This window comes from Ambystoma mexicanum, chromosome 5p, assembly GCF_040938575.1.
Source record: "Ambystoma mexicanum isolate Mex_15411 chromosome 5p, UKY_AmexF1_1, whole genome shotgun sequence".
NCBI classification, from domain to species: domain Eukaryota; kingdom Metazoa; phylum Chordata; class Amphibia; order Caudata; family Ambystomatidae; genus Ambystoma; species Ambystoma mexicanum.
Genome location: NC_090930.1, coordinates 1202362852 through 1202939567, shown reverse-complemented (window position 1 = coordinate 1202939567; position 576716 = coordinate 1202362852). Strand labels below are relative to the sequence as shown.

Below are 576716 nucleotides of genomic sequence, written 5' to 3'. Positions count from 1 at the left end.
GCCACTAGCCTTTGCTGCATCTTGCCGCCTGTGACATGGTCAGTAGCTTGACCCTGGAGCCAAAAGGAGGAAGTGGGTCGCGCGGGACAATCCGCTAGAAAAATCAAGCGAGATATTTAACCATCAGTAAAGGAACCCAATGAGGGCATAGGCCAGGTCAAGGATAGTATAAAAATAACATGTCTTTATTATTCACATATCAAATCACATAAGACTTGGTGCTGAGTACATAATAAAACAGCATAAAAACAATTAATATTGAATATATACAGATAAAGTGCATGGCAGACAATTATCCCCCCCTACAGTTTAAGATGAGAACAGAATGAAAAATAATGTTTTGCTACTGTTCTGAGAGCGGAGAAAAGGAAAAAAGGAAGAAAAGGGAAAGAGGGCTATGTAAGAAGATAGGTCCCCAAAGGGATCCTATTAATATTCCCAATCTATAAGTGCATACTCAATCCAAAATAAATTTTTTAATACAAGTAGAATAATTCAATCAATTTTGGATAAAAATTAAAGAATGAAAAAGTGCTAAATGCAAAGTTACAATTTCCTCCAGCCTACTGGTCTGGAGTAACACAATTCGTGGAAAAAATGAGTTTAAGAATTGTTGACAGGCTTGCAGTGCAAAATTAATAAAAATACTGCCTATAACGCTTGTCACCATTTCGACCTCGATAGTCAACCACCGGTACCTAGTGTAATCTCCACCGTTCTCATGTGTTACACTGGTATCACTAGATAAGTATTTTCGACGACCTCAAAGGTGTCTAAATCGTCACTCTCTTTGAAAAAATGAGAGGGGCGGCTTGACAGTCGTCTTTCTCAAGACAGGAAAGAAATGGTTATAAACTAATGGAACAACAAGTTTATACAGTCAATGGATGGGCATCTTGATATTCTTCCCTGTGTCCTTCCATGTCACAAATCTTCTTCTGTATGTTTAAACGATCCTTGTGTTCCTTCTTTATCCAATTCATCACTTCAGAGTAGGAAAAAACCAGCTCCTCCTGGGTAAAGCTGCAGGAAAAGGGAACCACTTTGTTCAGGGACTATGATGTCATAGTTAGACTTAGTTCCATTCATTTGCACAGGAACAGTAGCTTGACCCTGTCAAGAAGAGATGGTGACCCCTCTCTGCCTCCAGTGGGAGGCCTACCAGGGGGAAAACCAGTGCCATTCTGACCCCAGAAGGAGAAGCTCACAGTTGGGAGGACCCCAGTCTCTGTCCCTTCCCTATGTGCTTGAGTAATTGATTACATCAATACTCTCCCTTGTTCACCTCATACCTATGTCTTCAAATGCTGGCCAGTCATCTTCTGTGATTTTAGAGAACTGCAATAACCAGCAGCGTGCCTGAGAAAGAGCAACCAACCAGAGACGCTTATGGAGACTCCTAATGCCGGTGTAACCTAACCGGCAGTGTTATTCAAGAGAACTGCTGCAAACATGAAAGAGGGAACCAGTATTGGTGCGGATGCTGCCATCCACTCCCCAAAATAGCAACGCTAACCTGTATCATTGACGTGACTTGCTTTATGCAGTGGAATATTGGCTGAGCCGCTCCTTAGCGATAGCAGAGTGGCTTGATAACAAGAACGGTCTAATTTGTGATGAGTCAGCCCACCACAAATAACCATGCTGACTATTGAGTAAAAGTTCAACTGTGTTTATTAAAATAAATTGTTTGAACGCTGCTCCTATTTCCTTCATTCTCTGGGATCTATGGGTCTGGGGATGTTTGACGCTCAGGCCGTCCCTCTCCTCTCTCGAATAACCCGGGCCTGGAATTCACCTCCCAGGCCCAGACGTCCCTACCGGGCTGTAAGTCATCTACCGATCAGTAACCCCTATCTGTCTCTCTTCTCATTATGACTATTGTTGTTCTCCTTAAGTCGTTGGCTATCTGACTCCCTAGGGAACTTCTGACTTTCTCTCTCCTATTGTTGGTTCGTTGCTGGGAAATAGGGAATTGTGCCTTCATTCACCCAGCATCACATACACTCCTTCCAAAACCTCTCACTCCTGGCCCTTAACTAATCCAACCTCATAAACTAATCTCCTCCCACCACGTCACTGTCCCTTCCAATCTCTCACTCTGTCTTTCCACCTTCACCCTCCGATCTTACTTCCTTTCCCACTCCTGTTCTTAGTAATGCCCCGACTGCCAACTATCCTTCTACTTCTGTTATTCCCTTTCTCTCCTTACTGTCACTCTACTTCTATGCCTCCTACTATTCTTCTAATCCTAACTCCTCGTCAATTCTGTACCAATAGCTACTCCTGGTCTCCCACTCACTGTCGCTCTTCGTGCTACTACCTTGTATACTGTTTCCACTCCACTACTACCACTAGCTCTCTCTACCACCTGTCAAATTACTCAGAGATATGGTGAGCTGCACACCTCTTTCACTATTACAACCCCTTAGGGATATGGTACCCTGCTCACCTTCTGTACTAGCCCCTGTTTGACCCTGGGGGACCCAAAGGGATATGGTGCCCTGCTCACACAGGGATATGGTGCCCTGCTCACCCTCCTTCTATTAACTCCCACTCTACCACGAATTGTCAAACCACAATACCTTCTGCAATAATAACGTTCCAGCACGGACCTGAATCACAGTTCAGGCAAGATGATAGTAAGAATTTCCTCAGTGGTCCTGCCTCCCCCTCTCCGAGATAACCAGAATCAGGGGAGACAGGATCTCTAGGGAAACCTTCTGGGGGATAAAACCCTGCTGGATAAATGTCTTCTGCTCTTTGCTGAAGCTGTGTAGTGACCGGTGAACAAATAATCTCCTTTCCTGGGTGTGTGTGGGACTCACTGTTCTTTGTGCAGAGGTCTGAATTGGGATTGCTTTCAGCTGCACAGGTCTCTGAGCACCCGCTGTCGTGGAGCTGCAAGGTGGGCAAGCTGAGCGGGATTTGGGGCAAGCACGGTAGTTGATTCGTGTCGGTGCAGTGATGGGTTTGAAGTCAGAAATCCCCCACAGGGTGGAACAGCTACGAATGTGAATGCTGGGTAGAGGGCTGTCTCAGTGCCATCAGTGGGAATCAGCAAAGACCAGGGAAGGTGCAGAGCGGGCAAGGAGCGAAAGTGTGAGGGGGAGAAACACGAACTGGGAGAAATGCAGAGAGTAGCAACACACCGGGCCAAAGCCTGCAGCTCCAGATATCCTCCTGTCTGTGCTCCGGTAGGCAGGGACTATACCAGGAGAGAGGGAAAGACTACACCGCGAACAGCACTCGGGAGCTCCACCTTGGGAGGAGGACGTGACACAACTCCGACCCGTCTCCACTTACTCCAAAGAGACCACCGTCGACACCGGAGCATGACAGTATGCCCCCTCCGAAGGGTCGAACACCCTGGTTTGCCGGGATGTAGATAATGAAACCGCTGGATCAGACAAGAGGCATGCACTGAGGTGGCCAGTTCTCAGGTCCTCTCCGCCGGTAAATAACCCTTACAATCCACTAAGTATTGGAGTCGACCACGAAAATAACGGGAATTGCAGAGCCCTGAGACCTTGAATACGGGGCCCAAAGCTGTGGAGGCGGGGTGCGGAGGCCTAGAGATGAAGGTACGCCAAAACGGTCTGCAACGTCAGGTTTGAGTTGAGATACATGGAAAACCGGGTGAATCCTGGACTAAGAAGGTGGAAGTTGAAGATGAAAGGCTGCTAATCCCCTCTGCTTCAAGATCGTAAAGGGTCCAAAATATCGGCGAGACAACTTGGAGGGGACCAAATGCTAAGGGAGAAATCGGGATGCCAACCATTCCTTGTCCCCAGGCTTGAAGACCAGGGCCACAGTACGATGGCGACCAGCAAAACGTTTGACCCAATCCTGTGCTTCCTGGAGAGCTGCTGAGCGGTTTTATGAGTTGCCTGAAGATTATGGACCAAGTTGTCAATGTCCGGGAAACGAGTAGCCGAGGGGGTGAGCACTGGAAAACAAACGGGATGGTAGCCATATGTACAGAAGAATGGACTACTTTTCAGGGCAGCGTGTGTTGAATTATTATAGGCGAACTCAGCCAATGGGAGGAGTTCGGACCAGTTGTCCTTGGCTGCTGAAACAAAACACCATAAGTACCTTTACAATGTCTGATTTAGCCTTTCCGTTTGACCATTCATTTGTGGATGGGAACCCGAACTTAAGGCCTGCTTGATGTCAAGAATAGAACACACTTGGCGCCAATAATGGGAGGTGTATTGAGAGCCACAGTCAGATATGATTGTTTCGGGCAATCCGTGAAGTGAAAATATCTTCTCAATGAATACGCGAGCCATCCGGGCTGCCGTGGGGATTCCTGGAAGGGGTACGAAATGAGCCAGCTTGGTGAATGAGTCAATTAGTTACCATTATCACAATCAAACCCGGTGAAGGAGGTAGACCTACAACGAAATCTGTAGATATGATCTGCCACGGTTTATCAAGTAACACCATCTTTACCAGTTGTCCTAATTGAGGTCTTCGAGGTATCTTAGATTGAAGGCAGGTTACACATGAGGATACACAATCCCGCACATCTGTGGCTAAAGAGAGTCACCAAAAATGTCTCTGAATCAAATCCGTAGTATTGCTTACAACCCTATGTCCTGCTGTTTGTGTATCATGGCACATTCAGAGAATCTCCTGCTGAAGCGATGCTGATGGAAGAAAAACCTTCTGATCCTGAAAATAACATCCATTCTCCTTCACAAGTTTGTATCTGAGGATCAATGATTGACAATCGGTTTTGTGTTCTCTAGTAGCTGCTACGATCTGGCATTTACAAACCGAGCCTTAGGGAACATCAATTCGGACCGAAACTGAGACACTAGAAAAGCGTCAGCCCGTTTATTGACTCTTCCTGGGATGAATGTGAAAATGTGAAACTTATAATTTGATGTACCCCCAAAATCTAGCACATGTAGCATAGAAAAAATAATCACCGACCTGAATCAGATGCCGCAGGTAAAAAGCTGTGAAAGTCCACCTAGTTACTCTCGCGCTCCCTATAACAAAGTCAGAGAAGGGGCGAGTTTCCAGGGAAACCCTCTGGGGAAGAAAACCTTTAGTCTTGATGGGACACGAATAACATCTTCTGATGAGGTGAGCTGGATTCTGCCCTCTTCGTCGTGCCCAGGAGTGTGTCTTCAAGAGCTGCTGTGGATGGAAAACTCGAAATTAGGAGGGCCTTTAAAGTGAGGTCTTAACTTCCCCCGTGAATGGTAAGAAATACCTGGGTCTTGGGATTCTAATGTCAGGTAGCTTGTGTGAGTTGATGTATCCCTTCCGGGGTACACTGCGGTATTCCAGTCGGGAGTTAAGACCCTGAGAAGGTAAGGAATGCATGAGAGAAAGGGGAAGTGAAACCCAGGGGAGAAGGGAGAAGGAGTGAAGCAGCACCTACCGGGGAAAGTTCGTGCGAACAGCTGATTTGTGGCAGCCCCTGCAATAAGACGGGAGAAGCCTGGAGCCTGGAAGTTCCCAGAAGGGCGGAACTTGTTCCACAGAAGAAAGGCTGATTCTGAGTAATGTCGAGGACAAAGAGAAAAGTAAATTTGTAAGTAGTATGAAAGAGAGAGCCAGTTTGGGAGCTAACAATGATGAACTGATGGAACGTACCGAAAGGGGAGGAGCTTCTCGGTATCTGTGATAACGCAGCAGGAGTCACGGAGAATGTAAGGGGAAACAAGTAGTGAGAAAAGAAAGGAACAGGAAAGTCAGCACACTAGTTTGTTGACCAACGGGAGCGTAGGATAACTAAACCTAATACAGATTTACAAAGCGTGGCTGCATAAGGAGAAGCAACGCAACTCCGCACCGGTGAAGACTGCAGATAAACATGCGTCCTAGGAGGAGTGAAGCCAACATGGCTCACAGGGAAGACTGAAACGTTGCACGGCACTCGTGTCGCCATATTGAGAGAGGAGCAATAGTGTACTCCAAAGCACTTCCATTGGCCCCATGAAGTCCAACCTCGCCCCTAGTCATGACAGAAAATGACATTGTAGGGCAAAAAGAAATGTGCCCATCGAGCCTGCCGATTGTTCCTTGTTTGGGCATATTGCAGGGTCTTGAGATTATGATGATCTGTCCTTCTATTGGAAATACTGCTGCCAGTAAAAGGTGTCTCCATTCTTCGAAGGCCCTTTTTATGGTCAACAGCTCCTTTTCCAGAACTGAATAGTTCAGCTCGGATGCTGACCGTTTTAGAAAGGTAGGCGACTGGGCATTCATCGTGTGGACGGTTTCTTGTAGTAATACAGCACCCAGGGCATAGTGCGAAGCATCAGTTTCCACTATACATTTCTTGTTTTGATCCGGGGTGACCAATATCGGGGCTTTGGTGAGCAACTGCTTTAATTCATCAAAGGCTTGTTGGGTAACCTCGGACCACAGAAAGGGGTTCCCTCTCTTCAACAGGGTAATAAGGGGCCGGATGATCAAAGAGAAGCCAGGAATTAATTTTCTATAAAAAGTTGCAGAGCCCAAAAATCATTGTATATCTATAACAGAGGCTGGCGATGGCCAATCCAAGACTGCTGCTACTTTTGATGTGTCCATGGAAATTCCCTGTGCCGACAGAACGTAGCCTAGATAAGTAACTTGTTCTTGGTCGAATTCAAATTTTCTAATTTACAGAATAGATGACTCTGTTTTAGGCGACCGAGGACTTCCTGTACATGACGTACGTGTTCGGTTTTGGATGAAGAAAATACCAAGATGTCGTCCAAGTAAAGAATGACAAAATGCAAGAGAATATCGGCAAACATATGGTCAATGAATCTCTGGAATACAGCCGGGGCGTTGGACAGTCCAAAGGGCATAACCCTATATTCAAAATGACCAAATGGAGTCCGGAAGGCTGTTTTCCATTTGTCCCCTGCTTTGACCCTTATGAGGTGGTAAGCTCCTCGAAGTTCGAGTTTTGTATAAATTGTAGCTCCTTTGACAGTCTCCAGGATATCGGGTATGAAAGGCATGGGATACCGGTCAGGAATAGTGATCCGATTCAGGCAGCAGAAGTCTATACAGGGGCATTATTCTGAAGTATTCTTCTTGGGGATGAAAACGGGAGAGGCCCTTGCGGGTGATGTGGATTATGCTATTAACCCATTCTGGAGATTCACCTTGAGGTATTCTTTGAGGACCTCCTTTTCCTTAGCCGATAGAAAATACATTTGACCAAAGGGACGTGGTTGGTCAGGTAAAAGGTTAATGACGCAATCATCCATGGGGTGGGGGGGGCAATTCTTAATATTGTGTAGTGAAAAACACCTCATGATGCTGTTGATAAGACGCCAGGATTTCATGAATATGATTTAACATAGTTGTATTGGAGAAAATGTTAGACAGACAGGTTGGGGTGAACAACCCTGCAGAGCTGATAGAGAGGCAATGGGATAGACAATATTCTGACCCAAGAAAAAAAGTGCCGGCAGTCCAATTTACAAAAGGGCTATGTAGACGTAACCAGGGTAACCCAAGTATGGCAGGATAATGGGCCGCCTTAATGATGTCAAACGTGATGTTCCTCCAGATGAGAGGCTACTCCTATGCAGTGGGGAATGGTTTGTTCAATGATGGGGTCCGAAGTAAGTGGGCTTCCGTCAACGCTCTCCACTGGAATGGAAACCTTCTTAAGGGAACGGAGTAGCTCCTTACTGCTTGCCCATTGATCATCCATGAAATTACCTGCCGCACCACTGTCTACTAAAGCTGGCACATTGTTTACTTCCATGTCCCCCCACATGAACTTCACCAAAAGTTCTACCATGGGTGTGTCTGAGGGGTCATCGCATGAGGAGATATTCTCAGGACCTGGGGACCCAGAGTTGTCTTCCTGAATCGTGGTTCCCCCTATGAACGGGACCCAGCGTTTCCCTGACGCCTTTGGGGGGCGATCGGACCATCCCTGACAAGATGATCCTTTGCCCCGCAGTACATACACAGGCCCAATGTGCACCAGCATGTATGTTCTTCCGGAGACAGAGGTCCTCGTTCCACCCCTAACTGCATGGGTTCCTCGAGAACCAGAGCTTTTGTCTGGGCCACGGAGGGCTTGAGCAGGGGGCGTAAAGATCTACCTCTTCTTCTTTCATTATGCTGTTCTTGTAGGCTGTAGTCCAGTTGCATCACCAAAGTAATCATTTTCACCAGAAGGATTGAACGAGGGACTCGGGAGACCTCATCTTTTAATTCTTCCGAGAGCCCCCTATGTAAAAGAGTAATTAAAGCATCATCTGGCCAAGCTCTCTCTGCGGAAATCTTGTGACCCTTGCTTGAAGTCGAGTAGGTGCTCTTTTGAAGCCACTGTGATTTCTTGTTGGCCAAACATGGCTTTAAGGCTATTTACGAAGGCGGGAAAGGAATCTAGGATGGGGTTATTAGTGGTGACCAATGGGGTAGCCCAGACCAACGCAGATCCTGTAAGATATGAGATCATGTGTCCCAACTTATCCCTATCTGTTGGGAAGAAGGTGGCCTTGAATACAAATTGAACCGTGCAGGAATCTAGAAATTCTTTAAGCTTATGTGGGTTACCATCAAACTCCCCTCCTTGACAATATACTCTGCCCCCACAAAACGCTCTTGCCTTTACTGGTCTCTCAGACTTCCTCCTCCTCCTCCTGTCATCATCCAATTAACCCACAATCACACACACCTCCTTAAATACCCCACCTCTCACAGGATTGGCTACTTTCTCTGTCCAATAGCTTACCTGGCTCCAAGGGGTGTGACTGGGGATAGCCAAGGCAGGGCTTAAAAGCGTTGGTAAGCCCTGCTCCATAACCAACATGGACCCTGCTGGGGTCCCAGGATGCTGGACTATTCCTTAAGCCTGTAGGCTTTAAAATAATTATTGCCCAAAATCCCTTGTGCTGTAGTGGGTTGAGGCCTTATGGAGCCTTTTCATTAATAAAATATAATCCCTGGTAGGCTAGTGGCTTAGGCCTCCGTGGGCCTTCATTTTAATTGAACAATCCCTGGTGGGTTAATGGTGGCATTTACGCGCGGGCTCCAGCTGATAGTTGTCAGCTGGAGCTGCGTTACATTTCCGACCGGTGTTGTGCAGCTTGGTGGCAACCCGTGAAAGGAATGCCACTTCTGCCTCGCTGTTCTCCAGTGTCCAGTCGCTGCAGGTAAGGGGGGGTCTGCCTGCATCCAGGCACCGGTGGGGATGGGGTCGACTCCCTCCCTCCCCCCTGACATGGCCATAGGGCTGTCCCTGTCACATGCCACTGCCTTTTATTTGTAGTTGGTCTCTAGGGCCCCCTTTCCCTGTTTTGTATTTACCTGACTTATTTTTGGGACTTTGGATATTGTGCCATTTAGTAAGGCTAGAATCTCTTGATGTTGAAGGGTTGTATCCTTTTGGGTTTCTCTAAGCATCTCCAGGAACCCTTCCACAGATGTTACCTTGACTCTGGGAGGTGTTTCTCCCGGTTGGGACTTTCTGGCTATCTCAGTCATTCTCCCCATCTGATTCTGCAAGGCGAGAGTTCAGGGACATCTTGGGCACTGGTAAAACATGTGCCCTCTGCCTCCACAAGCATAACACTTAGTCCTCCGATTTATTCTGGGTGATTGGGACTTTCTTATGGACCCTTGGCAACATGAAGAAGCCAAATGAAATAGCAACAGATGACCACCAACTGGTGGAACTCTGCCGTTCCTTGCACACTCGGTTTGAGTAAAATAATTACTACAAACAGTCTACAGATTTCAAGGTAAAACAATGATATTTTACTATGCATTAGGAAAAAAGTTAAATTACAGATTATTGTGAATTCTGTTCACAAATGTTATCATAACATTCACCTGTGGACATTATGGATATTCTTTTACAAAGATAGTTCCCTATACAACAAATCAAAGTTTTTGGAAAAAATTTCAACAATAACACCTTTTTGCAGTGGTCAATTTCTTGCATTACGATTTTCCTAGAGATTAGCTCGACGCGTTTCGGGAATCTTTTCCTTTCAGGAGCTCTTTAGTGCAATAATAGACTTCGTACTTGTTGCTGTCTAAAAGTAATTCTTACAGAAATTGTACTTAGATAATAGTTATAAAACTATTTCTCAAATTTCAATGGTTTTTCTGTCATGTTTCATAATGTATAATCACCTGGATGAAGGTCTTATGTCTCATCTATTTCTTATATCCAATAATGTAGATTTCCTGATTAGTTCACCTTTTCTCATCTTTCGTGGTAAGGATCAAGTCCACTACCACTTTCAAATAGAAGGCAGTATGATGGCTGCAAGAATAAAAGAAATTAAAGTAAAATTGTATATGTTTCTATATATACTTCAGAGGTTATCTTTAAATAATCTTCTCAAGGATGTGTTGCTAACTACATAGGGTAGGAAATAAATTGTACCTGTGCTTTTAATGATGCATGTACATCCTTCTTCAATAAGCCTTGGTATTGAAGTCCCTTCTTGGTACACGTGTAGATTGTCTTTCTCTCTCCTTTTGTGAATGTACCTGATATGACACATTATGGTAAGGTTCAGTAAGTTATACCGAATCTCTGTAATTCATTTTAATAATGAGAGACAGCAATCCCATATGTTCTTACCTAGAATAACCTTTTGTTATGGAAACTTCTTATGCGTTTGTCACAGGTTTCCCCCCTTCTCACCTGTCTGTGTTGTTTGTTCGAGATCTTCGATGAAGTCTTCTTTCGCACAGTTCGGGTTTTGTATAACCATGTGCGTGGGTCCTCGGGTTCCAGCATGCGGTTCGTGACCCTTCTCCAGGGAGCTTTCAGATGTCTGGGAAAAACATCCAGGAAATGGCGAGGAGCGCACTCGGAAGGCGAGTGCGAAGGAAATCCAGGAATGCAAGGTGAGGACAAAAAGGGGAGGATGAAGGAGGAGGAAAATTAGGGGACCGGGAACCAGGAATCAGTGGAAATCGCTGTACGAACTACGGCAGCACACGTCTGACTACTGCAAGCGTTAGCAGTGAGACGCACAGGGCCACGGGGGCGTGTCTGCTTTGTAGAACGCAGAGCGTACAACGCTGAGACTGGCAAACAGCATTTCACGTTCAGTGGCTATGTTGGGAGTACTGCTGATTTCAGCCCCCTATGGGTCAGGGACTACGAAGTCCAGAAGGGATGCGTTCCGAGGTTCATGACAGCATGCCTCCTCCGAAACCCAGTTCTCCGGGTTTGCCCGGGTGTATAAGGTGGTACCTTCGGAGTAGTCTGGGGGCATTTATGTTTGAGACTGGTTCCCAGGTGCGTTCACTTGGAGGGTACCCTTTCCACTCGACCAGATACTGTAGCTGACCATGTCTGTACCTGGAGTCACATATTCTGGACACTTCGTATTCTAACTGATCATTGACAACCACAGGGGTAGATCTTGGAGCAGTCCGGCAGGACTGGACGTATGGTTTCAACAGAGAAGTGTGAAAAACTGGGTGGATCCTCTTCCAGGATTCTGGTAGTTTGAGTCGGAAGGCCACTGGGATAATGATTTCCTTTATGTAAAAAGGGCCATAGTACCGGGGGGCCAACTTATTTGGTCGTAAGTGTTGAGGCAGTAGTTTCGAGGATAGCCAGACCTTATCACCCACTGCGTATGAAGGCCCTGGTCTTCTTTTCGAATCTGCATAATGCTTGGTGTTTGTTCGGGCCTTGTCATGATTCCTACCCCTCTTGTCCCCAGCCCTCCAAGATGTCAGGCTGGAGCCAGGCCACGATCACCTACATGGCCCTCAAGGGCCTCTCCATCCCTCCAAAGTCTCACTTGGAGTCAGACTTGGCGCTTGTGGCACCAGACTCACTCACTCCCATAGGATAACATTGGGGATTGGACTTGTAATGCATTGATGGGGACAAAATGGATGCCCCCACATATTTCGGTTCCCATAACTGCATGTGCGGTCTAGTCTTTTGGGTGTGGTTCAGCCCAGAGGCACCTGGGATACCCAGAGACTACTAAAGCCACACCCAGGCTGAGAAGCATGCTTTGCGTTTTCTGCACCTGCAGCGTGACACTCACCGTGTTCGGATCGGTCTCCAGTGGGCCTGCATCTTTCTTCTGCGCTCAGCTCCTGCAAGAACAAGAACACCGTTAGGAACAGCCTTACCTTGCAGCCCTTCTGCCCATCATTCAACACTCCTTCTGTTCTGCTGGCATCTTCGGCGGTGTCATTCCCATCCCGGCACGCCTCTTCCTAAAGAAGAGGAAAAGAACAGAGAAAAGGCATTATTAAGCATTCTACAGCTCTTCGCTTTTTTTTTTCAAATACAGTACGAGCTTCAAATGCTTACCTGAATCCCAGCCGCTCTGGGGGAACTGTGTCTCCGGAACATCTCATCCATCTGTGAGGGGGAAAAAGGCACTCCAGGTTAGCGTGGAAACATCTAGAGGCGCTGCATACCATGCTTACTCACCGCATTTGTTCTTCATAACCGGCATCCACGCTGACAACGTTGCGGCACCTAAAAGACACAGAAAAAGAACTCAGTTCAATACAAATACGAAAAGGGTGCATCGCGCATCGCGCTCTAACTCACATTCAGCGCCACTCATCTCAGCAGCACGCCGCCATCCCCGGACGCCGGCCATCATCTAAGAAGGAAAGGAACGAAGTTAGAGAACTGTTCAAAGACTCATTATACTTACCAGTCGGACTCTCGCCAGTGAAGTAACTAGGCACTAACGAGCCTGCATCAATCAACGCGCCCCTGCGCTGAAAGCAGGACGGAGAGCACACCATCCAAGAAAACATCCCCGTGGATACCAGGTGAGCGTTACAGAACGCAAAGCTTCACATCAAAATCCACCTGGGAGTCATGGAAACGTCAGAAACCGACCAGTTAGCTCAAATGTTGGGACAGCTGCGTTCCGAAGTACATGCAGCCAGGTAGGAGACAAACACCCTGAGAAGGGAGCTGATAGTAGCCAAAGAACATACTGATGATTTAAGCCGACAACTTCTCCAGTCACAAGCAGGGCATGCACCATTGCCGCAAAGCGTGCCCTCGATGCCAGCGCCATCAGCCAATCCCGTTCAGATAACCCTTCCTGGGGCAGTTCCCTTGGCCCCGCCTGAACGATTTACGGGGGATCCCAAGAGGTTTGCAACGTTCATGAACCAGTGCCACCTGCACTTCCTTTGTAGGCCAGGGGCCTTTCCGGATGACCAATCACGGGTCACTTTTGTGCTATCCTACCTGAGTGGTAGCGCAGCGGATTGGTCTGTACCCTTTGTGACCCAAGACGATCCTTTGCTGCATGACTTCAGGGGCTTTCAGCAGGAGATGGAAAAGCTGTTCGCCCGGCGTACTCATGGGCAGGCATTAGACAACAAACTTCTGTCCCTACGCCAGGGGAATCAAGAATTATTAACATACATAGCCACGTTCAATAGACTCGTAGTTGAAGCAGAATGGCCAGTGGAGAAGAGAACCACGTTATTTCATCAGGGGTTGCGGGGGGAGCTCAAGGATGTTCTCGCACAAGTAGTGAACCCCCTGAAAGACTGCTCAGAATTCATTGACCTTGTTGTTCAACTGGATCATAGGTTGCAGGACCGAAGAGCAGACCGAGCCAGACCGGACCCCCGCCCTATGTATGTGCGTTCAAAGGACAATACTACCCGGACAGAGGAAGGTTCAGGAGAACCAATGGAAATCGGGGGGGTCAGGTCCCCCTTACCTAAAGCGGAAAGGGATAAAAGGAGACAGCAGCAGTTATGTCTGTACTGTAGAAGGTCAGGTCATTTCCTTAAAGAGTGCCCTGTGAAGCCACCGAAGAGGACGGTAGGGGCCACGGACAAGGACGATACCATCAAGGAATCGGAAAATTCCCCAGCCCGGCAAGTGTAGGGGTCCACTTGTCGAGTGAAGAAAGTGAACTACAGACCTCCCATTTTGCACTACCTGTGGTCTTAATCAATCCCCAACAACCATCTCGGATGCACGCAGTAAGAGCATACATAGACAGTGGGGCCGTTGGGAATTACATCGACCAGGATCTTGCGACAAAGATGGGGGTTCCGTTATGCCCTAAATCAACCACCGACACTGTTACCACTGTCGACGGCACGGAAATAGCTTCTGGTCCAGTATCCCAATGCACTGCAGCTTTAACCCTTCAGTGCCAGGATGGACACCAAGAATCTATCATTTTCGACCTCAATAAGGCACCACAGTTCCGGTTGATTTTGGGAATGCCATGGTTGGTAGCTCACAATCCTCGAATCGATTGGCGAGCAAAAGAATTGGCCTTTCCCGAGACTTGCACCCACACAGGTTATCGCCAAGAGAACCAACCAATAGACCCCAGAACCTCCACGCTTGCGACGGTGGCAATCGGCACCCTCCCAAGTGAATACCAGGATTTTCAAGATGTCTTTCAGAAAGAAAAGGCTAATACCCTGCCACCGCATAGACCATACGATTACCAAATCGATCTGATACCCGGCGCACAAATCCCTTGTGGGCGAATTTACGCACTCACAGAACCAGAAAACCAGCACCTGAAGGCCTATCTTGACCAATACCTGGCCAACGGGTTCATCCGTCCCTCAAAGTCTCCAGCAGCCAGTCCTCTATTCTTCGTACCGAAAAAGGAGGTGGACTTCAGAACATGCATCGACTATCGCGCACTGAACCAGAGTAACGTAAAAAAACGCTACCCCCTGCCACTGATCCCTGAATTGTTTGATCAAGTCAAAGATGCCCAAATCTACACGAAACTCAACCTGAGGGGGGCATATCACCATGTTCGTGTAAAACAGGGAGGCGAATGGAAAACCGCTTTCGCACCAAATACGGCTTGTATGAATATCAAGTAATGCCCTTTGGCGTTTAAAACGCGCCTGCTGCATTTCAATACTTCATGAACTATGTCCTACGGGAATTGATTGATGTCTGCGCTCTAGTGTACATCGACGATATCCTAGTGTATTCCGCATCAAAGCAGGACCACGTTAAACACGTCCGATCCGTATTGGAGAAACTCTGCCAACACCAGCTCTACGCAAGCTCGAAAAGTGCTCATTCCACGTCTCCGAGGTGGAATTCCTGGGCTTTATTCTCAGCCCGAATGGAATCCGAATGGATGTACACAAGGTAGATGCTATCCTGAACTGGCCATCCCCAAATTCATTCAAGGGGGTTCAAAGTATGCTGGGTTTTGCAAACTTCTACCGCCGGTTCATCCCAGGATTTTCGCAAAACGTGCATCCCTTTACGTCATTACTAAAGAAAAGCAACAAAAAGTTCCAGTGGACAACTGAAGCCGAGGAGGCTTTCCAGGAACTCAAAGCAAGATTCACATCTGCCCCAATCTTACGCCAACCTCGCCCTGATCTCCCATACCTGGTGGAAACGGACGCCTCAAGCATGGCTATGGGAGCCGTCCTCTCACAAAAGGACCCCGAAACGGGTCAGTTACACCCTGTTGCTTTCTGGTCGCGTAAATTCACACCCCCTGAACTCAATTACGCTATTACAGACAAAGAACTCCTAGCCTTTAAGTCAGCCTTTAAGGCATGGAGGCACTATCTCTTGGGCGCCAGACACACAATCACCGTAATAACTGACCACCGGAACCTCCAGTACCTAAAAACGGCAAAGGCCCAATCCTCACGACAACTAAGTTGGGCTCTTTTTTTTGCTGAATATGACTACGTGATTACATTTCGACCAGGGGTGAAAAACGGGAAGGCCGATGGGGGTGGAAGAGCAAGGGTATCAGACTCCTGATCCAATAGCAATCATCCAGAGTGACAAGCTCCTAGGAATCACAGCAACCATAACTCAGAAAGAAATACGTGAAGAAATCCAAAACCTGATGAGTCCGGAACAATTACAAGCGTGGGGTGCGCAAGGAGAACATTACATGATAAAAGATCAGCTGCCCTACTTCAGGAATCGTTTATTCTTATCAAACCAAGAACTACGAGAACAAGTCATGTCCGGTTATCATGATTCCTTGATCGAGGGCCACCCCAGAATCGCTAAAACCCTAGCCAAGCTAAAACGAAATTATTGGTGGCCCACATGGCGTAAAGACATTATCCAATTCATCCTGTCTTGTGGAGTGTGTGCTCAAAACAAGTCATCTAAGCAGAAACCGGCTGGGCTATTAAAACCATTGGAAATTCCACCAGCACCCTGGCACACGTCCCTCGATTTTATTACTGACTTACCACCCAGTCAAGGGTTTAACACTATTCTTGTGGTCGTGGACCTGTTTTCAAAAATGGCACATTTTTTCCTCTTAAGGGGCTCCCAAATGCTTCCACTCTGGCAAAGGTGTTTCTTGAAGGCCTCGTACGGCTCCATGGGTTCCCTTCAGTTTTGGTCAAGACCGAGGTACTCAGTTCGTATCAAACTTCTGGAGAAAATGCTGCCCTATGGCCCAGATTGACATCCGGCTATCCACCAGTCACCATCCCCAAACGGATGGTCAAACTGAGAGGACAAATCAGACGCTCGAGCAGTATCTGCGTTGCATGTTACACCAAGCTGAAGGAAGCTGGTTCGACCGATTATGGATTGCTGAATATGCTTATAATAATTCCCTACACACCAGCACCGGGCAGACACCCTTTTATACCATGTATGGCAGGTACCCACATACTTCTGCGTTGGACATTCGTACAACCCTGGATATGCCAGCAGTCAAAACCTTGCACACAACCATTTCTCAAACCTTTAAAAGGGCAGCTGAACACCTACTTCAAGCGAAGAATCGCCAAAAGAAGTTTGCTGATCAACACCGAGCAAAGGCCCCCAACTACCAAGTGGGAGACAAAGTCTGGCTGGCATCTAAACACGTGTCCATTAAAGGACCCCGAACTTTCCGTCCAAGATACCTGGGTCCATTCACCGTCACCTCCGTGATAAATCCTGTGGCGGTCAAACTAGCTTTGCCGTCAAACATGCAGATTCATCCTGTGTTCCACGTGTCTCTCCTTAAACCTGTTCAACCTGGGACCAGGGTAGCAACGCCACCGCAGCCAGTAGTAGTTGCCGGGGAGCCAGAATTCGAAGTCAAGGACATCCTGGATTCAAAGTACGTTAGATCCAGATTATACTACTTAGTAGACTGGAAGGGGTATGGTCCACAAGACAGGATATGGGAGCCTTGTGAGTACATCCATGTACCTCGCTTGCTTAGACAATTTCATCAAAACCATCCAACCAAACTAGGACCAGACAGAAGAGCCACCTTGAGAGGGGCCTTGGGGGGGAGTGTTGTCATGATTCCTGCCCCTCTTGTCCCCAGCCCTCCAAGATGTCAGGCTGGAGCCAGGCCACGATCACCTACAGGGCCCTCAAGGGCCTCTCCATCCCTCCAAAGACTCACTTGGAGTCAGATTTGGCGCTTGTGGCACCAGACTCACTCACTCCCATAGGATAACATTGGGGATTGGACTTGTAGTGCATTGATGGGGAAAAGATGGATTCGCCCACATATTTCGGTTCCCATAACTGCATGTGCGGGCTAGTCTTTTGGGTGTGGTTCAGCCCAGAGGCACCTGGGATACCCAGAGACTATTTAAGCCACACCCAGGCTGAGAAGCATGCTTTGCGTTTTCTGCACCTGCAGCGTGACACTCACTGTTTTCGGATCGGTCTCCAGTGTGCCTGCATCTTTCTTCTGCGCTCAGCTCCTGCAAGAATAAGAACACCGTTAGGAACAGCCTTACCTTGCAGCCCTTCTGCCCATCATTCAATGCTCCTTCTGTTCTGCGGGCATCTTCGGCGGTGTCATTCCCATCCCGGCACGCCGCTTCCTAAAGAAGAGGAAAAGAACAGAGAAAAGGCATTAGTAAGCATTCTACAGCTCTTCGCTTATTTTTTTTCAAATACAGTACGAGCTTCAAATGCTTACCTGAATCCCAGCCGCTCTGGGGGAACTGTGTCTCCGGAACTTCTCATCCATCTGCGAGGGGGAAAAAGACACTCCAGGTTAGCGTGGAAACATCTAGAGGCCCCGCATACCACGCTTACTCACCGCATTTGTTCTTCATAACCGGCATCCACGCTGACAACGTTGCGGCACCTAAAAGACAAAGAAAAAGAACTTAGTTCAATACAAATACGAAAAGGGTGCATCGCGCATCGCGCTCTCACTCGTCTTCAGCGCCACTCATCTCAGCCGCACGCCGCCATCCCCGGACGCCGGCCATCATCTAAGAAGGAAAGGAACGAAGTTAGAGAACTGTTCAAAGACTCATTATACTTACCAGTCGGACTCTCGCCAGTGAAGTAACTAGGCACCAACGAGCCTGCATCAATCAACGCGCCCCTGCGCTGAAAGCAGGACGGAGAGCACACCATCCAAGAAAACAAGGTGAGCTGTGGATCAAAGGGAAGGGTTGGACCCCGGGGAGAAGGGGTTCAAGCACACAGAGACAATAGGGAGTTAAACTCTACCAATCCTGTGTTTCAGGCCCATTTGCCAGTCGAATAACCTCCAGGGAAGGGTTTGAGGTCGTAAGAGGCCAGGACCGGCTGAGTGACGTCCTCGTGGATACCAGGTGAGCGTTACAGGCCTTTTCGAGGAGTTCTTTTGCTTCTCTGTGTACGTTGATGAGGGTTTCAATCCAGGAGTCAACTGTAGGAACTGGGGTAGGATGTGGGAGTATGGATGGGAGAACCGAAGGGTGGAATCATTGGCTACAGAAAAATGGGCTGGTTTTGACAGCCGAGTGATCCGAATTATTGTAGGCGAATTCAGCCACGGGTATTAGAAGTGACCAATCGTCCCGGACCTTGGTGGCAAAACAGCGTAGATATTGCTCCAGGGTTTGGTTCACGCGTTCAGTAGCTCCATTGGTCTGTGGAAGATAACCTGAAGAGAGGGCACGTTGGATTCCTTGTGTACGACATACGTTTTTCCAGAACTGAGATATGTACTGAGGTCCTCTGTCAGATATTCCATGAAGTCGGAATATGTGTTCCAGGAACATTCCAGCGAGTTCAGAGGAGGATGGTAGTTTATATAAGGTTGTGAAATGAGCCATGTGAGTGAATACATCAATGGTAACCATGATAGTTGTGTATCCCCTGGAAGGTGGTAGTTCCACAATAAAGTCTGTAGCAATGAATTCCCAAGGTCTTGTTGGCAGCACTGATTGGAGCAGGAGACCCACCGGTTTCTTGTTATCATGCTTATTTTGGGTACAGACTGCACAGGTTTGGATGTAATGCTGGACGTCATCTTTAATTTTCGGCCACCAAAACTGTTTTTGTATTAGACGGAGAGTATTGGTGATGCCACGGTGTCCTGAATGAAGGGTATCATGACATAGGCTTGTGATCCTTTGTCGCAGTCTCTGCATGGGGATGACCAGACCATTATCATTGAACAAATATCCATCCTTTGTTTTGAGATTCCATCGATTCTTCCCAGCAAACTCCTTCCAGATCCCAGAGGACTGGGTTTGAATCCGAATGTCTTCTAGGAGACTGATTGCTTGGGCAACAAATATTGTGTGGAGAAACATCTTTTGGAAGGATCGGTCTTCAAGAATTTCGTAGTCGGAACGTTGGGATAAGGCGTCAGCAATTATATTGTGTGTTCCAGGAACATGATGTATTTGAAACTGGTACTGGGCAAAGAAGAAGGCCCAACGGGCTTGACGACTGTTCCTACATTCCAGGGATTGCAGAACTTGAAGATTCCGATGGTCCGTGCGGACCTGAACAGGATGTTTCGCTCCCAGGAGTAGATGACGCCAATCTGTGAAGGCATGACGGATGGCTAACAGTTCCTTTTCCAGAACAGAATGGTGGGTTTCGCTAGGAGTCAGGGTGCGTGAAAGATAGGCGATGGGGTGTTCTAATTTGTCATCAAATCCCTGTTTTAGGACTGCCCCGATGGCGTAGTTAGAGGCATCCGTTTCCACTAGGAAGGGTCGATCAATGTCAGGTTGAGCCAAGATGGGGGCTTGTGTAAACTCCAACTTTAATCGTTGAAATGCCTCATCTTGGACTGCTGTCCAGTGAAAGGGAGTATCCTTCTTCAACAATGTAATGATCGGTTGTACTATCTCCAAAAAGGAAGGTATGAATTTCCAGTAGAAGTTGGCAAGCCCCAGTAAGGATTGAATCTGTTTCACAGTAGTTGGAACAGGCCAGGATAGAATGGAGTCTACTTTCGAGCGGTCCATTCCAATTCCTTCTGGGCTAAGGACAAATCCGAGATAGTGAACAGTAGACACATGGAAAAGGCATTTCTCGGGTTTAGCCAGGAGCTTATGTTCATGTAGACGCTGTAAGACTGCTTTAACGTGTTCTTCATGCTTCAGATGGTCCTTGGAGTATATCAGTATGTCGTCCAGGTGAACTATGATGAAGAGGAACAGCATATCGAAGAACACCCGGTCCATAAAACGTTGGAAGACCGCTGGGGCATTGGCGAGTCCGAAGGGCATAACCAAGTATTCAAAATGACCAGAGGGTGTTCTAAAGGCTGTTTTCCATTCGTTACCATCCTTTATACGGATCAGATGATAGGCACCTCTGAGATCTAATTTCGTGAACACTACAGCTCCTCTCACCGCTTCCAGGATACCCGAGATCAAGGGCAATGGGTAGCGGTCCTTGAGGGTGCATTGATTAAGACCACGATAATCAAGGCAAGGCCTAAGCTCCTTGGTATCTTTCTTGGGAACAAAAAACAACGAAGCTCCCGCCGGGGATTTGGATGGTCGTATAGTGCCATTTTCCAGGTTGGTATCCAAGTATTCTCGGAGGGCTCTTTTCTCTGGTTCTGATAGAATGAACATCCTTCCAAAGGTAATCAAGGCTGAGGGTTCAGTATCAATAGCGCATTCCTCAGGGCTGTGAGGGGGTAGGGCCTGAACTATGGCAGTCAAGAACACATCAGTGTAATCCTGATAGGCCCTGGGAACCTGGATGATATTTGAGACCGTGAATAGACCTTGCTGGTCTGTTCGCGTATCTTCAGAGGATCTTGACGAGGAATCTAGAGATAGACAGTGGGACATACAATGTTCTGAACCAAGAAACAAGGATCCTGCCACCAAGTTGATGTAGGGGTTGTGCTTCTGTAACCAGGGCATACCCAGTACCATTGGATAATGGGCAGATCTTATGATGTCAAATTTGGTCCTCTCTTGATGGTGGTTTATAGAAAGCAGGATCCCTTTGGTTTGCAGGGTTATGGGTCCTGAAGAGAGAGGTCTTCCATCTATAGCCTCTACAGGTTGCATGATGTCTCATGTTTCATATGGAATGTGGTGGGTAGTGACCCAATCATGATCTATGAATATCCCCATGGCCCCACAATCCACTAATGCCAGAATGGGATAAGATTCTTTCTTGGAAGGCGATAGAAAGGCCTGCAGAATCACAAGATTGTTATGTCCAGAAGAGTTCAAGGATGGAATAGATGTGGAGCAAACATCTCTCTCCCGAAGCTGTGCTCCATCTAGGATCGGGAGCTGGCGTTTCCCGAACACTGTGTAGGGGCTACAAGATGTTCTCACAAGATCTCTCACAAGATGTTTATCAGAGGCACAGTACATGCACAGCCCGGTGTGAATCCATCGCATCCTTTCTTGCGGAGTTATGGGTCCGCGGAAGGCTCTTAGTTGCATGGGTTCTGGGTCTGTGGTCGGGGAAGGAGCGGGCTCCGGTCTAGAGGAAGGTTCTGTAGAGGTCTTTTGGTAGGGCATTTTAGTCTTCTTCTTTTCCGCCTCCCTTTCCTGAATACGAAAGTCTATTTGTAAAGAGAGGTCCATGAGAGCCTGGAAGGAACCTGGGCGAGCTACCCTGGCTAGCTTGTCTTTTATCTCTTCATTCAACCCTCTTCGAAAGAGGGTAAAACAAGCCTCAGAGGACCAGTCTGCTTCCTTGGCAAGTTGCTTAAAGCGTGTTACATAGGTAAGCATATCCTGGGATCCTTGTTGGAAGTCCAATAAGTGTTCTTGGGCACTGTAAACCTGTTCTGGGTGGTCAAACATGGTCTTTAGCACCCGTACAAAACCATCATAGTCATCCAGGAGGGCATCACCCGAATTAACTAAGTGCGTTGCCCAAGTTAATGCATTCCCGGAAAGATGTGAAATCATAAAGCCCACCTTTGCCCTGGGGGTGGAGAAGTAGTAGGGCTTAAAGGTAAAGTGCACTAAAAACGAATCGAAGACGCCACGAAGGTTCTTTGATGAGCCATTATATTTATCCACCACTCCGCCCAGCAACACACTTTCCTTGGTCGCAGAATCACGTGACAGGACTAGTTGTTTCAATGCAGCATTCTCGGCCTTAAGATTCTGAACTTCTGTTGTTAACTCCTGCATGCCGCGCATGAGGTCTTGAACTGCAGCCTCCATGTCCGTAACTGTATCAGTTTGGTGGCGTCTCAATCTGTCACAGATTTCCCCCTTCTCACCTGTCTGTGTCGTTTGTTCGAGATCTTCGATGAAGTCTTCTTTCGCACAGTTCGGGTTTTGTATAACCCTGTGCATGGGTCCTCGGGTTCCAGCGTGCGGTTTGTGACCCGTCTTCAGGGAGCGTTCAGATGTCTGGGAAAAAAGTCCAGGAAATGGCGAGGAGCGCACTCGGAAGGCGAGTGCGAAGGAAATCCAGGAATGCAAGGTGAGGACAAAAAGGGGAGGATGAAGGAGGAGGAAAATTAGGGGACCGGGAACTAGGAATCAGTGGAAATCGCTGTACGAACTATGGCAGCACACGTCTGACTACTGCAAGCGGTAGCATTGAGATGCGCAGGGCCGCAGGGGCGTGTCTGCTTTGTAGAATGCAGAGCGTACAACGCGGATACTGGCAAACAGCATTTCACGTTCAGCGGCCATGTTGGGAGTACTGCTGAGTTCAGTACCCTATGGGTCAGGGATCACAAAGTCCAGAAGCGACGCGTCTGGTGGTTCATGACAGCGTTCGTATTCGCCTGGGGTATTTCCTTGCTCCTAAGGGTCTGTAAGACAGATCGTCAGGTTATAGCAAACTGAGTCCTTTAACAGATGTGTAAAGGTCCCATCTCTTTTAATTCAAAAGAGTGTTTGAAATAAGCTTTTTAGGCTTACCTGTGCATTCGGAATACGGCTGTGATTCTGCAATTTCGAGCGGCAAAAAAAGTGTGTTAATCAAAAGGGCCGCTTTATGTTTAAGGACATCATCACGCATTTGAGTGATGACTTCATATGTCAATATACGTAATTTTTAAGAAAATGGCCATCGTATGTTTATGTACGTCGTCCCGCATGTGCGTGATGACTACCTTTGTTGACATACGTCATTCCTTACGAAAATAGTTTGCTGATGTTGAGAGATAATAGCGATCTTATTGTATTAACTAGGACTTATTTCCTCCTATTTAACTTCCAAAAAATGTTCACGTGTCTAACACTATTGTGTTAAGTAACGCGATGGTGCCCTATATTAACATGTATTCCTCCTCATTTATTGAATTGGTAAAATTATATGTGTTACGCATTCAAAAAAGAATCTCATTGTGTATTTACAGATATCCCTCCCAAGATATCTCTCTGTAAACTGATGGTCTCTTGATCTAATACAACATTTGATAGATGTCTATATATTCTTTTTGGTATGAGTGTAGATACACCCTTAAGCATTCTAACAAGAATCATCTCTTGAAGAGTGAGTATAACTTATGTAGAGTATTATACCAGTGTGTTCGAAGTGATGCTGATAAATACAGTGGAACCACTCTCTATCCTAGTTCCTCAGCAACTATTACACGGTAGAAAAGGGGTAAAGAACCTTCCAAGTGATTTAACATTCATATGCTCCCATTCTAAAACATAACATTTCTGTTGAGTAGGTTTTATAGTGGTGGGCCACAATGCCATTTACTAAGCATATCATAATACTGATAGTGTTCTTTTAACCCATTTCTATATTTTATAGTTTAGTGGGGAATCACCCCCCTCCAATGATGTATAACCTTCAATGATACCATGATGTCTCATTGCATAGAACAGTGGGGATCTAAACAGTTTTCACAAGAATGTAGATAGTCTATGTTAATTCTATATTCAATGCATATCTTCCATTAACAATGCGAGATGCTTCTACCATGTCACACTTCTAGTTCCATAGGTAATATGAATAACAAGTATTCAATAATTCATTTGTCAAGAGAATATGTATACATTGTTATTGTCACTCTCTCTGTGATAATCAAGTATGTTATTAATCATATTATTCATCATATTCGAAAAGTCAGCACCGTTAATCCTTCTTGATGTTATCACAATGGACAATGTAAAAGTTCCTGTCTACTAGATAATGTCCTTACAATGATCAGTTCTTATACTGCTCTTATGCTCATTCCATCTTTCTTTGGCTTTTTTCATGGTTTGGCCCACATAATAGATTCCAAAGGAGCAACTTAATCCTTATATAATAGATGTTGTGTTGCAAGTTGCGAAGTCCTTTAACTTAATTTTGTTTCCCTTCTTTGGCTGTCTGACATATCCTCCCCTCATTATATTATTGCAGTTGCAACAGTTTAGACATGGATAGGTGCCTGTTTTTTTGTGCTTGAAGTCATTTGTTTTTCTTTCAGTGGTCTTTCTGCCTTGACTAGTTGGTCCTTCAAATTCCATCCCCTTTTATAGGCAATAATGGGGCGTTGAGGGAATAGTTGTTGTAACTGTGGGTCACTGTATAAACCGCCAGTTTTTCTTTATGAGTCTTGTGAATTGGTGGCTTTCTCCTGAGTATCTGAGTGCATATAGAAACTGAATTTCCTTTGATTTCGATTTTGGTGATAGGAGATCCGTTCTTTCTTAGTTTGCAGTCTTAGTTTTCGCTATTTCCACCACATCTCTCGGGTATCCCCTTCTCAAATACTTCTCTGTCATTTTCTCGTTCTGCTCTGCTAGGGTGTCTTCCGATGGTATGATCCTCTTTAACCGGATGAATTGACTGTACAGTAAATTATTTTTTAGATGTTGTGGATGATGACTTTGGTAATGTAGCGCATTATTGACATCAGTTTGTTTGTGGTAAATGGTTGTTATTATCCCTTTGTTCTTGATCTCCAATTCCACGTCTAAGAAATGTAATCTTGCAGTTCCAACTTCCATGGTAAATGTAATGCGTTCATGAATGGAATTTATGTAGGACAGAAATTCCTCAAGGTCATTTCTTCTACCCCTCCAGATAACAAAGACGTTGTCAATATATCTCTTCCAAGTAATGATGTTTCTTTTCCATTTTTCATTATTCAATATTGACATACTTTCAAGGTGGAACATAAATAAATGTGCATAGGCTGGGGCCATTGATGACCCCATTGAGGTACCCGAAGCTTGTAAATAAAATTGTGTCTTGTGTCGGAAATAGTTATTAACTAGGATTATTTTACTAAGTTCCAGAATAAGTTGTCTATTGGCTTCACAGTTCTCACTTCTTAGAAGAGCCCATGCTAGAGCTTCAAGTCCGTCTTGATGTGGAATAGATGTGTAGAGTGATTGGACATGAAATGATACGAGTAAGTCTGTTTCTTGTATCCCAATCAAATCCTTCAATGAATATAAAAAATCCATTGTGTTTCTCAGGTAGGTGCTTGTACTTTATACTAATGGTTGCAGCACTTTATCCACACAGATGGCTAGTGGATTAAAAATACTCTCAGTCCCCGCCACAATCGGCCGTAATGGTGGTATTTTCATGTCTTTATGGATTTTATGCAATCCGTAGAAGACTGGAGTGGTGGGTTAATTATTCAATAGATATCTCTCGGTCTTCTCTGAGATGCTGTCATGTTCAACCACTTTTTTCAGTGTCTCCTTTATGATTTTTGTCACTTCTTTGGTAGGGTCCTCATCAATTTTGATGTACGTATTTTCATCCTGCAATAATTCATTCAGTTGATTTTTATAAAGTGAGGTATCCATTATGATTATGGCACCGCCTTTGTCTGCCGGTTTGAGTGTTAATGTGCCATCTTCCGCTAAGTCCCTTTCAATTGCCTCTGATGTCGCCTATATTATAGCCTTTATTTCTGGTGAAATTAATGGCATTCAGGTCCTTTAGCATCTGTTTTTTGAACATTTTGATGGCTAGGTTACTCACCTGCGGGTCAAAGTTACTTTTAGGTTTAATTTCCAAGTACTTGTGTTTTACTGGCTGTGATTCTAACATTTCCTGGGAGTCAAAAAATACTTTGTCTCATTTTTCTTATAAGTTTGTGAGATTGATTTTTTCTTCCAGTAAGTTCGAGTTCTGCGTTGGTATGAATGATAAACCAAGATTCAGTACATCCATTTGATTTTGTGTCAGTATCTTCGATGATATGTTTACTACTAGGTCTTCGCTTTTTTCTTTTCGGACCTTAGATTTCTTCTGGCCTGTTCTTGCCTTTTCTTTTCTAAAAAAAGACACAGATTTATTCAATTGAGCATAAGTTGTCGTAGCTTCCTGCGACGTGTGTACCACAGATGTTCTTTGTGCTTCAGCTGCTTGAGTCCTGCTATCTTCTCCACTACTTGGAGCCTCACTGCTAGGTTCACCTTCGTCTTGAGCTGGTGTTCTGTGATTCTGTGGTTGTTTCTTGTTTTGTGTTGTTCTTGCCTGATTGTAATATTTCTGTCAGGAATACACCATTTTAAAAAATGTTTTATTTTAATTTTTAAATGATATAGTTTAAACATAAACTTTTCATTTAAGCCTGTAAGGCTGCATCCTTTTTTCCCCCCAATCTGGGTCCTATGAGTTTCTTAATTAGTTGGGATCGAAAATGTTGCAGAGAAATTGAACAACTGTGTATATCAATTTCCTGTCTTGGCCTCTTAGGATCTTCATCCATCTGGAGTCACCTTCTTCTTGCTGAGCAGATATCTTGTAGAAGTCTCCAAACAGGACTCTCTTGGAGGCAAGGGCAGGACATGTCATGATTAGATGATACAGTGTTTCGGGAAATTGGTTGTTCAAGCAGAATCGACAGAATTGCTCCGATTTAGGAATTCATCTGATGTTTGCTAGTCTTTGTCTAGTCAGCATCGTGTTTAGGCGGATTTTCATAAATGTGGTACGTATGGCCGGATCCGGAAAGAGTGCCAAGTATTGAGGGAGTTCATTAATCGCACAAATGTCTGGCAGGCATTGAAGGTTGATATCATATCTTGCTTTTTTCGTCTATTGTTTTTGCCCAGTCGTTTTGTTCTGGGAATAATCGAGGGTGTCCCTTCTGAACTTTCTTACCTTTCTCTGTTCTATGTCCTTCTTATAGCTTTCCAAGGACTTGTTGACTTCATCTAAAATAGTTTTCAATTCCTCTGTGGTTCTGAATTTAGATAGCTGTTCTGTCAGATCGTCTATTTCCTTATCCAAGTTGTTAACTGACTTAGATCATTCTTCTATGGTTAGCAATATTAGATTGAGGGAACATTTATTGAGGATTTGTTCCCATCTCTTTACAAAATCTGTGTTGTCCTTGTAAAGAGTTGGTCTCAAATACATCCTTAATCCTCGTGGTATCCTCTTTGCTTTATAATATTGTGCTAGTGTTGTTATGTGAAGCTTTTGAGAGATTTCCCTCCTAATAACCATCTCTAGTTGTGTTATTAGTCTTTCTGGACTGGTTGTTGTTGGTATGCTACTTTCAATTTCCTTAATTAAGCTTAGTATATGAGTAGCTTCCTTTTCATCAAAAGGAAGAGTAGTTACAGAGATTCGGTATAATTTACTGAACCTTACCATAATATGTCATATCAGGTATATTGACAAAAGGGGAGAGGAAGACAATCAATATGTGTACCAAGAAGGGACTTCAATAGACCTTACCAAGGCTTATTCAAGAAGGATGTACATGCTTCATTAAAAGCACTGCTACAAATTATTTCCTACCATATCTAATTACCATAACATCCTCAAGAAGTTTTTTAGAGATAACCTCCGAAGTATATATAGAAACATATACAATTTTACTTTCATTTCTTTTATTCTTGCAGCCATCATATTGCCTTCTATTTGAAAGTGGTAGTGGACTGGATCCTTACCACGAAAGATGAGAAAAGTTGAACTAATTAGGAAATCTACATTATTGGATGTAATAAATAGATGAGACATAAGACCTTCATCCAGGTGATTATACATTATGAAACATGACAGAAAAACTGTTGAAATTTGAGAAATAGTTTTATAACTATTATCTAATTACAATTTCTGTAAAAATTCCTTGGAGACAGCAACAAGTACGAAATCTATTATTGCACTAAAGAACTCCTGATGAAGGGAACAGATTCCCGAAACGCGTCGAGCTAATCTCTAGGAGAATCGTGATACAAGAAATTGACCACTGCAAAAAAGTGTTATTATTGAACTTTTTTCCAAAAACTTTGATTTGTTGTATAGGGAACTATCTTTGAAAAAGAATTTCAATAATGTCCACAGGTGAATGTTATGATAAAATATGTGAACAGAATTCACAATAATCTGTAACTGAACCTTTTTTCCTAATGCATAGTAAAATATAATAGTTTTACCTTGAAATCTGTAGACTGTAGTAATTATTTTACACAAACCGGGTGTGCAAGGGGAGAGAGAGTTCCACCAGTTGGTGTACATCTGTTGCTATTTCATTTGGCTTCTTTATGTTGCCAAGGGCCCATAAGAAAGTCTCAAATACCCAGATTAAATCGGAGGACTAAGTGTTATGCTTGTGGAGGCAGAGGACACATGTTTTACCAGTGCCCAAGATGTCCCTGAACTTCCGTCTTGCAGAATCAGATGGGGAGAATGACTGAGATAGCCAGAAAGTCCCAACCGGGAGAAATGCCTCACAGAGTCAAGAAAACATCTGTGGAAGGGCTCCTGGAGATGCTTAGAGGAACCCAAAAGGATAGAACCCTTCAACATCAAGAGATTCTAGCCTTACTAAATGGCACAATATCCAAAGTCCCAAAAATCAGTCAGGTAAATACAAAACAGGGAAAGGGGGCCCCAGAGACCAACCACAAATAAAGGGCAGTGGTATGTGACAGGGCCAGCCATGTGGCCATGTCAGGGGGGAGGGAGGGAGCCGGGAGGGAGCCCACGCCATCCCCACTGGTGGGTCGGAGGGAGCCCACCCCATCCCCACTGGTGCCTGGATGCAGGCAGACCCCCTCCAACCCCTCCTTACCTGCAGAAACAGCGATCTCAGGAGGAATTGAGGACACTGGAGAATGCGAGGCAAAGGTGGCATCCCTTTCATGGGTTGCCACCAAGCTGCACAACACCAGTCGGCAATGGAACGCGGCTCCGGCTGACGACCATCAGCTGGAGCCCACGCAGAGATGCCGCCATTAACCCATCAGGAGTGCTCCTGGACACCAGGCCAACATGGTTTTAACATAAAGAAGCCAGACATTTGTTAAAGCCAGGGAATCATTTTCTAAGAATGAGGTCCTCTGGAAATCAGGATTCACCAGAACCCAGGCTTCACAAATTTCTCCTCCAATTTGGAATGACACTTTAGTTGATGGATATGTGGCCCAGTCACCATGACTGTCTGCAAGTAAGAATTCTGGGCGGATGCTGCTATAGCTGCTGTAAGTACTACCGCAGTGCAAAAAGTCCCAAATTGTCTTAACCTGCACCCGGTATTTCTCCTCCAGGAAGTTGCCCTTGGGCGTACATCAACCGGGACGAGATCCTCTTTTGGGAGTTCTCCTCTTCTTCCCAGAGTCTTTAGTCTTTCCTTTGGAGTTTTCAATTAAGGGTGTAGCCTTAGGGCTCGGGGTCCAATTCGTTAGGACCGTCTCTTCTTCCATCTGAAAGGATGCTTCCCCACATTTTCCATCCATTGTTGGAGTATCACAGCCCGCAACTGAGCTTCCTCTTCTTCAGAAGGGCCTTCTTCTTCACCAGGGTAGGGGTCAGGTCTCCAGCTGGGGAATTGCGGGTCTGCATCCCCCTTTTGCCTCTTGGGAGTAGTCATCCTTCAGTAGCTTGAGAGATATTGGGCTGGTCTGAAAAGTCTGGACCTCTTTTTGGATATCTTTTCCGGCAATGGCCAGCGATCTGCCTTTGGATGGTTGCCAGTCTCTGACCCCAACTGCGATTCCTCAGTATAGAGATTTGGTTGAGGGGCCTGGATTTAACCATAAGCTCCTCCTCTTGTGCAGACAGGGTGGCATTGTTGTCATCTTTCTGTCAACCTGGATTTGGACGTGAATCAGACCCGGAAGGCTCCCCAAGTTGTCTTTGGGACAGACTGCTTTTTCTACACAGAAGCTTCCCATAAGCTTAATTCTGTCTCCCGAATAGCATCCAAAAAGAAACAACCAAATACTTCCCCTGCTCAAAAGTGAAGAGGCTCCATGGATGAAATAACCACGAGGGCTCCGTTGTTGGCTGGATGCTGGGTCGGACTTAGTACCGTCAGAATGTCATACTGGGACTTCTGTTGGGAACGGTATACTGGAGCAAAATATCCCACACATTCCCGGGGCAAGTCCACTCGTAAGTCCGTCTCAATCAAAGCCTTTTCATTAATGGGGATGTGGTATTCATAGGCATTCCGGACCTCTTACAAATGTTCCCACAGCGAACATCGGGTAGGTACAGGAGCATGGGTGGTCAATGGTTGGAAAAACAACCCAGCAACTTAGGTTCCTAGTGGTAGGTGTTTTATCAAGGTTTCCGAGGTATGCATCACTTCCACTTGGATATGTCTTCTGAATGACGTGGACAATCTCTATTTCAGGTCCTGGTCGATCCCACTCTGACACCACATATGACGGGACAGCCCACCACAAATAACCACACTGACTCTTGAGTAAAAGTTCAAGGGTGTTTATTAAAATAAATTGTCAGAATGGTGCTCCGGTTTCCTTAATTCTCTGGGGTCTATGGGTCTGGGAATGATTGGGGCTAAGGCCGTTCCTCTCCCCTCTTGACTAACAAAGGCCTGGAATTCGCCTCTCAGCCCCAGACATCCCTACCAGGCTGTTAGTCATCTACCGATCGGTAACCCCTATCTGACTTTCTTCTCACTATGACTATTGGTATTCTCCCTAAGTCGTTGTCTATCTGACTCCCTAGGGAACGTCTAACTTTCCCTCTCCTATCATTGGTTAGTTGCTGGGAAATAGGGAATGGTGCCTTCTTTCACTGAGCGTCATGTACACTCCTTCTACAACCTCTCAATCCTGGCCCTTCACTAATTTAACCTCGTAAACTAATCTCTCCCACCACGTCACAGTCCCTTCTGTAAGGGAGACATGGCTTCACAAGTATGACACTGACAAAATAGATTCAATTTCAAAACCTTTATTTAATTTTTCGGGGTTTGGGAAAACTCCTACTTTGCCCTATAGGGAGTAATCTCTACCATCAAAATAATAAAGAAACACAGTCCTAGTCAGTCTCTGTCACAAAATGGCCTATACTAACAAAACCTAATGCCTGCCATATCCCTTATACAAAAAGTGTGTAAAGGGGAATATGTATGCAAAGGAAAATCAGTGTTGTAACATAAAGAATCAATGTGGCTGAGTCAGCTCTCCTTCCCACGTTGGATAGCACGGAGTAAGGCAGTACCCGTAAACAGGATGACACACTCCGGCTCAGATTTTCGAAACAAAGGCAGTTCCAAAAACGTGGATCGAGGCCCGATTGGCCTTCCACGTTAAATAACGTATTCCAGCTTTCACCAGTTCTTTCACAGCCAACAAAAAGTTCATAGTTCAACAAAAAGTCCACATAGGTCTCCCTCTGTTGGTCTCGGACCTTTCAATCACAGCACTTGTAGGGGACCCCATCCCCAAGATTAATTCACATTTGTTAGGGGTTCCCTTCCCCCTAACTTATCACACTTCTGGGCTCCCTCAGTCAGGGTCTGACCTTTTCCTGATGCCAAAGACTTTCGAATGTGCAAGGCTTTTGCTATAAACCTCTGCAGGACCACTTCGACTTTTCCTTTAGCTCAGCCTCTTGTATTATTTGCCTCAGTGTCTCTTTGTCTGGGCAGTTCAGTATCACAAGCAAAAAAGTTCAACATTCACCTTGTCACTTCCCCTTTTGTCGGGATTATTCTTTATCATTACGCATTTTAGAGTTCATTTACTTGTCGCTCTTTAACAAAACAATTCACCTTTCGCTGAGATCTTCGAGTGGGCTTCTTCCTTTCCCCGGACCACTCCACTACTCTCTATCGCTGGCTTCACAGTTATCAGTAATTAAAAGTTCTTCACAGGTCTGCCTTCCTTCGCGTCTCATCCACACTAGTGCACCCTTCAATTGTAAGATATATTGTTGCACTTTCAATCTTTCCTAAACACACACCAGCCTTTCATGTCGCTCGCCAAATCACCAGCTGTGTGCATTCCTTTCTTGTCTTTTCTGTTTCAATTCACAAGTCAAGGTTAATACCTTGTGTTAATACCTTGACTTGCCGTTCACCCGGGAGGGTCGCTGGTGCCTTTGAAACACAATGCAGTCTTCGTATCTGGGATTTGGCCTTCTCCACGTATCCTTCACAGCTTTTTGAAGGCAACGGCCTCCGGCAGGGGTTACCTGGTTTTCTCTACCCTTTGCTCTCGTACCTCTGTCGGTCGTTCTGCTCCAGTAGGTTCGCCTTCGCCCCGGGCGTTCTACTCCTTCTTTCTTATGTTCCACCTTGCTCAGAGTGTGTCTCTATATTCTGTCTTTTATCTGTGTGGGGAGAGCTAATGGGTGTCAGATGTATGTAGTTAAAGTCAAGTGCCTGACTTTGCCTGACCCGATTAGCAGGACATGTCCAATGAGATGTGTAAGGGATAGCCTCTTTACTCTCAGTTGGCCTCTTCCTCAGCCTTGTGTTTGTGTAGAAAAGCGGGGAAAGTGGGGATGTTGGAGGATCCTATAAAATAGGCTGGGTCATGGGTAAAGGAAATAGGGGAATACCGCATCTCACCATTGGTTGCCTCACCCCCACTCCCTGAGGATCCCTTACCCAGGTGATCCTCCTGCGCTGGCCCACCCCAGGGTCTGGATCCAAAGGCAATGGCCATGCCCTGGCCACCTCAGAGAGAGATCCCTGGTGACTAGTAGGTGAGAAACCCGTTGGTTTCTCACACTTCCAGTCTCTCACTCTGCCTTTCTAACTCCACCCTTAGATCTTTTTTCCTTTGCTACTCCTGTTCTTATTAACGCTTCTACTACCAACTATCCTTCTACTTCTGTTATTCCTTTTCCCTCCTTGCTCTCACTCTACTTCTTTGCCTCCTAGTATTCTTCCTACTCCTGTTCTCTCACTCACTGTTGCCCTTCATGCTACTACCTCGAATACTATTCCCAATCTGCTACTAGCACTACCTCTCCCTGCCACCTTCCATATTACTCAGGGATATGGTGAGCTGCACACCTCACTCACTATTACAAACCAATAGGGATATGAGGCCCTGCTCACCCTTCTCCTACCAACTCCTATTCTACCACTAATATCCTTCGCTACTCCCATTATCTACCTCTACTCCTAATCACTACTACCCCTGCCACTACTACTACCCCAATCTACTACTACTACTCCCACTCTACCTCTACTGCTCACACTCCTCTCTCACACAAACACTACATACCCCCTCCTTAACAATATCCTCCGCCCTCCAAAACGCTCTCGCCTTAACTGGTCTCTCGGACGGACGTCCTCCCCCCTCCTCCTGTACTCACCCAATTAACCCACACTAGCTCACACACACACACACACCTCCTTAAACACCCCACCCCCTCCCAGGATTGGCTGCGTACCCTCTCCAATAGCTTTCCTGGCTCCAAGGGGTGTGACGGGATGGCCAAGGCAGGGATTAAAAGGGCTTGTGAGCCCCACCCCTTTTCCAACATGGTCCCTGCTGGGGTCCAGGACACTGGACTGGTCCTTAAGCTTGCAGGCATTAAATATAATAATTGCCCGAATTCCTGATGGTGTAGTGGGTTGAGGCCCCATTGGGCCTTTTCATTAATAAAAATATCCCTCGTAGGTTTATTTATTTGGATTTATAAAGCGCCCAGCGGCCCTGAGGCATTGTGGCGCTGTTACAGGATATTTACTTAATCACATAGTACAGATAAATAACAGAGGCAGTGGTACAGGAAATAACAAGATATTGTAGAGGGGTGTTCCAAAGTTACAGAAGAACGGTATTGAGGTATTAGATTTGTCAGATAATCTAGTTGAATAGATTCGTTTTTAGCACTTTCCTGAAAGTTGTAAGGGATTTTTCATTTCTTAGGCTCAGTGGGAGCGCATTCCAGGCTTTTGGTGCTAGGACTTCAAAACTAGTGCCGCCAGCTTTGTCCCTATTGAAGGTTGGGACGGAGAGCTGGTGAGCATATTGGTCACGTTTTGGTCTGTGTGCTGGGGGCTGGTGAATTCTTTCTGCTAGGTATGCTGGGGCAGTCTGAGCAATGCATCTGTGGGTGATCGTGAGGGCCTTAAGTGTAATGTGTTCCTTAATAGGGAGCCAGTGGGCGTTTTTCCTTGCCTGGGAGATGTGCTCTCTCCCCTTGGGATGCTTAGGGCAGCTCTAAGGGCACTGTTTTGTGCCATTTGTAGTCTGTTAATGTTATTTGCAGAAGTGCCTAGGAGAAGGATGTTACAATAGTCGAGTTTAGTGCCAATTGTGGCTCTGGCTATGTTAAGGCAGTTATTTGGTGAAAGGTGCGGTTTTACTGCATTTATGATTTTTGTGGTGAGTGCGGCTGAGGATGAGATGGCACTGACTTGTCTGTCCATTGATAGGGTGGAGTCCAGGTGAACACCGAGAGTTTTCACAGCAGTGGCGGCTCTGATGGTAGAGTTCTCAATAGTGAAGGAACTGTATTTGTCGTGTAGTTTTTTTAGGGATTCTTTTGGGCCTACCAGTAGGATTTCTGTCTTTTCCCCATTTAGACAGAGACCATTGGCTGCCATCCAAGCCTGGATGTGTGCATAGGTCTTCTGGAGAGTGATTAGGTCTTGTTCATAGATTCCTGTTAGTGGGAGAAGAATTTGAGTGTTGTCGGCATAGTTGGTAAAGGCTATGCCGAATTCAACTAAGTCACAGAACAGGGGGAGGGTGAAAAGGTTGTAGAGAGTGGGATAGGTACAAGATCCTTGTGGCACTCCGCATTCAATTGGGGATGGCAAGGCTGAGGCCTGGTCGGAGAAGACCCTCATGGCTCGGCCCTCTAGGAACAAACTAAGTGATCCAAGCAGTGGCTTCTTGTGAGAAGTGGGCGTTGTCGATGAGATGTTTACACAGGATCTTATGGTCAACCAAATCAAAGGCTGCCGATAGTTCCAGGAGTAAAAGGAGTGATGTTTTACCTTTGTCCATGGCTTCAAGTAATTGGTTCTTGAGGTCTAGTAAGGCTGATTCAGTACTGTGACGAGGGCGGAAGCCGGTTTGTCTTTTTCCAAGTATGTTATGAGCTTCTAGGTAGGACTGGATCTGTGGGAAGGTAGCCCTGTCCAGAATTTTTAGTAAAAAGGGTACAGTTGTGATTGGGCGATAGTTGTTAGGTGAGTCACGGTCGAGGGAGGATTTCTTCAGTAATGGTCGTACCCAGGCTTCCTAGAGGGTGGGCGGGACTGTGCTGTTGGCGAAGGAGGCGTTAATGAAGGTGGTGATAAAAGGGGCTAGGGCTGTGGCACAGTCTTTGACTATATTAGCTGGGCAAGCATCTCCTTTGCATATAGAGGATTTTGTCTGTTTCATGATTTTTAGAACTTCAGGGATGGTGACTTGCCTGAAAGCGAACGGCGTGGGTTTGTTAGTACCTCGATGGGTGTCTGGGGTTCGTGTTGTAGAAGGAGGCTTAGGTGTTGTTGGTTTGGCTTTGGGCAGTTTGTCAAATTGGGACTTGATTTTGATCTGAAGTGTTTTAATTTTAGCATGGCGTGCTGGATGTTGTTGCACCATGTTTCGTCTTTCTCGGTGGGAAATGTGGAGATTGGGGGGATTGTTAGTTCGTTGTAGATAGTGAATAGTTATTTAGATTGGGAGTTTGCTTTTTCAATTCTGGAGTTGTAGGTGGCAGATTTAACTTTGGTGATGGCGAGCTTGTATTGTTTAGCAACTGTGAGGAAGGTGTCTCTGGTGGTGATGGTGGGGGTTGTTTGCCATGATTTGAGTGCTGCTTTTTTTGTTGTTCAGGCGCCTAGGAGTTCCTGTGTGAACCATGAGTTGGCGTGAAGTATATGCTTGGCTTTATTTAGTTCTAGTGGGGCTACTGTGTCTAGGACCTCTTTAAGAGTGGAGTTGTAGATCTCTTCCATCTCTGTGGGGTTCTTAGAGGTGGGATGGGCGAGCGCTGATGCTTCGAGCCGGGGGAGGATTCTTTCTACTCTGCAGAGTTTCTTAAATCTAGCTAGGGTGGGTGGTGCAGGTAGGTTGGTGTTCCCTCCTGAATTTGAGGGTATGAAGAAGTGCAGTAGATGGTAATCGGTCCATGAGCGTGTTGTGTTGGAACTAAGGTCGACAGCGCAGTTGTGGTCTGCGATTCAGTCTAGAATACGACCTTTGGTGTGGGTTGGGTCGTTGATTAGCTGTATGAAGCCTAAGTCTTGAATAGCTTTGGCAAGGGTAATGCCTTTCTTGTCTTTAGGGTCATTGAATCCTAAATTGAGGTCACCTAGGGGGATGGCTCTTGTGTTGGTTTTGAGGTTGTCCCCAAGGATATGGGTGAGGTTAGATTGGAAGTCGAGGTTTGGGCCTGGAGGTCGGTAGACAGTATGCAATGTTATGGTGTAATGTGGTGTAGGAGATATTTTTGCTAATAACATGTCAAAATTGTCGGCCTCAGGGGTTTTTAGTTGTCTGCCGTTTAGAGTCTCTCCCCCTTTCAGAATTAGGGTGACTCCTCCCCCTTTACTGGAGGTTCTGTATTGGCGAAGGATGATGTATCCTGGTGGTAGCGTTTGGCATATGGCTGGGCCTGAGGCATCATGTAGCCAGGTCTCGGTGATGGCTAGAATGTCTAGGGTTAGGTCTAAGATGAGATCATTGATCTCAATGGTGTGCGCTGGCAGGGAGCGCGCATTGATGAGTTGATGAGGTTAGTGGCTTAAGCCTCCTTGGGCCTTCATTTTAATTGAAAAATCCCTGGTGGGTTAGTGGTGATGTCTCTGCGCAGGCTCCAGCTGATAGTTGTCAGCTGGAGCCACGTTCCATTGCCGACTGATGTTGTCCAGTTTGGCGGCACCCTGTGAAAGGGGTGCCGCCTCTGCCTTGCTGTTCTCCGGCGTCCTTGTTTCCTCTAGAGGCCGCTGCTGCTGCAGGTAAGCAGGGGTGGGAGACGGTCTGACTGCATACAGGCACCAGTGGGGTTGGGGTGAGCTCCCTCCCTCCCCTTGCTGACAGGGCCACAGGGCTGGCCCTGTCACATAGGGCTTTGCACTTTAAAATGAACTGAAACTCTGATTATAGTGGGCCTCCATTAAGATCAGCCCGCATCAGAAAAAAGGGTTGGGCTTAAATACCTTTTTACGTGATTTATTGTTTGTAACACCTATCATGCGGGGAAGGCAAGGCAAGATTGGCTCTGGGAATCAGAAGTGGAGAGCCAATTCAAACAATGGCGGTAGGATATAAGGGACAACAAGAAACTGGAAGGTGTACGCTGTTCGGGTGAGGTCGGAGGAAGTAGTGGCAGACCAGGAAACAAGTAGGAGGAACGACTGTATGGATGAAGCATGGGGGTGACTTCTACAAAAGGTGAGGTATTGGTTGGTGAGAGAAATTGGTATTGTGGCATGAACGTGTGTGCAAGCAGGAGTTTCTTTTAAAGAATAGGGAGTGGGTGGAAGGGTGATTGAGGGAGTAAAAGAAGGGTGACAGGATAATGTGGGGTTGAGTGTTAGTAGTGTGGAGGGACAAGTAGTATTAATGTGCAGGGAGGAGTAGTGGTAGCATGGAGGGATGTGTATTGGTAGCATGGAGGTACAGGGATTGAAATTAAGATTGGATAAGCAGGAGTTAAAAGCAGCTCCTGTGTACTGTGAGGAGCCAGGAATGAGACTCGGGCACAAGTGGTTCATGTTTTGGCTAAAGACTTATTAAAGAAAAGGGGTGTTGGGGAAATGCCTCTCTGTCAATGCTCTAGAGATGGTTTCCTATCAAAAAGCAAACCTACTGGTCTGTCAAAGTCAGATTTTCCAAAACAATACCGTCCCATGTCCAAAGTTCTATTCTGGCCCTCACACTTTAACAAAATAAACTCTAAGGTGAAATGGGTAATCTCTTTGACCTTGCATGTTTTATTAATGTTCAGAAAGGAAAATGCGTAACTCCAAAACAAAGGTTCCAACAGGAAAGAGTTCCTTGCTCCAGAGAATGCTTCCCTTCCCCTGGATTTCTCTTCCCTTGGTTGCTTGTTCAACCGTGTCAGTTCTTTGGGCTTTATGTTGATCAAATGTGTAAACCAACTTGCATTTTTGTTTTTGTCTTGTCAGGATACCTGGTGTACTCTCCTGCCATGTTTTCACTCCTTTTCTTATGATCAGCGTATTGTGAAGGTTCAGAAATTAGAGGTTGTCATGTTTTCTCAAGAAGATATTTATTAAAAGAAAAGGGGTGAAAAAATGCCTCTCTATCCCTATGCTAAAGAGGAGTTTCCCTACCTATAAACCAAAAGTAGGGATCTGTCTGAGTCAGGATGTCAACAAATGAAAAACTGTCCTTGAGTCCAAAGCGCCATCCTGACCCTCACACTATAAACAAATGACAATGTGTAAGGGAAAATGTCTTCAGCTGGCCAAAAAGTGTTCACAACTAAAATAAGTGTAATTCGAACAGAAATGTCCTCCAAGGCGGGAGCCTTTTGTTCCAGAGGGTGGATCCCTTCCCCTGGATTTTCCAATGTAACAAGAATAGTCACTTGTGTAAACAGTTCCTCGATATCTTGTTTGGTTCATAAGATTCCTATTACAAATCCCGGCGGAGCGGGAAGTCAGGCGGGGGATTCGGTAAGTCCCCTTTCCCATGGAGTCCCGTAGGACTCCACAGGAATGGGGACTCAGAAGCACTGTTGCTAATGCTGCCGATGCTTCCATGACAACTCCGTCTATGGGGGCTGCTGCGCCCAGCAGGGACAGACCTGCTGGGCGTAGCGGCCCCGGCAGGCAGACTTGAAGTGTGGCAGCCCAGAAATAAGGGTGCCGGTAAGCTTACCAGCACCCTTGTTTCTGCGCCTCCACACTCGTAATGAGGCCCATTGGCTTCTTCCAGCGTCTCTGGTCGGTTTCACGTTTCTGCGGCTTGCTGCTGTTACCCGCTTTCCAATCTGGAAGCTGTAGATGTTCTTCCAGCCTCCCTCACGGCTCTGCAGTAGTATGCCTGCTTCCCTATGGGATCTGAAATTGAGAACGTCAGCTTCTCAACTCGCAGAGCTACAAGGACCTTCTCTGCGGCTCCCAGCATCTCCAAGTCACTGTAGTCTGTCTCTGCTGCACTATCTCTTCTCCTGTGGTGACTTCCTCTGCTCCGCCATGCCGGCACATACTGTTTGTGAGCCCTCAAACAGGAGCCAACGTCTTCTCCTTCCTAGCCTCTATGAACAGTTCTCTTGTTCAGTTTCAATGACCCGCACACAGGTGTATTAGAAAAACAACTAGACTGCTCATCGTAGTTTACTTTCTTGGTACATAGTTCCAATTTCTGCATCTTCCTCGTCCCAGTACTTGGAGAATTCTGGGGGTTGAAGTTCCTTAATTCCTAGATGTTGTTAAACACATGGGTTTGGAATAGTTCTGGTCACTGGTTTTATAATAAGGAACCGTAGAAGAAAAAGGTGTTATGTTGGAGCAGTGTGAGTTAGTGTCATGGTTGTGTGTTTGGCCATAAAAATAAGAAGAAGATTTACTCCTCCCACCAATAGGAACACAAATCTAACAGTATGCCATGAGGGTCTGGGGCAAGAGACGGTCTTCTTCATAGGAAAGGGTCTTCGGTATAAGCGGTTCTTCCTCATGGGATAGGGGGAGATACCACGTCTCGTCCAGTGAAGTCATGACATCTCCCCGGTAGCTGTCTCCTTCCAAGCGATCCCACTTTCAGTTTTTCCATCTACCGATAGATTTACCTCTATCTTCTATGTTTTGCTTAGTGAACCCCCACCCGGGAATAGATAGAGGCAGCACTCAAACATTTGTTATAAGAGTGCCCACCCGGGGTTCCGCCAAAATTCTAGGATACACAATGGCCTTAGGTCACAGGAACAGACTAGTTAAAAGAGGAAACTAACCAAAGGGACTCTTCCCTTAAGTATACAGCCAAGAATTTGAAGATGGAAGAAGAACAGACTCTAGCATACAGTGACGAGTATGCAGCAGCCCTGATGAAAGCAATTTCCGTAATCAACGGAGATGATCTGGACACAATACAACAACCAAATGACTTGGACGAGGTGGTCCAACTCAAGAAATGTCTCATAAGAACAGAAATGCATGGAGCAATCATGTTAGAGTACCTCAAGAATAAAGCCCTGCCCCAAGGACTAGTAGTACATAACAAACCTCGCCTCTTCCTGGAAAACAAAAAATTCTGTTTACAGTGGAGTTACATTGCGAACCGGTGCGGAAGAGACTGGTTGACACAGCCAAGGAAACCAGTCAAAATATAGAGATTGATCTTAAAAAGATAGAAGATGACATTAAAAAACTTGTGACGCTGGACGTATATAAAAAAAGAATCGAAGAGATTGAAATGAAGATGAAAGACTTCAAGACCAACAACACACAAGAAAGAATACAAGAAAGAATACAAAGATTCAAGAAAGATCTGGCACGTTTCAGCCACGAGCAAATCTTTCCTTATGTCAAGAATGATTATAAACCAAATTTTCAACAACAAGGGGCACCGAATCGCCTAAACCGCTGCGTGAGATTTATGGGTACGTCATATAGTACCAGCAATGACTCAAGTGACTCAGATAATCCAGACGAGGGAACCTCGTCCAATAAAGCACCCACAAGGGGGAGAGGCCAAGGTATGAGGCGACAAGGGTATAATGGAAGAAAACAGTCTACAAGGCTTTTTTTACCGCAAGGCCAACCCAGAGGCAACTGGGACCAGGACAAGCGTCAAACCATGAGCGGGAGCCGCTGTTAATAAACATCTCTAGCTATACACCCACTGCATTGGAAGAAAAAGTTATCAACAAAGGATTGGGCTTTGTACTAACAAAGGAAAATGGTCCATTTGAGTTCAGAATAGAATTCAACAAACTGATGAGAACAATACACCTCAAGGAATTATTTGCTGAAACAGAAGCTGGTTAAGAAACGCACACTAGCCTCAACTGCACGGGGTTACGGAACCCGTCTACCTTTTTGTGCACCAGCTAGCAGTTACTCTCCCGAGTCTCTTGTATTTCAGAACAAAGTACTGGCCGAAATTGAGAAACTAGAACAGGAAAAATCCAGACCTTTTCAGAATGTTTCCAGACTTGAAAAAGAGGCATTGGAATCCCTAACAAAAAACCCACAAATCATAATAAAAAAAGCGGATAAAGGCAGAGGCATGGTTATGTTGAATCGGGAGGACTATGTAAAGGAGTGCATGAACCAACTGAACAATACCACCTATTACAAGAAACTACAAGAGGATCTGACGAAAAAACTACAGAAGAAAAAACAACAAAGGAACAAGAGAGGGGCTGGATCTCCAAACAAGAAGCGGAGTTCCTGGCCAATAGAAACCCTAAAATACCTACATTTTACTGCCTGCCTAAAATCCACAAAACACTGGATAAACCACTAGGCAGGCCTATCGTATCAGGCATCAACTCGGTTCTGGAACCCTTATCAAAATATGCGGACCACTACTTTAAGGGATACGTCACCCAAATGAAGTCATATTTGAAGGACACCACGGCTGCCATTAAACACTTTGAAAATATTGACTTCAACAGTGAGACTCATCTGATGGTGGGAATGGACATTGTATCTCTTTACACGAATATCCCCCAGCAAGTCGCTATTGATGTTGTGGAGGAAATTCTACTCACCAGACCGGATACAGATCCAGTACCGTCATCCTTCATCCTATGGTGCATTGAAACTGCACTCACAAACAACTATTTTGAATTCGAGAGGGGCGTGGCTTGGAAGCCATGTGAAAGGACGTGCCTGTACGGGAGCTCCCGCTGATCCGTACATAATCCGACTGATACCGCGCAAGGACCGCTGTGATTTGGCAGAAAGTGGGAAGACTGTGAACATGAAGTCCGGCTGCACGCGAGGACACATTTTTACACGGGTTCGTGGTGCGCACGTGTACTTAAGAGCCAAATGAAGCACTGGTGGCGAGATCACGACTGACGACAAAATGGCCGCCGCCGCTTGACGAGGGGACAAAGGAGCGGTAGACTGGGACCACAGCATACGTGCGCCCTCTCAGCGGAACGAAGGGGGCAGCGCGACCTGGCCCATCTGGGGGGTGCGCCGTACAACAGCGGTGCCTGAGGCTGTGGTGCGAGCTGGGACTCTTAACTGAGTCGTGGTGTATGGGCACGGTGCCTCCCTGGCCTGGACCGGAGCGCGGCCAGAAGGACGCTCCTGACTGGAGATATGTCGAACAAACCTCTGAGGGCGAAGAATAAGCAGCCTACGCTCGACGAATACGCCAAGACGTCGCCCGGCCTGGAAGGTGCCAGGAGCAAGGATAAAGCTCAGACCAAGGAGATGGCCGCCGGGGGTGCGAACCAAGAGGTCCTCGCTGCGATCGCGGACCTGAAGGCGACGTGGGAGACCAGGCTCCAACTTGCTGTGGTCGAATTGAAAACTGCGTTGGAACTACAGGTCGGGGCGGTGCAGGAGGACGTGAACCTCCTGAGGCAGGATGTACGAGCCCTTGCTGAGCGCACGGAAACTCTGGAAAAGGAGATGGGCCCTACTGTGGTGGACTGCACTGCATATAAGAGCGATATCCATGCCCTGGTGCAGCGGGTGGGTAACTTGGAAAGTAGGGCCGAAGAGGCGGAAGGACGTGCTCGGAGAAATAACGTCCGCATCGTGGGCCTGCCGGAGGGGGCTGAAGGCCAGAACCCCACGGAGTTTATTGAGAACTTGCTGCTGCAGGAGATCACTGGGGGAGCCCTGTCGCAGGGGTTTGCGGTGGAGAGGGCGCATAGGGCCTTGAACAGAAGACCACCGCCGGGGAACCCACCTAGGCCTGTGATCGCCAAGATCCTTAACTATCGGGATCGGGAAAGGATCCTTAAGCACTTTCGTAAGGGGGGCACCATACAGCGAGGAGAGGCGACCATTACTGCTTACCCCGACTACACCCTGCAAGTGCAGCGTAGTCGCATGAACTTTGGGGCGGTCAAGAGGCGAATGCGGGCAGCGGGGTACAAGTATATGTTGCTTTACCCGGCCAGATTGAAGATATTCTTTAAGACTAAGACACTGTTTTTTGACACTCCGGAGGAGGCCATGGAATGGCTCGATGCACAAAATTGTCCTCAAGAGCCAGATGAGCGGACGGCGGATGGAACGGGAAGAGATAAGTGACGCTGCGGGCCCGGTTGGGCGATGAACATTGGGACTGGAATATAGTCGGTGGGACTTTGTTATGGTAGTGTATGCGTTAGGACTTCGAAACATGGTCCATGTGTGCGGATACGGAAGTGTGGGAGGGGAGCCTCCGGGGACTGTTCTTTGTACCCCAGTTTGAGTTTAGGTTAGTCACGGTGTGTGGGGTGACACCCTGTCGGGTTCTCTACTTGGGTTCCAGAGAGAACCGAACACAGGGATGCCTGAGATCCAGGGATGGAGCTGGGCAGTTGGTTGGGTTAGGGGGGTGGGGTGGGTCAGTTTTTATATGAGCCTGGGAGAGAAACTGGGGATGGGGGCCCTTGCGGTAGGGGGGAGGCGAGTGGACCTGGGAGAGGGATGGGAGCTACTGATGCATTATGGGGGACCTTAGGATACTAACGTGGAACGTTAGAGGGCTTAACAGCTACCTTAAGCGTAACAAGGTCATGTTGTACCTAAAAAGACAAAAGATAGATATCGCCTTGTTACAGGAGACACATCTGACACGGGATAAACTGGAACTGGTGGGGAGAAAGTGGAGAGGGACTGTAGTTGGATCTACATATTCTGCCTATGCTAGAGGTGTGCTGATTTGGGTTGCACCACATGTCCCGTTTAAGCTACTTGGGGAGGTTGTGGAGTCTGATGGGAGGCTTGTCATGGTAAGGGGGCTTGTGGAAAATAAAGTAGTGTGCGTTATAAATACCTATGCCCCCAACCGTGACACGGCGACATACTTCAGGACACTGACCACTAGACTGGGTGAGGGGATGGGGGGTCCTGTGATTTGGGGAGGGGACTTTAATTGTGTACTAGACCCCAAGGAGGACAGGTCAGATGACAGGGTGGACAGGCCCAGCCCGGCGGCTAGGGTACTGCAGGCGCTGCTGGTAGACCTGGGCCTGGCAGACGTGTGGAGGACGAGACACCCTGGCGTGAGGCAATATTCGCATTACTCGGCCCCGCACCAGTTACACACAAGGCTGGATTATTTTTTCGCCACTCCGGACGTTGTCGCGGAGTGTGACCAGATAGACTACAGGGCAAGAGTCCTTTCGGACCACTCGCCCCTGGTCATGCGTTGGCAGCTTTGCCCCCCACGTGCGCGAATTCCAACATGGCGCCTTAGGGCGGAAGCGCTCAGGGATCCAGTCTTCAGAGAGGAAGTGAGGGAGGAGATTGTTGCTTATTTTGAAGCGAACACGGGCAGCGTCAAGTCGGCTGGTACTTTGTGGGAGGCCTTTAAGGTTGTAATGAGGGGGGTTGCCATTGCTAAATCCAAAGGATTAATGGGAGGAGTCCTGGCAGATCTGCGTAGAGCCGAGAGTGAGTTGGAGAGAGAGCTGGGGGAGGGGGGGACGGACATGGAGGAGGTCATTAATCTGCAACAGAGGTGCGCAGAACATTGGGACAGGCTTTGTAATCTGAATTACAGGAAGGACATTGAGAGGTTGCATGCCGGGGGAGACAAGACGGGCAGGCTTCTTGCTTGGCTGTATAAGAGCGAGACCCCAAGATCCCCGATCCGATCAGTTATCACTGAAAAGGGAGTGGAGCAGGACACCCAGGAAGGGGTGAATGGAGCATTCGCAGAATATTATCAAGCATTATATGAGGATCGAGAGGGGGGAAGCCGGGAGGAGATAGAGGTAGTACTTGAAGACATAGGCCTGCCCAAGATAAGTGACGAAGAGCGAGAGGAGATGGATGCTCCCATCACTCTGGAGGAGCTTCAGGAGATTGTGCGGCAGCTGCCCACTTGCAAGGCCCCAGGTGCAGATGGGTTCCCCAGTGAATTTTATAAAGCGTATGGGGAGGAGGTGCTCCCGCCCATGCTGGAGATGTTTAATGAAGCGTTCGAGGTGGGGCGGCTGCCGGAATCACTCAGGGAGGCGATTATAGTACCGCTCCCCAAACCCAATAAACCGGGGCATGATTGTGGCTCCTACCGGCCCCTGTCGATGTTGAACCAGGACAGCAAGATCCTGACAGCGGTCCTGGCGGCCAGAATGCGGAGGGTAATAGGCAAGCTGATCCATCCTGACCAGACGGGCTATGTCCCGAACAGGAATATTACTCATAATCACAGGCGCCATCACAGGGTGGTGGAATGGGGGGGCAGTGAGGACAGCGAAATGGCAATAGTGGCGCTGGACGCGGTTAAAGCGTTCGACTCCGTCCGATGGCCATGGCTGCTGGCGGCTTTGGGGCAGTTCGGTCTGGGACCATGCTACATGAGGTGGGCCGAGCTATTATATAGTGCGCCTCTGGCTAGGGTCCGTACGGGTGCAGTAGTGTCAGAAAGATGGCAGTTAGGCAGAGGTACCAGGCAGGGATGTCCTTGGTCTCCAATGTTGTACATACTGGCCCTCGAACCCTTAGCAGTTTACCTCCGGCAGCAGTATGATCCAGTGGGCATAGAGGTGGGAGGAGAGTGCCATCTTATATCCCTGTATGCAGACGATATGCTGTTATACCTGAAACATCCGGAAGAGAATTTGCAGTATATCTTGGAGGTTTTGGAGAGGTACGCCTGGTTGTCCGGCATAGCGGTTAACCCTCAGAAATCCGTATTATTCCCGCTGGGCAGTTATGTGGGGATACCGGCGGAGAGGTTGCCGGTGCTGCGGATTCCGTGGGCAACGAGCTCCTTCCGGTACTTGGGCATTGACGTGTATCACACGACCGAGGAAGAACACAAGTATAATACTGAACTAGCTGTGGGAAAGATTGAGAGGTGCATGAGGTTCTGGGAAAGATTGCCTTTAGCTATGATGGGTCGCGGAGCTATGCTTAAAATGGTGGTGCTGCCCAGGCTCCTGCATTACTTTAATAACATCCCGTATATGATACCTAGGAAGTTTTTCGCTAGGTTACATAGCGTGTGTAGGAATTTCCTGTGGCACGGCACGCGCAACAGGGTCGCTTTATGGAAATTGCAGAACTCTTACGAGAAAGGTGGCGTGAAGCTGCCGAACTTTGAGGCCTATTATATCGCGGCGCAACTGCAATATGTGGCCAGGTGGCTTTCAGATGAAGAGACCCCGAACATAGGCTGCTAGGGAAAGACTGTTCCCCCTTCTATCTGCGGGAGGTGATTTGGGTGACTGGCTCATGGATGAGAGAGCGTCCTAAGATGCTAGCCCTTGGCAGGAATATATGGCGGCGTGCCTGTCGGATGATGGGTGACCCCTCGCCGTGTATGCCGCAGTTCCCTCTGATCGCCCTGGCAAAGGAGGACGGGCAGCTGAGAACTATTATCCGGACGTATTGGGAGTCAGTGGGATTGATTACAATGGGCGACATCTGGCAGGATGGGACCCTGATGGAGTTCGATGAACTGGAGGCAGGGTCGGGACTACACAGGGGTCAATATGTAACATATCATAGGGTGGTCCGGGAGGTCCGGAGCACGTGGCCCGAAACTACTTTGGCCGATGAACCGGATGCCACGCTGGAGACGATGTATGATGCATCAGAGGGCGGACACGAGGTCTCTAGGTTGTACGAGATGTTGATGACAAAGGTTGGGAAGGATTTGGGGCACTTGAGACTGGAGTGGGAAGCAGAGATGGGGGCCCCGATGTCGGATGGGATGTGGGAGCGCGCCCTGGGGTACCACAAAAAGGTATCGAGGAACGCCAGGTTCAAGCAGATACAGCTCTATATTACGCACAGGGCATATATGACCCCCTTAGAATTTCCAAATTCCTAGGTAGTGGGCGCCAGGCGTGCCCCAAGTGTAACGAAGAGAATGCGGACATGATACATATGTTCTGGGCGTGCCCAGTGATTGCAACTTACTGGGGTGAAGTGGCACGGAGGCTGGCAGGGAGGGGTATCACACTTAAGGTGGATTCGGCTTGGGCTTGTCTGCTGGGAGCGTATCCCAGGGCGCATAAGCTTCGACATGTTGAGAAACTTAAAGATTTGGCCTATGTGCTTGCCAAACGTAGGATAGCTATGGAGTGGAAGAAGTGTCACAAGCCGCGAGTGGAGGTCTGGTGGCGGGATCTCCAAAAATGGGCGGATGCCGAAACGACAGCGTGGCAAGATGGCAGTATGGCAGGGGATGGGGAAGAAATAGGCTCTCTCACGGCATGGAAGTTGTTGTTAGCTGAGCTGTTTGGTGCGGGATCGGCCTCGGCTGGACTTGAGAGCGATGAGGCCCCACCGCACGGAACGGACATTGATGGCGATCACTCTACAGGCTCATAGGGGGGAGGGATGGGGATTGCAGTGCCTTACTTTTTGTTCGTTTGGTTTTGTTGTTTGAAGTGTTTTATTTATGTTTCGTTGTAATGTTGTTTGGTTGAGATAAAATAAAAATATATTTAAAAAAAAAACTATTTTGAATTCGAAGGAGTATTCTATCAGCAAATAGAAGGGACCGCAATGGGGGCAACTCTGGCCTGAGTCTCGCGTACCTTTTTGTAAAATTTTTTGAAAAAAAACATATATACCCTGACACCAATCCCTTCAAGAAAAAGATCCTAAAATGGACCAGGCATTTTGATGACATCTTGATCATCTTGGAGGGTACACAAGAAGACGCAAGGTTATTCCATGAATGGGTCAACACCTTAAACCCGCACTTACAATTTACAATGACATTGAGTAACACCACTACAAACATTTTGGATTTAACAATATTCCATCAAAGCAGTCAATTATTCGTGAGACACTTTCATAAACCCACAGATAAAAAGTCATTGTTGGATTACTCAAGTCACCATGTGAAACATCTTCGAGACAATCTACCGTTTGGACAATTCCTCAGACTGAAAAGGAATAGCTCCCAAAACACTACATATGACAAGCAATGTAAGACTCTAAGCCAAAAACTACGGAAACGAGACTACCCGAAGAAAATGGCCCGTCGAACAGCCAAGAGAGCAGGAAACAACAACAGGGAGGCACTTTTGGAAACTAAACAACCAAAAGCGACAGACCAAAGACTGGTGTGTGTGTAAGTACTTTTACAAATCTGAGTCTAAAAATTAAAAACGTGAACCAGAAACACTGGAAAATATTCAACACCTCCAAAACACAACTTGCATGTCCCATCTTTGCATATAAGAAAAGTACTTCTATCGGAAACTAGATCAGTACTAGCAAATTGAAAGTAAAACAACACAGTGAAAATGTGACTCTCTGGAATACCGGGATACTAAGGGGACACCACCTTTGCGGCACATGTGGAGTGTGCAAGATGACAAAGAAGAGTTTAGAAGTAGATATCGGGACGAACAAAAAATTGATACAACAAAGTTTTTCAAACTGTAACACCCCTCATGTGATTTATCTGATAAGGTGCCCCTGCGGTCTGCCATGTGTGGGGGGAAACCAACCGAAAAGTTAAAACAAGAATAATAGAACATCGAAGCTTCCTGAAAAATAAAACGGAAAAGGCCCCAATGGTCAAACATTTCCAAGAAAAAAACCATGCATTCGATGACTTTACACTGACAGTATTACAAGTGTTCAAAGGAGACAACATGGTCCAGGTTGAGAAAGTACTGTTCAATAAGGAACAGGAGATGATCTACCTCATACAAAGTGATGTGCGAGGACTCAATGAGGCCATCGAATAGCATAAAATCAGACAGTGAAACCAAAACCGTGTGAGCAGGAATGCAGAGCTTGTTCCTAGACCCATGTACTCACACTCTCCAAGTTATAACATCCCCTAAGAAGGGCTACCTATAAATGAGCAGTCTACACTTCATAGAGCACCCCAATATACCCATTATACTCTGTTAGGGCCAGATGACATCTAAAAGGGTCTTTCAGTAAATACAAGTGATCCTATTGAATACAGGCCATTTTTATGTAAATTGTATGCATATCAAAATCTGACCTGAAAGGCGTTGCATGCCTATCTATATCACGGCCCTAATTTGCTGAAATCCACAGCACATTGAGAGTCATGTATATTTAGCCCTGTGACTTTTGTAGAAGCAGCCTGTTAAATCTGACACGGACTACTCGCCCCAGTAGGGCTATTTTAAAACCCCTGAGGTGGGTGGTTCATCTATCTAAAAAGCCCACATCTCAACATTAGGTTTTTGCGTTTTCTCGTAGTGCCTTGTGGTGTTGTTGACAATTCCAAGATGGCACGCTGCACACCTATTAGTAACAGCATAGACAAAGGACACCATAGAAGTTATTATACACATCACTATGACGACGGTAACTAACGGGAGGACACGATGCCTACGTCAGTATTAGCCGAGCGCAACCTCTGGATGGATAGCCAGACAGACAGAGTTCACCGATCTAGGTAAGCGTAACAGATAGCCCAACGGTGCCCCGAGCACTATTATGGCCTTTTTAGTAGCATCAGTGCCTTATGCCTGCCCCTTTTCCCCGTAGTGATCACGCCACCTTACACAAGCACAATCCATTGCTCAGCGAATTTTGGGCATCTGCTGCCACGAGACGTACGGAGTCATCGCACTATGACAGAACATGAGGTAGGCTCTTCTCTAGAATACTCTCACTGTATATATCTCAAAAAGGGTATTTCTCCACCTGGCCCCGGCCCTTTTTCAATTATTTTTATAGTGAAATTGCTGCCTATTGTAAGCCGAGCTGGGACCTTTTCCGCGAGACAGCACATTAGAAGACAGTCAGCAAATACAAAGGTAATAATACCCCACCGCGATATTCAATATAATACATTAAGGGTGTCTAAACCCTAACCGGCCCCCTTATGCCAATACATTGTCTCTTGTGGATCACATACAGCATGCCATCTACTACTGAATTAAACAACTAACAAGCAGCCTGATGAGACTTCATCCTCAGGAACGCTGCTACCTGTACTACAACGATGTCACTACGCCGTACTAGGTGAGAACTCTTACGGCATATATTTTTAAATGGGGTTCCATTTCAAAACCCTATGAACCTCAAATGCTGTGTAGAATATTGGGATTACATCCCTCTGGTTATGTTTTTGCGACACTCTTAGCATTAGTTACATATGCTTTTCTATTCAATAGGCCTTAGGAAGAACTCCATACTCATCTCCCTTTTGTTACAATGAACAAGGTTGCCCTCTAAAAACTGACACATGTAATTATTTATACCTCGTTTAGGGGTTCTACTCACTTGACGAGCTAGACTGGAATACAGAGAACTAGTAACTCACTACAGTGTTTTGTGTTTTGTTTCTGTCGGTTAGGGGAAGGACACCACTGCATAGAAATTCCTCTACCAACACACTAGCACAGGCTAGACGCTTGTACAAATACCAGGGTCTTACTCCTGATGAATGTTCTGGATTTACCACCACTAAGAACTGAAACATGTTTAGATTTTATACTGTTTAAATTGAATACAGTCACCAAACTGATGCACCTGATGACAATATGTTATGCAGAACCTTTGGTTTGTGAAAGGAAATGTTAAACCACAGGCTAACAATGTTTTCTAATTAATGTTTGTGACAACACCCTAGCCACAGCAGTGGCATTTTGTATTTGCAAGTGTATTTGACCAATGATTTATCAACCTACACCTTGGTCTTTTAGCCAAAATTCTTTTTAGAATTAGAATTGTGTTTTGTAAAATTATATTATGTTTAACTTTGATAATGATGAAGATTAAAATGGTTTTTAACCACTGAAAGCGATCCTACTTTCAGTTCCCCCCGCCCTCCCCTCATAGACTTGCCTCTATCTTCTTTGTTTTGCACAGTGAACCCCCACCATCTGATCGGTTTGAGTGAAGACCGATGAATCTTCATTCAAGCATAAACGTTTACCATTTCATACACAGACACATTCATGGAAAGGCTGTTTGCTTCGGTTTTATATGTTTTCAATAGTGATTCGTAAAGTATTTGGATTTGGATTTTTTTGGTCCAATATCTTTTTTATCCGGAGATCAGTGGAAACATGTTCCCTGCACACATCGCAGTGTTTCTCACACATGAAAAAGAACATTGATCATTAACATATGGTTAAAGTACTACGGTGCTGAAGTTAGATCTAACAGACATCATGGCAAGCCGCTTTGACGTGGCAGAACAGTACATTTTAATGTAGTGACCGTGAAGTTGACATTATTTGGCCGAAGCGTGCTGTATTCGCTTGAACAGTGGCCCGGTGTTGCACCAAATAGTCTCACAAAGGCCTGCTTGAGCACAGAGTGCAGAGTTCTACAGCACCATTGTGGGCATAGATTGCCGCTGTGCCTTGCACGTTCTTCCCTCGCTCCCAGAGAAAACAAACACAAGCATAATCTGAATACAATGGTTAACTGCACGGGCATTGCCTCGAGCTACAGATGGAAACATCCGGTGCGAGACAAGGACGTCGCCATTGCGCTTCCAGACAGTGGATCAGGTTGGGCAACTGTGACTCACTGAGCAAACCTGCAAAGCTTTTCCTTAAACAGGTGTTGTTCATTAAGGAAGTGTATGTAATCGTTCTTTATTTGTGGCGAAGCTACTGATGTTTTAAATGACAAAGATCCAAATGTACAGGAGCTGGTAAAGGCCTGGGGTTTCTCTGTTGATACACTCACACAATATCTGTAAACCTAATGTAGGTTCCCATTTTTCAAAAGGATTTACCGGAGTGTTGTTGGATGGTGTGTGCGCTCCCCTTGTTAGTCCAGTCATTTGTTACCGTGTGATCATCACAGCCTTGAATTCCATCCTATATCTCCACCAGGGTAGGTAGCAGCCAGCCCCTTCCAGCTCTGTGAGCTGAAGTTTCTAACACAATGGGAAAGAAGAGGTGCTGCAGATGAACAGGGGCAATGGGTGGTGGGAAACCTATGCCCAGCCTTTCTGAGGTGAATGAGACACTCCTCTAGTTGGAACTGAAGACCCCAATTTCATACAATTAGACAACACAGAAATCTTGCAGCCCAATGTGAGCATAGAACACCAGCCTCCGAAATGTGGCAGGTGCATCCTTCAAACCTTGAATCTATACAAGCCCTCAGGATTAGAGAACACTTATGAATATCCCCGGGAGGGTTCTGCTGCCCAGATCTAAGTGCAGTGGTGTTGAAAGAGTAATTAACATTGTTAGAAATAGTTTTTCCCGGGGTGGGGTGGATGGGGGGAGGCGGTGCCCTGGCCCCGGAACACCTGCATACCTGACACCCCTGTTTGCCAATGCACTTAAGTCAAGTTGAAGGTAGGCAGGTACTGCGCAGCCCTTCACTTTTTAGCACATGCTCATCAGTTCCCAGAATAGGGTATGCAACTGTCTTTGTTACAGCATTGGGCCCCCTGTAATTAACGCAAAACTTCCAAGTCAGTGCACTCTAATTTAGGAACTAGTATGAGAGGGCCAATCAGTTTCTCTTCCCCCTTCCCGCTCTAGTCTGGTCTCACTTTTTTGTGGTGTTCCTCAGGGTTCTGCATTGTCCCTCATTTTGTTTAATGTTTATATTAGGACTCTTCTACTTCTTATTTTGTCTCACGGGTTTATTAATTTTTCGTACGCGGACGATACCCAACTCTTGGTCCGCCTGGACCTTAGTCAAGCTGACACAGCGGTCCGGCTCAGACGGTGCCTTGAGGACCTAGCAGTTTGGATGAGAACAAATTGGTTGAAACTCAACGGCAGTAAAACCGAGGTGCTAGTCGTTGGGACTACGTCTCCCGAACGCTTCTGGACTGCAGAGTTCTGGCCCACTTCTCTTGGCCCTCTCCCTGTGCCTACCTCGTCAGTCAAGAACTTGGGAGTTAAAATCTCTGCATCCCTTGCCATGGACGAGCAGGTGGCAGCAGTTTATAAAATTGGTCACTTTAAACTCCAGATTCTGCGGAAGGTTCTTCCCTTCTTCCCTATTGCCAGGCTCTGGTGGTGGCTGCAATGGTCTTGAGTGGGCTTGATTATTGCAACTCTCTCTATCTGGCACAACCCCGTAATCTGATTAACCGGCTCCAGTTACTCCAAATGCAGCCGCCAGATATATTTTCACCCCCATGTGTCTCCCTTGTTGAGGCAGCTCCATTGGCTTCCTGATGAAAACCGCATTTTCTTAAAGGCCATGTGCATTGTACATCGTGCCTTTTATGGTGTGGGGGCCGAATATCTGCAGGAGAAATGTGTGCGGTATACCCCCACACACGCTCTGTGTTCTCGACCCGCCCTTTTGGTGGCAGTTCCTCCAAACTCTCATGGATAGGTGGACAGGCTTTCTCTGTGGCTGCTGCCAAAGCTTGGAATGATTTGCCTCTTGCCCTTCGCAGAACTGTGGACCATCTTACCTTCTGTCTGCGGTTGAAAACTCTTTTATTCTATCTACACTCAGACACGGAAATTCCTTCATGTAATCAGCGCCAAGATGCCCCCAGGCATATGTGCGCTCAATAAATTAATTTAACATAACATAGTCTCCGTGAAGGTTTGTATGTAATACATACTGGGGTGCTCTAAACTGCCAGGAACTGAGGATTGTACCATTATCTACACAAAACATTCCTGTCAAAACTTTACATCACATACCCATTCCAACCGCTGCACCCGCGACTCGCGACTCTGCACTCTCATTTATCTTTTCATCTTTCAAGATCCTTGTTCCTAATTAGGAATTTTCTTAAAGGCCATGTGCATTGTACATTTTCTTAAAGGCCATGTGCATTGTACATCGTGCCTTTTATGGTGTGGGGGCCGAATATCTGCAGGAGAAATGTGTGCCGTATACCCCCACACACGCTCTGTGTTCTCGATCCGCCCTTTTGGTGGCAGTTCCTCCAAACTCTCATGGATAGGTGGACAGGCTTTCTCTGTGGCTGCTGCCAAAGCTTGGAATGATTTGCCTCTTGCCCTTCGCAGAACTGTGGACCATCTTACCTTCTGTCTGCGGTTGAAAACTCTTTTATTCTATCTACACTCAGACACGGAAATTCCTTCATGTAATCAGCGCCAAGATGCCCCCAGGCATATGTGCGCTCAATAAATTAATTTAACATAACATAGTCTCCGTGAAGGTTTGTATGTAATACATACTGGGGTGCTCTAAACTGCCAGGAACTGAGGACTGTACCATTATCTGCACAAAACATTCCTGTCAAAACTTTACATCACATACCCATTCCAACCGCTGCACCCGCGACTCGCGACTCTGCACTCTCATTTATCTTTTCATCTTTCAAGATCCTTGTTCCTAATTAGGAACAACCCGATATTTATAGCACAATAGGATCTATTGATCGCAGAGCCTCTCTTCCACGATGCCCACACAGGCGAATATTGCTAACAGCGTGCTATAGGTGTCACCTCCACCACTGTACATCCTCTTCTTGCTTAAGGCACGATTTATTGTCGAAACAGCCTTGAAACTGACCCTTGGCAGTCAACATTGGGCAAGAAAATAGTTGTTGCGCTACACTTGAACATTATCCAGTCTGGATGAAAACCAGCCCCTTTTGGGGACATGGTTGAGACTAGGGCAGGGTCAAATTAACAAGGACCTTGCCAGAGCTCATTAAAGAAGACATTTAGCTATCTCTCCTAGTAGACAGATGTTATTTGGATCACAAAAATTGCTAAACAAAAAAGGTTGTATTGAATTTAATGTTATGGACCAGCAACTGTAAAATTATCAGGCTAAGTTAAGTACCTGTCATCCATTATCTGGATAAATCAAGAACCAGGTTTTCTATATATATACTGTCACATGGGATTGTGTCTCTTGGTGTAACCTCCTCCAGCATACAAGGGGAGCACTCTGTATTTCCAAACTGTTCATTGTGATGTGGATTATAATTGTCTGTATGTAATTGTATGCACATTTATGAAATCGATTGGGGAATCACATATTATTGGATAAAAAGAAAACGTTTTTGTATTTATATTGTTGTCGTGCATTTATTGCCCACATTAGAGACACCTTCTGTTATATTAAAACTTTACATCACATCATATTTATTCCAATATTAAAGAACAAATGAATACATACATTCAACAGGGCTTCACACGGAATATTACACATTTATATATTTCTACAATTTGTAGGAGAAAGTGCAGAAATAGTGCAGAATACACAGCATTAGTTATACTATGCACATACAAGCAATCAACCATTGAACAATTATCACAACACTAATAAACTTCACATTCAATTAACATTCCATTTGCATAACATGATCATCCAACGTTCAATTGAACTAATTTCTATTGTGTATCTACCACGTACTGTCTGGAGTCCATTACATTTAAGGATTCCAATTGTTTCCATGTCAGTACATTCATTGATTATCTCACTTTGTACAATGTTCCGGCGTTGATTAATTTAATTTGCCTACTTAAGGACCTTATAGCATTTATATGTACTTTTTTGTAATTTGTACAAGTTTAGGTGCTCATTAACTGACACTGTCTTCCTCAGGATTTGTTGAACTTCTTAAACATGTTCTACATTTATGTTCTTCATGTGTGAAGCCTTGTTTTATGTACTCTGTGAAGGTTTAACATCTTGGTGACCTCAGCCTTGACGTACTCTCAGACGTTGGCTGATATCTTGTACGATTGACTTTTACAGGCAGGCTAGGCTGACTTTAGGGTTTATATTGTGCTTGCACCACAGTGTAGGAAGAACAAAGAAAGCTGACAAAGCAAATCTCTGCAGTCTTCAAGCTGCCTGGATGTCAATTGTGGAGAGAGATTTACTACATCCACAGATCCATTTGTGGGCTTTGTAAGGAACTCCTGGTGGCAACAGTAAAGACAGACACAAGTGATCACAGTTCAAGAGTGTTTATTAAACTGTATAAATGGGTGAGAAAAACACCTAATCAAAACCTAAATATAAGATGGGAGCAAGCTACAACCATCAAATAATAATAATAATAATAATAAGGCAGCCCTAGTGGCATCTTGTCAAATAGAAAGGGCCTATACTAAAACAAACTATTGCCAATCCTTATCGCTAAGATACAAAATAGTGTGGGATAATGTTCACCAGAAAAGATAGAAGTGTTCACCAAATGTTCACCAAATGATGAGTCAGAATGGTATAACTGGGGTCTCCGTTCCCCACGTTTTTAGTATGGGGCAAGGCGGGATCCACCAAATGATAAGTCAGAATGGTATAACTGGGGTCTCTGTTCCCCACGTTTTTAGTATGGGGCAAGGCGGGATTCGCGAGCACAGCACACTTATGGGCTTTTCCAGCATGAGCTTCCACTTTTTTTTACAAAATATCAGGGCCTTCTGTGGCCAAGTCTCTTTTACACAAAGTCTCTTTCCTCAGACGACCTGATGTGCTATAAACAACAAAACAAAAGTTCCTTTCACGTTTTCCTTGACTTGTGGATCCCCCTCAGCCAGGCTCCAATCATTTTGCATCGTTGGCCACCCTCAGTTGGGTTCACTACAGCCTTTTTACTCCCAATATTATCACCTGTAGTGTTCAAGAGTCTTAATATTCTTTCAAACAACTGTTCACTGGGGACATCCCTCAACCGGGTTCAAATTTTTCGATATAATGTTTACGGGGTATTACGTTTTGCTCTCATTCATCGCCACCTGTTAGCAGGGTTCACATTTGCCACTTTTAACACAGTTCACTTAGTTGTAACACCTTGCAGGATTTACTTCCCTTAGCTTTTTCTAGCCCCCAGTCTGGCTTTCTCTTAAGCCCCAAGGTAGGCTTCCTCTTAAGTCCAGTCAGGCTTTTTCTTAGCATCCCTCAGTCGGATTCATCCCTGTCTTAGTGTTGTCATCCTCTCTTAGAGGTGTTGTCCTCTCAACTGCTTGTCCCACCTGGCCAACAGGATCTCTTCTTTAAAACTCAAGTGTTGCTAGACACCCTTTCTCTCTCCCATTACAAAATACAACCTTGGGACCGAATAATCCTAAAAGTTCGAACTGTCTTTTATTTTATCAGACCTAGTGATCTGAATCCCTCTTCCTCCAAGCTTTCTTTTTTCATGGTACCCAGTCATCATCTGTTGCGGGACCATCAGGGTTAAAGATTAATTGATCAAAGTCCACTCCTTCGACAGACTCAGACTCAGAAGACTCTGAGGATTTTGAAACCTTATCCGAGGGAGTTGAGAGTTGTTTCTTTTCTGATTTAGACACCACAGATGGAACCGTTATACCCCCAGAAGAAATGGCCAACCTAGCAAATGTCATCGCCCAATTGCCAGCCCATCAGATACAGGCCGAAAAAGGACTCCAAGAAAATTGAACTAAATTAATTGGATTGCATGCGAGACCCTTACAGGGCGTACTTCAACCATATAATGAAGGCGAAGACTCAGGAAAAGACATTCTAAACTTCGAATGACTGGCAGAAAAACTGGGATGGGAAGAGAACCTTAAAAGATGCTATTTGGGTCACTTGTTGAAAGACGAACTACAAACTTCCTATCAACTACTTAACCTTGCACAGGGAGCCACCTTTCTATCCATCAAGGAAGGGTTGGTTATAAAGAGTTGGGCAGACCTGCCATTTTTACCAGCAGAAATTACGAGCCATTAGGTTGAATCCTGGGAGAAACTCCTTTAGAGCTAGGTGAACATGTCAAAAACACAGTGGCCCTATGCACTAATAACAAATCCTTAGAAGAACTGATGGAGATTATTACCCTAGAACAATTTACTAATTCCTTACCCCGTTTTTTGCAAAATCAGTTCTTCGGTTAAATCGGCCTACCCTAGCCATGACCATTGAGACTGCAGAAACCACTCAGATGCAGCTAAACACTTCCACTTGGTCCATTGATGGGAAGAACGGAAGGATCATAAGCCCGTCAATCAACCTCAATCTCAGGGAATAAATAAACAAGGGGGGTCGCATAGGATCAAGGAAGGGATGCAATGAGAGAGAGTAGAAATCAGGAAAACAGATCTGAAGACCAAGGATGAAAGTAGAAGGGAGGAATTAAAAGGAAGTGGACTTTCGGTCTTTTTTTTCCTGTAGAGAAGCAGGACATTTAGCTAGGCACTGTCCAAAGAACATAAAGGACGAACCTATGGAAATCGTCTGTTTGAAGGGCCAGGGGTGGGAGGAACCCGAGGAAGAGCTAGAGACCTTTAGTATCTGTTTATGTCAAACTCCTACCGATTTCACATATGAAAAGGCTTGAGTGAATGGGAGGCAAGTAAGTCCCTTTATCGACTCAGGTAGTAAACAAACCACTATATGGGCCGATTTAGTTACAACCAAAGACCTAGACAATGCGGCCCTAGCTAGAGTGAAATGCGTACATGGAGACAATAAAGTATACCCCAAAATAACAGTACACTTTGAAATCCGGGGTGAATCCTGTGAAATATCATCAGCCATAATTCTGGGGCTCTCTGAAAAAGTTATTCTGGGGCAGGACTTCACCATCTTCTCTACGCTCTTACAAGAGTCTCCACCTCCCTTTGGAGATTTTATACCTGAGAGATCCTGACAGGCGAACTACTACTCCCAAAACTCTCCAATATGAGACTAGGAAAACTCTGAGTCTGTGAAACCCAAAACAGCCCTTGAAATCCAATTGATAGGTTATTGTAGAGAAACCGATAATACCACTCCACCTCTACCTACACCGACCAAAACCAATCAGTTGAATATGCAAGAGTTCCTGGACATCTCTCGTCACTGTTTTCTTACAGGTCTTAACAACGGGGAACCTGGACCAAGAACAGGCATATCCACCTTGCATAGTGGAAGGAATGTAAGAAACCTGAAGGTGTCTCATTTATTAGTCCTGGGGGATCTGTCATCCAGGTGGCCAGGATATGGCCATCGCTATTGGATCCAGTTCCTTGGGGTGGACCAGTGCGGGAGGATCACCTGGATGGGGGTTCCTCGGGGAGTAGAAGTGGGACACCAACGAGTGAGATGCAGTATCCCCTTCCTTATAACATCTTTTCCCCATCCTATCCCATAGGATATTAAGAAGCTCTACCCCCACCCTTTTCCAACATGAAGACTTTTGCACGTCGTGAAAGATAACAGACTAACACCAGAGCCGTTTACCTGACATGTCCCAACACAAGGGTCAGGCAGAATCAGGCAATTGACAATACCAACACACACCTGACGGCCCTTTCCCTTCCCCAAAGGGATAAATGACAATAACCAGTTGATCCTCCCGCACTGGTCCACCCCAAGGAACTGGATCCAATAGCGATGGCCATGTCCTGGCCACCTGGATGATAGATCCCCGGTTACTAATAAGTGAGACACATTCAGGTTTCTCACAGCTTGCTTTGTAGTAGGTTCAGAGAGGCTTACTTTTTCTCTGTCCTGGTCAAAAACTACATGGAAAGAAGCCCACTCCTTAGTTTTGACGGAAATACTGAGACTTTTAAAGGCCTTGGATTTATAGGCTCATTCACAATGAACTTCTGGCTCTTCTGACAATCAGTCGAGATGCCTTTTGAACAAACCATTCTGTAATCGGGGGCTGGCTAGTGTTTACTTTATCAATTTGCTTTGTGCCTTGTGCATGAGTGAGGCATTTGTTTATGTAAGTCTACCACATAGTCCACTACATCATTGGTTGCACTATGTGGTTTCTTTTGTGCCCTTGGTTCAGGGGAGGAGACCTCCTCACAGGAAGATCAAACAGCTGCTCAAATGGCTCAACCCTCATGCTGGACCTCACCATGAACAAACAAAAAGCATGATAACAGGAGATCTTACGTTCTTCTCAGGGGCTAACCTAAAGCCCTGATCATACTTTTCATCATCGTGTTGAAGCACTTTACCAACCCATTGATGTGGGGTGGTAGGAAGTGCAGAAGCTGAAGGTTACTCTGCACGCCATCCACTTAGGGCCTCATCATGAGTTGGGCAGTAAGCAGGCGCTATTTGCACTCAGCGCAAATAGCATTACCGCTGGTACCTGTGGCGCCAATAGCACCGTATTACAAGTGCGCAAGCACACACACTCGGCCTCAGCGGTAACGCTAATTGGGTCTGGCAGAAACAGTGCAGAAGGCAGGCTACCATCCAAAATCTGGTGCATTTAGCGCTACCGCCATCATCGCTATTATCAGCACTGGCGGGAAACGTGTCAATGCCGGAATCGGAAGCACGGCAGTGGCCATTTTGGAAATTGCAATCCATTAAATCAGAGTCCCTGGCAGCCATCCACACTCCCAAAGCACCAATAATGTCCCAGGAGAGGGCCAGGGGCAAGACAGCCCAAGGCGGGCAGAGAAAGCAAAAATGTGCAGAGGGTGAGTTGGTTAACGAGTTTGTGGCCCCCCATGATGAGCTCTACGGTGCAAGGCAGTGCAAAACCTCCGCCTAGCAACACACCCAAATATGGCAGAGGGTGAGCCAGAACGTAACTGCAGTTGGGCGCGTCCCCTGGAACGGGGAAGACTGTAGGAAGCAATGGAATCACCTGAGTGTCTGGGTTCGGGGACCGCTGTCCCAGCACAGGCAGGACACCATGGCCACAGGGGGAGGCCCACCACCAACACTAGCACTCACGTCGTGTGAGGAGAAGTGCAGCTTGGTGCTCGATGTGGAGAGTATTGAGGGTGTCTGAGGTGCAGAGATTGGTGCCAGCAGCCAGGAGGCAGAAGGTGAGTCAACCCCCCCAACATGTGCATGCAACAACAACAGCCTAGTACAGTATCCCCCAGTCTAATGATCCATGATTCGGGCATTGTGACTCTGGGCAGTGTGTGGCACCTACCGCAGCATCCATGTGCCAGCGCACCAAGGCCACCCCTGTGAGTCAGAGCAGTGGCAAGGGCAGCCAGACCCATGGAAGCAGCACAGCAGTGCCTCATAGGGACCTGAAAGTGACAAGTACCACACCACCCGACCCCCAAATATCATGTGCTTCTGCCACATCGGGGCATATGGATCTGATGCATGCAACACAAGCAAGAGCTAGTCCACCAAGGTACCCTTGCCATCCCCCACGGTCAAATGCAAATCCCCTAAGTGCCCCCCATCCTGCACCTGTTCCCATCATAGACAATCCACTTGCCAACACCTCAAACCGGGCCCGTGCATCAGCCCAACAGCCCAGTGCCTCACACATCACCATGTATACATCATCGTGCATGGCAAAGCATGTGGGAGAATTTGTTATAACATCATCCTCAATGTCCCCTACAGGCACACAAGCTTCGCCAGAGGCGTCGGAGGATGAGGAAGCAGCTGGCCCATCTGGGAGTGGGCCATCCAACGACACCGCCACCACTCTGCAAAGGGACAGACATGCGACCCATAGGTGCAAGACCCATCCCACCACACCCCACTGCAGCAGGAGCACCCCACACCCCCAGCCCACCAGGAGCACACCCGTTTCCCCAGACAACACCTCTGCCGTTGTTGATGCTGCCAGAGAGGATACGCCACCGCCAACAATGACACTGGAGGAACAAGGGGACAGCACCGGTGACAGCAACCATGCAGCAGTGCCCGCAACCCCGCAGTCTCCAGTGGCCACACCCAAAAGCCCACAACACCGCTGACAGCGCACCCATAGCCCCCAGGACAACCACGCTGCTGACAGCACAGCCAGAGCCTCCAGAGCCCACTACGACACCGGCACTGCCACAATTGTGAACTAGACATGGACACCACCTCCTATGTCTCCCTTGTTGCCAGCCCATCCAGGCAATATAAACCCTCACCATCTCAGCCTAAAGCCACATTGGGCATGGTTATGCAGAGGCTGGTGGACATGGAAGCAAGGCAAAGGCAGATGGAGTCCATTGCCAACGTCCACTCTGACCACATGCCGGCAATCTGGGACGCCATCCATGGTGCAATATGGAAGATGGCGCGTGACAATGCCCGGACACGGAGGTTTGTAACTGCATGCACTGCATCACTGACGGCCAAAGGCTGTGCGTGATGTCTGAGGGTGTCTCAGCCCTTGCTGAGCAGATCTGGCAAACCAATGACCTCCAATGACAACAGCTGCAGGGGGCAGCCTCAATACCCTTCAGTTCAAGCACGCCGACAGAGGAATTGTGGCAGAGCACCCCTAAGTGTCTGTCCCTGTGCCAGCTGCAGTCACAGTCACTGGCCTTTGGAAGTGGAGGGGAAGAGGACAAAGCCATCGTAAATGGCATGACTCTTGTTGGGCTGGGCGCCATGCCATGAACTCCTTGGGACGCCGGGAGAGGGGGGATTGTGTGCTGGGGAATTGGTGTAGGGCAGGGGAGGGGGGATTGTAGGTTGCGGAGCTGGTGGTGGGCAGCGGGAAGGGGATTGTGTGCCGGGGAGTCAGTGGTGGGCCGGGGGAGGGAGGTTAGTTGGTGCTACATGTTAAATAAAGGTTAGTTGAAAATCAATAATGCATGGACATTCCTGATTGTGTTTAAGTGCAATTTATTGACAGTGGAGGTAGTGGACAGAGGTGGGGTGTAGTTCTAGAAGAAATTGTCTATTAGTGCCTGCCGGGCCTGTCTCCCTTCCATCAATTCATGCCTGTGAGTGTCTACTCTGGCTCCTGCCTCATGATGTTCCTCAGCGTCTTCCTCTGAGTGTGGCCTGTCCGCGTTAGGGGGTGGTGGCACATTTCTCCTCAAACAAATGTTATGGAGCATTGCACACACCAGTACAATTTTCCCATCTTTGTCAGGGGCATACTTTAGGGCTCCACCAGTGCAATCTAGGCAACGGAATCGTGCCTTGAGGAGTCCAAATGTGCGCTCTATGCATAGACGGTCTAGCTGTGGGCATGGTTGTAGGCGATCTTGTGTGGTGTACCTGGGTCACACACATGGGTCATCAGCCACGGCAGCTGTGGATATCCAGAGTCACCTGCATGGGGTGATATTCAGACATCAGTCAATTGTCTCATATTTGGTTTTGTTGTCTAAAGGTGGGAATTGTTAGCCATGCGCATGCATGCATGCATGCATCCCGCCCATGCAATGAGAATGTGTGATGGCTGTGCAGCATTTGGAAATGGTGGCATGCATTCCTTTGCCTGTTCATGCAGCCTGTGGCAATTTGGCAGGTGCTCTGCGGCATGTCCATGGTGATTGCACATGGGCACATGGCTGTGGCCTGGGTAGACTTGCTGTTGTGGGCCGCTGTGTGGATCTGTGCTGTGCCCCATTGCTGATGCATTGTGGTACATGTGGTTTAGTGTGTCGTCGTGATGGCAGCAGTCTGTATCCGTCAGCGTGTGTGTCCAGGTGTGTCCAACGTGTGCATTCTCCCATGTATGCCCCTTGACATTGGTGCAGGTGCTGCCCGGGTTCTGTCAGTGTTGCCACTTTTCATGGCATGCTTTATTTCTGTGTTGCCTCACCCTCTGCCCATCCACCCCTTTTGGTCTGGTGCTTCACTGTGCATGTGTGGCAGGGATTGTACTCACCCACTATCTAGGTCCGTTGTCCTCTGTGCCTCTCCATGTATCCTGGCAGTGTGCTGTTGCGGAGAACCATGGCGTCGTGGGTGGAACCTGGGCAGTGATTACAGTAGTGGCTGATGATGAGGTTGGGCTGCAGGTCACATGCACGTTGAGGGAGTGTTAGTGCTTCTGGTTTCTGTATACGGCCTCATGGGCCTGGGGCGCCACCAACACAACATGGGTACAGTCAATGGCTGCTATGAAGTTAGGCAAATGTGCGATTTAATAGAAACTTGCCTTAATGTCGTCATCCTGGATGGTGGGCAGTGCAATATGTCAGTTCACATGGTGCAGGAGGGCCTTCAGCAATTGGCCCAGGACTGTACTGAATGTGGGCTGAGCCATGCCGTGCATCATGGCTGCAGAGTGCTGGAAGGTCCTGCCCCAGGAACTGCAGCACTACCACCAGTTTCAACCGTGGGGGCACGGCTGTACGGATGTTGACCCTGCTCCCAATGTCTTCATGAATTGTGGCCAGCAGCTCATTGATGGTCTCCCTGTTCAGGCGGTACTCAGCTACCAGCTGGATGTCACTGGTGGCCCAGGGGTACCTTCAGCCACTGGAAGCACACACTGCTCTTCTCTCTGTCTCATTTCTCTCTTTTCCTTTTATATCTTTACCTGTCTTCCCCTCTCTCCGTCCAACTTTCAACGGTTCATGTTCTTAACTCCTGCCTTGAAATCACTACCCTGGTCTAATCCTGTTGGCAGGGGAGCCCTTCCCATTGTCCTCAGTTCAAGGGTTGTATGTGCCCCAATGGTGGGGAAACCTAGTACAGTCGGGTAAGTCATGGTAAAAAAAAAAAAAGAAAACAGAAAACACGCCCAAGCACATACACTTTAATAAAGAGCTATGTGTGTCTGTGTTTTTCTTTTCTCCTATTATATTCTTTAACACCTCCCTACCTATGCCTATCTATAACCCCCTACCTGAAAGTGCCCCATTTGGGCCATAGGTTACCAGAGCACCAACAGCCACTGGTGTGAATTTGTGTCAGGGTATTTGGGCACTCTTTGCAGGAACCCATCTTTCCAGCAAACATTATACAATCTATGTGTCTCCCCTTTTGACTAGGTCTGGGCCTGATCTTTACAGCATTCTGGTCCTTTGATCTTGATCAGGTTTTCTGTCTACCAGTGTCTCTCTCAGCTGCAACAGTTCCCTCATCTCATAGGATGGATTAGATTCAATGGCCTCAAGCTCCTCTCTTGAAGGGAAGGACTACCTGCAGGTACTTAGGGGGTTGCTCAGTGGCAGAGTCACCCTGCATTCAGGTCCTTTGCTAGGTTCCTGATTGAGGTTGTGCACTCCTCAGCAGGTGCCGGGAGGGTTAGGGAGCTCTGTACATCAGTTAGTCACATTTTTCCCCAATACGCATCCTGCGGAAACTCCCTCTTGAGTTCCGACCCTCAATGTGATCTCCTATCTGTAAAGTGGTCTAGGTGATGTCCATCAAACTCAGGTGAACATAGACAAGCTTAGTGGATATATTACGGCCTGGTCTAGGTCTGAAGCAGGAATCATGGACCAGTTTACTACCATACTATTTCATATACTGTTATTACTAGATAATAAACTGATTATTATTAGATAATCAGTGATCCATGTAATTTACTGTAGGGGCTGGACCCACTATCCAGCACTTTCCCCAAATTTGCTAGGACTGGTGTTAGATTTGTAAATAATACCAGTCCTAGTATTTGCAGGGAAGGCTGTTTAGGGATGCTAAGAATTACATTGACCATCCGGCGATGTAATGTGTGGCACTGTACTCGTGTAGAAGCGGAGGTCAATGTGTCATTAAAGGTTACACTCCCAAAAAAACGAGTCCATGTTACACGCTATTTCATTTAATTAGTTCAGGATCCTTAAACTGTGCACACATACACACACACATACACATCAACAAAGAGTCAATCCCCTTGGAGTCAGCAAGACGCTGATGCAAAACCATTAAAGAAGCATCCAAGAAGTGGCTTAAAATGACGTGGTTGAGCTGTGAACACTGTGTAAGGATTTGTATAGCTGATGTTTGTTGCAGAGGTGCATTGTAATTGATGTGGTGGAGTGGCCTTGCTGTGTTGTAGAGGTGAGGGATAGACGTATGTATTTGTGTGTGTCTTGTGTCTGGTTTATATGGTTTTGTGTTTGTTGGTTTCAGACCCGAGTGATGTTTTTCTTTACTGTTGCTGGTTACTTCAAATTTCAAAGAGCTGTTTTGAATATGTTTCGGAAGTAGCAAGATTTCTTTGTTATTACCCTTTGTAATTGGAATAAAATTTTTACGTGATTGTTGATTTTATATGAAAACTGATAAATTATGTTTTTTAAATGCTGTGGTTGAGAAAGCCTTCATATGTGTCGACCTTGTTTCGATTTATACAACCATTCCAGTTTGTCATCACACCATTATCCACATTTCCCAACTCACACTTCCTTTATTCTGTTAGTTAAGGAATTTCTGGTGATCCTGGGTCTATCTCTTGCCAAACATTGACATCTTCCAAACAGATTTAGCTCTGTTGCTTGGTTTCACTCTGCTCCAGCATTAGGTCTATGTAAATTTGATGGCGGAATAACATCAGCTGAATTTTATGGCAGTATAATGCTTCCCGCAGATTCATGACAACTTTTCCCTTTTCGGGAGTATGACAATGGGTCTAGTGCCACCAGCATGTTCTTACCTGCTTCTTTTCCTGCATGTCTTTGCTTCCTTTCAGTATGAGTTGACCACCAAGCCCCTTTTCTACTTCACCAACACACTCTCAGCGAACCCGTGCTTCTTCCCTAAACAAACACTGCCCCAAGTCTAGATGCATCCAGCATTTGGATCCCCCGTCCAGGACATTCCCAGCTTCTCCTCAATGATGTTTCCTGACCCATTCCCTGCTGGTGTTTGTGACAGAGACACTTTTTCACTGCTTGTGTGAATATGTTGGTCCATTAGGAGGCTGGCCTATTCCTGCTGTCATTTACACCCATTGCAACATCATCACCTCACTCTCACTCAGAGACAAACTGCTGTGTAGAGGTTGCTTTTACATCTCAACTACCCTATACATAGTACACATCAGCCAAAAGGAGGCCACCCCGGTTGCGAGGTCTGACACAGAGACATGTGCACTGAGCCTTTTGGTTGATTGGGATGGGAAGGAAGATCGGCCCCTAGTCCATGTTTCTTGCGTTGGCTGCTTCTTGCTCCAGTTATTTTAACTCAAATTGTAGGGCTCTGCTCTTCCCGTTTTCCACAAGCACAGCCTGTAGCTTGTTCCCTTTGACACCTGTCCCTGTCCATGTTGCAAAGGGCTCTTTGCAGATCCAGCTTCACGCTCTTCAGGTTAAGGGCTTCCCATTCAGGAGTTGTCATGACTGGGATGTTTGCTCATGCAGGAGACAGAGTACGGTGAGGTGGGGTTCGAGGAAATCGCTCCCTCCACTTCAACGGATATCAGGGGCCGTGACTTCTTCTCTCAGGGCAGCCTAAGCTTGTTCCCTGTGATAACAATGAAGAGTACCTAAAACGTCTACTTAAGTCAGGGAGCTTGTGTTCTGATCTTCCTCTACCGGTACTGACCATGCCGCCTGTCTGCTTTCATGCTGCTCAGGAAACTTTTCTCAAGGGCTGGCTCTTGCTCCATTTTTGATCTCTCGCTTTACTGCACTCAGACTCTGCAGGACTTGATCAACAGTAAGATTTGTTGTCTGAATTCCATCACTGCATCTCCACTGTCACCGCTTGATGTTTGAAGAAGTCAAAAGGTGAGTTGAGTGGGCAGTACCTCATAGCCAAATATCTTCGACAGGTTGTGGCTGCGGAAAGTTGCCGCTAGGGTACAGTAGAGATGAGAGTTCAGCTGCTCTACTCTACCAATTGCAGTGAAGGAGTAGTTGCCAGGGATTTTATGAGGGAGTCATTGGAGGTGCAGAGTTACTGGGGAAAAACAGCTGCTGAAGCTGGGTCGAGTGAATGACAACAGCTAAGGTAGGAGAAGCACTGCTCAAAGTGCCCATGTTTACTTGGGGTCCTTCTTGTACATGACCTTCAAATGTGTATTTTAAGCATTCACAGTTATCTGCCTCGGTCAGTTGCTGGCTGTGCACTCAGCGTCTGCTTGTCACAGTGCCTGCTGTTCCTTGCAGGAGTGATGAGAATCCCACAGAGCACCTGCTATTCTGAGTTGCAGGCCCAGAGAAGCAGGCACACCACACAACCCAAGCTGGCAAAAGCGGTTGGGCAGATGATACGCTGATTGCTCTGTCTCTGTGTCTGGTTCAGTGTCGCTGTCTCTTGCCACTATGTATTGCTCAGGAACCGCAAAACAAACAACTAGTTCAATCTTTTCTGACACCACCTTCTGCTTTTTGTACTTCCAAAATATACCCCTGCACACTTTGGAGCACCTGACTTTATGCATAGGAATTCTCTCAATTACACTTCTTTCTCAAAAGGATATGTTATGGGTCTATTTTAGCAAACTCTTACAAAGGAAATCCTCACCTCCAGGGGAATCAAGCAGGGTTGCCCACTGGCTCCTATCCTCCACAACCTATTCATTAACGACATGGATTCTCCTCGATCTTGCCTATGAAGCTCAACGGCACCTCGGCCGGTTGGCTCCTATATGCAGACAACCTGGTCCTCTTGGACAGAATGCCCATAGGTCTTTAAAAAAAAACTGTACACCCTGCAGGACTATGTTGACATAAACAACCAAAAAATGAACGCTGATCAAACCGAGATTTTGCAGATCCAAAACCCAGGAGGAAGGAGGAGAAGCCTTCCGCGATGGAGGCTGGGAAACAATCAAATTAGCCCCGCAGCTTACATAAGATACCTAAGAATTAAGATCAGTGCTAGCAGGGGCGAGACGGCCTGGATTTTCAACCTGGTTTTGAAAACGAAGCAATTGACAGCACAAGGCATATTGATTGGGAGAAAATATGGCACATTTTCTCTCTTGCTGGTCATCCATTTCTACAACCAGAAGGTAGTTCCAGCGATGTCATATGCAGGAGAGGCAGGCCTGGGGTTACCCTGGGAAACCTTGAAGAAGCTAGAGAGTACATTCTGGAAGCGCATCTTAAGATTCCCTAACGCGATCCCGCTAGCAATAATACGGCATGAACTGGGCCTCTTATCCCTATATGCAAGGGTTGTTTGGAAAACTCTCACGGTCTTCGGCAAACTTAACTCCTTGTACTGCCCTCCTCTATACCACATCATCAATATGAAACAAGAAGGTATGAACGACTGGGTCCTGAACTAACAGAGATCAAAATGCCTAGAAGTTCTGGCACAACTGTGTCTCTCCTTGGAATAATTGTGCGGTAATCCCCTCCTGGTTAAAAGGGGGATGTGGGCTGCAGTGTTATGCCTGGACTGCAATATTTCCGGGCTGATGCCACAATAACCGAATGAATATACAAGACAACCGTCCGGATATTGGATACCACCTATATGGTCCTGGCAGTGGTGTTAGGTGTAACGAGAATCTACCTGGTCGCCTCTCTGCACCCCGACAGAGAACCAGACCAGAGAGAGGTTTCCAGGGAAACCCTCCTGGGGGAAAAACCCTGGGTAGAGCTGCTAGGGGACGTAGGATCCGGGCCACTGGTGACGACAGAAGCTTTGAAATGCAGTCCCGGAAGAGTGAGACGGTGTAGATGCACACCGCCTAGGGAAAATGTCAGTCCATAAATGAAAGAATAACTTCCTATCCCATGAAACTTAAGCCCGATTATGACTATCCTACATAATAGACTCAAGTGTACCGTTGGGAGAAGAGGGCGGTTGATCCAGAGCAAGAGGTCCCGCCTGCTCAGAACTGTTGTACAAGAAGGACAGCTACGAGGAGAGCAGAAAGGTTAGAATGAGATCACAGGATTCAAGAACAGTAAGACAGAATTAGAATGCCTGTGAGAAGGTGGAGAAAGAGCGAACTTACGATGCGTGGGGGTGCTCTGAGAGTAGCAATGCGAATCAGCTTTGCCGGCCAGCACGGAAGTACCGTTTTCAGTGTTGGGGGCGCGGCCTGACGCATAGGTAATGCTGGACTGTTACAGGATGAAATTGGCACCGCCTTGTTGGGAGGGCTCCTGCCCAATACTGCAAGTCGCTGACTCCTAGGATAAACCCCAGCCTGCAGGCGTCGTTGAAGCAGACGCCACATCACAGGCAGATTGGTCTGAAACAGAAGCCAGGAGAACGGCCTCCAGGTTTTAAACTTTATGAAAAACCTTGACAAATCTCCCTAACATCACTCTGCAATACCTAAGAAAATCTCTGAATCCAAGATCTCGAGATCTCTTTCTGAGATTTTCGTTTAAATGCATTACACACAAGATCTACATTATGTTGCTATGGAGGCAAGGTAAAAGTCAAAACCTGCCGACTATTAAACTTCCGGGAGGAATAACTGCAGCACCTAGTCCTCTTTTGTCCTGAACTAAGAAGGGAGAGAACTTTACTTCTATATGAGAAGATGGAGAATGTTGCAGGCACGGACGCTGATGCCTGGTGGGAGAGACTTTCTGGAGGTGCTAGCCCGGCAATAATCAGGTGCCTGATGGCATTCTTAGAAAGGGTCTTCACAAAGAAATGTAAGGACCCCCTGTGAAGCTGAATCTACTTATAAGCTGAACCTGTAACAAATAGCCACCAATGGATGCCGATTTGAAGTGTGGAAACGTGAGTCTGGGCTAGAATGGACCCTAAATGGGAGTGGAGTGAGGAGAGGAGGCCCTGAATGCAGGAGATCGGAGAAGCCTAAAAAGGGTCGGTGCAGAGGTGACGACCCCTTAGAGCTAGATCCCTCGTCCTAATCTCTAGGGCTGGTCTGGGAGGTGGTTCCACCCTCCCCTTTTGACGAAATGACTTCCCCTTTTTCTGTTTTGATTGTGTTTTATCATGCTTTTTTCTCCCTGATCTCTCCTTGTCTCCTTTGATAATTTTATACATTTTTATCGAATGACCAGTCTGCTTTTCTCCTTTTTTTCTTCCATGGAAGTTCGTGGAAAAACTTAAGTTTTCTTCTGTTAACTAAATGTTAAAAAAAAGAAAAAAATAGAGGAATTCATAGTCCTTGTGTGGCTTCTGAAATATCAAATATTGGTTTCACATTTTTTTCTAAGACTGGTGTTTCCTGGTATTTGCGATTGTTTTTCAGTCAGTCATTAAAGGGTTATTTTGAGATCAATGCCCCCTAAAAATACAACACAATAAAATGCAGTCAAAGCCATAATAATTAAAGAGCTAGCAAATACATAACCAGGGTTACAATTAAGGTCAGAAAGTGCAAAATGCATTATGGCTGACATGTCAATGTGGTATGTCTCACAGGAAGTGCTCTGCAGAGATAATACATAAGATTCCATGACCCTGAAATAAAGCCACCCCACATGATATATAAAATAGCAGATCTATTATGACACAGGGTAGTTTTCTTTAAAATGGGTCATCTAGGTTTCTTAGCGACAGCTAAGTATTTAGGACCAGAAAAAGTGTGACATCGATTCTAGAGCAGCAGAGCAAAGGGGAAATTCAAATCAGTAAGACCTTTATTCATTGATAGTCTCACACCAGAATTGATGTTGAAGCAATTACAATATAGTCTAGTTATAAGGATCACGTGTTTCAGGTGGGGCAGTCAGTCAAAGTAAGGTTGCTAGCATCTAGGAACTTATATAGTTTCTAAAGCCTTATTCATTGATTTCACCAACTCTGACAGTTCCCTTCTGTTTTCATAACCAGACAGTAGAGCATATTTGATCTTAATAACTATTATCTATTGAGGATATTAGTAGTGAAAGTTGTTCCTTTACACTACTTCCATAGATGCTTCACCCACAGGATAATACATGTCTGTCATTGTGCCAAATATCAGATCAAATCTTTTGGCATAGAGCAGCCATTTTCACTAAATCTAGATGTTGACCAATAACAGAATAGAACTTACATTTGAAGAATCTTGCTGGTATGTTTAACCCTACTCTTTATGGGTGACATAGGTCGGTGCAGAAACTTGTAGACCCAGTAGTCTTTTACGAAAAGATTTTGATTCTTCTGTAAGATATCACCTTTCCCATTGCCCCATTTCCCAGATCTATAAAGGGTCACAGATTTAACATTTGCGTCAGGGGCTCTCAATATTAAATTAACTGGTTGGACACCATCTGTTTTTCCAAATCTAAATTCGACCATTGGCTTGAAACATGTATGTAATTTACAGTTGAAGCATGGCACCATTACCAGTGCACTGTTGCTAGGGTCATAGAGTTTTTGAGGGTATGCAGTGCAAGAATTTCTTTCCGATCGATTCCAATCCATGTACTACTTGCCATACTAGAAACAGGGAGTGATGCATGGGATTTTGAAGAGGATATGCTTTTTTGATTGGGTCTCAGTGCAGAGTGCTCGAGGGCTGTGGTTGTGTATTTTGAATTTAAGTAGTGCTCTGGCTTCTGTGTTTTGGACTCTTTGTAATCTTTTGAGTAGATAATCTAGTAGTGCCCGATAGAGGCTATTGGCATAATCAAGTCTCAATAGTAGCATAGAGATTGGTTTTGTGGAAAAACAGAGGCCGTTCTGTATCCCTGTACAGTATGAACTTTTATTTGAAAAAACCTCAAAGTCACAGTATCTTGTGGCTGGTTATAGCAAAGTGCTACTATACATCTGGGATTATGGAGATTTGAAGAAATAAGAGAAATGGAGAAAACAGTGACAACGGAGAAATAATGTCTTGACTGGATCTTAAATGGCCTGACCCTCTCCTGGCATCTGCTCTGAACTGCCAAGATGGAATTCCTTAGTACCCTGACTTGAAAATCCAGCAAAAATAGTGATTTGGATGTTTTAAATGCCACGCCCATCTTCTTTGTACCTGTCGCAGCCTGTGACTTCAGTTAGGTTGTGGACCATACCTTTGGAGGGCAACCGTCACTTTCGTGCCCCTGGAGCATTTCATCAGTCAGTGATGCAAGCTGATAGAACATTCTTTTTTGCAGGGACATAACAATGTCAGCAGAAACAAGGATGCTTCAGGTGATGCCTTCTAAAACCTGCAAGAGAGATCTACTACAGCAGCTACTAATATGAGGAAGACTGCAGACAAAGACACACCTCAACGGGCCTGATGGAAGAGCCAATGCCATTCTTCTTCACCTTTATAGTAGAAGTCCTTGCACACCTATATTCTTCTGCAGCACTTCAGAGCTCACGGATCAGGATGCTGAAGGCAAACTTCTACTGCAAAAGATATTTGCCCTTCCTGAAAGGGAAGCATTCCGGCATTGAGGACCGATGAATTATCTGCATGCGGCTGACAACTTTGAAAGTTCAGGAAGAGGTCGTTTACAGATGTTTTGTCAACCTTCCTGGGATCTTCTTCATAGTCCTGAGAAGGATTGCCCAGCTCCTTCCCAGAAGAATCATCATAATTTTCTAGGAATTCCGCATTGGAGGTTCTATAGACAGGTTTTTTCCCTTTGCAGCCAAACATGCTAAACAGGTAAGGTGTCTTTGAGGGAGAATGAGTGTCATTTGTCTGATTTGGCTCTGTATCAACGATAGAGGTTGGCCCAGACAATTTGAAAAGTTTTGATAAATATCAGGCTTGTGAGTAGGATCTCAGTTGTATCCTTCTTAAGCAGAACCAGTTGCTGGCATCCAATTTTGTGTTTAGCAAAGGCATCTGGTTACCTTGTGGTGGGGATTTCGGCTACTGGTCTATCTAAAGAATACGTATGCATCACCACCAAATATCTGAAACTTTAATTCTTTTTTGACCAACTTTTTTTATACAAGGTCAGCTGCAGTTGAAACATACATGGGGGTAAATCAACAAAGAAAGCATTCAATACCAGCTCAGAACAGTAACTACCTCTCAGATACCCATAGTTTGCATTTATACTCCTTATAATTTTTTTTTTCATAACAACATTTTTATTAGTTATACAGGTTCATCAATACATCAACAACAGCATTTGATCACTAATCACATTATTCAGAACTATCAGATCGTATGGAGGACCGGAGATATATTTTGTGTTGGCAATGCTCAAATGTCCGAAATTTTATTAGGGCTTGGCGAGGTAAGCCAACCTACTGGGAGGAGTGGGTATGACTGTGACATGTGGATTAGTCAGTAGAGGGGGCTGCTTTGTAGCCATCTGATGAGTGGTGGTCTTCTAGACAGGGCTGGGAATCTTGTTGCATAGTCCATGAATGGGTCCCAGATATTCCTGTGTCTAGACAGCGAATTGTTCCGGATCGCGGTTACCCTTTCTGCTACTGCGATGTCCCAGCATTTGGACCACCATAATGCTATAGAGGGCCCATCTTTATGTTTCCACAGGCGGGCCATGGCAATTTTCGCTGCCAGGAGTAAGTGCGTACACAAGCGGGGTATGTGGCCTGAAATCGGTAATGCCCCTCCCCCTGTTTCCCCTAGGAGAACAATCCCCGGGTCCCAAGGAATGGGGAGTCCTGTGATATCCTTAATGTGTTTAAGCACCTCCTTCCAATATGCCTCTGCCTTTGGGCATGCCCATGTCAGGTGAAACAACGATCCGGGGGTGGTACACCCCCGCCAGCAGTGGTCCGAGAGATGTGGATGAGCTCTGTTGATTTGGACAGGGGTCACATAATATCTATAGCAAAGCTTATAGCCCCCCTCCCTATTTGTAATGCATTGAGAGCTTTTATGCAGCCTGGCCCATCTTTTTGCCCATTCCTCCACTTCTATTTCCCTTCCCAGATCCCTCTCCCATTCAGTCATGTACCTTTCTTTTTTTGTGGGGTCCACCCTGTCCAGGAGACGGTACAGTGTGGAGATTCTACTTCTTTTCACAGGGGTCGTAAGAGTGCTCTCCAAAGCCATCAGTTCTCTTGAGCACTTCTCGAGAACCGTTCTATTGGATAGCCAGTGTCTTATTTGAGTATAATGAAATCTTTCCCTTTCCCCGACTCCAAATTTCTCTTTGCATCTTTCGTACAGGATGGGCAGGCCTTCCTCCAGGAAATCGCTCGCTTTAAGTAATCCACCCTCCCTCCAAGCTTGGAAATTATTGGGGCTACAGCCTGGCGAAAACTCCGGGTTATTCCAGATGGGTGATAGAGGGTCGAGTGTGCCCCTGCTGCCCCACTTTCGAGCCGCTGCTTTCCAGCATCGAGCTGTTGTGATTGTAGCAGTTGGAGGGCCCATGTTGGCTTGTCCCTTTCTCTCTGGCAGATGTGGGAGGTCCGCGGGATTGCCCATGCACCAAGTCTCCTCTATCTGCGTCCATTTCGGAGGGTCATCCTCTTGCACCAATGTGAAAGCGTGTGACAGTTGTGCTGCTAGGGTTGGGACCCCCAGCCCCCCCAGACCTTTGTCCCACAACATTATTTGCTTGCTGATGCGTGCCCCCCCCCCCCCAGACAAATCCCTGCAGTTTCTTTTGCATGTCCACAAGTACCGGGCCCGGGATACGGGTCAGTATTGCAGGACATGTGTATAACCACCTGGGGATAGCATTCATTTTAATGGCCGAAATACGGCCGAACCAGGAGATGTCTTTAGATGGCCATGTCATTCTTAAGATTAGTAATTGGGTGTGGAAAATTTTCGGCGTATAGTCGGGCCGGGTGCTTAGTGATTCTCACTCCCAGGAAGTCTATCGCCTCTCTCGCCCATGGAATAGGCATTAGTGGGCGGAGGGCTTCTCTTTCCCGTTTAGGGACATTAATCGCTAAGGCTGACGATTTATCTAGATTAATTTTAAATCCTGATAATATTCCGAAGTCATTTATTTCTTTCCATAGGGTGTCAAGCGACGCTGCCAGATTTGATGCTGTTATCAAGACATAGTCAGCATATAACGCAATTTTATATTCCCTGCCCCCAATCTGGACCCCCCTAATCCTGGTGTTTTGACTAATTTTAGCTGCAAAAGGCTGTGTCGAGGGAATTTTATAGTTAGCCATGACCCATTTGGTGAAGTTTGGGCCAAATCCGAAATGCTCCAGAGTCGCCCGCATGTCCCCCAATCTATCATATCAAATGCTTTATGAGCATCTAATGAGATCACTGCCGTTCTGACCCCAGACCTGTGGGCATGTTCAGCAATGTCTATTGTTCTACGGATATTGTCATTCGCCCCTCTTCCAGGGATAAACCCAGTCTGGTCACTGTCGATTAGACCTGGCAGGGCCGTGTTCAGCCTGCCCGCCAGTACTTTAGCAAAAATCTTACCGTCATTGTTCATAAGCGTGATCAGGCGGTAAGAGGCAGCTAGCTCAGGCACCTTCCAGGGTTTGTGTAACAGGATCGTCAATGATTCAGCCATTGATCTGGAGACGGTGCCGGATTTCAGGAAAGAGCTGAATAGTTCTGCCAGCTGAGGAACCAGGAGCCTAGAGTATTTCTTATAAAAGGATGCAGTTAGTCCATCGGGTCCGGGAGCCGTTGGTTTCAATGCTTTGATGGCGTTGATTATTTCTTCCTCCGATGTAGGCTTTTCGAGGTACTCCAGTTGATTCCTATTCTGCTTGGGTATGGACCGTAGATACTCTGGTAAGTTCTCTATCTTCGTCGGCGGCCCTCTCATGACTTCTGAGTGGTACCTCAATAATTCCAACATTTTCTCCGCATCAGTATAGAGATTCTTACCATTCGGTCCAGTTATGGTGAGTATGTTATTTCTGGTTCGGGTCTTTTTCAGTTTCTGCACCAGTACCCTGTTCGCTTTGTTCCCCTTCATGTAATAAAACTGTTTTGTGAAGGCTAAAGATTTAGCGGTGCGATCGGCGCAGTGCATTTCTAAAGCTGTCTTGGCCTTTCTGAGCTCTCTTTCGGCCTTCCTGGTGTATCGATTTTTCAGGACCGCCTCCAGGTGATGCACCCTCTCCTCTAGCTTGGCAGCCGCTATGTTTCAGACGCTTCGGTGTTCCGCACCAGCACTGATTAGAGAGCCTCTGACAACTGCCTTCATCGCGTCCCAGATGATATTAATGGGAGAGGATTCTGCAGTGTTTTCTTTAAAGTAGTTGGTTATCGTGTTTTCTACTTTCATCCTGATACATTCGTCTAGTAGCAAAGCATCGTTCAGTTTCCAGTTTCTTTGTGCTGGGAGCTTTTGCCCCGATATGGCTAGTTTCGCCAACACTGGGGCGTGATCCGAGACCATACAGGTGTGTATTGTCATCGCCTCCAGACATGGGTAAATGACCCCGAGATCAGAATAAGGTTGATTCTCGAGTAGCCTTTATGCACCTGAGAGTAATGGGAGTAGTCTCTTGAGGATCCGTTGAAGAGCCTCCAGGTGTCTACTGTTTCCGTTTCCCTTAGTAGCTTGGCTAGCGAGAGTGCTTGAGTATAACCAGATTTGGTGGGCGGAAGAGTCTTATCCATCTGGAGATTCGGCATTGCGTTAAAATCCCCGCCCATGATCAGATGCCCTTCTTGGAAAGCTAGAGTGGTAGGAATCAAGTTTTCGACAAAGGCGGCCTGAGCCGAATTGGGGCCATAGATTGACGCTATTGTGATTGGGAGCTCCTCAAACATTCCCTTGAGCAGAAGGAATCGCCCATTTGGGTCTCTCTTTATAGTGACCTTTGTTAGAGGTATCCTGTCGCTTAAGAGTATTGCTACTCCCCTTTTCTTTTGGCCCGAGGAGGCAAAGTATGATTTTCGGTAACTGTTGTATCGGACTCTGTGTTCGTCTTCCTGCAGTAAATGCGTTTCTTGAAGCAACACAATGTCTCCCGCTAATTGACCCAGCCTGTGTTCTACAGATTTCCGCTTCCTCTGGGAATTGAGCCCTTGCACATTCCAAGAGAGAATTGTTATTGTACTCGCATCAGCCATGTTCTCTTGTCCCTTTTTCTTCTCTGCGGAGGCTCTTGTCCGTCTGCTGAGAGCGATCCTCCGTATCTGAATCGGGTGCAGTGTTTTGATGATGGTTCCTTATTGCTGTTGTCAACTCGTTGTGATGTAATCGTAGGTTTTGTTCTGGGTGGCCGGAGCCGACATACCCAGACTGTCCATTTAACTTTCGAAAGTCCCCCCCCCCCCCCCCACCCTCCTAGAACAAACAGGCAGAATAGACAACATCCCACTGCCATCGGGAACTGGTGGCCCCGATGCGCCTATCTTGCCCAACTGGGCTGCCGAGAAAACTGTGAACTTTAGAGATGGAATTTATGTGCCCCCCTGCTTGGGGTGGCGCCTTCGGTGCCCTCGCAAGCGAACGCTTCAGTTTAAGATTTCCATCCTCATATGGACTCACGGAGCCACTCATCCCGCAACTTTCCAGTTTGCACCTTCATTATAAAAAAAAAAAAAAAAAATTCCCTCCTCCAGGAATATGATGGGTGTGTACCTTCATGAGTCAGCTCGGAGTGGAGTTTTTCCTGGGCGGCCCTCGGGGCCTGCGTCGCCTTGCAGGTTTCGACCACTCTCCATCAGACAGTTTATTGTGTTGATGCTGGGATGGTTCCTCAGGGTCCGATCCTCCTCCTGTTCCACCAGCGCCCATGAATTTGTTGGCCTCTTTTTGCGAACGGATTTGTCTCTGAGTCCCCTCCCAAGTGAACCTGACCGACGTCGGGAATCCCCAATGGTAGGCAACCTTTTTTCCCCTCAGCCACTCCGTGAAGTTTCTCATGGCTCTGCGCTTCTGGAGCGTGGAGTTTGCTAAATCTTGATATAAAGATATGTTAGATCCCTAGAACGTTTTTTGGCCCATATGTCTTGCTTCCTTCATGATTTCTTCTTTGATTTGGTAAAAATGGACCCTTGCCCGGACATCTGGTGGGAAATTGGAGGCCGATCTCAAAGCCGTCCTGTGAACCCGGTCCAACTCCAGGGATGACTCGCCTGGTAGGGTTATAATGAAGCTAAGCAGTTGGGTGACGTAGCTTCTTAGCTCTGTGTCCGGAATTGAAGCTGGAATCCCCCTAATGCGTATGTTGTTTCTTCGTGATCGATTTTCGGCATCTTCTTGTTTCACTTCTAGGAGTTCACATCTTTCTTCCAGACCTCTGATTTTATCCATAGCTCTCAACTCACCCGCTTTTGGCGGGTGTCACCCGCCTTGCAAAGGGCTGACTCACCCGCCAAGCCTCATGCACGCCCATTCATTCCAATGGGCGTCTCACCCGCCAGAAACAAAATCGGGGGATGTCACCCGCCTTTGCGAGACACATGGTTGAGAGCTATGTTTTATCTCTGTTGGTCTCTCCCTCAAACTGCTGGTCACAGACTTCCGACTCGAGCTCCGCTGTCCTTCTCTCCACATCAATCACTCTCTTGTCCAAGGAGATTATTTTTTGGGTCACTTCTTCTGTGCTTTTGTGAATTTCCTTCGTCAGGGCCTCTAGCAGTTCCTGCAGATCCGTCTTAGTTACCATTTGAGTTGCATTGGACTCCGATGCCTCTTTGGCGGATTCTTTTCACCGAGGAGAGACTCCGGTGTGTCCCCTTTTTTGGTGCGTTCAGTTGGGGCATTAGCCATCAGCGCTGCAATGTATGTCTGCTTTGACATTTTCCCGCTTCTAGACATCCTGATGAGACTCCGACTCACCCCCTTGGTGTTCTCCAAGTGCGTTCACTCTGCTGCTGGGTGGGGGGGGCGCGAGCCTGATGAGTGTCGGAGCGAGCAGATTCTTTGGTGGTTTTTGGCCAGGGCTCACTGTGTGATTAGGCTTCAATGTTGGCCCACCGGGTAACGTGCTGGGCTCCGATTCCTGGCCCCCGTTTCTATCAGTCCTGCAAGCGGGTGGGGGGGGCTGCCGTATTCAAAACCCCCGCTCCACACCTCGCCTTCAATGAGCCGCCTTCTTCACCTTGTGGCTGCTTGATCCTCTTATCTTCAAGGCAAGGTGGAGCCCCGGCGGTCCTGATTCCCTTGCTAGTAAAAAGCTGCAGCCCAGTGTCTTCGCGCTCCAGCCCACACCCACATATGCAGGTTGATGTTTGTTCGGGTGTTCGTAACGTGAGAGGGGCGAATCAGGGGATCCAGATCTCCACCCCCACTCACCGCTCACCGGAGCTCCTCACCGCTCTGTCTTCGGGTGTCTCCCGGAGCCTTCCGCCAGCGATGCATCAAAGGCCCACAGCCGTTCGTGATCGGTCGGATGATTGGTGGCACACACACCGTCGCAGCGTTACGGCACCATTATGCTGCCTGGGGTGGCAGTTCCTCGGCGGCTCTCAGTGCTTACGGGCGGCTGCCCCCCCATTCCTCCAGGTCTTGTAGCTCAGTGGAGCGGCCGCCATCTTGCCGCCGCGGGCCCCCCGGGCACAGAATGCCTCCGATTGCTGAGTGCAGGGCTCCGTTCAGACCGCCTCCCTCCGTGCCGCAGCCAGAGAGCTTCATCCGCGTTGCAGTCTGTTTTGGGGGAGAAACGGGTGCTGGGGGCAGCAGTATTATATTTCACGCATCGGGCCAGCCAGGAGCTTCTACGGAGTCATGCCGATCGCTGCGGCTCCAAGCCACGCCCTACTCCTTATCATTTAAGCATGTTTGTCTTTTAGTACTGTAAGAAGTGGTGTATAAATGAGGGTTTATGAGTCTGTGCTGGACAATTTTGATCGAGTATCGGCAAGCAGATCTCTGTAAAACTATGGAGCGGGCCCTCCATTGCACCAGTCAATTTCTCTGCTACCAAAAAGTCCCACACTTTCTCCCACCACATTGCTAAGAGCGGGCCCACTTCAATTTTTCAGAATCTGGCAATCGCGATTCTCTTTGCCACCCGAAAATGGGTTTGCCATTTCGCTGTTACCCCCGATCTTGAATATATATCTTCGATGGGAGCTCCTAGTAGAATAACATCTGGCTTCATCGGCAATCGTAATTCATGCCTTTTCATGCTCTTGAGCTGATATCTGAGGAATGCCTTAGCGACAATGGGGAAATGTGCATATTATAGTTGTGTGGAATGAATAGGCCCCCTTTATTTCCTTTGGTGCATACTGGCGAATGGGAAGAATTTGAATGAGGGCATGTTCTACTTATCGAAGACCAGTTGCACTTTGAGCCGGATTTAGGAGTGACCAGTGAGACTTTGAATGAATGCAATGGTGAGGATGATGTGTTAAGACACTTTGCTGTTTGGATGCACTCACCCCCACTCATTACAATGTAGTGGGTGAGGATGCAACTTGGAGTTGCAGTCTGGGGAAGGTGTTTGTAATGTAGGAGCAGATTTACCAAGAATAAAGTTGCAAAGGCTAGTAGAACATTACAGAATATCCGCCTGAGACGAGTAGTGTCTTCTAAACCCTGCAATATCACAGATCTGACTGAATCGACTTGGCTGTCTTTCTTTCATTTGTCATAGGCTCTGGTGATCTGAGTACTGTGTTTATTTCAAGCTGTGGTTGCTTATATGCACCCCTTCCCCACTGCACATTGAGCATTTAATTTTTCCTTTAATTTTTGTGATTGGATCCATTTTCTTTACTGGTCTCTTATCAGCTTTTATTTCTAGTGCTGATTTGTATTTTATTATTGCTTTCATGCACATGATATTTGAAATACCTGACATTCATGCCAGCCCCTTTTTCTCCCAAATGGGCTTGACATAAACCTATGAGGTCACACTGTGGGATGAGAGTCATGATCATGCTGTCGAATGAAGAAGCCAAACTGTCTGGTGATCATGAGAGGGGTACATCATGACGCCTGAGTTGATGAGAAACATAGTGAGTTGGTTGCAGAGCAGTGAAACAGGTATGTTGTAATTGACTATACACTGTGTGTCATCACTTACTGCACAAATGAGAATATAAAGGGGCTAGCAGGTGCCACTTCATCTTTAACCCTCTAGGTAGCAAAGAAAACACTACACATAAATGCAAATGAACTATAGAAGGAATTAATTTAATTTCATTATCTGTCAGCAACAAAATCAATCCCCAAATCATGTGTACAGATCCAAGCATAAACATATCCAGGAGGCTTCTAAAGCATCACCTATATCCTAGCATGTTGGCCTGGATACCCATGCCCAGACTTGGATCTTCCTTAGGTTCTGGTATATCTGCCTTCCTTTCATTGGCCGCTGTTCTTTCACCTTCTTGGTGTCTTCTCTGGTTTTCATCTCAGCTTTGCTTGCTGGATTTACTTTTGGACTTTGTTCTGTTTTTGGCATTGGATCTTCTTCGCGTCCTATTTCTGGCAAGACTTGGACTTTGGATATCCTTGCTCTGGTGGGTTCTAAGTTCAATTGTCTAATTGCTAGCGAGTATCCTTTGAGTACCTCCATGTGATGTTCCATCACATTAGCATACACATTACCTCCAAATTAGAGACAGAATCTGTGGTATCCTGGGTCAGCTCCATTATCAGCCTTCCCCAATGTTACAATGAATGGTTTCTCCACAGGTATGGACATTTATTATTTGCACATTAGGTACTTTGATGAATCCCAGGGTGTTGTCACTGCGTCCATGTGGTAGGCCCCTTCCCATGAGGCTGGTAGGTGAGGCTGCTATCCGCTAGTCCCCCTGGGGGTGGTACTCAGTGGGTGGATCTCATGGGTAGGGAGGCCCTTCATGGGACCAGTGACGATCACCTTGGGAGAGCACAGTATTCCCCTCCTTCATTTCACTCCCGTTCTTCCTTTCACTCCATTCAGAGCCCTATGGTTTCCCACACCCACATCTATCTATGTAGAGTTGAAGAAACCAAGTCACCTGAAAATACTGAGCAGACGAATGATACTAAATTCTATGGTAGTCATCACTTCAACACTGGGAGGAGCAGGAAGGCTGGAGTAATGAGGCATACTTATATGAAACAGAACTTGCAGTCCAGTTGTTGGAGACTGCCTACTGGTTACGCAAAGTACAAGTTAGAGGAAGGACTAAACCATTTGTCTAACCTGCCCCCAAGGAACAGAGAGCAAAGTTTGAATGCTGGTGACAGAAAGACAAGGGGAGAAGCAGCAGACTGGCGTGACAGTGAAATGGAGTCACCTTCTTTAGGAATGCTGCCTGGAACCAGCAGACCATGAGAAACCAGAGAACATCCAAGTGTGCAAGAGACTTGGGATGCCTCCTGGAGAGAAGCCACACAGCCGGACTCGCCCAAACTGAAGCAGGGACACGGATAACAGCGGGAGATGGGAAAAGATGTCGGAAAGGTTGCCCAGAGAGTTGTAAGCAGGACACCATGCAGCGGTAACCCGAAAGCAAGGTACGGGTGGTGACTGGGTCCATGAGAGGGTCTGGGAACCGAAAGAGGGCAATCCAAGTAGGGTCTGGGTCCCAAGTAAAAAGACTGATGAAACGTGGGCCAAGGACCCTAACAAAAATGTGAGGACACAAATATATACTGCAGCCATAGACACTTGGCAGGAGAGCAAACCAAGTGTCCCGGAAGGCCAATATAAAGGGGTCTGGGATCCTAGGCGAACTGAGGCTAATAATACACGGGTCAAGGACCCTAAGGGAAAGAGAAGGACACAAATATATACTGCATCAGTAGACACTTGGCAGGAGAGTAAACCAAGTGTCCTGGAAGACCAGCACAAGAGAGTCTGGGGCCATGCGAATATCAAACGGAGAGAGAAAACAGGATATGCTTGGCAGGGGCAAATATCCTGTGAGAAGGAAAGGCATAATAAGCACACCAGAAAGGCTGAACCAACAGAACGCATCCTATGTGGAACAATGCCTGGCAGGAGAGTACACCAGGTCTGTTCAGTTGGATATTGAGTGGAGAAGAGTTAGACAATTTGCATTAGAAAAACACCAGGGTCTGGGACACATATGAAGTTTGGAGAGGCCGACAGAAGCAAAGCACACAGGTCTGGCAGCCAAACAAGAGCAAAGAAACTGAATCAAAGGGCTGAGGCCCGGAGCAAGTCAGTGACAACCAAGAGGGATCTGGAATCTGTGTGAAAGAGAACTGTACAAATCTGAAACTAGGGGTCAAGGACCCATTGGCAAAGGAAGAGACATTTCCAATGTGTGATAGCCCAGTCTGGCAGGATAGTGTACCAGACTTGCCGCTACAGTTTTGAGTTGGAGAAAGAAATCAGGGAAAGAGATGCCCCCCTTTTTGAACACTTGGAAATTGTGTTTAGACATTCATTGTGTTTTTGCACTATGAACTGAATTTTAAAGGTCCATGTCCAGAATGAGAGAAGCCTCCTTCATTAGTTTAGTGCAGGCTTCTCCAGCCTTTTTGAAGGTGGGGCCGAAGCATTAGCTTTTTGTCACCCAGTGGGCCGGTGAGCCAAAAGTCAATAACTTAAACCAAAGCAGTATATTAAAAAGCGATATTGTGTGACCTTTGACGCAATAGCATCACAGGCAATGATGCGCCATGCAGTCCCAAAGATAGCTTTTGGTGTCGGGGGCAGTGAGTATCTAAGGGAGTCCCTCCATCAAATGATCCAAGGTCAGTTGCTTGTGATTTCTTTCAGTGTATATGTGTTAATATTTTCCTGAAATAGTGGGGGCGACCAAGCATAGTGAGGGAGCTATAAGGCTTTAAGGATGGTTTGGGGGGGGTTCCCCCTCCAAGAATATTTTTTCAAATATGGGGTCGAAATGGTGCATTTTACAGAAGAGAAGGTGACCAAAAAGCCATAAGTTTACAATCAGTTCTAAAGGGTAACATGAAAATTCCATGTCATCAACAGCAGACAAGAACATTTTACAACACAACACATTTTAATGATCTATGTGTCCACAGTGTAAGACAGCACTGTCACTGATGTAACACATTGTCATGCTGGTTGTGCTCAAAATATGCCTCTGTAGCAACATGTCTATCCTGGCTGTTCCCAATTTAGGCCAGCATTGTCCTGTACAAAGCATGATTGATGCTGCCTGTGCAGTGTGCCCAATAGATATGCCAGTTTATCTCTGTAATACACATTCATTACTTCTGTGTTAATGAGTGATGCTGCCTGTGCAGTGTGCCCAATACATATGCCGGCTTATCTCTTTAATACCCATTAATTACATCTGGGTTAATGATTAATGCTGCCTGCGCAGTGTGTCCAATACACATGGCAGCTTATCTCTGTAATACACTTCATTACTTCTGTGTTAATGATTGATGCTGCCTGTGCAGCGTGCCCAGTACATATGGCAGCTTATCTCTCTAATACTCATTCATTACTTCTGTGTTAATGATTAACGCTGCCTGTGCATTGTGCCCAATACACATGCCAGCTTATCTCTGTAAAATACTTTCATTACTTCTGTGTTAATAATTGATGCTGCCTGTGCAGTGTGCCCAGTACATATGGCAGCTTATCTCTGTAATGCACATTCATTACTTCTGTGGTAATGATTGATACTGCCTGTGCAGTGTGCCCAATAAATATCGGCGCATATCCCTGTAATACTCATTCATTACTTCTGTGTTAATTGATGCTGCCTGTGCACTGTGCTTAATACATATGGCAACTTATCTACTGTAATACATTCATTACTTCTGTGTTAATGAAAGAAGCATAATCCAATTCAACAGATAAAATGTGGAAAAGCGATCACCCAAAGGTGAACCTAATTGAAGAAACGCAATGTGAGCATAATCTTAAAGTATGAAGAACTAGACATGGCCGGATCCCTCCTCTCCCAGAGTTGAGGGGCGGCCGGTGCGCTGGTACTCGGATCACTCCAGCCGAGCTGAGGGCCATGTTGTAGGACCCGGGGAGGGAATTGACCTCATGGTGTCTGCTGTAAGCCCACAGTGTCTTGGATCTGGTGGGCTACGGTGTTATGCGCTCTGAAAATTCACTCCCCAGCTGGCCTTCCTCCAACGGGGGCATGGACACCTCACAAGGGCTGTTTTGCCTCGTCCAGATTAGCACTTGTCAGTTGCAAAAACAAAAACTAGATAGAGCCCCAGGCATTTTACCTGCTGTGCTGCTTTTCCGAGTATGGATGGCATGATTGCGTTGCCTAGCCATTTTGGCAAAAAATTAATTCCCACATGCGGTAAAATCATGTGTAAAATCATTCTTTTTGTGATGCAATTTGAACAGTACCCAAGGGGGAGGTTTTTGTAAAACGTGATGCAAATTGTACCCTCCCTCCCCAGTACTTGTGTGTTTTGGTCATTTATTAGTGTATTCAATTTACTTTTGCTTTTATTTTGCTGCATGGAGTGTGCGAGGTGTCTTGTTCGGGCGAAGAACGGGGCCAGTTTCTTAAAAGAGGCACTGCAAACATTGCATAAGTCAAATGAACTTTAATTAGAGGCTGAGTGCCAGTTGCCATAGAGTCAGTGTTTATACCTGCATCCTGGCGCCGGGTTTGTCTGCCAGACAGCACATTCCAAGGCATTGCCTTAGGATGTATGGAAGTCTGAGAGGACATTGACCTGCACACCTTTTGTTTTACCATGACTATCTTTTTAAGAAAAAGTAAAACAGAACATACAGTATACAAAATAGAAATAAGAAAGTGACACAGACCACACCGTAAGCATGATTGCCACTGCATTCTGCTTACAGAACAGTACAGCAACAATAAAGCAAGCATAGACAAATGCAACAATGGGCCTCATTATAAGTTTGCCGGTACGGAAACAAGGACGCTGGTAAGCTCACTGGAACCCTTGCTTCCGGACCGGCAAACTACAAGTCTGCCTGCTGGAGCAGCTGTGCCCAACAGGTCTGACCCTGCCGGATGCAGCAGCCACGGTAGGCAGACTTGTCATGGGGGCACCGTTGTTAATGGTGCCGGTGCTCCTGTGTCCCCACTCCCATAGACCCAGTAGGACTCTATGGGAATGGGGATTAAGAATTTACCGGCATCTGACTTCCCGGCTGCCGGACTCAGAATGAGCCGTTGGCACCGTGAGGTCAGGTGCCAGTAAATTATTCTGAGTGGGTCGGTGTAGCACCGGCAGGGTTACCACTGGAGTCGGAATGAGGCCCAATGTCTTCTTCCATATAGTGAAAATGGTTTCTGTGTTTCTAGGTTTCATCATCAAATGCACAGGTACTCAGACAATTTGCCAGGTACTACCATCACATTCCCAGGTACTATCATTGTTTTCCAGATATTGCCACAATATGCTTAAGTACCTGCCTGATAGGACGGGTATTGCCATCATTAACCAGATATTGTCATCATTAACCAGGCATTGCCATCATAAGTCACTCGCATCATTTCTGGATTTTGCCATAATATGCAGTCAGAATCTCACACTATGTGCCTGGTTTGCTGTCAAATGCCAAGGTATTCCCACCATTGTCCAGCTGCAGTATTGCATTAGTTTGCCCAGGTGCTCTGACCACGTCAGGCATTTCTACCATACTAAGTACTATGGGTGTCCAGTCATAATTTCGAAAACATAATTTTGAAAGTAAAAAAAGTCGAATCAAAAATGTCGAAAAAAAAAATGTCGAATTGTTTTTTTTTTCGATATTTTTTTTTTGGCTCTAGTTTCTGTGAAAAAAATAGGTAAAAATAAAAAAAAGGGAGGTTGGGGGGGGAACCCCCCCATTTCGAAAAAAAAACGTCATTAAAAAAAAATTCGACATTTTTATTTTCGACATTTTTTTTTCGACTTTTTGACTTTCGAATATTTTGTATTCGAAATTATGTCTATGAACCAGTACTATGTTATGGGTTATTTGTAAAACACAACATTCACCCTTTCCATTGCTTTTAGGTGCAGACAGCTTTCATGGGAGTACGTGTTTGCTCGCTATGGGTGGGTGTCCTTCTGGGAAGGTTTTCTTTCCCGTTAGGAGTTGTAGCTGTGCTACATCCCAATACCTTGTAGTGTGGTGTGAGAGTGTCCTTTAGCTTTGGAGCGGTCAGGCTTTGTGACCTTCCGCGACACCTGTGTGTCATTGTTAGAGTGTGCCCGGGTATTGAAGTGGGTTACTTTTGTGTGTTCATGCATAAATTGGTGGTGATAAGTGATTTGGTTTCAGTTGATCTGATGTCTTGCGGTTGTGCGCTCGTCAAGCTGATGTTCCCGGAAGTATGGAAGATAGTGGTTGAGTAGGTTGTTGGGTCCATCGGTGTCATGTTAGAAGGATCATTAGAAGCCTGGTGGTGGTGCGAGTCGGTGAGCCAGTTTTTGGGTGCACAAAGGAGGAGGTTGTTGTGGATCATTGCGGCTCACAATGGTTCTGAAGAGCTTCTCCTTTCATATTTGTTCAATTATTATTTTTCTTCTCATAGAGAGTTGTTGTGTTTGTGTTTTTTGTATGTAAATGAATGTGGTTTCTGAAAGACAAAACAGACAAACCAGAAAAGAATTCCTCATTGTTCCAAATTCCCGTCAATTTCGGACTTTGTGGTTAGGGCGTGAAGCAGTTGTTGATAGGATGAGCGTGTGTGGGTCGGACGAAGCACAGTCCATCCACTCTGTTTCACCCTTGGGAGGGTGTTCCTTAGTGACTTCTCTGTGTGAGTATGTGTGAAAGGTAGGATTTTGTTAATGTTGGTCCAGCAAAAACATGTTAATTTTGGTCATATTATGTTGGCATAATATGCCCCAGTTCTCACATAATTTGCCGACTATTACCGTTATATTTTTCAGTCGGTGTCTCAGATCTAGAAAGCCAGTTAGTTCAGTTTGAGGAGTAAGGAGTCTATTCTGATTTAGGGAAGATATCAATCTTTAGCCGCCCTCTGAAAGTGATCAAATCTGAGTAGGAACACAATGCAGTAGCCATGGAAATCTATAGCTTGGGAACTATAACAGAGAATGACTGGCCACCAACCCTTGTGCCTTTAAAGTGGTATCAAGACTAGGTGACCCTACTGATCCCGGGCACTGGGGAAGGTCTGGCCACCAAGAAGTGGCCCGAGGTATGGCATTATGATTGGCCCTTGCCGTGTAATCAGAAGCAAGGTAGTGTGACTTGTGGATTCTTCTCTTACCGCAACAGGGCCCGACGTCTACTGGTGGGGGGTAGGACCTGGCCCACCAATCCCCTTAACTAGGAAGGGGACTTTGTCCCATTGGCAATAGGTAACCAATGTATACGATGCAAATTTGTAGTGATATGTTCTATTTTTCCTGCTGCAACCTACACACAAGTTGCCATATGCTGAACAAGCTGGAGGGGCCACAGTCGGCACTAAGGAAGACTCGGATAAAGGTTGTTTTCATAGTCTAAGCGCGACAGCATGACTACTGATAAAGCAGATCTCACTTCCTCAGTAGAGAAAAGTGGGTACATCTTTTGAAAAATCAGTTGTTGAAAGCTAGATACTGCTCCATTACGAGTCCTGAAGGACAACTCAGACTCCACCATGACAGCCAGATTTCACCCAACATTCGTCATTAGTGGATTAGGTCTCCATGGTATTGGCCGCAACTGGGCTTTCCGTCTTTCCTGTGTTTATTTGAAGCCAAAACTAAGGTGGGTCTGGGAAACTCTCTACCAGCACAAACACAGCCCATTGACTTGTTCTTGGGTGGACGGCCCCTGGGAGAGTCTCAACCAAGTCTTTAGCTCACGTTCTTTTCACAGAGAAGAAATTTCCCCGCATATCAGTCTTTGTTCTGCCCAGGGGCAGTCCAGCACCGAAATGCTAGGCAATTCTCCTCTGAACAAGAGTACCATAGCAACCCCATACACGTGTTTCAGCCTAGTTGGGGATCATCAGTGAGGTGAGGCTGTGCCTCTCTAAGAGCAGTGAGCAAGGGGTCCACGTCTGGATTCCCCTGGTAACTTAGGGTGAGACTCAAAGTTACTTAGTATGAAAAACAAAGGTGGTTCTGGGAAACTCTCTACCAGCACGAACACAGCCCATTGACTTGTTCTTGGGTGGATGACTCCTGCATACATGCCAACCCTCCCGATTTAGGCGGGATACTCCCGATTTTTCGGTGAAAAATATAGCTATTTTTCACATTCTCCCGCCTAAAATTACTGTAGCCCCAATGCATTCCTATGGGGAAATGTAGGTCTCCCGATTTCCCAGTGGAAATCTCCCTCCCAGGTGGCTCTGAATGTTGGCATGTATGCTCCTGGGAGAGTCTCAACCAAGTCTTTTATTTGAAGCCAGTTAGTGTTCAACCAGTATTGGAATTCATATTGGAAGCAAAACGAGCAGCTGTGAAAAACAGATCTTCACCCAACCAGATACGTGTCCACGGGGTCACTTTGAATTGTTGGTGTGGAAAGCCAAGCTGTAAAACTAAGGCGTAAATCAGTGTATGCCCCAGCGTACTGCTCCAGGTCATAATGGATTTGCAGGCAGAGTGGGAAGCAATGCGAGGAATCTGTTTCCTCCTCGTCCTTCATGCTCGGCGTGCAAAACCTCTCTGTTGTATGCCTGCGTGGCTGCAAATGTATACCTTTTTCTGATTTCTCTTTTGTCCAATCAGTCACAAGACTTCTATTTTTATTAAGATTAATTTAGAACAGGCACAATAACGTTCTTTCTTTTGCAGCTAATAAGAATGTTATCTATTATAATTCTGTTAATCTCTCCGGCAGAGCCTTCCAGAAGGATATGAGTCAGGAGACATGTGCATTGACTACAGACTTGTGGGCCTAACGGCATGCAATGGTCTGATTATTTACTGATAATCTTCATTACTCCTAGCCCTACTCTTCCTCGTCACAGTACTTACCTCATGAGGCCCCTGCCTCCGACACAGGACCTTCTTCTATTTCTTTAAATCTCTATAACTCCTCCCGCACATCCACGCCACTCAGTTTCATATTACCAAGCCGGAGCATGGGACCTTCCCCGCAGGGAGGGTAAGGAGGGTCGTTAGTACTGTGACGAGGAACAGTAGGACTAGGAGGAATGAAGATTACCGGTAAGTAATCAGAGCATTACCTCCACGTCCACTCTTCCTCGTCCCAGTACTTAGCTGATGAGGTATACCAAAGCAGCAACGGGGAAAAGGTCCCAATGAGAGACAGAGCCAAAAACAGTGCAGCAAAACACACACCCACAATAACTCTTAATTCACATCCCCACAGACAAAACTCCAACCTCGAAGGAACCAACCCCCGAGTGGGAGAAACTCAACCCATAGCGGTTGATGAAAATGTTTAGACCAGCCCAGGCGGCAGCCATACAAATCTCTTGCAGATAAACCCTCCTCGCATCGGACCAGGAAGCCGCCAACCCCCTGGCGGACCGCCCCTGATCGTGCGCAGGCACAGGCAGGCCAGAAGCCACATAGGCCATGGAGATCACAACATGGAACCACTGGAAAATGGAAACCACAGATGCCTTATGCCCAGCCCCAGCCGGACCACAAGCAATCAGAAGACTATCAGATTGGTGGAAAAGAGCTGTCAGGGTGCAGGGCGTTATAAGGGGGAATCAGGGCTCAAAGAGGGGCCCCAGACATAGAAAAACCAGTCAAAAAACAAAACAAACCCAAAGGAACAGCCTCCAGCCTTATAGGAGACTTCTCTGTCCCCTTTGCAGGCTAAAGGCCCTCCGGACCACAACTCCCAGCAGCCTCCGGGCCGGGAACTACTTTTCCACTCCCAAGCTGGGAGGGGCTCGCGCACGCGCAAAGAACAAAGGCACGGGGCTTGTGCTTGAGCTCCCGACCGGAACGGACGCATCCTCCAGAGCTCCTGCCGACGGGAATCACGCGAGGGGCCACGCCCCAAGGAATCCCCATTCCGGCCCCTCGCATAGACAAGATAAGTACAGCAAAGCCCTGGCGACCCAACCCTGCTTGGGAATTATAAGCGCAGCTATGGGGGAAAGCGCGGAAGAAGCAGAGACGCATAGGAGCTTCCAATCCTTTGAGGGGCACGCGCAGGGGGCACCGCCCGCCCATACTACGTCCCCTCCTAAAGGGAAAAGCTAAGTGCCTACCAGCTCCATAGCTTTTATCCGACGCGATCTTGGCTCGCATGCTTCACTGACTAACGCGCGCAGCGTTTGCTTTCCAACCAGTCTTCAGCCACGTGCGGCGCACTTAGTGCTTAATTTTAGGCCACGTGCGGCAAAATTTTGGCGGCACGAAGGATCTTATTCTCTAAGGCCACGTGCGGCGAACTTGAGCCGCATGTTCTGAACACCTTTTTAGTTGGGCACTATTAAGCTCAGAGAGCAGATTAACCAATTAGGTGTAATGTGCATGTGCTAGCACTAACCAAACTCAAAGTGGCATGTCACTAATGTAGGTTTGTGGTGGTTGTATTTCGCCTTTGTGAGTTAACACAGGCCACTAATACTAAACTCTCCTGCAGCATCAAACTGCTCCGAGTTCCGGACCTGAGAGTGCGCAGGCAGGAGGCCAGCACTCAACCACAGAGCTAAGGGCCTTTTGCATCAAAAGTTATTGTACAACACTGTGTGTATGTGGGGAAATAGAATGTAAATATGTTGTGACTGTTGTTTTTTCCCATGTGTCCCCCTGCCTGTCCACTTCCCCTTTCCTTAACCCTCTATCCGGTTACCCGCTTTTCGAGACCCATCCAACCAACGAGATCCTAACCTTCTTTCCCTGCTGGGGTCTTGGAGGCCTGTGTGAGCTTAGACTTGCAGGTGCCCAGACCGTAGTGGGGGTAGTTGGTTCGTGCTACTCCTGCACCTGGATTTTGGAGCCGTGACAGAAGCACAAGCCCAAGTATTACAGGTGCCCGAGTGGCACGACCCAGCTAGGCTATGGAGGAACTAACCAAGGTCCTGCAGGACTTACATGCCGAGCTCACTGCCACCAGACAGGACTACGCTACCCTGGCCACCCAAGTGCGTTCTTTAACAGCCCAAACTGCTCCCCTTCCAGGAGGTGCTACCACACCCACTCCCGTCCAAGTGAGTGTGACCCCAGGGTCCATAGTCCCCTTAGCTCCCCCAGAAAGATATTCAGGTGACCCGCAGAAATACCAAACTTTTCTAACTCAATGCCAACTCCACTTCCTCACTAACCTGCGGCTTTTCGTTCAACCCAGGCCAGAACCGCCTTTGTCATTTCCTACCTTACAGGGGATGCGGCGGCTTGGACAAATCCCTTAGTACAAAGGGATGATGCAGTTCTATATAGCTGGGATGAATTTCAAATAGAGTTTGGTAAGATCTTTAATCATCAGGCTGCCGGTATGTGTAAGGATAGGGAGTTACTCACCTTGCGTCAAGGCAATAAGGAATTAGTTACATATGTGACTCAATTAAATCGACTGGTGGCAGAGACAGAGTGGCCCCGAGAGAAAAGGATGTCGCTCTTTTATCAAGGTCTTCGTGACGACATAAAGGACCTAATTGCTCAGGTCGACCCTCAACCCCGAGATTGCCCAGCAATGATTGACCTGGCATTGCGTCTAGATCATCGCCAAGCTGAGCGACGAGGGGATAAGAAACGAGGGGACTCTCGTCCCATAGCCAGGTTAGACCACACTCATTTAACTCGTACCCCGGAAAAGTCAGGCGGGGATGAGCCGATGCAGATTGGGTCAGTCCGCGGTCCCCTTACTAAAGACGAAAAAGAACGACGGCGTAAGAAGGGGCTGTGCTTGTATTGCGGAACCGCTGGACATTTTGTCAAGGACTGCCCTACGAAACCTAAAGCACAGGGAAACGCTTCGGCTCGGCGGTTGTAGGGGTACTACAGCCGAGCCCAGTGAAAGAAGTTACCCCAGACTCAAACTTGGAAAATTATGCCCCCCACATCACTCTGCCAGGGGTTTTACATTTCTTGGGGCGTGAGGTATGGGCGGCTTTACTCTTAGATACTGGTGCTACGTGTAACTTTATGCATGTTTCATATGCTGCCAAATTGGGGGTGCCCTTGTGTAAAAAAAGGACACCAGAACCAGTAAGGGCGGTGGACGGGACTGCTTTGAGTTCAGGCCCCATAACTCATTGCACTCAAACCTTGACACTCAGTTGTCAGCAAGACCACAGAGAAACAATCAGGTTTGATCTTATAGCAGCACCCTAGTTTGGCGTTATCCTGGGACTACCTTGGTTTGCAAAACATAATCCCCTGGTGAACTGGTCCAAGGGTACAGTATCCATGTCCTTTCCGCACTGTCGTTCCCATTGCACTGCAGTGGTTCAGTCCTTATCTTTAGTCCGGGAGCCAACTATTGCTGATATAGAGGCACTAGATCTCAGTAACTTGCCGCCAGAATATCAAGCGTTCAAGGATGTTTTTAGCAAGAAATCAGCTGAAACTTTGCCACCCCAGCGGCCTTTTGACTGCCATATAGATTTAGAACCTGGAGCAGTACTACCCTGTAATCGCCTGTATGCCCTAACAGAGGCGGAGATGGAACATCTTAAAGAATATATCGATACCAATCTGAAAAGTGGTTTCATCCGCCATTCTAATTCGTCTGTCTCGTCGCCGTTGTTCTTCGTAGCAAAGAAAATGGGTGACTTGAGAACATGTATTGACTATAGGGGAATAAACCGTATTACGGCTAAAAATCGGTACCCCTTACCGCTGATTCCAGTGCTGCTGGATCAAGTACAAAACGCAACGGTGTACACAAAACTAGATCTCCGGGGAGCTTATCACCTGGTGCGAATGCGGGCTGGAGATGAATGGAAGACCACATTCAGGACCAAATTCGGGCTGTACGAGTACCAGGTGATGCCTTTCGGGTTGTGTAATGCCCCGGCAGCATTTCAGCACTTCTTGGATGAAGTATTACGTGAGTACCTGGATGTTTTCGCTGTGGTGTATATCGATGACATATTGATATATTCGACCAACATGCAGGATCACGTGAAACACGTTAGGGCAGTCGTACAACGGCTTCGGGAACACAATCTATTTGCTAAACTGGAAAAATGCGAATTTCACCGTACCACAGTAGAGTTCTTGGGGTACTTCCTGACCCCATCTGGGGTGCAGATGGACCAGAGGAAAGTACAGGCGGTGGTGGATTGGCCGGCTCCAACATCTGTAAAGGAAGTGCAATCCTTTTCAGGTTTCGCCAACTTTTACCGGCGTTTCATACAAAACCTCTCCGACCTGGTGATGCCTATTACAGCTTTGCTCAAAAAAGGGAAGGCGTTTGTTTGGGATAAAGCCGCCGAACAAGGTTTTCAGCAGTTAAAGTCAGCTTTCACGTCTGCACCAGTGCTACGACATCCAGACCTGATCGAGCCGTTTCTAGTTGAGACGGACGCCTCAAGCTATGCCCTAGGAGCAGATCTATCTCAACGAGACCCCAAGACAGGGTTACTACATCCTGTGGTGTACTACTCTAGAAAATTACTACCGGCGGAGATTAATTACACCATAGCCGACCGCGAACTATTGGCGGTAAAGGCAGCATTTGACGAATGGCGTCATTATCTATTGGAAGCCCGCCATACGGTCACTGTCATGACTGACCATCGGAATTTACAATTCATTAAGACCGCAAAAACACTTAGTCCCCGCCAGTTACGTTGGGCAATGTTCTTCTCGAGTTTCGATTTTCTGATTACATATCGCCCAGGAACCAACAACATGAAAGCTGATATCTTGTCTCGATATCCAGAACCAGAGAACAAAGCCATGGACGAGGTTCGTCCGATAGTTCCGACCACTCGGATAGTGGGACTAGTGGGTAGACCTAATATCTTTGATGATGTATTAAAGGCCATGACTGCCCAAGAATTGCAGGAATGGTGCTCAGGAGTCCCGCAACATACGTTAACAGGCGGCATTCCCGTATTACGCTAAGGCTTTATATTTGCCTACATTAGCACTCAGAAAAGAAGTGATGCATTGGTGTCATGACTCTACGTTAGCCGGACATCCCGGTATTGTCAAAACCCAGCAGAACGTGAGCAGACATTTTTGGTGGCCGACGCTACTTTGTGACGTGCGGGTTTATGTAACGGAATGCAGCACTTGCAGCAGACAAAAAGCTAGTCATCAAAAACCGGTGGGTTTACTCCAGCCGTTGCCGACCCCACCAGCCCCTTGGCATACAGTCACAATGGAATTAATTGTGGATTTGCCACCAGTGCAAAAGTACACCTCTATCCTAGTGGTTGTGGACTCTCTTACCAAAATGAGTCACTTCATTCCATGTATTGGAGTTCCCACTGCGTGTGAACTGGCAGACTTATTCTTGAATCATGTGGTTCGTCTTCACGGTTTGCCTACACGTGTCATCACGGACAGAGGCCCACAGTTTACCTCACGATTTTGGCGAGCATTGTATCAGTTGATCGGGATGGAGGTCAGCCTATCGTTCGGTTATCACCCGGAAACGGATAGTCAAACCGAACGCGTGAATCAAGGTCTAGAACAATACCTACGTTGTTACGCAGCAAATACCGAGGCGTCATGGGTTCAGTATGTCTCGTTGGCTGAAGTGGCATATAACAACACCGTACATAACTCCACCAAGCATACACCCTTCTTTGGAGCTTATGGATACCATCCTCGATTATTGCCCACAACACCCGGTGACCATTCAACAAACCTACCCACCCTATTGGGGCGTCAGGCTTACGCGCAGCAGGTTTGGAGGGACATTCAGGCAAATTTGGACACCGCCAAAAAAACATATAAACGCAGATGAAAAAAGAAGGGTAAGTCCCCAGTACAAACAGGGTGACAGGGTCTGGTTGTCTACCCGAAATATTAAATTGTCCGGACCTCGCAACTACAGCCAAGGTTTTTGGGTCCATTTACTATTCCGGATGTGATTAACCCGGTGGCAGTGAGGCTGGCATTACCTCCACAAATGAAAATCCATCCAACTTTCCATGTGTCCCTGTTGAAATCAGCCCGACCATCCATTCGCACAGAGAAACCACCACCTATCATAATTCAAGGACACCCGGAATATAAGGTCCGAGCCATTCTGAACGCACAGCGTCGCCCAGACGGGGTGTACTATTTAATAGATTGGGTTGGATATGGTCCCGAAGAGCATTCCTGGGAGCCAGCACACAATGTGCATGCTCCTAGATTGGTGAGACAATTCCATAGAAATCATCCAGAGAAGCCCAAGCCCGAGTCCTTCCGTGCAGGGGGGAGTACTGTCAGGGTGCAGGGCGTTATAAGGGGGAATAAGGGCTCAAAGAGGGGCCCCAGACATAGAAAAACCAGCCACAAAACAAAACAAACGCAAAGGAACAGCCTCCAGCCTTATAGGAGACTTCTCTGTCCCCTTTGCAGACTAAAGGCCCTCCGGACTACAACTCCCAGCAGCCTCCGGGCCGCAAACTACTTTTCCACTCCCAAGCTGGGAGGGGCTCGCGCACGCGCAAAGAACAAAGGCACGGGGCTTGTGCTTGAGCTCCCGACCGGAACGGACGCATCCTCCAGAGCTCCTGCCGACGGGGATTACGCGAGGGGCCACGCCCCAAGGAATCACCATTCCGGCCCCTCGCATAGACAAGATAAGTACAGCAAAGCCCTGGCGACTCAACCCTGTTTGGGAATTATAACCGCAGCTACGGGGGAAAGCGCGGAAGAAGCGGAGACGCATAGGAGCTTCCAATCCTTTGAGGGGCACGCGCAGGGGGCACCGCCCGCCCATACTACGTCCCCTGCTAAAGGGAAAAGCTAAGTGCCTACCAGCTCCATAGCTTTTATCCGACGCGATCTTGGCTCGCATGCTTCACTGACTAACGCGCGCAGCGTTTGCTTTCCGACCAGTCTTCAGCCACGTGCGGCGCACTTTGGAAGCACGGGGAGCCCTCAGCCACGTGCGGCATACTTTGGCAGCACGGGAAGCCCACAGCCACGTGCGGCAAACTTTGGCAGCACGTAGTGCTTAATTTTAGGCCACGTGCGGCAAAACTTTGGCGGCACGAAGGATCTTATTCTCTAAGGCCACGTGCGGCGAACTTGAGCCGCATGTTCTGAACACCCTTGTAGTTGGGCACTATTAAGCTCAGAGAGCAGATTAACCAATTAGTTTTAATGTGCATGTGATAGCACTAAACAAACTCAAAGTGGCATGTGTCACTAATGTAGGTTTGTGGTGGTTGTATTTCGCCTTTGTGAGTTAACACAGGCCACTAATACTAAACTCTCTTGCAGCATCAAACTGCTCTGAGTTCCGGACCTGAGAGTTTGCAGGCAGGAGGCCAGCACTCAACCACAGAGCTAAGGGCCTTTTGCATCAAAAGTTATTGTACAGCACTGTGTGTATGTGGGGAAATAGAATGTAAATATGTTGTGACTGTTGTTTTTCCCATGTGTCCCCTTGCCTGTCCACTTCCCCTTTCCTTAACCCTCTATCCGGTTACCCGCTGTTCGAGACCCATCCAACCAACGATATCCTAACCCTCTTTCCCTGCTGGGGTCTCGGAGGCCTGTGTGAGCTTAGACTTGCAGGTGCCCAGACCGTAGTGGGGGTGTAGCTGGTTCGCGCCACTCCTGCACCTGGATTTTGGAGCCGTGACAAGAGCAAACCTAGCCAAATACTCCAACACGGCCCGCCGGACATCAATGTTATGCCAAGCCACCTCCTCAGTTGTTCTCGGATCATGAAAGAAGTCAGGGAGAACCAGATCCTGAGAGGTGTGAAAACCGAGAGACAACTTTAGGGAGAAAACTTCGGGCCACACCTCAGCACTTCCGAGGCCGGCAGCACCCTCAGGAAAGGAGGGTGACATAAGAGAGCCCCAATCTTCCCAAGCCTACGGGCAGAAGTGATGGCAATAAGAAAAGCAGATTTCAGTGTAAGATGTTTGATATCAATCTTGGAAATGGGCTCAAAAGGAGGCCCTTGAAGGAATCGTAATACAAGAGGGAGATCCCAAGGGGGAAACCCTTTATCAGCACAAGGACCGGAAGAAGAAAAACCCCGGAGCAACTTCCCCACCAACACCTTCCCATCCAAGTGACCATCAGAGTCCCCCAAAAGGAATTTAATGGAGGCCCATTGAGAGCAAAGCCTGGAAAAACCACCAGGCCCTTGTCAAAACCCCTTCTGGGGGAATTGAAGGATAGCAGGGAGACCAGAACGCAGGGGAGGGATCCCAGACCGCCCATACCAGTCTCAGAAATGGCCCTAATGCCTGCCGAACACCTTCAGAGTGGAGGTTCTAAGAGCATCCATTATGGACTCAACTACAGGACCTGCGAACCTCGGCGATATCAGCCTAGACTGAGCAATAGCCACACTGCCCATTGCATCCAGCGGACTTCCAACTGCAGATCCCCTTGAAGGGGACACGGCCACCTCGGAACCAGCCAAGGTTCCTAGGACCGAAGCTCCAACAGAGAGGGGAACCAACTCCGGCGGGCACAGAACGGAGCTAACAACAACACAGTCACCCTGGACACTCTGATGCACCTAACCACCCGGGGCAAAAGGGGAATAAGCGGAAAGGCATTAAGGAAACCCCAAGGCCACTGTACAGAGAGGGCGTACACCCCCCAATCCTCTCGGCCTGAAAACCGAGAGCAGAAGAGGGGAACTTCAAACATGTCTAGAACAGGGGAACCTAATCTGACACAGGTCACCGCAAAGACCTGGGCCGACAGGACCATTTCCGCAGAGGAGTGAAACCAGGATCCGAGAAGATCCGCTTGAACATTGTCCACCCCCCTGATACATGAGGCCACTAGAGACACAAGATGCGATACCCCCCAGGTGCCTATCAGCACTGCCAGAGCATTCAAGGAGCGTCCGGAACCCCTTTTGCGGTTGACATATGGCAAGGCCGTTGTATTGTCTGTTCGGACCAAAACCGCCAGACCGTCCAGCAACTCCTCGAAGTGCACCAGAGCTCAGAGAATGGAACAACTCTTGCCAATTGGATGATAAAAGGCTCTCCCCAGATCTCACAACCCTTGAGCTGAGAGGACCACCAATGTAGACCTCCCAACCCATTTTGCTGGCATCGGTAGTAAGAGAGGCCACAGGAGGAAGGACCATGGACACCTCAGCCTGTAGATTTGGAATTCCCCGCCACCATAGCAGGTAGACTTGTAGCGCTGGGGACACTGAAATCAAAGCTTTGAAGGTGAGACGTCGGGAGCCAGTGGGAGAGAGTATAAGACACCAGAGGACGTAACTGAAGACGGGCCCAAAGAACTAGAAAACACGCAAGACGCCACGTGCCCCGTAACTTGAGCAACAGGCGAGCCGAGACATACTGCCTTCTGAGAACCCTGCCCAGAACAGCCAGCAAGCGACGGACCATCCCTAGGGACAGGAACACCATCTCCGTCCCGGTGCAAACCAGTGCCCCAATGAAAACTAGATCCTGAGAAGGCTCCAGCTGAGACTTCCGCCAGTTCACTAGCAAACCCCAGTCCCGCAATGCCTGGCAGACTAAAGGGAGACGAGGCAGGATAGCCTGCCGACAGGACTCCTCGACCAACCAATCATCCAGGTAGGTTGGAAGGAGGGGACAGGAACGGCAACTGATATCCGCCTCTGGAAGGACCCCATCACCCAGGAAGCCAAACCCCACCGGTCCCATACACCTCTGAGAAGATAGAGACAAGGAGCCAGGGAAACCGCCAGTCACTGCACTTGCACCAGAGGGAAATCACAGGACGTTGAAACAGGCCTGCTCCACAATATAACAGCATGCTTGTCAGCCCACAAAAGGATCCGACCTATCAAAAGGAAGATACAGGACAGCCCAGTAGTCCAGCAGACCATGGCCCCCTCAGCCGACAGAGGAGCCACCAGGCTGGCGTCAATGGGCAGAGTACTGTCACAAAGCGGGGCAATGCAATCCATCCCGGATAGCAGACACCAAAGGCAACCCCATACCTGGGGTATGCCTATACTGGAAAACTCACTGAAGGGACAGCCCCCTCCACCGGCACCAGGGGCTCTGAGAATCCCTTTAAGCACAGACATGTGCCACCATCTGCCATATTACTTCAATGCATCTGAGAGGAGGCGTGAAAGCAGCACGTCGGCACCGGAGGACCTAGGCCCTAAAAGAAGAGACACTGGGAACCCCCTGCATGGCCGTTACTTCCATGATGCATTAGCAGTTTCTAAAATTCCATGCCGGACAAGGGAAAAGAAATTCAACTCCTTCGTCCGTCCCCCGCGCAGTTCAGAGGAAGAGGACAGGACAAGGAGCCTGCGTCCATGGCTAGCACAGACACAAACACACCACTAACTCACCACCTGTATACACAGCACATGACTGAGAGGAGGCTTGAGCCCTGCATCAAGTAGCTGGTAGCCCTACTGGGAATGTCCCCCAATAAAAGCCTACCGGGAGGAAGTGGCCTGGAGTGTAAGTGAAATTACAGGACGCCAGATTCCGGCTATCCCACATAAATACATACTGGGAGACATTGGGAAGGTATCAGTTAAAACCCATAGACTTGTGGCCATTGCGGGTGCAGTGGCCAAAAGAAATATACTTCAGCTATGGAAATCCCAGAAAGCCCCCACTCACAAAGCATGGCTACCGGACTTAATATATGTACAGGAAACCGAGGAACAATACGTGAATAGTCTAAAACCCACCAATAGACCGAAAGACATCTGGGCTCTCTTGCGGTCTTATCTCAGAGACAATGTCGAGGACAGCTCAGACGACACCCCTTGAAGAAATAGACTGCCATGGACGCTATCAGGTGCATAACGTAGAAAAGAATACTAACAAAGAAAAGAACACTGTTAATTTGCCGATGTAACTGTAAGAGTCAATCCCAAAATATGTATGATTATACTATGTCTGTCAGAAACAAATAAAGGTTTAAAAAAAAAAGAAAAGTAGCTGGTAGCCCCATGCTCTAAATGGTTCTCCTCAATGCATCGGCCTTGGAAGGATGAAGGGCCGAGTCAGCCCCGCTGAGACTCGAATCCCCGAAGTGTAGACTATGCCAGGCTGCTACCCTTCCAACTGTAAGATAGTGCTTGCAGACGTGTCCAAATCTGCGCCGTTTTCACAGGCTGCACGCAGAGAATGCAGCTAACATCCGGTGCATCCTGGGCTGTGTGTGTCTGAGGAGCGGGTGGTATGTGACATGCCTGCGACAGAACAGAGCCCCCGCCCTTTCAAAGACTCTCTGCCACTGCCACCCCACGACAAGAAGCAGAGAGGTCTCACAACAAAAGGAAGGCTAGCCCATACTGCCAAGTGCTTGCCATAATTTCTTAATGTCTCCACTTCTTGGTCAGAGCGTCTTCAAAGATGCAGCCAATAAAGATGTGTACACAGAGCACGAGGAAACAGCCTGCCGAGCTAATGGGTACCCCTCCAGAAGGCACCAACCAAGAGGGAAAAACCAAACAAAACAATCCCCTAGGCAACGCCGCATCAAACAGGAGGCATGTCATTGCATGGCCCCAACGGCAGGAGAATCAGGGCACAAACATTCACAAAGCCCCCAACTCCTTACCGCTTCCTGGGCCCTGCAGGACCCAGGCCGTGATGTCCTCGCACCGGACTACAACCTCGCAAAACACAACCGGGCAAGGCACCAGCCTCCGTAAGGCACACCAGGGAGCCGGCATGAATGGGATGCCAAGATGGCCATACCAGCAGGAGAGGGGAAAAACAGAAAGCACAGAGCCCCCTCCCCTATCCTTGCCTTCCCCCGGGCCGAGTAGGACCCGGGACGCAATGTCCACGCTGCGGTCCGGAGCCCAGCAAAGAACCGAGCAAGGCAATCCCGCTCAACTGGGACCCCAAGCCCCGCAGAGGACCCAGGAGCAGCGACGCACCCGAGGGAGCCGAGGGCCTGCCACACAGCCCCCGCCCCCAGCAATCGGTGCTCCCCAGTGCCCCGCACCGGGAAGAAAAAGTCCAACCTGCCGGATGCAGGAAAAATTAAACTGAGTGACGTGGATGTGGGGGAGGAGTTATAGGGATTTAAAGAAATAGAAGAAGGCCCTGTGTCGGAGGCAGGAGCCTCATGAGGTAAGCACTGTAACGCGGAAGCGTGGACGTGGAGGTAATGGACATGAGAGGGAGACCTCCTCACGAGTGGCGGCTGGTAATTTTTTTCATTGGAAGGGTTCACATATTTCACACAAATATGCCAGAGAGACTGAGCGTAGAGATGAAGCCCGAACCAACCAATGGGTGTGGGGGGGCGGGGGGATTTACCTCAGGAATTGTGTTTTAATGTTGGGTTTAAATGGTGCAGTATAAAGCCCACTTGCTAAGAAAAACTGGGTAAAAGGCCACACAATTTGCAATTGGTTTAGTAGGGTAACTCAAATCCAAAAATGCAAGTCACCAACACTGCACAAAACATTTCCCAATGCATTTTCATGATGTCTTCGCCCACAAAATATGCCAGTGTAAAAACATTTTCAAACTGGCTGTGCTCATACATTTCCAGGATGTCGAGGATGCACACACATCCATGTCGAGGATGCACACACATCCATGTCGAGGATGCACACACATCCAGGGGGTGTAGGTGTAACCTAGTGCTTGTTGAGCTGGCGGACATCAGAAAATTGCTCCTAGTATTGATAGAGGCTCAGGGGAGGGGATGAGGAAGATCACAGGAAGAGCCCCTGCACACCCCAACTGCTGATAAGGCAAATAAGAACATACCCCCTGAATGTCTTACTGAACATGGCTCTGCGTGCTCAGCAACCTCTGAAGAGAACCCTGCCTGCCATAATCTGGCTCTGGAAGACCACACCTTTCCTCTCCCCCTCATGAATCTAATATTAGCACCAGGGAGATCAGCAGGGTCCTTAATCAGAGAAAATTACCAGGCTTTAAGTAGTGTGGGCATAGAATGTTCTAGAAGGGAAAAGCCTAGAATGCATAGCCAACGCCAGAGAGGGAGTATGTCCAAGCACCCTGATCAAGGAGGGCATAGACGTGCTATAATATATCTCCATGGGCTACCCAAACTGCTAGTGAATAAGTTAGATCCAAGGTATGCCCTCCTAAACAAATGCCTACACTGGTTGCAGACCATTAGAGGTTGTGCCTTTGTTTCTAGGGAAACCATGGCAGGATGTCACAGAACTCCAAGTAAGGGCAGGAATTATTATGACACCATCAAGTTGGACTTCTGGGACCGGAGAGTGGTGAATGGGGTTCTGGGAAGTAGTGGCTGGGTTGGTCGGATGACTACGGGCGGGATTTCAATCAGCTTGCACCCCCACCCCGAATCTGATGGTTCACTTGGAACCGCAACATCCATCACTCGCCTAACTGGAGCAAACCTTATACCTCTGGGACATTGCCAACCTGGGTCAAACGTGGCAGGCCTGATGGAGTTTTTGGTATTTTGAAGAGGGCTGTCTTTTCTTTACTGTTGTCCCTTTCCCCTTTTTTCCTATTGTGATGTGTTAAATTATGACCATGTTTGGTAAGCATATTATTGTGATAGGATGGCCTGATGGCCGAATAAAGTTACGATGATGATGATGACATCTCCGTGCCGGCTGCACCAATACATGCTATTGTTCTTATAAAAGATCATACTCATGTTTGCTTTGCACATATGGCAGTAATGATACTATACAAAACCATGTCCACACTAGCTCTGCCAATGTATAGCAGCACCCCCACAAAAGAACATACTCCTGTTGGCTTCGCCTTTAGAAAATGCCATGGCACAATAAGAAAGCATGTCCAAACTGGCCACACAATGTAGTTCAGTCGAGACACGTTACAACACTTATCTTGCTTTTTTATCATAGATGCTCAGAAAAAATGCCATGCCACAGTAAGAAATAGCTAGACTGGCTGCACCAAAAATGCCATTCTAGCCATATAATAACACTTAACATGCTGGTTTTATCATAGATGCCCAAAATAAAAAAACATGCCACAGCAACATAGGGCTAGACTGGCTGCCCCAAAATGCTAGTCTAGCCAAGTAACGCATACTATGCTTGGTTTATCATAGATGCCAAGTAAAACATGCCTTACCACAGTAAGCAAGGGCTAAACTGGCTACCTCAAAATGCCATTTAGGCAGGTAATAACACAATTCATGCTTGGTTTACCGTAGATGGTTTACAAAGGAGAGGATGATGATTTTTTAAAAATGTACTGTTGCTGCGCCCCACCCATACCCACTATGTGGCCCAGCACAAAAACACACGGGCACACTCAATCAAACAGCACATTCACACACAGCATTTACTCAGTCATTCACACACGCATCCATACATCATACACTCACTCAAACATTATTAAATGGCCACCGTAGTGGCCATGTAGTTATGGTTAAGTTGCTGTTTCCATAGGAAGAGCACTTTTTGGGCGGCTTTTAACTTTGCTCCCCTGGATGAATCCTCACCAAACTTTGCAAAAAAAGTATATGGACCATTCTGAATTGTTTTGCAAAGTTTGGTGATGTTTGGTGCTGGGGGGGAAAAGTTATAGGGGGGGGTCCCAAAACATCTTTTTTCCCATAGACTGAATGGGGGAAAAACTTTGTGCACGGCTACAGGCCAGACTGCTGGATGGATTTTCACGAAATTTGCGGCAGGGGCAGGGCCTTGGTCTAGAAAGCGTGCTTTTGTAAATTTGGTGACCTTCCGTGCAGTACTTTTCTTTAAAATGACCAAAAAGTAGGTGAAAAAAATTAGTGATATCTATGTCCGCTCCGCGATCACACTTCCCTGTTCGCTCCGCAGACAACATACCGATTGGCTAAGGGGCTGCCGTCATGACCGCTGACATGCAACGTCTCTGCCGATTGGCTGCTGTGAGACGTGTTCTGCGTCAGATTGTTTGGATGCGCCCGACATCTTGGATCCGCCGAAAGCGAAGCAACAACCAGCGTACACATGCTCTATGTATACAACTCTTTTGCTGTGTGCTAGAACGTTGGGAAAAGTGCAGACAGTAAGACATGGGTGATCAATGCATTTCTTCTGGGGGTCGGTCTTCATGATGTATTTTCTATGGCCACCTTGTACGCACAGAAAATGAGGTCTTTAATAACGATAGCATTTCAGTGTATGCAGTGCATAGGATACTTCTAACTGTTGTAAGGACATGCGCAGTGATGGCGAACATTGAAATAGACAACATGCCGTAATTACATTAGTTTTTTCTATGGATATTATTACATTAATTAGTACGACACCATGGGTGTGCTATGCTACAGTGGTTGTGGCCAGGGCCTAGAGTCTTGGATGGATGGCCGTCGGCCAAAGGCCGAAGGCCTTACTTCCATGACTGTAGGCCCTGGCCACAACCACCGCAGTATAGCACACCAATGGATACACCTGTAGTATTGCGTGTCGATTGCCAAGTTGTGGGGAGTGTATGCAGTGTTGGGTGCACGAGGAAGCCACTGCACACCCATTCCATGTAATATCTAAGGACATACAGCTAGGAGGGAAACCTCTGGCCAGAGGTACTGAATGATACCACACCTACAGAAAAAGCCCCACTACCACACATCACCGAGGTGCTTGTGGGGAGACCCTGCACTCTTGGGTGCATGGTCGAAGGCCATGTACCCAATGACACAGTTATAACCTCTTCATGATGTATTTCCTATGGCCACCTTGTACGCACAGAAAATGAGGGGTGGAATATGGGCAGTATTTCAGTCTCTCCAGTGCACAGGAAACTTGTAACTGTTGTAAGGACATGTGTGTTGTTAGGGAACATTGAAATTGTCAGCATGCCGTAATTGCTATACTTTTTCCAAAGGTTATTGAATTCATCAGTACGCCACCATGGGTGCCACATGCTATGGTGGTAGTGGCCAGGGCCTAGAGTCTTGGATGCATGACCGTCGGCCGAAGGCCGAAGCCCTTACTTCCAAAACTCTAGGCCCTGGCCACAACCACCGTAGCATATGCCACCCATGCATACACCCATAGTATTGCGTTTCGATTGGCAAGTACTGGGGGGAGTACGTCCAGTATTGGGTGCATGGCCAGAGGCCATGCACCCAAAAACAAAGTTATAAGTACTAGACGTGCAAGCCACTGCACACCCATCCCATGTAAGATCTATGGACATACAGCTAGGAGTGAAGTCTCTGGCCAGAAGCACTGAAGGATATCACACCTATAGAAAAACCACCACTACCACACATCACTGAGGTGTTTGTGGAGAGACCCTGCACTCTTGGCTGCATGGCCAAAGCCCTTGCACCCAAGACTAAAGTAATAAACCGTGGAGTGACAAGTCGATATGGGTGTGGTGTAATGCGCTAGTTGTGTTCACGCCCTAGTTTCTTACCTACATGGCTGCAGACGATGGTCCGAAAAGTAAATTCATAAGTACCTAATTTGCAGGGACCATGGTTTTGATATGCAGCGATGGTTGTGGATAGGAACTATACTCCTTGTACCTTGGTCGTAAAACATAGGTGGTAGGTTACTCACCTAAGCTGCAAGGCCCAGCCTACAGGCACTGCAGCATATTAGTACCATAGATTAGACGTGTAGATTCCCATGTGTACAAAATGACTGCCAATATACTTACTCCTTACTTTGTTCAGAATGCACATACTTTTTTGAAGTGGCTATCGTACTTGGCGGAAGTATCACTTTCTCCATTTCTGTGATGAAAGAAAAAGGTGTGTTAGTGTTTGCATTTTTTGTAAAAATGTACTACATTGCATAATAGACAGTTAACCTTTTTTTTCTACCCTCATATTTAGTTTACAAACCAGTGTACTGTGCATTGCGTTTGCTTCTCTAATCAATGGGTCTGGGGAAAAAAAAATCCTTGTTGGATAAAAAAAAACCTTCATTTCCTATGGTTCTAAATACTTCTTTGTTTCCTTTGAGTGTTTCCTTCATCTTTCTGATCAATGTTATGTTTGTTGTCTTCCTGCCCATTTTTAACAACAATTAGATACCTGTAGGCGTATTCTAACTGTGCATTTGTTCTTACAGATTTGTGCTACTCACTCCTTTGTGGTGTTGTTATATCCTGTTTCCTTCATCTTTCCCATGACTGTTTTGTTGGTTGCCTTCCTGCCGATTTTTAACAACAGTTACATACCTGTAGGCGTATTGTACCTGTGCATTTGTTTCCAACGATCTGTGATAATCATTTATTTGTGTCATTTTTCCATCCTGTTGGGTAGTTAGATACCTGTGGGCTTATTCTAACTGTTTGTAGTCTTTCACATAATTTGTTGTCAATCTTGAAGTACACATTATTTCGAAAATGTTGGCTTTAAGAACATTAAATACGCATTTGTTTGGTTAGCTGGCAATCTCTGCTTTAGAGTAATGGTGCTATCATTACAATCGAACCATCCAGAATTCTTTTGAATGTATGCAGTGTAGTGACTTGCATTGGTTGTAGCTCCTGCATGATAGATTATTCCTACTGTTGTAAAGGTTTTCTTTCCAAGTGACACTTGACCGTGTGTGAATCCAGTCAGTTTGCAGTTGTTTTTGGTGCCATTTGCATTATAATGTTGAAGCATAAGCATAAGTATTATGTAAGCACTATGTGATTGTATCAGTAAGGTGTATCGATTGTCTGAATTGCAAATACTACATAATCTGCCATGGTTCGCATTTTGTACAAGTTGCTGAAATGGAATGCTCTCACAATTTGGTATGGAAACATACACAAATCGCTCATTTGGGATTTCTTCCTGTATCACTTTGCTACAGAGAGTGCATGTATGTTTCCACATGTACAAACTTTGGAAGATTTCATTTACAGGTATGCTTTTGTTTTCCAATACTAATAGTGTATACATTAGAAATTCTTGTGGATCTTCTTGTGAGTTCATAGTGAATCTCACCATTCCAGCACAGTCGTCCAAATGTTGCCTTACTCCATAAACACTGTGTGTCTGTACTGTGTTTGTACTGTGCAGGTAAATATTGTTAACAATTGGTGTCAATTGAAACAGAATATTCATTGCTACATTTGCATAGCAACTTACCCCACTTTCATTTGCAAATTTGCCATAAAGTGCATGTATATGCCGGTTTTTCAATACAACTTGTGCTTCTTGCGATAATACACCAACTCTAATACTTTTTAAGATGTTGGCATAAGTGAGATCTGCAGATTGCCGCATGTTCTCAGTTAATTCTCTGTATTGGAAATGTTGCCAAAGGTTAACATTACCTATGCTACCAACAGTTTTCCGGCAGAGTTTGTGGCCTAAGGTTTTAAAAATCGGTTCACCTTTCACTGGTATCAATTGTAGAAGATCTCCGAAAACGATAATGTGTTTCCCTGCAAAGAGTTCTTTGTTATTATTTTTAAGTACTTCTTGCAATCTGAGATGAATCAAAGCCAACATTAGGTTGGAGACCATGCTCACTTCATCTATTAGTAGCATTTTCATTTGTTTCAATAATCTACGTAATTCCATTGCAGCTTCTGCAGAAAGTTTGTAGTAGTCTAATTTATTTTGATGCTCTACTGGAAGCAGTAGTAATCAGTGTAAAGTCACACCGCCTGTGTTGTAGGCAGCTAAACCTGTGAGTTTGTTGTTTGTCAATTGTTGAAGGAACTTGCTGAAGATTTTGATTAAGAATGTTTTCATTGATCCAGCTTCACCACTGACGTACAGCAGCATGCGTTTGTAATTTTTTGCAGGTACATTCTTTATTTTTGTGTTGCACACCATGTACAATTTGTTGTGTTACGTCTTCAAAAATGGTGCGCTGATCGTTGTTAAGTTTTGCTTGTTGTACAGTTAAGTCTTCTGTATCTTCTTGATATTGATACATGGTGTTTTCTACTTCTGCCATAGCTAATTCAGCCTCATTTGCTATTAGTGGTTGTCCTAGTGGTTCTTGACTTCCTGTTACAGAAGGTTGACTACTGTCGGAAGAGTCCTCATCTAGTTGGGCCTGAAGTTCTTCTTCCTGTTGCTGCTCATTGTGTAACATTGTTTTGTACTGCGTAAAGTTCACATCCGTGATAGTACTTTCATTTGCTTTGAAAGCATCTTCATAGCAGTCATAATTATCTAGTATGTCTTCCTCTTTTCTCCATGGTTTGAAAAGTTGTAACAGAGACATGTTATATAGTTCTTTCTGTTGAGGAGTTGTTAATGATTATTTTACATGATTAATTAAGCTTGGTTTGGTAAGTTTCACTAAGCTCCCTTCACAATCGGTCACTCTATATCTACGTTTGCTTTCATCAGGTTTTACATTATTTTTGTATGCAAAGTTTTGAGCTATGTGGTATAGACACATACTTTCCAGAGTGGTACTCCTGTTCGGATAGTATGTGTCCAGTAAATTGTTTTTTAGAATGTCTTGGCTGTTGGGATCATTTCTGGCAATTGTTTCTATGTCCTCATATGATCTTAGCACTCTTTTTCTAGATTTTGCCGGACCAAGACTGAGCCATACTATGTTGTCTGATTTTCCATACAGAGCAGTGCCAGTTAAACGATCTGCTGCTTCATAGGCCCCACTTTCTCTATGAGAGAGAGCTTTCTAGGCTGTACACTTTCTGTGATAATGTTTTGTCTGATGCTAAGTCACCCCAGAGGTCTTGAAGCTCTGTTTTTTTCTGCTTTTGTTAAGTAGGCTGTAACATATCGTGCAACAGCAGTTGAATTGTCTGCAATGTACTGCACATCTATGCTTGCATTCCATAATAGGGCAATGATTGCATTGTAATCATTGATATATTTTGATTCTTCCCTTCTTTTTATGTAATACGTGTTTTTAGGTGATTTACCTTTAACACTATGTCGAACTGAAGACATTAAGTTGTTTACTTCACCTGTTTCTGTAACTGCTCTAGGGAAACCAAAGCAGCAGTTGGTGTAGTATTTACCTTTGTTTTTGTATTTGCGACGACAATATTTGCCACATTTGGTCTTTGAAATTGTAAAATCTGCCCATGCAGCTCACTATGTGTCTGTTGTTAAGGGATTTCACACGCAACATATTTTTGGATAAACTGCAAAACATTGCTATCAGTGTCGTGCCCAAATTTCGGTGCACCTTTAATCCATAACAGCATGTGAATATGTGGTGCTCCTCTCGCTTGATATTCTTTTCTTCAAAAGAAGAGCTGCACTTCTCCAAGGGGAGGAACAGTTGTATTGCAAATAAAGTGTAGCATGCAATGAAACAATGATGGAAATATCTTGACACATTAACTGGATCTAGAGACGAAAGTTCTCCAGGTGTTAATATATCCATGTTGTTTTTGTTGCTGTTTGCTATGCGTAGGAACTCATGTAAATCTTCCCATGCATATTCTGCACAACTTAGCGTAACAAACCAAGTCGGTGGGCCAAGGTTTCTGATCATGCAATGCACGTCTCCGTGCCGTCTTAACCAGTCTTCTTTTGTACCACGCATGTTTGCAAACAAATTTGTTATACTTGATTGTAAAACCTCATGTTTTTCCTGTACTTTTTGTATTAACTGCGTAGCTGACATATTTTGAAAGTGGGTTCCAGATTTAAGAATGTGTGCAACTCCATAACATAGTGTTGCTAATTCATTTTCATAGAGTAGGTGGAATATGTATTCCACATTTTGTCTAAATCTGGGATCTTGCGAATACATTCGTAATGAGCGGTATTCTGATGCCCCAATCTGAGTAGGTCTATCATCGTGTCTTCCACCTTTGCCAGTAGAAAATAGCAGTGGAAAAGCATGTGCTTCTATACTTTTTTCCCAAATACTCATTGGTGATCCTTTGGTTTGTCGCATTTGGTAAGTTTCTAGTGCATCATCTACGCTTTCATTGGAATGCAATGGATGAATTGTGTAATGGTCCAACAGAGTGGATACTGTTGCTGGATCCAGAAGTTCAAATTGTCCAGTTTCTGATGGCTCTTGAATTATTTCGGTTGTTTCCCTTAAGCTTTCATCAATATTTATTTCCTTGTAGTACTCATTATTGTCTTTTAGATATTGCAATGCTTGTATAACTTTGTGCAAGTCTACTAATTGTTGCCAAATGTTTTTGTCCTTTGTTGGTACTCCATTTACCAAGACTATTAAAGAATGCTCTATTGAACGTTCCACTCCTAGAGTGTGTACATTTTCCGTTAGATCTAATGTCAAATAAACTACTTTGCCACTAATGCCTTTCACCAATTCAGAGGAAGGTAATTTAGCTGTTTTTGGATGAAGGCGTATACTTGCTTGAAATGGGTGAACAGTTTGAATTATTATGCTCTCATACAAATTGAGCTGTTACAAGATTTTTGGTAATGGAAACAATTCCAAATTATTTGTAATAGCACGTGAAGGAGTGTGGTTGTTGTCTAGTTTTGCAGTACAGTAACTGCAACATATGAGGCGTTCAGTTAGTTCATATTTGTTTTCAGCTAAAAGGTACAAAGCTAATTCAAACCATTTAGAGTCTTCATTGTCTTCTATTTTGTATGATATGTCCACATTTTTTGTGTTCCTTTTGTAAAACGTTCTGCGGCAACATACACACACATGGTTTGGTACTTCAGCCGATGACCTCTTAAATTTTACTATTTCTTTTCTGTATGTATGTAATAGAAGGTTTCTATGTGCAGAATTGCTGCTACTATGTTCTAAAACTATTGCATTTTGTAAGTGGCTCTCACTTCCGAAATACTTTTTCTGAATACGGTCAATTTCTTCTTGTAAGTTTTTGGGTGTACCATGCAGAAGAGTGGTATTTAAATTGCCTAATTCTGAAGTTGGACCTTTTGCATAGTATATTTTATACGCTAAATTTCTTACATTGGAATGATGTATTGCTATTCTTTTGATATCATGGAAGGTACTTTTGCAAATAGGCCCACAAATGCAGGCTAATGAATGTCCTTTTAGTCCTGTATCTTTCCGCACTGGACAAATATCCATATTTTGCAGCACTTTCATTTTACTTTTGTCTTTACCTTTTACATATTGATTGAGGAACTGACGTAAAGATTTGAAAGCTTTGTTTGGAATGGCACACATAGATGTGCATGGCCATTTGTATACTGGACGGTGTGGTTCTGCTGAATCGAGAGGTAATTGTGAGTTTTCAGGGGATACTTTTGTAAGCAGTGTTTCTTGTTCCATGATGGTAGTATTGATTTGCTCATACCCTTGTCCACTACTATGGATGGCAATTGTGTTTCTTTGATTTTGTTTGTATGCTTCTTCATTAAAATATGGCTCTGTGGTTGTTGTGTGACTCCATTCACCACCACAAACATTTAAGAAATTATTTTTGTTCACATTCCGTTTATTGCTAAGTTTCTTTTGTAGTTTGGTACTTAGTTTTGTTAGTTCTTTCATCCTATTTAACACTAATATGAACAACTTCCTTTTGAGAAGGATTGCACTGTCCACGAGAGCTTGTAGGATTAACTTTCTATGGTAGGTTTTAAGGGGTGAGGATGATTTCGGTCGTCTTCCTACTAGATTCTGAAGGACTCTGTGACGAAGCATTTTTGATAAAATACTTTTTTTACTATGGGTTCTTCTTACACTATCAGGATTATTAGGAACATTGTTAGCTGTACTGTTAGGTGTTTTTTTGACATTTTTGTGTTTTGTGACACTTTTTGATGGAGGAGGTACAGTTTCTGTAGTTGAGACTTCCTTTATTTTGTTACCCAACTGCATTAGCTGGTTTATACCAACATTCTCTACTAACTCTACAACTGGTGGATGCTTACATTGGGCAACTTTCTTTTTATTTGCTCTACTTCTGCGTTCCTTTCTACAGAGCTGCTTTTTGGTAGGCATTCTTTGGTGTCTGTTGAGAAAAAATATATACTTTGGTCTGTTGTCCAATGTATGTGTGCAATGTGCATGTGTGCATGAGTCAGATGGGGAAGCTCTTTGTCATAGTGTGTCAACGTGCATTGAACTCTTGCAATGATTTGGTAAGGCTACTTTACTGTTTGTATACTACTACAATGTACTTCAGAGGAGAGTACAAAGTGCTCTATTTGTGACGAGAACCCTTATTAATAACCGAAATGGCAAAAGCTTACTGCAACAACTTCATTTCACCATCTAACTTTCTAAGCATTACATATGTTATTTGGGTACCAAACGCACAGGGATTTGTCAGCCATTCTGCCTGTTATTCTTTGTTCAATAAATGGATATTTGTAGATAGAATGGTTTACAAATCAATGCTTGCTTTGCTGTCCAAACTAAACCAATAACCCCCGCAGCCTCTTTCACGAGTAGTTACCATATAAGGGTTGTACTGTACTTACTTTTTTGTGCAAGATGACCAGGTTCCTTTGGATATGTCGTTTACAGTGTAGATGCTGTTGATTCTCAGGAGAGCAGTCTTCACTGCAAATCAAAAAAACAAATCAATTACTTTGTGTGTTTGCAGCAGTGATGACACTGCACACATTATTGTCCTTCTTTCGTCAGAGCATTCACCTTTTATATTTCAACCCAGTGCACGTGTACATTTCATTTCACTCTGTGCAGTCTTTGCATGCTACTTGCAATATGGTACTTGAAAGTCCTTCAAAATAGCTCAAACTTTTAAGGGGAAGGAAATGCCTTGTTGTTTACAAAGTGTACTGTGCATAGGAGGGAGGTTTGTAAGCGATAGGGTATAGTACTCGATGGGGAAACATGTTCTACTTGTACATTAAAAGCACAATGCCGAAAAATCGGGAGACCCTCAGAAGAAAATGTCACCACCGCAATCGGGACAGCTTACTATTCTCATACGATCACATTGCAAGTACCATAACTATAGGCCGTACAGAGTACACAACTCCGACATTTTCACATACAAAATTCAATTCTTCCCTAAATAGCCATGCTTGCAACCTATGTACAGGTTATGCAGAAGACAGTAAGCAGTCGTGTGATTTGTGATTGACTAATCGGACATCTTGCACTATAAAGGGAGAGCGTTGTTATGTATTCCCTATGGACATTTAGCTGCATTATTTTGTCTAAATTAAATCATAAGGGTTCCACATGTTCTCTGATTACAATATACATACCTGTACTCTATACTCATGCAGGGGCACATGCATGGATCTGTACGTAGAAATTCGCAATACTTGCACAGTAGCTTGTGAGGTAGGTGCTTTGCAATTATATGCGACTTCCATTCAGAATCATTGCCAGTAATTTTGAAGTGCGCAATGTTGATGACGGAGTTAAAATTAGCGATGTTCCATGTGATTGGTGGATGATTGTGTGACTGCTTGTTGTGTCCAATGAGGAACTCGCTTTGGTACCGCTGTAGAAAGGGTGGAAGCACTGAGTAAGAGTTACGTGCCGCACGTAGGCAACGCTTGTCCGCTGGTAGGGCGTGTGTCATATATGGGTTTCTACAGCAAATCCTGCATGCGCAGGCGACTGTAGGCATCAGCCAATCAGATGTTCACATTACTCTTTTGTGTCGAAAGATGGTGCACACACTGAAGATGGCAGAGGTGGAGAGGGTCAGGGTTTTGATGCTTGGTGACATTTTTGTGGAAGGCTTACAACACTATGCCGAGAGTAGGCATGTGGCACACCATTTCGATGTGTGAGGAGTGGAGGTGGTGTGGAGCGCAGACACTGATGTCAATGCTGCGGCAATTCTGCAAGTTTGTAGAGACATGCGTACAATGACCACTCCTCATGTGGTAATTTTGCACTACGGTGCTTGCCATTTGGGATACGTGACTTCACGTACTTTGTTGGCAGATTTGGCACAGTTGGTTGAAGTACATATGACCATCTTCCCAACAACCAAAGTAATTTTTTCTGCTTTACTCCCTAGAGTACAATGGAACAACACTTCTGTTTTCTGTCCCGATCAAAGCATTGGGAGGTGTATCATCAATCGCGGAATGCGTGCATTCATGCTACGAGCTGGTATGTTTTTTTGCAGCCACGAAAACATTGCTCCAACCAATGCAGATTATTTTGAAGGAGATGGTGTTGCGCTATCTTCTTTGGGAAATGCAATGTTCTTTTGGAACGTAAGGCTTGCTTTAGAGAAGATTCTGTAATGTTTGGAAGAGTAAAGCAAGGACAAAATATACAAAAAAATAAATAAAATACCAGATGTCTGTATGGTATCTGGCCAAAAATAAAATAAAAATGCTCTTTTCAGAGCCTACCTTAAAGGGGAAAAAGGGGAATAGTAATTTAACGTACCGTCGTCACGCTCTGATCCTGTACATGTCTGCGAACATGGTGGTAGTTTGCAGCCAGCACATATCACCAACGGGGATTCAGGGGTGGAAACACATGTAAATGAGAATGAGCGGAGCTAGGGATTGATCCATAAAGTTCAGTAGGTGTGTTCTGACCGACGTACGTTAATAACCGTCTTCTCCCTCACAGGAGACCACACAGCCATGGCTTTCCATGCTCGAAAACAGATTATCTGGATTTTGGGAGACTCATGGATACATTGGTTGAAAGTGCATGCAGAAAGCTGCAGTTTATCTACAAATCTCGGATTTCCTCATGTGGAAGTGTACTGGCATGCGGTGCGTGGCATGAGATGGCTGGACTTGGTACCTCTCTGTGTTACTTTACTGGCAGAGCGTCCTCCAGATATACTGATCATTCTTTGTGGAGGAAACAGTTTAGGCCATGTATCTGGAATTTCTTTGCAATTTGCAATGAAGGAAGGACTCGCAAAGCTCATGGACATGTTTCCAAATTGTCAAATACCTTTCTCCCGTATTGCACAAAGACAAATATGGCTGCGTTCTTCTGCGTTTGGTCCACAAATGGAGAAAGCGAGACGCAATGTGAATAAGGCTGTGTGTGCATTTTTAAGAGATGTTGGCATGCCCTCTTTCCACAATGAAAACATTTTGTTTCAAGCACTTCCATTTTCCGCAGAGATGGAGTCCACCTCACATATGCTGGCAATCATATTTTTCTTCGCAATGTACAAAATGCATTGCAACCTCTTTTGCAATCACACTAACCTATGTGACAATCCGTTTTCACCAATCCACACTTTTTGGCCCACTCAGCACACCACCAAAAGGCTCTTTTCAGAGCCGCCACTTACTCCCAGCGTACACTTCATTGTGTTTGCTCCGCTTGCACTCTCCCTTTTTTCCCCTACGACTGTCCGCAAACTTTTTCAGCACTCCGCGGGGGTCTACGACCGTCACTTCATAATTCTATTGTTACACTGAGAAAGGCGGCTCTGAAAAGAGCCTTTTCTGTAATTTTTGTTGTTTTTACATTTATTGCTTAACAGCACAAGGCACACTAAGGGAAGAAGGCAAAGGAGGGTAAGGAAGGGACACCAGCCACGGGGATAAGAAAGGGCAAGTGAACAGAGAAATATTTAGGGTGAGATCTATTTAGGTAAAGGGCAGATCTTCTGGTGCTCTGTGACTGCAGCCTCAAAAGCACTTTGAAAACTCTCCCCCCTGCAGAGTACTGCGTCACAATACGTACACACTACTGTCACCTTTGAAAGGTAAGGGTCAACAGACTTGTGAATGGCTTGTGAGGCAGCTGGAGGGAGGTGTTCCCCCACAGGAGTGTCTCTTGTGGTGGGAGGATCGGACACAGAGGATGCTGTGGAGGAACTCAATCGACTACGCTCTTCACATGGCACCACCTTGCAAATGTCCGCAGTGTGGAACATGTGAGGTGTCGCTTCATGGTTGTCGTACCAAAACTGTACGCACCAAATCTCCCGCGACTCAGCACCACCTCGCACTGGTTACACTTCACCAGGTTCGCACATGCTTTTGGTACGTTCCCATACATGGAAAACAACCGCCACACCCACGACTCCCGCCGAGTGCTCCTCGTACGATGTTCCTCCACTTCATTCTCTTCCTCCTCTTCTTCCTCAATCTCTACATCCTCACCCACATATCTCTCTGCAGGCCCTTGGGGAGGTGGTGGTGGTGGTGGCAGGTTTGGGGGTGGTGCAGAGCCTAATGACCCAACAGCAGCCATGGAAGCCATACCGATTACTGTCCTTTTGTTCACTACAGCAGTAAAGGCAGTACACCTCAATCTGCTACAGCTAGAAGGACAATCAAGATGCGCTCGTGGGTGTAGCCATTTGTAGGGGTGGACGGGTGTGCCTTGTGACCGTCTTCATCCCTACAAAGCGGTACAAAAATTTTACACAGCAAAATCCTGAGGTCTACTATTGCTTGAGATATGTGAAATTACATTTTTACACTTTACAATACTTTCCCTTGTGTCTACAAGTTCTTTTGTACTGTTGCGGAAGCACACCAACCGCGCAAATTAGTCCCCACACTCATTGTGTGCTGTCACATGATGACGTCCTCAACTCATCCGCGCCAGTACTGAAAGTCCCCTGAACAGCAAATGCAGAGAATCAAACGTGCGCGTGTGCCCAAGTGTCCTACGAGCAGTCTTCGGGTCCTCAAAGTAATTCAAAGTGCGACACAAGTGGGACGGACAGTTAGGAACAGGCGCGATGTTCGCTATACGTACGTCTGTACTGCGCATGTGCACGGATGCTATGTTCACTGTACGGACAGTTCCAGTGTCCTTAGGACAACTCCATTTTGTTTTTGTACGACTTTGCCGGCCACCGTGCCTGTTCTATGGACAACACCATTTTGGCTGCGCCCGATATGGACAGCTATACTGTCCTTCACACACTCCCATTTTACTCATTTACACCCATTCCGGACATCTGGTTTGTTCTATGACCATGTTTCATATTGTTTTCCAAGCAGTTCGCCGAGGTACAATATCCTTTGGCCACCCCTTTCTGTTTATGGATGCACAATTTCATCAGATGGTACAGTCAAACATCAAATCCACCTTACTTGACATTAGTAAGGGTAGGTGTACTGCCTTTACAACACCCCCATTCCATTCCTTGCAGATAGGTCAAACAGGCGCACTGTTCGTGAACATTTTATGTCTTTTTTAAAAGAAAAAATACACACAAACTCTTTCTCTACAACTACTGTACAAAACCATTTAAAACACACACACACATCAATCTAAAGAAATAGCGGGGGAAGCGGACACTGAAACAAATATGGGGGAATTAGGATTTAACACGGGCTGGTTATGAGGAGAAGATTTGTGAGGGGAAGAAGGGATGGATACTTCGTCTAAACGTTTATTTTCCTCTTGAAGGTTTGGGGATGGGTCACTAGGGAATGGAGAAGCAGGGCAGGTGCAGGTGGGGCAATGGTACCAAACTTTTCCTCTCACAATGTCCTTCACAAACTCCTGTAAACTTTTTAAATTGTCGTTCAATATGTCCATTTCCTGCTCTATCCTTTTTATCCTGTCTTCTTCTATCTCGTTTGTTGTCCTTTCCTCTTTTTTTCCTGGTCTGTTGAAAACAAAAACAACATAAGTTAAATGCCTATAAAATACTGGTCACTATTTTCCATACGCAATACAATGTGTACCATTGTTGTCACTGTCTTCAGACATTTCCCCCTGCGGGAAATGTTCCTCCAGCCACTCCAAAGTACTAGCCATTTCTGAGTCAAAAGAACAAAAAGAAATTATTATTTCTGCACCACATACCAAAAAAAACACACCCACTTAAAAAAAAGTGACCTGCACTCACTCTTTTGATGTAATCTCCCTTCCTCCTACTGCGTCCGTCAACTATCGTTCCAGCCTGCTGAGTTTCTGTGAAGTGATTACAGTGGAGGTATCCTTTCTTTTTTTTTTTTAGTACCATCCACTTCATTCTACATGGTTATTAAATATGTCATTTTCTTTTCCCACCTTCAGGTTTCCATATTTACTTATTAATATCTTAATACCCTTCTTCTACGTTGCACACTTTTTGTGTAAGACAATAGTACATTTTCAGATACTCCCCGGCTCTTTGGGTAATGTTGATCCTGTCCGCCCCCGTCCGCAAACAGGCGCTCAGTCTGTCCCTTTCCAATATCAATAGGTATGGGGTTATGTATGTTCTATTTTAAATGTATATCAAGTACGTACATTACACTACATATCTCCCAAGATCACACAATGACAATGCATATTCTGCTCAACAACTTCATTGCCACGATGTCATGATTAAGTTCCTCTTCCAAAAACCTATACAATTCACTACAAAAAAAACTTTGTTAAGGGGACGTTATGGTTAAGTTGCCATCCCAAAAACCTCTTCCCTTCACTGAAACAAAAACGTCACCCTCCCCTTTATGCTTCAACTTACAACCCAAAACCCCCTGAAATTCGCCAGTTATGGCAGACTGAGCCCCCTTACTTGCCATCACCACTGTGCACTGCTAACACTAACACCCAGACCATGAAAGATGACATCTCAAATGTCACTGATGACATCCCTGACGACATCACATGTTTATAGCCCCTTGGTTTTTGTTCTCTGTCATATATATATATATATATATATATATATATATATATATATATATATATATATATATATATATATATATATATATGAACATTCTGTAAAAAACAACTTTCTGTGTTAAAGGGATGCTATAATTCACAGTGACACCAAAAAACACTCCACATTCCCCCATTATGGTAAGCTTACCAACCATAACTCGCACCATCTACGTGCATTGCTAAGACTAGCACCCAGGACATCCAAGATGACATCACAAATATCATTGATGACATTGCTGATGACATCACATCTGAAAATAATGTTAATGACAAGCCCCTACCTACAAGGGGTTCTTTCTGTTATGTTGGTAGCAAGGTGTCAGGGGTAATTGTGTAATGTTGCACATGTTATAACTACCTAACAAATGAAGACTTAGTACACACTTGTGCTAGTACAAACAATACATATGCAGACCCAATGCATAGAAATGAGAGGCACATACAGGGAAACTGAAGTAAGGAAGAAAGAAACAGCATGATCAGAAAGTGTATGTTCCTGTATACAAATTAATTGTGTGTTTGAGGCCTGCTATTGCCCCATGCATGTGCATCATGAGCTGAGACCAGACCCTAAGGAAAGTACTTTAATAACACATGACAAGGGTACCATTTTCATATACAGTTCCTTTTCAATTTTTATATTGTGATTGTCAGTGAATAAAACCACCTGGCCTATATTTTTCGATGCACCAAAATAAGTGAGGCAGACATGTGATGTCATCAGTGATGTCATCAATGATATTTGTGATGTCATCTTTGATGTCCTGGGTGCTAGTCTTAGGAATGCACGTAGATGGTGCGAGTTATGGTTGCTTAGCTTACTATAATGGGGGAATGTGCAGTGGTGTTTGGTTGCACTGTGAAGTATAACATTCCTTAGTGAATTTTTTTTACAGAATGCACATATAGATATATGGCAAAGAACATAAACAAAGGGGCTAAACATGTGATGTCGTCAGGGATGTCATCAGTGACATTTGAGATGTCATCTTTCATGGTCTGGGTGTTAGTGTTAGCAGTGCACAGTGGTGATGGCAAGTAAGGGGGCTCAGTCTGCCATAACTGGCGAATTTCAGGGGTTTTTGGGTTGTAAGTTGAAGCATAAAGGGGAGGGTGAAGTTTTTTTTTTTTTAGTGAGGGAAGAGATTTTTGGTAGGGCAACTTAACCATAACGTCCCCTCAACAAAGTTTTTTTTGTAGTGAATAACACATTATAAAAGAAATCAATTCTTACCTCCATGCAGCTCTGGTCCGGATTAAGCTCTGCTGCCACCTCCAGAAATAACTCTGGCTCCTGCACAGCATGAACAGGAAGCAGAGCGCTTCCTGGTTCCTGCTCATGCACGCAGGAGCTGCAGCGCTGATGACCGGTGCCCCACTCCTTTTGTATGTGCAGTTCCACAGCCTGCATCCCCAATGAGCCATACAAAGCAGGGGAAGCAGAACACCCCGGCCTTGCATGGCCCATTGTTGCATGCACGGCCGGTGAATAGAATTGTCAAAGAGAACCGTGAAACTAGCAGCTTAGGCAGCACTCACTGGCTTGTACATGATGGGGCGAGGGTACTGGTGGGTCGGCGTCTTCCTGTCCATCATGGACGAGCCGCCCCTGCTCCTCACAGTGACATGTTAGAAGGTTTTGACCTCAAAGTTTGTTTTAGTTCGGGTTTGGTCACTGGGTCATGACCTATATAGGAGGAGGGGTACAAGGAATGGAATCTGCCTGAATTTATCACCTGCTACAAACAGGTGGAATCCAAAGGAATGTAAGGAGTGCAAACGTAATGTTTAAAAGCCAGGGGTAAGCTGTTTCCACCTTAATGTTACACTCCAGGTGAATTTAAATGCAATTGAAGGAGTAGGGGCATGAAACAAGTATAGAATTTCTGGCATGCATTCATCCCCTCCTACAGATGCCTCCTGGTGTAAAATGAATGACTTCTTATGGAATCCATCTGCATTTGGCACTGGCTAAAAGCAGGCTGATTTCATTGTAAATATGATAATATGATATGACATTTATAATGCGCCTGTACACACGAGTTTCAAGGCGCAAATGCCATCTGCAAAGTGTAATTTGCAGGTAGTTTTTATATAAATGTTTTCAAATGCACATTTTCATATAACGGCGAATTTTTGTGCATTTATTTTGATTTTTTCAAACTTTAAGCAGATATATCAATGTAAAAAACGACAAGAAGAAAAGCAAAAACATAGTACAATTAACCAACGCATAGTAAAAAGACAGTAGCAATAAACTACAGTTAATATTCATAGAATACATATCACACGTCCTTCAATTGCAATAAATAAACAGTCACATGATATATTCCAGTAAAAAGATTTAAAACTAGTTTTTTTCCCATAATCGATTAGGTTAGAATGTCTTCAGATCTTCTTTCCATATATTAAAAGCAGCGACTACCATGACTATCGAGGTTGCCTCGAAAAAGGAGGACCAACATTGGTCTTTTACAATGTCCTTTATATCCGAGACAAAATCAACATGGCCCAAGTTGTCAGGGTCGTGCAATTGGTCAAAATGTGCCGACCAGTCTCTGTCTCCCTATGGCAAATTCACCATAAACGTGCACTCAGCGGGGTATTCTGCCACGTACCAATAAGACCCCTAGTTGGTAAAAGATTTAATGGCAAATACAATATGAATCGTTGTAATTCCATAGGACACATCTTGGTCTAGTTCCCACTAGGCATGCGCAAAGGAACACTGTGTTCTGAGTATTCTTTGTACCTAATTAGCCCATGCAGCTTATCCACATGCATCTCCTTACACCACATCCTTGATTTGCTTTTTTATTTTAAGTTCATAATTAGGATCAGTGCCTAAAATGTCAGAATCCAGGTTTAGTGCATCTATAATGGCATCGACTGTCTTTTTTTTTTTTTATTCCACCATGAAATTATTTTTTCTGACAGAATCAGAACTTAGAACCGTTAATAAAAATGATTCATTAGAATTTTGGCTAACTTGATTACAACAAAGTTCTTTGGACGGACCACATGGTCCTTAACGAGGTTACCCCAAATTCTAACTACCACGCCTCCACAGGTCCCGAGCCTGGCACATTAATAACTGAACGCAATAGTTAACCTTCGAACTGCGCCAGCCGGGAAATAAGTTTATGTTGTAATGCTACCAAGCTGTATAATACAGTAGGTACCATACGTACACGGTAAACCTCTAGGAGGCCCTCAGTGTTATACCCTCCACGAAGCACAATGCAATGCTTTAATGTCAACCATTTTTTCCAAGTCTTTGCGATCACCTTCTCACTGTAGTTTGTTACTCTGGGATTTGTTTTAATGGGGAAGCCCAAATAAATATATTCCTCAACCCTTTCAAGGGGAACCTCTTTAGATACCATACATGACGACCCTTCTTTTCGCTCTTTTTGCCCAAGCACCGAGGGCCTCAATCTACGTTTGCCGGTCCGGAAACAACGATGCCGGTAAACTTACCAGCACTATTGTTTCCGGACCGGCAAACCATGGGTTTGCCTGCCGGAACCGCTGTGCCCGGCAAATCCGTCACGGAAGCACCGGCACCGTTAACAACAGTGCCAGTGCTCGACTCTATGGGAATGGGGACTTACAATTTGCCGGCGTCTGACTTCCCGGGCCGCCTGGGTTGTAATCCTCTGGTGGCACCAGGAAGTCAGGCGCAGGTAAATAATAACGGGTACAGCGGCAACCTAATGGTAGCACCGGCACGGTTACCGCCGGACCCGTAATGGAGCCCATAGTTTTTGTCTTTGATATGTTTAGTATCATAGCATTTTTGACTGCATACTCAGCTAAAGCACTCATCTAACGCTGTAATCCAATTGGTGTGAGATCAAGCATTATTATATCATCTGCACACGAGAGCCACGATATCTGTACGCCGTTTAGAAAGCGCCACGATATCTGTACGCCGTTTAGAAAGCGCCACGATATCTAGCGCCACGATATCTGTACGTCGTTTAGAAAGCGACAGGATATCTGTGCGCCGTTTAGAAAGCGCCACGATATCTGTACGTCGTTTAGAAAGCGCCACGATATCTGTACGCCGTTTAGAAAGCGTATTTTCCTCTTTCATATCCTACTCCACTTTGTAAAAGGTGAAAGGTGCATGCAGGGAACACTGGCGGCCTCCTGCATGCAATTAGCCTTTTTTTGTGAAAGAACTCCCACTCCCAGTACCATGCATGAAAGGGATCTACATCAGAAACACATTGCACACACTTTGCCAGTCCCTCAGTTAGCCCCACCGTGGACGTTGCATGCAAGAAACATAACCAAATCACATTCTCAGAGTCCCTTTATTATCATTGATATGGAAAAGGTTTCATACTCAACCCCACGTGAGTAAAAATAATCGCCCCCGGTTCTCCAGATGCCAGAACTACTTATATTTTCTATCAAAAGTAGTCCCCCTTCTCGACTGCTTTCCACGTACCAAGAAACGCTGCTCTTAACCGTAATAAAAAAGCCTTCTTTCAAAAAGTTTCTTTTACCTGAGCGCCATCTGGTGGATATTTTGCAATAAAGAAATCTATTATGTGTTACGTGGTACCAATGGCGAAACACCTCTATCCCCATAATAGCAATTCGCCAATCACTGCAATACATTTCTTCTTCACCGAGAAACGTCAGGCAAACGTCTGCGAATGCCTGCTTCTTAGTTGTGATTCCAGAATAACTTGTTTTGCTGCTAGGATAGCTCATTGTGTTAAGCGTTAGGTGCTGTGATCTGTGCGTGGTCTGCAGGTTCAATTGCAGCATGGTCGACTCAGCCTTTCATCTTTTCGAGGTTGATGAAGTGAGTATCAGTCTCGATTGGTTAATAATAATTGTATATAACAACTCTTCTATGGCAAGATGTTGTTTTATTTGAGGATGGGTGTGACGGAGTCTGCAGTAGCGCTTCTGTTTGACGTATATTACTATGCATGTTTGTAATTGGACAGGGAGGAATTGACCCCTGGGGAGATGAACATGGCAAACATCATATTTTTGAGAGAATTTTGGCAGGGCGGTGTAAAAAAACGAGGAATTGTAGTTTACAGTCTTGGTGGGAACATATTGTGCCCCTCAAACACTATATGTCATGACCACAGAGTTGAGTGAGGGAGCAGGGGGCTGCTTGAGGAAGTAACGTGGAGGGTCTGGCAGACACCACGCATAATTGTGAGTACCATGAGGAGAGAAGCACAATTGCGTGGGCTTAATGAAAGACCATGGGTAGGGGTCTGCAACCTGTGGCTCTCCAGATGTTTTGGACTACAACTCCCATGATCCACATACCACTGGATTTGCTCTCTTACGCTGATGGGAGTTGTAGTACAAAGAATCTGGAGAGCCACAGGTTGGAGACTCCTGCAATAGGGCATGATGTTCTTTATGTCCAGAAATTGGGCCATTATTTATAGGATCTCAACAATGAATACACTGAAGAGCCTGCGCAGAAGATTTGGGTGAGTGTGTAAAGTACAATGGCCATAGATTCAGGACCAATTTAAGGAATTTTGGGGTCCTGGGAAAGACACATTCGGGGCCCTATCCGAACAAAGGAAATGAAGGGATTAAGAATCTCTGGTGGCCCCTCCCTTACCCAGTGCTCCTGAACACCCAAAGCTTAATATGCTGGTCCAGCAACAATCAAAATGTATCCCCTAATCCCCTTTATCCTTGCTGGAATCAGAATAACAAACATAGTGGTATTTGAAGGGTACTATTAGCAGTTCATGATGTGGGTACTTAGTGAACTTCAATCTATATATGGAGCCGCTGGGAGCACTCCTAGCCACACACAACATCCACAACCACTAATACTCGCCGACACACAGCTATACCTCAAGATCGACTCCATCAAGGATATCCATAGGCTCAAAACCTGCCTCTCGCTGATCCAGTCTTGTATGTCCAGTGCACACTTGAAGCTCAAACCCTCCAAGATCGAATTCCTACTCCTCACCAACAACACTGAACACCCAGACATACAGACCTGGCTATCAACCATGAACTCTGAGGGCTTCACACCCAAGCTCACTTCCTGCGCCAAGTCGCTCGGGTTCTACATCAGTAAACACCTCTCCCTCAAGACACACATAGCTAAGAAAACACAGACAGCTGGTAGCAGCTCTCCCTCCTACGGAAAAAAGTCAAGTCCTTACTCCATTCGGATAGCTTTAGATCCACCATTCAAGCACTAGTCCTATCCCACCTGGATGGGGCAATGCACTCCTCAAAGGCCTCCTGTTGTCTGCCCTTGTGCCCCTGATAAGTGGCCGCACACCTCATTAAGGGTCTACGCAGATACAACCACATCACCCCGGCACTCATCGACCTTCCCTGGCTCCCACTGCATGCACAAATCACCTTCAGGTCTTGTTGCATCATCTGTAAGGCAGTCGCCCTCAGGTCACCCAGCTACCTTACATAGAAACTCAGCCTCCCTGGCGGACAGCGCACCATCAGAAGCCAGGGCACATGCAGACTTGAAATCTGCTGATGCAAAAAGGAAAGGAGCAGATAACAAGCCTTCTGTGCCTATGTCCCAAGATTATGGAACCTCCTCCCCATCAGCATCAGACTCGCCCCCTACAATTCAGAAAATAACTCAAGACCCACTTCTTCTAGGAATCTCTCCTCCTGAACACCTAGAACATCACGTCGGCCTGCGTGCCATCTGACTCGCTAGACGCCGCCTGCCCCTCTCCTCCCCACCACCCGGTACGGCTGTATCCCTCCTCTGTACCCCTCTGTATCCTACCTCAGCTGAATATCTCTTCTGTTCTTACCTCTGAAAAGCGCTCTGTTATGCATCTGTACTCTTGTATACCTCTGTAAAGCACTCTGTTATGCATCTGTACTGTTGTATACCTCTATAAAGCGCTCTGTTATGCATCTGTACTGTTGTATACCTCTATAAAGCGCTCTGTTATGCATCTGTACTGTTGTATACCTCTATAAAGCACTCTGTTGCATCTCGAAGCTAGGTCTGCACTCAATAATTGCCATAATAATAATTGTCAGCATTCATATATATGGTGCAATACTATTGCTAGTTAAACCATGAGTGCGGCCTCAATTGAGTAAATGCCCAAAGTCCATAGACCAGAATAACCCACCATGTAGGGCACGAAGGTGCCAAATAAAAGAATAGTTCAACTGGGCGGCCCCCAACGGCAGGCAGAGAGGGCTAAGAGCAGGAAAACCCTCAGAAACTAATATTAGAAGAGAGACTCCACGTGACAAGGATTGGGTATCTGGCACACAGCAGAGTAATGCAGAAGGAAGTGGGTGCAGAGAGACAAAGGCCCTACAAGGAAGAGGAAGAGAGGAAAGTTTCACCACTAGAAGAGCACAAAGGATGGCACAGAGAGCTTCTGAGGGCTAGCATATCAGGCAACATATCCAGGTGCAAAACGAGGGCAATCTGAACTCAGGCAGGAGTCTGGAACATAGCCAGTCAAGGTTGAGCACCTGGAACAGGCAAAGACAGTCGAAAGTAAACAGGAAGAGTTCAGGACCAGATCTAGCAAATACAAGAACCTAATAGCAGCCAAAGGGGCCCAGGGGGAACACAGTCTGAGTCCAGAATTACAGGTCAATCATGTCCAGAAAGGTCTGGAAGATGCACCACGAACATGTATGAGCTTGCATCGCACTGAGGAGTCTGGAAAGCATAGTTCTCTCACCCAATCACCACAGCAGACGCCAAGAGCGGTGGCACGGTGGACGGCCCTGCGCCAACTTATTCATGACAGGAGGTTAATGGGCATTGCATCATCGCCTCATGTTAGGCTGCCTTGATGGGCAGTGCTTTGTTTTGTGGGTGCGGAACACATGTCTGAGTTCAGCAGATGATGTTTCAGAACTTTATGAGCAGATTTTGACTTCCCAAGTACTCATGCAGTGTAATGTACCATTTGGCATGAAATGTGCAGGTAATGTATTTCAGAGCCCTGAATTGCAATCAGTTGCTTTCAGAATAGATAGTTGCATATTTACACTCTGCTCCCTCCACCTTATAGTCCAACATGCTCATATTAGTTGTCTGAACCCCACACCAAAATACAACCCACACATAAAACTACTAAAGGTAATGCCACAGTAGTAGTCACTCTGCCAAAGGTTAATGTCTGTATACGACTTCATAATGTCATGTAATGCACTTTTCCTGCAGTGCAATGTACTGTCTAGCATGTAGGTTCAGACTATGGTCTGCTGAACTCCTCCACAACCTGAATTCCTTCGAGACATGACAATTTAGTGTTAGTTACCTGTTCCGCGGGCTATAGCGGGGAGTAACGGCCTGGCAGCCCAAGTCATAGGCCTGAGCGAAGCAAGGGTGTTTAACGAGGACACAGGGACGTTACCCCCCAAACCCTGGTGTAACCCATGGAACCGGTTACTAACGCTACTAGCATGCTGATTTATCAAAGTGGTAACCCGGGGTATTAAAGCAATTTATTTTCATTCAAAGAACGGGACGCGTGCAGCATCCCGTTCAATGAATGAAAATATTGTGCCAAGATGGCCGCCATGGTTGTGAAAGGCGGGGCTCTGTACAGAGCCCCTCTTCTATTTCCATGGTGCCCAGAAAAGTGAGATGCATTGAAGCTGCTGCAGTGGCATGTGGTGCCTCCGCCACAATCAGGTAAGTGGGGCTCGGAAGGGGGGGTTGTGATTAGTAAAAAATTAAAGAATGGGAAAGGGTGGGTGGGTGTTGAGAAGAAGGTGGAGCTGGGCGGGGAAGCAGCCATCGGGTTCCATGGAACGCGGGCTGAGATTGGGAGTATCAGCCTGCATACCAAGGAGCCTGATTGGCCGCTCTCCCCGCCCAAGGTGTTAATAGCAGTTAGATGCTGTACAAATATCACATAACATAAGCACACGATAATATCAGACTGACAGACCATATTGGGCAATTGGAAATTGTGTATTTGGACCTTACTCTCAGAGTAAAAGATAACCAGCTAATTTCTGTTAAACACAGAAAACATACAGCCAGTAACTTGGTGCTGCATGGTACGTCAAGTCACCCCATTGTCTTTATAGAGGTATACTCCTGTCTTTGAATTATTTTGTGCTATGCGCTATTGCAGTAATGACTCCGATTTTGATAATAAAAGTGGACTGATGACATACAGATTTAAACAGAGAGGCTACCCTTATAGCAACTTTTATAAATGTGATGCACAGGGTTAAGGATACACAAAGATAAAACATATTGGAACCCAATGCACTTGACAGCTCAAAAGACTCATTGCAGAACATAATAACGAACAGCATTCGATAATGTGAGCTGAGATTTCCTATTTAAGACACTTTATTATGTGAAGCCATAACGCAGAATTGTGCAGTTGAACCAGGGCCCCCTGTCCTCTGAAATATCAGATGATATGGAAAGATGATCAACATTCAAACTGAGAATGCATACGTGGCAACATTATTATATATTTTAATAATACATGACTACATGCAATAAGCTGGAAATAATGTTCTTATTACAGTCTAAATGTGACATCACCACTGACCGTAATAAGAAAATTACATCATAACTGCTCTGTAATCAGTTTTTAGCACTGGGGGAAAGGGGAGCAACCAATCAGATTTCTTGGATCGCAGGTTGAATCCCACAATCCAAGCCTGCGTTCCCAGCAACCTGGTGGCTGCTTCACCCACCTGGCCATTTCCCCCCACCCTCCATTCCCTTCCCCTTTGTTTTCCCGTTCCTCCCACCCCTTGCCTTACTTTCCTGATTCCTTCAGCGGTGGCGGCGCCTCCACTGCTGCTCCTTGTTTTTTCTGGCCACCATGGAAATAGAAGAGGGGTACCGCTTGGAGCCCCGTCTTTCAGCTCTGTGGCAGCCATCTTGATTACATTTTATGCATGAATGAACAAGACCCTGCGATGCGTCCCATTCATTAATACAAAAAACATTGCTGTCAGTACCCTGGGTTACCGAATTGGCAAACCAGGGTGGTAATAGTAATAATACCCGATCCGTAACGACAGCGGGCCCATTGGCTAAGGTCCTCGCGTGGCCCGCCGGATTGGGTATTATTGCAAAATTACGCTTCAGTTTTGGTGTCGCAATGCCTGCTACTTGAGACAGCAAAGCTAGCGCTAAGTAATAAGACCTACAAGAGACCCACAAATCAGCAACCCCCTTCAAGTTCCATACAACAGCCTCTTGGCTCCCACATAGCGGTCCCACGTTCACACAACAAAACAAACAGTTCAGTACTTTCACCAACAGATTTTCGAATTCTGCATCAATCATTTGGTTGACAGGCTATGAACCAGTCTAGGTAATTTGCACAGGAAAAGGGTTGATTAGAGCAAGGTAGCCTATCTCATGCATAGCTGGCATCTTCATTTTATGGGAATGTGGACCCTGAAATCCTTATTATTCCAAGAGCCCTACACTATGAATGCTTAAATAGGCAATTGCAGTTTGCTGAACCAGAGTGCTGAGGAGAGATCCGCGGGGTAGCCTCAGTTTACCTAGTGGTAGATTTGTTATAACAGAGTGGCGACAAGTTGTCACGGCCTCCCAGGGCTGGGTGCGTGGAAAATCTGGGACATCTTAAGGAGCCCTTAAGGGGAACTCTACTGGCACAGAAGACAGGTGCGAGACAACTTGCAACTCCGAGCTTGATATTGGAACATCCCCCAATGTCCGAAGACACTACTGTGGGTTAGGGCTTTCAGTGCTGCAGCGCCCTCTACTGGTGAGGGGAAAAAGGGAAAGGAAGAGTTCCACATCCAGCTATCTCAGGTGAGAGGTTAGGCGACAGGGTGGAGCTTTGGAACTGTCCGCAGCTATGATGCAGGATCATAACATTTCAGGGGCAGTGTCAATAAAACTGAAAATCAATGTAATAATAAAAATGTTTCTTACGATGAAGTGTGCAGAGGCACCTTCACCATTATGACACACTCATTGGGTGCATGGGAGAGATTATTTTCTTGTGACTGAAGGAAAACACCTCTTCCCTCTCATCCTTTTATTCCCTGTCCCTCTTAGCCCCCCATTCTCATTCTTCACTCTCCTCCCAAACGCCGCTCTGTCTGCTCCTCTCTTGCCCACCCCCCCACCCTCATCTACCATACCCACATCCCTTCATCTACTCTAGCAACTACCTCTGTTCCCCCTATTGATATGAACTGGAGTCTCTGGAATGCAAAATCTCTGTACACAAAAAATCCTTTCTCATGAATCGTTTCGATCACCCAAAACTCTTGGTGATGGCTTTCACCGAAACCTGGATTCCCGACCATAACTCCCCCACGCTAGCAGCACTTCACATCAACTTTGTCTCCTTCTCTCACTCCCTTCGTCGCACTAAGAAAGGTGGTGGGAGTTGGTCTCATGATCAGCAAGGGGGCACCATTGGCACCCCACCCCCTTTCTGATTTCACTCCCTCCGATTTTGATCATGTCTTGACCCAATTCCTCTGCCTCACTCGAACACCTCTTACTATTCTCCTCATAGAACGCCCACTGGAAACCCTGAACCTCTTCTCTAATCTTGACCTTTTCCTTTAAACAATCATAGTTGATATCCTTGCCATCAAAATGGTTGACCTCAACTTGACCAATGTGACTAGGCCCCAAAATCTCCAACTTGACTACACTCTCTCTGGCAACTCACGATTCAATGTAACCTTCCAATCCACACCCAAGCCAACTCTCACCTTTCACTCGGGTCTCCTCTGCTCCCGCATTTGTCCCGGTCTCTTTTTCATTCTCATCACCATCCATAGTCCTCCGCCACTCTCCCACGCCTCCCCCATCTATCACCAAAAGCAAATTCAAGCCCGACTCCCTACCTCGACTAAGTCAACTTCTCTCTATAAGCTCTATCTCCTGCACTTACTCACTCCATTGAACTTGAATTTGCTGAATTCCATTCCACACTGTCTATCCTCATCAATGATCACAAAACACTGCCCGCTCCTTCACCCACTCCCAACTGCGTCCTCAAACATAGTTCTCCCCAGCCATCCGGCTCACAAAGACTGATCCCCAACTCTTATCAACCCTCCAGACCATTATTTCCACCCTAAACAATATTCAATTTCCTCCTCTCTGTGTCGATGACTTTGATTCCTACTTTTCCACAAAAATCGCAAAAATACAGGACGCCTTATTCACCTATCTATCACTTCCCACATCTCTCACTCCCCACTCCTCCCATCTTCCCCAAACTCTCCCCTCTGTTTCACTTCTGAACCCCCCTCCCACTGAAATTGTACCCATCCTTTGCCACGCTAAAATCCTTGAAAGATTTTTCTTCAAATGTTTATTAAACTATCTTGAGGTGCCCCCACTTTCTGATCGCCTCCAATTTGATTTCTGCTCCAAACACTTCACTAAGACCACACTCATCCATGTCACCAATTATCTGACCACTTCCCACCACACTCACCTCTCCCCTATTCTCGTCCTTTTAGACCATTCCACTGCCTTTGACACTGTGGATCCTCCTTTCTACGTTCATACTCTTTCCTTCCTTCACTTCAAGAACACTGTACTCAATTGAGTGTCCTCCTGTCTCTCTGACCGTTCCATCTTCATCTCATGGGACTCTGGCACCTCCTCACAGACACTGCTTGCTGTGGGTGTTAGTTACTGATCATTGCTAGGCCCACTCCTCTTCTCCCTATAAATTGCTTCCCTGGCAAAATGATATCCTCCTTTGGCTTTAACTATCACCTCTTTGCTGACAATATTCAGGTATTCTTCTCCTTCCCCTCTTTCAAACAGATAACCAATTGTCTAACTGCCATCCACCACTAGGCGGCTCTATGCTAGCTCATGCTGAACTATACAAACAGGGAAGTCGTCTTTCTCCCTGCCTTCAACGCCAACCCACTCTCCATCTCCTATATCTTGTCACTCTGACTCCGCAACCATGCCTCACAACCTAACGGTTCTCTTTGGCAGTGACCTGAAACTCCACCAGTTCAGCAAGGCCACTGTCAATGCAGCTAGACTCAATCTCCTAAACATTAGAAACATCTGCACACACCTTCCGCACCACTCATCTAAAACCATTATCTCTGCTTCTGTGTTCAGTAGATTCGACTATTGTGTGAGCCTACTTCTCTGCAAACCCCTCTACTCTCTTACTACTCTCAAAATAGTCCTAAACTTTACGCCATGCACCCTTTTTTAACCTACCGAGATCCTCCTCCATCACTACCTACCTACACCATGCTGGATGGCTCTGCATGTAAAATGACTCTCTCTCCAAATTCCTGCTACTCATCTATAGATCTATCCGTGGTCTTGCCTCCCGTTGCCTCGCTGAATGTGTTGCACTGTATTCTCCCTCTGCAACTCTCTTCTCCTTGTCTCTTTACAACCTGCCAGTCCCCCATGCCTCCTCCTGCTTTCGCTCCTTTTCCCTAATATCCCTGCCCCGTGGAATGCCCTCCTCCTGGCCATCAAAGCCATCACTTTAGTGGAGCTCTCCACAACAAAGCTCAAACTCTACCTGCTGGCATTGCAAGGAGCCCTCTTCCCCCCACTCTCACAGCCAAACTAACCGCCCAACCCACCTCTCCTGTATTCTGTGATCAGGTCTTCTCTGTGTCATTTATAAATGTGTAAATTGTGGCCCCAGATCTCAATGGGCAAAATATTGTTATGTCCTCCAGTCCCTGTCGCTGGTATATGTTCTTACTTTTACCTCTTCACCATGCGGTACACGTCATTCAATCCAACAATACTCTCAAATTAAGCCACCTTACTCGAAGACTGCTTTTACACTCTGATATTATGGGTTTATAGTGATTTGGTCGAAAACAAAAATGTTGAAAGTCAAAATGTGGAGAAAATAAATCTAGAAAAACAAAAAAAGTCACATTTCTTTTTCAATAGGTGTTTTTTTCGAAATGGGGGGGTTCCCCCCCAACCCCCCTTTTTTATTTTACCCCTTTTTTTTACTTACCGAACCCAAAAAAACATAAATAATAAAATAATAAATTCGACATTTTTGTCATTCGACTTTTTTCCGACATTTTGACTGACCACCAATATTATGATATGATATGGCATGATATGGCATTTATAACGCACCTATACACAAGTGTTTCAAGGCGCGACGAGGCAAGGGAGGGGGAACAGAGGGAAGACAGAGACAGCGATCCTACTAGGCCAGGTGTTATTCAGATCGCGCAAGTGCATGGGGAGGGAGAGGGGACAGTGCAGTACATGGGATAAGAGAATAAATAACAATAGGTAAAAGTACAGCCAGCTTGTGGCAAGTGCAAGGGTAAGTGCAGACATCAGGTGTCAAGTGCTGGTGGAGGGACTGTAGAGATACAGAAACAGTCCCCAAGTGCGGGGGTTGCCAGGAATGTAGTGCAGGTGTGCGACTGGTGGGGAAGGGGACCTGGGCCTGAGATCAGAGGGTGGCCAGGTAACCAGTGCAGTTTCAGCCAGGAGAGTCAGCAGGAAGAGGAGGACAAAAAGCCAAAGCAAAGAGAAAGGTTTTGAAGTGCGTCCGGAACCAGAAATGATTCTCCTCAAGCTTCAGGGAAGCAGGGAAGCAGGGCGGCTGTTCCAGAGGGAGGCCCCAGCCTAAGAAAGAGATCTACCACCAACTCGTTGCATACTTTTAAAGTCATTTGTGTGCAAAATGACACCCTGTTCTCACATACATATTTTGCGCACACGGCCTACAGCTTTCCTAAGTACTTGTGGTATATGCAGTCACTTAGCATCAGAAGATTGAACAGGGGGCTACTTTGCTGGCTCACTCTTCCATTGAGCCTAAGGATTGCTACTTGTGGAGCCATACTCCCTCCAAATACTAAACACCACAAAGGAATATTGTGAGATCACTGCAAACTCTGTGCTTTTGCCTAAAGGAAAAGGACAGCATTAAGAGATGGCGACCCCACAAAGAAATGAGAGAGACTATGAGCTTCTAGTGGTTTGTGGAACTTTACACAAAGAAACACAATATGCAAGATAGGATGAGGCCCCAGTGGCTTGTAGAACATTAAGTCTGGGAAAAGAATACTAGCAAACACAAACAGGAGGAAGGGATTCCATAAGTGGGACAGCATGAGGTCCCAGACATCATTCTGTCAGACAGGCAGCAATGCAGAACCCATAATTATGGCATAGAAACTGCCACCAAAAACACGTCAGTCTTTGGCCAAGGGGCCAGTGCCCATTGTGATGACATTGTGACAGTTGTCAAAACTAAATGTTCCGTAGCCTGACTACGTGTCACTGCATCACATGGGAAGGCCATTATTTTCTGACCCACTGGAATCTCATTGGGGTCATTTACGTGGAGCTGTTGGAAGATCATGGACCCATCCACATTCTCAACATAGGGAGACACTCCAGGGACATCACCAGCCCACAAGAAGCGAAGCATATCTACCGCTGCACAATTCCCATCACATCTTGGGGAACCAACCACCTGGAAACTCTGGTGGGATTCATTCCAGATATATCTACATGTGTCAGAGCTGCCTGAGGTGCAAAGTGGACAGATACCGCGATACGCCACAGTTTAGGAACTGAATTACTCTGAATGTTCTGCAGCCTCCACAACACAGCCTTGCAGGGTGGGCGGGGAGTTCAGAAGCTCTAATGGAAGAACCGGCTGAACAATTATGAAAAAGCTGCAGCCAAACTCAAGGAACATGTTGGCAAAAATGCCAGTGTGGTTCTGGGAAGGTATCAATTCAGTTATTATTTTTTTTTTTTAAATAGAAGATTGGGTAATATAGCATATTCTGACGCGAATAGACAGAGGATCTGCTTCCCACCTTCTCTATGATGTAAATACCTTCATTTTGATGACTGATTTAATCTAAACCTTAAGTAAATGTTCCCTTGGAATATTGACATGCCCTATTTTTGACAGCAATTACTTTATTGACTATTGGGTTTAAAACAACATCCCAAATAGACATTATATGTGATTTACTTGGAGATGAACTTTTCTGTACAGATAGGACACCGTGTGTCTGTGACTATTAGTAAGGAACAAATGAATGAGAGTGATATGGGTTTCTTTTTGTGATCTTTATCCACAAAATTAGGCGTTATGATATGACTGATTTGATTACCTTTGTAATAATATATAAGATACTCTGCATTGAGATGATTTGTTCTAATGTGGATTTATTTGAATGTTATGTTTTTCAGAGATTGTTTGAAAATTTTGAAAATTATGAAAATTGCCCCTGAAGAAGTGAACCAATTCACGAAACGCGTTGGGCTCCTAAATAAATCATTGGATTTAAACTGATATACGTTTTTGTCATTGTGTATATTTGTACGTATGCAATTGAACAAATATTATTGATCATTCTACTGTTAATCTCAATCGAATATATTACCCAATCTTCTATTTAATAGAAAAAAATAATAATAGGACTCAATCATTGAGCCACCCATAGAGTGCAGAGGACGTGAGTTCCCAGATTTGGGAACTTGACTTTTTGTTTTATGTCTTTGCAGCCCATATGCCAGGGCTGTCATTTATCTCCTCTGCACCTTAAAATGTATTATTCCCTTGTATAAAATCCACTTACTATATACACATAAATATCTGGTGTGTCGATTGATCTACTCATATTGAAGGTATCAATTCAGCTCAAGAAAGGATTGTAAGGGTTAGACAGTAGATGAGAGTACTCAATGCTACTGGCCAATTCACAGAAAAAGCTGGTGAATATTTAAGAGACAAGTTAATTATGAAAACCATGGTCGATATTATCCAACAGAAACTGTGGACCTCAAAGAAAGCTAGCCTGAGGGAAGCCAAATACATAACTCAATCTGTGGAAATGGGACCTCAGTGCATCAGGATAGTTCAGTGTGGGAATGAGAGCCACTCTAAGATTTGTACTATACATGGTGATGCCAACAAGAACAGTTTTCCAGTGGAACAGGAAATATTGGATGTCCACAAAGGGAAAACAGACAAACAAGACAAAAACAGAATGGATTCCGACAGCATGAAATATTGCAGAAGAGACTGCTGGAGTTACATGCATTCAAGGGGAAAAGCCTCTCTAGATGTGGACATTGTGATGGCAAAAACAAAAATGGAAAACACATAATACGAGGGCAATCAGACCACTCACATTTTCATTTTAGAAGAAAGTTAAGCTTAATGAACCACAAGAGCTGGGCATCAAGATTCAAGATAGAGCGTAAATGTGACAACACCACATGAACAGTTAAAAAACGCTCTTTCAGATATTCCGCCGAAAGATACAAATGTGCACTTCTGCTAAGTCCTTTTTTCTGTTTGTCATGTTCAAAGTAAGGACCACTTTGTGTTCTAAATTAAGTTACATTATCAATTCCAAAAAACAAGCATTGGCATAGAATGCCCATTGCAGCCCCACATGCTCAGCCACAGCCATTATATGCCAAGACCCAGCTCCACATTCCTACGAGCTGCCATCATATGCCAGGTGCAGACTCAAATGCCCACAATCTGCCACCCTATGCCAAAACACATCCACACATTCCTACGAGCTGCCATCATATGTCAGGTGTGGACTCAAACGCCCACAATCTGCCACCCTATGCCAAGACGCATCCTCACATTCCTACGAGCTGCCATCATATGCCAGGTGCAGATTCAAATGCCTACAATCTGCCATCCTATGCCAAGGCGCTTCCACACATTCCTACGAACCTCCATCATATGCCAGGTGCAGATTGAAATGCCTACAATCTGCCATCCTATGCCAAGACGCATCCTCACATTTCTACGAACTGCCATCATATGCCAGGTGCAGATTCAAATGCCTACAATCTGCCATCCTATGCCAAGGCGCATCCTCACATTCCTACGAACTGCCATCAGGGACGTCCTTTAGGGGTCGCCAGATGTCGCAACTGCGACCTCTGAGGTCTCCCTTGTGACCTATGTAGTCTCCCTTGCGACCTCTAAAAAAACAAAAAACAAAAAAAAACGTTTTTTTTGTTTTTTGTAATGCAAGCTCCAGGGCTGTGCCCAGCACCATGTGGCTCTTTACTTCCGCGAGTGGCTGCCTTTCTTGTTCAGGCGCCTTAAAAAAGAGAAGAAAACTAAGAACAGGTGTGCCACAAGTCTAACACTTTCAGCTTTGTCACCCCAAAAGAGTGGGACGGGTATGCCCAGACGTGGGTCCCGTGCCTGCTGGGCCTAGAGACCCAAGCTACTCCTCACTGATGATCCCCAACAAGGGTGAAACATGTTTGGGGATGCTTGTGGTCTCGTGCAGAAGGGATGTGACCTAGCAGTTTGGGCTGGACTTCCCCAGAAGGTGCAGATTCAAATGCCTACAATCTGCCATCCTATGCCAAGACGCATTCTAACATTCCAATGTGCTGCCATCATATGCCAGGTGCGGACTCAAACACCCACCATATGCCAAGATGCATCCTCACATTCCTACAAACTGCCATCACATGCCAGAGGCAGACAGACACGCCAGTTTCGTGGCTCAGTGGAGGAGCAATGCATCCATGGCAGGAATCTGTGTTTGACGTCGTGCTCACAGGTTTGAAACCCTGCTGCTTCCCTCAGCCCTTCGCGTTTCCGAGGTTGATGAAGTGAGTAGCGTTGAGTTAGCTAACCATACACATCTGTCATCTGTCTACAGTGCAAGAGCTCCCCCCCCACGTGTAAACGTGTGTGACAACTAAAACTGGCTTAAAATCTGTAATCTACATTCATCATGTGACCAGGTTAAGCCACATATGTACCCGTCTAGCGCAGGGCAGAGAAAAACAGTACAAACTAGGGATGGGTTTAGGCTAACACTAGATGGGAGTGGGGCTACTGGCATCATGGAAAAGACAGTGATAGCGGGAAGCGGGATAGTGGTATGGTATTGTTTATTTCTAAAGTGCCTATACACAGTCAAGTATTTCAAAGCGCTCAAGGAGGATGGGAACGGTGTGCAGTCATTTTTTCGAAAAAAAAAATGTCGAAAGACAATAATGTCGAAAAATAAATGTCGGAAAAAAAAAGTCAAATTCCCTTATTTTATATATTTATTTTGGGGTCCGGGAATAAAAAAAAAAGGGGTAAAATTAAAAAAAAAGGGCGGTTGGGGGGGCACCCCCCCATTTCGAATAAAAAACGTCATTAAAAAAGATTCGACTTTTTTTTCGAAAAAATGACTTGACATTTTTCATTTAAAAAAAATGACTATGAACCGGTGTGAACAGAGGAAAAAACAACAGTCGCTCAGAGCCCTTGAATTTCTAAGACGATAATAATCTGCACAGGCAGAGTAAGTGCATAAAATACATTTAACAGTTTGAGATACAGCAAATAGGCCTGCCAGCGATTCTGCAGTTTTACCAGTGCAATTAAGGGATGAAGACAAGGGGAACAGACAGATGATCTTCAGGTCTGGTGCGTACGTATCGTGCAAGTGCACAGACAGTCACAGGGGGGAGGTTCAAGTGCACCCAGTCAGGGAGACTGGGGTAAGTGCAGAGAAAGCCACTCTCTTGGGTTAATTCTCAAGTGCAGTGAGTGTGGGTGGGGGGTAGGGCCCTGAGACAAGTGTGGAGGAGTGGCGGGGGTTCCAGGGACCTGTGAGACTCTGAGGTACACCTGGCAGCCAGTCAGCAAGCTGTAAGCAAAAGGAGGGAGAGAGGGAAAGAGCAGAGAGCTGGGTTAGCAGGGTAGACGGAGTGAGAAGGAAGAGGAGAAGAGGAAGGTCTTGAGGAGTTTGCAAAATTTAAGAAAATCTGGCTCAAGACAGAGGGCTGCATTGAGGCTATTCCAAAGGGAGGCACCTGCTGAAGATAAGGATCTCCTTCAAAATCTCTGTTTGGAGAACCGGGTCACTCGCAGAAGGTTGGAGGTAGATGAGCGGAGGGCTCGTGAGGGACAGTATTTAGGTAGGCAGCGTTGCAGGTAGGTGGGTCACAGGCCCCAGAAAGCCTTGTGAATGATGCAGAGGGTCTTGAACTTGATCCTTGCAGCCACGAGAAGCCAGTGAAGGGATTTTAGCACCGGAGAGATGCTGTCCCTGGGTTTGATGCCAAGGATAAGTCTTGCGGTTCTGTTCTGGATGAATTGCAGAGGGCAAAGGGCAGAAGAAGGGAGGTTGAGGAAGAGGCTGTTGCAATAGTCCAGCCTAGAGAGAACCAGGGCACTGGAGACAGTGAGCCACTGGGGGAAGGTGAAAAAGGGTAGAGTACCCCTGAGGGGGTGTAGTTGATAGTTAGACTTTTTAGAGATGTCTGAAATGTGAGAGGAGAAGGATAGAGTGGAATCAAAAATGACCCTAAGGTTTCTTGCCTCGCAGGCGGTCAGAGTGAGAGTGAGAAAGCGGGTGCAGGGGTCCCAATGGGAAGGATCTCAGTCTTACTGGTGTTGAGGCTGAGGTTGTTTGTAGCACACCAGGATTGAATAGCAGACAGTCAGATATCTGCGTAACACTGGAAGTTAGAGGTGAAAGTGGCAATTACATGTGCCAGGGCAGCCATATAGACGTTGAAGAACCAGGAGGATAAGTTAGATCCCTGGGGATCTGACCACCAGTCAAATGTGTGTTTTGCCACTGTGACTGTGTGTCGTATCCGGCTTTTAGCGGCAGTCAGTGGTGGAGGGCTGAAGCATGGCCGTATCCAGATGCAACAGGGCGCCAGCTAGATTTACCCAGCTATTGGTTGCATCTGGTAGAGGACATAGGCAGAGTATTTGTCTGGCCTAGAAGTGCTGCCCCTTCATTCAGCGACAAGCATGCTGGGAGCATGGTGGCTGAGGCCTAATCAGCCAAAGCACAGATATGGCTTCTTGGCACCCATTCCACTGGTATCCTCCATACCAGAGGTCCGTTAAGCAGATCCAGAACCTGTGGCTGTCGCGCCACCCTCCCACCCCCACAGCATACTTTGCAGGAGCGCACTTCCTCCTTGGTTGAACCCATTCCCACTGACAGAAAGCCCCACTTGGAGTCAACAAGTTAATAGGTCAGGAACTTTGCTGTTGAGGTGTCATCCCTTGTTCCCTCCCCTCACCCTGTGGGCACTTTGAAACAGTATTTACTTCCTGTATAAGTGCCTAACAAGCAAACAATAAATAAATCCCCATTCGAGCAGACTTGACGTGTCCTCCCCTCACCCTTGTACCAGTCCTGCCACTAGTGCTTGAAATAGAAACACATGCAAGCAGGTACTCGCTATCCCAGAGTATTTGCCTACTGTTGAGAAGGGCCAGTACCCCTCCATTAAAAGTACTGACTTCCTGCTGAGAAGTGCTGGTACTATGACTTTCAAATAAAAGAAGTGCAGGTACTCAGGACAGGCAGTGCCTGCCCATTTAAAGCACTGCCTTTGACAGTAGGTTTGAGGGTTTGAGTTGCTGTTGGAAAGCGGTAGGCGTGGTGGTATTTTCTATCTGTGGCATTTGAGGGCATTCTGCACTCTGGGGCACTGTGATCTTAGCGAACTGTGATCTTTAGCACTGCAATTAAAGGGCATTATTCCATCAAAGGGAGTGAGAATGTGTGTAATATGGGGCATTTTGCCTCTCTGCGGACATGTATAGTTCTGTTTCAAGCATAAGAATCTGCGGGTGTGTGTACTCTGGGGGCCTGGTGCCGACAGGTGACTTTGTGCATCTAGGGACAGATGCCTCTGAGTATATTAGTGGAATAGCGTAAACATCTATGTTCATTGTGCTGTGCGGAGACATTGAGCACATGTCATGGGCCCACCTGTGGAATGAGGCCTTGTTCACTAGGGGAAATGGGGGCAACATGGGATCGGTTCCATGAAATAATGTCCCCTCAAAAATATTGCCTTGCAAAAAAATTACGGAAAAATTGCTGAAAAACTGCTGTTTTTTGCGGGGACATTATTATATGGAACATGCTGGGGACACCCCCACAACCCCAAACCCTTTTTATTTAAAGGGGAGCAGGGGACACCCCTGCAACCCCTGTCCCTATATATATGGTCACCTATATAATGTCGCCACAACCTTTTACCAGCGACATTATATACGCAACCATATATATAGGGATAGTATTACCTGATACCATGTGATCAAGGGACTTGGGAAGTGCGTACGCTTGGCCATTGTATAAAATGGGCACCGCGCCAACCAAACGGATGGCATTGTGCAGTATGGGCTCTGGATCATTGTCTGATCTAGGTTCTCGGGCATTTTAGACTATTGGCATATCGCAAACTAGGGTTGTGTGACTTAAGCACTGGGGCATTGGACAATCTAGCCACTGGGACCTGGTGCAAAGTGGGAGCATTGTCACACTAGCATTATGCACTCTTGGGACTTGGACATTAAATGGTCTGCCCAGTGGGCATTTGTGCCATCTAGGGGACATATTTTACTTTAGGACTTTTGCATTGTTTCATCTGAGGCTATTTTGACACATACCAACATGCAATATGTGGACTGGGGCATTGCATGTTATGAGGGCTGCACTATTGTGGCATTTGTGGACTTAAAAGGCAGTAAATGGAGATCATTGTGATATCTGCTGTATATGCAGTTTAGGGACTGGTGCTTCGTGCATTCAGTAGAGAGCAGTGGTGTGATATGGGGCAGTGAGCAATTCAGAGATGGTGCAATGCGGTGGGCCGGGCGTGTTCCTGGGATAATGTGCAGTGTGTAAAAGGGCACACTGCTCAGTCTGGAGACTGTGTCATAAAGTGGCATGGGCGCATTTGTGATATAGGAATCAGGGGAATTGTGTAATCTCAGCTGCTGCTATTTAACGGTACTGTGCAGTCTGTGGGCAGAGGGATTGCGGAGGCAGTGAGCAGTGATATAAACAGGGACAATGTAGTGTCTGGGGACTGGAGGAGTGTGCAATTGAATCTAGGGGCTTTGAGCAATCTTGTAATTGTGCAACTGGGAAAGTTGGTTCAATTGGGGAATATGCAGTCCCTGCCTTTTGTACACACTGCCCGTCGCTACTACCGATTGGATGATTTAGTGAGGTCCTCAGATCTGCCCCGCTGGGGTCGGCAAAGGCCCTTGTGGAGTGCCGAGAAGATGACCAAACTTGACAATCCAGAGTTGGTAAAAGTCATAACAGTCGTGGCACATTGTGCAATCTGAAAATCTGATCAATTTACTTAAGTGCAAAGCAGAGCCCTCAAAGGTTCCTGTGTCATGCATGACTATTCTATCCAATTGTGGTTTTGAGTTTAGCATATTGATACTTGTAGTTCTGGCTTTCCCATAGAACACACAAAACTACATGTCCCTGCATGCAAAACAACACGACTTAGTGAACTACTGGTACATGACATGGGAAACCCTAATTGGTCAGGCAATGCAGCTGTCCAATAAATGCATACACTGCTACAAGGGGGCGGGCATGGCACTTTGCGAGTGTTGGGTAGGAAGAGGAGATCACGGAAGAGATAGGAGAGAGGGGTCAAAATGTTACTTACACTGAAGGAGGAATAAACTCTTGTACCGGGCCAGGTCCCGTCTCACATAGAAGATACAGGATTACATGCTAGGTATGGTGCCACACGACCAAGTACTTTGCAATATAATATGTTTTCCATCATATGTCCAGGTGCTCCTGCCATCTGATCCTGCATTCAAATACCTGATTCACAAAGCTTAAAACTGGAGCATATATGGAAACGCCTGCAGCATGATATGATATGATATTTTATTTATATCGCGCCCATACACAAGTGTTTCAGAGCGCGACGAGGCAGGGGTGGGTTACAAGGGAGGACAAAAACAACGATCTTACTAGGCCCAGTGACATTGAGAACGTGCAAGTGCAGGGGAGAGGGGGAGGGGAAAAGTGCAAAGGAGAGGGGAGGAGTGGGAAGTGCAGAACATGTGATCAAAACATCAACAACAAGAAACAACAACAAATAGTGCTGCCAGCAAGTGGTAAGTGTGAGAATAAGGTGCAGACAATGGGTGTCAGATAAGTGCAAGAAGAGGACTGTAGCGTTGCAGATACAGACCCAAGTGTAAGGGTTGCCAGGAGGCAGTGCAAGTGTGCGGCAGGGCATGCAGGGATCTGGGCCCTAATCAGAGGGTAGCCAGGTGCCGAGTGCCGAAGCAGAGACAGATCAGCAGGGAAGAGGAAGAGCGAAGACAGAAGCAAAGAGGAAGGTCTTGAGGTGTTTCCGGAGCCGAAGATGGTTCTCTGCAAGTTTCAGAGAGGCAGGGATGCTGTTCCAGAGGGAGGCCCCAGCCGAGGAAAGAGATCTACCCCAAAGAGCATCCCTAAAGATGCAATTCACAAAGATGTATTCAATTAAGAGCACCTCCGAAATGCACCAGGCAACTCCAGATTTGCTCAAGGTTTAAGGATCATGTTTAAATCTGAGAGGCTCACGGCATCTGCTGATTTGGGGCAGTGCACATCATTGATAATCTGGTCCTCTATGTTATAGAATGCACTCTACATCCTCCACTGCTGAAGAATACATGTCACATCATTCACTCTGAAATACTTAGTACAGTTCCCCGCCTATACCTACATTGCAGACTATACACCCTTGCTCCAGAGGCATAGCCAGGATTGTCTAACAAGTGGGGCTTGACGCTAATGTAGTTGGGCCCACCACAGTGCATTAACATCTGTGAAAGCCCACACAGCGCTGCTGAGTGGGCATTTACAGATTTTGGGCCCTACCCGGTCTAGACCTCGGCCTCGCTCACTCACTAGTAATGCTCCCTTGGGACTACATGTACCAGAATGCCCTCTTCCTGGGCAGTGCATAAAACCACACAACGGTTTGTCCCGGGATGCACCAGGCCTCACTCTAATATGCCTCCACAAGAGGCCTCAACAATGCTAGATGCAACAGGATGCCTTGCACCAGTCCATACCCCAGAATCCGCTCCGTCTAGGAGTTCTGAAAGTACAGGTCCCATAATACACACTGCTTCACACAATGCACCCCCCGGCCCAAAGGAATACATGTCACACAATGGGCTCTGAACAACCAAATGCAGTGGTCATATGAGGCTACGTGTTTTAAGAGTGCACCCTGCCTCATGACAACACAAGAGGAATGTTGGTTCCTGGTCTCCTGAATGAAACACTTGTACCATCACTACAATAACCAGAATCCCTTGAGACTGAAATTGAAATAGTAATTAGCAACACCTGAAAAGGAACAAAGCCAACACAGCCTCCCTGATGAGAGTTTGAGACTTGAAATTACTTTGGGGAGTAGAACTATTGTGCATTTGAACTGCAGCAGTTGGGATTTAACCCTGGTAATTTTTTAACATTGTTGGGACTTAACCCTGTTATTATTGGCATCTGGGATTCAACCCTGTTATTTTTTTTTTACTTTGTTGGGATTTAACCCTGTTATTACTCACATCAGGATTAAATGACTGGGAACTAGAGTGTGCGCCTGGCCTTCTTTTTCTACAAGAGGAATGCATTTCACAGAATGCACTGTGATCTACTTAGAACAAATGCTTACCCAGGACTACAGGTCTTAAAATGCACTATGACTCAATCCATACAGAGGCCCCCAAATAACTACACATTAGTCCCAATAAATATAGAAGCCCTGCAATCATTATACATCCTAGAATACACTAGGGCATGTTCTGGAATTCACCATGGGTTGCTCACTACTGATGCCCCCCAAAGGACCACAGGTACCAGAACCCACTCTGTCGCTCAGTGCACGAAACCACAGGTAAATGTTCCTGGGTGCACCATGGCAGCAGGCTGCTCCCCCTGTACAAATAGTCCTACATGCCACTAGATGCACACTGTTGCTCTGCAGTACCAGGGGCACAGTAAATAATTAAGACTTAATTCCCCGTCAGGTGGAATTCTCAGGCATTAGGTGCCCAGAAAGCTCAACTTAACGTCCAGAGCGAACCAAGGGCCCCGAAGAGGGCGTTGGGAACCCCAATGCCTGAGGAATCCACCCCTCCAGGGCCCTGAGGCTTTTATCCCCCTGGGAAGTGGAAGGAAGGACCAAAATCCTTGATTTTGCAAGGCTGTGGCTTCCCTCAGCTCTCAGTTCCTCAGGTGGTAGGCTGAGAGAAGCTGCAGTTGGAGGACACAACATTAGTTGATGAGAGAGATGTTAGCCAATCATGCTGAGCTGAGCCCCAACCGGTGGAAGATGGTGAGTGGGGGCTAGGGGAGAGTGGCAGGGAGAGGCACGGTGCCACACTCACGGGAAGGGGAGAGTGGCAGGGAGAGGCAGGCGGCCACCAGCACAGGGACCTTCCACTTGGCCGAGCCAGCCTGTAACGAGCATCCCAAGCATGTACTACAGAGTTCTAATCTGGAACTAGAGGGCCAACATTGCACCAGAAACTGAGTCAGCACTGGACACCAGGCAGGTGGATAAAGCAGCCATGGAATCCCTCACTTTCCTATGCAGCCATCAGCATTTTCAACTAAAATGGCCCACCTTTGTGCTTTCCTCAATTTTAAGAGTAAGGGGTGGACCTGAAGCAAATGACATTTTATTTTTTCAGATGTCAATTGTACACATGTTACACATTTTCGGGTCTGTATGTGCTTTTCCTACTAAAATATGTTTTTGAATTGTATATTCTTTTACATTATATAACTGTCAATGTCATTGTTACTTTTGCAAATAGCATATATATTTTGAAGTGTTAGACACTGACTATTGTCTGTTTTATGTTAGGATCTGTGCCTCTGCAGACAAAAGTTATACACATTCGAAGTTATATTGAACAGGGCACGTGGCACGTATGACATGTGGAAGAGAAATGCGTTCTGTGTGTAACAGTGCCGTGTCCAGACTCTTTTGGCCAGGGCGGCACAAGTGGGGCACTGACTTATGCAGGGGTGGCATGAAGTACGAGCACACACACATGATGATCATAGTTAAGGATAATGGGATGGCACCTGGGGTGGCCAATCAGATTTCAGGGGTAACACATACCACACCAGGTGACTCCCTGGACACGCCTCTGGTGTGTAACAGCCAAAGCTGTACATGCAAACAGTGCTGTAAAGTGAAATACAACATAGTGCCAAATCATTAGTTAAAATATATTTTCAAGTGCTACTAACAGCACTACAACCAATACAGTGTATTCACATCTCTCAGTCATGCCGTCCAACATTTGGGAAGTTAAAATGGAGATTTTGCACACAGGAGGAAGGGTTGCTTTTCCGTATTGAATTGCATTGCTGGAAATGGCATCCCTTAACACACTACTTCATTTGGGCCACAGCCATTAACAATAAAAAAAAACACACGTACCATAAATTCATATAATTCAATAGCTTATAAGCCCTGTTTTAGACAAACTAAAAAGAACATAGTTCAAAAATTATAAATGCATAATATTCCTTTTTCTAAACAAGTATTACCTATACATAATCATCACCCACAAAATTAGATAAAACCTTAATTTTAAAATCTAATGTCCCTACTAAGTGCTGCAATGGCACATTTGCAGACGTCATTAATACGCGTAATGTCATAAAAAATCATCAAAAGAGTCATGGCTTCTCTACAGGTCCTAAAAGCTCTATTCTTGAAATGTGGTTTGAACCAAGACCTTCTCAAATGTATACATTTTGGGAAAACCAACATGAAATGGGATAGATCTTTCTCAACCCCATGTCCACAGGAGCAGTACTTGGAAACACCTTGCCACTGCATGCGCGCCTGCAAAGGAAGAACATTGAGCCTTATCATTAACAGTATCCTTCAGTGCTCAGGAGATCCTCATGTGGCTACATCAGCATCACAGCCATGGGCATAGCGAAACAGGGAAATCATTCTCAAGGAAGTAAGTTTGCCCAGTCTGCTCATCATGGCCATCTGCTCCATCTACACTGCCCTTGACTCGAGAATAGATGTTCTCTCCATATTACTAAGATGTGAGAGTTGTTCATGGCCCCAACCCTTCATCAGAGCAGAGCTTTGTTTTATCAATTAAAATGTGTGGCATACTGCAGATGTCACTAACTCGCCAAGTGCCTTTTTATGTTGGGGTTCTCCAATTTCTCTAGATGTGCTTTTTAATAAAAAACTCCAAGAATCTTAATTTTACCACTATTGATATACTTTAGACTCCTAGTTATAATCTTAGCACGTCCCCTGGAGTACAAGGAGGAAGGCCCAAAATTTGATGTAAAAATGTGGGTATTATCAAGGCCTGCGCAATCATCTAATCCCAAATCTCACTACCATACAGAATGGATGCAAACCCCTTTGTATTTATTACCGCAAGCCATTGATCCAGACGTTTACCCCCAAAACGATAATAGAACCTTAGGAGGCCCTTAAAACATGTGACTGCTCTTTCTGTCCCCCTTCTAATATGCGGGAGCCAACTGCCATTTCTTACAAACAATAAGCCAAGATAATTATATGCTTCACATATTTCGATTTTAATATTGTTTATTTGGCAGATTTCTTTTGGAGCGCCCCTGCCAAACACCACTATTTTGGTCTTTGATAGGTTTAGTTCCAAACCATTGTTAACCAAAAAACTGCGTGCATATTGTAGGTCTCCTGAAGTTTGATAGATCAGAGCTGTATCATCAGCATACAGGAGAGCTCTGTATCTACTGCCATGCAGGACGGGAGGATTAGTGTTTGCTGGAGAATTGTGAGGATCAAAATCGACTAGAAACAAGAAAAACAATAAGGGAGCCAGGGGACAACCCTGTCTCACTCCCTTTTTTACCCTGCCGAAAAGCTTTTGTCACCAGAACACCAACAGTTGCTGATGTATCAGTAAACATTAGATGGACCAGTTGGACCAGCTGTATTAGGCCATCGGGAACACCCAATCTATTCAATTTGTATAACAAAATCGACCAATCACTGAATCAAAAGCCTTTGCATGATGTAAAAAAGCTACATAGGCTCTACTGCCTCTTCCTTTGACATACCTTCCAATAAGTGCATTTAGTACGAAACAATGGCCAATCGTGCTAAAGCCCTGCCTGGAACCAGCTTGCACGTTTGGTGTAATATTATTTGGAGTTGCCACCTCCGGCAGCCTTGCATACCGGCTATTTTCTAAAATTGGACAAAAAAACGACCAACAGTGAAATTGGTCGATAGCAGTCTGGATCATTAGCAGAGCCTTTCTTGAAGATTGGAATTATAACACTTTTCTTCCATGAATCAAGTAATATAAATTCACAGGCAATGGAATACCCTGACCAAGACAGGTGCCCACCATTCCACAAACCATTAAAAAACTTCACATCTCAGATCATCAGGGCCTGGGGACTTCCCTTCCTTCACTAACCTCAATATGTTCTACTGCCTTATTAGGCTTACGTATACCAAAAGTGTCTTCAAGTGACTCATCAAATAGCTCCTTTTTTATAATGGGTTCCCAAGTAAACCTTGAAATTGTATTGGAAACTTCCTTTAAGTTTTTATCAAAACCTTTAGCTACTTATTTCCTAAGTGCAAATGCCTCATGCCTTATTCTCTAACCGTTATATCAAGCAGCCCAATTGCTCCTCAATAAATATTTGCTTCTTCCAAAAAAAGTAAGTTTTATAGGAAAGCTTGAAATGAAAGAGCTCGCCCGCTATTTGATTTTGCAGCCATAATCAATCTCCATTTCAAATCTCTGCACTCTGAGACAAACCTCGGGGCATGAACAAGTGTTACAGGATATGCCTAGTTTGCTTTATCTTCCTTAGTGGCAAATTTACCACAAATCCTAGAAATTAAATGTTCAAAAAGCATAAACAAATGTTGCGAAGAGCACCCTTCCAAATTCAGGCATATCTGAAACAGAAGGGTGTCTTCATCACGTGGGACCCTCCTCATTACGTCCTTATTAAACCGAGCTATTAATGGGTAATTAGTCTACAAGATAACATAAAATCCATTACTGAGAATCCCATAACTTCGATTTTAGTTTTTTCTTTTACCCCATTTTACTGCAATTATTTGCAGGGTGAGACAGCCCACAACCCCCCCTCCTCCACATCGCACCCACCTTAATTATGAACCTAACCACACCCAACATCTATATTTTCGCTGAAATACGATGAAATAAATCCTGTGCTATGGGATTCGCAGTGTTTGGATTCAAGGTTTTGTACCAATACCATGGGTAATTAGGTGTATCTAATGAGATCTTCCTCCTTGAAGCAACTGCACTCAAAAATGCCCAGGTTAACAGCACTGGATTGTGGCCGCTTTCAACACAAGGTTTGACTGCAAATGCAACCACTTTATTGAAGGAGAAATAATACACTATGCAATAATCGATCACTGACTTCCTAGAACATGAGCTCAATATGGATCTAGGGGGAATATCTCCCCTAAATAAGCCACTCAGCTCAACCAACCAGAATTGCTGAATTAAATTCTTTACTGAGCGACATCTCACATCATGTATTTTCTGTATAGCACTTTCTGCAGGGATACCATATGCTTTTTCCAGAATTTCCATCCCTAAGGATGACTCTGACCCTCCCCCCCACAGAGTTTTGCATTAAATTCGCCCAAGATAATACAGCTAAATTCTTCCTCACTAGCTAGAATTTCTGCTAGCAGCTATCGTTTTGAAAAAGATCTTTATTCTTTTCTTTTGGATGTATATAAATATTAATGACCGGGGACTTCGTGGTAGTTTATGCTCTGCTTCTAACCATATTGCCATTGTTTGGATATTAGGCCAGAGCTGATTATTTATCCGAAAAGGCTGAGAACTGCAACCAATCATGATCTTGTTAATTCAGGGTATTTCTGAAAATTCTGTTAGTAACTGTGCCTATCCAAAAGCTATTGCCTGGAACTACCATTATACATTTAGCCAAAGAAGAGCCCTTATTTATTTTATTTTTTGAATTTGTAAAGCGCGCTGCAGCCCAAAGGCATCACGGCTCTGTTGCATGAATTGTCTTAATTACATGAAAAATAGAATGCTTGGTTCATGGTAGTTGCTCATGGTTACATAGAGCATGAACTTGGTTCAGAGGGAGAAAATATCTCTAATATCATTACATTTCATCTGATGAAGAATATAGTCCAAGAAAATACATTGCAGATTTCAAGTCATACATTAGTATAAGCCAGAGAAGAGTTGCTATGTTATACAAATAACATAGTCTTAATCGCTTTGCGAAAGGCTAAGTGTGAGTCAATCCTCCTAATGTGAGGTGGAAGGGCATTCCAATGGGTTATCGTCCCACATTTTGTGTTTGAGTGCCCATGGGCGCCCTAGGTAATCCGCTGTATTCAGGCGCTACAGTAGTCGTTGGGAGTACTGAGGGTTCAATTATTACATCAGGCAGTGGGAGACAGTTTTCCTTGTATAGTCTGTCTGTAGACTGTTCCAAGGGCCTGGAGTAATGATCTACCTGAAGGAGCAGGGGCAGCTGCCACTACTTCCATCTCCCCCCCCCTGTAACTGTCTACAGACCCACCTCACACATGGATCCATTGGAGGGTAAACATCGCTCCTGTACATTGTTCAACATGTTACTGCAGGGAGGCTCTAGGTTAAACATAGCAGCTGTTACATATTCGTTAGAAATGGAATGAGGTACAATGGGTGAGATGAGAGGAAAGTCTCTCTCCTCACACACTCTACTATTCAGTGCACACTCTGCCTCTCTGTGAACATTGCCAGCAGTATCCACTTGCAGTGTCCTGTTAGTCCTGAGACCCATGGGAGCCATGCGTCGCTTATGTTGCACCTTTTGTTCCCATAGCGGATCAAGACCAGTGCAGGCGCCATTCCCGCATCCAATTACACGTGTAGTCTTGTGACTTCTTAGTGCCCACTTAATGGTTGATTGTGAGCACTTACCAGTAGTGCGCAAGTTGTCATGTTGAATCTCAACTTCTCTTTTTCTGCGTCCAGCCGGCCGCTCCAGCACTCTTAGGTGTGATCTTAACAGTAACCCCCATTGCTTAACGTGTGCTTAATGTGTACTTGTGTCCACAATAGTCTATGGCTGTGCTTGTGGCAATACAAATTGCACCTGTAATACTTATGCGTAGACGGATTGTACAGATTACATATTATAAGAAGCAGCAAAACCGCATTATTACCCAAACCTGGCTGGCTGTGCAAGTGAGGTCACCACTTGCTTACCCAATCCTGGCTGGCCGTGTAAGTGAGGTCACCACTTGTTTACGCAATCCTGGCTGGCAGCTGAGGACCTCTGCAGTTCGATTTTATGGTATGACCGGCTAAACTCTGCCTTCAAAGCTTCAGGGCATCAACATCCGCATCTGCATGATAAGAGGCAAGAGAGAGGACACCTACCATCCTCAACAACCGAGTCACTTCTGCCCAGAGCACGCTGCGGGATACACAGGAACGGGGGAGTGAGCAGCGTGCAGCCTCTGTCCAGAGGAAAGAACCTTGCGTGGTCAACGGAGCGTCAAGCTGTGCTCCGAAAGGGGAGCCGCTTCTGACACTTCTACAGAAACATATTAGCAGAGAGGCGGTCAGAAAGTTTATTTTTTGCAGCACATTTTTTATCCAGTTGAGGGTAAAAAGGAGTGCTTAGCTGCAGGATAGAGAGCCAGTGTACAAGTGCAAAAGCAACTGAAATTAAAGCAAGATGCTCAGGGCAATACACATCATTGGAAACAAATGCTTCTTTGTATGGTGAATATGAATGGTCACTTATATTATACATGGAGCAACACTAGTCCATTAAAGTAAGTCTTTTTTGAAATAGAGCATACTGCCAACCAATTTTGGCAGATAAGGCACAGCAAGATTAAATGAGTTATACAAGATTGCACACTTTGGCTAAGTGGTGAATCCAGGATTCACGCCTAGTCGGAAATGTAGGCACTTAACCACATATCTTTACAGCTCAAGTTTGTACAAACAATTGGGTTTAAAGACCCAAAATAATTATTTGTTTTTAGAGATGGCTTTAAAGGTACACAAGTCACACAATCAAAACACCTGACAATGTATAAATCATTGTTTCAATTTTTTTTTATATTGGTTAACGCATTAAACCTTTAACAATGTCCTATTTAATACATCACAGTATTAAAAAAAAACTCATTCATCCATATCATTAAGTAATTTCAAAGGAAGTTCATCTTAAGTACTTTCAAAGTTTCCATACGTTTCATGATTAAATCCACATAGTTAATCTCTTAAAATTGATTCCACAAACTTTAGGGCTGCAATTGTTACTCCAATTTTTTCAACGGTCATCAGCCCCTCCCACCATGGGTGTTGCTAGGTCTGGAAAGACCAGGGGCTACGCTAATGTCAGAACTGTCGGGACTGGGGGCTAGCTAGTATTTTGGTTGTAGCCCCTGAGATTCTATCCGGGGCTACAACCAAAAGACCAGGGGCTATAGCCCCCTTAGCCACCCCCTAGCAACGCCTATGCCTCCCACCATTCATCATCAGGCATCAATTCATGTGTCTCAGCATATGCACCCAAAAAGGTTGCGTTCGCTCAATCCTGGGCAGGTTACTACCACGTGTTTTATGGTTTCAATTTACTGGTCCTTTTCACAAAAGCGACATGTAGCCTCCTGTGATGTAATCAGTTTTCTACGTAGCAGAATCTCTTTTGTTAGTTATATATTCATTCTACATCCCATTAGTAGATCTCGGTAATGAGATGATGGGAATCGTTTTAAATATTTCGGAGGTTGGTTTAATTTCTTTGGCTACCAAGTAATACATTGATCCTGCTTGTTATTATACACCAGCTCTGAGGTTTCAATCCAGTCCTTTTTCTGCAAGATCTTCTTTACTTTCGTAGGGTTGGTTAATAACAAGTCAGTTGCAATATCATTAGACATCAAAAAACCATTACAGAGATCCACCCATTCCTTCAGGTACTTATCTTTCCACTCACTCTGGCTGTTCAAGATCTCGAAAGGCACAGGTGGAGAAGGCGCAACACATTTCTCATACAGTGAGAGGGTTTTCCGCAATGTTATCGATGTCAGGGACGGAAGTCTTAATTCATGTCGTATCATATACCCAGTTAGGTGATTAGGTAGCCTCAAAACCTTCCTCCAGAAGTAGCTCTCACAAACTCTCCAAACCTTCCACGAGAGGTTCAACAGAGTTTCCAACCGTAAGTTAAAACCGCCACCACCTTTTGCTTATAAAAGGTCATGATCGGGATCATAGAAAATCTTCCATGGCGGTTATGTAGAGCTCTTTGCTGGTTTGTCAGTTTTATAAGTTTGTCTTTGATCAACATGTAGTGTCCTTGCTCATTGATATTTTTATTGATCATTGCTCCCAGGTATATTAATGAACCCACAGTTTCTAGCTTCTGACCATTGATAGACCATAAGAAGGCTTTTTTTCTCAGCTGAGCACCAAGCGCTGACTTCATTATCATGACTTTTGATTTCTTGTCGTTGGTTTTCATCCCATTATCATCTAGAAAGTTTTTAAATGGATCCACCCTTCTCTGCAGGCCAATTTCCGTCTGGTCTATAAAGACCAGATCGTCTGCATATAAAATCCAGGGGATTTCCCCCTCATTCATTTTTGGCGGAAAGGCTCGGATGTTCATTTGCGAGATCTTCATATCTGTCAAGTAGAGGACAAACGGGAGGGGGGCCAAAGCACAACCTTGCTTTATGCCCATGTGTGTATTTATCTTTTTAGGGAGAGAGCCTTCCCTTGTGAGTCGTACCTTGATCGTAGTATTCGTGTAGAGTGATCGTATAGCCTCTATTAGATCGTTCGGACAGTTCCACTGTTTTAATTTTAGCCATAAACGTTCACTGCACACACTGTGGAACGCCTGCTCTAAATCTACGAATCCAAGGTAAACTTTAGTATTAGAAGCTGGCGCACGTTGCTTCAAAAGGTTAAGAATTAGGAGGTTCAATGGGTTTCCCACTCCTGTAATGAATGCTGTTTGCCTTGGATCTAGTATACCGGCCATCCTAGCCCAAAGCTTCAGGTCTCTTAATATTAAGGAGGCAAATAATTTGCCTATTGAATCCAAAAGGGCTACGGGCTGGTAATTGGAGGGGTTTCCCTGGTCTCCTTTTTTATAGATTGGGACTATTAATGCCTCTCTCCATGATTCCGGTAAGGTCTTCATTCTTAATATTTGGCTAAAAATTAGGGTAATCAAATTGCTCTAGTTCTCCTCGTTCTTTTTCAGGGTGTAGTTTGAAATGCTATCAGGCCCCACAGCCCTCGATGAGCTGAGGCTTTTGATCATCCTTAATATTTCAGCACGGTCAAAGTCGAATTTTCAAGCAGTGTGGTCTTTATAGATCTTATCATACTGGGTTATGTTTTCTTTCCCGGATAGGATCGTATAGTATTCAATCCAACTTTCTTCCGATACTTGTGGTGCAGCAGTTGCTGCCTGTAGATCATTTCCCTTATTTATAATGTCCCATAGATTCCTGCTGTTTTTTGCGCACACTGCCACTAGCATTTTTTCGGTGTCACACTGGGTCCGGTTCTTTCATGTAGCTCTTAACCAGTTTTTATATTTCTGTTTACATTTTTGAATCTTCCCCTGTTTGTTCACGCTTTCAGGTGTATAGAGTGATCTTAATTCTGCTCTGTACTTTTTCCTTTGTATCACCAAGATCTCGTCATAGGCGTGGCTCCTTTCTATATTCACTATCTTATTCCCACTTTTTAAAATTTAAAATTCCTTTAGGAGCCACCTGTACTCTACCCCATCCGGTTTTACCAACAACTCATTTTTGTAATTCCTTACAATTTTTGGTAAGTCTTTTTCCTTAATTCATAGCCTATTCCGGCCATCAATGACTTCGACTAGGTCCATCTCCTTCCTCTTTGGGAGTTCTAGGGGTATTTCTGTTTCGATCCTAAGGAGATCATGGTTGCTTGTTTTTTTTTTCTATCTTAAATAGACTAACCCACTGTAACAATTTATCCGACACAAAACAATAATCAAGACAGGCACGGCTTGTACCTCTGGACCAGGTATCAGCACTTTGTAGGTCTCCATTAATTTGTCCATTCAACATCTTCATATCCCTAATTTCCATTTCACTTATCCATCAAAGCGGTTTTCCTCTTAATTCTGATCTGGGGATCGGAATTCCTTGATTCCAGAGTAATTTGATATTTAAATCACCACAAATCATGATTACTTGATTTTTTTTCTTTAACATTGCATTATCCAGTTCGTTCATTATTTCTTTTAGATAGGGGTTAGTTTGTACCATAGATTCGCTCCGATACGTATTTATTAGGAGTAAGTCTAGTTTTCCCCTTTCCCACTGTTTACTTAATTCCAGGATGTGAACGAAGGGATTGGGTGTATGGTGCTCTAAAACCTTTAAGCCTGTGTCAATTTTGACCAAGGTTAAGAGCCCAGCGTAGGGACGTCCCTTTGCCCCTTTCATTGCCGGATTAATGTAGACTTCATAGTTTTCACATAAAGGCTTGTTCCTTACCCATGTTTCCTGGAGACAGAGAATTTCATACTGGCACAAGGCCTCATCCGCCCGAATATAGATGGCTTAATCCGCAGGTATTCCAGGAGGCACAGGTAAGTCTCCTCACCTTACCGATCTTCTCATTCTAGTGATTCTTGTTTAGCACAAGAATGCCTGCCATCCAGGCCCAATCTTGTGTTGATTCTTTAGATTGGGCTTTTACTCTAGGCAGTTTAATCTATTTCCTTGAATTATCGATGGTAAATCGTAGAGTATTTTTTAAACGATTGGACACGTGTTGCTCCACCTTATCAACCTTCTATGTTACTCTATTCAACGCGCTTTGATAACATTCCTTGATGTCTTTTCCTTTTGCTGATCAAGGTTCTGTTCTGGGGTTCTCTGTTGCAATGCATCCACCCTATGTTTTTTGGAGGTTGCATTCAATCGCTCACCTGTAGACTCATTTAGTTGAATAGGCGAGGTCTTAGTCGTCGGGGTAATAACACTGGATTTCCATTTTTCCCTTCCATCATCATATTCTGTTATTTCATATCCCAAACAAGCTAATTCCGATTTTGCTTTAAGGAGGGCTTATTTTGTTGTGTATGAAGTCAGGTGCAAGATTACCCAAGCTGTTTGTCCCTCATTCACAAATTCCACTATACGAATATCATCTGACAATATGGATCTTGTTTTCGATATCTGTCGCAAGAGATTCATTACTTTTTCTCTATTTAAGATAGTTTTCCTAGAGTCTTGCAATATTTTTTCCAATCGTAGCAAGTAAAAAAACGCTTCTTTCCTCTGCTGATTCCCCTTAACCATTTCTTAGTTGCACTTTGGTGAGGCCTTTCCTTGGGTTGGTGGGCATCCTCTTTACCCTTTCTCTGATTATTTGTCTTCGTTTTTCCAACTTGAGTCTTTTCATCCATGCTGTCCCTTCTTTTCTCTTCTAGGTTTCTAAATGCGTCTGCATACCCATTCTGTTGGTCTTCTACTTTTTCCCTCTGTCTCTTTTTACTGTGCTCATTTTGATTATGGGTGTTATTTTCTATCATTCCTTTCAATTTTGAAGCATCTGACTTAGGAATTATTGGCAGCTCTCTCACCTTTTTTTCGATTTCTTCCCATTCTGTGGCACTGAGTTTTTCCCACTCATCATCCTGGTTATTTTCAATAATTTCTATTAAATCACTCAGTCAGGCTTCGGACTCAACGTCTCCCTGATCGTCGTTGACATGGGGTTCACTTGATGTTAATGTGTCGTTTAGCACCTGCATGTCATCGGGATCCAATGAAATAATCATTTCCCTCCTAGCTTTCTTTGCGCACTGGGTCAAATCTAATTTAGGCAGCGTTCTTATATTCCTTTGAAATTATCTTGATCCATTTAATTTCCTTTTGGGAGCCAGTTTCATGTTTTTAGTCTTTTTTTATTCACTGCCATTGTTTCATTTATGATTGGGTTTGTTGTTTTAGCGTCAGAATTACCATTATTGATGTTTATTTTTGCCTTTATTATTGTTATTATGGATCCCTGCCCCTTGAAAGATTGGGAAGCTGGATTTTGCACATTCTGTCCCATTTTGGCCATTTCTCTGGTTCCCCTCCTTTCCATTGGGGGTTGTCATCACTCGTTCCACCGTGTGGTCCCCATCCACTCCATCTTTTTCACTTGCACGGTTGAGTTGCTCACACCGCGCGCAGTTTACTGCAGCAATTTTGTAGGGGGAAGCTTGAAGTTGTTGCATTGCTCCTGCTGTTTTGTGGAACTGTCTCGTCCATCTGCAGTCTTCTAAGACTGCCTCCATCAGCTGTGATTTGTCATTTCTTTCTCTCCCTGCCATGTCCCTTAAGTGATTTTGCCATGAAGATGATTTTTCTGCTTCCTTATCCAATCTCTGTTGTATTTTATTTGTATTTATTTGTATTTATTTAGATTTATATAGTGCTTTAATCCAAAGCGCTTTACATGAGGAAAAAGCAAATACAACAAGCTATATATGACATTGAATCAAACCAGAAAACAGTACAAGGACCAATTTACATTACTGATGAGGTTTAGCGCAATTGGAGGGGGACCAAAGTGAGAGAGGGGGTAGGAGGTGAAGGAGGAGGAGGTTTCAGTGGTGAGAGAGGGAGCAAAGAGATGCTATGGGGGTGAATGGAAGAGATAGGATTTTAGAGAAGTGCGAAATGAGGGATAGGAGGTAATAGAGCGAACGGAGAGGGGTAGGCAGTTCCAATGGAAAGTAGTGAGAAGTTGGAAGGAGTGGAAGCGGGAAGGGGCACAGGGTGGAGGAGGAAGAGAAAGAAGGAAGAGATCTGCAGAGCAGAGAGAACGAGAAGGGGTGTAGAAAGTGAGAAGGGAGGATAGATAGGGAGGGGCAAGACCATAGAGGGCTTTGAAGACTAGACAGAGGAAGTTAAATTTAAGCTGGGAATGAAAAGGGAGCTATCCTAGTGAGTCAAGAGAAGAGGAGATGGAGTTGTGAGGTGAGAGAAGGCAGAGGGAGCGGATAGCAGAGTGGTAGATGGAATTTAGGGGGGAGAGGTGAGAGGAGGGGAGTCCAAAGAAAAGAGTGGAGCAGTAGAAGAGTCTGGAGAAGATGAGGGAGGAGATTAGGAGTTTAGTAGCGTGAAAGGTTAGGAGAGGATGAATTTTACGAATGTTGTAGAGGTGGAAGAGGCAAGATCTGGCAGTGAGAGAAATGTGGTGAGAAAGAGAAAGGTTGGGGTCAATTTGGAGACCAAGGTTGTGGCCATGGGTAGAGAAGGGGAGTTGGGAAGGCGGAAAGAGAATGAAAGGAGGAGGAGAGGGAATTACGAATGCAATGTACTTAACTAACAAATGTTTGGTTATCTGGACGCTTTGTCAGCCTTGAAAACAACTCAGGTCGAAACACGTGTCAGCTGATACTTTGGAGAATAAACCTGACTACAGATGCAAACTTGCACAAACTGTTTTTGCTTCATCACTATAATAAGCTTACACAATTTGGTAACAGTAGGGAGAGCGTGATACGCCAATTCAATATTTTCTATTTCTATATTTCTTAATTTAGGTCTTTATGGGTAGACCTATTCTGAATTGGTGACACAGCCAGCCATGCCTAAATATGATTGTGGTCAACGCTCACCCTTAAGGGTCTGTACCCATCCTTATTGTTACGCTACATAAATCTACTAGATTACGCACGTGGGTGAGTAAACTTTGTGAGCTCTGGATGAAAGTCTGTAAAATGTAAAAGGGCCCAAATGCATGAATGGACACAGGTACATTTGATAAAACTGCTCTGAAAACAGTTTGACCAGCTCTCACCCGCAGGTGAAAATATATAATGCAATCATAATCATAGCCAAAGAGCTCACTTTGCTCGAACTACAGTGTACGGTACTGCAGTAGATGTAGATAGTGGATGGAACTATTGATCCCTAGTTTGCATAAACATGTAGTTAGCTTTGTGTATTCATTGTGTAAGAGGAGGGAAAGCAGGCAGAGAACTGGGCACACTGGGCAAATAGTGTAGTTATCAGCCATATCACGTTTAGGGTAGCTGGTATAAAGAAACAGGGTGATAAGATGAAAAGTCAAGGAGTATGGGATCAGCTCATGGGTTGAGCGCCGGTTGCATAGATGATTGCAACCAGCAGGTTACAGAACTAGGGTTGCCATCAAAAGCATGTGGCCATATGATCATGCATGTTTTCAAAACTGCTCACATGTCTATATGATGCATCCTCCCCAACAACATGAAGTCTAGTTGACACTATGAGATTTAGACAGACTAGCCTAAACTTTACTGCAAAGCATGGAGATAATGCAGTGTTTTACAGCAGCAATACTGTCATTATGCATTATGTAACCTCAATTGTTAGGCATTCGCATGACTGTTTAAAAAAACCCAAAAGTTAGCACATACTGGGCCTCATCACGAGTTTGGCGGTAGCCCTTAAATGCGGCGGTAGTGCTTTTACCGCCGCATTTAAGGGTCTGCCAAATCATCGGCATGTTTATCACCGGCGGGAAATCTGCCGGCGGTAAAAGGGCGAAAATTCCCCATTGAGCCCAATGGGGAATTCCCGAATGGGCTCAATGGGGAATGGGCAATACCCATTCCGCCAAACCCGTGATCGAGCGCTAATAGTGCCGGTGGGTTTGGCGGTTGGGCTATTAATGCCAGCGCTATTAGCGCTGGCGTTACAGCCCAACTCGTGATGAGGCCCACTGTGTTTTTGCCAGACAGGATATATAGTTGGCTTGATAAAATTATCATCCGATATATTTCTGGTTTGCAATTATATGAAAAAGAAAAAAAGATTCTTGCCTAGTACTCCTATACAGGTCTTTGGCACGTAAGAGTTGAGGAGACGATAACTGCTATACTCCTCATTAGCCCTTTTGAATTTGCAGTGACAAGAGAAAAGAGGGTTGAGAGAGCGTGAGGGTAAGAGCGGAATACAGGGCAAGCTGTGCTTTAATTGAACAGGGTGACTTAAATAGCTAGCTTTGCTCACAAGTGTCAATTTAATTAGCAAACCTACAAAATTTCATAGCAAATTGCTATGCGATACTGCTTATTTTATGCCTTGCAATGGTGAGGGATTGTTGGAGTTGTAGCCTAAACATCTGAAGAGCCGAAGGTTGCAGACCCTTAATTTATGCTATCACTAGGCATAGAATGTTAGCCCTCTAGTTCTATATTATAACTCTGTTACACCTACCAACTTATTGTGCAAGGATTTTGCTCGGATTTCTCGTTCCTGAATGGCCGAATGAAACAGAATGTTCAGTGAGAGTGCTGATCCTTCTTCATAGCCTTAGTAAAAATGCTCCTCAACAAACAAACATGAGACTGTCGCACAAAAAAACATCACCGCCCAGCTTAGAGGTCCCCACAGATGGCCTGTCCGAAGGCGCACTGCCTCAGTGTCAACGTCCTGTGAGTGCAAGGGAGATAACAGGCATCTTACTATTGCTCGGGCTCAAAGGAATGAGGCTCCGTTTTGCCGTAAGCACATTAGATTATGCAGAGGCACTTTCTGAATTGGCACTTGTACTTTATAACACTGATTTTTTGCACTTTATATCTGATGCACTTTATTATGCCTGAATGCCAGATTGCTTTTGATGAAGAAGAAGAGAACAACCAGCACCAGGAAGCATAACTGATCAATAGGTTTACACTGGGAACTTGACGAGCATTTGCACTGGACCATTTGTATTTCTGAGTGGATTTTCTTGGGTATTGTGCTACCGCCCTCATTGCGGTTTCCTTAACGCTTATTCTTACTCTTAGTAAAAAGGATCCAGTTTCGTACTAGGGAATAAAACGGGCTCAAGCATCAATGAAAAAGTGGGCCACAGTTGCAAATAAAAATCCATTTCTTTTGTGAAAGGCTGCTTCTGTACCTCTGATTTGTTTTTTTACGGGAAACGTATTGTAATTTGTGCATTTTAAAGAATATTTGTTTAGTGGCACTGGCCAAAACTGTCAGCTACATAGATAAGTCATCATACAGCCACCTTTTGGCAAAAAACAGGCACACTTTTACCAAATAAACTGGACGACATAAGCATGTTGGTCTTCCGCTTCCGGCACTGCCCTGTTTCCCTTTGGGCCAGTCCGAGCGTGAATGGCTCCCCAACATACAGAAGACTGCAGCCGATTTGCAAACGCGTTTCACATAATGGTGCAATTATAATGAAAAACGCTTGGTAAATTAGGCCCACCCAACACAGAAGTCCTCACAAATAACTTGTCAGAAAGCACTCCATCTACCTCAGTGTCAAGGTCCTGGGAGATAACTAACAGGCAGCTCACCATTCCTAGGCCACAGGGGAGAGGTGGCATAAGAAGGCGGTCCTATGTACGGTGTTGTTTGTGCATTTATATTCGAATTTGACTAGAGCATGGGTCTGCCACCTTTGGAACTCCATATTTTTTAGACTCCAATTCACATGATATCTGGCTATTAACTATGCTGGTTATGAGTGATGGGAGTTGTAGCTAAAAAAACATCTGGAGAGCCAAAGGTTGCAGATCTATGGACTAGGGATACAAGTGTTCTCTTGTTGTAAATTCCTGTTACTAATAAATCAAAGCAACTTGAGTAGACAATGAGAACTGATGCCGGTAGGAGAGCGCCCTCGCCAGGAAGAGGCAGTGCAGAAATCACCAGGAGAGCAGTGCTAGGCAGTAGGCGAGGGAGGTGGCTTATGCATTATGCAAAAGGTTAAAAGGTCAGCACTATGGGCCACTGCCGCATGTAAGGGATTCGGTGTTGTGAGAAAGTAGTTTGCAGTCAATTCGTGTACAGAAGCATCATAGGGGGAGTGCTGGGAGCAGGACTAAAATTTGCAGAGCAGGACATTTAGGCGCGTCTCCTTTGGCGCCATACCTTTTGCCGTGGTTCCTCCGCCACAGATCCCCTATAGGCGAACCCCATTGGCCGGCGCATGAAACATGCAAGGGGGAGGGAGCTGGTCTACATTAAAGTAATTAATTGCGTAATTTTATTAAATGAAATTTATAATTATAATTTATATTAAAATACTTGAGGACAATGTATAACACTAATTTAAAAAGGAATTGCTGTAAAGGGAGAAGGGGAAGGTAGTCATTTAATGAAAATAAGGTTCATAAACAGGATAAGGACAGATTTTACATTTTTTTTTTAAAGACATCTTATTTGGCCTTGTGGTTTGGTGCCGAGTTTCTAAACACTTGCAATATAGGTTTGTATCCCGGCGACGCTTTTTTTATATTGAGCATAGTCATATTTTTTTTTAATTAATTGAACACAGGTCTACGGCACTCATTTGGCGCAAGGGCAATTTGGTGCAAATATGCTGCAATGTCATCTGCTAAATGTAGACATTTAGCAGCTGCGCCCAAATCACCCTCATACCAAATGAGCATAGATGGCATGAGTGCAGTGTGAGGTTGTCCGAATGGCATGCGTGCATTGTGACGCTAAGAGCATGATGGCAGTGTGAGGGCTTCTGGATGGCATGAGTGCACTGTGAGAGCGGCTGGGGTTGTCTGAATGACATGAGTGCAGTGTGGGGGTGAGGGGCCAGGGAACTCATTTTGATTGAAGATCTGAAAATTATTCCTACTCTGTATTTGAGAGCAAGGTGTTAGGGGTGAACACCCAGGCAGGCAAAGCCTTTGATAGGAGTCTGCGCATGGTGAACTCATGGAAAGCCTAACTCCTTCCTTTGCCCAAAACAATGCAAGGTCCACGCAAGTAGCAAGGTACAACTGGGATTTAATACAGCCAACAAACCACATGGATTACATTCACGGAGGGAAGTCAGGCACATCTCGCCGCATTCTGGCTCACAGGCCAGTTTTAGTGACGAATGGCGTCACAACCTGCGTCATGTTCCGGGCCCTTCTCCAAAAACCTAATTCCACTCTGGATAGGTTGCTGAGTGGTAGTTCCCTTATAGGAGCCCATATAGATGTTAGTTCATTGTACAAGGCTGCGGCAGGTGTCAGACTTGGACCATCCCCGAAAACTGCTACTTACTAATTGTTACAGTATGTGGACCCAATGATTGGTCAGTGGCCTTAGTTACCCACCGCTACGATCATGGATTTCTATTGGTTGAGCCGCGGGCCCCCACATCTGGGACAAAATCAGTTCCCAGCCCGCAAGGCACCTGTTCATGGTGCATGTGCAATTATGTGTCCGTGAGGTGCAACTATGTATCAGCGTCACAACCGTGTGTAAACCATTATTGCCACGAGCACGTTCCTTTCCCAGCCCACAATTATATCTGGAGTGTAACAATTTTGTTGCAACCATTGTCTGCTTCTTGAGACGGCTGCTCTTTGCAGCCACCAGATCTTGGCCCCGTATCAGCTCGGCCGGGTCACGTGCTTGGAGACCACGTTTGTGAGCTCAGGAGCTCTGAATTAGTCTGTATTTTACAAGGGATGGCCTCTTCCCCAGCTGGTGTTACTTCGGTTCAGGATGAAGAATGTTCACTTGCAACATTGCGACCTTGGCTGTGGCTTTGTTCCCGAAGCGCTAGTCCTGTTTGCACAGCATTCTGTGTGGCTTCAGGTTTTTCTAACATAATCACGGCCTGCTATGATTTCCCAAGCCATGGTCTGGTGTCTACTGCATATGTCCTCCCATAGTATCCATAGTTTAGTGCGTATGGCTTGTCAGGTCCCTTGAGTTCTCCTGCCATTCCATAGGGTTATCTGCATGTACGCATCTGCGAGCAGTCACACATGCTCTTCTTGGTTTTTGTGTTCCTGTGTTGCTGCAGCAAGCTAATGGCAAAATAATAAACGTGCAACCGGTATGTGCATGTCACTGTCCTCTAGCTCATAGAACTGTATATATGTGTTCTTCATGTAGTTGGGTGTGTGAGTGTCCCGAAGGTGCGGGTGGCACATGTGCTTCATGTCTAATGCTGCTACATCATTGTGGTGTCTCTTAATCACTTGAGGCATGGCTTCTCAGTGCTTTAGTCGATTCTGTCCATGTAGCTGTCCCCACCTCCCTCTTGTGCCTCCTCGTCTACTTTGGGTAATGTCCGTACTGCTCCCGGGTTGTAGGGCCTGCTGAGAGGGTACTTCTCGTGGTAGTTGTCCATCGGGGGAGCAGTGGGGATGGGCATTCGTTCGTATGACCAGCGAATATGTTGTCTTTGGTGCTTCTTCCGGGTGGCAGGTCTTCTGGGGCGAGTGGCGTATTCTGGCCTTCCCTGTTCAATGGACAGGTATTATGCGGAAAATATTGCTCCGGTTACAAAGGAAATTCAGAACAATCATTCAGTCTGCAAGAAGAAGCATTAGTGGCAGTAAAGCCGTCCTTGGAGAACTCGTATCTAACATCAGTTATAAATGAACACTGAATCAGGTATATTCGCTTTGTACGAAACCACAGAGATCACAGCAGTTCCACAAGCGGTTCGGTCGGGCCTAAAAGACATATTTCATAGGTTACTTTCTTATAATGCCTTAATGCTCAGATTACTTACTGGTAATCTTCATTACTCCAAGTCCTCCTCTTCCTCGTTCCAGCACTTATCAATGAGGTGTCCCACCTCCACACAGGAACCCTCCTTCTACTTCTAATTTCCTCAGGCCCCGCCGCCTCCACCTCCTGCCTCTGGGCATAAGAGCCCACCTTCCCCAAGACCCAACAGCAGTACGTAGCATTGGCCAATAGGCCCATTCAACATGGGGAAGGGTGAGGTGGGAAACTCGTGCTGGGACGAGGAAGAGAGAATGAGCCGAGTGCAAAGAAAAACACCAAAAGGCAAATGGAAAATGCAACCCGACCAACACTAATTTATTGAAATACACATATCCAGACAGCAGATATAAAGTATTTCACAAGCGCGCCAGACTCAACACACTTGCCCCAAAGGCCCCCGGCTTCTGACAGTGAAGATTCAAACGATAGTGGGTAATGAAAGTTTGTGGATCAGACCAGGTGGCGGCGCAGCAAATGTACTGGATGGGAACACTGCTGGTTTCAGCCCAGGACACAGCCATCCCCCTTGCGGACCTGCCCTGCACACCAGATAGAAGGGGAGACCCCACAGATGAGTAAGCCAAAGAGATAGCATCCCAGAGCCAACGGCTGATGGTGGGCACAGACGCCTTCTGCCTGGGGACCGCCCCCCCAAAGGTAACAAAGAGACTACGGGAGGAACAAAAAGCCCTAGTGCGTTCCAAATAGAGCAGAACCGCCCGCTGCACATCAAGAGCGGCCCAACGAACCTCCTCCGGGGAGGCGGGAGGGGGGAAAAAGAAACGAAGAACAAACTCCTGGGCACGATGAAACTTAGAAACCACCTTAGGAAGAAAGGACGGATGGCACTTAAGAAACAACGCATCAGTGGAAACCGCCATGCAGGGAGCCTCACAGGAGAGGGCACCAAGCTCCCCCAATCACTGTGCCGAAGTGATAGCCAACAGGAAAACCATTTTCAACGTGAGGACCCGAAGGGAAACCTCAGACAAAGGCTCAAAGCGAGAAGACAGCAGAGCCCGAAGGACCAGCGGGAGATCCCAGGAGGGCAACCCAGAAACAAGGACAGGCAGAGCAAGAGAAAAACTACGGAGAAGGCGACCCACCAGGAAGTGACCACTGACCACCACCCACAGCCGGACCCCCAAAGGTGCAATTCGGAGCCCACTGAGCCCTCAGGGTGGAGACAGACGGACCCAAGTTAAACCCATCCTGAAGAAACTGCAGCACAGGAGCTCCAGACCCCAAGGAGGAGGAACCGCCATGACTCAGACACCAGGACATGAAGTGCCCCAGTGCCTCTCGTAGGCCTTCAAGGTAGAAGGACGCCGGTCCCTCTGAATGTGAGAAACCACCTCATCAGAGAGCCCCCCAGAACCTAGCTGCACCCTTTCAGTTTCCAAGCCCCCCCAGACCAAGTTTTCGGGACCCTCTACGCCTAAGGGGCCCACCACCGTATCCAGATTCCCAGTGAGAGGCAACATGGGGGAGACAGCCAAGTCCAGGAGAAGGGGAAACCAGCACCTACGAGGCCAAAGCGGAGCAACAAAGATCACCACCGCCCGAGAGTCCCGGATGCGTAGCAACACCTTCTCAATGAGAGGGAGGAGCGTAAAAGCATACAGGAGCCCCGGCGCCACGGGAGGTCAGAGCATCCACCCCCCACACCACCTGGGAGGGGAAACATGAACCAGGGGACCTTTGCAGACAGGGGAGAGGGAAACAAATCCACCCATGGAGTCCCCAGAACCCTGCAGACCCTCCAGAAGACAACCTCCTGCAGCACTCACTCGCCAAGCGGAACACATGGCTGAGGCGATCCACCACCACATTGTCCCAGCCCCTGATGTGACAACCAGACAACGACAGAAGATGAGACTCCGCCCAACAGCGACAGAAGATGAGACTCTGCCCAAGTACAGAGGAGAAGAGCAAGAGACCCCAAAGGCCGAGACTGAGAGCTCCCCTGGCGGTTGATAGACGCCACAGTGGCAGTATTGTCTGAATAGAGGAGAACAGTCTGCACCACAAAGACCGGGCAAAAGGACTTCAGAGCCTTGAAGACCGCTAAGAGCTCCCTCCAGATTGAGGATCTGGCCGAGTCCCCCTGGGAACACTTCTCCTGCAGCTCCCGGCCCAGGGCCACCGCCTTCCACCCCACCAGGCTGGCATCTGTGGCAACAATGATCAGAGAGGGCGGACAAAGCGGGAACCCCACCAACAGATTGGGCAGGTGCAGCCACCAACGAAGCTGGTCCCTGAGGGAGGGGCCCACATAGATAAGAGCCTCGAAGTCCAGAGACGACTCCTTCCAGAACCTGTGGATATGGAGCAACTGGGGACGCAGGTGAAGTTTTGCCCAGGGAACAAGGAAGACACACGCCGCCATGTAAACCTGAGCCTGAAGAAAGTCCCTGGCCGGGGCCGACCCCCAAGCCAGAAGATGCACCAGGCTGTCCTGCAGTCTCTGAGCTCTGACAAGGGGAAGAAGAACACGCCCCTCAGCAGTCCAAAACCTGACCCCAATGAACTGAAGATCCTGCGAGGGCTTCAGATGAGACTTTTTCCGGTTGATGAAAAACCACAGCGAGGCCAGCAGATATCAAGTACACTCCCGGTGTCTCAGCAGAAGAACTCTGGACCCAGCCTTCAGGAGCCAGACCCGGGGAGCCGAATCCAGACCGAAGGGCAAGGTCTGGAACTGGAAATGATCCCTGCCCACCGCAAACCTGAGAAACCTCTGATGGGCAGACCAAATAGGAACCTGCAGCTAGGTGTCCTGAAGATCCAGGGAAACCAGGAAATCTGTGTTCTTCACCAGAGGAATAACCTGCTGAAGGCACTCCATTTTGAATTTCCGAGTTAGAATGTGCTGGTTCAAGACTTTGGGGTCTATAATCAGACAGGAGGACCCCAAAGGTGTGTGCACCAGGAAGACAATGGAGTAAACCCCCAGACGCCTCTCCGGTCGAGGCACCCACCAAAGGATCCTCTTGGAGAAAAGCTCCCAGAGCGCCCACCGCATGGCCAACCTCTTGACGGCACCTGGGCAGGGGTGACCGGACCAGACCAGACCAAACAGGAGGGGAGACCAATTCCAACTTGCAACCCCATCTCACCAGACGATTGACCCAGGCATCCCCCGAGAGCCGGGATCAATGCTTCCAAAAAATCATCAGGTGGCACTCGGCAGGCCCAGCATCAGGACTTCTGCTGGCGAGGGGGGGGGGACCGGACCCGAGCGTCACTTCCACCCAGGCACAGGCCGAGTCCGACCCATAGGGCGAGCCCATGGGGACGGGTAGCCGGACCAGCAGAACCCCTGCGAGCAGGGACGCACTTCCTATGCAGCTCGCCAGCATGTTTGTCCACCTTGAAGACTTTTTGGACCCTGTCCTCCAGGGAATCCCCAAACAGCATCCGTCCTCCAAAGGGAATTTTCATGGCAGGAGACTTCTGTCGGGCGTCTGCCTTTCAATCCCTGGTAAGAACATGCCAATGACCCCCCCACGATGGAACCCATGGACATGGCGGCCGCCTTCACACCATCATACGCCAAGTCAGACAAAAACTCCACCTGAGACTTGACAGCCTTTAGAAGGGGTGCAGGATCCAAGTCCTCTGCTGCCACCTTCAGGGTGGACTGCAGACTCCCAAGGGCAGCTTCCACCGTGTATGAGGCATAAGTGGCAGCCCGCAAAGCCAAATGAGCCCCTCCATAAGCCTTCCTCAATAGGCATCCACTTTAAGATCCCTGGAGTCCAGAAGAGAATCATCCGAGGCCAAGGACGACCTCCCCACCAGACTGGGAATGATGTCATCAACCAGAACCACCTTCGGCAGGGCCATCTCCTCCCCCTGCAAGGGATACAGCTTGGCAAGGAACGTGGGGACCGCTGACTTGTCTGGATCAACCCACTCCCTCAAAATCTCAGTCTACATTTCAAAGAGATGCAGAGACCCTTCTTGAGAGTGTGCTTAAACTGGGGCGGAGGGGGCTGAACCTCTTCAGCCAGAGCAGATGGGGAGCAGAGTCCGGAAACACCATGTAATGTGACACCTGAAGAAGAACATCCACTGTGGCCTCCTTGTCCAGGTACTTGCCCTTGAAATCAGTCGACCTCAGGGAATCGCCCAGGCTGCAGGAAGAGGCGTCCGAGCATGAGGAAGAGGAAGGGGAGACCCCCTGCCATGATGAGGCTGAATCCCCTTCTCCTGAAGGGCTCATTGAAAAACACGCAGGAGCCGGTCCTGCAGCACCCTACACACACTCTGCCTTTTAGGAGGGGAACAGGAAGAAGAGGAAAAGGAAGGTGAAGGAGAGGAGACTTGGAGGAGCACTTCCCCATGGCGGCAGCACTAACAACCAGAAGCTGTGGCCTGCAAGCAGAGAGGAGCAGCCACAGAGGAGGAAGCAACAGAACAACCAGAGGTCCCTGCAAACCAATGTATCAACCACAGCAGGAAAGAGATAGGTCGCTAGGAAAAGCAAACCTAGCAGGGAGGACAGGTGCACACAATCAAGCCACAAGCACGCCCCCTGCTCCCGTCTACCTCCGCCCAGGGTGAGTACCACCCTGGGCCATGCAGACCTAGAGAGTGAGCTGCTCTGTGAAGCCCCACAGACCCAGCTCCCGACAGGGGAGGGAGACCTCGACCTATGCCAGCGGCAGTAAGAGGGACCGGGAACCCTGCCCGTACTCAACAGGGGGCCCTGCTCAGCAGAGACCCCCCCCCAGAGAACTCCTGCTAAACCGAGCAGGTCCCTGCTCCTCAAAGGAACCTTGAGGCGAGGCGGCGGGAAGACAGAAGAAAACAGTGTCCCTGCCCAAAGGCAGGCTGTTATGCCTCGGGGCTGGAGGTGGAGTGGGCGGGGCCTTTGGAAATTAGAAGTAGAAAGACGGTTCCTGTATGAAGGTGGGACACCTCATTGATAAGTGCTGGGACGAGGAAGAGTGGACGAGGAGGTAATGCAGGAGTATCCGACCGGGGTTCTATGTGGAGTCAAAGAATCCTTTCTTGACAAAACCTTGTTTTACCCAACCAAAGTCGGAGAACCTTTTTTAACAAATGGGTTGACATGTATGTTAATTTTGCTTTTGATTTTTTAAAAGCAAAAGCTCTGTTGAAATTCTTTGAATTTTCGTCCATCTGTATACGATGTTTGAAATGTGCCTTTTGTAATTATTTATCTTGTTGCTGTCAGTTATTGGAATTCTTTTTTTTAATGTATTGCACAGTGGGAAGTAATTCCCTCTGACCCCCTGAAATTGTTGCTATGACTTTACTTTTAGACGATGAACCTGTCAACTAGGCACCACTCATTAGGTGTGAGGGTGTTTTAAAAATAGGTTGCAAAATCAGCTGCGCCCAAATCGCCCTCGCACCATATGAGCAGTGCTGAGTTGGCTATCGCGCCACAAGGGGGTCTGCGGCCTCAGTGGTCTGCCCAAATGACCCGCGCCGAAAAAGGCCACACCGGGATTTCTGGGCTGTTCCGTGTGAGGAATAGGTGTCTCTGCAATGCCAGCTGACCTTTACTATGGGAGTATAGTTCCAAATGAGAACAAATTGATTAGAGATAGAAAACATATTGTCAAAAGTACATTTATTGGGGTACATTTATAATCAGTGATCTGGCTTAATTTGATCATGGTTTAAAACAGACACATTTTTAAAGCACACGTAACTTACATCACAAATATCCATTGACTTAGATTTCTGCCGATCCACCACGGTTACTTCATGGCAGAAAAAAATACTGACCCGAGGCCACTAATATTGTCAAAAGGTGGAGTTGGCATAGCCATGATGTTTAACCACTTCCCGTATCAAAATGGACTCCCATACACATTTGTGAATTATTGTTGCGCAAAAGGTGATTTCAGAACCCATAAGTAATTGAATTGATGTTACATTAGTAACATAAATTGACAGAATTCAACCAATGAGAATGCTAAAAAAACATGAAACACACAAAAATACATACGAGGTAACGTGCATTAGTTATAGAAACGTAACAAGGGGTACATGCAATGTACTGCCATTCCTCAGAGTGGATAAGGCCAGGCCTCCTTCTGTGATAGCAATAAATCACATTGTAAACTTGCCACAGCTGCATATATGGTGCTTGCAATGCTCAACTTTTTAAAAGAAATGTATAACTTAGAAACACAAGCAATTCATTGATAGCTCAGAAAGTATTTGTTGTTATTTTTGTTCGTTGTATTGCTTATAGCGCGAACTTAGCTCGAGACCAGCTCAGCGCTTTACAATGGGAGGGCGCCAGCATGAAAATGTGGACTTCTTGTGTCCTTTGTGTTTTCATGCACTTGCTCCTCTGGTTGTTGTTGGTGGGACAGTAAGCTCTCTCCAGCCTTACAAAGTCACACGCAGGCCCCACCACCCCTCGTCAGGTAAATCTTGTTTTGAAGGGCTAGGAGTTGGAGCTTTGATAGTTTCATCACATCTTTAGTCAGATGTAGCAGGCCATAGTGAAAAAAGGGTTCCATGTAATAATGTCCCCGCAAAAATGTCTCCTGACAAAAAAGTCGTCGTTTTTTGCAGAGACAGTATTACATTCAACATGCGGGGCTTAACCTTGCGACGCACACTTATTTTTACAAGGGGAGCAGGGAACATCCCCGCAGCCCGTCCCCATACATAATGTCACCATATATAATGTCGCCAATGGCTTTTCCCGGCCACATTATGTATGGGGACATTATTACCTGATATGGAAAAAAGCAGAGCCTGACAGCTCTTACAAAGGACTGCCATGTGTGCATTTCTATACTGGTTTCAGCTGTAATGTAACAGAGAATGAAGACAGTGAATTTGCTGAAATGTTAATGAATTGGTTAATTGTTTTACTGGAGAAATTACTTCGGTTGACCTCAGTTCTGCAGGATGTCTCAGCTTTTTATGCTTTACTATGATAATAACGTAAATATTGTTGTATTCTCAGACGAACACTGTGTAGTGCGGGTAGGCCGCGTTCCGCGGTGCAACAAAGACATGGACACCAGAGATGTCTACACTTGCCTCGCGTGAGCCACGTCAGGCGTGGGGCTATCTTTATTTGCTCACGCTGTGACGTCACTTCTTGTATTAGGATGTGACGTCTTGTAATAGGGTTCGGTGGATGCAGAACAACCTCGATAGGATGAATTGCCTCACCTTCCCCCCGGGCCTCAGGACAGACCAGGCACTTTGGGGCAAAAACCCTGAGGCTATTGAAAACTGGATATTGCAATCAATCCAAGCCCTTACAAAGGGCAATCCCCCCCCCCCTTGGTATCAGTTGGGGGGGTTTTAATTCCTTTGATATTAATACCCGAGATCATAAACGCATTATGCACCGGGCCATCAGAGCCCTTAGATCGGCTGAGCCCTCCCCTGCAGACTCCACCCTGACTTCTGCTATGATAAAAGATATAAAGCGAAAGCACTGCTCTTGGCTACGTTTTTATTGTCAGTCATTGCAAAGAGGGAAGTGGCACAAATTTGTGGAGACCTTGTGCAGCAGAGATAGCCGAAAAATATGGCATTTTCTTGAGCAAGCGCGGGGGAGGGGGGGTGGTTGTAACTGAGCTTGAGAATTCTGAATCCCATCCCCAGGGAGCAATGGGTTGAACATATCTCGGACAAATTCTACAAGGAAATTGCAAATACCCCGGAGCCACCAAATAGTGAAAAAGGCCATTTTGAAACTAAAGATGTCCAATGCGCCAGGACCGAATGGCCTTGCCAACTCAGTATTAAAGAAGGATCTGAATAATTGGGCCCAGGTTCCCGTGTTTGTAGGTCTCGCTCTGTGCCTTCGTCATGGCAACAGTCTGTACTTATACCAGTACATAAAAGGGGAGATTGGGGTAGTGTGACTAACTATCTGCTGTTGTTCATGCTGGACGTCACGAGCAAGATTTTCACGACTCTGGAATTGGAATCAGGAATTGGAGACCTGGGTCACTGCTAATCGGATCCTGAGTTACGCACAGACAGGATTCAGACCAGGTTCAAGCACAACTCACAACATCAGGGAACTCGACCAGCAAATCAATAATACCCTTAGCAGCAAAGAGGCCACCCTGTATATAGCCTTCATTGATTTCCGTAGCGCATTCGATCAAGTGGTGCGTGATATCCTATGGACCAACCTCAGAGCTCTGAATTGCCCCAGCTGGATTTTAAACATATTGATTGCCCTCCATAGTGATAATTCTACCAAGGTCTGATTAAATAATGAAGGGGAGTGTCTGCCTCTATCTATCTCAATATGGAAGTAAAGCAGGGATGTGTGGCAGCTCCCATGCTTTACAACCTGTATATCACCGACCTCCTCCCTCGCATGGTATCAAATCCTAATTGCCCTCCGAGGCTAGGATATTCCCCCATAGTAAGCATGCTCTATGGCGATGACTTGATATTATTTGATCGCACCTCATCTGGTATAAAGAATATGCTTAATGAGCTTTTGGTCTACGCATCTCAGCTAGGCTTAACTATTGACCCAGATAAGACTAAGATAGTAGCTATCGCCAGAAAGGGGCGTAGTCGGTCTGGGATTGACACCGCTTTGGGCATGATAGCTGTTACGCAATCTTACCCTTACCTAGGTTTGGATTTTGACGCTCTGCCTAATTATGATCTGATAATCACCCATAAAAACGGTGAGCAAAATTACCCTCCAGGCCAGTAAGCTTGCTAGGGGCTCTGCAGGCTATAGTATTGCTGTTTTTTTAAAGTTATATCAGCAGTGCTTTGCCCCGTCCATCCTCTATGGGCTGGACGCACTGGCCATACAGGACCTGAATTGGCTAAAGATATTGGTGGGCCATTATTGGTGAATGGTCTTGGGGCGAGGTCCTTCGTGCTACATGCAGTATCTGCGCCTGGAACTAGGTCTCATCTCTTTGAGAGTTATGGCCCTGCGTGCGAGAGGTTCTTTTTTATTTAAAAGCATGCTCTGCCCCCACTGATTGCTCTGGCTGGTTGCAGCTATGACGCTGAGAGACATCCACGAGGGCTCAACTTTCAACAGCTGAATGAATCCCTTTTTTCAGAGATCGACTGGTCTTACGCTAATAAGAAAGATATGCCTCTTATCCACTTGAAAACATCCTTTGAGTATAAACTGAACAGATGGGACTGGTTTGGGAACTATAACCATCTGTCCAAGCTAAAGGGATATGAGGCAGTATCGCATGTTGTTCACAGATATCGGAAGCCACTACCTTATCTGTTATTATGCTCGAAGTGCCTGAAGTGAGGCAGTTCATTCTAAGGCTGCGGGTAAATCAACTCCAGGTGCTTACCGTCATAGGCCCACGCTTGGGGGTGGCACTGGCATACAGGACCTGTCGAATTTGTGAGTGTTCAGGATCCTTAGAATCCACTAGACATGTCCTTACCCTATGCTCCGAAATTAGGGCTGGTGTACATGTGCCTGTTGGGGAAACTCGTACATAGGTATGAGGCTATTACTGGGGATCCTTTTTGAGATTTATGTCTCAACTCTGAATCCGGGGTACTGCAGCTTGCCCTTTTCAGGGTATGGACTCATGTTAAGACCCTCCTTCCTGACCAAAGCATTTCAAGACTTAGAGGGTTGTGGAATCATGGAGAGCTATATATAGACGGCACTTGCATTTGTATTTTGTACTTGCTCTTGGATTTGGCATTGACATTGTGTATCATAATAACAATTGTGTTGTATTTTATATTATGATTACAGCATTTTATGTTAGGATATTAGTTTGTATGTTTATTAATTACTTTTTATGTTTTATGTTTGTGTAAAGTCCAAATTATGGACTATATCACAATAAAATTATTATTATATTAATGACCACATAACACATATGACTAGGTAGCCACGCCTCTAGGCAGGGGGGACTTATTAGTCGAGGGGCCACCAAATGTACAGGTGCCTGGAATTCTCTCCCCGGGCCAGCGCAGGGTAGATGACGTCATCATCTCGCCATTGGGCATCTAGAGGGCTGCTGTGAGCTACCAGGGTTTTTCAGGTGGAGTGCTCTTAATAGGACTGTATTTTGCCCACACCACTAACCCCATTGCGAGTACAAAGATCAAGCAGAGCAGGAAAGATGTGGCATGAGGCAAGAACGCATGGGGCAGGAGCGTGCAGCTGTTGATCGAAAACCCTGCATAGATGCATTAAATTATGGGCTTCAGTGGGCTCCCATTTCTTGTCTTTTCACACTGTCCCTCTTTACTCCATCTCTCTGTCCTCCACTCTCTATTTCTCCTGCTCTCACTTACTATCAGCCCCCTTTTCTCTCTCGACGAACCCTTCTTGCCTGCCCTCTGCCCTGTCACTGTCTTAGCTGCTCCTCATTGTCTCGCCCTCTTTTCCTTCCCCTTCACACATCCCTGCCCCTCCTTTTTCCAACATCCTCCGTTGTCTCTCACTGTCTGATCTCTCTAAGCTGCTCTCTCAAGGCAGCCTCTCAGATCCGTGTCCCTCTTCTCACTGTCCCTTCTTACACCATATCGCGTGTGTGTGTGTGTGTGTGTGTGTGTGTGTGTGTGTGTGTGTGTGTCCATCGCTACATATCACCGTCTCCCCCTCTAAGCCTAGTTGGCATACACACATGCTGCACAGATCGAATTCATGTCTTCTATCCAAGTGTGGTGATGCATATGCTTCAGCACTGGGGTTGAGGTTGAGGCAAGAGTTGGGCCAGCGCTCCCCACTGGAGCAGCAGGCATTTGGAACAAATCTGTGCAAAGTGTTTAGAAGAGAAGGGATTCTACCGAATACCAGGGATTTCTTGGCAATTCAAGAAAAGCACAGGAAAGGGGGCCACAGGGAGGTGTGGGACAATATGGCCGTGAGAGGCAGGAAGAGGGTCCCGCTGGGCCACTAGGGATTGTTATGAATGTGCAGTAAAGGGAGGGGAGGATCACTTGGCCACTAGGGGTTGCAAAATAGAAGGCTATTGGGGGCACTCCTGTAATGTCGCACAGGTATGTTTGGATGGCACGAGTTGGCCCCAGCAGTGACGTAGCTCCTGTTAGCTGCTAGAATTTGATCTGGAACTATTGTAAAGGTGTCCTTCAACTGCAATACATGGGTATGCAGTTTTATACTTGTTATTGCTCAATATTTCCACCCTTAGTGCTGAAAGCACTGATGCGGTACCGCCACAGGTTATGGGCCGATCTAAATGTTTATCCAGCACGTTGATTTGCAGAAGGAGTGTGATAGGTTGACGGCCAGATGATTAATTGCCACAGGGATGTTCTACAGCCCATAGAACATGGGATAGAATAGGTACAACTATATGCACTGCCGACAATAGCAGGGTTATCATTTGTCACAGAAGAAACAATCCAGGCACAGTCAGGCACTGGCCTTGGAAGTGATCTCTACATTAAACATTGCTTTACTAGGCAAATCCAAGTGTGTGCTACTTTTGCAATTAAAAGAGTTTTCCTTTTCCTCTATTCATAAAGGGCAAAGTTGATCTCCAGATCACCACTGGCGGCAAGATTTGTTTGCAAGACAGTTTGCGATTCTTGAGCAGGTGGTGCACAAGTGAGGATTAGGTCAGAATTGATATGCCACTCCTCGCCACTGGGATCTTTATTTACAATATATAATGTCTGGCAGAGTGGCATGCATGAACCACTATGTGTGAAGATGGAGACATGTCAGCAGCCCGGGACATGGCTTCAAACTTGGGAAGGGCACTGACTACGTCGTGTCTGCCGGAGGGATGGGCCTCTTCTGCTAACTGCACCGTGTTCCAATAGCACAGCACACGGTTTAGGTTTTCTCTTATTCAGTATAAATCAAAAGCCGCATTGAGAGGTCAGATAACTTAGTTCCAACTGCAGGAATGCAGGTATGGTTTACCATTTTAGCTACAGCATAAAGGCAGTGCTTAGTTTGTAGAACAATAAGTGCCAGGGTCCATAAATGTTCTAGCACTGGAGGGTGGGGTGCGGGGGGACTCCCAGCCCACTGCTTCCACCAACCACCCATAGCTGCTCCCCAAGGGTTAAAGCAGCAACTTCCACTAGTTATTGTGGGTGAAGGATGTGCTAACTATTGCAGAAGTGCAATTTATCTATACCAATCAATATAAAATAACATAACATACTAGTTTAAGACAGATGTTTAAGTGCTTTTTGAAACACGTCCTCATTGTTAACAGTTCAGCAAGTGGAAATGTTGACCATCTACCCACAGAAAAAAGAGCAAATGTGCTCTCCTCCTACGGTAACTTGACTGACAAATTCAGGAAAAATAATGACGTAACTGTTGACCTTGAATGCAAAATACTGCAAAACCTTTGTGTATAGGTTGGCACTCATGACAGGCACTGCTTTTAGGCAATGGCCTTTTATTTGGCCTTGCCCTTGTGTGGGTGACTGTTCTCTTGTTCTCAAACTACACTGGTAGTGTTTCTGGTTGTTACTGTAGCAAAGCTGCAGCAATGTTATGCAGGATGACTGGAGCAATGGGCGAAAACAATCTACCAGGCCTTTTTTATACCAAGGCGTCCCCAGAGGCACCTGGGATCAGGACAGATGACAAACCAGGAGCGGGAATCGCTCTTGGTGAATATCTTGAACTATACACCGACTCCTATGGAAGAAAAAGTCCTCAACAAAGGATTAGGCTTTGTCATAACAAAGGAACACAATCCTTTTGAATTCCGCATTGAATTCAATAAACTAATGAGAACTATTCATCTCAAAGAATTCTTTGCCAACAGCGAAACTGGAAGGGAGACTAACAGCATTATCAACCATACTTGTCTCAGAAACCCCTCAACCTTTTGTGCTCCAACCAGCAGCCATTCCCCGGAGTCACTGGTTTTCCAAAATAGGGTGCTAGCCAAGATAGAGAAACTCGAACAAGTAAAATCTAGACCTTTTCAAAATCTGTCTAGACTTGAGAAAGAAGCAATTGAATCCTTGCCAGACAACCACCAGATCGTCATAAAGAAGGCAGACAAAGGGGGAGGGATTGTCATCATGAATCAAGAGTATTACGTCAATTAATGTATGAAGCAATTAAGTAACACAAATTACTACAAAAGATTACAAGAGATGATTGCAGTGAACATTTCTAAGGTACAAGAGAGGGGCTGGATCTCATGGCAAGAAGCAGAATTCCTTGCGAATAAAAAAACCCAGTATACCAATGGTCTACTGCCTGCCTAAAATACCTAAAACTCTGGAAAAGCCCCCCCGGATGACCGTATCAGGCATCAGTTTGGTGCTAGAGCCCCTGTCTAAGTACGCTGACCATTATCTAAAAGGATATATTAAGGAAATGCAGTCTTATCTAAAAGACACTATGGCAGCTATCAGACATTTTAAAAACCTTGAGTTTAATAGCAAAAAACACCTACTGGTCGGGATGGACATTGCATCATTGTATGCTAATATCCCCCAACTAGCCACCATTGATACAGTGGAAGAAATTCTACTGAGGATACTGGATACGGACCCCGTACAATCATCCTTCATGTTATGGTGCATAGAGATCGCACTGACAAACAACTACTTTGAATTCGAAGGAGTCTTTTACCAGCAGACTGAAGGAACTGTGATAGGGGCCCGATGGCACCCAGCCTTGCCAACTTATATGTAGAATTTTTCAAAAGCAACACTCCCTGATACAAATCCTTTCAAGGCTAAGATCTTAAAATGGACAAGGTATATAGACGACATCCTGATCATATAGGAAGGCTATAGAGAAGACACCCAGGAATTCCTAAACTGGATCAATGCACAGAATCCCCTCTTACAATTTACCATGACGGTCAACAACACCACAACCAACGTTCTGGACTTGACTATCTTTCATCAATCGGGACAACTACTAGTGAAACCCTATCACAAACCCACAGACAGGAACTCCCTGCTGGAATACACAAGCCACCACGTGAAACACCTCTGGGACAATTTACTGTTTAGGCAACTTCTCAGGCTCAAAAGGAATAGCTCCCAGAATACCATCTATGAGGAAGAATCTAAGTTCCTGAGTCAAAAACTACGCAGATGAGGTTACCCGAAATAATCAATCAGAAAAGCTGCCAAAAGAGCTAGCAATAATAACAGGGAAGCACTGTTAGAAACCAAACAAGCCAAATGCCTAGAGGAGAGACTGGTCTGCGTGAGTACATTCACAGATTTAAGCCTCAGAATCAGAAACATAATTCAAAAACATTGGAAGATATTTGACAGCTCCAAAAGAAGAGCACTTCAATCGGTAACAAAGTAAATACCAGTAAACTGAAAAACAGCCACAAACAGAATCACAATAACTCCACCTTATGGAATACCGGGATACCGAACGGCCACCATCCCTGCGGAACTTGTGCTGTATGTAAAATGACCAAAAAAAAACATGAAGTCGACATTGGCACTGGCAAAATATGGACTCAACAGAATTTCTCCAACTGTAACACAACCCACGTGATCTACCTGATAAGATGCCCCTGTGGCCTACCCTATGTGGGTAAAACCAACTGGAAAATAAAAGCAAGAATTATGGAACATCAGAGTTGCCTCAAAAATAAAACAGACAAGGCCCTGATGGTAAAACATTTCCAAGAGAGAAACTATAACTTCGAGGACTTCACATGGACAGTGCTACAAGTGCTGAAGGGCGATAACACGGTCCAGCTAGAAAATCTCCTGTTAAAAAAGGAACAGGAGATGATCTATACCATACAATGCACAAGGATTGAATGAGGCAATAGAGTGGCACAAGATAAAACAATAAGGCAGGATCCAACTAAGGACCTCAACATACCCTCCTCCAAACTCTAACAGAAAGAGCAGCTCTTTACCACCTCTAATGAGAAATGACTGACAGCACTTACGGGATGAGGCCCACCCCCCAACTCGAAAGTGACCTTCACCAAACCGTACTACCTCTAACAGGACACAATTAATCACCTGGCCCACGATACCTACTCCACTCTTTAATTGTAATTCTAATCCATCCTGTGCCCCTAGAGCTTAAGTGCAATCGCTGCAGGACAAGTAATGGGTGTGACCTTGTTTTGTTTTACAATAGATAAATCAATTTGGAACATCCCTGGCACTGTTTCACAACACGGGGGATGAATGGGATTCACGTTCCATATACTCCAAAAAAACTCAGATAAGGATGTGAATATGAATGAAATGTGGGGCTATAACTGTACTTGCATTATTATCAAACGGTGTGGCCGAATCGGGGAACTGTGGACTAAATAGCTACTTGTACTAGCGTATAGACTCACTAGTACCCTCTTAGCAAAAGAGCTGCCTACAGAAGGAGTTGCCTCAGAATGAAAAGCAGGATTGCATATTGTATTTGCACAACAAAGATAACATTGGGATCCTGGCCATTTGTACTAACATTGAGATTCATCATTACACTGTTAGCATAAGAGGCGCGACACAATCTGGAGTGCACCTACACCCAAGCCGCCTCGAAGATAGATATCTCAAGATTAGAAATTAAGTGACGTCTTTTAAAATAAATATCGCTTAAGACCTGTCTGCAGAGAAACGCTGCAGAGACCCTATCTAGGCATAATAGGTCTGTTGGACATACCAACAGAGGGCACTCCCCACAACGGAGGCTAGTGGCAACATAGAAGAAGTCCACTAGGCTTCGACATACACGCGCCACCATGGTAACTGTTGCTACCACAGCAAGATACGGACCGCTCGAGGCCACCACAGTGACTCGCAGCACAACGACTCAATCTTGTCCCCCCTCCTGACCATACGAGAGGTAAGCTAACATTTTGGGATCACCCCTCCGAGAGTCCTAGGGCATTAACAGGGATCTAGAAACATGCCCGCTTGTATTCCCCTGCAGGCTCCAGCCCGCACTGACGAGCATGCTCTACGGCACCAGTGGCCTCCCACGGACATTGTGCTGATAAGTACCGGAGACCAAGGTATTTGCATATGCACCCGTATATAGGTTTTAACCATCTAGGATGAGACCACATGGAATTAAAAGGGCACAGACAGTGATACAAACTCCCTCCTGTTTCCACAGCCTGATTGTGAACCTACGGGATCTACCCAGCAAGACCAGCGCAGATGAACCAGGGACACACATGCATATGAGACACTCGAGTCCTGGCCACTGAACCTCCTTTTAGAGGTGAGTTGGTCTACCAGTCCTCTAACACAGATCCACTCTGCAATAGATGGATCACTGTTCACTGAAGCCCACGGGGACCCCCCTAGGGCATTATTGTTTTTAGCGATGTGAAAGGCATACTTCACTTATGCATTTCTACCTATTAGGTATTAGGAAGGACACACTTTGTTCCTACCTCCATCATCCATGATTGGCATCACCCTCTAAATGTACAAACTCAGGTAACTTCCAACCTTTTGTAGTGCAATATTCATCTAATGACTTTGACTGGACTTTCAAGAAATCACATCTCACACTAGTCCCTTGTGTTTGTTTTGTCTGACAGGATTAGGGAGAGATGAAATCCCTCCTCAAGCACACTGGCGTAGTCTAAACGCTTGTACAAATACCAGGGTTTAACTCCTGACGCATGTTCCAGATATTTTGCCTTTAAGAACTGAAACATGTTGAGATTAAACATGATGAGAATACAGTGACTAACTGATGCAAATAACCACAGAGTGGTATGCAAGAGAGTATACCGTTTAATGAGAATACAGTGTTCAAACCGATGCAAACAACCACAGAGTGTAATGTGAAAAAGACCCTTTGGAAATGTGTTTAACCAATGAGTAATCAATCCAGAACTTGGTGTTTTATTTGTTTTGAGTGAATTAAGTGTATAATGATCAATGTTTATATTTGTTTTGATTACATTGTTTTATAACCACTGAAAGAAGCCCCCTTTCAGGTTTCCTAACCATTCAGACAAGCCTCTATCTTTTCTTTTGTTTCACATGGCCAGTACAAGCACCCAGTATTGTCACCTTGCAGCTTATTGCTAGTCATGAAAACCAATAACTAGCACTGTCCTGCCCACTTTGGTCATCATGTTCATAATTAATCATGAGCTAGTCCAGGATGAAGAGACTGTGGCCAGTGCACACTGTTGGTGCTTGGTGTGTGACAACTACTGAATGAGAGTTAAAATAATACATTTGTCAAAACACCACAGCCTAATCAGACAGTCTGAGAAAATAAGTGCTGGATGTCAGAAATAAGTGAATGCCTTTGGTCTAGAAAATACAATGTTAGCGTATTGCTACATAATTTATGTGCAGCAATATAAGAAATAATTGTCACTTATGCTACTAACCCACCATTATGCATACCACAATATATTTCCGTATGCCTACGAAACGTGCCACCTAAAGGCACTTGCCTATTTGTGAATTCATGTCTTTCATGTAATGTTGAATTAAAACTCTTTTCTTTTGAAAAATTGAATCCTACTCCTTTTTAACTTTTGGTGATCTTTTACCTGTGACCTGAGCTAGCTAGTATTTAGCTCCACGGCCAACAGTTAGGTGACCTTCCCTTTCATGCACATGACTAGGGTAGCCTTTGACTCTAACCTTCTAACTCCTGTCAGAATTAAGTGCCAGGGCTGGCCCTGGCAAACACCCCCAGACATTAAGCACATGATTAAGGGAATGATTGGGAATTAACATTCTCGAATCTACTTTAAGAGAGCATGCAAGAAAACACCTAGTAAGTTGATGGTGTGCAGGCAGCGCTTCTTGTCTGTCAGGGTCCAGTTGGAACACTGGACCCTGAACTTCCGAGTTCAAGCCCCGAATCTTGTTGAGCCAATTGCAAGCTACACATGGCCAAGTGTAGTGGGAAGTTCAGATTGCAGGCCCCAGTAGGCCTGAAATATGTACTGGGCCTTGTAGTTTTGTGGGACTCTTCTCAAGCTTCCGCTGCTACTTGCACATTACATTGGTATGGTTTCCCTTCTCCTGGAATTAGGACAGTTGGACAGACAAGAAAGTGGATAAGGGAAGGCTGGCTTGGAAGTCGGGCAGCCTAAGTGTGGAGTACGATATCAACTAGGATATATCATACAGGCAGTTTTCCCAGTGTCACGGTGCAGGCAGCTGTGGGTGGATGGTCCTTAGGGTGTCAATAGAGCCATGCAAGGGTAAGTAAAATGACCACCAATGCAGTCACTATTCTGTGATCTGATCTGGACGTATAGGGCTCGATATATAGGAGTCTCATCACGTATCGGTCTTACACGGGCCAGATAGCATTGATTTATACACTGTCATTAATGAGACTAGTCAAGTTGCATATAGAGGCCTATATTCACTGTAGCTGGGGATTTGAAGACAATTCACTTTCAACCCGGGCAGGGCGTAATAACATTTGACAAGAGGGAATTGCTGGCCCAAGAAAGCTGGGGATTTGTATAGTTTTAAAGTGACTCCAGCCAGTTAGTGGGTTTTTGAGAGTGCGTCCATCACTGAATCTGAATGAACATTCACATTTATGTGATGTCTACACCCTCATTTGATTTCCATCAGTAGTGTTTGTAGAGGCCCAGGGTAAGCTTTCCCATCATGCCACATCTGGGCATGACATTTCCTTTAATTTCAATGGTAGTAAGGCCAATGGACAAATCCATTTTTTGATAAGGGCACAATTGTAGAATTTCAGCTACTGGGAAATAAATGCCCATGGGGGAACCCACACAGCCTCATGCTTTGTCTTTTGCTCTCCAAGTTAAAATAACTGTTCTTGCTGAACATGGAGACAGGCTACGCTACCTGGGGTGGATCGACATGCCCCGCAGTGCGAGGTGGAGGAAATTAAATTAAACGATTATTGGCCACTAGCCAAGATGTTTGTGTGGAATAATGCTATTTAATTGTTTGCTATGTACATAAGCCACAGGGCACTTAAGCTAGCCGCGCGTTGGTTGTGGTGTTGATGTTCAGGTTCAATGATGCTGCAGTGGCGTACCACTTAACAGCCAGTTTGGAGAACTGGTACATTTGTATAGGACAGTTCTCATTTCTAAAGAAAGTGGTGGCTTAGCCATGTCAGCCAGATGTTCAGTGAGGCAGATGTAGTTTGTCAGCAGTGCTCTAAAATGGGGCTGGGCTGCATGGTAGAGGAACCAGACAGTTAAGAACACACACAAGCAGCAATTATGGCTGCAGTAGACATGGGAGAGAGGCGCGGCAAAGCAGTCATATAGGAGAAAGTTGGCACTCTGCCTGATATAAGGTTATGTACGCCTGCCCCGACCCCATGGCCCACATTCAGCAGGGAATTCCTCTGGCAATGTCCCATTAAATCAGCTTTCTCCTTGGGGCAGCTAGTCTCCACAATGTGGCCCCAGAGGGAATTCCCTCACTATACACTTCCTCCTGGGGGGTTTGGGGTGTGGAGTTTTGCATCCAGCAAGGAGAGGATTGACAGGGCATTGTGGCAAAAACGTTGAATGGGGAACCTCAAGGACAAAATCATTTTTTGGGGGCGCAATATATTAGGTTTTCCCCCCAAAAGTTGGATAATTAAGATTGCTGTCTTTTTTGGTGCAAGAATGTGGAAAGATCGATGTATGTGTTATTATGTCTAATATTTAGGGAAGAGTAGTGGTTTTGGTAGTTGATGTGGTTACCGCTCAGCCATGGAGGATTTAGCGGCTTGGCGGCTGTGGTGGTACCAGTGGATGTACCTGGTGACACTAACTTCTCTGGATTCATAGGCCTCTTAGTATGCCACCTACCATGGTCTGTCCATAGATCCATCAGAACTGAGAGGTCAAGCAATGCTGTTATCCGGGTTCTGCAAACTTTTGATCTACGCAATTATTTATATTACAAAAATGTTGAATCTGAAAATTACAAATTCGAAATCGCAATAATCTCTAACATCACCCCGCAGCAAAATGCCACGCTTTTAACCTGCTCCCACTGCCACCTCCTTAGTTACCCTTTGCTGTGTGCTGCCGACTCTGCTTCTCCCAGCAAAACCAGTTCCCTTAACTTGCATGGATGGGAACCGGCGCTGCAAGGTCCTTTTCTTTTCGTTTTTTTTAAAACTTTGTTTGCCCGCCGCTTTACTTTTTATGGAAGCGGAGGACACCCCCGCCACCCCCGAAGTCCCATAATGTCGATGGGGGGGGGGGGGGCACCCCCGTAATCCCTGCTTCCCTTAATTGACATTATGGGAATTTGTTATTTTTTGTGTGCCAAATTCGTTTTTTTCGGCGATTTGTTTAAAAAAAAAACAATTATATATGGAAATCGTAAACTCTTATTGTGCCACCTATCATGGTCTGCCCATTGAGGAAAACAGGACCAAGATAGTTCAATAAGTCCTTTTGCACCACAAATGGACCCAGTGAGAGAAATGCAACCAACTTACAATGAACAAAGACTGAACTTGAGGTAGGCACGGGGGGAGGCAGGGGATGATGCCGAATGGAACAGGGTGTGACACCATACATTTTAAAAGCCCCTGGACGTCCCTTCCGCTAGCTGTCATCTTGGTGGCTGTTCTAAGCAGGTGAATCTTTTCTGCAGGGGGCCTTTTCCACCCTAATAATCTGACCATCTAACGTTAATAATAAGAGGCTGGTTGAAGCCTATTTTAAACCCAAGCCCAAATGGTGTCTTTCTTTCTCCATAAGTCTAGATATTTCTGTGGTGAAGTTTCTGTGTTTGTGTGTGTGTGTATGCTACCTGTGGATGGGCAAGGAGGGTAGAGGGCCAGTCTGACCGTGGTGCCTCCCCAACTCCTCTCCACGATCAAACATTGCGCTGCTACATTATTTGTGCCAATTTACATTTCATATTGCACTGATTCCTGATAATGCAGCTATTTCTAGAGGTTACTTAACTGAGTCCATCCGTTAAGGTCAGATGTTGCCACTGATGGGTACTATAATTGTATCTCCTTCTACTGGAATCTTTGCTAATCCAAATCCCATCTCCACTAACCGACTCACATCTCTATCTCTTACCACTTTACACTACTCAGTCAACAAATACCACATTGACCTTACATGGAGCAATGACATTTCTCACATCTCTAATTCTGCCACACACACATCCATGCCACTGACTAACCCCGTCTTGAATCACTGACTTTTAATTGATTGATTTTGGACTCTCCCCTCCGGATGAAACACATTCCCAAGTGTCACCACCACACACTGGCAGGCATGTATCAACACCTCAGAATCTGCCGTCCCCTCTATCCCACTAACGCGCCAACCTCTACTTGTTTTTTACACACACATCAAAACGACAGAGGTGCATTAAACAAGACCACTTTACATAACATTACCCAATAAACTGCAAGGCATAAGCCTCCATGTTTTTGGAAAGGCTGCTAGTGTCTCACAATGACATTATTAAACCATAAAACAATCCTGTTTGTAATGCCACCACGGGGCAGAGACTAAACTGCACCTAGCTGTGGAAGATAGAAATGCAGGAAAAACATATGAAAAAAGAAGGAAACAATTTTAAACAAAACAGATGGGATTTTAAAGGCTCATGCATGCTACTCCATATGTATTTCTTTAAATTTCATACACAAATAAAACTCTGGATGTTTACAATGGTTGAAATCTGTCAATTACGAAATATAATTCACAGCGATGACCTAATTCCCATGAATTCTGGGTTTTATAAGCACTACTGTTTGTGCAGTAGGAATGTATACAGCAATGTATACAGATTAATACTTTGTCCTTAACCTGCAAATGTCTGGGGTCTTAACAGTACTTCAAGTGAAGCTTGTTCATTGCATTTCAGGGATTTTGTCATGCTGTACCTTTCTAAAGATATGATTTCATAATGGTTCCTACTGTCGGTGAAATCTACCCGTCCACTCCAATTCAACTCACTCCTTTGCAGAGTATTCAGCCTGTGGTCGGACGTTCCCCAACATACATCATCCATTTCACGAGCACAGAGCCTCCCTACCATCGTTCTTAAAACCGCTGAATAATTTATTTTGAATTCCAGATTTTCTTCTTTTTTACACTTCAAATTCCATGATCCTAGCTAGATCACAGATACAAAGCCATGGTTCACCAAAGTGTTGGGACACTACTCAAAACCCCTCAGAAACACTCCTCACAAGCCTCATTTTAGCTTCCTCCACATGTACCTTGGACAATGGCCTTGGCACCTGGGGCACCATCTGGTGTTTTATCCTTGGTTTGGGTGGGGGGGGCATGATTGGTTCATTCAAATGTCTTCGATTCAGCCATCCAACTGACAAGATACACATAAATCCCCTACCAAGACTGTAGAGGTTTAGGGAAGATCTAAACACATGTTTGTAAGTAAATAGATGTCCACCTAATCTTTCAAAAGGCACTGCCAGGGTGGTAATCCCTTCAAACCAAGTGGTGTGGAGAAAATCTGTTCAATAATTTCCTCCAAAAGTGCAACTGCCGATGGGAAAACCTGCCCTATCAGAACATGAATGGGAAACGCACGTTTTTTCATACTTAATAACCTTTGACTACCACCCCTTGCGGATCTGCATAGATGTTGCTTGGTCGAGTGCAGTTCAGAAATCCAATGCAACCTTACCGGTGGAGCTGAGGCTACAGAGAATATACTCTGTAAAATGTTCCCTGAAAAGAGGTTTTCAGAAAACGCCTTGGTATTTAAATAATGTCTGCTGCTCAAAAATCTCTTCAAATTGAAATTCTAATGCTATATGATCCACCTAACATTTATTATAAAAATAACTCTGAGAACTGGGCAGATGAGCAGTACTGCCAATTACTCGGATTTCATTTTCTGGTGAGGTTTTTGGGGCAGAAAATATTGGTTATTTCCGTCAACCTTTCAGGTGACGTCAGTAGCACTACCCATGCAGCCTTCCAGACCCCTATTCCCTTTGTATCCTCGATGCGTGTGGCCCTTGGACCTAAATAAGAGGCTTGCAATGAGAGGCAGATTTCCCACAGTGTTAACTGTGGTAGGATTTGCATTCAGTAAGTACTCATGTATAGCAAAGGTCCTGCTCCCTTCCATGCGTCACTGCATAAAAGGTCCTGGTTTCCCTTCCTCTTGAACAGGCAGTGGCTCCACAAGTGGTCCTCTGTGGCATAATCCCCCGCCTCTTGTGGCCTCCTTATGCACCGTAGTCCCTAGGTTGGTCTTGTAGACAAGTGATGCACCCTGTACTTCTTCCTCCACTGGTCCATTGGAACATTTGTCCTTGCTTTGCTGAGTGTTTCCGACAAAGCTGTCACAGCGACTCTGGTTTTCCTCTTGCACAGGATTTCCTACATTTTCATCCGTCTCTGCGGTGGCGGTGGGCGCCTCTTGGGAGTTCTGACTAACGTAGACAACAATTATATCTCCCTTAAAGTTCATAACTTGTCCGCTCGAAATAAATGTAGAGTTACTATTTCCAGTCACATTGCCTGAGAGAAAAAGAAGAAATAAAAAGAGATCAGCTGTGTATTAACTTAGATTACATTGCCTTACAAGAGGAGCATTTACAGAATGCTGGCACAAACCGCTCAACTTATTTGACATTTTCTCAGGTTATTAAAACTGGGCCTTAGGTAATCAAATTCTGGCACCCGCCCAAAATCTTGCAAACCAACTATTTGAGCTACAAAGACTGTGGAAAGTGTTTGGAATTCTGTCTTGATGACAGAGAAATTCTTACATCGTTACTTTAACGCAAACCCAGACAGAGGCATGTCTGTGGCAAATGAAGGCCTTATGAATCATGACAATATCAACGCCCTGGTGACACAAGAATCCGTTCCCCTCAGGTAATTACTAATCAGAACAAATCCCACAAACAACCTACTACCACCCCCACCCCGATCCACGTTCGATGCTATGACCATATATGCTGATGTAGATAAGAGAAGGCAACAATCTTCTTTCACAGAAATGGTAGTTTAGGTCAATTTAGTAAAAACCTCAAAACCGGTGTCTGTCCAACTCCTGTGTCTCCTACTTGTTCTACAAAAGAGCATTCCAGACCCAGCCTGCCAGCAATCAACCCCCAGAGATCTTGAAGCCATGAGAATGGAGCAAAGCACAGACACACACACATGCACTCAACCAACCAACCAACCAACCACTGCACCCTCTTTTTGGATCTCCACGTCCTTCCTCACTGCTTCTAAACCTAACCTTGCTCCACTGTTGTGTTTTTTCCATTTTTAAATCCTCCCTGCCCAAGTTCAATCTGGTATTAAAATTTAAATTGCTTGTTTTTTAAGGGAGATTTTCTCATTTATTCACCCCTTCTTTTTATTATTTTTTAAATGATGCTAATGTCTGTTATACTAGCTGGTTAGGTCATCATGTTTTTTGCCAGGTTAAATTATGTGATGTTTCATTATGTCGTTTGGCAGATTAACTCTCAGAAGAGCACTCCCAGAAGTGCCCTGCTTTAGGTTTTTTTGTGTGTATAAGAGGTACTGAATCAGCACTAGTTTCCATTTGGGACGGCCTCAGAATCGCAGCACCCGACAACATCACCTCAGCACTCATACTCCTCGACATCCCAGCAGCCTTTGACACTGTTAACCACAGTACACTCATTAGAAGGCTTGGAGAAACCAGACCTCATAAAACAACTGTACAATGGATAAGATTTTTTCTAATGGATAGAATATAAATCAACTGCCTCCCCACTTTCAGTTCGAACCCACAACCCATTGCCTGTGCTGCTCCCCAGGCATCAAGCCACTTGCTTCACCTCTTGCTTCACCTCTTCAACATACATAGGAACCTATTGATGAAGAACAAAATGTTATGGGCTCACCTTTTGCAACTATGCAGATGACATGCAAAGCATATAAACAATGTGCCCGACAACGGAAACCCCAGCACCACCCTCTGCCACTGCCTTACATGAATAAGTGAATGAATGATGGCCAACTACCTAAAAGTTGACCCATACAAATCTGAAATTATGATAGTATCACTGTACACTGCACCAGAAACACATCTACCATGGCCTTTTGAAATGGTTAACTTCCCTAAACCATCTACAGTGATCAAGGACTTAGACGTATTAATGGACATGAGGGACTCACGCTGGAACCCCAAGTCAACGCCAAAGTCAAAAGATGCTTCTACCATATCCGTTATATGTCGGATTGTGCCCTGCCTCTCCTTCACACTCAGGGTGCTGGCTGTCATCTCCCTGAATCTTTCAAGAATCGACTATGCAAACAGTATTTATGCAGGTATGCCTGAGAATCGAACACAAAAAAACTCAATGGATCCAAAACACAGCAGCTAAATTCCGATTGGGAATCAACGAGAGAAAACATAACACTGACTCTCAGACCACTCCACTGACTACCAATCAAAAAAAGGGTTCAGTTCAAGCCCCTCTGCATTGCCTCCAGAGCACTTAAGGTCAAGCAGCAGGATTCCACAAAAACAAAACCTCACTCTACCAACCAACCAACCAGATACCTGAGATTGGAGGCCCCTCCTTTTCTGCTATGGTGGGAAACACTGGAACCTGCTGCAAAGAGATATCTGAACCGGAAAGCACCACCTGAAAGGAAAAGTCACTGCTTAACAGAACAAAAGTTTAACCTACACTCATAAAGCAGAGGAACCAACACTTCTCACTAGTTCAACTTTCATGTAGACACAACCCTTAAGGAACACCATATCCAATGCAGACCGTCTGCCTAGAACACACTGCATCTTGCACCACACTCAGGAAACTATAATGACTGGAAGTCATCCCATCAAGGCACTGTAAAATCCCTAAGAGAACACCTTCCCTGTCTCCCGGAATACCTAAACCTCAACACAGGACATCTTCATGAATCAACGACTAAAGCCACAAACCTCTTACCATGACGCAACTGACAGCAAGACCCATAATTTGAAAGCACTACGGAAACCCCAAAAACACATCCCACCTTGTTTGACTAACCCTCAATTTCGCTCCACCTTAACCATCACACAGAAATGTAAACCAGCCACTGGAAAATGTCTTTTAAAAAGAGACAGACTTCGAACATACAAAAGTTGCACCTCTAACTACATCTGACATTTTCAACCCCTGGACACCACACCAGACACAAAGTCTTCGATACCTCGTACACTTCTCACCTAGAAAGCTGAAAGGCACACAGTTCTGATCTACTACCTCAACAAAAAGCACTGCCATTTAGCCTTTCCCTCTCCTTTCAACTAACCAAAACACACACACACACACACACACACACACACACTCTCTCTCTCTCTCTCTCTCTCTCTCTCTCTCTCTCTCTCCAATGTCCTCGATGCTTCTAAACCCAATATTGCTCCACCCTTTGTGTTTTTTCCATTTTTAAAACCTCTCTTCCCAAGTTCAATCTTGTATCCAAATTTAAATGTGTTGATGTGTTGTTTTCTAACAGGAGTTTTCTCATTTACTCAACCCTTCTTTCTATTTTTTTGAGATGATGCTGCTTTCCGTTATACTAGCTGGTTAGGTGATCATGTTTTTGTCAGGTTAAATTATGCAATTTTTCATTATGTCATTTTGCATTTATTCCTAATGTTCAAGTGCTTTGATGCAGCCATGCGGTGGCAGGCCCCAGAATACCCACATAAATAAAACACAGGAGCGGCCCTAGGTTTATGGAAAGAGTGCCATAACCCCCAAAGTAGACCTGGTAATGCAATCTGGTAAGCAGATTCTACTCCCCTCTTTTGACCTATGATTCGCATTCTGCCCTTTATTAACAGGACATGGTAAGTGCAGCCCTGGTGAGAAAGGACATTCAGGGATGGTTATGCAGATTAACTCCCAGAAATCCCAGCTTCAGTCTAAGAGGATCCCAGCTCCCCACACCAATATACCCCTCCTAACAAACCTTATAAACTGCCAGGAAGCCTGGTCCAGGCCTTTCCCAGCAGTGGAGCCATGGTCGAAAACCTACCCTCATTGAAAAGTTCCCATATTTCCTTCCAGCTTTCCCAGCTATAAGACCAGGATGTTCTAGTCCAAGTGGAGAAAGTAGAAGGGCTTTTAACGCCTGTTTTATTGGTTACATTTCCACATTCATTGGTTCACTATGGCATCCTGAGTGGAAGTGTGTCATAGCATTAAAAGATGGGTGCCAGGCTGTCACTGCATACCGAAAACAGACATCTGGCGCTTCTCTCCCTACCCACCCCATTTTGGCATACATCCACAGTCTACTGTACTCAGCCTGCACAGGTAGTTCAAGAAATGTTTTCTCACTATGGATGGCTATGAGGTACTGTACTCTGATAGACTACTCCCATGCAAGGCACCATCCAATTCCACTCTCCCAATGATCTCAAATAAAGTCTAGCATACATTGACATAACATACCATTTGACATCAAAGTGCAAGGACTTTTCAATTTTACCCCAGTGGTTTGACCACTCCATTCCATTACCCTCTGTGACTGCCAAGCCATTACCCATGGCTTGGCAGTCACAGAATTAACCTACGGTACCAAGTATAGCGATGCCCGAGCAAGAAAGCCACCAAACATTGAGATTGCATGAGCACACCCTTGAGTCCCTCATGCATCCAATAGTACATTTCATACTAACTTACAATTCTCCAAATATGCTATGGAAACACAACCCAGTTACATCAACACTTTAGGACATATTCACCTCCTTCCTTTTGCAGAACTATGGTCCACCTAATAGGACTTGCATGTGCCCCGGTTGTCACAAAACATTATACCCCGCTGCATCCACCCCTCCCTGTTTATATAGCATATCGTTCTTGATTTCCCATTCTTTTATCCTCCCTCTGATCACATTCTCTCCTCCAACAGATCAAGGTCTGGTTACCCAAGAGAGGCACAACAGGGCACTCCACGGACACAGCCAGGCGCTCTGAAACTACAAAGGTGGTGATAGGGTGCAGTATAACAGCAGATTAACATAACAAGCAAAATAGTATGAAAAGTGTGGGACAACAGCTTCAGCTCCACATAGAGACCGCCTGTGTTTGTAGTGAGTGGTGGTCAGAGTTTTGACTGAGTTTATCCACGGAAGCAGCCTTTGTGGGAACACGGTAAGAACTAGCAAAATAATGAAGATTATAACAAGAAATCAACGTCCCTAATCATGTTTGATTGTCAATCACCCAACCACCCTGCACCATAAAAGTATCTTTTTATGTTTGCCTGTGATGGCCTGGGTGTGGGATAAATCTATGGCATTGTCTACTTCCTTTCTTGCTAAAAGATCAGATTGAATGTCACTAAAAAGCATTGTCATCAATCCACCGCCTGTGACCTCTGTGGCTCCCCACAGGTCAACCCTGTCGGCCCAACCTTAGTATTTATGCAAAGCCCAATCATGATTTTTAAATGATCACCAACGTAGCACCCCATTTGCTATACTCATGACACCCAGCTTTTCTCAAAGTTCAATTGTAATTGTATCAATGACAGACAAAGGCCAAAAGCCCCCTGTCCAGCCGGTAAAAGATATATGTGCAGTATTCGTTTCAGTCTAATTATTGCCAAGACAGAGCTGCCAAGACACTGGAACCAAACATAACATGCTCAGAGCACACCATCTTTATGACATTTTATTGCTCAGGAGCTTCCATGTCCTTCACCTATTTGAGGTCAATACTTTAGAAGTGTTGCCACTCACATGACAAGGTGGAGAATAAAATAGGGCATGTGGTAAGGGGTCCCATCTATTCCATTCTCACATGGCAATTAACATTTAGTTAATTTTCAAATTGAATGTAAAACTTAAATATTTGCTCATTTTGGAATTAGGACCTTATTATTTATCTTCAAATCTTTGACAGAATACATGGTGTGAATTATGATTTTCCAAGTATATTTATATTAGATCTAAAATGTACTATTTCTTGCATATTTAAATATACACAAACCTCTTCTGAGTTGACACATCCCAATGCCTTACAGATATTTAGAGATAATGACAAGACAAGATATATGTATTTCCATTAAATCACCTGCTTGGAAGTTTTCTGGATATGTGCATCGTGATTATGCACTATACATGTCCTAATATTCTTCAAATAGAATGACACTTACCAAAGCATTTCTTTTCTTTTGTTGCCTATATATGTTTCATTTTTTCCTTAGTTTCAATTTTGTGTACATGACCAATTTCTGTCACTACTTATCCTTGTGGTTAGACAATTTAATATTGGTTTTAGGAGCACCACAGTCAAGCCCTATGACACAATTTGGGTAATCATAAAAAGAACAATAACCAAGGAACACTTTCAAGGTATTGTGTGCTCTCAAAAGCTTGGAGTAAATACTAGAAATTAATCTGTGTCGATAACATTATGTAGCAAAGACCATCCTTCTTTGACCAATATTTAATATCACATTCTCTTTATCATGCATATTTTAAGGAGCAGACATGACTGTGGCCGATGCATTTTGGACATCTAGTCCATCCTCAGGGCAAGGTTGTCTTTATTAGAAGAGAAAGCGATTAGCATTAGTGCCTCTTGTAGGAGACCAAATGGGCTGTGCTGAGCAATAGTTGAACATAGAACCAATATGACATTTCATATTGACTTTATCTTCAAAGCTGCTGCTCAGCACAGCCCATTAGCCCTCCTACAAGGGGAACAAATGCTAATTATTCTCTATTCTCATGAAGATAGACCGTGCCCTGATGATGATCAAGATGTACGAAATGCATTGGCCACATTCATCTCTACGTCTTTGTAAATGCATCAGGAAGAGAATGTGGCATTCAGGGTTCGAAATTGCTGGGAGCTATTTCGCTCCTACGTCTAGCCTAGGAGAGCCTGGTTACCTTGACACCAATGGCTACCAGGAGCTACTTTTGGCTTCCCAGTCTAATTGGTGCCTTTCAAAAACACTTACGTGGCATTAACTTTGAGTATGTTAATAAAGAAGAATCAGAACACATCTCATGTACATTTAAACATGGGCAAAAAGGTAAAGTGTGAATTTCATATGGATTTTAGATTTGCAGTGTGCCAGGTACTCGCTCCTAGTTCCCCAGTGGTAGATCCTGCCTACAGGTTGAGGCCTAATACCCAGGAGCCCGTTTTAGCTCCTGCTCAGCGAATCTTAATTTTGAACCCTGGGTATTAAATATTGGACTAAGAATGATGGACTTTGTCTTTGCTAGACATTGTTATCTACATTGGTGAATTTCTTGGGGTTATTCCATGTTTTTTTCAGCACATAGTACCTAACAATTGTTCTGATATGGATCACTATTACAATGCTTTGTTTTCTGGGGCTCTCATTTAATTTCTTCTATGTCTTTTTATTTACAAACTATTTGCAACCAATTTAACTTATTTATGGTACCCATTGAAATAGGCCGTTTTGCAGCTCCTTTCAGGGATGAACACATGTTTGACTAAGGTTGAATACTTTTTGTTTACACAACTATGAATTGGTCCAATAAAGCCTAAAGGCAGAGAGCATTTCTGCCACTTCCTTAGCACGAGCATTGTACATTTCAATAAAAGCATTTATCTAATTAGATAATCTGGTTGGAGTCATTGGTCCTAATTGAAATGGAAACGTTTTGAATAACTTTAAAGAAGAAAGGCATGAAAAAGCACACCAAATCCCATTATCTGGTGAGTAATCTCTTAAGTACTTACTAGTAATCTTCATAACACCTAGTCCTTCCCTTCCTCTTCATACTACTTACTTATCTGGAGATTTCCTGTCTTCCCTCCAGACTCACCAATTTCCTCCTATTTTCTTCTTTACCTTCTTCTTGGCCATGCCCCCATCTTGCTATAACACTGACTGCCAAGAGTCATCAGTCCTCTATCATACCCACCAATGTGGATCGATCCCTCACCAGGCGTAAGTACTGTGATGAAGAAGTGTAGGACTAGGGGTAATGAAGATAACTGGTAAGTAATTAAGACATAGACCCATGTCCCTGTTCCTTTTACTAGTACTTAGTTGAAGTCTACCAAAACGTTGATTGACCATTCCCAGAAAAAACAACTCACACAACTAAACCACTCACACAACTACATCATGCAATTCAACCAAGGGAATTTATTTGCATGATCCGAGACACAGAGAGAATCAATCAGGATGGGCTACGCAAAGAACAATGTGAGCAAATGCATGATCCGAGTGCTTTAGCAAATGCAGACTGCTATACAGATCTCATGAAGGGAAGCCCCCTATACTCATCCCAGGAACCTGCCAAGCCTCAGGTGGACTATCCCTGACCTCCTAGTGGCATGGGGAATCCTCCCAAGGATCATACCATGGAGATCACTTCCTTTAAACAACGGCTGATTGACAGTTTGGAACCAGCCCCTGCCATCCGTTCCAAACAACAAGCTATGAGAGGCATGAAAGACAGCTGACCTTTCTGCATACATCAGAAGAAACGTTCTGACATCCAACTCCATCAGCTCAGCAGTTTCCACTGGAGAAGGTTCTGCAAGCAACCCAGGAATGACTATATCCTGAGATAGATGGAAACCTGAGTCAACCTATGGTCTAAAAGAAGGGCCACATTGCAGAATCACTGAACAGGGACTAACCTGTAAATAAGATTTCTACATTTCTCCAAACCTCCTCACTGAGGTGATGGTTACCAGAAATACAGCTTTTAGAGTAAGGAACTTCAGGTCTGTGCCCTCAGGAAGCTTGTAAGTGTGAGAAACCTGACAGTGTCTCAACCGCTAGTCCCTGGGGATCTGTCATCCAGGTGGCCAGGACACGGCCATCGCTTTTGAATCCAGTTCCTGGGGGTGGACCAGAGCGGGAGCATCACCTGGGTGAGGGGGTCTTAGGGGAGTGGGAGTGGGACACCGGATGGTGAGATACCAGGTAGGATACTTAGGAACTTAATCCCCCCACTTTCCCACCACAAACACTTCCTCACGGAAAGCTCACTACGCGAGTAAACGGACTAACACCTGAGCCGTATACCTGACGTGTCCCAATACAATGGTCAGGCAGGGTCAGGCAATTACTGACCATTACACACACCTGACTTACACACTCTGAGCAAGGCAAAGCACACAAGGAAGCAGCAGTTCCAAGATGGCAGTTTCATACAAGGCGAAAGACGGCAAAACAATTGGGGAATTGGAAGAAGGGAAGTGCCTGTGACCTTTTTAATGAAAGACCGTTACTTTCATGAACCTTCGAGAATAGGAAACGTAAGACCAGGAATCAAGGCTGAATCCTGCATTGTGTGTCGGAGGTACCCGGGGCTCTCCCACGTCAATAGTCATGCTGGGGAGAATCGTTTGCCGCCGTGGTACTGTGCTTGGCTCCTACAACAAAGCAGCACAAGTGAAGTCAGCACAGACGGTGGGTTGGGGAGACTGATACCAGACCGGTCTGTGTTGAAGCCAAGTTTGCAAGCAGTAACATTGTATATTTAAAGCTGAAGAGAACAGTGTATGAAGCGTATGTGGCAAGCAACACAACAAAATTAAACAACAGAGGAGTGATTGAACTTTGAAGTCAAGATACAATACCTTACACAGAGTGGTCCGGCACCACGTGTGTGCTCATTCAACAGTCTCTGTTAGGCATCCAAATGAAAGGGGGCAAATGTGAAGAGTAATAAAGAATTGTGAAATCGAAGTGATCCTGCAACGGGTCAAGCAAAACCCTGTGCACATTCGAAAGTCTTCAATAGTAATAGCATAATGAAAGTTGGTGACAAAGTAGATGAAGTTGGTCCGAGCCCGGCGGAGAGCTATCAGCTAAGAGCTTTTGGTTTAAGCAGGTTTTTGTTAAAAGTTATATTGGAAATTGCGATTGTTGCGAGCCCGCCGGAGGGAGATCAATGGAACATTGTGTTGAAAAGGGTTCTGAGCCCGGCTGAGGGGCATCCGGGGTGAACTGTAAATCACCCGAGAAATTGGATGGGTGAATAATCTACAAACCTTGTGTTGAGAGGATCTGAGCCTGGCTTGGGGGGGGGTCAGAGGTGAATAGTGAATCGCCTGAGAAATTGAGTACTTGTGAAATCTAAAAGAGGAAAATAACTTATTGCTTGTTGCTTGTTTGTCGCATCAGGCCCTTTGAAAGAAGAGACTTTGAAAGGCAAAGAGACTTGAGCATGGAAGGCCCTGATTCTAGTGATTGAACTGTATCCTTGTGCCAGAGAAGCTAGAGACTGTGCTAAGCTCGATTGGACTGCCTTACCCCATGCAGAATACGTGGGGAAGGGAGTCCAACGTCCTGAACATCCTGACATATAATTCTGTGAACACTTCTTTCTTTTTCGTAACACTGTTTCCCTCACTATTTGCATTTAGAAGTAAGGATTCGCAGTAGGTTTATTAGTATAGGCCCTTTTATTTTGATAAGATACCTCTAGGACTGCGCTATTATCATTTTATGGTCATAGCTTGCTCCCATCTGTAGATTTAGGATTACATAGGTGTTTTTCAAACTCTTTTTAGAGTTCAATAAACACCATTAAACTGTGGTCACTTGTGTCTGTCTTACTGTGATACCATGCCTTCCTTACATAATGCAGACTCTGCATGGACTGAGTAGAAGGATTATATTTCAGGTCGGAACAAGGGACTGTACCCAAGGTTTTACCAGTGAAAATCCCTTGAGCATTCTGGCTATAAGCGCCACATCTTGTTCTAGCCCAACCCAAAGTTGTCTTCCTGCCTCAATGGCTGACCATTGAGCCCATAGAGGTGCTGCAGCAAGACCCAGATCGAACCCGCCCTGCAACAATTGTGAGCTATATGAAGCCCCACACTGCAAAAGAAAGGAGCACCCTTGCCCAACACCATGCTGCAAGTACTCCCCAGTGCTTATCACAGGACACCTGGTGCCCAACATGGAAGAAGATACTAAGCTGGAGAACGCATGTCTGACTAACCATTCTTCCCAAAGGATTATGCCTCCCAAAGCCAGTTGCTGTTCTGCATCCATCAAAGGGGGACCATCACCAGCGAAGGTACCCTCAGGAATTCAAAAAAGATGGACTATGGCCATCCTGAGGAAGAGGGTAATTCAGGTCATTCTGGATCAAAATTGAGTAATCAGTAAGATTCTGCCCTGTAAACTCTTGACCTTGCAAAGGACCTTCGTATTCAGAGGAATCAGGGCAAACATATACGACTACGCCGGGGGTCGGGTAATGACAGGGCATCCGTCTCCCATGCCAATGAAGATGAGAACTTGGAAGCATACCAGGGAAGGAAAGCCTTCTCCCTGGAGACAAAAAGATGCCTGTATGACAAAGCTAATATACGAGGAATCTGCTGGAAAGCTGTTGGAGTCAGACAGTGGTTTTGTGAGGAAGGGAACTGCTTGCTCAAGGCATCTGCCACCAAATTTTCCACCTCCCTGATGCTGGTTGCAGAAAGGGAAAGCTGATTTCTCTCAACCCATCCCTGAGGCTGAGGGCAACCTTCACTAGAGAAATTAAACGGCCCGCCCCGCCAGTTGATGAAGGCTATGGCATTGGTGCTGTCTGACCAAACTAGAACTGCAAGTTCTCTGACCTGCACCTGAAACAACAACAAAGTTTTCAGCAATGCTTCCAACTCTTTCCAGTTGGAGCTCCTGGAATGCCCTACCAAATCCCATTGAACTGGTTTAGGACATCTACGAGGAGGGCACCTCCACCCTGTGGTGCTTGTAAGGTTGTTCTTGTTGCTGGACAACTATCAAAATTCCACCGAAAAATTGAAGGTGGTTAGCTTAGATTCTTATAAGACCGTTGACTTGGTTAGCTGGGAATTTCAGTCGATGGTTCTGGACGAATGGCTTCTTTACCAGGACTCGATGTCTAGGGTCCAAGTCAACAAGAACACATCTGGTCCTTGGTTGGAAAATCGAGGCACGCAACAGGGTTGTTCTCTGTTGCCGTTGATCCTCGCGCTGGTTATAGAACCACTGGATGAGGTGATCCACAGGAGACATGAAGCACTGGGACTTTAAATGGGTGGGGCGCAGCACTGCATCTCCCTGTATGCTGGTGATGTGCTTCTGTATGTTCTGGAGCCGGTGGCTAATCTGGAGGGGGTACTGTCATCGGTTGAGGAATTCGGGACACTGTCAGGGCTGGTGGTGAATCACCCCAAGACTGCGATCTACACCAATCTGACAGGGGTGGGGATGATCTTGTGCACCTACAGATGGATATCCCTGAAGGCGGGTTCAAGTATCTTGGTATCTGGGTGAGTGCAGATTAGGAGTGGGTATATCAGAAGAATATTGAGCGGGCAGTGATAGCCTTTGGCAAGGTTGCTAAATTTTGGGTGTGGTTCCCTTTATCAGTGATGGGACGGAGGGCACTGGCAAAGATTATAGTATTGCTGCGATAGTGATATGTTTTCAAAATAATGCCCATGAGCCTGGCATAGTGCTTCCAGGTGTTACATATGATATTTTTCAAGTTACTGTGGAAGGGGGAAGTCTGAGGGTTGCCCTGGCTACCATAAAGTTTCCTGCTGGTAAGAGTGGAATCAGGGTGGCAGGTCTGAGGGAGTATTAGTGGGCCACTGTGCTCCAGCAGATGCTGGATTGGTTTCCTCACCCACATGCAGAGTACCCCACCGACTGGATTGAGGTAGAATGCACTCCACAATGTTTGTTGGAATTACTTGGCACAAAGGTGGGAGAATTTAAGTCCTTTCCCTCACCAGTTAGTACGATCATACGAACTTGGTGGCAGGCTATGAAGCTCTTGGGGCAGAAGCTCCCTTTTATGCCGAAGATGCTACTAACAGGCAGCATGTTGGGCTATCATTAAAGGGAAGGTCGGAGATAGGCCTAAGCCGAATGGGTCAAGGGATATTGGTAGGTGACGTCTCTGGAGAGGAAAGGGTTGTTACGTTACAGGAGTTCAGGACGTTTCATCCACGTGTTCGCCTTCATTTCTTAGACTTGCCAAACTGATGGTAGGAGTTTGAACTTTGTGGGCAGGGTTTCGAGAGAGACCTCGGATACGCAGGATCAATGTAATGCTGCCCACAACTGGTAGAGGGTGGCAAGCGTGTCTCTGAGATCTATGCTGCTGACAGCGGGGGTTGAAACAGAAATAGGAGGCAGACATGGGGGATCAAATCTCTGATGCGGAATGGGGCACAGTGCTCTTGCATACAGAACAGGTCTCCAGAAACGTGCAGTTCCAATGGATCCAATATAAACTCGTGAGGCGTGCGTTGGCATACAGTGTCAAAAATAACGCCAGGCAAAGATCCCTCTTTTTGGAGGAGCAAAAAGGAAGTGGGGTTACTCCTAGACATGTAGCGGGGATGTGCTTCGTTTAAACTCTTCTGAGAGAGATTATTGGTGCAGCTGTTCAAGTTTACTGGGATTAGGGTCCAGTCGACGGTGAGGGAGTGCTTCCTGGGGCTTCATCCAATAAGGAAAGGTAGACGCAATAAGGCGTTGTTGTTGGGGCTGATTCTGGCCAAGAGGACGATAGCAATGGCTTGGAAAGCTTCGAGTGGGACTAAGTTTGCTGACTGGCGGAGGTACATGCAGAAGTGGGTGAGGGCGGAAATGATGTAGCCAATTCTAGTGGTGCATCAGAAGTGGATTAACTATCCATGGGCTCGGTGGGACAATAGAAAAGCAAAGACATAGAAACACAAAAGAGGATGAAAGTGAAGTTAATCCCTGAAGAGGACTATAAGCAACCCAAGTGTAAGCAGAACACATAGAGGGGATGAAAATGAGAATAACAACACAGATGGGTTTACTGAATATCCACAAGCAAGGAGAACACACCAAGGGGCTGAATTGCAAAAGAGAGAGAGGATGGATCTGTGCTGCAGGTATTGCAAAGTCAAATTGCAGAATTAAGAGAAGAACTACTTATTTTGAATGAGACTTTGTTAAAAGAGATCAGTAGTCCCCTCATGTGTAGGAAAGCAAGAGACTTGGAATTGTATACTGTATGAGTAGGCCTTGGCCTGAAGCTCCAACAAGGGGGCCCAGACACATCAGGACTTTATGAGTAGGCAAAGGCCTGAGAGCGAGAGATACTTTGGGATGAGGTCAAGCACCAACCAGCATAAGTCAAGAAGGGGGAGCAAGGACACTTCTCCAGGCCAACCTTTGGTTGTCATTATTAGTGGTAGGGCCAGTTAGCATGGTGGCATAGGTTTGGAGGGAGGACAAGGTTTATACACTTGTATGACATTCTGATGAGCACTCTTTCGGTATTTTTTCGAATAGGCAACCTTTCTCGTAGTAGTAGGGCTAGGAGAGGCATCTCTTCTTTAATGTATTAAAGTGAATCTGTTGGAACCATGTTTAGTTGTCTGTCTCCTATGTCTGACCTACCACAGTATCCAAATGAGTGTAATGTTGAGTGCAAATTTTGGACTGGGAAGCAAAACAAATATTGAGATGTTATTTGTGTCCCAATAAGGGACATTTGTCATCCGATACTGAAATACATTTTCGACAAAGCAGGAAAACCCATGAACACATGGAACAGTAATGAGAGCAAAGAGCATTTTCTCTGTACTATCATGCATGGCCTACAGCTTTGAGAAAGCAACAGGGAAGGACAAAACACACATTGCAGAATGAACTCTGCATCATTACACTGAAGATTGCAGATTAAAAAGCACATTGGCAATGCAGATCCTGGTAACTGGGACTGTAGCTAAAGACCACAAAAAGATATTGTGCAGAAGGTGTTTTGGATCTTAGCAATCCCTGTTGAAGATACCATAGATTACTTACAAAAAGTACTTTTCCTGGAAATGGAATTGGAAATACATTTACAACATATCTTGGGCAAGAAAGCCAAGCAAAGGGTACTTTTCTCTCATATAGTACCACTGCCATTTCATTTTTGCAGACGTGCAGTTACTGTCAATTGCTCTGAAGATCCAAACAGACCTATGCCCTTTGGTCTCTGAAGCTCTAGATTATCGACCAGATATCCTGGGATACAGCTTTCCCTTTTCAGTAGGATAACATCATCAGTAAATTCCATCACTATACTCCCTCCAGAACCGTTCTTTCTCCGTACTGGCAACAAAACTCTGAAACAACCTACTTACATATCTTCACGTCAAAGTGAAACACCCAGCTTTCAGAAAACAGCTCAAGACCTGGCTCTTCAACTAACCACTCCGGATGAAACAGCATGGAACGGTCCATGAAACCCTGAAATACTTTATCTACTCTTCCTTGCCTGGAAGTTAACCAGTGGACATGCAGAAAACAGCTCGAGACATGGCACCTCAACTAATCACCGCGGATGAAACAACAGTGAAGCAAGAGCTAGGCAATCCAATACACCCCTGGGATGTTGGTTTCAGCTCACCCACCCTGGGTTCAGGCCGTAGAATAAGTAAATAAATTGCTCACCCTCTTTAGTGAAGATCACCCACACCAATCGCCTAACCTCTATTGAGAATAGGTGATAATCTTGGATAAAATAATGACATCACTCTAAAAGACCCTTTTGTCCTTGAACAGGACCAATTATAATCTTCTCCACTATGTCAAGTGCCGCTCCCCAAACTCTCTTCCTGCCGTGACCTACTGCGTCTTATTCCTCTACTCCTCCTGAATCTCACCATGGACGTCTACACCCAAAACTTGGTACTAACAAATTCTACTCCCTTCCCTTTCCACCATTCTTATCCCAATACTGTTTTTTCACCTCTACATCTTGCAACCTTTATATTTCACCCCAGTAAGAATACCCAAGGGGTCTGCCGTACCAGAAAGACCCATACATATATATTTTTTCCAATAGCCACTCATCCATTTTCTCAGTCGCTACTTCCCATTAACAGTGCCACCCATATGCCTAAACTGCCCCTGTTTAAACCTGCACCAAAGAACAGTCTTTCACATCGGCACTCAGGTAGCAGCTACTTCTCACCTCCGCTCAACACTACAGGTGTTCCACATCTGCCGTCTCACTATTCAACTAACAGCCTCCAAACCACTTTTCTTACAGAGTCAACTGCAACGAGGCCAACATTATTGGCAGAAGGGCATAATATAAGTCTGCTTACTTCACCATACCATTAATCTGATAATTCTACCCAGGAAACTCTACGCTCTACAAAACACTGATGGTTGCAAATGGGCTTTTTCAGTATGAATATGTTCTATCCAAATAAGCCATGAAAGCTTGGAGCCTGCGGAGAAGAAGCGTTGGTTGGTGTTGCTGTCCCTATTGTCGCGCTTCTCGCTCAGAGGCATTAGCTATGCTACTGAATACCTGTGCGTTCCGTGTCATCGAACGGTGGGGATAAATAAATGTGGCCAAAACCCATTCCTATTTTTATCTGATTTCTTGTTATCAGAAGTATAAAGATTTGTACAAATTGTGCAAGTAGATTTGTGAACTTAGTTAACTCTTCATGGTGATTACCAAGAGAACCACTTCAAAGAAAGTGAAACAGCAGACTCAATGGGAACAGAGAAAACAAGATAACATAAGAAATGGGGTGGTCTGGCCCCCGCATGATCATTTTCCCCTACAAGCAGCTCTCTGAGACAGCTAAAGCTCTCTATAGCCAGAACTTCAAACCGTGGGACTAGTCATCTGTACGTGAGCAAAGAAAGAGTTAGTATTTCCAAGGAAAAAAGAAAATGCAGTGGGTTCTCTGCCCACTGCATTGCATGTCAAAACCAAGGGAAAACCTCAGGCTGAACATCACATTGCATTTCTGTGTTTTTCTTTTTTACATTGTGCGTGTGGTCTAATCATTCTAAATTTAACCGAGGCTCTAAAAACAGGAAGGCAACCAGGAGAAAACGCCTGTGCCACATAAGCGTGTAAATGCACCTTCAGTTTGAGAAGTTTCCTGTAGTATTTATTATTCATTTTTCCAAAAGACTAAACAAAAATGTATATACTTGTATATATTCCTGATTGTCCACTCGGAGAAACCTTTAGTCAGCACTATATAGAGACTTCACTTTGAAAGGAAAACGTATTTGCTTAACATATCCTGCAAAGACAAGAAACAACTGCAAAGCTCTGCCTAAAACGTCACAGAGCCTGGATCACTTCCACAAGAAAACAGGAAGTAATGCGCTACCGCTACCAAAGTTGGTTTGTGGTATTTCACCCATGCCTCGAAGATATAAATTAAAGGAGTGTGTTGTGTTCAGTGCACTGAAGGCTGTTTAATTCTTTAATGTTTATGTTGTATTATTAAGGGAGGGAAATTAACACATTTTACATTACTCACATGCACCTTTCCCCCCTGCCATAGTGGCAGCCCGCTACCTCGCCTGAGTGGCAGGGAGCACAGACTGTGTGCTACATTTTCACAGGTGACTGTGCTGTCTGGCTCTTAGCAGGGGCGTGTGCCTCACTGCAAATTTTATTTTTGTAGTCAGATCCCAGAAGACTCTACAACAAACATAGCGCTGAACAATGGAACCGGCGGGGCATCAGAAGACTGGCCCCCATTATTCTGCGCTAGCAGCTTAAACATGCTGCCTGACAGGAGAGCAGCCCTCTACTGTCAGTCAAGAGTACACGTTGTGGGTCTCCTGTCAGACAGCGTGTCTATGACCAGGAAAGAAGGGTCATCCGGTCATTCCCGCGGCTGTGCAGATGCGTATGGAGGGTCGATACAGGCAAGTGTGGTTTTTTAAATGTAATGTGTGTGTGTGTGTGTATGCATGTATGTTGGTGTGTTTGTTTTTTGCATGCAAGGAGTTGTATGAATGATGTTTGAATGCACCGATGTACCGGTGTTGTTTGTGTGCGTGTGTTTTAGGGGCTGCTGGAGGCATGGCATTGTTTTTTGCTTTACCCTTGATGTACAAGTGAGTGAATCAAGGCTAAAGCGAACGCGATAAGTGAAGTGTTATGACATGGGTAGACTGGCCTACATTGAATATAGGCCAGTCTAACCATGTGATAACACTTCACTTATCATTTGCTTTACCCTTGATGCACAAAACTGATAAGTGCTATTACCTGGCCAGACTGGCCTTTATTAAATGTAGGACAGACTAGAGAGATAATAAAACATGTGTTTTTTTACCCTTGATGCACAGGTACTATTGTTTTTTTCATGTGCTACCATACAAAACTGATTGCAAACTGTGTGGCTTTTTACCCAATTTTTCACAGAAAGTGCTGTAAAATGCACCATTTTAGCTCATTATTTCAAAAATGTTCTTGGGGGTGTAACCCCTCTGCCCCTCGAACACCCCTCGTTTGGTTTCGTTTCCTCAGTTCTCTCAGTCGCTCCGACATATTTGGTGCATACAATAACACTCCTCCAGTTAAAAAAATTCATCAGCTACCACTGCTATTAGTTTAGCCACTTACCAGAGGGCGCTGGGGTTACTGAACTTGAGCAGTTTGAGGTGCTGCTTGCTTGGGAGGTGCTCCTGTTTGTGCTCGGATGGCTTGTGTCAGTACTATCCAGCAACAGGTTCTCTCCAGCGCCATTAGCTGAAGTGCTCTGCTCGGCAGCCAAGCAGCCAGAATCACTGTTATGCTCCTGGTAATAGCCATTCTCCACCTTTTCACTGATTATATTATTTCCAATGTCAGTATGGCCCACCCTACTTATGTAAAAGTCCCCCACCAGTCCGTTGCAGGTGTGGCAGACGTCCAGAACTGCGGGGGAGGAAGCTACAGATTTGTCTTGTACCACGTGATGCATGCCCATGCATTGGCAAGCTATTTGCACTGAGTTGACTGAAAAAGCATGAGCACAGTCGTCTCCACAGGAATGCTCTGAGCCATGGCTGTCATTGGAGGAAAACACGCTTTCGGTGCCCACGAAGCACTGGCTGAAGTGGTCATATTCCCCAACTTCTAAGGGCTCGGAAAATGGCAGTGCGGACTCACGTTGGACATGTGTCACAGTGTCTAAATACCAGATTGCCCTCTGGTGGCTTTGATCCACATACTCATCTTCAGTAGGGCCATTCGGGGGCTGGTCCTCTTCAGAATCAGTGGCCGAAGACAGAGGAGCATCTTCTCCCAACTCGCTGAGGCTGCTCTCCAGGCCCGAGTCCCCACACAGGATGTGTCCCTCAGAGTAGCCCATGTCTTGTTCAGAGAAGCTTTTTCCATCCAGTGTAAGCAGGTGTACACCATCCGAGTGCTGGACAAAAGCTGGGTTCAAGTGCGGGTTATTGAAGGTATTGCGACACTTCTCCTGAATAGAAAACACAAAGCAATTAAAATACAACTTAAATGAGAAGGCCGCAATATTTCCCCATTCTGGCTGCGGGAGTGTTACCCTCCCACCCTTTCTCTTTAAGGGCAGGCACTGAAACCACCTACCAGTAAACAGGGACCTGCCAGAAAGCGTGATTGCATGCACAACCTCATCTAGTGAGGAGTCTTGCCCTCTTGCACTCTAGTTCTACCTTGCCAATTCAGTTTATTCTCTAATCTGATGGCAAGCACATGCATACCAGCGAGCAGGCTTGGTGGGAGCCTCGCAAAGATGCAGAGAGTGAATGACTAGCAGTATAGAAATCACTACATTGAGGAAGATGTACTAACTCCTTCCACCTTAAGATGTTGCTGTGCTATCCTAACTGTCATGAGTTCTTGAGCTAGTCCTTCAAGTCATGGATAGGAATGCAACTCAGCAAAATCAATGATGCCTCAATAAACTGGGTGTATTCCCGAGTTTAAAGCTCCATCACACTGGGACCTCTATCTATACACAGGCACAATAGGAATATACACCACATCCACTTTAATCTATTGGGGTATCTTTTACCCTTGATACACAGGCACTAAACGCTTTATTAATTACAAAGATTCAAAGGCATCTTCATTGTCAAAATTGAATCTACAATGAATTTAGGTGCATGGGGTTTGTAAATGTGAAACAAAATGTATGTTATATAAACAACTTTGTATACTTGATACAAAAGCAAATGATTGGGCGATCACCTCTCATTTATGTAAATCCTAGGAACAGAAGTTTACGTACAATCCTGCCTCTATCTGTAAGCATCTACTCTGTTCCACTAAATTCCCAGAACCATTCTCACTTCTATATTCAAACGCCTTGATATGATAACATTCAATTTCATGTTCATTATGAACTTTATAATGTCAACATGTTGTGTTTCGGCATCATATTAGGGTACAGTAACGTGTTCTGTCCCTTACACATTGACTATTCGGCCTTCATAAGGACAATATTGACCATTCAAGAGGATAACACACATACGGCTGAAGGTAAAATAGGTGGAGAGGAGGGGAAGGAGGAAGAGAGGAGAAACAGCAGAGAGGAGGGTGGACGAGTTTAGAAGGAACAGGCACATGAAATACCTGGAAGGAGAAGGGTAAGGCGGTTTAGGGGTACAAGCACATGACGAGGTATTGAGGAAATACAGGACGATACTGAAGAGAAGCACCTAGGTATCAGACTGGTGTGACTCACTGAGCAAGCAGTTGAGAACTGGGTGTTGCGGATTAGACCTACGACCCCAAACAAGGGAAAAGAATGGGACAATCTAAGTGTACCTGCAGAGTAGCCTCGCTTCCCAGCCACCAGATGAACGTGTTTGTGTTTATCCCGTTGCTATCCTACCCTGATTTCTGCCATTAGCATGGCCTAGCGTGCAGGAACATGTAGGGCCTTGAGACCCAGGAAGATGGTCCCACCAGAGGTTAAGGAAGAGAAGCAGAGGACCTGAGACAGCAGATGGAAGAGTAAAAAAAAGTGTGGGGGGGCACTTCAAGCCCAAACACAAAGTGATTGTGTGTACAAGTGAATAGTTAGAAATATGCTGGGCAAGGGACTCCTGGACTCTGAATTAGAAACAAGAGACTTTGCTATTTCCCAGAGAGTTTTTGTTGTTTGCAAGGAGAAGTGACCCTTACAGTTGAATTCTATTTTTCTTCACCGGCCCACTTGTGTGACCATATGGAATGGATTTGTATGTTTTGCCCCAAACTTCTGTGACACTCTTCTATTGATCCTACTCAGGTCCACGACAGGGCAAAAGCAATAATTAAGAACAATGTTCCAGTTTGTCAAGCACAGATTAATTCATAAAAGGTCAAATGCTCCGCTGTTACTGATACAGTATGGAAGATGTTACAGAACATCCCATGCCCTGAAAATGGTGATTAAAAACATCTTCCTTAAATCTCTAAAAAAAGGACAAAATAGAAAGGACAAGCATAAAGTATCATTTAGAACTATTACTGCATAGTCATTTGCCAATCAGAATATCATTTTTATTGGCAATTACTTAACTTGCCAGACAAGCGCAAGGAGACAGATCTCATTTTAAACAATACAGACCTTTGCATTGGATTGTCGTCTAAGATAAAGAGGCCTCGTGTCCACCGCACAATTTAGGGGGAGGAGGGAATGTCACAGAGATGTTATGCCGTTCATGTTCCCTATACGTAACATCTGCAAATCTATCAAAGCTGGACCCTAACTTAGTTTCCAAGAGTGGATCCTGTTGAGTCGGGGCACTGTGCAAATTGGAACAACCCAACCCAGCTAACACAGATTACATTTGATTAAACTACACACTTTTGGAGGCCAAATTCAACTTTTTAAGTTGGCTAATCAAATAATGTGTACAGATGGGGCGGGGGTTCCTCTAAATATGCAACCGTAATAATGCAGGATTCAGCTCAATGACATCCGCAATTGTTGTTAGCACGCATAGCACACATTGAGGCGTGGAGCGAGCGCCATCTCTAAAGAGCTAGCAAAAGCCACCCCTATTCTACCACAGCCATTAGGAGCAAGCGGGCTAAGTTTAGCTGGGTAAATATCTAAATGAGAATCACACAGGAAACAGCCTATTGTCATGCTATTTCTCGGTAATGCTCCAATCAGCTGATTTATTCGTGCTGCCTGGGCATTGCAATGGCATTCCAGCGCATTTATAAAAGCTGGCAGCATCTCATGATTGCCCCTTGGTTATGAACACAGCGCACCGCCTCATGCTGTGTCAGCATTCTTTCCAGGGGAGTGAATTCCCTGTTAAGTCACGTGTCTACAAGTGCTCTGATGCATTGCACGCGCGGGTGAGACCAAAGATTTTTCCAAGCTGATTTTTCAAAATATTTTCACTGACTCCTTGCTCCTGATTCAAAAGCGAACAAATGGGCTAAGCTGTCTAGGATGGATCAATATTGGAGACGCGGGCCTCTGAATGAATGCAAATATGGAACGCATTGCAACGGTAGTGTATCCCAGGCACACAGCAGCCATACTTCCTGTGAGCTTCTCGTACAGGAAATGCTAGTAAGAATCCTGAGAATCTATGTCAAAGTAAGGATCCTGAAAATCTATGGAAAATACCCAATCCACAATGCACAGGTAAGGCTACGCATTGCTGCCATCCTCTTGAATTTGTCATTGGGGAAATTAGGACTGGAAAGAGAGAGGTCCTGATTGGTGCTCAGGCCCATTGCCCGAAAGCCTTGTTCCCAGGCTGATCTCCGACAGGGCAACCAGACCATGTTCTATCACTGGACTGTTAAGCTCATAAGAAGAGTGTGTGAAAAATACCAATGGAATGCTGTGCTTGAACATCATTCTGAGCTTGTTGCAAGACCCCGCCAACGGTCCTGGCGGCCTGCCGTGCACTACTCGGGGTGTAAAGAATTGAGGCACTGTGAGGCTGACTATTTTGGGGACCCTGCCCACAAATCCTCCACACCTGATGTTTATGTGAAGGGGACAAAACTGTGCAAATTAGGTCTGTCTGTTTAAGGATGAAAGGGGATGATGAAAATGCCTTGGTTTAGGCTTGTGTTGGCTTATTTAGGCTTTTGTTGTGGCGCTAAGGGACTTTTAGCAAAGCAGTGTCCAGTACTTCTGTAAGCCCTTGAAACATTAAGTCACCCGTAACTATGTGAGGCAGGAAGACCTTGTTGGACACTGGGCCCTGCAGATGTTGGATGGGCCAGACCTTGAGCGAGCACTTTGATGTTCCGCAGATGCTGAAGTCCCAGGTGGATTTGGGATGTTGAATAATCAAGGAAATATAATCAAGAGAATAGCACAGCTCAGGACCACTGGGCTGAACATATTGGTTTGCCTCTGGCAGTGCATGACCCGCTCGTGACCCTTTCAAATAGAAACAACTGAAGACTTTGAGTGCTCCTGATAGGAACACCTTTCAAGCAGTTGTCCCTGACATTCTGCCCGGGAGCGCCATTGTGCTGGTGCTGTGCTCTGGTGCCGCAGAGGTCCCCAGTGAGGGCGTGTGCCTGATCCTGTGGCGTAGGACTGGCACGACACAGCGATCCCTGAAGCCTGCAGGAAGCTGCTTACCTCTCTGCCGTGGTGCCCTTCTGTTTGCCATATCCGCCCTGCCCCAGTGCTTCACTCGGGCCGCTGCTGGGCTGACATATGCGGCCTGGGTCTTCCTCCTCACCCGCTGCAGCTTTTCACACGTGCAGCCTTGCACAAGTGTCCCAGGACTTCATCTTCACCGAGGCCACCCTGCATACGTGGCTGCAGCTGGGCTTTCTCCAGGACCACCCTGCACATCCTGCCCAGGACTGGATCTTCAACCATGGCATTCTGCTCACGCGGCTCGGGCCTCATGAACCTCCTGCTGCCACCTCCCACTGCTTCATAGCTCAGACTGCAGCTAGCATACGCCGTGTGGGATCTGAAGGAAGTTCTGCTGGCCCCCAATGCCAATCAGCAGCAGCACTGTCACAGCCTTCTCACAGTGTTCCTTTCTGGCCCCTACACTGCTCCGAGTCAAGCTAAAGGAACACCTGGGACAGGACAACAGACAGCCTTGGCTAGGCTGACATACAGTAAGGACACATTTTTTAAAAACTCCCTTTTGTAATCTAAAGTGTTTACTTTATATAAACATATTTTTCAAATGCAGCTGCTTGGATAGGATTAGCTCATGTAAATATTTATTAGGATAGTTGGGTTAGATACAGTTGAATAAGAAATAATGTGCACATTTGTTTGTGCTTTATACCTTTTTTATATAAAAAAACATTTTTTAAAAACCTGCTGCACTGAAGAGGCTTTGCCCAAATTCCATCTAGGGCAAACTTGCAGATTATGCACCAAAACAATATAACTAAAGGAGAAGTACACCAGAACAAAGTATTTTGTGTTTTATTGGAGTGCTGTCCTGTGTACATCCACTGCCTTGAAGTAGTGTGCTAATGTGGAATGTATTTGCTTCTAGGGGAGTAGGGGCCATTTTCCTACACCTTGCCTAACCATCCTGCTTCCCTGCACCATCCCTCTATCCCACCACAGTGCATTCCCTGAATGGCCCTCAGACTTCAGGACCCCATAGCTTCAAGACAGACAGGTAAGATATGGGTCCATGGTGATAAAAGTGTAATAAATACTTGTGTAGTGTATTTCCTTGACCGCCTAATCCTGTCTCTAGCTCAGGGTGTAGTCGACCACTGCCCTCCCGCTAGACATAACTAATATCCTGTTTTATCTGTCCCATGCTCTTTCTATGATACAACAAGAAATATTGTTAGTGAAGGAAGCTTGCTTAGCCCAGGTTCCGTTCCTCAGGAGGTGTTGTGTCGAAATAGTCAACAGGTATATGTTTTTGCTCAACACACGTCTCTCGTTGTCTGTATTCCGGGTTCATGTAGTTTGAAGGTTGATGCTTTTTCTGGAAGAAGCCTGCAGATCTTGGCTGAGGTTGGCAGCTGTAACTAAATTTGCCCTGGATCAGGAACTGGGATTCTTGCTGATGTAACAGAGGTGTTGAGGGTGAATCCTTGAGCGTGGTCCTCAGCATTTGTGGAGGAACAGTATGTAAAGAATGATGTTTGTAAGGAAATTATTTGTTGCCCTCTTTGCTCCCAGAGTAAGATTTCTTACCAATAACCTGAGAACGTATTACGGATTTTGGGGAGACAGGCCCCTGGAGGGTGTCAATAAGGTGACAGTGGATATTCTTTATAAGAAGGGACGTGAAGCCGGCTACAGAGGCTGTGTTGCCTCACTTGTTGTGCTTGCGATACATTCTCTCCATGCACTCGCAAGGAAATTGATTGTGTTAAGAGGTTACGTGTGGAACAGGCCCTCTCCTCTCCCCATAAACGGGGAAGATGAACCAGAGTCTGGAGCAATATTTGCATTGCGCTGTTAATGCAGCTGCAACAAACTGGACGACACGTATCTGAAATGTAGAAACTTCTCATAATATGTCTGTCCGCTCTGTGACGCGGGTGTCCCTTCGTTTGTTCTATGGCACACATTTGCAGTTGCACCCAAAGGTGTTCTCCCCTCGTTGTAAAGTTCATGCTTCGATTCACTTTTTTAAATGCATTGCAACAGACATGTACTTTGGTTGCTGAGCATTTGCAAGCACTTCAGGATGTGGGTGAGCACTGATGGATGAAGAAGTGTTGCTCCACATTCTGCAGGTGATGAGGTCTACGTTTCCACACAGTTTTCTTCCTGGCCGTGATTTGCCTGCGAAGTCGGATCCTCGCTTTATTTTGCGGTTTTTGATTGATGAATTCGTAATTCTGTGGCACTCAGCCTTCCCCTACCAAAAGATGGATAATGATATGATAAGATATGGTATTTATAACGCGCCTATACACAAGTGTTTCAAGGCGCGACGAGGCAAGGGAGGGGAACAGAGGGAAGACAGAGACAAGGATCCTCCTAGGCCAGGTGACATTGAGATCGTGCAAGTGCAATGGAGGAGGGAAAGGGAAAGTGCAGGGGGAGGGAGGAGGGGGCAGTGCAGTACATAGGATCAACAGTAATAAATAAACTAAATAAAAACAATAGGTAAAAAGTGCGGCCAGCTTGTGGCAAGTGCAGGTAAGTGCAGACATCAAGCTGTTTGGGATTGTAGGGATACAGAAACAGCCCCCAAGTGCAGCGGTAATCCCATGTTTCATATGAAGAAAATGAAAGCTGTGGTTCCTGATCTGTTTTGGTGTGATCTTCATTAAGCTGCCATCTATACAGATAAATGGCAGTTCTCAATATTTTTGATGCTCACATTTCTCGATTGCATGGGCAGTATGAGGTTCCTTTCAAGGGTTACCTTCCTAGTAATAGACCTCGCAGTTACCTCATGTACCCGTAAATCCACAAAGCAGATGTTTTTGGAGGAAAGGCTGTCTTTCCACAGCAGTGACCCCAGAGAGGTGTGTAGTGTTGTTGGAGCCACTGTCTTCTATTGTTGGGATCAGTGATTTGAGGGTGCCATTTAATGTTTGGATTTGGAGGCTCCTTCAGGTCAGCCGGAAGCATCTCTACTAGTTTGACATCATGGAATCATGGCAGCATGGCCTCAAGGGTTGTCAAAAGTGTCATTCATGATCCGTTTCAGGTTGAGTTCTGCATAAGAGGTCTTTACACCTTCCAAGATGTCTGTCATGTTTTGCATCCGTTCCAGGTTTGCTCTGCAGACTTGTGCTTGCGTGTATCTCCTGTGACAGCAGGTTTGCTGAAGGGTGCCATCCTCCGGTGGCATCCTGCCCCTTTCCAGGAGGATGCCCAATCTCTACGGGCAGAGTTTCTACTTGACTGAAGGCCTTCTATGGGATTTTATTATGCTAAGAGGCTTTTCCCTATTGGTGACTTTACCCTGTGCGTCCTATTTCTTAAGATGGGATAGCTTCAGGAAAAGACATCTCCTTCATCTGCGATATAAGTAAGATGCGATAGTGGGACATCACTGTCCACTCTGAAATCAGCAATAAAGATTTAAACTAGATGGAGTGGGGAGTCTTAGAGTAATGAAAGTCCTGCTACTTGTCTAGTGACCACTCACAACTGACACAGAAAAGACCCAGGATATAACTGGCCTAACCTCTGGGCTACTGAGGATAACAAGACCATCAACCAGTATCTCATCCAGTATCATCACAGGCAACCCATCTAAAGTATGCCTAATGAGTGTCTATCATGCAAGTCTGCCTCGTAGCCCACGGAGACTGACCTGGCACTCCGCACTATAGACACTTTCCAAGCTCCTTAAGACATTTTCTTTTTTAACAGATGCGCCTAAACCTTCCCTCGGTTCACTCCAGGAGAGGAGCCGCTCTGGCCCACTACTTCGGAGCCGTGATGGCAAATGACCAAACTTAAGCAAAGCAATGGGGAGAGAACAGAAATAACCCCCACTAACTCTTGAGTATTTTTATACTATGGTCGCGTTAATGGCTGAATCCAAGCACTTCAGTGTAGGCTCTGCCATTTCAACTCAGGACATTGTGTCTTGACAGGCGGGCACCTCTGGGCTATTCCTTGTGTAAGGTTGAGATGGCACCTGGGTGTCACCTCCAAGAAAGTGGAAATCCGAACACTCTGAGAGACCCTTCGTGTCCAGAAAGAGGAGCAGATCACTATGGCCAGGTGATTGGCTCAAAAGTGCTTACTGAACTCATCTTTCTTGTCAACAAATACACAAAACTCTGTGGGAGCACAAGCCTCAACGGTGATGCTGCTGAAGGGAATGTGGTGACTTGGACCCAAACTTTGACACAAGCATCCAAGGTACATCCACGGAAGGTCACAATCAGAACCCTAAATCATGCATGACAGGCATATCTTGAACCCAGACAGGTAGTGCATGGCAATCGCTTTAAGGCAGAGGAAAAAGACTGCAGGCCCTGAAGAAAATGAAATGCAGTATTTCTCTTCGCACGCACTCATGTTTCTCTCAAAGACATAACCCTACATATCCGGGGGAATAGCTCATGAGTTAAGTGTTCATCCCGGACATTGGGCAGCCTGAACCTCCATAGATTGAATCCCAGGAGGGCCGATTTTGCATTTTGTCCTTCTGAAGGGTCGATAAATTGAGTACCATTAAATTGCCAAATAATAATAGGTACTATTACATTGCTTAAAAGCAGGGGTGAATTAGCATGGAAGTGCTCTATGAAAACCTGGTATTATTATTTTCCATTGGCAAAAGCTTCAAAACAACACTGGTCCCCTTAAAAGAAAAACGACTACTTTACTCTTGCTCAGGCACCCTCTTCACAAATATTCAGTGCAAGGTGCACCAGAGTGGGGGGTGGAGGGGCAGGGCGGGGAGGGAAATGGCGATGCCACAAACACTGTAGCTGTGGAGGAACATCTGGTCTGTGGGTGAGTTTTGTTCTGTACCTTGTCTCCTCGGATGCAGAATTCTTGACCCCAACGCTGCAGCTTAACTGAGGTAAACAAACAGCAAACATAATGATTATCAGCCATTCTTTGAGCAGTAGACAACAGACAACAAAGAAAGCATAAATGCATTGAGACATTTAAAATACCTGAAAACACAAATAAAAACATAAAAAACTCTATCCATAGTAGTATGCTCTACACATAAGGTTAAGATTAAGATCCTTTAATGTGCTGCGCTTCAACAATGCTCTGTGAATATATTGTTCCACCCAGGAAGGCACAGCGCTTTTGTCAGTAGAGCTACACAACTTCATGCAATCCGCAATACATTGTATATTTCGAGCCTGAAACTAAGTGTTTAGGTAAACTCTTCTAAGGGCGATCAACACATCACAAATGAACAGAAAGTGGATCACAGATTCGTTGTGCCAGCCACATAATGGGCAGGTGTTAGTAGAATCCCACATCTTAGGCAACCCTAAGAGTACCTAACCTGAAATCCACATACAAAGTACGAGCATACAGAGGTGAGATCCTATTTAAATAGCCTTCAGAGTAAAACATCAGGCGTATGTGCCTAATACCCTAAGCCTGAATGTAACCCCATACACTCCTCCTCCATTTTCTCGCTAGTCAGCTTTATAGCAGCACTTTCTATCAGCATGGGTGTTGTTTTATTAATGTTGGATGGTCTGAGCCAAAGGTTGGGTAGTCCAAGGTCTGCAAGTGCATTCTTAACATGTACCACACAAGATAGATACCCCCCCGCCCCCTTCTGATGCCAGAATATGTGCCATTGCGTTCCTATATTTTCCCAAAACAGGGGATCCCCAGAGCCTAGCCCAGTACACAACAGGTCTCAAGCCAACCTCTGCTCCTTTAGGGGACATATCGGCCTCGAGCCCTATCAGGGAATTAGGGGTACCCAATGGGAGTGATAGTAATCCTTTTAGAAACGTATTTTCAGCAATTCGAAGCATTTTTGTATTCATGTATCCCACGATGTCCGCACCATAAAGAGCTCCCCGGCTCTCACTTGTAATTTGTATAAATCGAGAGCTGGGGATACTGCTCCTTTACCGTGTTTCGCAAAGAAGCTTCTGATGCCATTGCTGTATTTAACTAAATTGGTATGAGATTTGTCCAGCTGGGAATTCCAAACTCCAGTTTCAGTTAGATGTATGCCCAGATAATCGTGCATGTCTACTTGCTCCAACCTGGAATCACCTACCCAAATTTGCAGTTCCCTTCTTTTTAAACACCCCGAGTGGAAGGCCAAAATCTTCGTCTTACTAGCATTAAGGGTGAGTCCCAATTCATTACACCTAAGCACAAATCACCCAAGAGTGCTACACAGGCCCCTTGGGGTGGTGGAGAGAAGTACAGCATCGTCGGCATAAAATAAGGTGGGTGAAGACATCTGCTCCCACCTTCGGGGGATCTGAGCAGTGTAACACAACACATTCTCGATTACCACATTTATATCAATACTAAACAAAAGATGAGCGATCGCGTATCCCTGCCTGACGACCCGGTCACCTCCAAAGGGAGCAGTGACTCCTCCAGCCAGACCTAACTTCCTGGTTCTTAGAATATAAAGAGTAGATAACTGAAATCAGATAACTGGGGACATGCTCTATTCGCAGGACCTTTGAAAGTTAATTTCAGGGAAATGCGTCAAACGCAGTCTATAGATCTGCAATGACCGCGTAAAGTTTCATTTTTATTTTTAGGATAGTGTACTTCTCTACCTAGAGGAATAGTCCAAACCGTTGGCCCACCATGCTTGAAAGCCAGCCTGGAGATTACTAATTACATTGTTGTCATCAACCTATTTTTGGAGGTAACACAAAATTGCTTTGTCAAAAAAGAATTTGCCTGGACTATCAAGGAGTGAAATTGGCTTGTAATTCCCTGGGTTGTCTCTATCTACCTTCTTGAAGAGAGGGACAATCTCAGCCTGACGCCATAATTCGGGCACCACATTCTCCTTGATGGCTACGTTAAGAGGTGGAGGAGCACCGGAGCCCATATAGTTGGTTCTTCTTTAAAGAGATCGATGGGTATTCGTTCAGGGCCCAGGGTCTTCCCACTCTTTTGAGATAAGCACTTGTGCACTTAACTTTCCCCACCATGCAATGTGTATAGTTTGCACTATGAAATCTAAAAAATGCACAGAAAACCTGGTTGAGCCGGGTTACTGTGGATTGTTTACACTTGGTAGTGCAAATAATCATAAATGCGGGAGTTTAATATGGACTCAAATGGAATCTGCCAGCTTTCAGCAAGTGATCAAATCTGCAAGTTCCATACGAATTCAATGCTTTCCAGCAGTATCAAAATTACAAGCTGGTGGAAATACATTCGCTTTTGACAGGAGGATTAGAAGAGGCGGTGAAAACATTCCATGCCGCTGCTGCACACTCTCAAAAATAAAAATCCCCTCGAGTGCGAAATCAAGTGTCAAACCATGAGTAAACCTTTAACTCATTGAGGGGGAAACTATTTAGGTCTGCTAAGGATTTTGATAGTAGGTTTGGTCTCTTTTTAGTGTGATGAAGGTGAGCAGGTAGGCCTGTGAATAACCCAAGTGTCTCTCCAACTTCTAAGAACAAAGGGTGTCCTCAAGTGTTCGTGGCGCAATGCCAAAAGGACCATCTGGGGTTTTATGCCCTTAGAGATTGACCCTGACAGGGCCTTCTGACAAAACACTGCACCAACCCAGTTTTAAAGATTTCAATTTGGTGCAGGTGACCGGTTACAGCCACTGTTGTGTTGCCGTCTTTGGGCTCCCAACAGTGTCAAGTAGTTCGCACATAGGCCAACCGCATTACCACAAGCTGATGAGTTGGGAGACATAATTCGGTGATGTGGGTCCCCCCTCTGATCGAGCTAATTCCTGCAGGAAAAGGGCAGACACCGCAGCAGCCAAGTAGGCCGCTACAGAACCCTATAGTGAATTTCATGTCAATTGACAAATGCCCCACTGTAGTAGCTCTGACATGACGCTATTGCTGGTGGCAGACGAAGGGACAGAGGAGGAGGAAGTTCAGTCCCTCCTTGGCTTGGCTAAACGGGAATGAAAATGATGCTTCAACCGAGAGAGCTCAGCTGTCATTCCACATGGCACCTGAGCAACAGTGGGACCACTTGGTAGTTGCTTCAACAGTTCTGCGGCTTGTGCGCTTTGACCCCAGGATTCAATGAGTTGTGTGCACATGGTGCAAATACTGATGCAGCAGGCCTTCTAATACACACCAATATAGGCGTTTGCATGTGCTAAGAGGCATCATTGAGAGCATAGCAGGCACGGTCTGTTCAGCCTGGACTTGGTGGAGGCATCTCAGAGGCTTCGGTGCAGATCAGTGGTCCTTCTCCCAAAGGCTTGCTGCTCTGAGCTGAAGTGGTGTATTGAATACTGGGGGGCTTCACGAAGACAGACACGTGGTGTAGACCCCACAGCTTGAGCAGATGGGCTCATTGACTTTGTGGGGGACGCTTAGTGTGTAAGTACCTCTGACTTAAACAGCAAGTACGGGCATATTCAGCATTCTCCAGTTCTGAAGGCCATTTAGGGCGATTCCATTTTGGTAAAAGAATGCCCCTGCCACCGTTCAGAGCTAGTCTGCCATGTGGTGGGTATGGATGATTTCAGCGTGGCCCCGTTGGATGACAACGCTGCCTTTAGTGCCAGTTGGAGGGACTACTTGGCACATCGCAAGATAGAGCTTAATGCAGAGTACATCGCTAATCCGTCTGCAACCTTTGCCAGGCCAGTGACTATCACACAGGCAGCTGAACTGTCAAAATCTATTTTAAAGAACAGCCGGCAGTGACACCAAACCCCCTTTTTTTGTTGCCGAAAAGGCATTGTACGAACGATCTCCTTTGGGCGTCTCCAATTCCTACTCTACCAAATCCCAGGCAACACTGCCAGCACAACTTTCGCATAGACTCGCTCCATTTGCATTGCTGTAATCAACCTAACCTAGGGGATACATAAAATACTGCAGATACCTGAAGAATAGAACAAGAACAGGTGTGTATCCTAAATCTGCACACGTGGAGCATATACGTGTGTGTGTGTGTCTGAGGAAGGCTTTGCTCAGAACAAAGCCCAGACGCAAAACAGTACACATGGGCACACGCCCTATTTTGAGGTAGAGTGCACTTGTTCAGCCTTTTCATTAACTGCCCTTTCTCTTGTCACCGCGTCTTTTAAACATGCAAGGCGCATAGGGATATGCGCATGCTAGCCCCTGGCACAAAGAAAACCTATTTGGAACGAGAGGTATGGTTCAAGTGGTGCCTTCTGAGGTATCAGCGGATTTCACCCAATGTGGTTGGGTAAGTGGGTACATTTTAAAACATAGATCATGCAAGCTCTAATACTGGCATGGCAGACTCAGCCTTTCATCCTTCTGAGGTCATTATATTGGGTACTAGTGACAACTATCACTGCAACTCCTGGAAGCAGGAGGCTACGACCTGAATGTGATATAGCGTGTAATAGCAATGGTTGCATCACAATGGTGTACCATCCTACACTTTCAGGAGTTCACCTTCGTGCTTGGTTTTGGCAACCATGTGAGTCGTAGGAGGCGAGCTAGGTACCAAAACACTAAAAACAAGATTGCATCTTAAAAGAGAGAGCACAATTCATCACTCCTGATCAAGACATAGATTGGGATCCAAGGGTAGTAATACCACGCAATGGAGAGACTGTGATCCGACTATGAGGGGAACACATCTCTCAAATAGTCAACAGTTCACTTTTCCAAGGGAGGGATTACAAAATGAAAAAGTAGTCACCATATGAGGGGGGAAATGAAAAACAGGCGGATCAGTGGGCCAGATGATAAGTGAAGCGCAAGAAAGCAGAGGTATAGTGGTTGGCCAAAGGGATAGTGGTGGGCAAGAAAGCAGGGATGGAGCGGAGGCCAGAGGTGTGAGCGTAGGCCGGAAAGCAGAAAGGGAGTGATGGGCCAGAGGGGAAGCGGTGGCCAAGAAAGCAGAGGTCGAGTGGTGGCCATAAGGGGAGAGGTGGGCCAGAGAGCAGAGAGGGAGCAGTGGGCTAGAAAACAGCAGAGAGTGAGCTGTAGGGCCTGAGAGGGAGCGGTGGGGCCTGGGAGGGAGCGGTGGGGCCAGAGAGGGAGTTGGGGCCCAAAAGCAGAGAGGGAGCAGTCGGCGAGGAAGCGGAGGGGGATTGGTGGGTGGGAAAGAGGGAGTGAGCTGCAGATTTGTAGAAAGGATGGGGAAGATCGAGATATACTGGGCGAAATATTGAGAGATATAGAAAAAGAAAGAAAGAACGAAGGACTGTAGACAGCAGGAGGAACTGGAGAGTGTAAGGTTTGAGTTTAGAGCACAGTTAGGAGTGTAGCAGGGACTGGGCAGTGGGAGTTGTGAGTTGGCCGTGCAACAGAGCAAGTGAGTATATGCATCACTGGCAGAGTGAGTGGCTTAAGGGAGTAACTTGTTTTGGATAATTGGTGAGTTCATTGCATGAAGAGTTGGGGCTTTGCAGATGAAAGGGTTACTGAAGGCGAACCTGCCCGTGACCCATTTTCCATTAATTGCTGCCCACTGGCAGCCCATATCTGACAAATGAGTTATAAATCACAGCTCCAAGGAACTGTGCAGGAAGTCCATTCAGCTCTGGCTGGGATCCACTAGAAGCAGATGTAAACTTGCAGTGCTCCATCTCGATGCCCCAAAATAATCATCACTATCCTGACTTTTTTTGGCATATTTGCCTGGAACCTCCATCGGAACGTGCGGGGAAGAAGGTATTTACTTCTACTTCCCTTTGGTGCCCCGGGGTGCACTGCAGCAAAGCTATGGGAGATGTGACTGCCCTGTGGTAGTTGCCGCAATTTTTTGCTGACGGCTCAGAGTGCTGAAGGAGTGGCAGCCCACGTTGGTGAATACTGCGAAGGGCATGGAGGTGCGAGGGGTGGACATAAGCATGCACAACGGTGCAGCCGCACATCACTGGAGGCCTGTGACTGGGAGCAGAGCGTGCTTGGAGTGGACGCTGGGCCGGTTACTCTGAGAGTTGGAGAGGCGCAGGGGAGAGGCAGGGCTTGGGGAGGCGAGCATGGATGTGGACCAGAATGTCTCCAAGGAACGGTGCCTATGGATCAGTGTTGACGAGGCCGGCAGGAGTCGTGTGTGAGGCTCTCTCCTACGTTGAGGATGGTGCAGAGGGACCTCAGAGTGAGGGGCTACCAGATGCAGAGCAGGTGTGGTGAGAGGTCTAATCAGGTTGGCACTAGTGAGAAGTGCACATGGGGCCGCTTGCCTGTCTCTGGTTGTGTGCCCATTGGAGCTACAAAAAGGTAAAAGGTCAGCAACAAAGGATGGATTAATGTATTGGTGCCAACAGCAAACATGGTAAACCTGGAGCAGTCGAAGTTGGTACAAGTGTTCAGCTGGAACCCCAGGCGGCACAGGTCACATTGGAAGGACTATTGGCAGCTATACAGGAATCCAGACTGTTTTAGGAAGGTAAGGTTCAGAAAAGTAGGAGTGGACGTGTCCTAGGTCAGGGCAGACCTCAGGAAGGGGAGTTAGTGGGTCACCGAGGCGGAGCAGAGATTGGGTACACTATAGGTGTACAGCACGATGCAGCTATTGAACTCTAACATTTTGGGTCTTGCCACTGCCATGAGAGTATCGAGGATAGAGCTGAGGATTCTGAAGGGCGCTCCCGCAGATGCAATGTTTGAATTGTGGGGTTACCTGAAGGCGATGAAGAACACAAGTTGGAGTTATTCTTGGAATGTTTGTTTGTGGTCACGTGTGGTGTGAAGGGGTTGTCTAAACTGTTTATGGTGGAAAGAGCACACAGGGTCCCTGGCAGGAAATCAACCCCTGGAGCTCCACATAGGCCAATTGTGGCGACATTTCTGAACTTCAGCTATAAAGATCCTATAGAGATGCTATATTGCAGGATACACAGTGGAGGGGGTCTTATCGAGTGTGGTGAGTCCAAATCAGGGTCTTTCGGGACTTAATGCAGGAAGTGCTGAGGCAAAGTAAGTCCTCTGACGTGGTACAGGGGAGACTGCAGGACTTGGGTTGTAAATACATGATGTTCTTCCTGGCGAAACTGAAGGTGATCTCAGATGGCAAGGTGCACTTCTTCAAATCAGCCAAGGATGTGTGGGTCTGGCTGGACATTGGCCCATTGAGCAAGGCACAAAGCGATAGGACGGGGACTACTGCTAACATTGCAAGGGGGCGGAGCGCTCCAGGGACTTCTGGTCGTGAGAGCTCTGCTGACTTGCGCAGAGTGTGGGTGGCCGAAGATGGCACATTGATTTTGGTAAAAGGAATGATGGACAACAGTGGTAGTGGGGGCTCCTGAGTGCGCCAATTATGTGTGACATAGGGTTTAGTGGACATTTGAGGTGGAGGAGTGGGGGAGTCATTTATGTGATTGTCAGTTGTTGGTTCATAGAACGGGCAGTACAGTGAAGAGAAGGGGGCAATGTTGCTGGGAATGAAGCGGCTGTAGGGTCAGAGGAGATGAGTAGCTCAGCGAGGAGACTCTGCCCTAGGTTGTTGTTTTCTCGATTGGGCCTGCTACATTGCTGTTGTGTCTGGCCCTTTACAGGATGGGACACAACAGGATAGTGGGTGGGCTTGTCTTGTATTTCAAGTTTATTTACACACATTTTTGTTGGTTGGGGCAAGGGGGTTGATTGTATGGGTTTATGGTTTGGGCTTGGGGAGGGTGTTGGAGTTGGGGGGATTGGTTGGGTGGGGGTCATGATGGGGTTGAGATACAGTGTGAAGGGGAGGCAGGTGTTGGAATGGATTGGGGTTGTGGATTCTCTGTGGGTGATCGATGGTAATGGGTAGTGACCTGAAAATCATAAATTGGAATATTCGAGGAATGAATGGGGTGGTTAAAAAAGGCTAAATACATTCTCACTTGATTAGGCATGGTGTTATGATTGACATTCTCCAGGAAACACACAAAGTGGTGAGGTGCAGAGGTTGGCTGGGTGCTGGAAGGGGAGGGTTGTGGGATCAGGGTTCTCGACATATACCAGCGGTGTGCTAATTTGGGTAAGTGATACCATACTGTTTTGGCTGAATTCAATATTAGAAGATGAGGAGGGGCGATACACCGGCGTGATGTGTACATTATTGGGCAATGAAGCGTTAATATTGGGGACATATGCACCAAATGTGGCTAACGCAAGCTTCTTTGATATGATGGGAGGAGTTATTGTAAAATATTGTGATAGATGGATACTATGGGTGGGGGACTTTAACTGTATATTGGATGGACAGTTAGACACTTCTACGGTAGGGTGTTGCACGCTGGGGATGGCAGCAAAGACACGCCTGAGAGGGGCGAAGTGATTGGGTTTAGTGGGGTGGGGGGTTGCGGCTGAAACATGGGGCTGACGTGGGTTACTCTTGTTTTTCTGAGGTGCATGCCTCTCATTCTCGGTTGGATTTTATTTTTATGGGGGAGGAGCATGTTGACCAGTTAGGCTCAGTGGAATATTTGGAAAGGATGTTGTCAGATCATGCACCACGTTGTGTGGTTCTACATATACCTTTGAGGAACAACCTGATCCCCACTTGGAGATTTAATAATAAGATGCTCAAGGATGTAGCTTTTCAGGAGAAGCTGAGAGGGGAGTTGGTACACTTCGTCGCATCTAATTGGGGCTTAGCAAGTTCTAGAGTCATCGAATGGGAGGCACTGATGGTCTACCTTTGAGGAGTGTGTATGTCCCCTAAGATAGGGGTGCATAGGGCTCTTAAACATTTGGTGTTGCAGTTTGAACAACGCTTGGCTGAATTGGACAAGAGGTTAGGGGCAGGGACCGATGCACAGGCACAAGCCTGAGACGTTCAAACTGAATGGTTTACTGCGCAGGGGAGGCTGGGGAGCTTTGATTATGTGGCTCACATGGTGAAAATACATGTTGAGGGGGATAGGTCTGGCCGGCTCTTAGCGTGGTTAGTGAATAGGGATAGAGGTGGGCAGGCGATCACGGGTATTGAAAATGTAGCTGGTGACATTGCGATTAGGCAGGAAGACATGTATGAGGCATTTTGCGATTTTCATGCCAGGTTATATGAGTTGCAGCCCAGGGTGGAGACAAGTTCCTTGGCGCGACTGGAGGAGGCAGGATTACGGTTGCTCATGGTGGAGGAGGCCACAGCACTCAATGTGCGATAGATTTAACAGATGTGGAATGGGCTATAGACAAATTGGGGAGGAATAAAACACTAGGGGTTGATGGATGGACGGTGGAACTCTATGATGCCATTAAGCAGTTGTTGGTTCCTTGACATCTGGATGTATTTCAGGAAGGGCTTGCTTGCCGGGCGTTTCCGAACTACATGTTGTAGGCGTTGGTGATCCTTTTACCCAAATCGGGGAAGGATGCCCAGGAATGCAGTTCATACAGACCATTGTCACTGATTAATGTTGACCTGAAAATTCACAGTAAAGTACTAGCACATAGATTGAGTAGAGTTATGACCAAGTTGGTTCATGAAGATCAGGCCGGCTTCATATAGGGTAGTACCACTCAGAATCGGAGGAAACTGTGTTTGATTTGATTTTGGATCAGTGTGCTAGGCAGGGGGGACAATTGGGAATTGCTAGCCTAGGTTCATATGAAGCATTTGATTCAGTAGACATGTTGTCCTGGTGAAGATGGGGCTGGAGATCCATTTTTGGAGTGGGCTGAAGTACTGTATAAAGGGCCCGCTTCCAGGGTACGGTCAACAGGACACTGTCAAGGGCATGGGAAGTGGGCAGAGAGGCACTAGGTAGGGTTGCCTACTGTCACCGTTGGTATTTACACTGGTGATTGAACCGCTGGTGACAGTGATAAGGAGTAGGTACGATGGTTGGGGGATTAATTATCTGTTTATACCAAACGTATAAAGCGCACAGTCGCCCAAGGACATCATGGTGCTACCAAACAGGTAAAAGAGAAGCTTGAATAGATAGGTCTTCAGAGATCTCCTAAAGGCCAAATAATCATTCATCCCTTTAGGTGGGTATGGTTTCTTACTGCATCGCACTGTATGCAGATGACATACTGCTATATACAGCAAAACCGGTGCGGGCATTGGGGATGATGTTGGACTCGGAGGAGGAATTCTTCCAGTTTACCTATGATGCAGTTGAGCAGTGATTGTATGTGGCGTGCCCACACTAGGGGAGCACGGGCAGGTTCTTCTAGTGGTACGCTTAGGGGAACGGTTGATGATATCTATTTGGGTGATCGGGCAGCCACATTCCAGGAATTAAAATTGTTAAATCGAACAATGCGATACATTTTTTGGAATAACCTAGATTGATGGCGGCTTTGAGGAGTCTCTGATGAATCAAGCAATGATGGGATTAGTGACATGAGGGAGGAAAGTTTTGGAGCTCTATGGGTCTATTCTGAGGAAAGATGCTGGAAAACTGACTAGAATTAGACAGGCATGGGGTGACGGTGGAATACACTATTTACCGATGAGGAATGGGTGAGGCTGCTTAGACACATGAAGGAGGTTTTAAGGAATGTAAGATTCAGTTGGATACAATACATATGTGTAATGAGGGCTATATTACGCCTGGGGTGGTGGCTAAAATGACTGAAGTTAAGGTCCCTACATGCTGGAGGTGCAGGGTAAAGGATGGTTCATATATATACATTTGTGGTGGAGTTGCAGTAAGGTATTTCCTTTCTGGGAAAAGCTGGTGGAGAAATTGAATGGGTTAACAGATATAATGGTACATTTGTCAATTGGGCACTGCCTGCTGGGACTCGTCCCAATATGGAAAAAGAGAGGTGTTCAAGAGACCAAACTGGTGGCATTAGGGTTATTTCTGGCAAAAAGGCATATTGCCATGAGTTGGAAAGCGACCGTGGGCTGAGGTTTGTAACATGGTTGACTATGTCAAAAAATGGATCAGGGCTGAAATGGATGTCAGGAATGTTGGGCCAGAAACGGGGCAAGATCAGGGGCCTATACTGTCTGACATGTGGTACATGATATGTTAGGTGAGCCTTCCGACATGAACCCAAGAGCTCCCCGACTTATAAGATCCTCAATCCTCTTTCCACGTGAGTGGGGAGGATTGGGAAGATATGACATTTATGACCTGTAAAGGGTACAACTGGATCTGGGGTCTGTATGCTGATTGTTATAAGGATCGTTCAGGCGAAAGTTGGGTAAATAACTTTGTGTTAAAAAAAGATGAGGGGATTGGAATTCTTGTAATTACAGTGTGGAGGATGCACTGTATCCCTGTACCTTTGTTGTGATGTTATTAGACAAAATAATATAAACATTTAAAAGCATGTTTTTTTTAAAATCCCCCATGCTGGTGCGTTGGCCCTGTCTTCTGAGTCTTGAAACTCAGCCTGCCTCCCATGGAAGAGATAAATCCGAATTTATTGTGTGGAAACCGGACAAAGCTCTGTAAAATCTGGTTAGCCCAGACTTAATCCGGTGAGGTCGCAACTCTAGTGTGACCTGCAGATCTCAGGTTAGAATCCCAGCAAGGCAACTCAGCCTTTCATCCAGCTTTGGGTGGATGATACTGTATGTGAATATGTTCTCTGTAAAACACTTTGGCAACAGTGCTATAGAAAATAACACATCATTATCATTACTCCCCCTTTGCCCTTGTCATAGACATTGATGTAGGCTGAAGTGATGGCAGGGGCGAGAAAGTGACCTGTATGCTCTGCCTGTAACCCTTTGCATCCCCTCTCTCTCCTACCATTTGTGAGAAATCAAAGGGTTCTCACACGCTAGTTCTCGGGGACTTGTCATCCAGGTGGCCAGGACACAGCCATCACTTTTGGATCCAGTTCCTGGGTGTGGACCAGTGCGGGAGGATCAACTGGTTGAGGGGTCTTCAGGGAGTGGGGGTGAGATAGCCGATGGTGAGACATGGTATTCCCCCCTCTTGTGTTCATCTACCCCATTCTATTTTTTATGATTTACCGAAGTCCCAAACCCCTCCCCCTTTTTACACAAACACTGGGCTGAGGAAGAGGGTGACTAAGAGTAACCAGACTAACTCTTTCACAGCATACTGGACATGTCCCGTTAATCGGGTCAGGCAAAGTCAGGCACTTTACCCTAAGTGCATACACCTGATAGCAGTTAGCTCTCCTCACACGAATAAAAGGCAACACTTAACACACACTCTGAGCAAGGCGGAACACGAGAACGAGCATAACTTTCGGGGCAAAGGCACACCCACTGGAGCAGAGCAATGGACCAAGGGTCAATTGCAGCAGGCCGAAAACCCCAAGGCTTCCCTCCTGGAGGTTGTTGCCTCCGAGAGACTGTGAAAGACACGTGGAGAAGGCCAGATCCTACAAGTGAACCTTGCTTTGTGTTTCAAGGACACCAGCGACCCTCCCAGGTGAATGGCAGAGTTGGGGAGGCGAGGCCAAGTCTGTGGTACTAACCTTGACTCGAAAATTGGAAACCGCAAAACAAGAAAGAAGAGCATACAGCCATTGAGTTGGCAAGTGACCTGAGAGAGCGGTGTGTGTTAAAGTGAATGAAGTAGCAACATCATATCACAAGTGAAGGCTGCACGCATGTGGATGAGGCGCAAAGAAAGGCAGACCCGTGAATGAACAGTAAAGTAAAATGCAGCTGCGAGATCAGCGATAGTAAGTAATTGAATGGCGCGGTGAAAGAAAGTAGCCCATTCGAAAGTCTCCGTGAAAGGTACACTGTATGAAGCTACAAGGTGAATAAACGGCAAGAGTGAAAGTAAAATAGGGAACGTTTAGTCAAAGTAGTCCTCCGGTGGTCTGTAAGAAAACCACGCACATTCGAAAAGACGTCCACATCAGAAAGGGGTCTGAGCCCGTTTGAGGTAGACCCGAACTATACTAAGCTTGGGGAAGAGAGCCCCCCTTGCAACTTTGTGTTGAACTTTATTGTGAGAGGTCTGAGCCCGGCAGAGGGGGACCTACGAGAACTGTGCGGTGAAACATCTGAGCCCGGCAGAGGGGGACCTTTGTGAACGTTTTGGTTAACATACATTTTTAAACCAGAGAAAGAGACTTTAATGTGGAAGGCCAGTTGAGCCTCGATCCACGGTTTTGAACTGTGTACTGTGTTGAAATCCAAGCCAGAGTGCGTCATCCTGCCTACAAGGATTCCCGTACCCCATGAGGCTTAAAGTGGGGATGAGAGCTGGTTCAGCCACATTATCATTTGAACACTGATTTGTCATTTTTGCATACATTTCTCCCTTTTACACTTTTGTGCAAGAGATAGGCAGGCATTAGATTTTGTTAGCATAGGCCATTTTGATTTGACGGACTTCACTAAGACTATTTTGTTTATCATTTGATGGTCGAAACTACTCCCATCTTAGTTATAGGGCAAAATAGGAGTTCCTCCAACCCAAACATTTTCAATAAAGGTTTTACAAATTGTATCCATTGTGTCAGTGTCAATACTTGTGATACCATGCCTTCCCTACACATTAATTCCCTCTAACTGTATTCATATTATTGTATCCCCTTGCTGGACAGAGCTCTGTTCCTTCCAAGCTAGACGGCTTCCTTCTCCTTCCAACCTCAGCTTATAATATAACTCAAGGACAGTGACCCACTGAGACCACCGAAGGGGGGAGGGCTTCTCCCTTGTGTCACAACCTCAGCCTCTATTCCTCCCTTTCCCACGGCAAACTCATTGACCAGCAGATTATAAGGGATTCGGCAGGGAAATGGGGGAGTCAGCGGCTGAGGTCATGACAACATTTGAATTTTAATGTGCAAGCAGTGGCCTTTAGCACCTTCAACCCAGGACATGTCATTTGGATGGTGGGCAATTATCTCATGATAATGACCTACAGCACGTTCATTAATATCACATCTGAAAGAACACACCCACTTAAAAAAATAGACCTAGAATATAATCAGTCGGACACTACCTGTCAGTGTTTTAACCTTCTTCCGGTAGCAGATTAAGATGATGATGCTTGCTGATGCCACAGAGGCAAAACTGAGCAAGAGAATCAATATGTAAAAGAACTCTTCTCCATCTGTAAGATAAAAGGGAGGGTTAAATGAAGGAATTTTCTGACAGATGCTCTGTATCCTGGCAACACACCCACTGCCAAGCACATTTAACCATGTACATATCTTCCATCAGATTGATTTTCAGGAGTAGGCACAATGACAAACGAGTATATTCAATACAAAAGGAACACCTTAAGGGCAAGTAAGGTAGAACATGGGGAGAAAGGATGGGGGGATATGGAATATAAATTCCATGTTGTGTCATAATGTTTTGTTGTTAACATAATGTGTGCACACCGATGTTCAAACGTGGTTGCTGCCAGATATCATTTCCCAAATACCACTGCCGCTAAGATAGCTCAACGAGTAACACACTTGCTTCAGAGACCTGTAGCCACAAGTTCCCAGCAGGCCCTAGTTAGCATTCCATCATTCCAATGTTGATAAACTGTGCAATAATAAACTAATAGATAACAACACTGGAGACAGATTCCTTATAGAAGAATCCACGTTTCACTTTTTTCCCCACAGAGTTTAACCAGTTACTTCCATTCCCCCAGTTCAACAATATATATGAACTGGGGGAATGGAATCATCTTAACCCCCCACCCCTCCGTTCTGGTGCCTAGGTTTTCCAGCAGGTATTCTAATGTGTTACATGAGAGGCTCCTTTTAAAATGATTGTCATTTTTATGTAAAGCATTTATGTTTGTATTAACATGTATTGGCATGTATTTACAAATGCAGACTACAGTACAGCATGCTGCCCCATACATGCTGATGTGTTGTGTGCAGGCGTGGAAGTGGAAAAAAAGAACAAGTGATCATGTGACTGCATCCAAAAAGGAGGGAGTTGGGTGGTCGTACGGATGGCTGGGAGGGCAGAGAGGGAGAGTGGGGGGGTGAGGGGTTTGAGTGTGTGTGGGGGGTGATCAGGATCACAAACTTTGGGTCAAATAGTTGGATTTCAGGGTTTACTTACAAAAGACAAATTGCATAATACAGCCACATGGCAGCATGTAAATCCTTATATCAACATATTAAGCGAGCAGAATATCATTATGGCTAATTTTCACATCCTGAATGGTAAACCATAAGTCCTAAAATGCAAGATAATGCCAACCTGAAAAATCTAGTTAACCCCACAGTACTTTCAGTGATTATTTTTTTTTAAACTTCTTTTTATTATTCAGCGTGCCAGCAAAACACAGGCGAACAGCACTAGGCATTTACAATGTGAATACAGTGTACACAATATAGGCATTCAAAGGTAGCTTCACACCGTAACACAATTAATGGGCACATTTATGGAATAGGAGGAGTGGGGGAGAGCTATGCAAGGGGTGAGGACCCGAGCTGGTGGGGGGAAGCTGGCAGGGGTGAAGCGTCTAGTGTCGTGTTGAGATCAGACATGTATGAACGGAACCTGAGCCAGATGTTCCTAGGCCTGGAGTGAGTAGGTTGCATGTGGGCCCAGGTTTCCTCGGTGTCCGAGGCCCACGTGACTGCCCTTAGCCATTGGGCGTGGGTGGGAGGTGAGGGGCGAAGCCAACAGAGCAGGATTGATCGTACCGCAAGAAGCATGCAGAGGCCAGCTAGTTTTTTGGAATTACGGGAAAGGCCAGGGAGGTCATGGAAGAGGCATAGCGCCGGAGAAGGATCAAAGGGATGATCGAGCATAGCAGACACCGTCGAGCAAACTGCCGCCCAAAACTGTGAAAGGCGGGGGCAGGACCAAATCATGTGGATGTAGTCGGCATCGTCTTGACCACATCTAGGGCAGCCAGAGGGATGATCACTGGACATGCGGTGCAGTCTGATCGGGGTGTAGTGGAACCTATGTAATACTTTGAATTGGATAAGTTTAAAGCGGGAGTTGAGGGACACTCGGTGTGTGCACTCGCATAAGTGTGCCCAGCGCTCATCCGACATTTCAACACCCAGATCCACCTCCCAAGCACGCTTTAGTTTAGCAAATTCTGGGACAGATCTGGACTGCAGCATCGTGTAAAGACTGGAGATTTTGCCTCTCATGGGCGAGGGGGAGGTGAGTTCCTCGATGGCAGGGTCATCCGGTGGCAATGCGGGGAACATTCGGTAGTTGCGCTTAAGGGTCCTGCGGAGAGACGAATATTGGAGCCATACACTCCGACCGCTCCTCAAGGGCAGTGGGAGATCAGACCATTCGACAAATATACCCTGATCAAACACGTCCCGCAGCAGCTCATAACCCGCTTCAGCCCAGCGGCGGACCGTGAGTGACGACACCCGTGGGACCCCCGGGAAGAAGTTCCAAAGAGGGAGGTTACCGTGGAAGGCGTAAGCAGTCCCGGTCAGTCACCAAGTTCTCGCCAGTGCAAGGGATGTACAGGCGACCGGGCTCTGTGAGTCCAGTGCCAGGGGAGCAGGTTGTATCACCAAAGAACGAATGTCGCGGTCACAGACCGCCAGCTTCTCGAGTCGGACATGCGGAGGGGGGTCCGTCGTGTTGAACCAGTAGGACGTATATTGTATCTGGGATACCAGCCAGTATTTAAGGAAGTCCGGGGCGCCAAAGCCCCCGTTGGTCATAGGGGTAGACAAGGTCTCGATTTTGAGACGGACTGCCCCCGAGTGCCAAAGAAAGGAGTTAACTGTGCGGGTCAAATCACGGAAGAAGCTCCGGCCTGGCCACAAGGGTACCTTGGTAAACCTGTAAAGTAACTGAGGCAACACCACCATCTTCAGTAGCCCTATTCTACCCGCGAGGGATATCGGGAGCTTGTCCCAGACTAGAACTTTGGCCGTAAGATATGTGAGATACTTTTGATAGTTCTCCTTGAAGGTCAGTGACTGCTGGCGTGTTACCGCTATCCCCAGGTAGGTGAACGTGGATTGAGCCCATGTGAATCCCAGTGTGTCAGGAGGGGGGAGGGTGCATTCCGTGAGTGGGAAGAGAATGGATTTCGAGCAATTCACCTTAAGGCCCGAGATCCGACCAAACTGAATGATGTCGTCCAGTATCGGGGGTAGGTTGGTGGAGGGGGAGCGTATGAACAGTAATGCGTCATCCGCATATAGGGACACTATGTCCGCCTGGCCCGCAGTGCGGAGGCCTCTGTGAGCATGAAATTGGCGGAGCATATCAGCGAACGGCTCTACCGCTATCGCAAAGATCAAAGGAGAGAAGGGGCACCCCTGTCTAGTCCCCCTGGCGATCTCAAAGAGAGGGGAGCAACGGTCATCGGTGCGGACCCTGGCCACAGGGGTTGAGTAAAGCAATCTAACCCAGGAGAGAAAGGAGGGACCAAATTTGCAGCTCTCGAGAACCCGCCACAGATACCGCCATGAAACTGAGTCGAATGCTTTTTGCATGTAGAGTGTGGCCGCCACTGCGCTTGTCTCGGGGCTGATTCTGTTAATTATGTTGAATAGACGCCTCAGGTTCAGGGAAGTATAGCGACCTGGGATGAAGCCCGCTTGATCCGGATGGATGATGGATGGTAAAAGGGGAGCTAGACGGAGCGCCAGAGCCTTTGCGTATATTTTGACATCACAATTTATAAGTGATAGCGGGCGATATGAGCCACATTGCGAGGGGGGTTTGCCGGATTTAAGTAATACTGTAATTGTGGCCTCACGGAGTGAAGGGGGAAATACACCAGCCTCCACCGACTCCTCCCATAGAGCCAGCAAGTGGGGGAGCAGCAGTGACTTGTAACGCTTATAAAATTCGACTGGGATACCGTCCGAGCCGGGGGCTCTCTCCGAGGATAAGGAGTCGATAGCCTCTGAGATCTCCTCTAGCGTGAGTGGGGAGTCAAGGGAACCAGCGGTCTCCGGAGATAGAGTCGACAAAGGAAGGGCATCGAGAAAGGAGTCGATCTCCGCCATCGAGACCTCATCTGAGTTAGAATATAGGGTTTCATAAAAAGTGAAAAATTCCGCATTGATATCCTGTGAGGAGACAGCCATGGAGCCGTCGGGCCTCTCGATCCCCAGTATGTGTGGGGACCCCGACTTGTGACGGATCAGTCTCGCCAGAAATCGGCCAGGGCGTTCACCCTCCCCGTATCTCCTCGCAATACCGGGATTGTCCAAAAACCTTTGTTCGCGTTCAGCGAGGGATCGAAACGTATCTAGCGCCACCCCGATGTCCGCTAGGTTACCCGGGGTAGAGTGAAGTGAGCATGTAGCTTCCAGGGTCGATAGTTTGGATTCGCTCGCGGCAAGATCTCTCCGGATCGACTTAAGGACCCCATTCTCCTTGGACAGCGCAATCCCTCTAATATATGCCTTGAAGGACTCCCAGAGAGTGGCCTGAGATGTTACCGAGCCTGTGTTAAACCCGAAGAACTCTTCGATAGACTCCTCGAGCTCGGAGCAGAACTCCGGGTCCAGTAGGGAAAGGGGCTTCATCCTCCAGCAGCGAGTCCGGCCGGGGTCCGGGCCCCAACCTACGGTAATCGTAACTGGAGAATGGTCAGACAGGGTTCTGGGGAGAATCATTAATTGTATAACGTTCTTAATCAAAACGTTGGAGTTCACCAGCCTATCAATTCGGGAATAGGAGTCGTGAACTGAGGAGTAGAAAGAGTAAATGCGGCAATCCGGGTAAAAGAACCTCCATGCGTCTACCATGGCCAGGCGTGGTAAGGATGATAGGGCCGCATAAGCTGCCCTGGAGAGATGACGGGGCTTGGTGCCAGATCTATCGAGGGCTACATCGAAGATTGTGTTGAAATCACCACCCCAGAGGATGGGGACAAGGGGGAAGCCATCGAGGAGGGACGTGATCTGTACATAAATCTCCGGGTCATCTAAATTAGGGCCATAGATATTCAGCAGAACCACTTCCTTGTTCTGGAGTGTGGCATGAAGCAGAACATACCTGCCTTGGGGGTCAATCTGTGAGGAAATAAGGGTGAACTTGAGACTCTTGTGAATGAGGGTCATAACCCCGCGGCTTTGAGTAGAGAAATTGGTGAAAAATCTGTGGGGGCCCCAGGTTTTCCCAGGTTTTGGCAAATCGCATGCACTGTTCCGTGCGGGCATGTGTCTCTTGAAGAAAGAGAATCTTGGACCCATGGCGCTCGGCCTGCAACTGGAGCTGTCTCATCTTTTTATAATTGCCCAACCCCCGTACGTTCCAGCTCATGAAGATCAAGTCACTCTCGGTCACAGATGCAGTGGCGTTTGAATAAGAGAAAATGGCAATAACCAGTGGGTTAGTTCCGCAGTCCTGCGGCAACCATACCTGAGTGCCACTACGCGGTCCGCCCTTGCTGCCAGCGCTAACTTTTTAATAACATAACCCCAAACATGTCCCACCCCCACTCACATCCCTCCCCCAAACAGAGGGATAACAATCCCAACCCCCCTCAACCAAAACCAAACCAGAGGCATCAGCGCCTGGGGGCCTGTAGGCCGGACTGGCCGCGTCGCTCCAGGCTACGGCAGATCGAGTAGAACAAGAGGTGCCCACAATAGAATTACCAGTAACTAGGGCAAAGTTTTTGCACATGGTGGTATGGCACATATTTGTAAAATGAGCAGAACAAACAGATTACGGAATAGAGGATCAATGTGGTCCCGATGCAGGGGGGCGGCCAGGCCTGGCCTCTCCCCGTCGGGCACAAAAGGGTAACTGTAGAGCCGTGGTCGGAGGAGGGGGATCAGCCAGGGAAATGTTCGTCAATGAATTTGGAGGCCTCCTCTGGGATTGTGAAGAAAAACACCTTGTTAGCATGTTCTATGCGAAGTTTGGCGGGGTAGAGAATAGCGTATTTGATTGAGTGGTCTCGCAATCTTCGCTTCACCGCTTGGAAATTCTTGCGTTCACGTTGGACGGCTGTTGAAAAGTCCGGGTAAAGATGAATTCTCGCGCCACCCAGTGATAGCTCACCCTTGAGCCTTGCGGCCCTGAGGAGGGCGTCACGGTCACGGTAGTTCAACATTCGGGCTATGATGGGCCGAGGTGGAGCCCCGGGCTTAGGTTTAGCCGTCAGGGCGCGGTGTGCCCGCTCAATAGCAAAGTGGGGGGAAAGCTTGGGTGAGTCCAGGAGCGACAGCAATGTATGCTCAACAAAATCCTCCATCGGCTCATGGATTTCGTTCTCGGGAACCCCAATAATGCGGAGGTTGTTACGCCTTGAGCGGGATTCCAAGTCTTCATTCTTCTTTTCCACCTCAAGGACTCGGCCGGAGAGAGCAGCAACCTCAGAGCGGAGGGCACCCAGTGCGCCCTCAGCGGAGCCGACCCGTGTCTCGACCTCCGACACTAGGCTATCCGTTCTCTCGATGTGGGCTTTAATAGAGGATATAGTGCCGTTCATATCATCTAATTTTGAGTGGAGTGCGGTGAAGCCCTCCCGGATAAAGTCCATCATGTTTTGGGAGACCGGGGTTGTATCAGATGAAGCGGCAGGGGCCTGCCCAGCGGGCTCCTCCGGCGAACTCACCGCCGCCCTCGCAAACATGTTGATAGAACTCTGTTTCCTCGCGCCCACCTTGGTCATCCTGGCAGTGTTGAAGGTTGGGCGGGGTGAGGGGGGGGCCCAAAAGCCCAAGGAGAAAGGCGGGGGAACGCGGACCAGGCACCACGCGGCACAGTATACAGAAGTGTGGTATGGAACCGGGGGTAGCCCGAAGGAGCCAGAGGCTATGGATCAATAAGTGGAAATGCTGCGGCTGCCAGTACAGATTGTAGAAGCTTAGAAGTTTAGCTAGTCCAGGAGGGGCCTGGGGGGCGATGCCAGGGGAGCACAAGAGCAGGAGACCCCAGGAGTGTGGATGATGCTGCCCGGTCGTCGCCGGGGATGTAGGGGTTCAGGTATGCTTGACCCAGCAGGGGCGGGCCGGCCACAGCCCCGGGAGCAGCGATGTGGGGCGAGGCAGGACCTAGGTGAAAGGCAGAGCCTGTGTAGAGTGGTAGCTCCAAGAACGCTGCGGCCCACCCCAGGGATAGGAGACCCCCAGGAGTGGGGATATGGATGACCAGCAAGGCCCAGGGGTGCCCCCAGTAGAACAAATGAGTGGAGGGAGAACCACCAAGCAGGGGGGCACACCGAAAAAGTTGGTGCTTATGGGAGTACAGGCACAGCGGGCACGGGGGAAGATCAGTGTTCAATGTTTGCCCCAGGGTCACGAAACCAGACCGGGGGGTGCGCAGCAGCACCCCCCCTTGACGTACCTTGGTCCCCCCTGCGAGCCTGCACCTGAAGTCCTAGGGCGCACTGGTTGGCAGGTCCCATGTGATCCAGCAGGCCTGGGACCGCTCAGGAGACGGCGATCCAGAGGCAAGTGAGGTCCAGGGCGCCCCCGACGAGGCGAGCAGGTGATGGCGGAGGGGCACTCCAGGGGGGGGGGGTTCAAGTGTGCCAAGTGCCAGTCCAGCACGCGAGATCCCAGAGTCCAGCAGGGAGGGGGTGGGGGGGAGGTGAGGGGCACCCCACCACCACGTTCCCCGACAACTCCGGGTCTACACCGGCAGGGCCGGCCAGGGGGCACGGCGTCTGGTGTCCTGTGGCGCGCCTCAGCCCCACGCAGCCTCCGGAGGGCCCACCGGCACGGCCAGGACACGGCGACTCTGTAGGAGTCCTTGAACGTGGTGCTGAGTCTCAGAGCCGCAGCGGCCGCAGCCGCAGCGGCCGCAGCCTCGGCACCCCCGCAGCAGCGGGAGATGGTCGAAGAGCAGGCGCGGGGGCCGCGGCCTCCAGGGGCCCGTCCCCACGGGACACGGGACAGCAGAGGCAGGCGAGGGGGGCCGGGTCCACGAAGCCTCCGGCAGGCCCTCCCCCACACGAACAGCAGGTTCCAGGTCGCACAGCCGCGGCGGACGCAGCCGCGGCTCCCCACAGCAGCCGGGGGTGGTCTAGTAGCAGGTACGGGGACGCCCCCGCAGGATATGCAACAGCAGATGCGGGCGAGAAAGGCTCGGCAAGTCTCCCCCCGTCAGGCTCGATGTTGGCGTGAAGCCGCAGCGCCGATGGGGGAGGGGAGAGAGACGTTCAGATCTCGGGGCTCCCGGCTCCGATTTCGATCGGGGCAGATGGTGCCCAATATCTTCAATAGGCAGAGTTGTGCCCTCCAGGGCAGAGTACCAGGCAGGAAGGTGCCAAACGAAGGATCATAAGATCTGCCTGCCACGGAGAGGAACGCTCAGGCGGCCATCTTGTTCAGCGCTCAACAGCGCCCCCCTACTTTCAGTGATTTAAGACCTGTAATAAAAGTTGTTGTGTAATAAAGATAGATATGCAAATTATTTGTCACAAACTTCCAGCTCGTTGTTATTCATGATCTTGAAAACATTTGATTAGTGACTTAAAGCAACTTTATTGTTTTCCATATCAAGATAGTAGACATCATGGGCCTGATTCATGGAATATTTGCACGGTTTAAAGTGACTTTGAACCGCCGATACAAACCCTGATTCACGGAACTGTGCTATGTGTATTTTTGCAGTTCAAATTCGGTGCAAGTGGTCATTGTTGCAGTACAAAATGACTTTGCACTGCGAAAATACAGTTTGCACAGTTCCATGAATCAGGGTCTGTGTCGGCAGCGCAAAGTCGCTTTTCAGCAGTGCAAAGTCACTTTGAACCGTGCAAAAATTCCATGAATCGGGCCCTAAGGATATAAACAAATCTTTAAATGGGCGCTTTGTGTTGCTCACTTTAACTAGCACAGATTTGCAAGGTAACTGGTGTTTTGGAAATGTTCCGTTATGCATATGAAAGTCTGCCACGGATAAAAGAAATGTGTTTGCAACCTGAGCACCTTAGTGACCTGCAGAGCCACGGACGCTGTGGGTGTGTCTGCCCAGCTGTGACTTGGGAAACTGGCTGTGCTTGAATGTCCGGCCTGAGCCGATTCTATATTTAGTTCAGGAGAAAGACAAAGGGCCTCATTACACGGTAGGCGGTAAGGGTTTACTCTACCGGTACCGGTAAACCCTTAGCGTCTTACTACGAGGTCCCTTTGCGGGTTGGGGAATTTAGCGCCTGCTTTTTGCAGGCGTTAAAAACCAACCCGCAAAGGGACCAGGGAGCTAATTACGGTACCGCAATTTGCGGTGCCGTAATTAGCATCTTCCCCATTCCCATTATGCCCTATGGGGCAAAAATGGGAATGGGGAAGGGCAATGGGGGAAGGGGGAATTATCGCCCCACCAACCTTGGAATAGGGCGGTAATTCCCCTTTCCACAAAGGAGGTGCCGGTATTTTACCGGCATGAACCAAGGTGCTAATAGCACCTTGGTCCACCGCCATCCGTGTAATGAGGCCCCAAGCTTCAAGGACACGTTTCTCAAGCCTTTGATGTAAAGGGACGATCTGTAAAAATGCAAAGAACTAGCGGTACGGTTTACCAATGATTCTGGTTGTGCGCGTCTCCTCGCTTGTTGAGGGCTTTTACTTCAACTCGTGGGGAGTTTCTCTCTTGTGGAAACCTCTAGCTTCCATGCACCAAGGAAATGACTTCGAGTTGACCTATAAGCGCGCGGAACTTATTGGGGAAGCAATGCCATTAAGTCATTGTGACTTTGTAGTGCAAATGCTCTAGCCGCCAGATTGCTCCCAGCTGGGCAGTATCCGTATATAATGGTGACTTCCTCCCATCTCTGACTCCTGGTGTGTGTGGTTACTGGACTGCTAACACACTGAAGAACTGACCCGCGCTGCCAAAAACTGGTCATTGGGAAGAAGTGAGCATCATACGGCATTAGTGCTTGCCAATAGCGTCAATTAGGGTAACCTGGCTTCGAAGTATCGCCAAAACCTCATCTGGCATTAATAATGCCATACCACCTCTCTGATAACACCCACACCCGTCTGACGGACCACCCCGAAACTGTGCCACTAGTCTTTCGTCGCGTGATGCCACAATGATATTTATTTATTTATTTGCATTTGTTTAGCGCCCCTGCAGCCCAGAGGCATCGTGGCGCAATATGATATGTCATTTATAACGTGCCTGTACACAAGTGTTTCTAGACCACAATAACCCAGTAATTCAGCCATTTCTGGCGTTATGAGAAATATCGTGCCATGAAAATTAAAGCCAAGCTCACGGTTTTCCGGTTTTATTGATTTTTACCCATGTATACAGACAGAAATCAGTTGGTTGCCTGTCTGTATTTGTTTTTGAGTAAACAGAAAAAAAGAGAAAAAGTGGGTGTCTTGCTTGTCTTCCAGGGCTGCAGTCATGCATTGCAGGCCCATGGCTGTGCAAACACTTAAGTGGCTTTTCCTTTAAAGTCGCTTGGATGGCTGCAGTAATAGGGCTCTGGTCGGACCTGACCGCAGGCTCGTCTATATGCGTCTAAGACGCGTCCCTTGGTTTTAAGGTCAAAAGTGTGGCTTGCTGTGCGAGTTCAGTTTATGTGGAATATTTTGAGCAAATACGGATGTGTGAGTGACAAAATAAAGGTTAAGGAGAAATATTGTTTATTTTTTATTTGACGTGTTATAGCATAAGCTTTCCACACCATAGCAGGTCACAGTGCAATGAATACACAATCAAAACGATACATTTCATATCATACAAAAGATTCAGTAAACATAGCATTAATAATTTAGTCTAAAAACATTGATCTGTATATCATTTAACTATTTATTTGAATTGTTGTTATGAACTACACGACCGTGGGTTCAGAGCGCAGAACATCATACTTGTAACATCATACTTGTGTTTCCACTTCAGCTACAAATATTCTCCAGATATCATCAAGTGCAATAGTTAAAGCCAGGATGAACCCCTGTAAGCATCGGCCCCAAAATTGGCAAGAGCTCAATTTCCTTATCAAATACAAATTCACCTAAAGGCCTTATGCGCGCAACTACCAAACCGGAGGCAGATAGTCAATACATGCTGAGATGTCTCAATAGTTCCTCCATCGTGGTATACACGACGAATTCTCTTGTGCTTTGGAATATGCATTCTAGCTCCCAATGCAACATAACATGGTCATTGGCTAAATCTAATCATCAACAGGAATCGTCTTATTTGCAGGCTGGCGGATTCACGCAGATATCCTTCCTGTCTCCCCAATATACAAGTATATTTTACCATTTGCTGAATGGAGGAATAAAATCTAGCTGTGGTCAAATTATTTTCAAAATCCCAATTTCTAGACTTTTTTTCAGGCTAGATATTACTTTACAACCACTTTCCTCCAAATCCGGTGACCAATCAATATTTTTGAAGAACTCCTTACATGTTGAGCTCAACCAATTAAGTTTATTTGTTCCTCGTCCAGATAATTCACCCTTTAAAAGATAAATAAGGGAATAGAATCTGTGCTGTTAATTTGTATCAACAGAGAGCATTGCCTAATCCGTACCAAAGTGCTTAGGAACGTAAGGCGCAATTCTGAACGAATCGCGCTCGGAGGAACACCAATGGGCAGACTGAACATACGCCTGAGTGTAGTTCCTTCCACTCGATCTAGCCACACCAGGCCTTCCCAGGTCTCCATGCCACATGACATTAAAGGAACTATATACACTGTTTGTAAACCGCCAGCACTAAATCCACTACTTATGTTCCAAAAGTGCAAGATTGCAACCAATGGTCTGTGGACTTTTGTCTCAATGGCAGTCGTCCAAGCCGACTCTGTTTCACCGAGATATTACAACCCGAATAGGTATACTCATCTGTCCCTTCAACCATCACGTTCTCAATCTTAACAGTGACTAAGGAAACACGTCTTCTGCAGTCCAACACCATTAGACATATTGCATCCTAGTTCCAGGTGAGCGAGTTTCTGAGAAAACGAAAGCAAATGCTAGCTGCAAACGTTGGCATTTCTTGGGAAAGGTGTGGATGAAATGTACTTTCATTTTCAGGCGCCCTGTTCTATGTGTTCAAGCAAATGACACCACGTTGATATTGGGGCTGAAACCCGAATCTGCAGAGTGTGTGTGTGCGAATACACACTACAACCAATTTATAATGATCCGCGTGTACGGAAACACGTACATACAGATAAAAAGACAAGAAAATATATATGGATACAGCGGAAACGAACACATATTAAATACCATAAAACCGGACGTCCCAACTGAAATTTACTACGTTCTACCTCTCTATGTGACTTTTGCATCAGAGCTCCATTTTGAATTAAAACATAAACAAAACGTGCGCTTCCCATTGGCTGATAACTAAACCAGATCTCATTCTCGCGTGAGTCACTGCTCGTTGATGCCAAAGTGATCCTGCCACTAACATTGTTTCTCATTGCAGTTACTTCACAGTTCTCACGGAGTTACGCCGACCACCTGTTGGTGACTATTTCCGGTGAGTAGAAACCGTAACCAGCATTACCTCCACGTCCACTCTTCCTCGTCCCAGTACTTACTTCATGAGGCCCCTGCCTCCGACACAGGACCTTCTTCTATTTCTTTAAATTCCTATAACTCCTCCCCCACATCCACGTCACTCAGTTTAATTTTTCCTGCCTCCGGCAGGTTGGACTTTTTCTTCCCGGTGCGGGGCACTGGGGAGCACCGATTGCCGGCCCCCTGGGGGGGGGGGCTGTGTGGCGGGGCCCTCGGCTCCCTCAGGTGCAGCGCTGCTCCAGGGCCACCTGCGGGGCTTGGGGTCACAGTTGAGCGGGATTGCTCGCTCGGTTCTTTGCTGGGCTCCGGACCGCAGCGTGAGCATTGTGTCCTGGGTCCTGCATGGCCCGGGGAAGGTAAGGAGAGGGGAGGACTGGGCTTGATGTTTTTTCCCCTCTCCTCCTGTTTTGGCCATCTTGATTCGACAGGCCTTTTCCTCGTGCTCTGTGCTTTTGTTGTGTGGCCTCTCTGCTTCTTGTCGTGGGGTGACAGTGGCAGAGAGTCTTTGAAAGTGCGGGGGCTCTGTTCTGTCGCAGGCATGTCACATAAAACCCGCTCCTCAGACACACACAGCCCAGGATGCACCGGATGTTAGCTGCATGCTCTGGGGGAAGGTAAGGAGAGGGGAGGACTGTGCTTGATATTTTTCCCCTCTCCTGCTGGTATGGCCATCTTGACTCCTTCAACATGCCGTTTCCTCGTGCTCTGTGTACACATCTTTATTGGAAATAATGGCAAGCACTTGGCAGTATGGCCTAGCCTTCCCTTTTTGTTGTGAGGCCTCTCTGCCTCTTGTCGTGGGGTGACAGTGGCAGAGAGTCTTTGAAAGTGCGGGGGCTCTGTTCTGTCACAGACATGTCACATACCACCCGCTCCTCAGACACACGCAGCCCAGGATGCACCGGATGTTGGCTGCATTCTTTGCGTGCAGCCTGCGAAAACGGCACAGATTTGGACGCGTCTGCAAGCGGCCGGAAGAGTACCGGCCTGGCATAGTCTACACTTTGGGTTCGAGTCTCTGCGGTGCTGACTCAGCCCTTCAACCTTCCTAGACCAACGCATTGGAACGATTTAGAGCTTGGGGCTACCAGCTACTGGATACAGGGCTCAATCCACCTCTCAGCAATGTGGCGAGTTAGTGGTGTGTTTGGGTCTGTGCAAGCTATGGACGCAGACTCCTTGTCCTGTCCTCTTCCTCTGAACTGCATGAGGGAAGGTCAAAGGAGATGATTTTCTTTTCTCTTGTCCGGCATGGAATTATAGAAAATGCATCATGGAAGTAATGGCCATTCAGAGGGTTCCCAGTGTCTCTTCTTTTAGGGCCTAGGTCCTCCGGTGCCGACGTGTTGCTTTCACGCCTCCTCTCAGACTTGTGGGAAGTGATATGGCACATGGTGGCACATGTCTGTGCTTAGAGGGGTTCTCAGAGCCCCTGGTGTCGGTGGAGGGGGATGTCACTTCAGTGGGTTTTTCCAGCGTAGGAATACCCCAGGTGGTGGGTTGCCTTTCATGTCTGCTATCCGGGATGGATTGCTTTGCCCCGCTTTGTGACAGTACTCTGCCCTTTTGACGCCAGCCTGGTGGCTCCTCTGTCGGCTGGGGGAGGGGAGGGCATGGTCTGCTGGACTTCTGGGCTGTCCTGTATCTTCCTTTTGATAAATGGGATCTTTTTGTGGGCTGACAAGCATGCTGTTATATTGTGGCGCAGGCATGCTTCAACATCCTGTGATTTTCCTCTGGTGCAAGTGCAGTGACTGGCGGTTTTCCCTGGCTCCTCGTCTCTATCTTCTCGGAGGTGTATGGGACCGGTGGGGTTCGGCTTCCTGGGTAATGGGCTCCTTCCGGAGGGGGGTATCAGTTGCAGTTCCTGTCTCCTCCTGTCCAGGTTTGCATGGTTAGGACTTTAGTACACAGTTCACGGTCCAAGTGGTTGGCCATGGGATCAGTTCTCTCCGAACGATTGTTGTGGGTTACCGTCTTGCCCATTCCTCTCCCTGTTCAGGGTCAAGTTTTCTACTGGTCCCTATGCCTTCTAGGATGTGTCAACTGCTTATGGGTCTCAAGACCCTGCACTGCTTGTCCGGACGTCTGGGGAGAGCGTACTCTGGATGTTGTGCAGGGGGGGGGGGGCGCTTGCTGGCTGGTTTGGGCTGGGTTCTCAGAAGGCAGTGTGTCTCGGCTCGCCTGTTGCTGAAGTTACGGGGCACGTGGCGTCTTGCGTGTTTTCCGGTTCCTTGAGCCCGTCTTCGGTTACGTCCCCTGGTGTCTTATACTCTCTTCCACTGGCTTCCGACGTCTCGGCTTTCGTAGTTGTGTTTTCAGTGTCCCCAGCGCTGCGAGTCTCCCTGCTGTGGTGGCGGGGGGTTTCAGGTCTACATGCTGAGGTGTGCATGGTCCATCCTCCTGTGGCCTCTCTTACTACCGACGCCGGCAGAAAGGGTCTACATTGGGGGTCCTCTCAGCTCAAGGGTTGTGAGATCTGGGGAGAGCCGGCGATCATCCAATTGGCAAGAGTTGTGCCATTGTCCAAGCTCTGGTGTACTACAAGGAGTTGCTGGACGGTCGGCAGTTTTGATCCGATCGGACAATACAACGGCCTTGGCATATGTCAACTGCAAAAGGGGTTCTGGCCGCTCCTTGAATGCTCTGGCAGCACTGATAGGCACCTGGGAGAAATCTCATCTGGTGTCTCTGGTGGCCTCACGTATCAGAAGGGTGGACAATGTTCAAGCGGATCTTCTCAGACGCCGGTTTTCACACCTCGGCGGAACTGGTCCTGTTGGCCCAGGTCTTTGCGGTGACCTGTGTCAGATTAGGGTCCCGGGTTCTAGACCTGTTTGCATCCCCGGCCTCAGCAGAAGTTCCTCTCTTCTGCTCTCGGTTCCAGGCCGGGGGGATTGGGGGATGGACGCCCTCTCAGTGGTCTTGGGGTTTTCCTTTATGCCTTTCCGCCTATTCCCCTTCTGCCCCGGGTGGGTTGGTGCATCAGAATGTCCAGGGTGACTGTGTTGTTGTTAGCTCAGTTCTGGTCCCGCCGGAGTTGGCTCCCCTCTCTGTTGGAGCTTCGGTCCTAGGAACCTTGGCTGGTTCCGAGGTGGCCTTGTCCCCTTCAAGGGGATCTGTGGTTGGAATTCCACTGGATGCAATGGGCAGTGTGGCTATTGCTCGGTCTAGGTTGATATCTCAGGGGTTCTCAGATCCTGTAGTTGAGTACATAATGGATGCTCTTAGATCCTCCACTCTGAAGGTGTTCGGCAGGCATTGGGGCCATTTCCGAGACTGGTATGGGCGGTCTGGGATCCCTCCCCTGCGTTCTGGCCTCTGCTATCCTTTGATTCCTCCAGAAGGGCTTTTGACAGGGGCCTGGCAGTTTTTTTTCCCAGGCTTCACTCTCAGTGGGCCTCCATGAAATTGATTTTGGGGACTCTGATGGTCACTTGGATGGGGAGGTGTTGGTGGGGAAGTTGCTCCAGGGTTTTTCTTCTTCCCGTCCTTGTGCTGATAAAGGGCTTCCCCCTTGGGATCTCCCTCTTGTATTACGGTTCCTTCAAGGGCCTCCTTTTGAGCCCTTTTCCGAGATTGATATCAAACATCTTACACTGAAATCTGCTTTTCTTATTGCCCTCGCTTCTGCCCGTAGGCTTGGGGAGATTGGGGCTCTCTTATGTCACCCTCCTTTCCTGAGGGTGCTGCCAGACTCGGTGCTGCTGAGGTGTGGTCCGAAGTTCCTCCCTTAAATTGTATCTCGGTTTTCACACCTCTCAGGATCTGGTTCTCCCTGACTTCTTTCATGATCCGAGAATGCATGAGGAGGTGGCTTGGCTTAACATTATGTCCAGCGGGACGTGTTGGAGTATTTGGCTAGGTTTGTTTTTTTTTCACCAATCTGATAGTCTTCTGATTGCTTGTGGTCCGGCTGGGGCTGGGCATAACACATCTGTGATTTCCATTTTCCGATGGTTCCGGGTTGTGATCTCCAGGGCCTGTGTGGCTTTTGGCTTGCCTGTGCCTGCGCACGATCAGGGGCGGTCCACCAGGGGTTTGGCGGCTTCCTGGGCCGATGCAAGGAGGGTTTTCTCTGCAAGAGATTTGAATGGCTGCCGCCTTGGCTGGTCTAGGGATTTTCATCAACCGCTATGGGTTGAGTTTCTCCCACTCGGGGGGTTGGTTCCTTCGTGGTTGGAGTTTTATCTGTGGGGATATGAATTAAGAGTTATTGTGGGTGTGTTTGCTGCACTGTCTTTAGCTCTGTGTCTCATTGGGACCTTTTCCCCGTTGCTGCTTTGGTATACCTCATGAAGTAAGTACTGGGACGAGGAAGAGTGGACGTGGAGGTAATGCTCTGATTACTTACCGGTAATCTTCATTACTCCTAGTCCTACTCTTCCTCGTCACAGTACCGACGACCCTCCTCACCCTCCCTGCAGGGAAGGTCCCATGCTCTGGCTTGGTAATATGAAACTGAGTGACGTGGATGTGGGGGATGAGTTATAGGAATTTAAAGAAATAGAAGAAGGTCCTGTGTCGGAGGCAGGGGCCTCATTAAGTAAGTACTGTGACGAGGAAGAGTAGGACTAGGAGTAATGAAGATTACTGGTAAGTAATCAGAGCATTAACCTTGAGGCAGGAATTGTGACGCACTTTTCTGATACCCGCCTCCCTTCACACAGCACCTGCTGCAAAAACTGACATGTTCTTTAATTTGCTCATTCGAAATCTCCCAAAAATATCGCTGCACGTTGGCAATGCCCACCATCCGGTGTTCGAAAAGTGCATCAAGTCCTAGGATATGTGCAGGATACATGATGTCCGATTCCACCATCAAGAACCCCCCCACGCCCCGCCCCACAATCTGCGCTGCAACTGGAGGTTGAATGGTAAATGAATCTCGCAGACAGTAAGTGGGCAGCACATGAGAGTGTGCTATTAACTAGAAAGTAGGGAGTAGTGAAAAAATGCTCTACAATGTTACAGTCCATTTCTTCTTTTATACATATAAATTACTTGCGGGTTAAGCAATCTCCTGGGACAGAGCTAGGGCAACCCTTCACTTCACAAGTTCAAAACCTTGTAGGCCGACTCGGATGTTTAACTTTCGAGGTCGATACAGTGAATAGCATTACAGTGGGTAAGGATAACAGATAGAACTGCAGTGCTGAGAAGAGGGAGGGAAGATCAAGAAGCGCTATAGACGAACCTGATATTATTATTTTAAAAATTACATTTAAAGCTTAAGTTAACATTTTTGACTCTATTGCTTTAACAGACAATTTAAAGTTAATTATATTTATACTTTTAAAAAAAGTTAAAATATCAATGTGCCGTTGAGAGTAATATGCGCTACTATTGATATATGCTTCTGATTGTGATTTTAATCGGTTCTTTGACTTACTATTTTTAAATGTACAAAGGAGCTTCATGCCGAGTTTTAAACAGTTTTGTGAGGAAAGTCATTTGCATTTTTAAGCATTTAAAAATTCTATTTAGGCTAGGAAACTCACATTGTCATAAATACAGTACAGAGAAATTGCGGGTATAGAAAATAGGACCCGTCAATCTATCCACGTAGACAGCAACTGGTCAGGCAATAAGCGTGCTTTACTGCGATCCAGCCAGACCTGCCAACTAATATGACCAGGCTGACTGCTGTACACAGATTTCCAGTAAAAACGCTGTTTGTTCTTCCTGTGTTACAGAAATATCTTCTCCGGGCTCGACATTATTTCCACTGCTGTGGTTACTATTCTCAGGACATCTAGCACTGCTGCTCGTCACCCACATAGGGCTAATTTCCATCGCCTGCATGTGGCTGAATAGCTGCATGCTGTGAAACACTACAACAACACATTCCTAAGCGCCTACAGCTGCTAAGCAACTCCTTCTCTCCCTGATCCACGTGAAAAAGGCACATTATTATGACTAAGATATGATAGGTTATTTATAACGCGCTTAATACCCAGAGGTTTCTAAGCGCGGACCCGGGGATCGAACCTGTGGTGCTCCATTTCGTCTTGCTTCCAAAGTGAGCATGTTGCCCCTGAGGTTAGTTAGGTATCCTCCCAAGACAGAAATTTAAATAGAACAACGCCAACACCTCGTACCTTAGATTCACAGACATTCACATCTTCAATTATATGGCCCAGGGTGTGCACTATGTATCTCAAATTTCTAGTCTTGCTTGAACCAGTTTGAGGAAAATTTGAAACAACCAAATTCTGGGTGGTTTGAGGATCTTGGAACGTTGTAATTGTTTATTTATACAGCGCTTACACACAGGTGGAGTGCTTCAAAGCGTTTCAAGGCTGGAAGGGAACAAGGGAATACAGAAATAATTCTTAGGCCTTGAAGTTTCCAAATAATCTAAAACAGAAAACAGAAAAACAAGCATGCTAGGCCTGACGGCATTTCTCCTAGTGCAAGTGCATGAAGCATTACAGTTGCGACCAAGCTAGGGAGGGGGGAAAGAAAGAAAAAGGGGTAGGACAGGACAGACGAACTTACTAGTCCTAGTACATTTAGGTCATGCATGCATACACAAGGAGGTGCGAGGAAGAGAGGGTGGGGGGAACAAACGTGTCCAGTCAAATAGGGCTCTGAGTTAAGTGCAGAGAGGTTGCCTCACTCATGGAGCGTAAGCAGAAGTGCAGTAATGCTGACCATAGTGCAGAGGCCCGGAGGCAAGTGCAAAGACTGGCGTGGCGGTGGGGGGGTTGGGACCTGTAATGCTCTGTAGGTAAACCAGGCAACCAGTCAGCAAAAACTGAACAGAGTTAGTGTGGAAGAAAAAAAGTGAGGTTAGCAGGGGAAAGGCAGAGATGAAGCAAGAGAAGAGGGAGATCTTGAAAAGTTTCCGGAACTTAAGGTGCTCCGGCTCAAGACGGAGAGAGGCAGGGAGGCTGCACCATAGGGAGGCACCTGCAGAGGATAAAGATCTACCCCCAAATCTCTGTTTGTGAAAGTGGCTCACCCGCAGGGAGTTGGAGGAGGATGAGCGGAGGACCCTGGAGGGAAAGTATTTAGGAAGAGAGTGTTATAGATAGTGTGTGCCCCGGCCCCAGAAAAGATATCTTTTACCCGAATACCCGGATATAGGCCTAACTCAGCCTTTCACCATAGGAGGATCATTTTTGAAATCCTCATACGAATAGCAAATTTTGCAAACATTGAGATAATGTTTCTAAAAAAATGTTTTTGATCCAAAATCAAGACTCTTTGTTTCTCACCAAGAAAGCAATAGAAACTCGGTGACACTTGTTACATTGAACGACACCTTAACTAAGGTGTGCAATTGGGAACTGAACTACGTTACCTAATTGGCTCTTCCTTTGTTTGTTGGATGGTGTTTATGATCACATTTGATGTATGATGATTTAATTTGTTCCCTGCACTTTTGAGATTTTTCAGTGATATTGCTCTGTGATTTAGTACTGTTATGCCAAACAGTTTTCTTTGTTTTCAGCACATGTGAATTAAAATATCTTATGATTTTTTACTGTTTATTTGTTTATTAGTCTCAACAGTTTTGATATATTAGAATTGCATTAACTTCTCACTGAGCATACTTTCCCTCCATTAGCTTCAACTATCCATAGATACTTCTAAATAATTAATCTGGATGATTGAAGTTCTAACGTGATACCCGCGAAGTAAAGTAGGGTAGCTTTAGCATTAGTTTCACTTAATCTCTTTTTTACGGTCGGGATACACCAATATTAGTATATACCCCGGTACCAGAAAGCCTTGTGGATTATGCAGAGGCCCTTGAACTTGATTCTTGCAGCCACATGGAGCCAATGGAGGGATTTCAGCGCAGGAGAGATGCGGTCCCTGGGCTTTAGGCCAATGATAAGTCTTGCGGTTCTGGTCTGGATGAGTTGTAGAGGACGGAGAGTAGAAATAGGAAGATAGAGAAAGAGGCTGTTGCAATAGTCCAGTATCTCTGAATATTACGCTCTACCTCACTGAGCTAGTAGCTACTTCCAGTTAGATTTGCATGAAACTTAAATGGTGTGCAGCCGCAATGGTCAACTGACATGACTGGAGCCCCCAGTCACCAAAACAGAATACATAAAATGAGTAATTGTCCTTGACCACTCACGCATTCACCAAATACTTATTACACGTTTGTAATGTCTTTTACACAATAAACATTTTAACAGAACATCCAGAAGTTATCCATTTCTTTTTTAATGATGGTATCTCAGTAATGTGCCAACACGTGTTTCGACCCTCCCACAAGTTCTTCTTCATGGCTACAATACCAATACATAATTGTTACAGTGGCAATGACCAAGCCAAATCAAATGTATACATTACCAAACAGATTTGCATACAATTTCCACCAAAACGTAACAGTATCAGCATTTTCCAGCAAACAGATGGAGATTGGGCGATAGTTTGCCAGAATAGACGGGTCGGCAGAGGGTTTGTTGAGCAGAGGGTGCACAAGAGAGCGCTTGAGAGGAGAAGGTGAAAACTCCAGTGGCGAAAGAGAGATTGCATAGGTGGGCCATGGCTGGAGCCAGAGTGTCAATATTGTCCTTGATGGTTTTGGAGGAGCAGGTGTCCACCTGTTTGGAAGAGGCTTACATAGATCGGACTAGTCTAGAGACCTCATCAGGTGTGGCAGGGGAGAGAAGGAGAGAAGAGGGGGAGAGTGGGGGCAGCCGAAGGGGGCCCAAGAGATGTTGATGCAGGAGGGGGAGCGGAAAAGAGAGAGAGCAGGATGTCCCGTGTTTTGGTGGTGAAATGTGCAGCCAGCGCCGAGCAAAGGGCCTTGGTGAATGCAGTAGGTGATGCGGCTGCAGTAGGGTTGGACAGCTCCTTGCAGACTTTATAAAGTTCGGCCGTGTTGTTAGATGCCGCAGCGATGCATGCTTGAAAAGATGAGGAGAGAAGAGGCCAGGTCAGCCCATTCTGAGAGGAAGAGCGTGGACTGGCCCGGCAGCCGATAGAAGGTCGCCAGAGTTAGTGAGGTGACAGGGGAGAGAGAGAACCTGCAGACCAGGCATTCAAAGGAGGATTACACCTGAGTGGGAATAATCGAAACAGGGATCCACTCCGGAAAGATCAAGGCTACTCCACCTCCTCGCATGTTGGGATTGGGCACAGAGAGGATCTTGTAGCCTTCAGGGAGAAGTGTGTCAAAACTCATGACAGAGCTGTGCTTAAACCATGTCTTAGTAAGAGCAAGAACATCAAGTTGAAGGAAGTGGCGGATGTCAGAGGAGTGCTTGACAGCAGAGCAAGAGTTTAGTGTGACAAAATGGAGCAAGTTGCCACTTTTGAAAGACTTACGGGGGGGCAGGAGACAAAGGTCCCCCCTGTAAGTGGTAAGAGTGCCTGAGAGATACAGGTAGGAGGCGGAAGAGGAAGCAAGGATGACAAGGGTGTCAGTGAGGAGGGTGCAGGCAAGGGAGCCAGGATAGTGGAAAATGGCAAGGGAGTCAGTGTGGGAGGGGCCGCAGGAGGCAAGGGAGCTCCAGATGCAGTGGCAGTGGGTGGCCAGGGAAGCAGGGTGGAAGAAGCTGCTGACGTTGTCAGTGTAGTGGGAGTAGGCAAGGGAGCCTGTGCAGTTGAAACCGACAAGGGGGGAGTTGAGAAGGAGGTGGTGAGGTTGGTAGGGGCAAAGAAGCCAAGGTGGGAATAGTTGGCAAGGGAGCCTTGGTGGCTGTAGAGGTAGGTGGCAAGGGAGCCAGTGAGGAGGAAAATTGATAAGGCGAGGAAGGAGCCTATCAAAAAGTAAGAAGTTGGTTTGAGGCCCTTTTACCAGGATGGTACCATTTCGATAGACATTTATGATGGCCCTGGAGGTGGAAAAGGAGGCAAGAAGGAGAGAGCAGAGCGGCCAAATGGAGAGTCCATAGGTCGGGAGCAGGAACGACAAAGAGTATGTCGGTGAGAGTCTCTCTGGCAGAAGCACTGACGTAGGTGTCAGCGATAGGAAGGCCTGGGTTGGAGGCTTCAAGGCTTCAAGCTTTTTCAGTTTTTTACAGGTGCAAAAGTTGAAGGGTTCGAGGTAGACAAGAGTCAGGCAGCTGCCATCCCTGTAGGTTCTTGTTTTTTCCTATTCAAGCTGGAGCTCCTGCTTGCAGCAGAAAAAGAAAATAATTGGGGGCAGTTTGAGTACCCCTAAACACAGTCCCATCCTTTGATGCCTCCTACACAGAATCCGGCATGGGTATTCCCCAAACGCCTGTGACAGAATGTCATCAGCTGAGGTAGACAATTCCAAGCTTTTTTGATTTTTGTAAAAGAAAATTATAATAGTAATTCTGCCTTAGAAAGTGAGCTCTGCTAAACAGGCTCACTTTCATAATGCTCCATTCTGTAAAGTACAGTGCTAACATGCAACTCTGCTGAGGCTGCCCGCTGACACGCTTAGCAGCTGTCCTGTAGGTTGGCAACATGACGGCTACCGATAATACATTTCTGCCAACAGCATGCTGGAAACCAACGTAACTGGTTGAAATTGAAAGGACAGAGGTAATGGTGGTAGGGGCCCCTCCTGATCCCACACTTTGGGTGTCTTCCTTCTGGCCCTCTTCTCTTGGTATTCTTCCTGTGCCAGCGTCTAAGGTGAGGAATTTGGGAGTCATTCTTTCATCTTCTCTTTCTATGAAAGAGCAAGTATCTGCCGTATGCAAAGCTTGTCATTTCCACCTTAAAATCCTAAAAAAGGTGCTCCCTCTGTTACCAGCTACTCTTCATCCGCGGGTGGTTGCAGCCTTGGTGTTGAGTAGACTTGATTATTGTAACTCTCTATATCTGGCTCAGCCCAAGAGCATGATCCAATGGCTACAACGTTCACAGAATTTAGCCGCCCGGGTGGCCACAGGGTCTCTGTATGGGGTCCATAGTTCCCCTGTGCTACGTACTCTCCATTGGCTTCCTGTCATGCAGCAGATTAAGTTAAAGGCTTCATGTATTGTACATTGGGCGCTGCATGGGCAGGGGGCAGAGTACTCCAGTCTAAATTTACTCTGTACCTCCCCACTCGACATCTGTGCTCAGCCTCTGCTGGCCTGCAGTTGGTTCCGACGTTTCGAAGGTCACGTATTGGAGGATTTTCGATCATCGCCACTCAAATGTGGAATGACCTGCCTGGGACAGTAAAAAACTTGTCAAATAATCTGCAGTTTAGGAGAGCGCTCAAAACATGCATGTTTTAGGTTTCCAGTCTTTTGGCTAATAACTGCTGTCCTCCTCTCTTAGCGCCAAGATACCTCCGGGTGAATGTTGCGCTCTACAAATTACACTAATGTAACATAACATAACAACGTTGTAAAAGTCTGCAGATGCTCTTGATAGCAGGAAAACCCTTATCCGAATAATATTTAATTGTACAACCCCAAGGCCTGGTGGCAGATTCATGGATAAAAATAAGCCATATCTGGTTTGATATGATGGCCCCAGGGAATATGCTGTTATACACGCCTGATTTCATTTTATTGTCAGCCTAGTTTCCAGTGACTCCATCAACCGTCAGAGTTTTGTGTACCATCATTTGGGTCCAGCTTTACAAGTTCTGTTTGTTCTCTCTGGGAAGGCTTGTCACCTTCCCAAGAGGACAGGATATACCATGTGCTGTCCCATGTGGTAAGGAGGGGAACAGTGTTTTAAAAGAACGCCCTGCCAATACAATTAAATGATCATACCAATGTGTTAATTACTGGAGTCTCTTTGATATAAGGCAGACGGGAGAGGGAGGAGTCAAAGTCGCACAGAAGAGAAGTTACAGCCAGGAGAGGGGACCCACCATCTTGGAATCCCCTAGGACACTCACACCTCTTGTCACCCATTCCTGCTGACAAAGCTCTCTTGAATGTAAATCACCAAGCAAAGATTGCCTTCACAGCAGCCAGGATTGGACCCGTAATCCATTGGCAGCCTCTGACTCGACCTGTTAGAAAGCACTAAGAAGCCTGGCCACCCATGAAGAAGATACAAGTATTCACAGAGGTTCTGTCTCCCTGATCTGTTTTTAAGGGACATAGTGACAATTTCATATCCCATTCCATACCTTTTTAAGGCGTTCCCTTGAACTTGAACATTGCAGCAGAAACGTTTGCCTGTCGACCCCTGGCTTCAAACCTAGAGTGACCTTTCATCTCAAAGTCTGTATATTCTTTATCTTCCTTTACGGGGCTGGGTTCGAGTGTTTTTAATAGTGTGTTTGTATTTTTAGTTTAATGAGTGCCTATTTTTTATAGAACCTTGATTGGACATGTCCTTTATTGTGGTACCACATTACTATTGTTGTTTGGATGCTTCTTTGCTAGCACAAATCCCTCTTGAAGAGTATAGACGCCCCGAGGTCCATGCTACCATAAAAAGGCATAGGAGGTGTACCTTTCATGTTGTGCCTGTTTCAGCTTTATGACTAAGATCACTGCTGGATTGGTAGTAGTGCAGGACTGAGTAGGAGTTTAGAAATCAATACTCATCCCTGAACCCCTGCAGAGCAGTAACCATTTCGTCAGAGCCCCTCCCACCCACCAAACACTGTGGTATCACTTTTTTCACTTCTCTGTGAGGAGCAAAAGCCATGATTCACCAGTGATGCTCCCTGAGTGAACTAAGATAGTTCAGCCTGGTGTGTGAACTACCTAAATGGTCAATATATATGCACACACACACCAACACTGTTGTCTATTAAAACATGCATAAGGGAGCCTTTTGTATAGTGTCAGAGACTGTTTTCACTTGCACCTATTGTGTAGGTGGCTGGGACTAAGACAATTCCTTTTAAAAAGCCCAGACCAGGATCAAACATCGATTCCGCACGAAAGCTTTATGTACGATTATAGTGGTCCAGTGAACGATTCCGTAACATCCTTACGCGAGCTGGAGAGCACGTGTGCGTTTCGTGACGTGTGCAACCGACTCCTACGTGATCAGCGCATAGTAGACTGCCACAATTGGAGGACCTGTGAATTTCTGTGAATTTCTATGTGAGCAGAAATTCTTCACTGAATGAAGCAGTTATGATAGCAAAAGGGACAGATAGACCAATCGCACCTAGATGACCACAGAAAAATGCCCACCACGTGGAAAGGACTGCATGGAGTGTGAAAAAACAGGGCGATGTGTGACGATGTGCAGAACAGGGCAGCCAAAGAAAGGGGCAAAGACTCAGAGAAGCTAGAAACAACAACAGCACGGTTGCTACTCAGCATTTCAGAAAAATGCAACAAAAATGCACCTAAAATCCATATTGCATGGTCACATCTGGTGACATTCAAATGCAGTTCCTGGTGGAGTCAAGTTTGCATCATACAATCATTCGAGAAGTCCCCTACTTTACCATGTTCCCTAAAATCAGAATTAAATTGAATCTCCAGGATATCGGTCTATTGGCATACAAAGGACACACCAATCAGGTGATGAAGTACAAGCTGTGTGACCTCAACTTTAAGAGTGGATCATGTAGGCATTTGTGTCCAAGAAGGGTCCTTTTTGTACCTCCTGTGGCTCGCTGCATCAGGAGACAGAGTGCTTGTTTGTATGTCTATGTTGCATTTTGATACAGTCTCCCACTGTGCTATGGGGTCTATTGGCTTTGCAGTGGTTGTAAAACTTGCTCTACTTTGCTTGCACCCCGCAGACTTTTTGTCCATCTTCACTACTGCACGCCGGTTTCTGGGTCATCAAGCTTGCTGCACACACTGAATTGGTATGGCGAGTGCTGGCTGATTCCTCATGATGAAAAAGAGGGAGGACCCTGCTGCAGTGTGTTGTTACAATCTTTACCACTCACTATAACCAGTTGTAGGGTCTTTCTTTCGTTTGCCTCTTCTAAGGTGAATTGAATATGGTGGAAGATGACGGCACATTTGGTTGTAGTCTTTCATAAGACTATCATTCCTATCCAGTTGAATGTGTGGACCATAAGTACTATTTCACCCTAAAGTAATATCCCTTTGGTACTGTTGAAAAAGGCAACATGTACAGCGACCCTCCCAATATGCACATGTATCACTCCCGGGTTACACCAGGCAGCGCGGCAGCGCCCCGCTTACCGAACAGATCAGAAAGATGGTGGATCTTGTCCTCTTGTTTCCAATGTCAGAATTGTTCTTGATGATGTGTGTCTTTAAGAGGGAGCAAACAATGTACTGTTTTATACTGTTTCTTTGTTGGGGCCCAAGAGTCCTTCCCTCGAGCATCCTGCCCTTTATGCTATTTTCTTTTACCTGTGTTTGTTGTTCGTTTGTATTTTTGTCTGTATAGCACCCTTATGCCTCTGTCAATTTAGCAGAAGGAAGACCGATTTTCGCCAAAGTCAGAAAACCAAGAAAGCAGGACAGTGTGGCTTGCTCTTGACAGTTCAAACCATGTAAGCCACTGTAATTTCTGCTAATGGTAAAGTTAAGCACATGTAATACTTTGCATTTGCAATTTAAACACTTTAATTATGACTCGGATATAAACACGAGTGCCAGGTATGTATTGCAATTGGCTGTATCTTATACAAGTATGATCATCCTATTCAGTACTCTCCATGTATGTCCTGATATGAATGGGGGTATACACAAGTAAGTCGGATATCCGGAAGGAGGGGGAGGAGTTCCCCAGAACTGTTGATGTGAAATTGATCACAGTCAATCAGTCATGAAGGAGAGGGCTCCTGACCAGAGCAAAGAGCCGGGTGACTTCGATCTGAACGGGATACCAAATATATCACAACACAGACAAAGGATGTTTGGTGCCCAAACGACTTTAGCCAACGTTCTTTTTCCCAGCATGCAATCTCTGGAAGAACAGGCCCCCTAGCGGCCAGACAGGCGGGTCGCGACAGGGAAACCTTTTATTTTTTATTTCACTTAATTTGATCCTTACCTTCTAAGGGTTTTCTGATGTCCAATGTTGAATTCCCTTCGTGACAAACAGCATCCGAAAAATTGGTCCCATGAGCCTTCTCTGCCTTTCCCAATGCAGTACAGCTTTAAAAAATAAATGAAATGTGTGTACAGCGGATGTACATTAAATACAGATAGTGCTTTCAAACAAGTACTGCTCTTATCTCTGCTGGTTTATTTTAATTTTATTGGGTATTTGTAAGGCGCCTATACAGCAAGTGGTCTTTCAAGGCGCCACAAGACAACAAAAGGTGGGGGAACATGGGAGAAAGATGCAATAACGGTCCTACTAGGCCTTGTGACATTCGGATCGTGCAAGTGCAGAACAAGAAGTGCGAGGGAAGGGAGACGGGGGAACGGCAGGCCAGCGTTGTTGGTTCTTTGTAAACGTTGTAAACATGGGCAACAACAAAAGCACAGTGCACAAAATAGCTGCCTGCACATATTATTCATGTCATGTCAATGTCAAAAGGTGTTGTATATAACACACAGCTGTCAATGGTATGACTTTGCACTACTGTACGCTTGCCCTGACTCTGGTGTTGGGTCCCTCACACCCTCAGTGTGGGGTGGGCGATGCCAGTTTAAAAGAGTCCAGCCTGAGTTAAATGTACCTGCAGGTTGTGGTTGTGTGGGCTGAGGCCGGACATATGCTTCATGCATGACTATTACTAATGTTATGCATCTGTGACATACATAGTGGCCAGTGCAGCACCAGTGGAATGTAGGGGTTAGTTAGAGATCACATAATGCTAACATACAAGATTTGCATAGGAGGTTGCTGAAGTGAAGTGGAAATAGGCTCAGGTGATGTAGAGGGGCTAGGTGTGTTAAATTAATGTCACTGCATAGGTGTGTGTGTGTCTGTTATGAGTGTAACTGTACAAAGAAGTGTGTCTTATAGAACTGCTGCATGGCTATACATAGGTTTCTGCAGTGCTTTAAGTGCGGGGAGAGATTGAGGGGGGCTGTGACAAGGGGCATGGCTTAAGAAATAATGGCCGTGGTTTAAGGGACAGGCAGTTTATGCGATTTCCAGATGCTAAAAAAAATAAAAAATACATAGCCTGGCAATGCGTGGTCGGTTGGCATGAAAATCGCACCTTTTGCAAGTTGGATGTGAGCGCCTACTACCAACACGTTTTCATTTCCACACACACACTAGGTGAACTCTGGTTGCAAACATGTTTCTGCATGGGAGGATCATGCTGAAGGGTGGGGGAGGGGGTAGGGGTGATGAACCCCCTGCAGGAAGCAGATACCAGGCATGGGGATCTAGCAAATGGTCACATGATTTAACAAATGTAACTACTTAAAGTGATATTTTAACAAACGAACTTACATAGGTTATTGCACACCAACCATACCAAAATACGTCATCAGCACCTGTACCTTCCAACCAACAGCACTAAAATTAACCCGCAGCTTGCGGTCCCCTTAACACATTCAAGTTGGGTAATATAAGTTCCTTGTTAAACTAGTGGGGCTGTTTTCTCTACCCTGCTGCAGCTGGATATAATGCTACCTGTTGCAAGAGAATGCATTACACCTGCGGCCCGAGGCTGCTCTGGGGGCGACAGCCTGTGAAAACTGCCCAAGCAACATTAATAGAGTGCTTTCCTTTTCAACCTCTTTTGCAAGTTATTTAACTTTGCAGAGGCAGCCCACAGCCATTCAGGACAAAAGCGGCTGTCCTTGTTAATCAATTGGGGGAGGGGGGGGGCGCTGTGGAGCACCCCAAGATGGCTGCCTAGCCTATTAGCTCCATGCGGCTAGGGCTGAAATCTACCTGGAACTGCGATACTTTGCATGCTGGACGCCTAATATTTCCCTGAATTGCAGTTCGCCTCCTCCTGCCTGTATCCTCCAAATTTGGGCCTGAATCGGACAACCGGGGCCCAGCTTCGGCTCCTGTGGTGGCGACTAGTGTTTGGCGCGCTGTGTCCTTGGTGGGCGGCCCACTCCCGCCCCCTTTCCTCCGGCTCCCTGTGACCTGTGGTGGTGCCTGTGTTAGGGCGCCCGAGTGCTCCAACCCTTGGGGCCCTGTGCTGGCGAGGACCGTGCGGGCTGCGTGGAGATCTGCCCTGCCCGCCGCGACTGACCTACCGCGGGATGCACCGTTGTGCGAGCAGAGCTTCAGCAGGGGCTTGCGCCGGAGCGCGCCCCGGCCCCTCTCTCCCCCCGCCGTCGGAGCCAAGTCCTATCGTCTGTGGACAGCACGTGTCTCCTGGCTGGAGCCTGACGCCCTCCCGGGTGCCGGGCGATGCGGGCCTGTGCTGGTAGCCCGTCTGATCAGGTGAGGTGTGGTGCCCGCATTCCGGCTAATTGTGTTGCCCACAGCTGTTGCCGCTCGATTGGCCCTCCCGCCTTGTTGCTCATGGGAGACACTCACACGGTCCCCCCTGCCCACCATGTGACTATTTGTGCCTCATTTGCCAACCTCAAGCCTGGGCTCAGGTGTGTCCGCCCTGATTCCACTAGACATACCACCACCCTGTAGTACTATGCCCTAAACTGCGCTGAGGCTCCCTCCACTAAGCCCACGGATCTAAGCAGTCTTTTGGACACTGTGTGTATAGCTCCCACCCTTTCGCCTGCAATTGCCGGGCTCTGGTCAGGATGGGCCCTGCCAGCCTTGATGAATCCAGCGCTTCTCACCCCTACAAGGGGTTCAAGCTTCAACTACTGCGGATCTGCTGGCTCACTTCTCCCCACCGTGTGTTGACAGCTGTCTCCCCCTAGACTATTGCTGCACCGCCTACTTGTGAGCTGGACCCATCAGTCTACAACTGCCCCTGGCTGCCCCTGGGCGGCCCGCGCCACACACTTGACTGCACCTTCACTGCTGCTGACTGTCCTCTCCGCGGCCAGTGTATCCTCCCGTCGCCGGGGTATCGCTGTCAGCATTTGATCTCTTTGTGGCCTATACTCTCCATACTATCATCTGCTCCTCCAGTGGGCCCCTGCCACACCTAGGCTTCCTCCAGCAATGTCAAGCCGATCCAAGGGAGCTGCTAACGGGGGCACCATGGACAAATTTTCTAAAGCAGTCCCGAGGGCTGAGGCGGGCCACGTGTCATCTCTCCAGGAGAAGCCCGAGTCGGACCCGCTTCCTGGGATTGTTGCGCCAGATCTTACGACACTGATGGAGTCAATGGCCAAAAACTTCGCCTCTTTTCACGAAAAGTTGGACGACATCAACGCAAATGTTGCCTCATTAAAAACCGGCGTCGACCAGGCGGGGTCCAGGATTACTGAAGCCGAAAATAAAATTTCTACCAATGAGGATGAAATACACACACTCCAAGACACTGTGGTCTCTCTGTCCCGAGACATGAAGAGTGTAAAGGCAAAATGTGATGATTTGGAATCTCGCTCCTGCAGAAACAACCTGCGCATTATTGGGGTTCCCGAGAATGGCCTTAAAGGGCAGATGGAAGATGCGGTAGAAAAACTACTCAAAGACCTGCTTGATAACCTGGCCCTCTCACCTTACTTCACTGTGGAGCGGGCTCACCGGGCCCTATCACCACGACCTAAGCCGGGCGATATCCCCAGGCTTATCATCGCCAAAATTCTTAATTACCGGGACAGAGACCTCATTCTCCGCCTGTCGCGAGAGAAGGGAGACCTACGCCTTGAGGCCCACACCATTAGAATTTTCCCGGACTTCTCAATAGCGGTACAGCAAGAAAGGCGTCAATTCCTTGGCGTCAAGAAACTACTTAGGGAGCGCAACGTCCCATATGCCATACTGTTCCCGGCGTGACTAAAACTCACCCACAATGGCAAATTGTACTTCTTCACTGTCCCAGACGAAGTGGTGAAATGAATCGAGTCACAAATACCACTTCATAACCCAGGAGGCGATCGCGCCAACGACAATTGACTATGAGCTGCCTAGCCCGAGGAGCCTCATTCTACCTCCTGATCCTTGACGTGGAATGTGTTGATGGCAAAGTTGTATCACTCACTCAGCAAACATGGCTCCAGGTCTGGCCCGACGTGGCCTAACCCATTTGTTTTTGTATGTGACGATGGCAATATTGTACTGCAAATTCAGCGAACTCGGCCCTTATCGCATGCATCCAGGCTATGTCCCAGCCCTTGTACTATGGACACTGATCCCCTTTTCCCTTCTAGGGCGTGGACCTGGCCATGAGCCCTAAATATTTCTTCAGTGTCATCTTACCTTTGATAATCTACTGACTTTAGGGGCCTGACACAGAGTCTGTTTACCGCAGAAACCCCTCTCTGACAGCTCACCCTGTCCTACATGACGTTTAAACAGCCGACCGCATGGCAACAGCACACCTCACTGCAATTGCAATGCTTATGTTTTGTTGGATGTGACTGCTTGTTGGCCCCTGTTGGGCCCTGAAAGGGGCATATCCCCATTGGATGTGGCCCTCCGACCTCTACTTTCCAGTGAGCGTTGGTTCAATTGTTATCACCTGCATCTGGGGTGGGGGGTATTTCCACTGCAAGTTGGGGGTGGGGGGAGGTAATGTTGGGTATTGGGGACACGTTATTGCAAAAGGCGGGGGCAGATTGGCAGACCACACGACATCTGGCGCCCACATAGGGGCGTTTCCCACCCTACATGTAATTTACGACGACAGTGGTGGGATGTTGCCTAATTCTCTTAAAATGCCTACAACAGTGATGTCCTGGAACATTGGGGGCTTAAGTAATTACACCAAGGATCGTAGGATCATGTCCTATGCTAACAGACACGGCTGCAAAATATTGCTATTACAGGAAACGCACTCCACGGGCCCTCTGACCAAGTGTATGGCACCATCGTGGGTATCCCACAGATATTTCACCTCATATTCAACTCGGGTCAGGGGGGTGTTGACTATGATTCCCAAATCACTTAAGTCTTTACTCCACAAGAGCTATATAGACCCGGAGGGAAGATACATCATATTGCACTGCACAATAGCCAACAGAGAATACCTATTGGTAAATACCTATGGCCCTAACGTGGACTCCCCCGATTTTGTCAACCAGGTGGTATCTATATTGCTGGGCTATGTGGGGGTGCAGGTCATCTGGGGGGGGACATGAATTTTATATTAGACATCACACTGGACAGATCAGGCCCAGCTCCCAGACCACTGTCCAGCGCGGCGCGTAGACTCCTAGTGCACTGCACAACACTTGATTTTCAAGACATATGGTGGGCACTGCATCCCCAAACACGTGAGTATACTCACTACTCCTCCGTACATGACCGCTCGTCCAGAATTGACATGTTCCTTCTGTCAAGCACAATGATGGGGAGAGTGGTGGAAACACAAATAATTGCCCTCACCCTATCGGACTATTCACCGATCTTGTTATCCCTAGAACTGGGAGCATCTGCCCCTACCATCAACACATGGCGATTCAAGTCTTCCGCCCTACAGGATATCGTATTCAAGGCAGACATCCTTGCCGACATCCAGTCCTATTTTGAGCTCAATAAACCTCAGTCCACCTCCTTGGGAGTCCGATGGGATGCCTTCAAAGCCTTTATCAGGGGAATGTCCATATCTAGGGAGGCGGGAGTGCTTAAAACTATAAGAGCAGCCCTTGGCCGCTCTGAAGCCAACATACGTGAACTAGAGAGGGCACACCCGACGTCTGTTGACCGTGCTACTCTTTCCCAAATTAGCAAAGAACTCCAATTCTTTAATGAACAGGCCATTAGGGAAGTCTAATACTTTAGCCGTTCACAAGCTGCGCGGAAATATGGAGAAGGGGATAGACCTGGCAAAACACTAGCCACCTTGGCTAGGGTAGAGTGGGGCCAAGCTCAGATCACTTGCATTAAGGATGGCCAGGGGACAGTATGGTGGTCCGACCAGCAGATCCTGGAAGTCTTCACAGACTTCTACTCAGAACTATATTCTCAACCCCCCGAGCACAGTGATTCCCATATGTGAAACCTCCTCGAGCAGATACCCACGACCGACATCTCCCCCGCAACCAGAGACCAATTAGACTCCCCATCCTACTGGATGAAATAGTCAAGGCCATATCCAAGCTCCCTGAGGGAAAGGTGCCGGGTCCTGACGGGCTGACGGCAGAATTCTACCAGGAGCACGTCGCTATACTAGCCCCCAAATTAGTTGAAGTATGGAACAAGTCACTCCGGCTAGGGTCCCTTCCCCAACATTGAGCGAGGCCGTCATAACGGTCCTACTCAAACCCGGTAAGCCAAACGATGAGTGCGGATCATACAGGCCTCTCTCGCTAATGAATTTGGACACTAAAATCTTCGCCAAAGTAATTGCCAATCACTTCCTCCCGGTCATGTCATATATGGTCCACGACGACCAGTCAGGCTTCGTGTCTGGGAGATCCACATCCCATAATATTGGAAGGTTGTTTAATGTCATGTCGCAAATTGACCTGGGTACAAGTGCAGTCGCGGTCACACTAGATGCCCAGAAGGCATTCGACATGGTGTCATGTAAGTATATGTGGCTGGTATTGGAAGCCATGGGCATAGGACCTAACATCATTACATATATTAAGCTATTATACACCTCCCCGGTGGCCAGGGTTCGTGTTAACTCCCAGACGTCGGGCCTAATCCCTCTCTTCAGAGACACCCGACAGGGTTGCCCGTTCTTCCCGATCCTATTCGCCCTGGCAATAGAGCCAATGGCGGACTATGTCAGGGAACAACACTCACGTAAAGGGATACGGCTGAAAGACACCCCTGAAATTATTTCGCTCTATGTGGATGACGTGCTATTGTTCATAAGAGACCATGCTGTGCATCTTGACCCAATCCTACGTGATATCACCCGTATAGGCACACACTCTGGGTACACTATAAACTATACTAAATCCGAGATTTTCCCCCTCACCAGCTCCACGTTACAGCCCGCCACTGAATATCCGCTTCGCTGGTCCCCTGACGGGATCAAGTATCTGGGAGTCCAGGTGTCCCTGTCCAAAGATACATTACTAACAGACAACTACCTGGCCGCGGCAGAGCAAACTGAAGCCAAAATGGAGTGCTGGTGCACCCTTCCACTATCACTAGCCGGGAGACTGTCACTGGTGAAGATGATATTACTCCCCAAGTTGCTGAATGTATTCAGTAATGTACCTATCTGGCCCGGTAAGAGATACTTTACAAACCTACACAAGCTGTGCGCTCAGTTCTTATGGCACTCTGGGGCTGTGCGTAAAAAATGGTCCGACATGGCACTCCCCTACGATAGAGGGGGTTTCACCGCCCCTGATATGCTGCGGTACTGGATCACAGCACAGGCACAATTTGCTTCCTACTGGTATCCTGGGCCCCCATCTCGTCCCCATGTCAAGCTGGAAACTCTGGCGGTAGCAGGCACCAACGTAATGTCCTTAATTCTACATCAGCAGTACAAACCAGACTCGCCTATCGACCCGGTCCGAACCACTGTGCTAGCCTGGGGTCGGATATTTGAGAACTGTGCCAAACAACACCCATACTACAAGTGGCTCCCCGCCTGGCGATGTCCCGGGCTGGAACCCACATATGATACAGCCCTGGCGCGACACTGGGAGGCCCTGGGGTTCCTCGCTCTAACTGATTTCTACCCAGATGGGCAGTTCATAACGCTACAAACGTGGAGGCCGGGTCACTCAGGTTCTGCTCTGGAAATTCTGCAGTTTTACAGACTCTGCGCTGCCTTCCAGAAGGCATGGCCTGCTTTCTCCAATGAACCCCCGGATTCCCCTGGGATTGCCTAAATCGCCAATTCGGGTGGCGCCCGTGGGGTGGTTTCCTCACTATACAAGCTCTTATTGACCGCTGCCCCCTCCCCCCCCAGCCCTCCAGGGCCCGGGACAACTGGGCGTCCGAGCTGGAAGTGGATCTCACTGACCATCTGTGGGCGAAGATGTGCTCTCATACCAACGGGGTTTCCCTAAACTTTCGTTATCGAACCATACAGTATAAATTGCTGAACAGGCTGTACTACACCCCGCGCAGGATCTCTGGATTTGCGCGTTCTGACCCACGACTCTGTCCTCGCTGCGGTGCGGAGGGTGCGGGCCATCTACACATATTCTGGGACTGCCCGGGGCTAGCCACATTCTGGGGCAAGGTCCTGGAAACTCTATCAGAAATCACTGACTCTGCGGTTGATCCCAACCCACTGGGAGTTCTGTTTGGTGTGTGGCAGACCGAGGGGACTAAAAATATGGCTATGTTCCTGAATGTAAGCTGTGTGGTGGCTAAGAAATGTGTTTTGCAGAATTGGAAGAGCCCCCCCCCTTTTATTCCAGAAATGGTTAAATCTACTCACATGGTCCCGAAATTGTGAAGAAGAGTTCCCTGGTATGATTCCAGCCCCCTCCCGCCCCAAAAATATATGGTCTGCCTTCAACATCTACCTGAACAGGTTGGACGATACCTCCTCTGTGAACGATTCCCCGCAACCTTCTCCTTTCAGTGCTGCAGAACTTGATGCTCCGTGATATCTCATTCTCCAAATGCCGTTGTCTCAATGTTTTTTGTATACTTCTGTAATCATCTACAAATGTACTAAATTCTTCGACTGCCCTGATGTATGTGTATGCTATATGCCTCTGCCAACAAAAATAAAGGTTTAAAAAAAAAAATCAATGTGGGTGGGGGACCAGGAGCGCACGGCAATCACAGCTTTTGTGCGCTCCCTTTGTTTAGTAATGACAGGGCGGCGGGGCAGCGCAGACTCACCCTCCTTCAGGAGGCCCCTCCTGCCCCAGTAGGCAGACATTGCATGATCCAGCGATCATCAGCATCTGTTGGGTGGGGAGGAACTGAAAGGGAGATGAATAATATCTCTTTCAGCTCCGCCCCACCAAAGAGATGAACATGCTTCACATCTATGCGCAAAGCGCCGTGTGCGCTCGAATGCTGACTGGGGCAAGTGAGGGGCTTATGTGGGACCCGGCTCACTACCATTTTATGGAGACTGCCGATGTTCGGCTCGGCTGGCAAAGGATTTGTTTTCTGTAGACTACTACAGAGGAAAGATGAACCTTAATGGAGGAGAATTGTAAACCATATTTAGCCAAATAGAGAAGGTATGATAGTAGCATATTCTCCGGTTTTGATGGAACAAACTTGTTTATTTCTGTTAGGGGAGCTGGTCTGTACAGCAGTGTCTACTGTGGAGTAAAGGACAGAACAATCAGGTCTGATTTTGAGATTCCTGAAAGGGAACTTCTATTATCAAACAAATGTCCTGCCCTTCAGCCCGACATCTGCCCCCAAGGCCGGTATCAATTAACAGCAATTTATGCAATACATTTTTGCACAATGTACTTTTCTTTAATTTACTGGTTATGAATATGTATGTGCCATTATTTGGCTCTCCTTTTGTACCACTGGTATAATGTCACATGCTTAATGCTTTTGTGGATTAGACATTTGAGTTTTATATCAAGATTATACCAGATATTTGAGTTCCATTTTCATGTAAAATTGATGCCCTGAAAAATACCTATTTTGTGATCAAACGTGTGAGTAATTCTATGCAAATTTATGTTCATTGAGCAGGCAACTAGCCTCAATTTCTTTTGCAAATTACACATGCTTAATGAAGAGATAGTCTCAGACTTCTCTTGTTTCAATGATTGACCAACTCAAGATGTGCTAAACTTTATGTTTCGGAATTTCCTTAAAATAATAAATCTACTTGTGATGAAGCAAACCAATGAATTACAGAATATTTATGAAATATATAAAAAATCTATTTTATTTGAATAGAAATATTTGGCTTTCACTGAGCCAGGTGGTATGAATGTTCTCATCCCTCCTCGGGCTATGTCCCTGTTTCTCACCCGTCTTGGGGTTAGGTTGTTCTTACCGTGCTGTAGGATCATGATGCTCCCACCCCGCTTTGCAGTCGGACTGGGTTTACTCCTGTTTGGAGTTGCAATGCTTTCACCCCGTTATGGGGTCTTTGTGCTCTCAACCCTGCTTGGGGTCCGCCTGCTCTCACCCCGTCTTAGTGTCCTCTTCCTCTCACCCAGGCTTGGGGCCTTGGGGACCCAACTTGGGGTCCTTTTGGTCTCACCCTGGCTTGGGGTCTTCTGGCTCTCACCCCGCCTTTGGGCCTTCTTCCTCTCACCCCGGCAGTGGAATAACTTTGCTGAAAATGTTGGGGGGGGACATGACGGGCCTCATTCCGAGTTTGGCGCAAAGGGATACTGGGCACCGGTAAGGACACCGGTGCCGGTAATCCCTTTGCGCCCTATTCCGAGTTCCCTTAGCGGGTCCCTTCCTTAATGCCTGGTTTTACCCGTTAAGGGACTTTAGAGCTAATAACGGTACCGCAATTTGCGTTACCGTTATTCGCGCCTTCCCCCTTCCCATTGAGCCCTATGGAGGCTCAAATGGGAATGGGGAATGGCTTTTTCAGTGGGACTTACCGGACCTGCAAAGGTTGGAATAGACCGGTAAATCCCCATTGAACGAGGGCGGACTCGGTACCGATATTGGAGGTAGTCATGGCGCTAATAGTGCCATGATTACCTCCAAACTCGGAATGAGGCCCGACATCTGAAGAAAAGATGCCCCAGCCAAATGAATGGGGACAAAATGGTGTGCCATGAAAGTTGGGGGGACAAACACCGCTGGGCCCCCCTACAATTACGCCCATGCACCCCGGCTTTGTGTCCTCTTGGTTTCACCTTGTTTGGGGTCCTCTTGGCACCTCCTTGTGACCGCAAAGTCTCTGGATCATTTCACAGCCACTTGGTCAGATACTCTGGCTGCCGGCGTGAACTTCTCTGTGCCATGCGGTTTCTGAGTCGTTTGTGCTCTTCAAGCTCGTGGTTCCGGCTGTGGAAGGAGGTGGTTGCATTCTGCTTGTGCTTCCACCATGTTGCAATGCTGGCTTTCCTTTGCCACACATCATTTGGGGGATACGTCTTTCTACTATCAGCTGCAAGGCAGGACGTCCTCTCTGCTCTGTGGCTATTCTCATCATTCAATTGGTTCCAGGTTAGTGCTTTATCGCACTGGTGGTGAGGGGGCAGGACTTCCCGCTTGTTCCTTCTTGGCTGCTTACAATAGGTCGAAAAGTGTTCAGAATCTGCACCAGCCACTTTTACCGGTACGTTTTGTCTTTCATAGAATGTAATAACCATGTTACCCATAAGAGTGTTGTAGTCTTGGAAAAGGGGGGGAGTTTCTCTCTGACGGATAGAGAGAGAGAGAGAAAGAGAGAGAGAGAGAGAGAGAGAGAGAGAGAGATCCTACCCCCAGAGGGTGTATGTGGGCTCACTAGCATACCTAGGGGGTGTTAAGCTTAGCAGGCTCACCTCGTCTCAAAGGGGGTGTCTCCCCATGGATAGAGGGGATGAATTTTCTGGATTTGTCACAGAACTCAACCATTCCTGGTGATCCCACAAAGTTCTCTTGCCTGACGGTCATTGCTCCCTAGACATTTCTGTTGCACGTCTGATTTCATTATCTTTCGTTAGACAGGAATGTATGGTACTCTGTATCGTACTGTGTTTATGGTGCTCCCCTTTCCCACCCCTCCTTCCTGCCCGTTAATTTCCCTCCCTAGTCCCCACACAGTCCCCTCACTGAGCTTTGAAAACGTTCTGTCCTAATTTAGTGCTTAATAATACAACACTAAAACAATCTGTGTGTACTGTTGCATTTCAGGTTCGCGGCCTACGCGCGGGGGCTGGCATCGCGCGTGTAGGCCGCGCGGCCCGTGGCGCAGCTCCAGCGGGAGCTCTGAATAACTCACACCCACGCTGGATCGTCGTTTGCCCGGAACTGCTCCCCGAACGCGGGGGCGGGGCTTTTATTAAGGACGCCCTGCGTCACCGCGTAGCGGGACGCAGGGCGGAACACAACATTCCTCCTTTATTATAAAACAAAACAAAACACACACAACTCAAACAGCCGACCAACGGCCAAATCCAGCATAACGCTCAGTCTTCAATACTCCGCCACCTTGCCATCGGGGTTCATGGCACTATTGCACCAGCTACCACACATAGTCACTTAGCTTGGCTGGCGGTCTCGTCGTGGTTCTCAGTCGGTATCGTCCTTCGCGGGGGTCCTTCCCCCTTGCTCCAGACTCGGTTCCATCGTCGCTGTTCGGGTCCTCGAGGCCAGGTTCATCCGCCGGTTCCCAGCTTCCATCCCGCGCTCCATCCTCCTCAGGGATGGCCTCCGGCTCTTCTTCGCAGGGTGGATTGTCCATGCCTTCCCGAGGGCATTCCTTTTCAGTCCATAGTGTACGGGGTATGGCTTTGAACCATGACGCATTTCTCGTCACTTGGCGGTTTCCTCGTGTCACAGTGACCATGGTTCCATGCCGGTTGCTGACGGTCCATGGCAGTTCCTCGTACCTTGTGGCAAGTTTTGACTTGGAAGGGTTACGTAGCATGATAACCTGGTCACCCACTTGATGATGGGACGGCCTCGCTCTCCGCTTGCCACTCATGTGTTCGTTGGCATCCCTCCTCCTTCTCTCGGTGCGTTCTTCGTTCACCGTGTCCGGGGTTCTGCTTGGGTGATGCGGGATCGAGGATCTGATTACGGTGCCGAACATGAGGTCCGCCGGCGGTATGCCGGTGGTACTGTGAGGCGTGACCCGGTAATTTCGGAGGAATCGGAAGAGATCAACCTTCCAGGGGCTGGCGTTGGCCTTAGACACTCGGAGTACTTTATTGATAGTTCGCATGAATCGTTCTACGTCCCCATTTGCCTGGGGGTGTCTTGGAGTGATGTGGTGATATTTCACATTGAGGTCCTGTAGGTACCTTTTGAAGTCCTCTCCCGTAAACGGCGGGCCATTGTCGCTTTTGATCGAGATGGGTAGTCCATGGGTTGCGAACATTTTCTCTAGGGCCGGAATGACCACTTCAGCTGCTGTGGACTCTACTATCTCAACCTCCGGGTAGCGGGAGTGGTCATCGACGGCCACCAGCAAGTGGAGGCCTTCCCGGAGCTTGCAAAAGTCAATGCTGATGGCCTCCCAGCGAGAGCGGCCCCGTTCTGCCGATATGATGGGTTCCGGGTCTGGCGGCCCCCCTGTTATCTGACAGGCTAGGCACGTTGTGATGAGTGTCTCGACCCGCTCCTCGATCTGGGGAAACCATACTCGGTGCCGAATGCGGGCTTTCGTCCTTACCAGTCCTTGGTGCCCCTCATGTGCTAGGGCCACTATCCTGTCCTGTAGTTTGAGAGGGATTACGATGCGGTTTCCTCGAAGTAACATTCCACCTTCCGTGACTGACAAGTCTTGCCGGACTGTGAATATGCCTGACAAAAACCCTTTTGCTTCCGCTGTTCTGTTGTGTGTATGTCTCATGAAAGTCTTCCAGTCACCGGACAGGATGGCATCTTTCACCAAGTCGCAACACGGGTCTTGGTGTGTTTCCGCCTCGATTTCCTCGATGCTCACCGCTTTGGGCTTCATTGCTCGCACCACTTGGCATATGTGTTCCTCTGTTTCTGTCGCTACTTGGATCTCTTGTTGAGTGGCCTCTCGCGGATGCCTGGATAGAAAATCCGCTGGGTTCCCGCTGCCTGGTTGGTAAACGAGGTCAAAGTCATATTGCTGGAGGTGCAATAACCACTTGGTTATTCGTGCCGGAGGGTGTGCTGAGGTTCCCATGAATATTGGTAGGAGGGGCTTGTGGTCCGTGATCGTCGTGAAGTGACGTCCATATAGGTAGAGGTGAAAATGCCGGCACCCCCACAGCACGGCGATGGCCTCCTTTTCGATGTGCGAGTACCGTTGTTCGGTCTCGGTGAGGGCTCTCGATGCATACGCGATCGTTCTTTTCTCCCCTTCCCTCGTGACTTGCATTAGGATGGCACCGAGCCCCACGGGGCTGGCATCTACGAATAGTTCTGTAGGCAGTTCAGTGTTGTAGTAGGCCATCTTGGTGTCAGCTGAGAGGGAGTCCTTGATGTTTTCGAACGAGTCCTGGCATGTTGGCCCCCATTCCCACTTGACGTTGGCTTTCGTAAGTTCCCGCAGTGGCTCAGATAGTGTGGCCAGGTTTCGGATGAACCTCCCGCAGTAGGTGGCCATGCCTAGAAAGCTGCGCACTTCCGTGGGTGTCATCGGAGGGCTAGCCGCCTGGATGTCTGCGACCTTCTGCGGGTCCGGGGAGATGCCTGTGCTGCCAAACTTGTATCCGAAAAACGTGATCTCCGTTTTGAGGAACTCGCACTTTTCCCGATGTATTGTGAGCCCAACCTCTTGTAGTCGGCCCAGGAGGGCGTGAAGCCTCTTGATGTGTGTCTCTTTGTCGGGGGCGTGAATCAGAATGTCATCGCTCACGTTGAGGACACCAGGGATGCCTCGGATGACCTCCTGGATGGTCTGCTGGAACACCTCCGCAGCTGATGATATTCCAAAGCTTAGGCGTTTATACCTCCGCAGCCCCAGATGTGTAGAGAACGTTGTTATGTATCGAGAGTCTCTGTGGAGCTTGAGTTGATGGTATCCCGCCTTTAGGTCAATCTTTGAAAATATCTTCGACCCTGTGAGGTCAGCCACAATCTCGTCAATTGTTGGGGTTATGTGGCGTTCCCTTTTTATGGCAGTGTTAGGGAGACGCATGTCTATGCAGATCCGCACCTTTCCAGGTTGCTTGGGCTTCCGTGTGACTACCATTGGGGAGACCCACGGTGTGGGCCCTGTGACCTCCTCAATGATGCCCGCTTCCTCCAGTGCCTTGAGTTCCTGCTCCACTTGTTCCCTCATGTGGAACGGCGTTCTCCGGTGCCGGACGGCTTTCGGCTGCACAGTCTCATCAATATGCAGTTTGATGGTTTTGCCTCTTAGGCAGCCTATGCCTTCTTGCAAGTCCGGGTATTGGTTAAGCATCTGCTCGATCTCCATTTCTTCGTTGATATGGCAGACGAATTGAACCACTCCCAAGTCCTCCGCAGCGTCCCCACTCAGGAGGCTCTCAACACCTGCCTTCACAACATAGACTTTGGACCATAGTCTGTTCTCCCCATGTTCCAGTGTGGTGCGGAACCTGCCAATCACCGGCAGGGGCTTTCGACCGCCGTATGCATAGAGCAGAGTGTCGGTGCTTTTCAGCTCTGGTGGAGGGCTTAGAGTCAGGAAGATGCTCTCAGGCATTACGTTCACCGAAGCGCCCGTGTCGATGGTCATCTGAACGCACTGATTTTGGATGGTGACCATGCATTTGCGCCTTCGGGTGGCTTTTCCTCGAGGTCCACGGTCCTGGCATAGTGCAGACACTAGGTATACCTTCCTTCCTTTCCTGTCTGTGTCCTTGGAGGGGGCCTGCAGCATTGCCGAGACATCGTCCCCTTCATCCTCCGTAGAAGAGCTGGCCACTGCGACCCTTCTGGCACTGGCTTGCTTCTTTTTCTTGGTCGCGATCTTCTCCGGCTGGTTTTGCTGAGGCTGTATGGGGGTGTCCGTTGATCGGCATACTTTCGCGTAATGGTCCTTCCGGCCACATGCCCCACACGTGGTGCCTTGCGCAGGACAGTTGCGACGGCCATGTCGTGGGCCACCGCACCAACCACACTCAGTGGGTCCTGGAATACGCGGTTGCCACCTGTTTTGTCCGTATCCGCCACTGTTGTCGTCTCTCGAGGGTTGTTTGGTGGCGATGCGGGCCACCATAGCCGTGTTGAGAGCAGGTTGCAGCCTGTGTAGCGTGGCCTCCATGTTGGCCGCTCTAGTGTGTGCCAGTTCCCTCTGGCGTCCTAGTTCAAGGATACGCTGTAGGGGGATACCCTTCTCGCTGAGTATCAGGCGCCTCAGTTTTTCCGAATAAATCCCGTTGATGATCTGCCTCCTGATTTCCTTCTCCACATTTGTAAATTCACAGGACATGGCTAACTTCCTCAGGCGGGTGTGGTACGCATCAAGGGTTTCCTCCGCTGTCTGTAATGTGGTGCAGAAGAGAAACGTCTCATAGTCCGGGTTCAATTGAGGGAGAAAGTGATCGGTGAGGGCGTCTTTTGCGCTTCGGTATCCATCTAGGCCATCATCAACGTTCAGCGAATTGAAAATGCGCAGTACCTCGTCACCCACACTGAGTAGCAGGTGTGCCTTCAGTTTCCTGGGCGCAGTGATCTCTTTGCACTCCATCGCCATCTCGAACTTCTGGATCCATAGCTGCCATCTGGGTCCGCATGACGACGGATCCGTGAATGGGTCAAACGGTTGGACCAGTGTCGACGAAGTGCCTTGGGTTCGAGGTGGAGGCGGCGTCATGGACAGGTTTGCCGCCATTCTGGACGGCGTGGAGGGCCCAGGCGTGGATGTGCCGGCCGCCATGCTGGCGTGTACCTGATCCGTGTTGTCGTGGGTGCCTCCTACAGCCACCGATTCTGTGCTGCGACGTCTACCTGCCTTGGAGGTGCCGCTGTGCCCAGGCACTCCCCACACTCTGTGGTGCTGCTCTCCTGTGGTGGATGGGAAGATCTGTGGTCTTGGAGGCAGAGCTCATTGGTATTTGAGAGAAAACGAAAAAAAAAAAAATTTTTTTTTTTTTTTTTTTTTTTTTTTTTGGGGTGGGGGGTCACGTGTGTGATGGCACCCCCACCGGGTGTCCAAAAATTAAGCCGCGATGGCTGTGCGTCGTTGTGGTGCCTTCAGGGCACCGAGCTTATTGTGGAGCTCGTCTCTCCTCGTCGCCATTGTTGCATTTCAGGTTCGCGGCCTACGCGCGGGGGCTGGCATCGCGCGTGTAGGCCGCGCGGCCCGTGGCGCAGCTCCAGCGGGAGCTCTGAATAACTCACACCCACGCTGGATCGTCGTTTGCCCGGAACTGCTCCCCGAACGCGGGGGCGGGGCTTTTATTAAGGACGCCCTGCGTCACCGCGTAGCGGGACGCAGGGCGGAACACAACATGTACATCAACTCTGTGTAGCGCTTTTGTTAGTGTAGTTGTTCAAGCAGGTTAAACAAGCGCAGTAAAAAGAAATCCCATGTTTTTCATGTGTACCTGTTAAAGACTAGGCAAACCTCCGCAGTATTGTCGAAATAAGTAGCACATGGCCCTCCTGTCCCAGGGTACTGCGGCCGGAGTAGCAGCAAAACATCACTAAATCTAGTGCAGCAAAAACCAAGCACAGGCTGTGAAAATCACACGCATGCATCCCACGTGCAAGTATTTTGGTTATCCAAAATCACTCATGCCCTAGCACTCATCAGACAGAGCGCAGGCACATACAACCGTTCACGACTCTGAACATCTGCATTTCTGGGTGTTGGTCGACACAAAACTGCTTCACTTACTTCGTCCAAGGCTGACACTCTTCAAAAGCTGAGGAAATGTTTGAGAATCGTCCCAATGCACATGGCGTGCACACAGTGTCCGTGTCTTTAGTTGCTGCAAGTGAGGAAGGGCGGAAGAAATACACATGTTACGTTAAACGGCTGCATCATTACAACATTCAATGACGTAATTTTTCATTGAATGCGATTTTTCCCACCAAACGTAATACAGAATGTTCATTCATAGGGGGTTTGGGGTACGTTCGTTTAAGCGTTGAGCATGCCTCTAAGAATATGGATGCTGGTCAACATTTAATTTTTACCACTAGAATCACGACAATGTGCAGCTCGAGAGTTTCTTTGACAAACTATTAAAGACAGATCTAGAGTATTTGCAATATGCCCGTTGTGAATGTTTATATACTTTTAAAAAACCAAAGAAATAAAAAAAAAGAATGACCACATATTGTTTGCATAGGAGAGAGGATAATGGAGTGCAAATAAATTAATCCAACATTTCTGAGGGCTAGCATCAAATTAGGGGAATGGTAAATGTGTTGCATATGCACCCCACAAAATAAAAGAAAGATGCTACATAACTACGACATCTAACGCTGGAAAGACCAAGTAGCTTGGCAAGATATATTTGCTAGAGCGGTGTGCCTGTGCCTCCAGTAGGCTACACATTTTATGATATGATAAGTCAAATAGGGAGCAGGTGCAAGTGGATCTAGGTCACCTGGCCTAAGCCCCGCCCACCTGGTGCCTTCCTGCCTGCCGCTCTTTTTCACCACTTAGCAAGCCCCGCCCACCTGGTGCCTTCCTGCTTGCCGCTTTTTCCTACTTAAGGTGCCCTCCAGCCTCTTTTCCTTTACATATGGGGAGCAGGTGCAAGTGGATCTAGGTCACCTGGCCTAAGTCCCGCCCACCTGGTGCCTTCCTGCCTGCCGCTCTTTTTCCCCACTTAGCAAGCCCCGCCTACCTGGTGCCTTCCTGCTTGCTGCTCTTTTTCACCACTTAGCAAGCCCCGCCCACCTGGTGCCTTCCTGCTTGCCGCTTTTTCCTACTTAAGGTGCCCTCCAGCCTCTTTTCCTTTGCAGATGCGGAGCAGGTGCAAGTGGATCTAGGTCTCCTGGCCTAAGTCCCGCCCACCTGGTGCCTTCCTGCCTGCCGCTCTTTTTCCCCATTTAGCAAGCCCCGCCTACCTGGTGCCTTCCTGCTTGCTGCTCTTTTTCACCACTTAGCAAGCCCCGCCCACCTGGTGCCTTCCTGCTTGCTGCTTTTTCCTACTTAAGGTGCCCTCCAGCCTCTTTTCCTTTGCAGATGGGGAGCAGGTGCAAGTGGATCTAGGTCTCCTGCCTAAGTCCCGCCCACCTGGTGCCTTCCTGCCTGCCGCTCTTTTTCACCACTCAGCAAGCCTCGCCCACCTGGTGCCTTCCTGCTTGCCGCTCTTTTTCCTACTTAAGAAGCCCTCCAGCCTCTTTTCCTTTGCAGATGGGGAGCAGGTGCAAGTGGATCTAGGTCACCTGGCCTAAGTCCCGCCCACCAGGTGCCTTCCTGCCTGCTGCTCTTTTTCCCCACTTAGCAAGCCCCGCCTACCTGGTGCCTTCCTGCTTGCTGCTCTTTTTCACCACTTAGCAAGCCCCGCCCACCTGGTGCCTTCCTGCTTGCCGCTTTTTCCTACTTAAGGTGCCCTCCAGCCTCTTTTCCTTTGCAGATGGGGAGCAGGTGCAAGTGGATCTAGGTCTCCTGCCTAAGTCCCGCCCACCTGGTGCCTTCCTGCCTGCCGCTCTTTTTCACCACTCAGCAAGCCTCGCCCACCTGGTGCCTTCCTGCTTGCCGCTCTTTTTCCCACTTAAGGAGCCCTCCAGCCTCTTTTCCTTTGCAGATGGGGAGCAGGTGCAATTGGATCTAGGTCACCTGGCCTAAGCCCCACCCACCTGGTGCCTTCCTGCTTGCCGCTCTTTTTCACCACTTAGTAAGCCCCGCACACCTGGTGCCTTCCTGCTTGCCGCTCTTTTTCCTACTTAAGGAGCCCTCCAGCCTCTTTTCCTGTGCAGATGGGGAGCAGGTGCAAGTGGATCTAGGTCACCTGGCCTAAGTCCCGCCCACCTGGTTCCTTTGTGCCTGCCGCTCTTTTTCCCCACTTGGCAAGCCCCACCCACCTGGTCCCTTCCTGCTTGCCGCTCTTTTTCACCACTTAGTAAGCCCCGCACATCTGGTGCCTTTTTGCTTGCCGCCCTTTTTCATACTTAAGGAGCCCTCCAGCCTCTTTTCCTTTGCAGATGGGGAGCAGGTGCAAGTGGATCTAGGTCACCTGGCCTAAGTCGCGCCCACCTGGTGCCTTCCTGCCTGCCGCTCTTTTTCATCACTTAGCAAGCCCCACCCGCCTGGTGCCTTCTTGCTTGCTGCTCTTTTTCACCACTTAGCAAGCCTCGCCCACCTGGTGCCTTCCTGCTTGCTGCTCTTTTTCCTACTTAAGGAGTCCTCCAGCCTCTTTCCCTATGCAGATGGGGAGCAGGTGCAGTGGATCTAGGTCACCTGGCTTAAGCCCCGCCCACCTGGTGCCTTCCTGCCTGCTGCTCTTTTTCACCACTTAGCAAGCCCCACCCACCTGGTGCCTTCCTGCTTGCCGCTCTTTTTCACCACTTAGCAAGCCCCGCCCACCTGGTGCCTTCCTGCTTGCCCCTCTTTTTCCTACTTAAGGTGCCCTCCAGCCTCTTTTCCTTTGCAGATGGGGAGCAGGTGCAAGTGGATCTAGGTCACCTGGCCTAAGTCCCGCCCACCTGGTGCCTTCCTGCCTGCCGCTCTTTTTCACCACTTAGCAAGCCTCGCCCACCTGGTGCCTTCCTGCTTGCCGCTCTTTTTCACCACTTAGTAAGCCCCGCACATCTGGTGCCTTCCTGCTTGCCGCTCTTTTTCCTACTTAAGGAGCCCTCCAGCCTCTTTTCCTATGCAGATGGGGAGCAGGTGCAAGTGGTTTTAGGTCACCTGGCCTAAGCCCCGCCCACCTGGTGCCTTCCTGCCTGCCGCTCTTTTTCACCACTTAGCAAGCCCCGCCTACCTGGTGCCTTCTTGCTTGCTGCTCTTTTTCACCACTTAGCAAGCCCCGCCCACCTGGTGCCTTTCTGCTTGCCGCTTTTTCCTACTTAAGGTGCCCTCCAGCCTCTTTTCCTTTGCAGATGGGGAGCAGGTGCAAGTGGATCTAGGTCACCTGGCCTAAGTCCCGCCCACCTGGTGCCTTCCTGCCTGCCGCTCTTTTTCACCACTTAGCAAGCCTCGCCCACCTGGTGCCTTCCTGCTTGCTGCTCTTTTTCCTTCTTAAGGAGCCCTCCAGCCTATTTTCCTTTGCAGATGGGGAGCAGGTGCAAGTGGATCTAGGTCACCTGGCCTAAGCCCCGCCCACCTGGTGCCTTCGTGTCTGCCGCTCTTTTTCACCACTTAGCAAGCCCCACCCACCTGGTCCCTTCCTGCTTGCCGCTCTTTTTCAGAACTTAGTAAGCCCCGCACACCTGGTGCCTTCCTGCTTGCCGCTCTTTTTCCTACTTAAGGAGCCCTCCAGCCTCTTTTCCTTTGCAGATGGGGAGCAGGTGCAAGTGGATCTAGGTCACCTGGCCTCAGTCCCGCCCACCTGGTGCCTTCCTGCCTGCCGCTCTTTTTCATCACTTAGCAAGCCCCACCCACCTGGTGCCTTCCTGCTTGCCGCTCTTTTTCACCACTTAGCAAGCCCCGCCCACCTGGTGCCTTCCTGCTTGCTGCTCTTTTTCCTACTTAAGGAGCCCTCAAGCCTCTTTTCCTATGCAGATGGGGAGCAGGTGCAAGTGGATCTAGGTCACCTGGCTTAAGCCCCGCCCACCTGGTGCCTTCCTGCCTGCCGCTCTTTTTCACCACTTAGCAAGCCCCGTCTACCTGGTGCCTTCCTGCTTGCTGCTCTTTTTCACCACTTAGCAAGCCCCGCCCACCTGGTGCCTTCCTGCTTGCCGCTCTTTTTCCTACTTAAGGTGCCCTCCAGCCTCTTTTCCTTTGCAGATGGGGAGCAGGTGCAAGTGGATCTAGGTCACCTGGCCTAAGTCCCGCCCACCTGGTGCCTTCCTGCCTGCCGCTCTTTTTCACCACTTAGCAAGCCTCGCCCACCTGGTGCCTTCCTGCTTGCCGCTCTTTTTCCTACTTAAGGAGCCCTCCAGCCTCTTTTCGTTTGCAGATGGGGAGCAGGTGCAAGTGGATCTAGGTCACCTGGCCTAAGCCCCGCCCACCTGGTGCCTTCCTGCCTGCCGCTGTTTTCACCACTTAGCAAGCCCCGCCTACCTTGTGCTTTCCTGCTAGCTGCTCTTTTTCACCACTTAGCAAGCCCCGCCCACCTGGTGCCTTCCTGCTTGCCGCTTTTTCCTACTTTAGGTGCCCTCCAGCCTCTTTTTCTTTGCAGATGGGGAGCAGGTGCAAGTGGATCTAGGTCACCTGGCCTAAGTCCCGCCCACCAGGTGCCTTCCTGCCTGCCGCTCTTTTTCCCCACTTAGCAAGCCCCGCCTACCTGGTGCCTTCCTGCTTGCTGCTCTTTTTCACCATTTAGCAAGCCCCGCCCACCTGGTGCCTTCCTGCTTGCCGCTTTTTCCTACTTAAGGTGCCCTCCAGCCTCTTTTCCTTTGCAGATGGGGAGCAGGTGCAAGTGGATCTAGGTCACCTGGCCTAAGTCCCGCCCACCTGGTGCCTTCCTGCCTGCTGCTCTTTTTCACCACTTAGCAAGCCTCGCCCACCTGGTGCCTTCCTGCTTGCTGCTCTTTCTCCTACTTAAGGAGCTCTCCAGCCTCTTTTTCTTTGCAGATGGGGAGCAGGTGCAAGTGGATCTAGGTCACCTGGCCTAGGCCCCGCCCACCTGGTGCCTTCGTGCCTGCCGCTCTTTTTCACCACTTAGCAAGCCCCACCCACCTGGTGCCTTCCTGCTTGCCGCTCTTTTTCACCACTTTGTAAGCCCCGCACACCTGGTGCCTTCCTGCTTGCTGCTCTTTTTCCTACTTAAGGAGCCCTCCAGCCTCTTTTCCTTTGCAGATGGGGAGCAGGTGCAAGTGGATCTAGGTCACCTGGCCTAAGTCGCGCCCACCTGGTGCCTTCCTGCCTGCCGCTCTTTTTCATCACTTAGCAAGCCCCACCCACCTGGTGCCTTCCTGCTTGCCGCTCTTTTTCACCACTTAGCAAGCCCCGCCCACCTGGTGCCTTCCTGCTCTTTTTCCTACTTAAGGAGCACTCCAGCCTCTTTCCCTATGCAGATGGGGAGCAGGTGCAAGTGGATCTAGGTCACCTGGCCTAAGCCCCGCCAACCTGGTGCCTTCCTGCCTGCCGCTCTTTTTCACCACTTAGCAAGCCCCACCCACCTGGTGCCTTCCTGCTTGCTGCTCTTTTTCACCACTTAGCAAGCCCCGCCCACCTGGTGCCTTCCTGCCTGCCGCTCTTTTTCACCAATTAGGAAGCCTCACCCACCTGGTGCCTTCCTGCTTGCCGCTCTTTTTCACCACTTAGTAATCCCCGCACACCTAGTGCCTTCCTGCTGCCGCTCTTTTTCCTACTTAAGGAGCCCTAAAGCCTCTTTTCCTTTGCAGATGGGGAGCAGGTGCAAGTGGATCTAGGTCACCTGGCCTAAGTCCCGCCCACCTAGTGCCTTCCTGCCTGCCGCTCTTTTTCACCACTTAGGAAGCCTCACCCACCTGGTGCCTTCCTGCTTGCCGCTCTTTTTCACCAACTAGTAATCCCCGCACACCTAGTGCCTTCCTGCTTGCCGCTCTTTTTCCTACTTAAGGAGCCCTAAAGCCTCTTTTCCTTTGCAGATGGGGAGCAGGTGCAAGTGGATCTAGGTCACCTGGCCTAAGCCCCGCCCACCTGGTGCCTTCGTGCCTGCCGCTCTTTTTCACCACTTAGCAAGCCCCACCCACCTGGTGCCTTCCTGCCTGCCGCTCTTTTTCACCACTTAGTAAGCCCCACCCACCTGGTGCCTTCCTGCTTGCTGCTCTTTTTCCTACTTAAGGAGCCCTGCAGCCTCTTTTCCTATGCAGATGGGGAGTAGGTGCAAGTGGATCTAGGTCACCTGGCTTAAGCCCCGCCCACCTGGTGCCTTCCTGCCTGCCGCTCTTTTTCACCACTTAGCAAGCCCCGCCTACCTGGTGCCTTCCTGCTTGCCGCTCTTTTTCACCACTTAGCAAGCCCCGCCCACCTGGTGCCTTCCTGCTTGCTGCGCTTTTTCCTACTTAAGGTGCCCTGCAGCCTCTTTTCCTTTGCAGATGGGGAGCAAGTGCAAGTGGATCTAGGTCACCTGGCCTAAGTCCCGCCCACCTGGTGCCTTCCTGCCTGCCGCTCTTTTTCACCACTTAGCAAGCCTCGCCCACCTGGTGCCTTCCTGCTTGCTGCTCTTTTTCCTACTTAAGGAGCCCTCCAGCCTCTTTTCCTTTGCAGATGGGGAGCAGGTGCAAGTGGATCTAGGTCACCTGGCCTAGGCCCCGCCCACCTGGTGCCTTCCGTCCTGCCGCTCTTTTTCACCACTTAGCAAGTCCCGCCCACCAGGTGTCTTCCTGCTTGCTGCTCTTTTTCACCACTTTATAGGCCCTGCCCCCCTGGTGCCTTCCTGCTTGTTGCTCTTTTTCCTACTTAAGGAGCCCTCCAGCCTCTTTTCCTTTGCAGATGGAGAGCAGGTGCAAGTGGATCTAGGTCACCTGGACTAAGCCCCGCCCACCTGGTGCCTTCCTGCCTGCCGCTCTTTTTCACCACTTAGCAAGCCCCACCCACCTGGTGCCTTCCTGCTTGCTGCTCTTTTTCACCACTTAGCAAGCTCCACCCACCTGGTGCCCTCCTGCTTGCCGCTCTTTTTCCTACTTAAAGAGCCCTCCGGCCTCTTTTCCTTTGCAGATGGGGAGCAGGTGCAAGTGGATCTAGGTCACCTGGCCTAAGCCCCGCCCACCTGGTGCCTTCCTGCCTGCCGCTCTTTTTCACCACTAAGCAAGCCCCGCCCACCAGGTGCCTTCCTGCTTGCTGCTCTTTTTCACCACTTAGCAAGCCCCGCCCACATGGTGCCTTCCTGCCTGCCGCTCTTTTTCACCACTTAGCAAGCCCCGCCCACCCTTTTCCTATCTCCTCCCCTTACTTTCTTCTATGCACTTACTCTATCAGAATTGTCCCTGGACCTAATATGATAGCAACCTCGTCTGTTTCCTACAACCTCCCATTACTGTTTTTTTCCTCCCCACCGCCCCCTCCAGCACTATCTGAAATGTCGTCATGCCTAGTATGATAGTCGCTTGTTTTGTTCCTCCCCTCCCTTTCTGCACCCCTCTCCCTCACCTTTTGTTTTCTCCGGCTCTACCAGAAATGTCATCAGGCCTAGTACGGTAGTCGCGTGTCTGTTTCCATTTCCTTCCCACTCTCCCCCTCACTTCCTTATCTATGTCTTAGCTCTTGCACTATCTGAAATGTCGTCAGGCCGAGTACGATAGTTAATTTCACATCCTTAGTATTCAGGGCCTGCAAGAATGTAATTGTATTTTCGCTTGTTCCCTCCCTTGCCATGAAGCGCTTTGAAACACTTTGCGTATAGGCGCTATATAAATAAACTATCATATCATATCATATCATTTATAACGCGCCTGTACACAAGTGTTTTTAGGCGTGACAAGACAAGGAGGGGGGACAGAAGGAGGACAAATCAACAATCTTACTAGGCCTTGCGTCATTTCAGATCGCGCAAGTGCGGGAGCAGGGTGGGGTGAAAGTGCCGGGGGGATGTGGTGGGAGGGAAAAGTGCAGGTAACTCAATAAGTGCTGCTGGAGGGTGGCTCTTAAGTACAGAGAGACAAGGGACTGTAGGGTTGCAGATCCAGATCCTTAAGGGTTGGGGGGGGCTCAGAGACAGTGCAAGGGCAACTGAACATGCAGGAGCCTGGGCCAGAGTTTCAGTGGTTGGCCAGGTGACCAGTGTGCGGAGCAGTGAGGGACAGCAGCAAGAGAGAGGAAGAGAGAAAGCAGAAGCGAAAAGGAAGGTCTTGAGTTGCTTCCGGAACCAGAGGTGGTTCTGCTCAAGTTTGAGAGAGGCAGGGGGGCTGTTCGAGAGGGAGGCACCAGCCGAAGAAAGAAAGAGATCTGCCCCCTTCTCTCTACTTGGAGAAGCTTCTGACCCTCAGAGAGTTGGAGGTGGATGAGCGCAGGGCTCGAGAAGGAAGATGTTTAGGAAGAGAACGTTGGAGGTAGAGCGGTCCCAGGCCCCAGAAATTCTTGTGGACGATGCAGAGGGTCTTGAAGTTGATCCTTGCAGCCACGGGGAGCCAGTGAAGAGATTTCAGAGCTGGAGAGATACGATCCCTGGGCTTGAGGCCAATAACAAGTCCTGCAGTCTTGTTCTGGATAAGCTGTAAAGGTCGAAGAGAAAGGCAGGAAGATTTAGAAAGAGGCTGTTGCAATAGTCCAGCCTAGAGAGGAGCAGAGCTCTGGGTACAGTGAGCTTCTGGGGGAAAGCGAGACTAGGAATAATACCTATAAGGAGGTACAGCTGCTAGTTTGACTTCTTAGAGACGTCAGAGCTGTGAGGAGAGAAGAAGAGGGTGGAGTTGAAGATGACACCGTAGGAAGTGTTGGGGCAACTGGACATGTAGGATACTTGGGCCCGAGTTCAGGGGGTTAACAGGTGACCAGTGTGCTGAGCAGTCAGGTGCATCAGCAGAGGAGAGGTAGAGAGAAAGCAGAAGTGAAAAGGAAGGTCTTGAGTTGCTTCCGGAACTGGAGGTAGTTCTGCCCAAGTTTGAGAGAGGCAGGGAGACTGTTCCAGAGGGAGGGCCCAGCCGAGGAGATAGATCTGCCATCAACTTTCTGCTTGGAGAAGCGTCTGACCCTCAGAAAATTAGAGGTGGTTGAGCGGAGAGCTCAAGAAGGAAGATGTTTTGGAAAAGGTAGAGCGGTCCCAGGCCCCAGAAAGCCTTGTGAACGATGCAAAGAGTCTTAAACTTGATCCCCACAGCCACAGGGAGCCAGTGAAAATATTTCAGAGCTGGAAAGATACGATCCCTGGGCTTGAAGCCAAGGTCAAGTGTCACAGTGCTGTTCTGGATAAGTTATAAAGGTCGAAGAGTAGAGAAAGGCAGATTTAGAAAGAGGCTTTGCAATAGTCTAGCCTAGAGAGGACCTGGGCTCCAGAGACAGTGAGCTTCTGGGGGAAAGTGAGAAAAGGCTGAATACCGCTGAGGAGGTGCAGCGGATAGTGTGACTTCTTAGAGACGTCGGAAATGTGAGGAGAGAAGGAGAGGGTAGAGTCGAACATGACACCAAGATTCTTAGCCTCACAGGAAGGAGCTGGAAGAGGGCGCATGGTGGGCAGCCACAGTGAGAGAGGAAAGGAGGGCGCAGGTGTCCCAGTCAGGAGGATCTCAGTCTTATTGGCACTAAGACAGATATCATTGGCGCCACGCCATTCCTGAATTGCAGCCAGAAAGTCTAATATGAGAGAAGGAGCGGACGTGGCTGATGGGAGCCTGAAGGAGAGCTGGGTGTCATCCACATAACACTGAAAGTTAGAGCAGAATGTAGCGATGCAGTGCGCAAGAGGTGCCAGGTGGTGGTTGAAAATCCAGGGAGAAAGGTTAGACCCCTGGGGAACACCACAATTAGAGAGATAGAAGAGAGGAAAGACCCAAGTTGGACCTGAGAGGGTCGGTCATTGAGGAAGGAGGTCAACCAGGCCTGGGCCTGACCAGTGATACCCAGGTTGTTGCGGAGGCAATTGAGCAGGATGGCGTGGTTGACCGTATCGAAAGCAGAGGGTAGATCGAGGAGAATGAGGACAGAAGGAAGGTTAGAGAGAAGATTAGAGAACAAGTCTTCACTGGTGTTCAGAAGAGCGGTTTCTGTGCTCCTGGCAGCTCTGAAGCCAGACTGGTGGTGGTGGAGACAATCAACAGATTCAGTATGCAGATTAAACTGGGAGATGACCAGCTTTCCCAGGAGTTTGCCCAGGAAAGGAGTGACGGAGATCGGGCGATAGTTAGCCAGAGAGGAAGAATCGGCAAAGGGCTTCTTTAGAAGGGGGTGCACAAGGAAGTGCTTAAGTGGGGGAGGGAAAGGTTCCAGTGGCAAAATAGTGATTGCAGTAACCAGCCAAGGCTGAGCAGCAAGGGTGTCGATATGGTCCTTGATGGTTCTGGATGAGCATGGGAGAACCCGCTTTGACAAGATTTTTATAGATCAGACTTGTCTAAAAACACCATCAGGGGTGAACAGGAGAAAGGATGAGAAAAGAGTAGGAGAAACAGCCGAAGAGGGGGCGGGAGCAGTAGAGGAGGAGGAAGAGGAGGTAGAGGAAGAGAGAGTGGACAAGATGCCCTGAGCTTTAGTGGTGAAATGAGAAGACAGGACCGTGCAGAGGGCCTGGGCGGGAACAGGAGATGTAGAGACTGCAACAGGATTGGCCAGCTCCTTGCAGATTTTGAAAGGTTTGGCCGAGTTGTTAGATTCTGCAGAGACGCTGGCTTGCATGTAGGCTTTCTTCTTAGAGAGGACAGAGAGTATGTACTGCCTTTGGAGCAGACGGCAGGCCATTTTGTCACAGGGTGCGCCTGATGCCCTCCATTTCCTCTCAGCAGCCCTATACTTGCGTTTAAGTGGGTGGCGAGGTTAGAGTCATGCCAACAGTTGCACTTGGATGTGGGCTTCAAACAGATCCTCATGACAGGGGCACAGAGGTCAAGAGTGTTAGAGATAAAGAGATGAAAGTTAGAGAGGGCTGTGTCAGAGTGTGAGTCAGCCCAAGGTATAGGAGGAGGAGAGAAAGTAGCGGCAAAAGCCTCAACTAATTCACGCTTCATGGGCAGGATGACCGAGAAGATGTGTGGCAGTGCTGGGGTCGGCTTGACCTGAGGGGTAGAGAGAGAGAGGTGGGAGGAAAGAATAAAGTGGTTGCTCCAAGAGAGAGGAGTGGTGAGACGGTTAGAGAGGGGGAGGTCTGAAAAGATCAGAACATCCAGAGTGTGCCCTGCAGAGTGAGTTGGGCCAGAATGAAGAATAGAGAGAGGCAGAGAGGGTCAGAGAGGCTGCGAAAGAGCCCCAAAGAGGGGCTAGTAGCATCCAGGTGGCTGTTCAGGTCTCTGAGGAGGAGAAGTGGAGAGGTCAGCCCACTTAGCAAGGAAGAGAGCAACCTGGCCAGGCGGCGTGCAGATAGTGGCCTGCATTGGAATGACAGAAGCAGGGATCCACTCCAGGAAAATCAGGGCTACACCCCCGCTGGAGCGGTTGGTTCTGGGTCCGGAGAGGATCTTGACTAATCTTAACTAAATTTAAACAGATACTGGCATCAGTTTAACAACAGCTAAGGCGGACAACCTCAGAAGATTGGAGGCTCCTCGTGGCTTACCCCAATAAGCTTCAGTTTCTTGTTATTGAGCATTTTACCAGTTCTCCATAGGGTCACCGTCCCCAGGGCTTCTGAAAGCAGTGGACTTTTGGTGTTTTTGTATGCGTGTGTTTGTGCGCATGTAAAAATTGATGAGTGGGTTCTTGCCACACATTTGGCAATATCTAAGTGCAAATTATTGGTTTCACCCATCGCAACAGATGCAGCTCGGGTTGGCGCCAGTCACATGAAGTGGTTGTGATGAGGCCTTATCTTGGTGGCATATGTTCTGCCACTGGCCAGTGTACGGATTTCAAAGAGGAGTTTTGTGGTGCAACACTGTAGAAGAGGAGCATGAGCAAATCCTTTGGCAACATTTTTCACTGGATGACAGAAATGCAGCCCAGCGAGCAAAGTAGCCAATATGTGACTGTCAGCACTACTGGGGTGTGCTTGGCCATCGGTTCTGCCCATAGCACGTATGTGCCCAAAGAAAAACTGAATTCCACTGAAAATCTATATTTTGCAAGACGAACTTTGAAAATATACGTCAAAAATTGCTTACAGTTTGATTCCTGGAGTCTTATTTTATTTGTGCCGACAAGGCAAGCTCTCATTGTGCCTTCTCTGAAGAATTATAGTGGCCATAAAGATCTATCCTGTTTTGCGCGTGTCTTCTATTTATTGGGGAGTCACTGCCTGTTCCACTTCAACGGTGAGTGATGTGGCTGTAGAGGGTGGTGTACATCTGGAGTGTCATGTGTACGGTGCTGCGGCAGTGGTGTGCAGAACAACATGGACACTGGCTCGCATTGATCACCTAGTTAAAATCTTAGGTAAAAACCTACATCAGTTAAATTATTTGTGAAGATGTATTGTTTTACTGGTGCATAATGTACTATTTATCAAATCACCCATGAATAAAATGCTTACATTTTAGGATTTAAAAAAAAACATATATTTGTTCAGGTTGTCTGGTTCGTCTGTGTCTTATTGCGGGATGAGGTGCATTACAACCACAGGGAGAACCGCGATTTGGAAAGGACACAACCCCCAGGTGCCCGCTGATATCTCAACCAGCGCCCATAAAACAACAACCTTCAGCAAGGTCTGCAAGTGACAACATAGTGGGCACCCAGAGAGAAAAAACACACAGGTGCTATGATCCAAATATTGCATTTCATTCCTTTCAAGGCACCATCTTTGAACTGACATGGTGAATGAAGTCTGAACGTGGCAATATGGCGGATATTCCAAAAGAGGCTGTTAGAAGAAAAAAGTTACAAGCTAGGACATAGTGGTCCCTAGCGAGGACTCTCCAGAAGGGTTTAAAACAAAGCTCAATGAAGCTGCATACATTATAATGGTAGAAGGGAGCCAATGAGAAGCTGGCATCCGCTGCTTGAGGACCACGTAGGCAGTGTGCCATGTTCACCTGTATTGCAAATCTACTGACTTGTAACTATTCTTACAGGATTCTTTGCCCAATTATTTCATTACACACCCAACTGAGGAGCTAGGGAATGTGACGTGTTTGCGAAACACATGTTGATTTGCTAACACGTTCACTGAACTCATATTGAATAGGGAACATGTCTTGTTTACTAGCATGTTCCCGATATTTTGATTGCTACACAAATTAAATGGTTGCAGAGTGAATGCCCTTTTTCTGAATCTCTTGTATGCTTCTTACTTGAGGCTGTAGCAGTGCAGTCCCACCTGAAGCAGCGCAGAACGCAGTTTATTCGTAGTTCAGTGTGCTAGTGTGCAACTAGCGCTATCCTGCAACTAGAATCAAGTGTTGAAAAGCTGGATAATTGAAATGAAATCATAAAAATTGGGACTATGGGGATAGCGATCCTCCAAGAGAAGGGAGACCAGCAAACATTAATTGATGGATATTTGGCAATGCACATGATATGATATGGCATTTATAATGCGCCTATACATAGGTGTTTCAATGCGCGACGAGGCAAGGGAGGGGGAACAGAGGGAAGACAGACAACGATCTTACTAGGCCAGGTGTCATTCAGATCGCGCAAGTGCACGGGAGGGGGGAAAAGAAAAGTGCGGGAGGGGGGAAGTGCAGTACATGGGATAAGAAATAAACAAGATAAATAAAAGAGCGGCCAGCAGGTGGCAAGTGCAGGGTGAGTGCTGAAATAAGTGCTGGTGGGGGGACTGTAGGGATACAGAAAACAGGCCCCAGGTGCAGGGGTTGCCAGGGAGGCAGTGCAGGCATGCAACTGGCAGGGCTAGGGCTCGAGATCAGAAGGCTGGCCAGATAACCAGTGCAGTCTCAGTATCACTGATCAGCAGGGGGCAGGAGGAAAGAAAGCAGAAGCAAAGAGGACGGTTTTCAGGTGCTTCCGGAACCGAAGGTGGTTCTCCTCAAGTTTCAGGGAGGCAGGGAGGCTGTTCCAGAGGGAAGCCTCAGCCGAAGAGAGAGATCTGCCACCAACTTGTTTCCAATATGTAACTGGTGGGTCTACAGGTTCATGGAACAATCTGGGTCCTTGCGCAAATTAAGGAAGAATTAAACCCAAGAAAGGGTAGTCACAACTTTAGTAGTGCTTCAAAATCAACAGCACAGGCAGGGCATTAAAACAAACTGCATATACAACGACTCATCAATTGTGAAGTACACAGTATGTTCCGATCCCTGACATTATCCTAAGCCTTGAAAGAAAATGAGAGGACTGTAGAATGAGTGATGAACCCCAAAGCCTCTTAGTTTATGGGTCTCAGTTTAGGGGCGGCCACAGTAAGAATAACCTATAAAAGGAAAGTAAATGCCTTTGTTTGGGCATCTCGAAGCTGCCCAGGATGCCGAACGTCTAAGTACAGAGTGTGTCTCTTGAATTGATCGTTGTTGCTGTTGTTGGAGTATTCTTCATTTCAGAGGAAAACAATGGGTTAATTCTCTTTCATGCCATTGATGTGATCATCTGGTTTCAACTGAACTGCTTTATTCCAATTCTTTCTGCAGCTTGCCTAAAATTGTGCCCTTTTTTTTTTAGATATGCAGGCAGATTGTATATTGATGTTTTATTTTTGTTTTTTTAATCATTGTTTTTTCTCAAGTGCCCAACTGCCCCTTTGAGCCATGCTGCACTTTATGAAAATCTACAAATTATTTCATGAAAATAAATGTTTTCGATCGGGTGGTCTTCTTTGTAAAATCCCCCAAAAAGTAAATGAAAGCATGCAGATCTAAAGAAGAGACCAATGTAGAAGGTTTCTGATCAAAAATACATGCAACACCATTCTACGGATAAGGTAGATTGTGCATATAATAGTTGCCCTTATGAAAAAGCATTTATATGTATTCATTTATTTTTAACATTTCACAATGTGCACCACTGTTTGGAGGGGCAGTAGAGAACCAAAAAAAAAAGAAATAAAATGAGAAAAAATAAAAACGAGAAAAAATAAAAATCAAAATAACACAGATATCTAAAACTAAAAATTGGTTTCACACCAACTGGGAAAATAATTGGAGAAAAAGTTCAACTGAAAAAAACGAAACTAAAATGTACATGGAAAAAAGAGAAACTAAAAGGAACAAATAACATTGTGTATGGAAACATGAAGGATAAGCAAGTAAAAAAATGTTTTTAGATTTTAACAAAACATGAAGAGGTTGCAAGAAAAATGAAAATTTGAAGGCAATTCGAAGCTTGATGTGGTGCAAGAGAATGCCAAACGTCAACACTTCAAGCGCCTGAATTTGAGGATGCCCGCACTGTGCATACTTCTGACAGCTGCAGGTTAGCTGCCAAGTATTTCTGCTCACCTAGGACAAGCATTCTTCAACGAATGCAAGAACAATTACTTCGTCTATACTTAAGCACCCATTCACTGCCCGGATTAGTGAAACATGTGTTGGCTAACACCATGGCTTGAAGGAAAGGAAAACAATCAAGAGAGCTCACTCGTCAGTTTCATCTTTCTAACATGACGCTGGCCAATAATCAATTTACAAGGGCACTAGGCGAGCGTCTTGGGTTTTGGCTACAGTCTATTTTAAGAACTCATTAAAAGTAAAAACAACAAAACATTCTTACGTGGCCGTTGAGCTCCAAATCCGGGATCGCATTCAGTGTTTCTTATACAATACTCGTAGTCACGATTCAGGTGATAGCCTGGGGTGCAGGCACACTTTCTTTCCAAGGTACTGTTCCCACGGCTCAACACTGCTAATCCTTTCCCTACAAGGAGAAAATGAACAGACTGAATGGCTGTCCTCATAATGCCTGCAAACCAGCAACTGCAACGCAGTGACCGGCTCAAGGATTGGCCTGTTTAACAAGCACTCTAGTGCTAAGGGCCTCTATGTTCGTCCTGAATTCCCATAAGAAATCTGTGTAGGCTCTGCCCACTCCCGCAGTCATTAATGGAAGGAACCCTTAGCACCTTAGTACTGCAACAACAAACAAACCACACATACCTTACACAATAGCACACGACGGATACCGACCGGACACCGCACCAAAAGCTCAGCGAACGGTGTTAACCGAACTGAAGCTGCTAACAGCACATCACAGCTCCCTTGCTCATTCTCCAAACTTTGTCCTACTAACACACCCCAACTGACACTCTTTTTTTTTTTAGAACTGCCAGAGCACCAGGGGACCACCCCGGTGGTGATAGTGCGTGGTATAAATATCCTTTAACATGAACACAATTATATGGAATGTATTGTAATCCTTCCACAAAACACGTTCCCTAATCGTGCAGATACAGATGACAGTCTTGTTCAACCAATTACTAGGCAATAACTTGGTCAATTTAATTTGTAAACTGGAAATATATATGACTTTCATATTCTATATAGCCTTTTGTGTATGGACACCTTATTGACAAGAGGTTATTTTGCAGGTTACCCTGGTTAACTAAAATGTCGAAGGTTCAACATCACACCCAACTTTCGGCAAGTATAAAAAATAACCAAGTCTCCGTATGAGCGGCAAATAATAACATCATACTGTTAAGTCCATATTAATAGCTTCCTGAGTATGAGTACAGAACGCAAGTATTTGTATTTATTTGAAGAACTGGGCTCGCAATTTCGAACAGATATGACTAACAATAACACATTTACAGAGAGTCGAAGCATTCCAGAAAGGGTGCCTGTACAATAGCATACAAATGAGAACAAGTAGTGAGCCAGTTTTTGATGGTGTAAAAATATTAGGACGTATACCAGGTACAAATTCAAACAATGGTTACAAAAGAGGCGTATGGGGTAAGGTAGGGAGGATGGGAGAGAGGGCAGGGCGATCTCTCTCTTTAGCAAGCAAGTGAAGTTTAAGCCGAGCTTTGAAGAGATCCACAGTTGGGCTGGTTAGTTTGGCGTATTAGGTCGCAGAGCCACCTATAAGCCGACACTATTGCATTAGAGTGCATATAGGTTGAAATGGCACATGGGGAGGGACACAAAGCTTGTAGGTGTTGTTTGGTTATTTGCCCACCCATTGACTGCCCATTGCCATGCTTATCCCTATGGCCATTTGCACCAAGTTCCTTCTCCTCCCCACCCAAAACACCTGCTCATGGGAAATCTTTCAGCTTGATGTAATCCTAGCCGATGGAGCAACCAGGCATGGTAGAGTCAGAAGATAGAATGGATTCAAGAGGGAGGGAGTGTGATGAGGCTCTTTCAAGGTCACACCAGGAGGGGTCAGATGGCCAGAGGAGTGGATAACCAGATGTGAAGTGCTTGCGGCACACATTCTCTATATTCGTTGTCTGTTTATGGAAAGCCAAACCTCCCAGAACTAGTTTCCAAATCAGGTGGAGAACCAGGGACTTTTGGGGGTCTTTGGATCATCCCATATAAATGCTGAGAGGACATTGTTGCTAAGGGGCACTTCTTGCTTCTTTACTCTCATGGGGGCATGCTAAACATGTACAGCAATTTAGGCAGAACAAACATCTTTATGGTACTGATTTTTCCCCACAAGGTTAATTTCAATTTTGCTCATTGTGGGATGTTGGGCTTCATTTTATCTGCCTGTTTCTTCATATAAGTTGCCAGAATGTCTCCTAGTTCCCTGGAACTCCAAACCCTAGATAGTTTATTATTTCCTTGTGATAAGTGCCAGTAACTGGGAGGACAAAGGTTTTGGAGCAGTTAAACCTAAAATATGAGGCTTCCCCAAACCTTTAATTAAGGGTACACAAAGGAATGCATGAGGCTTCAGGGTCAGACAGTGGGGGTGTGCTGAGGGTGTGGGTGGGGGAGTGTTATGGGTGTATTGTGTGTGTGGGTGTGAGTATGTATGAGTGTTCGCATGAGAAAGGTGCAAACTTTTGGTAGTTCGCACCTTTCTCATGCAAACGTTCCGGCCGCAGTAAATTCCGCCACGGCCGGATCACTTAGATTCGATGATTCCTACATTGGTACCTACCAAATCCTCGAAAAGGAAAAGGAAGCATTGCATAGCACCGAACAAATGGAAATTATAGATGGCAATAACGAGGTAGAGCAAAATACAGGGAATATAAAGGGCCAGCGATAAGAGGGCATTAATAAAGGCCTTGGCATGATTGATAGTTCATTTACAAAAGCATTGGCTGCAATAGATCTACACTTTTTGTGTCCTACATCTAAGTATAATGCATCCACTCCCCGCACTCGTCTATGAGAGCTTTGCATATAATGTTACAATATAGGTGTGTTTCTATTAAAATATTTACTTTGATGTTACCATGCACAGCGATTCACTAAGTGATCTCAAAGAACAAACTACCTTTATTCAGAATGCTCTCGATATGGAGAGAAGCCAGAGTAAGAATAATAATTGTTCCTCATGTTCAGAAGATTTGTTGCAGTCCTCTGTTTTAAAGCGGCTGATTGATCAGAACTTGTGCTTGATATATATCAGTGTAACATGGACTAGAGGAGAATTAAGCAAGTGGAAGATGCTCCTAATCCTATGCAAACATCATTGAACTCTGAGATTGTAAAAATGGAAGAGTTTGTCATGACGCGCGCTCCATGGAAGCTATGGAGCCGATGGAAGGGCTGATTCCGTTCCTCCACCAGCGGTCTAGTTTCCCACGTACTGCACGTTACCGTCATGACGCATTAACGTCATGACGCATATATATAGGCGTCACTCGCGGTAATCGTGGCGTTGCAACCTTGCTTTCCTCGCCAGGTTTTGTACGCTAGTGCTCCTCCCTGACTCCCCTTGTTTTTTCCCCACTTGAGCCTTTGATCTCTCTTGGTGTTTCCTCAACTCCTCAGTTCCTCCCACTTTGTCGTCCTTGATCCTTCTACCGCTCTAATGCTCTATACTAACTTGTTGTACATACATCTACGATTGTATGCTCCTTCCCATCGCAGCCTTCTGCAGACCTCTTCCTCGTTCCTCTGCTACGGTCTTCATCCAAACAGAGCTACGTACGTTAGCTCGACTTCAGCGGTGTCTTCTGGGAATTGAAGTCCTCTCATCCACATCAACGGAAAGCCTTCAGCCTCGATATTCGTAGGGCGACAACATCCAAGCACACCAGGGTTTTTCAGCCAACGCTTTTCCCTGGGATTGGGGGCGGACTCCCTGAGGGTCCCTTCTGCCTTGCTGTTTGACAGCGGGCAGGGTGGCTTCCAGTGGAGCTCGTTCCAAACTCAACCGGAAAGGACTGGACCTTTGGAGAGAAAGGAGAGCCATAGACACAGACAGTTCATCAGAAGAACCAAGTGCAGGTGAGGAGAAGGAGAAGGGAACCAAAGAGGGTATTTGTCAAGCCACTACTACTTCATTGCATGACAGAGTTTCATTGAACACAGCATTTGATTACAGCCCACTTCAGCATAAAGAAAGTTGGATCCCCCGCCAATGAAACATCACTCATGCTTCCATCCTGCCCTCTCTAACTGCAATTCTACCCACGATAGAGGAGCTTCTCGCCATCATGGACTTGTGCAATCCTACAGAATCCCAGAGGATCCATGCCCTCCCAATAGGTTCAAATCCATTGCAATACAGCAGGAATGGATGCCTGTAATCCTACCCTTCTTTAATGATTCCATCAACACTAGGAATGTCCCACCTCTACTGAAGTCTGGTTACATCAGACCACTGCTCAATAAACCCACAGCTCACCCAAATTATCCTGCTACCTACCGCCCCATCTCATACAGCCCTTTCACTGGAAAAATTCATATTTGGTCAACTCCAGGATTTCATAGAAAGAACCTCCTGGATGAGGCCATTCATGGTTCAGGCTAGGTGTACAGAATCAACTCTATGTTCACTCTGGAACACACTCAAGAACAACGCAGATGGAAACTCAGAGTGCACTCATCCTTCTGGACCTATCAGCTGCCTTTGATAACATCAGTCAAGCAATCCTTCTACAGGGACTGGAAGACACTGGAATCAAAGGAACAACTTCTCACTGGATCCCTTCCTAACTCATGGTAGAACAGAAAACACTTTCAAGGCTCCCTTGAAATTCCCACTGACCTACGAGATATCCCAAGGATCCACACTGTCGCCTCTTCCTTTCGACAACTATATGACAGACCCTTTGGCACCTCATCAACCACACTTGTATCACAAGTTACACCTATGCAGATGACACACAAATAATGTACACATTTCAGAACAGTCTGATAACAAATTCCTCAGACATACAAACATGCTGTGCACAATTGGAAGCACAGATTACATTCAACATACCAAAATTGAACCAATGATTTGCGATCCAGGACCTTCTAAAACTGCCTCAACTGCCAGGCCCTATGAGATTGGCCCAGGCCCAATACCATCCTCCCTGGGATGGAATCTTGGATCCATGATGGACAATGCTCTCAAAATTGAGTAACAGGTGAGAGCCATTTTCAGAAACTGCTTCTTCCAATACCACACTGTAAATCCCATTATAGATTATCTAACATTCAGCCAAAAAAGCATGGATGTGATTCCTCTATTGATAACAAAACTGGACCATGCAAACAGTCTCTATCTCGGACATGTGGAATATCTCTTGAGAAAGCTACAAAAATACAAAATGCAGCAGCCCAATTACTCCTACCGCTCTTATGACACAAAGGATACACTTTCTTTCAGAGAGATGTTACAGCATTACATTCCCTCCTGGACACTAAGGTCCAGTATCACTCCATTAGTCGAAGTCCCGAGGGAACAACAGAGAATCCTCATTCTATATATTGGCCAGGAAACACTCGGTATGGAAGAAAAACACTTAATATTCAGAAACCAACTCAAGACATGGATCATCAACTAACTTAAGCAGAGAACAAACAATTAACCATAAGCTCCAAAACAAGTAACTGCCCAAGACCCCACCATGTGCAGTACTTGGAAATATATCTAGCCTGCCTCACAAAACACTCTAAACTGTCAATACAACCTAAGAGACTTCTCGACCCTGTTAACATCAATCACAAGCCTCTCCTCTAACTTCAAAGGTTGTATGACTTAATAGGTTGAAGGGCGTCACATCTCAGAAACTATTATCTCATACAAATATCCGCTTTAATCCTCAAATCTTAATCCTACTTAGGATCTGATCCCTACATGTCATGCCTTGTAATCCACTACAGACCTCTATGGATAAAACACCCACTGGATTGTGGATCATCCGCTGCGGCACCGAAATGAAGCAGAGCACAAATTCTCTGCTGAAAGAAGTACTCTACAACCAACCCTCAGGAAGTGGCCCAAGCCTAACCCCACCCCTTTCTCCCATCCCTCTCTTGCCTCATCTAACTCCTCACTATTAATATCTTGCAAACGTACACCTCACTCACACGATGACCCTCTAGTTCTAGTATATTGAACATACCCCTAACCTATTCATCTACTATGAACAAACCAAACTAGCACTGCTCGCAACCAAGGGGCTGCCCTTAAGGCTAACTGGCCCTGATATGTGTATTACCATCACAGGAACACACAGTTACCACATCAACACTCAGCTAATGGATCATCTGACCTGCAATCATCAACACCACAGGTTTTCTGCATCTGACTTCACACTATCTTACTAATACCCTTCTCCCCTCTCTCTTACAGAGCCACGCGCAGAGGATGCAACATTTTTGGCAGCAGAAGGCTATGTAAGTCTACTTACCTTACCTAATACAAGAAAAAGGTAACACAGGCTTTGATAGACGCAAAGTCCAAAGAAAAAAGACCAGAGCTCATTCAAAAAGCCTGCAACCTCACCCTAAGTCAGTAAGGACCGCATGTTGGAGCACTGAACTGTCACAGCAACCACCAGTAAAACAAGAAACTAGGCTAGAGAGATATGAAGAGGAAAGCCTAGTAACAACTGCGGCTGTCACTTAATATGTAATAGTTAACACACCTGTGTTAATGAAACATTTTTCCAAAAAAAGTAAAATATTACTTTTGTGTCTGCAGCCATTACTAATGTCTTTTCTACAAAACCCTTCAAAGGGTCCATAGAACCATTGCTAATATTAACAATCAGAGCATGGTTGATATATTATTGGTTATTCATAACGCGCTTAATACCCTGAGATTTTTAAGCGCAGACCCGGGAATCGAACCTGTGTTGTTTCGTGTCGTCTTTCTTCCAAGGTGAGCATGTTGCTCCTGAGCTATCCTCCCGAGACTATGCTGTAAATATATCTGCAAGTGAAATACAGGAGACACAATCTGTACGTTTATCTGAGTCTCTTCAGGAAAATAATCTGGAGATTCATCCCTCACAGTTTAATGCGTCAGATGACAAGAGTTGGACTTTCCAGAACGTTAAAGTTGTTTAAGGGGATCAAAAAATTAGGGGCTCTAAATTTGGAAGATATCACACAGGTGAACATCCCAGTTCTAAATGTGACATCTTTAGTTGACTTCCGTTTGATATCATCAATAGGTTAACAACGAATAATGTCAGAGTTAGAAGTGCCTTTTTGGTAAGAGGAATTGATGTGTATTTCAATAGATCTCTTTTTTTAAGAATATGCATGTGCAGGCAGGTGGCGTGGTAGAACGGGCTCCCAGGGAAGGGTCCAGGAGATCATGTATAAAAACAATTAGTGTAATATAAAGATCAGTTTTCATATGGCATATGGGGAAGAGAGACAGATTACTCAAACAAAGTAGTGCTATGAGTATGACCTTTATTTTCCTGTAATTGAAGGGTTTCAACAGATTTTTGTATAAAGGTCAAGTCATGATTAAGTTAACTCAGTATGATGTAATCCTTCTTCAATAAACCTGGCTCACTACTAAACCTGAAATAGATGGCCATACGATACATTTTTTGTCCGCTATGAGGGCTGTATAGGACGTCAGCGAGATGGTCCTCCTATTGCTCTAAAAGATGATGGGCTTGTTATCTCTTGGATTCTGAAATTAGGAGTAGACATGTCCTTGCTCTCTTTTTCTCTGGTGTAAATTGTATTATTATGAACATTTATAGCCCGCCCGTTTATAGCCCGCCAGGTAGGTACTGCTCGCAGGTTACCAACAAGCTCATAGTTACATTAACCAAATGGAAAACATTTTACCCTTCTGCTCGCCTAATAATAGGTCATGACTTTAACGCTAAATGTGCAGATATGTGGGAGCAAAAGGATTTGCTTTTTAGGGGTTTATTTCTTGTTTATTTCTACTTGTTCTCCTTTCTTGTTTCGCCAGAGAGAAGCTGGAATTGTTACACTTTTAGTGCATTCAGCCAGAGCCGCTTGCAGGATCTTTGCCGTGGCAACTGACCAAGAACTTTTTTCACTGCTTACTAGACGACTCCACCATACTTCTTCTTCTCGGAGAACGCATGGCTCTAGTAAGGGCCCAAGATATGTTTTACTAAATTTCCGGGCAAGTCATCAGAAGGTGCCTAACTGATTCTATCATGGACACATCCTTGCAGCGTCAACATGAGCTGTTTAATGATAAGCCTCTCAGAGCCCAAATTTAGTTGGTGGGAAGTAAATTTAAGCAAGCCCTTAAGAAGGCGTGCCTCAGCGATTTGTCTGGAAACCTCATGACAATTTTCTCTGTTTTGTGTATTTTTTTGATCGGCATAGGAAGATGGCCAACTAGCCTATTTTTCCCAGCCAGTTCTTGTGTTTCAATCCAGTCCGCCTGATCCATTTTTCTCTTTACTTTTGTTGGATTCTGCACCAAGTCTTCTTCTGTGCATGCAATATGGTCTAGTTGAGATCTTTTCTTTTCTGCCCATGTTGTTAACATCTTGCATCCGCCACCCTTCTTTTCGTTGTTTATCATGTTATAAAGTGGTGGTGATTCCGGGATTATCACTTTCCTGAACAAGGCCATTTCACTTGCTTCAATTGTTGCTTTCAGGGACAGTAGACCTAATTCTCTCCTGATTACTAGAACGGAGGTCGAATTCCAGAGTTGCAGGACCTTGCACCAAAAGTGGCATTCCAATTTTTGCCATATGCCTGAGGGAATTGTAGGCATAGCTTCACCTCCATATGCCAAGCATGGAACGACTTTTGCCTTGTAAAACTTTAAGACTGGCATCAGGGAGAAGCAACCATATTTTTTGTCCATTACGCAAGCTTGAGTGGTTAGTTTCTGCGTCTTCTCCCATAGATGAATCTGCATTGTTGCTTTGCATTTAGAGCTGTCTACCATTTCACCCAGGTACTTGAAGTCCCGTACCACTTCGATTTTGATGTTGTCGAGATTCCAGTGGTGGGTCTTTGTTTTTTTAGATGTTTTTTCTAGAATCATTATCTTAGTTTTTTTCTTTATTTATCTTGAGGTTGTTCTTAGATATGTAGCAGGCCAAGATGTTCAGTTGCCTCTGCAGACCAATCGAGGTCTGGTCTAAGATGATGATGTCATCAGCGTATAATAAACAGGACACCACTGTCTCCCCAATTTTAGGTGGAAAGGCTCTGATGGTACTGCTCTCTTATTTGTAGGCACCCAAAAAAGTTAGTATTTCGTCTGACAAGAGGCCTTTTTGGTTTAGCTTCACTCTCATTGAGGTCGAAGAATGGAGAGCATTAATTGGCTCTAAGATTTGATTTGGGCAGTTCCAATTTGCCAGTTTTGTCCACAGCATCACTCTGTCGATCTGGTCGAAAGCCTGAGTGAGATCTATAAAGGCTAGGAACACCCTCGCTTTTCCGGTCATGATCTTGTTTTTTACGATGCTTAACATCATAATGTTTACCGTGGTGCCAGAGATTTTCATGAACCCTGTGTGAAAGGGGTCGGCACTTGGGGGGGGTGTTGCCCATTGTTGAAAACTTCTCAAGGGAAGGGATCTGTATATCTTTCCAATCGTGTCCAGCAGGACTATTGGGCGATACTTGCGAGGGTCAGAACTATCTCCCTTTTTAAAGATCAGAACTACCACGGAAGAGGTCATGACCTGGGAATGGACCTTGGCTGGCAACATTCTTTAAATACCATGCTGATGAAAAATGCCCATTCCGCGGGGTGATTCCTTAGGTCAATATTGGTAACTCCATCCGGGCCCGGAGCTCTGGAAGGTTTGAGTTTCTTTATAGTCGCTTCGATGTTAACTTTGTTTGAAAAGTCTTCCGAGTTTGTTTTCCGAGATTTCGCTAGAGACCTAATTGTATGAGGAGGAAGTTGGAATAATGCGGTAAAATGGGACTTCCATCTCTCCTCAGGCACACTGTTTGCCAACATGAGCTCCGGTGTTCGATCAGCCCCTTTAACCAATGACCAGAATTCTCAGGAATTCCTCCCTGACAGTTTCCTCAGCATCTCCTCGGAGTCTTGCTGGTAGAGGGTTCCTCGGTAGAATCTCAACCAGGATTTATACTTCTTTAGTTCTTCTTGAAGTGTTCTTTGCAGAAGATCCGAGTTGGATTTTGCTACTTGTCTCTTTAGTTTCCTGATGATTCGACGTTTAACCACCAGCAATTTATCATACTGGTGGAAAGATGTTTGTTTTGAATGCGTCATTTTAGGAAAGCTGGTCTGATATGGTATTAATAGCGGTTGATAGTCAATTTGCGGCGAACCCCACTGGTCTTTTGGGGCGAGTTGACTTGTATAATTTGCTGTAAGTGCTTCGATTCTTTCGACCGTTATTCTCAGGCAGTTGCCTTGGTTTGTGGGTTCAACTTCTTCGGTCATCTTCGATCTGATAATGGACTCTGTAAGCCATGTTATTTTGAGGATGTTGTAGTCACTAGCTTCAGCTCGTATAATCTAAAATGATGTGACCAAGTTGAGCATGGCCTCCAAGGCGAAGATGTAATCAATTGTAGCCTTTTGGGCACCTCTTTCCCATGTTGGAATTTGGTCAGCTTTGGGGAATGCCTGGTCAATATTGTGGAAATTTCTGGAGTCCATTAACTTTTGCCACACGAGAGTCCACCAAAGTTTGTGTTCGTTTTGGTTCAAGGGTTTGTTGAGATCTCGGGCATTTGGCATTTAAGTCTCCACATATTATTATAAGTGCAGCTTCAGAGCCAGCGTAGATTCCATCAATTTCCGTTTCTATGATGCTTAGGAACTTCTTGTCTATAATAGTCTGAGGATTCCAATATGTTGTGATTATGACGAGCCAAGTGGCCACGAATATTCCCAGCGAGAGATCGAAGCGTTCCCACTTCACCAGAACCGATAAGTGGCTCTGGGTGAACGAGAGATGTTTTTGAATAGAGAGTCCGCTACCAGAATGAACCGCCACTAAAAGTCCTGCCGAGGGGCGACCCAATCGGCCTTTGATTGCTGGTGAAGCGACTGTAGCAAATCTGCCCATGGATGGAGTATCTATTAGCCAAAGTTGTTTAATCGCTGCAAATGTTGAAGAATTGTTTTCAGTTGTTGAGAGTTCCGGCGTTAAAAATTTGGGGTGAGCCACATCTGTCGGTCTATTGTCCATAATCTGGGTTGAAGCTTCTGGAAACGAGCTACCTTCATTTGTCTTTCCAGGCTTTTTCTTGGAAGTCTCTCTTCTTTCTTGGAGTCTATTGCCCTTAAAGAGCCATTTTCAGTGATCTTGTTATTTTGCTTGGGCAGATCGCTCACAGGTGTTTTTTGGAGCTGACAGCTGCTCCTGTTGTAAGCTTCCGTTTTTGACCTATAGTGTGGACGTTGGACCAAAGGGAGCCTGCAGTCAGTTTGTGGTAATGATTCCTGTGGATTCCCTTGTAGCTCTGTGACATAATAACCTCTTTTGAGAATGTCTTCAGCTCCTTCTTTGATCAGAGGCCCTAGGGCAGTAGCTCTTATGTGGAGGTAAGCCTTTGCCTTCTGTGGTTCATGATAAGGCTCCACTAATGTTAATGCTTTGGAGTTCCTCGGAATCTGTTCCAACTTAAAAAATGTTGTCAGAGGAGGCTGCCGGTGGCGGAGATGTCTAGCCATATCTTCCTTTCCAGCCAACCGCTCGCCCCTCCGGACTGCATTTGGATGGTGAGAATGATAGGAATGTTTGTTGTTTGCTCTATTTGAGCTTGTTCCCTTGGGTAGGGGAATTTCTCCAGTCAGTCGTTCTGGGTGGCGGTCATCCCTTTGCTCTTCTCTTTTTCTTTGGGTTGATTCAACTCTATTGGGTTGTCGACTTTGCGATGGGTACTGGTTTTTGAAGAAATGTGGGCCTCTTGGTGTTCTAGTATTCTCCTCGGATGGAATTCGAGGGATATAGTCAATGTTATGCGTGCGTTTTTTGGAGACCGGAACACCAGCCTTTTTCAAGTCGGCTTCTGTTTTTCTTGTCGTGATTTTCCCATGGTCACCCCCTTTCTCGGGTCCGATGTAACGTGATATTCATAAGATTTTCGTCTGCCAGGAAATCTTCAACTGTAGTTGGTGATTTTTGTTCTAAATATTGCGCAGGCCTCTGTGTCGTTAGGAAACCTGGCCTGGCTAGTAAAGCTGCGTCAGATTTTTCAGAATGCTTTATCTTTAATGCCACCTGTTGGTTGTGGGAGCTCTCCACCCCTCCCTTTCTTGGACGTGTCACTTCTAACAATTTGTTGAATGCTGGAACCTTCTTTAAGGTCGAGACTTTTTTTATAGGAGATCCAATGAGGATGGGGAGGTGGTCTGCTTGATTTGGTTTTTGGAGAGCTCCTCCTTTTTTCTCCTCTTGGTGATTTTGAGACTTTTGGCAATATTGGAGGTTTCCCGCAAATCTAAAGAGTTGTGGTTCTTCAGCACTTTCCTTGTTAGCCTGCTTTTTTTGAAAATTGAAAATGTTTACAGTAAATAAAGAAGCATCAGCCCCCAACTGTAAAGTTTTTGTGTCTTTTCTTGAGATAATTGAGGGACTGTTTGTATTGCTAGGTCTACTGACTCTTTACTGGATTTGTCCGCAAGCAGAAATTGGTTTTCAAGAATTGGGCAGGAATTTGGAGGGGCCGCCATTTTTTCGTGTTGATCTCTGGTGCCTTTTTCTTTTTCTGTGATATACCCTTCGAAATAAGTCAGTTTAGTATGCATCAGAGACACTCGGGTGGTTTGATCTTTTAATGTGTTATTCAGGGCCTCATACAATTTTGCAAAAGGCGCTAGAGCTATTGTGATAGCTGACATTATTGTTATCATGTCAGCCTTCTTTGTCGGAGTTTCTTTTGTTGTTGCAAATGAAATTTCGGTGGGCGTAGATTGTGCAGAATCGTAGAACTGCTGAGGAGGTAGCAACTTCTTTAGGGATTGATAGCCCGGTCCAAATAGGGAGAAATAGACTCTGCTGGAGTTAGAATTTTGTGGGGCGCTAAAGAGCCTTGGCCGAGTTCTTCTTGGATTGATGGTTGAGTGAGTTCCTCAGTTATAAGTGCTTCAGGGAAGAGGCCCAGTGGTTGCACTTCACTCGGAGTCTTCATCTCCAAGCTCTTTTTTTTGCAACAGCTGTGGAATGGGCGCTGTGACCGCCACAGGATGAGGGCTTGGAGAGACAGACTCGAGAGACATCTGTGCTTCTTCAATAGTAGGTTCAGTGTTGTCTAAGCTCTTTTTTGGCAGCGGCTGTAGGATGAGCGCTGTGACCGCCCCAGAATGAGGTCTTGGAGACACAGTCTCAGGGGGCACCTGTGCATTTTCAACAATAGGTCCGGTGATGTCATTTGTAACAGAAATCGACTTCATGTTAGGCTCATATGGGGGGAAAATTGGTAGTACTGGGAGGACTTCGAAAAAAGGGGCACAGTTTTCTGTATGATGACTTTACTAGTTATCAAGGAAGTTTTGCATGCTTTTGGCACTGAGGAAGGTTCCATTATAGCGTCCAAAATCTCTGCGTCTGTTAGTTCTTCTAAACGTCATATTTTCGTTTTCCCTGTCTGGAAAAAGAATCATTTAAGGAATTGCATAGAGATGTTTTTGAAAGGGAGTTATCTGACGTTTTCCTTTGATGACAGACTGTCGGTTTGGACGGGCTTTTCTTTTTTAGACATGTTGAATGTTTATTTCTGCCCACATTTTTGCTTTTATTTTTTGTTGTTGATGTTGGTTAAGCCAATGCTCCCTCTTCAGTTGGCTCATGTTGGGGGAATGCAGTCGATTGTTCGTCACGGGCGAACACCGCTGATGGGTGCTTGTTTCCTGCACTTCCAACATCAGGGCAGACGTTTGTTGCCTCTTGATGATGCCGGATGCCTTTTGGAGGCGGAAGTGGGACCTCGTTCTGGGCAGCGTGAACCTGAGCCACAACCGCGATAGGCTCCGATAACGTTGCTGGGTCCGTGCACGCACCTTGCGGGCTCTTCTGCTGATGATGGCAAAATGGCGGAGCGGCTCCCGTGTCATCGCACGTCGAAGGAAGATCAACCAAGCCAGGCGTTGCAAATGCTTGAGGGGCGGACATCTTACCCAAGGTGGAGCTTTTAGCAGATGACATTTCCATACTGCCCCCTTTCTTTGGCACCTCAGAGTTCGCACTGGCAGCGACTAAACTCGCGGCAGCCATTTCCCTCTTGTCCGCCCTTTGACAGGCTGCACTGGGCGGCTGTCAGTGGAAAGTCGGCCATGCGAGTCCCCGAAATGAATTGTAGCAGACCGCTCGAGAGGGTGGGGGTTGGCATTGGAGATGGGAGGAACTCCTTTCATGTTGTTATTTTCCGCCTGGTTCGGATGAGTGCCGTCGGTTGAGGTAACAGGGCACTGTTCAATTTCATTTGGTTGCTCGTTTGCAGGTAGTATGATCAAAATCTCTGAGGTATTTAAGTTAGCTGCCGTGCACAGCTCCTGCTGTAACGAAGCCTCGCGATGGACGGTGAGGTCTAAGTGCTTGGCGGGCGGGGAGGACAACCTGTCTAGGCTGAACCTGCCGTGAGCTACGTAGACATCTCCTCTCTTCTTCTTCTCCAGCAATTCGTATAGTCTCAGGGGGAAAAAAAAGTCTCTTGTGGTGTGCAAGCCTCCATAGTAGGGCAGTCTGTCAGTCCTGCCATGGACTGCATCAGACTGCACTACCTCTGCAGCTAGCTCGGTGGCAACTCCGCGGCTTCAGGCAGTATGTATGGGTCCTCCCACAAAAAGAACAGGAACTGTAGACAGACTCAGGAGCTCAAGCAGAGTGGACTGCAACAGACTGCGCTACCTCTGCAGCTAGCTCCGCAAAACTATGAAGCTGAAAGAGCACTAGGAAAAATATCCAGAAGTAAATTGTGTATTTTACACTGTTTACTTCCTTAACCAAGATATTGTGTAAGACTATTCTTAATGAATTAGACCGTAAAAGAGTTTGATAATGCTTATTGTTAACAAGAAATAAGCAATGGATAGATGGTTAAGACAGTTGCACATTTCAAAATGAGGTATGGGGGATGATTTGACTGTGACAACAATATAATAAAACAGCATTACAAATATTGGTTACAATCATATTTAAAAACTGAGAAATATGGAAAATGGGTATGCATGATGAAAATAATAGCTAAGAAAGAGAGAGGTTTTTTGGCCTGGGTGTCAAATAGAGATAACAATCCATAGGTCACCCTGATAAATGGGATCTTGCAGAAGGAATGGGCGAGTTATATTAGGCCAGGTTTTGGGACCAAGATAATAACATGGAGCCATCAGTCTTAAACCCTGTCCCAAAATTAAGTGGGGCCTAGTCTAGGCAAAAGGTCTTAGAAAGTATAAAGACTGTACAAAACATCAGGGCCATTGGACAGGATGCCCTTTGAAACCTTGTTTTGAAAAGCCAACCTAATTAATTTTTTGTACAATATTTTTACTGGCCTCTTTAGTATTATCAAAAACACAGGACCTTTACCATCTAGCTCGACTGAATCTGAAATTGTGCTAATCTGTTATGCTGCAACACAAAGAAAAGCCACATAAATTAGGCTAATAGCCTTGTTAGACATCTCAAGCAAGGGTTTTGAGTCTTTATTATTAAAAGAATTAAATAAGTGGGCTAAAGTTGAAAACATTGTGCCCAAACTCCTTACAGGATTCCTTAAAGGGCTAAGCACTGTCTGCAATCATTTGTTTTAAACCTACTAAAAGTGCAAGGTGTCTAAAATATTGGAATGCCAGTGCATGCAGCCTTCTTTTTATTCCATACAACAACATTATCAATAGACCCAATAGTAAGGCCTTGAAAAAGACTCATGGGGGTCGAAACACGAGTTGGCTGTGGCTCCATGTGAGTTCTTTGTTCTAACAATTGGCTTCATATAATTCTCTAATTGTGGTGTTACTATACAAGTTCAAATTAATGTTCACAAAGAGTATTTTTTTTCCAATTAGTACTATATATTTTTTCATACCAGCACGCTAATGCCAGAGACACTTTGGTTCATTAAAGGTACTTCACTTATCTGGAGACAACGGGGCACCGCCTAAACCCTTCATGGCACGCCCAGCTTGGTATGTGCATTAGAAAACTAGTATACCCAGTAGTTCACTTACATAGCGCAGTGGATTTTAAGCTCAAGTGCCCTAACTACTGATCACCTGCTTTCTTATACTTGACTGCAGTGTTTGATAAGATTGATTGTCGTAGACTCTAGCCAAGTTATCCTCGTGTGGAAAAACGGAGGTCTTCTAAACTGGGTTATATACTTATACAAACTGTTAAAACAAGATAAACTATGAGGACACGAACTCGGAAAAGATTGAAACCAATATAGGGTCAAAACAGGGGTGAACTTTACCCTCTGTCTATTTATTTTGTATGTACCAGTTTTGGGAGGGGCCATATCTAATTGTAAGAATGTCCCAGCAAAGATTGACAGTGTTCCTGTTTCATGGTGCATGCTGATTACATTGCCATGTTTAAACACACAGGTGGGGCTAAAAAGGAGCCTCACTGAAGTTTGGCAGTGTATTGAAAATAAGTTTGAAATTAACATAAAAAAACAAAAATTATGAGCTTTACAAATAAGAGAAATATGTGGAACAAGCACGGCTAGGGAAAAAAACTTGAAACGGTCAACAGCCTTCTATACTTAGACTCTTGGATCTCCAAAGGGAAAGTGAGCAAGACCAGCCAGGAAAAGATTATAAGAAAGGCTGTGGCTACGATGGAAATCTAGAGGAGATTTGATAACCTGTACCAAGGGTTTTCCTTATGTTCTCATATCGTGGCATATTGCCAGAAGCTGCTTTCTAGTATTTTATATGGCGCTGAAATTGAATTGGAAAATATTTGACTTGGCTTCAGATGCTGATGAGAAAAATATGGAAGTCTGCATTTTGGTTACCCAAGACTATATTTATCAAACTCATTAGAGCACAATTAGGCATTTATTTCTTAGATAGTATGGTCTTAATAACGAGCCATGTTCTGTATTATAGGTTCAAAACCATTCTTTATTTAATGTTTTACAGGAAGTCAAGGAATTACGGCAGAATATACCTCTCTTGGAACTTGTAGAAATGTGTAACAAGACATTTATTAAAACAGATATTGACTGTCAGATGATTTATAAAAACGCATCTTAATTTTAAAAATGCAAAAGATATTGCGATATTTGAAATAGTTTTGATTGGATTGCAATTCAGGGAAAAATAAGTATATTAAAGGTTTACCTGAATAGAAATGGGAACAGACATGGGTAAACAATTTGGATAAAGAAATATGAAGGTTAGTTATGATTTCGCGATTTCATCCGCTAGAAATTTGTGAAATTATGGGAGCTTATCAAAAAATTCCTACGACTGAGCAGAAGTGGAAACCTTAAAATATTTGTATGTAATCTGCTCGACAACTCTCATGGAGACACCTCATCATTTTGGATATGTTGTAGATAAGATGGCCTTTGTAGGACCCAAACTGTTCTGGGCACATTTAATGTCTGATCAGCAGGTTTCATTAATTTTAACAACTGCAACAATTTGCAACATATTATGCATTACTTATTTTTGATGAATTACATGTTTACATGTGATAACTAATCTAGATAAAATGGGTTTTAGGTATGAAAAGGGGGAATTCATTGTGAAAGCTTTGTCTGAAATGCCAATCTAATCTACCAACATACCCAACCTATGAGACTGAACATCGAAACGTTGAACTGGTATGATGAAACCTTCATTAACAACCAGGCGAGGGAACCAATAAATTAGGTTACTTGGATCACGGGCTGAATCTAATGATGCAAGCCTGTGTTACGTGCAACCTAATGGCTGCTGCCCCAACATCTTTCCCCCACCCTCCCCTTCCCTCGGTCACTGATCCCTCCCCCCACCCGCTAACCTTATTGCTGTGGCGGCAGCTCAACCGCTGCCTCTGCTACAGCCTCTCGGGCTATGAAAATGGAAGAGGGGTTCCACTTCGAGTCTTCCAACTCAGTGGCAGCCATCTTAGTTAAGTATTTTGTATGAATTAACAGGGTGCCGCAAGGCGTCCCGTTCATTCATACGAAATACATTGCTGTTAGCACCCCGGGTTTTGCAGATTGCAAATCTGTGGTGCTAATAGTAATGATACCCGATCCTCGCTGAGCTCCGGCCTGTGACTTGGGCCCATGGGTCATTAACACCCAATCCAGCCAGTCGGATCGGGTATCATTTCTTGATTAGCATATTATTTGGAATGTTGAGAGCAGTCCAAACAATTAGATTTCTCACAATGCATTCCTTTCCTAGTGGTATATTCATGCCTGGAATGTGTCTCAGAACAGAGATATGATTCAAACCAATGACAACAAGAAGGATAGCGGTTTAACAGAGGGGGCGAGAGATGGGGACAGAATATGAGGAGGCAAAAATGGTGGCCAGTTCATGTTCTAACAGCGTCATTGACTTTGGAGCTGGTAAATAATTATAGTTATTGCACTTCAGCTTCTTTAATCGCCCTCGTCTGAATCTTCTTGCCAAAAACCAGATGAGGGCTGATAACAATGTTACAGATCAGCTCTATATTTGCTGCAGAGCTGATATGTAAGATTGTTATCATCCAGTGGAATATTAAAGACCGGTAAAGGCCCTGAGCGTAGGCTCTCTCACAGTAGCCACATGACTAAGGGTTTGGGGGGGGCATGACATGGCTGGCATTTTCAGGTGTTAATAGCATTACTGACCTTAATATTACTTAACTTTGCAATGCATCCTAATCAGAGGCTCAATCCATCTGTAAGGTGAGGGCCAAAAACTGATGTTAGCGACCAACTCCGTGCGAAATTAAACTGCAAATAAAGTAAGCTGCCAACTCTCTGATTTTTCATGGTATCTGCAGTGGAACGCCTGTGTCGCACTTACCTGGGTCACATAGCTTCTGCAGCCAGCACTTCTCTTCTTCGTTCCAGACATCAATGTATTGATTCGTATCGCAGGGCAAACATACGGTGGCTGATGTGGCGGTGCATCTAGCAGACATGTATTTTCCTAAAAGGGTGAAGGAGAAACAAATAACGTTTGTACATACATGAATTGAAACATAACAATGGTGTCCCGTAAAGCATGCGCTCTCCAAATGAGGCAAGTCAAATCACATTACACTTACTGTTTTATTCTGAGGTTGATACTGTTACAACCAACACGTGTTTCGATCAGTTTGGTCTTTTTCAAGGCACAGTATCAAGTATTTGTTGCACATTTAGAAAAGACATAGAAACAATATTTCATGTTATTATTGAGTACAACATGATAATATTCGTCCAATGACAGGGCCAAGAGCAAATTAACAAGTCACACCATTAGACGAAAACAAAACATATCCAATGACATTATTTCACGAGCCACAATGGTGAAAAGGGTCAAACGATCTCAAAGTAGTAATATGAAATAAATAAATAAATAATAATACATTTTTTGATTGGTAAAGGAATATGCAATGGGATAGAGGGGACATAAATTGCACAAGTCCAGAATGTTGAACACAGATAGCATTAGTGTGTGCAGTAAGTACAAATAATCTGAAGCCACCTGTGGGTGGATCCTATAACTTCAGCGTTTACTGAAGGTGGGATGAAAGGTCTGTCATGGGTTTCAGAACCAGAGCCACCGGCAGAACACATGTTAGGAAGATTGGACAGGGGCTGCCACACAGTAAAAGGTGTGTCAAGGAAAAGGGGTTTCACTATTGCAAGGTAGCAACAACTAACACAAGGCAAAAGAGTGCTCAATTCCTACCGAAAGTAGAACAAAATAGACATGGTGGAGACAGAGGGACTCCTCACACCGAAACCCAAGGCTTGTGAGTGCGAGGCGATGATAGCATTATCCCCGGTAGAACCACATAGCTAAGTGCCTGAAGGCCCATCCAAGCCATAAGCTGCTGTTACGAGCAGTCGTGCTTATTTGGGATGTCCACTTATCCAAGAACATTGAACTTGCAGCCATGCCCTCGCCCTCGATTGTCTATCCATTGTAGTAAAGCAGGAAAGTTACTTTTATAAGCTAAGTGATGCCAAAACATGGCCGGCCCTTAGCAGATCTCTGCCTATTTCTTGAGGGAGAGAGGCAGGCACACAAACAGATAGGCTGTGCCGATAAAGTGACAGCCCCACATTTTATGGGCCCACTCCCCTGGCGTGAAACAAAGACCAGACTTGAAAACTCGACAAACGTTCTTTACATTTACCTTCCAAGCATAATTGGAAAATAGAGGTCTAATAATACAGTTCCGGGAAATTATGTGTTAGAAGGTACAGTATTCCTAGAAGGTCACACTGTCCTTTAAATGCACAGAGGCATTCAGAGGGTGTACGAATTTTAAAGTAATTCTCCAAGTGATCACGCATGAGCAGTTGATCTGTGTGTACCAGCCTTTGATCTGTGTGTACCAGCCAGTGATCATGCACCAGCCATTTATCTGTGTGCCAGTGATCTTGAACCAGCCATTGATCGGTGTACCAGACAGTGATCACACACCAGCCATTGATTTGTGTGTACCAGCCAGTGATCGTGCACCAGCCAGTGATCGTGCACCAGCCATTGATCGTGCACCAGCCATTGATCGGTGTGCCAGCCAGTGATCTTGCGCCAGCCATTGATCCATGTACCAGCCAGTGATGGTGTCTGGTCAAAGATTCGAATCCATAAGGATTGAATGCCATAGGATCAAGTCAATTTGACCTAAAACAAAAGGGTCAATTTTTTTTTTTTAAATATATATTTTTTGGGAGTTCCGTTTTTGGAAAAAAGTGTTTTTTACCACAAAAAAAGGGGTTTGGGGCGGACCCTTTTGTTTTAGTTCTTTTTGATTTGAACCTTTTGTCATTCGATCCTTTGCATTCGAATCTTTGACCTATAACCGCCACTGATCACACACCAGGCATTGATCCGTGTACCAGCCAGTGATCGTGTACCAGCCACTCATCCGTGTACCAGCCAGTGATCGTGCATCATCCACTGATCGTGCACCAGTCATTGATTGTGCACCAGCCAGTGATCACACACCAGCCATTGATCCGTGTACCAGCCATTGATCACACACCAGGCATTGATCCGTGTACCAGTCAGTGATTGTGCACCAGCCACTGATCCGTGTACCAGCCAGTGATCGTGCACCAGCCATTGATCCGTGTGTACCAGCCAGTGATCACACACCAGCCATTGATCCGTGTACCAGCCAGTGATCACACACCAGCCATTGATCCGTGTACCAGCCAGTGATCACACACCAGGCATTGATCCGTGTACCAGTCAGTGATTGTGCACCAGCCACTGATCCGTGTACCAGCCAGTGATCGTGCACCAGCCAGTGATTGTGCACCAGCCAGTGATTATGCACCAGCTATTGATCCGTGTATACCAGCCAGAGATCACACACCAGCCATTGATCCGTGTACCAGCCAGTGATTACACACCAGCCATTGATCCGTGTACCAGCCAGTGATCACACACCAGGCATTGATCCGTGTACCAGTCAGTGATTGTGCACCAGCCACTGATCCGTGTACCAGCCAGTGATCGTGCACCAGCCAGTGATTGTGCACCAGCCATTGATCCGTGTGTACCAGCCAGTGATCACACACCAGCCATTGATCCGTGAACCACTGTTTCAGTTCCCACCACGCAGCTCAGAGCAGTCGGCAGGATTTCGGCATCTTTTTTTGGAAACTGAAGCTATATCTGTGGTTAGACTGTGCCTTACAGTAGCTATAAATTAAATGAGTCACTGCGGAATTATTTCAAACACATGAAATTGTATGTTGCTTTTTCTGGTGCTACCCTGTTAAAAACAATACCCTTTTGCAGTTCAAAAGAGAGACGAAGTAAGTTACAATGTAATGTAAGAATTTAAAATGAAATCGGATGCTGACCTGCAGGATGCATGGAAGCATCAATTGCTGACCAGAGGATCCGCCCCAAGTGCAGAATGGCTGAGAAAGAAAGGAGACCTACAGCTGACCAAGTGCAAGCCTCCCCCTTGGGGTGCGTGCAGCGCAGTCTCACTCTTGGCTTGCCTGAAAGTTCCCATTGACTCAAATGGGTGTATCACCATTTTGTTTATCAAACATGAATTATTGGTGTAAATCCTCAAACTTTCTACCCCTCTGGTCTCTGAGTGAAGGGCGGGGGGATCGCCAAGACATTTACCCCTTGCTCACTGCTTCCAGGTAATCCTGCTACCCCTTACTGATGGGACCCAGCAAATGTCTTGGCTTGCAAGTATTGCTGAGGAGAACGTGGATGGTGTACAGCACTGCTCGAGTTAAGGAATGAATGGCAAGGAAACTACCCAGAGGAACTGTCAGTGTTTAAGAAGCATTACATCAAGCATTTCTTTATTTTGCTTATTTAGACACACCAAATTTTTTCCGGGAGTGTTAGGCAGAAACCTGTGCAGTTCCCTTAGGGACCACTGCAAAAGATTTAAGACTACAGGTGTTTGGCAGTAAACCCAATTGGTAGCAGTCTGTACCACACAGATTCACTTGGTAGCTGTGGCTGAGCAGTCAGACTTCCCTCAAGAAGAGTTAGGCAGTATACAGAGCATACAAAATAGGTACAGAAATACAGTAGCACAAGCAAACACTGACCAGAGCTTGGGTGTAAAAGTATATCATTATTTATTTAACACACACTTATAAAACACACTAGCACTAAATTGGTAAGATAAGTTCAAAACACAATCACTATTATCATATGTACATCCCTGATTACTTGTTGGACAAGTCTTAGTTAACACCACTTATTTCCAGACAGAGGTGAGCGCTTAACGTTCGATGGCACTCCAACAAGTTAAATAAAAAGGGAGGGAAAAGCAGAATTATGAAGCATAAACACTAAACACTTTTTAAAGAACCACAGCAAGTTAGGAAGGCACAGTCTACTGGTGAGCAAGGAAGTTTAGGTGCCATGCCTACTTTCAAGGGAGCCAGGCGGAAGATGCCCAAGATCAGACAGTTACACAGAGTCTTCGAAGTTTGTGGAGGTAGTTCGAAAAAGGTTTAGTTCAGTTCAGAAAAGTTAGCTAAGGTGTCCCAGGCTAACCCAGGTTCCAGAGACGAGGATTTAATACATCCCGTTCAATCGGTTGCAAGGGAAGCCAGGCGGAACACGGTACCTTAAATGGAGAGGATCCTCCAGCAGGGGCAGTTGTTCCTGGCAGCGGGTGCAAGTCACAGCGTCGTTCAGAGGAAGAGAAGATCTCGTCGTGGAGGAAATATGAAGGTTGTTGCACTGCCAGGGTAGAAACCAGCCGCGGAGTTCTCCAGTACAAAGGTACTACCCTTTCGGTTCGCGGTGGGGTGAAAACATGGTATCCCAGTTGCCGGGGTGCTTGGCACAAGCAAGGCGGCCACGAGATGCTCCAGGAAGGCGAAAAGAAGGTAGACTGGTTATCCCCACCAGTCGAAGGACAAAGACTCTCCGGGCTGGAGATCTCCTCTGTCGTTGGGAAAAGTGGTGAGACGGTTCAGCAGGGCTCCACCGGTGATGTCGTCGTTGCAGGCCGGCTCAGCTTCTCCCTCCTCGGATTCTTAGGTCCTGTGGCGACTTCTGGAGTTCCAGTCCCCAAAGCCCTGCTTTTATGCAGCACACCCCCATTCACTCAGCCTAGCTGTCAATCAAATATGCTTGGGCCAATCACACAAGAGTGCGACCTGAGTTACCAAGGTAACTCAGTCCAGGGTGCCTAAACCCCCTCCCACACTCCCCGTGGTACCCAGACAGAGTGGCACCACTTTTGGAGGCTTCTGTGGAGAAACCCGGCAAAAAGTGGAACAAAGGGCTCGACTTGGGTTGGAGTCACAGAAGAGAACACAAACGCCATTTTAGAATCGAGTTCTGGCAAAAAATGCCAACCGGCGAATTAATATTAAATAAATAAACCAGCGGTATGTTCGAGGCTATAAGAATTAAATAATTAAAGTTGGTAGCCTCGAACAATGGGAAAATCCCATAGAGATATATTCGCGGTCGAATATAAAAAGTAGTATCCACTGCCACCAGCCAAAACTCGATCAGGGGGGCGGAGACGTGCCCCCTCGAACAACAGACCCCAGGGCAATCGAATTGCCCTCACCAGTACGTCCACAATATGATGGTTTGTACTGGTTTCTGTTCATAATTTGGGACTAGCAAAGCCAATGGTGACTTTACATGCCCTGGGAGACAGTAGTCAGTCCCAGGGTATGGAGTCTATGTTGGGGGGTCGCTACGACACCCCTGGGTTACGGCACGGAGGGTGCTGTGTAACCCACATCAAAAAAACACATGAGACCCTATGGAGTAAAAGACCCCATAGCCCATTAAACACATGGAACGTTAAATGAACATCTCAAATCATGTCTAAGAGTGGGAGCAAAAAGAATCTCACTCTTAGCAGGAGAGAAAAAAATAAACCCCAAAAATCCAGCAAAGGTGCTGGGGGACTCACTAGGTTTGGGAAATTAGCCTTACAGAGAATTCTCCCTAACACTTTGCCCCCCCCCCCCAGACTAAGGGACAGGAGGATTGAATCCACTCCTGGATGAATCTCATACCTCTAGTCGGTTACAAACGCCCTAGAGAGACCATCAGCATTTTTGTGGTGACACCCTAACTTATGTTCAGTGGTAGAGTCAAAGGTTTTCCTTTGTAAGCTATATGACCTACAAACCCTTTGAGGAACATCCGTCTTTTTAAAGTTATAGGGGATCTGGTTGACCAGTCCCTCAGAAGTTGGTACAACTTCTGAACCTGTGTTAGGCTTTTTCAAGGGGCCCTTATAAAGGATTCTCTTAGATCTAGAGAGGCCTCCAGAGGTCCTCACCACCTCTCTGTTGGGAGATGGTTGGGTTTTAGGCCTCGTGGTTGGAGGGGATGGAGATAAGCAAGGTACATGCTTCTCCTTCCTCCTAGATCTACCTTTACCTACTTTAGGAGTTTCCCCCTTAAGACTAGGAATTGGGTTGGAGTCTTCTGTGGAAGGTCCAACAGTCTGAAGGTTTTTGGCCTTAGACTTTTCTTTTCTGGTTTTCCACCTGCACTGAGAATTACCAGTTCTCTTAGGCCTAGTTAGGGTTCCAGTAGGTCTATCCACCTCTTCCTCAGAAGCAGGGGGAGTCACAGACTCTAAAACTGGGGGAACAATGATGGAGCTTGGTTGGGGTTCCCATTTCCCTAACATTTTAGCCTGAAATTTGCCTGGGCCAGAGGTCAACTTACCAACACCCGGGCTTGGAGTGGGGTTCTCAGTAGAGGTTCCCACAGGCTTAGAGTGGTTCCTTAAGGTGGCCTCTCTAGCCAATTTGGTTTGGTTCTGGGTCTCCATACTGGGAGGCCTGGGGGACTGAATACTACTCCTAGAGTTCTGAGATCATTCCCCAACAGGACTCTCCCAGGCACCTCAGTCTGAACACTGACAGGAATCAACACTGTCATGTCATTACACTGATTGAGGGCTGGTAGAATTGGAACCATTTGGACAGGGCCTCCAGACATCTTATTGGGACCTTTGGGTGCCTTAGCAACATCCTCAGGACTGAAAAAGCTTTCATCCACTACTGTTCTGCTGGCCCCAGAGTCTCGCCTGGCGGCAGGAGTATCCTGGCCATTGACAAGAACACTGTCCATATAATAAACTTTTGAGTGTTTTGGTATGGAGTTGTACGCACTCCTATTCTGATCACTAACCAGACCCATGGACTCTACTGCTACACTTGCTTGAAGACCCAAATGTTCTTCAGCAAAGACTTCAAAGTGAGCACTAGCCATTTGGACTTCCTCCTCAGGAGTGAAGGCTAAGGAGACTGTGCTGATCCCTGCAGTTTTACCCTTACACCTGGGATCTCCTTTGATGTGGTCAGTGGCCCCACAGAGATAGCATGTTCCAAATGCTCTCTGAAAGGGTGGCTTGGCCTGACCTCCTTCTGGTTTGTGACCAGCAGGTACACTAGCCTGTTGCGGTTTACCCTGGGACTTACCCTGGTTATTTTGTTGTTTGGTGCCCTCTTTGGTTTGGGAGGTATTAGAAATCTCTTGGTTCCTTTTTGGTGGCTGCTTTCCCTCATCCTTTTTCTGAGCTACCCCTGAATCCTTGTGAGTAGCCCTGTTGGCAACCCACAAGTCAGCAGCCTTAGCTAGTCTTCTAGGATCTAATTCCTTTGAATCAGCCAAGTGCTGTCTGAGCTCAGGAGAGCAGGCATCATAAATTGACTCCAACATTACAAGATTTCTCATTCCCTCATAAGTGTTCACCTTGTAACCTTTAATCCATCCTTCTAAGTTCTTCAAACACTCACTCACCCAGGTAGCCCAAGGGGTACCATCATTCTTTTTGAGGGTCCTAAACCTCTTAAGGTACTGGGAAGGGGTCTTCCCAAATCTAGCTATCAAAGCTAGTTTCACACATTCATAATCCTTCCTATCCTCCTCCCCCAACTCCATTACCACATCAGTTGCAACAGGGGGGAGAATAGAGAACAGCCAGGAAAGTAACTCATTTCCTGTAATGTTCTGGAGCCCATGATTATATTCAAACAAACTCAACCAGTCCAATACATCCAACTTAGGTTCATACATACCCACCAACTCCTTAGGCATCCGGGGTCTTTTGGGACTGGAACTCCTAGAGGATTCGGAGAGAGAAGCACTTTCCACAGGCAATTTTTTCATTTCTAGCACATGGTTGAGCTCCATTTCCCTGAGCCTTAGTTCTTGGTGCCGTTGTTCTGTTTGAGCATTAATTCTTTTGAATTCTAATTCAAGCTTCATTTTTTCTAGTTCCATATATTGAGGACTAAGTGTGGGACCTGGTAAGGGTCCAGTAGGCACATCTGGCAGGGCAGGTAGAGGCCCAGGGGAGACAACTCTAACATCTTTCACTTCCTTTTCTGCTTCTGACTCAAAGTTATCAATACTAACATTCATATCAATATCATTGCTGTTATCTACAGTTGCTGGCGTTGTAGGTTCCTCTGAACCACCATCCAGACTTTGGTTTGTTATCAACCTTTCTATTAGCTCCATTTTCTTGCCTTTAGTCAGGAGATTCTTATTCTTATAGAGAACTCTTAAACAATCAGCAGTTTTTGTAGCAAGGGACTCTTGACTATAACTTTCCATAGTTGACAGGTTTTAGAAAATACTTCTTTTAGTGCTAAGCTTTGTGGTTAGTTGCACTAAGGTATCTTTAAGCACACTAAAATGTATACTCAATACAAATCCCACCGCTGCCACCAGTGTTAGGCAGAAACCTGTGCAGTTCCCTTAGGGACCACTGCAAAATATTTAAGACTACAGGTGTTTGGCAGTAAACCCACTTGGTAGCAGTATGTACCACACAGATTCACTTGGTAGCTATGGCTGAGCAGTCAGACTTCTCTCAAGAAGAGTTAGGCAGCATACAGAGCATACAAAATAGGTACAGAAATACAGTAGCACAAGCAAACACTGACCAGAGCTTGGGTATAAAAGTATATAATTATTTATTTAACACACTTTTAAAACACACTAGCACTAAATTGGTAAGATAAGTTCAAAACACAATCACTATTATCATATGTACATCCCTGATTACTTGTTGGACAAGTCTTAGTTAACACCACTTATTTCCAGACAGAGGTGAGACCTTAACGTTCGATGGCACTCCAACAAGTTAAATAAAAAGGGAGGGAAAAGCAGAATTATGGAAGCATAAACACTAAACATTTTTTAAAGAACCACAGCAAGTTAGGAAGGCACAGTCTACTGGTGAGCAAGGAAGTTTAGGTGCCAGGCCCACTTTCAAGGGAGCCAGGCGGAAGATGCCCAAGATCAGACAGTTACACAGAGTCTTCGAAGTTTGTGGAGGTAGTTCGAAAAAGGTTTAGTTCAGTTCAGAAAAGTTAGCTTAGGTGTCCCAGGCTAACCCAGGTTCCAGAGACGAGGATTTAATACACCCCGTTCAATCGGTTGCAAGGGAAGCCAGGCGGAACACGGTACCTTAAATGGAGAGGATCCTCCAGCGGGGGCAGTTGTTCCTGGCAGCGGATGCAAGTCGCAGCGTCGTCCAGAGGAAGAGAAGATCTCGTCGTTGAGGAAAGATGAAGGTCTTTACACTGCCAGGGAAGAAACCAGCCGCGGAGTTCTCTGGTACAAAGGTACTACCCTTTCGGTTCGCAGTAGTGGTGAAAACATGGTATCCCGGTTGCCGGGGTGCTTGGCACAGACAAGGCGGCCACAAGATGCTCCAGGAAGGCGAAAAGAAGGTAGACTGGTTATCCCCACCAGTCGAAGGAAGAAGACTCTCCGGGCTGGAGATCTCCTCTGTCGTTGGGAAAAGTGGTGAGACGGTTCAGCAGGGCTCCACCGGTGGTGTCATCGTTGCAGGCCGGCTCAGCTTCTCCCTTCTTGGATTCTTAGGTCCTGTGGCGACTTCTGAAGTTCCAGTCTCCAAAGCCCTGCTTTTATGCGGTACACCCCCATTCACTCAGCCTAGCTGTCAATCAAACATGCTAAGTGGTGAGCCAGCCGGCTCACCACTTGGGCCAATCACACAAGAGTGTGACTTGAGTTACCAAGGTAACTCAGTCCAGGGTGCCTAAACCCCCTCCCACACCCCCTGTGGTACCCAGACAGAGTGGCACCACTTTTGGAGGCTTCTGTGGAGAAGCCCGCCAAAAAGTGGAACAAAGGGCTCGACTTGGGTTGGAGTTACAGAAGAGAACACAAACGCCATTCTAGAATCAAGTTCTGGCAAAAAATACCAACCGGCAAATTAATATTAAATAAATAAACCGGCGGTATGTTCGAGGCTATAAGAATTAAATAATTAAAGTTGGTACCCTTGAACAATGGGAAAATCCCATAGAGATATATTTGCGGTCGAATATAAAAAGTAGTATCCTCTGCCACCAGCCACAACTCAATCAGGGGGGACGGAGACATGCCCCCTCGAACAACAGACCCCGGGGCAATTGAATTGCCCCGACCAGTACGTCCACAATATGATGGTTTGTACTGGTTTCTGTTCATAATTTGGGACTAGCAAAGCCAATGGTGACTTTACATGCCCTGGGAGACAGTAGTCAGTCCCAGGGTATGGAGTCTATGTTGTGGGGTCGCTACGACACCCCTGGGTTACGGCACGGAGGGTGCTGTGTAACCCACATCAAAAAAACACATGAGACCCTATGGAGTAAAAGACCCCATAGCCCATAAAACACATGGAAAGTTAAAGGAACATCTCAAATCATGTCTAAGAGTGGGAGCAAAAAGAATCTCACTCTTAGCAGGAGAGAAAAAAATCAACCCCAAAAATCCAGCAAAGCTGCTGGGGGACTCACTAGGTTTGGGAAATTAGCCTTGCAGAGAATTCTCCCTAACAGGGAGTACAGAAGACGTGAGTGGAGGTGGAAGGTGAGGGCGTAGGGTCACAACAGCAGACTCAGGTGGGCACCAGCTCATTGCGGTGATGCAGGAAGCTTGGCAATCCTGATTTTCATGGATTAGTTTGGGTTGCAGTTTATGGGTGCAGGAGAGGAGGGGACAGTGGTACAACCACGAGTCTGCATCAATCACAGGTTACTAGATCTCATGTTTGACTAGTTAACAAAATGGTATCTTAAGGTCGCTGCCCATGTGGCACACTAACATTGTAGTCGTATTTCAATGCAACTGCCTTAACTATCTGTGCAAATGTTTATATTGTTAATATTGGTGTAGAGGAGCACACCTGATAGGTGATAAATCTTCCTTTGGTTAATGTACTATTTCTAGTAGGAGTTTTTGTCAACTTTTTACATATGGTTTAGGTGCTCACAGAGACTGGTTCTGGGATATCAAAATGTTTATAGTGTGCCACGCTGTTCCAGGCTCAGTGGACAAGGTCCTCTGTGGGGCTATGCCATCTCAGGATAGCTCAGGGGCAACGTGCTCACCTTGGAAGCAAGACCACACGGAGCAACCCAGGTTCGATCCTCGGGTCCACACTTAGAAGGTATTAAGCGCGTTATAAATAACCTATCATGTCATGTCGTTCTCCCATTACCTTATTGCTGAGTGGCAATATGCCAGCACATTCCCAAGCTTTATCTAATTTGTGAAAAATAGATCTGATGAAACTTTTATTTTTTTAATAAAAAGTCCCACATTCAAGGTCTAACAAAGGGCATCATTGTGTGTATACTGGTGTAGGTAAAACGTGGTATTTTAAACACCACCTGTTTTAATAATTACACGGTGGTATTGAGTGGGATATTTAGTGTGGTACATGTATAGTACTGCAAGGGGTAAATAACTCCCATGTACTCCACATGCCCTAATGAGGTAAATATCATGCAATACCTGCTCATAATAGAGTTATTTAAAAAATATGAGTTTTTATTTTTAAAAATAGCATACTTTTGTCATTGCCACCAGTGCTTAATGTGTGCCAGGGTTGTCAGGGGCTCAGCCCCAGGGCATATTCTGAGACAGGGTCTGAGCCCTTGCACTTCTGGCAGTGTTGTTTACCATGCTTCTTCTGCTGCTCGCAGCGCTGCCTCAGACCCAACTTGCCAAGCAGATGCTTCTGATGCAAAGCAGAATGCCTCTGGTGGGTGCATCCCTTTCTTTTACAGCTGTGCAGTAATATTCTTTCAGGCTACATCTTAAAGTATTAGACCCCGGCAGTAGCTCGACTTCATGTGCGTCTCAATTCTCTCATAGTTTAGCGAAGTTAGAAAAAAAGAATGTAAAATGGCACACTTGGCTCCATTTTCTCACATTTCTGGAAGCTGGATTGCTAGACCGACTCACATCGCCGCTCCGCCCGTCCCGCCGCGCGTCCCTCCGCTGCGTAGACACCAGAATAAGTAAGGCATGCCCACAAACATTCCACACCCAGACATTGAGAAAAATACATCACCGCAAAATGTTCTCTGAGAAAGTCACGTGTTTTCCCTAGTAGCAAAGACCTGTGTTTTTAAAGGAAGTGCCCGCTGAAGTGTCGCCCGCCATTCCTTAGTCTTCAGTCTTGTTGACTTCATCAGGCCAAAGATCTTTTTTAATGCACCGTTTTGTTTCACGTTTCACACCCTTAATATGATTATTTAATAGGTATAACATGGTGTGAAATAGTGAGCTCCCGAACCAAAAAAACACCCAAACACTTCCAAACCACTCAGCGGGATAATGCATGGCGACGGCGGCCTTGCTAAGGCCAATTGGTAGCACTAGCACTTACTGGTTTACAAATGAAGCACTGCACCGGCTGCATGAAGTCGCCCCTAGTCCAGCTACCCAAACTTCCTCTCCTGTGTAGAAATGCTGCCCTGTGAGCAAGCAGTGGCGCTCTGAGGCCTGGAATTAGTCGTCTACTGCTGTCGTAGTGCCATAAGAGTGCTACTACACAGGAGGCATTCTTACCTACACCAGTGGTCGAAGTGGGCGGGAGTGGGCAGGAGCGGTGCGCCTCTACTTTTTTAAATTAAGTTTTACTGTTCCTATACTTTTATTTTAAAAAGAAGCCACCCCAGAATGGGTTTATGCACTTCAGTGCCCAGCACTGAATTTTCCCTTACACAGCAGGCGCATTTCTTTAGGGGTGTGTATAGCACGTGGGAGGGGGCGTGGCGATGGGCTTTGTGGGGGGCATGCACAGGCCACCAGGGAACATAGTTCCACTACTTCTTTTCATACACTTCAACTACTGATCTACAGTCAAGAAAAGCTACCCAGGATACAAGAAACAATGCTGAATAGACTGCAATTAGGACATACGAGATCGAGCAACAATTGCATAAAATAGACCAAAAATGGAGGTTTTGGGCATTGGGGAGAAGCTGAAACTGTAGCACATTACTTGTTGGAATGTGTAGAGTTTAAAAATCATAGAGTAGTTTCTGACGCCAGAGTTGAGGAATTTGAAGATTGGGGCTGTGGCAATAGTAGATGTATTTAGAGAGGATGCACGTGAAAGGCAAAATAGGAAGAAGCAGGCTATTCTGAGTTGCGTTTCTGACTCGGGGAAATTGGGGAAAATTGGAATGGTAGGCTAAATTAGCCACTAGAGGGTCACACATCATCAATTCCTTGGACGGAATTTGCCCACACGAAATCCTAGGAGGAACAACGGTTCTATTATAGAGGGTGCAAAAAAGCAGGTTAACAATCCTTGAGGCAGAGTCCTGCTGAGATACTGTCAAACAGAAGACAAATAATGTATGCAGCTTTCGATAAAGTTGATTAGGCCATTAGCATTACCCATTACCCTGCTAAAAGGCGCACAACTACACAAAGTCGCATGAAGGAATCTGTTGCAGAATCCTGAATGCTGCTTGAAGCTGGGTTCACTGTCACACTCGAGCAGTGAACCAAGCACTGCAGTGTTTAGGATGGTTTAATCGGGTGACATCTAATTCAGGGGAACTTCTTACCCACCCCAAACTAGACGTGCCCAACTTTCCTTTATTTATTCAATTTCTTTTCATGAATCTGGGGCCCCCAATTTAATAACACTGATTCCGTACAGCTTTCCTCCTCTTTTGGAACAAGAAACACACAGGGCTGCTCAGAAGGTCTATCAACAAAATAGAAATAATTGATTCAGAATGAAAATAAACAAATTGTTTCTTCATGAAAGGCCAATGATAAGAAATAATCAGCACACTATTCACTTCAGTTTCCAATGCTACCGTTATCAAGACTTTTGTAACACACCCATCACCGTAGGTATCTATGATTTAATGCACCCTGAGCAGGCAGGCACCATGGACTGAATGCATGAGAGTCCAGGAGGAATCTTTCATTTGTGAAAAGCAACAAATTAGTTTAAAATGTCCTTGCCTATACAATTCTCGCTACTTCCCCTTTATTCAAAATACCACCCTCTTATTCAATAGACATGTAAAAATGTCAACAGCATTTTAGACTCAATTGCAACAGCTTACTGTACCTTCATGTACGTAGGTGACTTGTAGAAAGGAAAGTATGTTCAACATGTATTTTATGTATTTATTGTTTGATTGTTAGGCACTTATACAATAAGGAAATACTGTTTCAAAGCGCCAATAGGGCAAGGGAGAGAGAAGGAGTGGGAAATACATTAAAATACATTAAAAAAACACAATATTTAAGAGCAGTGGGGGGAAAGGAAAAAAGGACCAACCTACTATGCCTTGTGAGTATTCAGAACATGCAAGTGCAGCAAGGAAGAGCACGGAGGGGGGTTAAGTGCTAGGGAGTTTGAGCTCATGGGTGAGTCACAGATGAAGTACTAGGAATATTGAGTGCTACGAGGCCTGGAGCCGCGAGGGGTATACGTGTGAGCCTCCAGGGCAGCGGGTGTAAGTGCAAGTGCAGTGCAAGCCTCCAGGGCGGAGGGTGTAAGTGCAAGTGCAGTGCGAGCCTCTAGGGCGGAGGGTGTAAGTGCAACTACAGAGGATAGACGGACGCTGGGCCGATTGGGTGCGGGAAGTCAGGGCCCCGAGGATGAATAAGGGCCCAGGACACCAATCAAAGCAACTGTGGGATTAGCAGGGGAGAGAAAAAGAAAAGGAAAGGAGGACGTCAAGTGGAGAGTCTTAAGGAGCTTCCGGAATTTAAGAAGATCCTGCTCAAGGTGCAGAGTTAGGGGGAGACTGTTCCACAGGAGGGAGCCAGCTGAGGAAAGCGAACAACCACATGCCCTCTGTTTAGCAAAACGCTTTACACACAAAGTGTTGGAGCCAGAGGAGCGTAGTGGTCTAGAGGGAGAGTATTTAGTAAGATAAAGTTGAACATAGTGTGGTCCCCGGGCCCAGACCGCCTTGTAGATGATGCAGAGGGATTTGAATATGTAGGCTAGATTCCCCTCCCTGATGTTTCTATTTAATTATCGTGTAAATCAGAAGAAAATGAGAAACTTTAAACAGCGAGACAATGGGTAGCAAATAATCAATCTCTCCCTTCTATCTGGGACAACTTAGCTTTAATAACAATATTCTGCTCCATGGCCTATCCAGGCAGTGACGTTAATTACTTTATTTGTCCAGGTGTGGATACAGTGAGATGGCCATTTAACGTCCAGATAATTCTTCTACGCTAGACGTCTTTGCACAGAGAAAGAGTGAAGGGATCGCACTGTAGACACACCATGGACCTAGCAATTATATATATTTTTCCAGAAGCACATACACTGTATAACTTCTCGGGATTCACAATCAATTCATTTATTCCCACCCCTGAGTACTAACAAAGAACAGAGCCAGGATTATATCTAATTCCATTTCTAGTATCACTCCCTTCAGAATTGTTTCCCCTTTACATTATACTCACATATAGATTTCTTCTGGGTTTATCACAGACAGGTGGGTGCCCACTGAAGGACTTGCGCAATTCTCCGCTCTAGGAACAGATGGGCATCAGTCAGCAAGATGGGATTAGCTTTCCTCCACCACCTGCCTGCTGTCTCTTCCACTGAAGAAGACCTGGGGCTTTAACTCCTACTAGGCCTCACAGTCTCTCCTGGTAATACTCAATGGGTCCAAAAACCCACTGATGATAGTCCATCAATGGCTCCTTCCTGTTGTTATTGATTCTTCTTTCTCTCCATCAGTCAGTCAGTAAGTGAGTGAATATGTAAGTGTCTCCCTCTGAGTATGTGTTGAATCTTATATCGAACAGTAACCCCAACATGTTGACGTGTGTATACTGTCCACAATGTAACTGGGCAATGCATGTGGTTGGACAGTGTTCCAAAAGTGTCATCCCAGCAGATATTCCCTTCACAGTCATTTGGGCATTTTAATGAAGAAGGCAGTCTAATGAGAATGTCTGCTACACTGAGTTTCCCACCTATTTAATGTGATGTCATCTCAGGGATTTCTTGCATTAAATATTGTAGCATTCTCATATAATGAATTCCACACATATTACCATTTTACTAATTTGCTCACCAGATTTCTCTCTCTGGAGCGAATCAATCGATGCCACGTTCATCATAATAGCACGAATAATCACTGAGTTATATATTTTCCCATTTAACTCAATTCTACATCATATATTCGCATTGAATATTTGAAGACAGAAATGAAGACAGAAATGAACTTTCTACGGGGTTCTGTTCAAGAATTATGGCCGAAATAGTGAATCCCAAGTTGCATTTTCTTTTAATATACAAAATATCACTTAGCATCTTTGATTTTTTCTGCCTGGTATCTGTTGTCCATACTGTTAATGCAAAGCAGCAAAGTATTCATGATGGGGGCCTGTACATGGTAACATCTCTTGTAGTTTGAAGTTCTTGTGGGGTTTGACGACTCCTGTCCTGCCCCATTGAACAGTTCCCAGATCTGTTAGATTTTCAGATTAACCTTTGTTTTTTAATGTATTTTCTCTTTCTGCCTTCATGAGGGTCTGGCAGATCAGATTAGGTACCATAGATCTGCTGAAACTCCATTAGTTCACGATCTTAGGTCCAACATACACAGATGCAACCTATAAAAATGCCGGCTCAGGATGGGCTTCCATTTCTGCATCTCTGTGACTAAGTTATAGGCCAGTTGTTATATTTATGGCTCTTTCCCCACCAGTTCATCACCATGGGATAGCATGGGATCTCTTTTCACATCTCATTTTGGGGGAGGTGGCATGAGCAGAATACAGGTGTCAACAGTTCAATTCTGGCTGATGCTTGATTCAGGTTGCCTTCTCCCCATTGCCACTTTTAAAGTTCATTTTTCTGTGCCTCTAGATGTTACATTTTCCATGTTACATTTTCCATGAATGCAGTTTCTCCCTTTTAATAAAAATTTGCAGCAGAGGAGAAGCGGAATGTTTTGAGCTGCTTCCCGTACTCCAGTCCAGCATAGAGAGAAACAGGGCTCTGGAGACAGTGAGCTTCTGGGGGAAGGTGAGAAAGGGAAGAGTCCCTTTGGTGAGGTACAGCTGGTAGTGGGACTTCTTGGTGACGGCCAAGCTGTGAGTAGAGAAAGAGAGAGTGGAGTCGAAAGATGACAGCAAGGTTTTTTGCCTCACAGGTAGGCAAAGGAAGAGGGCCGAAGGAGGGCGGCCAGAGTAAGAGAGGGAAAGCGGGAGCAGGAGTCCCAACGAGAAGGATCTCAGTCTTACTGGCATTAAGGCAGAGATCGTTGGAGGTGCACCAATTCTGAATCGCGGATCAACAGTCCGGAATAAGTGCGAGAGGAGAAGGAGAGCTAAGTGCCCCCCGTACAACACTGAAAGTTAGAGGAGAAGGTAGATATCAGGTGGGCCAAAGGAGCCAAGTACACCTTGGTATGTTAATTAGGTCGGAATACCCTATTGAAAGAAATCTTGCTCGGAAATTGCATTGCAGTTTTTTTTTAATGCAGACACGTTTTCTGTTGATTACCTTGCTGTACCAATAGTTATTGACTGCATTCCAAACATTCTGATTGGTTTAGAGGAGGTCAATAACGATTTTCATGTGTTAATTGGCAAGAGTGATATGTATGTAAAACATTTTGACTAGAGTAACATGACGAAGGGCATTCAAACAAAAGTCATGATAATATGAGTCTTTATCAAATGGGCATGCAGGGCTTAGCGAGTGTATTCAATGGAAAGCATTTACCTGGCTCGCATTTGCTGCAGCAGCCTCCAAGGTGCTCGTACTGCGTGGCTGTATCACAGGTGTGCGTGACCTGCAGCGAGGGTTGGGGAAACAACACAAACACAGAATCTCATGAGATTTCAAAATGGGGGCTTTCGCTTCAAGGTTCAACCGACCATAACAACAGAGATTCCAAGCCAGCATTTTGCACCGCGGGTACGAACAGGCAAACAAACATTGGCTGAGAGTCAAACATTTATCGTGAGTCATTTCCAGCACACGGCCAAAGAGGTGCCCTCCCGCACACATCCGAAAGTGCAACACTCGATGAATGTTTTAGTAAGAGCCCGGGCTTAGTCAATAACTCACACTTTTAATGCGGTCCTTCACGAGGCATTAATCCGACGCGCTAGGCAGTCATGCAGGTCAAACTTCATTACTCAAAGATGCCATGCTCTTAACTCCGGACAATGCACACCAGGGGTCACATTACCAAATGTGGGGTTCTCACGCAAACTACAGGGCGTGTTGCGTGCCACGCAGGGGCACACTTCTGCGTTACTAACGGGCCAGTAGGCCCCATATGAAATACTGAATTCGCGGCTGCAGCTACTGGGGCAATTCAATGAACTGTGGGCGCTTCCTCTTTTGCATGGGGGCAATGCCCGGGGATGGAACGCTTGTAGAAATGTTAATTATGGAAACAATGTTTTCTTGTTTTTCTTATTTTTCATGGAGGGGCAGAAATGTTGGTAAAAACTTAAATATATACAATATTTATTTTCAAAGCACCTTTACAGACGTACATTCACTTTTTTACTTTAGGCACATCAACTGTATTATGTATAACTAGGTTTCATCATAAAAGAACTTTTGGTATCTTTATTGAAAAGAAGTGTAATTTAATTGCTAGGTAAATGCTCAGGGGTAAAGATTTCAAGTTGTAAGCTCCTAGCAAGGTTTAAAAAGTCACTCGCCCCTCAGTTCTCCACATAGACGCAGCACACCATTTTGCAATCGCCAAGAGTTCATTATCACTAGACAATGACAAGTGGCACACATTTTTAGGCCTGTAAATGTGCATTTGATATGCTCCCCAAGGTACACAAAGAACACCACCCTGGATGCCCAAACATCTCTGGAACGGGCACACTATCTAGCAACATTTCTGGCTGGGTTGAGAAGATCTTGAAGTCATGTATAAGAGAGTCCCCCAGAAACATTCAGACACCAATTATCTACTGAACAGACTGGATGCTAATGCCCCCCTCCTAAAGGGCACATTACTAGCAACCATGGATGTGGAATAGTCTAAACTAACATTACCCACATTGGTGACGCAGAAGCGTGCAAGAATGCTCACAGCAATCACAACACGTGTTCTGACCAAGTGCACAGTATTCATGCACTTGGTCACCAAACCCACAACTATTTCATATTTGGTACTGACACTTATTTCCAAATGATGGGGATGAACCCTGGCACTCGGATGGCGCCACAGTATGCAAATATACTCATGGCACAACTTTAGATTGAGTACCTTCGCACCTGTGACTGCGGACCACTAAAATATCAATAATACACTGAGAATAGGCTCCTAATTTGTGCCACTGGAGAACAGGACGGCATAAGCTTCCACGGAAAATTTGATGAATTTCATGCAATCATCAGCCTCAGGCACTCACACTCTCCCGGGAAAAAAAAGTATATTTCCTCAACACCAGCCAAACAATAAAAGATGGCCTGCTACAGACCACAGTATACCACAAACAAACAGTCGAGGCCAGCTATTTGACACGTGACAGATTCCATCCAGTGCACACAAAGCAGGCCACATTGTTTAGCCAAGCATTACGATACAGAATTGTGGACAGCCACACCCACAGGGAAACACGTATCCCCTGGAGTAACCTCCAAGAATCCATTGAAAAAGGGGCCCAACATTGGGTGCCACTGGTTCACACATACAAACTGGAGCTGCAATCCCTCTGCCAGATTGCTCAAGAACTACAACTCCTTCTGCAACAAGATGAACGACTGGGAGAAGATGTTTTCCCTGAAATTCCCATTCTTGCTGTCCAACAGCGAGCCAATCCCTAAGACATTATAATAGTACGCATCCATATTCACATTGCACAGAAAAGGGAACCACAGCCGTCACAAACATGGCCACATATTTATATTTCAGCTCCAATGAAGATATGCCACATGGGGCAGGATTCCACAATGATGGGACGAGTCACATGTGCACCCAGCAGTGCTGTGCACCTGATTACATGTTTGAAATGCCACACGAGAGGCTACTATGTTGGGAAAACTGGACAGCAACTACATGAGCTCATGAATCTCCGCAGGCAAAGTGCGAGAAGACTGATGAGGGAAATTCCCATTGATAAACACTTTTTGTAATCAAAACACACCCTTGATGACTTTGTAATCACAGTGCTGAAAGGGTACGACGTCCTTTCATTGTGGAATGTTTTTTCGAGCGGTATTTTACCACAAACTTTTTGCAGAAAAAACTCATCCATTTTTGGGGGGGGGGTTAGAAAAATACATAAATTGGGTGTGGGTGTTCAGGAATATATAAAAAACTAAAGGGGATGGGGGTTTGGGGGGAAATAAAAAAAGAAAAAATTCGATGAGTTTAAAAAACAAAAAATCTGCGGTAAAAAAACCAGCGAAAAAACATCCCACGATGAAATGACATGGAACCACTGAAAGGTATCTTGAGAGAAAATGCAAGATAAAAGTATAAATACAAATGAGGTCTTTTTTGCATATTTACCAAGCACCTTAGGGACCCGCCAGCCACCAACAGGAGGGACGTTGCCCAGGCAGGGTGTCGCTGCAGAGACAGCACTGACATCACTGTACTTCGTCAAACTCCCATCCCTCAGCCTTGCCGTGAATCCCCGGCCCCAGGCCGGCAGGCCCTTTGAGTCCATACTACGCATGCAAAAAAACGACCCCGAAAAAAGCTGCTCCCCTTTCTCACTAGAGAGCCAAGTCGTCTGTTAGTAGCCTCCTCCAAACCGGATATTAAATGGAGGACACTTCCGAGCAAAAGGAAAACAAATATGCTTATTAGGATATTTTAAAAAGCTGATAGCAGTTTTTTCTTTTATAAATGAGCAAAAAAAAAATGTTAAGGATTAGTCAGTCAAGTCAAAAAAAGAGAACCGCGCAGGTGCTTCCGAAAGAGGAACTTGTTTCTGGAATATTCAGCCAATAGAGCCTTGAAGGACATGTTTATTTTAGCTACCGCGGTTGTGCAATCAGAGGGTGTCGGAAGTCATGTGTCACCGACACTAAGTGCTAAAATTACCCATCTCATGTTCCTCTCCATTGTTACTCTGGTCAGTGCGCAACAAACTGCCTGCTTGGCATGGCAACTGCATCTTAGTGGGCAGGAGGGGGTTTCCACAGGTATGGCCATGCAATTGGGGTCATTAGGAGTATGCCGGTACAGTAACAACAGTGCCGGTAAGCTACGGTAAACTACCGGCACTGCAGTTACTGGACCGGCTTGCTCCATGTTCTGCGGGCCGGTTTCTTTCCGTCCGTCAGGCCTGACCTGGCGGGCAGAATGGCACCCGCCCGCAGTCCTTGACGGATGCACCGGTACTTTCTGCCTCATAAAAGTAGGCATTGAAAAAGCCAACAGTGTTGCCTAAAATAGTCATTGGTATCATGTCCCCAGGAACTTACACCGTCCACCAGCTATAGTCATCTTATGCCCATGCCATCATTAGTCAGGCAGTGGCATAATATGCTCTGGTAACCATGTGCCAGTTATTGCTATCATATAGCAGGTGATGGCCAGGGACGCAACAAAACCTACATTTTGGGGGTGGGCTAAGTGGTGATGGGAGGGGCCACTTCAGAAAATAGGCAGGGAAACTTGGAGGCTCCGCCCCTACTGCTCTACTGCCCCCCCATGGTCTGGTGTGGGGACCAACTATCAAATAGTATATTTTAAAGCGCAATATGCAGAGAGGCGATGGAAGTCTTTCTTGAGTAGCAGCTTTCAAGTTTTACTGCATTCATTCAAGTACATTTTTCTGAACAAACACAGTAAACTTTAACACCGCCAGTTCCTGAAGGTCCTAGAAAGTGTGAAAATGGCAGATGGTGTGCAACGAAAACCTCAATATCATAGCATAACAGGACATTGCTGAGTGTGGGGCAGTACTCTGGATGGCCCAAGCAGCTTCAGTGGCTGGGAGCAACAAGTGAGAAAATGTAATGTTGGTTCTACCACAGTTAGTCCGCTATACTAGAATCTCTGGTGCACTGACTGTCTGGTGAGACTGTCTGCCTGTCAAATCAAGTAATAACAGACTGGGGGAGGGCCAGTGCAGCAATAATGCAATTCTATGTGACAGTATTGGGGCCACTAGCAGAGGAGCACCAGGGTACACCAATGTGTCCCTACACTTATTAAAACTATCCTATTGTATTGGCATCAAACCCATGCGCTTGCAAAAGGACACACACCATTGCCACGTATTGCCATCAAACCTAAGAATGTAACAGCTGGGGAGCAGGTGTAAGTGGATCTAGTCACCACTTAGCAAGCCCCGCCCACATGGTGCCTTCCTGCTTGCCGCTCTTTTCCCTACTTAAGGAGCCCTCCAGCCTCTTTTCCTTTGCAGCTGGGGAGCAGGTGTAAGTGGATCTAGGTCACCTGGCCTAAGCCCTGCCCACCTGGTGCCTTCCAGCTTGCCGTTCCTTTTCACCACTTAGCAAGCCCCGCCCACCTGGTGCCTTCCTGCTTGCCGCTCTTTTCCCTACTTAAGGAGCACTCCAGCTTCTTTTCCTTTGCAGCTGGGGAGCAGGTGTAAGTGGATCTAGGTCACCAGCCTCTTTTACTTTGCAGCTGGGGAGCAGGTGTAAGTGGATCTAGGTCACCTGGCCTAAGCCCCGCCCACCTTCTTAGCCCTGCCTCTTCCTCCCTGCTCTTAACTCTTAGATGAAGGGTGTCTCTCACCTGGGCGTCCAAAGTGAAGGGCAGTCAAAGAAAAGGGCTATTGCTGTTTGGACCTGTTCGAACCAGGAGGATCCAGGGTCCGACCCCCTGCTAAGATAGCAGGTAAGCATGCACCAACATGTGTTTACACCCTCTGTCCCAACAGGCCATCCCCCACCCTCTCTGGTCCCCCCATGTTGTTCCCTTGTGCACCCCCCGCTCCCTTCCTGCACACAGGAGTCTGTCCTGATACATTCTGGTTTCACCATCACCGTCTTGTGGCCAATGCTGGATTTTACTTTTATGGACTTCATTGATTCACGGTGCGTCACCCTTTCTCAACTCTCAGGCTGGACTTCCTTGCATCTTGTACTCATGGTGGCCCTGAATCATGCTGTTCCATCTTGTATCCTGGCTTGCAAAATTATGTGTTACTACTGACTTCTGCAATTGTATTCGCTCTCCTCTCTTGCTTCTCCACTCTTTTTGACTGCTTACTCTCTGTTCTCTCCTCCCCTCCTCCCCTTACTTTCTTCTGTGCACTTACTCTATCAGAATTGTCCCTGGACCTACTATGATAGAAACCTCGTCTGTCGCTCCCCTATCCCTTTACTGTTGCCCCCCCTCCCTCCAGCACTATCTGAAACGTTGTCAGGCCTAGTATGATAGTCACTTGTTTTGTTCCTCCCCTCCCTTTCTGCACCCCTCTCCCTCACCATTTGTTTTCCTCCGGCTCTACCAGAAATGTCGTCAGGCCTAGTACGGTTGTCGCCTGTCTGTTTCCATTGCCTTCCCACTCTCCCCCTCCCTTCCTTATCTATGTCTTAGCTCTTGCACTATCTGAAATGTCGTCAGGCCAAGTACGATAGTTAATTTCACATCCTTACTGTTCATGGCTTGTAAGAATGTCGTCATATTTTCCCTTGTTCCCTTCCTTGCCTTGAAGTGCTTTGAAACACATTGTGTATAGGTGCTATATATATAAATAAACTATCTTATCATATCATAACATCGCCATTTTATTCCCAGGAACTGAAATCATTGTCATTGATATCTGTAGTTAGCAAAGCAGTGCCACATGGTTCTATACAAGGTTAGCTTAAGCAAGGTTGACACAGCACAGCCACATTCCATTAAGCCCAAGTCAAAGATCAATGCCAAGTCCGATTTCTCCCACTTAGCTCAGTTAGGCAAGATACTAATAAGCCCCGTAACAACAGCAGTGGCAGATTCCATTATGCCCAGTTTGCACAGTAATGCCCTATTCCGATAATCATGGTGATCAGAGTAAAGGTAGTGATTATGTTGTACAGAAAGCATAGTGATCAGAGATTCCAATATGGCCAGCAAGCACTTCAAGGCCAGATTCCATTTCAGTTGCATGTGTGTGTGGTGTTAGGGAAGGGCAAGGACAGTGGCAGGAAGAGTGTGTTTGGTGCAGTGCTATGAACTGTATGTGCACTGCTAGGGACCGCGTGCCTAAGTTCAGTGCTATGGGGAGTGGTGTGTGTGCTGGGCTCGGTGGCATTTGTATAAAGCTAGCTTTGTGGTGTATATACAGTGTGTTGACGGTGTGTGTAAGCAGTGCTGGGGATTGTGCATGAGCTGGGTAGTGGCTAAGGCAGTGTGATTGTGCAGTGCTAGTTGCATTGTGTGAGCAGTGCTGGAGGTGATGTGTTGGTGTAGTGGTGCTGCTGCGACAGCCATGTTTGTATGCGTGCGGTGCTGTGTCTGCAGGCAGTGTGTGTATGGGTATGCTGCAAGAGCACTTTATGTTAGAATATATATCATGAATAATAATGATCTTGACAACACAAATATATTGTTTGAGTTTGGTGACTCATGATAGAGATGCCTCCATGGGCTCAGGCTGGCAAAGTGTCAATTTCAACATGGCCATGCTAATTGCTATAGCCAAACAACATCTGCAGGATGTATACCCCTCCTCATATCCACCCCCTTTCATCTTACACTTTCATGCCAGTAGTTTGGCCACATTAGGTATGAGTGGCAACCCATAAGAGCCAACAATAACCGTATCCACTGGCTGCCTGCCTGTGTTTCTTGTTATGTTATTGTGACTTATATTGTATCTTGGAGGGGGGGGGGATTTTAATTCCTCTTGTGCAGAGGGTGCCAGGTGGAACTCTATAGGGGCTCTTCCTTTGGGGCAGCAAGTGAATCTTAGACAAGGTATTAGGTGGGATCTTTTTCTCAAGGAGTGGGACTTGTCTTTGCTGGACCATTTGCCATCATCTCTTGCTACTAAACATACTTGGCATAGAGGAGCGTTGGCCTCACGTATTGACTACTTCTATGCTTCAGATGGTATTAGGAAACATTGGGCCTCATTCCGAGGCTGGAGCTATCCATGGAGTAAAGAGCACCATGGTAAGCAACCATGGAGCTATTTACTCCATGGATATCCGGCATGGTGAATGGAGTAATTACCGGTCCATTCCAAGGTTGGAGGGACCGGTAAGTCCCCATTCACCATACCGGTTCCCCATCCCCATTCCTGCCCCCATAGGGCTCAATGGGAATGGGGAAGGAGTAAATTACGGCACCGTAAATTACGGTGCCGTAATTTACTCCAAGGTCCCTTTGCGGGTTGGATTTTTAACGCCTGCTAAAAGCAGGCGTTAAATGCCAACCCGCAAAAGGGAACTCGGAATATGGTGGTAAGTGTTAACGGTCACCGTTGCCATTAACGGTGACCGTTAACCCTTACCTCCATCCTCGGAATGAGGCCCATTGTAGTTATCTGAGTCACCTTCATTCTGACCTGGGGGATCACTTGCTTCTCTCTTTCACTTTGACTATTTCTATGTCTATCCCTTGTATCAGACCAGATCTAGCGGGTTTGGAGTCCAATAACAGGGGAACTAAAGTTTTGTGAAATAAGAAAACTGTGTATGACTTTAACCAGCTCCTCTTTGTGTCTCTCCAAAAGCCTGCTACTGTACTTCCTGGTTGCGATCTTGGGGTTAGTGGCAGTGCCTCTACATATAATACTATTTTAGCCTGCATCCGTCAAATTAGGGATTTGATTTGTTTGGCGAGTGTTATTAAGAAATGTGTTGCAAGAGATGACAAAATCTTATTATCTAAGACCCGCAAAAGAAAGGAACTTGCCGCTCTGAGAAAATCTGGATTGACGCCCTCTGACTATGGGAAATTTAAACGTGCGATTATCCTGAGACATTAGAATTACATCAAATCCCTCAGGATGGACGCTTACTCCTTGGGCCTCAATACGACCCGTGCGTAACCATGGCTCTATTAGCGCCATGGTTTGCTGCCGGTATTTTACCGATTCCGCCATGGTGAATGGCGGAATTACCGCCCCATTCCAAGGTTGTCGGGGCGGTAATTCCCCATTCACCATGGGCCCTTCCCCATTCCCATTTTTGCCCCCATAGGGCTCAATGGAAATGGGGAAGGCAGTAGTTACTGTACAGCAAATTGCGGTACCGTAATTACCTCCATGGTCCCTTTGCGGGTCCAATCCTTAATGGCCGGTAAAACCAGCCATTAAGGTAGGGACCCGCAAAGGGACCTCGTAATTAGGCGGTAAGGGGTTAACCCCTTACCGCCTGGGTCGTAATGAGGCCCCTTGTGTCATCAAAATATGTTGGAGCTTTTGTGTAAGGGTAAAGATGGCCAATTCTGGTCCTCAGTTAACAGGCTTTTGGGGAATGCTAAAGGGAGTATGGACTGCCCTATAGATTCCGCTTCCTGGGTTTCTTTTTACAGTAAGACATATGCTTTACCAGAGGATTTTGGGTCTCTTGATGATTCTAATCTGGGCTCTCCTGTGAAAGGAATATGTAACTGGAAAAAGGAGGATATAGCATGGGTGATTACTCGTCTTAACCCATCTAGGGCCCCCGGTCCTGATACCATTCCCCTTTTGTTCTCAAAGAAGGTCCTAGCACTTGGGTCAAGCTAGTAAAATCTATGTTCGACCATATCTTTTTGTCCCATACAGTGCCTGTTTCCTGGTCAAAATCAATTATTATACCTATTTTCAAAAGGGGTGATAAACTTGATTTGTTTAATTACCGACCCATAGCTCTAACTGATGCTACCAGTAAGGTATTTTCTATTCTTCTGTTAAGGGACCTTAATAGTGCTATTAGGGAACGTAACCTTTTAAGTAGGTTTCAGGAGGGGTTTCGAGCGGAGCTTGGCATGTCACTTAATGCGTCTATTCTGTCCCACATTAGACATTATGTCCATCGTTCCCATGTTGGTGATGTCTATCAAGCTTCGTTAGATATGACTAGTGCTTTTGATGGGTGATAAGATCCAGGCTGTGGTATAAAATTCTCTCTTTAGGCATTTCTCGTAAGTTGGGCCAGCTGATTGCTTTTCTGCACTCTAAAACATCTATTTGTGTTTGATTGTCGGAGGATGGTGTTCTCTCTGCTGAGATACCTACCTTTACAGGTATAAAGCAAGGGTGTATCCTGGCCCCTACGCTCTTCAACCTCTATAGTTGCGATGCGGAGGGACTGTGGCAGGGTCCTTCCATTGCACCGGCAAGGCTGGGGTGTGTCAGGTTGGAGTGGATGGCCTATGCAGACGACTTTATACTGTTCCATAGAACCCCGCGAGGTCTTAGAATTAAGATGCAGCTTTTCTTTGACTGTGCGAAGGAAAATAACCTGTTCCCTAATGCTTTAAAGTCTAAGGTCCTGGTTCTATCACGAAGAACCAAGGACATACAATATCCCTGGACTATGGGAACTGATAATGTGGAGCAGGTCAAAACAGTAATCTATCTGGGATACCATTTGGCTAACAGGGTCAGTATTGTATACTGGAAATCCATCTTGAATGATAAGGCTAAGAAATGTACTGCTCAAATGAAGTTCCTAAAGCAGAAAGTATGTCAATTCTCCTTACTTCCCTAGAGACATTACTACCTAGCCAAATGTGAGGCAACTATCCTTTACGGTCTTGACCTTTGCTCACATAACATGGGTGATCTTTTGAATACTATTCAGGGCAGACTATAGAAGAACGTCCTTGGCCTTTCCATGGCGATCCTGAATGCCATCATTAGACATGAGCTGTGTCTTGTGTCAATAAAGGCTAGGCATGTCTGGAGACAGCTATCTTTCTTCAGAAGAATAATTGCTCCTCCTAAGAATTCCCTTTAATAGAGTCTTAAGGTTGCTATGCTCGCAGGCTCTGTACCATCTTTGAGTGAGTTTAATGAATGGATGTGCTCTGTGTTGGTGTATATCTGTGCCTCTGAAGATGATTTGATTCTAAGACCAGGGCATATTAAAAAGATTCTGTTCAGGTCTGACTGGGCTGAGACGGTTGATTGCATTCATTCTTATACGAGCTTTGCGGAATATTCTCAGTTTACACATGCTAGGGAATGTCTGGCATTGTATCTTCAGAGGTTCCCCTGCTCTATAGTACGTATGAATTTTATGCGCTTCAGGTTAAATCAACTTCCTGTCTATGAGAAAATCACAAACTGGAACAGCCCGAATATTTTTGGTGATTCATAGGCACCTTAGAAGGAATGTAGGTTATGTGGGGTAAGCAATTCTCGTGAAACCCTGAAACACCTGGTAGTTGTGTGTACGTTCTTTGATAAGGAAATAACCAGGTTTTTCAAGGATAATACAATTGGCAGCTCAGAGGTGACCAGAAATCTGTTTTAGTGTCGTTGTATGTGGCGAAATTCCATTTCTTTGGTTTTAGCTTTGAATCTCTTTCTTACATTTTTAATTTCTGAGTTGAATAAGAAAAATCGAGCTTTGGAAGCAAAATATGTTTAAATTGAAGTTTTTTGTATTTTAATGTTTTTTTTTTTCTCTTTTGCTTTCTTAGTTTTTTTGGTGATTGTAATTTTATTTTCTTATTTTTATCTTTTCTTCTTTTTCTGGTAATTTTGTTGTGTATGGTTTTTTTGTAAACTGTAAATGCAACAATAAAAAAAAAATGGTGACTTATACCGCGTACCTCTGACATTTTCAAGGTCTACAGGCGCCCAATCGGATCTGAAAAGGAAGGGGGTTGGAATGGGCCGGTTAATAGGATTGAGCGGGAAAAGCGCAAAAGAGCTTTGATGGGCTGTTGGTGGCTTCAGTTCCGAAAAAACAGTCACTGTGTGCTGGTATGTTTCTGGTTCATCAATGTTTGTGTGGTGTTTGGTGGGTTTGTGTATGCTGGTGTTTTATATCTGTCTTGGGTGTTGTGGAGAGTTGGAAGAGTGTCTGCAGTTTGGAGTGCTTTGTGGCAAAGTTATGTGCCTTGTTTCTTCAGTGTTGGGTGGTGCGTATGCAGAGTATTGAAGAGTTTTTAGTCAGGTTGGTCGGGGTTGCTTGGGTCTTTTTCTGTGCGTAGGATGGATCCATTGTTAGTCTTATGCTATCGAGTTTGGGGTCGAGTTTCCTTTCAGTGATCCGGTTTTGAAGATTCTTATTGTGTTGCGCTGTCAGTTTTTCTCTCCCCGGTGTTTTCTTTAGCTTGATGCAGTGCTAAAAGAGAGAGGAATCTTCTCTTCTGGAAGAACTGATTCACATAAGGAAAGCCCACTGCCAAATTCGTATATACCCACCTTAGATGTGACACATACACATGGGTAAAATACACCCCAATGTATACACATAGGTAAAATACACCCCAATGTAAATTGCTTGTATTTCCCAGAACCTCTTCTAATCAACCTTAACCCGCCCCATTGAGGCAATTCTCAGAGGTTTATAGACATTATTAATGATTTACATTTGTTTCCTTTTGGGAATCGGATGCATTTCACACGCGTGCATTTAGCATCTATTCATGATGGGGGCGAGTTTCCCTTTGAGTCTTGCCACATGGTTCTATTGTACCTGCCGCTCTGCTTTTTCTCTTCCCTCTAGGAGAAAAGTGTCCTGATGTCTCCAAATCACACGAAGCACTGACAATATTTTTGGGGTAAAAAGCTGACTGGATTCTGTGCTTAAAGCAAACAATAGTAAAACAAAATATGAGCCTGCATTCACGATTTCGAAACATACACCAAAGGGCTGCCTCAGCCTTTCATCCTGCTAAGGTTGATACATCGAGTACCAGTACATTGAATCATAATGGCACCTGATAATAAAAAACTTAGAAGCATGAAGAACCCATCATGGAGCACTCACAAATTCGCAAAGTCCTAACATATGGTTCCAAGGCTATTCTGCATTTGTCTTGGAAGACATGGGAGAAACTAGAAGGCCACTTCTGGCACACATTGTTGAGACTCCCCAATGCTGTACCAATGGGTACCATTAGACAAGAGCTGAAGCTACAATTCCTAGCGTCCTTGGTGTTGTGGATGTCAATTGCCTTATATAGGAAATGTGTGTATGAAACAGAACTAGCCCCCTTTGCGGTCTTCGATCCCACTAGAGAAGGTCAGGACAAACATGTAACTCAGTGGAGACTGAAGGTGGAAAAGATCCTTGAACAGAACAATATAGGTCTGAGTGATTTCGCTATAAAACCATCCAAGGTCAAGAAGAAACTGCAAGCATTGGATTTGATAAACACGCTTGAACAATGTGACCGAGATAAACTGAGTTGCACAAGAGTTGCTGAAAAGAAAGTTTTAATTTTACTTCCAAAGTACCTACAGCAGTTCCCGTCCCAGCACTATTGTGGCATGCTACTATGGTGTAGACTAAATACTCCAGCCACAGGAGAAGTCCAATGGGCTCGTAAAAATGCCGGGCACTAAAAATGCCCAATGTAGCTTCTGCAAGGGTAAAGCTACTGTGGAGACGCTCTGCCACTGGGTAACCGCCTGTGACTCCGTAAAGAAATCAGAAATTCCTATCTTGCTGGCTATGGAGTGGATGGAACTACTCTGAGTCCGAATGAATGGTGGGCTTGGGTGAAAAAACTAGCTTAGTAATTGCGGTATTGAAAATGATTGAAACAGTCCTGAAGAGGAAGAATGAATTGAGTGAAAAGGAATTATGATAATGATTTGGAGTATTTTCTTTTTTTTCTTTTCTTTTCTCTTCTCCTCTTCTTTTGATGAAGTTTAGGAAGAGGGGATACATGAAATGTGTTGGGATAAATGTGTTAGGATGATGTAATAATGTTAAAGGTTTATGCTTTTGTGGCCACTGTGTGGTCGTTTCCTTTTTGCTTTTCAAACCAATAAAACATTTTAATAAAAATCCTCTTTTGAAGTAAACCATGCTTGTTTTTGCCTAACATGTTTCTATGATAGCTTTGTATATGTTGACAGTTCACTTATGAGCCACAGCTCTGTTAATTATGGACTATAACGTTTGGTGAGTGGGGAGATTCCCTGGACATGGCTCCAGTGGTCGAAGTGCACGAAAAGAAGTAGGGGTATTATGTTCCCTACTGGCCTGCCACCACTCCCCACATACCCCATCACCACACCCCCTCCCATGCACAATACAAACCCTCAAACACATGTGCCTGCTATTTAAGGGAAAGTGCAGTGCACTGAAGTGCAAGTTTCAATTTCTTCCTGCACTTTTATTTTTCAAACGAAACCATTCCGGAACAATTTCTTCTTAAAATAAAAGTAGAGGAACAGTAAAACATAATTTAAAAAAGTAAAGCAGCAGCGCTTCCAACTGCTACCGCCCACTTCGACCACTGCATGTCTCTCTGAAGGACAACAAAATAGGACAACAAAAATAGATGAATTATATGCTGCATCCTGTGCCCAAGTTAAATCCCTTCCACCCAATGCACAGTATATATTTGGGTGGGATACTTGTAAAGTTTGCTTGATATGACCATTATGATTTGAGGTGTTTGTAAATGTTTTCACAATTTATAATTGTGTCAAATTGTGGTTAATGCAGGTGCATAATTTGGGATGAGGAGAGCTTGATTATCTGCATTACCAACATTGTGTGATCCTGGGCATATCACCTTCTCGCTGTGTGCCTAGGTCCATTTAAGTGTCAACATTGGGAGTGCATAAATCATCGACCACCTTCAGAAGAGATATATAAAAGCTAAATATACATCGGCAAAGCTTTGGTATAGGCTTTGCAAAGGGTCCTTGAGCACTTGCGGTATGGAGGGTGGTGAGCACTGAGGGAAAGACGGTGTGCACTTGAAAGGGGTGGAGAGGCAAAGAAGTGTGAGGCGGAGATAGGGAAAAGAGGTGTCATTAGCAAGGTTAGGTATGGAGCTTCTATGCCACTGCCTGCAGATCCACTAGCAACCAGAGGCATTGTGGTGTAGAGTACAGGGAGACACAGAAATCACCACTAAAACTTCCTCCATAGCGGTTCGGATGTACAAAAACCCATGTGTCAGAAACTGGAAACATTAGAAGCTATATAGAATGCCAGAAAGTAGAATTTTCAACAGGACCCTTTGCCTTTAAGTAAAATAAAGCGAGGCAGCAGAGGCTGATCACGGGTGGAATACTGCAAGTGGTTCCATGCCAGCTGTGAGTAGCTTATGCTAGTAAAATGTCCAATTGACATCTAAGAAACGGTTTCTACTGGATTAAGGTTTTTAACATGGAGGTTGTAATGTATAGGTTTAATAATGGAATTCACCTGATAAAATACAATCACCTCTGACCTTTCTTGTTAGGCATTTAAGAGATGTATAGACACACATTTGTGAGCAACTGGATCCAGTAGAAACCATTTGAAACAGTCAACTGGAATGTATACAAGGGCATATTGTCTTCAGGTGCAAAAGCTTAATTAGACCAATGGTGGAATATCTGAATTGGCTCCTCTTGGATGCAATTGTACCATAGGTTTTTAATAATGGAATGACCCATATCAAATAAAATCTCCCACGGACCTTCCTTAATAGAAATTATGGAGACCTACAGGCACCCACCTTTGAGTGACTGGATCCAGTAAAATCCATTTACAAATAGTCAACTGAAATGTATAGAATGGCACTGTGCCGTAAGGTGAAAAGCATTAGCCAGAGCGGATAATTACAGCAATGGTGGGTTGGCTCAATAGGCTTCTACTGGAACCAGTTGCTTACTTACACATTGTTTGACAAGTTAAATTATTCAAATGGCTTAAAATAAATGGCCATCCTTCTTATGCACTATCACAAATTAATGTTGTGCAATACGTAACGTTCACCCTTGGTTCATCAAACACATAGCACAAATATGGTCAAATCCTTAAACATTATTCAACATAAAAATGCTTTTTTTCAAAAAAAAATCCATGTAGCTACAATATACATTTTATAAAATACTTTTGGCCTCAATATGTGTTTGGTGATAATTCGGCAGTAAATATACCAACTTGCCTTCAAACTCATTTACCATTACTGCCACTTGGACCCGTGGGTTTGCAATGGGAATACAAATGGTGGAATTTGGCATTGTGTTAACAACAGCAGTGATTTCGATACCGCCCCAAAAAGTTGTGGTAATAGAATTACCAGCACTTTTTTACTGCAACGCCAAATTTATAATGAGGCCCATTATATTTTACCTATGTATACCTTGTGAACACATTTGCAGATATGTTGCTGTTTTGATATATTTTTCTGGTTTGTGGTCTTTTGCAAGTTTTTTGTATAAAATACAGCATAGAGATGCACAGGCAGACAACCCGCAGTTTGTCATGTTGCTCATAAGTGCTGCATGTAGATAACCGGAGCAGAGAATATCTTTCTTCTGAGAGGTATCAAATATAGCTTCGCACAAGGCGCTGTCTGGGCCTGCAAGTAGGTGGTGGCCATCTTGGTTAGGGATCTAGGGATCAAAAAAATGGAAACTCAATGCAGGAAAAAAAACACCGAAGAAACCCGTTAACAGATAAAAAAAGAAGCAGTTTTCAAAAGAGAAAAACATACACAGCCAAACTGAATGTAAGCCCCAGAAAGAAAAGAGGAGCAGTTAGCCAGCCCACAAATGTCAACAGCTGCCAACCAAAATATAAATAAGAGACAGAGTGGCTGGCAGATAATCCCCACATTTTGACATGATGTTCAGTGGCCCTTCCATCTTGAAAGGAAGTGCCAATGTTAGCGCAGTATAGATTTCCAAAAGTGTCCGTTTCAGAGGTCGAAGTGAACGAAAAGAAGTAGTGGATCTATGTTCCCGCCTGTCCTGCCCCAGCTCCCCACAAACCCCATTGCTGTGCCCCTCTCACGCGCAATCCAAACCCCCAAACAAAAGGGAACGTTCGATACAGTGAACAGAAGTGCAAGTTTCAACTTCTTCTCACACTATTTTAAAACTAAGCCATTCTGGAACGGTTTCTTGTTAAAATAAAAGTATAGGTCAGCAAGAATCCAGAGTGTACAAAAATACTCGAAGTAAAACGGTGAAGGGGAATCCGAATAATTTGTTAACTTAAAGCAGCTGCTCCTCCCCGCTTCTTAGCGTGCTATGTGCAGGATGTTTGCCGCCGTGACGAGAACATGCTTTTAGGTATGGCTTTGGCTGGTCTTTGCCAGCGTACTTTATTAAAATAGCAATTAGAATTTATTAAAAAAGCAATTAGAGGACGGCATTTAAACTGCACCAGCGCCCCTGAAAACTTCACAAAGAAAACTCGTGTCATGTTGACTATTATAGATGCTAAAAACCCTATAACTCTCTATAATACGTTGCATAACAACTTCTTTGTGTTAGCCAGGGACATCATTTCACCAAAATGCCTGGGGTAGCGTAAGTGACATCACACGACCCTTGACCCCCTGATGACATCACAGGAAGTGATGTCATTTGACCCCGCCCCAAAGTGATATCGCGGGTAGCGATGGAACACGACATTTCACCCGTTGACAAAAAAGAAAGTGGCATCACATAGCACTGTACACTACGAAAAATATAGTTACGATATCACTATGTGATGTACATTTCATACAAGAATGGATCGCCATATGTATCGTTAAGTTCAGTGTGTATTGGCCCATATTACCAAATTACTGTGAATGCAAGCGGACGTCCATGACCAAATGATAAGCGTAAGTGCTATATAATAACACATCATTAAGCGCTTTATATAGAAAAAATATACACTCAACATCACCCAACCTGTGTAGGTACTCATTTATCGACCTCAGAAGGATGAAGGGCTGAGTGAGGCGTTTAAGTACAGACTAAATCAGTGACTCACCCCCTGAAGTGTGCCTGAAATAAACAATTAATGAGGCCAGCAATTATTGTATAGAATTCCAGAAAGACACATTATTTGGTATTCCTATTCTTTCTTATTTAGGGTCAGTGCTGAAAGTGTTAGAAGAAAAATAAGAACAGGAGTGCCACAAGTCTTTTTTTTAAGGGGCCTGCACAAGAAAGCCAGCCACCCCAGAAGTAAAGAGCCACAGCCCAGGAGCTTGCATTACTAAAATATATATATATATATATATATATATATATATATATATGGGATACATTACTCACCGTAATCGTATTTCTGATGCTTGTATCTGCTTAGATTCACATGCTGTGCATAGGCCGACATCTAATGGAAGCTGCGGAGTATTACAGTTTGTTTTTCGAAACTCGAAAATGGGCGTCGACACAGGGCGTGCCAGTAATACTATCCCTAGGGTGACGTCCACTGTACCCAAGATCCCTCACGCGTCTAGGATCCTCAGATTGATTTTTTCCGCCATACTGGACGGAAGCATCTTGCGGAGTCCCCTGGCCTTAGCCATACTTTTGCTAAAATTATAAAATAATAATCTATTGACATCCTTCCCCACCCCAACGTCGAACTTCGACACTCGACGCCGGCTGGAGAAGAAATCGACCGTCGGCTGCTGCACAACGGATTTGGGCCTCGGAAGGCCGCTGGCCTCGGCCCGGGCCTGGTAGGCCGCTGGCCTCGGCCCTGCAAGTAGGGAGAGTGGGGGGTGGTACATACTCTACACTCTTGGTATATAGGTACACCTTATATATTTCCTACACTTAACAGCCCGCTGCCTCAAGGTGCGTATGGAGGGTACCCCTTTTCAATTCTGCCCCAAGTGCAACCGCAAATACCCTTGGGTCGACAGGCACGCCACGTGCAATCTCTGCCTAGGGACCACCCAGAAGCGAACTGCAGAGCGTGTAGTAGGGTTAAACCTAAGACACTTAAGGACCGTTCGACGAAGCGTTGGGCCCACCACGCCAGGCAGGCGGCCATGGCAGCGGAGGGCGCCTTCAGCGATGGCAGCGACGCCGTACTTTCGGACGGCGAGGGCATTACGGCGTCGAATGACAGCCGAGCGCAGGTCCCCGACCTCGGAAGGTTGTCCGGCAGGGCGGCTATGGGGAAGACCCCCGGCGACGCAAGCGCTTCACATACTACACACACTAAACACACTAAGTCCAACCGAGACTCGACGACGTCGAGTTCTCGGAAAGAGGCACAGACAGAACGGTCCGACTCGGTGTCCTCTGGGCGCTCTCGATCGAGATCGCCGCATGACGCCAGGCAATCATCCACTCTTGCCAAGAGTGCCTCGCTCCCTAGGCTAACAGAAGTTCGATCGTCGGAAGACGAAGACGACTTCCACCCCCAGGCCGCGCTCCAGGAGGCGGAGCCCCCAATTGAAACCAGCGAGGCCCCACGCTCGAAGGACAGGGACACCTCTCCCGATCCTCGACGCCAGGCGTCGAAGAACTCCAGAGCCACTAAGGGACAGGGAAAACATTTTTCTACGCACGGGGAGGGGGGAAAACAGCAGAAGAAACTACCTGTACATTCTTCCACACCTGTGAGACACTCCAACCCCCCTAAACAGACAGACAAGTCCAGGTCTGCTGATAGGTCCACAACCAGCAAAGCTACTCAGGATAAATCCCATAGACTTGCTGAGAAAGTCATTCCCAGTTCCAAAAAATGGTCCAGTGAAGACATAGATAGGGTCATGTCAAGAATGTCTTCCTTGGCTGATTTTTATGATAAAAATCCTGAACATTTCCTCTCGTATGATCCACAAGGGGCCACACCCTCAGGCTCTACTGATCCTATCCCCCCGAGTAAGAAGGCCCGGTTTGAAACCCCGATGAGGTCTGAACCCTTCGAGGTACAACCTTACGCGACACCATACTCTCGGTATCAAGGAGTGGCTTCCTTTGGTGGAGACCAAGAGTTTGATATGATAGAAGAGCAAACCGGGACAGGATACTATGGGGATGATGAGGACCAGGAAGAAGAAGAGAATGACCCGGAAACATACAGAGTAGATTCCCCGGTAGAGAACGAAGCCCCGGTTACCGACTCCCCGGTCGATAACCAGCCCCTCCTAAATGAGGTTCTCGCTCGCGCAGCAGAACATTTTCACATTGACACCCACGGTGTACAGGAGGAAAGGGACTTCGCAGAAGAGTTAGTGGGAGAAAGGAGGCCGGTTGCCCAGACCATCCCTATCCTTAAATCCATTCAGCGAAGCGAACCCAAACCTCACCAGAGCAGTCAATCCCAGGGTTGAAAACCTTTTCAGGGCAGCTCAGTCTGACCCTCTCTATATAAGAGGACATCTGAAGCCAGACTCCCTAGTTGTTACCAACACTCGTAAGAGGGCTGGAACACCCTTGTCTTCGTCAGAAGCTCCTCCCGACAAGGAGAGCAAAAAACTATACGGTTTCGGCAGGAAGGTAGCCTCAACGTCCGCCTATCAAGCAAGGATTGCTAACTCCACCACCCTGTTGGCCAGCTACAACTGCCATCAGTGGGAAGAAGTCGCGGCTCTCATAGCCTCTGCTCCTGAACCGTTAAAGGGCCAATTAGCTCGGATTTCCGCAGAGGGTAGAGCCGTGTCTGGTTGCATTTTGAAAGCAACCTTCGACGCCGCGGACAATGCAGGCAGATTGATAGCAGAAGGTACTGTTATCAAGAGACATGCGTGGTTACGGCAGTCTGGTTTTAAGACAGAAACTCAGGCATCATTGTTAGACAAACCGGTGGAAGCCGATCTGTTGTTTGGGAAGGCGGTCGAAGACGCACTGAAAAATGCCAAGGACGAATACGAGACACTCAAATCCCTTGGCCAGTTAACCAATAAACCCCCCAACCAGAGAGGGAATAGTAATTTTCGTCGCCCACGCAGCCAAAATTCCCAGAGAGGATCTAACTATTCCCAGGGGCACATAAGCAGTGGAACAACAACCAACAGTCTACCCAGGGTTACGGCAGAGGTAATAGGAGAGGTTGTGGTAAAGGCAGAGGCAGCCCCAGCAAGGGAGGCGGCACGCCTCCACCAAAGCAGTGACGCTCAGTTCAGGGTCCCTTCTCACGCAACCCCAGTAGGGGGACGCATTTCAAACTTCACCCAGGCTTGGGAAGGGATCACATCAGACAGATGGGTGCTGTCAACAGTATCCACAGGGTACTGTATAGAACTACTGCAGCGTCCCCGGAACCATCCTCCACGACAAAAAGTACACTCCCTAGAACATCAGAAGATTCTCCTCGAGGAGATCGCCATTCTTCTACAAAAGGACGCGATAGAACTCGTCCCGGGACACCAGGTAAACAAGGGTATTTATTCAACTTACTTCCTTGTGCCAAAGAAAGACTTGACAATGCGCCCAGTATTGGACTTACGGCCTGCCAACAAGTATGTCAAGCCCCAAAAATTTCGTATGACCACGCTACAAGAGGTAACCCCCCTCCTAAAAAAGGGGGATTACATGGCAACCTTGGATATGAAAGATGCTTATTTTCATATTTCCATGTTCCCAGCGCACAGAAAGTACTTGCGCTTCAAGGTGGACAGTCGCCACTACCAATTCAAGGTACTGCCCTTCGGGATAGCTTCAGCACCAAGGGTATTCACCAAGGTACTGGCGGTGGCAGCTGCACACTTACGCAGGGAGGCAATCCCAGTGTACCCTTATCTGGACGACTGGCTCATAACGGGGGAAACCCCAGGAATTTGCAGGACAAACATTCAAAGGACTATTGACCTCCTCCACGAATTAGGCTTCTCAATCAACGAGAAGAAGTCAAGCCTAGTGCGAAGCACCTCAAAACAATTCCTAGGAGCAATCCTGGATACCCAGGAGGGGTTGACCTTTCCTTCAGAAGAAATAATTCAGAATATACTACTGCAAATTCCGCATTATCAGTCCGGTCAACAAATAACGGTACGCAAAGCAATGCGGTTACTGGGCATGATGGCGTCATGCATTTACCTGGTCCCCCACGCGCGCCTGCGCATGCGTCCCATGCAGGAATGGTTGGCGAAACAGTGGTCTCAGGCAAGTGGTCAGTGGGACGATCTAGTGGTCGTTTCGCCAACACTGGTACAAAGCCTCCACTGGTGGACAAGAGAGAATCTCGCAAAGGGGAAACCCTTTTACGATCCCGAAGTACAGGCAGTAGTCACTACAGATGCATGCCTGACTGGGTTGGGAGCTCACCATCTCCACCACACAGCACAGGATCTCTGGTCTCACTCAGTGGCCAAGAACCACATCAACCTGCTAGAGCTTCTGGCAGTATTCAGAGCGCTTCAGGCGTTCGAGCCCCATCTACTAAACCTGTCAGTGCAAATCCAGACGGACAGCACTACACCATGTTCTACCTGAACAAGCAAGGAGGGACTCGCTCGCCAAATCTGTCCAAGCTTGCCCAGAAAATCTGGATATGGGCACTCAGACGGAACATCTTCCTGTCATCGCAACATGTTCCAGGGGAGCTCAATTCCCTAGCGGATGCTCTGAGCAGAGACTCCCTCCGAGAGGAACACGAATGGGTTCTTCACAGAGAGGTCGTAGAAGATCTCTTCTCTCAGTGGGGTTTCCCCACTATAGACTTATTCGCCACAAGCGAAAACAAACAATGCCCAGGATTTGCATCCAGGTTCCCCCAACCAGACTCCCAGGGGAACGCCCTATGGATGAACTGGTCAGGGATGTTTGCGTACGCTTTTCCACCAACTCCTCTCATCAGGAAAGTGGTGAACAAGATGAACAAGGAATCGATGACGCTCATCCTAGTTGCTCCCATGTGGGCAAGACAACCGTGGTTCGCACACCTACGCAGGATGGCGGTGTGCGAGCCCATCAAACTTCCAGCCTGGTACAACCTACTGTCCCAGCACCAAGGTCAAACAGTGCACCAGCAACCCAACTCAATGAACCTGGCAGCATGGCTGCTGAGGTCATAGAGTTTGGACATCTCAATTTGCCACAGAGGTGTATGGACATCCTAAAGGAATCTAGGAAACCAAACACAAGGCACTGTTACTTTGACAAGTGGAAGAGGTTCGTTATCTGGTGCCAGAGTAGACAAATCAACCTGGTTGATTGCACTCCTTCCAACATTGTTACATACATGCTCCACCTGCTAGATGCAGGTTTGGTTTTTAACTCACTAAAAGTACACCTGGCAGCCCTCTCGGCTTACACCACTTCCCATAGCAAGGTGTTGTGGTGGAAAGTACCAGTAGTTAAAGCCTTCATGGAAGGAGTAAAGAGACTTTACCCTCCTATTTCAAACCCACCACCAGGTTGGGACCTTAATGTGGTGCTAGCCAAGCTCATGGGCCCCCCTTTCGAACCCATGCATAAAAGCAGTCTCAAACACCTGAGTTATAAAACGGCCTTCTTAGTAGCTATTTCTTCTATAAGAAGGGTCAGTGAAATTCAGGGTTAGCCCTTGCTGCTACACTTTCTGATGTTGTGCAAGTCTGTAAATAGTAGGTATTACTATTACCAAAATGAAAAGTACTCCATTTAGTGGCACCCGAATAATGTCAGGCTGAGCCATTCCCACCAGGATTCAAAGCTGTGTCCTCCAGTTTGAACATAGTCACACCAGTGAGCGCTTAATTCAGTGAGCTACTTGATTGGTTACACAGCTTTTCCATGTAATGTCATTAATGAAACACCAAGGGTCATGCTACTTAATATTTACAGCCTACCTGGGAAAACAACAAACAATACTGGAGTGCAGAACATAATCCACTGGCTGCGCAAACTTTAAGTGGGCCGGGTTTCTTAACCTCTCGTCCTTCTACTCTACGATGCACAGAAGTACCCAGTGTTGTTCAACACGTCGGTTGTTTGCCCCCACCACAAGGGAAGCACAGAGGGAAAGGGGTTTGTTATTGGCTAAATATGTGGGAGTAACTGAGTGTTGCGAGTGAGCCCGAACTAATAATGGAGAATTCGGGAGGCAGAGGGGGAATGTTCTCACCCCAGTTTCTTTTTTTTCAAATAATGAATAAAATGGTGCATTCTACAGCACATTTTCTGTGAGAAATCTACCACCAAAAACATCTCCTGTGTCGTGCCATAAGGCTCTAGCCTCTACCCACTCCTCTTCAACATCGATATGTCCCCGTAATGAAAATCATTCGAAACCATGGACTGACTGCCTACAACTACGCAGATAGCCACAACACAAGACCCAAACAATACCCTCAACAGTTGCTTCAGCATCATGTACAGCTGGATGATAACCAACAACCTCAAGCTAAACTTGACCAAAACAGAAATAATGATCTTACCCTTATAGGACAACCAGTAGACACACAACTGAACTGACCGCCTGGCATGGGAACCCAACCAGAAGCATCGGCTGTAATAAGAAATCTGAGAATACTCATGGACAACAGACTCTCAATAACAAAGAAATGCTACTACCTCCTGAGAGGGACCCTTCCCTACCTCTAACCGAACAATTGCAATTATCTCCCTAGTATTATCAAGAATCGACTACGCAAACAGCCTCTACCTTTGAATGCCAGAACGGCTCACTAAAAAGCTCCAACGCATCCAAAACACTGCAGCAAGGGTACTCCTGAGACTAAACAGAAGAGGCCTCATCGCTCCAGGCCTGAATAGCCTACACTGGCTCACAGTAAAAAAACACATGAAGAGAAGACAGAAATTAAGAGGTGCGCATCAACACATTGAAAATAAAAAAGACGTATTGGGCCCCCTGCAAATCTTGGGCCCATCAGCGGTGAATTGGCGAGTACTTTCCTGTGCCAGCAACGTTTCCTGCTGAGATCCTTGGCCATAAGGCGGTGGGAATATAAATGCTTCGGTGTCGGAGCCATGATCAGCCTGGTGCCCTGGGTCCTGCCCATGCACCCTCCATCTCGGATGCTGCCGGCATCCATGGTGCCCCTGGCACTCAGGCCGTGCCCCCATGGCCTATCAGGGTACTGCAACAATCATAAGTCCAGGTGACCCCGGCACATCCAACAAGGTACTGGCACCCCCAGCACCTGCGAGGCGGGCGTGTGCCGCACACTGGCTGGGATATCCAGCGGAACCTTCCTCTCATGATTGCTTGGCATATATCCTTTCAAATGCAACATGAGGTAAAAGCATATCCACACTTTACAAGCTGGCACAGACATTAGATTCTAGAAGGGGGCCCAATATTAAGGAGAAGTGGTGCAGCGATTTGGGGTTTGAACTTACTGACCTGCAATGGAAGAACATCTGGTGTTTGACAAAAGGTGTGTCAATAAATTCGAAATATCACCTAATACATTTTAAAGTTCTCAACAGGCTATACTAGACCCCAGCCAAGCTCAATATTTTCTCAGCTCGATATTGTCGAAGAATGTCCCAGATGTTACAGTTTGAATGCTACTTTGCTACATATGTTGTGGGCTTGGCCCAGACTGTCGGAATACTGGGCAGTGGCTGTCATGCACTGGGAGGACTACTGGGCCGACGTTTACACCTCGCGGCAAAGGATTGCCTGCTAGGATATATGGATACAATAGCGACTGTGCAGTGTAGGTGTCTCAATTTGGGTTTACTTCTCGCCAAAAGATCCTTCCTGATGAATTTGACTTGGAGGGAACCTCTGAAACGGACAAACTGATTTCGTGATGTGATTTGGGCTAATAACAATGAAGAGTTGTATGTATCAATGTTTCCAGGGACCGGTCAGCCTGAGGACATTTGGCAAGATTTTCGTACTACTGAACTCTGAATATCCCCTAACTGCTCTTTCTGTATGCAGATTATCGCACTGCAATGTATGGCTTGTGAAAAACCTGAGGGTATTTTCACTCCTCGATCGCTTGGATCCTCTGCGCAGGTGGCCAGGGAAAGGCCATCGCTATTGGATCCCAAGCATGGGGACAAGAAGTGAGGGAGAATAACCTGGGTGGAGGGTTCTTGGAGACTGGGAGTGGGGTGCCCTTGGGACAAGACTTGGTAACCCCCTTTCCCTACTAACGACCAACCCAACTCTTACCCAGCCTTTATGAGCTATTCTAAGCCAGTACCCCTCATTTCTTCACCATTGACACTTGACAGTACAGGGACGAAGAAGAGGCAACTAAGATCAACGAACATTATGTACTTTTACCACTCTAGTACTTGGATGAGGAAGATGCCTGCTAAGAGCAGTGAAGGTCAGGCATGTCCTCTTAATGGTGGTCAGGCAAGACTGATTGATCATCCACATCTGCAGCTTTTTAAAGGGCTGCACGTGTATACATGGAGCCCAACTGTAAGGAATGCATGGTATCAACAGTAAGACAGACACAAGTGACCACAGTTCAAGGGTGTCTATTGAACTTAAAAAAGTGTTTAAAGAACACCTATCTAACTCTAAATCTACACATGGGAGCAAGCTACGACCATCAAATAATAATAATGCAGTCCTAGTAGTGTCTTGTCAAAATAAAAGGGACTATACTAATAAACATATTGCCAATCCTTACCTCTAAATACAAATAGTGTGGGAAACAATGTTATAAAAAAGAAAGAAGTGTTCACAAAATGATATGTCAGGATGTTCAGGCCTTTGGCCCCACTGCCCCACGTTTTCAGCATGGGACTAGGCGGTATACTCGAGCTTAGCACAGTATCTGGCTTCTCTAGCAAGAGGATACAGTTCAATCATTAGCATCAGGGCCTTCCGTGCCCAAGTCTCTTTGGCTTTCAAGGTCTCTTTATTCAGAGGGCCTGATGCGACAAACACATGATAAGTTATTTTCCTCTTTCAGATTTTCACAAGTACTCAATATCTTAGGTGATTCACTATTCACCTCTGATCCCCCTCAGCCAGGCTCAGAACCTCTCAACATAATGTTTGCAAATGATTTATGCATCCAATTTCTCGTAGGATATTCTTTCTCGGGTGACTCACGGTTCACCCCGGATCCCCCTGAGTCGGGGTCAGATCTCAGATCCCCCACAACCGGGCTCAGTTCCCTTTTAACACAAAGTTCAATTAGTCTTCCTCGGATGGGCTCATACTAATTCCAATTTCCAATATAACTTTACACAAACTTGCTTTAACCAAAAGCTTTTAGTCGCTCAACCTCCGCGGGTGTCGGACCAATTTCATATACTTTTCATCAACTATCAAAGACTTTCGAATGTGCACAGGGTTTTGCTTGACTAGTTGCAGGACCACTTCGATTTCACAATTCTTTATCACACACATTTGCCACCTTTCAGCTGGATATCTACCAGAGACTTTCAAATGAGCACCCACGTGGTGCCGGACCACTCTGTCTATGGTATTGTATCTTGGCTTCAGAGTTCATTCACTCATCTGTTGTTTAATTGTGTTCATGACGCTTGCCAGATACGCTTCATACACTGTTCTCTTCAGTTTTCACTATACAATGTTGCTGCTTGCAACCTTTGCTTCAACACAGACCGGTGTGGTATCAGTCTCCCCAACCCACTGGCCGTGCTGACTTCACTGGTGCTGCTTTGTTGTAGGAGCCAAGGACAGTACCACGACAACAAACGATTCTCCCCACCTTGACTATTGCCGCAGGAGAGGCCCGGGTACCTCTGACACACAATGTAGGATTCTTCAGCCTTGATCCCTGGTCTTACGTGTCCTATTCTTGAAGGTTCATGAAAGCAGCGGTCTTTTGTTGAAAAGGTCAAGAGCACTGCCCTCCTTGCAATCCTCTTCAGTTTTGCTATCTTTCGAATTGTATTAAACTGTCATCTTGGAACTGCTGCTTACTTGTGTGCTTTGCCGTTCTCAGAGTGTTTTTGTGCTCCACCTTTTATCTGTGTGGGGAACTGTGATGGAAGTCAGGTATGTGTAATGATCAGTAATTACCTGACCATTGTATTGGGACATGTCAGGTATACGGCTCGGGCGTTAGTCTGTTTTCTCTTGTAGTGAGCTGTCCGTGAGGAAATGTTTGTGTTCGGAAAAGGGGGGTTGAGTTCCTAAGTATCCCACTTGGTGAGATGGGGTACAGGTGTTACCGGGAAGGGGATACCATGTCTTGCCATCGAGTGTCCCACTTCCACTCCCCAAAGACCCCTCACCTAAGTGATTGTCCCACACTGGTCCATCCCCAAGAACTGGATCCAAAAGCGATGGTCGTGTCCTGGCCACATGGATGACAGATCTCCAGGGACTAGCGGGTGAGACACCTTCAGGTTTCTCACAACCCAGTGACAGAGAGATGACAGGAGAAGGACCAGGAGGCCGGTGCATGCAGCGGAGAACCCTTCGGCGTGACGTGGGCGCTGGGACTCCCTGGAGCAGACCTAGACCTGTGCTGGAAGGCTGCCCATTCCCTTTCTACTCAACATGATTGTTCTCCTGTGGTAGAGGGCCACCGCAGTAGTGTTGGGTGCACCGACTCTAAAGGAAGAAGGCTGTGTGATCCGCGCTGCAGCACACACTTTTAAAGTGACCAGTGAGTTTCTGGGGACTGAGAAACCTGGTGTGTGTGAACTTGAGTATTTCCTGCCGTGAATACTTGGTTTCGGTGTGGCAGCATTTGGCTAGAAACAAATTTTTGAAAGTCTCTGAACATTCAATCATTTAATTAAAGTGCAATGAACAAATATGTTTGTCAATTATCAAACAAAGGGGAATATCTTGTATCAGAGTAGTCGTGTCTGACAAGAAACACGTTTTCGAAGGTCTCAGAGCAAGGAACTATTTAATTAAAGCGAGACAAACAACTTTTGAACTATAAATGCAGGGAAAATTAACCCTAAGCAAGAGTTATGATTATTGAATGCTGAACTGAAGTAAAACTTTGTAACCATAACAGAATTAACTCCTTTGGAACCCAAAGTGGGGAAAAGACACTTTAAATTCAAGCCAACCATTTTATTAAAAAACCACAATATGCTGAAATCTAATGTGACTTTAGAGATTATACAAACAAGAGATACTGAAGCCTGATTAGCAGTGGAATTTTCAATTTAAATGCAAGCTGCAAATCAACATTGAGAGAAAGATATTTTGTGTTTTGTTTTGAACTGTGATACTTGAAACCTGCGGAAGGGAACCCTGGGTCCTAACAAGGAACATTTAATCTCAAGGTTGTTTGAACTGTGTCACTTGAAACTTGGGGAAGGACACCCCAAGTCCTTACTTGGGGAAAGGAAAACCTTGAGACCTGAATAGAACTATTGCATCAAAAGAAAGGACATTTTGAGACTTTGCTGTTTGGAACTGTTTTATACGTGGGGAAAGGGGCTCAAAGAAAGCTGGAAGAAGTTCACGACTTTGTGTTAAACAGTTTTTTTCTTTCTGATTGCCGACAACGCTACACATTGCTACACATTGTATAGTAATAGTTGTGAGTGCAAGTATAGGGTTTGGATACAGATTCCTAAGTTGAACTCTTTGAATCAGACTTTCCTTAGTTTTATTTAGGTAGGGAAATCCCACCTTAGCATAGGGCACTTTAGGCCTTTTTCCATCCTGATATTTTAGTTAATAAAACTGATTGTTTTGAATTTGGAATCTGTTGTCTGTGTTCTTCTTCATGATGCCTTCACGGGCTGCAATGTCAATGATGCTTTATGACGTATTGGCATTGCTGTGATGCAGCTCATGTTTGCTCGTTCACCAACTGCTTTAGAAATAAAGTTAAAAAAAAAAAAGAAATGCCTCCTGTTGGCTTTGCCATTAATGCCAGTAAATATCTCATGCCACAGTACGAAAATATGCTCTTCCTCCATAAATGCCCCACCCACACCATGGAAGAACACTCATCATGTTTGCTTTATCTTAACACCAGCAAATAATGCCATGCCGAATTAAGAAAACATGTCCTTGCTAGCTGCAGGAATGCCCCCCACATGTAAAAACACACTTTGGCTTTGCCCTCATATTTCTTGTAGATTTCATGATAGCTTACTTGCATAGAGATTTCAAAAATGCTATATGGAAGAACATCATAATGATGCTAACCCCTGATGAATGTCCAGCATAGGCTAGCAACAAGGATAGAAACATACATATTTAGGGTCTAGAACAGCTAACATGGCATTGTAAAAAAGTTACTTTTAACATGATTTAACTGTAAGAGTAGTTTATACTAATGCCTAATAGGTCAGTGTCAAAGAGTTCACATTTAACGTGACTACTTTGTATGTATTTATAACCCGAAATTCAATCTTAAATGAGGAGGAGTATGTTTGTATACGAATAATGCATAGAGGTACTACAACCATTAGTAAAGCTATACTTCGTATGTCTATAGCAATAGTTATATTCAAGTGGAGTTCTATGAGGTGATAGCGGTATGACTACATTAGATGATTTGAAACACATTGTGTATAGGCGCTATATAAATAAACTATCATATCATACAGGGTTATTATGCCATCAAATGTTTTTTACACTATATATGCAAATAGATTAATTGTCTCACTGTTGAGTATTGAGAATACCTATTTTATTACAACTTTTTTGTAAATAAATTTAACTAAAATTGGACATGTTGATATAAAAGCTGAAGTAGCAAGAGCTGCACTATTTTTGACTCCAGATCCTTTAACAGGTTTGAAGAGTGGAGTCCCCTGGTACATGAAACAGTCTTTGCCCTCAATGCCAGTAAAAAATGGCATGCCAGAGTAACAAAACATCATCTCATTGCTGGCTGCACAAATGACCCTCTCCCCAATGTCGGAACACACATGGTGACTTTGCCCTCAACGCCAGTGAAAATAAATCCATGCCACACTAAGGAAACTTCAGCTCTTTGCTGGCTGCACAAATGCCATTTAAGAACACACATGTTGACTTTGCCCTTAATGCCAGTAAAAATGCAATGCCACAGTAAGGAAACATTTCTTTGCTGGCTGCACAAATGCCTTGTTCTGCCCGCCCACATTAAAGAACACATAACATGTTGGCTTTGGCCTTATTTCTAGTATAAAATGCAAAGCTACAGAAAGGAAAAGTCTCCTTGATGACTGCACAAATTGCCCCCCAGTCCCCGAATGTAAGAGCCCACATCATGTTTTGCACTTAATGCAAGGAAAAAAATCCATGCCACAGTAAGAAAATGTCCAGGCTGTATGTTCCATTGTAGTACAAATCCCCAACCTCTCCTCCACGAAATAACATTCATCAAGAAACAGTACAGTAAAAAATGCCATGCCACTGAAAGAAAACATACATACTCAAATGCCCTGTGGACTCCAGCCACGCATGCACACACATTCATACCCATTCACCCACAAGTCACTCACCCATACAGCTTCTCTTTCAATCATTCACACACACATCCAAAACATTCACACTGCATTCAAATGCCCTCTGCCATATCCGCTACCAGGCCTCCCCAGGAATAGGTCGGCCCACGTTCCGCTCCCATTGGTACATATATGCGAATTTTGAGGAAGTGTCGTACCTATCCAACAGTCTGTAAATCATAGAGATTTTCCTAACCAGGGCTACCCTCCTGCTGCATGAGTTCCAGGGCCAAGAGGTGTCTCGTACCTGCTGCCCAGCTGCCAGGATTAGTGATCCAGTGACAAAGCTGACAATACCAAGAGCGCTCCAACTCAGAGATTCGGAACAAGGCCCTACACTCTTCAAAAGTCAGGGAACCTATCCCGATATAGCTTGCTCAAATGAGTCAGGCCTCCCTCTTTCCATTGGGCAAAGGAGCCTCCCTCCACTCCCAGGGTAAAGTGAGGATTAGCCCAGCCCGAACCCCTCACTGCCTGATCGCCTTGTCCCAATATGACAGTGAAGCCCTGGTGGATGACAAAAGTGGCCACCAAACGATCTGTCTGACGCATTCATATATAGAAGGTCCATCAGGGAGAGGCCAGTCACAGACTGTTGCATACCCAACCGAAGGGCTCTCCCCCTCCTCACTTCAAGAAAGGATCCTAGAAACGTTGGCTGCAGATATGTAGTTCTGCAGAATAGGGAGCCCTATGCCCCCACAGTTTTTATTTGCATGAATGGCCTGCCTGCTGATGGGAGGTTTGTGACCGCCCAAATACATTTCATGACATTACAACGTAGAGTCTGTAGCTGCTCTCTAGGAATGAGGAATGGTAGGGCTGAAGCATGGGAGAGCAATCTGGGGACTATATTAATCTTGAACACTGTACCTCGTCCCAGTCAAGATGTCTCATGAGAATCCCATCTAGTCATGTACTCTGCCATAGTTCTGAATAAAGGCACGATGTTTGCCCTATATATATCCGCAAATGAGGGGGTCAGGTTTATCCCCAGGCAATCGATTTCTATGTCACTCTACCGGAAGAAAAATTCCCTCTTGATGATGGACCTATTACCGACTGTTTCTGTGATGTGTTGGTCCATGCATTTCCCCATAATCATAATCAGTCATAGGACTACCTTCGACCCATCCCGCAACGAGCTGCGACCTTAATACCCCGGGACCTGGAGCCTGATGGCAGTGCATTGTCTTGCCACAAACGAATCATCCCAGAACTCTGGACAGGAGCCGGACCTCCAGAGACAAGATTCCCTACTTCAATGTCCCCTCACCATAGTGCAGGACTGAACAAGTTGGAAGAATATGTTGGATGAGAACCATTCTACAGTAGTGTCTGTAGGTGCCAAAGCCACAGATCTGCATTAGCACATGCATAATCCTTTGCTGGTAGTCCCCTGGCTCGGCTGCTGCTGCAAAATCCCTTCCAGAGTACCTCCTTTTGTCACCACAACCAAGAAACAGGAGAGCAGGTCCACCGCTGCTGCATCATGAAGGCATCCAGCTGCAACTTCTTCATCACTCCTAAGGTACTGTGGGACTCTGGAGAATACTTACCTTGAGTCATTCTGTCGCTCCTTTGTTGCTGGAGTGCTAATTCCGGTGTTTGGATGGTCGGCCATACACGTTTGCCCAGGCCTAAAGCTTGTGCGAATTCAGGGAGCTTTCCCAAAGTCCATGAATCCTTTTTTACCAACAAAAGCTTGCTACTTACTTGTAACCAAAGAATCCTCTGGAACTTTGCCTTTTCTACAGCTGTGCCTTACCTGCTTTCCCTCCAATCTGACTTTGAAGAACTAATACCTAGATAGGGATGGACTGCTAAAGCCTTAGGCCCGTGAAAAGGTATTACAGGTCTTACGTGCTTACCTGCGTATGTTGATGCTGTTCATCATTTTATTCCTTTCACGGAACATTCTGAGTTACTCTAACAGTGGTTTTACTTACTTTACTTACCTATGAATTGTATCCATTGACCATGTAAGTTGTTACATAGTGGTTTACTCACCTGAATTATTGCATTGGTTTTCGTCTGTGTATTAGTTTGAAGTAGTACTTGTTTATCTGAAGATTTAACTTTATTTACCTTGTGCATATAAAATAACTTTTTATATAACAAGTGTGTAAGTGTTTTTTTGGGCCTATGTATATACTAAGTTCTTTGTACTGACCTATAACTCGCATCTTGCTCCTAAAATAAGCCCGGCTGCTCTGCCATACTAACAAAACCTTGAGTGGTAGCGACTTATAGTACAAATTGGGGCATCTCTCGAGTGACATGGCATCCAGGGTGCCGATGAAGTTTAACCCAATTTTGTGCAACACTCCATTTCCATGGGGATCACGGCCAGCAGTACACATCCCGCACCCTGTCTTGTCATCAGGGGCGTTGCTTGGGGGGGGGGGGTCTAAGGGGCTATAGCCCCTGATCTTTTGGATGTAGCCCCGGATAGAATCTCAGGAGCTACAGCCAAAAGACTAGCTAGCCCCCAGTGCCAACAGTTCCGACATCAGCGTAGCCCCAGGTCTTTTACAGACCTAGCAACTCCCCTGCTTGTCATGTTGCTGCCTAAATGACCGGCATGGGCTGTGCACAATATGACTTTTTCCGAATTCCCCTGGGGGGAATGCTGGCTTCATGGAGTCACTGTTTGCCAGCTTCTAGCTGATGGATGGAGGCTGCAGGCATTTCTGCGAGAGGAGCGTCTAGGAATGTTCTTCGAGCTCCGGTCCACTCTCTCCTCTCTGCAGGTGCTCCCGCCGTCAAGCGCGCTTCCCGCACGTCTTCTCGCGAGACTCCGGGCGCGTAGATCACGCGGGATGAGTTCACCACACATGCCCCCTGCCCTTCATATTTTTTCTCATTTACATATAAAGTAAAGTATTTAATTCTCTAAGAAAGGCTGTTTTTTTTCATAAGCGACAGATATTGCAGCATCCCGAAAAAGATATGTTAACTTTTCAGATTAAATATAAAAAAATGGTACGAAATCTATAAAGAATTCAATCTGCACTATTTTTTTTTTTATCCCAACATGGCAGACTGAACCAAGCTGACAAAACTTGGAAGCATCATAGACTGTCCAGAGATTTCATGTTCATAGCTGACTCTATTGTAGCATTGAAACCTCAGCTCCTGACTCACAGAGGACAGATCAAACCTCCTCCTGATTCCCAACAGGCCGGGCAGATCTGCATCTCTTTTCCCTGCAAGTTGTCTCTCCTGAGAAAGGACAGTGGCAGGGAATGCACAGCCCAACCTCGGATCTTCAAAGGCCCCCGGCAGCATTGATCTGCCTAAAATAGAAATGCTCATGCTTTGCATGAGCGTTTTATTTTTATTACATTTCATTTCAACCTCCCATTCTAAGGTGGAAATGTAAAAACTGCATTTGCAGTGACCGCTTGAAGGCATTGCAAATGCATTCACAGACCCAAAGTTGGTGGGTGGCAGATTCCAGCCCACCTTCCACGTGCGTTATGTGCGACAATGCATATTCAAGTGCAGGGAATCTGCCAGTTACCTAAATATGCATGTAGGGCCTGGCAGTGAGTTGAGCGCAAATACAGCCAGACCCTGCTCCAGCTCCCAAGACCACTAGTAGATCTTGGACTTGTGTGTGTGACGTGACATCTGCACGCATAGAGGTGTGGGGCCACCATTACATAGAATATCTGTGCGCACAGATCTTTGTGAATTGGCTCAGTTGTGCACAAACAGCATGTTGATAGAGTTCACACAGGCTGAAGGTCCATACATCTACAGTCAACCAAAGCCGAAAGTCAACACATGGCGCTCCTATGAGCATCACATCTGGAACACATTTCATTCAAAGGGCAGTTCAAATGGCTTAACTTAAATCAAATATAGCATGCATTGCTGTTCTATTTTTCTCCGGAAGACCAGAGTCCTTTTTTCCTCACAGTGGTTTGGGGGCAATGTACAAATTGCTAGTGTGTTCTAAATTCTAAGATGTAAAAATTGCATCTTGACGGTTATTCAAATGGCCTCTATATACTGGACGGTTAACCACATAAACAAGGGATTCTAAAGTCTAAATAGGTCTATGTGGGGTTGACACGGAGGTCATGCTTAGCCAGCAGCCCTAGAACAGCAATGGAAACCAGCAGAATTAACGGCATGCTTTCCAAAGAAATGCTTGGATGAAAGTCCGCCGCCACCACCAACATGTGGACGCCAAGGCGTCCCAGCTGCAATAGCTGTGCGTGGACCCAATCCAATGTCTGCATGCACAGCACACAATGGTGTCAGTGGTGCAGTGCCCAGGCCAGTGTCATACTTTTCTATCAAAAACCTTAATTTAGGGCAGTGGTGTCAAACTTTTTGATTTCTGAGCCCCCATGAGTAAAAATATTGGGCCAGATTACGAGTTGGGCAGTTCGGGTAAAATGCGACGGTAATACCGTTACCGCCGCATTACCACACCACACAACTATAAGTTTGGCGGAATGTTGGAGGATTCATCTCCAGCTCAGAGCTGGAGGTAAATCTACCACTTTACCGCCAAATTTTGGCAGAATGACCACCGCAGTAATTCTGCCCGAATCCCCCATGGCGTCCTATGGACTCCAGTAAATAGTGACTAACACTGCCACCCCCACTTGTAATACTGCTGGACCAAGTGGTGGTAACAGTTTTACAATTTGGTGGTATTTCAGTGGATTAGATACCACCAAACTCGTAATGAGCCCCACAATATGTTGGTTACTATAATAATCAGCGGGCCCACATGTGGATCAAACCAAACAGACAACGCGCTGCGCATACTACATCCCTCTGCTAGCCAACTTAGTCAATCAGCACCGTAATGTCATTACTTTTTTTTTCTTCTGTTTACCATTCCTCTAATTTTTACGATCACATTCACCCTTCTATATAGAGGATTTGTCCATTCATGTCCCTGTGCAAGTGTAATATTATAATGTGAGCCTTAGTTACTAGTCACTTAGAATATTGCAATGCCCCGGCTGCAACAGAGGATAGCACAGGGGAAACGTGCTGGTCGTGGAAGCAAGACCACACAGAGCAACAAAGGTTGGAATCCCAGATCCGTGCTTAGAAACCAAACTCAGGTACGGTAATAGGCACCTTATAAAAAAACAATTAAATAAACAAATAGATAAATAAAAATAAACACCTTGTCACATGTTGCCCCATGCTTCTGTCTACCGTCGTCCCGGCCGAAAGCACAGTTCCACTACTTTTTTTCGCTACACTTCTACCACTGAGAGTCAAGTGAAAATGATTAATCAGCAATGGAAAACCTGGCATTCCCCCCGTTCCTCGGCGGTGACGCAAGGTGCATCCATGCAATGCAACGGGTACTTCCCAGGAAGCCTCACCTGCATAGATGGAGAGTTTCCGATCAAGGACTTGGGACAGAAAGACAGGTCTCATTGCGAGTTTTGTGAAAACATTAAAACAAGTGGCATTTCCCAAAACAGCATGTTTTACCGCTCTGCACCCAGGGGTGGACTGGCCTATAGTGAACTCTGGAGTTTTCCCGGTAGGCATCTGAGCCTTGCGCCTCTTTTGTGTAGTTTTTCCAAATGTTCCCATAGGAAATGGGTTGAGATTGCTGAAAATGTGTAATATGGGGTCACTTTGAAAATGATTTCCAGGGCCTCTTTTGGTTCCCAGTCCACCCCTGTCTGCACCATTCTGGGTTTTCAAACCCATTTTCGGAAAATCAGCTTACTTTTGCGTGGAGGTAATTAACTCCCCACAAAAGCATTACAGGGTGCATTACCCATGCCATATTTCGCTATGCAGTAATTTTGCATTTCCTATAAGAGTTCAATGTGACTACAAAATGGGGAATAACTGAATAGTCCACATGACACAAAACCGGGCTGACCCTTCCTGTTACCACATGTGGTAACGGTATTTGAGTTTGACGGTATCTGCAGAGGAAATATCGACAAACTCGTAATGAGGCCCCGTGTGTGAGGGTTGGGAGCACGCTGCATGGCAGCCCTTCTTGGATATCCAGGCGCCCCACATTTACATATGCAATAGCTCCTAGCAGCTGCATGGGTGAGGGCGGTCCTTTAAGTCGGATTAGAAATCGAGGGGGCTGGGGCGCTGTTGAGCGCCGAACAAGATGGCCGCTTGAAAGCCACTCTCCGCAGCAGGCAGGTCGCAGGATCCTTTTTTTGGCACCTTCTCGCATCTCCACTCGACTTTGAAGGGCACGACGTGATCACTGATGCTCCGGGCTTCATCTGGCCCGAATCGCGACGCGAAACGGTGTCGGGGACCCTGACATCGCGATATCCCCGTGCCCCTCCCCCACCGGCGAAGCGGCTTCGCGCCTTCGCGCCGGTGTCCAGCCCCGGCTGTGGGACGCGCCGGGCCTCTATGCACGCCAGCGCCACCATCCACTCCGGCGAGGATCCCCACGCCCCCCTGCTGAGGCTCGCCGCTTGAAGAGGCCTCCCCCGGAGCCCTGATCCTGCATTCTTCCTTTGACCGCCCCCCGCCGCCGAGGGGGGGTGGCACATACGGCTGCGGCCGCAGTGCGATCCGACGCCGCCTGGGAGGGCGCCCTCGGTGCTGCCGCAGCCCGGCCCTTCCTGGACCGTGGTCGTGCTCGCCGACTGTTGGAGGCTCTCCCCCCACCCCCCTCAAGGAGACTCCGGAGAAGGGGTTGAGCTGCGGCGCATCCCTGTACACCTGGTGCCGCGCTCCCCCGCCGACGCACACCGCGGGGCCCTGGGCCCAATAAGGTACGTGGTGCGTGGAAGGGGGCTGCTGCTTCTCTTCCCCCCTGGGTCGCCCCGCGGCCTGAGCGCTGGCGGTGCCCGACTCTGGTTCATACGGGGCATGCGTTGGATGCTGGTTACTCCGCCCCACACAGTCGACTCAGGTGTCCCCCTGCTACGTTGATTGGACTGCATTCGTGTGATTGATGCCAGCCACCCACATCTCTCCTGGCCTGGAGACTCCTGGGGCCTGGTACTTCCTACATTGCTGGTTCTCCGCCACGGTCTGCCCATTTCATCGGTGGTATAGAGGGCTGGGTGGTGCTCTTCCCCACCCCTCCTACAGACTCACCGGGATAACCACATCTGGATCACTGTTCTCATAGCGGCCACTGGGCACCACCACGTTTAGCCTCTACGTCATCTACACCCGAGGTCCTCGGACTGCGCCTTCCACGCCACCTGGGGCAGGCTGAACCTCCAAGGGCTGCACCGGCAGCCACAAGCCTCACATATACGGGCCCACAGTCGCTGGCCCCCCCTGGAAAATCACCTGGTCTATGTCACACCTTGTATACTGCCCTGCGTGTCGCAAGGTCTGAGTTCCCCCCACCTTCCTTTCTTGAGCTGCTGGGTTTCCCGCCGTACTCCATTGGAACTCCAACATCGCCAGGATGACCGAGGGGGCCGCAAAGAAACAGAGCTCCATCAATATGTTTGCGAAGATGCCGGTGAGATCGCCAGAGGAAACCACCGAGCAGGCTCCCACTGCGTCATCATCCGCTACAGCCCCGGAGTCTCAAAACATGATGGACTTTATCCGGGAGGGCTTCACTGCACTCCACTCAAAACTAGATGACATGAACGGCACTATATCCTCTATCAAGGCCCACATTGAGAGGACAGACAGCCGGGTGGCGGAGGTCGAGACAAGGGTGGGCTCCGCTGAGGATGCATTGGGTGCCCTGCGCTCTGAGGTCGTCGCTCTATCCAACCGAGTCCTTGATGTGGAAAAGAAGAACGAGGACTTGGAATCCCGATCAAGGCGCAACAATCTCCGCATTATCGGTGTTCCCGAGAATGAGGTCCATGAATCAATGGAAGACTTCGTCGAACATACATTACTGACGCTCCTCGATTCACCCAAACTCTCCCTGCAATTCACCATAGAGCGTGCACACCAAGCCCTGATGGCTAAACCCAAGCCTGGCGCTCCTCCTCGGCCCATCATAGCCCGTGTGCTGAATTTTCGTGACCGCGATGCCCTCCTCAGGGCCGCGAGACTCAAGGGTGAGCTCTTACTGGGTGGCGCAAGGATCCATCTTTACCCAGACTTCTCGATGGCCGTCCAGCGTGAACACAAGACTTTCCTAGCGGTAAAGCGCAGGCTGCGTGACCACTCAATTAAATACGCCATGCTCTACCCCGCCAAACTTCGCATTGAACATGCCAACCGGGTGTTCTTCTTTACACTTCCAGAAGAGGCCTCTAAGTTCCTGGCTGAACATTTCCCAGGCTGATCCCCCCCTCTGTTCTTGGCTCTACAGCTATCCTTCAGCCCCGTCGGGGAGGGCCCAGGCCCGGCCATCTCCCTGTACTGGAGTCACACTGGTTTTCTATTCTGTGACCTGCTTAGATTGTCTCATTTTTACGAATATGTTCCACGTCAACATGTGCAAGATCTCCGTCCAAGTTACGTGCAAACTCCCACTGTCGGCACCTTTTGTTTCACTTGGACCGGCCGCCGCCCGGAGAGACGCGGCCAATCCGGCCTACAGGCCCCCAGGCGCTGATGCCTTTGGTTTGGTTTTGGTTGAGGGGTTTTGGGATTGCCATCCCTCTGTTTGGGGGAGGGATGTGGGTGGGGGTGGGACATGTTGGGGGTTATGTTACAAAAAGCTTGGCGTTGGCAGCAAGGACGGACCGCGAGGCGGTACTCAATGACTGTTACTGCAGGGCTGCTAAACTGGCCCATTGGTTATTGACATTTTCTCTGATACAATCGCCCCTACATCAATGTCTGGGAGTGACCTAACTTTCATGAGCTGGAATGTACGGGGGTTGGGTAATTACAAAAAGATGAGGCAGCTCCAGCTGCAGGCTGAACGTCATGGCTCCAAGGTTCTTTTTTTACAGGAGACACATGCTCGCACGGAACAGTGTATGAGATTTGCCAAATCATGGGGCCCCCACAGATTCTCCACCGATTTCTCTTCCCAAAGCCGTGGGGTCATGACTCTCATTCATAAGACTCTCAAGTTCACTCTTATCTCCTCACAAATAGACCCTCAAGGCAGATATGTACTGCTTCATGCTACACTTCAAAATAAGGAGATAGTCCTGCTGAACATTTATGGTCCTAATATAGATGTCCCAGATTTCTATGTACAGGTCACTTCCCTTCTCGATGGCTTCCCCCTTGTCCCCATCCTCTGGGGGGGTGATTTCAACACAATTTTTGATATAGCCCTCGACAGATCTGGGTCCAGGTCCCGTCAACTGTCCAAAGCAGCCTATGCTGCACTATCATCCCTACCCCGTCTCGCCATGGTTGATGCATGGAGGTTCTTCTACCCGGATTCCCGTGTCTATTCTTTCTGCTCTTCATTCCACAATTCCTATTCCCGTATTGATAGATGGGTGATCTCCAACGAATTGGTTAAGAATGTCATACAGCTAATGATCCTCCCCAGAACCCTGTCTGACCACTCTCCTGTGACCGTCACCATAGATTGGGGGCCGGATCCCGGCCGTACTCGACGTTGGAGGTTGAAGCCTCTCTCCCTTCTGGACCCGGAGTTTTGTTCTGAGCTCGAGGTATCTATTGAGGAGTTCTTTGAGACAAACACAGGCTCGGTAACATCGCAGGCCACTCTATGGGAGTCCTTCAAGGTTTATATCAGAGGGATAGCACTGTCGAAGGAGAACGGTGTCCTTAAGTCGATCCGTAGAGACCTCGCCGAGAGCGAATCTAAATTATCGACCCTTGAGGCTAAATGCTCACTTCACTCCACTCCTGGTACCCTGGCGGATGTCGTGGTGGAGCTGGGTACGTTCCGATCCCTTGCGGAGCGCGAACACATTTTTTTAGATAATCCTGGCATGGCGAGGAGATACGGGGAGGGTGAGAGCCCGGGCCGTTTTCTGGCGAGACTTATCCGTCACGAGACGGGGTCCCCGCATATACTTGAGATTGAGAGACATGACGGCTCCCTGGCTGTCACCTCACAGGACATCGATACGGAATTTATTACATTCTACAAAACCCTATATTCCAACTCTGATGAGGTGCCAGCGACGGAGATCAATTCCTTTCTTGATACCCTCCCTTTGTCGACTCTCTCTCCGGAGACCGCGGGTTCCCTCAATTCCCCACTTACACTGGAGGAGCTCTCTGATGCGATGGACTCCCTATCCTCGGGGAGGGCCCCTGGCTCGGATGGTATCCCAGTTGAATTTTATAAGCGTTATAAACTACTATTGCTCCCTCACCTGTTGGCTCTCTGGGAGGAATCGGTGGAGGCCGGTGTATTTCCCCCTTCACTCCGCGAAGCCACAATTACAGTATTACTGAAATCTGGTAAATCCCCCTCGCAATGCAGCTCATACCGCCCGCTCTCACTTATAAATTGCGATGTCAAAATATACGCCAAGGCACTGCCACTCCGGTTGGCTCCCCTTTTGCCATCTATCATCCACCCAGATCAGGGGGGCTTCATCCCTGGTCGCTCCACTTCTCTGAACCTAAGGCGTCTCTTTAATAAAATTAACAGAATAAATCCTGAGACACATGCGGTAGCGGCCACGCTTGACATGCAAAAAGCGTTTGATTCGGTTTCATGGAGGTATTTGTAGCGGGTCCTCGAGAGCTGTAAATTTGGTCCCTCATTTCTCTCCTGGGTTAGGTTGCTTTACTCTGATCCTGTGGCTAGGGTCCGTACCGACGACCGATGTTCCCCTCTCTTTGAGATCGCCAGGGGGACAAGACAGGGATGCCCCTTTTCTCCCCTGATCTTTGCTATAGCAATAGAGCCCTTCGCCGATATGCTTCGCCAATTCCATGCACATAGAGGTCTCCGCACTGCGGGCCAGGCGGACATAGTGTCCCTATATGCTGATGACGCACTGTTGTTTATATGCTCCCCCTCCATCAACTTACCCCCAATACTGGAAGACGTCATACATTTTGGCCGAATTTCGGGCCTTAAGGTGAATTGCTCGAAATCTACACTCTTCCCTCTTACGGAGTGCACTCTCCCCCCTCCTGACACCCAGGGGTTCACATGGGCTCAGTCTACTTTTACTTACCTGGGGATTGAGGTAACGCACCATCAAGCGCTGACTTTTGACGAGAACTACCAAAAGTATCTTACACATTTGTCATCTAAAGTTCTAGTCTGGGACAAACTCCCGATATCCCTCGCAGGCAGGATAGGTCTACTGAAAATGGTTGTGTTGCCCCAGTTACTCTACAGGTTCACCAATATCCCCTTGTGGCCGGGGGGGGGGGTTTCTTCCGTGAACTGACCCGCACAGACAATTCCTTTCTTTGGCACTCGGGTGCGGTCCGCCTTAAACTGGATACCTTGTCTACCCCTATGGCTTACGGGGGCTTTGGTGCCCCTGATTTCCTTAAATACTGGCTGGTATCCCAAATTCAATATACATCCTACTGGTTTAACGCAACGGACCCTCCCCCACACGTTAGGCTCAAGAAACTTGCGGTCTGCGACCGTGACATTCGCTCCCTGGTGATACAACCCGCCCCTCTGGCGCTGGACTCACAGAGCCCGGTCGCCTGCACATCCCTGGCATTGACTAAAACATGGAAACTGACCGGCACTGCTTACACCTTCCATGGTAACCTCCCTCTCTGGAACTTCCTTCCGGGGGTCCCATGGGTGCCACCGGCCATGGTCTGACGCTGGGCTGAGGCGGGATATGAGTTGCTGCGTGATGTGTTTGATCAGGGTATATTTGTTGAATGGCCCGACCCCCCATTGTCCTTAAGGAGAGGCCAGTGTGTATGGCTCCAATATTCATCCCTTTCAGGATCCTTAAACGTAACTACCAGATGTTTCCGGCATTACCTCCGGACGACCCTATCATCGAGGAACTCACCTCCCCCTCACCTACTAGAGGTAAAATATCTAGACTATACACTATGCTGCAGTCCAGATCTATTCCAGACTTCACCAAACTGAAGCGGGCGTGGGAGGCGGACCTGGGTGTTGAAAAGTCTGATGAGCGCTGGGCACACATGTGTGAACGCATACACCGGGTGTCTCTCAACTCCCGCTTCAAACTGATTCAGTTTAAAGTTCTACATAGGTTCCACTACACCCCGGTCAGATTGCACCGCATGTCCAATGATCACCCCTCTGGCTGCCCTAGATGCGGTCAGGATGCTGCCGATTACATTCACATGATCTGGTCCTGTCCCCACCTTTCACGGTTTTGGGAGGCAGTCTGTTCGACGGTGTCTGCTATGCTCGATCACCTCATCAGTCCCTCCCCGGTGGTATGCCTCTTCCACGACCTCCCGGGCCTCCCCCGGAATTCCAAAAAACTAGCTGGCCTGTGCATGCTCCTTGCGGTACGATCCATCCTACTTTGCTGTCTTCGCCCCTCGCCTCCCACACATGCCCAATGGTTAAGAGCGGTCACGTGGGCCTCAGACTCCGAGGAAGCCTGGTCTCACCTACAGCCCACCCATTCTAGGCCTAGGAATATCTGGCTCAGATTCCGATCTTATATGTCAGATCTGAGTGCGACCCCGGACACATCTCCCCCAGCTACCTCTCCCCACCGGCCCGGGTCCTCGCCCCTATCATAGCTCTCTGACACTCTGCTCATGTTATATAAATGCCCAATGGTTGTGTTTACCAGTGATGTAACCCCTGTATGACTATATTGTGTATATCTGTATTCATATTGTACCTGCCTGGCGCTGTTCGCCTATGTTTTTGCTGCCACGCTGAATGAATAAAAATAAGTTTAAAAAAAAAAAGAAATCGAGGGGGCTCTCGTTAGAGGGTGTGGCCTAGGTATGGGTGTACTTAGGCTATGCCCCCTAACAAAAGCCCCCCTTCGCCTAAGGGGGGGTGCTGATAAAAGAAGTAGCGCTGGGCACACTACCTTTGATGTGTTCAACCACTCCTTTTAAACAAAAGAAGGGACTGGGTGCACCAAAGGTGTGACGCCAGTGTGCCCCAGCTCTCACACGAGCAGGCAGCCCTTTCATTCAAGGAGCCAGGTGGTAGGCAACGCTTTAACCACAGGCTCTTTCAATGAAAGGTCTCTGCTGATGATGTCTCTGTACTCAGAAACAGGAGGAGGGCTGAACTGCCCAGTTCTCCTTTTGTTTTCAAGTAAAGTTATCATGCAGCATGAAGCAAAGGGGCTATTTACTCGATGCCTTTTCTTTTTTCTAATCCGAAGTGCTGACACCTGCAGGCAGCCCATGTAACAGTGCATTGCTTCAGCTACACAGGCTGCCTGAGGTGTCGGCGTGGCTGGGGATAGTCGGGGTGAGCCCCAGCAGGGCCCCAGCTCGGGAACTCTTTTTGGAGACTGCCAAGCAGAGCTGCGGCCAGCCTCGGCCCACGTAAAGCCCTGGGTGAGGGGTACTGAGGCCTGCTGATGTCCACTCACTTGGTTGCTGCGAGCGAATGTCAGGTGGCAGAACTCGACACACCCATCGCCTGGAAAGCGGGAACACGAAATGGCTCTTGTATTTCGTTTCCCTGAGCTTGGCCAGACTACCCCAGACTTGGTGCCGGCAAGGGCAGACAGGGCTAGAGGGAGCATGGTTATTGGCAGTGCCTGAAACTGGCACTGCCAATTGGCAGTGCCTAAGTGGCCTGACTGGAGGTCGGCGCCGCAATTAAGAGGCATCATTTACCTTACCTGAATGTTGCCTGTTAGGCCATGCCCCCCACCCCCTTAATATCCCTGGATCGATTTTTCTAAATGGCAGGGGGCGTGGCCTAACAGGCAGCATTCAGGGCAGGTAAGTATTGCCTGTCTTTTAGTTGCATCGCTGACCCCCTGCCAGGCACCCTTTTCACTGGAGATGTGGGGATCATCACCGCCTTACCTGGGATGCAAGGGTGATGATCCCTGCATCTCTAATGAAAGGGGTGTTTGGCAGGAGGTCGGCGATGCAATAAACAGGCTGGGCTTTTTTTTGTAAAGTCTGAAGCTCTCGCTTGCAGGCAAGCACTTAGAGGCTTTACATACAACTCTTGCCTTTTGATTGTGCCACCGACCCCATGCAAGGCACCCCTTTCATTAGAGATGCAGGGATCATCACTCCTGTATATCTAATGAAAGGGGGCCCTGGTAGGGGGGTAGGCGACACAATGGAAATGCAAGGCTTTTTTCTAAAGCCTGAAGCTCTCGCTTACACGTGAGAGCTTCAGGCTTTAGAAGAATAAAAAAGCCTTGCCTTCTAGCAGCCTGGTGGGCTAGAGTTAGCAGGGGACCTTAGGCAAATTAGAAACAATTTTCCGAGCCTGCAGGGTTCTTGGAGTATGTTGGGAGCCTGTCATGGTTCTTGGGGTATCCCTTTGTGAGGTAGTGATGTGGTCATGGCTGCACGTGAAATAACTTTTCTTTACGCACACACGCGTCAGAACACAAATTGCGCGTGCGCAAATCCCTTTTGAGAATGACGAGCCTTGGAATAGCTCGCATTTCCCATCCCGCGTGCACACTTTGGACTTGCAAGCTGGGAACTACATTTCTAAAATGGCCCTGCGCAGCACATTCATAAGAACGCCATCATTAGACCCCTTTGTGACCGCTGCTTTAGGATGGGTCGGTGGCTATCAATACGAGTGCGTATGTATTGCTGGCTGCAGTGCCAGGGTGTTTCTTTCTCACGCTCCGACGCTGCTGTGGTTTGTGCAGCCAGCTATGCTCGAATTTGACAACTTGCCACCACAAACCTCATTATGAGAAGCTCTGGCAAAGCGACAGGGCCCGGCCACGTATTCCTGGGGCGCATACATTGTGCTGTAATGAACATGCATATATGCCTCGGACTGAAGAATACGTTGTGAGGTGAAGGGCGTGTCACCACTGACCAGGGCACAAACACAACACACTGCACATTCGGGTCAGAGAAGCTACAATGATAATATGTATCGACCTTTCTGCAACGTTTGACTAAGTGAGATGACTAAGTGAGCTACACAACACATGCTGTTCGCCTCTTGTTCCAGAATATCAAGGAATAGCGCACTGGGAATAGACGGAAAAGTTGTCAAATGGTTAAAAATGACGATTCAAAATCCCATAGGATGACCATGCTTTGTGGAGCTCCGAGCAGGTCATTTCCGACCACATCTTGTTTAACATATAAACGGGATTGCACCAAACCTGTCCTCGTTATGGGTAGGGTTAGATTTCACTTGGGCTGGAGAGAAGGAAGTGACATGATGACATCACAAGGGAGGGAGCAGCAGTTTGAGGAAGGAAGGGATAGAATAAATGTGTGTTCCTCCCTTTCTTTGTCTCTCCTTTTTCTTTGCCCTGAAAGCGCAGTGTGGGGGACTGAATTTGAGGGTCCCCACGAAGGCCTCGGGACAGCGCATAACAATTGGCCATGAGGAAGGACATGGCCCGTGCAGTGCTCCAATGCCTGCCGAGATCGGCGAGCCCTGTGGATGCGCAACGGAGCGCAATGGAGAGCGGTGATACCCACTTCAGCGTGGACACGGGGTGCCCATCAACACTTCACCTCTGGCAGGTGAGGCCCGTTGGAGCCACCGGGGAATCAAAAGGAGCATTATATTGGCCCGGGACGAGCTAGCGTTGTCAAAAGAGGATCTTCTCCTAAAAGCAACATAATTGGTGGTGCCAATGGCGTTGAGACGTCGAGTAGTTGACCTGGCACACACAGGACATCCAGGAATCGTATCCACAAAGCAAATGTGCCACCAGAAATTCTGGCTCCCCCAATTCAACACGCAAGTAGAAGAGACATTGAAAAGATGCCCCACGTGCCATGTCATAACCCTACACACAAGACGAGACCCACTACAAATGACGGAGTTGCCGGCGAGCGTATGGGATGAGGTGTCCACTAACTTTTTTGGACCAGTGTTACTTATTGGTGGCCATGGATGAATATTCCCGATTTCCAGAAGTACAAATAGTGGCATCCACAGCCATGGGCGTAGGAACCGGGGGGAGCGAGGGGGGCATATCCCCTTAACATGTACCTTCCCTCCACCCCCAAATATCTGAGCTGTGCCTTGCATGCACATTGCCAGGATGGGGAACTGATGGGGGTTTTCATTTTTAAGTGCTTCCCAGAGTGACAGGTTAAGCCAGCGTGTCTTTCTCAGCCTTTTAAAAAACAGGCTGTCCACCGCAGCCCTGGCATTTGCATCCAACGATCTGTGTGAAGCGTAAAGGAGGGGGTGTCGAACTGGGGGCTTCTTTGCCCTGACTAAAAATGTGCAGTTTGACCGGAAACCATCTAGTTTAGATTGCTGAGTCCACACCTAACAAGGTACATGTTTCTCTTTTTATTTAACTTGCTTTTCTGGATATACATTTTTAACTTGGCCCAAACAGAAAGTAAATTTTTCTGCTACCATGGAATATTTGATTCATGCACTTTGTCTATGAATGGATTGAGCCAAGTTCATTTCAATAGAAACCGCACTTTGCAGTATTGTAGGATCCTTGAAATCACTTCTATTTTTTTGCATTTTACTTTATGCACAGTTCTGTACGGAGAATGAGCATTATTTGTTAAATAAAATATAAGTCTCTTCTTTCTTATGGTTCTTTCTGAGCGAGAATATGTTTCTGAAATCTTTGACCTCAAAAGGCTTTTAGGCCAGATTCTCATAAAGTGGTGCAAACAGAAAATGCAGAGGATGTGCCCTTTTCCTGGCACCACTTTAGGAAATGAACATGTCACCTTACTCACAAAGGTGACCTGCACGTGCTCTGCAGCAGGGCAAAATGCTCTGGGCAGCCAGTTTATGTAGCACAAACCCAAATCTAATGTATGACTTGCTCCCAGCACCCAGGTGGGCGCTGGGAGTGCATTTCACAATAATAGGCCCATAGGCCGTTACATTTATTTGATTTTTTATTTATTTATTGTTTAAAGCGCTGACCTATCTCGAGAGCAGCAGAGCATTGCACAGGCTGTGGGTAGCCAGCTTTTGGGCTGGCATTTTATAACAGTAGCCCAGTACTGTGAGTTGAGGTCTGTGCATCAGCATGTGCCTCCATTGGGATTAGTCCCCGGTCAAGGTAATTGTGGGGGCCTTCTGAGCCAACACCGGGATAGAGTTCCAGCAGATAGGTATGTGACAAAAGAAGAACTGTTTGTGGGTCCTCTCTTTGCGGACAAGTGATTCAAGTAAATTGGTTGATTTGCTGTGCAAGAAGAGTGTGAGATCTGGTATGTGGAGCTATACACTGGTGCGCTACTCGGGACTGCTTTGTAGATGGTACATGCAGTCTTGAACAGTATGGAGAGGAAGCTGATGTAATATGAATAGAGAATGGGGTGAGTCGGTCAAATTTCCGCTCACCCATAATAAGACATGCAGCAGCGTGGTGGACTGCTTCTAGGAGAGCCAAGTGAGGAGCTCGGATCTTTGTCAGAAGGGCATTTCCCCCCGCAATCTGCAGGAGCACAAGAACCTGCATTATGGTCCAGAAGTCATGTGGCGGGATAAAGGGTTTTATTTTGCAACAGGTGGAGATTTAGAGACAGCCCGCTTGGGACTTCTTGGCCATGTATTTCTGGAAGGACAGGCTGCTGTTAATGGTGGCACTTAAGGATTTTGTGGAATCCGAGAGTTGTGGATCAAAACCTTCTAGGCACATATCCTTATGCCTTTGTTGGACAAGGTGATGTATCGCAGGGAGACCAATGTGGATGAATTCAGTCTTGCATGGGTTCAGCTTGAGGTAGCTAGTCAACATCCAGGACTGGATGATGGCAAGGTAATCGCTGAGAAGCCTGAAGTCCTGAGGGATTTTTATTCTCAGGTGCAACTAAGTATTGTTTGCATATTGATGATGGCTAAATTGGCATCTTTTTGGAGGGTGACCGGAGGGTCCATGTAAAGGTTAAAAATGATCGATGAGAGGATGGAGTATTAGAAAGGTGCGGGTACCGCAGGAGACTGGGAGTCGGTTAGAATGCAGAGTTTATCTAGACGGCCTGGTGTCTTCCCGAAAGGTAGGAGGTAAACCAATTCATAACAGTGTCAGAGAATCGCACCCTCAACGGTCAACAGTGTTGAATGCAGTTGAGAGGTCAAGGAGGACAAAGCGGAATGAGTCGCCCTGATTCATGATTTGGAGGGCATCATCCACCACCTGGATGGTGGCTGTCTTGATGCAACAATTGTGGTGTAACCCTGACTTAAAGTCATTGAGGAGGTGGTGTAGTTAGATTCTGGTGAGTAGTTGTGTAGCGACTACAGTTTCCAAGATTTTACCAATAAACAGGAGATTTGTAATGGGCTGGCTTTTGGCCTGTCATCTGGGTATAGGGTTGTTTCTTTCAAGAGGTCGTATGAAACCAGCTCTGAGGTTGTCCAGGAATTACCCTTCTCCGAGGGAGGCATTAATGATGCTGAGGAGTGTGCTGAGCGTCATCCCCATCAATTGTTTAATGATGGGCAGGATGATATTGTCAGAGTAGGAAGTAGGTTTGAGAGAGGTGATGGTTTTTAGGAGGTTGGGGAGAGAGGGAGAGAGAGAGAGAGAGAGAGAGAGAGAGAGAGAGAGAGAGAGAGAGAGAGAGAGAATTGAGTCCAGAGGGGCAGTGTGCATGCTGAGGTGCAGGAGGCGTAATGCTTTGGAACGATGATTCACGGATCTGCCAAGTTTTCTCTATTTTGACAGTAAAATAGTTGCTGATTCTGTGGCATTTTTCCTGAATTGCTTGCACCTCTTCTCGGATGACAGTTTGGTAAAATGCTCTACAACTTCAAAGAGGGCTTTGCTCCAGTCAGAGGCTGCCACAATGGCAGTGGAGTAGTAAGCAGCTTTGGCCCCGGTAATCTGAATCCTATGTTGGCGAGATATCCAGGGTTACGGTTTTTGCACCACCCTTTCTCAAGACACGTATTGAGCATTTGTTGGAGGCAAGCTCGAGGGTGTATCAATGTGTGGATGGGTTGGTCTTAACGTGGCTGGTTTTGAAGGGGGGCATCAGTGTTCACCAGTTTCACAGCCAAGTTGTTGAATTATTCTAGGAGAACCAAGGCATTCCCTCTGGTTGGGAAGTCTGCAAAATGTGCTTGTAACTCATTGACCAGGAAGGTTTTGTGCAGATGGGACTTTAATCACCATAACCCAAACAGGCCCACCACTTAAGAAGTGATTACACGGTTGTACATAAAGCAAGTTTATTGCACAATTCTCCGGGGAGCAGTTAGATGATGTTGCAGGACCAGGGGCAGCTGGCCCATTGGAGCGTTATGGGCGGTGCCCCGCCTTCCAGCATGTAAGCCGATAGTATCTGGCACTTGCTGTGTGTAGGCATGTAATGTGCAGTGGGAAGCTCTCTATTGAGTCATCCCCACTGCACATGCTCAGTTCAGTTTGGGTTTTGAATAGCATACGAAAGCTCTGCAAATCGTCCAAAATAAAAGACTGGGGGGCATCAAATTACAAACGCCCCAAGGCACAGATTCCTGTTTACTTTGCCCCTATCCTGTCCCTCATGCAGGCTGGGGTGGAACCAGTAGCTTTCCGACTCCACCCCAGCTTGTGTAGAGATAGAATAGGGTCGGGACAGGAAATTAATAGGGGCGGGACAGGAAATTATGTCACGAGCCAAGGCGGGATCATCAGGCTTCTCTTTTTGTCCTCTCAACTCTTGGTGTTTCCGATTGACTAGACCGAAGCCTGTGGTGGTGAGGAAAGCTTGTGCTAGAAAATCATTTTCGCAGTGTGAGGAACTCGGGGCACCCAGTCCGTGAGTCTGACTCTCGTCTTGAGGCTGGTGGACAAGAAGAACAAAAGGTCCTTGGATTGGAACAGGCACTTTGGTAAGTTGTGGCCTGCCTGCTGCGCACACAGTTTTGTTTAACCCTTTGGCCCAGCGAATAGCCCTGCATGTTCAAACAACAACCTGCACCATGAGCAAGCCTGAAAGGCTTTGTTAAAAAAAAAAGACCGCACAAACTGGTCCGCTCAAAAAATAAATGATGGATTGCATTATGTGTGTTCAGATGCACTGGCTGTGCGGTGCGCTGAGTGGCTCATGTACAATCGTCAGACTAGATTGCAAGAATGAAGGGTCAAAAATGTGTGAAGACAATCTATTCTAACTCAGGTACTGTTATGGGTGACACTGATATAATAAAGTATTAAACGTTCCAATAAACACCATATGAAACATCCAACACCAAAGCATGATTGTGAGACTAGATTGAACAATTCCATTGTTTTCTTTCCACTTTTCGGTCATACACAGTGACACTGGAGCTGCTTTAAACGTCTAGCCTTTCATAATGCAGGAGAGCGCAGATCTGAAGAGGAGTGATAGTGGGGGTTTATAGCTCTACAAAGGTCAGAATGTCTACTTACATAAGTTTCGGTCGTGTACATGATACGGTAGCTAAAACGGGTTGCAGCAGAGGGGTCGAAACCGTGCCAGCAGGTTGATTAATCCAGAAAATATATTAATGGATGAGAGCTGCAATATCATAGCACCAACTTTATCTCAGACTCTTCCATGCACTCCTGATTTACACCTTACTATCGCAGACACGGGAAGAAGAATTAATCTACTCAAGAAAAACTGTATGCCAGCTCCTGCAGCTGAGATGTGTGCTTACAAACCCTATCTATACTAAACAGAGAGGATGCCCTATGTGCTGAAAAATACAATAAATGTGTTTCAGAAAGCGCATGCTGAGGACCAGAGAGTGTGTTCTTATTGAAATGATATCACTTTATTCTGTTACAATTTCATAAAATACATTTTTGAACAATTATAAGACAACAATTAATTTCCAATCAACATATATTTTAAAGATATTCCTACTTTGACAGTCCACCATTTGATACATAATGGTGGACTGTCAAAGTAGGAATATTACTACTGTAAAAGATATTTAGAATGTCTCTATACAAACTAGATTTGATTTTGAAGATGAAAGGTAGAATGGTGTGTTAGTGATATACACAGAGGAGAAATGTCTACACAAAAATGTGCTATTTGCACACAAAAAACTTGTTCACAAAAAATATATGTTGATTGGAAATTAATTGTTGTCTTAAAATTGTTCAAAAATGTATTTTATGAAATTGTAACAGAATAAAATGATATAATTTTAATAAGAACACACTCTCTGGTCCTCAGCATGCGCTTTCTGAAACACATTTATTGAATTTTTCAGCACATAGGGCATCCTCTCTGTTTAGTATATATTTAGTATATATACTCTTCCTCATCGTGGGGCGAGGGCAGGAGCCCCCCCAGCACCCCCAGCCCAGCAGAGGAACCACGTGACAAGCGGGGAACAGGACAGGGCCTGCCTGACCCTGTCCCCACACGGCGCCTGACTCGCCCATGCCGGGCGCAGCGCGGCCTGAAACCGAGGCTGAGCCTCATTTACATCAGCGGTAACCGCCGGCAGGCGGATCACGCCGGCGGCCAGCTCCAAGGCCACTCTAAGGCCTGTTGGGTGCCTGCTAACCCCCTCACTCCACTCTTCCTCATCGTGGGGCGAGGGCAGGAGCCCCCCCAGCACCCCCAGCCCAGCAGAGGAACCACGCGACAAGCGGGGAACAGGACAGGGCCTGCCTGACCCTGTCCCCACACGGCGCCTGACTCGCCCATGCCGGGCGCAGCGCGGCCTGAAACCGAGGCTGAGCCTCATTTACATCAGCGGTAACCGCCGGCAGGCGGATCACGCCGGCGGCCAGCTCCAAGGCCACTCTAAGGCCTGTTGGGTGCCTGCTAACCCCCTCACTCCACTCTTCCTCATCGTGGGGCGAGGGCAGGAGCCCCCCCCAGCACCCCCAGCCCAGCAGAGGAACCACGCGACAAGCGGGGAACAGGACAGGGCCTGCCTGACCCTGTCCCCACACGGCGCCTGACTCGCCCATGCCGGGCGCAGCGCGGCCTGAAACCGAGGCTGAGCCTCATTTACATCAGCGGTAACCGCCGGCAGGCGGATCACGCCGGCGGCCAGCTCCAAGGCCACTCTAAGGCCTGTTGGGTGCCTGCTAACCCCCTCACTCCACTCTTCCTCATCGTGGGGCGAGGGCAGGAGCCCCCCCAGCACCCCCAGCCCAGCAGAGGAACCACGCGACAAGCGGGGAACAGGACAGGGCCTGCCTGACCCTGTCCCCACACGGCGCCTGACTCGCCCATGCCGGGCGCAGCGCGGCCTGAAACCGAGGCTGAGCCTCATTTACATCAGCGGTAACCGCCGGCAGGCGGATCACGCCGGCGGCCAGCTCCAAGGCCACTCTAAGGCCTGTTGGGTGCCTGTTCGGAGCCGTAGGAGCCAGGGACCAGGATCTCTGCCCTTTCAACTCCAGGATCTCTCACTATCAGAAGTTGGAGACGCCCTCAGCCGCATTATACTGATTCTAAACATGTATGGTACATTGGCCATGTACAGCACCATGATACCTATCAGCTTAACTGAACTGTTTTGGTGAGTAATGCTTAACTACATAAGACGGCTAAGTTCTATTAAGAAATAACTGAAGCGATACACCTACATTTGTAATTGTTGATTTTCTAACAACAAAAGCGGTAACAATCACCAGCTGCGCGAATTCTGAGATTTTCTAACGTTAAACAAATTGTACGCATTTCTTAATGTGTGATTGGAGCTCTCTCACTTACTGAACAGCTATCATTCTATAGTACTCAAGAAGCAAGTACAGTAGACACGAATACATGTTTACTCATACACAGCAATGCCTTCAACACCACAGATCCTTCTTGGTATCATGCGCCCCCCCGACCATGTGGTAGTCTTTTTCTACTAACTGGTCCAACTTGCAGAGTTATCTATATGTCTGTAGCCATTTCTAGCCCAAATGTGATTACCGAATTTAGGTGAACCCCTTGCCTACTTGCATCTACTTGCACATGCCATTTTTAGCCTAAATGTGATTACTGTTCTTAGGTGAACCCCTTGCCTACTTGCATCTACTTGCACATGCCATTTTTAGCCTAAATGTGATTACTGTTCTTAGGTGAACCCCTTGCCTACTTGCATCTACTTGCACATGTCATTTTTAGCCTAAATGTGATTACTGTTCTTAGGTGAACTACTTGCCTACTTGCATCTACTTGCACATGCCACCTTTAGCCTAAATGTGATTACTGATCTTAGGTGAACCCCTTGCCTACTTGCATCTACTTGCACATGCCATTTTTAGCCTAAATGTGATTACTGTTCTTAGGTGAACCCCTTGCCTACTTGCATCTACTTGCACATGCCATTTTTAGCCTAAATGTGATTACTGTTCTTAGGTGAACCCCTTGCCTACTTGCATCTACTTGCACATGCCACCTTTAGCCCGAATGTGATTACTGTTCTTAGGTGAACCCCTTGCCTACTTGCATCTATTTGCACATGCCTTTCTTAGCCTGAGTTGCGAACTCAGGTAAACCCCCTGTCTATTTACACATGCCAAACCATACAATGTACCTCAGCAAGAGCCAAACAGCCACCCTACTGTATCTCCTCATACATATATTACACCTTACCATCTTCATTGCCACCATAACCATGTACCCTGCAGAAAATGCACCCTGTCCAACCCTAGAAAGAAACACTAGACTACGAGCCAGACTACCCCGTCTCTACGAGCCCATCTACCACAACAAGAGACCCACCCTGCAACACACCAAAATCCACCCGAGCCACATCACACCCTGCTACAACTCCACCCAACCCAAACTCATCCCTATAACAATCCAGGATACACCCAACACTACCACTATATCCGGAGCTTTGATCAACGCCAGATCGATAATGGCCCACGCCACAGAAATAGCAGACACCTTATCCTCAAACAACCTCGACCTTCTAGCTATCACTGAATCATGGCTGCACGAAGCAGCAGGCCCAGCACTCTCAATAGCCATTCCAGAAAATTACCAAATAATCAGAATGGACAGGCCCAACAACAGAGGAGGTGGCCTAGCCATCATAGCTAAAACAAACCTCGAGCTAAGACCACTGCCTCAAGCACCTCTCAAATCCTGCGAACTCCTAGTAGCCAAACTACCCATCTCCAACTGTCGCACCTTAACCATCCTTCTAATATATAGGCCACCCGGCCCCATTGGCTCATTCGAAGCAGACCTATCCAGCCTCCTAGCCAACAACATAAAAGACACCACCCAAATATTATTGCTAGGCGACTTGAATCTAGGACTAAACGACCCTGACGACAAATCAGCACAAGCTATAGCCAACATGCTAGATGAACACGGCCTAATCCAAAGAGTGCTCACCCCCACCCATAATAAAGGTAGGACCTTGGACTGGATCGCCACTCTAAACTGCGACACCGTCATTACCAAAACCACTCCCCAGCACTGGACAGACCATCACCTCATTGACTTCACCTTATCTCTCAATAAAGAAGTCAACAAAAGAAAAATCATGGCACCACCACTACCCACTAGAGCAAAAAAAAACATAACCCCTGACAACCTCCTACCACTACTACTGCCAACCCTCAATGCTCTCCCCGATAATCTAAAACCAGAACGCCTAGTAGAAAACTATAACAATACCATAAAAAAAGGACTAGACATCATTGCCCCTCTAAAACTGCAAAAAAGCAAACAGCAAGCCCACCTGAACACCTGGTTCACCCCACATCTGAAAGAACTTAGACTGCACAAAAGAAAACTTGAAAGCCAATGGCGCAACTCCCCTACAGAAGAGAACAAATCACAACTCAAACTTTATGCAAACAACTACAAAAAAGAAATTCTACTCACCAAAAAGAAACTATTCAATGAAAGAATCGAAAAATCGAGCTCCAACACCAGAGAACTATTTGCTATACTAAGGGAACTAGAATCCCCTATACCCCCACCAGACAATATAATTAAAGATAAAGTATGGTGCACCAGCGTCCAAAACGCCCTAACTAATAAAATCAAAACTCTCCAAACCAAAATCGCTCTGAAAAAAGACTCTCTCACCACCAATGAAGCATCTCCCAGCAACCACGACAAAACAGCCAACCGTCCAGGCCAGAATCTCTTCAGATTTACCAAAATATCTATCCCAGAAACAGAAAAAGTTATAGCCTCACTTAAACCATCTAACTGCAAAGGCGACAACTGCCCTCCCCAGATAATCAAGGATGCTGCTAGGGATCTAGCCCCCTTTATAACCAAGCTGATCAACGCATCCTTCTCCTCCAACACCATACCAAGTAACCTCAAAGAATCTTGGGTCCTGCCTCTCCTCAAGAAGCAAACCCTAGACCCCGCTATTCCCACCAATTACAGGCCCATCACCACGGTGCCATTCCTGTTAAAGATAATAGATAGAGTAGCATACCTGCAGATTCAGCAATATCTTGAAACTCACAAACTACTAGGCACCCACCAATCAGGCTTCAGACCGAAGCACGGCACCGAAACAGCCTTAATCGATCTTAAAACCCAGATCAATGAGATTAACGACAAAGGGAACACTGCCATGTTACTACTCCTCGATCTGTCGGCAGCATTTGACCTGGTAGATCACGCAGTCCTGTGCGAACACCTGGCCTCAGCAGCCCACTTCTCGAAAGAGGCCATAGCCTGGATCCAATCATTCTTGGACAACCGAACTATGAGGGTCTTCTCCACCCTAGCCTCAGCAGACCCCATTAAAATAACCTGTGGGGTGCCCCAAGGCTCCTGCGTCTCTCCCACCCTCTACAATATCTTTACCAAGCCCCTATTTGACAAGTTGGACAGACTGGGTGTCTCATATACCAATTATGCAGATGACACCCAGATCCTCATACCCCTTTCAGGCAACTACGCTTCAGATACGGCCTTGGTAAACAAAATATATCTCATCATTCAGGCATGGATGGCCACACACGGTCTATGTCTAAATGATGAGAAAACCGAAATCCTGCTCCTCGGATCCAATACCAATCTCAAAAAACTCAGTTCCAACTATAAGGCCTTCAACATTGATGGCAACACCATCACAGTGGCCAAAACAGTGAAAACACTAGGCTTTCACCTTGATGCAACCATGTCACTAAAAAAACAAGTTAACTCACTAGCATCCTCCACCGCCTACACATGCAAGCTAATTAGGGCAAGTAGAGCCTTCCTCACCCAAGCTAGCTGCATCATCATAGCCAACGCCCTAATACTATCCAAACTGGACTATTGCAACGCCATGTACCTAGGAGCCAACAAATGCATAACCAACAAACTACAGACACTACAAAACAACGCTCTCAGAACAGCCCTCAACCTACCCTCCAAGGAACACATCTCCAACAAAAGGAGAGAACACAAATGGCTTAAAATCCACGACCGCATCTCCCTCAAAACGGCATCACTCACCTACAAATGTTTAAACAACGCAGCCCCCCCCTATCTCGCATCCAGAATAAAGAAAAAAACGTCCACCCGCCCCACCAGATCGATTAATTCCTACTGCCTGCAGGTACCCAATTTCAGACAAAAGAAAACCGGCGGCAGCAGCTTCCCTGTCTTGGCAGCCCAACACTGGAACGCCCTCCCACTCTACATTAGGACAGACCAATCCTACTATAGCTTCAGGCGAAACACCCTCACTTGGCTGCGGGCCAATGATCCTCACGACTAACCCTGCCATCTAATCTGATCATGCCAGTGCTATAACCTGACTACCATGCACAGCCTTAAATATGTAAATATGTAAATGCAACTGAACTGCCCCTATGCACAGCACTAATTATGTAAATTTGTAAGCTTTCGCTCAATTATATGTATATATGCACATCCCACACAATGTAACTGTAAATGTAATGCTCTTTTTCTCATGCCTATCTTATTCTGTAACCAAGTTTTTATGTAATCCTATCTTCCTGACCTCTGTTGCGCCCTGTTACCTCTGGGTTTTGCGCGCTATACTAAATAAATAAACAAACAAACAAACAAACAAACAAATTGAACCCACCCCAGATGCCCATGTGGGGGTCCCCACCTTTGTTTTTAGAAACCCTATCTACACACTCAGTTCAGTTTATTGCCATCTCTTCTGTGCACAGTCTTGTGTACACTTAAAAGCAGCGCACCCTTTACCCATTAGGCCCAATGCAGATATGATGAAGCATTCGTGTATTTGTCCTGAATGCAGTTCTCACACCAAATTACCGTGAGAAAAGTCTTGCAATATAAATGTGAAACATTCTTCCTGCATTCCATTTGTAAAACGACATTTTAGCCAATGTATTGTATGTTGGGTGTACAAAATAAATGTTATTAGTAGAGATTGCTGCATTCTTTGTGTAGAAAAAATGTTATCAACAGCCTTTCCTGCATTCTGTGTGAAAATCCGCGACATGCAAGATCAGTTTGCATGCTAGTACACAATGAACATTAAACAAGTCTCGCCTGCATTATCTAAATAAAGTCTTTTACACATTATTCCTGTATTCAGAGTTCAGGTTTTTTATATAGGGCTTTGTCATTCTCCTTAGTGCGTGAATAATCACTGTTATCACTTCATATAATTGTACAAATTCTGTGCAAGTTGGGGGCCAGTCTGGCTAGGCCTGCCTAATGAGCCTTTGCTGCTACCCCCTTCTGTGTATCGCAATACAGCCAAGATCCTCAATGTCATGTAAATAACATTTCAGAACCCCATGCAGGTGCAATGTCTCCATGCCTGGGGTCAGAAAACGTGACTCTTTGATGCCTCCTGCTTCGTTCCTCGTTTATAGACTACTCGCTGATTATGGAGGCGCAGCAGAGGCCAGAGAAAATGGGCCGAGCAAGCAGGTAGGTAAAAATAAAATGGTGGGTGTGTGGGTAATTAAAGTTGTCTGCAAGCATGCATGTGTCATGGGCAAGGTCGACATATTGTGGCGATTTAATTAGTTGCAGTGCTTCCATATACTGTGGGCATCAGCATTGTAAAATTGTTTTACAGTGCCATTGACAACATAGATTGTGGGTAATATCTTCATCATGAAAGTGGTTCTGTGACAATGATGACTTCTAGTGTGGGCACTAGCATTGTTAAATCATATTTTGCAGGGCAATGCTGGTTTATGTTATACAGACAGGCATGAAAGTGGTATAGTGGCAATGCTGGCAAGTATATTGTGGGGCCATGCATCAAGAAGGTGTTTTACGGTGGCAGTGCTGGCATATATTGTGGACACAAGGGTCTTGGAAGTGCGTTTAACAGGGCGACGCTGAAAAATATCAAAGGCACAGGCATTGGGAACTTGTGTTTTACACTCACGGTGCTGACACATATTGTGTACAGAGGCGTGTACTGTTGGTTATGTAGCATTTATTGGATTTTAATGTTATCCTACACAACAGATTATGTTTCGCATGCCGTTTTACCCAATTTTTCACAAAAAACATGCAGTAGAATTGAACCACTTCAACCCATTGCACACACTTTTTTGGTGGGAAACCCTGCGCTCCCCTAAAAAATATTCCTCTAGGTTGGTTTGGGCTCTCTCACTGCGCTTGGTCGCTGGTGGAAATTCGGGTGAAAAATTAACACATCTCAAATAAAATAAATCACCAGCCGCCGCCTTTGTTAGACCAAACTAACCCATGTCCCAATAAACCGCACCAGTTCACATCTTTTATACAGTTTTGCAACAGTTAAAACACTCCAAAATACTTTATTGCAATACACCCCCAAACATGATTGGCAAAACCTTCTTCAAAGAAATCCCATCTTTTCCCAATTCCTACATTTTCATTGGCCAATTTGATCTTAATAGCCATCTTGAGATCCTAATCATAAGACACCTCTTCTTAGGATTTGTCCGTAGTAGGTCATGACGTCAGCACATGGATAAAGATGGGTATTGAAACATAATGAATTACTAGCAATAACTGGCCTAAGCCGTTTAAACAGCAATTCTTGATTTGCACATGGCTCGCAAGAATATTCCCTGTGATATGAGGAAGGCTGGGTGAATGATTTCTTCTTTGAGTTATTGATGCTATGTCATTCCCCAGGTCACCCACCGTTCCATTGAAACTTTGCAATCTACAAAACTCCCACTTCATTGCACAATTGAAACTCCTGAATAGCCTTAGGCACTGGCTTAACCCGCGTTTTACTTCTGACCAAAACAAATAACAAAACTTGTGAAACACTTGTGTATAGGCACGTTACAAATGCCATATCATATCATATCATAAAACTCCTTCTGCCACACTCTCAGGCATCAGGATATTACATCTACTACCTACGATACATATCAGACAATAAAGGTTCATGGCTATTTTCTACAGCTGTACTGACCACGAAAGTTGAAGTTACTCATTCACCTGCCTTCTGAAAACCTGGCAAAGTCAGTTTAAAAGTCAAAGTACATTTTGCAAGAAGGGTCCCAACTACTGTGATTCTGATTCATTTGTGAGATTCATGAATTCCCCATGTATTTATATCATTGTATATGTATGTTTTGGGTGGATTTAACATGGGGGGTTTAACATTTTCGGGGTAATTCATAGAATTCAGCGCTCAAGTGGCACACGCGGCTGGCGCACAGTGTGCACGTGTGACTTTCTGCACCAGCCGCGTGCGCTAAAATCCATTTCCGCGCACAGCGTATTCATGGATTTTAACATCCAAAACCAGGAGGGCGTTGTTGCGCCGAAACAAGATGGCCGCCTGCTAGTGGAGCTCCGGACGGGGAGAGCACTATAAACTCGTTAAATACCGGCTAACGGCATCCACTCTGCTCCATACCGGCGGTGCCTATCCATAAGCCTCTTCGCTTCAACCCTGAGAGGTTCTACCTCCCACCGCCCTCCGTGGACTGTGCGGCGGCCCTGCGACTGGGACGGGGCTGCTGGGGCTCGCCTCGGGCTGTGTTGCGGCTTCGGTGCCTGCGGCCGTCCCTCCACCTGAGCGTGCGGCGCTGCGGCCTGCTGTGGGGGAGGGGCGCTGCAGCCCTCCTCGGCGGCCCGGCTCTCCCGGCCTGGGGCCACCCTCCGTCGCTTCGGTGGGCATCTGTGCCCTTTCAGGAGGACCCTGTGGATCCTGCAGCACCCTGCGTGTGCCTTCCACAAGCTCTGGCGGCGCTAGACCCGGATCCCCCCCTCTGCCTGTCTCGCGCCACGGGGGGCGGGGACGCTCCCGGGGACCTTGGCGACTCTAAACCACATCCTGCCGCCCTCCGCTGCCCCCCTCCTATGGACCACTGATCACAACTGACAGCAAGGTAGGGGGGCACGCGGGGGTGGAGAGCGGCCCGACTTGCCTGGCTCCTGGGGCTCCGCGCACTCACCGGCGACTGCCCTTCGCATCCCCGTATCCGACCTGGCACCTGGACTCTCGGTCCCGCGCCGCCAGCACCACTCGCAGAATTGGGGCCTCCCCTGGGCGGGCCTGGGAGCGGCCTGTGGCCCTTCTCTGCGCTGCCGGATCCCCGCGCATTGGGTCTACCGCCCGCGCCCTTTGTCACCTGCCACTGATTGGGCCCTCGGCTACACACGGCTGCCTCGCACCTGGCAGTGCACCACGGATGGTACACTAAACGCTGCTTCCCATCCTTCATATCTACTGTGAACAGGCCTGCTCGTCTACTCTGTGTTCCATCAATCCCCCCACTGACTGCACCATCTGTGAACCGAGGTACGGCCTACCAACCTCTCTCCCGCTACTGCCATGGTCACTCTACTGCTTTGGGGTGTGTGGACCGGCGTGGCGGGGGAACTTGCGCCAGTGCTGCTCCCCCGCCGGACGCCCTCGGCGCGTCTCTCCGGATCATCTTACCCACACAGTGCCATTGTTTCCTTCCCACAGGTGTCCGCTTTTCCTGGATCCCTGGCTGCGGGTCCCTAACTTCGACAACTGCTGAACTCTAGTCCCTACTGGGCGACCCACCACAGGACACCCTGTCTCCGGCTCCACTCCTTGGCCGTGGATGGTTGGCTCTCCCCACCCATCTTGTCTACGCTCCGACACGCCTGGGCTGGTGTGGGGGGCCTCGCTGTCCACAGTGACATCCGCCGCCTCGTGTGCTTCCCAGTGTAGTTGGACCCCCACCTGCTGCCTACCAGTAATCACTGCTTTACACCTTCCCGCCTACCACAGGAACATTGGCTTCTCGCCTCCTCGCAGCGAAATAGCTACGCTAAGCCTCCTACGGTTGCCCCTATTGTTGGCAAATACAGGATACCTTGACTCGCAGTTCTGCTCCCATGGACCTCCTGCACCTCAACTATACTGGCCTACACCCGTGGGCCCACTCGCCACCCCACTCCTGCGCTAACCGCATATACACTCTACTGCCCATTACCTAGGGGTGGGTACCCGCGTTGGCACCTGGTTTACCTTCCTCTGCCGCCCCGTGGGGACTGGGGTGCCTCAGCTTGGGCCCCGCTGTACGTTTGTACGGCCCACCCTTGTGCCAGCAACCTAGGCCACGTCCTCTTCCCACACTTCGCTGATCCAGCAATCCAGTGGCAACATCACGTCTGGTCTACCCCTCCGGTCCCTGTGACCTCGCTGACTGGCTCTGTGTGCTCTGGTGGGGACCCCTGGTGTTTCCCCCAGCCTCATCAACCGCTCTCCACACCTTGCCTCCTCCCCCCTGGGCACTCGGTGGGGCGGCGATCGGAGGGCCTCCCGCCATATCTGTACCGGACCCTGGGTGCCAGACACGTCTTATCACCATGACTAAGGGAGCCGGGTCTAGCAAGAAGCAAAGTTCGCTAAATATGTTTGTCAAGACTCCCTGCAAGCTCCTAATTGACCCTCCGGAGGAGTCACCGGCCACCGCAGCACCCTCAACCTCTGATGACTCGCAGAAAATGCTGGAGTATATGCGGCAGGGCTTCACTACGCTCCACACTAAGTTAGACAATATGAATGGGACCATCTCGTCCATAAAGGCCCATATCGAAAGAACAGACAGTAGGGTTGCCGAGATCGAGACAAGGGTTGGCACCACGGAGGACGACCTGGTCTCCTTACGCGCTGCTGTGACCACCTTGACCAGCCGGGTCTCGACGGTCGAAAAGAAAAATGACGACCTCGAATCCCGCTCCAGGCGGAATAACCTCAGCATTGTTGGCATACGGGAGGACAACATCAGGGAGCCCACGGAGGATTACGTGGAGCGTACACTTTTGACACTCTTGGATAACCCCAAGCTTTCGGCACAATTTGCAGTGGAACGAGCTCACCGCTCCTTGACCGCGAGGCCCCGGCCGGGTGCCCCACCCCGCCCCATCATAGCCAGAATCCTCAATTTCCGTGACCGTGATGCCCTGCTCCGAGCGGCCAGGGCCAAAGGGGAGCTGTATCTTGGGGCGGCGAGGATACACTTGTACCGGATTACTCCGTGGCTGTGCAACAGGAGCGTAAAACCTTCCTTGCGGTGAAAAAGAGACCTCGTGACCTAGGAGTCAAGTACTCCATGCTCTTCCCTGCCAAACTGAGGATCGAACACTCCAACCAAACATACTTCTTCACCATCCCAGAAGAAGCTTCGAAATTTATAGACAAACACATTCCTGGTTGATCTAAACAGTGTTAATATAAGTTTCATGTTTTTTAATATTTGTTATCATACCTGGGCCACGGGTCGGGACCGCCACGGCACTTCCTCCCCCACGATGGCCACTATTCATCGCAGTTTATTGCTGTTCATGTTGCTAATGTTGCTCCATTACCTCTCTGTGTAGGTATGTTTCGTGCCATGCTGTTGCATCGTATACTGTAATGACCGTTTCTTGTTGGGTCCCTGGCCCGGAGCTACCCGGCATTTCATCCCAGCTACTTCTGTGATTAGGCCCCGGGACCCTGACCCCCCCCTGGCTAGGACCACGCCCAACTCTGTTGGGCCGTGTCTGGGCACATGGCCGCACCCCAATCTCCTATGGTCCTTTGCTTATAGATCTGGTCCCGATGTAACTCGCACCCACTCTAAACGCCCTGCTTTATCCTACTATGTAGCATAACTCTCCTTACGCTCTCCCCAGTCCGGCGCGCCATCATCCGGCTGCTAACAGACCCCCAGGCGTTGATGCCTAAGAGTTTATGGTTGTTTTAGTTTTGTTCGGGTTTCGTCCCTCTGATTGGGAGAGAGACGTGGGTTTGGGGTAGGAAGGGAACATTATGGTTTAAAAAAGTCTTGACAGCCTCCAGGGGCGCCGCAGGCACCGCGCCCAATCAATTCATATATGTAGTCAGGTGACCGCATACACCTAGGGTACAGGCCTTTCATTTCATTGGAATCCACTTTCACTTATTCCACCATCACCCCTTCAAATATGGCTGACACAACTCTGACCTTTATGAGCTGGAACGTCAGGGGATTAGGCAACTATAAAAAGATGAGACAGATTCAGCTCCACGCTGAACGCCACGGAGTAAAGATCCTATGTTTACAGGAAACTCACGCTCGCCCGGAGCAATGTGAACGATTCGCCAAGCAATGGGGCCCCCCAGAGGTATTACACTAATGATTCCACTCAGAGCCGAGGCACCCTCACCCTAATACATAAAAGCCTGAAGTTTACGTGTCAGCACTCTCACATAGATCCGCTTGGAAGGTTTGTGCTCATCACTGGTATATTACAGCATCAGGAGATAGTCATCCTGAACATATCTGGCCCCAACGTCGACGACCCTGACTTCTACCTTCACCTGGCCACTCTACTTGAGAGCTACCCCCTGATTCCTATTCTATGGGGCGGGGACTTCAATACGATACTAGATGTCACCCTGGATAGATCGGGTTCTCGTCCTCGCCAATTGTCTAGGGCAGCATATTCTATCCTGACCTCGCTCCCCCGCCTGGCACTGGTGGACGCCTGGCGCCTGATGTATCCTGAGGACCGTACATACTCCTTTTACTCCTCAGTGCATGATTCCCACTCCAGAATAGATAGATGGCTTGTCACAGACATACTGATTAGATGCGTAACCCACTTAGCCATTCTCCCCAGGACACTATCAGACCACTCACAGGTACTCATCTCCTTAAACTGGGGATTAGACGCCAACAAAACAAGACAGTGGAGGATGAGTCCTCAAGCGCTTCTTGACCAGGTTTTTGCCTCTGAGCTTGAATCCTCCATCGAGGAATACTTTGAGATTAGTATAAATTCTGTCTCAACACAAGCTGTGCTCTGGGAAGCCTTCAAAGCACACACGAGAGGGGTTGCTATCTCCAAGAGCAGTGGCATACTGAAGGGCATCCGTGCTGACATCGCTACCAGCGAATCAGCCCTATTCGTCTATGAATCCCAATACGCTGTGGATCACTCCCCGGCTACTCTAGCGATGCTGGGTTCTGAGCTGGACAGGTTCCGTGGCCTTGGCGAGCGTGAGGTTAAGTTCCTGGACTCCCCTCGATCGGCGAGGAAATACGGCGAGGGTGAGCGGCCCGGCAGAATGCTAGCTAGACTGCTACGCCGCGAATTTAGTGCCCCCAACATACCGGCCATTTTAGACTGGATGGCACACTCGCCACCTCCCCTCAAGACATCAATTCTGAGTTCCTCGCTTTCTACACCTCCCTATACTCGGAGGTGGACAGATCCCAGATTTCTGAAATCAACTCCTATTTAGAGAACCTCCCTTTATCAGTCCTGTCAACCGACGCTAGCGCCTCCTCGAGAGGCCCTTCACCCTAGAGGAAATTGTGGAGGCCATCGAGTCACTGGCATCGGGGAAGGCTTCCGGCCCAGTGGGCTCCCGATGCACTTCTATAAACTGTACAAGGCCCAACTAGCGCCGCACCTACTGACCCTCTGGGAAGAATCGTGCGACAGGGGCATACTTCCACCGTCCCTCCGGGAGGCGTTGATCACAGTGCTCCTTAAACCAGGTAAAACCCATACGCAGTGCAGCTCATACCGTCCCCTCTCACTGATTAATAGTGACATTCAAATATTTGCCAAACTACTTGCCAACCGCTTAGCTCCATACATGTCCCACATTATTCACCCAGACCAGGCCGGCTTCGTCCCCGGTAGGTCCACTTACCTAAATTTAAGGAGACTCTTCAATGTAATCAGTAGAATCGATCTGGCCACACAGGCAGTGGCAGCTACATTGGACATGCAAAAGGCATTTGATTCAGTCTCATGGAGATACCTGTGGTGTGTTCTTGAGAAATGCAAATTCGGCCCTAACTTCCGCACCTGGATAAAGCTCCTTTACACCGCCCCGTCAGCCAAGGTCCACACGGAAGATAGGTGCTCTTCCCCCTTCCAGATATTTAGAGGTACACGCCAGAGATGCCCCTTCTCTCCACTCATTTTTGCTATAGCCATGGAGCCCTTCGCTGACATGATTAGGCAGTCACACTCGCACAGGGGGTTGCGCACATCTGGCCAAACTGACATAGTCTCCCTCTACGCTGACGATACCCTGCTATATGTTCGATCCCCGGAAATCAATCTTTTGCCTATACTTACAGATGTGGCTCGATTTGGGGACATATCCGGTTTGAAGGTTAACTGCTCCAAATCTACATTATTTCCACTCACAGACTCGACACAGCCCCCCCTGATCTACATGGGTTCAACTGGTCTCCTAACAGTTTCACCTACTTGGGGGTGGTGATTTCCCGGCACACGTCACAGTTGCATGACGACAACTACCATACTTACCTAACTAACCTGGAGGCTAAAACCTCTGGCTGGACTAAACTTCCCCTCTCGCTAGCAGGTAGGATTGGAATACTCAAAATTATTGTTTTACCTCAATTACTGTACCGATTTACCAATCTCCCTCTGTGGCCCGGGGATACTTTTTTCCAAACGCTGTAACACCTTCCTCTGGCACTCTCGGGCCGTCCGCCTCAAATTATCCACACTAATCGCCCCTAAGGTGTCGGGCGGTTTCAGCGCACCCGATTTGATCAGATACTGGGTGGTGGCCCAATCACAGTTTGCTGCATACTGGTTCAATACCATTGATCCCCCCCCCCACATGTTTGCCTCGAGAGGCTAACTTTCTGTGACCGAGTGATCGGTTCCCTGGTCCTCCAACCAATCCCCCCTGATTCAAACTCTGCGGATCCTGTAGCCAGTACATCCCTGGCTCTGACCAAATTCTGGTCCATGGTCGACACTCCCCACCCGTTTCACGGGGATTTGCCACTGTGGAACTTCCTACCCGATGTTCCACACATTCCACTTTCAGTGGTCACTCGCTGGGCCGCTGCTGGCTTCCTGACGCTGCACGATGCCTTTGAGCAGGGTAACTTTATAGAATGGTCTGACCTTCCTCCTTCACTCAGGCGCCGACCCTCGGTGTGGCTACAGTACTCTTCACTCCGCGGACATCTCAAGTCCAGATATTCAGACTTCCCCGCCTTGCCCCCATATGAACCTCTAGTGGAGGAGCTCTGCTCCTATCTTTCCTTCAGAGGCAAGGTGTCGAGGCTCTACTCCTTATTACAGGCTACAGCGGCCCCCCAATTCACAGAGTTGAGACACAGATGGGAAGAGGACCTTGGCTCCGAGATCACCGATAAGAGGTGGTCTCGGAAGTGCGCTCGCACCCACAAGGTCTCCTACAACACTAAATTTAAGCTCATCCAGTTCAAAATCTTACACAGGTATCATCATACACCTATGAGGCTCCATCGTATGTTTAATGCCAACCCCCCCTCCTGTGCCAGGTGTGGCACAGATCAAGCTTCCTACATACACATGTTGTGGCTCTGTCCCCGGCTGGCCCAATTTTGGCTGGAAATTTGCTCTACATTATCTGACATTCTGGAACACCCGATCAACCCTACCCTACTGCACTGCTTATTCCATGACTTCCCTCAGTTACCCCGTGACTGTAAGAAACTGGCAGGTCTCTGCATGCTACTGGCAGTCCGCTGTATATTACTTTATTGGCTCCGCCCTAGAGCGCCTACCTATACACAATGGCTCCGGTCGGTCACATGGGCTCACGACACTGAGCAGTCCTGGAATGCGATGCAGTATCCACACTCCAGGCCGAGGGATGTCTGGCCGAGATTCCGAGACTATATCTCTGCCATGGCCTCACCATCAACTTTTCTCTCTACTTTCCCAGGTGGTTCCCCTTAGATGATGATCTGTTATGGTGTATGTATCAATACTTTGTATATTGCCTTTTATCAATATGCTACATTTTTCTCAATATGTATTGTTTATCATTCGCATTGCTTGCTCTTAGCGCTGGTGCCATGTGGCTCCCTCTGTTTTTTTTGTTGTTGTGCTGTCAAGTCAATAAAAAAAGAATTTTAAAAGAAAAAAAAAACATCCAAAACCAGCCGTGGTGCAGAGTGGCGCATCTACCCTGCAGCAGCACCAGTTACGCCCCCAACCCCTCCCCATGCGTCATGTACAGCGCACAAATCCCATACACGGCGCACAGGCTCACAACCTCAAAAACGCCTGTAAAATTCCCCGCGCACCCCTCCGAATACACGTACCCCGCTTCGCGGGTAGTCTCACACGCGATTGGCCCTGTGCGAGCGGGGTACGTGTATTACTGGGGCTCGCAGGAAGTTTCACACGCGATTGGCCCTGTGCGAGCGGGGTACGTGTATTATTGGGTTTCGCGGGAAGTTTCACACGCGATTGGCTCTGTGCGAGCGGGGTACGTGTATTTCTGGGGGGCGTGTGAAGTTTCACGCGCGATTTTGCTGTCAGAGCGGGGTACGTGTATTTCGGGGGTGCGCATGAAGTCTCACACGCGATTTTGCTGTCAGAGCGGGGTACTTGTATTTCGGGGGTCCGTGTGAAGTTTCACGCGCGATTTTGCTGTCAGAGCAGGGTACGTGTATCCAGTGTGGTGTGGGGGGAGTCCTACAAGTGAATTGGCAGTGTGGGTCCTCCCAGGTGTCCCCTCTACCCCCTCCACGGCCCCTGCAGGCAGCCCACACCACAGGGGACTACCCTGCACCCCTGGTCATGTCCCGCAGGCAGCCCATCCACCATGGGCATGCCCCCCAGCCAAGCCACATGTCACCTTGCAATATAATCACCAACTCATGTCCCCCAGGACCCCCACCCCCCAGCAGTGAGGGGCACCTGCCAGCAGGCCCCCACTCATGTCCCCCTGCACCCCCACCCCCCAGCAGTGAGGGGCACCTGCCAGCAGGCCCCCACTCATGTCCCCCAGCACCCCCACACCCCAGCAGTGAGGGTCACCTGCCAGCAGGCCCCCACTCATGTCCCACTCATGTCCCCCAGCACCCCCACCCCCCAGCAGTGAGGGGCACCTGCCAGCAGGCCCCCACTCATGTCCCCCTGGACCCCCAGCCCCCAGCAGTGAGGGGCACCTGCCAGCAGGCCCCCACTCATGTCCCCCAGCACCCTCACGCCCCAGCAGTGATGGGCACCTGCCAGCAGGCCCCCACTCATGTCCCCCTGCACCCCCACCCCCCAGCAGTGAGGGGCACCTGCCAGCAGGCCCCCACTCATGTCCCCCAGCACCCCACCCCCCCAGCAGTGAGGGGCACCTGCCAGCAGGTCCCCACTCATGTCCCCCAGCACCCCACCCCCCAGCAGTGAGGGGCACCTGCTAACAGGCCCCCACTCATGTCCCCCAGCACCCCCACCCCCCAGCAGTGAGGGGCACCTGCCAGCAGGCCCCCACTCATGTCCCACTCATGTCCCCCAGCACCCCCACCCCCCAGCACTGAGTGGCACCTGCCAGCAGGGCCCCACTCATGTCCCCCTGCACCCCCACCCCCCAGCAGTGAGGGGCACCTGCCAGCAGGCCCCCACTCGTGTCCCCTGCACCCCCACCCCCCAGCAGTGAGGGGCACCTGCCAGCAGGCCCCCACTCCTATCCCCCTGCACCTCCACCCCCCAGCAGTGAGGGGCACCTGCCAGCAGACCCCCACTCATGTCCCCCAGCACCCCCACCCCCAGCAGTGAGGGGCACCTGCCAGCAGGCCCCCACTCATGTCCCCAGCACCCTCACCCCCCAGCTGTGAGGGGCACCTGCCAGCAGGCCCCCACTCCTGTCCCCCAGCACCCCCACCCCCCAGCAGTGAGGGGCACCTGCCAGCAGGCCCCCACTCATGTCCCCCAGCACCCCCACCCCCCAGCAGTGAGGGGCACCTGCCAGCAGGCCCCCACTCATGTCCCCCTTCACCCCCACACCCTAGCAGTGAGGGGCACCTGCCAGCAGGCCCCCGCCCATGTCCGCCTGCACCCCCACACCCCAGGCACCTGCCAGCAGGCCCCCACTCATGCCCCCCTGCACCCCACCCCCCAGCAGTGAGGGGCACCTGCCAGCAGGCCCCCACTCATGTCCCCCAGCACCCCCACACCCCAGCAGTGAGGGGCACCTGCCAGCAGGCCCCCACTCATGTCCCCCTGCACCCCCACCCCCTAGGAGTGAGGGGCACCTGCCAGCAGGCCCTCACTCATGTCCCACTCATTTCCCCCAGCACCCCCACCCCCCAGCAGTGAGGGGCACCTGCCAGCAGGCCCCCACTCATGTCCCCCTGCACCCCCAGCCCCCAGGAGTGAGGGGCACCTGCCAGCAGGACCCCACTCATGTCCCCCTGCACCCCCACCCCCAGCACTGAGGGGCACCTGCCAGCAGGCCCCCACTCATGTCCCCCAGCACCCCCACCCCCCAGCAGTGAGGGGCACCTGCCAGCAGGCCCCCACTCATGTCCCCCAGCACCCCCACCCCCCAGCAGTGAGGGGCACCTGCCAGCAGGCCCCCACTCATGTCCCACTCATGTCCCCTAGCACCACCACCCCCCAGCAGTGAGGGGCACCTGTCAGCAGGCCCCCACTCATGTCCCCCTGCACCCCCACCCCCTAGCAGTGAGGGGCACCTGCCAGCAGGCCCCCACTCATGTCCCCCTGCACCCCCACCCCCCAGCAGTGAGGGGCACCTGCCAGCAGGCCCCCACTCATGTCCCCCTGCACCCCCATCCCCCAGCAGTGAGGGGCACCTGCCAGCAGGCCCCCACTCATGTCCCACTCATGTCCCCCAGCACCCCCACCCCCAGCAGTGAGGGGCACCTGCCAGCAGGCCCCCACTCATGTCCCACTCATGTCCCATAGCACCCCCACCCCCCAGCAGTGAGGGGCACCTGTCAGCAGGCCCCCACTCATGTCCCCCTGCACCCCCACCCCCTAGCAGTGAGGGGCACCTGCCAGCAGGCCCCCACTCATGTCCCCCTGCACCCCCACCCCCCAGCAGTGAGGGGGACCTGCCAGCAGGCCCCCACTCATGTCGTCCCCCAGCACCCCCACCCCCCAGCAGTGAGGGGCACCTGCCAGCAGGCCCCCACTCATGTCCCCCCCTACATGAAATAAAGATGCGCAATCATGGCCCACTTCTACACCAAAATACCACAGCACGCAACCCCATTCTTGAGACGCAATGATTTCCCAATCCACTCCACACTGACATGCCTATCTCAAGACACAAACCAAAAGTCAACTATGTATATCAACACATGCCTGTCACACACACACACTGGTTGGCATTGATTGTGTAAACCCACATTTTCACATGCATTAACCCAATGAGCGAATCCCACACATGGAACTAAAATATCAAAATGTATTATGTACAAAAATAAAGCAATGAAATGAAAGCATAACAAAATGGAAAACATGAAATGAAAAGCATGTGCAAAAGATGAGTAAATGAAAAGTATAACCAATCCAAAGAAATCCAAAAGAAAAATAGTCCAAACTCTCCCTCCACCAACGCAAATCCAAAGGAAACGTAAAAAGATAAATCCATTGATCCATGGTGAAATCAAAAGAAAAAGTTCAAATAAATCCATTGTCCAACTATGTACATTCCATTGTCAAGGGTCCATGAGCCCGACGAAAGAAATGAAACCTACCTAAGAAACTACCTAATAAAAAAACTATATACAAATGTGTGTGGCATGGTCCATTCACCACAAATCAAAGGAAAAGGAAAAGGAAACCTAACTCTAAAAACTATTTACAATGGCAGCTGGCTAGTCCGACAGCTCACTTCCCGATTTCCCGGGTCAGGGCATCATCGAACTCCTGCTCGATGTCCCGGAGGCGGTCCTCTTCCATGGCCTGAGGGTTCGCAGGGACGATAACATGTGGACCTCCAACTCCCTGCGAATTGCCTCGAGGCACTCGGCCCGCCTCATAGCCCTCCGCATGGAGTTCTCCGCCCTGACCATTGTGAGCCGTGCCTCTTCCGCCCGCTGCCGCTCCGCATCTATGCCTGGCCCAACCGCTGCCACACGGAAGACACTTCCAATCCTGGGTCCTCCTGCCCTCTGGCCGATGCCTGCCCCTCCGATGTTGAAGGCCCAGACCCATCATGGCTCCCACCTTGTTGCTGCTGCTGTGCCTGTGCCTGTGCCCTGGCTCTTGCTGCCTGCACGTCCTCCTCCAGCTGTGGTGCAGCTGTTGAGGTGGCCACCCCTGCTGGACGTCCGACTCCCGACTGTGGCAGGGATGTGTCCTCCACCAGCCTGGCCGCATGGTCAGAGGCAGCTCCACAGGGTACCCAGGTGATACATGGGTGGGAAGATGGCATGGAGGACGACTGGCGCATAGGGTGTTCAGGTGAGGAGGAAGTCGGAACAAGGTCCAGCAAAAGGAGGAATCCGGCCCTGGTGACCCGTCCCAGTAGGTCAACGTGGTCAACGAGGTATTCGAGATGACGTGCAGTGTCCTCACGAAAACACTGTAGGTCACCTCGCATGCCCCGTTGACGCAACGCCATCCCACTCAGAACAGGCTCAACCCGGTCCCGGATAGCCACGTCCGCAGGGAGAGGAAGGCCAGTTGTTGTAAGCGGATCCCCTCCCTGAAAACGGGTCTGGGCGTAGGCATCCTTGCTGGTGCAGGATGATGCAGTCACAGGATCGGGGACAAGATTACACACAGGCACCTCCGCGGCAGCCTGTGCTGCCTCCTGTCCCTGCCCCTGCACTGCACCATTAGCACCAGTGGAATCCCCACCTGCAGACCCCGTGCCTGTCCCTTCCACGGCCTCCTCCTCCACCAAACCCCCCACCAACCTGGATGACTCCGTGCCATCTTCCTCCGTCGGACCCTGTGGGGTCTCAGCTGCCCTTTCTGCTGCCAAGGAGTCCAACTCCGACCTCCGCCTCTTGGACCTACCCTCGGCAGCTGCGGCCTGGGACGCGGCACCGGACTCCTCACTCCCTGACGAGATGACAACCTGGGAGGGGAGCCAGACCTTGCGTCTCCGGCTGGCGGTGCGATCCCTGCCGCCTTGCTCCACAGCACCCTCTCCGCCCTCTTCATCAGTTGACGCTGCAGACAGGGAAAGATAGAACACAGGCATCAGGGCACTGTACAATGGACTGATACACACATGACAGTTGTACATGAGTGGCAGTGACAAACTTCAGACATGGCATCACACTCCCTAACACACATGTCATTGCTACTCACACACATGAGCAATTCCACAGCAATATTGCACCAGGCTGCACCATCCATACACATACAACAGCATCAGTATCCGAAGGTGAGCCTGACGTCACATGAAACACGGGGAGTACACAACACATGCACACAAACCAACACACTTACATGCATGTGTGCATGTCCACCAACTGTCCCAAAGTGAGATCAACATCCATGTCACATCTGGCATTGAGCCTTCTACACGTCAGTGCCACATGCATCCATGTTGCATCACATTTGCACACTTGTCAAATACACACACATGCACATGTACACAGTGCAGATACATGCAGCTGGAACCAACATCCATGTGTGACACCACAACCATGCCAACGTACATACACAGTAATTCAAACATGTGTGCTCCCACATCTGCATTTGTCTGCCATGCTTACCCACACATACACCATCCATGTGTCTCACACATGAGAGGACTCGCATGTGTCAGCCTCACGCCCCTGTACATACACATCCATACATGGCCCTACAAAAACACATGTGCAACCTGCACACTATTGGCACACCACAAAATGCACAGCGTCCAATCATTATGCATGTACACTTACCACTCGACTCCAGACGGGTCTGCCTCTCAAGGACCTGGACGTGCAGCGCTGGGCATATGCGTTCCAGGACCCTCATTTGGTGGTCGGACAGGTGGCCCTGGCGCCCCTTGGCATCCGCTGCCTTCAAGAGGCGCCGGGCCTTGTCGCGGGTCCTGGACCTGAAGTCCTCCCAGCGCTTCTTGACATATTTGATGTTGCGGAATGCCACCCCCTCCTCGTTGATGGCAGTCACGATGTCCATCCAGATCCTGGTCCGTCCTTCATAGTCGGCGCGAGAACTTCCAAAGAAGGCATCATACTGCCCCAGGACTTGCTCCACCAGGACACCGGCTTCCCTAGCACTGAAGCTGGTGGCCCTCTGCCTCTCTGGCTGGGGGTTGCCAGTGGTGCCAGATGGTGGTGTGCCCGACATGGCAACCCCAGAGGCAGGTGTGGGTAGGCAACTGGGTCCTGGGGCTGGGCTGTGGAGCGATGGTATCCCAGTCGGGAGTCTTCAGTTCCAGCAGGGGTGGTCACAACAACTGCACCCCTGCAGATGGATGATGTGCAGGCAGCAAATAGCAGGGCATGTGGCCAGCAGGCAGGCAGGCAGCAGCAGATGGCAGGTGGGAGTGTGCTCAGGGCTCTGGGAGGCAGTAATTCGGCCTTCTGGGTAGGAGCGTGGTCTTCCGTGTGTTGTTGCGTGGCCAGCTTGATACGGAGTGATTTTGCACGTGAGAATCTTGCACGTCAGCATGTAATTCGAGGAAAGGCCCTTAGCGCGTAAGCGTGTCAGCACACGTACGCGGCTTCATTGGACCAAAGGCCCTTAGCGCGTAAGCGCGTCTGTGATGTGACGCGCGTGCGCGTTTCCCTCATGACGTGGCAAAGTGGCTCGTCGCGCGTGAAAAAACTGCACGTCCGAGTGTCAGCTCGTGTAATTGGAGGAAAGGGCCTTAGTACGTACACGCGTAAGTGACGTTGTACATGTGGGCCGCTTTAAAAGGTACGTGTAGGACCCCATTTCCTTGTACATGCTTTTTGTGGAGAGCGAGTGGGTGAATTCTGTACTTCTTGTCGGTTCACACACGATTACTTCACAGTGTTTCAAGTTCGTACTCCCTGTTACCTCTGACAAAGTTCATTTTTTTTGTTGGGCCTGTTTCCTCAAACAGCGTTCACTTCTTCTTTTGTCCTGTCTCCTCAGACAGCGTACAATTCTGCTTTTGGTGGGGGTGTTGCCAACGTGCACACGCTTCTTTTTTTCACGTTCTTTTTCCAGGCAGACGGTGAGTCGCGCACGCATTTACCAACTGTGCTTGCCCCGTGTGTCGCGTACCACTTCAGAGGTCATTGTAGGCTGCGTGTAACACGTGTACGCTTATTTTTGTGTTCCTGTGTGCCACAGCGTAGTGCGGGTTCATTTTTCCACGCACGTGGTCTACGAGGGGTTGCGTGCACGTTATTTTTTGTTTTCGGGGTGCCTGTGCGTTGCGTGACCCGTCATCTTCCCCCAGGGGTCACAGACAGCCTTGCTAGAGCACTAGGGTACGATTTCCATCTAGTACCCTACCCCTTTCACCCCCAATTGCCCAGGATAGTTGTTTATGGCTACTCCCATACGCACAACAACATCAGTGCCATGGTTGGGAGGCGACCAAGCAGTAAGGGAGGCAAAGGTGGCCGACCTCCAAAAGGTGGGCGTGGTGGGTGCGGTAGGGGACGTGGCCAGGATTTGCAAGGTGCTCCTAGACCCCATGTGCGGAGGACCAATCAGGGACACCCATGCCTCCCCCATGGTTGTGGGAAACGTAGCTGACACCATCCCAGCTCAGCCCTTGTTGGACCAGCCCATTGTGGCACCTGACCCAGCACAGGATGACTCCCAGGCTGACTTCCAGGTCAGCAAGTCTAAGCCACGTGTGGTGATGCAAGTTGGTGTTTTTTTTTTACAGTGTTGCCTTGTGTGGCTCCCGTGGGCATCCACTGTATTCCGGCTGGGCACATGCAGGCTTGTCCTGAGTTTGGGTTAGATACTTGGGTTCGTGACACACACACCCCTCCTGCTTCCCGTTTCCATGGGCTTGCAAAGGGTGTGACCAAGTGACAGTGACTTACACAGTGACATTGGGCTCCCATGAGCTGTGTGGGCAGTCTGTAGTCAATACTGTGTGGACATCCCTAGTGGGTATTGTTGTTGTATTGTACACTGCATGATGTATTGATATGTGCTTGTGCATCCATGTCTTCCTCCGAATTTGCAGGTTCCTTCCTCATGTCTTCACAAGGCCGTCTCCTTTGCAGATGGAGTTCATGTTGTATGCAGTACACTGACACATTTGCGTGGCAGCAACACTCTACAGTTGGAAGGGGTCGATGTGCTGGCTTATTCAGGTTGTAAGACTACCACTACTTTGCCTTAGTACTGTCATGTTTTAGCAATGTTTCATGGTGTGTTGCTGTATTGTGTTGGTGGTAAGTATTTGTTCATGTGTGCTGGTTGTTATTGATTACTGGGAGCATATTGTCTGTGGGCAGTTTCCATTTGGGACAGTGCACTTTGTGACACTTGTGTCAGGTCTTGTGCATTGCTTTGTTTGCGTTCACATTGCATGACATGCCATGGTGTGTTGGGTGGCGGAGCTGGGGAGGGGTTGAGTGACATGGTGCTGTTTTCATGTTGTATTTTGCAAGGGGGTTATCAATTTAGCAGCATAGATGTATGTCTTATAATGACACAGCATTGGTGGTGTTTCGGTAGGTAGGGATGCACACAATGTAACACTTCCAGGTGACCAATCTCAGGCTGGTATGGTTGTAACAGTTGACTGTCCCTTATGTCATCATCATTGATTGTCAGCTGGTATGTGCCAGGGCTGTGTGCACTCCACAGGGGTGTGATTTTAGGTGAAGTAATTAGCCAGCAGCTGCGTACGGGCTGCCTCACCACGTGCCCTTTCCCCTCCCATGCGCAGCGGCCATGCATGTGGTTGGGGATGTGGGGGCACCACCATGTCCACCAGCAGGCCCCGGCGTGTTGCAACATTGTGCAGGACACATGCTGCCACTATGATCCTGCACACTACTGGGGGAGCGTATAGCAGCTGGCCACCAGAGCGGTCAAGGGAGCGAAAGCGTGACTTGAGCACTCCGAATGTGCGCTCCACTTTGACCCGGGTTGCAATATGGGCTGTGTTGTATCTTACCTCTGGTGGTGTGGTGGGGTTCCGAATTGGCGTCATCATGTGGGTGCTCAGAGGGTAGGCACTGTCCCCTGGGGAGGTGGTGATGGGTATCATTAGTGGGTTTGTGACATTACTCAGTATCTGACATGCATGCATGCATGTGCAGTGGCATTTATACTCACCAAGCAGCTATGTATCGCCATGCCACCCAGCTTCTAGGTCCCGGTTTAGGGTTGACATTCTGTAAATAAAACTATCATGGGTGGACCCTGGATAGTTGGCATATACTGAGGTGATGATTCCCTTGGCATCACATACTACCTGCACGTTCATGGAATGGCAGTGCTTGCGGTTTCTATAGATGTGCTCCGTTGCCCTGGTGGGACGTAGAGCCACATGGGGAATTGTGCCACCCCGTAGAAATCCTGGACGGCAGCCTGCCTTTCTGCAGGTGTTCTGGGCAGGTATATGTGCCTGCGGACTGATGGGAGTGCAGTCATGATGGCCAACACCTGGTGTAGGCAGCGTGACTGCGTGGCCAGTGACACCCCCCCCCCACTATAGCACTTGTCCGCTGAAATTATCCAGTGGCCAAGAAGTGCAGTACATTAAGCACCTTTTCAAGGGGGCTCAGTGCTTGGGAGCACAGGGTGGGTGATGTGAGGTCATCCTCCCACTCACTCACCAGGTCGAGTATTATGTGAGGTGGAAACCTGTACCTCCCATACACCTGGTCATCAGGCATCCGAAAAAGGCTGGTTCTGGGTGCAAAAATTCTGCGCGGGTCCATGTACGCCTGCTTCCTGCTGGCGTATGTGTTTCCGGATTAGCGCGTCTTTTTTGACGCACGCATTAGCCCCGTTCGATTCCATGAATACGTGTTGTGGGCGCGTGTGTGGGCGTTCTGCGCATTTGCCTCCTGTACTTTCCCCGTGACGCCCACATTTTCACGTGTTGTTCCCCATTCCGCATTTTACGCCCCGTGTTACGCCTACTTTTGTTTTGTGCGCTGCGCTATGTGCGCTTTCGCTGTGCGCGTAGCGCACGTTGTTTGAAGACGCAGGATTTTAGCGCACATCCATGGATTTACACGCGCACGGACTTCCATGAATCGCTGTGCGTGGGTTTTGCTGTGATTTTTGCACTTGCGGTGCGATTTGCACGCTTTCGCACGCTTGCGTGGAAATTTTCAGCGCACATTAATTCCATGAATCTGCCTGTTTATCCTTCTGCACGAATGCAAGCTAATATGTATCAATTTCTAGACCAACAGGAACTCTAAAGTAACATATCCCATCCATAATAAACTAAACGTGGATACCTTTGAAGCCTGTTATAAAAAAGAACAAATACTATACCTATGAAATTGCAACATGGCGCCCAGCTCGCCGCCACCCCCAGTTAGTCATATAGTGTATGCAACATGAACCCCTCGTAATCACGGGGACCTTTCCTGACCACCCCAACAGTTTTGAATAATCGGGATTGAGTGAGGGGGCACTTGACCATTGTGAGCTATAGTCGAGTGGGTGACCAATAGTGGGATGGCAGCGTGATTGGACCAGTCAAGTGGGATAGGGTCTGCGGGGGTGATGGGAGGGCTGATGTAAAGACTAAGGGCCTCATTACACGGTAGGCGGTGGACCAAGGTGCTAATAGCACCTTGGTCCATGCCGGTAAAATACTGGCACCGCCTTGGTGGAAAGGGGAATTACCGCCCTATTCCAAGGTTGGCGGGGCGGTAATTCCCCCTTCCACTATTGCCCTTCCCCATTCCCATTTTTGCCCCATAGGGCATAATGGGAATGGGGAAGGTGCTAATTACGGTACCGCAAATTTGCGGTGCCGTAATTAGCACCAAGGTCCCTTAGCGGGTTGGTTTTTAACGCCTGCTAAAAGCAGGCGTTAAAGTACCAACCCGCTAAGGGACCTCATAGTAAGGCAGTAAGGGTTAACGGTCACCGGTACCATTACCTTCCGTGTAATGAGGCCCTAAGTCTAGGCTGTTGCCTTTGTTGTGTGTGGGGGAGAGCACAATTTACTTAAGGTCCATGGATTTGGTCTGTGCGAAAAGTATGCTTAGAGTGTAGTTCTCTGCATGTGACTTTTGAACATTAAAATCTCAGGGAAAAACATTAAAAGTCCACAGGGGAATTTGTATTTTTTTCCCCATTTGTGAATTCGGGATGTCGATGGAAATGAGCGCAGAGAACCCCGTATTTGTCCAAATGTTCAAAGGTGGGTGAAACAGGGACTACATTCAAATGCCCTTCATGAATAGAGCACATCTTTTTTGGCGCAAGAAATGAAATTGTGCAATGACACCTGGAGCTATTCAAGTGCCGAATGGGATTACCACAATTAATGATCTCAGGCCCAAATAACTGGACAGACTCAAAGAATATGTCAAAATACTACTTTATTACCAGTTCAATAAGGTAGGGAAACCTGACAAGCAGACAGATTGTCACACACTCTCATCGCATTTCAATTACACAAAAGGTTTTATACCTCTTTATACGTCAATTATGATGTCATGCTATGTGGCAAACAGTAAAACCTATTAGGTGGAGGGATTGGTTAAGAGACACATATATACCTATAGTTTATATAAGTGTTAGTATCATCATTGGATGCCCTTTATCTGGTAGGCATGCCTTGAACAACCTCCAACTACGTAAAATACAGATAATAATGCAATAACAGCAGCGGATAGGCTTCTGCAACAATGTATAGGACATCATTACTTAGGCCCTCATGATTGGTTGGCACTCTCTTACCATCCTTGGACATTCAGCTCATTAGCAGCACATAAGCAACAAAACCCAGATGCAAGGGAACAAGTCAGACAACTGCCTTTCTTAGCTAATTAGCCTACCATCTCTCATCAGTTGGGCCCTAAGCCAAGGCTTCTACTTTGTAGTTGACCCTGATTGCTGTTCTCTTCCTCAGAACTTGAAAGGGAGTAAAGGTACATTGCTATCATCGTCTGGAGCTTTATGAATAGGCCTTGTCTTCTGGTCTTACACCACGTGTGAGGAGACCATGATTTTGTCCATTCTTCCCTTCTATTTAGTGCTATTTGATTAAATAATGTTAGGTGCTATTACTCCTCTTGGACTCTGGAGACTTGGTTGCTGCGTCCTGCATGCACTTTCTGCATCTTTAGTTTCAATACTTAGCACTCATAATTATTCACACCTTTACTTAATGTGGGATAAATATGTCTTACGTACATGGCTTATCCTCTTGGACTCCTTTTGTTCCTTGCAGTTGCTTCTTGCTGTGGCATCCTTGATCCGGAGCCAAGCAAATTCCATTTGTTCTTGCACAAATCTATATTCCAGCGCCTGTTGGCTCTGCAGCCTTGGTCTCTCTCCTCTCAAGGCTTCTCGCTTACTATTATACGATGCCGATGGCCATTTTCTCACATGGTTGCTTTACTCGCATTATATTTCCGACTTTAGCAAGCTTCTACATTGTATTATCTACCTTGCACTTGTTTTAGAATCTGGTTCATTATTTAGATGCACTGTATGTCATTCTGCATCCGTGGTGTGGGAAGGTGTAGAGACAGGCATTAAATATTACACCTTTTTTATAATTTGGCGGGGTTTGCTTTTTTGTTTTGTGTTGTAGTTGGGACAATAAATGGACTAACAATTTCAGTTATGTATCCCAGTTCACAGCATTAAATGGTTTAATGTCAGCATACATTTTCATGCAGGCAATTTGCAATGGATTCCTATGAAATCTCCCCACTTTTTACACCTGCTAAAAAAATTGTTAATTGCAGGCAACAGTTATAGAAAGGTGTTAAGGCAAATTTTCCTGTTTTAGCACTTTTTATTTTAACACTATGTGGACTATCCCATTTGCTCGCTGGCCCATTTGTTCAAGGCCGACTTGCTTGAGTTTTGTTTTTGCACATTTTGCTGCAAAATTGGATGGGGTGATAGGTTTAGGTATATACTAAGGTACAGAGATGTGGGGGGTCTCTCACTGCTTTTTTCTACAGCAAAATGTTTAAAATAATTTGGGCAAATGGGCCTCAAACAAATTTTATCGAGCTAACATCATAGAACCAAGAAATGAGTATAAGGGTTTTCACAGATATTTAAGGGGTGTTTAATGATATAGATCTTGTCAAGCGGGATGGAGAACCCTCTCGGTTGGGTGGGAGGCCTCCTACGGGATTCCCAGAGCCAGTCCTGCCACAAAGGTGGGGTGTGTGAGTTGGGGGGGCCTCAGTGGATGTTCCTGCATGCTTGCAATTCGTACCATTGATGGCCACCCCATGCCTGCGCTGCCCAATTCTGGACCGTTTTTCTGTTTTCCCACTAGGATTTCCAGTACCATCAGTCTTAGTGGTGGATCTGCCAGTGAAGGACCGGGAAGGGAGAGAGACAGTAGGGAGCTGCAAAGGTCCAGATCAACCTGCACAGCGAAGCAGTGAAACAAAGGAGTGGCACCAAACAGCACACAATGAAGGACAGTATGCTAGCATCCATGGGTATGCTGAGCTGCCCCCTCAGCAGTTCAATGACTTCTGAGCCACATTCAAAACTAACATAGACAGTCCCCTTACTTACCCACAGGCCGTGGAGTAATCCCACTTGCAAACCAGCATGAACAAAGCCAGAAAGGAATCCATACTGTGATATTAACTTGGATTTCAGTGGCCCGGCATTGCCTATGGACAGTGGACTAGTGTACAAAAAAGTGTTTGTCCACCTCTAACATCTTCCCTAAAGAAAGAAAACCCAGTAGTTGGCCTGGGTAACCAGGTGAGGAAGAGAGCCTATGGGAAGGGGGTGTGTAAAAGGGGAAACAGAAAGGACCAAGAGACCAATCGGAGGAAGGACAGTGTAGGAGAGTGTGGAGGAGAATTGCAATGTGCTGGACACATTGAGGCATTGGTTGGTAAGAGAAAGTGATATGGTGGTTTAAATGTTCTTGCAGGGTTGTGTGAGTGATAGAGTAAGATTGGGGAGGTGATCGGGGAAGTGAAAGGAGAGTGTATGAGATAGAAGGTGTGGTAGAGTAGTGGTGCAGAGTAGTAGTTTGGAAAGGGGTATTGTAGTGTGAAGAGGGGTGTAGTAGTGTGTAGAAGGGAACAGTAGTAGTGTGGCGAGGGGTGCATTAGTGGTGTGGAGAGAGGGGTGCAGTAGTGGTGTCTGGGAGAGTTCAAGTAGTAGTGTGGAGAAAGGTGCAGTAGCGGTGTGCAGAGGGGTGGAATATGTGTGTGCAGAGGGGTGCAATGGTGGTGTGGATAGGGGTGCAGTAGCGGTGTGCAGAGGGGTGGAATATGTGTGTGCAGAGGGGTGCAATGGTGGTGTGGATAGGGGTGCAGTAGCGGTGTGCAGAGGGGTGGAATATGTGTGTGCAGAGAGGTGCAATGGTGGTGTGGATAGGGGTGCAGTAGCGGTGTGGAGAGAGGAGTAGAAATGGTGTGGAGAGGGGAGTAGCAGTAGGGTGGAGAAGGGAGTAGTAGAGAGCAAGGGTGGAGGTAGGTGGAGATAAGAGAAACATTGCAAGGAAAGAAGTTTAAGAGAGAGAGGAGAGACAGTGGCTAGAGTAGTAGGGCAGAGAGGATGAAAGTATGATGGATAGTGAGGGAGAGGAACGTCAGCATGTGGAAGGAAAAAGGCCAAGTGGGTCCTGAGTGTCTGAAGGCACCAATCCTTATGTTATACCACTTTGGGGAACTTAAATTGGGACAAGTAGGTACCAGAAGGAGTTAGAGAGTGGTGGGCTTGGCTGGTGGCCTTACCCTGGGTTACTTGAACCCACCCATAATGGCCTCTGGCCAGATAGCCTGGGCATGGTATTTGGCCATGCCCCAGCCCCCCCATGCCACCCAGAGTGGCCACTAGACAAAACCAGAAGCACAATCCTCCCGGACCTGCTCCCCCCCAGGCACCTGGCTATGGCCACGTGTCCTGTGGGATTGGCCATTGCCCAGCTCATCGTCCCAGCTCCCAACACTTTTGTATTGGCCCATGGGATGGCTTTCTGTCATGCCCCTCCACCATCAAACCATCTCCAGTGGTCACTTTGCACCGGGACCCCAAGAAGCTACCCGTAGTGGCACTGCCCATGGCTTGCAGTCATGGCCATTGGCCACTGTGCCTGAACCATGGCTTTCAGCCATGCTCTAGGCCTCCCACCAGCCACCGAAAATGCATTAAAATAGTTTGCAGATTTTGCAGTTGGTTAACAAACTTTAAATTATAGTGCAACTGTGTTTGCAAAACCAGCATAATTACGCGTTTTACAATATACATGTTTATTTGCACTTGAGGAATGAGACACTCAGACCTGCAGCTTGTTTATAGATAAGAGTGGGTTGTTTCAGTAGTAAAGTCCCCAAGCTGTGCATTCAGGGCCGGCCTTAGGGGCTGCAGCGTCCTGGGTGAATTGGCGCCCCTCCCCCCTTCCCCGCGCGCCCCTGGACAACAGGGGGCGTGGCCACAGAGTGTCACTTTTTTTTTTTTAAACCTCCTCGCTCCGGCGAGGAGGTACTTCTATGAATAGGGTGCATCACCCTATTGTTCCTAAATGCACTCTGCTGCCGCGGGCGCATTGACCAAAAATGAGGCACCTGCCGCCACTATGCCAGCTAGGGGGAGCCCTTGAAAGACTCCCCCGAGCTGGCATTGTGGGGGGCTAACAGTGCCTTTTGTTGGTGAAGGCGCCCGCGGTGGAGGGGTGCCTTTGGTGACAATCGGGTGCTGAGCACCCGATTCACAATGAATGCGCCCGCCTGCTCCTCCTTCTCCCGCTACGCCAGCTTGGGGGATCCCTTGAAAGACTCCCACGAGCTGGCGTGGCAGAAGCTAATGGTGCCCCGGGGGGCACAACGCCCCGGGCGGTCACCCGGCTCGCCCCCCCAAGGCTGGGCCTGTGTGCATTGTCCCCCCAGAATTTGACTGTCTCCTACGCCCCTGTCCACAGCAGCCACACAGCTCATACAGCACTAGACAAAATGTTACAGCCTACAAGCATCCCAAACATCATAAAATCAGAGAACGGGACCCCATTCACCAACCAAGACTTCAAAGTGTTGGCCGAATATATGGGCTTCAAACACCGGAGGGTTACAACGGTGTGGCCTCAGGCCAACGGGGGCATCGAAAGGTTAATGGGAAGTGTAAAAAGGGCCTTCCGAGTTTCTCATCTCCCTGGCAAGCCGCTTGAACATGTTCTGGAACCAGAAGACAAATATCCAGAGGATGAGAACATGCAAGACGAGGACGTGAGGGCCAAGCTCAGAATGAAATCATATGCAGAGGCAAGAGTCGCCGCTGGTTACAGGGGACACAGTAGTAGTACAACAACCAAAGACCCACAAACACACACAGCGTTTCACACTGACCCCCCTCTCATAACTCACAAGAACATGTCGTTAATAACGGCTGAAAAATGAGGGTTGGCAGATAACGAGAAACTCCTCACACTTCAAAAAGATGGAAGGAAGCACGTAGGTGATGGACGAACTAGAATCCGATTGGTCGTACCAAGGAGATGGAAAAGAATCAGAGGATGAGACACATGCTAGGAAAGACCTGGGGGCACCCCTGTTGGAGAACGACTGTAGAGAGCGAGACGAGAACCAAGCCTCAAATACTGATTAAAGAAATGGGTTAACGTAGGTCTAAGCAGGGGGGGTTGTAGCGTATTGGTTGTAATTAAACCCGTCCCCCTCGTTATGTGTGTGGTGGGACCACAATTGGGCTGGAGGAAGGAAGGGACAGAATAAAGGCGTGCTCCTCTCTTCCCCTGTCTCCGTGTTTTCTTTGCCATGAAAGCGCATGGGTGCATTTCAGTGTCCCCACGAAGGCCTCATAGGGACCGCACACATAACACGAGCCATAAGGACAGCTTAACCAAAACACTGGAGCAACCAACCACACACCGACAGACGGGTGCAACCCAAATGCACATCAAGGTTACAGCAGAACAAGATGCCACAAACTAGGCCACTGCAAGACATTCAGAACTGAATGGTGCTCAATGACTTGAAACGTAACCCAGCAGAATTCTTATTCCTGTCTCCCTCGCATGCCTTCATCCTTGTCCCAAGCGGGGTTCCCGCTAACAATGCTATCCAGTGCAAAATCGTTGGACTTCATATGGGACAGCGAGTGGCATTCGTGGATAATGGCATGCCAATCCCCTGAGGGCTAGGGACCTAAAGTTGCCAGCTTGCCCCACATGTGGATTTGGGGGAAGTGCAACAAGCATGAGCGTGCATTGATCTGCAACTTCTGTGCACACTCCTGGGGTAGATAATGGAGATCCCTGATAGGCAGCAATATAGTCATATTGATTAGTAATGGCATCATCATGTGCTCAAACATATGTCCTGCATGCCATGCATAATAGGAATGGGGGCGTGGCTATGTGGTTGATCGAGTTCCATGGACACACAGCTGCTGTCTCTCCATAACCACACAGCTGAGCTGAAGAGTGCTCCTCGGCAAAAACAGGCAGTCACGTCCAAGGCTGCCACGTGAACTCAGGGCTGTCAAAAGTACCCAGCACGTTTCACAGAGGGGGCTTGGCCGCTTTTTCAAGGCTCTTCTTAGTTTACTTCAGTGGTACATCTTGAATAATTAAGGGACTTATCTACTAAGCTGCAGACATCAGTGTGATCCGATGGATAATTTTGCAGGAAAAAGACATGACGGGTTGAACAAAAATAAGGCCTGTGCCTCATCAACTGTGTGTAGGGGGCAGCCTTAAATCACATATGCTTGGTAAATGAATAGCTGCACGGGTGGCCGCATCACATCAGGCAGGCTGTCACAATGGGTAGAAATGTGCCAGGCACTCGCCTGGCATGGGAGCATGTAGGTTAAGCTGGAGGAACTGGACACGGTGAGCTGAGTATGTGGCCACCAGCGCTCACATTTGGAGACAGGTGATGTGGCAGCAAACTCTCCCTGGTGCCGGTTACTGGCGCCTGTCCTCCACGAGTACATATCCCCGCAAGGCCCGGACTGGCCTATAGGGCAATAGAGCAATGTCTGAACCAAAAACGCAAAATGCTAGTGTGGGATAGTTTTTCGGTCAACGTGGGCCACTTTTTTGGCCAATGTGGGCCAGTTTGATGAGGTACTTTACTATGTGCCTATTGGTTTTGACCTTTGGTGCTGAATAAATATTCTTTATATTGAACAATTTGCATTACATTTTATCAAAAAATTCACCTACGGGTACTATTCAAACAGTCTGTCACAAAAGCAGTGGCGTCACTAGGTGCCATTGGAGGGGCGGGCCCCTCCTCTGAAATCCTTCTGTATATATGTATATATTCCTGCTATTATTATTACTGTGTGTATGTATATATTTTTGTTGTTGTAACTAAGCTTTGCATATTCAGGTAACTGCTGTGCCCTGTTACCCTAGGGTATGTTTGAGCATTATAAATAATAAAACAAACAAACAAACATCCTGCCCCCCCTTTGTGCCCCCACACCTCAGCCTGGCTACTTTCTCTGTTCTGTCTACAGTGCTGTGTCTGCCTGCACATCACACACACAGGGCCACAATCAATGCTACTGCACAACAATGAAGGGCTGTTAAGTCACCCTGCAGTCAACAGCAGCCCCTCCAATCAGAATATAGCACACAAAACCGCCAATGATGGGTCATTAGTGACTTAATGGTTTAGTGCCTACATTCTGATGGGAGGGGAGGTGCAGTGTGCACAAAAGATTCTCTTCAGGAGTGCTTCTGACGTCACACATTGCCCTTTTATAGGCAGCTCCCAGTCTGTGCCCCCCTCTGTGCCACTCCTAAATGTGATTCCTGGCAAGGGCACTGCACAAAAGGAATGAATTTCCATTTGCACATGTGGGCCACTGCTTCATTGGTGTCCGAGACAATTGTATGCCCCTTCCCGACCCTGAGCCCTCCCAATGAATGAAGCTTGAAGGCGTTCAACTTCGCTTGGCAACCTTGTGCCCGTGTGGGCGCTCCTCCACCTGGCTATGCCTATGTCAGTCCATAATACCATTTTTGCCGAGCTAGAGTGTTAGTTACTCTCTGGTTGTTAAGAACATCTAGGGGCGGTGGGCAAGCTCCATCTTATGCAGGCCCACTCTCATCCCAGAAGGTGAAGTTTGGGCAACTCTCCCACTCGTGTCCCGAGGAGTCTCCGCTCGCTCGAGCCACTTCAAAGGTGTTCGGCGCCTGCGTGCTGTGGAAGATAAACGTGCGCAGGCCTAGAGGAATGTCCTTGTTCATCACACGTGTTGTATGTATGCACACATTATGCATGATGCATTCACTATCCACCTGTGCCCTGCAAATGACAGGCAGTCGCACATACAACGGTGTGCAACACTGTCTACACCATGGAAGCCATGGACCACTTCCTCTACTCTGACACTTTGGAATCTCAAGCCGGCTGGCGAGGGCACTGCGCAACCAACTCTTTCATCCTGCCAGAGGCAAGGCAGCCTTTTACAGAGGCTGGAGTCGATATGCGGGTGCAGGAAGCGGCGGGGGTGCATGCTGCCCTGCGTAACTTTGAGGGTGAAATGCAGAGCATTGAGGCTAAGGGTCAGCAAGTCGCGGGCCACGCCAGCAGGTTGGGCGTTGAGCAGCATGCGATTGCTAACATTAAAAAAGAGGGCAAAGTCGCTGCGAATACACCTGGCGGCTGTGCTGTGTAGGGTGACCAGATTTTCAAAAAAAACGGGACGGCCAACAACATAAAAAAGGGACTACCCCATCGCAGCCCGCCCATTAGCGCCCCTCCTCCAACACGCCCCCACAACCACCCCCAGCCATATTTCTCCTTTCTATAAACTGTATGTAATGTCATTTGTGCAGTTTTGTCTGTGAATCGTGGCATGTTACTTCAAAACGAGCGTTAGCTCTAATTGATATTACATGGCTTGCTGTACCTTTATTTCCAAGACAGTCTCTGTGGCACAGTCAGTAAGTGTTCTGACTTGTACCTGAGAGGTTGGGGGGTTCGAGCCAAACCTCCAAATTCAAAATTCTGAGTGTTGTGAAAAATAATTACGGTTTTAATTACCGCAGCCCGGACGTCTGGTCACCCTAGCTGTGTGTGGCTTGAGCTGTTCCTGTTAAACGATACCCGATCCGCTTCCGGCTCACGCTGACTGTAGATCACAGTTCGCATTCGGGAGGATAGCTCAGGGGCAACATACTCGCCTTGGAAGCAAGAGGACACAGAGCACCACAGGTTCAATCCCTGCGTCCGCCCCTAGAAACCTCTGGGTGGTGTGCATGAACAAATCATACAAACCATTATTCCGCATGGACGCATGTGCACACACCTGAAGGGAAACATGCGCACTCTTGTCCTTTGCATGTGTGCGAACACATTAATGTGCTACTAAACCTGGAAGGCGAGGCGGCACGGTGCAACGCCACCTCGTGTGCTGTACCTGGCTTGCGTGCGATGGTCCATAACGCAGACAGGCAGACTGCACCTCACAAGCAAATCCCTACCCACAGAAAAGTTAAAAACTCTGGGGCATTATTACAATAAGCATTATTCATATTTTATTACTCTTGAACCCACTCAAATATGGCTGGATAAAATGTGCTTGGACGGGCTCAAGCCCCACCTCACCCACTCAGCACAATCCCTATACCTCATGGCAATCTCAGCCTGCTATCAGATCTACTTTCCCTCACTTCCTAACGATGGTGCAGGGCCTTTTGACCTTGCATTTTAACGGAAGTAACACCCCCTAGCAGGTCTCCCAGCTGCTCACCTTGTCAAATTTGCCCATCATTGCGGATTTATCGTCGGCTCTAGGAAATTTGACCTTACCGCCACCTTTCGCTAATTTCACTGGCTCCCCATCTTAGCAATGACCTGCTTCAAAACTGCACGCGTCTCTTAGAAGGCAACCAACACCGGTATGCAGGCCTGCCTGGCGGCCAGACTAAAAACACTGAGTGGGGGAGGCCATCTTGCAGAAAGACCAGCACCAAACTGGCTCCCAAAGAGAAAACTTGGAAAAAGTCCTTCCCATGCTATGCTCCGGTTCTCTGGATCTCCGTCCCGGTGGCAATACGAACTGCTCCAAGCCTCCCAACTGAATACCTGCTTCTTCCAATAACACCCTAGTGTTACCCAGATTTCCAGCTATCTTGTGCACCCCTTCTCTGTATATACTGGACTATGAAACACTTGTGGATGGGCGCTTTATAAATGGCATATCATATCATGATATCTTTACTAATGTTAACTAGATGACTTGTTAAATTCTCACTACCATTGGTTTACTCTAGCACCCGTACAGCTCACAGTAGCTACAAAGCACGTTTGCGCTATAAAAATATGTAATAATAACAATACATAAGCATATTTAATACCAGCCAAATGTTACCCTGCATTAGTGCCAAGTGCCCTGTGACCCACAGGCCTTTGCATGTTTTGAGTATTTCCCCAGTATTGGATGAAGGTGTGACTTGTGGCCTGAGGTCCCCTGTCAGCTGAGCCCCAGTGCTTAATTTGCAAATAAATAAGTGCCAGGGCCCCAATATTTTTTGAGCATGCCTGTTACACACTAGGGCGGGCAACTCCCAGTCCACGGCTGCTAACCACAATGCCAGGATATTTGGGGTTAAAGCTGTAACACTCACCGGCTCATCAGTGTTGATGGAAACACTACCCACAGCATATGTACATTTTACTGATATCAATCAACCTAACACAAAATAATTCAACATTGTTTTTTAAAACACATCAATATCAACATAACAACCACCACCCCTCTCCCTTTCCCCTTGTACTTCTCGTTCTCAAACTTGTCCGATCTGAATGACACAAGGCCTAGTAAGATTGTTTGTGTTGTCCTCCGTCTGTCTTCCCTCCCTTGTCTTTTCGCGCCTAGAAACACCTGTGTACAGGCACGTTATAAATGACTTATCATATCATGTAGTAGTTAACATGTGGCTCTGATTCTATAAGCGGCAAGTGGAACATGTTGACCATCTATCCACAGAAAACAGCAAATGTGCTCTCCTCCTATAGAACATTCATGAGCAAATTCGGGCAAAATCCTAACTGAACTAATGAACTTCCCTGCAGCTAGATCCTTCTGTGTGGATTGGCACTCCTGATGGACACTGCTCTTGGGCATTGACCTTTGCCCTGTGTTGGTGCTGCTGACATGGTCACTGGCCTGTCCAAAAGCACAGAGGATTGACTGCCACCTTCCAAAACATTGTTCTCCCTGAAAACGGATAACGAGCATTGCCCTGCCCGCCTGAATCATCAGGTTCATGAATAACAACGAGCTGGCCCAGGATGCAGAGACCGTAGCCATTGCACACTGTAGGTGCTTGATGTTTGGCTACGACGAATGACAATTGAAACAATAACGTTGCCAAACCACCACATGATAATTAAACTGAGTCTGAGACAATAGGTGCCAGGGCTAAAAGAGAAGTGCCAGGGCTGAGGGCTTGAAAACACCCCCACAAATTAAGCATTGGCCCAGCATTGTCTGCATACTAGTAACAAGAAGAGAAAGTCAGTCTATTATCAGCTGGCAGCCTGGAGATCTGCAAATGAATTCGCTCCTGGGCGTAAAATATGCCAGCAAAATGATTGCACCAAACAGGCCCTTGGTCAAGTGAAAGTCACAATGGCAAAGCTATCGTCCCCAAATGCTGTTACCATGACCCTATTCAATACCAACCAGTGCCAGTAAGTAAGTGTTAACATGGCAGTATTTGGCAACAGTACCTCACACATATACAATCATATTTTGCCTGTACAGTATATATATATCTACCTTTCCCAAAATAATCATTCATGTCTTACCTTCTGTTCTTTGCATTTAAAGAGTTCATGAGGCTTTTATACGTTGTTTTATTTTTATTTTACACATTTTCTCAAAAGTTCTATATACTTCAGCTGTGTTTATAGCAATAAAATATTTCATCTGTTCAGCAAACTTTAATAAATATTCCACTGAAAGTTCAAGATGGCCAATATTCCCAGTATTGCCCTTACTGCTAAATTAGTACCCGTTGGGGGCGTGGCTTCGGCTTCCCAGCCAATGAAGAGGCTCAGAAGGGGGGCTTTAACGCCCCCGCTCTGAGCCTCCTCTGAGCTAGAAGCTGCCATCGATCCCCCGCTGATTTACAGGTAAGTGCTCCCCTCTGCTCCCGCATCCCTGAAACCCTTTTCCCCATGTTTAGCTCCTTTTGCCCACTTACCTGCTGCCTTCTCCCTCTCCTGCACCGGGAACAGTAATGTTCCCTGCGTGTCACTGAAGCGCGACTAGCCAGCATGGAAAGGGAGAAGGGACTCCATGTAGTTTCCTTCTCCCCGATCCATGACGGCCATCTTATTTTGTAGGTTTTATTTTAAGTTGAGAAAAGGCGAACACGTCATTTCCCAACTTAAATATACCCACTATTAGTACCCCAGTGCAAGGTGCCGAGGTACTAATAGCAATATTACCCTTGCAGGTGGGGCATTAAAGGGACATGTAAATGCTAGCGTTAAAGCTATTATTGCTTAATTAGCGCATGCAGTCGATGAGTCAGCCAATTAGATTCTTTGGAATCAGAGCCTTGGTCCACTACTGACTCCCAAAAAATCTGTCGCATTGTGCTTAGCTGCAAAAACAACTCCATGCATGCTGCGGGACGCATTAGCTCCTCTACCCCCTCAACGCCCCACCCTTTCCATTAGTTAATTCCCAGAATAGAGTACTGTTGTTGAATTTTTTATTGTTACATCTAATCCTAAATAAAGTATTTTAATGTTACTTTTTTTATTTTCATAGTAATGTATGTTGCCTGTCTGCGGTATATACATCTGCCTTTCGCAAAGCAAGCATTCTGTTCTTTTCTTTAGCCTTACGACATTTGTTTTGCATTACGTTATCAAAATGCATATTAAATTCAGTTGTGTTGATATCAATAGAATATTACAACAGTTCATTCATCTGTAAAACACATTCCTCTGAAGGTTCAAGACGGCCACTGTGGTTCATGTGTCATGAAGACTGTGCCTTCTATTTAGTCACTCTTCAGTGTTGATGCCCTTACAGCCATCCATGGTGAAAACCTGACAAGCACTACTCGTGTCAGCAGCTCTGAGTACCTGGTCTTGGTGACTGGCAAATGTTTGCCTTTGCCCAAATACAAATAGTTATAATACCCTTGCTGGCAGGCTTTCCTGGGCAGCAATGGCACCTTTGAGCCCATTTATCACCCTCATGAAACTTAGTGGGCTGTTGCCATCCAAGGATGGCAGTCAGCTCAGGTATTAAATACAGGATCAATTCGCAGTACCCACCACTGCACTTCACAAGGATATTGCAAGCCACCAAGGGGTCTGTGAGCAAATACAGGAACGAGGCTGAAGACAGTTCTTTTATAAGGTCACACAGCATTTAAAGGATTCACAGGTCTGCAACTTTTCATAGGCTGAAATGTAACTTTGGTTTCCAAGTCAGAGATATTTGACGGCGCAAACACTCTGTCCTGCTTTGATGTTTTTAGGGATTAGAGGACTTTTTTTTGGAAACAGGTTAATGGTGAAATCACAACAGCATTATTTCTTCATGGAGTCAGATATGTGCAGAACGCTAATCTGTGGTTTCATCTAAACAATTTAGTGTGTGGTAATTTAGTTGGCCCAATTTTGGGTAGTACAAAAACAAACATATAGTGTAGGGAACGTATGAGGGCGGGTTGAGGGTTTTAAAAGTTGTCGTCCCTGCCTCACACCATCAATGCGCCCTGATGGCCTAACAGTCTGCCCATGTTGTGCTCAAGTCCCTTGCACCATCTGTCAGTGTGCACCATTGACCTATTCTCTGGCTTTTCCATCTTGTGAACTGGTGAACAATAAGAGGGGATGTATGAGAAATGTAATTGTGGAGGGGAAAGCAGAGTAGCATCACATGTAATGCATTGTAATGTAACTGGGTTCTGTATAACGCCACTTCATCCATTTGGGAGGTCTTTTTCGCCCTCCAAAAGTCACGGATGCAAGGCTTTGAATTAATTCCGATCTGGGCAGTTTTCCATGCCATCAGATGTTAACCTGTCGGCCCCATTAGAGAAGCTGACCAGCCAGTGCAAATCAGTCGTGGCACTGCTGCTAATGTGTTCTATAAGGCTTATTATTCAGTTAAACCCGTCTATCCATCATTTTATAGTTTTGTGGCAAGTAGATTGTCTAGCCAGCGTGTCAGCCATCGGCACGTGCTTGTGATGTCACTTCCGTTCGTGTTCTCACTTCCCATGATATCATTTGGGTCCAAGGTTGTGCCATAAGTTGCACCCCTCACTCCCAGCTTCCTCCACCCGGGACCACCCCTCACCCCGCTAATTTAAAAGTCGGTATCCCTGTCTCACATTATCAATGCGCCCCCCTGGTGACCTAAAGGTCGTATTACCCTCCTCGCGCTCTCTGCTCAACTGCACCAATCCACTGTTGTCCTTGTGCCCACGTGCAGGCTCTGACAGATTTTTCCAACATGTCCCATAACTGCCTCCCTTCAAGGGGCCTCCCCCCAGGCAGCTCCGCGTGCCGGCGCCGCTGCTGAAAACACCAAACGCGGACATGCAAATATCGCGGAGGGACGCCGATCTGCCAGCTGCAAATCACTGCGCGCTCTGCAGCTACGCATTCAAATTCCCACGTCCCTCGAGCCTTAGGAGCCCTCACGTTTGGCACGTTTCCCAGTTTTAGATTTCTACAACCGGATATAAAAAAATCTGCCTTTTATTTTATTCCATTTGCAGAGTAACTAAGGCTTTTGGTTGTCAAACGCTGCCGGGAGCGCACAACATAAAGAAAAGCAGCATTGCAAATTCAGTATGACTGGCTTTTGCATAGTACATGCACGCATGGGCGCGCACACACAGAGCACGCATACAGACGCTCATGTAAATCCCCGTGCCCTATGCAGAGCGTTCCATAACCCAATCTAGCCTCACTTTGCAAGTTAGGCTGGTGAACGGAGTGTCCTGCAATACCTAATCCCCCACACTAGCGTGAGATGGGGGTTTAGATTCTATTAAAGACACGGAGGCGAATATTATGCATTAGCTTTCTTTACTGAGACACACAGCAGCAAAGAAAATAACATTTTATAAAAGTTTTTTTTTTGAAAATAACATGTTACAAAACTTTTTGAAAATGAATAACACAATGTCAACAAAACACATTTATAAAAGTCCCATTCCAAAATGGCGGACAGGTCATGCCCCCCTGGGAGCCAATGGGCATACAGCCAAGTCCATAAATGTCCCTTTCTCCAATAGCAAACCCTCTTTCTGAAGCTGTCCTTTAAGATAAGTTATTGTAGCCATCCTTCACACAATTCCATGAACGATGAATCCACGTAACAGAACTTGAAACTCCTCAACAGAACCTGAACCGATCTCCTTAAAGCAGGACCTCTCACCCGAAATCTGAAACACACAGAACACAATTAGGGTGGGTGGGTGGGATAATATTCGCCTCCGTGTCTTTAATAGAATCTAAACCCCCATCTCACGCTAGTGTGGGGGATTAGGTATTCTATGGCAAGACAGGAGGCTCCTATTATGCAAGTTCAAAGCCCTTGCAGAACATTAACCGCTACATGAGCAATTCGCTTATGATAAAACGTTTTGAAAGTTGACTCCCTCGACCAATCAGCTGCTTTAAGGATCTGATCTAGGCTGCCCCCCAAAAAGGCGGCTTTAGAGGCCATAGCACCCCTAACAGAATGGGGACCAAATGCGGAAGTATCCACTTCCGCCTCCCGCATAATCCATTTAACCCATCTGGCCAAAGTGGAAGGGGATACCGGTTTATGGGGCTTCCTATAGGAAATTAACAGCTGAGAGGTATTAGGAGGACGCAGACTTTCAGTTTTTAACTCAAAACACTTTAAACATGCTACAACACACAATTTATTGTTTTCAGGGAAGGCTGGATAAGATATGGAGGAAGTCATGCACTTTGTTCGTCGTGAAACAAAAAAGGTAACTCCCTGAGGGGTAAACATTTTATTATCGACATCTAAAGCCCTGATATCGGATACTCTTTTAATAGACACTAGACACAACAACATTGCTAGTTTGGAAAAAAGTTGCTGTAAAGACAGATCTTCATTAGGGGCCCAGGATCCAAAGAGATCCAATACTAAGTTAACATCCCAAAGAACTGAATACTTAGGCTTTGGAGGTACTTTAATGCGAATAGACTTGAGAGCTCTACGCACCAGGAAGTGTCTACCCACTGGTTCCCCTTTTACCAATAGGTGACCTGCTGAGATAGCCGACCTGAAACCATTAATGGTTCTATAAGCTTTTCCTTCTTTAAATAGACCCACTAGGAAATTAACCACCTCTACAGGAGGGGCAGAAATGGGATTGAGGTGCCTAACCACACACCAGCTAGACCAACGGTTCCACGCTGAGGAGTATCCCACTTTGGTAGAGGGGGCCCAAGAGTCCCTGATGACCGACATAGAGTCCTGCGAAAGGCCTCGGAAGCACCAGGAAGCGCTGAAATCTTCCACGCCATAAGGGAGAGGTGCCCCTGAAGGACCAACTCGTGAGGAAACCCCCCCGGGTTCGTTAGTAACTGAGGATGAAAGGGAAGAAGACGAGGAACGTCTACTGATAGCTCTAGGAGAGCCGGAAACCATATCTGGGAAGGCCAAAAGGGGGTTAGAAGCACTAATGTGACCTCTTGCCTGCGTACATGAACCAATACTCTGGCTATCATCGCAAAGGGAGGGAAGGCGTACAGCCTCTGACCTGACCAATCCTGAAGAAAGGCATCGGTAGCTAGAGCGCCAGGATCTGGTCTCCAACTGAAGAACCTGAGCACCTGACAGTTTAGCCTCGAGGCAAACAGATCTACTGTAAACGGACCCCAAAGGCAGTCTATCTTGGCAAAGAGGTCCCTGTGTAACATCCAATCGCTCCTGTCTTGGAGGTGTCTGGAGTTCCAATCTGCTACTTCGTTGCTGACTCCCGGCAGGTACTCTGCCTTTAAAACAATATTGCGGTCCAGACAGAAATGCCAAAACTGCCTCGCCAGATCCGCTAGGACCTTGGACCTGGTTCCCCCCAGACGATTGACATATCTCACTGCTGAGACATTGTCCATGCGTAGGAGCACACAACAATTCCCCTGATCTTTGAGGAAACTGCGGACTGCAAAGGATCCCGCTAACAGTTCCAGACAATTGATATGGAGATCCCTCTCTTCCTCTGACCATTTCCCCCCCGTGGAGACCTGGCCTAACCGGGCTCCCCAACCTGCTCTGCTGGCATCTGATTCCAGAACTACATCCGGGGAGGGACCAAAAATTGCTTTCCCATTCCATGCTTCCATGTGTTTGAGCCACCAAAGGAGTTCCAATCTGGCCTCCGGGGACAGTTCCACCATCTGAGAGTAAGAGAGACATCTGCGAAGATGTCGGGCCTTCAGACGCTGTAGTGCTCTGTAATGTAGTGGGGCCGGGAAAATTGCTTGAATAGATGCAGACAACATCCCCACTATCCTGGCTAATAACCTGAGGGAGATTCTTTCCCTTTTGAGAATACCCCGGATCTCCTTCTTTATCTTGGACAATCTGCTGTCTGGGAGGAGAAGGATGCAATCTTTTGAATCTATATCGAAGCCCAGAAACTGGATACATTGCGTAGGCTGCAATATGGATTTTTTTGGCATTTATTACAAACCCCAGGCTCTGAAGAAGAGTTATCGTGAACTGCAGATGAGAGAGCAAAACCTGAGCATCCTGGGCTAACAGGAGCATGTCGTCTAGATAAATAATTATCCTTATCCCCTTGGACCTGAGGCGAGCCATCACAGGCCTCATCAACTTGGTGAAGAACCACGGGGCCGAGGACAGACCGAAAGGGAGGGATGCAAATTGCCAAACCCGACCCCCCCACTGAAACTGGAGAAACTCTTGGTGTGGAGGGAACACGGGAACCACTAAGTAAGCATCTTTGAGGTCCAACTTGGCCATCCAATCTGCCGGAAGGAGGGTGTCCCTGAGGAGGTGGATCCCCTCCATCTTGAAGTGGTGGTAAACCACAAAGGATTTGAGAGCTTTTAAATTTATCACTGGGCGGAACCCCTGATCCGGTTTTGGGACTAGGAATATGGTACTCAGAAACTGGGATGCCCTGTAAGAGGCAGGTACCACCGCTCCCTTGGAGATGAGGTCCTTGACCTCCACATCTATCAGCGACTGCTTTACTCTGTCCAGAACCAAAGGATAGGGAACTGACAACTGGCAAGGAGGGGAGTAAAACTCTATGTGATAACCCTGCACTGTCTGCAACACCCAGGGGTCCGATGTGAGGGATTCCCACTGTGGGAGAAACCTGACCAACCTGCCTCCTATACTTTGGAGGGAAAAAACATTTAACACTCGGGAAAATACCTGATGCTCCTCTGGACCTCCTGGAACCTCTGCCACCACGTCCTCTCCAACCCGAATACTGTTGCGGGAAGAATTGGGAGTATGCACCTCGAGCAGAGGATGGATTATGGGCGCCTCGTGAGGCAAATTGACGGGGGCGGGAATGGCCCTGGGAAAAGCGGCCGGAAGAGCGGGCTCTGCCTCGTCCGGCCCTGGGAAAAACCTTCTGAGTGAAGACCTTCTTTATATTAGTCTGGGCCTTATCCAAGGCCGTGAATGTATGGACATACGCAGACAGATCCTTAAGGAAACTCTCCCCAAACAAATTCCCTTGAGCGGAAGGGCCCGCTTCCCTTTCTGACATATCCGCCAGCTTTGAGTCCAGTCTCATTAGAAGAGACTTGCGCCTTTCTTTTGATATAGCCGCATTGGCGTTGCCGAGCAGGCAAACAGTCCTTTGAATCCAACCCCTTAACATGACTACATCAACCGGGGAGTTGGAGGCCGCCGCCTCCTCAGCCATCTCAAAAATCTGAGTGACCGGACCCAGAACATCTAAGAGCTTGTCTTGACAGCTGCGCCAGGCCTTATCCACCCCTTTCCTGGGGTCCTTGCCCTTCTGAGACAAAAACACCGTCATGGGTTGATCAATATCCGGTGTACACGCCACCTTGTCCTGCAGGACTGGCCTAGGGCATTCTGATCGTAACTTGCTCCTGTCCCCTTTAGGTAGTGGGCGCCTAACCCAATACTCTAGAAACGAGGCAATCTCTTGAGAGGGTTGCCACTCAGCAGACCTGGGATGCAAGATGAGGGCCGGGTCAAAAAAGGGGACCCCATTAATGTCCAATACAGGACCTTCCTGGGCTGGAACAGGAGCCACTCTCCTCTTGCGCCTCTTAGGGGGCGAATCAGAGTCCTCCGAAGAGTCAGAGGAAGAAACAGGTATAGGGGATAGCTGTGCAGGGAGCTGGGCAGAAGAAGACCAAGGGGTTGAGGAAAGTGGGTGGGATTCATCCCTTTTGCGCTTTTGGGCTCTACCAGGGGATGAGTCGGGGGAAGAAACTGGGCGAGGACTGAGTTGTCCCGAAATATGCTTTGTTTTTCCTGTACACTTTTTTGGGGGTTGGAGTTGCACAGAGGGGCCCGCCGCCTGGGGGGGGTGAAAATCCGCTATGCGGTTTATTAGCCTGTCAAAAGCAGAAGCCAAAGTATTATTAAGGTCAGACAAGGCTGAATCAATGGAAGCCTGGATAGCCTGTTCCACTGTAGGCTGTCCATTCGCCTGCCCCCCCCCATTATCCGTTTTCTTGGAAGTGCGCACCTGAGTACAGGCATCCGCTAAAACAGGGGCAACAGAATTATTATTAGTATTACCCATGGCAGGCCTCTCCATCATTGGTCACCACAGAAGTGTAACTTCTAATCAATGCAGCCGAGCAGGCTGTGCTAAAAGCACACAAATAGCCAAGCAGGCTTTAACAAAGGAAACACACCAACTGGTGAGAAAAAACAGGTGACAGCCGAGCAGGCCAAATATACACCCGAGCAGGGTGAAAGGAGTGGGGGGAGCCGAGCCGGCTGAGCATAAAAGGAGCACACAAGGAAACACAGGGAAATAAAATAAATGCAAATTAAATTAAATCACTCCTATGAGGTGCAATAAATGTGGGAAAATGCTCCTGCACCTTCACTTTAACCAAGCACAAACAGGCAGGCCTAGCCTGAGAGGCTCACAAGATACGCAAGCAGCGTATAAACACACATGTGCCACTTGTAAACAAAACCCCCCCAGAAATCCGAGAGGCCGTGACCCTGTCAGAGAAAACCAAGCTCAATTAACACGGACAAACGAGCTCAGGGCCCGGCTGCCTGAAAGAGCGCGAACGCTCCGAAAGGCCCGGCTATTTACAGAAACACACTCCCCTGAGGGAGAAATGCACAGAGGATAGCTGAAGGCACACGAACAATATTGCAACAAAGTATAAAAGGCGCGCGAACGCCTCTGCAAAAGGAATGGAATGACAAGGATTAATGAGCAGGCACCCGCTCCACACGGAGCGGCGTCACAATGTAACACTCCTGACTGGAGGAAAACGTTCGAACGAACGCACCTTTCACAGAACAAAAAATGAAATGACCATTCCAATCCAAAGATACAATCACCGAAAAACGAAATGAAGTATCACAATCAACACTCTAAACTCTATATGAAGCACAATAAGGCACGAGCTAGAGAGAGTAACTTAGCTGTGTCAATCAGCAGCAAAGAAAGAGGGTTTGCTATTGGAGAAAGGGACATTTATGGACTTGGCTGTATGCCCATTGGCTCCCAGGGGGGCATGACCTGTCCGCCATTTTGGAATGGGACTTTTATAAATGTGTTTTGTTGACATTGTGTTATTCATTTTCAAAAAGTTTTGTAACATGTTATTTTCAAAAAAAAAACTTTTATAAAATGTTATTTTCTTTGCTGCTGTGTGTCTCAGTAAAGAAAGCTAATGCATAATAGGAGCCTCCTGTCTTGCCATAGAATTGGGCCCTCTGTATCCTGATTCGCTGAGCCTAGCATTGGAACAGATGGAGAGATGCCTGCGGCGTCATGGTGATGCTCATGTAGGGTGACCAGACGTCACGGTTTGGCCGGGACCGTCACGGAATTAGGCCATATGTCCCCCTGACCAGGGAGTTTTTTAAAATTTTAAAATCAGATCCCTGTTTAGGGAAAGTGAGGGTGGCCACCACAGGAATGCAACAAATTAACATTCAATTTGTACATAATAAACGGTTTCCCCAGCTTCCCGCCACCTTTTCGTTCAGAGGCATATGCATTTTCTGTCTGCGCCACAGAGACCGGTTCAGAAACGAACATAGCAAAGCCTGTAACAACAACCAAACCAAAAGCTTCTCAATGCGCTCTGGTGATGTATACATTTGCAACCATGCCGTTTATACATAGGAGAAGTGCTGGAAATATTTATTTAAATGTGTGCTACCATTGGGGGGAGGGGGGAACGGGCACATGGGAAGGGTTATGGGGGGGGGTTGAATGGGCTGGGGGTGCTGGCCCTACTTCTATGCTTTTGGCCTGTCCCGGTTTTTTATTTTCAAAATCCGGCCACCTTATACTCATGTGCAAATGAGATTCACAAAAATATGCCCGAGGGCACATCACACATTATTTAGGCATCTCCAGGTTTGCTTCAGTTTCTGAATAAACTCTATACGGTAGTAGGTGCAAATCTGGGACACGCACGGGCAGCTCCACATTTGTTGCGGGGCAAATCAATTGGCAGGCACTACTAACACATGCCCAGGTACTTGTACCATTTTGCAGCCACTACCACTCGTGGCCAGTTAGTGCCATTATAGCAGTGCCTAGCCAATGCCTATCCCACGAATACACAAAAGCAAAAACCATTGGCATAGCCAATGCTTGTTCTACATGCCGTATGCTTTTACTATGCAGTCACGCCACTCCAGTATAAAGCGGATATTCCAATGCTGTAATATTTGGGAATCTGAAAAGGCAAGGGCATTTTTCTGCCTCCTCAGGTCACCTTAGAAGCAAAAGGCGCAGAGGCGCTCAGCTGCAGCCCTATAACACTGATTGACCCTCTGCCAAGTGTACAAATAGTAATGCAGGCTGCCCACCTAGTGTCTTATGAATGTATGGTAAGGTATTTACATATCTAATGCCATTCAGGGTGCAGGGGAGGACAATGCAACTCTGGCACATGTAGTTGCTATTTATATGACCCTCTGCCAAGCACAGCTCTGCTCCTGGGCCAGGCAGAAGCTGTGAGTTTCTCACATCAATAGACCCGTGGTTGCCATGTTGTGCTCCTCGGAAGTAGGCCTGCTCCTTGAAAAGGTAGGTATAGGACGATTTTACCGACAAAAAATGGTCGCAATGACCAAAAGTTTTAAAAATGCTACCACCAAAGGTTCGAACATCGAAAGTTCGAACCTTTGGTGGTAGAATTGTAAAAAAAACAGGGGCTGCGGGGGTGTCCCCCGCAACGCCCCGCTCACTATACTTTATGGTATAGTGAGCGGGTGCTGCGGGGGACACCCACGCAGCCTTCTGTAAAAGAAAAAAAGAAAAGAACAGGACCCTGTGGCGCTGGTTCCCAATCACAGAAGTGAAAGGGAACTGGCGCTGCAGGAACCCAGCGTGAAGATGAAGGTAAGTGGGGTTTGTTTATGTTGGGGGTGTGGGTGGGGGTGTGCTGAGGGTGTGGGTGGGGGGTGTTATAGGTGTGTTGTGTGTGTGGGTGTGAGTATGTATGTGTGTTCGCATGAGAAAGGTGCAGACCTTTGGTAGTTTGCACCTTTCTCATGCAAACGTTTCAGCCATGGTAGTTTCAGCAGCGGACAAATCACTTAGAACCCTTGAACAGGCCTCCTGCAAACCGTTGCACTGCTGTCTAACAGTCTGCAGGGGTGGGGGGTGGCTACGGGCCTGTCTGTCATAGACCCTTGTCCTGAAGGAGGGGGAGAGAAAGCTGACTGATTTTTTCAGCTTTAATGGTGTGCAGGGGACGGGAGTGTCTTTAAATTTAGACAATTTATTTAGTTCATGTTTTATTCAGGCTCCAGTGTCAGGGCTTGTATTCCTCCCCAGCACCCTGAATCATTTGAAATTGTCTATGTAACTTTTTCACCTATTGACAGAAAACTAGGTGTGCACCTATTGACTACCATTTTCGCTTAAGGGCCGGGGAAAGGTGACAGGCTCCCAGGGATGTGTTGATTCTTTTTTGAGGAGGGGTTGGAGTAGGGCGTGGAGGTTGCGAGATGCACAAGGGGCTAGTGTGAGAGGGTGACAGTAGGTAAAGTGTTTTTCCATCAATCCTGGGACTGCTCAGGAGGTGCGGCATCCAGCGGGCGTATACTACATGCAATCTGTAATAGGGCAGCTACCACCCAAAAGCGCACCCTCCTACACTGCTCCGAGTGACAATACAGACAACCTGAGATTCACTCTCACTGCCACACCCCACACAATACACCCCACACAACAGTACAATTATGGTTAAAAGATTCAGATACTGGGCGCTGCTCGGGGCGGGATAGGGAAATGAGGCTGAGAAAAGATCAAACATATAATGTGACCCGGAATGCTACATACATGAAAAGAGAACCCCATTTTTCCTAAAAAAGCATGATGCACTGAATTACTGCACAGGCCTACATTACAGTAACTTTCCAAAGCGGTGTGACATTTCTAGTAACACTTGGTGCCGTTTCCATCTTGCTTAAAGCGAATAGGGGGCTACGTTCACATGCTTTAAAGGATAGTTCCGGGACTTTTTTTTTATTGTCCCTACGGTTCGGCCATGTGTTTTTAAGCATAACTCGGTAGATCGTAGAAAACTTTCCTATGGACCTTACCCGACTTTTCGTCCATTAACGCACTCGAAATCAGCCGCCATTTTCTGATAATCCTATCATTTCCCCCCATCGACCTGGCTCACCTGCTTTTGCGGCACTAAATCAAATCCCCCGCCCCTGAGCCTGACATCAGCAGACGCGTACCGCCCATTTCCCAACGCCAAAGCACGTTTCGTGTCAACAATCGCTGCGCCTCAGCTAATGAAGTGTCGCCATGGAAATGGCAGGACGCCTCTTTCCTCAATAAGTATAAACACACCGTTTCACAACACACAGCAGCAGATTTTCGATTCCATTACTCTCTCTGTGTTACTTTGAGTATTCTGTGACTCGTTTCTGTGCTCTGGTCAGCTACCTTCGCCGCTTCTAGGCCTTGTGAACACCTGTACCATCTCTGTAAATTATTTTACTTTCTTTACCACACAATGGCTACAATAATGCCGTATATGTACGAGCCCGAGTACACCGAGGAAGAACTACTGGAAAGGCAAGCACGCGAAAACGATGGGGATTCGGACGGCAGTTGGGAGGACCAGTCAACGGATGAAGAGCCTGGACCATGTCGCATGGACGGCGTCTCCACCTGGTGCACGTGCAATCGGTGCGAGCTAATGCCAACTGAGGAGGAGAACTGCTGCTGCCGTGAAAATTCCGGGTGCTTGGCCTACATTTCGGAAGGCGAGCCAAGTCCGCAATGCATCACCGAGCTGCCAGAGTTCAGGGAAGCCTGCCTCTCACGGACCGTGTTGAGGATGATGATGGTGCATATGCACGAACTTCGCGGCACTGTTCGTCCGCGTAATCCGAGTAACGAGTAAGTATACTCTGGTTGTGATGTCAGTGATGCCACTACTATTTCATGGTCGTCTCCCACATATAAAATTACATCTACATATCATTCGAATGCATGTAAATTGGTTCCATATTGTGCATTTTCTAGATAGAATTTTTTTCAAAGCAGAATGACATTTTTTTACCTGAATCGACAGTGATAAGAAAGTTTTGTCATTTTAATACAGTTTGCATCTTTCATTTTCACAGGTGGTACAGGCTAGTGGCCTATCGTTGCTTCACTTGGTGGCTTCACGGATGGCTCGGACACCGCGTTCGGAGAGTAATACCTGCCTGTGCGGTACTTGCCATTAGACAACATTTCCCCAGCGACAGTGGACAATACCGCGGATTTTCCCTGGATGTGCTGCAACTGGAACTTTACAATGTGTAATGTTTATTATTTATGTTCAATTGAAATTAAGATCTAAAATAAAACCCAACATATATTTTAACAATGGTTGTTTTGATTTTTTAAATGAATCTAGTGTGTCTCCATTGAATAGTCTTCCTGTGCCTTGTCTTGTCACACCACATGTCTCCGGCCAGCATCCTCCCTCACGCTGGCCGCCCACCTTCAATCCACATAACCGTTGAACCCATATGCAGCAGACATACATATGTTATTTTGCGGGTTGGCATCAAGCCTCCCGGCCTTGCCTCCTCCCCCAAAAATACTTACCACACCACTTTGTTCAAGCGTTGGCAATAAAAGGCCGTTGGATTTTATTGATACAAAACATGGTTATAGGTAAATAATCAATATGGTTGATCATAATAAATCATCCTTTTGGGCACCGGGTACAGAGATGACCCCCTCTGGCCCGTGCCGCCTTGCCACCACAGGCCAGCCTGCTGCTGACTAACTGCCTAGGCATCCAGGGTCTCCAGGGTGAACTGCACCCATATATTCTCCTGGGAGGGTGAGGTATTTATAAACTCACCCCCCTGCCTTCCATGTACTAGATCCTGCAGCCTGCCTCTTACATGCAGTTAGATGGCCTCTCCTTGGTGAGGCCCTGCGGCAAACGAGTCTTGTCTGCACGACCACCGCCCCAATCCACCAAAGGCAGTTCGCACCGGGGTACTTGTGCTGCCAAGTGGAGCTGTCAGGGAGCGATAAAGGCCAAGAGGTGCCAAAGACCATGTACACTTCAAAGTGGTCTATAGAGCATGGGTTGTTGTTCCCATGTCTACCTCCAGACCCCGTGTCTCCTGCCAAGCATCCCCCCTCACGCTGGACGGCCCCCTGCAATCCACATAAGTGGGTCTCCATTCACGAGTCTTCCTGTGTCTTGTCTGCACGACCACCGCCCCAATCCACCCCCCGCCCTATCAAAGGCAGTTCGCACCGGGGTACTTGTGCTGGCAAGTGGAGCTGTCAGGGAGCGATAAAGGCCAAGAGGTGCCAAAGACCATGTACACTTCAAAGTGGTCTATAGAGCATGGGTTGTTGTTCCCATGTCTACCTCCAGACCCCGTGTCTCCTGCCAAGCATCCCCCCTCACGCTGGACGGCCCCCTTCAATCCAGATAAGTGTGTCTCCATTCACGAGTCTTCCTGTGTCTTTTCTGCACGACCACCGCCCCAATCCACCCCCCGCCCTATCAAAGGCAGTTCGCACCGGGGTACTTGTGCTGGCAAGTGGAGCTGTCAGGGAGCGATAAAGGCCAAGAGGTGCCAAAGACCATGTACACTTCAAAGTGGTCTATAGAGCATGGGTTGTTGTTCCCATGTCTACCTCCAGACCCCGTGTCTCCTGCCAAGCATCCCCCCTCACGCTGGACGGCCCCCTGCAAACCGCATAATTCCACGACATATACACGTCATTCATTCACAAACACACCCCTGTTTCGAATTCTTTATAACCCACTTCATATTTCTAATGAGAACTTCTTTGCGCTTTGCTAGTCAACCCGTGAAGGTGCTGGTTATCTGCTCTTCGTCTCTGTGAACTTCTGTGACCACTTCGAGGAAACTCGTCAGTTTGCAACCTGTGAACTGCTCCCTGTTTTACGACAAGAAACTACTCTGATCCCTGCATCTAACTGTTTGTTCGTCAAGGTAAGGCCATGTACCATAATCATTTTGCGTCCAATTTCTTTTCGTTCAAGACAGTACATGCAAGGAACTAGTCACATGTTCTGAGTTTAGTCAAATTATTTTTCTATTTTTTTAAAGTTATTCAAATACTTATCCGCATGTGAATAACGTGTATAGTTCCAAGAACCAAAACGAACCTTGCATTGAACCTTTTATGTGTCATTTAATTTTTTAACACATTGGTATTCATAGAGAATTGTTGATCTTTACTTTTCAGAACTTTCCACAATGCCTGCCTGTTCCATTGGCGGTTGCCCTTCGAAGACCCATAATAAATCTGAAGGTACTATAATGCATGTTTTCCCTAAGACAATAGATCAGATAAGAGAATTGGGCCGATATTGCGGATATCCACCGTCTGAGCTTGAAAGTAGAGTCCTAGAAGTCTTTGCGGACAAGAGGGGTGATCGATACCGCATCTGCAGCAGGCACTTTAGCTCAGACATGTACTCCACATCATTGCTAATAAAGAAGAACACACCGCGAGCGAGGCGAAAATTGCTCTCAACCGCTATTCCCACTCTATTCGTCCACATCCCTCCACTGGTGAGTCAAGTTTACGTATTTATCTCTCGGCCTTGCGGTAGTGTGTAGCATTAGCTAACAATAATTTCCCCATTTATGTATCCACTCAATATGAAGGCGGAAGATTCTCCATCCGTGTCGTTATTGCAGTCATCAGCCACTTCAAGCGCCTATCGGGTAATCTTACTTAGCTATTCTGCCACTGACTTGTTTTAGGCATGTAAATCAATAGTTTTAATTTATCGTGTGATTATTTTACCTAATGGTACACCCTTGTACTCGTCCTCTAGTCTTTGTTTTCAGTTATAATTATTGTTATCCAAAATAATGCAAGTACTGTCTTTCAGGGAGATGCTGAGGAGTCCAACGCATTGACGACAACCGTTGATGTCACTCAGATGCTCGAGGTACGTTTCCGGACAGTTCCATCGATGGAGATCATCAGATCTTGCATTCTTGTAGCGTGATTGTTACACACAATGTTTCTTTCGTTTTTAGCCATTGATATGTCCTTCTGTCGTCGCCCTCCTATGTGTCTTCTTTTTTCAATATTGTGTTCATTACTAATGAAAGTCCTATGTTGCAGGGAGTCGATGGAGCATTAGTCCAAGAAGAAGGGGGAGCATGCAGTTACGGGTCGGCGCAACAGCTTGCAGAAGTGTGCACCGCAGTTACATCGTCCCTTGATGTTCTTATGCATTTCGAGGTATGGATACTGACAGTTCGATCAAGCGAAATCATATGACGTGATTACATCCGCTATACTTCCTTCTTTATTAACGCAAGTACTATGTTTCAGGGAGATGACGGAGCTTCTTCTACAAGAACATCACCCCTAGTAGTTGATGCAGATTTCTGGGTGGTGACACTTCCAACGATCGAGCAAATCGAATCATATTTAGATATCCATTATTTATTTTAGACAACTGATCATTTGTGCAGGTCTATTTAGATGAGCCGTTGACGCCTGCACAAAGTGTATGTTCTTTTTAACAAAACAGAAAACCATACTAATGCAATTACTGTGTTTCAGGGAGTTACTGAAGCATCATCTTCAATAATATCATCAATGGAAGTCTATGCGGAGCCCGAGGTATGGATCTTGACAGTTCCATCTAACTAGATCAACAATGCGTGAATAATTGTCGTTTGAATGTTCTACACAAAGCGTTCATTCGTGTTTTGCTATTGAGATGTACGTGGGTATTGGTCCCCAAGTACATTTTGTGTTTTCAATATTATTATACATACTAATGAAAGTTCTATGTTTCAGGGAGTCGATGGAGCGTCAGTGCGTGATGGATGTGCTTATCATGACAATATAGTCGTTGCAGCGCAAGAGGAAGTGGAGACATGCACACACGAGTCGGAGCAACAGCGTCCCGATGTTGAAGTTCGAGGCAAGAAAGTTTCAAAGAAAAGAAAGCAAAAGAAGGTTTTTGTCCTGGTCACTATATTATGTTGTTTTTCACTGTTAATAGTTCAATACTGTAAGTTGTGTTTAAACTGAACATCCCTTTTCCAATCTGTCCTCTAGTTTGGAGTGGGTGTACGAACTAGATCTACACAGACAGTGAAGCGAACGAGAGATGTTGCTTGTCAAACCTTTTGGCAGGGATTTGAGACTGGAGATGCATCGTGCCAATGGGAAGAATATGAAGTGATTGACAACGGAGCTATACCACATCCAGCCATCGATAGTGAATGTCCTCCTGGTAGTTCGGATGCAGTCGGAGATCAATTCACAGAATCCACACCCGCAAAAAATAAGACCGCGAGAAAGTTGAAGAAATTGTTTTATTCACCCATCGCCGGAGAAGGAACAGATGTTGCAATGGAAGAGAATGAAGTGGACGACAATGAAACACCATCAATATCACTGAACATAGCGGAAGACGATATCAGAGATTCTACCTTTCATGTGAGTGACATGTCCTCAACGTTACAGGCCGAACCAGCTGGGATGCAGAGTGACAGTATAAGGAAAGAGGCCAAATTCATTGTATTCGATAGTTGTTTGATTGATATTATTATTCGGATGAAATGTGGGCATTCGGTTGGTGGGGAAGTATGTGGGGAGCCATTGATTAATGTGACTCGTGCAATTCGAGGCACTAACCTTAAAATACATGCCACCTGTACAAAATATCATCCTTTCTCATGGTCTGCACAACCCATGCTGGGGCAACTGCCAGCAGGCAATCTACTTTGTGCAGCGGCTGCACTTTTTAGTGGTTCAAGTTTTAAAAAGTTAGAGTCTTTCTTTCAGTTTGTGGGAATCCATTTCATTGCGAAAACTCAGTTCTACAAATACCAAACCGATTATCTATTTCCAGCCATTAGCGAAGCTTGGAGAATGGAAAAAATGTCTATTGATCGTACATTCGCGGGCAAACGGTTCAGGCTAGCCGGTGATCGACAGTGCGACAGCCCAGGATTTTCAGCCAAGTACTGCACCTACCACTTTCAGGACATGGAAAGTAAGAAAATTGTGAGTTCGGTGGTCGTGCAGGTGTCACAAAGCACATCCTCAGTGGCCATGGAGAAAGTTGGCTTTGTAGCATCATTGCAAGAACTACAATCGCGGGGAATGGTGATCGACCTGATAGCCACGGACAGACACGTTTCAATTGCCAAGACAATGAGAGAAGAGTACAAAAATATAAATCACCAATTTGACGTTTGGCATCTTGCAAAAACAATCAATAAAAAAATGTCGGCTGCAGGTAAAAAAAAAGATATGCAAGGTATTTCACAGTGGTCCAAGTCAATCAGCAACCATCTTTGGTGGAGCTCAAAAACATGTGGAGGGTCGTTGGAAATTCTACTGGAAAAATGGCGGTCAGTAATGCTACACTGTAGCAACGTTCACTGCTGGACCACAAACCAACATTTCCACAATTGTGAACATGGCCATTTGTCCACAGAGGAGGCACGGAGGAAGAAGTGGTTGATTCCTTCATCACCCACTCACAAAGCCATTGAAAAGATTGTATTTGATAAAACTATAACAAGAGATTTGAGGGGACTCACGGAATTCTGCCACACAGGAGATTTGGAGGTGTTCCACAATATGTGCCTAAAGTACAGGCCAAAACGATTGCATTTTGGCATGGAGGGCATGATAAATCGGACTCTTCTAGCGGTCTTGGCACATAACCATAATGTTGGCCGTCAACAAAGTAGGACGACCGGAACTTTAGGGACGCTTCGCTACAATAAGGCCTTCACTAAAAGAAGTAAACAATGGGTGATCAAACCAGTGTTTGAGGATATGCAATATGAGTTTATTGAGAGACTTATTGTTGATGTCCTAGATAGGCACATACATGGAGTTGTGAACGAACCTGTGCAGGGGACAACTGCATTGCCACCCAACATTGCCTCTGTTCCATGTCCACCTAAAGCAGAGCTCATTGAGAAATACACATCACGGTTTAAATGATTGTAATTTGATTGTCTGTTCTCTCGAGTCTCCTCATGTTGCAGGCCCATTGAATATGTGTATCTATGTAATGTGTAAATAAAAGTGATTGCTCAGTGTACATGCAATGTGTCTCTCCACCCTTGCCCCGCCCTTCACCGTGCAGTAGTGCGAACCACCCGGGTGTCACCTGTGACTTTGCTCTCGAGTCTCCTCATGTCGCAGGCCCATTGAATATGTGTAGCTATGTATTGTGTAAATAAAAGTGATTGCTCAGTGTACATGCAATGTGTCTATCCAACCTTGTTCATTTGCGCATTAAATTAAACCAAACAGTAATATAAATCATTTTTCAAAAAATATAGAATGTCTCCGTATTTATGGTTCTCTGGGGCTGCAAAGCACGCAGACAAAATGCAAAGATGGAGTGTAAATTTCAAGTCCTGTGAGATGGCCTTACACTGAATGTAGCTAACTAGGAATGTGTGCTCGTTCAAAGTGAAGGTCAGCTGCTTTGATTTTTTGCTCGGGTGCCGGAATGGCCCACGACTCAGTATAAGGTTCTATTGTTATTTGACCTTGACAGGCCGGGACCATCCCGAAAGACTTCTTTTTGGGGGTGTGTTGCAATAACGTAAGAAACGATAAAGAATAAAATTTCAGAAACGATAGCCATTTAATGTTCGTTCATTAGAAGAAATAATGTCGGCATAGAAGGAGTGGTATTTCGGGGCTGCCCTACGCACAGACACAATGGAAAATGCAAATATAATGTAAGTAACTCTTTAGATGAGTTTATACTGCAATTTAATTACTATACAGTAGCTTTAAAGACGGGTTAAGTTGTACTTGTTCGTTCTATGTGGCATATTGTTTTGTACCGCGCACTATCTTGAGGAGAACCATCTCCTTTTACGGAAGCACCTCAAAACCTTCCTCTTTGCTTCTGCTTTCTCTCTCCCTCTCCCCTGCTACAACTGGTCCACTGTCTGCGACCTCGGTCCTGGGCCCTTCCACTCTCCACCTGCACTGCCTCCCTGTCAACCCCTGCACTGGGGGACTGTCTCAATATCCTACAGCCCCCCCTTCCCAGCACTTGTTCTGCACTTACCTTGCACTCGCCACCAGCTGGCCCTATGTATTTATTATTTTATGCTACTTACCTTGTACTCCACTTCCCCCCTCCCCTTCCCCTTGCACTTTTACCTTCCCCCTACCCCTGCACTTGCGCGATCTGAATGACACCTGGCCTAGTAGGATCGCTGTCTGTCTTCTCCTTGTTCCCCCCCTCCCTGCCTCGCCACGCCTTGAAACACTTGTGTATAGGCGCGTTGCAAATGCCATATTATATCATATCAGTGACGAAGTGGTCCACTGGCGCTCAGGCGGCTCTGAAAAAGGCGGAGGAGAGGGGGTGGGTTACTGGAAATGACGTATAATACCCAGTTGCACTGTCCTAGCTATGAAATAATTTCCCGACCTAATATATAAAATGAATAATTTTAATAAAGATCTGATGGTGAGACTAATTTCATTTTTTATGTTTTTAAAACAGGTACATCCTTCATTATTGTATGTGTCACGAGTACCAGACACCGGCGGATGGCTTTTTCAACCACCAGTTGCTTCTCCGCGTGAACAACGTTACCACCCTGACCATTTTATGGGACGATCGCCAAGTACAAGTATGCCCTTACGCGGTACTAACGGCTAGATGCAACATACAGACCGTTGTGGTGACCTAGTGCCTCGTTGTTGGAACAGCCATGCGATTATCAGTGCGACCGAAGAGCTTATTTTATCGTAAACCAACACCCTGTGTACTGCACACGAACATCGCTTGCCTCAAGACAAACTATTTTGGATCGAGAGCAAAGAAAAATGCAAATCGCTGAATATTCTCTAAACATTTGATGTCAAATAAATGTACTTTACCAAATTTACAATCTTGCGGTTTGATTTAAAAGTACAGTTTCATATTCCCAATTGTGGCGCGCTGTGTTGTGAGCTGATCTGTGTTGATTTCCGGGTTCTGTGTGGAGTCGCGTAGAAGACGCCTGGGCGCGTTTGCCTACGCAGCACAGTCACGTCACGGATAGAGGCGGGGAATATGAATGTTTTGATAAAGTCTGTTTCAGGGGCGGGGGATTTGATTTAGTGCCGCAAAAGCAGGTGAGCCAGGTCGATGGGGGGAAATGATAGGATTATCAGAAAATGGCGGCTGATTTCGAGTGCGTTAATGGACGAAAAGTCGGGTAAGGTCCATAGGAAAGTTTTCTACGATCTACCGAGTTATGCTTAAAAACACATGGCCGAACCGTAGGGACAATTAAAAAAAAGTCCCGGAACTATCCTTTAAGGTCCTGAAAATTAAGCACCTTTCTCCGGGCCATTTCTGTGCCGACCTCTGCATTCTCCAAGACCTGTTTCAAAATGTAACCTTTCCATATGCCCTTCACTGCCCTTTCTCTACCTCGCCCTCTCGGGGCAGAGAGCGGGAAAGATGCCAGCTGTGTGCTGGATTCACTCAGAGCATCCTCACGTCCCCAAAGTGAGAGTCTGGGCCAGGCCCCAGGGTGCTGTATAGCCCGTGTCTCTCTCTATCTGCCGGCAGGTCAAGCACAAACGTCCGAATCCCCTAAAGAAAATATACTTGAGGTAATACTTTAGTAAACATAAAAATATGTGCAGCCTTGCCCATAAAACTCTGTTAGTTGGCACAGGCTACCGCTGACACAATGTCATTGATGTGGAGACCTCCTGTCCCTAGCACGTCCTCCTTAGCGATTTGCAATGACTCTACATTCATTCATATGTACATAGTGCTTAGAAGTTCACCCTCAACGAAATGAGGGTCTAACTTGAACTTTTAATGTAACTGCCTTGAGGCCCGATTCTGGGTTTGTCTTAAAATGTGCACCTACGGTCCTAAATGTGCATGTTTCATTGTGCCATTTCAGGGCTTCTCTGTTGCAAATCAATTTTCATCGTGGCATGGATTGTAAACATACAAAAGAGGGTTGTGAATATCTTGTTCAATACTTCCTTGCCATCATTAGCGTTGCAACAATGGAAGCCTTATATTGTTAAATGGCAAGGGTTTCTGTCCTATTACAAACAGCGGCGTCTCTTCGAGAATGTTCAAGAAAGCTGTGTGAACCTGTGAACAAAACCCCTGAAGGATGCCTAAGCAGAGAAAGCACAGAGGACCGAAACATGTTGTATTCTGTTATAAGAATGACACACTTGAAGAAGACACGGTCGAGTCAATTTACTGATAAATGATAGGTTGATGGAGTCTTGGGGGCAGGGGGATTCCAGTCATCAGGAACAAACTAGGAACAGTTCAGTCTAGTCAGATAGGGTTCCACCTGCATAGTTATAGAGAATTAGGGATGCTAACAGGGATGATTTTTAGCTATAAGAAAACTTGTGTTGAATTAAGTGTTGAATAAATTAAGTCCAATGGGCAACAGATATATGGCGAGGTTCCTAGTGATTGCATCGAATGCAAAACCATAGAAAAAAATGCATCGAAAAAAAAGCATTTTTTTAATGGGGGGTCCCCCAACCCCCGTTTTTTTTACCCCTTAAAAGCCCATGATAGTAAAAAAAAACTTTACCTACAAAAAAAAGCATTTTCCGATGCTTTTTTCCACGATTCTTTTGCATTCGATACTATGTATTCGATGCAATGCCTGGATACCGTATGGCGATTGTCATTGAAAATGTTTTGTAATTGCACATAGAGAGGAATGTATTAAAGATGCCTTTTAGATATGACTACCACGAACACTTATTTATCAGCAGTATCTATGTCATAGCTGTGGTTGTCACTGCACGCCACCAAATACGTTATCCAAGCTAAGAGGAGAGCCAGTGGATACCAAATAAATAGAGAATGGAGAAACCAAAGCTACAGGCCTTGTCAACGAGCAAATAAACCGAGCAGCCGTTGCCCTGATATTTCATGACTTGACACTATAGCTTCCTCGCAGTGTAAATAGAAGACTGTGGCCGTTGCTGTCAACCATACCACGCAGCCACTTTGAATTTTGAATGTCACAATAAAAAAGCGACTTGGAAAAGACTACAGACCGCTTGCCCCCTCACTCTATGCAGTATTGATTAAAAGGTTCACTGTTTCAGTGTGTTCTTCGCCACAAAACTTGGTGTGTCAGTAGAAATAAATACTATTGTTATTCGAGCCCCCAGTATTCGACGCAGATTACGGCTGTCTGAGAATGCCTGCCACAATCACTCCTACCAGAGCACAGGACTTTTGTCCCACCCCGAGGATTATGAGGACTCCCTGACCGACAGGGCCTAACATTGTATGAGCTAGGCACGAAAAGTACCGCTCATGTTGGAAGTGGTTAATACAGACTGTTTCCTGGCCAGCACATACATCTGAAATCTAGCATCTTCCCGCTGGCTGGATTGCCAGAACCGTGTTCGGGGGGGGGGGGGGGGGGGGGGAGGAGGGGGGGGCAACCACCAGCTCTGCATCTCTGCTAGGAGACAGAGGAGTTCTGCTGTCCAGGGAAATAGCAGATTGAAGAAAAGGATCATCCGCCCTAACGCTTCCTATATTCAGAAACAACGTCTGGTTCCAACAAACAAACCAAAGGAAACTTTTAGGGCCATTAATAATGTTATTCAACCCTCTTGTCTGTCCTCTGCCTTCATCCCCTCTGAACAGTCGGTTTACGATTTGAATGACTTTTTTGTTTAAAAAATCACAGACATTCAAGATCAACTCACCAAGTCACATAACGCTGACATGACCCTACTATCAGTCAACTAACAGTTGTTAAGGACAGGGACTTACAGAACAACCTCTCGCAGGCAGACTCGAGCGCTGTCTTATGTTTGGGGAAAGTGGATCACGCCCTACTGGCTTCCCCTCCCTTTGTATTGCAAACGATTACAGTGGAACTAGTCTCATCCTAACTTCGACAGCTTAAATCTGCACAGCTTAAGTTAGATGCCATACCAGCCCTGGTGGCCGCTAACTCTGCATCCCAACTAGCTCCCATGGTTCCTCGTGTTATTAATGTATCCCTTTCTCATGGTACAGTTCCAAAATCATTCAAGAAGGTTCTCCACTTAAAAAAATAATCTATTTTGGCCTCCTCTTTCTTAAATCATTTTAGGCCCATTGCTAATTCATCCTGGATTGCAAAGGCCCTGCAGAATATTGTCACTGTACAATTGCAGGACTACACGGAAAACAACAAAATTGAAGATGTGTTCCAATCAGGCTTTCTCCCCAAACATGGTACGAAGTCGGCTCTTCTGGCTGTCTGGGATGGTATCCTAACAAAGGCAGATAATGGTCAGATGCCCTTAGTAATCATGCTGGACCTTAGTGCGGATTTTGATACCGTAAATCATGACATCGTGCTATATCGACTCTACAGTCTGAGAGGGATGATCGATCAGACTCTGATCTGGTTTAAGAGTTTCCTCAATAACCGGAAACAAAGGGTCAATATTGGTCCTCATACATCAGAACCTATTAAGCTAGGCCGTGGCGTGCCTACGGGCTTCCCTTTTATCACCATTGTTGTTTAATCTGTATATGCAACCCTTGATGACAATCCTGCAAGGGTTTCAGGTAGAATATTATTCATACGCAGATGATACACACGTTTTTGTAATCGTTTCTAGCCACTCTGACACCTTCTCTACCTTGGTATAAGGTTTAGCTAAAGCCCATGGTTGGTTGACCAGTAACGGTCGACAACTTAACCCCAGTAAAAGAGAGGTTTTACTGCTCGGCTCAAAATTGCTGCTCAACAACCAACTTTGCAGACCTATTTCTCCACAACGCTTTGGGCTTCCCACATCCTTCGCATCAAAGGTGAGAAATTTGGGAATATGCTGGGACCGGGGCCTATCGTTTTCTTCTCAGATTAACGACATCTCCAGCGGGGCCTTCTTTCACCTCTGGTTATTAACAAGAGCTCTGCCCTTCATCCCTAAAGAACACTAGTGGTTGATCACCGGGACCCTCATCAACTCTAATATTGAGCATGGAAATGCTCTATGTTCTGGCCTACCGAACTACCATCAAAGCAGGCTTTAAAAGTTCCAGAATTCTGCAGATCGACTTGTCTTCCAACTATCTAAAGCGTCAGCCATTACACCTTTTCGACAAGAACGTCATAGGTTTCCAGTCCAGCAAAGGATACAGTTCACACTCCCCTGCTGGGGTTGACCCCACCCTACTTGATTGCACTGCTGAAATGGCATCACTCAGGTAGGTGTCTAAGGTCAATGCAAAGCAACCTCTTGGTTGTTCCTTGTACACGTTGTCGCTCGAGGAGCAACAGACGGTTTGCTGTGATTGGCCCCAAACTGTGGAACAAACTTCCCGGGGAACTTCGTAAGAAGGATTCCCTTCTCACATTCCGGAAAAACACTAAAAACGTTCCTCTTCTGCTGATCATTTCACGGTTGTGTATTCTGGGTCTCTCAGTTAAAACCGGCATCCAGATACAGGTCCGCCTGTCTAGTTCCTTTGGAATTCAGCGTCTGACAAATTTCATATTCAAACAGGGAGGTCATTGATTGAATTGGTGACCGCTGCTCTCTTTGATTAGTAGGATCGCTACAGAAACCCCTAAGTGGAATTATCGAGGAGGAAGGGTGCTCCCAGACTTAGCTTGTTTTCAGGCTTCTCAGCTGCTGCACGGTGGGGTGGAGACACTGGAGGTCTAGACGCTGGTGATAGATGAGCACCCTATGAGCTTGATGGAGCATTTGTGTCTGCGAGTGGGTGGGAGGATGAGAGTATATAGTTCAACAGCGCTTTAAGCAGGATGAGAAATTGAGAGGGCTCAAACTAAGGGGGTGTCGACTAACTACTGTGCAGTGGCGGAGGTGGGGTTGCTGGAAATGGCTCTGAATCAGAAGCGCTGCCCCCAACAAAGCCACACTTTTACCATGGCTGCAAGCATCACTCTCTCAGCCCCGCCCAATTTAACAGAGATGGTATCTGCCACCTGGTGAATGGGCTGCCTGCGGGGGTCAGCGCCTCTAATTAAAAAAAAAAAGAGACGGGTGCACAAAGAGGTATGATAACAATGCAGCCGCAGCTCCAACTTAGCAGGGAACTGCACAAGGGCTAGAGCTTCGGAGTGGAGCTCTGAAGCAATTTTCAGAGACTGCCGGGGCACTTCCCGCTTAAAGCCCTGCGGTCCAACAACTATCTAGACGTGGGCAGCTAAATTCAACCTCTCCTTCTTGCATTCTCCTCGGATGTCAATATGGTTGGGCAAGCATGTGTGGCCAATTTAAAATGATGCTAGAATGAACAGGGAGGGTGTGTGGAGATGTGCAACTTGTTTGTCAACGATGCACTCATTCCATTTGTACACTGGTTTAGGAGGCACGTTTTCCCCTGCAGGCCCCTTTGTGCTCCATGGCAGGTTTGAGGGAGCCCTGTCCAAGAAGCAGGAGTCAATATTGAAGGAGTTGCTGGTTTGCCCTGTGCCCCAGACAATTCTGGAGCAGGGGAATGGTAACAAACAAGCAGCTCTGCAATACAAATCATTCAGTGTTGCTCAATGGGATTAATCCTTGGTCGTGTGTTGTTGAAAACCACACATTTTGAGAGATTTGCAAAATTGGAGAATTGGAGAGGAAGTTGGAGCCGATACTGGGATCAAGTTCCAGAGGGTGTGTGTGTGACAAGAGAAAGACTGTTTGATGGTCCCCTCTTTGAAGACGAGATGCGATTAGAGCCGGTAGACCGGTTTGTGCAAAGGGAGCATGTGCCAGCAGATAAGTGGAGCTTGGCTACAAGGTACGCTGGTGTGCTACTCGTGACTACTTTATAGATGATACATGCAGTCTTGAACTGTATCCTGGCCTGTGGAGAAAGCCAATGTAGTTTGCGCAGGCAGGGTAATTCGGTCAAATAGGTGATGGTTCTGGATTAGAGCATGTCATCAGGGGTTCCTGTGTTGCGGAATACTAGATTTAATTCACATTAGGCACATTTAACCACTGCCATACTGCACGAGATGAATCTGGAGATGTTGGGCTCCTGCCCCATATCTGGCCATTGGGTTGCAGAGTAACTGCACAGGGTGTGGGAGATATGATATCATAGGTTATTTATAACGCGCTTAATACCCAGAGGTTTCTAAGCACAGACCCAGGGATCGAACCTGTGTTGCTCCGTGCCATCTTGCTTCCAAGCACGTTGCCCCTAAGCTATCCTCCCGAGACAGACATGAAGGCATCCTGCTTGAAGGTTAATGTGAAGATCTAAAACTTGGTCACTATTGTGTTGGGCTGATCATCACTTTTCTTCCTTCTGGTATCATTGTTGGAGTAAAAAAAGGAAACAGGAGCACCTGCACAAATTGGAAGTTTATTTCTACTTCAGGGTGTGAGGAGAATGGCACTAGACTGGCAGCACCCAGGAGGTCCTCAACTGGGCGGGTGGCACAGAGACGTGCTGAAGGGGGCATCGTCGGCATTAGTGGTGCAGCAGACATGTAGGGTGGTCAATGAGGGGCCACTGAAGTGACATTTGAGTTGGGTTTGTTATTGAACAAATTACAGTTGCGCCACACACTCCCAGCCCCAGAAAAGATCCACCATTGACCTAGAGACACTGCAGGGCATGGAATAAGCGGTATTGCATTGCAATTCACATACAATAATGATTCATTGCTTTTCATTTTATAAATCCTGTCGCACGAACTGACACATGATTTCATAAAAGATAAGCACATTTCATAGTCTGTGCGCCAGGATGGTACTAAATAAATTAACCCACCTCTTACCTCCTCTGTTCCCCAGCAGTTTTCTGTTTCATTACTTTTCTGCTCACTTCTGCACCCTTTACTGATGGTCTACCCATTTTATGTTCGCTTTTCTCTCTTGTATCCATCTGACACTATACATTTCTGTCTCACACATCTCCCCTTATCTCTTCTCAGTTGCTCTTCTTCCCTCTATTCCTTTCTGACGCCTCTTACTTCCGAAATGAATTGCCTTCTAATTCGCCTCTCTTCTCTGCCCACCTTTGCTGGGCTCTACATTGCACTCCCTTCGCAATGCCCCGAGATATGATAGGTGGGCTTCCAGGCATGCATATGAAAAGATGCGGAGTGCATGTATGTGAAAAGCTGAGCGTGCACATGTGAAAGCCTATAGTTTGTGTGCGTGAAAGGCTATGCTGCGTGTGAAAGTCTGGGTGTACACATGAAAGGCTGAGGTCTGTGTGCATGTGAAAATCTGCATTGCTCGTGCAAAGCTGCACTGTTTGCTATGTGTTGCTGTGGTTACTGTACATTTTACCCATTTGTGCACCATCATTCAATGACATCACCAAATGCTAAGATTATAGGTTACGCTGCTGCTGCCAGGTGCCATAGTCCGGACCAAGCGTGCAAAGCGTAAGCTAATCTTTTTTTTTTTTAGATTAATGTACATGCCGTATTGTAGGAACTTGATAGAAAATGTGCATGCTGACGTCCGACTTTTATGTCAAACGTGAACTTGCCTTTCCATTGAGAGTTGCTGGGTTTATAATTTGCGTGTGTGCAAAAAATACATGAAGCCTCCACTAATTTGTACATGTATTGACATCACTGGAAGTGATAGCACAGAAAATGACTTCATATGTAGTCTTTGGTACTCCCTGGGATGATGGTAAATTACATTATGAAAAGTTTCTGTAAGTAAGCTAAGAGGCAAATACATCTGATGTGCAGACTAACACGTGCCATTATCATTATCACACAGGAAGCAATACCTGGCGTGAGCTTTTTTGTGCAGTGTACAGATGTCAACTGAACGGCTTGTGGGCACTTCTCATTTTGGCAGATAGCACAAAGTAAAATAAAATGATCTGCCAAGGATCACACACTTTAGTTCATTGTGAAGCCGGAATGTGAGACCCGTCTACAACATAAGGCACTTAACCAAATACCTTCCCAGCTTTAGTCAGTAGAAATAGGCGTTTTGTTTCAAAGCATACTCTGTTTGGTAGAGATGACTTGAAACTTACAAAAAATCATCACCCAAACTAAAAAATATAGAAATCCATATAGAAATATGTTAAGAACAAATGGATGGTCATAGCTTTATTTTTTCCCATTCTTGAAAGGAACCCTACAAGAACTAGATTATACATTTAAGAAACACCTCACTATCTGCGCTACCAACCGGTGTTTGGTTGATACTGGTTAAAACAGTTTTAAGCACATATGTAAAGTTGACAAAATTCCAGTCTAGAAAGTACTTCAAATTAACAATTATGTGCCTTGCATCAATAGTTACTCATTGTTCCATAAAAAACGCCACGCCGACACGTGTTTCAACCCTGTGTGGGCCGTCTTCAGGACGTAAACATATCAAACTGATAACAGAAAACAATAATGGAACCAATAATAGAACCAGTAATGGAGGGTACATACATCAATTGAATTTGTTTCCATCAGATATATTTTAACACCATTTCAATTTAAGATACAGAAAAACAAATGAAGATGAAGAGAGAGTAAAAGGACAAAAAAGGGTGGGAAGAGAACAAAAAAGGAAAATTATAATGAGTAGGGTGCTCACGTGTTTATATAGATTCTTACATATCATAACACAGGCTGAGCATTTCCACATCCCAAAAAGGCTTATTAATTTAAGGTACCTGGTATGTCACCAAGCAGGTTTAGGGCACTGTTCATGTAGCTGCAGAGTTTGATGTGGTTTAAACAGGTAGATGGTAATATAATATTGTGGAAGCTAGATTAGTCTGAAATAGAAAATAGGTCTGCTATTTTATCATGGACCAGAATCAATATTTTGAAAAGCCAATTAAGTTTGGAAAGAATCTGGATCTTACCCGCCATTCAAAATTCCGTTTTGACGGCTTGTTGTCTGCTTCCATTTCTATGCACTAATGTAGCAGAACCACGAACGGAAACAGAAAATAAAACGAAAAGCGTATTTTAAAGGCCGTTCGCCAGTAACCGACCAACCAAAATATTCACTTGTCATGGAGACCTCAAAGTTAATATCACAGATTTCATTAATTGTCGCCCTAAGTACATTATATATGCCATTATATAAACCCATTTTGAATGGCGGGTAAGATCCAGATTCCAAACTTAATTGGCTTTTCAAAATATTGATTCTGGTCCATGATAAAATAGCAGACCTATTTTCTATTTCAGACTAATCTAGCTTCCACAATATTATATTACCATCTACCTGTTTAAACCACATCAAACTCTGCAGCTACATGAACACTGCCTAAACCTGCTTGGTGACATACCAGGTACCTTAAATTAATAAGCCTTTTTGGGATGTGAAAATGCTCAACCTGTGTTACGATATGTAAGAATCTATATAAACACGTGAGCACCCTACTCATTATAATTTTCCTTTTTTGTTCTCTTCCCCCCATTTTTGTCCTTTTTCTCCCTCTTCATCTTCATTTGTTTTTCTGTATCTTAAATTGAAATGGTGTGAAAATATATCTGATGGAAACAAATTCAATTGATGTATGTACCCTCCATTACTGGTTCTATTATTGGTTCCATTATTGTTTTCTGTTATCAGTTTGATATGTTTACGTCCTGAAGACGGCCCACACAGGGTTGAAACACGTGTCGGCGTGGCGTTTTTTATGGAACAATAAATAACTATTGATGCAAAGCACATAATTGTTAATTTGAAGTACTTTATAGACTGGAATTTTGTCAACTTTACATATGTGCTTAAAACTGTTTTAACCAGTATCAACCAAACACCGGTTGGTAGCGCAGATAGTGAGGTGTTTCTTAAATGTATTATCTAGTTTGTTTGAAGGGTTTTTTGAGAAATTACCCCTCAATCCCCACTACTGACGCATAACCACCTCTATACCAAGAATTTGTGATATTATTGTTTTTGTGCGCACCTCCAAGCATAGGATTCATTTCTCAAATTTGGTTTTTCCTACAAGAACTAGATTGCAAACAAATGTGGAGCTAGAAACATCCTCTTGCGTTTGGAAAATGTACCGTTAAGACTTAGACACGCATCGAAAGTTATTGTACAATAAGGTCACCTTCTTGTAGCCATTGTTTGACAGAATCACGATTGCTATTACATATCATATGAAGGAAAAGTGAAATGGACACTTGTCAGAAACAATGGTTCATCAATGAGCCATCAACTAATAAGGAGCTTCTCATTTAAATGTTCTGCCGATAATGTAGAGTGTGATAACTACTTACACGGCCCTAGTGAGAAGCCCTGTTGAATTTGCAGGGGTAGCAGAGTCTGGTCACATATCCGACAAAAGACATCCTCTTATCAAAGCACCAGCAGCGATTTAAGCCTGCAAGGCCCCTGTATTGTCTGCAGCCGTACAGGGGGCACATGTCTTGCACTGGCCCTGATTGAAAGTAAGGCTATACAAATGTGCTAATCATATACGTTGGATTGCTAATCAAAATATTTTTGTTTAGCAGTCTTGACTAATCAGTTTTGCAAGTGTAATTTTAAGCCTTGCGGGCAGTGAGTAAATAGAATGAATAGTGCCACAAATACGCTATGACACTGGAACTGTTTTCAGGTGGTGGAGTGGATGAGAAGCTGGTGGACCTTGAGGGTCAACTGGCGAAAGATTTTAGGACATTTATATCGTTTGGTAAAGAATGGAGTGATTGGGTTGTGTGGTGCTTACATGTTTCTCAGTGTATTGGCATGTTACATATGCAAATAAAGACATTTAAAAAAAGAAAAAAGAATGGAAATTGTGAGACTTCGGAGGAACCTAATGTACTTGAAACACCATGGATTTATTACAGCGTTGGCGGTAATGGTAGAGCAGGTGGTATCATAGAAGTACCACCTATTTTACTGCCTGCTGTGATAAAGGCTTGGAGGCGTTCACCTTTGGTGGTATGCCAAAGAAACACAGCCGCCTGATTAAAGTTTGAATAAGACCACAAACCCCCCACCCCCTAATTTTTTATTAACACACAAAAGCTCGAGGTAAAAATTGAAGAAGGTCCCCTGGAGTTTTGGCAGCTTTTTTCCACTGTAACAAAAGTGCAGCCATTCCCCTTCACAGCTGGCAAAACATTTCAGCGTGTTGACCCACTATGGAAGGCTTTGATGGAAACCTTCTCCGCCCCTTTGCAGAGTAATGTAGAGAGAAGTCAGTAATGTCCCAGCATCAGATTTCGTCAGTTCACGCGCTTTGCGTATACAGAGTTGAGGCCTCATTGCGAGTCTGCCGGTAACCCGCCGGTAGCAGACTCGCCTTACCGTTACCAGCACCCTATATCCCGGTGTTACCCGGATATTACGGGCGCCGGCAACGGCAGTAAGTTCCCATTCCATGGAGTCCCGCGGGACTCCATGGATTGGGAACTTCTGAATCATTGGCACTGTTGCTAACGGGGCCGGTGATTCAGTGAATTATCTGCCGCTAGGGGCCTGAACTCAAGGCAGGTCAGGCCTGTCGGTAGTTCACTGCCCCTATTGGCAGACTCGGAGTATGCCTGTCTGGGGAAAAATGTCAGAGCAGGTAGTACCAGCCGTTTGTAGGCATTTTTCACTGACTTACTCCTAATGACACCCCGAGTCTCTTAAAAGTTGAAAACCTCTCCAGATTCCCTCCCTTACGACTGTTGCTCGAACTACAGTGACGTAACCTTGCTTGCTGAATCCTTTTGTAAACAGATTTTCCAGTTGGGACCGGCAGACAAATATTTGAAAATGTAATGTTTTTTTCCTCTGGTGAATGTTAAAGGGTTTATCTAGGTGGCTTTTTCAGCTAGTTAGGGGGGTCGTTATGAGGGGGGTGACATTGTCAAAAACGTGCAATGCTTCATTTTTGTATGTAAGTGAAACAGGCTTTACCAAAGCCAATCGATTTGGCGTTTGACGTTATATGTTGCGTTGCGCATTCATAGGCATTAGCAAGCCAAGCGGGCGTGCAAGGATGTGAGATGGGATACATTGGCCGAGTGAGAGTTTGAGAACAGACAGTGCCTGTGCACGCAAAGGCATATTCCATCGGCGGCGATGAAGAGGAGGCGTGAGCAAGCGCTGGGGAAAAAGAGAGTAAACAGGGCTTTGGGTGGGCCGGTGCTATCAGGGGCAGAGTCCTGGCAGTCTCCAAAAACTAGCCATGAGTTCCCCACCGATATCATTTTAACATAAGGATCTTATGAGCAGTGCCGGCCTTAGCGGCAGCAGCGCCCCGTCCAGAGGGAGAACAATTTGGAGCCGCCCCCTCCCACCGCACCCCTGGTCAATTCAGGGTGGGGTGGGGTGGGGTGGAGGCGCCAAATGTTTCTTTTTGTGGTGGGAGAAGTGTCATTTTAAAATTAAATGCGCTTGCGGGAGCCGGCGCATTTAACAACAATAGGGTGCAATCGCCCCACTCCCGCGCCGGAGCAGGGCAGTAATTATCTCAAGAGGGTGACAGCACCCTATTGTTGTAAAATGCGCCCGCTCCCGCATTTTATTTAAAAATGACACTTCTCCAACCACGGAAGCTCGGGGGAGTCTTTGAAAGGCTCCCCCGAGTTGGCGCCATGGAGGACTACGGCGCTCCGGGAGGTCGCCTGGTCCGCCCTGCCCCTAGGCCAGCTCTGCTTATGAGCATGCATGGGTGAAATACATACAGGGAAGCTATCTGCCAGCTAAAGCATGGGACTCGCAAAGGGTAAGCCTCTCCAAATCAGTAAATACAACTTGCAGTTTACAGTCACTTTACGGTTTGTTTGGTTGTTATCATAAAAGCAATCAGCAGGAAGGCCGGTGTGCATTATATGCTCAGAGGGTTTCCAGGCCTGAATCAATTGCACAGTTGTGCCATTTATAAAAAATGTGTTTTTGTACTTATGTTCCCAACACGTTCTTGGATTTTATACAAAGCATCAAGTGGCTTTCATTGCTGCTATTTGTTGCCCCTCCTCCTCTTATGGGTGAATTTTCCAGGATGCATTGGGACTCGTGGTGGCTGCTCCCGCCTCCCCTGAAGCAGCTTTGTGGTGCATAGATTATAACAGAGATGTTTCCCAACCACAACTCCAATCAGAGATGTCTCAACAGTGATCACTGAGGGTGCCTAAACTCCGTTAACCTCCAGCATGTTCACTGCCTCACACCAAAAAGCTGGAAGCAGGGTAAAACGTGAACGTGATAAACTAGCCCTTTAGAAAGAGGTCTACCTCTGGCTGGCAAGTACACACCTTCTCCTTGGGAAGGCTGATGCTTCCTTGGGGAATGTGTGCATACCATCAGCCACACCACGGGGCTTCATTCTAGATAAAGCAATGGACAGAGGGGCGAGTGTATCCCAGGGTTATTGGTCCCAGCACATCAGAACATAAGAAACGCTGAAACCTTAAATGCCTACTTCAAAAAGTATTACGCTTTCTTTGTCAGTAACATAACATAACAGTCACCCACCCAAGGTATGGAGGCCCATTTCAATTAAAACAGTTGAAAGGCCCTGACGCCGGCGTTGGTGGGCGACCATATAACGAATGGGTTGGGTGGGTATGTGGGCGTGGGAGTTATCTTCGGTCAAGCGTTACGCTTTAAGAATTCACTGCATTCTAACATTTATCCCGCAGTGCTTCTTAGTTCGCCACTTGTCCCCGTGGTGATCCGGGTTAATAATGGGCCCCAGTTATTGGCCTGCTCCTGGTGTTGAAAATGTTCGCCCGTGGATTTCATACGCAGCACCAGGACAGCAGCCGTTCCAGCTAAGGTGTGGGCAGAGGACAAAGGAACACCCGCATGTTCTGGCTGGGCATGTTCCTCGCTAGCCTGCATGTGGCGCCAGTGCTCTTGTCCCGCCCGGGGGTCTCCAGTTTTGCCAAGCCCCCTTAATGGAACTTCGCATTAAATAAAATCCCATAAAGGGGCCAAGAGGAAGAGAGGCAGAACAAAACCAGCATGCAGCCTGCGGGGGTTCACAGAGCGACTCTTCTCGCCCGATTTAGAGGGGAGAAAAAAAGAGACAAAATGTACATATTACCTGTTGTCTGGCGAGCAACATGCACACGACCAGCCACCCTGGACGAATCCCGCGGAGCACGTGTGGGAATGAAGATGCCATCTTCATCCGTGGAAAGGGCAGCTAAGTAGGCGAAGCACCTGCTGCCGGTGTTTGTACTTAATCTGCAGTTTCAGATCCAAAACGGGGGGACAGAGGCTGTCATCTTCCAAGTGCCGAATGCAATCGGTCAATGCATATCTCCAGTACCATGTGACAGATAATGTATGTTTGCTTCAGCATATGTTTAGGGGGGCGAGGTTGCAGCTCCCGCTGTGTTGGCAGGTGTACCCAGACAGTATATCCCACCAACCACAGCCATCACTCTAAAAGTGACGCTGAGGTCCTCTCTTGCACTGGCCTAAAACGCACTTCCCAGGGGGCACTGAGGGAGGACTTGGCTTCCTGGGCGGCTGTGCCACTGCCTCCTTGCGGCTGCTGCTGCTGCTGCGTGTGCCACTTGCTCATCCTGCCCCGGAGGTAGCAGTCACGTTTTCTCTTCCCCTTTTCTCCAACCAGCCCCTTAGTAATCCGTGCCCTCTTCCTTTTTTGTGGGTGCGCAGCGGTGAGGGTGGGTTAAAGGCTTGGCAAGGGCTTCCGGCGCGAGGGAGAGGTCACGGGCGCTGCCATCGCCCACGCCGTTTTGCTCTCAGAGAAGCATGTCCGGCTCCGCGCTTTCCCGCTCTCTCTCCCTCTCTCTCTCTCTTTTGGGAGCGCTCTCAGAGAGTGTTATCTGTGGCAGGTGCCCCCCCCAACCCCCTGCTTTACAAGCTTGTCCACGGCTGCAGCCTGGGTCTGTGGAAAAAGATTCCGTTTTGGTGCCTGTGTGTCAGCACTTGGCTTGCCCAAGGTATCAGCCCTTTTTTTGTCTGAAGGGCGGAGGGGGGAGTTTATTTGCATATACTCCAAACGGTCGCTCCCGAGGCGGCTTGGGAATGGCATGCCTGTCGAGCCTTAACTGGAGACAAACAGAAGACGGGTGCTTCGTTTTTAACAGTACTTACAGCTTTTTTTTTTAAAATCAAGTTTGCATCCGGCCCCTTCATAAATATGTAAGCAAATGTACTCAGAAGGGCTGACCCAGGATCACGTTTTCACATTTCACATGGGTGCCAACTTTAAAAATGTTTTTGTGGGGGCTGTTAGGTTGAGGGCCCGCGGCCTGCACGCGGGGGCTGGCGTAATGCAATTAGGCCGCGCGGCCTGTGGCGCAGCTCCAGCGGGAGCTGAAGTAACATACACCCACGCTGATGTCAGGTCTGCCCCGGAAACTGCCTCCCGAACGCGGGGGCGGGGCTTTTATTAGGACGCCCTGCGTCACCGCGTAGCGGGACGCAGGGCGGAACGTAACATTCCTCCTTTATTATAAAACAAAACTAAACACATAACTCTAACTGCCAAACAACGGCGAAGTCCAACAAAAACTTTCAGTCTTCAACACTCAGCCACCCTGCCATTGGGGTTCATGGCACCAGTACACCAGCTACCACACATAGTCACTTAGCTTGGCTGGCGGTCTCGTCGTTGTTCTCAGTCTGTATCGTCCTTCGCGGGGGTCATTCCCCCTTGCTTCCGGCTCTGTCCCGTCTTCGCTGTTCGGGCCCTCGAGGCCGGGTTCATCCACCGGCTCCCAGTCTCCATCCCGCGCTCCATTCTCCTCAGGGATGGCCTCCGGCTCTTCTTCACTGGGAGGAGTGTCCTCGCCTTCCCGATAGCCCTCCTTATCGGTCCACAGTGTACGTGGTACGGCCTTGAACCATGACGCATTCCTCGTCACTTGGCGGCTTCCTCGTGTCACAGTTACCATGGTTCCATGCCGGTTGCTGACGGTCCATGGAAGTTCCTCGTACCTGGTGTCGAGTTTTGACTTGGAGGGGTTTCGTAGCATGATGACCTGGTCACCCACTTGATGATGGGACGGCCTCGCTCTCCGCTTGCCACTCATGTGTTCGTTGGCATCCCTTCTCCTTCTCTCTGTGCGTTCCTCGTTCACCGTGTCCGGGGTTCTGCTTGGGTGATGCGGGATCGATGATCTGATAACGGTGCCGAACATGAGGTCCGCTGGCGGAACGCCGGTTGTGCTGTGAGGCGTGACCCGATAATTTCGGAGAAATCGGAAGAGGTCAACCTTCCAGGGGCTGGCGTTAGCCTTAGATACTCTGAGCACCTTATTGATAGTCCTCATAAATCGTTCTACGTCCCCATTTGCCTGGGGGTGTCTTGGAGTGATGTGATGATACTTCACATTGAGTTCCTGTAGATACTTTTTGAAGTCCTCCCCTGTAAACGGCGGCCCATTGTCGCTTTTGATTGAGATGGGTAGCCCGTGGGTTGCGAACATTTTCTCTAGGGCCGGAATGACCACTTCAGCTGCTGTGGACTCAACTACCTCAACTTCCGGGTATCGAGAGTGATCATCGACGGCCACCAACAGGTGGAGGCCCTCTCGGAGCTTGCAGAAGTCAATGCTGATGGCCTCCCAGCGAGAGCGGCCCCGTTCTGCTGATATGATGGGTTCCGGGTCTGGCGGGGCCCCCGTTATCTGACAGGATAGGCACGTGGCAACGAGTGTCTCGACCCGCTCCTCGATCTGGGGAAACCATACTCGGTGCCGAATGCGGGCTTTCGTCCTTACCAGTCCTTGGTGTCCTTCATGTGCTAGGGCCACTATCCTGTCCTGTAGTTTGAGAGGGATCACGATGCGGTTTCCCCGTAGTAACAGTCCACCTTCCGTGACTGACAAGTCTTGCCGCACTGTGAATATGCCGGACAAAAACCCTTTCGCTTCCGCTGTTCTGTTGTGTGTGTGTCTCATGAAAGTCTTCCAATCACCGGAAAGTCTGGCATCTTTCACTAAGTCACAACACGGGTCCTGGTGCGTTTCCGCCTCGATTTCCTCGATGCTCACCGCCTTGGGCCTCATTGCGCGCACTACTTGGCATATATGTTCCTCTGTCTCTGCCGCTACTTGGATCTCTTGTTGAGTGGCCTCTCGCGGATGCCTGGAGAGATAGTCCGCTGGGTTTCCGCTGCCTGGTTGATAGACGAGAGTAAAGTCATATTGCTGGAGGTGCAGTAACCACTTGGTGATTCGTGCCGGAGGGTGTGCTGATGTTCCCATGAAGATTGGTAGTAGGGGCTTGTGGTCCGTGATCGTCGTGAAGTGACGCCCATATAGGTAGAGGTGAAAATGTTGGCACCCCCACAGCACGGCGATGGCCTCCTTTTCGATGTGTGAGTACCTTTGTTCGGTCTCTGTGAGGGCTCTCGATGCATATGCAATCGGTCTCTTCTCCCCTTCCCTCGTGACTTGCATTAGGATGGCTCCGAGCCCCACGGGGCTGGCATCTACGAATAGTTCTGTGGGCAGTTCAGTGTTGTAGTAGGCCATCTTGGTGTCAGCTGAGAGGGAGTCCTTGATGCTCTCGAACGAGTCCTGGCATGTTGGCCCCCATTCCCACTTGACGTTGGCCTTCGTGAGTTCCCGCAGCGGCTCAGATAGTGTGGCCAGGTTTCGGATGAACCTCCCGCAGTAGGTGGCCATGCCTAAAAAACTGCGCACTTCTGTGGGGGTCATCGGTGGGCTTGCCGCCTGGATGTCTGCGACCTTCTGCGGGTCAGGGGAGATGCCTGTGCTGCCAAACTTGTATCCGAAAAAAGTGATCTCGGATTTGAGGAACTCGCACTTTTCCCGGTGTATTGTGAGCCCAACCTCTTGTAGTCGGCCCAGTAGGGCGTGAAGCCTCTTGACGTGTGTTTCTTTGTCGGGCGTGAATCAGAATGTCATCGCTCACGTTGAGGACACCAGGGATGCCCCGGATGACCTCCTGGATGGTTTGCTGGAACACCTCCGCGGCAGACGATATTCCGAAACTTAGGCGTTTGTATCTCCGCAGCCCCAAATGTGTAGAGAACGTTGTTATGTATCGAGAGTCTCTGTGGAGTTTGAGTTGATGATACCCCGCCTTGAGATCAATCTTTGAAAATATACTCGACTCTGTGAGGTCAGCCACAATCTCGTCGATTGTTGGGGTTATGTGGCGTTCTCTTTTGATGGCAGTGTTGGGGAGGCGCATGTCTATGCAGATCCGTACCTTTCCAGGCTGCTTGGGCTTCCGTGTTACCACCATTGGAGAGACCCACGGTGTGGGCCCTGTGACCTCCTCAATGATACCCGCTTCTTCCAGTGCCTTGAGTTCCTGCTCCACTTGTTCTCTCATGTGGAACGGCGTTCTCCGGTGCCGGACGGCTTTCGGCTGCACTGTCTCATCAATATGAAGTTTGATGGTTTTGCCTTTTAGACAGCCTATGCCTTCTTGCAAGTCAGGGTATTGGTTCAGCATCTGCTCCACTTCCTTTTCTTCGTTGACATGGCAGATAAATTTGACCACTACCAAGTCCTCCGCTGCGTCCCCACTCAGGAGGCTCTCAACACCTGCCTTTACAACATAGACTTTGGACCATAGTCTGTTTTTTCCGTGTTCTAGCGTGGTGCGGAACCTGCCAATTACCGGCAGGGGCTTTCGACAGCCGTATGCATATAACAGAGTGTCGGTGCTTTTCAGCTCTGGTGTGGGACTTAGAGTCAGGAAAATGCTTTCAGGCATGACGTTCACCGAAGCGCCTGTGTCGATGGTCATCAGAATGCACTGGTTTTGGATGGTTACCATGCATTTGCGCCTTCGGGCGGCTTTTCTTCGAGGTCCTCGGTCTTGGCATAGTGCAGACACCAGGTATACCTTCCTTCCTTTCCTGTCTGTGTCCTTGGAGGGGGCCTGCAGCATCGCCGAGATATCATCCCCTTCATCCTCCGTGGAAGAGCTGGCCACTGCGACCCTTCTGGCACTGGCTTGCTTCTTTTTCTTAGTCGCGACCTTCTCCGGCTGGTTCTGCGGGGGCTGTATGGGGGTGTCCGTTGATCGGCATACCTTCGCGTAATGGTCCTTCCGGCCACATGCTCCACATGTGGTGCCTTGAGCAGGACAGTTGCGACGGCCATGTCGTGGACCACCGCACCAGCCACACTCTGTGGGTCCCGGAATGCGCGGTTGCCACCTGTTTTGGCCGTATCCACCACTGTTGTCATCTCTCGAGGATTGTTTGTTGGTGATGCGGGCCACCACAGCCGTGTTGAGAGCAGGCTGCAGCCTGTGTAGCGTAGCCTCCATGTTGGCCGCTCTGGTATGTGCCAGTTCCCTCTGACGTCCCAGTTCAAGGATCCGCTGTAGGGGGATACCCTTCTCACTAAGTATCAGGCGCCTCAATTTTTCCGAATGAATCCCGTTGATGATCTGCCTCCTGATTTCCTTCTCCACGTTCGTGAATTCACAGGACATGGCTAACTTTCTCAGGCGAGTGTGGTACGCATCAAGGGTTTCCTCCGCTGCCTGTAAGGTGGTGCAGAAGAGAAACGTCTCATAGTCTGGGTTTAGTTGAGGGAGGAAGTGATCAGTGAGGGCATCTTTCGCGCTTCGGTACCCATCCTGGCCATCATCAACGTTCAGGGAATTGAAAATGCGCAGTACCTCGTCACCCACGCTGAGTAGAAGGTGTGCCTTCAGTTTCCTGGGCGCTGTGATCTCTTTGCACTCCATCGCCATCTCGAACTTCTGGATCCACAGCTGCCATCTGGGTCCGCATGACGACGGATCCGTGAAAGGGTCAAACGGCTGGACCAGTGTCGACGAAGTGCCTTGTGTTCGAGGTGGAGGTGGCGTCATGGACAGGTTTGCCGCAATTCTGGACGGCGTGGAGGGCCCAGGCGTGGATGTGCCGGCTGCCATGTTGGCGTGGACCTGATCCGTGTTGTCGTAGGTGCCTCTGACGGCCACCAATGCTGCGACGTTGGGCCTACCTTGGAGGTGCCGCCGTATCCAGGCACCGTATTACGACTCAGGGCCTGGCACTCCCCACACGCTGTGATGCTGCTCTCTTGTGTTGGAAGTCCGATGCCACCTGGTTCTCCCGTTTCCGGAGGGAAGAACTATGGTCTTAGTGGCAGAGAGCATGAATGGATGAGGTAGAGAAAAAAAAAAAAAATTTTTTTTTTTTTTTTTTTGGGGTGGGGGTCACGTGTGTGATGGCACCCCCACCGGGTGTCCAAAAATGTAGCCGCGATGGCTGTGTGGCGTTATGGTGCTTTCAGAGCACCGAGCCTGTCGTGGAGTTCGTCTCTCCTCGTCGCCATTGTTAGGTTGAGGGCCCGCGGCCTGCGTGCGGGGGCTGGCGTAATGCAATTAGGCCGCGCGGCCTGTGGCGCAGCTCCAGCGGGAGCTGAAGTAACATACACCCACGCTGATGTCAGGTCTGCCCCGGAAACTGCCTCCCGAACGCGGGGGCGGGGCTTTTATTAGGACGCCCTGCGTCACCGCGTAGCGGGACGCAGGGCGGAACGTAACAGGGGCCATAGAATGACTCGAAATCACCCTAATGGAAGTGAGTGCTGGCATACTCCATGAGTTCTAGACACCCACAGAATCATCTCCAGCCAAACAGCTTTGCACGAATGCAGGCTTTATTCACAGCCCACGTTTGAAGTGGCTGGCTAGCGCATCCCCTGTACCCCATTTTACAGCCTGCCCCCAAAACCCCATCACTCCTTACCATTGCCCAGGATCACACACGTTGGTTCAGCTGTGAAGCTTGGATAGGAGCCCAGTCTGCAATTTAGGCAGCCGGTAACATATCTAACCAGCTCCACATGATAATGATGTGTATTTATTTTTGACTTCCCAAGGCTAAAAATAATATTTTGCTATTTAGGGATGACTTTAGAAAGTACACAAATCACATAAAAAACAATCTGACAATGTAAATCAATATAGAAACATGTTGAGCAAAAGGAGTATGATGCTAGCTTTATTTTCTCTACCCATAAATACAAGACCGCAGGCAGGCTATGTATCTGTGCATTGATTTTATAGATGTGTGGGAGCCCCTCTACCGAGAACAAATATGGGTCAAATAACCTGTTCTATGGGGTGTACCCGACTCAGCAGGGTTTAAAGCCATGGTGTATATTATAGCACTCTTCACAGAGGAGAAATCTTCATTTGCACACTTGGCTGCTCCCACCCACAAGGGCAGTCCTGCACCCAAATGCTGGGCAACCTCTCTGAGCAAGAGTACCATCAGCAACACCAGACCCATGCCTCGGCCTGGTTGGTCCTCATCAGTGAGGTGAAGCTGAGCGTCTCTAATGTCTGTTCTCAGTAGAGGGGCTCCGGCACTCTTGTTAAATCTGTGCCTTGAAGCCTAGTAAAGTTGTTTCTTTGGAGCTGGAGCAGCCGAGGCACTGGGTGGCCTCAGTGTTCTCCAGAGCAAGATACCAGAGGAGCTGCAATCATGAGTGTAGGCTGCCATTGAGAAAAGATTTCCCATTTGACTTTCAGTGTCTCAGGAGGGGCCATCACCCCAGCGAGGGAGGCAGCATGAGGGTGTGAGGTGCTAGCCAGGCAACCCCCCATGTTGCACAGGGCACTGTGCTAGGAAATGGGATGCCCACACAGGGGAACCTCTGCTTGAGAAGAGCTTGCTTCTGTGGCTGCGCCAGCAGGTAGCCAGCAGAGGCGTTGCTAGGGATCTGCGGGGCGGGGGGGTGGGAGGGGATATAGACCCGGGTCTTTTGTTTGTAGCCCCGGATAGAAGCTCAGGGGCTAGACCCTGATCTTTTCCAGACCTAGCAACACCCCTGGTAGCCAGTGAGGCTTTCCCTCATTTTTTGAGAACACTTTCCTATTACTTTCATTGAATTTAGCCCCCATTCAATACCAACGAGTCATGACTATGCATCACACCACCCATATGCTTAAAAATGCAAATTGTCACCAATTTATGTCAAGATTCCTGTGTCTTTCTTATGAGCATTTCGGTGTTAGGGCCGGGTGTACGTGTTTCCTTTCTGGGATTCCTTTTATTGGAAACTAACCTTTGTGCCAGTCCTCAATGGTCTGCTCTCTCACCGTCTCTAGACCAAGGGGTCCAGGCACAAATGACTCCAGGGAAAAATGACTCTAAGGAATGAAAAAGGTGTGAAGAGGCCTTCCCGTCAGGGTTTTAAAAAACTATTCCAAAGCTTAGCGTTTTTCCAACAGCCTTCATCTAGGCCCACCGAAGCCAGGAATGCAGATAAACCACTGCACACGTTTCTCACTTAAGAACTATTCCAGTCACACTTTTAGTTCTCTAAACTATGGAGAAATCTAGTCCGTAAATCCTGTACTGCAACTCCTATCTTCTGTACTGGAGGGCGGAGCGACCTCTGAACGGGCCCATGAGATTCAGAGCTCGCCCTTGAGTACTTTAAGACGAGATAGCTGCACCATGAGGAGGATGGGGTGCAGGATTCTCTTACTCCAACACCAGTCAATAAGGACAAGTCAATGGTTTGGCAAAGGGAAATCCGTTTAATGACAAGTACAAAAAACGGGGAAACAAATGGAAATCATCAGAGCTGCGATCGCCTGTCTCGCTTCAACTTCCAAATTCTTCATGCAAACAGTAACTTTTATAGCAAATTCTCGTCATCATTGACGTGCAAAGCGCATAAGTTTGACATGCACTTCTATTGGTTGGAAAAGGTAACTTAAGTATAGGTACTATGTCTGTATATGGTAACAGAGTGTGGGGATTGGATAACTCTTATTGGGTGGGTGTCTATGCCCATCCCTCTACATCACTCGTGATAGACGTCACTAAAAGTACGACCTCTCATTGGTTCTACTAGCTATAGGACCCTAGATTATTTGGTCCATTGGGATTGGGTGGGTTTCACCCCTAGGCATGAATCTTCACTTTAATTAGCAGCATGCAGAATGGTCGGCCAGGTGTGGGATGGCCCAAGATTCACCCTGCCTCCCTTCCATCAATCACTATCCTCAGGCCCATGTGTCAATTAGTTGGCTGAGGATGGACTCGAAACTGTAGCTTCTTATCGGGGAAAGCTATGGCATCCTCCGGTTTTGGGTGACATCAGACGTTGGTACCTCTTCGCGCATGGCTGGTCATGTGTCAGTACACTGTGAAGCTGCTTCATTTTCCATCCATTTGCGTATTTGATTCTTTGTTCGGCCTCGCCACATGCCTGGGCCTCCTTATCTCGACCTTCACGGGGCAGGCTTCTATGCTCTTAGGTTTCAATTCTTCGGAGTTGCTGCTCTCCTCCCTTCCTTGGGTTGACCTCGAATTCCTAGCCATGAGTTGCTTCTTGCTAAGTTTTGATTCCGCTCTTTCGTCCGACTTTGTGCTGGTACATGAATCCTGGCCTGTTAGGCCCCCTACCATCCTGGGCTTAATTCTGCTTTCGTAAAATGGAGTCGCACTTGTATAATGTGCTTCTTGAGGTAGACATGTATACGTATATAGTTGGCGCTTGCCTCTCTATTCTTCTACTAATCATTGCAAGGCGTACTGTTTTCACAGCTTCTTGCGTTACAAGCCTATTTACAGGCGTTAGCTGGTTGAATGTTTTCATCTTGCTCTATGGTTATGGTTTCTTTATATTTTCACATCGTCTCTTCTTCTATATCTGTGATATCTTTATCCATAGTGTTTTCGTCTTAGAGTGTTATCTTTTGGTTGTTATTCGTTCATCTGTATGTCTGTTCGGGCCTTTGTGTCGTCACCATTCGCCTCCAATAAGAGACCTTTGGGTCTCTTCAGGGACAGTTTGTAAGTGGTCTTCATTTTGCGTCAGCTGTTGGTATGGTTGTCTCAATGGGTACCTTGCTGCCCATGGTTGTCTGGTTACATGCACTTCAACAGGTATTGCTCTTCTGATGGGCACTGGGCAGAGCCCTAGCACGGCTCTCTGCTGGGTTATTTGCTCATCATACATCACATATCTTGGCAAGTATGTTCCTGGTATGTCAAACTGGGTGGCTGGAGTGCAGGCCATATCTGGGACCCCCTCTACAGACCCTCATCTGGTCGGTTTATCGACCACTTATTCTTCCTCCTTTAGATTACTTGCTTCTTCTATATCCAATTCTTCGTCTTCTGGGTTTGTACATGATGGTGTGAACATGTGTTTCTTTGGAGTCCATATTTTTATCACTCCTTTCAGGCTTCCTGCTGTTTTTACATGTTTGTCTTTGTTCCAGGTCATAAGCTGACATTGTCCATTTGGGCAGCAATAGATCCATTTTCCTTCATAATGTCTACCTCTTCTGGGATACACACATTTTGTTCCTTCTGGCACAAATTTGTTGGCCTTCATGAAGTTTCTTATTTTTTCTTCAGTCAGGTCTCTGGGCTTCCATACTGGTGTGACATCGATCATGATCTTCACCCCAATGGCTTTCTTTGCACTTTTCTGGCATTGTGTGACGATTATCTTGATAACACAAAACCCTAGTAGTATCATCAATAGTAAGGCTCCCAGAAACTTGAATACATCTGCCATCCATTGTGGGACCCATGAGAATAGTGTTCCAAACCAGCTGTCATCATCTATCTCGTCAGTTTCGTAGATCATCTGGTTCTGTAGGTTTGTCAGCATACTGATGGCTTCTGTTAAGGTTCCATTTTCTTCATCATGCAAAGATATAAATGTGCAACATGATTCTCTGATTTTTGCACAAGCACCTCCATCCATTGCTGTGATCATGTGAAGTACATATCTCTTCTGGAGAGTCATCAATCGGATTGCTCTTAGTTCCTCTTTAATCGTGTTGAATCCTTTTATGGTAGTGTTAATGGTCTGCAATAACTCCCATCTGGTTGTGTGCAACCATTTAGTGTTTGCTCCAACCTGGAATCTTGGCATGAGGATTGTTGGGAACAAAGATGAGGAAAGACTAAATAGCCTGTGTTCGTATGGGATTGCATGAAATGCTTCTTCTGATTTGGCAGAAAAGTAATTATCTCTCTTTATTCGGGATACCAGTTTCACAGATCTCCTTTTCCTCAGGTGAGCATCTGCTTTCGGGAAACTGTCGATATTCAGGTCACTCTTCGGGATCACTAGAGCAGGAACGTGGACGTTCACTATTGTGCATATGCCCCCCCAGTTTTTCAGCAGTCTTATGTATGCTTTGGATCCACACGCCCAGAAATGATCCATAATAACTGCAGTTCTGTGAGTCATTCCTGGAGCTTCAAAGATTTGTCCGCAGTTCGGATTCTCTCCCATCTTCCTTGTGCCATTGTTCCTGAAGCCCAATTTCGGGCTTTCCAGCGGTACTATCTGCAAAGGTCCTCCTCTGTCTTCGACCCATGTCAGTAATCTTGTGAGTTTCGGCCATAAAGGTTTGCACAACCTCTGTGAGTTCTCTATTGCTTCCATATCGGCTCCATAGACCATCCATGCTCGGCAGATCACCACTCCTTCCCATCCGTTTGGGAAAGCACTGTTCCCCAAATCTGCATTTGGCCTCTGTTCTTCCAATTTTTCGCCTCTTCTGGAGTTTTTCCTTAGACATTTAACTTTGGGTTCACTTCCCATCTGATTGCTGTTCCTTTAACTCCAGGCTTCTCGTACCTGATCACATGATTCCTTGTATGGGCTCTATTTCTCGTCTTAAATCATCTTCATTGGGGTAATTTGTCTCGGTTGCCCATATCAATGAGGCTTCTCTTCCCATGACCTGTCCTCTGGTGTTGCACTTTGCTACGTGTGAAAGACAGTGTGCTGTTGGGACGTCAATTTCTACAGCCACAAAGATCTTGGATTTCCCCATGCTGTACGGTAGAAGTGCACAAACAAAGCATTCTCCTTCTGATTTACTTCTTCCAACTTCTTTCATGTGCTGGTACCAAATGTTGTTTCCTAGATGTGCTGTGCTGTCTAGGTAGTCGTTCAGTTCACTGTTATCTTAATGCAGGCTTCTCTTGATTCTTAGTGTCTTCCTGTAGTTCGCTATAACTACATCTCTAAACGCGTCTGTGTGGCTTTTCCTTGCTGGGGGATTCTCGGGCATTCTGGTCGATGGAGCAGGTTTCCTTCTCTGCATCGATGTGGTAGGTGGAGGTTTTGCAATTCTCTCCTTCTCTTCTTGCATCCTTTTCCTGCCCTCTATAAGTGTCTTTATTAGCCACCAGCCTGTCACCGGCCCCGTGTATGGCTGCATCATGGGCCTGGTACTTGTTCCTTGTGTTGGAACTTGTGTGATTGTCAGTACAATCTCTGCGGGTTTATTTTTCAGTTCCTCATGTAGTTTCTTCACTCTGGCTATGAACAGGAATAAATTATCTATTAACATTTGTGTCCTTACAGCGAATCCTCTCGTAGCCGCTTCTATCTTCTCGAGGGCTTTTGCTATGTCTGCATTAGTCGGCCTTCCATTAGATTCCTTTTGGTCTCTCTCCTTGTTTTTTGGGGCTGATTGTTCGGTAGGCAGTCTCATGCTCTCTGCTGCCTTTGCTTGAGGTTCTGCAGCCATTGACACATGTCCTAGTTCGTGTGCATTCGGTGTATGGGTGCGTGTAGTAGTTAGTGCTATGTTTTCATTAATTCCGTGCTGACCCTGTCTGCAGCTTTTCTCTTCATTCGTTACCTCACGTGTGTGTGTATTACTGCTAATTACATTCAATTTTAGTTCATTTACCTTACCCTCAGATTTTCTTGGGACTGGAATGACTATATAGGGTCTGGGTGCCTTTGTGGGACACATGCATACATCATCAGGTGGATGCACTGCAATTGGACCATTTCGTGCACCAATAACGAATGCAGTTCTGATTGTTAATGACAGAAAGACAATGATAATCACCATGCATATACATATAATAGTTCGGTATGAAAGGTGGCAGCATTTCCTTCCAGGGAAGCAGGGGCACCCCTCTGCTGGTGGGATGACCAGGTTACTATTCTGGGCCCCCATTTCAATCATCACAAAATGTCAATGTTTATTCTTTTTTCCCCAATTCACTTGTTCTCGAACAGTTTGTATCGTAAAGTGTCTGGTGCTTCACAAGTGTCCCCCCTCTTGTGGGTGACGATTGTCTCTTGATGCAGGATTCAGTATCCCTCCTAGACTATGGAAATAGGTTAGACTAACACTTAGATATGCCACTTTTACTGTATATATTCAAAATAGGTAAGTTCCCAGTCCACCCCCCGAATATGCTTCAGTCCTGAGGACATGCTGGAACCTGTGAAAAAATAGAAAACATGGAAAAAATCAAAAATCAAATCAAAATCAAAAAACAAAAAATAGGTGAAGTTCTTGTCTCCGCTCCCTTGATCTGTCCCACGGCGGGAGATGAAGTGCTTTGACTCTGTCTCCTGGATCTGTCCCACGGCGGACGGTTTCACTGGAATCTCCTCATGTAGTCTCTCTGAAAGTTGGACAGCTCCACCTGCAGCATGATTCCGTGGAGGAGTGTTCCCATCTGTACAACGTTAGCTGGATCTCTGATGAAAGTGAGGACGTCAACCTCGACAGGTCTCCCCACCATTTCCGGAAAGTCAGTGACTAGGCGAAACAGGATGTTGTGTGCCAGTCGGCTGTCCTCGGGCGACAGGGACATTTGTCTTGCTTTGTTGGATTCAAGATTACAAGCCCTTCTTTTGACATGCATAGTCCTTGCACTTTCCTGCCACATGGATTGCGACCAAGTAGTTCAGCTTAGTCCACAGTTGGTTCAAATGTTCAGTGTTCGTTGGATCTCTGATGAATGTAAGAGTGTCTGTGGTTCTCCCGATAAGAGCTGGGCACTCTTCGATTATGCGAAAGAAAAGTGCATAAGTGAGTTCATCTATAATTGCCTGTGGTGGAAGCATTTGTGTCCTCATCACTGTATTCTGGCAATGCAATGAAGGCTTCCGCGATGACAGTGAGCAGTTGCCAAATTACTTTCTTGTTGGCAGGATCATGGATGAAGTCTGTGACACTGATCCCTACAAGTGATGGATATGTCTCTAGCACTAATTGGAAACAGGACAGCACATCCCTTGTGATATTTCTGCTGGGTGACACTATAAATTCTGCAAAGCGACGTCTTGCTCTTTGATGAGTCAGGATTCTGTGTTTAGCTCTTGGCAAAGTCTTTGATCACAATTTATTTGAGTCTTGTTTTCACCGACGCTTCAGTGTGTTTGATTTACAAGTTTGTGTCAACAAACGTGTTGTGGCTTAGAGGCGCAATTGTCTTCTTCACCCTACAACCGAGATGCATAGAGTGTCCGTTATGTCCTTATCCCCTTTTTTGCTTTGAGGAACTGTCTAGTTTAAGCCACAACTTGCTAAAGAATTCTTTGTCTTGTCTTTGCTGCTCATGCGTCCTTCTTCCTCGACATGGATCTCGTCTGCACGTGTTGAGGTTCTTCCCTGTTGTATGTATTTTCTTCATGGTTGTATGTATTTTCTTCATGGTGGGGGTGCAGCTTGAGGGCTTTCTCCGATGCAGGGCTTAATGTCATTGAGAAAAATCCATGCTCTCCTGCCCTTCAATTTTACTGCTGATGGAGTGCAGTCTTCTACGATGAAAGGACCATTGAATCTTGGCTCGTCCCACCTTTTCCTCGCATGGTTCTCAATTAGGACTGTGTCTCGAGGGAAAACGAGTGGAATACAAAGACCTTGAGCTGGGTCTGTTGCAGTGTCTTCTGCAATGCTTTGTGCTGTGCTGCACCCTTTTCGTCGTCGCTGCAGTTGGTCTGAAATTACAGTAAGGCTGGATGTCATGCAGTTCAGGTACACTTGTAACTCAATTCCCAGGACCTCTCGGGTTGGTTGGGCATCACATCTAGCTCTATTTCGTGGGGTAAGTGGGGTATTCATTCTCCTTCCTGTGACTATCTTGTGCGACGTAAGATGATGGTCGGAGCCTGGTTGGTTCCGAAGAGCATACAATGCCAGTGGAAGGCAGTGCAACCATCCCCTCTTTAGTGTAAGCTTCAACGTGGCTATCCTTTCCTTTAACAAGCCGTTGAGCCTCTCGCAAACACCATTACCTTCAGGATGATACGCCGACGAGAACTTGTGCTTTATACCAAGCAACAAGCTGATCTGCTCAAAATCTGCGTTAACAAAATGAGCCCCGTTGTCTGACCTCATCACCTCGCATACCCCCCATCTAGGGAACACTTCCCTCACCAGGAATTTGGCCGCAAAGGTAGAGTCTGGGTGTGTAAATGGTCCTGCTTCTATCCATCTAGAGAATGGACGCACCACTACAATTAAGTACCTGTACCCGTTACACACTTGGATCAGGTCGACGTAGTCGATATGTAAGTGTGAAAAGGCCCATTTGGCCGGGAGAGGACTCCCCTCACTACTTTTAATGTGTGCCCAACGGTGAATTGCTGGCAGATTATGCAGTTGACCATAAAGAATGCAACATGCTCTGCTAAATTCAGTATAAACCAGTCTTCTGCAAGCATTGCTCCTAAGTTTTCCTTTGTCATATGTATGGGGTAATGTAATTGCTCCAATGTTATTTTTAGTAGGCTACAGGCATGACTGGTTTACCAGTGCTGTCTTGCCGCCACAATCCGTCAGAGGGGTTTACAGAACACCCTCAACGTTTCCAAAGGTTCTTTTCATCTTTTTTCATCTTGAGGTGCCTCCCCTTGAAGTTCCATTAGTTGCGTCTGCCTCATATTACTATAGGCTTCTTGTGTGGTTCATGCTACCATCATCCTTTTATGGGTGCACGGCACTTCCACGCTTGTCTCATTTTTGGATGTCATATGCTTGGCTTTCGTGTCTGTTGCGTGATTTCCAAGCGACACAAAATCTGTCCCGTGAGTATGGCAGTGCATTTCACGACCGCTATGCCCACTGGGAGCTGTAGTGCCTTAATCAGCCTGTCCATTAAGGTTGCGTGCTGCACTGGCGTGCCGTCCGCTTGCAGGTAGCCCCTCCTTTTCCAGCGCGCTAGGCCTGCGTGCACTGTGGATGTCACATAGTCGGAGTCACTGCACACCGTTACTTCCTGGTCTGCATGATTCTCAATGGCGAGTATCAATGCCAATAACTCTGCAGCCTGTGCTGAGTAATGAGATGGTATTCGTGCACTGACGAGTACTCGAAATTCTCCGTTTGCTATGTGTTTCATCACAGCTACGCCTGTGTATCTGTGTCTGTCTTCTTGGTCGATTCTCGAAGAACCATCAATGAAAATGATCTCTCCTCCTGCTAGGGCATTTTCTTTCACCCTGGGATTTAATCATAGAATTCCTCATAGTTTGCACAGTAATGTATCATTTCTCCTTCAGTGACTGGCTCGGCAATGAATGTAGCTGGGTTTACTGTTTTACATCGAACTATTTTGATCGATGGATTAGATATAATCACCTCATAGGCAGAAGTTCTTGGAGATGTCAGAGTAGCCTTTGGTTTCTCTAAGATGGCAAATAATGAGTGCTCGACGTATAACGTCATGGAAAATTCCATTACAATGGTTGTCGCCTTCTATATGGCGAATGCTGCGGGAGCTAAGCTTTGTTCGCATGGGAACTGGCCTCTCATTACTGGGTCCAGATTCCCACTGTAATACGTCAGGGGCTTGTCTCCCAGCGAGATTCTCTGAGCAAGCACTGCCGTCATAACGCTGCCATCTGTGTGCGAGAACAGGTAGAATTCCTCTGCATAATTAGGAATTCAGAGAACTGGAGCCGTACAAATTGCTCTCTTAAGTTCTGTAAACCCTTTTTCCATTGTCTCAGTCCATTCAATCTTTTCCTTTGTCACCCGGGCCTTCTTTAGGGCCTGGAGCAAGGGCTTGGTATATGAGCTCTAATCAAAGACCCATGCTCTAACATAATTGCACAGGCCTAAAAAGCTCTGCATTTGCTTTACAATGAGTGGCTTTGCCGTATTCGTGATAGCTTCAGCCCTTTCTGGAGTTACCTTTTTCCCCTCATGCGAAATTAACTGGCCTATGGACAGCACTTCCTGTTGACAATATTGTAGTTTTTCCTTGTCAACCTTATAGCCTTTCTCTGCCAGTATAGTCAGTAGCTGAACCGACTCGCGCCTGCATTGTTCTTCTGTTGTGCTGCAGATTAAAATGTCATCCACATACTGCAAGATGACACTTTCTACTGCAATATTGCTCAGGTCCATCTGGAGGACTCTGTTAAAGATGCACGGGGACTAACAGTACCCCTGTGGCAACCTTGTGCTTTTTAGATGCATTTGTCTGAATGTGAACAATGTCAGATCTTGTGAATCACGGTGCAACAGGATTGAGAAAAAGGCATTTTTCAAGTCAATCACCGTGAAATACTTTGCCTTGACTGGTATATTACATAAAATTGTAGATTGATTAGGGACTAGAGGGAACTCGGCTTCAACAATATCGTTTAATGCTCTTAAATCTTGGACTAGACGCCAAGACCCTCCCTTTGATTTCTTGACAGGATAAATCACTGTATTACATGGTGACTCTGACGTCACTAGGATGCCCTGTTCCATCATGGCGGAAATGGTCTTCGCGATTCCTTCATCCGCCTCCCTGGACATGGGATATTGTCTTGCTCTTGGTAAAATTGCTCCTAGTTTCAGCTTAATTTTCACTTCTCCCACCCCCTTCAGGAGGCCTACGTCATAAGGTCCTGTAGTCCATACTGAGACAGGCACTTGGGCCATGTCATCATCAAAGTATTCACGACGTACCAGTGCCAACATCATTCTCTGAGGCACTTCTCTTTTAATCGCTTTTACTCAAAATATGAGACTCACTTCCACCCTTGTCTCCTCTGAGTCTGGTTGTTCTTCAAACAGATCGTCATCTGTGATGTCAGTCACTCGATACCCTTCTTCAATGGCGATAATCGCACACCATTGTCTGCCTTCGTCATCGTAGCCTTCAACTAGTGCTATCCTACCTCGCACTGCTGCAGCATGTATCATCAAGGGAAATATTTGTCCCTCCTCTTCATGCATTGGTATTCTCGGCTTGAATAGAAATTCGTCAGGGGGTCTCCTGGCCTTGTCTGCAAGGCCTGGTAATCCTGCCATAAGTACACATATGCCATATGCGAAAACCTCAGGTTCCAGCGGTATCGCTCTCATGGCTCTGTGTCCTGAATAGGCTTTGATCATATCACACACGTTTGAATAATGCATTCCTGGAGTAGAACATACTATGCCCTCCTCTGTAAATGAGATGGTCATATTCAATTTGTCATTAAATCTCAACTCAAAATGTTTACTGGGGTCTGACGCGAATACAACAAAGGTGCATTCATTTCGCATTCCCCTAAGGAGACTGGGAGTGCGTCTGTAAAGGGAATTCGACTGTGAGCTCCTGTAAAACTCTGAGTATCTATAGCCTCGCCGGACAAGGAAAACTTGCCTTCTCGTATGCACGAGCGTGTTGCCCCTGTGTCAACTAAGAAGGAATATTCTTTACCCCCTACGGCGACATTCACCCTAGTTTCCCTATTAGGGTCTGGTGTCACTGATAGGATAGAGCACATCAGGGTTCCCAGTGAGCTCTCCTAGTTCATATATAAGTTCGGTCCACTGTACATTTGTGGATTCTCTCCATTCCCAGGGTTGCCTCCCCTTCCGGAGTTTGTGCTCGGAGACATTTGCGGTGGTGCCTGTTGGAATTGCCCTTGCGGCAAGTTCCCCATGCTCAGGGGTTGAACCCCTGCTGCGCACCCTTCTGCATGCCTGGTGCTTGCTGCTGCACTGTGTGATTCTGTGCACCACCCTGTTGGGAGATTGCAGGCGGATTCACTGTGCCTGCTCTCATTCCTTGGCTATGCCACGCACCTAGGCTTCAGCATGATCGCGCCAGATGCCCCGTCATTCCACACAGCCAGCACACCGGTGGTGGTCGGTCTATTTGTCCATTCGCCATATCTGTGTTGCCCATTTGCACGTTTTGAAAACCTCCTTGATTCCCTTGGAAACCTCCCTGATTACTCTGCCATACTCTTCCTCTAAATCCCCTTCCCCTTGGGTACAATCCTAAGTTACCCTGGTTGTTCTGCTGTGGGTTAGTCACCTGTTGTACGTTCTGTTCAGCTGGGCTAGTCAGCATGGCTCCTTCCAGAGCATACTTTGATCATTTCTTTTGCACCAGCTTCGCTTCCTCACCTTTCTGCGTTGCCTCCTTTTCCGATTCTTTTCTTGCAACAATCTACAGTAATGTGCAATAGTTAGCTGTATTCCAGCCCAAGGTTTGGCCTCAACTCTTACTAATTTCTTGAGTTGTTTCTGCACTGGTTCTGGCCATCCTTGGCATAAAATGTGGTAAAACACAGGTATGGATTTTGTCCAAGATTCATGCGTTTTGAGCACCCACGCGTCTTGGAAATTCTGGATATAAATTAACGGATCTTCTGACGCCTTCATTTTGCGAGTCATTATAGCTCCCATATCGGAAGTGTCTGGGTAAAGCACTCGTAGCGCTTTCCATACTGCTGCTCTACAATTGTTGAATGGTGCTCCGTCGTGAGCAGTGTTAATTATGGTAACACCAGGGTACCCAGCCCGTGCCCATACATCATCTGCTCTCTCACTGTGATGGCAATCAGGAGACCTGTAATGTCCCCTATAGCTAACGTGACACCCCCTGTCATCTTTTCTAACTCGTGTATCCACTTCCCGGCTCCCGATGTCAGCATTGGAAGCTTATTCTTCAGGTTTTCTTGATCCATGTGTGGCCATGGAATATATTGCGGCCTTGCTCCCCCCTTTTCTAGCAGCGGAAATTGGAATGCGCAGCCTTCTTTCTTCTTCCCCATAGTTCTTCTGTCTATCGCTGGGGTAACATTCCAGCATCGCCGTCTGTCTGGCAACGTCCTCAACCTGTCCACATAGGCGGGTGCTGACACCCCCCTCTGACCATGGGGTGTTCCTTCATGCCGGTCAGGCTGCGCGGCCGACTCTGATGTCCTAGGTGCGGACTCACTAGCGTCTGACCATCGTATCCCTTTGTCCCTTGGGAGCCGCTTTCGCGCCGTCTCCCTTCTTCATTGGTCTCGTGCTCCGTCTCCTCTCCGGAGTCGGACAGTGATTGTTCCCAATTCACGCAACTCCTTGCGTCATCGTCGCTCTTACTGATTTCTAGCCTATCCAGGGACAGTCTCCTACTCCCACTACTTCGGGTGACATCCTCAGTGTCATACAGATAAGTGCTTTCCAAGCGCTCGTCTTCCCTTTGCCCTTGGGATACTCGTTCCAACCCCATTTCATCATATATTTTATCGATCGTTTCCCTGATGCTTCTGGTGTCGAAGTCATCCTCAATATTCGTCCCACTATTGCCTGGTACCGAATCGTACACAGGGAAAAATTCTTCAATGTCTTCCCATTCTACAACAGGATTGGGTTTTTTAACTTCCCGCTCCAGATATTCGAGATCGCGTGCCCTCTGTCAACGCTTACATTTAATATCATCATCAAATTCTTTGCGCTTCCTCGCTTCTTCTCTGCCCTTATCTTCTTCCCTTCTCTTTTCATTTCTACGTTCATTTGCCTTTCTAACTTCCTCATATTCTTGTCTATGTATTCTTCTTTCATGTACTCTTTGCTCTTCTTCCAACCTTTGCAGGTTCTGCCTGTACTTGTCATAGGCTGCGCTCTGCTTGCGACTTAGCGGCTTTCCTTGCTCTTCGCGATATAGCTGTTCTTGCCTTAGCCTATCCTTCCTCTTTATTCTTTCGTCCCTTACTTCCTTTTCCTTATCTTTCTCCCTTCTCTGTGCCTCATCAGAACTCTCTCTCGGTCTCATATCATCACTTCCTTTACCATCAAGTTTCAACAATATCTGTCCTCCTATCCATTCGTCTTTCGTGAATGCTGTCTCATCAGTTCTGTCTTCACTTCCTTTCCATTTCGTTCCCTCTCTCTCCTTATCGAAAGGTGCACTTGTCTGTGCCTGATCCTTCCTCTCATCATCGTGTCTCTCCTTGTCCTTTGGGACTGTGCAGGTGAGATTCTTATCCTGATCCTTCCCTTTATTTTCATCACTACTGTAAGTAGGTGTACCCTACAGCTGCCTTGAGCTCTCTTAATGGGTACAGTCCCTCTGACTTACTTGCCTCGGTTTCTGTTTCAGGCGGGGCAGGTGGCGCGGTAGGCGTCTCAACCCCCTCCGTGCATACATTTAATATCCAGTCTGGCGGTGGCTCTTCATTGTTCGACTGATCGAACATTTTCCAAAGTTCTAGAACAGCGAAGCGTTTCTCTAGTTTCTTGCCTGTATATGTGGCAAGCAAATAAGTCATCATATGTTGCAAAACGTCTTTAGATAAGGATCCGTTCTGTGGCCACGGCACGAACATCTTATGGGCGGTACCCTTAACCCACTCTGTACTATATTTCTTAAGCTTGGGTGCATGTTTAGGCAATTGTTTACATAAGTGTGCTAGCGAAGTAATATCTTCCATGCTGAAGTCTGTTCTAGCAATACTTTCATGCAACTTCACCATACCCACAATATGAGCGAGCACCAAATATCGCAAGCTCCAATCCAATCTTTTCCCGCCAAATTTTATATCACCAATTTACTTCAAAAACATCAATTCATGTGCGATTCCCTCTCAGCTATAGAATCACGTAAAAACCCTATTTGATTTCAACCAGTACAAGACAAAATTTCCTACATGTAACATACAACACAACATGTACAATAGACATTAAACGGACTAAACAGACACCGGCTGGACACATATTTCTCTAGCTTCTAATTAATACCCCGACATGGGGTCTAAACGAACTCCTTTGACGACATCTTTAAACGTGGTCGTAGCCTAATCTTTCCCTATTATGTGGGACTATGAGTTCATGTTTCTTCTGACCGCTATATTAAGGCGCAGGAACAAGGCGTGTCCTTTACCTCGGGTGTCCTCCCTGGTATCGTCTCTCTTTATCTCTGGTGTCCTCCCCGGTATCCTCTCTCTTTATCTCGGGTGTCCTCCCCGGTATCCTCTCTCTTTATCTTCGGTGTCCTCACCGGTATCCTCTCTCTTTATTTATTCAGTTATTCTCGAGTCATTATCCCCCTCTACATATACAGTCTTCTCTACTTCTGACTATTTTGTTTTCTCCACCTCCCTCCATTACCTTTCCCTGACTTGTATTATTGCTTAAGGAATTTTGCCAAGGCATCAATTTTCATTTCACTCACCACTCGCATCGTTCCTCTCTGTGTCTTCGGGATCACTGCCTTCGTTACCGCCTTCCTTTGGACTTTCGTCTGATTCACTGCCCGTAGGAATGGAAGGGTTTATGTTTTTAAAACGGGTGCCTTCAACCCACTGCAGTTTTTTTGTACAGTATTACGCTATCACTGTCCACGGGAAGCTTCACAGTCTACTCGGCCAAAATGGCAAAGGACTCGTGATATTGCCGAAGACTTAGAGTTACTTCGTCTCGACGGTCAATAGGTGTCTTATCAATAATCAAAATTCAATAGTTGATGGTCAAAACCATCCTTTCCGCTACCAAGTGTACTGGAGGGCGGAACAACCTCTGAACGGGCCCAATGAGATTCAGAGCTCGCCCTCCGGCACCTTAAATCGAGATAGCTGCACCTTGAGGAGGATGGGGTGCAGGATTCTCTTACTCCAACACCAATCAATAAGGACAAGTCAATGGTTTGGCAAAGGGAAGTCCGTTTAATGACAAGTACAAAAAATGGGGAAACAAATGGAAATCATCAGAGCTGCAATCGCCTGTCTCGCTTCAACTTCCAAATTCTTCATGCAAACAGTAACTTTTATAGCAAATTCTCATCATCATTGACGTGCAAAGCCCATAAGTTTGACATGCACTTCTATTGGTTGGAAAAGGTAACTTAAGTACATGTACTATATCTGTATATGGTAACAGAGTGTGGGGATTGGATAACTCTTATCGGGTGGGCGTCTATGCCCATCCCTCTACATCATTTGTGATAGACGTCACGAAAAGTACGACGTCTCATTGGTTCTACTAGCTATAGGACCCTAGATTATTTGGTCCATTGTGATTGGGTGGGTTACACCCCTAGGCATAAATCTTCACTTTAATTAGCAGCATGCAGAATGGTCGCCCAGGTGTGGGATGGCCCAAGATTCACCCTGCCTCCCTTCCATCAATCATTACCCTCAGGCCCATGTGTCAATTAGTTGGTTGAGGATGGCCTCTGTAGCTTCTTATCGGGGAAAGTTATGGCATCCTCCGGTTTTGGGTGACATCAGACGTTGGTACCTCTTCGCGCTTGGCTGGTCACGTGTCAGTACACTGCGAATTGCCATCTATTTGCGTATTTGATTCTTTGTTCGGCCTCGCCACCTGCCTGGGCCTCCTTATCTCAACCTTCACGGGGCAGGCTTCTATGCTCTTAGGTTTCAATTCTTCGGAGTTGCTGCTCTCCTCCCTTCCTTGGGTTGACCTCGAATTCCTAGCCATGAGCTGCTTCTTGCTAAGTTTCGATTCCGCTCTTTCGTCCGACTTTGTGCTGGTACATGAATCCTGGCCTGTTAGGCCCCCTACCATCCTGGGCTTATTTCTGCTTTCGTAAAATGGAGTCGCACTTGTATAATGTGCTTCGTGAGGTAGACATATATACGTATATAGTTGGCGCTTGCCGCTCTAGTCTTCTACTAAGCATTGCAAACCATACTGTTTTCTTAGCTTCTTGCGTTACAAGCCTATTTGCAGGCGTTAACTGGTTGAATGTTTTCATCTTGCTCTATGGTTATGTTTCTTTATATTTTCACATCGTCTCTTCTTCTATGCCTGTGATATCTTTATCCATAGTGTTTTCGTCTTAGAGTGTTATCTTTTGGTTGTTATTCGTTCATCTGTACATCTGTCCAGGCCATTGTGTCATCACCATTCGCCTCCAATAAGAGCCCTTTGGGTCTCTTCAGGGACAGTTTGTAAGTGGTCTTCATTTTGCGTCAGCTGTTGGTATGGTTGTCTCAATGGGTACCTTGCTGCCCATGGTTGTCTGGTTATAGGCACTTCACCAGGTATTGCTCTTCTGATGGGCACTGGGCAGAGCCCTAGTGCGGCTCTCTACTGGTTTATTTGCTCATCATACATCACATATCTTGGGAGTACTGGGTGGCTGGAGTGCAGGCCATATCTGGGACCTCCTCTAAACTTCTTTAGTGCATGTCATGTTGCATTCTTGCACATTTGTAGTTTTCTGCTTTATACAGTCATGGCTGCGAGTGCCAGATTGCAGCATGACGTCAGCCTGAAAGCCAAGGCTGGCTGATTACTTCACACCTCCCCTGAGACAACCCAAGAAGTCGTGTAGTCACTGTTTCACTCGGGCATGCAACTTATTATGGAGGATGTCACGCAAACATGATGAACACGTTCAATCCGAAGGTTTGCACTTGGGAGCAGATGCAGAATGAGTGACCTGAAAGGTCTCAGTGAGACGTGACGTAACAGAGGAATGCGCTCTTCCCCCTGTTGTGCACGTGCCTGCTGCAACCTACAGCCTGCAATACAAGGCATGCCAAATGAGCGGATTACAAGAAGCAACGTCACTGGAGTGTGGGGTTTAGATTACCTACAGCATGTGAAAGCCTACTGGGCCATAAGTTTATTATAAAACCCTTCATCTGTGACACCCTGGTAAGAACTAAAAGTTCAAGTCTTAATGAGAAAATCCCAGAAGAAGACCTGCTTCATTTACGCTTTTTAAAAGCACCCTCTACCTAGGGTGACCAGATTTTAAAAGTAGAAAACCAGGACAGGGCAACTAACATAAAAGTAGCACTAACTCTTGAAAGTGGCTGTCAAGGCACTACACTTCAGTAGCGATTGGAGGAGAAGGGGGTTTAAGTGTTACTATTCAAAGAAACTCATATTATAATTAATTTATCACAAACTAACACTATCTTAAGTTGTAAATGCAGCATTTATTCTGTGTCATATTGTGCATTCCTGCCTGTCAGCTATGAAGGCCGACTACCAAAAACCGGGACCACTGCAGTTTCCAATGGGAACATAATCTGGAGAAAGGGGGACAGAGCAGCAAAAACCGGGACAGTCCCGGCAAAACCGGGACGTCTGGTCACCCTACCTCTACCGTATTTTCAGACACAGTGGTTCGTACCGCCCTGTACTAAATGCTACCATAGGGGGGCTTCCAGGCTGGCTGCCCCAGCCCCCGACCCCTAGACTAGAGCATTCATTATTGGTGGGGGTGGGTCCCCATGGCCCCATATTACCTGGCGCCCATGGCCCATATTACCTGGCGCCTATGCACTTTCAGTGCTAGTGTGGCGATGGCTTCCTGCCTTCTCCCATTACAAGTGCAGCACTCTGCTGGTAAGTGTGAGTGACAAAAGTGCTCCACATACAACTAACCTGCCCTGCTCCTTGCCCAGTGCCACCTTTTCTTTCTTCTGTCCCACCATCAGGGCTTCGAGGCACGTTAATGGTAGCCAAAACGCTAGAGAAGCAACCAACATTGACATATGATATGATAAGGCATTTATAACGCACCTATTAGCGTCAAATACACAAGTGTTTCAAGGCGCGACAATGCAAGGGTGGCGGAACAGAGGGAAGACAGAGACAACGACCTTACTAGGCTCGGTGTCATTCAGATTGCGCCAGTGCAGGGGAAGGGGGAAGGGACAGTGCAGTACATGGGATACATAGAATAAGTAGAACAATAATAAAAAATACAGCCAGCTGGTGGCAAGTGCAAGGGTGAGTGCAGACATCAGGTGTCAAGTGCTGGGAGGAGGACTGTAGCAGACAACAGTCCCCAAGTGCGAGGGTTGCCAGGCAGGTAGTGCAGGTATGTGTGACTGGCGGGGGAGGGACCTGGGCCTGAGATCAGAGGGTAGCCAGGTAACCAGTGCAGATTCAGTTTCAGTCAGGAATTCAGCAGGGGAGAGGAGGAGAAAAATAAGCAAAGAGGAAGGTCTTGAGGTGCTTCTGGAACCGGAGATGGTTCTCCTCAAGTTTCAGAGAAGCAGGGAGGCTGTTCCAGAGGGTGGCCCCAGCAGAAGAAAGAGATCTACCAGCAACTTGTTGCTTGGAGAAGCGACTGATCCTGAGGGAGTTGGAGGTGGATGAGCGAAGAGCTGGAGAGGGAAGTTATAGATACAGTGACATGGGACTTCACTATTGCTTTAAGGGGCCCTGTCACAAAGTATCCTGGCTTGTCCTATTAAATTTCGCTTATAAGCAAAGCTAGTACTGCCCAACTGAACATTTAGCAGACTGGCAGAGGGTGTGTACTCACCCATTAGACAGTGTCGAAAGCTCCCAACCTTTCACGTTCGTAATCCTCTGACAGTGAACTCCTTCTATTGAAAGTCTGGGCTGGAGGAACATAGTGGAGGGTCACAGTAGGCACATTTTTTTTTTGGGGACTAAAATAAATATATGTCTCCGGATGATAGCTGAGGGGCAAAGTGCTTGCCTTGGAAGCAAGACGACACGGAGCAACACAGGTTCGATCCCCGGGTCCGCGCTTAGAAACCTCTGTGTATTAAGCGCATTATAAATAACCTATCGTACCATATCATAGATATGGGTGTGCTTAGCCATATAGGTTTGCATCTGACCTACTTTAGGAAACTGCCATAAAACCTGTGGCAATGAAAAGGGGAAAGGTGCAAAGAAAAGTACAGGCCAGACTCGTGTGTGTCGGCCATTGAGCAGAATGACACAAGGGCATTCTGGGCCCTTTCTAGATGGGCATCAACTGGAGTTGTGCTATCGCTGACAATACCATGAATGAGGCTTAGTGGCCATCATAGTTGAACCCAATTATTTCAAGGTCCTGTTTTGTGTTCGTTTGGCTTCTGTTCCCTATTTTCTTCTCAAAAGAAGCCATGGAGGCCTTCAACTCCCAAAAGCCAGGAAAGACCCCGGTGTGGATTGTACATTCCAGTAACACTACCAATAAGATGAATAAAGCACAAAACCTCCCTTTTGGTACACGTACACACCAGGAAGGAAGACTGGCGGAGGACTAGATCAGAAACATTTGGAATAGTTTCCTAAAAGACATATGACAATCAATTGTTGAGCTCTCGGCTGGAGGGCACCTTCCACAACGCAGTGTGTTGCGTTTTGAAAGTGCATCTTGGTGCTGGCTTGCATTTATGACTAGAACTAACCCCTTCTGAAAGCAGTGTAAGTGTCTCATATTGAGCGCTTTGTGGTCTAGGGATAAGGCGTCAAACCCAATTGTGCCCTTAGCTGGCACCCAGCGTAACCTTCCCAAGACCAGAGAAATAGGGGCCCGCTTCGGGGTCTTGTGACAATACTGCCGGCAGAATTTTGAAGCACTGGAAGATTTTGAAGGATGCCATATCTAAAAAAAAAAATTATTACAACTATGCCCATAGTTATAGTTCAACCCTTTTTACATATATTTTTTTTTTCCATACGTTATTTATTTCAATGTTTTGCCTAGCACTGCAATGTGACCTTGTGGCCATCACAGCACGTTTGTACGTGACATAAAACATAGGTGTAAATCAAGACATATAGCGCCAAAAATTAGTAGGCGATTCCCACCATGGGAGGTTGCAACATAGGGAACCGGATGAGAGTAGCAGAGACATTTAAAGAGACATATCCTGTTCGATTTCTGCAAAGGGCATGTACCAAGCTCATCAACAAGCCACACAAGCAGCTCAGTGGTGAAATGTGTTCCCACCTACACTTTATAAAATGGTTTGTCATGTTTGCTTGAACTGACAGCACAGGCTGTAAGGTATTGCTGTCCGGAACTAGGGGTGTTTATTTAACTTCCTGAGAGTGATTGCTGTCCAGAAGTAGGAATGTTTATTTAACTTCCTAAGAGTGATTGCTGTCCAGAACTAGGGGTGTTTATTTAACTTCCGAAGAGTGATTGCTGTTCAGAACTAGGGGTGCTAATTTAACTTCCTAAGAGTGATTGCTGTCCAGAACTAGGGGTGTGTATTTAACTTCCTAAGAGTGATTGCTGCCCAGAACTAGGGGTGTTTATTTAACTTCCTAAGAGTGATTGCTGTCCAGAACTAGGGGTGTTTATTTAACTTCCTAAGAGTGATTGCTGTCCAGAACTAGGGGTGTTTATTTAACTTCCTAAGAGTGATTGCTGTTCAGAACTAGGGGTGCTAATTTAACTTCCTAAGAGTGATTGCTGTCCAGAACTAGGGTGTTTATTTAACTTCTTAAGAGTGATTGCTGTCCAGAATTAAGGGTGTTTATTTAACTTCCAAAGAGTGATTGCTGTCTAGAACTAGGGTGTTTATTTAACTTCCAGAGAGTGATTGCTGTCCAGAACCAGGGGGTGTTTATTTAACTTCCAAAGAGTGATTGCTGTCCAGATCTATGGGTGTTTATTTAACTTCCAAAGAGTGATTGCTGTCCAGGACTAGGGGTGTTTATTTAACTTCCTAAGAGTGATTTCTGTCCAGACTAGGGGTGTTTATTTAACTTCCTAAGAGTGATTGCTGTCCAGAATTAAGGGTGTTTATTTAACTTCCAAAGAGTGATTGCTGTCTAGAACTAGGGTGTTTATTTAACTTCCAGAGAGTGATTGCTGTCCAGAACTAGGGGGTGTTTATTTAACTTCCTAAGAGTGATTGCTGTCCAGAACAAGGGGGTGTTTATTTAACTTCCAAAGAGTGATTGTTGTCCAGAACCAGGGGTGTTTATTTAACTTCCTAAGAGTGATTGCGGTCCAGAACTAGGGTGTTTATTTAACTTCCAAAGAGTGATTGCTGTCCAGAACTCGGGGTGTTTATTTAACTTCCTAAGAGTGACTGCTGTCCAGAACTAGGGGTGTTTATTTAACTTCCAAAGAGTGATTGCTGTCCAGACCTAGGGGTGTTTATTTAACTTCCAAATAGTGATTGCTGTCCAGAACTAGGGGTGTTTACTTAACTTCCTAAGAGTGATTGCTGTCCAGAACTAGGGGTGTTTATTTAACTTCCTAAGAGTGATTGCTGTCCAGAACTAGGGGTGTTTATTTAACTTCCTAAGAGTGATTGCTGTTCAGAACTAGGGGTGCTAATTTAACTTCCTAAGAGTGATTGCTGTCCAGAACTAGGGTGTTTATTTAACTTCTTAAGAGTGATTGCTGTCCAGAATTAAGGGTGTTTATTTAACTTCCAAAGAGTGATTGCTGTCTAGAACTAGGGTGTTAATTTAACTTCCAAAGAGTGATTGCTGTCCAGATCTATGGGTGTTTATTTAACTTCCAAAGAGTGATTGCTGTCCAGGACTAGGGGTGTTTATTTAACTTCCTAAGAGTGATTTCTGTCCAGAACTAGGGGTGTTTATTTAACTTCCTAAGAGTGATTGCTGTCCAGAATTAAGGGTGTTTATTTAACTTCCAAAGAGTGATTGCTGTCTAGAACTAGGGTGTTTATTTAACTTCCAGAGAGTGATTGCTGTCCAGAACTAGGGGGTGTTTATTTAACTTCCTAAGAGTGATTGCTGTCCAGAACAAGGGGGTGTTTATTTAACTTCCAAAGAGTGATTGTTGTCCAGAACCAGGGGTGTTTATTTAACTTCCTAAGAGTGATTGCGGTCCAGAACTAGGGTGTTTATTTAACTTCCAAAGAGTGATTGCTGTCCAGAACTCGGGGTGTTTATTTAACTTCCTAAGAGTGACTGCTGTCCAGAACTAGGGGTGTTTATTTAACTTCCAAAGAGTGATTGCTGTCCAGACCTAGGGGTGTTTATTTAACTTCCAAATAGTGATTGCTGTCCAGAACTAGGGGTGTTTACTTAACTTCCTAAGAGTGATTGCTGTCCAGAACTAGGGGTGTTTATTTAACTTCCTAAGAGTGATTGCTGTCCATAACTAAGGGTGTTTATTTAACTTCCAAAAAGTGATTGCTGTCCTGAACAAGGGGTGTTTATTTAACTTCCAAAGAGTGATTGCTGTCCAGAACTAGGGGTGTTTATTTAACTTCCTAAGAGTGATTGCTGTCCAGAACTAGGGGGTGTTTATTTAACTTCCAAAGAGTGATTGCTGTCCAGAACTAGGGCTGTTTATTTAACTTCCGAAGAGTGATCTGAATCTCAAGTGGAAATGTATCTGTTGTGCCACTAAAATTATTTTTTTAAATCAGTAATTCACTTTTTCAGTCGAAGTTCGAAAGGAGAGGTTGCACCGTGTCTGCTAATCAAGGCCTCGGCCATTTGACAGGAAGTGTGTCTGGCAAAAACCCGTGAAGCTTCAAAGCTCGGAAAAGAAGGCATGGACTGTTTCTGATTGGTTGGAGGCCTACATGGAATACGAAAATTAATTGGCTACCTTCCAGAATCTCTGATCAAGCAGTTCCTGGAGCCATAAATCAGGCTTCTGTGCGCAGAAATCCCAGCTTCAAAGGAGGGCCTAGAAAAGAGATTGTTTTAGTGCATGGTCAAATTAGCCGATAAAGTTAGAGCCGAAACATGGTAAGGCAGGCCCGGATAGTGAGACCTGATGTGTGTCCAGGAGTGTCGGATGCTTGCAAGTGGATTTGGGGCAGCCCCCATTGGATCCACGTCTGACTTCAGAGATGAGGCAGCAGGTAGACTTTTGCAGCAGAACCAGGTCTGACGAATTCACATGTGCGGAGCCTTTGGGGATGGGCAAGGGTCCAGATCACGAGAACACCCTGAACTGTTCCACAGAGAAATGTGCCTCCTAAGTAGCAGAATAGAGGATCCAGGGTCAGGTTCTAGGGCCCCAAGCACTGATAGTCGAGGGAGTCAATTCCCTTTGAACTTGGCAGCCAAAGTATTAGCTGAGGATGCTTCCACGAATCTCATGCCTGACTCTAACATGGCCGGCCTAGACAGGTGCTGATCCAAAGGCAAAGGATTAGAGAACACATCACACCTGGAATAAGGATAGGAGGGAGGGGGCACACTTACATTGGGAGGAGGCAGAATCAGGGGGAAACCCCAATCACAACTCAGGCAGCCACAATGGAAATGGACCCACGAATCAGAGTCCTTATTGGTCCAATTAATTAATAATGTCCTGTATAAATGTTGACAGACATCTAGTCGCCTGAAAAGTGTTATGGTGGGTATTAGGACGGCAATCCACCAGGAGGCTGATATTGCACCCTGAAGAGGGAGAGGAGATTCAGAAGTGCATAACATTGGTTGGCTAAACCAAGATGACCAGACAGTAGCACAGAACCAGGGAGAAGGTGTGACGGAGCAGGGTCTAAGTTGGCCAAGCCAAAATTGGTCAGTGATCAAATGAAAAACAGGAAAAGTAGAAAAGCTGAACCTGAGGTGGTCAAGCAATTATATTCACACAGGGAGACAGATTTGGACAGGCCAAGAGGGCCACTCAGACCTTAGAAGTGAGCAGTTGTCGCTTCTTGGGAAAACATAGTGCGCCTTTCTCAGGAGAAGGTAGCAGGAGCTATATCCCCCACGGGAGTGAAGAGAGTGGGCACTATATCCATGGGCATAATGTTAGGGGGGCACAGGGGTGTTTGTCCTCCCCACCTTTCATGGCACACTATTTTGTCCCCATTCGTTTGGCTTCGACACCTTTTCTTCCGATGTCATGTCCCCCCCAACATTTTCAGCAAAGTTACTCCACTGGCTATATCCCCAAGAATAAGAAAGAGTCTGAGTTTGCAGCTGTATGGGGCTTCAGCCTGGAATTTTGTGGCATCTGCCAAGTCACCAGCCCAAGCCAAGTAATCCTGCATAATGCTGAGAGCCAAGGTGTGAGGGAGCGGGGTATAATGCCCTGATTGGAGAGATGAATATATATCTTCAACAATCCAAGAATGGACTAGGGCAAGAGGGGGAACTACAAAGCAGTTGTGCAAGCTACTGAGGACACAAGGGATATGGCAGTAGCTCAGAGACCAACTCACCAACCAAGAGATTGTGAAAGGACAAGGCAAAGCCACAGATCAATGCAAGAGCATAGACCACTTCAGATAGCCGGATCAAGACAAAGACTAAAGACAGAGAAATGTGCTGGGGCACCATGCAAGTCCCTGAGACTGTGAGTGGCTTGATGAATACTGACCTAGGAAGGGCACCTTGACATTTTACGATTTAGACTATGGAATGGACTTTGCACTGAGAATGCTAACTCTTTTTGTAATCGGTAAAGCTGATTTTGCCCACCCCTTATCGTGAATATCTCTGATTAGTTGTGTAGTGCATTCACTTTCCCAAGGTCTGCTACAAGTTCATCTCACACTATGCATACCCTAACAATAAGCAAAGGAGTGTGAACCTTCAAGCCAGGAAAGCTAAGAAAGGGGGAGTTAAAGTTGCGGCCTTCACCGACTACATGCTCCTAGCATTAACCAGGCTGAGGAGTGCGATACAAGCATGCATGGCACTGCTGGGGCTAGTTCGGGCAGCGTCAGGCTTACGAATCAATTTCAGCAAATCAGAATGGTTGAATCTCACGGTGGGGAAAGAGATAATAGCACGCCTGAGGGAAGTAACACCTTTTGTACAAAACCAAGGGAGGATTAAATATCTGGAAGTTAACATTACTCCAAACCTGGCGGGATGGTACGCAGCCAACTATCCGCCCAAAGTGAAGGACTTCAGAAGTGGAGGAGCCTTAGGATTTCATGGGCGGGGAGAATAGCGACGGTATAAATGCTGGTACTGCCCCGCCTTCTATATCTATTTCAGGCAATTCCAGTGGCACTACTGGCAGTTTTGTTCATGGACTTGAGGAAACTGGTAAACGAGTTTGTCTGGGCGGGGAAGATGGCAAGAATCAGGAGGCAGATTTTGATGGCCCCAAGGAGAGAGGGGGGTTGGCTCTTCCCAATCTCCAACAATATTATGAGGAAATGCAACTCCGGCTCCTGAGGGAGTGGTTCTCTGGGATGGGGGACAAGCAAAGGCCTTGATGGATAGGGCAGTGACACAGCACGACTTAAGGGAGGTATTATGGCTGCCGGAACAACATAGGCCGCAACATTTGTATAGGAGCACCATTACCAAACTAGTAGCGGACGTCTGGGACAGATTGGTTAGGAGAAATGCAATCACGACGTTCCCTTCCCCCCTTCACCCCCATCTTTAACAATGGACACATCACCCCAGGGAAGGAACCGGGGGCATTCGGGCACTGGTGGAAGGGGGCTTGCAGGGTAATTTGGGATATGTTCCAAGGCCAGGCCATACACTCTTTCATAGACTGCAAGCAAGCGTTTGGAGTGGAGGAAGGGGAGAGACTCAGAAATGCGCAGCTAAGGCATTGGCTACTGAGCCCTGGAGTCAGGGAGGCGGCCACTAGGTAGGTTACCCCATTCGAGAAGTTCCTTCTGACACATGATGGCTCGAAGGGCTTGATATCTGCTTTATACAGAATCCTAGATGATACTACCCCTAGAGCTGCATGGAACTATATTAGTCAATGGGAACAGGTGCTGGGGTGAAATATCGGGAGGGACAATTGGGAAAAACTGTGGAGGAGAATCCCCAAACTGGCTAAAGCATCCCAATTACAGGAGACATGGTACAAGATACTTTATGGGTGGCATTACACTCCCGCCCACCTACAACGCATATATCCGGAAACTTCAGGGGTATGTTGGAGGGGATATGGACAAGAGGGCATGGCTGCCCACATGGAAATGCCAGAGAATAGCCCCATTTCGGGAGGAGGTGCAACAGGCCCAAACTCAGGCCTTTGGACAGGGGGACAACAGATCCCAGAGCAAATACTGTTGGGGATGTCAGGGGACAAGGGGGAAAGCTAATATAGGAGCCGAGAGAAGGCAAGGGTGGTCCTCACTTTGGCTGCAATTACTCTAATAGCTCAGAACTGGAAAGGACCAACTATTCCTACGACTCTGGACTGGCTGCAAAAGGTATGGGAACTGGGCGCCCTATCATGGGCGTAGTACGCAATGAACAACAACTTGCTAGGGAATGGGGAGAAACATTGGCATTCCTGAAAGAATACTACAGGGCGCAATGGTGTCTACAACGACTAAAGCTATTGGATCTCCGCTGAGCATTTGGTTCTCACAGGTCCTTGGCAGAAGACAGAGACATGCAGGTCCTCCAGGGGGGAGTGGAGCAAGGGGGGCAAGAGAAGGGGGTGGGTGAGGGCAGAGGCAGGGGAGGGAAATGTTTAGGCTGTTGTAAAATCACTAAAGAGAATTAAAACAAAGAAAGGGGGAGTTAGTCCCTACTAATACAAGGAATGTTCACTCTTGTTAATGAGGTTACAGAGTTTAAGGATCTTGGGGTCAAAGAGACTATGTTGGTAATCATTTGACACTTTATTGCCCAGAGTGTGTTCTTTTTTGCACATTTCCACTACCTGCGCCCCATCCTTTGCTTATAAATAAACTAGTGCTGAACCAATTCCTTTGAGTATGAGTGCTCTGTTTCTCTCGCCTCATGGCAGGTGGTGTCAGAAGTGGGATGAAGCCCTAACCTGCTATCCAAGCCTGAGATATGCAAGAGAATAGCTACAAGAAAGCCATCCTGAGGGACGAAAATATAAATCAACAGCGTGTCCATATCTTGGGACAGTTCCAATTCAAATTGCTAAAGGAAAAGCACCCAGATGATCTAATCTCCTCTGAGGGAAAAGATCAGGCGAGGCAAGACCCACAGATGCTTAAGAAGAAATAGAAGGGCAGGAAAAAGGAAACATTTCCACATCTCTGTTTCCTATGATTTGGATGGATATCAGAGACAATACTTTTATTATCCTGGGGCCCAAAGTCTAGCCAAAACCTCTTGGTATTCAACGTATAGCCTGGGGGAAGAGCCTGGGGGAAGAGGAAGAATGAAAGCATCCCCTTTTAGAGATGGAAGAGAGACATCAGTAATCTCAAAAGGTGCACTTGATATGCAGACCAAAGCATGATTTTGATTTTTTTATTTTTCTGCCTCACGGTTGTCCTGGTCTCTCACCATAAACCAACTAATAGACTCAGAGAATAACATAGTATGACTTGTAGTCCAGAGTCCAGAACAAAAACTAATTCCGATTGGGGGAGATGGAGAGAGCCGCTTGCAAGAGGCCAATTTCCATGCAACCACACTGGCCAAAAAATGCAACAGGTGAACCATATAAATTGGTTATGAGTTATGTGCACAATGTAATCTGATTATTTATTTTGGAATACATACAGATCTCCTACTTTGGCACCACTCATAACCAGCCAATAAGGTTGACCTGGAGAATCTTTTGGCCAGGTATGTTTGTTTGCCCGTTTTTTCTTTATGTACGAACCATATTATCTCCAACCAATAATGTATTTATTATGTATATTATGTTTGTTGGGATCACTATCACATTTGTATTTTTGTACATGGATGATGTTCACAGACATTTCCCCTATAAAGGACCCTGATAGTCGAAATGCATTGGGCAACAGCGTCTGCCTGCTGATTATTGCAGAGGATGCAACCCTATTAAAATATGTTTACAACCTTTTTGACTAAAACCTTTTCGACTTAGAGTTGTGTATGTAGTTGTATGGTGACATTTATTTATTGGTCGCGTGCAGGCACAGTATTGAGGGCAATGCCCTCGGTCTAGCTATCTTCTACACCCATTTGCGTGCATTGGTGCTTTACTGATTTGCACCATATACCATTAGTATGTTGAGGATGGGGAATTGAACCAAAAAGATGATGGCCACTTCCTACCTTTGTACATTAAGCCAGGGGACCACTCCGGTGGTGATAGTGCGCGGTACAAATATCCTTTAACATTAACATTAAAGAAAAGCTTTATCAACAACTTAACTGACCAGTGGTAGTGGTGTTGGTGTCTGACATAGCTTCATTTGTTTAGGCTTTGAAGGAGCCTGGGGTTTTCCCTCTACGTCCAGGTGAAGGCACATTTCATCTTGCACAAAGAAGGTGGCAGTTATAGTTTGTCTCTCAGAGTGAGAGAGGACTTGGTATGGGTTGCTTGCTCAAAGTGTATCAAGAGCTGTGCCCGGTTGATGAGTCCAGGCAAGGCTGATACATTTCTGGGGTTGCTTGTGTTTCCATGCAGAGGTGACCCGGCTGGGCTGCTACCATTGGTGGCAGAACCAAGACTGATTTTCATGTGATTGTTCTATTGTACAATGAAGCGGATGGGCTAAAAAAAACGATGGTGTGAAAGGTTGCCCAGAGCAATATCTGTGGTTGGGAATAATGCAGAACCTTCAACCCATTTAATTTTTGGGATATTGCAGTCCTGCTTTGGACAGGCTTCTTTCGCAGCTTGGAATGCCTCCACTCCACTTCACAGTGGCGGAGCTGCAGGTGGGTGGCTTGGGTCTCCTGGGCTACTGACTCTATACGGTATCAGGTAATATTATCGCCACCAAAAATATCGCCGTACATATGGTCGTCGGGAACGGCCATAGGCAATATTTTTGGTGGGGATCATTTATGGGGTAAATGGATGGGGGGGTTGCGGGGTGTCCCCCGCTCCCTTTGAAAATATATGGGGGTTGCGGGGGTGTCCCCCGCAGGTTCCATGGGGTAATATCGCCGCAAAAATATGGCAAAATGTTTGTATGGCGATATTTTTGCAGCGATATTATCACATGGAACCCTCTATACAATAGTGACTGCTGTGGGGAACTGAACCGATAGGCTGGCGAACTATGCCCTGAGGTGGAGGTCTTAAACAGCAATGATCCCAGGCAGGAGGTCTCCGTCCGGACTGACATCTCTTACTCTGCTGGCAACGCATGCTTGCAGAACTGAACTTCCTCTTCCTCTATGGGATATTCCAGGTGTACAGTGCTTGGGTGGAATTGAGCCATCACGTATTTGCGCACACCATTGCAAACACTCACGGAAAATCTGCAATTTTCTGATGCACTTTAAGCACTTTTATGCACTTTACGCTTTCACATTTTTGTAAACCACTTGCATTTTTCAGTAATTTTTCGCAAGCTTGACATTTTGTATTAACCAATGCGTGCGTTTCTTTACTTTTATGATGTTGCTATTACAAATGTTGCATTTATTGTATGTTTTTTAACCCCTTTAGTGCCAATGTATGAATAAACACCCCAGTGTTACATTCTATTGTGGACTCGCATTGGAATAATCCGAGGGATGTTGTCTCCAGACTTTATTTTGCCGCAGCAGCCAGCTGGTGCAGGCATGAGATGTACCCCCTTTGTCTGCCTTCTGCTTGCAATGCATCCTAGGCAGATACTGGCACTGCTTAATTTGTTCTTCCTTTGGTTATTTACCTGGCACATAGAATTTTTTCAGGAAGCTTGCTCCTATCCCTGGAACATTGTTACGTTGGATTATTACACAGGTACCGTGTAAGCGTAGCAATCCGATCTAGGAAGGTCAGCCATTAACTTGAATTTGTCCAAGATTTCCCACCTCTCGCAAGTAGCAACATCACCCTACTTTCCTCAAAGACATTTTAAGGCTTCTTGTACAAAAGGGCACCCATCTCTCCCATCACTCGGGCCAAGCAATTCAGCTTCTTCAACTTTCCATGGGTCTTGCTTAGCTTTTGAGAGGTACCAACACTTCTTTTTAAGTGGGCCAGGGCTGGCAAATCAGATAATTAAATTATGTTTTGATCTGTACGCACGCAGGCGTGGACTGGCCGATAGGGAACTCTGGAGATTTCCCAGTGGGCCTCTGCACCCTGGGCCTCTTTTGTGTGGTATTTCCACATTTTCTCATAGGAAAAGCATTGGGCTTGCTGAAAGTGTCTCATATGGGGCCACCTTGAACATTATTTCCAGGGCCTCTTTTGGTCCCCAGTGATTATTTCCAGGGCCTCTTTTAGTTCCCAGTCCACCCCGGTACGCACGGCAGGGAGATTGTGAGTGTTATATTCCGAGTCAGCATGAGGTAAAACCTCTGCTGTTGGGTTAAGTGATGAAGATCTTTGAAGAATCCAAGAGTCCTAAAAATACAGGCTTGGGTAACTCTTCTATGACACAGTATTTTAAGAGCAATGTTTATAATGATATTGGCATATTCCCTAAGCTTCTACAGCAGGGGTCTCCAACCTTTGGTACACCATATGTTTTGGACTTCAATTCCCATGAGGCCTAGCCAGCATAGTCAATGGTGTGGAGTTATTGGAGGTGTAGTCCAAAACATCCAGGTAGCCAAAGTTTGCAGAAACCTGCTCTACAGGCACCAATGAGGAATTCAATTGAGCTGGAATTTTGGAGCTTCAAACTGGGAGCAGGGAAGGAATTTTTCAAGGGGATTGTGACTAAGTTCCTTGCCTGGTTCTGGAAACTACCAGGGCAGTGGCTCAGGGTGCCGCGCGCCATCCCAAGCCAGGGAATGTTGGCTCAGGAGATGGTATAGGGATGATCCTGGTCACATTGCTGGGTTTCTGTCACATGGCAGAGGACAGTCACATTGCCTCACAACAGGGCAGGCCTGGGGGCCTCATTCCTCCCAATGCATCCTTCTACTGCTACACATTAACATTAAAAACCATAAACACTATCAAAATGGCCACTGCCCCCCCAGAATGACCCACCTGTTGGCAATGAATCCCCTTTTTTCTGGTAAAAACATATTCTAAGAAATAAACACATTTGTTTTCAAAAATGTTTGTGGGATGGAAAACCAAGACTATCACTGTGCAAATGCAGCTACCACTCAGAAAAGATTGACTCGGCGTGCCAAACTTTGAACTGTATCATCTCGATTCTCGGGAAGCAGCAATTGCCTCCTTTGTTACCCAAGAAAACCATCAAATGATCTACAGCAGAAGTCAACTTGATCGGCCCGCTGGAACCTTGCGCCTTACTTTCTACTGTGACGGAGAAAACGGAGCAAAGTACACCAACTGAATTTTTAGGATGGTGCTGGAGAAAAATATCAGAAAAATTGGGCAAAGATCCTTATATGACCCAGAAATCCTCATTGTGGCTTAATCCCAAATCGACACTTGCAAGTAAAACCAATATTGGCAAATATCTGGAATTAATTGCATAGGAGACCATTTAATTGATGACAGGTGGGCAACGATTGATGCTCTGCAAAAAAAGAAATGCAGTATGGATGGAAGCTTATATAGTGAATACAGATCTCTGAAAAATGTAATTAGGAAAACGACCCCAAAGAGAGAAGCAGGAAGAGAAGATGTAGTGGAAATCTTCTTACAGAAGAAAGTAGAACAATGTGTGGCCTCTTTGGTGTACTCATTGCTACAAGAGTCTTGCAAAGAAAACACAAACCTGCACAGCATATGGTCCCAGGCACTAGGTCAAGAACTTTCGGAAAGTAAATGGGCAGAGTGATATATGAAAATATCAAATTGACATCCTTGAACTGGGAGGATAGAGCCGTCAGATGAAGATACAGAATGGAGTGATTTTGGACTCCATCTCGAATGAACAAAAGAGGTATGTCTGATTCAGACACATGTTGGGGATGCAAACCCAGGAAAGGAACAATGTTGTGGGCATGCCAGAGGTCAGGAATTTCATAAACCTGCTCAAACCCCTGGGCAAACCTTGCAGTTTAATGATAAGGGCCTCCTACCTAATTGAAAGATCCAGTGGCCCTTTCCAAACAGAGCTCCATCTGCTGCGAAGATAAAAGTGCCTTTCCCTTTAAATCAAGATATTTCACTTCACCAGACACTGCCAATGTGTACAGCAGCACTGTTAAAACTTTGTTCAGAAAATCAGGGATGTTATTTCACCATTTAAAAGGGACATTCAATGAATCAGGCACTCCATGGATATCATGTTTCAGTCTCGCGGGTGTCCAACCAGGGATTGTATCAGAGGAAAAAACGATTTGCAGAAATATTGTCTCTTTGGATAGACATCCCCTGCCGAGAATACAATGTCACTGGTTCCTCAAGCATACAATGCTAAATTCCCATGCCGGGAAAGCAGACACCCACCCACATCGCAGTGCATGCAGGGAAGGTCACAATAATACTCGTGAACTACAAAAGGGTGGACAGTCTAGATATAGGCTTGGTCCAACCCCTCCACGCCTCCCCCCCCCCCAGGAACTAGGGGGGCTTTGTGGAGCCCTGATGGGCATGTGGGGTGCCACATGTGGAAAAGAGAAGGTGGCCACCCTGGAAAACTGCACTGCGTTGTTCCACCATGTCTTGGGGTCCATCCAAGCAGAAGGGCAACAGCCAGAAGGATAGGGTGCTGCATGGTAATAGACATCAGGAGAGTCCCTGGAGATGACAGTGGCTGATTGAGTGGACATATCATATTAGAGAGTGCTTCAATGGTGGGTGAACCTCCTCACCAAATCTTAAAAGATCAATGTTTGCAGGAGCGTCACCCAGGAGGCAGTGGGCCCTGGGTGGAGAGGAAGAGCACCAACGAGTTTTGTTTTTGCTCCATTTGGGGGAGTCCCTGAGGAATAAGGGCCTTGTTCTGAGGGTGCAGAGAAGAAAGACATGCAACTGAATTATTGATTCCTGCAGTGCAACTTGGGGGCCTCAGACTGGCCATCCAGTAGAGTCAGGTGGCCCCAGTCCTCGGTGGCATACATGCATTTCTAAAATTTAGGAGGGAACCATGGCAAAAAAGAGTGTGAGATTGGGCTACCCTTTGAATAGGCAGAACCCAGAGCCTGTCAGAGGCTGCAACGAAAACGGATCTTTTGACTATTTGGACTACAATAAAAAGCGTACACTCTGACTTCCAGTTCCATGCCTAATTTCAAGGGCTGAATGGATAAAGTTGAAGACAAGGCAGAAGCCCAAGGAAAACTATAACACGTCCACTGGTTCCGTTAGATGAAAGTTTAAGCGAAGCATAAGGACTTGAAAATGATGAAGTTGGACTTGGTGCTGAAAGTAGACCCAGCTGATAACCTCTAGGTATTGTGAGTGCTAGAGAAGGAGTTGGAAACCTGGAAAGATGTGGAAGGGAAGTTAAAAGAAATAATCAAAGCATGGATGAAGGTGGGAAAGACATTTTGTTTGATTGACACAGTACATAGAGAAGATGAATCTGCAAAGGGCATCTGTTCAATCGTGGCGAAAAGTCCCTAATACTAAGAGAAGCAGGAATTACTGATGAAGATGAGAAGGGTGGTTGCAATCAACTCGAAAGGGGTAAAGTTGTCCCCGTTTCAAGACTTATCTTTGTTAACTCTCACGAAGAGAAAGGATTGCAAGCCACTGATGGTGTGGTTTACTGGGCATGAAGTGTGCTGTCTGCAGGGCTATCAATTTGCTTTACTGTTTGAATATTGAGGAGAAGACCACAGGATCACGTGTTTGGAAGAAGTGGGATGGCCTCAAGATACTTAGGGGGGGCGGGCGGTAAATCAGATGCATCTGCAATTCAAGAAGGATCAAAGGAGCCACCAAAAACATTGGTATCAAGCAGAATGAGTTGTAAAATGTTTCACAATCGCTAATATGGGAGACTTAATACACCTTCACTGAATAAGACTTGTAATTGATTCCTGGTGGGCTCTACCTCATACAAGAGTCTCCCTGGGGGAATAACGAGGTTGATTCTAAACCATGTATTATTTCTTATTTTTGCTGTCCTATGTGATTGAGCAAAGGGGGTGCATCCAGAAATATCTGGAGTGATATTTTAGGGGTGCAATGCTTCTGGGTCAAATAGAGTGAGGGAATGCCAGCGCCATGCAGGGTATGGGTATCTCTAGTGAGGGTGGAGATGGTGGGAATTAACAGGTCAGATGTTAGGTTATGGGGGGAAATGTTTACTTTTGTATGGTTTAATGCATTATGTTTTAAAATGTTCAGTCTTGGGGAGGGGGTAAGAATTCTCCTGTGTCCAGGGTAGCAATTGAGAGCTGACATTTCGGATGGAAAACATTTGGAGTGTTGACCTTTTTAATATTTTTGTTGGATAGCCGTCAATGGCTGACTGTGTAAGCAGTATTACAATTTAACATTAAAGGTGAAGGGTTTAAATTCTCCTTGGAAGATATCACTATTTGCACAGGCATTCAATGAGAATAGTTTGGCTAAACTGTTTCGCCAGAAGACATGGTTCATGAGGGGCAAGGACCAGCATATCTTTGGGGGAAAGATTGAACAAACTTTCTGTGCAAAAAAGGTGGGGTAGGGATAATTTTCTGTGCATCCCTCAGGTTTGTAGGTGAAGAGATAAAAAGGGCGTTCATGGGAAGATTACATCTTATGAAGGTGAGATCATTGCACTGATAACCTCATGATCTGTATCCTTCCCTAATCAGGGGCAAGTTGAATTTAACATGATTATGGATCTGGAGTTGGATTGGGGAGTTTTTCAGAGAAGGGGCACAGCGAGCGACAAAAACAGAGGTGGAGAAGCTCATGGAGATCCTGGGTCGCTATCCTTGGACAGACATCTGGAAGAAGCTTCATCCAGGACCAAAGCAATTTGCATTTTGTTCCCCTCAGCATTGTGTGTATGCAAGGCTAAATAACTTGGTTTAGAAACAGTAAGGAAATATTTGGCATTTTCTTGTACTGTTTAGACTTTCATGTGGTCTGATCATGACATGGTGGTATTGATGGTGATATCACAAAGGTGCAAGTTGCTGGCATTGAAAAAATATGCTTCTGCAAGATACCCATTTCATTACAAATAGCAGGAGCAATTGCTTTTTTTTAACTAGCCAGTGATATTCATAACTATAGTTTAGGAGTTATCTAAGGCCACTTTCCGTAGGAATTTGATTGCAAAATGGACCTATGCAAAGAGAAACAAGAGACTACTAGTGGAAGTGAAACTGAATAACGGAAGTGAACAACTGCAAGATGCACTTCATTTGGGCAGAGAAGGGGTTGGCGATTTCTTTAAAGAAACTCTGACAAAGAGACAACAGTTAAAAGCACTTTTGGTGGAGGTGGTTTTAGGACACTCCTGTTTACAAAGCAAAGCTTTTTTGAAAAAGGGAATGAAGCTAATACACAGTTAGCTGACAGGCTTACGATGCAGAGATTAGGTGGAGGTGTGGATGCTTAGGTCTGACACAGGAAAGCAGATTACAAACTCTCGGAAGATTTCTCAGATATAGGGGGGTCATTCCGAGTTGGGCGGTAAGGGTTAATGGGCACCGGTAAGGATGCCGGTGCTGGTAAACCCTTACCGTCCAATTCCGAGGTCCCTTAGCGGGAACCGCAACGTCCTTAGCGGGTCTCGCTAAGGGACCAGGGCGCTAATTACAGGCCCGCTATTTGAGGGGCCCGTAATTAGTGCCTTCACCATTCCCATTGAGCCCTATGGGGGCTAAAATGAGAATGGGGAATGGTTTACTGAATGGGGACGTACTGGGTCCTCCCAGGTCGGAATGACCCAGTAAGTCCCCATTTAGCCAGACCGGACCCGGTTTTGGAGGCAGCCATGTTGCTAAAAGCCCTAGAGGTTCTAAAAGCACTATGGCTGCCTCCAAACTCGGAATGACCACCCCAGTGTCCTATTTAGTAATGAGACTAACGGGAGACGGCAGATAACTTGTGACTATTTGCAGAGCTTGAACCTGTCTAAATGGGCTAGAGATAAAATGTGTATACTAGATTCCTATGAAAAGTACTTAAGACCAGAAGGCAATAAGAGGTTGGGTTTGTCCCTGTGAAGCAAGAATTGTATTACCCTTTTCTATAGGACGTCTGTTGATAAGTTAGCCCCTTTTCTAGCAAAGGTTTACAATGGTATGGTGCAAGGGCAGGGAAGGCTTTTTCTGCTGCTTTTTGGACTCCCTGGGATTGAGAAGGATGTGTACTCTCTGTGAGAAACATGAGGGTATTCCCACTCCTATTCCCCAGGGATCCTCTGCGCAGGTGGCCAGGGAAAGGCCATTGCTCTTGGATCCTGACCCTGGGGGTGGACAAGCAAGGGAGGATCACCTGGGTGGAAGGACTTTCTTTAAGGACTGGGAGTGGGGTGCACTTGGAGAGACATGGTATCCCCCCTTTCATACCAACAACCAACCTGACCCAAACCCGACCTTTATGGGCTATTGTAAACCTGTTTCGCTCACTTTCCCTAATGTAACATATGCCAGTACTGTGACGAGGAAGAGGAGACTAAGAGGAATGAACACCACACATTTTCACCACTTAGGTACTGGGATGAGGAAGCTGCATCCCGAGCATAGGGAAGGTCAGGCATGTCTTACTAACGATGCTCAGGCAGATCTAATTGACCAAGTACACCTGCAGCCTGTGAGAAGGCTACAGGTACATAAAATGAGGAAGAAGCTCCAAAGCTCCAGAAGAGTGAGAAGCAGGGAGGCCAAGATGGCAGAGAACAGCAGGGGATTTGCTCTTCATAGGAGAAGCCATGGTGGGACTGGACACCAAACCAGGACGCCGGCAGATTAGGAGTACAGAGAACAGCACCCACGTCCACCACAAACCAGAAGGAAAACCGGAGCAAAAAGTATCTGGCACGCGGGCAGGGCTCGGAACAGTGGTTTTTACCGGCTCCAGAAGCGAAGTGGAAACAGCACAGAACCGCCGGGAGAAGGAGCAGACCCCTGGTGAGTGTCGGGAGGGCATGCAGACACCGGGAGCTCTAAAACAGACCGCAGGCAACTGCCGGCCCATGTATTTTGAATACCGAACTAAAAGCAAACCTACATTTAACAACAAAAGTGCCTTTTTGAATACTGAATGGAAAGCAAACTTATATTTGACTTACAACAGTGCCTTTCACATCTATATTTGAACTTCAAGAACCAGAATGCATTTCGAATACACAAGAGTGTTTTTCTTTCCAAAATGAAACTTAAACCTTAAGCAACACAAGCGACTATTGAATTGAGAACAATTCCTCTTCGAAGTACATTGAAACCATTAAGCAATTTACACTTGAAGCCCACTAAGAATATTGAAGTACAATCCCAGAGGCTGACAAATGCTAACAAAGGGAACGCCAAAAATAGAGGGACGTTGTATACGATGACAGGAGGCCCACCTAAAGACATTATGCAGAAATACCTTGGCGCACAGGATTAAGTGCCAAGGAACACTGTGGGGGCACAGGAACAAACACAAAGGAAACCTTTGGCACACAGGAGCAGGTGCCAAGGAACCAGCAAGGGGCAACACGACATGCCATCATTGTACATTGAACATTGTAGAAAAGCTGAAAGCAGAGAAATATACACTGGTTTATCTGTTGGTGTGGTATGCCAGAGGTCTGGAGGTTACTATTAGCTCTCCCGTTCAGCTCCCCAGGGCTCAACAACCCTGCCCCCTGAACAAACGGAGTACTCAGCCAAGGGCAAGTTAGAACTGTCGTATATTACAAAAACCGACAGGGATCATACAGGACATTCAAAGATCTCTGGAATCACCATTTCCAAACCTGTGTCAACCCTTGTTGATATAAAATGGCATCACAAACTGGGCCCTCCCCAAAAAACGATCACACTTCTTCATCGGGTGCTCTGAGTGGTAGACATTATAGATTGCCCCTATAGATATTTAATTGGCCCTTCCATGTCAGGTGGCTGGCCTGCCTCTTCCCCAAGAAACTATCTATTACATTATTGCAGGGTCGCAGGATTACCATTTGCCCCTGCCCCCTGCCATCCACCCTTGGATTTCTGTTACCTGATTGGATGGAATTGGTCTCCCTAGGCCTGGGACTCAGCTCAGTTCTCAGCGCTCTGTGCACCTCTTCAAGGTGGCAAGAATGACTATGTGTACCCAATGTATGTGTTAGCAGTACCAACTTTGCCTGTGAGAGTGCTTTCCATGTTGCAATGTTGTTAACTTGTTCATGTTTAACTTCACGTCTGCGGTGCTGAGAACTCTTCGTCTTCCTACTGCAGGTGAATACTCATTGTCTAGTTCGGCTGCATCACGTGGTTGAGGTCAACAAAATCAAGCTCTTCTGATCTGCAATTATGAGGATTTATTCTGTTTTTCTGCAGATGGTCCCTTTGTCATATTAGGTTTGGAATGTGCTACTTATCTTCTGACCTTGGCTGTGAGCCCTGGCCTTCCTGCTTTGTGCAGCCTGGGTCTACTTTTTCTCTCGTCTCTCATCCTGTGGTTTCAGGCCTTATGTGATCTTCATTAACCTTATACTATGATTTCGGCACACCTATGTTGTGCTATGTTTCCTACAGGTTAATTATATTTGGTCCAACTAGGCTTCTTATGTGATCAAGTATTTCCATGGGGTTAGTTGCCATATGCATCTACAAGCTTGCTCTGCATCTCTTCGTTGCCTTACATTCAGCGTTTCTGCATTTGGCTGAGAAAAATGATAAAAAGCTTTTGACAGTATGTATATGTATAGGTATCTGTCCTCTAAAGAAATGTGTAAGCATGTGCTTTGTGTATACGAATGTGTGTTCGTGTAACATTGTGCATAATTGCGAGTGTACTTCCCGACTAACGTGGCTACGTCATGGTGTCACTAATGACGTCAGCACAGTGGTTTCCTGGCTTTAGTCAATGTCATCCATAGAAGCATTTGGGTCTATAACTACTGTTGTAGCACCTGTATCCATAAAGACATTCACTGGATAAGGTTTGAATGGCTTTCTGACAGAGTTTTTCTCTGCATACGTGTTAGTCCACTGGTCCTCCTGGGGGCTTTCCAAATAATGAGTGACTTTTGTGCGTTCTTGACTCTTTGGGCCATCATGTTCATAGGGACGGGGAGGCATTCTTGGGACCCTCTCTTCAGTCCCCCCTCTGGCCGACATGTTGACCAAACCTCCATACTTTGTCACTCCTGCTTTTGGTAGCCATATCTTCGTTACTCCTTCAAGATGTCCATAGTTATTCAATAGATGTCCATAGTAATTCACATGGTCATCAAAACTCCAGGTCATGTAGCTGCAATCTCCTTCTTGGTTGACACCATACCCATTTCCCCCAGTATCTGTTATTGTTGAATGGATTATCGAATTTAATCATCTCAGTCATGGACAGTGGACACCCCTTTATCTCGGCTCTTAGGTTATTTCATTCTTCCACTATCTTGTACTTTGGTTCTTCTGTGTTCACATATACTATCACCTTTATTCTTATGGTCTTCTCAGTGGTTTTGCAGCATTGTGTGATGCAGATCTTCACCACACACAGTCCTAGTACTAGGATTAGGGCTCATAGTAGTACTTTCAGTCTGTCTTCTAACCATGATGGTATCCATGACCTTATGTATGACAACCAGCTCTGGTCCTTTCCCGCCCCTTTGGCTTCTTCCTCCATCTTGGCGTGCATTTTTGATAGTCTAGTCTTGTCACAGCTTCTGTCAGTGTGCCATTCTCTGCATCATTTGCTGGCATGAATGTGCAACAGGAACTCCTGATCTTGGTGCAAACTCCTCCTTTTATTGCTGTGAGAAGGTCTAGAACATATCTGTTTTGGAGTGCCATTAATCTTACTGCTCGGAGCTCTTCTTTTATTGTATTGAAGCCGTTTACTGTAGAGTTTATCGTCTGAATCATCCCGCATCTGCTTATCTGCAACCCTTTCGCGTTTGTGTATGTCTTGACAGCTGGAACTACTGACGTGAAAAACATCTCCGTCCTGCTGAACAACCGATGTTCAGGTGGTACATCTTCTAGTGACGCTTCTGACTCTGATGAGAAATAGTTGTCCCTTTTTCACTCTACTCACGCTTACTGACCATTTCTTTCTTCACTTTTTCCCACTTCTATTGATCTCTTCTTTCTCTTATTAGTATCCATTTAAGGGAAATCTATCTTCACATCCTTCTGTGGCACTATCAGTGCTGTCATACTGATGTGCACCAATGAGCAAACTCCTTCCCAGTTTGGTGGCAGCATCTTGTATGCTTTGGATCCACACGCCCCAATAGTGCTCCATTAGTACTTCTGTCCCCACCTCCATTGCTGGATACTTATCTGTGTACCTACAGTCTGTGTTATCTCCAACCTTAACTGCACCTTCATTGTGGTAACATAATGCTGGTTTCTTCACTGGTATTATGGGCATTGGTCCAGCTTCATTGTCTACCGAGGTAAGCAATTTGGCGTTTGCATTCCATTCCTTTAGGCACTTGTCATTTTCTCCTTGTACTGTGTTTACTGGTGCTTGTACTGGGATGTGCGCTTTACTACCTACTACCCCCTCTTTCCATCCTTCTGCTGTGAATACTAGGCCATACACAAGCATATGTGGTCTTTTCTCAGCATCCCGGTTGTCCTCCTATTTCCTTCACCCCCCTCTTTGGGCAAGATAATTCTTTCAGTGTTATTGTTTTCGTCTCTCCTTTCTTTGGGCCATCAGTTACGTATTGTGTTGCCTGTTTTAATTGTTCATCATGTCAATAGTCTTTATATAACTGTCTTCATAGGGGAACCTTGCCTGAGACATCCATCTTAATGTTGCGGTTTTCCCTTGGAATCTCCCTTGGGTTGCAACCATAGAGGTACATAAGGTATTGCATTCTTGCTGCTGGTATTTCAGTTGCTATAAATGTTCTAGAGGCACTCTTGGCATAGGGGATTATTGAGCAGATATAGCCGCTCTCCTCAGTGGTTTCTTTACCTACTTTAGTCATGTGCTTGTACCACATATTGTTCGAACTCAAGCAGTGTCAGTCAGATATAGATCCACCACTCCGATGTCTGTATCAGCACTACACTTACCTCTCCTTACTGTGCTTACAATGCTCCCTTGTCCACCTGACATGGTCGTTCCACCTGCTGAAGTTAGAGTAATGTTAGTAGAGGATACAGCGGCATCACTAGATACAAAGGATATTCGCCAAAACAGTAAAGCAAAAACACCACTTGGAAATAAGAGACAAGCCAGGATGATCATTTTTTAATAATCCCTTCCATTACCTGTGCTGCTTGGATCCTGATGCAGCTTGAGCTTGATGATATAAGTTGCCGGCCTAAAATGTACAAAAAGTAGCATTATTGTGTTAGTGTTGTAGTAGTTCAAGCCCCGTTGATCATGTAATCTGTCATGGCAAAAATGAATAGTTGTTCCCATTCAACATTAATGTTAGGATCTCTAAAGACTGCAAGGACAGATGGGTCTCCCCCCTCTAATTGTGGGTAGGCTTGGGTCAACTATGCTATAAAGACATGGTAATACACATTAGGAGGGCGTGCTCGAGACCTATTGGATTGTCTAATAAATTGGACCAATTTGGGCTTGGAAGGTATCAGGTTGGGGATCACTGGGTATCATGGAAGAAATGCAATAAAACCAGTTGCACTTTCACAATGAATGTGTGCAGAAAGAAAAATAAACAGACAGCGTACCCTCACTCTGGATGTGTAGGAAGTCCTTGTCCTAACTCTGCTGCTTTTGAGTGAGTAACCGTTGGGTGTCCTCTGCTCGGCAGTGCTGATTCCGAATTATCCGGTTATTCTTCTTGCTGAGAATCATTGGCCCTGTTGATGTCGATGCCAGGTGAAGCCACAGCTTATTCCAAACATTTTTTCCACTCAGTTTTACAGCTCGGTCAGTCACTGCTTCAACAGTGTGGGAGCCCGTGAACCTGGGTGCAACCCAGGGTTGGCAAACATGCTTGAGGAGAACCTGGACTCCTGGGTATATGAGTGGCTGCTTAAGTAAGTCCTCTTGGCCTTCACTGTTGTCGCTGTCTTCGCCAGCTTCAGGCCTCTCCTGCTGTCTTTGCAGCTGGTGAGAAATAAAAGAGGCACTAGCAATCAAGGAAGTCATATATTCATACATTTCCTCACCCAATACATATGCTTCACTCTCATCGTCTTTGATCGCTCTAGTGGGAGGAGCCAGGGAAAGTCTCATGTGCCATCCTGTTACCACCTCGCGTGGGGTTAAATGGTGGTCAGACCCGGGCTTGTTGCGCAGTGCAAACAGGGCTAGAGGTAGGCAATGCAGTCAACTCTTGTTTAAACTCTTTTTGGTCTTGGCTATGGCTTCTTTGAGTAAGCCGCTTAGTCTTTCACACACACTGTTCACTTGTGGGTATAGGAACAAGAGAATTTGTGTTGGATTCCCAGCAAAGTTGTAATGTGCTGACACTTCTCATTCAGCGAAGTGAGGGCCTTTGTCAGACCGCAGGACCTCCCACATGCCCCATCATGGGAATACTTCCTAGACCAGGAATTTCACTGCTCTAGGGGCATCAGGATGGGAACAAGGACCGGCATTGATCCAACAGGAAAATTGACACACAACCATTATCATGTAGTGGTATCCTTGGCAGACTTGAATCATGTCAACATAGTTGATGTGGAGGTGATCGAATTGATCAACTCGTGAGGTATTGTCTCTCACTACCCTTAATGTATGATCTTCAGTATGTTGTTTACATATTGAGCAATTAACCATGATTTCGGCTATGTGTTCTGGAAAATAGGATAGAAGCATGTTTCCCCAATCTGGGTGGCAAGCACCTCCTTCCCTGTATGGCCTGGCTAGTGTAGTTGTGTCAGGGCTGTGTGCAATAGTGTAAGTGACATTACCACTTTCCCTGTGTTGTTTTGCCACCATAAGGCATCTGTTGGAGATACTGTACATCCCCTCCTAAGCCATAGTTCCTTTTCTTCTTTGGGTGCTGCTCACTACAGCTCCATGATTTGTGTCACTGGTGATGTGTTGTACCCCTCTTTTAGTATCATTATTTTTGCATAATTGCGCGCATGTGATGAGGCCTCCATTTTTAAAATGTCCCCAAAATCGGCAGCACATTTTGCCTCTGCATCTGCTGTTTCGTTTCCCCTTCACTGAGGTCGGCGAGAAAAGTCGCTGGGTTAAAAAGTCTGCATCTCACTATCTTGAGAGCAAGGTTGGAGAGTAATACCGCATTTCAGGATTGGTATTTGCTGTGGGAGATCTATGACATCCACTAATCTGCCCAATAGGAGTGTGTGCTGCACCAGTGAACCATCAGCACGTCTGACGCCCCTCCTCATCCAATGTGACAGCCCAGAATGCACTGTGGATGTCACATAGGCTGACTCTGAATAAATAGTCACTTCCTTTCCCCAACTGTGCTCTAATGCCAAGATTAAGGCCACTAATTCTATGGCTTGTGCGGAATAATGTGATGGTAGGCGTACGCTTGTCACTACCTCACTTGTCCTGTCCTCTCTCAGTCTCACTACTGCCGTCCCAGTATGTCTTTCCCCACTCGTCTGGTCAATTGTTGAAGACTCATCAATATAAAGAACATCTGTCCCCTCAAGTGCATCCTCCTGTACCTTGCAAGTGTCACTGAATTCCTCTAGGTTTGCTTTACAGTCATGTCCATAGTCACCCTTCTCTAAAAGGTCGGCGAGAAAAGTCGCTGGGTTAAAAAGTCTGCATCTCACTATCTTGAGAGCACAGTTGGAGAGTAATACCTCATACCATGAGGCCCTTTGTGTTGTCAGTGTGCTCTTTGGTCTTTCCAATATTCCAAAGAGAGCATGCCCCACGTAACGAGTGGTGCTGCATCCCATGGTAATACTCACTGATTTGTCCACTGCAAATGCGACTGCAGCCAATGGCTGTTCGCATGGATAGTGTCCTCTCATTACTGGGTCTAATTTCCCACTGTAGTAAGCTAGTGGCTTGTGCGCCAAGCTAATCTTCTGTGTCAGTACTGCAGTCATCACAGCTCCATCGGACTGTGAGAACAGAAATAATTCCTTTTGATAGTCTGGGATCCTTAACACTGGAGCTGTGCATATTGCTTCCATCAGCTCGTTAAATGCCTCAGTCATTTCTGTTGTATATTTTATTATCTTTTCCCCTTTTTGTGCTTCCTTTAATGCACTTAACAAGGGCCTAGTTTAAGTCAATAAATGTCTGTGTTTAAAACTGATTTGCTTCAAAAGGTAACATTCAATGTTTGTAGTGTAGTTGAAGTGGGAAGATTGAATTGGGATAGATAGAAATAAATAGACTGTTTCTAAAACACAACTCAATTAGATTGGTGATGGCACAATCATAACAAGGCCTAAACAGTGCCTGTGTCCATGCCACATACTTCCTTGAGGCAGGACCAAGTCTTCATCCACTGCATGTGGTGATTCTGTCAGGCTCGCCAGTCGCTCATCTTTCCCCCCTTCTTCGGTCCAGGGGTTTTTGGTGCAGGGTCTCCGGTTCATCCCGTGGCCTCCTCTGGGTCATAGGATCCAGCGGCCAGCTCCAGAAGCGCTGGAGGGGCAATTAAGTTAGTATCTAAATCAAAAGAGAAAAAGACAAATTAAGAATCAAGTACACTAAACTCATTCATTTCCTTTCTTTTTGAATTTACCTTAAATAAAAATGGATTAAGCAATATCAAATATACAATATTTGTACAGTTCTGATTCTTTTCTAACAACCTGAAAATAAATATGTGCTTTAACATAGAACTGCATGATATGATATGATAAGACATTTTTAACGCGTCTATACACATTTCAACATAACAGTAACAGTTACATAACAGTAACATTTTCTGTCATAGCTAGCTGGAAATAAACACATAGGTTATGCATGGAAACCATAACAAAATGACATTGTCTTTAATAATTGGCTGGAAATAAAATATGGGTTAACATTCAAGCAATATTACATGAAAGATATTTGTTTTTGTATTTGTATGTGTATTTTATTGTATTTTATATAGCGCTTTTGACAAAAGCGCTTTACAGAGAACAATTTGCAATACATAAAATAAGCAATGAAATTGAAATTCAGAGTCAACCAGTAACAGAGAACCATTTGCAAAGAACAATTGCATAAAATAAGCAATGCAAATTGAGTTCAGAATCAACCAGTAACAGGGAACAATTCGCAAAGAATAATTTGCTGAGAACAATTAGCAATACATAAGATAGGCAGTGTTAAATGGATGATCAAAATCAGCTAGTAACGATCAAACAGACGCCTGAAGTAGGTGCGTTTTTAAGGAAGAGCAGAATATGGAATAGGAAGTAATGGAACGGAGAGAGAGTGGGAGAAGGTTCCAGTGAAGAGGAGCAAGAAGTTGGAAGGATCGAAAACGGATTGAGCACAAGGGGTGCATGGAACAGTACTTAGAAAGTGATCAACAGAGCAAAGAGAACGAGAGGGAGAATAGAAGGAGAGGAGAGATGCAAGATAGTTAGGGGCAAGTCCATAGACAGATTTGAAGACAAGACACAGGGAGTTGAGAGTGAAAAGAAAGCCATCCCAGTGAGGTGAGGGATGAGGATATTGTGTCGCGATGGGAAAGAAGACAGAGGGAGCGGATGGAAGAATGATAGATTGCTTTGAGAGGGGCAAGATGTGAGGTAGGAAGACCAAAGAAGAGAACAGAGCAGTAGAAAAGTCGAGAGAAGATTAAGGAAGATACTAGAAAGCTTTGTGGCATGGAATGTGAGAAAAGGGTGAATTTTGCGTATATTGTAGAGATGAAATTGACAGGCACGGGAAGTAAGAGAGATGTGGTGGGCAGGGGAAAGATTGATATCAAAGTGGAGACCAAGATTGCGAGCAGAAAGGGAGACAGGGAGATAGGAGGGAGGAAAGAAGATGGAAGGAGGAGGAGATGGAAGTGGGAGGTCATTAGCTGGGAAAAATAGAACTTCTGTTTTCTCAGCGTTCAGAGTAAGGAAGTGCAAGGTCAAGCAGGATTTGATGGCGGTGAGGCAGGATGAGAGTGTGTGATGGATGTCAGGGGTAAAGTATGAGAAAGAAAGAAAAAGTATAACTTTTTTTTACCTGAAATGATCATGCTAATAGCACATATCATCCTGGAAGCCGGATCCTTCTTGTACCCTTTATTATATGTACGCCTTGCATCTTGCATGTGCATCTGTATTTTTTCTTTTTACCTATACATGTGCATGTTGTCATGTGCATACTCACCTGTTTTCTCCCCCCTTTTTTCGAACTCTTGTCTTGATATTCTTTTGGCACTTACTTACCTGCCACGGCCAAACCCTCCTGAGCAAATGCCCTCTGTTTTCCTGCTTTCACTTCAAGATAAAAATACACCTTTCATCCCCTATTTGCTTCTTCGACTTCCTCCAACCTTTTCACCTCATGCTTTAGGTGAAATGGCTTGATTTGATTAACATGGACAAATTGTTCCACTGCCACATCTCCATCCTTTATCACAATTCTGTATAACACAGGTAAGACTTTCTCCACAATTCTGTATGGGACGAGCCAGGATGCGAGACATTTTTACATTCTTATGTTTACCTTTCCTAAAATTAAATTTGAATACCTGATCACCTACTTCATACTCCCTCACAGATGTCTTTTTGTCATAGTATGATTGTGCACTGTCAGCGGCTCTTTGTAGATTCCGCTGCACAAATGTATGTGGATGCTGCAAGTGCTTTCTGAGCTCATTCATGTATTCGTGAATAGTGGCTGCATTCACCAGAATCGGTTCATTGGTCCGGTACAGCAAATGTTGTGGCAAAACCATCTTCCTGTCTGTTAGAATCTCATGCGGACTGTGGTTTGTGTATCTGGACGGTGTTGACCTAATAGCCATTAGGACCAGAGGGAGTTGCAAATCTCAGCTGCAAACCTCTTTAAAATATCAATAATTGATCTATTGCAATGTTCCACACCTTCAGAAGAAGAAGGCCGATATGAAATGTGCAATTTCCTCTTTACTCCTACATTTTGTCACATCTTTGTCATCACGGCACTAGGGAAATGACTGCCATGGTCTGATTCCTTTGAAGAAAACCAAACCTAGAGAAAATATGGTTGACTAACAAAGTGGCTGGCATTTGCGCACTGCAATCAGGTGCCAGAATGCATTCTATCCACTTGGACATTAAACAAGTGAACGTCAACAAATACCTTTTCCCCTATGCTGACCTTTGCACAGGACCTACAAAATCAATTTGTAAATCTGACCATGGAAGTGTCAGACCTCTTTTCACCAATCGGGCTCTCTGTGTTGGGGAAGTAGGTGTAAACTGTGCACATACCAAGCATCCCCTTGTATATAGCTCTGCATCTTGGGACATGTGTGTCCAACAGGGATATTCTTTTAGGATTTCCAATATTTTCTGGAACCTTTGTGGCCCGCAGTTACGGCATCATGGGCATGATGAAGCATCAGCCACTGAAACGATAATGGTACCACCCATTGAATTTAGCCTGACACAGATTCCCAAATCATCAGTCCATCCTGTAATCAAATTCTCTTTTTGTTCTTTAGCAACACCCTCAGTTCTTCCTTCTCTTTGCAGTCCTCACCAGTCAGAGAATTTTGTTCTGCATCTAGCAAATGGTTTTATAATAGGCCTAAAACAGCATCTTCTTTTTGTGTCTTGACCAAGTCCTGATCAGGGGTATCAACACTCCATTGTGCCACCAGCTGATCAAATATTCTCTGAGTTTTGGAGCATGTTATTGGATCCACCTGGATTTTATCAAGTAGGTGCTCAATAGGAAACAACTCTCCCATCACAGCCACAATCTTGGCTAACTGATCTGCCTTGTCATTCCCTTCCTTGTCTTTCCCTGGTGTTTTCAGATGGCCTTGTATCTTCCTCCAGTGAATGATTATGTCATTTTCTGAGACAAGTTTATCTATGGCTTGGATCATTTTGCCATGTTTGAGTGGCTTCTTGTTATAGGAGATCATCCCTCTCAATTTCCACCCAAGTAAATATTCCACAAAACTATTTTAAGCATAATCAGAATCAGTGACTAAAACTATGTCTTTGAATTTACTTTCCACCTCTGTGGATTTTGCTTTATAGATGGCAGACAGTTCTGCAACTTGAATGCTCTTTGGGCCATATCTCATGCTTACCTCTGGAACGCCATTACACTTGACCCTCACATGTCCTATTCCTTTTCACTAATTATTTTTCAGAATCATCTCCCACGTATGATGCACATCCATCCACGTACACAGTTGGGAGATCCCAGCGGTGTCTTCATTGAATGACTTATGTGGAGATTGTTCAAATTCGGCTACATGTGTTTCTAATCCTGTATCATCAGAGGCACAAGCAGCGGCACAGTCATGTAAATCTTCCAGCCCCTGAGCAACTGGGTTCTTTTTATTCAGTCCATATCTCACTTCCACTGGGAATCCCTGACTGGGCCAAATTCCCTGATCTGATCCTTTTACTTTATAAAAATTGTAGAGGCTGATGACTTGTCTCAACAATTACCTGCTCCACTTGGATAATGGGGCGGAAATGTTGTAATGCCCAGACAGTGGTCATAAGTGCTTTTTCATATTCGCTAAATGTAGTTCCTACCTGTGATAATGCTTTACTGGCATATGCAATTGTTTTGTTATTTGCATCATGTTTTTGATAAAGGACCGCTGACATACATTGATCTATGAATCCTTTCTGTATGAAGAAATCCTGGTTACTTATTGGATACGCTAAACGTGGGGCTTTCACCATACAATCCCTTTAACTTGGCCACTGCTTCACTCTGTTCCTTTCCCCAATTCCAGTGTACCCCTTACTTCAGTCATTTAGACAAAGTTTGTGTAATTTCTGCATAATCTCCATTGAATTTCCAGTTGTAACATGTCATTCCTAGCAAACTCATTAGGCCTTTTTGAATTGGGATATTTTAGTTTTTGAATAGTTTAACCTGTGCTCCGTTACTTCATGCCCCAAAAGGTTCACCCTTTTTCTACACCATTGCACTTTTTGTAAAGATACTTTTGCTCCAGCCTTTTGTAACTGACAAATCACATGTCTAATTTCATTGAAGTGGACTTTAAGTCTTCATTTTTGATTAGCACATCATCCACATAAATCACAGTCCCTCCCTCTGCTGCATCTGGGAGTACTTTACTTAAGAATATCACAAACTCACTTCCACTATTGATATAGCCAAAGAGGGTCCAGAACCATGCATGCTGTGATCTGTTAAAGGAGAAGGCGATTATATTTTGTGTATCTTCAGCTAATGGCACACACCAGTAATTTGCTGTAAGATGTAATGAAATGGAATGGAATAGGGTTTTTATAACGCACTTAATACCCAGAGGTTTCTAAGTGCGCTCCCGGGGATCAAACCTGTGTTGCTCAGCGTCCAAGGCAGCGTGTTGCCCCTGAGCTATCCTCCCGAGACTGAGACTGAGATCCAGAGTGGTAAATATCTTTGACCCCTGAACATGTGCAAGGCCCTGATCAATAATTGGGAGAGGCCACCTTGAAACAGGTACCGTCTTATTTTTTATTTTTCATTTTATTTAAAATGCATTTTTTGTTTAACATGTAAACCTTTTTTCATATCATCAAGAAAAAACAATAACAACCCTCTTATTTAGTTCTCTCAAATCTGCACACAAGCACCATTGGCCATTAGTCTTTAGCACACCTAATATGGGAGTATTTGAATTGCTGAGGTAGGCCTAATGATGCCTCTGGATTCCAAATATCCAATTATTTCTGCTAGGCACTCCAGAAAGGTGAAGGGTAACCTATATTGTTGCACAATTACTGGCTCCCTACCATACCCTTCTGCTAGTGTGCCAACATGCAAATCAGTAAGCCCGCAATAATAGGCGTCTTTAGCAAATACCTCCCTGAACTCCTTAAAAATATTTTTGATTGGTCTTTTTCCTCTTCATTTGTGCAATCATCTGCAGCTTGAATTTGCTTCCCTACCATTTTAGAGAATTCTGGGACTTTCCTCTAATTGTGTGGCAGTGTCCCTTTGGAGAGCCACCACCCTTAAGTATCTTGGCACATTAGCCTTCATTTAAACTTGATACATTTCACCTTGCTGTTCTTCTCTTTCAGATTCACCCACTTGAAATAGAATGCAACTATCCTGATAACAGCATATCACATCCTTTGGTTCGTAGGGGTAAACAGACTGTATTCTGAAAATCCCCTTCGGTTTAGAATCCAATGACTCAGGCAATTCACCCTGTGTAGTTACATAGCTTTCAGGGATGTTCCCGATCACTGTGTTGTTTAGATCAGCAGTATAGTGGGTTTCCTGTATTGGCATCCCCAATGCTGTATTTTCTCCCAAATGAATGTCCTAGCATCCCTTGTTATTCACCAATATTCGGATGGGGCCATCCCCAATCTCTACCAATGGTGTATATTCACATTCTAGCCCTTGCTATCTCACAGATTTATTGAGACACACAAATGCATCAGGCCCTTCCATTTGTTGTCCCTTTCTGTACTTTCATGCTATTGCAAATTGTCTGGTGAAAGGAGGAACAGTAACACCCTTCTTCACCCGAAGCTCAATTGCATATGGTATCATTTGGGCACAATGGTAATCTTGTATTTTGTTCTCAAATTCAGGTGCCGCTCCACCTAGTCTAGACCTCAAAAAACCTCAACCTCAAAAAATATAGTGCACCGAAGAATTCGGACACAGGTGATTAAATATTTTAGACTAAGAATGATATGACTGGCCACAATATCTTTGAAGCCACACCAGGAAGGGGGTGAGGGCCTTATTTTGATGAGGCTGTAAAGGACTTGATATAAGATAGTTGTGATGTAATTTTACCTAATAGGATATTTTGGGGGTCTTTTTTTCTGAATTGTTAAAGCCATCAAGTTATTGCAGAATTCACCTGCTTACCAGTTTTGAGACCGGGATGGATACCATTGATTTTGGAGAACAATATAGATGGTAATCTCCTATTTGTAGTAAGGAAAAACCTGTAGTTAGTTTTTTTTTTAAACACTCTTTATTGGCATTTCATTATAACAATCCCACAACTTCCCCCCTACCCTCCCTAACCCCCAAATACCAATCCCTCCACATACATTAACGTAATTGATAAAACAATCCAACCGATTCCCATTCCCACCCCCACACCCCCCTCACCACTTCCCAGTGTCCCATCTAATTCTTTCTTTCTCCATTGGTCACAGCACACCAACCTTCAGTGTCCATTGTTCGGTGAGAATTGGGCCAATCCACCTTCTACACACACCTCCGGGCTCCCTCCTCCCCCGTAACCCTTTCGTATTCCCCCTCCTGCGTCTGCCTCTTCACGGTGGACGTAAATCATTGTCCTTTGCCAGATCATTTAGCAGTTGGGACCAATGGACCGTCACCTCCTCCCTGTCCTCCCCGCCTCCCTATTCTGCAGCACCGTTAATTCCGCTAACCCCCACCTCCGTACATCCTTCCGCCATAAATTGATCTTCGGGCCCTGGGGCGATTTCCACGCTATCACCATTCAGCGCTTAGCCAATATGAGCAAAAACCGGCCCATTCTGTTCCGTACCTTGTTTCACTTCTCCCCTGGCAGCTTCCCCCACAGACAGGTCTCCGGACACTGTTCCAGGTTGGTTCCCAATACCTCATTCACTCCTCTAAGCACCTCGTCCCAGTATTCTACTATAACCTCACATTCCCACACCATGTGCCAGAATCCCACCCGCTCCGAACCACATCTAGGACATTCGCCCGACCGATCCCCATTCATCGCCCTGAGTAACAGAGGGGTGACATATACCCTATGCAAAATATTGAATTGGACCAGCTGAAAACGGGCATTCCTCGATGACTTCCGGACCAAGTCCCAGACCTGCTCCCATTCTTTACCTGATATAGACAGCCCCATATCCACTTCCCACTTCTCCTTGACCTTCAGCTCCCCCTCTACCGTCCCCTCCCCAGAGCCCTATATATCCGCGAGATACGCGCCCTACCCCCCATCTGATCAAGTAGTACTCGAAGAGCTGGACATGGCTCCGGCTCTTCAGGAATTCCTTCCCACAACTCTGCCATCCTGTGAACCACCGCCCCATATGCCAGAAAAACTCCCTGCGGCAGGTCAAACTAATCACACCACTCCTTTCAGGTAAGAAGCTTCCCACCCTCAAAAAGGACCCCCACCTTCTCACATCCCTTCTCCCTTTACCTCCATATCCCCACCCTCCCAATCGCCTGATGGAGCTTCTGGTCGGCCCCCCATGGGAGACTGCTCTCATAGCAGCCCCTCACCCCCTTACCGCCCACATATTTCCTCCATGTCTCCCTTACTGCCTCAAAGACCACTGATGTCCCCGTAGCACCCAGCAGATTTAAGATATGCCTTGGGGTCCCCTACATATAACAACAAATCATCCGCATAGAGGGACACAATATGTCTCTGTCCTCCCACCTCGATTCCAGCCTCTGCCATTTCATCCACAAGAACGCTACCAGTGGTTCCAAGGCCAATGCAAACAGAATTTGAGCGGCCGTGCACCCCTGCCTTGTCCCCCTTCTCAACTCCCATGTCCCAGACATACAATTGTTAGTTCTCACCATAGCTAGCGGTTTAGTGTACAAGGCCAAACACCTACAAATGTTCTCCCCAAACCCAAATTCCCGCAGCACCCGAAACAGCACTTCCATTCTAGGGAATCAAACGCCTTCATAGCATCAAATGATGCTATCGCCATGTCTTGCCTTTGTAGCTTCACCTGGTCTATCACGTGATGCAACCGGGAGATAGTACCGACGTACTCCTGCCCCCTATAAACCCACATTGGTCAGGGTGTATCAAGCACGGCGCAACCGTCGCCAGCCTAGCAGCTAGGATCTTCCCCAGAATTTTCCCATCTACGTTTAATAACGAGATGGGCCGATATGCTGTGCAGTCCCTTGGATCTTTCCCCTCTTTTAGGATCAACATAATAACCGCCTCCCTCATTGATTCTGGGGGGCACCCCCCCTGGAATGCCTCCTCATAAACCTTCTGAAGTTGTGGGACCAGGAGGTCAGCAAACTCCACATAAAACTCCACCGGGAGTCAGTCGCTACCCGGCGCTGTACCCCTGCTCATAGTGCGGATCGCCCAACGGATGTCCCCCTCTCCTATCCGGGCCTCTAGTTCCTTCCGACGGTCCTCCCCCAGCCTCGGCAGCCGCAGCACCTCCATGAAATCCTCCACCTCCATGTCTACATATCCCCCCTCACTCGTGTATAGCTCCTTATAGTGTGTTACAAAAGCCTCATTAATCTCCTTCTGGGTCCCAAATACCTCCCCCGCACTGGACCGAAGCTGGGTTATGACTCGACTCGGACTTTCCCTACTAACTAACCAAGCCAGGAGTTTGCCCGCCTTATCCCCTTCCCCGTGAAGTCTGACATCCCGCCTGTTGTTATCAAAGTGTGAAAGTTCCGACAGGGTCCTCTGATGGAACTCCAACGCACGCGCCAGGGCCTCCCCCACCTCTACGCCCCCCGCCACCTCTTTATCCAGTTTTGCAACATGAGCCTCTGTCCGCTGCAACCTCTCTAGAAGACGTTTCCGCATCCCTACTGTCATGGCCAAGCACTTCCCTCTCATAGTCGCCTTGAAGGCCTCCCATAGCCCTACACTAGTTTCCACCATGCCCTCGTTCAACTCAAAGTACGACCTGATCCCCTCTCTGAGCTCCGCCACAAACGCCCCGTCCCGCAACACCTCCCTCTGCATCCGCCACAACCACCGAAGGGGATTCTCACTGGGCCCACACAGCGTCGTCACCAAAGGGGAGTGATCCGATAAAATGCGCCTGAGGTATATCGTCTCTCCAAAATAGTGACAATACTCCCTTCCGTTACCATATAATCTAGGCGTGAATACAAACCGTGCACACTCGAGTGGTAGGAGTAGCCTCTTTCCTCCCCATGTTTTTCCCACCACACTTCCACCAAATCTAATTCCCGCATTACCTCCCGTAGCGACCCCGCCATGTGCTTCTTAGGCCCCCCTCTGGTTCCCCACCCATCCAACCGTTCATCCAAGTGGCAATTAAAGGGATGGTCTAGTAAAAATTTTTATTTAAAAAATAGATAGGCAACATAAAAAAAAAAAAATACTAGCATTCTCCGTTTTAAAACTTCCTATGTAAAATTTTGAGCTATTCAAGCTCAAAATTCGCAAAAGCAAGCACATGGGCGCATCTATTTTGTGAAATGGAGGCCCTCCTGTGCTGGCTTTTGCTTTTGCGGCACTAATGAAGGAAAAGCCAGCCAGCTGTAGTAAACAAAGGCTACCGCTGGGTGGCTTTCCCTTCATTAGTGCTATAGGCGGAGGACGGGGACCGGAGACCAGAGCAGGAAAGCTGCAGCTGAATCTCGGTAAGTGCTATTTTTTTTTTTTTTTTAAATAAGCACTAGCTGCAGTTTTTTTCTAAGTTTTCCGGGCTGGAGTAGCCCGGAAAACTTAGAAATAAAACCGCAGCTTTAAAAACGTTGTATTTATGTTTGCGGTCGCTTTTGAAGCGACCGCAAACATAAATACAATGTTATTGTGTTGGAAAACGCTGCGGTTTTTCTTTCCAAGTTTCTCAGGCTCCTCCGGCTCGGAGGAGCCTGAGAAACTTGGAAAGAAAACTGCAGCGTTTTCCAACACAATAACATTGTATTTATGTTTGCTGTGGCTATCACTTTGGGTCTCCGGTGCTCCCAGGGGAGTACCGGAGACCCAAAGTGATAGCCACAGCAGGCAGAAACACACACGGTTATGTTTACATGCCGCGTAGTGTTTCTACCTGCAGCTGATTTCCCATTTGGGGCTCTCGGGCTCCCCGTGGGGTTATGTTTACATGCCGCGTAGTGTTTCTACCTGCAGCTGATTTCCCATTTGGGGCTCTCGGGCTCCCCGTGGGGAGCCCGAGAGCCCCAAATGGGAAAGCAGATTCAGGTAGAAACAACGCGGTTGTTTTCCGCAATGCCGCGTTGTTTCTGCCTGAATCTGCTTTACCATTTGGGGATCTCGGGCTCCCCGTGGGGAGCCCGAGAGCCTCAAATGGTAAAGCAGATTCAGGCAGAAACAACGCGGTTGTGTTGGAAAACGCTGCGGTTTTTCTTTACGAGTTTCTCAGGCTCCTCCGAGCCGGAGGAGCCTGAGAAACTTGGAAAGAAAAACCGCAGCGTTTTCCAACACAACGTGGTATTTATGTTTGCGGTCGCTTCAAAAGCGACCGCAAACATAAATACAACGTTTTTAAAGCTGCGGTTTTATTTCTAAGTTTTCCGGGCTCCTCCAGCCCGGAAAACTTAGAAAAAAAACCGCAGCTAGTGCTTATTTTTAAAAAATAAATAAATAGCACTTACCGAGATTCAGCTGCAGCTTTCCTGCTCTGGTCTCCGGTCCCCGTCCTCCGCCTACAGCACTAATGAAGAGAAAGCCACCCAGCAGTAGCCTTTGTTTACTACAGCTGGCTGGCTTTTCCTTCATTAGTGCCGCAAAAGCAAAAGCCAGCACGGAGGGCCTCCATTTCACAAAATGGATGCGCCCATGTGCTTGCTTTTGCGAATTTTGAGCTTGAATAGCTCAAAATTTTACATAGGAAGTTTTACAACGGAGAATGCTAGTATTTTTTTTTATGTTGCCTATCTATTTTTTAAATACAATTTTTTACTAGACCATCCCTTTAAAATCTCCCCCCATATTATCATTTCCCCTCTATAAGCCCCCATCATGCGCAACACCGAGGGGAAATACTCTTTATCATCCACATTTGGCGTGTACGAGTTAACCAAACATATTGACCTATTCTCCCACAAACAGTGCGCAAGGACCGTTCTACCCTCCCCATCCTTCATCACCCGCTCCACCTTCAATGGCGCCCCCCTTGCCACCCAGATAAGAACACCCCTCGCCTGGGTTGAGTACGCGTACCCCTTATCTGTCCTCCCCACAACTTTTCCAACCTCCTCAACATCTCTGCATTTGCATGTGTCTCCTGTAGCAGGGCCACTTGTATCCCTTGCCTTTTCAAAAACTCCCCCACCCTCCTCCTCTTCTGGTAGTAATACCCCAGCCCTTGGACATTCCATGTCCCAATTTTTGAACTTCCTAGCTCACCCATCCTTTATATTGGAGCTTTCTCTCACTTTGGCCCTTCTCCTGTTCAGCCTCCCCATCATCTGTATCCATTTCCATCCCCACCGTCCCCACACCTCTTTTCCCTGATGTGCTAGATCTCACTCCCACTAATCTTATCCAACTCCCCCCTCCTGCACCGGACCCCAACTTGGTGCTATCATCCCAAACCCTCCCCCCTTCCTTCTCCCTCCTGCCTACCCTCCCCCCACCCACTCCCCCACCATTCCCCCCTCCACACCATCCCCCTTATATCGTGCGTAACCCCACCCCCCTGAACTCCACTCCCCTCCTCCATAACCGCAGACCCACTGAACTACTCAGCCCCCCTTCCTCACCTCCCTTGGGGTTGGTAGTCAATAGCGTCGCTTAAGTTAGGGGCTTCACCATCTACCCCATGCCGCCCCACCAATATGTTTCCCCCTTCTTCTCCTATACCCCCTCACTTCCAGAAAACCAATTTCTGCTGGGTTCTCCTCCACTGATTTCCCGCTGGGCATTACCCACACTCTTCTGCCTCCTGACCCGCCCTCATCTTAGGACCCTCCAGCAAAGGTTCTGCATGATGTTGCCTCGCGTCCAACCAGTCCCATACCTCTCTCGGACAAGTGAAAAACCACGATTTCCCCCCCGACAACACTTTCAACTTAGCCGGGAAAAACATAATGTATTTTAAATTGAGTTCCCTTAGACGGCTTCGCACTGCATCAAAGGATCTCCCCTGACGCTGCACCTCAAGCGTGAAGTCCGGGAAGATCCTCAACTTCGCGCTACCGATCACATAATGGCCCTGCCTGCGAGCATCCTGTAGAATGGCATCCCAATCCCGGAAGTTCATGATTTTAGCCACCAGTACTCTCGGCGGTGCACCCGGCAGCGGGCGTCCCCGGGACCCTGTGTGCCCTCTCCACAGTGAAGAGATTGGACAGGCCCTTAATCCCCAAGACTTTCAGAATCAGATTTTCCACAAAAAGCTCTGCACTAGGCCCTCCTCTCTTTCCGGGACGCCGACCAGACGGATGTTACTGCACATGGAGTGTCCCTCGGCATCTTCAGCTCTAACTTCCAGTGTTCGGGTAGCCCCCACCAGGCCCGCCACCTGATTCTTCAACTTCTGGACATCATCCTCCACCGTACTGACCCTTTGCTCGACCTCTGTGACCCTCTCACACACTTTGCGGAGGTCCGCCCTCACCAGAGAGACATCCACTCCCACCTCTTTCATGCTCTCCTGGAGGGTATTTCTGGAGTCTTATATCGCCTCCATCAGCGCATCTAGAGTCACAGAATTTCTTTCCTCCCCTGGGGGTCTCTCCTGTCGATCTGGACCCTCGTGCCTCTGGGCTCTGTCCTTAGCCTCCGTGTATTTTTCCATCCGCTGCTGATTCTTGCCCATATTAGAACAGCTCTTGTTATCTCGCCCCCAGACGTGAGTTCTGCAATTTGTCCTCAGCTGGCACTCCCGTGCCCAAAATCTCCTATCTCATCTGTATCTTCCAGCAGGGACCCCTTCATCGCAGCAGGTGTCTCTGTGCACCAAGTTCCCAGCACCAGCCCTATTCCTCAGACAAGGATCTGTGACCGCAACGTCTCTCCTATTCAGCACATTCACCAGTTCCAGAGGAGCGCCCCGCCCCCGGGGCTTCCCCTCCGCCCACCGTGTCCAGCGATCTCCGGCAGGAGCTGGTCTTATACCGCTGACTACTCTGCTGCCACTTCAGCCCCCATGGGTCACTCCCCTCCTCTGTGCAGCCGGTGAGTGGCCTGTACAACACCGCTCCCAAGACGTCGTTTCCTCTACCCTGGGTCACCGCCATATCATCCACCTTCCAGACACCCCGGAAGGAAGCAGGCGGACCCCAAGGGCCCTCCAACAAGGGGGAGTCAAGATCCACACCCCCTACCTTCCACCTTGGATCCCCCACAGCCTCCAGAGGCACACTCCAAACATTCCACTGGGGGGCCACCCCTCCACTCTGCCCCCCCACTGGTGAAGAAAGAGTATCTCTCAGCCCTGGCGGTCTCTTATCAAGTCCAGCCACTGCCGCCCTCAAGGGCCCCACCTCCCTCACAGGTCAGCGTCAGGGTCGAGCACCATGCGTAGCTTCTAGCCGCCCCGGGGTGGGCCGACACCTGCGCGGGAGCCCTGCAGTACTCCTTCTTCCAAGGATGCAGCCCCACCTACCACCACTCCAGCAGCCGTGTCTGTAGGGCCACGGTCCAGGCTCCGGCGCCTTGGTCCCAACTGTCCTCCTTGCAGCACAGCTCTATCGGTCTGCTCCAGCGGATCCAACCTCAGACTCACACCCGTCCGCTCCCGGCAGCTCCTTCTCCCGCAGTAGTCCACACGAGCCGCTCTGCACTGCTTCCCTTGCCCCGGAGCTCAGCTCCCAGCTGCGTCTCCTCCGCGCCGTTCTCTATGAGGCAGAGCCCAGTTCTCAGCAGCGGCTCATCCCGCTGCTGTCCGCGCGAGCCATTTCACCTCGCACCCTGCGAAGTAGAGTCCAGTCCTCCACCCCCTGTCAGGGGTACCACCACACCCGCCACTGCCGTCGCTTCACCTGGGGGCGCAGTATGTCTCCTCCGGCAGCGGGCTCCCAACAATCCTCCTATTTCCACCTCATTGCGCCACAGGGGCCATCTTAAGCGCCTCTTCCCGCCGAGCAGCCAGGATTTTCGGCGAGCGACAAGGAAAAACACCTCTCTCCGCACTCTTTCTGGAGAAACTATCTGCTGCCCCAGCACCTCAGCTTTCCTTCCCAGCAGTTTATGCACCGTCCATGGGGGTTTTTACGCAGGATTTTGCCCGGATTTCTGCGGCTGCATGGGAGCTCCAGGGATTCACCTGCAAGCCAAGCCCCCCCTGTAGTTAGTTTTTGATAACATTTTGTGTACTAAAATTTGTAACAAAGGGTGAGACTATTGTTTGTGGTTTAGTGCAGGTTTATTGTATTTTGGTAAAAAGAAATTAAAAAAACAATTTAGAAAAAGAAGAGTCAAAAGGCACCATGGTCTCAATCTAAACAATTCCCAATGGAACTCGCCGGACCTTTCTCTGTTTTATGTTCATATGTTGCCTTCATGACAATCTCAAATTACATTGAGTTAGGGGTGTCGGAACCAGAGAGGATAGGGTAGCTATCATCTAACTTTCCAGAGCTCGGGTGGGGGCTATACAAGGACCCCCCCGCCTCACTTTCATGAGCAGAGGATGCAGGACACACAGTTTTATTTAATCAACTGCTGCGCCAGAGACTAGACCAAAACACAAGAGTTGAAACTGGCTTCTGCATCCATTACAATGCAGAGGCTGGCCACCTGCTGCCTGCAAATTGGTAGATATCCAATTATCAATGAGAGGAACACAGGAAGAGACTTTGAAGTTTACAAATTGATCTCATCTTGATCCCTGTTAAGTTTCTGTATTCCAATTGAGTAAGGAGGAGTTTGCAGTCAACCACATGCTGCTCATTTTCTGCTTGGGCGAGGATGCTGTTAATGTAATGATGGACTAGACTGGGGACTGTGCTGTCATGAGTAAAAGAAGAATGAAAGCAGGAAACAAAAATTTGTTCAAAATTAAATTTGGGAAGTAATTATGGTTGTAATACTGGCATGCTTTGTTTTTCCCCAATAACATTAGTAATACACATTGGCATAGAAGGCACACAGACAACTTTGACTTGGGTTAAGATGGGATGTGACAGTAGCAAAGTCCTTGGTTTTCACTTCCTCCTCCCAGACCTTTTGTATGTTTTATGCTCCTGCTCTGCAGTTATCGTTGCTAGAGTACTTTGGACAAAACTGAAGAGGGGTCCCTGGAATGGCCCTCAGGTCCCCAATGTGAATCTCAACCCGAAGCATGGGAAACAAAAGATGCAATTAGCTGTTCGGCCAATCCCCAGCCGCGCCAGTGTATCTTACATATGCAAGATGATATTCTCTCAAACAATCCTTTAAACCTTATCCAGTTGACAGCTTTGAAGGGACAGGTGCCTCATTGATGGATCAGATTGACTGATGGCAAGGTCCAGACGTGATGATGTCACTAGTGACTACAAAACATTGCAGCGTTAGTCACTAAGCTAATTTGCATCCCTGAACGAAGATACGGAGACACAAACACGTACACAAGATGAACATGCATATACCTTCTATAGAGGACAGATACATGCACATACTGTTAAGACCCTTTCCTTTCTTTAGCCAAAAATGTAGGAAGGCACATACATGGACCGAGCTTGCAACTGCTTTATCACAACTAACCATAAGGAGCTACAGGGCCATATAAGGAACCTATATATATCCCGACTAACCTCTAAGAAGATATTAGAATGCATAGAGAAACCATAGAATGACTGTAGTGAAGTGCAGTCCTTGCAGTATGAAGCACAGAGACAGTGTTCACATGTCAAGGACAAGGGCGGGTGGAAAATTCTTGATTCCCGAGGAGGTGAGCCACCTGCAAAATACAGAACAAAATCCTCATAATTGTAGGCAGAAAGGCTCAGTTTTGTGGTCCTCGCACACGTGACCCAGCAGAACCGAACAATGGCTATTTACTAATGGTGAGAAGAGGAGCTGTTCATAGCGAAGCAGACAAGATTGATACATGCCTACCAAAAACTGCAACCTACAGGCACTCTCTCAGGCTAGGTAATCAGACCAGTGGCAACAATGGGGACACATAATCTTTCTAATTACCTTGAAAAGGTACACCGAGCACTGTGAACAAAACAACGTCCCAGGCCTGGGGGGACCCACTCCAGCCAATCCAGATGCTCATATCATGCGTTGGTGTAGAATGTTGCAGGGGGCAATGGTATTCACGCTACCCTGCAACAAAGTAATAGATAGTTTTGTGGGGGACTCTCAGGCGAAGCCACCTGACATGGGAAGACCAGTGGGAATCCAGATATAAATGGGTTCCATAGCTAGTAAGCCTGAGCTAACTAAGATGGGGTTCCCATAGGTTTTTGGGGATGGTGCTGGTGTTTGCAACATCACCACAATGCAAAACTGGATGACACAGGCTCAGAAGCTGAGATTGCCAGAGATTTGTGGTTTCCTGTATGATCCCTGTCTATTGGAGAATAAAAGACAGTATAACTTGCTCCATGGCTGAGTGTTATGTTATTGCCGGGGGGAAGGTTTCAGATGGGTCCTGCATACCCTTCTAACTTGCGATATTGTTGATACGAATGCCCCCATCCTCTGGTATACTATTAAAAAGGGGTAGCAGAGGACGGTTGGCTATGATCGATCACCACAAAGCCGTCTTGTACCATCGCAACACCTGGAGGGCACTGAGGTGATCCACGGAGACCAAGAGATATACAGGAGGTGCACACTGTCAAGAGGTCCTCAAGTGCCACCGTGGAGAAATTCCTGCCCGTGGGACGTCCAGGAGACCAGAAGGATGGAGTGGCAGGTTGAGGGAGAGCTGATTCACGAGCAACGTCAGTTGATCACAGACTCAACTATATGGCAAATAAGGGAAGGGTTGAACAGATAGTGGGTGATTGGGTGGTGTTGAGTACCTCTGGGGTGGTAAGAAGCTGAGGTGGATGTTAATTGTTTGTGGGTAGGGAACATTCGATCTGGGGGTGACCAGTTACGGCAGTTGGCCGAAAAGATTGGCTCAAGGGTACGGATGACAGAATTTATGTAAATATTGGATTTCCTGTAGGTTGGGCGTTGTAGCTCGGGTCATGGATTACAGTATCCATGTGTATAGGGCTTAGCAGGTGAAGCTAGCTTGAATCACAGAAGGTGTTTTTCTGATTAAATCTCACAGAGGCATTTTATCTACAAGGCGAGGCTGTAGGTACAGATTGAACACCTGAAATATTGGTATCCCATGTTAGGAGGAGGAAGATGGCCGTGTATATGTTGTTTGTCCTTGTTGGGGTCTTAGTACAGCTGGAAAATGGTGTGATCAGTTTAGTGGAGGGGTGGGTGTCAGCGATCTTTTCTTTCTCCCCTGTATTGTGGAGGTGATGTCACCAATCAGGTTTGTGTATAGGACTTGGAGAGCATGAGGGATGCAGAACTTTTCAGTGGTTATAAATGACAATCGAGGGTTAAAAGAGTTGTGTTTTAGAGTGGTGCGGCGAAGGCACATGTGCAGGATTGGTGGGTGTGCCTTTTGAGGCAGAGAATTGCAGAAGAGCGGTACATGGATCACTCCCAGGGAATTGGTCGAAAGCCAGACAGGCTAGTGAGTTTTGTGGCTCAAAGTGCTATATGTACATCTGGTGTTAAGGTAAAATAAAGTGAGCGTGTGTGGTAACAGTGGAAGTGTCAAAGCCCTGACTTGGGGTCAAGTACGTATCGAAGTAATGTATTCAGGCAAAAACATGGGGGATACACCCCTACAGCACATGTGCAATTCCCCTCCACGCTAAAAGGACAAGATTTGTAAATATAGCGCAGAATGGACACGAGGCACAGAGGGCAAACTGCCTAAGCCATGGCCAAAAGGAGGGAGCTTCTTCAAATGTGTGCAGCGACCATTACAAAATACAAGGGGAAGAAGATGAGCAAACAAATGGCTATATTTAAGTTGTGGAAAATGTTTCAGGACGATGGGGGGGGGCGTGGCACGGCATCACAGGATGCTGAACCAGCAAGATGGTGGTAGCTAAATTCCCTTGGCCTGTACTCCTCCTCCTCCTGAACTCGAAAGTGAAGGCGCAGCAGTGGTGGCCCAGGGATTATATCCAGCGAGGGAATTAAGAGCGGTGGCAGGGTGTACCAATCCCATATTTGCAACTCCTGCATATAGCAAGAGGGAGGGGCAAGACGAGACTGGACTAGTGGCTAAGGGAGCACAAAGCACAGGTGGTGAACACAGGGCAGGGAGCGAGATTCAGGCACATGTAAACGAGAACGACACAGGGGGATGAATGAAGAGATCGGAGCACATAGTTCTGAACGAGTGGGTGGGTGGATAAATATTGCTTAAACTAGATCGGACGGTAGCGGGAGAGATGGGAGGCCCTAACCAAGAAGCAGTGGTTTGCAAGGGTGCAGATAAAGGAAGAGAATGGGCAGCAGTAATGGAAGAAGTAGAGAGATGCGAGAAAGAGAAGGAAGAGAACGAAAGAGTACACAGAGAGAAGCAGAAGGCAGAAGTGCGAGAGGAGTGCGAAGAGCGGAGACAGAGAGAGCTTGAGGACATGACAAGAAGGAGGTCAGAAGAAGAGAGAGAAAGGCAAGTGCAAATAAAGAAGGACAAGAGAAAGTTGGAAGTGTAGTGGCTCCTTAGAAAGCGACGTTGCATGGAGGAGGATAGGCGCGCTTTGAGGGAAGTACAAGTGATGATGGGTTGAGCACATTTTTGTGACGACCAAGAGGGAGAAGTGCAAGGAAGACGAGAGTGAGACTGAGGCAGGAAACATGGCAGGGCTACCCCGCGAATAGATAGAGATGAAAGTGCTTCCTCCATGAGGGGGAAGTGCGGAAGTATGAGTAACCTAGAAGAGAGGCAGCAGTAAGGCACAGTGTTGAGGAGGCTCAGCTTCCAGAAGAACTTTGACAGTGCTGATGGGGATACAGGGCCCGATGATGACTTAGTGGGGAGTGAGGACGAGAGGGTAGGGTGGTCCTTCCATCATTCTCAAGGGAAGAGCCCAGATGGAGACACAATGTGGGGAGACGATAAGGGCACAGACGGACTAAGGGAGTACAGAGTGGAAAGATCACAGCATTCTAGGGATACATCGTGCATTGCAGACAGCGTTAACCCATACACGCAAAGGCTCTGAGATCTCCCAGCATGAAGGAGGGGATTATTGGCAAGGGCGTTCACCACCAGTGATGACATGGGGAGACAAGTTGGAAAGGCAGGACTGATGCAGTGCCCACCATAAGAGAAGGGAGGGGGGCGACCTTAATATATACCATGGCAACAAATCGACAAGGATAACCTGAAGTGTAAGTTATCTTTGTTGACTGTGGGAGGCCTGAAATGGATATATGAGATAGAAAGATTGACAGCAGGGACGACATTAATGGTGGGTGACAGGAAAGGCGTACTTTCGGCCATTTTCGGGGAGGTTGCGGACGATGTATGAAAAAGGGCCGGCTACCCAGGAGTGACTGCACAGAATATGGTGCACAATGGTTCGCATTTTAACAACTGCCGAGCACCCATGTTACGTGCTCTAAGGGTGCAGTACCCAGACATCAGCGTGATTATGGCATGCAAAATGGCAGAAGAGGAAGACCCCCTGGAGTATATTCAGGCTATTCAAGAGAAATGGAGACTTGAGACGCAGGAACCGTGGGATAAAAACAGCTAGGTTGTTCTATCATATATTATGTCAAGGGTTACCTGAGTGGGTGCAAAAACAGCTCAAGAATTTATTGGCGATGGAACTGTGGTCCGAAATTCAACTCACTATAAAACACTATTGTAGGTTAATGCAAGAAAACACGAGAAAGAAGCATGAGGAAAGAAAGCAGGAAGAGGCAAAGTTAGTGCAGAAAAAATTGTCAAAATACACTATGGAAGGGGCGATGTTAACAAGCACAGAAGGAGCAGGTACGCTGCGTGTGCTGTATAGGCCACCACCTGCGGGAGGAGGTTTCATGGGTGGGGCGACATGCACCACAGCTTTAGAGGGAGAGGAGGACCACCTAGGAGAAGGGGGATTGGATCGCAGAAAAAGGGTACAAGGTAGACAAAACAAAATTACAGTATTGCCAGAAAGAAGTGTTATACATTGGACAGTTGCTATCGCAGGAGGGGCGAAAAGTGACAACAGAAAGAGCAGAGACAATACGCAAGACACCAAAACCCATGACAATAAGACAAATGCAGCAGTTTTTAGGTATTCTATTACAGCACATATACAAGGCCTTTGTTAAGCGCACTGAAGGAAGCATAAAGAGGAAAGGGCACCTTACAGTGGACAGAAGAAATGACCAGTGCATTTTAAGAGCTGAAGACAGCAATATGCACAGTTCCAGTGTTAGGGATCCGAGACAATCAAGACACATTTTATTTGTTCTTGCACTCCAATGGAGTGGTAATGCCCGCAGTACTCACACAAAAAATGATGGGTCACAAACCATTAGCTTACTACAGCTTACTACAGCAGAAAACTAGATTCAGTAATGAGAGGGCACTACTCTTGTGAGCAGGCACTGGCTGCTGCCGCATTTGAAGTAGAGAAGTTAGTGAGTATTACCACAGGATTCAGCACCACTCTCTTTGTGGAGCATGCTCTCTTTGCAATACAAGAACAACCCAAGGGCACACTGAGTACACAAAGGGCTTTAGGCTACGAGGTAATATTATTAAATCCAGCTATAAAGATAGTGAGATGCCGAGCTATGAACCCAGTGCCATTCGTCACCGAGCCCATAGAGGAAGGAGATTATGTACATGATTGTACCACAAACATAGAAAGCTGCGACAACATCCCGAGAACAAGGGAGAAGCCACTTGAGGCGGGAAAAGTACTTTATATTGATGGTTCTTCGACAATAGACCAGACCACGGGTGAAAGACATACTGGGACAGCAGTGGTGAGGCTAAAACCGGATGGGACAAGTGAAGTGGTAGTAAGCGCGCACTTACCGTCACCTTTTTCAGCACAGGCTGCAGAACTAGTGTCTCTTATTTTTGCACAGGAGCAGAGCAAAATCCAGAACGTGACAGTGTATTCGGATTCAGCCCACTTGACGTCTACAGTCCACTCTGGACTGGCACACTGGCTGAGGAGGGGCTACTGACGTGCTGATGGCACGCCGGTGCAGCAAGCGCTCTTATTGGGTAGACTGATAGAGGTGCTCTGATTCCCAATAGACATAGCGGTCGCAAAGTGCCAGGCCCACATGAGGTGGGAGGATCCCATCTCCAGCGGCAACGAAGCAGCAGACACGGAAGCTAAGCACACAGCATATTTTGAGGATATCCTAGATATAGATACTGCATCCCGAGCGCGGAATTATGCACAAACTATGGTACTGAAGGAAGGGTACAATGCATTACCAGTGAAACAAATAATGGAGTTGCAAGGGAATGCGCCAAAGGAGGAAAAGGAGTTATAGGTAAAAAGGGGGGGGGTTCTATATCCCCCTCAGATGGCAACAGGAAAACATGGGTAAAATAGTGATTCCATTATCATTGTTACACACAGCACTGACACAACTACACCAACCTACCCATATGGGGAAGATGTACTTGCTGCTCACATTGGAGAAGATGGTTTTGTCCTAACCTGGTGGAACATGTGGAAGAGTTTATGACTAACTGAATTGTCTGCAGGAGCTTCACAGCAGGCCATATATTTAGAGTAGTGAAAGGAGCCATACCTCGGCCACTGGGCCCATTCCAACACTTTCATGTTGACTATATTGACATGCTCCCTCCAAGTATGCCAAGGCTAACGCTGCATGATACTGGTTATGTGCCCATTTTCCAAAATTCCTGGTTAGAGAAATGTTCCCAAGGTGGGGCGTGTATGAGGTCCTGCGGTCTGACAATGGCCCTAACTTTGCCAACGAGATGTTCCAACATATTACAACCTTGCTAGGGATTCAACACAAATTCTCCTGTGCGTATCACCTACAAGCAAACGGGATATGAGAGTGCCTCAACGTGCTGCTTAAGGAGACCATTGTCAAAATTAAAGTAACCCTGAATAAAACCTGGCTCCACTGTTTGCCTTTAGCTTTGTTCGCATTGCGCAACAAACCAGGTCTGACCACCACTTAACCCCACACTAGGTGGTAACCGGCCGGCGCACGCAACTTCCCCTGACTCCTCCCACTAGGGCTTTAACGGATGCAGAGTCTGTATCTAATGTATTGGGGAAGGAAATGTATGATTTCACTGCTGCCTTGATGGCTAGTGTGTCTTTTATTTGTCACCCAACTGCAGGCATGACAGGAGAGGTCTAAGAAGAACGAGAAAGATAACAATACAGAGATCAGTGAAAATCATCTGAAGCCACCACAACTCTACCCAGGAGACTCAGTGTTATTATGGAACTTCACCCAGACTTGGTACAAACCAAGGCTCACGGGACCGCACACCATGGAGGAAGTAACTAATAGGGCAGTCAAAATTTGTGGGAAGAAAACTTCCTTGGGGACGTGAAACCCTGTTTAGTAGAGGCCACTCCTAGCAGCAACTAGTAGGGGGCCAACATTGTGCAAGAAGATCAGCAAAGAATATTGCAGCCCAGCAGGGGCCAGCCAATGATTACACGCTCTAGAGCCAGAGAGATAGGGAAAGGATGACCTACACATCCAGAGTGAGGGCACACTGACTGTTTTTTTACACAAAGTTATTCATTGTGAAAGTAGCGCCAGTGATTTCTCTGGTGTCCCATGATTCCCAAGGACCCTCACCCCACGAACTATCAGTGCCAATTTGTCCATTTTGTTAGAAGGTCCAAACGAGAAAGAAGACCATCTCCCAGTTTATTATTTTGTGCTTTCCTGATCCACTTGTCCCAAACATACTCACAACCTCGTTGAGGGAGTCCTTCAGTAATTGAGATACTCTGTGACCCTAGAATACGCATTGTGTGGGAACGATTATTCTTTATCGCGCTTGCACTATATTATGCCTGTAGAGCTTGAACTAATACATATTAACAACATATTAACGCATTTCTAGCAAATTCCAGGCAATTCATCTTTACAGTTGGAGTTACACAAGATTCTGAAGCGCAGTAAGTTATGGGTGCCATTATTAAAAGTGTGATAATAATGATTTGTGTTATTTTTTCTCGCTTCATCTTTACCCTCATTTTTTGATGAATGTCATTTGTTGTAGAAGAACAAGATGTGACCCCCTACTAACGCAACCCCATTTCCGGCAGGTCTGGCTACCATGTCAGGTCAGATGATAAGCACTGCCAAAGTAGTAAAGAGAGGTAGACGCAGTGCTGATATAGATATAGGAGGGGTTGATTCCTATCTAACTGATACAGCTTGAGTATATGATAAACTGTGGTACAAGCACATGACCAAAGTAGGCAAACAAACCATTGGAGAGAGATGCTATGTCTAATCCCTCATCCCCTATACCACGAGTGCTCCCAGAACGTTTGTGGCAACTGAAATCCTAGCAGAAAGAGCACAGTACCTTATGTACCAGTCAATGTGTACCACAAGATGAAGGTTCCAAGGGAAGATGGCAACCTTAAGTTCGATATTTTAGACGACTTTCCCCTATGTAGACAGCTATTTAAAAAGCCTAGACATGTTGAACAATTACTGGAAAAAGGACCATGCTATAGAATACATAACTGAAGGCCCACAAAAGGATGAGACAAGAACCATAACATTAAAGGAACATTAAAGGAATTGCCCTGTCCCAAGAGGCGTGCCAGTGTATCCTACATATCCTACATTTGCAAGGAGATATTCTCTCAGATGACCCTTTAAACCTTATCCAGTTGACGGCTTCGAAGAGACAGGTGCCTCATTGATGGATCGGATTGACTGATGACAAGGACCAGCCATGATGACATAACTAGTGAAAACACAACATAGCAGCGTTATTCACGAAGCAAATTTGCCTCCCTGCACGAAGATAGGCAGACACACACACGTACACACAAAGAACATGCTTACACCTTGTATAGATAAAGGAAAGATACATGTACACACTGTCAAGACTTTTTCATTTCTTTTGCCAAATGCAGAAACGCAAGAAAGCCAAACATACGTGGACTGAGCTTGCATCCGCTTTATTGCAATATTCACAGAGTGGCAGTGCTTACGGTTGCAGTACACTGCTTCATGGGCATGGGGGGGCCACCAACGCAACATGGGTACAGTCCAAGGCTGTGATTACATTTGGCATTTGGGCACCGGCACAGAACTGTGCCTTCATGGCATGCACCTGTGCTGGGGTGGTGGGCAGTGAGATGTGGCGTGACACATGCCACAGGAGAGCATCCAGCACCTGAGCCAAGACGGCACAGAATGTTGACTGTGCCATGCCGTGCATCAAGGCCACAGAGTGCTGGAAGGTGCGCGTTCCTAGGAATTGATGGATGGACACTAGCTTCAGCAGTGGAGGCACAGCTGTCCAGATGTTGATCCTGCTCTCTATGTCAGCGTGGATCATGTTGAGTAGCTCAGTTATGATCTACCTGTTGACGCGGTACAGGGTGATCAACTGTCCATCAGTAATGGTCCAAGGTGAGGGCATGACCCTGGGGATTGGTGCTTGCCTTGCTTGGCCTCTCCTCCTCCTCTCCTGTACACCCTGTGCCGTGAGCTGGTTGTCCTGCCTCTGTAGTTCCATGCCCAGCATGAGCAGATGCATGTCCCATCTTGCAATGGCTAATGGCAGCATTGTGTTTGTAACTGTGTTTGGGGAAGGTGTGTGCCTTATGTAGTCCTGTGGGGTGGATTGGGATCCCTTGTGACTTCATTTCTGGCACCTGTGTTCATTTACCTCCACCTTGAGGCTGGGGCTAATTGCGCTGTGTTTTCAGCACTATCAGCACGGTTTTCCAGTGCTAATACCGCTCTGAAAGGACTTATGATGCAGCAGTTTTTGCGCTCCATGGTTTCGGTGCAGATTCTGCTGGCTGTGATATTACCCGCGGTAATTGCACCTGCAGTAATTGTGCCTGCAGTAATTGCACTTTTTTTTGTAGTCTGTGGAATTTGCGGCGGCTGGTGGTCCGGTCGGGTGGTATTTGCACCGCAAATTCCGTTACCGCTGCTTTTAGGACTTGGGATGAGGCCCAATATCTACTAATCTGGGGTCAGGGACGCCGGGGTTAGGTTGGCGGGTCAAAACAAGACAAGAGAGAGAAAGGGATGGCTCTAGGGCCAACAAAGAAGAAAATGTAAACTATTGAATAATTTCTGTGAATTGGAGTGATTATTGTGCCATGTAAGACAAAGGACAATGTAAGATCTTTTTTGCGGTCACAGAAAATATTTGTCATTGTTCAACCAGACATTACTTATGCCAGATAGCACAGCGTCATCTATTAACCACATGTGCTACTGGGCTGTACAAGTAGCATGGAAACAAACATGAACTTGAAAGCATTGTGCAACAGATCCAAATCTATCTCCAATGCTGACCGTTACACTAGTAGCACAAGAGTGGAAAAACAAAATCACTGTACCTGCTAGTATAAAAACGAAACGTCAGGCCTGTAGCACACATTTCAGCAACTCTCTATCGAACTTAAAGAGTTCCACTCACTGATCCTTGCAAAATGGCTCCTTCTGTACAGATATGAAGGAAGGACTGCAGAATTTGTTGGCCAATGCAGGCCATTAAGGATTGTCCTCAGTAAATTGCACAATCCCCACTATGGAGATGAAGAAACGACTGCAGAATTTGCTCGGCCATTATGTATTGGGAACTTACTTCTTATGTAGTTTAACAACATGAACAGAGGCAGAAACAACAAAAAATATAAATAATAACACAAGGGGCCTCATTAGGAGTGTGCCGGTCTGGTAACAACGGTGCTGGTAAGACATGGGGCCTCATTACACGGATGGCGTTAGGGATTTACCGGTACCGGTAAAATACCGCTACCGGTAAATCCCTACCGCCTTACTACGAGGTCCCTTTGCGGGTTGGGGGATTAAACGCCTGCTTTTTGCAGGCGTTAAATTCCAACCCGCTAAGGGACCTCGGAGCTAATTACGGCACCGCAAAATTGCGGTGCCGTAATTAGCGCCTTCCCCATTCCCATAGAGCCCTATGGGGCAGAAATGGGAATGGGGAAGGGCAATGGCGGAAGGGGGATTTACCGCCCCTCCAACCTTGGAATGGGGCGGTAAATCCTCTTTCCGCCAAGGCGGTGCCGGTATCACTGCCTACCGTGTAATGAGGCCCATGGTATCCCCCTTTCTTCTTTAAGGATAAATCCTCCATTTCCCTTGCCTTAATGACATATTGTCATAACTCCCCTCATACCCCTATGAAAGTTACTGAGAATACTTTTCCATACTTTGTAAACAAGTCATCTAAAACTGACTTGCCTTTCAAGACTACTGGAAACAGTTTCCCAGACTCTGTATACAAGTCATCAAGAACTGACTTCCCTTTCAAGGCTACTGAGAATATGTCTCCATACTCTGTATACAAGTCATCAAGAACTGACTTCCCATTCCCTAAATACAAAAGTACTGTAACGAGGATGCTGAGCCATGTAATGAAGATCGATGCAGGCCAGGAGAACAAGCTGGGCTCTAGTAGTTGTAAGCGCATGTGTGATGCCGGACCATTTAAACCGCTGAACCAGCTGACAGCGGAGATACACTGGTGTGATGCTGGAAATGCATCTGAGGGACAGGGCCTCTGAATCCTTGTCCTATTACTGTTTTTATCGTGTGTTCTGTCATGTTTTCTGCCCAGGAGTCCATTTGGGACTCCTGGCAGTGCAGCTCTCTTTTGGTTTGGTGAACAGACCCATGGGATACCCTTCAGGCACCCATGGGTAGGGGGTACAACCCTGTGCCCCTAGTGTATGTTTTTGGGCACCTGTGGGTGGCCCACAGAGCAGGGTATGGGCTGGTGGCAGCTCCATGCTGAACTTGACAGGTGCTCTGGGTGTCCTCCATTTTGGGATACCCAGGCCCTGCCATTGGGATCTGTTGATTCCTGATAGAAAACAAGATGGCCCCTGTGGCCTCTTGCTTTCTATTGCCTGTTGTCTTGTTTTTCCCAAAGTCCTGGGAAGCCCTGACTCTGTCCCTTCCCCCTGACTGGCTGTTGGGTGGAAGTTCCATGTATGGTATTGTGGTGAAGGCCCAGCTAGACTGGCTGGAGCCTTCCCAGTGTCTGTATGTTGTGGGTACCTCCTGTGGGTGGGACCTGGGTGAATGGAGTGTGTGACCAATATGCACTTCTTGTTGTGGTTGTCTGGTTTCTGGCATGTGAGACAAAGGCTGAGACAGCCCTGCCCGAAACTGGCCTGAATGCAGTGTGTAGTGTTGAATGGCTGGGTACTTGTCCCAATCCACATTCCTTGTTGTGAGTGTCTGGAAGGGAGGAGTGTGGCCTGAATGCACTGTGTGCCTGATTGGCTGACTGACTGCATGAATGCCCTGCAGTATGATTGGCTGCTGAAGTGTGTGCCAGCAGCGTGGATGAGAGTGAGGATAGTATATCTGGGGACCTCTCACCACTGGAAGGGTGTTCAGTTCAGAAGCGTTCAGAAGCTGAGTCTCCACTCAAGAGTAACTGGAACTGCTGATCCTCGACGTCCAGCTGGAAGAAGAAGACTTGCTGTGGCATTTGCTTCGACCGATCCGAAGGCTGTCGAATTCGTCGAGGGCTGACCCGAGAGAGGACCTGGTAAGGCGCCCTCTTCCCGTGCTCCGAGGGACCATCGAGCACCGCTTCATCTTCGCCGAAGCGCCCTGGAAGACAGACCCTCGAAAGGCTGTCGACCCGAGACGGGACCGCCGAGGAGATCGAAGTGAAGCACCCGGACATCGACGCCGTCGAAGTCCATTGCCGTCGACCAGGGTTCGCAGGTTTGTGGAACCGCTGGAGGCCCGTCGAAGTTGTGTTGCCCAGCCGTGGGAACCACTTGACGCCGTGCCGCCGACGATCGGAGCCGTCCGCTCCATTGCCTAAGAACATTTAATCGAAGGACTCTCTCGACCGCATCGTCGACCGCTTATCCTGCCGGAGAAAGTCGAGGACGACCAACGCGCCGAGGAGAAACCTGCCGGTGGGTTTCCCGCCACCCGACGACCTCAAAGACTCGGACGACTCGACGCCCTTGCTGGGCTCCCGTCTCTACAATCTTTGCGGTCCAGAACTATTGTCATCGAGGTGCCCCGCACACCTCCGCCTTGCAGGACGCCGACGCCCCGACGCCGACGAGCACCGCTCGGACGAAGCTGCCGCCTCTTCGACATCGTTCTACCTCGTTTGTCGACGGACGTTCGACGCCCCGTGCCTCCCGCTTGAAAGGGAAGGCATTCAAGAAGGGCCGTCGATTCCCCGTCGCCGAACAGCGAGTCCCTCGACGTTTGTCAACGCCTTTTCGAGGAACTCGACTCCACCAGGTACATTGGGGGGGTAAAAACATTATAGGGGAAAATAAGACTTGCAGAGCAATATATGGACTGGGCTTGTGCTATATCTTTCTTTACAGGTTGCCCAGGTGGGGGGATCTCCACACAGAACTGTGCCTAGTGGTAGGGGTCAGTATTCTGCCTTTTGCTCAACCATCTTATTTTCTCTCCTCTCTCTATTGCTGGTTTCACTCTATTGGTCTGTGTGACATTGTACAGTATTGTTCATGCACTTCAATGGGATCTAGGGTGGTACCACTTTAGGATTGTAAATATTTGTCATTGTAGATTTTGCCAGAGTACAAAGTGAGTTATCATGATGAATGTACATAACCTTAACTATTGATTATATAAAGACTGTGTTCTAACCAATACAGAGTGTGGATATTCCTTTGTGGGGGCTCGGGGATACACTGTACTTAAGAACCAGCCTGCATCACCTCCTGAGAAGCTAGGCCTTGATTGCTCGACCATTGCTACCGAATAGAGAATCTTGGCTGGGGTCTCCTGTGCCTCTCCTCCACCATATAGGGAGCGGAAGTACAGACACCCCCCACCGGTCGTTGAGATCCGTTCTCTCACACTGGTGGCAGCGGTGGGATGCTTATGGTTTTAAGAATCAGTGTATAGCCGTGCCACTTACAAAGGATATTTGCCCTTTATTGAATTAAGGTTTAGTTGTGTACAAGGTAACTGCATTACAAACAATGGAGTCTATTGCAAATGGCAAATTAACTCGGATGAGCTTGGAGGCTCTCCAGAGTGCTTGTGAAGCTAGGGAGTTAGACTTTGTGGATAAGTCTAGGGCTGAGCTGATAGCTGCCCTGGTGGACTACCAGACTGATAGTAAAACTCTTGATGAGGGGGGGAATGCAACCAATGAGGACTCTGCCCCTGAGGTTTCAGCTGAATCTGTTTCTGGGAATGCCGCCATTCCTGCTGCCTCTATTCCAAACTCCAGCAATTCCTTAGAGCTTGAGTTATTAAGGATGAAATTGGCCTTTGAATATCGCAAGTTGGAAATAGATGCTGAGCTTAAGAAAGAGGAGTTGGCTCAACAAGTGGAGCTCAAGAATAAGGACCTTGAACTCAAGAGCCAGGACACTGAATGTCAGAGGATCCAGCTAGAGAAAGCTAGAGTGGAGACTTCAGCTAGATCCAGTGAGAGTGTCAGGTCCCCAGCCACCAAGTTTATGAAAGATTTGGTTGGTGTATTTGTGGAGGGTTCGGATATCCTCCAATGGATTGAAGCGTTTGAAATGGCTTGTGAGATTCATGATGTGGATAAAAGAGATTGGGCGAAGTGTTTGTTAAGCAGAGTGCCTCAAACCGGGTATGACTGTATTCTGAAGCTGAGTGTGGAAGAAAGGGGTCAGTACGAGTGTATGAAGTCTGCTTTGATTGCCAAGTTCGGCAAGACACCTACCCAATACCTTAGGAGGTTCAGGGATTTTAAGAAAAAGGAGAATATGTCTTGGGTTGACTGGGTGAGTGCTGCGCACATGAACATGATGGGGTGGATCGATGGATACAAGGTTAAGACTTTTGTTGAATTGTCCCACCTCTTGTTTTTTGAGCATTTCTCTGAAGCCTGTTCACCAGAGCTGCGTCACTATGAGGCTGACCAGAACATTTTGGACCCCTTTAAGCTGGCTAGGTTGGCTGACAAGTGGGTCTCCCACCGGGTGTCCCCTAAGGACTCCAGTGGGAAGGACAAGGACAAAGAGAAGGGGGCCTCTCAGAAAGCTGAGGAGTCCCCCAAGCAGTCACAGTCGGGTAAACCAAAACCTTCCTCTCCTAAGACCCAAAAATCTAGTGGGGATAAGTCATCTGGGGGTGGGAATAAGAGTAGTGGTCCACCAGCTGCAAAGCAGGCTCCCAGTGGTTCCAGTACCGTACCCCGCACTCCTGGCGCTTGTTGGGACTGTGGGGCTCTGGATCACAAAAGGGGTGACCCCAAGTGTAAAGGTAAGGCACTTGGAGTACAGGCTGTCAGCCTGACCTACCCTTACCCCGTGTCTGAGGTGGAGGCCACTGTCCTCCCCTCCTCTGCCGGTATCACATTTGGTGCTCCGGTGGAGATTTCCTTAGTGTCCCTTGGGGCCTGGGACCAGTACGCAGAAGTACTGGCGACTATCCCACAGAACACCCGTAGATTTTTGAGAAGTGTCCCCTTGAATGGCCAGCCTTCTACTGGTTTGAGAGACACTGGGGCAAGCATGACAGTGGTGGACAGGACCCTGCTCAGGCCAGAGGACTATGAAGGTGCTCCTCTGCAAACCACCAGGTTAGCTGGTGGGCCTCCCAAATTATCCCCTGTAGCCTTAGTCACACTCATGATTGGCGACAAGACAGCGAAGCTTCCTGTCCTGGTTCAGGACAATGTCCCTGCTAACATTTTGTTAGGGAATGATCTAGTAGAGTTGGGGTTGATCTCGGATGGTCTTCCCATGACGGCTGCTGCCGTCACTAGATCACAGGTGACATCGGGTCCGGCTGTGGGTCAGATACCCGAGCCAAAGGCGAGGCCTAAGGCAAGAAGGCGGAAGACCAAGAAGGCCACCTCTGTGGAGGGAGCACCTTCTCTTCCTGCTGCACCCATTGGGATCCATGCTCAGGACGGGCTGGGTCCAGTGGAAAACCCCAACTCAACTCCTTTGGGAGAAGAGGCAGAAGACTCTCCTGTGGGAGAGGTTCTTAACCCGGAGGATCATCCCGACCTTCGATGCTTGTTAGCTGAAGGGGGACCCTCCCGGGCGGACTTCTGTAAGGGGCAGAGAGAGTGCCACTCTCTCGAGGGACTGAGGAAACAGGCCCTGGCCCAGGCACAAGGAGAGGTGCCTAGGAATTTCCGGATTTATTGGGAGGGTGAGCTCCTTGTTAGTGAGCCCACTAAGCCTGAACCTGGTGCCCGCAAGAGGTTGGTGGTACCCCAGGTTTACAGGCCCTTCCTACTGCAGTTGGCGCATGAGGTGCCCTTGGCTGGTCATCTTGGGACCAAGAAGACTAAGCAGAGGCTCTCTGCCCATTTCTACTGGCCACGGATGGGAGTAGAAGTGGAGTCCCACTGCAGGACCTGCCCAACTTGTCAGTTGTCTGGCAAGACTGGAGGCAGTGTCATTGCCCCACTGCAGCCGTTGCCAGTGGTTGGCACCCCATTTGAGAGGGTGGGCATCGACATCGTCGGTCCCCTTGACCCTCCCACTTCAGGTGGACATCGGTTCATCCTGGTCTTGGTAGATCATGCCACCAGGTACCCTGAGGCGATACCCCTTCGGACGGTTACGGCCAAGGTGGTTGCCAGGGCTCTCCTGGGCATTTTCACCCGTGTTGGATTCCCCAAGGAAGTTGTCTCTGACAGAGGATCCAACTTCATGTCGAGTTACATGAAAACCATGTGGAAAGAGTGCGGGGTAACCTACAAGTTCTCCACCTCTTACCACCCCCAGACCAATGGTCTGGTTGAGAGATTTAACAAAACTCTCAAGGGCATGCTAGGTGCTTTGGAAGAGCCCCTAAGGAGGAAATGGGATCTCCTCCTGCCATGCCTGCTGTTTGCTTACAGAGAGGTACCTCAAGAGGGTGTTGGTTTCAGCCCCTTTGAGTTGCTCTTTGGACATCCCGTGAGGGGGCCCCTCGCCTTGATCCGAGAAGGCTGGGAAGCCACCCCTCCAGGTCCCGCCAAGCAAGTGGGGGACTACGTGTTAGGCCTCAGGCGGAGGATGACACAGATGATGGGTCAGGCAACAGCAAATCTCAAGGCCAGCCAGGAATTGAATAAGTACTGGCATGACCTTAAAGCCTCGCAAGTGGATTGGACTCCGGGACAGGAAATCCTTGTGATGGAGCCTACAAAGCCTAGGGCTTTGGCCGACAAATGGACTGGACCCTTCAGGATAATCTCCAAGATGGGCGAAGTCAATTATCTGGTTGACATGGGTGCCTCTGGGGTAGCCCCTCAGGTATTCCATGTCAACAGGCTCAAGCCTTTCCACAGGCGAGCAGAGGTCACATGTCTCTTGCTAGCTTCAGGGCAAGAAGAGGATGAGAGTGAGCCCCTTCCTGATTTGCTGCATAGCAACCCTCAGGATGGCTCAGTGGAGGGAGTACATCTCTCTCCAGATTTGACAACAGAGCAACAGAGGGCCTGTAGGGCTTTGCTCCAACAGTACGCCTCTCTGTTTTCACCGACACCAGGCCTTACACCGTGGTGTAAGCACGAAATTGACACTGGTGACAGTGTGCCTGTCAAAAGCAGGAGCTATCGGATGTCAGATACCGTCAAAAACCACATCCAGGCTGAGGTCGCCAAGATGTTGGATCTGGGTGTTATTGAACCCTCAACCAGTCCCTGGTCCAGTCCAGTGGTCCTTGTCCCCAAGGCAAGTTCCCAGGCGGGTACCAAGGATTGGAGGTTCTGTGTGGACTACCGAGGAGTCAATGCCGTCACCAAAACTGACGCGCACCCATTGCCCAGGGCTGATGAGCTCGTGGACACTATAGGTGCTGCCAAATTTGTGAGCACCTTTGACCTTACCTCAGGCTATTGGCAAATAGCTCTGACGGACCATGCCAAGGAAAAGACGGCATTCTCCACACCTGAGGGACTCTACCAGTTTAGGGTCATGCCCTTTGGGTTGAAGAATGCCCCTGCCACCTTCCAGAGATTGGTCAACCATGCGCTCAGTGGGCTGGAAGCCTTTTGTGTGGCTTACTTAGACGACATTGCCGTCTACAGTTCCACCTGGGAAGAGCATTTGACACATCTGGATAGGGTGTTGCAGGCCTTGAAAAGGGCTAACCTCACTATCAAGGCCACCAAGTGCCAGATAGCTCAGGGGAAAGTTACCTATCTTGGTCATGAGGTAGGAGGGGGTCAAATCCAACCTCTCGCCAGTAAAGTACAGGATGTACAGAACTGGGAGACTCCCACTACTCAAACCCAGGTGAGAGCCTTTTTGGGCCTCACTGGGTACTATCGCAATTTCATGGAAGACTATGGAACCATAGCTGCACCCGTGACAGCTCTAACTTCACCCAAACAGCCTAGGAAGGTTAATTGGACTGAAGACTGTCAGAGGGCCTTTGATGGCTTGAAAGAAAGTCTGTGTAGGGCACCTGTGTTGAGTGCGCCTGACTACAGCCGACCCTTTATCGTCCAGACGGATGCCTGCGACACCGGAATTGGAGCTGTCTTGTCCCAGTTAGATGACAAAGGGAGAGAACACCCTATCATATTCATCAGTAGACAACTCAAGGGTAGAGAACTCAGGTGGGCTACTGTTGAAAAGGAGTGTTTTAGCATAGTTTGGAGCCTTAGGCGTTTTAGGCCCTACCTTACGGGGTCTGCCTTCAAGGTCCAAACAGATCATAAGCCCCTGAAGTGGCTTATGCAGATGAAGGGTGAGAACCCGAAATTGCTCAGGTGGTCCATTAGCCAGAAAGGGCTAGACTTCACCATAGAGCACAGACCAGGGAAGAGTCACGATAATGCAGATGGCCTTTCCAGAAGGTATGTTGACCGTCTGGATGAGGGTGTCTATCCCGTGGGAGATTAGACACCCTCCACCTCAGTCTGGGGGGGGCGACTGTGATGCTGGAAATGCATCTGAGGGACAGGGCCTCTGAATCCTTGTCCTATTACTGTTTTTATCGTGTGTTCTGTCATGTTTTCTGCCCAGGAGTCCATTTGGGACTCCTGGCAGTGCAGCTCTCTTTCGGTTTGGTGAACAGACCCATGGGATACCCTTCAGGCACCCATGGGGAGGGGGTACAACCCTGTGCCCCTAGTGTATGTTTTTGGGCACCTGTGGGTGGCCCACAGAGCAGGGTATGGGCTGGTGGCAGCTCCATGCTGAACTTGACAGGTGCTCTGGGTGTCCTCCAGTTTGGGATACCCAGGCCCTGCCATTGGGATCTGTTGATTCCTGATAGAAAACAAGATGGCCCCTGTGGCCTCTTGCTTTCTATTGCCTGTTGTCTTGTTTTTCCCAAAGTCCTGGGAAGCCCTGACTCTGTCCCTTCCCCCTGACTGGCTGTTGGGTGGAAGTTCCATGTATGGTATTGTGGTGAAGGCCCAGCTAGACTGGCTGGAGCCTTCCCAGTGTCTGTATGTTGTGGGTACCTCCTGTGGGTGGGACCTGGGTGAATGGAGTGTGTGACCAATATGCACTTCTTGTTGTGGTTGTCTGGTTTCTGGCATGTGAGAAAAAGGCTGAGACAGCCCTGCCCGAAACTGGCCTGAATGCAGTGTGTAGTGTTGAATGGCTGGGTACTTGTCCCAATCCACATTCCTTGTTGTGAGTGTCTGGAAGGGAGGAGTGTGGCCTGAATGCACTGTGTGCCTGATTGGCTGACTGACTGCATGAATGCCCTGCAGTATGATTGGCTGCTGAAGTGTGTGCCAGCAGCGTGGATGAGAGTGAGGATAGTATATCTGGGGACCTCTCACCACTGGAAGGGTGTTCAGTTCAGAAGCGTTCAGAAGCTGAGTCTCCACTCAAGAGTAACTGGAACTGCTGATCCTCGACGTCCAGCTGGAAGAAGAAGACTTGCTGTGGCATTTGCTTCGACCGATCCGAAGGCTGTCGAATTCGTCGAGGGCTGACCCGAGAGAGGACCTGGTAAGGCGCCCTCTTCCCGTGCTCCGAGGGACCATCGAGCACCGCTCCATCTTCGCCGAAGCGCCCTGGAAGACAGACCCTCGAAAGGCTGTCGACCCGAGACGGGACCGCCGAGGAGATCGAAGTGAAGCACCCGGACATCGACGCCGTCGAAGTCCATTGCCGTCGACCAGGGTTCGCAGGTTTGTGGAACCGCTGGAGGCCCGTCGAAGTTGTGTTGCCCAGCCGTGGGAACCACTTGACGCCGTGCCGCCGACGATCGGAGCCGTCCGCTCCATTGCCTAAGAACATTCAATCGAAGGACTCTCTCGACCGCATCGTCGACCGCTTATCCTGCCGGAGAAAGTCAAGGACGACCAACGCGCCGAGGAGAAACCTGCCGGTGAGTTTCCCGCCACCCGACGACCTCAAAGACTCGGACGACTCGACGCCCTTGCTGGGCTCCCGTCTCTACAATCTTTGCGGTCCAGAACTATTGTCATCGAGGTGCCCCGCACACCTCCGCCTTGCAGGACGCCGACGCCCCGACGCCGACGAGCACCGCTCGGACGAAGCTGCCGCCTCTTCGACATCGTTCTACCTCGTTTGTCGACGGACGTTCGACGCCCCGTGCCTCCCGCTTGAAAGGGAAGGCATTCAAGAAGGGCCGTCGATTCCCCGTCGCCGAACAGCGAGTCCCTCGACGTTTGTCGGCGCCTTTTCGAGGAACTCGACTCCACCAGGTACATTGGGGGGGTAAAAACATTATAGGGGAAAATAAGACTTGCAGAGCAATATATGGACTGGGCTTGTGCTATATCTTTCTTTACAGGTTGCCCAGGTGGGGGGATCTCCACACAGAACTGTGCCTAGTGGTAGGGGTCAGTATTCTGCCTATTGCTCAACCATCTTATTTTCTCTCCTCTCTCTATTGCTGGTTTCACTCTATTGGTCTGTGTGACATTGTACAGTATTGTTCATGCACTTCAATGGGATCTAGGGTGGTACCACTTTAGGATTGTAAATATTTGTCATTGTAGATTTTGCCAGAGTACAAAGTGAGTTATCATGATGAATGTACATAACCTTAACTATTGATTATATAAAGACTGTGTTCTAACCAATACAGAGTGTGGATATTCCTTTGTGGGGGCTTGGGGATACACTGTACTTAAGAACCAGCCTGCATCACCTCCTGAGAAGCTAGGCCTTGATTGCTCGACCATTGCTACCGAATAGAGAATCTTGGCTGGGGTCTCCTGTGCCTCTCCTCCACCATATAGGGAGCGGAAGTACAGACACCCCCCACCGGTCGTTGAGATCCGTTCTCTCACAACTGGCTGGAGGAATCTTGTCCTTTCGGTATCAACCGAGGAATCGCTGGGCTGGTGTGAGATCTGTGGAGCCAACTAGCTCATAGGAGAGGCCGAGTAGAGCAGACTGCAGGAGATGGTACACTGCAAGGATGCTGGAAGAGGAAGAAAGGCTTCCTAGCATACGCATGTACCGAAAGGCAGCCTCTACCCTGCTCAAGCACAGAGAAACAGGTGAGTGGGGAACACAAGCTGCACAGAAATCACAGAGCAGAGGCAGCTAAACCAGAGAGAGAGAGTGGAACACCAAAGAGATGCTGCAGGCTAACTGCAGAAGAACCAAGGCACGCCACGGAGAGCCGGTGAGTCCACCCAAGGGAAGCGGGGACACTGGGGTATTGCAGCAATCCTACCAAAGGCAAAAAAAGTAAATGAAATATATGAGAAAGAACGAGAGATTCAATATTTCTTAAAGAGACAGAATCAAATAAATATAAGAGACTGGTAAGTTTGCAAGTGTGTGCAGTGTACCTATGAGCAAAGCCCTGGTAGGCGAGTATACCAGGCAGATTCAACTTGGCAGTGTATTCATATGAGAAAACATACTACTGAAAGGAGGGCTACGAACTAAGGAATCACCTGCGCTGGGTCTAAGTGAATTGTTGAAGGTAAAGAGTACTGTGTCCCGCAGCTTGTGTCAGGGTAAGGGACCCAAGCCCTAAGGGTCGAATATAGTGAAACTGTAACTAATGGGAACCTCAAACAACATTACGCGTGGAAAATGATTTTATTTTCAAATTTCTTTATTGGGATTTATGTATTAAAACAGTTAAATCATTGAGTCAAGCAATCACAACGGTAATAATCAGGAGTAATCAAAATAGGCCACTTGTGCATTAATGATTAAACGGAAAAAACAAAACGATAACAACATTAACAAGTCTCCATATGGTCAATGATGTAAGCAACATGGGGGGGTCGAGCAGCAAGTGAGCACAGGTTAGGAGCTGTGCCAGTATTATTTACCAGATATCTTGTGTCAACAGGGGCTGGTTGCTCAAGGGGGTTTATCATCGTTAGAGGGGTTAAGTAAGGCCCAGGTAAGAGTTTTCCAGGCAGCAAGTCCCAAGCTCGTGTCTTCAGGGGATGTGGTGAGGCCGTTCTCCCAAGCTGAGGTTTCTGCCTCTATCCAGCGCTCCAGTTCGTTGTGCCATACCTGGTATTGTGGGCCTCCAGGTCGCTTCCAGGCCATAGCAATGGTCCTTTTGACCAGAATGTATACCAGGTCCATAAGCTTGACTGAGTGTTTGAACTTGGCCAGTCTGGGATACGTTCCAAGAAGGCACTCTTTCGGGGTCCATTCATATCTGGTCATGCCTGCCTCGCTACATAGGAGTTCCACTCCCGCCCAAAGTCGACGGACCTTGACACATCCCCAGAACATGTGTAAAAGATTTGCTCCGTCTCTGCCACACCATGGGCAGTTATGTTGGGGTAGATGATATATTTTGGCTATTCTAAGCGGTGTCAAGTATGTTCTGTATAGCATGTTGAGTTGTATCAATTTGAATCTGGAATTTCTGGATACCGCATTAGGGAACGCTAGTGCTCTGCCCCATTCGGCTTCGGACAGTTCGTGACCCAGGTCTCTCTCCCATTTGGTTTTGAGATCTTGACTACGGGGGTTGGGCCTGTCAGTTAGGTGACTATATATACGGGAGACAGGCCTCCATCCATCCCCCAGGCCATATAGGTGTGTTATGAAGGGGTCAGTTTCAGGCTCCTCAGGCCACGTGTCCCATTTAGTCTTAGCCAATTTACGTATCTTTATGTACCAGAGGAATTGACCAGCCGGGACGCCATCGTCAGATTGCAAGGAGGAGAAATCCCGGAAGGTGCCCTCATTGTATAGATCCCCCCAAGTGTATACTCCCATCCTTTCCCAGTGTCGAATGGAGGCAAGGTCCACCGAGTTCTGGCATAGGTCGGCTAAGAGCGGTATGTCCGGGTTATATCGGTGTTTCAAGTGAAGAAGACTTTTAACCCTTTGCCATACCTGACGGCCCAGGGTAGCTAAGAAAGGAATCCCATCTACAAGACGTTGAGGGGCCCAAATGAGTTCGTTTAATCGGAATGGAGCAATCGGGTGTTGTAAAAGCAGTGTTTCGGGGGTAACATCGTCATCTAGCCATTTGGCCACGAAGCTTAGTTGGGCAGCCAGGTAATAACGTTCCAGATCAGGGAGCCGAATGCCTCCTTGCTCGTAAGGGAGGGTCAGCGTGGATAATGCAAATTTGTGCCTACTAGTGCCCCACAGGAAGTCTTTAAGTATCTTTCCTAGAAGACGGAAGAAGGGAGTTCTAATGTAGTAAAAAATGTTTTGGAACCCGTAGAGGAATCTGGGGAGAACAATCATCTTAATGATGGCAGCCCTGCCCATCATGGATAGGGGGAGGCGAGCCCAGAACCCAATTGACTTGCGCAAGGGAGGCAGCGCCGCTACCGTGTTGTTGGCGTGCATGAGTTCAGGCGTGTGATAAATATTGATGCCCAGATAGCGGAAAGTGGTGGGACACCAACCTATACCCAGGGAGGGGAGTTCAGCAACATGTGTATTCCGGAGGGTGCCCAACGGAAACAGGCAAGACTTGTGTTTGCTGAAGTGTATTCCTGATACCTTGGCAAAGTTGCCGAGGACCTCCAACATGGTTGGGACATTCAGCTGCGGGTCCCTCACATAAAGGAGAACATCATCCGCATATAGGGAAATTATGTGGTCCACCCCGTCAATCCTTATACCAGCATCAAAGAATTGTTTCCTAAAGTAAATAGCAATGGGTTCAAGCCCGATTATATATAGCATGGGGGAGAGCGGACAGCCCTGCCTTGTGCCCCTTTGTATATCCCATGCCGTGGAGATGAGCCGACCAGTTTTCACCCGTGCTCGCGGTTTGGTGTAGAGAACTGTGATCCATCGAATTAATCGCTCACCGAAACCAAACTCCCTAAGTACCGCAATCAACCACTCCCAAAAAATTGAATCGAACGCTTTGATGGCGTCCAAAGAGAGCAAAGCGTGGGATTTCCCTGTGTGAGTGGGATGTGATAATACGTGTTGTAATCTGCGCAGGTTGGCAGTGGTGTTTCGGCCCGGCACAAAGCCACTCTGGTCGGGGTGTACCACCTCTCCTATCACCCTGGACAGCCGCTTAGCCAGAATGGTTGTGAGGATTTTAACATCATAATTGAGCATGGCGAGAGGGCGATAGGAATCACAGTCATCTGCAGGCTTACCAGGCTTGAGGAGCGGAACCACCAAAGTCTCGCGCATGCTCCCAGGCAGGATGCCCGACTCATAAGCTTCTAAGAACACCTCGTGTAGCAGCGGGGACAGTTCTGGCTCGTAGGTTTTGTAAAATTCGGCGGGTAGCCCGTCGCTACCCGGAGCTTTGCAGGTAGCCAGAGACTTGATGGCGTCTTTTATGTCATCTATGTTGATATCAGCATCCAGAGCCTCCTTATGTGGCAGCGGGAGTAGGGGCAGACCAATTTCATCCAGGGTGTTTGCGATTTCCTCGGGGGGCACCATATCAGTGTGGGAGTATAGTCGGGTGTAGAACTGCCCGAAGGTGTCGTTAATTCCCTGTTGGGAACGTTGTGGCTTGCCATCGGCATCTCTTAGGGCTGTGGTCGAGTACTTAGGGTGTTCTTTCTTACACAGCCAGGCGAGTAGCCTACCCGGCTTGTCGGCATGGGCATGCGCTTTGTTGGTTCTGGTGATGTAATCAAATTTGGCCAGCCTGTCCCAAGCTTCCTTACAGGCGGCCCTAGCACTGGCCAGCTTGTCCTCCTGTGGATGGGAGTCCAGGGTGTTGGATTCTAGCTGTTCAATTTCAGTTTCTAATAATTCAAGTTCGGTTCTGAGGTGTTTCCTCATGCCTCCAGCCTTTGCTATGATCTCTCCCCTTACAACCACTTTGAGGGCATCCCAGACCGTGCTTAGGTGGTCAACACTGTCTTTATTCTCACTGATGTAGTTCTCTAGAGATTCTCTGAGGCTTTCCTTGAACTCCGGATCTTTAAGTGCCTCGGTGGGCATCCTCCATGTAGGTATGGGAGATCTGGGTCCAGTGATATTCCATTCAATTACCAGGGGAGAGTGGTCGGAGATGGTGCGACCCAGGTAGTTAGAGGAGTCAATCTGGGGGAATCTCTCTCTGCCGGTGAAGAGATAGTCGATTCTGGTGTGAAGGTTATGTGGCGAGGAGTAGAAGGAATAGCCCCGATCCCCGGGGTGTTGTTCCCGCCAGATGTCAACCAGGTCTAGTTGGTGTAGCGTGGCGTTCATGGCGGTGGTAGCGGTTGAGGGGCCCGCCAAGGGGGGGGCCGACCTGTCAAGCACAGGGTCGCTGACGCAATTAAAGTCGCCTCCCCAGATAAGGAATGCATCTCTATAGGGCGCAATCTTTGTGCATAGCATAGTGAGGTGCGCGGGGATGTTGTTGTTGGGGAGGTATGAATTTACAATGCATATCTCTGTTTGTTCAATGTGGCCCAAGAGTATAACATACCTTCCATCAGGGTCCAGTTCAGCCTTGGTGAGCTGGAAGGGGATGTGGGGACTGATCCAGGTGAACACCCCTCTGGCGAATTTGGAGTATGTGGACCCGAACCCCTGTCCGCCCCAGTATGATTCAAGTGCCGCCATGGATTCCTTGGTTAAGTGGGTTTCTTGTAATAGGGCCACCTCTATCTTTTTTCTGTGTAGGTAGGATTTTATTCTGTTCCGGCGTAAGTAGGTACCCAAACCCCTCACATTCCAGGTGGCGATTTTAAGGTGTGTGGACATGATGGTGGCAAAGGGGCTGGGGCACTGAGCCCGTGGCGGTCTCAACCCTCCTCAAACCAGCTCCATGCGCTGTGCAGCTGCCCCCTGGGTCTGTGCTCTGCAATCTTCCTGCTGACCTTGATTGTTGCGTTGGTGTGCCAATCGGAGACTTATGAACAAATTTAACTCCCACTCGAACAGGTGGATTGAACAAGAAAGTTAACTGTGTGTTGCCCCCAGCAGCTGTTCTGGGAGGACAACGCTCGGGGGCTACCGCTACCCATCGGCCTGTCCAGGTCATGTGGTGCGTTTGTGGTGTAGGCCTTGGGCCAGCCATGCTTGGGGTGGGTTGAAGGAGCCAGTCAATTGTCGCTGTAAAAAGGGCTATTTGGAGTTAGCCGTTGGGTGTCGGGATGCAATCCTCTCCCTCTGCCAAATTGTTGTGTTCCATCCACATGGTGGCCGCGGCCGGGGTCTCCATGTAGACGGCTTTGCCTTTGTATAGTATCTTGAGGCGCGAGGGGTACAGGAGCATGTATTTGAGGCCGAGCTTCCGCAGTTGGGCTTTGACGGGAATGAATGAGTTCCTGGCTCGCTGCACTTGCGGGGTATAGTCGGGATAGATTACGATCTTGGAGCCTTCTCGTCTGATCACACCTCCTTCCCTCGAGAATTTGAGGATCGTTTCCCTGTCACGGAAGTTTAAGATCTTGGCGATCATTGGGCGAGGGTGCGATCCCGGAGGGGGTCGCTTTTGTAGGGCGCGGTGGGCTCTCTCGACAGAGAAGCCCTGTGTGAGCTTACCAGCCCCGACTTCCTGCATAAGTAAGGACTCGATAAATTCTGTGGGGTCTGTGCCTTCCATCCCCTCCGGAACGCCAAGGACTCTGATGTTATTTCGGCGTGCCCTTCCCTCTGCCTCCTCCGATCTCGCTTCGAGATGAGCCACTTGTCTCTCAAGTGTGATGACTTTTTGCTTTAAGTCCTTGGCAGTATCTGTGGTGTCCTGTAAGTTTATTTCCACCTTGCCCATTCTTTCCGCTAAGTTGCGGGCGTCTTGACGGATGAGCTGCATGTCCACCTTGAGTTCATCTATCCTGGTCTCCATGCACGTTTGGAGCGCTGCGATAACCTGTAGCACCTGGGCGTTGCTGGGGTCGGCAGCGGTTGTCGGGGGTTCAGTCTGTGTGGGGATCTCAAATTGGCTGGGCAGTTTGGGTTTAGCCCCTGAGAACGAGTCCATGATTGTTGCACCCCTGTTCTTGCTGCGAGAAGTAGACATTTTTGACCCTCCTGGTGTTGTGGCGGCAGGAATGGGCCCCCAAACAGCGCCCAGGCAGTGTAAGGCAAAGTGAGCCACACAGAACGGCGTGTTTCAGTGAAGTTCAGCGGTATTCTTTGGCGGCACAAGGGGTGTAGGTAATTGTGTGGCTCGGTTCAGAATATTCCCCCAGTAGTTGGGGTCCGCAGGCTTACCAGTGGATCCTTGTATGAGCTGTTCGCGCCTCGGCCGCCCGGTTAACTGTTCAGGGCGAGAGGAGGAGGGCCCGCGTAGTACGCCGCGGCGACAGGGGCCCGCCCGGGTCGCCGCCGCCTCGGCCCACGCAGCACCCCGCGGCCAGCAGATCGCCGACGGGTATCCCCGGTGGCGGCAGCGGTCCGGCCGCACCCCGCGTCTCCTCCGCGACGGTCCCGGAGCCGCGGATATGGCTCCCTCCGCTCCCCTGGACAATGCAGAGGGTATCTCGTGTGTTCGGGGTCCCCGGCAGCGGGACGTCCCCCGAGGAGTAGGGAGATGCAAGTGTGTCCGGTCTTACGGGCGGTGTCCTCACTGGGGACCTTCCGCTCAGTTCACAGGGACAGGCGCCCAATGGATTGTCTCCCTGATGCCTCGCTGCTTGCTCGATCCGTCCCTCCGTCAGGCCCTGCCGCCGTCCGCCATCTTGTTTCACCCGGGGGCACCGATACAAAAGCTGCGTTTTCGGGAACGCCGGTTCCGATTCTTCTCGATCCCGCGCCGGGTGGGGTTGGAATCACTTCCCCCTCCTGGGTGTGAGTTTGGCTCTTGATCGGGTCAAGAATATAGGTCGAATAAAGGATCTAGGCCAGGATCGAGACGGGAGCTCCACACAGTCACGTCTTTACGCCATCAGCGCTGGCCACGCCCCCCGTGGAAAATGATATATGGTGTAACTCAATGGTGTGTTTAATATACAATACAAAGACAAGTCAAAGTCAAAAGCATTTTTGCCTAAACAATGAACAGCCAGCACGAGATTCAACCTTGCTTCATGTCTTTTTCAAGGCTGTGACCAAACAGTTATGTTTGGAGTTTGAGGGTCCACAACAATTCTTAATACCCCTCTGAACGGTGATATCTAATAATGCTGTCCCATGCCAATCAATGGAGACAATATCAATGTAAAATGCAGCTGCAATGTTGCAGCTTACAATCCACAAAGATATAGGATGGGGTATGAACGAGACCTTGTGGTCAATACTTTAGCAGTGGATGTCCTGGTCAGTCATGAAGGAGTTATAATGTACAATTGAAGTGAAAAGTTGCCATGAGTCTTTTGGCCAACAAGGCGATAGTAGTTAGGCTGGGCGTACACAGTTTAATCGGTAGAATTCAAAATCCAGAGAAACGCCGAAAGGCCACGTTCCACTGCTTCCACCCATTAAACTGTGTACGCCCAACATAACTCCTATCGCCTGGTTTCCAAGAAGACTCACAGCAACTTTTCACTTCAATTGTGCATTTTAACTCCTTCATGATTGACTAGGACATCCACTGCTAAAGTATTGGCCACGAGCTTTCTTTAATACCCCATCCTGTATCTTTGAGGGGAAGGGAATCATCCTCTGGAACTGTGAACCTTATCCTTCTGGAACCTTTGTGTTAGAGTTACGCATTTCCTTTTTTTGAATATTTGTACACTAATCAAGGTCCTTTTCACCTTAGGGTTGATTTTTAGAATGCAAGGGTCAGAATAGTACTTTGGACACAGGACATTTTGCTTTGGATATTTTGACTTTGGACAGACCCTTAGTTTTGTTTTATTCAGAGAAAATACCTCCTAGAATAGGGATAGTGGGGCATTTTCCAACCCCTTTTTTGTTTCAATAAAAGTGTATGGCCAAAACCATAAGTCCCCTGTGTTTGTGTCTCATTCCTGGTTCCTCACACTTGCTAGACCAAAGAATATGTTGCTTTCTGTTAGTAGCAGGCTTTGGGGAATGGCAACCTTTCATATTTAATTGAGTGCTGAGAACTGCTTTTATCTCTGCAGTCTCTGCCTGTAGTTCATTGCTGTGATCTAAGACAGTCCTTTCCGGTTAGAAGGTTTTTTTCAACGTATCTCCCTTCATCTTCAGATATTCTAGAACGGAAGCTAAGAATGATCAACCAAACGCCTACAGCTTGTTTGGTAGGCAAAGATAACTGAAAACGCCATAACGTCAAAAGTCAGTTCTTAAACTTCAGGATCTTGAGTTGACGTAGAGCAGGCAGAATTGAATGCAGGATTCATACGTATTTAGGGTCGTCTAGGTGGACTACTCGTGGCAGGCGGAGTCTATAGACAGCATGAAGATTAAAATGTTAAGTTTCCCAAATAAAAATATTTGAAATGGCAGACCAACTGGATTCCTCGTCTGAACTCTCCACTGTTGTCATGGATTCAAAAGTGTATAAAAGGCAATTCTGACTGAGTACACAATATACTTGTAGGACGCTATTGGCGTTACGTACAGGCCGCATTGCCACATTTCTTAGCGATGTTTGCAGGAATAGTTGTTTTTAAAGGAATGAAAATTAAAGGTTATTTTTGAACATACAAGATTCTTGGCAGCTTTTCCATTCCCAACATGTTTTTTTTTACTTGGCAAGGAGGCATGAAACAATCGAGCTCTTGTCCTCTGCATATATGCTGGCCAAGCATGGTTCACTGCAAGTGAGGAGTCTCAGTCACGGCTCACATGTCTGAGGTTAATCATCTCTGAAACCCAAAGGGAACAGTGGCAGTTAGGGTAGCTGGGCTGAGCTACAGTTTTGCAGACTCAGTTTCTACTCACCTATTCAAAATACGCACAAGATTGTCCTACCGAGCACCTCATTGTGACTATGTTGTTAACAGTAAAAACTTAGCATTTTAAATACACTTGTTTAATTAGGAGTTAGGATTGCACACATTATTTAACACATGGGCCCTCATTATGAGTGAGCCGGTCTGGAAATAAGGTGCCGGTAACAAAGTTACCGGCACCTTTTATGGACCGGTTCACTCTGAGCTTGCCGGTAGAGGCTGTTAACAGGCCTGATCTGCTGGTTGCTCAGCAGGTCAGGCTGTATATTTTTATAATACACCACAGTTCATATTGCATTGGCTTATCAGACTCCTAGCAACAGTGCATATTCTCAACATTGGTAGGTTGCCTAACCCTGACTCTCTATTTCTGTAAAAGAAAATTAACACACAAAGCAGCAAAATGCAAATCCGTTTTCTTTCTATAACTGGAAATGGCTCTTCTCCTTAGGTAAAGCTGTTGCCCATTTTAAGAAAAGCTGCAGGTTATTTTCTCTTGAAATGGTCATCTCAGGCCTTGTCAGAGTTTTGAGTGGCTGCAAAACATTGCACATTTCGTTTGAGCGTGTTTTCTAACTGCTGTGCGCAGGCTGTAGCTTAAATATTGTTTTAAAATGACGCCTTGCTCTGCATCTTTTCTCATGAATCAGCCTTCTACTTCCCTACAGAGTGAGTATAAGATTGAGTGTTGAGAGTCCATGCAAATGTTACAACTAGCGTGTGCTTTTTGAGCTCTCTGCCATCTCTAATATGAGGACTGGGTATTATGTAAACTATTAACAATGTACTAAGTGGGATTTCTACAAACCGGCAAAAACGTGCACATTAGGCAAAATGTAAATTGTCAATGCTACGCTAGCTAGGTTCAAATACACATATATGAAAAACAAAAGCATAATAATATTTATCCATGAATATATCCATATAGTGCTTTTTCCACATTGCTCATTTGTTTTAATTGTGCAAACAAGTAGGTTGTTGAGAGTGTGACGTTCACTGAAGTGGATGGTGCTTTGCAAAAAAACATTTCAATTCCTCATTTTTCACCCAACCTCACTGTACCTCAGAGGAAATAATAACATGGTGCTTTTGCCAAAATGTGTTCAAACTGGTTTCACAGTTTGAGAATATAACGAAAATGCAGACCCTTTAATTGTGCATGGGCCAATGTCAGTGCTCCTACTTCCTATATGTGCATATCTTTACATATTAGAGGAAGAAATATTTTAGGATGGTGTAAGCTCTGCCGTTAAACCTAATTTCAGAAATTCTGCACATTTCTGTATCAGACCCTGATTTAATTATGAAGGAAGTCAATGGCAGGAGTAACCTTGCTATGCAGCTTCTCGCAGGAAAATGTAACTGTAGCTCAGTCACTAAATGCAGGTTCTCAGCTACCAAGCATATGTAGTTTTCCAATAGCCTTATATGAAATCTCAAATGCAAAAACATAGTTTGCCAAAAACGAGGTGGCATTTCTTAAATATGGTCACACGATGGTACCACAGAACCCACAGACACAGAACGTTTGTTAAACACATTGGGCCTCATTACAACACTGGCACCAAACCATGGCGCTATTAACACCATGGTTGGTGCCGGTGTTATAACGGGTCCGCCATGGTTCAATGGGGAATTACCACCTCATTCCAAGGTTGGCGGGGCGGTAATTCCCCATTGAACCATGGCCCTTCCCCATTCCCATTTTCGCCACATAGGGCTCTATGACAATGGGGAAGGCGCTAAGGGCCTCATTACGACCCTGGCGGTAAGGGGTTAACGCCAGCGTTAGCTGCGCCGACCCCTTACCGCCAACTACGAGGTCCCTTAGCGCCATGGCGCTTTTAACACCTGCTTTTAGCAGGTGTTAAAATCCATGGCGCTAAGGGACCATGGAGTTAATTACGCCACCGTAATTTACGGTGGCGTAATTAACGCCTTCCCCACTCCCATTATGCCCTATGGGGCAAAAATGGGAATGGGGAAGGGTAAATGGGGATTGGGGACTTACCGCCCCGCCGACCTCGGAATGGGGCGGTAAGTCCGCCAACCACCATGGCGTAAACGTAGTTTACGCCATGGTGGTAAAGTCACGGCCCAGGCGGTAACTTACCGCCTGGGTCGTAATGAGGCCCTAAGTACGGTACCGCAAATTGCGGTACCTTACTTAGCACCAAGGTCCCTTTGTGGGTTCCTATTTTAACGGCTGGTCTAGACCAGCCGTTAAGGTCGGGTCCCGCAAAGGGACCTCGTAGTAAGGCGCTAAGTGTTTAACGGCGCCGCAGCCTTTTACGGCGCAGTTAAACACTTAGCACCAGGGTCGTAATGAGGCCCACTATATTAAATTGAAAAGGATGGAGGAACAACACCTATCAGGAAGATGTAACTAAAGAGGGACATTCTCTGGCCATAAAGTATCAGGATGACAACATTGAAACAGTGAACAGTCTCTTCTAAAAGAGCTTAATGTTCTAAGTTCAAAAACTCTTATATTATCTACAGTGGCGGCTGGTGAATTATTTAACTGGAGGGGCTTAAATAGTTGTCCCAGATATGCCCGAGAGGCTGAGCGTAGCGAAGGAGCCCGCACCACTCAAGAGGGGTTCAGGGTGGTTCTCCCCCTAAGATTTCTTTTAAAATAATGGGTGAAAATGGTACATTTTAGAGCACGCTTTTTAGAAAAATTGGGAAAAAAGCCAAACAGTACGCAATTGGGTTTTGTAGGGTAACACATGAAAAAAATCCAGTAGATGAAAGTCACCAACAGTGCACGGGAGCATTTCTCCAACACATTTTCATGATGCCTTTGCCACAATATGTGCCAGTATAAAACATTTTTCACACTGGCTGTGCCCATGCATTTCCATGCTGACTGCACCACTATGGGCCTCATTACGACCCGGGCGGTAAGGGAACAACAAAGGATTACTGGCATCGCTTACCGCTCCGGACGATCATGGCCCGCCAATCCGCTATTAGCGGCACTGTAATTAACGGTGCCTCTAACAGCGGCATGAGCACGGGCACGTGACCCTTCATGTCAGCAATACCGGCATGGCGTAAACAGGAGGACATCACAAGTCAGGCGGTCATGCAAATAACGGCCTACTGAAGGCCGAAAAGTATCTTACCGGCATGGGGCAAATACCGGCATCGCGGACCACTCGTAAACGGCCATGTGCAGTGTTCCCAACTGCCACAGGTGCACACAATCAGCACAGGTGGAGGAAATATAGACTGGACCAGCACAAAAGGGGCACACCCCACCCCTTCCCACACCCAGTCACACACCAAAATGATTCCCATACTACTAGCAATGCTGGGGCTGGAGGACATGATTGCAGTGGAACTCCAGCTGCAACAACAACAACAACAACAGGCAGCACAGAGGAGACGCAAGAGGAGAATGAGGGTTAGGAAGGCCCAGCATGCCCCACCAGTGCAGCCAGTGGTACCATGCAGGCAGCCCCCAATCCCTCGCATCAGAGCCAGTCCATACAACCTAACCCCTGAGCAGATCCACACCCTGTACCGTCTGGACCGGGACACCATCACCACCATTGTGGACATGATACATGACGACATTGTCAGCCTGATTGAAACACGCGACGCCATCCCACCCCTACTGAAGGTAGTTTCTGTGCTCCACTTCCTGGCCACAGGCACCTACCAGCACACAGTGGGGCATATGCATGGCATATCACAACCATTATTCTCACGTACGCTGAACCAAGTGCTTGATGCCCTCCTGAAGCACACAGGCGACCACATTTACTTACCACGGACTGCCCAGGAGATCTCAAACACCAAAGTTGGATTCCATTCACTGGCCGGCATCCCTGGTTGCATTGGCGCCATCAACTGCACCCATGTGGAATTGGTAATCCCACATCCCATGGAGGTAGCGTACTGCAACCGTAAGTTATACCACTCCATCAACGTGCAAATGGTATGTGACTCAAACAAGATCATCACACATTGTTGTGCCCGATTCCCTGGATCAACCCATGATTCAATGGTCCTGCGGAACTCCACAATACCACGCTACATGGAGCGACATGCAGGGCAGAGATCCTGGCTTCTCGGTGAGTTGCATGTTAGGCTCATGGAAATGCGATGTGGGTAGGTGATTGGGGGAGAGATGCATACTTCACCTGTCTGAGATGGAGGGGGGGATGCATACTTCACCTGACTGAGATGGGGGGGGAGATGCATACTTCACCTGCTGCGAGTGCCTGAGAGAATGGACCATGCTCATACCCCAAAGCAGGCCAGACCGGACCTGACACCTGACCACATAATGCAAGATGTAAGCTGCCCTACGATGTAAATGATGCAGTGTCACAACCATTCCATAGCCATCTACATGTGCACTGTACTCAATCAGACCGTATCCCCCGCAACACAATGCAGCTACAAGCAATTAGTATGGCCAATACACAGCACCAAATACCATCAACAGAAAGGACAGTCCTCCATTACTGCGTACAAAGGAGTCACATGAGGGCCAAATACATTAATACACCACTACACTGACACAAAGGCCCAAAAAACTGCATGTCACCATTTGTTGTGCATAGTGAGATCATCATGAGGATGACATCAACGGTGACAGGATGAAAGCATACAAATGACTGAACATCAGCCAGATCATGGAAACAACCGGCATGGTCTAACACAGTGCAGAGCACTCACAAGGAACAGGACCCCCTGCGCCCACTAGACGATGGCACGCACACCTGTCCATAAGAGGAATACACACATAGCAGTCACATCGTGTGTCTTCATTCATGCATGGAAATGTGGTTGCAATCAGGAAATAAATGCATACTCTGATGTCATTGATACAGGTTCCCTATGATGTGATGACTTACACATATACATTGTTGCCCACATGCAGGTGATGCAGGCTATCCTTTGAAGAGGTGGCTCGTGCTTCAGGGAGGCAGCGATGGACAGGAGGGACGTGCCATGCGTCAGACTCTGATCAATAAATGTTTCTAGCACACATGGACGGGGAGTGTGACATGGAGGTGGCACTCAGGGCACTGGGTGTGTCAGGGACATGGACACTGTAGACTGTTCACCAATAAAGCACACATACACAATAAGCAATGTCCGCACATGTGAATTATGATTTCCCAACAGGTGTATTAAAGAAATATAACAAAGTGCACAAGCCCTCCACCCCACACGCCCTCTACCCCTCCCCCCTTGACTTCCCCACACATGGTGTGCAGTAGCGTGCACCATTAGTCCACATGGCACCAGTATGCCTGGCTGTACCTACAGCCCTCCCCCTCTTCCAGCACCAGGTGCACCCCTGTCCGATCTGCGCAGATTCCGGCCAGACCTACGCACGGGGCTGATCCTGGTTGAGCTTGCATTGGAAGATGTCCCAGGTTGTTCTGGCAACTGTGGTGGACGCATGGCCTGCATTGCTGCCACCATTTCGGAGAGGAGCTGCCGCACTGCTGCCAATTCGCCGCAAATGTCCTTCAAGGTGGTCTTGATTGCTGTTTTCAGGGATGCAGCACATTCCCTAATGTCATCCCTTGCCCAGCCACATTCTGTTATATGCTGTGTCAACAGCCCTGTCAGCTCCTCCTGGTGCTTCTGAATAGCCCTGATCCCCTCTTGGCTGGTTGAACTGTGGTGGATGTGTGAGGGGTTTCCAACATGCTTTGTTCCTCATGCACAGTTGGCGTGGGGCTGGAACTTGCGAGCCATGAATCACCAGGAGACAGCCCGTGCATGCTGCTGTTGTGCAAGCTGCATGGGGAGAGTTGTGGTGAATGCAGGGGGCCTGTGGCGGTAGTTGCGCCATGCAGCTGAACATCTACCTCATCGTCCGACACGGCTGCTGTGGCAGCTGTCTCACCCACTGTGCTGCTGGCAGCCGATGCAGTGCCTTCTGCCACTGGCTCCTGGGTGCTTGTGGCTGGTGTGGGTGCTGTTGTGGGGGCCGTAGTGCACATTGGTGCTGTGGCCTCTGGGGTTTTCTTGGCCTTCCACAGTGGTGTAGGTTGGCCTCTAGCCCTTGAAGTCGAGGGGCGGTGTTTTCCCTCCTCGCCCCTGGCTTTCTTTTGTGGTGTGGTATCATCCTCCCTAGTGTCCTCGTCACCGCTGTCTGAATGCGTGCCTGTGGGGGACCAATAGAGGGAGAGGGTTAGTGATGGGTCTACAGGCATCAGGCATGCATTGGGGTGGCTGCATTCATATGGAATGGCAGTTGATTAACATTGTGGGAGTGACATACAGGTTGCTTGGCTTTTGGGTGGGTGATGCATGGGAGCGTCTGGGTTGAAACACATATGGGGTGCATTATGCATGTGGACAAGATGATGCTGTGCACTGCCTGTAGGCAGACTTGTACATATGTGTCTGGTGGATCCTGCTCTTCATCATTGCACTGTCAGTTCAGGTGGACATCATTGTGTTGGTATTAGCATTGTTTCATTTGGGACACCTACCTGCATTGGCCGATGACGGGGCTCCTCGCTCCATGTCCCCCACTCCCTCAATTGCATCCATCCCTATGGTGCTGGCGCAGATCTCCCATGGTTGCAACTTGATGGGGGAGTCCGCACCTCCGCCTGTCGCCATCCCCAGGTTGCGGCTGGCAGAGAGGATGCTCTGCACGTGTAAACGCAGATCGTCCCAGCGCTTACGGACATCTTTGGGAGTGCGGGGTGTGGTGCCAACGGCACTTAACTTCTGGGCAACCTCCGCCCATATCTGTTTCTTGCACTGCACTGCAGAGCAGGACATGTCGGAGGAGAAGACAACATCTGCATGTTCCTGCAGCGTCTCCGCCAGCATGGTCAACTCCTCTCGGGAGAAGCGCTCCTTGCACAGGCGATCTGTGCTTTTTTTAACAGCTTTCAGCATGGCGAGATGCAGCAGGTAGTGGTGGAGGTGTGGTAGTGTTCTGGGGGTCAGATGGCTCCTGGTTGTGGTGGATGGCAATGGATTCTATGTCAAGACGGAGGCGAGCATTATGCTTCATCTTCTCATTTATTTGCTCTCTAGCAGTTTCAACAAAATCAATAAAATAAACACATTTTTTTGTTTTTTTTCAAACTTCCTCTAAAAACTTCATTTCCCATCAACCCTAGGTCCCTGTTCCCAGTGTCCTGGTCATGTGACCTAGTCCTTCCTCTTCCTGTAACCTCCTCGTCTTTTCCTGCTCTCCAGAGATAAGTACCCTTTTCATCTAGCTACGTAACACTACAGCATTTGTATGAGGGTTTGATAGTATTTATAGTGTTTATATTTTAGAAACTATGTACATGAGCATATGAGCTGTGAAGGCAGGGGCCGCGCAGCGTATAATTCCGAGTTCGGTGTATGTAGTTTTGATAACGCGGCGGCCCTGTGCTGCATTTCCAGCACATCAGAGGTGGCAGTAGAACGTTCTGGTTTCACAGTGCCTGCAGCGCGAAGGAACCGTGAGCGGACCCGGAGGAGCCTGTGAAGGTCTCCTCGCCTCACGCTCGCAGACCGCGAGCGAAGAATTGACCCCCACCCTTCGGGTGGAGGAGGACAGAGGCTCCGAGCCTGTCAGCGACGCGGCCCCCTCGCACGCGAGCGCAGCAGCGGCCCCCACTCTTGGGGGGCGGAGTGAGAGCTCGAACAGAGCTCCACTCGCAGCCCCCACCTTCGCGTGGGTGGAGCCTGACGCCGAGAGACCGGCGTTAGGATTGGAGGAGCGCTCGGCCCCCTCCCTTGGGAAGGAGGGGCCGGAAACACTCTGGAGCGTTTCGCAGGCATTGCGCTCCGGTCTCCCGTCAGTGTGACTCGTGAATAGTTTTCCCTGGAGGCACGGAGCCTTCAAAGAAAATACTTTAAAGCAAAACATTGCAGCGTTACAGCTCAGTGAGAGCTTTTCATTACTGCAGTACCCTGCACTGATTATCACAGAAACTGCCTTACAGCACAGGTGCAGCCTCAGGAGAGAGTGACTAGTGGACGTGCCAAGACACCTACACAGGTATTACAGGGCACCAGCCAGCACACATCATGGCTGAATATGAATGGAGTGAGGAGGAGCAAGAAGCCACATATTCAGAGGACTTGGCTCAAAGCTTCAAAGATGTGCTAGGCGAATCACTCATAGAGGCCCTCAGGGGTGTAGTAAGGCCCGGAGGAGCGCAAACTCTTCTGACCCCCCGGGCCAACTTGACGGGGTAGATCCTAAGGCCCCAGAGGCATCCGACGCTTTCATTAGGCTGAAAGAAGCCTTTATGTCCAAGTCGGGGGTGCCATGCCTCATGACCCCCTACCCAGGGGAAGATAATATGGGAGATACAGAAGAAGAGGTCCCTCAAGAAGAGGAACCCGCCGAATCTCTGACATCCTCACAGGAGGAAGGTGAGAAAGAAGGAGATGACGGGAGCTTGCCACCTCCAAAAAAGAGGCTGAGAAAGTTGAACAATATTGAGGAGGAAACCTCCGACATGTTTCAGCCAGAGGAGATCAGAAACCCGAAATCCTCAGAATGGGTGCCCTCACCGAGAGTGGCGCGATATATGACACAGAGGCTTCGAAAAGCACTGGAAAAGGAGGTGAGGAAAAGGATGAGGGCGGAATGCCCCAGACCGGAACTCCCAGGAAAGGTGGCAGAAGCACCGGAATTAGACCCCAAAATGCTAGCTTTTGTAGCTAAGTCAAATAAAGATCTGAGAAAAGGGATCGACCGCTCCTGGAGGAGTTGCCAGGAGAAGGTCCTGGATCTAGCTGGGCCACTGGCAAAGATTATGGACCTGGCAGAACGAGCGAAGGATACAGGGGAAGAGATTGACCCGGAAGTATTGGCAAACTGGGCTCAAAGAGCCGTATGTCTGTTAGGGAACGCAAACTGTGCGATATCCTCAGAGCGCAGAAGAGGCCTACTCCTGAAAATAGACCAGAAATTAGGAGACATATCGTCTTACGAGGCGAGCGAAGCGGCTCAGGGCCTGCTTTTTGGTGAAACATTCGGAAAGGAGATGGGGAGGTTCGTAGGGACCTACACCGCGCTGGAAAAAGCACAGGCCTCAATAAGAAAGATCTTCCCCGGAAGGGTTTTTGGAGGGACCGGTCGATACAGAGGCCGTGCGGCCGGTCGCTATCAAACGTCCAGAAGGCCTCAATCAAACAGAGCACAATACTGGGAGGATAAGAAACCAGACACCTTCTTCCAACCCAGAGGCCGTTTCCCCAGAGGAAAGCTAGGCAGAGGTCAAGGAAGAGGACAGTACGTCCCCTCAGGGGAGACCATCCGTATATCCTTCAGTAGGGGGGAGGACAGCGAAGTACTGGGAAAACTGACGTGCGCTTTCCAACGACGCTTGGGTGCTACAGTCAGTCAGAGATTTACACATACAATTTATCCAGACCCCGACCCAGTACAATGCCCCCAGACCTATAGTGACAGCACGAGTAGAGAGAGAGTTGTTACACGCAGAACTACAGAGTCTAGCGAAGAAGCGAGCTATCGAGCCATGCAGGGCTCCGAAGTTCATCAGCAATATGTTCCTGGTTAACAGAAAAGAAAAAGTGAGACCAGTCATAAATTTAAAGAACATGAACAAGTGTGTAGTCTACAACCATTTCAAAATGGAAGGGACGCACCAGCTGAGAGACACACATAGACAGGGCGACTGGCTGGCCAGAATAGACCTCAAGGATGCATATCTCACGATTCCAGTAGAAAAAGAATACCGATCTTTCCTGGACTTCGACTGGGACGGGCGATTATGGCAGTTTGCCACGATGCGTTCGGGTTGGCGTCCGCTCCCTGGGCGTTTACGAAACTGATGAAGCCAGTAGCAGCGGCGATCAGGGAGAAAGGAATACGGATTATCATCTACCTAGACGATATCCTAATAATGGCGAGCAGCGAAGATATTCTCCGCTACCAGACCAGCTGGGTAGCGAACCTCTTAACTTCCCTGGGTTTCCTCGTGAATCTAGAGAAGTCGGAGATGGTGCCAGCAAGAAGGATAGAATTCCTGGGTTTTATCATAGATACCAGGACAGCGACCTTGGAGCTGCCCAGCAGGAAGATCAGAGACATAAAAAGGGAGATAAGGAACTGTCTCGGCAGCCCGACTACATCTCTGCGAACGATAGCACGGATTGTGGGCCTGTTAGCAGCGTCGATCCAAGCGATCTTTCCAGGACCCCTGCATTATCGAGCCCTACAGAGGCTGAAGATAAGGCACCTGCAGCAGGGGCTCGATTATCACCAGCAGGTACCGCTAGACGAAGAGTCCAGAACAGAGCTAGAGTGGTGGCTCCAGAACATGGAGGCATGGAACGGCAGAGCCATTTTCGGCGATCGCCCAGACATAGTGATAGAATCAGACGCCAGCAGAGCAGGCTGGGGAGCCCGATGTGGGGAGCTCCAAACGGGAGGCAGATGGAGTTCGGAGGAGCTCAAGCTGCACATAAACTGCCTGGAGCTATTGGCAGGCTCTTTTGCAATCAGAGGCTTCACGAAAGACAAAGTGAATTCTTGTATACTGCTGAAGATGGACAACATCTAGGCAGCCAGATACATAAATCACTTAGGTGGCACAAAGTCCAGATTGTTAGCAGAGATAGCCAAGGACTTTTGGCACTCCTGTCTGGAGTCCGGGACGGCAGTGACAGCAGAATATTTACCAGGCGCCCAGAATGTAGTGGCGGACTGGAACTCCAGACATCTAACAGACTCCAGCGACTGGAGACTAGACAGGGCAGTCTTTCTACAGATAGAAAAGCTCTGGGGACCGATTCACACAGATCTGTTTGCGTCCAGACTGAACGCACAGAAGAGCAGATTTTTCAGCTGGATGTTAGACCCAGCAGCAGCAGGGACAGATGCCTTCCTCCAAGATTGGAGGGAGGAGATACTCTATGCGTTTCCACCATTCGTAATGATAAGCAGAGCTTTGACAAAAGTCCGCAGGGAGGCAGCGAGTCTGATAATAGTAGTCCCGATATGGAAGTCGCAAGTATGGTTTCCAGCACTGATGGAACTAATAGCAGACTATCCGAGAATATTGTCACAAAGAGAAGACCTTCTCACGGACCCAGTTGGGTTGTATCACCCTCTGAGAGCGAAGGGGACGCTGCCGCTGATGGCGTACAGGATAGCAGGAGACGCTGGAATCTCCCAGGAATTTCGGCAAAGGCTGCGAGTCTCATCGCAGAGTCATGGGCTCCGTCGACTAGAAGGAGCTACGACGCAGCATGGAGCAGATGGTCAAGGTGGTGGAAAAGGAGAGGTTTTCATCCCGTTTCTGCCCCTTTAGTAGAGATTCTGAATTTTCTAGCAGAGCTTTTGCAGGATGGCAAAGCCTATAGAACGATTGGAGTGTATAGATCCGCAATATCAGCAGGTCATACTCCTATAGAGGGAACCCCGGTAGGGGAGAATGTAGTGGTGATTAGGCTTCTAAAAGGGATTAGATTTAGGAAGCCGCCGCAGCCAAGATACAAGTCCCTATGGGACATTACAATAGTATTACGGCTACTAGCAGACTGGCCCAGTAATAGATACTTATCACTAGGCAGACTGTCAGAAAAGCTAGCAATGCTTTTGTGCATGATTTTCTGTAGAAGAGTAGCAGATGTCAGAGCCCTTGAAATAGACAGAATGGTATACGGCCCAGATGGAGTGACTTTTCATCTGGCCAGGAGGACGAAGACATATTCCGCATCAATATCGTACCCGTATATGCAAGAGCATCCTAAATGGTGCGTGGCCACATGTGTAAGAGAGTACATGCATAAGACAGCTGAGCTAAGGCCGATGGGGACGACGCAATTGCTGATAGCGCGCAGGAAGCCGCATAAGGGCGTTGCGACAGCCACCATAGCGAGATGGGTTAGAGAAGTTATGACGCTAGCAGGAATAGACATGGCGAAATTTGGAGCACACTCAGTGCGAGTAGCAGGAGCATCCAAAGCGCTGAAGCAGGGTGCAACGCTACAGGATATACTGAAAGCAGCTGATTGGGCTAGTGATAATACGTTCAGAACGTTTTACTTTAAACCTATTAGCACACTAGCAGAAGCTATGGTAAGAAGCTTTGAACAAGCATAATGCTCGCCTCCGTCTTGACATAGAATGAAGATTCCCCATGCTAATAGCGCAGGGAGCTCTTGATTCTATTAAAGACAAGGAGGCGAGCATTACTTTCCCGCCCTAGATACAAAGGAGACACCAAGGGAGGACAAAGTAATGTACTGTGTTATGTATCTGCATGTATAACAAGATTTTCCTCTCAGAATAGGGTGTGTGTCCGCTGCCCTAACATGTATTGTTGTTTCCGCCTTAGGAGATGATCAGAAGAACAGCTGAAGACGTTCAAGAAAAGAACGGGACAAGTTGATCAAGATCGCAAGTTAGAAGACGAGGGATCGTTTCTGCTGAGGTCTACAGTTCAGAGACTTTCCGGAACAAGTTGACAGTTCAGTATTGGTTATGATTGCAGATGAAAAGCAGTCAAAGAAGAGGAGGTTACAGGAAGAGGAAGGACTAGGTCACATGACCAGGATACTGGGAACAGGGACCTAGGGTTGATGGCAAATGAAGTTTTTAAAGGAAGTTTGAAAAAAAATGTGTTTATTTTATTGATTTTGTTGAAACTGCTGGAGAGCAAATAAATGAAAAGATGAAGCATAATGCTCGCCTCCTTGTCTTTAATAGAATCAAGAGCTCCCTGCGCTATTAGCAGGGGGAATCTTCATTGTGTTTTTAAATATGGCCGCCGTGCTCTTTCCCATAGCTGTGCAATGACGCTACTTCCGGTTCCGCTTATTAGCGGTGACCGATAATAGCGGTTATCGCTATTAGAGGTGACCACTATTAGCGGTCTCCGCTAATGCCAATGGCTTGGATGCCGGTGAAGCTATTTGCACATCGTACGATGCCGGAAAGGGAGATTTTTCACCCTTTTACGGCATGGCGGTGGGGTCATTACCGGCATGGCGCAAAGCTTGTGCCCGTGTACTCGTAATAGGCCGCTTTTAGTGGTCTATTGCCAGCACGGACACGGTAGTTGCTCCATGACAGTAATGAACGGTACTTACCGCCCGGGTCGTAATGAGGCCCTATATCTTATCATTCCCATATAAGAACATACTCATATTTGCTTTGTGCATTTTACCAGTAATGATACTGCAAGAGGACATGTCCATCTTTGTTCTGCCAATATATGGCAGTATCCCCACATCAGAACATACTCCAGTTGGCTTTACCATTAAAAATGCATGCCAAAGTATGGAAACATGTCCAAACTGGCTGTACTAAAATGCCAGTTGTTTTACATAATAACAATTATCATGCTTGCTTTATCAAAGATGCCCAATACAAAATGTCATACCACAATAACAAATGACTAGACTGGCTGCATTGAAATGCCAGACTAGCTATATAATAACAGTTATGCTTGTTTTACTAAAGATGCCTAATACAAAATGTTATGCCACAGTAAGAATAATGCAAAACAAAAAGGTGATTGCTGGAAAGTTTCAAATTAATCTGAACCTCTGGCATTGCTCTGGCCAACCCTCCAGACCATCGTTCTTCACCTGCCATGCCTTTAGAAAAGGGTAAAGACTACATGCAAATCAGGCCTGGTCCCAACCCAAAAGGGGCAGTCCAGCCCCAACTGCTTGGTCTCAACCCTTCTGCATGAGACCACAAGCATCCCCAAACATGTTTCAGCCTTGTTGGGTCTCATCATTGAGGAGTAGCTTAGGTCTCTAGGCCCAGCAGGCACGGGACCCACATCTAGGCATACCCGTCCCACTCCCGGTGACTACAGCAAACCAAAAAAGGTGATGGCTGGAAAGTTTCTAATTAATCTGAACATCTGGAATTGCTCTGGGCAACCCTCCAGACCATCGTTCTTCACCTGTCAATCCTTTACAAAAGGGGAAAGACCATTTGCAAAACAAGCCTGGTCCCACCCTAAAAGGATCAGTTCAGCCTGAACTGCTTGGTCTCATCCCTTCTGCACGAGACCACAAGCATCCGCAAACATGTTTCTGCCTTGTTGGGCCTCATCAGTGAGGAGTAGCTCGGGTCTCTGGGACCAGCAGGCACAGGGCCCAAGTCTGGGCATACCCGTCCCACTTCCGGTGACTACAGCAAATCAAAAAGGTATGGCTGGAAGGTTCCAGACCATCATTCTTCACCAGCCAAGCCTTTGCAAAAGGGGAACAACCACATGCAAATCAGGCCAGGACCCACATCAGAGAGGCACAGCTCCACCTCACTGATGAGGCCCAACCAGGCCGAAACACGTGTCTGGGGTTGCTAGTGGTATTCTTGTTCTGAAGAGAATTGCCTGGCCTTTCGGTGCTGGACTTCCCTTGGGCAGGACAAAGACTGATATGTAGTGGACATTTCTCTTCTGTGAAAGGATGGTGAGCTAAAGACTTTGGTTGAGACTGAAACCCGAGATAATGGCTGGTAGAGAGAAACTCCCAGAATCCCCTTACTTATACAGTAAGAATAATACCACTGATCCTTCTTGCTTTATCAAAGATACTCAGTACAAAATGTTGTGCCTCAGTAAGAAATGGCTAGACCTGTTGTATAGAAAATGCCTGCTTTACTATGTAATAACAGTTATCATACTTGCTTTACCAAAGATGCCTAATGCAAAATGTCATGCCACAGTAAGAATAATACCACTGATCCTGCTTACTTTATCAAAGATGCCCAATACAAAATGTCATGACTCTGTAATAAATGGCTAGACTGGTTGCATAAAAATGTCAGTCTTGCTTCGTAATAACACTCATCATGCTTGCTTTACCAAAGATGCCCAATACAAAATGTCATACGACGATAAGACATGACTACACTAACTAACTTTGTTATTATTATTATTATTATTATTATTATTATTATGCAGATGACACTCAAGTCCTCATACCCCTCACGGGCTGTTATGACCATGATGCCAAACTGCTAAACAATATTTATCTCAAAATCGAAGCTTGGATGGCCACCAACAGTCTGTGCCTCAACGACGACAAGACTGAGTTAATGATTTTGGGTACTCAGGCATGCTTGAATAAACTTGACACCAAATACTCATCTTTCGTCATTGACAGCAATATAATCAATGTCTCTAAAGAGATAAAAACATTGTCCGTCTACCTCGATTCAACTCTCTCTCTCAAAAAACAGGTCAGTAGTGTGGCGTCCTCCACGACCTACACTAACAAACTGATCTATAGTTGCAAATCTTACTTATCTACCAGCAGTTGTCTAACGTTAGCTAAAGCACTTCCTTCTATCTCAACTTGACTACTGCAACACATTATTCCTTGGCTCTTCTGAACACAATCTAAATAGATTCCAGGTTCTACAGAATAACTCTCTGAGAGCAGCACTTTGTCTACCCAGATCCTGCCGTATATCCACACACAGACATAACGCTAATTGGGTGCTCATCCGTGACAGAAGCACACTATGCACACTGGCCATCACGCACAAATGTCTCACAAACTCAGCCCCGAAATACCTGTAGAGGAAAAATGGGAGGGTCTCTTCCCCCAACCCATGTACAAACTGTAGAAGACAAGGCCACGGCCAAAAAACCTCCGGCCACACAAGTTCACACCTCTGCCCACTGCCCCGGATGCCAAAGCACACCGTGACCATGCTCCGCCTGCGAAACCAGGCCGCATCCCACCCAAGACACGTGGTGGGAACCAAGATGGAGCTGGGACCGAGCGTATGGACCAGCTCCACTAAATGCTTCACAACCTAAGCTGCCATCGTTAGAGTTGACATGACGACATAGCCGCAATAGACAGTAACACATGTGCTGCCACACACCTGGATCATTCACACACCAATCCACAAGAAGAACACACTCAGTGCTATGACTTAGCGGACCGCGCACACTCACAGACGTGCGTCGTTATTATTTTCCACATAGGCCAGCAACCGCATCGCTGAAATGCAAGACGCTGGAAGGGTTTGTGTATATGCTTGCTGAAGCTTCATGCTACTAACCCCGAGGATAAGACCCCACAGATGGATTCATGCACAAGGAATCACCCTAAGTATCACACCCCCTTGACCTATGGACACTATGCCACAACATACAGCCCAAGCCGATTTAGGCATCAGACCAGAGCCGACAGGCCAGAAGCTGCTCATAAAAAAACACGGAGCTACAAGGTGCTGAACATGCAGAACAGCCCCTGGCTGGAGCCAGCGCAACCATGGTTGCGATGTTGCAATCCACATTCCGCGCTCCCCAAGCCAAGGTGACACCTGCCACTGCTGCGACTACCCAAAGCAAAATACAAATTAAATCCCCGTAATTCTGCCTCAGCCACGGTCTCTCAACACGTGACCCGGTCGACCTGATATAATGCCAATTCCCGAAGACTGAAGAAGCACTGGTGTCCCATGTCTGGGACCCATCTTGCAACAAAGTTGTAACAACTTAGACACAGGCGGTGATGGGAAAGGAGCGCGCTAATGGCAGTAGCAGGACCTGTCCATTGTCTTTCACGATACATAGTCATACATTGTTGCCAGTACCAGGTACATTGCGGGCTGGGAATGAAGATGGTCCCAGGCTTGGGGGCTCGCTGATGGACCAATCAGGACACGGGGGGCTAACCACTGACGACATTACCACATAACCAATTACTAACTCTCTCTATGTAGCATTTTCGAGGTAACAATTTTCAGGGATGAACCAAGCGTACCACCTGACCTCTACTCCACCAATAACTCCTTTTACTATGTGGTCCTATACTGGACCTACCACTCGGGAAACCAAATGGAGTGGTGGTAGGTTTGGGGATGAGCTTACGCAGGTGACGCAAACTGTTACATCACTCAGGTACAAAATGGGCCTGCGAGCCGGATTACGATGAGAAGTTGCCTGGAACCTACGCTCCATGTATTTGTCCCTGCTTGTTTCTTCTAATAAACAGCAGTAACTAATTGCTCTTGTGTGGCCCCTCTACTTCTTTGGGACGCGGAAGGAGTTAGGGCCTTCTGAGAGCTGGAGGTCCGCGTACCCCTGGTACGGCTCTGCTGACCACCAGAAATTACCCTAACATACCTGTCCGACAAAATCTGTAAACACCAACCCACACGTACTACCAGATCATCTCACTCCCACAACCTGGTGGTTCCAAGATTCAATCTAAAAACAGCAGGAGGATGCCAAACGATGGAACTCTATTCCCATCTTCCTTAGATGGAAAACTCCTTCCTCACCTTCAAAGCCAGAATACAAATTTGGCTGAGCAACAAGCCTCCTCACTAAGATGCCATCACTATGTTATCTAACCATCACTATGTTATCTAACCATTGCCTATTTATGCTACTAATCTTCTCCTGATTAGTTATAATACTGTACACTTTCTCCTGTCATCTGACCCACCTGTAACCAGGGTCCCACTTGTCTCCACTTGATTGTAATTTGCTGGCTTCATTAAGTAAATTTTTCAAGCGCCCAATTACCCCAGGGTTTGGCGCGCGGTACAAATAATAAACAAATACTTATACTAGACTAGCTACATATGCTTGTTTTACCAAAGATGCCTAATACAAAATGTCATGCCACAGTAGTAAAAATAATGCCACTTATCATGGTTGCTTTATCAAAGATGCCCAATACAACATGTTATGCCACAGAAATAATAATGCCACTGATCATACTTGCATTATCAAAGCTGCCCAATATAAAATGTCATACCACAATAAGAAATGGCTAGACTGGCTGCATTCGAATATAAGTCTAGCTACATAATACCACTTATCATGCTTGCGTTATCAATTATGCACAATAAAAATGCCTTTGCTGCTCCATGGTGAGCCAGCGCCTTGCAGTCAGACATAGTCGCATTAATGATGAATGTGATTATGTGTGATTCCGAGGCACTTGTGGGTGCAGGCTGCAGATGCATGTAAGTAGCTGGGGTCCCAGGGTACAGTCATCAGATTTTATATTGGGCATAGATGTCAAGGAAAAACTGCCATGTCTGCATCCTGAGGCCCTGAGTGCCTCACAGGCACCCATTAATTGTGTGCATGCGAGGTGCTGCGGGGCCAAGTCATGGTATTTTTTTGCTGGGCATCTATCAGATGTCCATTAACAAATGGCATTCCTTTCCTCATTGGTCTGCAGCGCCCCACATGCACAGATAATCAATTGTGTGTACATGTGAGGCCCTAGGGGGCTTAGGAATCAGGTTTGACATTGCATGTGAGGTGTCAGGAATCCCAGCAGACTGGGCGTGTATTCTTTGTTGGGTATACCCAGTAAAACATGCCATGCCTGCCGCCTAGGGCCCAGTGCCTCACACGCACACATTGGATGTGATTGTGTGTATGTGAGGCACTGGGGTAAGGCCCTTTTTTTTACTGGACATCCATCCATCATAGATGGCCAGTAATAAGAAATACACGCCTGTCCCCCGGGTCCTGTTCTCCTCACACATGCTCACAATCAATGTGGTTATGTGCGTATGCCAGGCACTGGGTGTCGAGGGGGTGGGAAGTATTTTTTACTGGACATCTATGATAGATGTCCAGTAAACAAATACCATGCCTGTCCCCTGGGCCCCACAGCGCCAAACACACACACACAATCAAAGTGATTATGTGTGTATGCAAGGCGCTGGGGGGTCAAGGGGCAGGTATGGCATTTTTTATTAGACATTTATTATAGATGTACAGTAAAGAAATACCATCCCTGTCCCCTGGGCCCCACAGCACGTCAGACAGGAAGCTGATTTTGGCCGGTGCAGAGGGGGGTTGTGCAACAAAGGCATTTTTAAAATGCGTTTGTTGTACAAACCTCGTACCCCCACTCACCAAAATCATTTCGGACCAGCACAAACACACTTACACAACATACACATAGCAACCACTCACCGTCTCATTCACAGTCACGATCACCCATCGTGCACTCACTCATAACACGAGCATTCAGGCATCCATACACATATTTAAATAATAAATACATGAACATACAAACACACACATTTAATATATGTTTAAGTTAAATTGCTTATAAAATCTTGTACTAAGCTCACAGAAATGTACAATTTGGGTGTCCTTAATATGGAAAATGCCCTCACGATCTGAGACCAAACTCCACTTTGTGCGGTGTTCTGGGACCGAACCCCGCTATTTATTAATATTGCCGATACTGTGTTTAGGATAGAGACATAGTAATTTCCAGTAATATGCTCAGGGAAGGGGTGCAGGTCTGTGTAAATTTTGAGGAAAAACCAATATGGCGAAAGTCACTAAAAAGCACAAAATGTTTTCATTTCTTAACCCAAGCTCTTAGAAAGATCAGAGTTGGGCGAGAGTGTATCTTAAATCCATCTGCAATGTGTACATGTAATTTCAACAAACTGTGTATCTGGGAAATATGTGTTTTGGGTAAAATTGATTTTTCTAAGTAAATGCAAAGGGGGGTGTTCTTTCTGTATGCCATAAAATGAATGCCTGATGACACTGCATTCCTTCCCCCAATCAAGGGAGAGAGGTGGACTTGGCCAATGATAAATTGTGAGGGGCAGTCTTAGTTATGCCCACACACACACCCACTTGCAGAACACATAAAAGAGACTGCTTGGACAGGCAAGACATTCACTTTCCACTTTCTTGCGCAACATTTTGCCGGACGACTTCAAAATCCAGAACTCAACTCCAGATAGATCCAGAACCAAGCCAGAACTTAAAGCAGGGGCCCATCCACAAGCTGAATCCTCTTCAGCAGGCCTCCAAATCTTTTGCAACCAAACTCTTGAACAGCCGGGCAAGCTGTTTGACTCTGGCTAGAACCTTGGGCCAGAACCATATCCAGACCCAGAAAGCAGAGCTGTATCCAGAACCGGTAGCAGACCCAGAAAGCCGTGCTGTATTCAGAGAGACCAGAACCAGAGAGACAGAGACCAGACCGCTGTGAAGTGCAGAGCAGAGCTGACCCAGAGAGCTGAGACTTCCGAACCACCCGCCAGGAGTCCAGTCCAAACCTGATCAGACCTTGACGGCCTATTTCAAATTTATAGTGTGAGTACTCAGCTAGAACTGTGCCAGAACCAATTTCTTAGTCTAAAATAATCTGATTCAAACCATTTTAACCTATCCATAACTGCATCATAGAATCGTGTGTCCCTTCTCCGATTTTAAACCTGTAAAAGTGTCATTTTGCCATTTTGAATCATTATTTCATTTCTGAAAAACTAGCTTCATAACATCGTCCGTATCTTTGGAATCGTAGCTGCTAGGAGCGAGACTTTCATTTTGAAGCTAAGATTCTAAGCTTTCCAACAAGCCTAAAACCGACTTTCTATTCCTTATAGTTATTCCGTAATCGCGCTCGACGCATTCGGAAAAATTGCCGCGAATTGAAAAATTAGCTCCTGTCAAAGATAGCTGTCTTTTGCTTGAACTGCTAAAATTCGTTTTCAACCTACTAATCCCTCATTGAGCATTGCCAGTGTGACTTGAACTAATCTTAAGTAGCTATCACCTACCCTGAATCTCCTATAGGGAATTAAAATCATTTTTAGCATATTTTCACTTCTTTTCAAACCACATTTAAATTATTTTGTCTGTGTTTTAAAATCCTCCCTGTGATCTAAGCTTGCTAGGGGGGAACTGAACTACATTTGATTGTATTCCTGAGAACTGTGTGCTCTCCTTTCCATCTTTTTATATTGCAAAAGGGGGGGTTGAATTGCCGAAAAGGGGAAAAGTGATTACATTGTCTTTTGTTGAAATCAAATCAAGGTTATTCCTGTGTTGCATTATTTTCCATCATTGTTTTTCCTTGAAACCATAAAGGTATTCTCTGCTACTTTACCCTTCCTATACCAACTCCTAAGTAATTAAATAAACATACAATTGTCATATTATCCATTGTTGATCACCGTCATATTCTTAAGTGTGATATCAAATATTAATTTATTATAAAAGTGTGATATATATATATTGTTTAATTTTTCCAATTAACCTTTTAAATTGCAAAACAAACCTACTTCTTGGCTCAGTGAGGTCAGAGGGATTCAAAGAGAGGGGCATTATATAAGGGTTTATCATCCAGAGTATAACTTGTCATAAAAATACATAAATAAGTGCTTCCCTTGTGCGTCCCAGACGAGGCACTGACTTAGTGGGATTGCTGAATTGAAGTCACTTAACAGATTGGGGGCTCGAGCCGGGGATTCTGGATTAGATCTATCACTTGTGCAGATTAATACAGTATGCTAACTGACAGGATATATAAATTCTGTTGGATCACCACGCCGTGTTACACTGTAAAAACACTCCTCAAAGGAACGCTCTAAGGAAACGGTCTGTTTTGCAAAATAAAATACAAACTTCTGTAAGTCAGGAAGGAAATCAATTTCCAGAATGACGACCTTGGTAGATATCAAAATAGTCAGAGAACACCTCTTACATAAGTTATTTGTGAGAGGTGAGTGGGCTCATCAGGACCAGGCGGTCTGGTTGCAGGCAATCGTACCGCAGATCACTGAAACAGGGTCAGATATATGGAGAGATCAGGGTCCCTTACATGTGGCCCTGAGTGAACTATATATGGCCCCTAAGGCCAAGGATGAGCACAACAAGATTGCCAGGATAGCGGCATATTTATAATTATATATGGGAGCCATACAGGACAAATGTGCTGAAGGCCAAGATCTGGCAAATAGGCAACTGATGGCATTAGAGAAGGCCCAATCTGACCCCGTCTCTTCTGAGCAGAGGCTGCAGAGGAGCCAGGAGTCAGAAAATGATAGTAGGCAGTATATTATTAAAATAAAGGAGGATATGGATGTCCTGCAACAGGAAAAGTCTGACCAGGATAACAGATTTCTGGCCTTGCAGAAGGAGTACCAAGAAGGTTTGGACGCCCTACTGCAGAGCCAGAAAAAGCTGGAGCAACAACTGGACTTCAATAGGGCATGCGCAGAGCAGGTAGTCACCCTGCAAAGCCACCTAGATAGGGAGAAGACAGAGAGCAATAAACTGATTTTGAAAGACCTGGATACCCAGGCAGAGTTCGATCAAGAACGACAGAAAGCTGGTGCCTTTCAAAGGCAGAGGAACGACCTGGTGGCACAGAGGCTGTCAGTCAGGAAAGGGACACCTTAGGCCACAAAGTCTGCCAATTAAAAGAAAAAATTGAAGAAAATGACTTGGCCCACCAGAGACTGGGTGACCTCCAAAAAGAGTATCAGAACTTGTTAAAGCACACCAGGAGGGTGGAAAATGCTCTGGCAAGAAAGGAACAGGCCAGTAGGGATGGGACTCAGGAGGTAACCCTCCTGCAGCAAAGACTGGCCCAATATTCCAGGACCAACCAGGAAGCGCAGAAAGAAAATGAGGCTCTCTGTCAGCACAATGATAGGCTCCAGCAACAGGTAGCCATGCAGGAGAGACTGATAGAGCCTAGTAAGGCCTTAACTGAGGAACTGAAAGCGCAGGCTCTTGCATTGCAACAGGGAGCAGGGGCTGACAGAGATGAAGTTCGCTGGGAAAGGGAAACACCTGAGCATAACCTCAGGAGCCCTAGTACCAGAGGCCTTCATCTCTCCCAGTCCTTGGACTCTGCCACCCCCATGTCCCCTGGAGCACATGATCACAGGGCCACAGGGAGGGCAGATTACTATCAAGCTAAATGTATGGGGTTCATAGGCCAGTACCTCCCAGGAATGGATGGGCGGGCATCCGGGTATGGGCACCCAAGCACAGTGCAATTTAGTGGGGAACCCCAGGAAAGTAGGCCCACTAAGGGCATCCTAAAAACCTCTGCCCAGTTAGGTCAGTGGGGGGTGTACCCATCAAATCCTGGCAGCAAGGAGGGATCTGAAGACTCCTCTGAGCAGCCCAGGACACAGGAGACTAGGTCCCCACATTCTGCCAGCCATTCCCAGGCTCGCAGAATCCGGGAAAACCTGGAAGATCAGACGGGCACCTCTGGGAGCAGTGCCTCTGAGTCAGAGGATGAGGTGACCAGGGTTCCCCAAACCAAAAAGGCCAATAAGGCAAAAAGGGCCTTGCTTAAGGACCCCTTAAAGCAGATCAAGGCAATAAGGAGTGTCATCACCCCTTATCACAAGAACGCCAAGTATTCTGTTTAGGAACACTTGGAGCTTTATGAGCAAATGATGAAGACTTTCCATTTGAAAGACAGCAGTAGCTACATTCAGTATGTAAAATGGACATTCTCCCCAGAATACTCCAGTTTCTTTGCGGGGCTGGAGGACCAAAATCATTCAAAATGGTCCACCTACAGGGCGGTCATCTTGAAACATTTTTCTGTTCACAGAAATCCCCAAGAGGCTCGCATGGCAGCCTACAATTTGCAATGTGGGGAGGATCCGGCCCCACAAGAATTTGTGCAGGAGTTAAAGCGTGCTTTTGCGCAGACTACAAAAAGGGTACGCACGTCAGTAAAGAATTTGTTAATACGTTTTTCCATGCCTTACCCAAATACATAATGACCCAGCTCGTGAGAGACTTTCACAAGAAAAGATCTTTAGACTGGGTCATTGAGCAAGCCACCCGCATCTATGAGGTGCAGAAACCAGTGGAAAATAAGAATCAGCCCAAAAACCCCAAAACCAACAGCAGCCCTGCTGCTGCCAAGGTGGCAGAGGTAAAGGTTGCCCCCGTTTTAGATTTGGAGATTGGGGGCCTAAAAATCTGCCTGCACCGAATAATTCTAAGCCCAGAAGGCCCTCGGGCCAGACACAGACAGGGAGTCAAGGAGGTAGTCCCACAAATGGGGTCCCTCGCTCCCCTGACTATGTAAGTCCCCGCTATAAGGGAAACAGTCCAATCCTGGGTTATGTGTGGACTCCTCCGGCCCAAGGGGTGGGGATCCAACCAAGCGCCCAACCCAGGGAACTTCCCTCCGCACTTCCCCCAGGAGGGCAGAAATTCACCAAATCCTGGGCAGAACTTGTTCCCCAGGTATCCACCCAACTTCCAGCCCCAAAATCATCCATCCTTCTTTCCCAAATTCCCTGAGCCCAGACAACCGAATCCGGGAGAGGGGAGGCCAAGGGTGGAGGGGTACCCAAATCTTCCCAACCCAGGGTACTACCAGAGAAGGGATAGCTACCCTTCCCGGGATCAGCCCACGGGAGAAAACAGAACCCTGTATCAGCCTGAGCGGGTTTCCCAACTTGAGCGCCAGGTCCAAAATATGGCACAGGAGCTGGGTCACGTGCTCAGCAGAACCCTCAGATGGGCATGCCGGCACAGAATGCAACGAACTCTGGGCCTGGTGCTCCAGAACAATGACGGGGGCAGCACCCGATAACCCACCGGTTCCCAGGGAGGAGGTACAAGGGGAAGGGGGGGTGTAAAGCCTTGGAGGAAGCTTCCTTCCCCACTTGTAAACAGCCCCTGGAAACCCAGGAACCGGAAACAAAATCTCCTGCCCCTGAAAGTCTGCCTCCCAAGGAGCAGAGGGGGGTAGGAGAAACAAAGTACCCAAACAGACCCACTTTATGGAGGAGGTACAGATCTTCCAATTTGAGGGAGAGGGATCCTCAGAGGATCCTGGTAAAAGGATCTTCTCCTTCAGAGAGGGGAGAACTCCTCCCAAGGAAAAATAGGTCCCAAGGGATTTCAATCCAGACTGGGTAGATGTGGGGATTGAGCTGTCGCCGCCCATCATCCTATCCCAGAACCAACAATACCGAAAACCCCTGGTTCAAACCCATCCTGGTGACTGCCTCCGGAAAGGGGGGGGCAGCCCAGAACCAGAACCAGTGGAACACAGAACCGCATCCATAGACTGGGTAGATGTGGGGATTGAGCTGTCGCCGCCCATTATTCTATCCCAGAACCAACAATACCGAAAACGCCTGGTTCAAACCCATACTGGTGACCGCCTCCAAAAAGGGGGGGCCGGCCCAGAACCAGAACCAGGGGAACCCAAAACCGCATCCATAGACTGGGTAGATGTGGGGATTGAGCTGTCGCCGCCCATCATCCTATCCCAGAACCAACAATACCGAAAACCCCTGGTTCAAATCCATCCTGGTGACTGCCTCCAAAAAGGGGGGGGGCGGCCCAGAACCGGAACCAGGGGAACCCACAACCGCATCCATAGACTGGGTAGATGTGGGGATTGAGCTGTCGCCACCCATAATTCTATCCCAGAACCAACAATACCGAAAACCCCTGGTTCAAACCCATCCTGGTAACTGCTTCCAAAAAGGGGGGGGGGCGGCCCAGAACCAGAACCAGGGGAACCCAAAACCGCATCCATACACTGGGTAGATGTGGGGATTGAGCTGTCGCCGCCCATCATCCTATCCCAGAACCAACAATACCGAAAACCCCTGGTTCAAACCCATCCTGGTGACTGCCTCCAAAAAGGGGGGGGCGGCCCAGAACCGGAACCAGGGGAACCTAAAACCGAATCAATAGACTGGGTAGATGTGGGGATTGAGCTGTCGCCGCCCATCATTCTATCCCAGAACCAACAATACCGAAAACCCCTGGTTCAAACCCATCCTGGTGACTGCCTCCGAAAGGGGGGGGCAGCCCAGAACCAGGGGAACACAGAACCGCATCCTTATCCGATTGCCAACTTTTTCTTTCAGATTCCCAAAACTCCCTGCCAAACTCTGCCCAGATCTCTTCTTTCTCAATGTCCAAAACCAGAAAAGTAGCCCCCCAGTTGTCCAAAAATGTGCATTATCTGTGCCCCCTTACAGAGAAGGAGGGAAGATACTATGCCCCGGTACAAGTACAGTGGCAGGGTTCAATTTTGGCACTGGTCCCAAGCTACTCTTCTGTCCAAAAGGGCCTTTGATGAACTAAATGCAGGAAGGGGGGAGAATTACCGTATTCCTCTCACTTCTCTTCCTGGACAACTCCAGAACTTTGACGGGAAGGAAATTCCCGTCGAGGGGACTGCAGATTTGGACATCAAAATTGGGCGACACAAGGTGAAACACCCGGTCGTAGTAGTGACTCCAGAGAGCACCCCTTGTTTACTAGGGAATGACCTCCTGAGAAGGTTGTCACCCCTAATAGATTGCGTAAACAAGGTCCTCTGGACCCAGACTAGCCGACCAATAAAATTAAAACAGAGTGTCAACCATATTAGTTTAAACGGCACATGCCACATGGTTGAACAAAAATCTGACCAAGTAGAATTTCACTTCCAGAACAACCAGATTCCAGACGTGACAGTAATAGCAGTAGGACAACAGACTGGTGATGGGGGGTCCTCTCTATTTCTGAAAATCAACCTTCCTTCCAGTTTAAGGTGGTATTCCACACTGGAAGGAAACACTCTGAAATTCTTTACCAATCCACAATCAGACATTCCCACTCCTATAGTCCAGAAAGATGAGAAATCAGCTCAGAGCCTGGCTGATATTCAGCAAATTGGAGATCAGTTGTTCATCCCTGTTCAGTTAAAGGATGGGAAGGACTCTGTTCTCGCCTGAGTGTGTGTGAACAACGGTAAGAGCTTCATCAGCGAAGCCATGTACTGCCAACTCTCAAAAGATCCAGCCATTCCCACATTCAAACTGATAGACAAATGGGAAATGGATCTGGAAACACCCATTTCCAAGCATCTCCTGCCAAGCAGGTGTATGCTCAAAATCTTCATTGGCAACAAGAGCGTAGCCCATAATTGTTGGGTCGTGCGAGACGTCACTGCCGCCTTTTACTTAGGCAGTGACATTCTCAATCGCTTTGCCAGTACTTTGGACCTAATAAACTTCAAAGCTTGGTCCCGATTAGCAGATAATCCCATGGGCTTTGATGATCCAGAAAAAGCATTTAGGTCAGCTACCTTATGCAGTTGAAATTCAGATTAAAGAGGAAGTCACCATCCCAGCAAGGACCCGACAATTCTCCCTGGAAGTGAAAGTTAAAAGAGGCCAAAAATTAAAAAACCCTGATGCTTATATTCATCTAAATGCTTCTCTCCAACAGCAAGGGTTGGGGGTAAACCCAACAGCATTAGTCAACATAGAACATGACACCATTCCAATAGAGGTGGAGAACAGCGACTTAAAGAGTATAACTCTAGCCGCAGGCACCATTATTGGAATGGCAGTTGATGACCGACATTTCTCCATAGATTTAGGAAATGAACTGTTAGGACCAATCCCCAAGGACTGTTTTGACAGTGACAGTGATGACAATGCAACACCAGACAGGATCTTTACCCGGCATGGAGGGAATTTCCTGGTGTACACTTCCTGCCCTTATGGTAAGGAAGATGTGACTTGTGACTTCAGGAGGGATGAGGTGATTTTCCAGGTCCATGAGGGCTGCCTTTCCCACCTGAAGCCTCCAGTCCAAATCAGCACTCTGACCAGGGACTTCTCCACCCAGCTGGAGGAGGCCGCTGAGATAGCAAAACCAGAAGTCTTTCCAGGCTTCAGGCAGATGGTGGAAGAGAGAGTCAACCTAGCTGATCCCTGCGTGACTCTGGAATAGAAGCAAAAGTTGAAACAAGTTTTCTTGGATTTCCAAGATCTCTTTGCGGTAGACTCATATGACTGTGGTCGCACCGACATCCACACAACAACAATTCCCACGGACCCTGGCATGACTCCAGTGTTTGTGAAGCAATATCGCTTGCCTCTCACATCCATGGGGTCCTTTACTGAAATAATTAAGAACCTTGAGTCCCGGGGAATAATCCGTCCAGTCCACAGCACCTTCAATAATCCGGTGCTGGGAATATTGAAGCCAAACGGCCAGTGGAGACTCTGCGCCGACCTGAGGGAGCTCAACAAACCAGATCCAGGGGTCACAGGTATTCACCGCAATAGACCTGACCAATGGATACTGGACTGTGCCTGTCAGTAGGGAGGACCAATACAAACTGGCTTTTACCTTTGGGGGCCAGCAGTACACATGGGCCCGGACTCCCTTCGGATACCTCAACTCCGGCAATGAGTTCAACATTTTCCTACATAAGGCAATGCCCGACCTGGGT

The 576716-nt window shown here is 47.0% G+C and overlaps 2 protein-coding genes and 1 long non-coding RNA gene across 3 annotated transcripts; 1 reads left to right on the top strand and 2 right to left on the bottom strand.

Annotated features, from left to right (window-relative positions):
* The first annotated feature begins 128436 nt into the window (after positions 1–128436).
* Positions 128437–136120, top strand: LOC138481769 (uncharacterized). The gene is made up of 2 exons (XR_011274390.1): positions 128437–128487; positions 136018–136120. It is a non-coding gene; the product is annotated as an uncharacterized lncRNA (long non-coding RNA).
* A 34661-nt stretch (positions 136121–170781) lies between these two features.
* TNFRSF11A (TNF receptor superfamily member 11a) lies at positions 170782–452212 on the bottom strand. The gene is made up of 10 exons (XM_069613673.1): positions 451375–452212; positions 326274–326343; positions 308606–308731; positions 290051–290194; positions 274655–274748; positions 257386–257489; positions 230139–230249; positions 216185–216231; positions 206416–207256; positions 170782–188579 (listed from the first exon to the last, which is right to left on the bottom strand). The coding sequence occupies exons 1-10, from the start codon at positions 451459–451461 to the stop codon at positions 188188–188190; spliced, it is 2016 nt and encodes a 671-aa protein (XP_069469774.1). The 5' UTR covers positions 451462–452212; the 3' UTR covers positions 170782–188187.
* Positions 419795–425333, bottom strand: LOC138481495 (uncharacterized). The gene is made up of 2 exons (XM_069613674.1): positions 423104–425333; positions 419795–420119 (listed from the first exon to the last, which is right to left on the bottom strand). The coding sequence occupies exons 1-2, from the start codon at positions 424479–424481 to the stop codon at positions 420109–420111; spliced, it is 1389 nt and encodes a 462-aa protein (XP_069469775.1). The 5' UTR covers positions 424482–425333; the 3' UTR covers positions 419795–420108.
* Positions 452213–576716: the final 124504 nt, after the last annotated feature.

Bases quoted from the DNA above. Each gene is read 5' to 3' on its own strand.
- LOC138481495 (XM_069613674.1), bottom strand. From the start codon at position 424,481: ATGATGGAGAGGCCTGCCATGGGTAATACTAATAATAATTCTGTTGCC.
- TNFRSF11A (XM_069613673.1), bottom strand. From the start codon at position 451,461: ATGAAGATGGCATCTTCATTCCCACACGTGCTCCGCGGGATTCGTCCA. The intron at 308,732-326,273 runs GTAAATGCTTTC...TCACCCTTTTAG, and splicing joins CTGCAGCAAATGCGAGCCAG to GAAAATACATGTCTGCTAGA. The intron at 216,232-230,138 runs GTAGTGTCCGAC...TGTTTACCTCAG, and splicing joins GAAGGTTAAAACACTGACAG to TTAAGCTGCAGCGTTGGGGT.